General features: G+C 43.0%; 1 protein-coding gene and 1 pseudogene across 1 annotated transcript; one reads left to right on the top strand and one right to left on the bottom strand.

The window, feature by feature from the left end:
- Window positions 1-278,198: 278,198 nt before the first annotated feature.
- On the top strand, window positions 278,199-525,953 carry LOC126249003 (alkaline phosphatase-like). Its single transcript, XM_049950587.1, has 9 exons — window positions 278,199-278,330; window positions 419,271-419,473; window positions 465,058-465,250; window positions 465,342-465,505; window positions 496,302-496,515; window positions 501,995-502,128; window positions 502,207-502,438; window positions 522,521-522,742; window positions 525,651-525,953. The coding sequence occupies exons 1-9, from the start codon at window positions 278,249-278,251 to the stop codon at window positions 525,854-525,856; spliced, it is 1,650 nt and encodes a 549-aa protein (XP_049806544.1). The 5' UTR covers window positions 278,199-278,248; the 3' UTR covers window positions 525,857-525,953.
- Window positions 373,243-373,360, bottom strand: LOC126250310 (5S ribosomal RNA; annotated as a pseudogene).
- Window positions 525,954-576,716: the final 50,763 nt, after the last annotated feature.

Genomic DNA, 576,716 nt, shown 5'->3' with positions numbered 1-576,716 from the left:
TCGAACGACTGTTTGCGTCTGACTGATTTCTTTGCTTGACTCTGATGTAACTTAGTTCGATGTAAAATTGCTTTACATGTTTTAATGTAGAACTAATCGATGCAGCATTTGTTGGTGGATTGAGACTCTGTCGCTTTCAGCAGTGCTGCGGTGACCGTGTCCGGATGGTTTTCGGCGAACTCTAAACTTACCTTTAAATACAATGCTGTTGTTTTTTTGTGAATATCTATGAGACCTACGCCTCCGTCACCCATCTTTCGTGTTAAAACACGAGAAGCGACACGGAATATGTGCCCTTGTCATATATAACTACGTAGTTAAGTCATAATCGATTTCGCTATCCCTTTGGGGATTGGCAAGCATTGTCCTAAATAAAAGGCCTTTGCTAGGATAGTAATATTAACCAACTGAACTTTCTACAAGACGTTTATGTCTCTGCACCTGTTTTCTCTTGCTGCGGATCTAATATTACGTAACATTGCCTTCTAATTTACGTCATTCATTTTAAGCGGGGAGCTAAGGAAGACGATTCCTAGGGGTCTGTGTTGCTTCGCATTTTTGTTTTGTTCTGTTTTATCCAGTTTAATTTCACCAGTGCGAAACCTCTTAAGCTCAGCAAAGAAGTTTTGGTCTCGCTGAGCGCGGCATCTGAGGCTTGTCACGCCTAAGACGTCAGCATAGGCATTACTAACTTTTTAGTACCCAAGACAGTGCTACCTTTCAAGTATCTTCTTATCCATTATTCTAACCTATCACAAACTACAATGTCGTCAGTGGGCTTCCTTATGTGATCCTTCTTTGAATGTTGATTTGTTTTGTACACTGTCCATTAATAACTATTTTCTTCGCCATCCCTTTCACCATGTTTCCCATTACTTGCAGGATTATTTTGAACAGGTACTTATGACTCATATAGCCAAACGCTTTTGCTAAATCGACAAATACTAGACCTCCTTTTAACTTTATCGTAGAAAAAATTGCAATAATGCCTCCGCACCCGCTTACGGTTGCGACGATGCTGCGACCTGGTAGGCAGGTTTGCTCGTTACTAATTATGCGCTTCTAAACTGTCGCTACACGTAATTTGGTGGCACGGGCTATCAGCTTCTAGTCGCTTATAAGGAGGCATTCTGGACCTCTTTTATTGATATATTTGATACCCTTTAAATTCTTTGGTAATTGGCTTACCATTTAATACTTCATTTACAATAACGTGCATTTACAGCCGATAATGTGCCAAAATTTTCTACAAAATTCAGCAGGTAAACCATCAGGACAAGGTGTTTTCTTCGAAGCCGTATAAAATACCATTTCAAATAAATCCTTACTACCGAAACGTGTCACGAGAGCCGTGTTTTTCTTCTGGTAAGACGCTCTCATTTATCCCTTCAAGCATTTTGTCCACAGAGCATTCATCGTAAGCAGTTTCACTGTACATTTTGGGTAAGAACTGATCCAACCTATTGATTTTGCAACCCACTGATTAGGCCGCATTGCCCTTCCAGCAACATGATGTTTCGAAACGCCATTTTGTCGGTGAAGGATTTCCTCTTGTTCCTTGCGAGCGTCAGCAGATGGTATATCGATGTGTCGTTCTTGGTTTAGATCGTATTGTTAGACCTTCAAACTGTTTCGTTTTAAATTTATTAGTTTCGTTTTGAGCTCTTTGATTTCCATTTTGACCGCAGTGGAAACCGTAGGTTGATTCTAGCGCTTCCTGACACACTTATAGAAAAATTCTATGGTGTTTTTTTTTTTTTGCTAAACAAGACGTCTCTTTCCCGCGCTTTATCACTATAGACCTTAACTTCTTCTTTGCAACCAGTTTCCATCAGTAGATATCAGATTTATACTTGAGACGTGCTTTAAGACACTTTCCTCAAATAATTTGTTCGAACTCTTGTAACATTTAGCTTCCAGTGGTCACGCCGCCAGTACGTTTTCTGGTTGACCAGTGTAATATAACATTTCACTGCAAAATAATGTGTAAAACTAGCTGGGATTACTTCAGCAGAAGGAACACTACGTTCCGGATTGCGTGTTACATATATTCTGTCCAGAGGGCTTGCTGACATATTGGTAAATAACCTGAACTTGACAGTAGATGGATATACAGGGTGTTACAAAAAGGTACGGCCAAAATGGTTCAAATGGCTCTGAGCACTATGGGACTCAACTGCTGTGGTCATCAGTCCCCTAGAACTTAGAACTACTTAAACCTAACTAACCTAAGAACATCACACACATCCATGCCCGAGGCAGGATTCGAACCTGCGACCGTAGCAGCAGCGCGGCTCCGGACTGGAGCGCCTAGAACCGCACAGCCACCGCGGCCAGCGGTACGGCCAAACTTTCAGGAAACATTCCTCACACACAAATAATGAAAAGATGTTATGGGGACATGTGTCCGGAAACGCTTAATTTCCATGTTAGAGCTCATTTTAGTTTCATCAGTATGTACTGTATTTCCTCGATTCACAGCCATGATTTCTTACGGGATACTCTACCTGTGCTGCTAGAACATGTGCCTTTACAAGTACGACACAACATGTGGTTCATGCACGATGGAGTTCCTGCACATTTCAGTCGAAGTGTTCGTACGCTTCTCAACAACAGATTCGGTGACCGATGAATTGGTAGAGGCGGACCAATTCCATGGCCTCCACGCTCTCCTGACCTCAACCGTCTTGACTTTCATTTATGGGGGCATTTGAAAGCTCTTGTCTACGCAACCCTGGTACCAAATGTAGAGACTCTTCGTGCTCGTATTGTGGACGGCTGTGATACAATACGCCATTCTCCAGGGCTGCATCAGTGCATCAGGGATTCCATGCGAAGGAGGGTGGATGCATGTAACCTCGCTAACGGAGGACATTTTGAACAAAGTGTTTGAAGTCACGCTGGTACGTTCTGTTGCTGTGTGTTTCCATTCCATGATTAATGTGATTTGAAGAGAAGTAATAAAATGAGCTCTAACATGGAAAGCAAGCGTTTCCGGACACATGTCCACATAACATATTTTCTTTCTTTGTGTGTGAGGAATGTTTCCTGAAAGTTTGGCCGTACCTTTTTGTAACACCCTGTATTACTTTCTAAACATCTTTCATTTGCATGTTTTTAAGTAAGTCAGAGTTCACGAGAAAAACTGTAATTGGGTTTCTGGTCCTTTTAGAAGGTGTGTGCATATAATTTTACAGGTAATTTTCTTCAATGAAATTATCACTCTGCAGCGGAGTGTTCAGTGATGTGAAACATTCTGGCAGATTAAAACTGTGGGCTGGACATAGTCTCGAAGTCGAGACATTTGCCTTGCGAGAGCAAGGGCTCTGCCGACCTTTTTCTTTCAGATCATGCATCATACCAAATATTTTGTTTTGTTTTGATTTTTGTTTTTTTTTTAGATGACAGAGGACGCCCTCCATGCTAAAAATAATTATGTGTAATTAGCATCAATAACAAACAAAATGGTATCCGGGTCCCGCCAGCTTGTGGGTAGACGCACTCTGAATCCCAAGGCAGTCAGCCATGTTCCATGCACGTCTTCGCGGAGAACATTCCATTTTTCCGGTACATTGGACCGAGTCCTGGTATTACACAATCACACTGAAATCACCTTCTCATAAAGTACCTGGGACAACCCAGCTGTAGGGGGGATCGAAGAAGGCACTACCCAAAAATCTGGCATAGACTGGCGGTATCGTGGATGGTGCACGAGAAAGGTTAAGCGATCTTTCAGGAACGTCCAAACATCAAGAACACTCTTATCACCTTTATGGAACAAATAAGAGATAGAGAGGCCTTTTATACAGACACAGAGTTGGTTTTCGTACGTGGGAAATAAGTCTCATCTGGGAACAGAAGTGATTTCGGTGTAATGGCATGGGGAGCCGTACCTAGAAGACAGGCAAGTATCTTCTGAATCAGCTGCCACACCCCTGCATAAGAACCACTTATCAGTCGATGTTCGTCCGTAACAAGCGTGTGACAACGAGGGCACAGAGGCGAATCTGTCATTTTTATGGCATGTAGGCGAAGTTGTGTCATGTATTTTGCATTAACGACCAGATACCAGGTCACAGGAGTGCTCGTGTCGAGGAGGATATGGTGCACAGAACGCCAAACCACGGGCCTTGAGATCGTAAGATGTCGGCTTTCCACAACATTCCGAGTATGATTTCTCATCATTAGGCGGTAAACATCACGTGCCGTAGGGTTCCTAGTACTAGACAAGTCGGCATGGACATAACTGTATTCGATGGAGTAGGTCCTGACATGTGAGAGAGAGGAAGAATAATGGGCTACTGCAACGGGTGCCACTCGAGAGGGAGAGGCCAGTTCGTCAATCAGGCTTCCCGATAATTCGGTTCGCCGGCGGGTCCGCGATTTAACCATCGTACTTACATAAAGGGCAGCTGCTCTCGCTTGGACATTGACAAGGCCGAGGCCGCCATCTCGAGGAAGAAGTTTCAGCGTGTCGTAGAGACTTTTAAGATGAGACCCTCGCTTACAAATTAGCCGAACGCCGCCTGCAGTCTGTGTGCCATTGCCTTTGATATTGGTAAAATCTGTGCTAAATGGGGTAGTCGCGAGACTAGATGAGTGTTAACAAAATCAACCCGTTTTATCATGTCCAATGCTCTCAGGAGGTTGCCACGAACGTTCGCGCAAATAGCTTGAAGCAGGCGTTTATAGTTAAATGAGATCGTGCGCTGTATATCACGCGTAGAGGTGATCTCCTAACGTTTGTGATTGTCCACTAATGGCAATGGAGCCACACTCTCTGCTGGAAGACCTCTACCGACAGACATAGCACTGGATTTCGTCAGGCTCACACGGCTACCCGCGGCAGTCCCGTACTGGTTGACCCATGCCAGTGTCTCGCGCATTCATCCCCCGATAGAACCGAGAACACCACGTCATCTGCATAGGCGCGGCAGATGAAAGCATGCCCCCTCATTGTTATCCCTGTCAACCGGCTCCTCAAACCGTGTAACAGTGGCTCAAGGGCGATGGCGAAAAGGAGCATCGACAGCGGACATGCTTGACAGACAGACCGCGCGATATTGATAGGGACCGCCACACGGCCACTGACCAGTACTCGCGACGTGGCACGCCGGGGCAGCCGCAAGACGACGTGTGTAAATCTGTGTGGGAAGGTCATCCGTCAGAGTACGTTTTCAAGAAAGTCATGACTCACTCTATCAAAGGCGTGGTTGAAGTCCACTGTTACTAAGGCACCGCGACTGCGGCAAGTCTGGTCAGGGCTATGACGTCACGGTAATCGCTGAGTGCCGTCTGAATGTCACTGTCACCACCAAAGCACGTTTGAACCAGGGAAATGACTTGAGGGATGACGCGCCGAAGGCCAGCGGCAACAATCCGGGTAAAAACTTGAAGTCACAATTTAACGTGGTCAACGGCCGAAAATGTCCAACTCCCCGATCTCCCGATGGCTTGGGGATCGAGATAAGCAAGCCTTCTACGAATTCGGGTGGGAGGGGAAGGTCAAGGTTCTTCAGTTCTTCATACATCGCAGTCCAGCGTCAGCCCCTGATGTCGTGGAACGTGCGGTAAAACTCCAGCAGAAACCCGTCGGCACCTGGGGCTTTGTTCGCAGCACCCTTATGAAGAGCATCAGCGAGGTCATCAGCCGTAATTGTCGCTGTGAGAATCTCCGCAGCAGCTCCTTCAAGGGTACCTGTCAAGGAATGGAGGACATCAGTCGTTACAGTCGTGTTCTGGTCCTCTGCTGTATAGAACTGTTTGTAGTGATCCACAAAGGCGTTTGCGATATCATTCTGGGACGTCAACTGGCGACCATGTGGCATGTCGAGGGCATTGACCAGCTTTCTCCGACACCAATGCTTCCCTCGGATAATATGATGCTTGACGTGACAAATTGCTCGTACCATTGTGCCTTCAAGGCGGTGACGCATAAGAGAAATTATCTTCGCCTTAATCCGCTGAATTTCAACCTGTTGTTGAACAGAGGGGGCATAGTTGGAGAGTTCACGGAGAGTTGTGAAATAGTATTCCATGGTATGTCGTTGCCACAGCATTTTGTCGCGAGCGTAATTCATCATCGAACGACGTAAAGCAGGCTTGGTGCCGTCGAGCCACCACCAGGGTGTTAAAGAAAACGCTGTAAGGCGTCTCTCACAGTTGTTCCACGTCGCCTCTACGATCTGCCTGCATTTCGGATCCTTAAGATGGGCGATATTCAGCTTCCATAGGCCTCGACCGCCCCACACCTTCTGCCTCTGGAGAGAAACAATGCAAACGTAGACGATATGGTCGGAGAAGGCGGTAGGCCATAATTCAGTGTCAAGCGTGGCAGTTACGATTTCTTGGGAAACGTAGACATGATCAAGACCACTTACTGAATGGCTGGTGACATACGTATATCGAGGTCCATCACCATGCACGCGGTCCCAAGTATCGGTGAGGTTCAGCCGCCCGCTGTGACCGAGCGGTCAGTCCGGAACCGAGCTGCTGTTTCAGGTTCTAATCCTGCCTCGGGCATGGATGTGTGTGATGTCCTTAGGTTAGTTAACTTTAAGTAGTTCTAAGTCTAGGGGACTGATGACGTCAATTGTTAAGTCCCATAATGCTTAGAGCCATTTGAATTTTTTTTCGATGAGGTTCAGTTCATGCACAAGCAGCTTGAGTTCCAGGCATGTAGTGAAATGAGGATGTTGGTCCTCCTGGATAATACAGAATTGAAGTTGCCGCTAAGAATAATATGGTCGAAGCGGCCCACAAAAAAAAGGAGCGACCTGTTCTGAGTAGAATGCCGACCGTTCCCATCGCTTGGCCATGTCCGAGGGAGCGAAAACTTTGATGTTTCGGACACGGCGGAAATAACAGCAAGATGGTAGATAAATTACATCATCTACCTCAATGTCTTCCTTTAAAAGACAGCCGTCCCACTGCTACTGTCAGCACACGGCGTGAGATAAGAAACATAGCCATAGATATCGGGAAACGTCGCTAGGCGAACTTCCTGCAGAAGGGCAACATCGAGGTCCGACGCCCTCAGCCAATGATGTTGATTGACACTGATGGAGCCAATTCTGTAGGCTTGTCGCGGAGTTGGGACTACTGGCACACTCATGGAGGCACGAAGAGCAGCAGCGAACAGGAACTTTGTCCCGGCAGGATGCACATCCCCATCCAATAACCCTGTAGATTAGCAGTCGTGGGTTGGAGCAGCAACATTCGCTGCTGTCACAACAGTGGGTGTTTCGTCGTCTACATCGTCAGACCACTCGAATGTGCGTGGAGGCGTGCGTCCAGTGGAGTACCTGTGGAGTCCGAAGGCGGCGTCACATCGGCGGTGGAAGAGTGGTGATGGTTCAGCTGCTGTTCAACGTCCATAGGTACAGCACCTGGCGCATGCGAAGATGGTTGCACCTCAGACGGGGGCAGGCTTGTGCTTCCACCACGGAATTGCCCATCGGGGGAACATCTTGAGAGTTGTGAACCTCATCGTCTTGAGACTGCGTCCTGCAAGTGTCAGAAAGGGCGATCCGCCGTTTCCGACTTCTCTTCGGCGACCGTTGCTTGCGCACGTGGTCTTCAGTGTCCGAAGACGCCTGGGGATCCGGATGGTCAAGCACAAAAGCGTCGGTAGGCACAACCATGGAGTCAAGGTCTATCCCCTGCATCATTGCACATCACGGTAGGAGGAGGCAAGGGCGTCGGTCCGTCCACAACAGCCTGAGGCAATGCCGGAGACGACGATGTGCCGGTAGTAGGAGTCAGTGGCGATCGCGGTCTGGGGTCGTTATGGAGAACTTCGACAAACGTCAGCTTCAGAGGTAGCGGTCTCTGCATTCCGCCCAGCAGAAGACGTCAGCGGGAGCGTCCTCGGAGCGGTCGTGACCTGCGGGTCCCCAGGTGGTAACTGTGTGATTCTGCGTTGCAGACAGCTGGAACGGAGGTGTCCTTCTTTGCCACATCCCGAGCATGTCTTCGGTAGGCACAACCACGGAGTCAAGGTCCATCCCCTGCGCTAGAGATTGCTCACCACTGAACATGACGGTAGGAGGAGGTAAGGGCGTCGGTCCGTCCGCATTTGGGCGGAATGCAGTTCAAATACACGGATGGTCCGCAGTCCAGTCCCGCATGTTACACAGTTACGTCACCGATGTGTCCATCAGAGTGACAGAACGTAAGACCATTTCGAGTTGCACTTAGAATTTAGTCACATATGTTTTCGTTAACCAATTTCACGTATACCACACTGCTCGCTATAGACAGGTGGATGCCAACAAGATCGTTGCAATCAATCTTGACTTCATTTCTGATAAACTGTTCGATTTCAAGTGCTTTTGGTCGGGCATATTCAGGTGAAAAGCTAATCTTCATTTTCGATTTTCTGTGGGCATAAGCCATTCTCTTTCGAAGGAAATATAGCGCGCTAAGAAGGCAGAATCACGTAAACAAGCTGCACTGCGAGGACGTAAACAATATGTCCGTGCCGCTAGCGTGCCGAAAGGCGACTGCGAACCGCCTAGGCTACCCAAGCACGACTTACAACCCCTCCTCACAGCTTTACTTCTTTACTCCTACCTTCCACACTTAACAGAATCTCTCGTGCGAAACTTGCAAGTGTAACAATCCTGGAAGAAAGGATATAGCGGAAACATGGCTTAGGTACAGCCTTGGGGATGTATCCAGAATGAAATTTTCGCTCTGCAGCAGAGTCTCGGTCCGGCACACAGTTTTAATAGGCCAGGAAGATTCATTTCAGGTAATTTTCTTGTTTTTGGATGTCTTAGGACGCGCATGTAATACTTGCATCGTTTAGTCATGCGCTCGCAGCTTCATCAGAGACGCTACGCGCCAGGAGACTAGTTAGGTTATCTCTGCTCTGCGAAAATGCGCGGGTGTGAAGTGTTGATTGCAAGGAGAAGAGATACGAAATCATAGCGTGAGCTTGTACAGACAGGACGTAGAACATGGTGCTCTTGGGAATTATTTTATTGTGCTGATGGAAGATATGATTAGCCTGAATGAGATGGATTTACTAATACGGATACTATTTTAAGAAGACTGGAATTTAAGGTAACAAATGAACATATTTTACACTACTGTGGCTAAATTTAGTTGGACATTATGGTTCAACACTGACATCCAAATCAGGAATTTCTTTCTATTTTTATAAAGTTTTGTCACAGTCAATGTTAATGGATTTGAAATGACGAAAAAATTTAAGCATTAGTATGAGGACTTTTGAGTTAGAATAAAATTTCATGTTGAGTTATATTTTTCTATGCCTCCAGTGTTGATCTTATGCAATTTAAATTTGTAATGAAATATTTTCTTTTTGCCTGCTAAGCCTTCAATGGTGAAACTTTGCAAATGGAATAGTGTTAAAGAATTTTTTAAATGAATTTTTTAAATAGTTTCCTGAGAAGAATTTTCGTCTAGAGGGTACCTCAGATTATCCTACTTCATTATCCAGCTCCCATTTAGCTGATAAACATTCTTTTTTTTATGAGAGATACTTTTTATGAGAACCAACTTTGCATTGTATGTATTTAAGAGATCACGTTGTACTACCGCGATTGTCTGTAGTTAGTAGCATCTCAGAAATTGAGATGCGCCTTTTCATCTTTTTCTAAGAGAGCAGGTGCACGGCGTTATCCATTGCGACGCAGGTAACCCAAATACAGGAGATACGAGTTTTCATTTTCACAGGCTGAATTAACAGCGCTGAGTTTATTTATTCTCAGTAATTCTTATTAAAGCTCAGAGTTTTTGTTTTTGGTTCTTAACAGATATTGTTGATTCAGACAGGGCACATTTCATTTACATTCTCGCAGTCGGATTTATTTCTTAAATGTAAACATGAACTTAGCTTATGCTCATATGTCCTTTCTACAGGGTGTTTCAAAAATGACCGGTATATTTGAAATTGCAATAAAAACTAAACGAGCAGCGATAGAAATACACCGTTTGTTGCAATATGCTTGGGACAACAGTACATTTTCAGGCGGACAAACTTTCGAAATTACAGTAGTTACAATTTTCGACAACAGATAGCGCTGCAAGTGATGTGAAAGATATAGAAGACAACGCAGTCTGTGGGTGCGCCATTCTGTACGTCGTCTTTCTGCTGTAAGCGTGTGCTGTTCACAACGTGCAAGTGTGCTGTGGACAACATGGTTTATTCCTTAGAACAGAGGATTTTTCTGGTGTTGGAATTCCACCCCCTAGAACACAGTGTTGTTGCAACAAGACGAAGTTTTCAACGGAGGTTTAATGTAACCAAAGGACCGAAAAGCGATACAATAAAGGATCTGTTTGAAAAATTTCAACAGACTGGGAACGTGACGGATGAACATGCTGGAAAGATAGGGCGACCGCGTACGGCAACCACAGAGGGCAACGCGCAGCTAGTGCAGCAGGTGATCCAACAGCGGCCTCGGATTTCCGTTCGCCGTGTTGCAGCTGCGGTCCAAATGACGCCAACGTCCACGTATCGTCTCATGCGCCAGAGTTTACACCTCTATCCATACAAAATTCAAACGCGGCAACCCCTCAGCGCCGCTACCATTGCTGCACGAGAGACATTCGCTAACGATATAGTGCACAGGATTGATGACGGCGATATGCATGTGGGCAGCATTTGTTTTACTGACGAAGCTTATTTTTACCTGGACGGCTTCGTCAATAAACAGAACTGGCGCATATGGGGAACCGAAAAGCCCCATGTTGCAGTCCCATCATCCCTGCATCCTCAAAAAGTACTGGTCTGGGCCGCCATTTCTTCCAAAGGAATCATTGGCCCATTTTTCAGATCCGAAACGATTACTGCATCTCGCTATCTGGACATTCTTCGTGAATTTGTGGCGGTACAAACTGCCTTAGACGACACTGCAAATGTGGTGTCACCGCCAGACACCACACTTGCTAGGTGGTAGCTTAAATCGGCCGCGGTCCATTAGTACATGTCCTACCCGCGTGTCGCCACTGTCAGTATCGCAGATCGAGCGCCACCACACGGCAGGTCTCGAGAGACGTACTAGCACTCGCCCCAGTTGTACAGACGAGATTGCTAGCGACTACACGTACGAAGCCTTTCTCTCATTTGCCGAGAGACAGTTAGAATAGCCTTCAGCTAAGTCTATGGCTACGACCTAGCAAGGCGCCATTAACCATATCTGGAGAGAGTCTCACTTGTATTATCAAGAGCGATGTACCGCAGAAGTGAATAAAAGTTAAGTATACGAGAAGCTCCGTTCTTTTCTTTATAGCTTTCATCACGTATCCTGTTTCAGACTTAACGCCAGTCGGCGTGTGTGTACGCGTGTCTTTCGGTTACCCGTCACTGTGGACTGGCTGCCTTGTCAGTCCACTACATTGGCGACGAGAGTAAACGTGTTCTTTCTAATTTGCACTAATTTGCTTGTGTCATGGCTTCGCCACAATCTCCAGATGTACTGTCCGAATTTTATCGCTTGCAGAATCAGCAGACGCAGGCGTTATTGGCTGCCCTTGGACAGCTCGTCCAGGGTCAACGTGCGCTGCACAACGATGCGGCCGCCGCCGCTTCATCGCTACCGCAGCCACAACCCGCAGTTGCACCGCCGTTCCGTGCTTTTCGTCAAGACGACGAAAGCTGTATGGAGTGGTCACGACAATTTGGATTTCATCTCGCCGCCTACAGAATTCAAGGTAATGAGCGGCAGCCGTTTTTGCTTTCGTGTGTAGGTGTGTCCACCTACCGTGTGATAGTGAAATTGTTTCCCCGACGCGACGTAGCAACTCTGTCATACGAAGAAATTTTGTCGGCATTAGATGCCTATTTCAAGGAAACAGTCAATGTCGTTGCCAAACGGTACACGTTCTTTCGTACAAAACGTACGGCCGGTCAGACTAATAGGGAGTGGGTTGCAACATTGCAAGGCCTTACTAGGGATTGTGCTTTTGAGTGTGAATGTGGACTCCCTTATTCAGATACTATGGTGTGTGATGCAATTGCACAGAACGTTCCAGATGTTCGTATAAGGGAACAGATTTTGAAACTAGTTAATCCCTCCCTTCAACAAGTGATAGACATATTGGATAGGCAAGACACACTTGACTTTGCTCAGGAATCGTTTGAAACTTCGCCAGCTGTGTGTCGCATTAACCGGCCCGCCGGGCGCACTGCGCGGAACTGTAAACAGCCTTCGCGCACGTCCGCACTGCCATGTGTCCCGCGAAAGCAAGCAAATGCAGTGAAATCATGCCCGCGGTGTGCAACTAGACATTCGCGTGACAATTGTCCGTCACGCCATGCTATTTGCTTTTACTGTCGTAAGAAAGGACATGTTCAAAGTGTTTGCCAGAAAAAGCTCAGATCAGACAATCACAACCATTCCAGGCCCTTTGCTTCGCGCCGGAATCGAACCAAGGACAATCAGGCTCGTGAACCTTCGCCCATGGACATTCATGTAGTTAATTCCACTTTCTCTAACAGTGACTGTGTTCGTCCCACAAACAGTGTGCGTCGACGTCGCCGGAAATCTCGTCAGGTCGCAAGTGCTTCTGTACCTGTATCAGTTCAAATTGCACGTGTAAGTCGCTCTTGTCGTCATCAGGACAATAAACTTTTTGTAGACTTGGACTTTAAAGGCAAAGTGATACCATTCCAGCTCGATACCGGAGCTGCAGTTTCATTGATCAATCACGACACGTACAACCAACTGGGCAAACCTCCGTTGCGTGCCGCAAATGTTCAGTTAAATAGTTATTCCGGACAAGCTATCCCTGTGTTAGGACAGTGCACTCTTCTTGCCACATACAAGGGACAAAAAAAACTTGTGTCATTTTATGTTCTTCGTTCTTCTTCTGCTGTGAACTTGTTTGGGTTAGATTTATTTCAGTTGTTTAACATGTCTATAGTAAATCAGGTACTATCAGTGAACGAGACTGTGCCTTCAGACGGTGTTTCTCGTCTGTGTGAAGAATTTGCAGACATTTTTGCACCGGGCCTTGGTTGCGCTAAGAGCTATGAAGCACATTTGGAACTGAAAGTAAACGCGCAACCGAAATTTTTCAGAGCGCGCAATGTTCCCCACGCATTGCGTGATGAGGTCGCAAGAACTTTACACGATTTAGAATCACAAGGTGTCATTGAACGTGTGCAGGCTTCTCTCTGGGCCTCACCCTTAGTAATTTTGCAAAAACCTTCCAGAAAATTGAGACTTTGCGTGGACTTCAAGGCAACTGTGAATCCACAACTTGTGACTGCTACTTTTCCTTTGCCCCGCCCGGAAGATCTTTTTGACAAACTGTGCCCGGGAATGTATTTTTCAAAGTTGGACCTAGCAGATGCGTACTTGCAAATACCGGTCGACGAAGAATCCCAGCGAGTATTGGTGGTTAACACGCATCTTGGTTTGTACCGATTCAAAAGACTGCCATTCGGGTGTGCATCTGCCCCTGCATTGTTTCAGCAATATTTACAAACTGTTTGTGCGTCGGTCCCTACTGCTGCGAACTATCTGGACGATATTGTGATCTCCGGAAAGACAGAAGCCGAACATTTAGCCAACCTCCGCACATTATTTCAGGTCTTGCGACAAAATGGTCTTCGCTTGCGGAAGGACAAATGTGTGTTTTTTGCTCGTGACTTACCATATTTGGGACATGTAATCAATGCCCAAGGCATACATCCGAGTCCAGAGCACCTCCGTGCCATACAGGACTTGTCTTCGCCACAGAATGTGAAGCAGCTACAGAGTGTACTGGGTAAACTAAATTGTTATCATCGCTTTCTGCGCAATGCCTCTTCCATTTCAGCTCCGCTTCATCGCTTACGCCGTAAAGGTGTTCCGTTCGTCTGGACGACGGAATGCGAACGCGCCTTTCGCCAGTTGAAATCGGCGTTGCTTTCAAATACTTGCCTTACGCCATTCGATCCCCAGAGACCCCTTTTGTTGATGGTAGATGCATCGGATTTCGGGATCGGTGCTGTGCTTGCGCACAAAGATGGTTCGCATGATCGCCCTATTGCCTTTGCGTCCAAATTGCTCTCGTCAGCGCAACGGAATTATTCACAAATAGAGAAAGAAGCTTTGGCTCTCGTGTTTGGTGTTACTAAGTTCCATGATTTCTTGTATGGTCGTCACTTTACCATCATCACCGACCACAAACCTTTGACATCCCTTTCTCATCCGCACAAGCCTGTACCTCCACATACAGCGCAGAAATTCATTCGCTGGTCTATTTTCCTCTCGCAGTACCGCTACGATATCTTGTATCGGTCCACTGCTAAGCATGGAAACGCTGATGCGTTGTCCCGTTTGCCTGTTGCTGCGGATAACGCATTCGATTCTTCCGAACTTGCTTGCATGTTCATTGACTCGGAAACCGATGACGTGGTCGAATCGTTTCCGATTGATTTTCGTCGTGTGGCTACCGCCACAGCTGCTGACCCTGTCCTTGCTACCGTTTTGCGTTTTGTTGCTACGCAATGGCCCTTGTCAAAGTCGCGGATCGAGGATCCGCTGGTTCGCCGATTTTTTGCTCACAAGGAGAGACTTTTTGTACGACGTGGTGTTTTGTTGTTGCGTTCTGATAATGATCAGTCCAGAGTCGTGGTTCCACGTTCGTTACAGTCCTCTGTCTTACGGCTTCTTCACCAAGGACATTGGGGTATAGTGCGTACGAAACAACTTGCTCGTCAGCACTGTACTTGGTTCGGAATCGATGCTGCGATTACGAATATTTGCTCTTCTTGCATGGCGTGTGCCGAACAACAATCCGCACCGCCGCGGAAATTCTTTGCATGGCCACAAGCCACTTCCCCTTGGCAACGCTTGCACATCGATTTTGCTGGTCCATTCTGGAATGCTCGATGGTTGGTTGTGGTCGATTCTTTCAGTAATTTTCCTTTTGTTGTCCGGATGTCTTCCACGACGTCTTCTGCCACCATCCAAGCGTTATCCGCTATTTTTTGCATTGAAGGTCTTCCACAGACTATTGTTTCCGACAATGGCCCACAATTTATGTCCGCAGAATTTCAGTCATTCTGCAATGCCAATGGTATTCAACATCTGACATCCGCGCCGTTTTCGCCTCAGTCAAACGGTGCAGCTGAACGATTGGTCCGGACTTTCAAGTCACAGATGTTGAAGTTGAAAGAGTCGCATTCTCGGGAGAACGCATTATTGCTCTTTTTGTCCTCGTATCGCTCTCAGCCCCGCGATGGTCGCTCGCCGGCTGAGTTGCTCCACGGTCGTCCTCATCGAACCTTGATGTCTTTGCTGCATCCGCCGCATCAGGTTCCTGTGCAGCGGCAGACTCCTGCTTTTGCTCCAGGCGACGTTGTAATTTCTCGCAACCATCGCGGTTCACGGCGTTGGATCGCAGGGCGCATTCTTCGCTGCCTCGGCCGCGCGATGTATTTGGTTTTGGGGGCCTCGGGTGAGGTGCGTCGGCATCTCAATCAGCTGCGCCTCTGTTGTCGCCTGGGTTCTGCCGCTCCCCGTCTGCTTTCAGCGACGGTGCCGTCCGGTCAGCGCCCTGGGGACCCATCTACTGGCTCGCCTCATCCCCAGGTGTTGCCGACGCTGCCTTCCATTTTGCCTCATGGCGACGCGTCGCCGCCGCCGCCTGTTCTCCCGCCGGCGCCGCCCGCAGTGGACGCGTCGCTGCAACCGCCTGGCGCCTCCCTGGGTCACGCGCCGCCGATCGCTTCCCGTGACCAGCTGTCCTCCGCCATGGAACTCTTGCCCGCTCCGGACCACATGGCGTCATCGCGCGTCGGATACCCCGACGCAATGGAGGTCGACCCTTTGGCCCCTCCTGTCTCATTACGGGCGCATACACCGCATGTTGACGTGCACCCTGGACTAGGTTTTCAGGCGTTTCCTAGCTCCCCTCGGACCGAATCGCAGGGTGCGGGTGGCACAGCCTCGCCTGTTGTTAGGCTCCCCACCTCGTCGCATACGTCAACATGGGGTCCTCCCCACGGCGGGCGGAAGCCTTATCACACGACCGTCCGCCGATTTGCGGGGGAGGAATGTGGTGTCACCGCCAGACACCACACTTGCTAGGTGGTATCTTAAATCGGCCGCGGTCCATTAGTACATGTCCTACCCGCGTGTCGCCACTGTCAGTATCGCAGATCGAGCGCCACCACACGGCAGGTCTCGAGAGACGTACTAGCACTCGCCCCAGTTGTACGGACGACATTGCTAGCGACTACACGTACGAAGCCTTTCTCTCATTTGCCGAGAGACAGTTAGAATAGCCTTCAGCTAAGTCTATGGCTATGACCTAGCAAGGTGCCATTAACCATATCTGGAGAGAGTCTCACTTGTATTATCAAGAGCGATGTACCGCATAAGTGAATAAAAGTTAAGTATACGAGAAGCTCCGTTCTTTTCTTTATAGCTTTCATCACGTATCCTGTTTCAGACTTAACGCCAGTCGGCGTGTGTGTACGCGTGCCTTTCGGTTACCCGTCACTGTGGACTGGCTGCCTTGTCAGTCCACTACAGCGAACACCTCGTGGTTTATGCAAGATGGTGCCCGGCCACATCGCACGGCCGACGTCTTTAATTTGCTGAATGAATATTTCGATGATCGTGTGATTGCTTTGGGCTATCCGAAACATACAGGAGGCGGCGTGGATTGGCCTCCCTGTTCGCCAGACATGAACCGCTGTGACTTCTTTCTGTGGGGACACGTGAAAGACCAGGTGTACCGCCAGAATCCAGAAACAATTGAACAGCTGAAGCAGTACATCTCATCTGCATGTGAAGCCATTCCGCCAGACACGTTGTCAAAGGTTTCGGGTAATTTCATTCAGAGACTACGCCATATTATTGCTACGCATGGTGGATATGTGGAAGATATCGTACTATAGAGTTTCCCAGACCGCAGCGCCATCTGTTGTTGACAATTGTAACTACTGTAATTTCGAAAGTTTGTCTGCCTGAAAATGTACTGTTGTCCCAAGCATATTGCAACAAACGGTGTATTTCTATCGCTGCTCGTTTAGTTTGTATTGCCGTTTCAAATATACCGGTCATTTTTGAAACACCCTGTATGAATGGAATGTTTTGGTATGCAGCAGCTTACATTCATAAAGAGCCTATACATTCAGAAAGAGACAGTCCAGAAGTAAAGCAAACAAGGGCACAGTCACATAATCTTCTTTATCTTTTTTTATTTGTTACGATAACCTTCAGTTGGCACTAAATGCACAGTTCCAATCACCACCTGTTATTATGTGTTCGATGTCATCATTTAGGAGGTGCAAAATCTCTTGTTTAAGAAACACAGCTTTTCGTATTTAGAATTACTGCCTGGTGGAGCATAAATACTAATAAAAGTCAAGTGAAACGTCTTAAAACTAACCCCTCGCCTTGACTCTAAATATTTTACATTGTCGACTGGAATGCTTCTCTCACCACAAACTCTGTTCTGCATGAATTTCCGGCCGCCGTATTTAGAATTTTTTAATTGTTTTCTGTATCACTTTCCACGTTTAATAACTGTTGAAGTAGCCTTGTCAAGTACTAATTCTATTTTATTTAATGGGGTTTGTTTATAAACGTTAACTGTTATGAAGTCACGGTTTTCCAGTTTGGTTAGAATTTTTCCTGTTTGTTCCCTTTATATTTACTTATTGTTCAGCTCTTTAACTTTTAAATTGCATTACCACCACACCGTCAAAGATGCCATTTACTGTGTGTTTGTGCCTCAATCTAGATGTGTAACATATTTCCCAGTATTGTTTACAATCATTGTAACTTCCTTGGCGACTATAGCAAGTTAAAGTCTGATAATGGCCCTGCAAGCCGAAAACGGGTTAACGCAATAAGTCGATGCTCTAAAACATAAGTAAGATAGTGCTTTTCATTTATTACAATTATAATATATAATATTATAATTTATTATTATTCCCCCCAAGAGTCGACTGAAGAATCAGTTGATATCTAAAATCTCTTGACAGCCTAGAACGCGAAGATCCTTTTGATTGAGTTCTTGTAACATCGCCATATCTGCGTCTGATTCATATAAGAATTCCTTCAACGCACTTAAGTTTACCGGAGAATGCGTTAAATTTATATTCAATATTGTTATACTATACGTTTGATCCATAGGTGAAGAGGATGAAAGGGATAAATAATTCCAGTATCCATGAAAATATCCATCAAATTGTAACGGGTGCTTCAAGTTTATCATCATGGAGTGAACACTGAGCTGACATTCTCACGACGGAGTTAGACAGACAGAACTGCAGTCGCTTCTGAATTACCTTCAGATGGTCATCTTCTCCTCTGACGTCTTCTGACACCATTGCACAGGCCGTAATCTGCATTGGAACCTGGTCTCTTTCAGTGTCATTTGCCCAGTCCATGATGTGATCTACCTCTTAACTTTTAATTTCGCTCGTCATCCGTTTTGCTGGAGCCACGTTTTGTGAGACTGCCTCGTCGTTTTTTTCTTCCTCCTGTAACATTAGCAGCACCAGAAGCATTGTCATTGACTGTGCTCCTAGTGTGTTTTTTAATTTTGTTTTTGCCGCAATCATCTGTTATGGAACTCTGTTTTTTTCTCGCTTTTTTAAAACTCGTTCTGGGCACCAACTTTTCTGTCGCGGGATGGGCTAAAGCCCCGCAAATCTCAGTTGTTCTAATGTTGTTGTCAATGAGGGGTAGATTTTCTCGCGACTTCAAATTGACTTCATAGGCGGGGTTGTTACCTATAACCCATCAAAATGTCAACTCTGTCTGATTATTAATTACAGAGAAATTTACAATTTATCTAAAACAATGTTGTGCAGTTTTAACCCACAAAATGGGGTAAAGACCCACACTGCTGGCCTTTGCCCTACTTGAGGTAAACACAGATAAAAATGGATGACTACATCATAAAAACAGTTGAAATAACCTTTTGTATCATTGTTGTATTGTAGGCAAGTTACCCAACACAATATTGTGCTGAAATGTCTCGTAAATTTGAACTATGAATAAAAATACTTGTACAAAAATAGTACTTTCTTTTCCTTGAAAGGAGGGTTAGTAGTGTAACCTGAAAGAGTTCAACTACTGAGGCTAAGCCATCCACGTACGAAATAAATAGTGCACTTTAATAGGTCCTCTGGTTCTTCCTTGAAGTCCCAGGCTTGTGTTCTTCTTCTCTGAATACTACTTCGCCAAATAGTAAGTCAATAGTAAGTCCATATCTATATCTGAGCTCCTGTCGTGATGGGACAAGTCTAAATCTGACACTGAAACATAATCAGCTGATTGTTTGATCTATTTTCTTTCTTTTTTCGCACTGATGTAAGAAAATCTAACTTACGTCGTTTTGTTTTTATATCAAACACGTTTCTTTCTTTGGTACGTGTTTCCTTCTCAGCAGCAAGCTTTTGTTTCGTATGCATTCTACATAGGTTCGTTGTTTATTGGGTGTCGACGTTAGAAGCACAGATTTCAATGCTTTGCGAGAAAGTTTGCCCAAAATCTTCGGGTGACATAACTCACGCAATGTGTGTTGAATGATATCTTTTGCACTGGTTATCACTGGATAATTGTCGCACATTGTTGGCGCTGCGGGAGTTTACCCCAGAATACCTGCGGGGATTTGTCCCATTTCGCCATTTTCCGACAAATGCGCAATTGTTGATTTTGGATTACAACTCATCATCATCATCATTTAAGACTGATTATGCCTTTCAGCGTTCAGTCTGGAGCATAGTCCTCCTTATAAAATTTCTCCATGATCCTCTATTCAGTGCTAACATAGGTGCCTCTTCTGATGTTAAGCCTATTACTTCAAAATCATTCTTAACCGAATCCAGGTACCTTCTCCTTGGTGTACCCCGACTCCTCCTACCCTCTACTGCTGAACCCACGTGTCTCTTGGGTAACCTTGCTTCTCCCATGCGTGTAACATGTCCCCACCATCTAAGACTGTTCCCCGTGACTGCTACATCTATAGAGTTCATTCCCAGTTTTTCTTTGATTTCCTCATTGTGGACACCCTCCTGCCATTGTTCTCATCTACTAATACCTGCAATCATCCTAGCTACTTTCATATCCGTAACCTCAACCTTATTGATAAGGTAACCTGAATCCACCCAGCTTTCGCTCCCATACAACAAAGTTGGTCGAAAGATTGAACGGTGCACAGATAACTTAGTCTTGGTACTGACTTCCTTCTTGCAGAAGAGAGTAGATCGTAGCTGAGCGCTCACTGCATTAGCTTTGCTACACCTCGCTTCCAGTTCTTTCACTATATTGCCATCCTGTGAGAATATGCATCCTAAGTACTTGAAACCGTCCACCTTTTCTAACTTTGTTCCTCCTATTTGGCACTCAGTCCGTTTATATCTCTTTCCCTCTGACATTACTTTCGTTTTGGAGATGCTAATCTTCATACCATAGTCCTTACATTTCTGATCTAGCTCTGAAATATTACTTTGCAAACTTTCAATCGAATCTGCCATCACAACTAAGTCATCCGCATATGCGAGATGCTTATTTTGTGTTCACATATCTTAATCTCACCCAGTCAGTCTACTGTTTTCAACATATGATCCATTAATAATATGAATAACAGTGGAGACAGGTTGCAGCCTTGTCGTACCCCTGAAACTACTCTGAACCATGAACTCAGTTTACCGTCAACTCAAACTGCTGCCTGACTATCTGTGTAAAGACCTTTAATTGCTTGCAAAAGTTTGCCTCCTATTTCATAATCTCGTAGAACAGTCAATAACTTCCTCCACGGAACCCGGTCATATGCCTTTTCTAGATCTATAAAGCATAGATACAATTCCCTGTTCCACTCGTAACACTTCTCCATTATTTGCCGTAAGCTAAAGATCTGGTCCTGACAACCTCTAAGAGGCCTAAACCCACAATGATTTTCATCCAATTTGTCCTCAACTAATACTAGCACTTTCCTTTCAACAATACCTGAGAAGATTTTACCCACAACGCTGATTAAAGAGATACCTCTGTAGTTGTTACAATCTTTTCTGTTTGGTTGGTTGGTTGGTTTGGGGAAGGAGACCAGACAGCGTGGTCATCGGTCTCATCGGATTAGGGAAGGATGGGGAAGGAAGTCGGCCGTGCCCTTTCAGAGGAACCATCCCGGCATGTACCTGGAGTGATTTAGGGAAATCACTCTTTTCTGTTTTCATGTTTAAAGATTGGTGTGATTACTGCTTTCGTTGGATTGCAACTGGAACAATTATTTCCACGCGAAAGTGAAGCTTAAATGCAGTTATGTCAACTATTAAACTAGTAATTCCATGGTTCTTCTTTCCAAACTCTACAGTTATTCAGTATTCAAGTATCAGAAAAATGACGTGTAAGTAGTAAAAAACAGATTTACCTCATTTTCTCACCCCTGGAGCGATCTGCTGGGACGAAAATTCGTGGACCAATAACTTACTATAAGAAAAATCTGTGAGCTGGCCGTCAACTCCTGAATCGATGGCACCCAGTTCTAAACTCGGCCTCGCGGAGTGGCCCCGATGTTAAGGCGCCATGTCACGGACTGCGCGACCTCTACCGCCGGAGGTTCGAGTCCTGCCTCAGGCATGGGTGTGTGTGTTGTTCTTAGCATAAGTTACTTTAAATTAGTTTAAGTAGTGTGTGAGTCTAGGGCCCGATGACCTCAGCAGTTTGGTCCCTTAGGAATTCACACACCTTTGAACATTTTTTCAAAAACTCGGTGCGGGTTTTTACTCCACACCTACCCAACGTCTTTTCTTCTTGTGTTATAATTTCGCATCAAAACCTTCAGACAACCCAGATTTATATTCTATACTTGTGGCTGTCTCCCTGCGACTTCTGTGCAATTTTTGGTCCCTGAGATTGGCAATTATTACATCAGAGGCACCATCTGTACACGTTTATGCACGAGCTTCCACAAAGGGGACATCCTGAGTGACTTCCGGAATTGGGAGCTGGTTTTCGGCTTGCAATACGGAAGGAACGGCTGTCGCACCGGTAAAGGTCCCCGTAAACGAGCAAACCTGTATGTCAAACGAGCCCTTGTCTAACCTCGGATTTGTCAAACAAGCCTGTACACGTACAAACAAAGGTTGTCAGCTTAACCTCGAAGTAGACGCTGTTTGTGTTCGTGAATATTGTGACAGCAGTGAGAGTGGCCACCAAAGCCGTCCTGGAACTGACTCTGGTTCTCTGTTTAAAGAAGATGATGGAAACAAGACACCGGTCCAGCGAATGGCTTAAAATGAGGGAGAGATTTACCCATGAAAATCTGATAAAGGAAATATTACTCTCACAAGGGAACCTCCCCATCGCACCCCCCTCAGATTTAGTTATAAGTTGGCACAGTGGATAGGCTTGAAAAACTAAACACAGATCAATCGAGAAAACAGGAAGAAGTTGTGTGGAACTATGAAATAAAAAAGCAAAATATACAAACTGAGTAGTCCATGTGCAATATAGGCAACATCAAGAAGATTGCGAGCTTAGGAGCGCCGTGGTCCCGTGGTTAGCGTGAGCAGCTGCGGAACGTGAGGTCCTTGGTTCAAGTCTTCCCTCGAGTGAAAAGTTGAAGTTTTTATATAATCAACTTCGCTCTCCAAAATTCCAGGACATGTTCAGATTTGCTTGGAAATATGCATGATTTGACGGTCTACACACGGAAAAATTTGAAAACGTTAAAAACATATGTTTTGACAGAGCACAGAGAAAACTGTGCGACTGTGAAACTGTTGCATTCATTTGTTACAGTTTATCAGACAAACTCTTATGTTTTGGTCACTTTTTTGGGAGTGATTATCACATCCACAAGTAAACCTAAATCGGGCAAGGTAGAAGAATCTTTTTACCCATTCGCCAAGTGTACAAGTTAGGTGGGTAGACAACAAATTCCCGTCATGTGACGCACATGCCGTCTCCAGTGTCGTATAGAATATATCAGACGTGTTTTCCTGTGGAGGAATCGGTTGACCTATGACCTTGCGATCAAATGTTTTCGGTTCCAATTGGAGAGGCACGTCCTTTCGTCTACAAATCGCACAGTTTTGCGGTTCGATCGCAAAACACAGACACTAAACTTATTACAGTGAACAGAGACGTCAATGAACGAACGGACAGCTCATAACTTTGCAAAAATAAAGAAAATAAACTTTTTACTCGAGGGAAGACTTGAACTAAGGACCTCTCGTTCCGCAGCTGCTCACGCTAACCAAGAGACCAGGGTGCTCTTGACCTCAGAGCGTCCTTGATGTTGCCTATCATGCTCATGGACTACTCAGTTTGTATACTCGTATTTTGCTTATTTTTTTCATAGTTCCACTGTGTCCAAAGAGTCTGTACACGAACCGAGAAAGATTATCAGTTTTATCTTACATATGAAGCGGACTCTTTTCGGGTATTATATACACTCCTGGAAATTGAAATAAGAACACCGTGAATTCATTGTCCCAGGAAGGGGAAACTTTATTGACACATTCCTGGGGTCAGATACATCACATGATCACACTGACAGAACCACAGGCACATAGACACAGGCAACAGAGCATGCACAATGTCGGCACTAGTACAGTGTATATCCACCTTTCGCAGCAATGCAGGCTGCTATTCTCCCATGGAGACGATCGTAGAGATGCTGGATGTAGTCCTGTGGAACGGCTTGCCATGCCATTTCCACCTGGCGCCTCAGTTGGACCAGCGTTCGTGCTGGACGTGCAGACCGCGTGAGACGACGCTTCATCCAGTCCCAAACATGCTCAATGGGGGACAGATCCGGAGATCTTGCTGGCCAGGGTAGTTGACTTACACCTTCTAGAGCACGTTGGGTGGCACGGGATACATGCGGACGTGCATTGTCCTGTTGGAACAGCAAGTTCTCTTGCCGGTCTGAGAATGGTAGAACGATGGGTTCGATGACGGTTTGGATGTACCGTGCACTATTCAGTGTCCCCTCGACGATCACCAGTGGTGTACGGCCAGTGTAGGAGATCGCTCCCCACACCATGATGCCGGGTGTTGGCCCTGTGTGCCTCGGTCGTATGCAGTCCTGATTGTGGCGCTCACCTGCACGGCGCCAAACACGCATACGACCATCATTGGCTCCAAGGCAGAAGCGACTCTCATCGCTGAAGACGACACGTCTCCATTCGTCCCTCCATTCACGCCTGTCGCGACACCACTGGAGGCGGGCTGCACGATGTTGGGGCGTGAGCGGAAGACGGCCTAACGGTGTGCGGGACCGTAGCCCAGCTTCATGGAGACGGTTGCGAATGGTCCTCGCCGATACCCCAGGAGCAACAGTGTCCCTAATTTGCTGGGAAGTGGCGGTGCGGTCCCCTACGGCACTGCGTAGGATCCTACGGTCTTGGCGTGCATCCGTGCGTCGCTGCGGTCCGGTCCCAGGTCGACGGGCACGTGCACCTTCCGCCGACCACTGGCGACAACATCGATGTACTGTGGAGACCTCACGCCCCACGTGTTGAGCAATTCGGCGGTACGTCCACCCGGCCTCCCGCATGCCCACTATACGCCCTCGCTCAAAGTCCGTCAACTGCACATACGGTTCACGTCCACGCTGTCGCGGCATGCTACCAGTGTTAAAGACTGCGATGGAGCTCCGTATGCCACGGCAAACTGGCTGACACTGACGGCGGCGGTGCACAAATGCTGCGCAGCTAGCGCCATTCGACGGCCAACACCGCGGGTCCTGGTGTGTCCGCTGTGCCGTGCGTGTGATCATTGCTTGTACAGCCCTCTCGCAGTGTCCGGAGCAAGTATGGTGGGTCTGACACACCGGTGTCAATGTGTTCTTTTTTCCATTTCCAGGAGTGTATTTTGGCACTAGTGGGAATGGCTACAAATGCAGATAAGGCATTTCTAACATTGACTCTGCCACTTTGAAGAAGAAAACAAGACACTGGTTCAGGGAATGGTTTAAAATAAGAGAGGAGTACACACACAAAACCTGTTAATGGAAATTTTACACTCAGAACCTGATGATCACATCAAATTTCTGCGGAAGAAGAGTGAAACTTTTAATGACTTGTTTAGAGTTACTTCGCCCTCACACTGAAAAAGATGATATATTTATGCGAACATGTATTCTCTTCTACTTGCTCCTCTAATAACAGTTCATTAAAATACCACAACGTAGGAATATACGGTCCACAGTCCACATCGTCCGTGGAAGAACGGAAATTTCGATTTCTTTTATTTAATTGCACCCCCGCTTGTGTGTAATGCTAAAATAGTGATTTTTTCATGACCTCTTCCTGCGTAATATATGGATGGTAAAAGATGTGATACCTCTACAATTTTGGTAATTGTGGCTGCTATTTTGTTTTTATCCTTGATCGTAGTTCTCATAGCTTTGGGAACCTACGATACTCTGAGGTAAATTGTAATAAAACAGTTTTTCACTAAATATATGCGGCAAATCATCGACACAAACAACGTCCGTTATATTGTCAAACTTACCGTCAATCAAAATTTCTCGCAAAAACGTCAAATACGCTTTATGCTTGACAAGCACGTCAAACAGGACCGTACATATGTGGCAAACAGAGTTAAGTTTGACAAAACGTTTGCCCGTTTACGGGGGCTTAAAACAGGCCTCTGCTTACATCGACTGGTCAGCTAGTGGCGCAGAAGAAAATGTAACTGCAGCCAACTGCTGGGAGGTGACGGGCGCTGCAGGTCTACTTGCGATGGCAGTTTCATTTGTCGGGTTTCTTGCGCTGCAGTCGTTCAGACCACGGCTGAGTACCTCAGCAGCATGTGTACGGTGTGAGCGGTTGTGGGCCGCGTCGTCGCCAGGCGGCAATGGGCCACGCCGTGCATTCGGCACGTACGTGCTCCACAAAGTCGCAAACACAGCACTTTATCAGCTGGCTGTCACGGATCACAAGTGCTCTATAGCCTGTAACACTGATGAGTGACAGGATGAGCTTTGTGAAATTAATTTTCACCTTACGATTACAGTTAAGCCCAGGCAGTGGAAAACCGCTACCCCACTTCTTATCAAAAACTGAAAATACACATCCACATGGACTAAGCAGCCAGGTAATACACTACTGGTCATTAAAATTGCTACACCAAGAAGAAATGCAGATGATAAACGGGTATTCATTGGACAAATATATTATACTAGAACTGACATGTGATTACATTTTCACGCAATTTGAGTGCATAGATCCTGAGAAATCAGTACCCAGAACCACCACCTCTGGCCGTAATAAAGACCTTGATACGCCTGGTCATTGAGTCAAACAGAGCTCGGATGGTGTGTGCAGGTACAGCTGCCCATGCAGCTTCAACACGATAACACAGTTCATCAAGAGTAGTGACTGGCGTATTGTGACGAGCCAGTTGCTCGGCCACCATTGACCAGACGTTTTCAGTTGGTGAGAGATTTGGAGAATGTGCTGGCCAGGGCAGCAGTCGAACATTTTCTGTATCCAGAAAGGCCCGTACAGGACCTGCAACATGCGGTCATGCATTATCCTACAGAAATGTAGGCTTTCGCAGGGATCGAATGAAGGGTAGAGCCACGGGTCGTAACACATCTGAAATGTAACGTCCACTGTTCAAAGTGCCGTCAATGCGAGCAAGAGGTGATCGAGACGTGTAACCAATGGCACCCCATACCATCACGCGGGTGATAACGCCAGTATGACGATGACGAATACACGCTTCCCGGAGGGGTAGCTTGAGTCGCCTAATACGGAAGTTTCTTCCACACTGAATGACCCATTTCCTCGTGGTTGGTGAAAGTTGTGTCTTAAGTGTATTTGTTGAGTGGAGCTGACTGTACCGTATTTATATACGATAGTGTGGTGGTGAGAGAAGAGACAGCCCTTCCACACTGGAAAGCTAAAAAAATGAGGAATTCTTGACTAAATCTAACTGAATGCCTTAAATAAACATTAGAAAGTATCAGGGGATAACGCTGCATAAAAACCAAACGCCCTCGCGCTTCTCCTCTGAGAGCCCGTGTAATACGAGCATGACAAACATTTCGCTACATAGCACAAATAAGAAAAATATGGTTCAAATGGATCTGAGCACTATGGGACTCAACATCTGTGGTCATAAGTCCCCTAGAACTTAGAACTAATTAAAACTAACTAACCTAAGGACATTACACACATCCATGCCCGAGGCAGGATTCGAACCTGCGACCGAAGCAGTCGCGCGGTTCCTGACTGAGCGCCTAGAACCGCTAGACCACCGCGGCCGGCCACAAATAAGAATTGGTAATGTAGTTTCAAATATTTGGCAACCCTCTGATAGTGCATTTACTTTCGTCTGTGGTCCTGAATCGGCCCGCTAAATTCACTTGGCATTCTCCTTTCCACTTCGATGAGTTACGCTGCATTAATCCTGATGTCAGATGATCCAGTGAGAGAGAAAATTTAATTTTTGGACTCCCAGAGTGCCGCCCTTCCCATAAGTAACAACTGTTCTTATCTGCAACGTTGCGCTATGAGACCACAATGACTGGGTGCTGCTGCCTTCTTAGCTTCAGTCTGCGTCGAGCTAATGTGGCGAGCAGTCGCTCAGCGGAGCTCTTTGTGGCTGTTCCTCGCGAGGCAAGCTTGCTTACTTCGCTAGTTGCAGTTTCTAGCTGTATACTGTGAGTGTTGTATTTTGTTTGATTTCTGATACTTAGTGCCGTCTGGAGGATAATGACTGATCTTTCTGTGTATCGTTTTTGAAGAAGAATACGATGACTTATAGAGACACCAACAAGTTATCGTTCAGTAGTGAATGTTGTAAGCCTGGTTCGCGCAAAATTCTTCCCTTTGCCACTGAAACGGTAGAAATCTCCTTAGGCCATATCATTGGTATTGTAGTGTCACAGATTGCCGCTGTCATTTATGTCAAATTAAAATATAATTAATTGTATAACAGTATTGTAGAAAAGTATGGAGGTATCTTGAAGTTCGAACTTGTGGAAGGGAACATTAGGTAAGTGAAAGGGTCGCGTGCATGGATGGTTCTCCGTACCGAGTCAGTATTCGAACTGCCTTTCGAAGTTCCTCGTGAACATACACTACTGGCCATTAAAACTGCTACACCACGAAGATGACGAGCTACAGACGCGAAATTTAACCGACAGGATGAAGATGCTGTGATATGCAAATGATTAGCTTTTCAGAGCATTCACACAAGGTTGGCACCGGTGGCGACACCAACAACGTGCTGGCATGAGGAAAGTTTCCAACCGATTTCTCATACACAAACAGTAGTTGACCGGCGTTGCCAGGTGAAACGTTGTTGTGATGCCTCGTGTAAGGAGGAGAAATGCGTACCATCACGTTTCCGACTTTGAAAGAGGTCGGATTGTAGCCTATCGCTATTGCGGTTTATCGTATCACGACATTGCTGCTCTCGTTGGTCGAGATCCAATGACTGTTAGCAGAATATGGAATCGGTGGGCTCAGGAGGGTAATATGGCACGCTGTGCTGGATCCCAACGGCCTCGTATCACTAACAGTCTTGATGACAGGCATCTTATCCGCATGGCTGTAACGGATCGTGCAGCCACGTCTCGATCCCTGAGTCAACAGATGGGGGCGTTTGCAAGACAATAACCATCTGCACGAACAGTTCGCCGACGTTTGCTACAGCACGGACTATCAGCACGGAGACCATGGATCCGGTTACCCTTGACGCTGCGTCACAGACAGGAGCGCCTGCGATGGTGTACTCAACGACGAACCTGGGTGCACGAATGGCAAAACGTCATTTTTTCGGATGAATCCAGGTCCTGTTTACAGCATCATGATGGTCGCATCCGTGCTTGGCGACATCGCGGTGAACGCACATTGGAAGCTTGTATTCGTCATCGTCATACTGGCGTTATCACCCGCGTGATGGTATGGGGTGCCGTTGGTTACACGTCTCGGTCACCTGTTGTCCCCATTGACGGCACTTTGAACAGTGGACGTTACATTTCAGATGTGTTACGACCCGTGGCACTACCCTTCATTCGATCCCTGCGAAAGCCTACATTTCTGCAGGATAATGCGCGACCGCATATTGCAGGTCCTGCACGGGCCTTTCTGGATACAGAAAATGTTCGACTGCTGCCCTGGCCAGCACATTCTCCAGATCTCTCACCAATTGAAAACGTCTGGTCAATGGTGGCCGAGCAACTGGCTCGTCACAATACGCCAGTCTCTACTCTTGATGAACTGTGGTATCGTGTTGAAGCTGCATGGGCATCTGTACCTGTACACGCCATCGAAGCTCTGTTTGACTCAATGCTCAGGTGTATCAAGCCCGTTATTACGGCCTGAGGTGGTTGTTCTGGGTACTGATTTCTCAGGATCTATGCACCCAAATTGCGTGAAAATGTAATCACATGTCAGTTCTAGTATAATATATTTGTCGAATGAATACCCGTTTATCAGCTGCGTTTCTTCTTGGTGTAGCAATTTTAATGGCCAGTAGTGTAAATAAACATCAGTTTTAGTGAACCATGTTTTTAAATCGGACGAAAAAGTATAAAATAATTTCTCAAAGCCTCATACAGATTCCTGACCCCATAGAGTTAGTCCTAAGAATGCGTGACTGCAAATTGTTAATAGTTATGAACATATTTGTAAGATTTAAAAACCTGGTTCATATGCAAGAGAAAATAGAAAGTGCGTTCCATAAGCAATGTAACGCATTTTTTTCCGAAAGCAGGCCGGTTTTATTCAGGAATCCAGTAGACCATATTGTTTCTCACTCTTTTGACTACAGAACCCTATTTTTGGTTAAAATCTTCGTTCAATGCGACGGCATTACGCCACCTTACTGGGAGGGTCTGTGTGGTACCGCTCTACTGTTCGACGCCGGAGCCATCTTGCTACATCAATAGCCTTCTCATCATCCATGCACTCCTTTCCGCGGAGTGCACCTTTGATTGGTACAAAGAGATAGAAGGCGGAAGGTTCGAGATCAGATCTATAGGGTGGATGAGGAACAGTTCAATGAAGTTTTTTGAGCTCTTTTCGGGTGCGTAGACTTGTGTGAGACCTTGCTTTGCCGTGGAGAAGAGAAAGTTCGTTTGCATTTTTGTGGCGGCAAAGTCGTTTCTTCAGTTTCCTGATGGTACTACAACACACTGCAGAGCTGATCGTTGCACCATGAAGGAGGACGTCAAACAGAATATCTCTTTCAGAATCCCACAAGACTGTCGCCATTAATTTACCGGCTGAGCGTACGGCTTTGAACTTTTTCTTCAGATGAGATGATGTGTGGACTCTGCATGGATTGCCATTTTGTTTCGGTTCGAAGTAAAGAACCCATGTTCATCGCCTGTGTCGACAAAAAATTGTCAAATTGTCACGATCGCCGCGCGGGATTAGCCGAGCGGTCTCAGACGCTGCAGTCATGGACTGTGCGGCTGGTCCGGGCGGAGGTTCGAGTCCTCCCTCGGGCATGGGTGTGTGTCTGTCCTTAGGATAATTTAGGTTAAGTAGTGTGTAAGCTTAGGGACTGATGACCTTAGAAGTTAAGTCCCATAAGATTTCACACACATTTGAACATTTTTTTTGCCACGATCAGCCTCGTAACTTGCAAATAATTTCGCACAGACGGTCCTTCGTTGCTCTTTATGACCTTCTGTTACGAGGCGAAGAACACTGCGGGCAAACACGTGTGAGTACTCCATCTGGCAGACGAGTGTGTCTGCACTACCAAGTTGTTCAGCGAGGCGCAAGATTGTGATCCATCGATCAACTCGAATGAGAGTGTCTGCACGTTCCAGCATTTCAGGAGTCACAGCTGTGTGTGGCCGGCCGGCAGGCAGCAGATGTGAGGAGGTTGCGTGACTTTGTTGTCAGACGCCTCGCCCGACGACTCACTGTGCTTTTGTTCACTGCCAGGTCTACGTAGGCAGTCTTCAAGCACCTACGAATATCTGCGATGTCATGGTTTTCTGACAAAAGAAGTTCAGTGAGAGACCTTTGCTGGAACGCACCAGCGTTACAGACGCCAGTTTGAAGGCCACCTATAGCGCCGCCACCTATGGTAACTTCAGGGGCTCTGGCTCTGAGCACTATGGGACTTAACATCTTAGGTCATCAGTCCCCTAGAACTTAGAACTACTTAAACCTAACTAACCTAAGGACATCACACACGTCCATGTCCGAGGCAGGATTCGAACCTGCGACCGTAGCAGTCGCACGGTTCCGGACTGAGCGCCTAGAACCGCGAGACCACCGCGGCCGGCAACTTCAGGGGACTGTAGGGGATGTAGCGGGATTATTTCACCATGACCCACAACAAATTCCGCACTCCCGTTCAGGCTGCGGAGAGGTACGCATCGCTGTTGTCGCTGTTGCTGCTCGAGATGTCGGGACGCGGAAGGGGACGCAAAGCTGCAGCCCTGGCGGAGTTTTCTGCTCACGCTAGCAGGAACGTCCGGCAACCGGAAGAAGACTGTAGCGCAGTGCTTTCACTGCCAAAAGCTTGACCACGTCGCCAAGCATTGCAGCGGTGCAGTCTCGTGTTTGAAGTGTGCGCGAGCACATGACACACACGGCTGCAAGAAGGAGAAGGATGCTCCTTGTACCTGCGTCAACTGTGGTGGAGCACACGCGGCGAACGCCCGTTCCTGCGCCTACAAGAGGAATTGGCGCGGACCGGACAAGAAGACGACGCAGTAGCAAGTGGCCACTACACATGAAGAGGTGGTCTCTTATACAGAAGACGTTGTCTCCATGCGTCTAAAGGACGCTGTACAAGAAGCCGTGTCTGTCTTCAAATACGCATTGGCGGAAGAGAGGGGGGGCATGTTGGCGGAACTGGGCGAGGCTCGACGTCAGATTGCTGTGCTGACGCAGGAACTTCGCTCAGCCAAAGAAGACTCCGCCACCGAGACGACTCCTGCACGAGAGAGAGAGTTCGCAACGGTGGCCACGCAAACCGACGAGCCTGCCAAAGGGGAGCCGACACAGCAAAAGGACACCGAAGCAGCTGCACAAGAGGAAGAACAGTGGGAAGAAGTACCATTCCTTCCGGACATGTACAGCGCAAGTTAGGTACTGAAGAAGATTGCTAGTTCGCTTCGCGACGGTACATACCCTCACCACGAAAATCCATATCCTTTCGTCCCACCAAACAATCCAACACCGACACTGCCACATCATGGACTTGACTATCCAGAAGGTCATATTGGACTCTCCAGGAAGGATTATGAGCTCATTAATTCCTACCCTGTCTTCACTACCCTGCAGATGAAGGGTCTAATCTGTTCTGTGTACTACGGAGAACAACTGAAGACAGAATATGCTACGTATCAAACCGAGGAACAGTCCTCAGTCACCACTAAGAAGAAGAAGAAAAAGCGTCACATCGACAAGAACAAGAAATAATTATCGGCACTCCTTGCCAGTTCCAGAGATTATCAAAAATTCCAAGAAAGAAGTTTCATCCAGATTCTTAGGGGAGTAAAGGCCAACAGGCCACAAACTTCCACTTGAACTTCCTCACAGAGAGGAAAGTCAAAAAAGGAGCAGAAAGAACAAATTCCGCATATTTTCAGTCGAAACTGGTCCTGAAAAAAAGCGTTATATTACATACTGAACGTCCCTCGCAATGAGGAGGTGAACTATTCACACATCAATTATGTATTGTATGTGGCAAATGTTTTTCGTTTTAAACCTTACAAGTACTTTTATAGCTGTTAAAATTCACAATCAACAATTTTTATAACTATCCGTATGGGGTTAGTAATTTGTATGGGCTCGAAGAAATTATTATATACTTTTTTAGTCCGATTTAGAAGTGTGGTTTATTGAAAATTGGTTTTTATTTAAATAATTTTCTGCCTTGTCGTCTTGTGCGTGACAAATTTTTCTATTGATTCCAAATATTTTGATGAGATTACAAAAGAGATATTCTGGTTTACCTCAGTTTCTCTTCACCTGAGTCAATCAATATTTTGGTTCTACCTACATATATCTCACGCAAAGACCGTGTAGGTAAAAATTAGAAAAATTCGAGCTCACGCGTTGGCTTACCAGCAACTGTTCTTTTCGCTAACCATTAGCGACTGGATCAGGAAAATGGGAAAAAGCCAGTGATACTCAGAGTACCATAGGCCACACACCAGATACGAAAGCGAATTAATATTACATTGTCATCCACTTGTGAGCTATGGTGAAAGCTCGGAAGTCTCTGGGTCATCTGGAAGTTAATTTAAAATCAGTTGCCAAATATATACCGAATTGAAAAACAGACAAACAAGAGAGCGTCTGTACGAGCTATGCCGCAGTCTGCTAAGCACAGCCATCGTGCAGGAACCCCAGCTGGACAGGAGATGCCCTGCGTTATGTTTCGTCACCCAGTTTTTTCACCCCCACGGCTTTCCTCTCACAGGTAGTTCTGCTTACTCCACACTACTGTATTATCATCCAGGTCTGAGCTATGTTTAAAAATTCAGATCTTTACCTCATCGGTTGGTAGGGCATATTCTGAGGCATCAAGGGATCACCAATTTAGTATTGGAGGGCAGTGTGGAGGGTAAAAATCGTAGAGGGAGACCAAGAGATGACTACACTAAACAGATTCAGAAGGATGTAGGTTGCAGTAGGTACTGGGAGATGAAGAAGCTTGCGCAGGATAGAGTAGCATGGAGAGTTGCATCATACCAGTCTCTGGACTGAAGACCACAACAACAAACAACCTCATCGGGAAGTTAGTTTAAAATCAATTGCAATACTTGTACCGAAGACGCAGAAAGACAAGAAAGCGACCTATTAAAAACGTGGTAAAATCCCATCCCCTGCCTGCAACTGAAATGGGGACTCGAGTGGCCCACCAGCTAGACCGCTACAGGCACAACTAAGTATAATCCATGGACGCAATTGAATGCAAGTCATACATGTTGCGAAGATTTGTGACCGGTATAATGAGTTTGGACGTTCTACTGCGCAAATTATGTAATATGCACATTCGGGTATTTTTTACAGTTAGTAAATGAATGAATATCTCACAAATCTATACAGTGTAGAAGATACTACAACAGTATTTTCCGGAAGGATGTGTACATTTTTGAATATATGAAACCCCGAAAAACAACGCATTTTCGTTGATGAAATCACACATACAACATGAGGGCGTTCTCTTCTCTGTATGCAAATGCATGACCGAGTAAGTCTTTCCACCACTGCAAAATGTTTCAAACAACGGATAGCTCTCTTGTTACTGTACATTGTTTTTAGATTGCTAAAATGTGAGTTTCATTGCAAGTTATTTATTCTAGATTGATTTATCCAACGAATGGTGAAGTAAAATCTGTAGCGCAATCCCTCAAGTGGGTATTGGCCTGGCTGTATGTACAGAGCACTAGAAGGGGGCAGGTACCCAGCACAGCTCCCCAGCTACCTTTCGCGTCTGGGAAAGTTGCCCTGCATTCATTTGATAACATGCTCAGGCGACCTGGGGTGCCCTGGGAGGACTGGAACGTGGGCAGGGTCTAATTCTCTACCCGCTAGATCACTGCTTATTTCACACTACAGAAACTGTTAAGCGCCAGTGAAAAGAAGTGTATCATCATCTGCCATTTCTCGGGCGTAAATACAAGTAAGAGGTAATAATCACGTCTGGGTTATCAGCCCGAAATACCAGTCTACTCAAGTTGCTTATGGAAATACTAAATGGTTCAAATGGCTCTGAGCACTATGGGACTCAACTGCTGAGGTCATTAGTCCCCTAGAACTTAGAACTAGTTAAACCTAACTAACCTAAGGACATCACAAACATCCATGCCCGAGGCAGGATTCGAACCTGCGACCGTAGCGGTCTTGCGGTTCCAGACTGCAGCGCCTTTAACCGCACGGCCTTATGGAAATACTGATAATCCTTTGTGTTTTGTTGCCGTCATCAATAAGTATCGATGAAGTGAATATCTCACTACAATAATATGACGCCGCTCTGTTATATTTAAACCATTTTGTTAGAGCTCATACTCATCTTTCTCCTCCGAATTCGAATATACACTCCTGGAAATTGAAATAAGAACACCGTGAATTCATTGTCCCAGGAAGGGGAAACTTTATTGACACATTCCTGGGGTCAGATACATCACATGATCACACTGACAGAACCACAGGCACATAGACACAGGCAACAGAGCATGCACAATGTCGGCACTAGTACAGTGTATATCCACCTTTCGCAGCAATGCAGGCTGCTATTCTCCCATGGAGACGATCGTAGAGATGCTGGATGTAGTCCTGTGGAACGGCTTGCCATGCCATTTCCACCTGGCGCCTCAGTTGGACCAGCGTTCGTGCTGGACGTGCAGACCGCGTGAGACGACGCTTCATCCAGTCCCAAACATGCTCAATGGGGGACAGATCCGGAGATCTTGCTGGCCAGGGTAGTTGACTTACACCTTCTAGAGCACGTTGGGTGGCACGGGATACATGCGGACGTGCATTGTCCTGTTGGAACAGCAAGTTCCCTTGCCGGTCTGAGAATGGTAGAACGATGGGTTCGATGACGGTTTGGATGTACCGTGCACTATTCAGTGTCCCCTCGACGATCACCAGTGGTGTACGGCCAGTGTAGGAGATCGCTCCCCACACCATGATGCCGATGCGGGTGTTGGCCCTGTGTGCCTCGGTCGTATGCAGTCCTGATTGTGGCGCTCACCTGCACGGCGCCAAACACGCATACGACCATCATTGGCTCCAAGGCAGAAGCGACTCTCATCGCTGAAGACGACACGTCTCCATTCGTCCCTCCATTCACGCCTGTCGCGACACCACTGGAGGCGGGCTGCACGATGTTGGGGCGTGAGCGGAAGACGGCCTAACGGTGTGCGGGACCGTAGCCCAGCTTCATGGAGACGGTTGCGAATGGTCCTCGCCGATACCCCAGGAGCAACAGTGTCCCTAATTTGCTGGGAAGTGGCGGTGCGGTCCCCTACGGCACTGCGTAGGATCCTACGGTCTTGGCGTGCATCCGTGCGTCGCTGCGGTCCGGTCCCAGGTCGACGGGCACGTGCACCTTCCGCCGACCACTGGCGACAACATCGATGTACTGTGGAGACCTCACGCCCCACGTGTTGAGCAATTCGGCGGTACGTCCACCCGGCCTCCCGCATGCCCACTATGCGCCCTCGCTCAAAGTCCGTCAACTGCACATACGGTTCACGTCCACGCTGTCGCGGCATGCTACCAGTGTTAAAGACTGCGATGGAGCTCCGTACGCCACGGCAAACTGGCTGACACTGACGGCGGCGGTGCACAAATGCTGCGCAGCTAAAAATGGTTCAAATGGCTCTGAGCACTATGGGACTCAACTGCTGTGGTCATTAGTCCCCTAGAACTTAGAACTACTAAACCTAACTAACCTAAGGACATCACACACATCCATGCCCGAGGCAGGATTCGAACCTGCGACCGTAGCAGTCGCACGGTTCCTGACTGCGCGCCTAGAACCGCGAGACCACCGCGGCCGGCGCTGCGCAGCCAGCGCCATTCGACGGCCAACACCGCGGGTCCTGGTGTGTCCGCTGTGCCGTGCGTGTGATCATTGCTTGTACAGCCCTCTCGCAGTGTCCGGAGCAAGTATGGTGGGTCTGACACACCGGTGTCAATGTGTTCTTTTTTCCATTTCCAGGAGTGTATTTTGTTGATTACCATTTTTATAGACTGAAATTATCGTCATAATGACTCAGGGCCCGCACAGAAATATTTAGGCGTTCAGTTTTCTACATGATATTCTAGAGCAGAACTGTCAATAAATGGTCTGAAAGACTATGGACCTTTCGCCAAGCACTAAGATGTGAATTTCAGAATACTCGTGTAGATGCAGAAACCGACATTTTCGATTTCATATGCTCACAGAGCAGTTTGTCTCAATGGCTCTGTGGTTAAGTGCTGAACTACTCACTCATAGGTCTGGGGTTCGAATTTTCGTCAGTCCTATGATTGTCATCTGTCACTTATCAATTCTTTCACATATGGCGATATTTATTATGTGGAAAATTACGAGGTGCATAACTGACTGGGCAATAATTTCAAATTAGGAGGAAGACCAGGACACACCATCTCCAATACGATCCTGGCTAATAAAGCACCACGGTTGTTAAACGGACCTTAAGGTTGACAACAACATTGCTTTTTAACACATTTTATTGGGTCGCTTTCTTGTCTGTCTGTGTCGCCGTTTATTCGGTACAAATTTTGCAATTTGTTTTAAACTAACTTCCTGATGAACTAGGTACTTGAAATATTGAACTTATTCAGAACTGAATGGCAGTGCAATACTACTACGACCCGGGATAGTATCCCTGGCGTACACTAAAATTTAGTCCAAGTGCTACCTTTCCAGCTCCTGGAAGCCAAACCACCTGTGCCAGTGACCGTAGACTAGGAGGAAATGCTGAGCCAGTTGTGGTAAACACGGAGGCTATCACAGCATGGGGGAACGACCGAGAGCCCAAGTCTCCCAGGAAACATAATAACATCACACAAGCCGAGAGATACCGTCATACTAGTGACCAAGCAGAGTTTCGTAAGGAAGGCTAGGGACAGTGCAACAATATGTACTCAAGTGTCGAGCCAGCAGAAAAGAGACTCTGAAAGGTGAAGTTGCTAAAGTCTGAAGTCACTAGGAGAGCTGAGAGCGAGAGAAAACCAGGAAACATGATGTCATAGGCATCCTCACCACCACAGGGCACATGGGAAGCGCCAACATAAATACCCCACCGTTCAGTCTGGTTGCTGAGTGCTGATTACTGACTACTCAGTGATGTCTGAGCCCTTGTGTCAGCTGTCCCATGTGTCGAACCACGAGTCTGGCTGGAAGGGCACTGCAGCTGCTAGACGCACTGTCAACTTCTGATGCGACGCTGGTGGGGCGTGAAGGCCGCCATCACCCTGCAGACCTGCTGGAGGTTGACATGCGTGACCTGGATGCTGTCCATCATCTGCCTTCGAGAAGGGGAGCCACTACATCTGCTCATCCCATTTCTGAGACCGACACCAACGCTGCTGCCTCCTGTGTCTAGAACGGGGGCTGAGAGCTAGCCCCTACTTGCCAGTGAAGCGGATCTGCGATGTATCTCCTGAATGCAAATCTTCGACGTCAATGAGAGCAGTTTGGAGATCGATACACAGAGTTGGAGGCTGCCAGAGTCTGCAGGTCGACGCCTGCCACGTGATGTACCAGCTGGCACACGACACTTCACCGTGCTGAAAATACTGCAAGTCAAGTGCACGCTGGCCTCCCACTGCTGAGGAGGCACTGCTTTACCTGCCCAGCTGAGGCATGGAACTTTGGAAGACAATCCTGTGTTTCTGCCTAACAACTGTGTTATTGTTAATGACGTTTTCTTGGTGCTCTCGAGAGTAACTGGGACCTCGCCGCCACATCTTGCCCAGCTCTTTCCTGACTATTGTAGGAGTCTGGGACTAGACTCCTGGTGTCAGCGAGTGGTTGCGAGTGGTAGAGATGTCTATGCCTGGTGCCACATCCACACATCTAGGAAAACAGCGGCTGACCATCTACGCAGCTCCAACATGAGGTCAACAGCTACAAGTTGAAGTTTGTAATAAAGCGGTGTGGTGAGTGACTGATATTTGTTTGCTTTCTTGTTCTGCATTTTCTTACGGCCATGTTGAGCTGTAGGAACCTTGACAGTACGCTAAAAGTGTCGGTTGTTAGACTACAAACTTGTCTCAGTTCTGGGGGAACACTAGAGAAGTTTACTTGCAGCCAGTAAGGTGTCCGTACCATAATTTAGCTGGGCATGACTTAGTTAAATCGCTTTCTTCTCTGTCTAATCCATCTAGTTCTCATAGGGGTGGGGGTTAAAAGGGTTTGGTAAAGCCTATCATCTTGGCTACCCTGAATGACCAGCGTGTTGTGCAGGTAGTCTATGAATGAGTTTCAGGCAGTGTGACTGCACTTAACTGCACTGTAGCTCTGCTTTCAGTTGTGTATTTGCTGTGCAGAACTGTGTCAAACACTCCCTGCAAGTCCTGTGTCTAACTAGACACCTGTATCTACTGCTTTATGGGTCTCATGGATGAAGAGAATGAGTGGGTTTCACACGATTGTTGCTTCTGAAACCCATGTTCATTCCTACATTCCTCCAGAAACGTCATAATACGCGAGCTTGAAACATGTTCCAAAATTGTACACCAGATCGACATAAGAGAGATTGGCCTATAGTTTTGTACGCCTATTAGGAGACCATTTTTTAAAATGGGAATTATCCGTAATTTTTGCAAACATCAGGAGCACTTCGCTCCTCCAGAGACCTGTGGCACACTGCTACTAGAAGATGGGCAAGGTCTTTCACATACTCTACATAGCATTGAACTGGCATCCCGCCAGTCCAATGACGTTTTTTCTGTTCGGCTATTTCAGACATTATTCTATCCCCTGTAGCAGCTGTACAACTATTCCTATTAATTGAAAGATTGAGGAAGGCCTTTTGGAATAAGGCCGAGGATAATTAAATGCCCACGTATCATATAAAAATAAAGCCTCATAAACCATATTTAAAGCGGCCTAATCCAGTTCCACGCACCAGGAAAGAAGCAATAGAAAAATAATTGCAAAAAATGCCGAATGCAGGAATAATAGAGAGGACTCGAAGTCAGCGCAATAGCCCTTTAACAAATAAAAACGGAAATGTGACGCTTGTGTTGGTTGCACAGCAAGCCAACAAAGTATTTGAACCAGAAAGGGATAAACCAGTAAGCATAGACGAACTAATTCAAAACTTAAATATATCAAGGATATTTAATAGTCTCGATTTAACATCTGGATACCGCCAAGTTCTGCTGGACCCAGAATCGAGGCCAGATACAGCTTTTTTTATAAGAATGGTGACATTATCAATATAGAGTGCTACGTTTTGGACTGAAAGTGTTGGTATCAGCTTTAATCAGTACACTGGACTGAGTACTATGAAAAGAGTTGTTGAGAAAAATTACCATTTACATGGATGATATATTGATAGCCAATGAAACATGGGATGAACACATAAAGACGTTAAAAAATATTAGAAAAATGTGGACTTGCAGGCAAAAGGCTTAATTTTCAAAAAATTGGAATTTGGAAGTCCAGTGGTACCTTTGCTATGACAGAGTATAGGACCAGAAGAGATAGAACACGACCAGGAAAAGTTGGCAGCCATAAGAGGTACTCTGACACCAAGAAATAGGTAGCAGTTAAAGAGCATTTTGGTCTCTGCAGGTTCTACCGTCGGTTCGTTGATGAACAAACTTTAAATAGCGAGGTGCTGCATATAGTATTGAAGAAAAATAACACTTGGTCTTGGAAGGTAGAATGTATGACAGGTTTTGAGAGAATAAAACAAAAACTGTAATGCTGCAGTACTGGCCCTCCTGATATAACGAAAACATTCTACCTAGGCTGTGATGCATCTGTTTACGATCTCGTCGTCCACTTATATCAAAAGGAAAAGGAAGATGGGAGAGAACTGATAAAAACTATTGCTTGCCTTAGGTAATTAGGTATTAAATGCCAATGAGTGAAAGTACTCCACAACTGAGAAGCAGGCATTTACAGTAGTGTTTGGATTCATAAAGCTTAGGTACTTCGTGGCTAGCCAAAATCAGAGGTTGTAACAAATCATAAGGCAATGTCTTTTATGTTAACATGTAGAATTCGACACAGGAGACCGAGGAGATTGATGTTTGCTCTGCAAGAATTTGATTTTGGTATTTATTGCATGCCAAGCATGCAACAAATAGTGCTGGATGCACTATGACATTTTTCTTTAGGACTGGAGAACAAATCAACACCGCCTCAGCCGAGAGAAAATAGTATTTGTCTTATAAAAGGGATTACACATGAAGGAGCGCCACAATGAATGATCATGAACATCAGGAGAGAGCAAAATGAAGAGAAAAAGCTAGTGCTAATCAAGAGTAAATGTAACACATTAGCTGGTGTATAATGGCATGTTGTACCCCAGAAACAATGCAAACAAAGTGTGTGTATCCTGGAACAAGAGTAGTATATAAATGAGAGTTGTAGCGCAGAGCATGCTTTTAAAAGATTTTTCGATTTGAAACCAAGATTGTAGTTTTGTCATTTCCCCCATTTAAAAATTTATGTATCAGCAAACGAAACCTTCGTTTAGTTAAGAAACAAATTTATTCAATTAAAATTTAATATTCAAGAAACTAAATTTAAGAAAACAAAAATTCTAAAATTTATGCTAATTCAGTAACGTGAATCTAACGATCTTTATTCTGTCTTTTACATTGATAAATAAATTTTAATCCAGAAATTATTTCTAATTTATCTTTACCTTCTGAAAAGATTTTAGTACAACAATGTGGAAGAGATATTTTTATTTGTTGTCTAAAAGTATAAAACTTTTTTCCATAATTAGTTGGCAAAATCTCAGAATTTGAAATATTGTAAGAATTCTGGTAGCGCGCGCTGCAGAATTTGAATTCCCACCAGACGTCATGGAAGTCGAAGACCCCTATAGGTCTCTACACCATCGCGCCGTAAGCTGTGGTGGCGCGCACCTCCTGGCCTGCATTTAGTGTGAGGGCACCACAGTGGAACATGTGGTTCCAGTGGCCAATAGCGGCACCCCTGATAGAGTATTTAAGCACCTGCCTCTTGCTCAGCCAGCCAGTCTAACCTTGGGTATGTCTCTGACACATCGCCTCACCTTAGACAGCTTATTTACTTTCTTATTCTGTGTACAGGTGGACATGGTTGTTAGGTTTTCTTGTGCCTCCATTGTTTCGATCTAGTTGTTGTTCGTTCTGTCCTATGTTGTTCGTGTCTGTCTTCTCCCATTGTGTTGTTGTTCGTGGGCCGTTCTGTGGGTCCCACCACGCTTTCCATCACTTCAACCCCACAACCATTCTGGTCACCATTACAACAAGTTTTACTTTTTCTCAGCTGTGATAATTTAGTGAACACTTCTGCATAACCATCAATAGATTAATAGCAAAGTCGTTCATACTCATTTGGTTTTTCTTTTATTTATATAGAAAAAACTCAGATTTAAAAGTTTTGAAAATTAAAGATTAAAATTTTTGAAACTGAAAATTTTAAAATTTAGGTTTTCAAAAATTAAAAGCTTTGCTCAAACTCTTGAAAATTTAGGTTTATGAAACTTAAAAAGTTTGACTAAACGTTTTAATATTTAGAAACTCTAAATTTTCTAATTTTTTTATTCAATTGCGCAATTAAAAAGTTTAGTTAAAATACTATATTGTGAATCATAAGTTAAAATCATTTTCCATGTATAATCATATATACAGTTGCAAAACTTGGTGTATTTTCATCAAAATTTCAAATAATTTCATACTTGTTTTCCAAGTAGTTAAAATATTCATTCTTCTAGTAATATTTATGCCACAGATAAGGTATCTTTGAATGGAATTGTATGGATTTACATTTACATCGTTATTTAATTGTGTTAGCCTTTTAAAATCTGTAAAATCATCCCTCAGGCTGGTTGAGTGTATTGTCCTTAGCTTTAAGTTACTTTAAGATAGTTTATGTAGCGTTAAGTCTAGGAACCGATGACCTCAGCACTTTGGTCCCTTAGGAATTCACACACATTCGAACATTTTGTCAAAGCATCACAAGCTTTTAAAACGTTATCTATGGGATCAAGATCCCATAATTCTTGAAGAAAGGCTTTATTCCCTCCATTTTTACACAAATATTTTTAATTTAACATGATCAAAAGGAGAAGAATTTTTTCGATTAATTTGGAAGACAACAAAACTAAAGTAAGGCATATCAAATTCAGCACAACTATTTATAATAATTATTAATATCTAGTAAGGCATATCAAATTCAGCACAACTATGTATAATAATTATTAATACCTAGTTCAAAATTTCTTTTTCCATTTATCCAGAAAATACAGCTGGCTATAGTTCAAAGTAAGAAATTGGCATTTTTGGATTTTTTAGTCTTTCTTGTTCTAATTCAAGCAAATATTATGATTCACATTTAACAACAGGAACATGAATTTCCATACTGTTGACAACAATTTTAACTTGTTTTGGAAGTGTACTATTATCATTATCAGTAGCTCATCGAAAAATAGAATCTGCTTGATCTTCTCTTGAACACCAAATAATTACTGCTAAATCTCCTTCCCAAATGATTTCTTTTTAATCATTTAAAAACCACCAAACAATTCTAATGGATAAAGTGCTTCATTTGTTTGTTTTTAATTTAATCGTTATTAAGAATATGATTTTCCATTGTTAATTCATTTGATAGAGATGAAATTAATCAAATAAAAGTTGATGAAGTAATAAATAGGTATTCTATTATGGATAAAATAGTGTTTCCTTTTTTAATTGTAATTACATCAATCAATTTCGACACATAATTAACAATTAGTTTAACATTCGATTTACAATTATATGCTGAAAAATTCGGTCCATTTGTCTGAATAACATCAAAGGTCATAGATAGTGGTGTATTATAAGTGTGAATCCAACCATAATCAATATTAATATTAATTTTTGTTTCCGTGTTAAGAAGATTTAACGTTTTTTGTTTTCTCATTAACAGAAAATGAGTAAAATAGGTAAATCTCAATTTTGTTAATGATTTATTAAGCAAACAATTCATTTTAAAAAAACTGTTCCACAAGCACCATAGAAGTCATCAAATTAACATTTTCAGCGAGAGTAATTATTAAAAGATTAAAAAACAGCCGACCAGTTGCAAAGGATAAAGTAATCTTTACCTAGGTTTCAATAGATATAAATCTATTATTAAATTTTGAATGGTACCAAAAATTGAAATATTTATAGAATAATTTGGTTTATAAAATTTTGGTCCTCTAAACCCAGCACCTCGATAAATGAAGAAATAATAATAAATTCTCAATGAATATTATCATTATGTTTAACAAATATTCCATCAGCTACATTAAAATTAATTTTTTTTAATTTCAAATGGAATGATTTTAGGAATGTTATTAGCAATTGCTTTTTCATATGCTCCAATAATTTAATTATTAAGCCCTAAAATTTAACCAGCTTCTCTATCTGTAAATAGTTTAATATTAATTTTAATAACAGCTCTATTTAAAATTTCAACTTCTTTAATGTGTATCTTAAGTTTTTTCCATTGAATAAATTTTCCAAAGTTTTCATATTATACTCACCAACAGGAAACTCTATCATTTATTCGTCAGTGTATAATTTGTTATTATTCATTGTAATATTTGGAGTAAAAAAGTTGAATAAAACCAAATAGGGAAACATTTTTAGAGGTTCATTTATTAGAACAGTTTATCTTTTTTTTTCAGAAAAGATGAATTATGACTCAATTGAAGTAATGCACTCATTAATATTAAAAAAATTCGTTAATGACAGATTGGGAATCAAAAACAAGAATGCTTGAAAAATAGAAAAAAGAACATGTTAACTTTCACCAAATTCCATTAAATAATAGGATCAAGTGTTTGTGGAAAATCAACATTCATGATTGATAATTATATTCTAGTTCCAGAATGGTTAAACTGGAAAAAATTAATCATTTGTACGTTTATTCTTATAGCTGAGTTCAACCTAAATATCTAGTTAAAAAATTGGAGACAAAATTAATGAAAAATTGTTTCATTTATTGAAAATAATAATGAAGTTCTTGCATTACACTAATGAAAAGGTAACTCAGTTGTAGTTTCTGATGACTTTATCCTTGAATATCATGATATAGTTAGAGAATATTTTACTAGAGTTTCATGAAGCAATATGTGGTCATTTTGTGTTTATATGTGTTCAAACTATTATTATGGAGTCGAAGTTTAATAATACTTTAAATTTCATGAATGGTAACTTTAGGCAATATGTTATATATAAAACACAATAACAATTTATAAAAAAGAAATGATTTTCGGCCATTAGGACCAAAAATTATTATGGAATTAATCTGAAAATTCAAGATTCTCAGGTAAAAAAAGATTATAAATGAAAACTAAAATTATTTAGTCAACAATAAATCCACAATTTCAAGAAGAATTGGAGTAAGGATTATTAAAAACCGTCAATGGAATTATAAGAAATAAAGTTTAATGATATTCAGACAGCAGTAACCTCAAAATTAAACAATTAAAAAAGTTAAATCTTATTTTTAATGTAACCATTGGTTATATTAGGTATAAAGGTAGAAGAATTGTAAGCATAAAATGGCCAACTGATGTAAAAGCTCCCATGAACAAACAGTTTTTTAGATTAAGTTGAATATACAATAATTTTCACACACTTGAATAATTATCCCACTAAACCGGATTTCAATCAGCTTAACTGAACTAATCTAACTAATTACTTTACAAAAAACGAAATAGAATAAGTTATACAGAATATTTCTCAAAAACAGTTTTAACTCCATACTTAAATGATGGAAGTGTTCTTAAAGATGAGTATATAATAAGCAAATATTTAAATTTACGGCTATGACTGGAGGCGAATAAAACTGCACAATTTAAATGAATATGATTTTATTCTTAAAACGTTTGTCGTTTTTGGTATAAAGAGATTTAACAATTAATGATTTTTATGTGTATATGAGCATTTTGACAAACTTTACAAAGTAATTCTTTCAGTTAATAATAATAATACTAAAACAAATTTTCCAACTATAAGGTATTTTGTTAAAACTGTCCCAGTTGATAAAAAGTTTATTTAATTGGGTATATTAATCCAATTATTATTTATTATATATAAATGGAAAATCATAATCACACCTACTCTTTGTAATATAAAAAGTTTACTCAAACACATATTCGTCATAGTGTAACCCTAAACATGAAAAAAGAAAGAATTGAAGGCCTTTGTTCAATTTGTCAAACAAAAAAGCGAATTTTTTAAAAAATTTGTAGGTAATGAATTAAACATTTGCAAAGAAACTCTTAATGAATTACAGAAACAAACAAGAAAAATTTTAAGGAAAAAATGTAATTACCTTGGAGTAGATGGTTCATGGCCAGCTGATTTACTAGAAAGTGATTTGTGAAAATTAAAAGGAATTTGATAAATAAATAAAGGGTATAAATATTTATTAACTGTGGTAGGTGTTGTTTCAAAATTTGCATGTACTATGATAGTCAAAGATACAAATTGGAAAAATAAAATTAATTTTCTTGAAAAAATATTGACTCGAGAAAACCAAATAATTTACAAACAGATAATGTCTAAGAATTTCCAAAAAAATTAACTATTTTTCATTTTTCAACAATTAGGGAATTAAAATCGTTTGTTGTTGAACAATTTAATAGAACATTAAGAGAAATAATGTGGAAAAAATTTGACTTACACAGAAATTATAAATTTATGTATATAGTTTTTAAATTAATTCATCAATATACCAACACAAAACAGTCAACAATAAAACTTAAAACAAAAAGTTAATCTTCGAAAATGAAAAAAATTATTGAAAACTGACTATGTAACAAATTTGGTAGATGCTAAATATAAAATTGGTGATAAAGTAAAAATAAGAAAAACAAAATGAAATTTTGAAGAAGGTGAAACTAAAGATGTTATTCATTCTATTCGAATCACATGTAAATTCATAGATTTAAATGATGAAAAGATAGGAATGCTTTCTGAACAAGTATTGCTGAAAAGTAGTTTCGAGTTGTTTATCATTTTGCAAAAGTTTTAAAAACGAAAGCTATTTCATCATATTTTAAATGGTTAGGCTATGTTAATTCAAACAGGAGTTACATAAATAATAATGATGTAATTTTTTAAAATGTTACATAAATTTTTATATACAAAAATAGTTAGTTATTGGAATTTTAAATGTATTTCGTACTGAAAATAATTTTCATTATGTTGATTGTTTTATTAAAGAAGATAGATTGTAATTTGATACTGAAATAAAGGTTAACAAAAATAACTTAATGTTGTAATTACTTGAAAATTTTAATTTTATATCAATGGAATCAAATGGTTTTAATGAATTTTCTTTATTTTTTATGCAGGGTGTTACAAAAAGGTATGGCCAAACGTTCGGGAAACATTCCTCACACACAAATAAAGAAAAGATATTATGTGGGCATGTGTCTGGAAACGCTTAATTTCCATGTTTGAGCTCATTTTAGGTTTGTCCGTATGTACTCTCAGTGGAGCACGTTATCATGATTTCATACGGGACACTCTACCTGTGCTGCTAGAACATGTGCCTTTACAAGTACGACACAACATGTGGTTCATGCACGATGCAGCTCCTGCACGTTTCAGTCGAAGTGGTGGTATGCTTCTCAACAACAGATTCGGTGACCGATGGATTAGTAGAGGCGGACCAATTCCATGGCCTCCACGCTCTCCTGACCTCAACCCTCTTGACTTTCATTTATGGGGGCATTTGAAAGCCCTTGTCTATGCAACCCCGGTACCAAATGTAGAGACTCTTCGTGCTCGTATTGTGGACGGCTGTGATACAAAACGCCATTCTCCATGGCTTCATCAGCACATCAGGGATTCCATGCGACGGAGGGTGGATGCGTGTATCCTCACTAACGGACAACATTTTGAACATTTCCTGTAACAAACTGTTTGAAGTCATGCTGGTACGTTCTGTTGCTGTGTGTTTCCATTCCATGATTAATGTGATTTGAAGAGAAGTATTAAAATTAGCTCTAACATGGAAAGTAAGCGTTTCCCGACACATGTCCACATAACATATTTTCTTGATTTGTGTGTGAGGAATGTTTCCTGAAAGTTTGGCCTTACCTTTTTGTAACACCCTGCATGTATAAGTCGTTATGGATGTTATTTAAAATTTAATAATAAAAAAAGTTTGAAACTGCAATTAAAGTTTTAAGAAACGTTTACTAGATTAGTTAGATCTAGATACAATTGTTCTTTTGAATAATTATTCAAAGTATTGAAATAATTTCGACAACCATAATACTTACAATTACTTTCCTTTGTTGACATAAATGTACTGAATTTCCTAAATAATTAGTCCTTAAAAATTCTTCACATTTTTGATATCTGTTTCTATTATAATCCATTTCTTTATGAAAATTTTTAAATGGTGTGCAAATAATGTATTTCAAATTGTTCAAATGGATCTAAGCACTATGAGAGTTACCATCTGAGGTAATCAGTCTGCAATAATTTAGTAATAATAATTATAATCATAGAATCTTCAAATAGCAAAAGTAGGTCATAAATTTCGATTTGAGTAACCACATGTGGTAATAAACTATTTGTTTGCTCATTTCTTTCACATAAAATTTCCACATTTCTATAATATATTTCACGTGTTTTTTTGTATAAAAGTATTCTTAATTTTATTCAGATATTTTAAATGACTTATTTGACCTTCACGGAGTTGTTTAAAATTAATTCTTATTATATATTCACCATATTTCTTACTGGAGGTAAAACATGTTGAGTAACCCTGTTTTAAATTGTTTTGCATCCTGTTCTTTTTTTTTAAAGAATGTGATCTGGATTCATTAATAAGTATTGTCTGTTCTTTTGTCAGTTAGAGTCTCAAATTGTGGGTCTTAAATTATATAAATTGTTTTGTCATCTTCCTCTACATGTTAAAAATTAACTCTATGTTTTTATATGCTAAATTTTTATCGAAATCTTTTGCTTTAAATGAAAGATAATTATTTTCAACAATTGTTAAAATATTTTATCGCTATATGTAAGTGTGAAATTATGCATATCTAAATGCGACTCCAAATATGTATAAATAGATATATACAATGTAATATATATTTATTTCATTTAATTCTACTAAAATTTTTCTTTGTTAATGGAAAGTGAAAATAAAATGTTTTTCCATTGTGCAATCAAGAAAATGAAATTCATAAAGAAATAAGAAAACAAAACACAATACATCTGAAAAATGGGTGTGTAAAAAAAACAAAAAGCATACAGGGAAAGTAAATATTGAGATAGGATAGAGCTTGGTAATAACTGGAATAACAAACATTTATATGTTACAATTCTAAAAAATAAAAGTTCTACATGTATTAATAACTCTGATCATATCAATTGAAAAAAGAGAAACAAATTTTCCATTATCAAAATCGTATAGAGAGAGTTTAACAAGGAGTTGAATGGGCGTGGAAAATTTGTTTTAATATGTATTTAAAAAATCATCAAAATTTCCATATCGTGAGAAAACATAAAAAAGTGGTTAATTTTCTATATCATTGTATGTTTTGGTTAATCTGCTATGCAACTGTTTAGTTACCAAAAGGAATAAATCGTATCATCTATAATTGTACAGGAGTTGAAGCCACACTGCCCATCCCATATGGTAATGTGTCAATTGCATCATTATCAAAACTAAAAATAATTTCGTTACATTTCCATGTATACAACATTTATTTAAATTATCTAATTAAATAAATTGTTGGATATTGTTTTATTTTGTTATATTAACAACTTTGTGATCATGAAAACTAATGTATCTTTTACAACAGATTTTCTAACTCTTTTACATTTTTGTCTTAACACCAGCTTTATAAGCATACATTTTCGATCTGAAACTTACATGGAATATCATAGTATTCCATAATCTTCATCTTTAATTTTACTAAATCTTTCTTTCTTGCTTATGGAATTCCATAAATGTTATCTTTAGAATAATCAGTCACGTCAAATTCTTTTGCCATCGATTTACTTATAAAAATCCGCAGTTCTTATATTATAATTAAAGGAATCTCTACATATATAACATAAATATACATTTTTAATGTGTTTTGGTTTCATTGCATTTAATGAAAATATTACATTTTTATTTTCGAAATATCTAGAATACTAATTCAAATATAAATTAGTTTCTTCAATGTTACTTTTTTCATATGAATTACAAGTAGATATCTTGAAAATATAATTGCATGTTCATAATTTGCTTTAGGAATATATTTCATATATTTTTCTCTATCTGTTATTATTTGGCTACTTCTGATATTTTCCAATTTTTTTCCAAATACTGAGTTATTTATCATTTTTAGAAATCATCTTCAGTATCATTTCACACTTTAGTTCCCATTTCAGTATTAAAATAAATATTTTTTTAACCAAACTGTCTGTTCAAATGATAAGCTTCTGTGTAATTTCCTTAACTTTAATCCTAATTCTAAACAATGTTTTCAGTTTCTTTAATGTAAAATATATTTTTCTTCATTATTTAATGTTTTTAATAATTTATTTTCTCCTTCTGTTGCTAGGGGTAAATCAATATGTAAATCATGTAACTTTTTTGCATATTCTAAATCGACTTCTAAAATATAGTTCATATTTGTTACCATCTGGGATTATAAGTATTTTTTAAGACTGAAATAATTTTCGCTCTAAGAAACTAAGAAATCTTAATGTTAAAAATTGAGGCATTACTAGTCGTATAAATTATTTACGTTTAAATAAGTAATATAATTTGATTGTTTTTCTATCACAAAATTGTTTATTTTTTTATTATTTGAATTAGCATATAATTTAATACTTTGGGACGTGCCACCTCAAATTCCTTTTTCAAGTAATTAAATCATATCAGATTCGTTTCATAATGATAACTCATTTTTCCGTCATTTTTACATAGTGTCTCAAGATGAACCAGTAGCTCCACAATACCTAAATGCATTGAGTTCATAAGATTTATTAAACGTGCTGGTATTAAAACATTATATTTATTATATAATCTTGTATACTCATTTAAATTTATAATATTGAATTTTTTCCAACTGTTTTTGCGTGATTATAATCTTCAACAGAAATATTTTTTTAGTAACTCTCGAATGAAAACATTTTTTAGGTAATTTAGTTTATTGTAATTTTTCTTCAGAATCTGTATATTGATAAACTCCTTTTTTATTTATTAAATTAAAAATTCTCCCTCAAAATGTTTTGCTGTTTTTCTAAATTGTTATTCTGTAAGATTAGAAGATATTAAATGATTACTGGAGGCCATAAATTAAAGGTATATAAAATATTTATTTTACTCCATATTCAACTCTTTCACTGAAAGAAATATGTTTTGTTCATTATCTACAAGTATGTCAATATCTCGATTATCTGTTTCTAATTCTTTATTTAACAAATGTACATCTTAATTTCTTGAATTATGAATATAAAATGGAATAACTGATGAATTTTATTACTTAAGCTTATAAGCTTTTCAAACACTTCTGACTAGTTTCCTCTTAAATGACAATGATCACTTACTTTTTGTCACACAAAGTCAATTCCTTTTCACAATTAAAACATTTTTTAATTTTTAAACATTATTTTATCTTCATTGGTTATTATCTTTGGCATATTTCGTCTGGATGTATGAATCTAGAGAACCTTTTCCTAGATTATTCTTTTAACAAATCAACTAATTTTTTTATTCATCTTTAACAGTATAGGTGATACATGAAATTAGTAAATGTTTTGATATTTATTAATTCAGCTTTTTCAGAATTTGGTTGACCAGTGTCAATATCTCTTAATAAGCATTCGATTCTTCATACATTACAAAAGGTAGCCATGATGAATGATAATATTTCCGAAATACAATTTTATCACCCCTTAGAGGCTTATCTACTTTTACTTCTTTGTGTTCTTTACAATCGTTTTCATGATGGTTTAATTTCCTTTGTGAATGAAAATATCTTAAACATCTATTACAAGCATAAATTCTTCAATTGTGTTCACTTGTTTGTGAACTAATTAGTCTAGATAGATTTTTATCCAACATTAATACAATAGTTTTATCTCCAATTAAAATAAGATTAACATGCTTTTTGTTAAGATTTAGTTTGTTGAAGAGGATATACAAAAAATATTTAATAATAGGCATAAATATAAATATAAATATTTGAGTATTGGAATATCTGTTAACAGAATGGGAAAATTAATGTTTTCATTTTAAAAAATTTCTCTAACATTTCTCTGTTATTTTTATATTTACTAACGATTTCTCCATCAAGATCTGGTGGATATAAGGTCGATTTTATTGAATAACAAAAAACGTTTTTGATCTGTATCTTTACATTAATTAGTGTTTTTCTATCTTTAATTTCTTTTGGTAAATCGATATCTAACAACCAAAACTAATTATGTCTATTAACATTTATTCCAAATTATTGATATACAATAACGACCAACCACATTTTTTCTTTGCATTTATTCCATTTCAGTTAATAGTTTATTTGCAATTTTTTATAATAATCGTCTACATTAGCTGTTCTTAATAAAACTTCATTACTTGTTTTAAGATTAAATTCTTGTGTTTTCTCTTAAATTTTTATAATTACTATAAACTTTCATATTAGCTTTTAATTGCTCTTCTTTGTATTAAAATTCTCTTTAATTTGGTGATTACTTCTTGTTTAATTTGTTTAAAAAATCCCTGTGGTACAACCGTTGTATCATTATTATTAATCCCATCAGATTCTTTAGTTAGTTTTAAAAAATGTCATCTTGAAAATTGAAACCTGTTAAATGTCTGTGATAATTATTTTTTTAATTTTTTGGTATTTCTCTACTAGAGACTTGTGATATTAATTCTCATTTTCAATAATTTTTATAGTAATCTCTGATCTATTGATAAGATCTGTTAATTCCTGTGTACTAAGATTAGAATATTTTCAAAAAAAATTTTTACTGATTGGTGATTTTTTTGGAGGTTTTTTAATTAATTTGTTGTCAATGTTATTAAAAAATTTTCTCAGATTTTTGATATGTTTAATTAACCTTTGTTTATAAAGTTTCGAATAAGTTTTAAATTTGTTTTACAGATTTTATGAAGTTCTTTTAAGGAATTTTTTGTATTTTTATTGTAATTATGAATACTGTCAACAGGATGTAGAATAAGATTGATTAATTTTTCTTTATTAAGTTCAGTATTTTTAAATTTTTTGTTTTGCAAACTGATCGAAGTTTTTTGTATCTGTAGTTCTGAATTCTTTCTTAGTCGTTTATTTTATATTAAAATAATCAGTAAATTCCCATAGATCGTTTATAGTTACATTTGATTATCTTTTCTCTTTACAATAATTTTCTAAATCTTTATAACCCAAAAATCAATTATTTTGTTTACATGTTTTCTAAGATTAGAAATAGCTCAGCTTTGGAATACATCGGTTTTTACATTTTATTTATACAGAAAAAAATTACATTTTTCACTTTTGAAAACTTTAACAATTCAAATTACCTTTGATAAATTTCACTGTGATGACATAAATAGATAAGGTTCGACAGATCTTATTTATAAATAGAAAACTTTATTAGATTTTTATTTCTAAATAAATGAAAATTTGGATCATGGAACAGATAAACACAATCTTGGAACGATTATTTATGAAGAAAAAATTTTAGATTTTTATTTTGTAATGTAATGAAAATATCGTTAGTTTATAATAGATAAACAAATCTCAGAGAATTTATTTATAGATAATAAATGTAATGGATTTTTAGTTTACCAAATAATTGGCAGTTTCATTGGCAAGTGGTCATGAGAATTTACAAGAAGAGGCTGTGGCTAATGTTTTGTTACATATCATGAGCCTGTGGGGTGAGGCACTGCATTTATCCTTTACTTGGCAACATGGGGTCCAACAGATCCCCAGCACTTTTACTTTAGCTAAATTTATATGAACAATGTTGGCAGCACTTCCTGCCATGTAGCAATCCTCTCTGACATCTGTTTACTGTCAGTCAACAGTTTTTCTTTCTGAAGCTGCTCTTTGTTACTCATGTTTGGCAGTTATTTAGTTGCTAGGGAGTTCCTAGACCTCCATGTTAACACTTCCATTACAAGATAGTGCAGAACAAGTAGGTGTAAATTCGTATAATCATGCTTAAAATGGTAAGGAAGGATTTTCTTTGGGAAACTGGTTTGGTTGCCAGCTAAAGAAAAGGGCAATATTGGATTGCTTACTCAGAGAAATTCGCCATAGAGCAGCAAAAATGACTGAATCAACATCTGCTGTCAGTGATAAACCAGCACAAGAAGAAATGCCAGATGCAAAAAGGAGATGCATCTTCTAGCCTAGAAATAAGGATGTAAAAACTCAATATACTTGTCATTAGTGTGGAAGGAATATGTGCATCAAACATTTCCTGACAGTCTGTGATCAGTGCCTAAATGGTAATTGTAATAAGTTCTCTGAAGAAGACTGTTGAATCACTGAATGTTCATTTTACATTGTTTAAACATAACTGTAGGTACTGTATTTTATCTAATGTAATAAAATGCATTATTTATTTAAATAAGCATTAATTGATTCAATTTCATAATTTATATGGTTACCTCTACATTAATTTGTATTAAATAACCTTTTTATTAATGTCATACATAGGTAGCATCATTAACATATCATGCGGATCCAATGGACCCTACATTACCACTTTTGTAAAATAATGCCACGTTAACAAAGCAGGGCTAATTACAGAGTGGTGCTGCTTAGTGCAGCCTGACCATTGGAAAGACTTCAAGAAGCATATGTAGCATCCAATGGGATGGGGAGAATTCAAGCAGCCATTTTTCAGAAATTCTTTTTTCACACATATTTTGTAAACAATTAGTTACCCTTATGCATCTTTGCTACAGTGCAGCAGCATTAACGACGGAGATGCCATGTTGTTCTAAAAAGGACAGATTGGCGCCTGGAAATCATTTGACATGAAGTAGTGAGTCAGTTGCACCACAGCCATCAGGCCAGTAGGATACATATGTATGTGAGAAAAGCGATTGTGGTTAAAATACTAATTTTGAAGCGCAGCATCAATTTTGTATCAGGGAAACGGTTATACAATTAAAAATATCGACTTTACTGTAAAGAATCAGCAGTGGTAAACTAATATATACTCATGACAAATGAGTACCTGTAATTGTAGTGTGAGTGTGATCAGAACAAGCAGGGACATGCAACTTGAAATTAAATTGAAATAGACTGTGTCATATAAAAGTGTTCATATATTGCAATCTCTTCATTACTATTAGAAAAATTTGGAGCAGTGTAGGAGAATAGACAGCGCATGCATCATAGTTCCAGAGTCAGGACTTTAAATATCGATGCCATGTATCTTGGGAGTTAGATCGCCCTCCAAAAATGGCTACTAATGAATATCCGATGGCTAATTTCACAACCGGCCAGACCACAGCATGTAATAGTCAAGTATAAATAAATACATAATGGCAACCTACATGCGGCCCTAATGGCACTCATCCTTCACCCACATGCTCTTCCCCCCAGTTTCCCCTTCCTCTGTTCTGTCACACTGTCTCTGAACCATCATCCACCCTCTCCCAACTTTCTCTCTCGCTCCCCTCCTCCTTTCTCCTGGCTCCCACTCTACCCAACACCGCCTCTCGCCCCAGAGCAGCGGGCGGCGGCGGCTACGAGGACGTCAGACTGCATCATCCTCTATGATCTGGAGTGCAGTGGTCTTCTGTATAGACCCTGGTGAGGGCGGAGATAGCTCGATCCTCACGTCGTCGTCTCGGGACTGCAGCGAAGTTTAGGATAGCCCCTGACACCAAGATGCCTAGGTGGCAGACAGCTGTTCATGTCCCAGCTGAAGTAGAGTTGTCTGCATCATCGGCGCAGTGCTCAACAGTTCAGGCTCGCCATGACATATCTGCCACTCTGTCTGACGACGTGCTGGTTCGGCCACCATTAAATACTTCTTATCCTTGCTGATTTTACGGTAAAAGTGGTGTTAGTGTATCACACCTAATAGTCTGGAATGAGGCATCAATCCAGTCGTCGTTATTAGTCTGCTATATATCCTACACGTTGCCCTAGCCTTGGCACATGCAGCCTGTCATCATAGACATGGTTGCAAGGCTGCCGAACACACAATTCACCAGCCGTACTCTGCCTCAGATGTGGCCCAATTTCGTCGTGCTGCTGCACTGCTAGTCCCAAGTCTCGTTTATAAGTTTACCCTCTACTTTTCCCACCTTCTATAAAGAAAATTCGCACTCGAATTTTGCTGAAACAAAGACACTCGTTTTTTACAATTATTTATCCTTCAAAATTTCACTTCAGTTCATAGTATCATTTTGCCCTTTGCACTATTTACATTTGCCGTTCGACTTCATTAGTATTTGGCTCTACACATGGGTCTTTGTTCATTGTTCATCTCGACACTCGTCAGTTTGCTTCTGGTTGGTGCCATTGTGACTCACCTGTTGGTTGAAGGTTGGTGGGGATGTAATTTGGGCTACTTTTGGCTTGAATCATACGGGTCCTACTACTGCGAAAACCATACAGGCAGGTGAGGTTGAGGATCCTACAACTTAGTTGCTGTACCTTTTTATATGTCCTAGAAGATATTCCACTGACATGAGGCCATGCTGCATGATTAAAATTCAGTTTAGGCAGGCAAGCAAGGTCGTGTCCATTGTCGTTATTTAGGAAGCTTAAATTTTCAGTGTATAACATTTCAAGGGATAGATTGGGTACATAAGACAATGTGTGGGTTACATTCAGGATGGTGTTACTATCATAGTGACGGATAATCGGAAAGTTGGTCCGGATATCTCAAATTAGGTAATTATGATTATCAGACCCCGACTTCTGAGTTTTGTTTGGCACTTTGTCGACCCTGCTTGTGACAAGTACAGATAATGACAGTTTGGTTTGCTGCAGGGCATAACCAGCGTAGACGCACTCTTCTCTAAACCCCTGCTTTTCTGGCACGACTTCTTTCGGACATTCTGCAGCAGAACTGTGGGAGTGGAGTAAGGAAAACACACACGACCTTAGAACGATAGGCACCTGCTTGGCAGGGCAAATTGTGATTGATCTAGCTCAGTAGTGTAGAAAATTCAGAATAGGTAATGAGCCATTTTATTGTCTGTCGTGTGCTACCAATAGCACTTTGTGCACTTTTGATTGTTTAAATTTTTTAGGGGTTTCCGCAACATGGGGTAAGCATGAAGACTGTAACATTATGGTCCTTACACATTAATGGTGTTTGAATATGGATTTCGCTGATCCAGTGGCGGTAGTGTTGGTGTTCAAGGCCTGCGGACAGGGTGTACCATGGCTTCCTTATTTCTCTAGTCTTAATTTGTGCATCAGTGATACTATCAGTATTGTTGCAGATTAATTGGTTTGTGGTTTTGGAGGAGGGGACTAAACAGTGAGGTCATCAGTCCCATCGGAGTAGGGAAGGATAGGGAAGGAAGTTTGCTGTGCCTTTTCAAAGCAACAATCTTGGCATTTGCCTGGAGTGATTCAGGGAAATCACGGAAAACCTAAATAAGGATGGCCGGACGCGGGTGCGAACCGTAGCCCTCCCGAAAGGGAGGCCAGTGTGCTAACCACTGCGCCAGTTCGTTCAGATTAATTTTGCAGTCATTAGTTGTCTATGTTATTCAGGCAGTCCTTGAATATGTCCATGTCATGATTAGTTGTGTCGAATGCATGAATGTGGGACATTGTCATAGTGGCCAAAGAGCACAGCTGACTTGTATTATTTACAACGTCCTTTTCCAGACTGGTGAGGTACATAGTCCGCCAGTTCTCTGTTTCCTGGTTGCCGTTCACATCCACTTCTCCTTTTTCTAGTTCCTTATTAAATTTTGTAGGTCCTCAGGATCTGCTGTTGCGAAAACTATTTTCAAAAGTCGTCTGCCGCGCCCAACCACCGCCTTTTTCTGTCGGTCTCGAGGGACTGACTTCACAGTCTGATGTACCCGTGCCTGTAGCCATGAAAAACGCGAGCAAAGCAACTGATACTCTTCCCGAGTATCGCTAAACCTTGTCTGGCTATTTATCATGAGATGCAATTCGCCAAGTGTGTCTTCCAACCTCTGAATTTCGTTCTCTAGTGCGCAAATATTGATGTCTAGTCTTAGGGTCCTCTGGTGTGATTTGAAAGTCAGTTTGTCGGATCGGGCCCAGATCTATGGGCAGGGGGGGGGGGCCGGGGGGCAAACCGGGGTATTTGTCCCTGGCGGTAATTTCAGGGGGCGCCAAATTCATATTCTTGAAGAAGGAAAACCTTGTTTCACAAGGCGCCTAGCATCCTTTGCACGTTGGTGTGTAGATAGTTCGTATGATTTAGAAATGCACCCCTGTTGGTTTTTCAACATTTTTGAACACATTCTTTAAGTTGACATCTGAAAGAAACGTAAGCTGATTTTTGAATAGGTGGATAGTGTACGCGATGTCTCTGCCAGGAAAATCCCCGTCGCATCTAGAAATAAAAACTTTCCCGCAGACAAAAGGGGACGGGGCTGTACGAGCTGAGCCAAATAAACCCTAATGGGTGAATGCCAATTGCTGTTTGTTTATGTGGTTGATTGGTTGAGCGAATGATAAGCGTTTTTATAATTACTAGCGAATTCCATAGATTCAGACTACCAGAGTGGAAATAAATGACTAACAGGAATAACAGGTAATATTGTTTTCTCGGTGTATCGAAGAAAAAGAAATTTTGACAGAAAATTTTTGCCAGATCACTACACTACTAAGGACCAGTTTTACAGTCCCAGGTTAGCAGCCGCTTAATTCTGTTCTCGTAACAGCGAGAAAAACTCGTTGTACGAACACATAATAACGCATAACCGGAGAATAAACGCGGGATAACTGGACCGGCGATTCTGGCACGGTTAGCACAGTGAAAAGCAGAATAAGTTTTGACAACGGCAGGAATATTTACAGAATTAGTGATGACAAGATTGTTTGCTAGAAGAAGGGAGGAGAAGAAACGGGGACATCTCACAAATTATATGGAAGAATACGACGATTCCAAATATATATAAATATTTCCTACTACTACTACTTTTCGATCTCATGCTTGAGAAACTGGAGTATATGAATGAAATTTGAAACTATTTCTTATCAAAAAACTTTCTGCTTGTATTAGGCCTAATAGGCACTTGGTATTGTTATTTTATAAATTATTTATTCTGTCGTGTTATTTATGTAAATGAGGTACATAAACACGACAATTTCTGCCAGATCACTTTCTTTTACTTGGAGTGTGTTACAAATGCTACAATATTGGAAAGGCTTATTTTATTTTATCTGTCAGAAAGTGACAAAGTAGACGTAATCGAATCGATAAACCACATAAGGCTTGGGTACTATTCGTACTATCAGCTTTTTCAGTAATAGACAGCGACATTTTGATTTTTCATGTAGCAAAACGTTTGACGAACTTTGATGAGGTAACAGATTCTTTCGCAGAGAGGAAAGCACGCCGTGTAAAGCTGTAGCAAGATTAGAGAGAAAAAATGCTAGGACCTAAACGTTGAAGATATGTTTGCTACCTTACTTGTCTCATGGCTTTACAGCTTTCTTGTTTTCTATATTTAATTTTATGTCACAAAAAAGAGAAAATTATTAGCTGATAGGCAATAAAGAGTGCAAATTTTCTGAAGAGTTCTTATTCTCCCGATCACAAATATCACACCCAGTATTAATTGTGAGCTTTTTTCCTCTTTTTTAAGGGCGCAGACAGACTGGAAGTGGGAGAGGCACCAGAGGACATTTTAATTTCCACTGTCGAGAATATATGTAGGTTTGATAGCTTCCATTACAAAATATACACGTTTGAATTCCACAGAGCGAAATACAGTGTCGCGCGATAGAAGAATGCTGTGTGAATGAAAACGCGTGGCACTAGTCTTTAGCACACTTAAAACCAAATACCATGTCTAACATATCCTCGAACCTATATGCTTCATATATCGAACTCTTCAGAAACATGTGCTCTACAAACTGAATATATTTTTGAAAAATCGATTTTTTTTTTTTTAGATTTTTGAGATCCTATCTCAAACACTCGAGGGGGAGGGGGAGCGCCACTAGCAAGTTTTTGCCCCAGCTCGGAAATATCGTAGACCCGGGACAGTGTCGTATAAACAAGACATCGCCTGCTTACAGGATGTACCTTAAGAACTTTTGTCACCCCGAAACAACGTATTAGACTTATTATGACGAGACTTTTCGTGTTCTTTTCCCTTTCATCTCAAGCCCGATGCTTGGTGCTGGAACTGCTTCTTATCATTGTGGGATGGAATCATATGCTCTCAAGGAACAGGAAATCCTGTAGTATATATATTATTCTTGCTCGTGGCCTATGTGTGTAATGAGTGTTGTGTTAACTACAGAACTGCTTGGCTTTCCTTGTGTAATCTATCCCTTCTTTCCCTTTTTCCCAAAATCATCCCTCTTCTCTTTTGGAAAGCCTGCCAACAGTGGAGGCAGCACCTCTATGTTCCTTAAAAGGATAAATTCCACTAACGTGAACTATCGCGCGGCGAGTTGGATGCTGTAGCATAATGTTAACAGATGAAATCATTTCTGTCACTTGAGAGGGGACCTGATATCATGTCACGAATTTCTTAGTCGTGATCAAAAGTATCCGACACTCCCAGAAACATACGTTTTTCATATCAGGTGCACTGTGCTGTCACCTACTGCCAGGTATTCCATATCAGCGACCTCAGTAGTCATTAGACATCGTGAGAGAGCAGAATAGGCCGCTCTGTGGAATTCACGGACTTCGAACGTGGTCAGGTGGTTGGGTATCACTTGTGCCATATGTCTGCACGCGAGATTTCAGCACTCCTAAACATCCCTAGGTCCACTGTTTCCGATGTGATAGTGAAGTGGAAACTATAAGGGACACGTACAGCACAAAAGCGTACAGGCCGACCTCGTCTGTTAACTGACAGAGACCGCCGACAGTTGAAGAGGGTCGTAATGTGTGATAGGCAGACATCTATCCAGACCATCACACAGGAATTCCAAACTGCATCAGGATCCACTGCAAGTACTATGACAGTTAGGCGGGAGGTGAGAAAACTTGGATTTCATGGTTGAGTAGCTGCTCATAAGCCACACATCACGCTGGTAAATGCCAAACGACTTCTCGCTTGGTGTAAGGAGCGTAAACATTGGACGATTGAAGAGTGGAAAAACGTTGTGTGGAGTGACGAATCACGGTACACAATGTGGCTTTCCGACGACAGGGTGTGGGTATGGCGGATGCCCGGTGAACGTCATCAGCCGGTGTCTGTAGTGCCAACAGTAAAATTCGGAGGTGGTGGTGTTATGGTGTGGTCGTGTTTTTCATGGAAAGGGTTTGCACCCTTTGTTTTTTTGCGTGGCGGTATCACAGCACAGGCCCACACTGATGTTTTAAGCGCCTTGTTGCTTCCCACTGTTGAAGAGCGATTCGGGGATGGCGATTGCATCTTTCAACACGATCGAGCACGTGTTCATAATGCACGGCTTGTGGCGGAGTGGTTACATGATAGTAACGTCCCTGTAACGGATTGGCCTGCACAGAGTCCTGACCTGAATCCTATAAAACACCTTTGGGATGTTTTGGAACGCCGACTTCGTGCCAGGCCTCACCGACCGACATCGATACCTCTCGTTAGTGCAGCACTCCGTGAAAAATGGACTGCCATTCCCCAAGAAACCTTCCAGCACCTGATTGAACGTATTCCTGCGAGAGTAGGAACTGTCATCAAGGCTAAGGGTGGGCCAACACCATATTGAATTCCAGCATTACCGATGGAGGGCGCCACGAACTTGTAAGTCATTTTCAGCCAGGTGTCTGGATACTTTTGATCACATAGTGTACCTTTTGGTACGTACAGATTGGTCGTAATAACCCACTGACCTATGTGATACTTAGGTAACTCTGCTTTCTTATTGTGTCTCCTGTCCTGTCCTTCGAAAGCTTTGAAATCAGTCTTTTTCCCCGTTGCCAAACAGTTTTTAACCTTTTAGAGAAATTTTTCGCTACCAAAATAACTCTTCATGGGGGAAACTTACAAAACTCAGAAGTAGACGGCTTTTGCTGACAAAAATCAGCCATGTAAGGGGACAACACAACGCTCTCAGGGATTTTCGAATTATATTTTCATGTGACGAATGCAAAGAGGGCATCCCCGTTATTATGCTGTGAGATAACGTAATAGCTTAATATCTTTGCACTTGTCTGATGGATCCATGGATCCTCTGTATTCGACTGTTTGCATGTGGATGTAAATCACTGGTCCAAAGTTTCTTAATCCTCAATGATATACCAAGAGTGTGTGTGTGTGCCCAAAAATTTATGTCTTAGTAGTAAATGCGACTGTTACAAACAAAAGTAATATCCATTTTTTCAAGTTCAGGATCCTTCTTACAGATCTACATATCTTTATAAAGTATGTTGTGAACAAAACTTAAGGATGACTAACGAAGTCAGTATTTTTAAAAAATTTTACTGTGTACGCATTGTTATAATGCATTGGTAATGTTGTGATTATGTTAAAAGATATTTTCAGGTTCTGGATATTTCTTATACACCAATACGTATTTACAAAGGATGTTATTAGTAAAAGTTAATAACAATTAAGAAAATTTTTAGGTTTTTGTGGAGGTTATAAAAAAACTCGTTACAGAAATTATGTTGCTATTGCTAGAGTTAATATCCAATAACTAGCATAACTGTTTCATTAAATCAACTAAATTTGTTCCTTGATGAGCTATCATTGTTGCAGGAATTCCGAATTTTGCTATCCGCTCTTTCACCATTTCATTTGCTAGTGATTAGGCCTGCTGGTTTGTTACGGCTGTCATAGAAACAAATTGCGAAAAATGATCGATTATTGTCAATACATAACGATTTCCTGCTGGTATTTTCACAAATAGCCCAAAAATACCCGTACTGATACTCTGAAGTGGTTTTTCTGCCCTGGCTAATCGTAACACAATCCTTGAATGACTGAGTTCCACCCTTTGTGGTTGTCTGCATGTTACCCATCACAAATTTTGCACTACCCTGCATTCCGTTGCCCTGCTATAAGCATGTGCCGCTGAAATCGAATTGTGGACCTGCTTCAGTATATCATTTCGTAAGTTCTCTGGCATTATGATGCATAGCCCACATCTCATCTTCCTGTACAACACTCTGTCCTCTGTGCTGAATTACAATTGTCTATAAAACTACTAACAATCTGGGTCATTGGTTTCTGCTTCCTTCTGTTCATTATTTTCTATGCTAGCACATTTCATGGCATATATTTAGCAACTCAGACCTTCTCCAATTATGTGTGATTTTCCTGGATGATGCATTACTTCGAAGTCAAACTCATTAAGACGCAAAGCTCACATAGTTAATCTACTAGTTGTATCTTTAAGCCCCATTTGAGTGCTGCATGATCAGCTATTTCTTTTTAAAAATTTGAAAATTTGTGGTACGTTCTGTGGGATCAAACTGCTGAGTTCATCGGTCGTTAAGCTTACACACTACTTAATTTAACTTAAACTAACTTACACTAAGGTCAACACACACACCCATACCCAAGGGAGGACTCGACCTCAGATGGGGGCTGCTGCGCAAACTGTGACAAGGCGCCTCAGACCGCGTGGCTACCCTGTGCGGCTGTTACTTTAAAACTTATTCTGTATTTATGATATTGGAAATAATTTATTCTGAATATTAATCCCAGCATTTCTTCCTCAGTTATTGAATGACTGTACACTACCTTATTAAGCTGTATGTATGCATACTCTATGAGGTGTACCTGTCCATATATTTCCTTACTAAAGACACAACCTAAGGTAAAATGGCTGGAGTCACGTGACAGTATAAACTGTTTCTGGCAATCCCTATACTGTAGTGGGTGTCATAAAAGTTTTGGTGATATTAACAAGTCGTGGATCGGTGCAGACCCTATGTTGGTCGATAACATGGCCAAAACAACACATTTCTTTCAACATTAAATGCCACTTTTCTGGGCTAAGTGTTATCTGTGCTGCACATAGATAATCAAAAACTTTGTATGGACACTGTGGTGTCACCGCCAGACACCACACTTGCTAGGTAGTAGCCTTTAAATCGGCCGCGGTCCGTTTGTATACGTCGGACCCGCGTGTCGCCACTATCAGTGATTGCAGACCGAGCGCCGCAACACGGCAGGTCTAGTCTAGAGAGACTCACTAGCACTCGCCCCAGTTGTACAGCTGACTTTGCTAGCGATGGTTCACTGTCTACATACGCTCTCATTTGCAGAGACGACAGTTTAGCATAGCCTTCAGCTACGTCATTTGCTACGACCTAGCAAGGCGCCATATTCAGTTACTATTGATATTGATATTGTGAATCATGTACCGTCAAGAGCGCCGTTCATCATTAATGGATTAAAGTTAAGTATCAAACAACTTCCGTCCGCTTTCTGAATTCTAATCCCTTGTCATGTTCCAGACCTCACGTCAGTATAGTTCTTCCCTCCTCACGCCAGCCAGCGTGAGCTAAAACGCGTGCATTTCGGCCTCCTCTAGTAACACGGTGTTGGCTCTTCTGCCAACACTGCAGACACATTATATGTTCCTTGATATCTTTGGAGAATAGTCGGAAATTACACGTCACATACTCCATACGACTACATGTAAAACGTTTAACATCCATATTACCTTCTTCTCCCATGGCTTAGTGACCATATCTATATCATCTAGCACCATAGCGGTTTCTACTGTTTCATTCAGAGTCTGGAATTTCATCTGAACTCTTCACGACCTTTCTGGCTGTAACCGCCATAATAAAGCGTCAAGTGACCTAGGCTTTGGATGCATCATCATCTTCCATGAGCTCATATGTACTGACATCACTTTTGTCAATACAATCAGTAAAACACACTATGGTTCCCCATGTTTTTGAAACAGTTTTAAGCTACTCACGATAGTATCTGGACATATTTTTTCTCCTATATCTGTCCACCAACCCTTCCTTGAAGTCATAAAATGACGGTGCTTCCCTCAACTTTTAATGGCTCATAACTGAAGTAAAAACGAAAAGTAAGAAGAAAGGGTAAAGAAGCAATCATACGAGCCCAAACAAAACTCTGACTTTGGCACTTATTCGTATTGCTGCATACGACGCCCCTGCTGCAGAACGTCCATGGTTCTGGCTGCTGTCGTCTGGCTGCCCATCTTCATCCTCAGCATTCATTCTGACACCAATTCTAATTGGGTAGATGTAGTAGTCACTCTCTGAAAATAATTCTAACAGTGTGTGTAGAATGACTTAGTGTAAGCTAGGATTCTCTGCTGAGGAAGGATGTGTTGCGTAACTGAAGAAGGATCGATGACTGTTACAATTGCTTCCTTATTGAGGCTTGTTTACAATTGCTAGTTGACGGCATGGGACTATCACAGCAGAGGCTTCCAGCTGCTGACTGCGCGTTCTGCTGCTGCTGCTACTGTTGCTACTGCCAAGTCACTAGATTCCCACATTTCCAAGCCATAGTAAGTGTGGCAGACAGTGGCGGCTACGAGGACGTCAGGCTGTGTTATGCTCAAGGTTCTGGAGTGATCTTCTGTAGTAAATGCAGAGATGGCTGGACCCTAACGTCATATTCTCTGGAAGGAAGCAAAGTGGGAGGCTGTCCTGGCGCCCAGGTGCTTAGACAGTAGGCTGCGGTTTGGATCTCACTGGCGGTAGAGATGTCTGTAACAATGGTATGGTACACAACTGCCAAGGTGTTTGATATTGACGAGCTGGTTGAGCCACTTTTAAATACTGCTTCTCTGAGTTGATTTCATGGTAACAGCAGTGTTGGTGTACCATGACCATTAGTCTGGAACGTGGCGTGGACGCAGCATCGTTATTGGGCTCCAATACTCTCTGGAGGCTGGCCCGGCATCGGCACATGTGCCCTGTCATCGTACACACAGTTGCGAGGCTACTGACCATGCAGTCCACTGGCCAGAGCCCAACTCGGCTTTAGCCTGATTCTGTCATGGCTCTTCAATGCTCGTTCGAAGTCTCTTTTGTACCTTTACCCTTTACACTGAATATTTTAGAAGCTTGACTGCTGTCACTTATTGTTTGGTTGTTTTCAATAATACCAAAGTTCTCACATTCCCCAACTAATTCCTTGTTTCTCTTTCAACTATTGCTCACACAAACTTAAGTTTTGTTATCGATAGTAATGAAAGTTATGGTAGAATGTAGATAACTTAGGAATATACAGGAACGACTATTTTAATCCATAATGGGGAATAATTCGGTATAGAGATGAGATACAGCAACATTTTTAGATAAAAGTTGTAGGTGGCAATGAGGTTTACGCACTGCTATTAATGGACGTGACCTTAAACTTGATTATTAGGGTTATTTGGAAGTTAAAGTGAGTTTTTTTAAATCGGAACCCTAATATTTGATTTAAGATTTTAAAAGAGGGGCAAATTATACGTATGAAATGATACATTATTCAAGGTCATGGCATGGTTCAATGAAGGTCGAATAAGCAAATATGTTTTTAGTTCTAGTAAGGATTAATTTATAATGGAGGAGGCATACAGCAGAATACAATGTTAGATGCAAATTGGAAGCATTATCCCGAGGAATCAGAGACGAAAGGACTCACTCAGCGACGTATAAATGAATGATCAACGTTTTATTTATGTTTATTCCTTCTGCCAAATATCAAAACTACATTGATATCTTGTGGTGTATTAATTTTGCCATTAAACTAGTTGTTGAAAACTTAAATTCAAATCTCTCTGCCCTCTTTCCAAATCCGACGCCACAAATAGGGGTTTCCATGAAACAAAAGTCAACCAAGTGACATTCCACAATTTCGTTTAAGACCAAGGTCATTGGTAATGATACGTGACTCCTTATGCCCCTTCCAGTTCGTATGTAGTATTGTATTTTACTGTATACCTCCTCTATTCAGACTTAATCCCTACTAAAACTAAAAACATACTTGCTTATTCGACCTCCATTGAGCCTTCCCACGACCTTGAATCATAATGTATCATTTTATACATAAAATTTGCCCTTCTTGTCAAATCTTAAATCAAATATTTGGGTTCCGACTTCAAAAAAATCACTCTACCCTCCAAATCACCTCGAAAATCACGTTCAAGGTCGTGGTCATCAGTAGCAATGCGTGACCCTCGTTGTCACCTACAACTTTTATCTAAAACATTTTGCTGTGTCTCATCTCAGTCCCAAGACATTCTCCATTGTGCGTTAAGACAGTCCACCCATATATATATATATATATATATATATATATATATATATATATATATATATATATATATATATATATATATATATTACAAGAGATAGAAGAGGACTTCCAACGAGCTTATGCTTCAAACGCTTCAAACGATAGGACGGAACACTGGAGACAAACTCGAAAAAGGACTGCGAAATGTTAGTGCAATTCTTTGACACACTACCAAACTGGGATAAACCGATGCAGATCCTAAAGTTCGAGAAGCCAGAACGCAACTTCGATTCCAAACCGCCAACACATGAAGACATCTGAAAATAATAAAATCATTAAAAAATAACAAAGCACCTGGAGAAGATGGAATGCGGAAACCTGGAAATTAGACCACATCACACCCAAAATACACAAAATCATCAAAAACGTCTGGGAAACAGAAAAGGTACCAGAAGAATGGAAGTCAGCGATAATACAACCCTCCACAAGAAAGGAGACAAAACTGACCCTAACAACTACAGAAGAATTTCACTACTGCCTGTGACATAAAATTTTATCAAAAGTCCTCTTAAATAGCTGGAGCCTCAAATGGACCTACGGAAAGGATAGTGCCAAGGAGGGTTCAGAAACGGAAGATCATGCAGTGAACAGATCTGGTGCATGAGAACAATATTAACAACAAGAAAGTCCAGGGACACCAATAACATTCGTCAATTTCAAGAAGGCCTACGACTCCATAGACAAAGAAACATTCTTCAACACACCGGAGGAAATGAAAGTTGACAACAAAACCAGAAAGCTAATTCAGGAAATATTAACAAATAAACATCCAAAGTGGAGTTTATGGGAGAAATCTCGAACAGGAGAGATCTCGGAACTATTCGAAATAAAGACAGAAGTGAGGCAGGGAGATGGCCTGTCAACCATTCTATATTACTCGGTTTTGGAGAAAGTAATCAGGACATGGTGCAGAGGAGACAGTGGCATAAAGCTGGGGAGACACAAGGATAGAATCGTCAACATAAAATGTCTGTCCTGTGCTGATGATCTAGCTTACATAACAAATAAGAGTATGGAAGCAAAGGAAGCTCTAGAGACACTACACGAAATCTCAGTCAAAACAGGACTACAAAACTCATATGAAAAAACGGAATACATGGACACAAAAACCACAGAAAGGCAACCAACTGGTAGCAAAGTATGGAAAGACAACACAAGTAGAAAGTTTCAGATAACCGGGAGAGATTGTACAGAAAACAGGACTGAACGCCACATTCAATGAAGGAAGAAGGAATACAAATATACGAAAAGCGTACAAACTTACATGGAACCACTGCAACAAAAGAAGTATATTTCTACCCATGCCAAATGAAGGCACTACAATACAGTAATCTTAACAGAGGCCCTGTGAGCCTCAGAAACAACAGTAATCAAGGGAAGATCGAAAATGAAGGAGAAGGAAAAACAAGAGAGGAAAATACTGAGAAAAATATACGGGCTAGTTCAAAAAGAGGCGATCTGGACAAAGAGACCGATAAAGAAACTGTATAGACAGACAAAGGCTATTACAAACAACATCAGAAAAGAAGGACAAAGTTCTATGGCCACATACACAGGATGAACGAAAATAGATTGACCAAGAAAATTTTTAACATTGTGACAACTAATACAGAGAAAACTAACTGGGTAAAGGAAACCATGGAAGAACTCAAGAAACTGAACATCTGCACAGAAGACATGACACACACGGAAAAATAGAGAGAAAAAATCAGAAAACAGAAATTTCAACAAATTCCCAAAGAGAAGAAAATAGGTAAGAAGTGGACCGAAGACGAGAAGAGGAAACGCAGTGAATAGATGAGAGATTTTGGGAAGAAAAAAGAAAGACAGAGAGACAGAAAATGACATGAAAATTGATTGTGTTTTAGCGCTCACTTTAAGAGGGAATTAACAGGTGTACGCTAGCCCCATGCTCCACACCCATCTCCATCCTGTCCCTACACACTAATTTCACTCACCTTCATCCATATCCTCTTCCCCACAGTCTGCCGTTCCCCTGTTCTGTCACCTCATTCGAATCTACTGTCGCTCTCCTATCTAGTGCACCCTCTGCCTCTCTCTATTGCATCCCTATCCTTTACACCTCTTGCTTTTTTCTTAACCATCATCCACCCTCACCCATCCATCCTTTTTTGAGCTAGTTCGCACATTCATACACATAGCACGGTTGGTGGATATCAGGTTTGTAACGTAGCAAATAATTACGGATTGTTAGCTTGCATTGAAAGCGTAGCTTGCCGTAGAACCTGGAGGAGAGCTGATCTTGATTCTCGCGCTCGCCCAGCCGACGCTGGCTACTGGGTCCGAAGGGCCGTGTGCTTGCCTAATGCTGCGCGCAATACGTTATACATACTCTATATGAATCTTAAGAAGTTCTATTAAATATTAATCGATCATTTTCATTCATAGAATATCAAATTATATGGAGAATACAGCCATACTGTTAATATTTCAAATCAATAACTTCCATACTTTCGGAGATATAAATTTTTACCTAAAACAATGATAGCCATTCTGGCATTGTGAAACCGAGTTACGGACTATGATGTATTCATCTATAATGTCAATTGAAACTTCAACCAAGAGCATAGGTTAACAAAATCTAATTTTTCGGAATTTTCTTTAGTTTCATTACCACAGACTTCTGACGTAATTAAAAGTACTTTAGAAAATATTATTTCATCGTGGTTTGGTTGTGTGAGTGTTTTGCAGAGACTGAGAGAGTGAATGGAGGATATATGTAAAGTCATAATGTGATGTTTTATTAAAATTATGCCGGCTGGAGTGGCCGAGCGGTTCTAGGCGCTATAGTTTGGAACCGAGCTACATCTACGGTCGCAGGTTCGAATCCCACCTTGGGCATGGATGTGTGTGATGTCCTTAGGTTAGTTAGGTTTAAGTAGTTCTAAGTTCTAGGGGACTGATGACCTCAGAAGTTAAGTCCCATAGTGCTCAGAGCCATTTGAACCATTTGAATTAAAATTATGTAAATGTATGCGTTAGGAAGTTGTTGTGTAACAGGGGAATTTTTGACCTGTGTCCAAGTTAGCTCGATTTTGTAAAAGACAGCCAGAAGGGGAGTTGAGTATTAAATTTATTAGTAATTTATTTTGTAAAAGAAATCGTATTTTGTCTCCGTTAAATTTTATTTAGTTTCGTAATTACGAGAGTTCTACTCTAATTTACTTGTGGTAATCTGATTGGCTGACATAAGAAATACCGCGAGTATAGAAGTGCTCGAGATCGTCTCATTGGCTGCTTAACATACTACCCAATAGGAATTCAGCATTTCCCATGCGTTTGAGTAGGGCTCTGTGCCTTAGCTTAATGAGTCGAGAGATTCGCTTGGGAACACACCTATGTTAAACCGCACTTATCAGATTTGTACCAAAATGAAGAAATTCACACGTTTGACTGGTTCTCGTGTCGTTGACGAAAAGCGATTACGGTGTTGAGTATTTTGTGAAAGTTTGACCTTTATGCGCGATTTAATTTACGAGATATTCGTCGATAAACACCGCGTGGGGTGTTTCGTGCAGATAACGAGACATTATGGCGAGCACGTCTTTACAACAAGCCACCTGAATGTATTAACTCGCAAGTAGTCGTGGGTCAGTGACTACGACGTTCAAAATATCGGGTCAGACTAAATATCCACAGGCTGCTTTCGGTTATGAATTTCTAACGGAGACAGTCATAATTGATGTCGGGATATTACACTGGAGTCAAAATTAAAGCAACAAGTCGCTATTTCCCCGCCATGTGTCTAATTCAGGATATTATCATACAAACTGTCAACAGATGTTTGTCCGATCGTGTTCTGCTCGGAAGATGGCATCCTAGTCAACGGACATCCACGCCAACGACGATGTCAGGGCACCTATCCAATGTGTCCGGTAGTCCCACATCCTGGAAGCGGGACAGTGGCAAACTGATGTGACCTGATGCCTTAATTAGAATCTTTCTTTTGTTTCTCGGACGTGGCGACAGTTTATAGAGACCGAAACTGTACCCCGAAGACCAGAGCACGACCGACCACGTGCGACATCAGAAAGAGAGGACCGTTGTTTGACTGTAAGGGAACGACAGTACCGCATAGTACTACACAGCAACTGGTATCTGACATCGCAGCATCCACCGGACGTGTTGTACCGAGGCAAACGGTGTACAGAAGGCTTCAGCAGAATGGTCTTTATTGTTGAGACCTGCTGTATGTGTACCTCTGATGAGTCTTCGCAAAAGGGAACATTTAGATTGGACTGTTTGGGGGGAGGAGACCAGACAGCAAGGTCATCGGTCTCATTGGATTAGGGAAGGACGGGGAGGGAAGCCGGTCGTGCCCTTTCAAAGGAACCATCCCAGCATGTGCCTAGACCGATTTAGGGAAATCACGGAAAACCTAAATCAGGATGGCCGGACGCGGGATTGAACCGTCGTCTTCCCGAATGCGAGTCCAGTGTGCTAACCACTACGCCACCTCACTCAGTGGAACATTTAGAGTGTAGTCGTCAACATGCCACCTGGACGGATGAAAAGTGGGCCAGCGTTCTTTTCACAGATGAGTCCCAATTTGGTCTGGAGAGTGATTCTCGAGGGATTCACGTCTGGAGGTAACGTGGAACACAATTTCGCGATTCATACATTGTGGAAAGAGGCCAATTTTGAGGAGAATCCGTTATGATATGGGCGGGGACTATGTTGACCACTCGAACACCTTTTCATAAAATTGTACGGGTGTATCGGCAAGGTTTACCCGCTGTCAGGTATCGTGACGATATCTTGGGGCCTCAAGTGCGGTTGTTGCACGGTGCTGTGGGCCTATGCAGTGCAGTGGGTCCAGACTTCACATTGATTTGCGACAATGCTCGACCGCATAGAGCACAGGTGGTTGATGTTTTCTTGGAAACAGAGAAGATATTGCATGGATGGCGTGAGCTGCTCGCTCTCTCGGTATGAATCCCAGGAAGGATGTCTGGGATGCACTAGGGAGACGGATTGCATCACGTCAGTATCCACCAACCACTACCCAGGACTTGCGAGGAGCTGTGCAGGAGAATGTGCGTTATTGCCTCAGTATGAGATAGATGACATCATCCACAGCATGTCCGATCGTCGTCAGGCCTGTTTTGCAGCCAGAGGTGGTCACATCCCATACTGAGCATATTAACCAGTTGTAAGAACGTGTCTGCAAATCCTTTAAGTAGGAAGAAAACGAAGAACATTTTTTTTCTACCGTTATGCATGTTGCACTTGTTTACGTTTCGTGTTCTTTGCATTCGTCTCCCACAAGTCCAACCCCTCGTCCAAGTCGTGGGAGATGGGCAACGGCATGAAGTAGGGGATTGCCTGAAGGAGCGAGGTAAAGTGGGGACTGTGTGTTCCCCGGGACCGCTACAGTAGCTGTGAAGGTCCTACAGGAACCCTGAAAAGTGACGGCTAAGGGGGCTCTGGTGAAGCTACGATAGGCCCAGCAAGCCAGTAGTGGATTATGATTTCTGCTTTCAAAAGGACGGGTTTAATCGACGACGAACTGGCTATAAACAAGGACTAAGATTTGGAACATTAAATATACAAACATTGACTGGAAAGGTGGAGGAGATGGTACACATGATGGAAAGAAGGAAGTTAGACCTATTGGAGTTAGCTGAAACGAGATGGAGAGGAGAAGGAAGGAGGGAAGTGAGGAAAGGCTACTGATTTTATGGAGTGGATATGAGGAGGGAAGGAGAAATCGAGTCGGAATAGTAGTAAGGGATGGATTAAAAGAGGAAGTAAAGAAAATAAGTGATAGGATGCTGAAGACCAAAATATCACTGAAGGGGACGACCATAGAGGTAATATAAGTGTATGCGCCGCAGGTGCGTTGCACTTCTGAGGAGAAGCAAGAGTTTGAACAGTAAATGCAGAAGCAGATGGGAAGGACGAATATGATAGTAATGGGGAATTTAAACGCACACGTTGGAAGACAAAGACAAGGCTGTGAAAGTGTGCTTGGACCAGAGGGTTGGGGCTGCCGAAATGAAAAAGGTGAAAGACTGTTGGAGTTCAGTCAAAGGAATGGCTTGCTGGTTGGGAACTCTTGGTTCAGGAAAAGGGACAGCCACAAGATTACCTGGTACAGTCAAGACTTAAAGAGAAAGTCGATAGTGGACTACTTCCTGTGCGATAGTGAGATAATAGGAACATAATTTACATTAAGGTTATACCATCACTGGCCTTAGTTAGCGACCACCGTTTGCCGGTAATGAACCTGAGAGGGACTAAGGATAATAAAGGGACAGAAAACCAGGAAAGACGTATAAGGGTATGGAAGTTGAAGGAGGAAGAAAGCAGGCTACAGTACCTACAAGTAGTAAAGGAAAGCATCCCAAAGGATAAACCAAAAACGGTAGAAGAGGATTGGGGTAGATTCAAGGGAACATTATCAAGTGCGGTGGGAGCAATATGTGGGAGGACAAGCAACAAAAAGAGATGGAAAGAAACACCCTGGTTGGATGATAAAACAAAGGATATAGTACACAAGAAGAATAGAGCCTTTAGAGCATGGTTCCAGAAGAGAACAGTAGAGACAAGAGAAGAGTATCAGCCAAAAGAAAGAAGCAAAAAGAGTGGTGGCGGAGGAAAGGAGAAAGTGGATGGAACAGTGGACCAGAATGATGGAGGAGGATAGTGAAGGTTCAAAAAGGTGTTATATGGGATGATTAAAAGTAAGAGAAAAACGCTACGACGGATTATGTTCGAATGGTGAGCAAACGTGGACAAGATGTAGAGAATAAAGAGGAAGTCATGAATATGTGGAAGGAGTACTTTGAAGAACTCCTGAACCCGAATGGAGACCTGGATGAGGAGGAACAAGCCGAGGAGAAAAAAGAGGAGGAACAGCAAATAGAAAAAGACCTTACAGGGGGAGAGGTGGAAGAGACATTGGGCAAGATGAAGGGAGGCAAGTCAGCAGGTCTGGATGAGCTATGTGTAGAGATGGTGAGAGCAGCAGGAGAGATGGGGATACAGTGGCTATATCGAGTAATGAAAATTGTGTGGAGACAGAAGATGATATCAGAAGACTGGAAGAAGGGAATAATTGTCCCGATCTTTAAGAAGGGAAATAGAAAAAAGTGCAAGAACTATCTGGGGGTAACACTGATGAGTCATTGTGCAATGATTTCTGGGAAAATTTTGGAAGCACGAATTCGGGCAAAATTAGAAGGAAGACTGAGAGAAGAGCAACATGGCTTCAGAACAGGAAGCTCCATGGTGGATATTATTTTTGCTGTAAGACAACTGCAGGAACACCACTATGAATATGGAATAGATCTACTAATGACCTTCCTGGTCAATGAAAAAGCTTATGATAGTGTACGTAGAAGCATAGTGTGGAAAGCCCTCGAGAACAGAGGAGTAGCAAAACAGATTATTTGGAGGATAAGAGAAATGTACCGTGAAAGTGTGAGCTATGTGAAAGTGGGAGGAGAGAGATCAGCTTGGATTGAACAGAAGAATGGCTTGAGGCAGGGAAGTGCACTTTCACCATTACTCTTCATTGTAGTTAACGATGATATAATGAGTACAGTAGCACAAGTAATTGGTGAAAGGAAGATGAAAGCTATGGTGTTTGCAGATGGTCTGATGATTCGGGGGAATAAGGAGAAGTAAGTACAAGGGCAGTTGGACATATGGGAACGAACAGTACAAGAATATGGGATGAAATTTAGCGTAAGTAAGAGTGTGATGATTATCACAACAAGAAAGAAAGAGAGAGGAACAACTGGAATAACAATTGGTGGGGAACGATTGTGGAGAAGGGAGAGTTTCAAGTACCCAGGAAACCTGATACAGGAAGATGGGGAAAACGACAGAGAAATAAACGAGCAGAAGAGAAAAGCAGAAGCATTTCGGAAGGGTGTCAGAAGCCTGATATGGAGCAAGGATGTACCCCAAATTAGTAAAAAGGTTATATACCGATCATACTATGTCCCGATCCTGACATATGCATCAGAAGCCTGGGTTATGAAAGGAAGAGAGAAAAGCAAAGTACAAGCTAGTGAGATGAAATTCTTGAGAAACAGTATTGGAGTGACAATGATAGACAGGATAAGAAATGAGGGATTCAGAGAGTTAATGAAGGTGAAACCATTACAGGAGCAGATAGAGAAATAAAGGCTGAGATGGTATGGATACGTTAAGAGAATGAAACTGGAAAGAAAGAGACCAAGAGGAAGTCCGAGAGACAGATGGCTGAAAGGAGTAGAGATGAAACTGGAAAGAAAGAGACCAAGAGGAAGTCCGAGAGACAGATGGCTGAAAGGAGTAGAGGAATACGTCCAGAAGAAAGGAGAAGACTGGACGAAGGTAAAGACGGAGAGATGGTGGCAAGACAGAAGACGAAGGAGCTAACCCGGCCAGAGGGTGGAAACTGTCCAAGATGATGATGATGATGACATTGGTTCTACTTTACTATTACCTGTTTATACTGTTTTTTGGCGAAATAAACGCAGCGTTGCAAAATTTCCGATTGTTGCTTTAATTTTGATCACCAGTGTAAATACGGGCCCGATAGCCATTATCATTGTTTTGAACACAATAAACCAACTTCAAGGAGATCTTGACATTTTTTCAAACGACTCACGCTAGTATCCCGAATGTTCAATAATTTAACAAGCATTCAGCTACTGGGCATGGACTGGAGTTATGTGGCCTTTGCGTCGTAGGTATTTAGTCAAATTTTCGTCAACGCTGCTTTTGTCGGCCAAACCAGTATCTATTATCGCAGAGTGAAGGGGTAGACAGCCTGAAACTTATCCAGATAGGTGGAATGATTGTTTAAAGAATAGTGAGAGGCCAACCCGCCCAGCCACAGGCTCTCAACAATATGTTGCTAATATACTGTATAAGAAAAATCTTTGGTTACTTTTTGGAACAGATCATCTATTGTGACAGGTACTATGGATGTTTCTCCCATATTGACAAATATTTAGTGATTGCAGAGACAGTCTCATAAAATATATAAAAGCACTGAAATGCTGAATTTTATTTGTTTCAACACTTTCCTGCATGAGCGACTGACGTGATTCACTGTGTTCTGTCCATTTTCTCTCTTTCTCTCTCTCTCACTCTCTCTCTCTCTCTCTCTCTCTCTCCCTCCCTCCCTCCCCTCCCCCCCTCCCCCCTCCCCCCACACACATTACTTCATAGATCTAACAACAGTTGACTTGGTTCCTTATTCCTTTGGCTGAATTTTGTTACATAAATCACGTGCACGTTTTATATCAGTTGAAATATTTTAAATGAAAATAAATTCCAATACTTACTTAATATTTTAATACGATAATCGAGTAAGGAATAAATTATTATTCTCATAATTGTAAGAAATTCACTGTGTCTAAAATAGTTATGGGTGTTTTCATTGGGTATTATTTATCATCTTGTTCCCAGCGAAATGCATCTGTGGTGTTATGTTAATGCTTACTAAAAAAACAGCAGTCATTATAATAGTGGTACGGCACAAAGCAGACGTTAAAATATTACTCAGAATTTCGAGAAATTATATTTTATTCACTGATACATAAAAATAAGCTTACAGGATGAGGTGTACTGGTAAAAAAACTAGGGCGTTCTGCTTCCTAACGTTCCTTTAGGGAAAAAAATCCAGTACTTCTGCTACTGACCAAATGTAGAAACATCCATTAAAGTCTCTGGAAGCATCTTGTTCAGGGATTCTGGTAGAAATGATATCAGAAGTGAAGTAATAAGCATAATGGTTCCAAGTATCCCAAACATGTACCGAGATTCAATTTCTGCTCCCTGAGAAAGAAAAACTGAAGTTACATTATGTTAAGATGTAGTTCTGCAAGACTTATACTCCAAAGGATCAAACAAGAGTACGTAAGGTATACACTGAAGCGCCAAAGAAACCGGTATAGGCATGCGTATTCAAATACAGACATATGTAAACAGGCAGAATATGGAGGTGCGGTCGGCAACTTTTATATAAGAAAACAAGTGTCTGGCGCAGTTGTTAGATCGGTTACTGCTGCTACAATGGCCCGTCATCAAGATTTAAATGAGTTTGAACGTGGTGTTCAGTCGGCGCACGAGCGGTGGGGCACAGCATCTCCGAGGTTGCGAAAGTAGCGATGAAGTGGGGATTTTCCCGTACGACCATTTCACGAGTATACAGTGAATATCATGAATCCAGTAAAACATCAAATCTCCGACATCGCTGCAACCGAAAAAATATCCTGCAAGAACGGGACCGACGACGACTGAAGAGAATCGTTCAACGTGACGGAAGTGCAACCCGTCCGCAAATTGCTCCAGATTTCAATGCTGGGCCATTAACAAGTGTCAGCGTACGAACCATTCAACGAAACATCATCGACATGGGCTTTCGGAGCCGAATGCCAATTCGTGTACCTTTGATGACTGCACGACACAACGCTTTACGCCTCGCCTGAGCCCGTCAACACCGACGTTGGACTGTTGATGACTGGAAAAATATTGCTGGTAGAACGAGTCTCGTTTCAAATTGTATCGAATGGATGGAAGTCTACGGGTATCGAGACAACCTCATGAATACATGGACCCTGCGTGTCAGCAGGGGACGGTTCAAGCTGGTGGAGGCTCTGTAATGGTGTGTGCAGTTGGAGTGATATGGGACCCATGACACTTCTAGATGCGACTCTGACAGGTGACACGTACGTAAGGATCTTGTCTGATCGCCTGCATCCATTCATGTCCATTGTGCATTCCGATGGACTTGGGCAACTCCAGCATGACAACGCGACATCCCACACGTCCAGAACTGCTACAGAGTGGTTCCAGGAACACTCTTCTGAGTTTAAACACGTCCGCTGGCCACCAAACTCCCCAGGCATGAACGTTATTGAGCATATCTGGGATGCCTTGCAACGTGTTGCTCAGAAGAGATCTCCACCTCCTCGTGCTCTTTTGGATTTATGGACAGCCCTGCAGGATTCATGGTGTCAGTTCCCTCCAGCACTACTTCAGACATTAGTTGAGTCCATGCCACGTCGTGTTGCGGCACTGCTACGTGCTTTCGGTGGCTCTACGCGATATTACGCAGATGTAGCAGTTTCTTTGACTCTTCAGTGTATATATAATGAAAAAATAAAATAAAAATAAATTTATTTTTAACTCAAAAACCTAGTTAACAAAAAAGCAACTAATTTTTGGACACTTCTGGTAGAAGCTGATGGATTTATATGTATGGTATGCAAACATGTGACCACTACATTTCTAATACCGTACTTGAAGATTTTATCATTAATATCCCACATGACAGTCTGTCTAAGCAAATATAGTATAGATTAGATCGTGATCTATGGTTATAAAGAGCTACTAGAACTCATGTCCACTACAGACACTAACAGTTGGTTGGTTGGTTGGTTTGGGGGATTCAAGGGACCAGACTGAGACGGTCATCGGTCCCTTTTTCCAAATACTGAAAATACTCACAGAGAATAAAAAAACTTTCAACAGAATAGGAGACAGACGACGCAGAACAAAAGAAACGTAGACAAGGACCAGACAAAACGAAATAAAATCACTCAGAGGGTGACGGTGGTTGGCCGACCATAGCAACAAAAAAAAAAAAAAAAAAAAAAAAGGAAAAGCCAACCACCAAGAACACATTAAAAACTGAGTTTAAAACCGTAGGCCAAAGGCCGGAATCAACACAAAACAATAAAATAGAACAGAAACACTCATATTAAATGATAAAATCCCCCTGCCCGAATAAAACGCAAAACTAAGCCAGCCATAGCAGGGTCATCTATTAAAAGGGCAGGAAGCGTGTCAGGCAGTGCGAATGTCTGCCTGAGCACAGCTAAAAGCGGACACTCCAATAAAATGTGGACCACAGATAAAACGGAGCCGCAGCGACACAGAGGTGGGTCCTCACGGCGCAATAAGTGGCCGTGCGTCAGCTGAGTGTGCCCAATGCGCAGCCGGCAGAGGACAACAGACTCCTGGCGGGAGACCCGAATGGACGACCGCCACACAGTCGTCGTCGCCTTGATAGGGCGAAGTTTGTTGGGCATGGGCAGGTTGCGCCATTCAGTGTCCCATAAATCAAAAAGTTTTCGGCGTAAAATTGCCCGCAAATCAGTCACCGGGAGGCCAATCTCCAGAGGTGGTTTACTGGTGGCCTCTTTCGCCAGGCGGTCAACATGTTCATTGCCCGGGATACCGACATGACCGGGGGTCCACACAAAGACCACAGAGCGGCCGCAACGGGCAAGAGTATGCAGGGACTCCTGGATAGCCATCACCAGACGAGGAAACACTGTTCGATAGCTCGTATACCGCTCAGGGAATCGCTACAGATCACGAAGGACTCACCTGAGCAGGAGCGGATATACTCTAGGGTACGAAAGATGGCGAGCAGCTCAGCAGTGTAAACGCTGCAGCCATCCAGCAAGGAACGTTGTTCGGAATGGTCCCCTAGAGTTAGCGCATAACCGACACGACCGGCAACCATCGAACCGTCAGTGTAAACAATGCCAGAGCCCTGATGCGTGGCCAGGATGGAATAAAAGCGGCGGCGGAAGGCCTCTGGAGGGACTGAGTCCTTCGGGCCCTGTGCCAAGTCGAGCCGAAGGCAAGGGCGAGGAACACACCATGGGGGTGTACGCAAAGTGGCCCGGAAAGGAGGTGGAACAGTGAAAACCCTAAGCCCGGAGAGAAGTTCTTTGACGTGGACCACGATCGTACAACCTGACCGGGGCCGACGTTCTGGCAGATGGACGACCGATTGCGGGAACAGGAGACGATAATTTGGATGCCCGGGCAAGCTAAAAACATGGGCAGCATAAGCGGCCAGTACATTTTGGCGCCTTAACCGCAATGGAGGGACACCTGCCTCCGCAAGTATGCTGTCCACTGAGCTGGTCCGGAAGGCACCAGTGGCAAGTCGTATTCCGCTGTGTAGGATTGGGTCCAACACCCGCACCGCAGATGGGGATGCTGAGCCATATGCGAGGCTCCCATAATCCTGACGAGACTGTATTAACGCCTGGTAGAGCCGTAGGAGAGTAGATCGGTCGGCGCCCCACCTGGTGTGACTCAGGCATCGCAGAGCATTTAGATGCCGCCAACACATCTGTTTAAGTTGCCAAATATGAGGCAGCCAAGTCAACCGGGCATCAAAAACTACACCCAAAAATCTATGTGTCTCAACGACAGCAAGAAGTTCGCCATCAAGATAAATCCGCGGCTCCGGGTGAACAGTGCGTCACCGGCAGAAATGCATAACGCAGGTCTTGGCAGCCGAAAACTGAAAGCCATGCGCTACAGCCCAAGACTGCGCCTTACGGATAGCGCCCTGTAGCTGACGTTCAGCAGCTGCAATGCCAATAGAGCTGTAGTAAAGGCAGAAGTCGTCAGCATACAAGGACGCTGAGACAGACGTCCCCACCGCCGCAGCGAACCCGTTAATGGCTATTAAAAACAGGCAGACACTTAAAACAGATCCCTGTGGCACACCGTTCTCCTGAACTCGGGAGGAACTATGGGACGCCGCGACTTGCACGCGGAAGGTACGATACGACAGAAAATTTCTGATAAAGATCGGCAGAGGGCCCCGAAGACCCCATCCATGAAGCGTAGAAAGGATGTGATGACGCCATGTCGTATCGTACGCCTTCCGCATGTCGAAAAAGACAGCGACCAGGTGCTGACGGCGGGCAAAGGCAGTACGGATGGCCGACTCCAGGCTCACCAGATTGCGGAGCGGCCTTTACGGAACCCACCCTGAGACGGAGCCAGAAGGCCCCGAGACTCCAGTACCCAGTTCAACCGCCGGCTCACCATCCGTTCAAGCAACTTGCAAAGAACGTTGGTGAGGCTAATAGGACGGTAGCTGTCCACCTCCAAAGGGTTCTTGCCCGGTTTCAGAATGGGAATAACAATACTTTCCCGCCATTGCGACGGAAACTCACCCTCGACCCAAATACGGTTGTAAAGGTCGAGGAGCCGTCGCTGGCAGTCCACTGAAAGGCGTTTCAGCATCTGACAGTGGATGCCATCTGGCCCAGGAGCAGTATCAGTGCAAGCGGCTAGGGCACTGCGAAATTCCCACTCACTGAATGGAACATTGTACGATTGTGGATGGTGGGTGCGAAACGAAAGGCTCCGACGTTCCATCCGCTCTTTAATGGAGCGGAAGGCCAGGGGGTAATTCGCAGAAGCGGAACCCATAGCAAAATGCTCTGCCAAGCGGTTTGCAATGACGTCGGAGTCAGTACAAACTGCTCCATTCAGTGAGAGTGCAGGGACGCTGACAGGGGTCTGATAGCCGTAGACGCGTCGAATCTTGGCCCAGACCTGCGATAGAGTGACATGGAGGCCAATGGTGGACACATACCGCTCCCAGCACTCCTGCTTGCCTTGGCGGGTAAGGAGGCGGGCTCGCGCACGCAGCCATTTGAAGGCGATAAGGTGGTCTATGGAGGGATATCGCTTGTGACACTGGAGCGCCCGCCGGCAATCTTTAATCGCTTCAGCGATCTCAGGCGACCACCAAGGCACAGTCCTCCGCCGAGGGGACCCAGAAGAACGGGGAATGGCAGATTCGGCGGCAGTAACGATGCCGGTGGTGACAGATTGAAGCACCGCATCAATGTCATCATTAGAGAGAGGCTCAATAGCGGCAGTGGAGGAGAACAAGTTCCAGTCAGCCTTATTCATAGCCCATCTGCTAGGGCGCCCAGAAGAGTGTCGCCGTGGCAGTGACAGAAAGATCGGAAAGTGGTCACTACCACACAGGTCGTCATGAACACTCCAGTCGACAGACGGTAAGAGGCTAGGGCTACAGATCGAAAGGTCGATGGCGGAGTACGTGCCATGCGCCACGCTGAAGTGTGTGAAGGAACACCATCATTTAAAAGCGAAAGATCGAGCTGTGCCAAGAAATGCTCAATGGTGGCGCCTCGACCTGTCGCCACCGACCCACCCCACAGAGGGTTATGGGCGTTGAAGTCGCCCAGTAACAAGAACGGTGGCGGCAATTGGGCTATCAGCGCAGCCAGGGCATGCTGCGCAACATCACCATCCGGTGGAAGGTAAAGACTGTAGACGGTAACAGCCTGTGGCGTCCACACCCGAACAGCGACAGCCTCTAAATGTGTTTGTAGAGGGACAGACTCGCTGTGAAGAGAGTTAAGGACATATATGCAGACGCCACCAGACACCCTTTCATAAGCTGCCCGGTTCTTGTAATAACCCCGATAGCCACGGAGGGCGGGGGTTCGCATTGCTGGAAACCAAGTTTCCTGAAGAGCAATGCAGAAGAAAGGGTGAAGGCTGATAAGTTGGCGGAGCTCAGCTAGATGGTGGAAGAAACCGCTGCAGTTCCACTGGAGGGTGGTATTGTCCATGTCTGAGAAAGGCGTGACGGGACTTGGAAGGCAGATTACGCCGCTGGGTCACCGGCTGCCTCCGATTGAGCACCTGTGCTAGTGCTATCCATGGTGTCTGAGGGACCGGCGAGATCGAGGTCCTCAGCGGACGCCAGAATCTCCACCTCGTCCTCAGACGCAGAGCTGGAAGGTTGCGGTGGGGTGACTGCCACCGCGAGTTCCTTGGGCTTAGAGTTCTTCTTCTTGGGTTTCTCACGCTGCTCCTTTGGTTTCACTGGCTGGGAGGGCTTCACCGATTCAGTCTCCGGGACGGAGGAGGATTGTGTAGCCCTACGACCAGCTGACTGTGGGCACTTACGCCAGTGTCGGTCGTCAGCCTTCCCGCTGGTGGAAACCTGGGAAGGGAGGGACCCAAGGGACCCCTTCCGAGCGTGAGAAGCCGAAGAAGTTGGACACTTCTCCGGCTTAGAAGCGGGGACGGACGTCCCCGATGGGAGGGATGGTGTTGCTCCTGAGGTAGGTGGCGCAGGAGCAATCCGGTGGGTAGAGCCCCCTACTGGCGAGGGGGCAGGAGGAGTTGTACTACTCGTCGATCCGGCTAGAATTCGAGAAACTGATGGGGCTAACACAGGTGTTGTAGCAGCGGCATAGGAAGATGTCATTCTCACAGGATGGAGTCGGTCGTATTTCCTTTTTGCCTCAGTATAGGTCAGTTGGTCCAGGGTCTTGTATTCCATGATTTTACGCTCTTTTTGGAAGATTCGACAGTCTGGCGAGCAAGGTGAATGGTGCTCCCCGCAGTTGACACAGATGGGAGACGGGGCACATGGAGTATTGGGATGTGATGGGCGTCCGCAATCTCGACATGTGAGGCTGGACGTGCAGCGGGAAGACATATGGCCGAACTTCCAGCACTTAAAGCACCGCATCGGGGGAGGGATATAGGGCTTGACGTCACATCGGTAGGCCATCACCTTGACCTTTTCTTTGACCTTTTCTGGTAATGTATCCCCCTCGAAGGCCAAGATGAAGGCACCGGTAGCAATCTGATTTTCCTTCGGATCCCGATGAACGCGCCGGACGAAATGTACACCTCGGCGCTCTAAATTGGCGCGCAGCTCGTCATCAGACTGCAAAAGAAGATCCCTATGGTAAATAACTCCCTGGACCATATTTAAACTCTTATGGGGTGTGATCGTAACGGCAGCATCCCCCAACTTGTCACAAGCAAGTATCCGTCGTGACTGGGCAGAGGATGCCGTTTGTATCAGGACTAACCCAGAGCGCATTTTGGACAAGCCCTCCACCTCCCCAAACTTCTCCTCTAAATGCTCGACGAAGAACTGAGGCTTTGTGGAGAGTAAAGACTCCCCATCAGCTCTCGTACAAACTAAGAATCGGGGCGAATAACTGCTACTGCCATCCTGAGACTTACGTTCCTCCCATGGCGTGGCCAGGGAGGGGAACGTTTTCGGATCGTACTTCTGAGCATTAAATTGAGCCCGAGAACGCTTAGAGACCGCTGGCGGCTGGCCACCAGCGAGAGACGATGTACCACGCTTCATTGCGGGTCATCCGCCCTGATGCCACCCACTCTGACCAAGGGCCCTCCCCACGGGCGCCACCCAGCCGCAGCAAGAGCCACCTGGCAGGATGGCCATAGCCGGGAGTCCTGATACCCCAGGAGGATAGGCATCTACTCCTTGGCATACGTGGGGAGTTAACGGCGCAGGCATCAGTAGAGCGATCCCTGTGTTGTCAGGGGGCTACAACCAACAGGGTACATGGCGGCCCCACCACAACGGACTGGCTACCGTGCTGGATGTTAGGTAACATGTGGTCCATAGTCGCCGTCAGTGCAGAAAGAGGCACCGCACAGTGCAAGGTGTAATCTGCACGCAGAAACGTAGTCATGCCCAAGAGATGGAGAGCGGGCAGGACTGCAAGTCAACGGCGAATAAGCTGGCGAAAGGTCTGACCGCAAGATGGACACAATGCACCAAGTAAGGCGCCCTTCCTCAATCGGCTCGCTCTTCGGAAAATTTTGAGAGATGGAGGTCAAACCCAACAGGGGACCATCACATAAGGCCGAAAAGGTTGAGACTCCTTTTAGTCGCATCTTACGACAGGCAAGAATACCGCGGGCCTATTCTAACCCCCGAACCCGCAGGGGGGCACTAATAGTCACAGCAGTTCAATAGATCTTGTTATAATGTATAAAACGTAGTAAAATTTTGCAAAATAATCAGTTTTATAGAGTTAATAATATTTTGGCCAAATACAAAATACTCTCTCATATTTATTTAGTCGTACTAAGCGAAATGAGTACAGCAACTTATTGAAAAAAATGCCTATGTCCTTACAGTTGTTATGATCCATAGCAAGAAAAGCATTGAAGAAGGCAAATACAACACTTATCAGTTTCTGGTACTGTGAACATGCACATCACATTTCATGTGAAGTATCTCTTGATTTTCTGTAGCATATATATCAATAATGGCTAAAGGCTGTCGCTATACTGAGATATTTAAAGTATAAAAATAAAAAGTTACAGTACAAAACACAGTTTATTTATTTTTCTGTGGGAGATAATTCGTTCCAGTTATACTAACAATCATCAGATGAAAACTGCGGACCACTGAGGAACCCAAACCAGGAGCCACTGTGCAATTCTATTCGATGTCTGTCACCAGAAATCAGTAATTTTACTAGTTTCAGTAATTTTTCATACTGGCATGAATATAAACCACACTCAAATATAAGCCGCCCCCTTTATTTTGAAAGAGGGATGGAGGTTGGTGTTTTTAGACAGAAACTCAGTGGAGAAAATTCTACATCACAGTACCCACTTACATTTGCTTAACTTCTCTACAATTCACACTGAAGTGTGTGGCAAAGGGTTCATCAAATCACCTTCACACTACTTTTCCACTTTTATTCCCAAACAGTGAGTAGGAAAAACGAACACGTAAATCTTCCTTTTACTGATTACAACTTTATTATAGTTTAAGTGTGTTGTAGTGCTTGTTAGTTTACTCTAAGAGTAGCGTCATAGGTAACAAATGTGAATGTTACCGTAGGTTGCTTGGTATGGGAGAAAGATTCTAGGATTGTAGGTTGTGTTTCACTGGGGACGATGCATCGGGGAAGTAAAAAACGTGTAAGATGAGCCACTTCCATGGAGTTCTGGATTATGTAGTCGAGACAAGACAATCGTGGAACAGAGGAGAAAGATTTGTGTCCTCAAGCATAAATAGAACTGGCATATTTTGAATTAGATAGGTTAAAAGGAGAAACAGATAGTATGAGCTGGGAGAAGGTGACAAGTAATGAGCAAAAGGAGAAAACCTCGTAAAACACACTTCAAATTCCGGTTAGCAATCAGTTTGACTTGTTACCCGAAAGAGAGGAAGAGCCTCAACCACTGTCTGAGGTTAATAGGGAGGAGCAGATTCGTAGGAATGACTAAGGTTAGGTCGGTAGAAGAGTCACGTGGAAAGAAAAGAGTCTTCGTAGGGAGCAGTCACGCAGAGGTGTAGGCCGATTGCTACAAGAAAAACTAGACGTAGAATACCATGTCACAAGCATAGTGAAACCTAGCGCCCAACTTACCCAGGTGACAGAGAACATAGGAGCCTTGCACAGAGATTTTGATGGCAAGGGTAAGGTATTTACAGTAGGAGGACCAGGAAACAGCCTGGTAACAACAACACTATAGCAGTAAAGGTGGCCTGGAGGAAATACGATGGTTGTCTAGAAAGTAAGTCCCGATCTGTCGTGAGATGGACACCACAGTGAAAACCCGATGAAGCTTTGCATAGATGTGTTGGGTAGTGTCTCTACTATGACCGTCGATGGCATCAAAACGCTCTTTTCAGTTGTGAGCGCATTGTGAGCGAGTAAAGGTGCCTAGAACAACAATGTCTCCCGCCAGGTAGAAGGGGCCGCTGAGAGGCTTCGCCTTAATGAATGCAGCCCACCTAACACCACTGCTACGCACTTCCTTCTTCATGGCAATTCTCAGCCGCACTCTGCAGGGGCAGTGAAGACACTCCTGCAGCCTTTTCGATGGGAAGTGTCCGATCACCCGCAACACAGCCCTAATTGGCTCGTCCTGAGTATCAACTCTGTTCACATGAAACGCTGGATAAGAAGACAACACTTGGGCGCAGGCTACGCACTATAGACCAGTGTAAAGAATTATCGGAAAGCACAGGCGTCTGTCTTCTATGACGATGGTGTTGGAAATTTTGTATAACACTCCGAAATATATCTAAGCCGGAGCAGCGGCTATGTAGAGAAGTATCTGGAAAGTGTAGCTAACTCTTGCAAACAAACAAATAAAATATTTCTGATTTTCACTGTGATTTCCATTTAGCGAACGATCAGAACAACCCTCGTAGAAGCATCAACAGCACACGTTCAGGGAGGGGGGATGTTCTCCAGGGTTTGCTGTGATATGACCAGCCCTGAGTTAACATGGCTGTTAGCCGTGTGAACAAAGAACTGAGCGAATTGCTTTAAACTGAAACAGTCTCATAAGTATGCTGTGCCTGTTACTGTGATTGGGAGATGGGGATGCATGGTCTGCACCTGAACAGCAGGGGGAAGGAAAGATTGGCTGAGCCTCTTGCAGGAAATATAAGAGAGGTCACAAGCACACAAGACAAAATACCTGTGATTGCTGGAATCAAAGAGGCACACTTTTTAGAATAGAGTCAGGCTACAGATAGAGAGTATCGAAAGAAATTAGAGCAGTGCTAGACGTATAACAGTGCAGAAAATTAAAATCATTAGAACGTTAGATGGTTGAAAAGCAAGATAGATGAGCTTATTGTATGCTTGGAAGACGTCGAAAATTCTGAAGTGACAGATGTTGTGTGTCTCTCTGAACACCATGTAGCCACAGGGATGGAGAAGTTAAATAGTCATTGTCGTGTAGAGTTATCATAAAAAGGAGGAGTTTTCACCATACGTAAAAGTCAATAATATTGAAACAAATAATGTTCGTATTGATCAGAACCTAGAAGCAAGTGCTTGTGAGTTGTTATTGCAGAATACTTCTCTGATAATTGTAACAGTTTACAGATTGCTTCTAGCAAACTTTCAGCCATTTATGAAAAATCTAGATGCTTTATTGAGCTATGCAAGTTCCAAGTACTTTTAACAATCACTTTCTAAATGTAGCAGCAAATACAGGAGTAAACGGTTTGATTGAAGAAGTAAGAGAATATATTAAAAATTTCGTTCCAGAAACCCTTAAACAGCTAGAAGTAGCACCAACACCCTTCACCGAAATTAATACAATCATGAAAATTCTAAAAAACACAAAAGCTCATATGCGGTTGAGGGAATTTAAAACAGAATTATGAAAAGTTGTTGCAAATTAATAAGTAATGTCTTTTGTGATATATACAATACATCACAGGCGCAGAGAATTTTTGCATACAGGATAAAATATGCAATTATTAAACTAGTTCATAAGAAAGGAGTCAAAACGGACTGAAACAGTTTTCGTCCAGTTCCCTTACTGACAAATTTTTCCAAAATATCCGAAAATGTAATGTACTCAAGAGTAGTCCGACACGTAAGTGGAAACGATTTACTGAGCACATCACAGTTTGGATTCCAGAAGGGTTGCTCGACTAAGAATGCTACTTATACATTAACTCATCAAACAGTACAAACCTTAAATAATTATATATCGTGAGTTGGTATTTTATGGGCTCTTTCCAAGGTGTTTGACTGTGCAGATCACGATACTCTCTTAGAAAACTCAAGTCTTATGGAATTGATGGCTTTGCACACAGCGGGAGTGAATCATGCTTAACAAACAGAATGCAAAAAAGTAATGCTGAAAAATTCAGACAATGTTGGGAAGGTAGAACATTATAGTGACAAGGATGAAAAAAAATTACAAAGAGAGTTCCACAGAATTCAATTTTGGGTTCACTCCTATTCCTAATACATGTGAATGATCTTCCACTTAACATTCAACAAGCAAAATTGGTACTTTTGCAGACGATTGTAACGTTATGATAAACCCCATTAGAGAAAAAGCAACAGTAGAGTTGGACTATAATATTTTCCAAAGAATTATTAAGCAGTTCTCTGAAAATGGACTCTCCCTAAATTTCGAAGAAAAACACACTACATTCTGTTCCGTATAAGAAACAGAGTCATAGCAACAATTAATGTAGTAACATGATCAGGAGGCAGTAAATAGGCAGGGTCCAATGCTCCAAATTTTTGAATATATGTACTGAGGAAAACTTGAACTTGAAGAAGCACATTACTGAGCTTCTAAAACAATTAAGTTCATCTTCTTTTGCTCTTCGTACACTTGCTAATCTTGGAAACAAACCTATCAACCTCCTGGCATATGTTGCATATTCCAACTCAATAATAATTTCCTGGGGTAACTCATCACTTAGAAAGAAAGTATTCATTGCACAGAGACGAACAGTAAGAATAATATGTGGTGTTCACCCACGGGCGTCGTAAATGTGCCTTTCCAAGCAGCTAGGCATTTTAACTGTGCCGTCACAATATATACATTCGGTAATGAAATTAGTGACGAATTAACCATAACAGAAGAACAGTGATGTCCACACCTACAACATTAGAGGGGAAAATGACCTTTATTATCCATTGTTTAAGCTGCCTGTGGCTTATAAATGAGTTCAATATGTAGTAACAAAAAATTTTTGGTCATTTGCCCAATAATATAAAATGACTGACATGTGGCAAAGCAAGTTTTAAATGTAATATAAAATAATTTCTGTTGGACAATTTCTTCTCTTCCACTGACGAATTTCTGCTTAAAAACTGACAGTCATTGGAAAGGTAATACAAGGTTAACTCGGAAAGTAAAGAATGTTTTTTTTCTATAGAATTTTTTTTGTTTGATATAATTAAACGGTAGTGTATTTTGCACACAATTTGACATCCAATCTACTTTACTATGTAGTTACGGATCAGATTTAGACACTCGACTTAGTGTTATCCACTCAAAAAATCTTTCAATTTCGGGAATAAGTGACAGTCACTCAGGGGCTGAGTCCAGATTGTTATGGCGGATGTTGAAACATTTCCCACTGAAACCGCTGTAGCAAGTCCTGTATCACTCCCGCTGCATGCGAACGTGCATTATCGTGGAGGAGGATGACTGCACTGGTTAGCATTCCGCGCTGCTTGTTATTAATGGCGAGGCGAAGTCGTTCAAACGTCTAACAATAAGCTGCTACAGTCTACTAATTTTGAAACGCCTATCTACTTGGACTTTGTGTTTCACTCCTTGTTTTGAGTCCGTCAGTCATCGCTGAGGGCTGACCCGTGCCATATTCGCTGTGAACATTCGTCCGCCGTTAAACAGGATATACCACGTTCGAACTGACGCCTCGTTCGTCACGTTTCCGTAAACCTCAGTTATCTACACTCCTGGAAATGGAAAAAAGAACACATTGACACCGGTGTGTCAGACCCACCATACTTGCTCCGGACACTGCGAGAGGGCTGTACAAGCAATGATCACACGCACGGCACAGCGGACACACCAGGACCCGCGGTGTTGGCCGTCGAATGGCGCTAGCTGCGCAGCATTTGTGCACCGCCGCCGTCAGTGTCAGCCAGTTTTCCGTGGCATACGGAGCTCCATCGCAGTCTTTAACACTGGTAGCATGCCGCGACAGCATGGACGTGAACCGTATGTGCAGTTGACGTACGATGGTGTATAGTGGGCATGCGGGAGGCCGGGTGGACGTACCGCCGAATTGCTCAACACGTGGGGCGTGAGCTCTCCACAGTACATCGATGTTGTCGCCAGTGGTCGGCGGAAGGTGCACGTGCCTGTTGACCTGGGACCGGACCGCAGCGACGCACGGATGCACGCCAAGACCGTAGGATCCTACGCAGTGCCGTAGGGGACCGCACCGCCACTTCCCAGCAAATTAGGGACACTGTTGCTCCTGGGGTATCGGCGAGGACCATTCGCAACCGTCTCCATGAAGCTGGGCTACGGTCCCGCACACCGTTAGGCCGTCTTCCGCTCACGCCCCAACATCGTGCAGCCCGCCTCCAGTGGTGTCGCGACAGGCGTGAATGGAGGGACGAATGGAGACGTGTCGTCTTCAGCGATGAAAGTCGCTTCTGCCTTGGTGCCAATGATGGTCGTATGCGTGTTTGGCGCCGTGCAGGTGAGCGCCACAATCAGGACTGCATACGACCGAGGCACACAGGGCCAACACCCGCATCGGCATCATGGTGTGGGGAGCGATCTCCTACACTGGCCGTACACCACTGGTGATCGTCGAGGGGACACTGAATAGTGCACGGTACATCCAAACCGTCATCGAACCCATCGTTCTACCATTCCTAGACCGGCAAGGGAACTTGCTGTTCCAACAGGACAATGCACGTCCGCATGTATCCCGTGCCACCCAACGTGCTCTAGAAGGTGTAAGTCAACTACCCTGGCCAGCAAGATCTCCGGATCTGTCCCCCATTGAGCATGTTTGGGACTGGATGAAGCGTCGTCTCATGCGGTCTGCACGTCCAGCACGAACGCTGGTCCAACTGAGGCGCCAGGTGGAAATGGCATGGCAAGCCGTTCCACAGGACTACATCCAGCATCTCTACGATCGTCTCCATGGGAGAATAGCAGCCTGCATTGCTGCGAAAGGTGGATATACACTGTACTAGTGCCGACATTGTGCGTGCTCTGTTGCCTGTGTGTATGTGCCTGTGGTTCTGTCAGTGTGATCATGTGATGTATCTGACCCCAGGAATGTGTCAATAAAGTTTCCCCTTCCTGGGACAATGAATTCACGGTGTTCTTATTTCAATTTCCAGGAGTGTATATATAAACTTCGCTGGCTCGGACTTTATCGCGTTTAAAAAGCGGATAACACTGCGCACTTCACACTTGGCGCGGTCGTCATTTTTGTCACACATTTTAAAGTCGCACACCTAAGCGGTGATCAACCGTGCCGTACTGGATCGCAGCTGCCGCCAGCCTGAAGCGGATGAGTACCAAGTTCAGTGGTCGATCAGGGGGGCTGCGGTAACGTGTCAACACAAAACGCTCATAACGTTCCGAATGATCGTAATAATAATAATAATGAGTTAACAATAGTTGCACGAGTAGGGCTAAAATTATGTGTTCATTATTGTTAACACTAATCGTGTACTGACATCTTGTACACTGACACGTTCCACATCATTTCGATAAAAGAAAGTTCAAATGATCTACGGAACATGTTACTGACAAGCTTTCTGTGGGAGTTCTAATGCCTCTTATTTTATTACGTTGGTCATTTCTTCGTATTTAGGTGGGCGTCAACAAAATATTTTCGCATTCGGAACATAAAGTTGCTGATTGAAATTTCGTGGAAAGGTCTCGTCGCAGCGTAAAACCTCTTGGTTTTAATGATTACGACTTCAGCTCGAGTATCATATTCGTGACTCTCTCTCCTCTATCTCGCGATAATGCAAAACAAGTTGCCCTCCTTTCGAACTTTTTCGGTGCCCTGCATCAGTCGTATCTGGTAATGATCCCATTTCGCGCCGGTGTACTCCAGGTGCGGCCGGAAAAGCGTAGTATAGGTAGTCACTTAAGTAGACTTGTTGCATCTTCTAAGTGTTCTGCCAATAAAACACTCTCCTTGGTTCGCTTTTCCGATAACTTTTCTATGTGATCGTTTTAATTTAACCACTTTCTGCGTGGTACTTTTCTTTTAGGGAAAAATATATGTATTGGCTTTTGAGGTTACGATACTGAGGTGTTGAAAGCCATGGGATACCTCTCAATATTGTGTCGGACCTCCTATTGGCAATCGTAGTGTGGCAACTTGACGTGGCATGTACTCAACAAGTCGTTGAAAGGCACCGGCAGAAATATTGAGCCATGCTACTTCTGTAGCCGTCCATAATTGCGAAAGTCGGTGAAGGCTTTTGTACACGAACTGACGTCACGATTACTTCCCATAAATGTTCCATGGGACTCACGTCAGGTGATCTGGGTGGCCAAACTATTTACTCGAATTGTCCAAAATGTTCTTCAAACTAATCGCGAACAACTGTAGCCTGGTGACATGAAACCTTTGTTTGGGAACATAAAGTCCATGAATGGCTGCAAATGTTCTCCAAGAAGCCGAAGATAAACGTCAATGATCTGTTCTGTTTCTTATTTTACACGTCTAGTTCCGTAGGGCCAAATTGAGGACGAAATTTCCAAGGTCCTACAACATATCAGTACATGAAATTACAACATAAAAGTAGTAACAGATAAAATAAAATGTTTATGGACCCAAAAATACAAGCCATCAATTTCTGTAAACGCAGTCAACAATGTAACACAAAAATCAGCTTAATTTTTCAACGAACTCCTCTACAGAATAGAAGGAATGACCCATAAGGAAACTCGTCAGTTTCCATTTGAAAGCGAGAGATTTTTGAATTCTTGTGGTAGCTTACTGAAAATGGATGCAGCAGTCTACTGCACACCTTTCTGCACAAGAGTTAAGGAAGTACAACCCAAATGCAGGTAGGATTTCTGCTGAGCATTAATTGAGTGAAAGCTGCTTATTCTTGGGAATGAGCTGATATTGTTAACAAGAAATGACAGTAAGGAATATACACTACTGGCCATTAAAATTGCTACACCAAGAAGAAATGCACATGATAAACGGGTATTCATTGGACAAATATATTATACTAGAACTGACATGTGATTACATTTTCAAGCAATTTGGGTGCATAGATCCTGAGAAATCAGTACCCAGAACAACCACCTCTGGCCGTAATAACGGCCTTGATAAGCCTGGGCATTGAGTCAAACAGAGCTAGGATGGCGTGTACAGGTACAGCTGACCATGCAGCTTCAACACGATACCACAGTTCATCAAGAGTAATGACTGGCATATTGTGACGAGCCAGTTGCTCGGCCACCATTGACCAGACGTTTCCAATTGGTGAGAGATCTGGATAATGTGCTGGCCAGGGCACCAGTCGAACATTTTCTGTATCCAGAAAGGCCCGTACAGGACCTGCAACATGCGGTCGTACATTATCCTGCTGAAATGTAGGGTTTCGCAGGGATCGAATGAAGGGTAGAGCCACGGTTCGTAACACATCTGAAATGTAACGTCCACTGTTCAAAGTGCGGTCAATGCGAACAAGAGGTGACCGAGATTTGTAACCATTGGCACCCCATACCATCACGCCGGGTGATACGCCAGTATGGAGATGACGAATGCACGCTTCCAATGTGCGTTCACCGCGATGTCGCCAAACACGGATGCGACCCTCATGATGCTGTAAACAGAACCTCGATTCACCCGAAAAAATGACGTTTTGCCATTCGTGCGCCCAGGTTCGACGCTGAGTACACCGTGATGCAGCGTCAAGGGTAACCGCAGCCATAGTCTCCGAGCTGATAGTCCATGCTGCTGCAAACGTCGTCGAACTGTTCGTGCAGGTGGTGGTTGTCTTGCAAACGTCCCCATCTGTTGACTCAGGGATCGAGACGCGGCTGCACGATCCGTTACAGCCATGCCGATAAGATGCCTGTCATCTCGACTGCTAGTGATACGAGGCCATTGGGATCCAGCACAGATTTCCGTATTACCCTCCTGAACCCACCGATTCCATATTCTGCTAACAGTCATTGTATCTCGACCAACGCGCGCAGCAATGTCGCGATACGATGGACCACAATCGCGATAGGCTACAATCCAAACTTTATCAAAGTCGGAAACGTGATGGTACGCATTTCTCCTCCTTAAACGAGGCATCACAACAACGTTTCACAAGGCAACGCCGGTCAACTGCTGTTTGTGTATGAGAAATCGGTTGAAAACTTTCCTCATGTCAGCACGTTGTAGGTGTCGCCACCGGCGGCAACCTAGTGTGAATGCTCTGAAAAGCTAATCATTTCCATATCACAGCATCTTCTTCCTGTCGGTTAATTTTCGTGGTGTAGCAGTTTTAATGGCCAGTAGTGTATATAGAGAGAGGCCAATGTCAAATTACCCAGACTCATGAACAGGGGTCGACAAGAGGTTCGCAAACTTACTTATTGCCCGAACCGCCCGTTTCTGAGTCAAAAATATCCTTTGAGAATGGTAAGAGCTACCCAAAAATGTAATACTATACGTGATAAGCGAATGAAAATAAGCAAGGTAGACTATTTTTCGTGTCGAACTATCACTTACTTTCGATAGTAAAAATGGCAGCTTTAAGTCTTTGAACAATATGCTGTACGTGGGCTTCCCACGACAGTTTACTATATATCTGAACACCTAGAAATTTGAAATGTTCAATTTCACTAATCATATGCCCATTCTGTGAAATTAAAACATTGAGTTTTGTTGATATATGTGTTACAAACTGTAAAAACTGAGTCTTACTGCGATTTAGCGTCAGTTTATTTTCTACAAAATGATTCAAATGGCTCTGAGCACTATGGGACTCAACTGCTGTGGTTATAAGTCCCCTAGAACTTAGAACTACTTAAACCTAACTAACCTAAGGACAGCACACAACACCCAGCCATCACGAGGCAGAGAAAATCCCTGACCCCGCCGGGAATCGAACCCGGGAACCCGGGCGTGGGAAGCGAGAACGCTACCGCACGACCACGAGATGCGGGCTATTTTCTACAAACGATGAACTTATGTCATGAACTGCACTATTTGAAACAGTGCCAATGTTACGCAGAACATCCTTTACTAACAAGCTGGTGTCATCAGCAAACAAAAAAATTTTAGAATTACCTGTAATACTACAGGGCATATCACCTATATAAATGAGGAACAGAAGTGGCCTAAGCGCTGACCTCTGGGACACCCCAATTTGACTGTGCCCCACTCAGACCCTCAACACTGTAGATAATGACCTTTGGCTGTCTGTTGGTAAAGTAAGATGTGAACTAGTTGTGAGCAAGTCCCCATATTCCATAATGGCCCAACTCATGGAGCAACATTTTGTCATCAACGCAATCAAACGCCTTGTTGTTGTTGTTGTTACGGTCTTCAGTCCAGAGACTGGTTTAATGTAGCTCTCCATGCTACCCTATCCTGTGCAAGGTTCTTCACCTCTGAGTAACAAATGGAACCTACATCCTTCTGAATCTGCTGAAACGTCTTAGTTAAATCAAAAAAGATGCCTAGCGTTCGAAACCTTTTGACTAATCCGTCCAGTACCTTACAGAGCAAAGAGAATATAGCATTTTCAGTTGTTAAACCACTTCTAAAACCGAACTGTACATTTGATAGCAAATTATGTGAAATAAAACGACCAATTACCTTTACATACACAGCCTTTACAGGAACTTTAGCACACACTGATGGCATAGAAATAGCTCTAAAATTTTCTCCATTATCCGTTCCTCCCTTGTTATCAAGCGGCTTTACTACTGAGTGCTTTAATCGTACAGGAAACTGACCATACTTAAAGGAAAAACACAAACATGGCTCAGTACTTGGCTAACACGTGCAGCACAGTACTTTAATATTCTGGTAGGCAATCCATCATATCTGTCAGTCCTTAGTCATCAGTGATTTAATTATTCACTCAATTTCCACCTTGTCAGTATCACAGAGGAGGATTTCAGAAGACATCAGACTGTTGGGAAAGGAATTTTCCAAGAGAGTTATATGATTCCCTGTAGAAACTAAGTTTTTATTTAATTCACCAGCAATGCTCAGAAAGTGATTGGTAAATACTGTACATATATCTGACTTATCGATAATAGAAATATTTTTACTACCAACTGACTTTATTATCGTCGACCTTGTGCTGCTGACCAGGCACTTCCTTCGCGACTGACCATATGGTTTTAATTTTACTCTTTGAAGTAGCTACTCTATTTGCGTAATGACATTTTTAAGCACCTTGCAATACTGTTTGTGATGGGCTACTGTAGGTTGACTGTGACTTCTAACGTTTCGATATAATTCCCACTTTGTTCTACATGTTATCCTTATCCCACTAGACAGCCACCGAGGCTGCCTTTTACTGCTAGTATCCTGTTTAGAACGTTCTAATTGAAAGCAACTTTCAAAGAGCATGAGAAATGTCTTAAGGAAAGCATTATATATGTCATCTATGTTATCGGCACTATAAACATCCTGCCACTCTTATTCCTTAACGAGGATTAAAAAACTTTCTATTTCCGTTGAATTAGCTTTCCTACAAAGTTTTTAATTATATACAACATTTGTTTGAGTACTAAAACCTTTTGTGCATCATGGTCTGAACGGCCATTCACCCTTTTATTAACAGAAGGCCCATCTAGTAATGAAGAATGAATAAAAATATTGTCTATGGCTGTGCCACTGTTCCCCTGCACCCTGGTTGGACAAAACACATTCCTCAACAGATCACGTGAATTTAGGAGATCTTCCAACATCCTTTTTCTTGCACAATCACATACAGAATTAATATTGAAGTCACCACAAATAATTAATCTTTCGTACTTCCTATAAAGTGAACCAAGAACCCTTTCTAGCTTGAGCAAAAATTCTCTGAAGCCAGAGTTAGGGGACCTATAAACAGCAACAATTAGAAGTTAAGTTTCACTAAATTCAACTGCCCCTGCACAAAAATCATATACCTGTTCAGTGCACTGCCGTGATACGTCTACGGACTCAAATGGAATATTGTTTTTATGTATATTGGCCACTCTCCCACTCCGCAAAGGACTCCTTGAAAAACAGTCAGCTAATCTGTATCCTAGTAGAGGAAGCCTCTGGATTGTCAAATTATTTAAGTGGTGCGCCGATATACCAATAATGTCAGAGTCAACATCTATAAGCAGTTCACTAACTTTATCTCTAATACCTCTTATATTTTGATGAAATATGCTAATTCCTTCATCACATGTGTGGTGTCACCGCCAGACACCACACTTGCTAGGTGGTAGCCTTTAAATCGGCCGCGGTCCGTTAGTATACGTCGGACCCGCGTGTCGCCACTATCAGTGATTGCAGACCGAGCGCCGCCACACGGCAGGTCTACAGAGACTTCCTGGCACTCGCCCCAGTTGTACAACCGTCTTTGCTAGCGATGGTTCAATGACAAAATACGCTCTCAGTTGCCGAGACGATAGTTTAGCATAGCCTTCAGCTACGTCATTTGCTACGACCTAGCAAGGCGCCATTATCAGTTACTATTGATATTGATTCATGTACCGTCAAGACCGACGTTCTTCATTAACAGATTAAAGTTAAGTATTCCACCAGCTACGTCCGTTTTTCTAAATTCTATTTTTCTTGTCCTGTTCCAGACCTCACGCCAGCCTGCGTGAGCTAAAACGCGTGCCTTTCGGCCTCCTCTAGTAACACGGTGTTGGCTCTCCTTCCAACCAAAACAACATGGATACCTGACCACCTCTGAAGGTGATTTCTTTGTTAGAGGGACTTCCTTTCAGCAGGGATACCTATCAGCTGACTTCAATCTAAAAAAGATGCAGCTCTAACACCAGATACTACAGGAATTTTACCATGAGTGATCTCACCAACACCCATTACGATGTCACCTATAAGCTTTGCCAGCCTCCCCTCTCCATACCTATTGAGGTGTAGGCCATGCCTAGTGAAACCCGATCTGTTGACAGACTCAACTGGCACCACTGCAACGTAAGGCACACCCTCCGATATCAGTGCCTTCTCCAGCCCCATGTTAACACGCCTAACAGCAGCATTAAGATGAGGCCGATCATGATGCTGAAACAGTAACCATCAGTTTGAGTAGCTTCCTTTACTAGGCCGCCACTTACGTCGTAAAATTCCTACATAACCCCCCTATGTTAACAGCCACCTGAGCCAATCCTGCACTAGATTTCACAATGCTAGTGACCTGGTACTCACTCCCCAACACTTCCTGCAGCTGCTGCCATGCGGACTGCCTAGCTGCAGAACCTTCTTTCTGTTAGAATTTGCAGCTGACTTAGACTCCATAACTGCTGAGGACAGCTGCATATTTCCTACACCTACAGCTACAAGAGGCTCCTCTCCACTCAGCTCTGACAGTTGGCCAAATCTATTAGTTATACGAAAGTACAACTGTCTGAGCATCATCTCCTCCTAGCTGCCTTCTTACCAACTGCGAGTTCCCATTGCCCAGAGCCCTTCACCCCCCTCAACCTATCTAGTTCCTCCTTTACGTATTGCAACTGTACCTGAACGGCACAGATCTTATGCTCCTGCTCCTCCATTAACTTTCTGCTACGAATTCTGCATTTCCTGGAGAGGATCTCGCTATAATGCCCACTGTCTTCCCCACTGCAGCCCCCCAATGAAAATACTTTGAACAAATGCCACATTGCAACCCACTATTCACAAACCTATGATAAAGCTCACACTTCTCATTCGTGGTAAAATTTTAACAGTTACTGAGAAAAACTAAACGTCTATGTCACCTAAGTTCAGTTACAACAGTAGAAGTATTTAAAGAACTAGCAATAGTGACCTCGAATTTCTCCCTCTACTAAGAAAACAACTACTTTAATACTACTAAACAACAACTAATACAGTATCACAAAAGCTTCACATAATTTCTTATCTAAAACCAAAAATTCAAGCGACCACTGGAACATTCAACGAAATTAAACACAGTGAACAAAAATTTTACTGAAATATTGCAGTACAATAAGAAACGTCAGCTGAAAAGTATTAAATAAATGACTTTAACGCACAAACAACTCGAAAGAACACAGTGGGCGAAATTTTCGGAAAGTTTATTAAATCGTTATTTCGCCAGAAACAGCACGAGACACCGTTGAAAACTATTAAATTTTATAACTGAATAACAATGCACAAACAACTTTGTCAGAACTTAGCTTTAGAACCACTGCAGCTGACGCCGCAAATTATAAACACACTGCTAATATTTGGACTAACGATTGACAACTACTAAATATAATATTCGAATACAGCGCACAAACAACTTTGTCCGTAACTTAGCCTTAGAGCCGATACAGCTGCAAATGCACGCCGCGAAATGTAAACACACTGAGGAGACTTCGATGAACGAAGTAAGCACACTCACGAAAAGAAAGATCGAGATGAACTAAATCCAAATAATAGGCTACTTCTACAGCAAATATTAACACCAATAATCATTAAGTATCTGAAGCCTAAAACTTTATAGCCGCACAAGGTAGCCGAGCGGTCTTGGGCGCCTTGTCGCGTTTCGCGCGGCTCCTCCCGTCGGAGATTAGAGTCCTCCCTCGGGCATGCATGTGTGTGTTGGCCTTAACTTAAGTTGGTTTCAGTTATGTTCAGTAGTGTGTAAGCCTAGGGACCGTTGACCTCAGCAGTTTGGTCCCAAAAGTCCTTACCACAAATTTACAAACAAATTCTAAAATCTTATACGATACAGGAGAGCGATTAGAACAGCACTCCAGCACATGTGACGTTACATCAAAGTTCGTAGTTGGGCCACAGGACCCAGTAAATTCCATGTAAACACAGCCTACACCATTATGGAGCCACCGTCAGCTTGCAAAGTTCCTTAATAACAACATGAGTCCATTGTCTTGTGGGGTCTGCGTCACACTCGAAACCTACCACTAGCTCATGTTGTTGTTGTTACGGTCTTCAGTCCTGAGACTGGTTTGATGCAGCTCTCCATGCTACTCTATCCTGTGCAAGCTTCTTCATCTCCCAGTACCTACTGCAGCCAACATCCTTCTGAATCTGCTTAGTGTATTCGTCTATTGGTCTCCCTCTACGATTTTTACCCTCCACGCTGCCCTCCACTACTAAATTGGTGATCCCTTGATGCCTCAGAACATGTCCTACCAACCGATCCCTTCTTATAGTCAAGTTGTGCCACAAACTCCTCTTCTCCCCAATTCAATTCAATACCTCCTCATTAGTTATGTGATCTAGCCAACTAACCTTCAGCATTCTTCTGTAGCACTACATTTCAAAAGCTTCTATTCTCTTCTTGTCTAAACTATTTATCGTCCACGTTTCACTTCCATTCATGGCTACACTCCATACAAATACTTTCAGAAACGACTTCCTGACACTTAAATCTATACTCGATGTTAACAAATTTCTCTTCTTCAGAAACGCTTTCCTTGCCATTGCCAGTCAACATTTTATATCCTCTCTACTTCGACCATCATCAGTTATTTTGCTCCCCAAATAGCAAAACTCCTTTACTACTTTAAGTGTCTCATTTCCTAATCTAATTCCCTCAGCATCACCCGACTTAATTCGACTACATTCCATTATCCTCGTTTTGCTTTTGTTTATGTTCATCTTATACCCTCCTTCCAAGACACTGTCCATTGCGTTCAACTGCTCTTCCAAGTCCTTTGCTGTTTCTGACAGAATTACGTCATCGGCGAACCTCAAAGTTTTTATTTCTTCTCCATGGATTTTAATACCTACTCCGAACTTTTCTTTTGTTTCCTTTACTGCTTGCTCAATATACAGATTGAATAACATCGGGCAGAGGTTACAACCCTGTCTCACTCCCTTCCAAACCACTGCTTCCCTTTCATGTCCCTCGACTCTTATAACTGCCATCTGCTTTCTGTACAAATTGTAAATAGCCTTTCGCTCCCTGCATTTTACCCCTGCCACCTTCAGAATTTGAAAGAGAGTATTCCAGTCAACATTGTCAAAAGCTTTCTCTAAGTCTACAAATGCTAGAAACGTAGGTTTGCCTTTCCTTAATCTTTCTTCTAAGATAAGTCGTAAGGTCAGTCAGTATTGCTTCACGTGTTCCAACATTTCTACGGAATCCAAAATGATCTTCCCCCAGGGTCGGCTTCTACTAGTTTTTCCATTCGTCTGTAAAGAATTCGCGTTAGTATTTTGCAGCTGTGACTTATTAAACTCATAGTTCGATAATTTTCACATCTGTCAACACCTGCTTTCTTTGGGATTGGAATTATTATATTCTTCTTGAACTCTGAGGGAATTTCGCCTGTCTCATACATCTTGCTCACCAAATGGTAGAGTTTTGTCAGGACTGGCTCTCCCAAGGCTGTCAGTAGTTCAAATGGAATGTTGTCTACTCCCGGGGCCTTGTTTCGACTTAGGTCTTTCAGTGCTCTGTCAAACTCTTCACGCAGTATCTTATCTCCCATTTCATCTTCATGTACCTCCTCTTCCATTTCCATAATATTGTTCTCAAGAACATCGGCCCTGTATAGACCCTCTATATACTCCTTCCACTTTTAAACTTTCCCTTCTTTGCTTAGAACTGGGTTCCCATCTGAGCTCTTGATATTCATGCAAGTGGTTCTCTTTTCTCCAAAGGACTCTTTAATTTTCCTGTAGGCAGTATCTATCTTACCCCTAGTGAGATAAGCCTCCACAACCTTACATTTGTCCTCTAGCCATGCCTGCTTAGCCATTTCGCACTTCCTATCGATCTCATTTTTGAGACATTTGTATTCCTTTTTGCCTGCTTCACTTACTGAATTTTTGTATTTTCTCCTTTCATCGGTTAAATTCAGTATTTCTTCTGTTGCCCAAGGATTTCTACTAGCCCTCGTCTTTTTACCTACTTGATTCTCTGCTGCCTTCACTATTTTATTCCTCAAAGCTACCCATTCTTCTTCTACTGTATTTATTTCCCCATTGTTGTCAATCGTACCCTAATGCTCTCCCTGAAGCTCTCTACAACCTCTGGTTGTTTCAGTTTATACAGGTCCCATCTCCTCAATTTCCCACCTTTTTGTAGTTTCTTCAGTTTTAATCTACAGTTCATAACCAATAGACTGTGGTCAAAGTCCACATCTGCCCCTGGAAATGTCTTACAATTTAAAATCTGGTTCCTAGATCTCTGTCTTACCATTATATAATTTATCTGAAACCTTCTAGTATGTCCAGGGTTCTTCCATGTATACAACCTTCTTTCATGATTCTTGAACCAAGTGTTAGCTATGATTAAGTTATGCTCTGTGCAAAATTCTACCAGGCGGCTTCCTCTTTCATTTCTTAGCCCCAATCCATATTCACCTACTACGTTTCCTTCTCTTCGTTTTCCTACTGTCGAATTCCAGTCACCATGACTATTAAATTTTCGTCTCCCTTCACTACCTGAATAATTTCTTTTATCTCATCATACATTTCATCAATTTCTTCATCATCTGCAGAGCTAGTTGGCATATAAAAGTGTACTACTGTAGTAGGCGTGGGCTTCGTGTCTATCTTGGCCACAATAATGCGTTCACTATGCTGTTTGTGGTAGCTTACCCGCACTCCAATTTTAATTAATTATTAAACCTACTCCTGCATTACGCCTATTTGATTTTGTATTTATAACCCTGTATTCACCTGACCAAAAGTCTTGTTCCTCCTGCCACCGAACTTCACTAATTCCCACTATATCTAAATTTAACCTATCCATTTCCCTTTTTAAATTTTCTAACCTACCTGCCCGATTAAGGGATCTGACATTCCACGCTCCGTTCCGTAGAACGCCAGTTTTCTTTCTCCTGATAACGACGTCCTCCTGAGTAGTCCCCACCCGGAGATTCGAATGGGGGACTATTTTACCTCCGGAATATTTTACCCAAGAGGATGCCATTATCATTTAATCATACAGTAAAGCTGCATGCCCTCGGTAAAAATTACGGCTGTAGTTTCCCCTTTCTTTCAGCCGTTCGCAGTACCACAACAGCAAGGTCGTTTTGGTTAGTGTTACAGGACCAGATCAGTCAATCATCCAGACTGTTGCCCCTGCAACTACTGAAAAGGCTGCTGCCCTTCTTCAGCAACCACACGTTTGTCCGGCCTCTCAACAGATATCGCTCCGTTGTGGTTGCACCTACGGTACGGCTATCTGTATCGTAGAGGCACGCAAGCCTCCCGACCAACGGCAAGGTCCATGGTTCATGTGGGGCCACCAGCTCATACCAACTGAAATTATGACACATCTGACCAGGCTACGGTTTTCCAGTCGTCTAGGGTCCAACCAGTGTTGTCACGAGCCCAGGGGAGGCGCTGCATACAGTATTGTGCTTTCAGCAAAGGCACTCACATCTGTTGTCTACTATAATGGCCCATTAACGTCAAATTTCGCCGCACTGTCTTAACGGATACATTCTTCGTACGTCCCACGCTGATTTCTGCTGTTATTTCATCCAGTTTTGCTTGTCTGTTAATACTGACAACTCTACGAAACGCCGCTGCTCTCGCTCGTTAAATGATGGCCGTCGGCCACTGCGTTTCCTATGCGAGAGCTAATGCCTGAAATGTGGTATTCTCGGCACACTCCTGACATTGTGGAACTCGGAATATTGAATCTCCTAACGGTTTCCAAAATGGAAAGTCACATGCGTCTAGCTCCAACTACCGTTCCGCGTTCAAAGTCTGTTAATTATCTTCGTGCGGCCATAATCACGTCGGAAACCTTCCACATGAATCAGCTGAATTCAATTGACAGCTATGCCAACGCACCGCCCTTTTATACCTTGTGTACGTGATACTACCGCAATCTGTATATCTTCATATCGCTACCCCATGTCTTTTGTCACCACTGCGTAAACCATAGTCACAAGCAGAATGAGAATTTCACTCTGCAGCGGAGTGTGCGCTCATATGAAACTTCCTGGCAGATTAAAACTGTGTGCCCGACCGAGACTCGAACCTTTGCCTTTCGCGGGCAAGTGCTCTACCAACTGAGCTACCGAAGCACGACTCACGCCCGGTACTCACAGCTTTACTTCTGCCAGTACCTCGTCTCCTACCTTCCAAACTTTACAGAAGCTCTCCTGCGAACCTTGCAGAACTAGCACTCCTGAAAGAAAGGATATTGCGGAGACATGGCTTAGCCACAGCCTGGGGGATGTTTCCAGAATGAGAATTTCACTCTGCAGCGGAGTGTGCGCTCATATGAAACTTCCTGGCAGATTAAAACTGTGTGCCCGACCGAGACTCTAACTCGGGACCTTTGCCTTTCGCGGGCAAGTGCTCTACCAACTGAGCTACCCAAGCACGACTCACGCCCGGTACTCACAGCTTTACTTCTGCCAGTACCTCGTCTCCTACCTTCCAAACTTTACAGAAGCTCTCCTGCGAACCTTGCAGAACTAGCACTCCTGAAAGAAAGGATATTGCGGAGACATGGCTTAGCCACAGCCTGGGGGATGTTTCCAGAATGAGAATTTCACTCTGCAGCGGAGTGTGCGCTCATATGAAACTTCCTGGCAGATTAAAACTGTGTGCCCGACCGAGACTCGAACTCGGGACCTTTGCCTTTCGCGGGCAAGTGCTCTACCAACTGAGCTACCGAAGCACGACTCACGCCCGGTACTCACAGCTTTACTTCTGCCAGTACCTCGTCTCCTACCTTCCAAACTTTACAGAAGCTCTCCTGCGAACCTTGCAGAACTAGCACTCCTGAAAGAAAGGATATTGCGGAGACATGGCTTAGCCACAGCCTGGGGGATGTTTCCAGAATGAGAATTTCACTCTGCAGCGGAGTGTGCGCTGATATGAAACTTCCTGGCTGATTAAAACTGTGTGCCCGACCGAGACTCGAACTCGGGACCTTTGCCTTTCGCGGGCAAGTGCTCTACCAACTGAGCTACCGAAGCACGACTCACGCCCGGTACTCACAGCTTTACTTCTGCCAGTACCTCGTCTCCTACCTTCCAAACTTTACAGAAGCTCTCCTGCGAACCTTGCAGAACTAGCACTCCTGAAAGAAAGGATATTGCGGAGACATGGCTTAGCCACAGCCTGGGGGATGTTTCCAGAATGAGAATTTCACTCTGCAGCGGAGTGTGCGCTCATATGAAACTTCCTGGCAGATTAAAACTGTGTGCCCGACCGAGACTCGAACTCGGGACCTTTGCCTTTCGCGGGCAAGTGCTCTACCAACTGAGCTACCCAAGCACGACTCACGCCCGGTACACACAGCTTTACTTCTGCCAGTACCTCGTCTCCTACCCTCCAAACTTTACAGAAGCTCTCCTGCGAACCTTACAGAACTAGCACTCCTGAAAGAAAGGATATTGCGGAGACATGGCTTAGCCACAGCCTGGGGGATGTTTCCAGAATGAGAGTTTCACTCTGCAGCGGAGTGTGCGCTCATATGAAACTTCCTGGCAGATTAAAACTGTGTGCCCGACCGAGACTCGAACTCGGGACCTTTGCCTTTCGCGGGCAAGTGCTCTACCAACTGAGCCACCGAAGCACGACTAACGCCCGGTACTCACAGCTTTACTTCTGCCAGTACCTCGTCTCCTACCTTCTAAACTTTACAGAAGCTCTCCTGCGAACCTTGCAGAACTAGCACTCCTGAAAGAAAGGATATTGCGGAGACATGGCTTAGCCACAGCCTGGGGGATGTTTCCAGAATGAGGATTTCACTCTGCAGCGGAGTGTGCGCTCATATGAAACTTCCTGGCAGATTAAAACTGTGTGCCCGACCGAGACTCGAACTCGGGACCTTTGCCTTTCGCGGGCAAGTGCTCTACCAACTGAGCTACCGAAGCACGACTCATGCCCGGTACTCACAGCTTTACTTCTGCCAGTACCTCGTCTCCTACCTTCCAAACTTTACAGAAGCTCTCCTGCGAACCTTGCAGAACTAGCACTCCTGAAAGAAAGGATATTGCGGAGACATGGCTTAGCCACAGCCTGGGGGATGTTTCCAGAATGAGAATTTCACTCTGCAGCGGAGTGTGCGCTGATATGAAACTTCCTGGCAGATTAAAACTGTGTGCTCGACCGAGACTCGAACTCGGGACCTTTGCCTTTCGCGGGCAAGTGCTCTACCAACTGAGCTACCCAAGCACGACTCACGCCCGGTACTCACAGCTTTACTTCTGCCAGTACCTCGTCTCCTACCTTCCAAACTTTACAGAAGCTCTCCTGCGAACCTTGCAGAACTAGCACTCCTGAAAGAAAGGATATTGCGGAGACATGGCTTAGCCACAGCCTGGGGGATGTTTCCAGAATGAGAATTTCACTCTGCAGCGGAGTGTGCGCTCATATGAAACTTCCTGGCAGATTAAAACTGTGTGCCCGACCGAGACTCGAACTCGGGACCTTTGCCTTTCGCGGGCAAGTGCTCTACCAACTGAGCTACCGAAGCACGACTCACGCCCGGTACTCACAGCTTTACTTCTGCCAATACATCGTCTCCTACCTTCCAAACTTTACAGAACTTCTGTAAAGTTTGGAAGGTAGGATACGAGGTACTGGCAGAAGTAAAGCTGTGAGTACCTGCCGTGAGTCGTGCTTCGGTAGCTCAGTTGGTAGAGCACTTGCCCGCGAAAGGCAAAGGTCCCGAGTTCGAGTCTCGGTCGGGCACACAGTTTTAATCTGCCAGGAAGTTTCATAGTGACAAGCAGTTTTGAAAAAAATGTTTTTCTTTCAAAATATAAAAATGGTTTTTCACATTCCTCAGATACCATGCATGCAAGGTGCAATATCTAGCAGTTCTGTACCTTTTTACTACTACTTTTGGAAATTTGTGGTAAGTTCCTATGGGACCAAATGCTGAGGTTATCCATCCCTAGGCTTATACACTTCTTAATCTAACTTAAACCAACTTGCGCTAAGGACAACATACACACCCATGCCACTCACTGACGGGGCAGCCGCGAGAGCCGCATTACTACTTTACTGCACGATATAAGTACGATTTTACTCATGCTGTACTGTGAGATATGATATGTATCAGTACTCCTTTACGCATGCAGTGCAGAGTATTTTGAAACAGGTTCTGTCTTTATACTCACTAATGACCTTCATACTTCGAGCATTTGGCAAAGAATCTGCTCGTGTGTTGTCGAAATTTGCATCGCTGTCGAACTCCCCATGTAGGTAAGTGCCCTATATTGTCCAGTCAGGAGCAACTGCAAAGTGTGCACTTTGTTCAGTCTTGTCCACTTCATGTTCAACTTCATTGCTGAGACATCCTCTACGGCGTCAGAGAGGGTTTCTTTTAATTTGTAGAGGGCACCAGCAATTCAGTTTTTCTGTGAACCAGAGGGATGGACAAACTTATCTTGCACCACCACATAAGCCAAGCATTTACTATGGCCATGTGAAGTAGATGATGAAATATTCTCTTGTGCCAATTCTTAGATCGAGTCATTATATAGAAATAGCCTAGAATTTAATGCAAGAGATCAAACGTTCGCATGTGCCTTATAAATTTTCACTATGTTTGGCCATGAATCAATTGAAATTCGATCTCTGGTTTCAAGAAACTATTTTTTTACCCAACTAGCTGGCTTCCTGCAGTTGATGATAGTACACATACAATTTTGCTGTCGTATCAAGTGACTTTGCATAGCTTCACACTGTTAACAGTTGAAGTTCTCACAATAACGGCTCCCACTTATTTTGCTTCACGTTTATTCAGTTGGCATATCAATGAGTCTTTTCAACCTTATAGTTCCTACTGAATTTATACCTTCCTTTCTCAGATATACCTAAAATTGCATTTTCTTGAATCAGTTTTCAAACAGAACTGTGTAGTTTAGGCTTCTTGGAACAGTACGTAAAAGACGAATAACAACATTCCTATTAACACCAATATCTGGTTCACCTGGAAACAGTACATTATCTAAAGCATCAGTAAACATTTCAAAGTCATAGCTGAACCCTGATTTACCACTAAGAACAAAAGCTCCACTTACGATGTTGCACTGGACTGGAATGTCGGCTGGACGCTCTGTCCCTCCATGAGATCCATAGCGCTGGAGACAATGGCGCTCAGATTGATGCCGTGTTCCTTTACTTCAGGAAGGCAATTGACACCGTTCGGCACTGACGTTTAATGAAAAACGAATACGACCTTATCGAGTATCAAAGCAGATTTGCGACTGGATTCAAGACATTCTTGCAAACAGAACGCTACACGTCGCTCTTAATGGGACAAAATCGACAAATGTAATTTCCGTAGTACCCCAAGGAAGTGTGATAGGAGCGTTAGTGTTTACAATATATGTAAATGATATAGTAGAAATCTTCGGATGCTCTTTAAGGCTGTTCGCGGATGATGCAGTTGTCTATGAAAAAGTAGCAACCCCAGAAGATAGTAACGATTTGCAGAATGATCTCCAGAGAGTAGATGAATGGTGCAGGCCGTGACAGTTGACCCTGGACGTAAATAAATGTAACATATTCCGCATATACAGGGAAAGAAATCCACTACTGTATAGCACCACTATTGATGACAAACCGCTGGAAACAGCACCTGCCTTAAAATATCTAGAAGTAACTAACCTTGGCGACCTTTAGTGGAATGACCACATGAAAAAAATAGTGGGAAAAGCAGATGCCAGACTCAGATTCATAGGAAGAATCTTAAAGAAATGTAACTCATCTACGAAGTAATTGGCTTATAAGGCGCTTGTTCGACCTATTCTTTAGTACTGTTCATCTATCTGTGATCCCTACCAGATAGGACTGATAGAAGAGATAGAGAAGATCCAACGATGAGCGGTACATTTTATCACAGGATCGTTTAGTCGGGACGTGAGAGTTACGGACACGAACAACAAACTCAATTAGCAGAAGCTTCGCTCTAACTGACCAGAATGTTCTTCAGACCAATCACGAACATATGTGGACCAGTGACATAGCACATTGTCATCCATAAAAATCACATCATGGCTGTAATTGTCTCTAAATAAACATTTCCAGTCAATGATCGGCTTAGTTGGACTAGAGGACCCAGTCCATTCCACCGAACACAACCCACACAATTATGGAGCCACCACCAGCTTGCACAGTGTTTCGTTGACAACTTAAGTCCCTGGCAGCTCTTAACATCTGAAATCGGGACTCATCTGATCAGACCACGGGTTTCCAGTCGTCTAGGCTCCAACCCGATACGGTCAAGAGTCCAGGAGAGGCGCTGCAGACGGTGTCGTGTTGTTAGCAAAGGCACTCGTGTCGCTCTTCTCCGCCACAGCCCATTAACATCAAATTTTGCCACACTGTCCTAAGAGACGTTCATAGCATGTGCTTTATTGACTGGTGCGGTTCTTTCAAACAGTGTTGCTTGTCTGTTAGCACTGACAACTATGCACAAAAGCCACTGCTCACGGTCGTTTAGTGAAGGCCATCGACCAGCCCGCGGTGAGATGTAATGCCTGAAATTTGGTATTCTCGGTACGCTCTTGACACTATGGATCTGGGAAGATTGAATTCCCTAACGAGTTCCGAAATGGAATTTTCCATGCTTCTAGCTCCAGCTACCATTCCGCGTCCAAAGTCTGTTAATTCCCATCGTGCCGCTGTAATCACGCCGGAAACCGTTTCACAGGACCACCTGAGTACAGGTGACAGCTTCACCAATAAACTGCCCTTTTATACCTTCTGTAGCGATACTACCGCCAGCTGCATATGTACATATCGCCGTCCCACGACTTTTGTCACCTCCGTGTAATTGAAAATCGCGTGCTCGGTATCGGCGGATAAATACTATATTGCAATGTCTGTGTTGTTCAGAGATACGATGAAATGTTCCTTCGCTCATGTATACATGTCTAAAGGAACAGGTACTGCGGCGCCTACAGTTGTTATGCATATCCGAAGGAACATTGAATCAAACTTCTGAACAACACAGGCATTGCGATATCGTATTTATCCACCGACTCCGAGCAATCGACTTTCAATTAAAATATCTCTCTTGTGCGGGAATAGGCACAATGAATATCGAGTGCAGGTTATAGACACGTGGTTGACGACAAATGGAACTTTGTGTGTAGTCGTGAGTCATGTTCGGATAGCCTAATGGTAAGGTGATTGCTCGCGATGAGCGGGAACTCTTTTTTTTCGAGTCCCGATCCGCCACAGATTTTCATTGTCGTCATTCCATTATACAGTTGATGGTTGTCCATATTCGTAAATGTGAACACATTTGATACCAGCTGTAGTCGCCACAGTAACCGTTCTTTTGGACCTACATGTATGTCTGAAGGAACACTTCACCGTACTTCTGAAGAACCCATGCACCGCAATATCGTAAAATTTCTATGAGTTCAACCCATCCCCCCCCCCATTCCACTCCCTCCCTCCCCCCCCCCCCGACAAAAATCCTGGATTCGAATTCGTTCCTAAGTGTCTAGTTGATTTGACATCATTTAAATTTGTGTCTTATTGTGTAACCGAAATTCCATTTAGTGCTCATGTGGATGATCTCATACTTTTCATTATGTAGAGTCAATCATACAGATACTGTGTCTTGTCGAAATCATTTTGCTGTTGGCTTTGGTCTTCCGACGACTTTGCTGGGTGATCAATGGCAGTATGAGCTGCAAACAACCTAAGTGGGCTGATCAGATTCTCTCCTAAATCATTTATATGGATTCGGAATAGCTGAAGGCCTAATACGTCCTTGGGAAACGCCGGATATCACTACAGTTTCGCCGGCCGGAGTGGTCGTGCGGTTCTAGGCGCTACAGTCTGGAACCGAGCGACCGCTGCGGTCACAGGTTCGAATCCTGCCTCGGGCATGGATGTGTGTGATGTCCTTAGGTTAGTTAGGTTTAATTAGTTCTAAGTTCTAGGCGACTGATGACCTCAGAAGTTAAGTCGCATAGTGCTCAGAGCCATTTGAACTACAGTTTCACTCGATAATTTCCCGTCAATTACTACGAGGTGTGACATTTCTGACGTGAAATCACACACCCAGTCGCACAACTAAAGTTATACGCCAGAGGTATGCAGTGTTTTAGAAATCGCTTGTGAGGATCGGAGTCAAGAGCTTTCTGAAAATCTAGAAATATGGAATCAATTTGAGATCCCCAGTCGACAGCAGTCGTTACAATGTGTAAATAAAGAGTTAGTTGGGTGTTACAACAACGACGCCCGCCCCCTTAGCTGAGTGGTCAGCATGTCTGACAGCCATCTAGCGAGCCCGGGTTAGATTCCCGGCCCGGTCGGAGTTTTCCTCCACTGGGGGAATGCTTGTTGTGTTATCATTTCACCATCACAGAGACGCAAATCGCCCAAGATGGCGTCGACCGAAAATCCTTGTAATTCTATGGCCGAACTTCCCTGGGTGGAGACTCCCGGCCATAAATTCCATGAGATCATTTCACAAGAGCATTTACTGAATCCGTGCTGACTGTCTCTCGAGCACATTGCATGTTCCAAAGTCCTACTGCAAATCGACATCAGTGATATGGGTCCATAATTCGGAGGATTAAATCTATTTCCTTTTTCGTGTAGTGGTGTGACCTGAGCAACTTTCCAGTCCTACTAAGTATAGAGTTATTATACACTCCTGGAAATGGAAAAAAGAACACATTGACACCGGTGTGTCAGACCCACCATACTTGCTCCGGACACTGCGAGAGGGCTGTACAAGCAATGATCACAAGCACGGCACAGCGGACACACCAGGAACCGCGGTGTTGGCCGTCGAATGGCGCTAGCTGCGCAGCATTTGTGCACCGCCGCCGTCAGTGTCAGCCAGTTTGCCGTGGCATGCGGAGCTCCATCGCAGTCTTTAACACTGGTAGCATGCCGCGACAGCGTGGGCGTGAACCGTATGTGCAGTTGACGGACTTTGAGCGAGGGCGTATAGTGGGCATGCGGGAGGCCGGGTGGACGTACCGCCGAATTGATCAACACGTGGGGCGTGAGGTCTCCACAGTACATCGATGTTGTCGCCAGTGGTCGGCGGAAGGTGCACGTGCCCGTCGACCTGGGACCGGACCGCAGCGACGCACGGATGCACGCCAAGACCGTAGGATCCTACGCAGTGCCGTAGGGGACCGCACCGCCACTTCCCAGCAAATTAGGGACACTGTTGCTCCTGGGGTATCGGCGAGGACCATTCGCAACCGTCTCCATGAAGCTGGGCTACGGTCCCGCACACCGTTAGGCCGTCTTCCGCTCACGCCCCAACATCGTGCAGCCCGCCTCCAGTGGTGTCGCGACAGGCGTGAATGGAGGGACGAATGGAGACGTGTCGTCTTCAGCGATGAGAGTCGCTTCTGCCTTGGTGCCAATGATGGTCGTATGCGTGTTTGGCGCCGTGCAGGTGAGCGCCACAATCAGGACTGCATACGACCGAGGCACACAGGGCCAACACCCGGCATCATGGTGTGGGGAGCGATCTCCTACACTGGCCGTACACCACTGGTGATCGTCGAGGGGACACTGAATAGTGCACGGTACATCCAAACCGTCATCGAACCCATCGTTCTACCATTCCTAGACCGGCAAGGGAACTTGCTGTTCCAACAGGACAATGCACGTCCGCATGTATCCCGTGCCACCCAACGTGCTCTAGAAGGTGTAAGTCAACTACCCTGGCCAGCAAGATCTCCGGATCTGTCCCCCATTGAGCATGTTTGGGACTGGATGAAGCGTCGTCTCATGCGGTCTGCACGTCCAGCACGAACGCTAGTCCAACTGAGGCGCCAGGTGGAAATGGCATGGCAAGCCGTTCCACAGGACTACATCCAGCATCTCTACGATCGTCTCCATGGGAGAATAGCAGCCTGCATTGCTGCGAAAGGTGGATATACACTGTACTAGTGCCGACATTGTGCATGCTCTGTTGCCTGTGTCTATGTGCCTGTGGTTCTGTCAGTGTGATCATGTGATGTATCTGACCCCAGGAATGTGTCAATAAAGTTTCCCCTTCCTGGGACAATGAATTCACGGTGTTCTTATTTCAATTTCCAGGAGTGTATTAGCATACTCTGAAAGTAACCTAACTAATATACAAACTGGACAGGAAGACTTGCCTTTATTAACTGATTTAAGTTTCTTCGCTACACTGAAGATATCTATACCCATACATCCACACATTTCATAAAAATGGATGCGCATTTGTGTGTGTATGTATCTGTTATGACCCCACACCTCCTCCTAAAAGACTGGACCAATTTCAACCAAACGGCTGGTCCCGGCGGAGGTTCGAGTCCTCCCCCGGGCATGGGTGCGTGTGTTTGTCCTTAGGATAATTTAGATTGAGTAGTGTGTAAGCTTAGGGACTTATGACCTGAGCAGTTAAGTCCCATAAGATTTCACAAACATTTCATTCACTCATTGAACCAAACTTTGTACACATCTCATCGGCTGGAGATAAACGTTGTGGGGGTAACAACCACCTATCTATCAAAGGGATGGAGATGAGGATGAAAAACTAAAATAGCTCACGACAAGCGAATATCCTTGCTTGATTCATCCAATATTTGAAAACAAGAGCACTTAGTGACTTGCAATAAACTTTACACATAATTTTAAACCTGTAAGGAACTTTTTCTCGCTGATAACCCCCACAAAATAGTTAAAGGAAAAAAGATTTCTCACTTGCTAAATTTTTAACTGTTCATACTCGTACATTCAAATCGGCGCCCACAACCGCTCCAATTATACTAAATTGAATATTTTAATAACTAAGTAAGATTGTAAATTGGACATCTTGGAGACGCTTTGACAAAATTTTACGAACGAGGTGTCAAATGAAAGGTCTGAATGAGTAATATTAGGATATCTATGTAACTTTTTTACATGTTTTAAAAATTCAAATGAGGAGCCGGAATGCTGTTTTCGTAATTAAAAATGCAGAATTGTGATAAATAAAAAATGAACTATAAAGATAGTGGCAGTACAGAAAAGTAGACAAAGGAAATTGGTAATACAATAATAATATCAGTTATTTATGCGTTGAAAGTTTTTTTAATAATGAAACGTTCTATATGAAGAACACATAAATTTTAATAATGTGAGAATAGGATCCTGTACAGAAACTCTGATGATCAATCTGAATTCAGCAGAAAATTTCCGTCTGAATTCACTACTGGCCATTAAAATTGCTACACCAAGAAGAAATGCAGATGATAAACGGGTATTCATTGGACAAATAGATTATACTAGAACTGACATGTGATTACATTTTCACGCAGTTTGGGTGCATAGATCCTGAGAAATCAGTACCCAAAACAACCACCTCTGGCCGTAATAACGGCCTTGATACACCTGGGCATTGAGTCAAACAGAGCTTGGATGGCGTGTGCAGGTACAGCTGCCCATGCAGTTTCAACACGATACCACAGTTCATCAAGAGTAGTGACTGGCGTATTGTGACGAGCCAATTGCTCGGCCACCATTGACCAGACGTTTTCAATTAGTGAGAGATCTGGATAATGTGCCGGCCAGGGCACCAGTCGAACATTTTCTGTATCCAGAAAGGCCCGTACAGGACCTGCAACATGTGGTCGTACATTATCCTGCTGAAATGTAGGGTTTCGCAGGGATCGAATGAAGGGTAGAGCCACGGGTCGTAACATATCTGAAATGTAACGTCCACTGTTCAAAGTGCGGTCAATGCGAACAAGAGGTGACCGAGACGTGTAACCAATGGCACCCCATACCATCACGCCGGGTGATACGCCAGTATGGCGATCACTAATACACGCTTCCAATGTTCGTTCACCGCGATGTCGCCTAACACGGATGCGACCATCATGATGCTGTAAACAGAACCTGGATTCATCCGAAAAAATTCCGTTTTGCCATTCGTGCACCCACGTTCGTCGTTGAGTACACCATCGCAGGCGCTCCTGTCTGTGATGCAGCGTCAAGGGTAACCGCAGCCATTGTCTCCGAGATGATAGTCCATGCTGCTGCAAACGTCGTCGAACTGTTCGTGCAGATGGTCGTTGTCTTGCAGACATCCCCATCTGTTGACTCAGGGATCGAGACGTGGCTGCACGATTCGTTACAGCCATGCGGATAAGATGCCTGCCATCTCGACTGCTAGTGATAAGAGGCCGTTGGAATCCAGCACGGCGTTCCGTATTACCCTCCTGAACCCACCGATTCCATATTCTGCTAACAGTCATTGGATCTCGACCAACGCGAGCAGCAATGTCGCGATACGATAAACCGCAATCGCGATAGGCTACAATCCGACCTTTATCAAAGTCAGGAAACGTGATGGTACGCATTTCTCCTCCTTACACGAGGCATCACAACAACGTTTCACCAGGCAACGCCGGTCAACGTCTGTTTGTGTATGAGAAATCGGTTAGAAACTTTCTTCATGTCAGCAAGTTGTAGGTGTCGCCAACCTTGTTTGAATGCTCTGAAAAGTTAATCATTTGCATATCACAGCATTTTCTTCCTGTCGGTTAAATTTCGCGTCTGTAGCACGTCATCTTCGTGATGTAGCAATTTTAATGTCCAGTAGTGTAGAAGTGATAATGCATTTTATTGTATCTATATTAAGTGTAAAAGTAAATTTTATGTGCAAACAAATTTGATTTGACTTCAGAGTGTTCAAACTGAGGGCTTTTACGGGCGGCCATTTTCTTTGCTAGGGGGAGGTCATTCAGTTGAGTTGAAAGCGGTAGCACGTGTGACTGGCAAAATTACATGCACGAATTGGACCTTCGGACCGCGAAGTCGCGTGGAACTTGTGATTTTCAGCAGTTCGGTGTTGCTGGACTTTGAAGAATTCTCGATGGTGCGTTTGTGAGACTTGTAGAAAATTTTGCACAAGTGTTGAACTGGGATTATTTTCGTACCGCGAAGTCGTGTCGAACTTTAACTCTGAACAATCGCTGTGGGACATAATGATTTCAACTAGCGGTTGGACTTCGGATTGCGTTTGGTTTATTATTATTTTTCTTGAAGTATTCTCCACTCGGAACTTTGTTCATCTTGGGGTTTCAGCTATTTTAAAAGAAACATTAGCTGAATAATTTCTGAATGATTGTGATTAATATTTGAGTGGCACTGTTGAATTAACTCAGTAAATATGAGGTCAAATCAAGAACGCTTAACAGTATTTCAGTCAAATCTGTCCTGCACAAGTTAAAATAAACTCTAATTAATGGCTCTGAGCACTATGGGACTTTTAATCTGAGGTCATCAGTCCCCTAGAACTTAGAACTACTTAAACCTGACTAGCCTAAGGACATCACACACATCCATGCCCGAGGCATCATTCGAACCTGCGACCAAAGCGGTCGCACGGTTCCAGACTGAAGCGCCTAGAACCGCTCGGGCACAAGGGCCGGCAATAAATAGTTTTCTTCGAAGTACTTCATAGTGTTCGAATACAGTATATGTTCCGAAACCCAACTGCAAATCGAAGTGAGTGATATGGGCCTGTATTTCAACGGATTACTCCTACTTCCCTTTTTGGGTATTGGTGTGACTTGAGCAATTTTCCAGTCTTTAGGTACGGATCTTTCTGTGAGCGAGCGGTTGCATATAATTGTTAAATATGGAGCTACAGTATCAGCATACTCTGAGAGGAACCTGACTGGTATACAATCTGGACCGGAAGCCTTGCTTTTGTTAAGTGATTTAAGCTGCTTTGCGACACCGATGATATCTATTTCTATGTTTCTCATCTTCGCGGTTGTTCTTGACTGGAATTCGGAATATTTACTTCGTCTTCTTTGGTGAAGGAGTTTCGGAAAATCGTGTTTAATAACTCTGCTTTAGTGGCACTGTCATCAGTGACTTTACCGTTGTTATCGCGCAGTGAAGGTACTGATTGCGTCTTGCCACTGGTGTGCTTTATGTATGACCAGAATCTCTTTGGGTTTTCTGCCAGATTTCGAGACAGTTTCGTTGTGGAAATTACTGAAAGCATCTCGCATTGAAGTACGCACTATATTTCGAACTTCTGCAAAACTTTGCCAGTCTTGGGGATTTTGAGTTGTTTTAAATTTGGCATGCTTTTTTCGCTGCTTCTGCAACAGCAATGTGACCAGTTTTGTGTACCATGGGACATCAGTACCATCACTTATTAATTTATGTGATATATATCTCTCAATTGCTGTCGATACTATCTCTTTGAAATCATTCCACAACTTTTCTACCCTTACATGATCACATCGGAAGAAGTTTAGACTGTCTCTTAAAAAGGCGTTAAGAGCATTTCTTTTTTAAATAGCTGTCCTTTGCGTTTGTTTTTGATGGTTGTAGGAGTTACGGTATTCAGCCTAGCAACTACTGCCTTGGGGTCGCTAATGCCAGTATTCGTCACGATACTCACTATTTGTCCAGGATTATTCGTTGCTAAGAGGTCAAGTATGCTTTCGCAACCATTTACGCTTCGAGTGGGCACATGAACTAATTGTTCAAAGTAATTTTCTGAGAAAGCATTCAGTACAATTTCGGATGACGTTTTATGGCTGCCGCCGGCTTTAAACGTATAATTTTTCCAGCGTATTGAGGGTAGGTTAAAGTCACCACCGAAAATAATTGTATGAGTGGGGTACCTATTTGAAATGAGACTCAAGTTTTATTTGAACTGTCCAGCAACTATATCTTCTGAGTCGGGGGGGGGGGGGAGGGGGGGGGCGAAGGGGGGGTCGGTAAAACGACCCAATTACTAGTTTAGTCCGACTGTCAAGTACAACCTCTGCCCATACTGTTTCGCAGGAACTACGGTATCTACTTCAAGGCAAACTACCTCTGACAGCAATAAATACTCCACCACAAATTGGATTTAATGTATCCTTTCTGAACACTGTTAGATCGTTAGAAAAAATTTCTGCTGAGCTTATTTCCGGCTTTAACTATTTTTCTGTACCTATAACTATTTGAGCTTATGGTTCTTTCTCAACACAGTTACGACAACTTACAACTACAATACCGATCGTTTCTACAACTAACTTACTGTGTTTTACGTGCCCCCTTTTAGACGGACGCCCTTCCTTTGGTTCCCTGAGGGCCTCTAACCTAAAAAACCGCCCAGTCCCTTCCACACAGCCCCCGATACCCGTGTAGCCGCTTCCTGTGTGTAGTGGACTCCTTATCTATTAAGTGGAACCTGGAAACCCACCACCCGATGGCGCAAGTCAAGGAATCTGCAGCCTACACTGTCACAGAACTGCCTGAGCCTCTGATTCAGACCCTCGACTCGACTTTGCACCAAAGGACCACAGTCGGTTCTATCGATGATGCTGCAGATGGTGATCTCCGCCTTAATCTCGCAAGCAAGACTGGCAGTCTTTACCATTTCCGCTAACCGCCAAAAACCAAAGAGAATCTCCTCCAATGCAAAGTGACATATGTCATTGGTACCGACATGAGCCACCACCTGCAGTTGGCTGCACCCTGTACTCTTTATGGCATCCGGAAGCAGCCTTTCCACATCCAGAATGACTCCCCCCGGCTATGCACACACAGTACGCACTGGCTTCCTTCGCCTCCTTGGCAGCCATGTTCCTAGGAGGCCCCATTACACACCTAACGTTGGAGCTCCCGACTACCAACAAACCCACCCTCTGTGGTCGACCAGACCTTGAAAGCTGAGAAGCTTCCTCTGGAACAGGGTGAACGACTGCATCTGGCTCAGAAATATCGTCAGCCACAGATAACACACGAAACCTGTTGGTCAAATGAACCGGGGAGGCTCTAGGATCGGCCCCTCGGAAAGTTTTTCGCTGCCTCCCAGACTTTGGAATGATCCCCCACTCCACCACACGTGAGGGGTAAACCTTAGTGCAGGCAGTGCCCGGAGTGGCCACAGCAGTGGACCGAACGAGGGACAAGTGGGACGTGCTCGACGTCTCTCACATCCCCGCATCTGACCCCTCCACTGTGATGCCCTTTGGCAGCAGCCTCAAGCTGTGTGACGGAAGGCAACGCAGCCTGGAGCTGTGAGTGAAGAGTTGTCAACTCAGCTCACATCTGTACACAGCAATCACAAGTTATGTCAGAGTGGTGACCCGATCCCAACTGCAAAATGTGTTGTGCATGTTTCTGTAACATCAGGCCTGTTGCACATTAATAATGCTGCCATCTTTTGTCATGAATACAGCTCTGGCACCTCCATGGAACATCGCACCTGGGATTTATACATGTGAGCTGCCACTGAATTTCCTTGAGCAGAAAACCAGAGCATCACAGATATGTATAGGCACTTTCAGAATGTCTACAGAAACTTGGCAGTGAACAAAAACATGTTGAGTCATTGGACAATGTGCCTGCCATCTCCACAACAAGGTCATGCAAACCTGTCCAATCTCCCACAAGCTAGCCGGCTGCACACAACTGTGACACCTACAGTGTAGAAACATGTGGACACTCTCATTTTAGGTGGTAAACGGATCACAATCAAACACTTCTCTGCACAGCTGGACATCTCTGTTGGTAGTGCTGACACACTTGTTCTCAAACTCGGGTACTCAAAGATGTGTGGCCACTGGGTTCCTCGTCCCATAACAGAAGATCATAAAAGAACAATGAAGGACCATCTGTGCTGAATGGTCTGTTTGTTATGAGGCCGATAGTGACAATTTTTTGTCAACCGTCATCATAGGCAATGAAACGTGGGTTCATGACTTTGAACAGGAAACAAAACAGCAATCCATCGAGTGGCACCATACACCACTCCTCCAGTGAAAAAGTTCAAAGCCACACAATCAGCTAATAAAGTCATGGTGATGGTCTTCTGGGAGTCTGAAGGGGTTATTCTGTTTGATGTCCTGTCTCGTTGTCTCTGAAGTGTATTGTGCTACCCTCAGGAAGTAGGAGAAATAACTTTAGTGTGTTCATTGCCACAAAAATGCAAAGAACTGTCTCATTTTCCACGACAACACAAGGCATCTCACAAAGTCTGCACACCCAAGAGGACCTCCTAAAGCTTCATTGGACTGTTCTTCGTCATCCACCCTACTGCTCAGATGTCACCGCTTCTGACTTCAATCTGTTTGGCTCAATGAAGGATGCACTCCATGGTGAGCAGTACATGGGTGATGGGGATGTTATTGATGTACCAAGAAATTGGCTCTGGTGTCGATCTGTAGAGTGGTACGATGCATGTATACAGGGTGTTACAAAAAGGTACGGCCAGACTTTCAGGAAACATTCCACACACACAAAGAAAGAAAATATGTTATGTGGACATGTGTCCGGAAACGCTTACTTTCCATGTTAGAGCTCATTTTATTACTTCTCTTATGGAATGGAAACACACAGCAACAGAACGCACCAGCGTGACTTCAAACACTTTGTTACAGGAAATGTTCAAAATGTCGTCCGTTAGCGAGGATACATGCATCCACCCTCCGTCGCATGGAATCCCTGATGCGCTGATGCAGCCCTGGAGAATGGCGTTTTGTATCACAGCCGTCCACAATACGAGCACGAAGAGTCTCTACATTTGGTACCGGGGTTGCATAGACAAGAGCTTTCAAATGCCCCCATAAATGAAAGTCAAGAGGGTTGAGGTCAGGAGAGCGTGGAGGCCACGGAATTAGTCCGCCTCTACCAATCCATCGGTCACCGAATCTGTTGTCGAGAAGCGTACGAACACTTCGACTGAAATGTGCAGGAGCTCCATCGCGCATGAACCACATGTTGTGTCGTATTTGTAAGGGCACATGTTCTAGCAGCACAGTTAGAGTAACCCGTATGAAATCATGATAACGTGCTCCATTGAGCGTAGGTGGACGAAACTAAAATAAGCTCTAACATGGAAATTAAGCGTTTCCGGACACATGTCCACATAACATATTTTCTTTATTTGTGTGTGAGGAATGTTTCCTGAAAGTTTGGCCGTACCTTTTTCTAACACCCTGTATAGGCCCTCCCAGTAGGGTGGCATAAGGCTGTTGGTTGAACATAGATTATGTTGAAAAACAGGTCTTTTAGCCAAAAGAGTGGAGGGTGATATGGTGTACTGGAATCTTGAATGAAACCAACCTACTTTCAGAAAAAAGTGTATTTATTGAATACCCCTTTTACATTAATAGTTTATGTGATTTTTGTTGCAACTTTACTGCCTAAATACTTGCTTGTCTGTTAACTATATCGTCTTCTCAACTTCCCAAAGATCTGAATTATGAGTACTTCAGTCCAGTAGTATCACTTTACATTGACATTATCACAGAGCCAAGTTACCAGAAAATCAAACATCAATACATTCAAAATTCAATATAAAAGGAAGTTGTAGGCTGAGGAAGGAAAAAATTTGCAGAAGTTCTTATGTAATATGACTAAGTAAATATGCAAAATTTTGTGAAAATCTGAAATGGAAAGTTACAAATCCTAGAATTATTGGGTAATTTGACATGGAATGCTCCACTACTCAAGTACTGTGTTACCTACTACCTCAAATTAAATATATAATGTGACTATATACAGTACATTATCAGCTGACTATGTATTGGGAAAGTTAATGCCTTTATAAAATGAACATTAGTGTCAACTGGAGCTGGTCATGAGATTCAGTCATTAACCATTTAGGGCTCCCAACCAATGCACTCCCTTCTTCTGTCTCTGGTTCTACTAGAGAAGCTCAAAATATCCACGAGTGTACTGCCGGTCTACAGTGTCCAACGGGCACAATATTTCGGCGATCATACATGTCGCCATCATCAGGTGAACTGACGGACTGAGCACCTGTGAACCTGCCGGCACGGAGATCCGTACGCTATGGCTACTCAGAAGGAACTGGGTTCGGTCGCGGCGGCGGCCGATTTAAATACGCTCCGCCCGCGGCGCGCTCCCTCCACCGTCCGCGCCCCACGCCACGGTCGCACGGTGGAACAGATTGCGACGGCGTCTGAGATGACGTCGGTGTGATGGCTCTGTCCGCTGTGGTCGTCACAACTATACGTTTGCTCGATTTACTCTTGATTAACCCAATCGCTGGTTCCCAAGCCTTTCTAAGATTATAGCCACTGTCACGGTTTATGAGGTCGTCATTGGTGCGAATTTCGATGGCGCCCCACGCCACGGTCGCACGGTGGAACAGATTGCAACGGCGTCTGAGATGACGTCGGTGTGATGGCTCTGTCCGCCGTGGTCGTCACAACTATACGTTTGCTCGATTTACTCTTGATTAACCCAATCGCTGGTTCCCAAGCCTTTCTAAGATTATAGCCACTGTCACGGTTTATGAGGTCGTCATTGGTGCGAATTTCGATGGCCTCTCTAACAACGCTGTCCCAGTATCTCGACGTCTGTACCAGACTCCTCGTGCGTTCATACTCCATAGCGTGATTTTCCGACAAACAATGTTCAGCGACCGCCGACATGCTCGGATACATCAGTCGAGTGTGCCTCTGGTGTTCACGGCATCGATCCTCGACGGTACGCACCGTCTGCCCGATATACGACTTGCCACATTGACACGGAATCTGGTACACGCCGACCTTCCTCAAACCGAGGTCATCTTTGGCGCTCCCCACCAGTGCGCGAGTTTTATTCGGAGGACAAAACACAGTTCCGACCCGGTGTTTCTTCAAAATGCGGGCGATTTTCCCCGAGAGTGCGCCTGTATATGGAATAAACGCAGTGCCTACCTCCTCCCTCGTGATTTCATCCATCTCCACAGGTTGTGCTGTAGTGGTTGGGCGGAGAGCACGTTGAATCTGCCATTCTGAGTACCCATCTTTTCGAAATACAGTTCTCAGATGTTCCAATTCCTAGGGTAGACTCTCTGCGTCAGAGATAGTGCGCGCCCTATGTACTAGAGTTTTAAGTACCCCATTCCAACAGCTAAGTTCTCACGTCCCCTTGACAAACCATCTCTGCAGGTTCCGTGCAAGACTGTTATCAATTTGAGTGGCATTGTGTTGAGTGATCATGCGGTCTCGGTTTTGCAGAAAGGTCTCAACTTCGCTCCCACCCCCAAGTTCACTCCGGTGGCAGAAATTGTTAGTGCTGTTGAACAGGTTGCAGCTCGACTTCCGCTTGAATCAGCTGAGGAAATACGTCGTGAAACTTGTCGTGCGTTGACAAAATCCAAGCCGATGAAGTCAAATATCACCAGTAAAGAGAGGGCGGCCATTCGTGATCTGTGGGAGCGCTCTGAAATTGTTGTCTTACCGGCTGACAAAGGCAATTCTACAGTTGTTGTCTCCCATAAGGACTACACTGATAAGATGCAGAGCCTGCTAAATGACGATTCCTACCGGAAGATCAGCGTTGACCCTACAAAGAAGGTGCAAAACAAGACGAGGTCGCTTCTCAAGGACGCAGATTCATCGGAAGGTGACACTAAGAAATTGTTACCCCAAGGTCCGGTACCGCCTAGACTATATGGACTCCCGAAGGTTCACAAAGAGGCGGTACCATTACGCCCCATTGTCAGCAACATCAGGGCACCTACATATTCGTTGGCCAAGTACCTGACGAGAACATTAAGTCTTTATGTGGGTAAATTAAATCACATCCGTAATTCCGTGGATTTTGTTAAACGCCTTGATAGCTTCAGGTTGGATGAGTCAGATGTCATGGTGAGTTTCGACGTCGTTTCCTCGTTTACGAGAGTACCCCTGCGAGAGTCACTAGAATTGATTAGTCAGAAGTTTGAAGAGAAGACCACTGAACTTTTTAGGCATGTCTTGACTTCCACGTATTATTTTTTTAATGGAGAATACTACCAACAAACGGAGGGAGTCGCCATGGGTAGCCCACTCTCACCGGTGGTAGCAAATTTGTACATGGAGAATTTCGAGGAGGAAGCCCTGTCGTCATCCGAATGGTAACCCACTTGCTTTATCCGTTACGTGGACGACACATTCGTCATCTGGCCACATGGTACGGATAAACTCCTTGACTTCTTACACATCTAAACTCCGTACACCCCAACATCAAATTCACTATGGAGACTGAAACGGAGGGTAAATTACCTTTCCTTGACGTCTTGCTCAAGAGAAGGGCTGACGGCACCCTAGGTCATGGGGTGTATCGGAAGACAACGCACACTGATCTGTATTTGCACGCAGACAGCTGCCACCACCCTTCACAGAGGAATGGGGTACTTAAAACTCTAGTACATAGGGCGCGCACTATCTATGACGCAGAGAGTCTACCCTAGGAATTGGAACATCTGAGAACTGTATTTCGAAAAAATGGGTACTCAGAATGGCAGATTCAACGTGCTCTCCGCCCAACCACTACAGCACAACCTGTGGAGATGGATGAAATCACGAGGGAGCAGGTAGGCACTGCGTTTATTCCATATACAGGCGCACTCTCGGGGAAAATCGCCCGCATTTTGAAGAAACACCGGGTCGGAACTGTGTTTTGTCCTCCGAAAAAAACTTGTGCACTGGTGGGGAGCGCCAGAGATGACCTCGGTTTGAGTAAGGTCGGCGTGTACCAGATTCCGTGTCAATGTGGCAAGTCGTATATCGGGCAGACGATGCGTACCGTCGAGGATCGATGCCGTGAACACCAGAGGCACACTCGACTGATGTATCCGAGCATGTCGGCGGTCGCTGAACATTGTTTGTCGGAAAATCACGCTATGGAGTATGAACGCACGAGGATTCTGGTACAGTAGTCGAGATACTGGGACAGCGTTGTTAGGGAGGCCATCGAAATTCGCACCAATGACGACCTCATAAACCGTGACAGTGGCTATAATCTTAGAAAGGCTTGGGAACCAGCGATTGGGACTACTCATCATGGGAAGTGTTAGAGGACTCACGGTCGTCGCGTGGAACACCCTCTGTCTGCGCACACAAGCTGGCGAATTTCGTCAATTTCTTCGCGATGAAGCTGTGGACATCTGTCTGCTCAGCGAAACCCGCCTTAAACCAGGCATTGCAGTCAAAGCGCCGAACTACTCCTGTTACCGTGCAGACAGGCCAACTGCCGGCGGAGGAATGGCCATTTACATACGGAATGGGATCCGCCACCACCAGATTCAACTGCCGCCGCTCGTGACTCTGGAGGCGATTGGAGTTGTCGCGCACACCTCAGCGGGAGCCATAACCTTCGTTGCCATTTACAAGCCACCGTCGCATCCATGGGTTGATGCGGACTTAGAGTCTCTTCTCTCCATCGGAGGCAAGCTCTTCATCGCCGGAGACTATAACTCCAAGCACGTCGCTTGGCGTTCACGACTCACCAACAGCGACGGACGCCGCGTCCTACGCATCGTAGATCGCAACGACGCCGTGGTGGTGGGCCCCTATGATCCCACCATCTTCCCCGCTAACGGACGACCGGACATCGTCGACTTCGCGGTCGTGAAAGGCATTCCGCAACGCATCCTCGCCTCGACCCGGAATGTTCTCTCTTCCGACCATGTGCCAGTCGTCTTTGACGTAGACCTCGACCCCCTGCAGCTACCCAGGCGTGGGGTGCCACTCTCTGGAGTCAACTGGGATCTCTTCCGCCACACACTGACCGAGTCCCTAGCTGGGATGCCGCCCGTAGACGACGCAGAAGCTGAAGATTCCCTCCTCCGCTTCACGGACGCCGCCCTCGCCGCAGTCGAAGAAGCGGCTCCGCGCAGACGCGAGAGCCAGGAACACTCTCGTCAGCTGCCCCCCGATCTCCTTGCACAAATTGCCGAGAAGAATAGAGTGTACCGCGAATGGCAGCGTACACGGAACCCCGCCACCAAACGGCAACTCAACCGTATGCGGCGCGAAATAACGGTGGCTGTGGACAATCACCGAAACCGGGAGTGGGCTAGCCGTGTGGCGACTCTTCAGCTTGACGACGGGTCTGCCTGGAGGACCACGAAACATTTCCTGCGGCGCACGCAGCGTATGCCGCCTCTCCGAACTGCAACTGGTACCGTCTGCGAACCCAATGCGAAGGCTGATGCACTCGCCGATGTTTTTGAAGCGAACTTCAAGCCTGTAGAGGATCCACTGGACGCAGAACACGACGAGATGGTCGCCGACCGGCTCCCTCGCTACCTGGAAACGGAGGGCGATGAAGACATCGAGGTCACAACTCCTGAAGAAGTATCGACGGCTCTGAAGTCCCTCAACCCAAAGAGAGCTGCAGGCCCTGACGACGTCTCCAATGCCATGCTGAAGCAACTGCCTGCGGACGCCTCTACTCACCTGGCTGCAATCTTCAACAAGATTTTTCGCACCGGCCACTTTCCCCTGCAGTGGAAGCATGCTGAGATTGTGGCTATTCCTAAGATGGGAAAAGATCTCCGGCAGCCGAAGAGCTATCGCCCAATTAGTCTGCTGCCTGCCATCTCGAAAGTTTTCGAGCGCATCTACCTGAAGAGGCTCCAGCAACACGTCACCGCCGAAGCTCTACTCCCAGATGCCCAGTTCGGTTTCCGTAAGGGCCACTCTACGGAGCACCAACTTCTCCGACTCGTGGAAGAAGCCTTCGATTCCATGGAGAGGCGCGAATACTTCGGAGCAGTCTTCCTTGATGTCTCGCGCGCTTTTGACAGCGTCTGGCACGATGGGCTGCTCTTTAAACTTCTCGAAATGGGGGTCCCTGGATCCCACATCCGTCTGCTACGGTCCTTCCTCGATGGACGGACTTTTCACGTCCGCGCAGAAACAGGCCTGTCAACAGTCCGTCCCATCAGAGCAGGCGTGCCTCAAGGGTCGGTCTTGGGGCCGATTCTGTACACGCTCTACACGTCTGATACGCCGACGGTCCCTCGTGTGCACCTAGCGTTGTACGCCGACGACACTGCACTCTACTCACGAAGTATGCGCGCGGACACACTTCGCCAGAGGTTGCAGCACGCTGTCGACACCCTAGCCGATTGGGCCGTCAAGTGGAAACTGCAGTTCAACGGCGCCAAGACGCAATTTTTCATTGCAACCCGTCGCGTCATCCCCGCCGCTCTGCCCCCACTCGTCGTTGGAGGCAGTCCTGTCAACTGGAGACCGACAGCGCAGTATCTTGGGGTCACCATGGATCGCCGCCTCACCTGGGGCCCGCACGTGAAGGGCGTCGTCAACAAAGCAAGGGGTCGACTTCTCCAGCTCTACCCCCTGCTAAACCCGACGTCGACTCTTCCTCCGCGACTGGGCGTCACGTTGTACAAGGCGCTAATCCGCCCTGTCTTCGATTACGCAGCTGTCGTCTGGGGGAATGCGGCAGACGACCACCTGAAGAAGCTACAATCTCTGCAGAACAGGGCTCTCCGCCTCGCGCTGCACCTGCCGAGGGACTTCCCATCTGGACCGCTGCACGACCTCGCTGAGGTCCGCAAAGTGAAGGACCACGTCCGTATGGTTGCCCGCCGCTTCTACGACCAGGCGCGGCAATCCGAGAACCGGCACATACGCTCTCTGGGGCAGAAGATACGGCGCAATGCCAACACACGCTGGCCCCAGCTCCTTACGGCATAGACTGTAACTGAAGAAGAAAACAGAGTGGAAACAACCAGAAGCCAATCACCTCAAGAAGACGCACCACCAGAATTTAATAGGAGGCAAAACATGTACATGTTGCGAACTCCGCCTTACTCGAAGACTGAAGTCTCTTCGCGAAGAATCCACGCAGCGAGCGACCGAACCCAGTTCCCTCTGAGCAGCCATAGCGTACGGATCTCCGTGCCGGCACGTTCACAGGAGCTGAGTCCGTCAGTTCACCTGATGATGGCGACATGTATGATCGCCGAAATATTGTACCCGTTGGACACTGTAGACCGGCAATACACCCGTGGATATTTTGATAATCAAATACGCCGGAAGAAACTCAAGAATCACACTATAGAAGCTGATCAGAAATCAGACGCCAGAGAGAAAACTGAGGTGCTGTCACTTGACAACAGAGAGCCGCTGAGTGCATGTGGAGATACTCGTGCACTCTAAATTAGTATTAATGTTACTGTTGCACAAAACTATTAGAAAATGGAGAGAGTATTTATTTGATGAAAAAGAGTGAATGGACTTCCACACTGTTTTTATGGTACACATTATGTGCCATATAGAGCAACAATTACTGTGGTTTGAAACCACACATAAAATTATGATTACATAGACACTCAGGATGTGACTTGGTGGCTCTGTGAGTTAGTGCCAGCCTTCAGATCCCAATGGTTCAACCTCTAGTCAGTACGGAGATGTTTCTTCTGTGATTTATCAGTTCTTTCACGTCTGGCAATGATTTGCTGATGTGAAAAATGACAAGCTGCACTTTGGTACAATATTCATGATAAACTGTTGATTCCCCAATAACTGGATGGGTATGTTAGTTCTGAGGTCATGAAATGGCAAGGATATTCCACCTTGTACAGGACCATGTCTAGTAAAGCACTGCCATAACTGTTTTTCTTGTTCCCTAGACTAATGTCTGTTTCATTGTTTGTAATTTATTTTTCCTGTTTACCATGTCAAAACTAACAATATTCATATTACCCCAAACCCAGTTATCTTTCCAAACTTTTCCACAGCATTTTGGTCATTTCATCATATTAGAAAGTGCAGTTTCTTTATATTCTACTAAACAAACAGTCATGTTGTACGTGACACATTATTATGAATTTGTTCAATTTGTTCTCATGTACTCAAAAGACAGCAATAAATTTTAGACAATTTTCTTCTTCTCTGTATCTCAAATCCCTCTGAACCAAATACATATGTGGCTATTTTTTTTTTTTAAGATTTTAATAGCCACATGTATTAAAAACTTGTGACAAAAACACGTCATCAGCTCAATCCATGCATTTGAACTTCATACATTTCCTGATCAATTGTAGCACATCTGAGTCTGGGTGAAATGAGATAGACCTTTGCTGTCAGAAATCTCACTCCATGAGTAGGACTGGTGTTAACTGAAATTAAAGCAGTGAGTTGTGATTTGAGATTCAAGACCATGTCTGTTACTACAGAGTGGCAATGTTTTGATGACTCTATTAATAATATGTATGCCTGTTACATGACTTAGTCTATAAGTTAATTCAATCTTATTCACTTGTAATTATTCCATTTTTATTGTAAAATTAAGGAATATTTCCTATGTAAAGTAGGTACTGCACAGTATTGTGAAAGTAGAAACAATGTTGTTTCCATCAATTATTAATAGAAGGAAATGTTTTAGTCTATTTTATTGTATCAGATAACCTAATTTAATATTTTACATTATTTTATTGATAATAAAATATTTTAATGAAGGCACTACCATAACAGTGGTTTAAAACAAATGAAAAGGCATTAAAAAGTTTAAAAAAATTTATTTTGATATAAAAATATAAGTAGATTAAGAGCCAGTGAATTTCAAAATACAATGTTATATTAAGCTGCTAAATTTTATCAGCTTTTATTTTAATGCCAAGACCATCAAGGCACACATTAGTAATGATATGTTCACAGGTAGTAGTAGTTGGGAAAATCTCATGCCGAGACATTCACTCAAAATGTTGAAAATGTATGACAGTTTGTATTGTCTAACTAGTACATGTTAGTGGAATAGTCTATGTGAATAAGAAACAAGCTTTGAAAACTGGAATCTACAATTCTGACCATTAAAACTGCAACACACTGAAGACAGAATGCAAAAATGTCAAATTGGTATGAAGTATACTACATGACTGGATAAGCAAGTGATTAGTATTTCACCACAAAATACATAGATGTAACACCATCTAAATTCTGTAAATAAGGAAATATAATGCAGCAGTTTTCTAAATCAGAAATCAGATATCAATTTATGTTGTGTATGGAAAGATTATATTGTCTCATGTAAGAAACAGAAATGCCTATCAGCATGTGCTGCAATTCGACAGCAGTAAGATTGTGGCTATCAAGACTGCAGTTCGCCATTTCAAAACACTGTTACTCACAACAGTTGGAATCCCATGGCTGTCACATGAATATGGAATCAGTGGCTTCAGGATGGCCATACTCAAAACCATGCAGAAGCCCAGTGGCCTTGAATAGCTATTGCTGACAGGAAATACATGATGTTTCCTCAGCAGTGCAGAGTTGTACAGCTATGTTATATGACTTGATTCAGGAAATATGCTTGTTTGCAGCATGACAAGTATCTTCATGGACATTGTGACAACACTGGGAGCACCACAGATCGTGTTCATGGTGATCATATCGACAGCTTCCCTTACTGTAGCAGTAGAGAGTGGTGCATTGAAAGCTGTGCACCAAATGATAAGATTGGATGAAAGAGTAACACCACATCATCTTTTCAGACATATCCTAGTCCTAATCCAGCATACAGCATCAAGAAGGATGTAATCCTAAGTGGTACCCTGTAGGTTCAAATGGTTCAAATGGCTCTGAGCAATATGGGACTTAACATCTGAGGTCATCAGTCCCCTAGAACTTAGAACTACTTAAAACTAACTAACCTTATGACATCACACACATCCATGCCCGAGGCAGGATTCAAACCTGTGACCGTAGCGGTTGAGTAGCATCTAGAACCGCTCGGCCACACCGGCCGGCCGGTACCTTGTAGGAGAATGAATGATTCCAGACTTCATATGCCATTGTCACAAGAACCTAGCACCTGATATGATGGTATATACCCATCTTTGAGGTCTCTGTAATGTTATCATTTAACAAGATAATGCAGAACTGCTGGATGCTCATGTGGTTCTGATCTATCTCAATACAGAGGGTGTTCAAATGGTGCCCTCGCCAGCACATTCTCTGTAGCTCTCACCCTTTCTAGACATTTCATCATAGGTCACCTAGAGACTGGGATGCCACCAATTGCCAGCCAATATGACTGATAAACTCTGGCATAGCTGCATGGAATGGCATGCCAGTATCTGTCATTTAAACCCAGTTCAGCTCAAGGTTATAGCTGCTGTTGCTACAAGAGGTGACAGCTCTGTGTACAAAATGTTACACTGTGTAAACTCCTATATTGCCTACAAATTTAATCATGTTTTCTTTATACTATCCTGTATTTGCACAATAAGTATTTTTTGTTATTTATTATCCTTCCAGGTGTTGCAGTTTCAATTGACAGCAGTATAAACATCAGGCGGTAAATATTATTCAATTAAAGATGTCCACCATATATCATTCAGTAAGTGTGTGCCTGTGGTGAGGATATAATATCCTGAAATTTGTGTGTCACAGGTCAACTGTAACCATGTTGTCTCTGACTCTTGGTATTATTAATATTTACCTCAGACACTTGATTTCTTTTCAATTGGGTTTTCTTTCGCCACATATTACACTGCATTGTTGATACTGTCATAATTGTAAAATTAAACTAGTGCATATCTTTCTTTTTTTCATGGTAAATGGCTGCATTGATCTTTGATGTTAGTGGCGCATGGCATAACTATTCACAGAGTGAACAAGGATGGGGAGGGGGTGGGGGGGGGGGGGAGGAGGCAGGGCAGGATGATGCCTCTTACCCTTTACCTGCAGGAGAGCCATAATCTCTCATGTACTGGTGACAGCTGATCAGAAGAAAACCCTCTGTTGCCAATATACCACACCACTGTGTAATAATTTGTACATGCAGTTTGCATAAGTAAGAAGTAACTTCACAGAACTCAGTAAAAATGTAAATGTCCGTGATTGTAGTATAACAAAGAAAATGAAACGCCATATTACAAAATGTTTTGTGTTCATAGCAGCTGCAACTATGCCAACTGTGTGCTTTACTTTAAGAGAGAGAGAGAGAGAGTAGTGCGATGTGATAGAAATTTGAAGCTGTTATATCTTTGTAAAAGGGTATAATCTGCAACTATGGCAATTAGACAATTTTTTGTGTATATGTGTGTGAGACATGAATCTATAATATCATTGTAATAAATAATACTTATGTAAAATTGCGTTTTGTGAACTCACATCACATCATATCATCAATCATTATGTTGTTCTATCACTTGTTCGTTACCAAAATGTATGTTTCATGCATCACCATATGCATCTCTTGTGGAAGTATGATTCATAGGACAAATAAATAAATAAATTAACAACAGCTGTATACGCCGGGAAAGCATACATTCACATAACAGTTAATGAATTTGAGAAACTTGAAATGTACCTTGAAGTTAACAGTGGTTCAGCACTTGAATTTTTCATAATGAACGCATGAAAGTTCCTATACTTTGAATCAAAAATCATCATACAACTCAATGCAAGAATGCCAGAAAGTCACTCTCATTCTACAGAAACAGTAAGCCCACTTAACATCAGCACCACAAATTCATACATATGCTTAAGGTTATGGGGGTTACTGAACATGTTCCAGCATTATTGTTGACTTGTTAAGTAATCTGAATATTATCAGAGCAGGTTTTCATTCTTGGAAAAGGAAGTTGAAATGTACTGAACAGTTACTATGGCAGAATTGGTTTCCTGAGAAAGGCAGCAGACTGCACTGAATTAAGCCACTAGTGAAATACTGTTCTGGTCTACTGGTATTCTTGGTATCTATTTACTTGTGATATCTTCTCACCACACTTTTCATTGCACTGATGCCTGCAGAAACTTTACTTTTTCTCTAGCCTGTCAGATAATATGTTAAAAAAACAGTTGTTGATCGGTTGATTTGGAGGGAGGGGACCAAACAGTGAGGTAATCAGTCCCATCGGATTAGAGAAGGATGGGGAAGGAAGTCAGCCACGCCCTTTCAAAGGAACGATCCTGGCATTTGCCTGAAGCAATTCTGGGAAAGCACAGAAAACCTAAATCAGGATGGCTAGACACAGTTTTGAACTGTCATCCTTCCAAATGTGATTCCAGTGTCCTAACCACTGCACCACCTCACTCAGTTAGAAAAACTGAAAATTTCAGAAGTAATAAGTGAAAGTAAGTTTTTTTTTGTTTTGTTGGTAGAGATGTTAATCAAAAACTGACTAACAAATTTCATTAATGAGAAAGTAAATATATTCTGTGAACTTTAAAGATGACAGCAACAAAACCATAAACCACTCTATACACTATATAAACTGTTCAACTATTCACTGCTGATTTCTCATCCATGTTGAATTATAATGACTTTAATGGTGCTGACATGACAACCTACTACATTGTTATATGAGTGGCAACTGTATTTAACTTAATTACTGACAACTGCAGGCACAACCACGACCAAGTTAAAATGAATATTAGTTATTAGTAACTTTTGTAACTGCTGTCTCAAACTGTATTGCCTACTATACCCATAATGTTAGCAACTGCAGCAGTCACTATTGTCACAAGCAGCTCCCTGTATTTTCAGTGTTCTGCCTCTGCATAATTTTATTACCCACCATGCCATACCCTGCAACCCACTCCTATATCTCTTCACTACTGATTCACAAAGAATGGCTGCCATAGCATCAGTTCCATCTCCCTTCAGCCCCAATGTACTTTCTGATTTGTTGATTCCAAACTGTTTGTTTTCTAAATTACACTTCTATCTTCCATTTTTCATGGGAAAACTAAAATTCAGTATGAACAGTCTTAAAATATTTTTAACTTGATTAACATATCTGTTTCTAATTAACAATGAATTTTTCATTTATTAAGAATTTATAAGCTTTGAATTTTAAAACTGCTTCCTAAAATTTTTGCCAGTGCTTCTTGTTCAAGTGAAGCCCTCCCAAACTACTTTTGTGTTTCACTTTAAATGTCTACAGGCATCCATCATCACACCTGTTGATCAATGTTGCACAATATTTGATAGTAGAAAATTAAAAAAAAATTTAACACTGTTCCATAGCTGAATCATTACAACAGACACTACAGAAATGCCCACTTGCAGCTAATGCCCGGAATTCATGTGTCTTACTACAGAAATAATGAGACGAACTAAAATTACATTTGCTATGATAGTATAAAGGATACAAAAACTTTAATGTGAAATGTTGTCCTTGTGTACAATGAATATTATCATTAAGTGACAATTACTGCAGACAGAATTGAATCCAGGACTTTGGTCTTGGGGAGTAAGGGGCAAGGCAGCTGAGCTCATAGAAATTTTGTATCTCCAAATACTTTACTTAATCTATCACAATACTAAATATACATTGTTTTTGGGATTAAAATGAAACAGTTTTAGTTCTAGGGGGACTGCAGTCTCATAGCCTCCAACTCTCCCCATCTGCCCTGGATATGCCTCTGCTGCAGATATGCTAATTTTAACACTTCCACACTACAGATGCTCTAAAGCAAATCTTCTAAGCTGCTATTACTATTACAGCAGTTTCTTGTTGTCTATGTGATTAAAGCTAGCTTCAAAATATCAATGATCAGCATCTAAGTGTATATATATATATATATATATATATATATATATATATATATATATATATATATATATATATATATATATATATATATATATATGCTCACATCTACATCTATAATCCACATCCTATCTGATGGTGTGTGGCATAATATGCTTTGTGTACCACTGTCACCTCCCCCTTTCTTGTTCCAGTCAAAAGTGGTTCACAGGAAGAACAATTACTAGTAAGCCTCTGTGAAACCTTGAGTTTCTAATTTTATCTACATTGTCTTTTTGCGAGATGTATGTAGGAGAAAGCAATATACTGGTTAACTCATCTAGGAATGTATGCTCTCAGAATGTTAACAGTAAACCACACCCCAGTCTGTCACTGGCATGGGCTAAGCATCTCCATGACACTTTTACATTTATTAAATATACCTGCAATGAAACACCCTGCTCTTATTTGGATCTGTAGTCCTAGACTGATGGGTAATATTAAAGTATTGACTGAAAGAGGGTTTTGTAAGCTACCTCATTTGTGGGTGGATTACACTTCTTGAAGATTCTTCCAATGAATCATTCTGGCATCTTCCTTACCTGTGATTAGTTATATGTGGTTGATAGTCAGTTAGTTAGTCACATGTTCCATTAATCAATCTCATGGTGACCATTATGCTGTAGAGTGTGTCAAGTGCATAAGAAATGCACACATAAATTGAAATCTTTCTTGTTCTTCTTCTTCTTCTTTTTTTTTAAAAAAAAAGAAAAAGCTTAAAAATATTATTACCTACACCATTCCCTTAAATGGCACAAAATGCATATATCATACCTGCAGATTTATGTAGTTCTGTTCAAGAATTCATCTATGGTATAGAAGGAGTTGTCAAGGAGATATGATTTCAATTTATTTTTGTAACTATTACTGCTGTCCGTCAGACAATGTATTTCATCTGGTAATTTACTGAAAAGTTTTACAGCAGTGTATTTTAGCCCTTTCTGTGCCAAAGATAGGTTAAGTAGAAGATAGTGTAAGTCTTTCTTTCTTCTGGCATTATAATCATGACTGTCACTGTTGTTTTTAAACTAGTCCATGTTGTTGAGAACAAATTTCATTACTGAATAAATGTACTGTGAGGCTGTTGTAAGAATTCCTAACTTTTAAACAGATGCAACTATGAGCCCCAGACATTAACTACCACTTTCTTTTGAGCAGTGAATACTTTCTGGCTAAGTGTTGATTTATCTCAATATAGTATTCTGTATGACATCAGAGAGTGAAAGTATGCAAAATATGTTAGCTTACTAATTTCTTTATCCTCAAAATAGTAATTATTCTGATTGCAAAAGTTACTTTAGGAGATCCAAAATATGAATTTTCCAATTAAGATTCTCATCTATATGTACACCTAAAAACGGAATATGCTCTACAATGACTACTGACTGTTGTTGATGTGTTATATTTATTGAAGGAACTGTATTTCTTGCAACAGAAAATTGGATGTACAGTGGTTTTTCAAAATTCAGTTCAAGCCCATTCACAGAAAACCAATTAATAACTTTTCCAAAGACATTATGTTTATCATTTTCCATTGAAGTTTCTTTTACTCAATTAATAATGATGCTTGTATCATCAGCAAACAGTGTCAGGTTAGTTTCTTGTTTCAGATAAGAAGGGAGGTCATTCACATATATCAAGAACAGAAGACGACCGATGATCCAACCCTGTGTAACACCTAATGTGATTTCACCCCAGTTAGATGAAGTGGCAAACTTCCTTAAATCAATTAAGCCATATAAAGAAAATTTTTGCTTCCTGTTCTGTAGGTATGACTTAAACAACTCATATGCTGTTCCATTTATACCATAGAATTGTAATTTCTGTAATATAATGTCATGGTTCCCACAATCAAATGCTTTGGATGAATCACAGAAAATTCCTATTGGTGACATTTTACACATTTCACTATTTAAAGACTCTATTATGTGGGCAATGAAGTTGTATATTGCTGTCTCAGTGGAACAGCATGGCTGACCACTCTTGAGTATATTACTTTCTTGACACTTTTCCTTATTTCAGAAGAGATTGTTGCATGAATATTAATCCGGCTAAGATTTTTCAAAACTGACTCTTCCATGTACTGCTTGGCTTTTTCTTTTCAATTATTCTCACCAATTTTTTCACCTACACTTAAGAAATGGTTGTTAAATACATTAGTTACTCCTGGTTAAGATGGTCGCATTCTACTAAATAGTAATACTGCTTTCCCCAGTGGTACACTTCCTGGCTACATTCTAACAACGTTCCATACTGATTTGATTTTATTGCCTGAGTTGTTAATTTCATGTCTAACATACATATTTCTTGATTTGCTGAAAACTTTTCTCAGTATGTTACAATAATTTTTGTAGTGTGAAATTGCTTCTGGGTCTGTACTAATTCTTGCTGTCTCATATAGTTTTCTTTTTCTTTATGGAGACACTTTCATAGCTGTAGTAAACCAAGGTTTATTTGAAAACTGATTGGTGTTACATTTAGTAATTTTTTTGGGCATCAATGTTCAAAAAGGGATATAAGTTTATCAAGAAATATGTTGCATTTATCATTATCATTTGGCTCATTATATACATCTCCCCAATTAACATTTCTTAAACTTTCTCTGAAGTGCCCTATGGATACCAGGTTTACTTAATGGTTTCGGAACTGTACACCCTGCAAGATTTTGTAAGTTAATCAGCTGTGCTTCATGGTTTGATAGTCTATTTATCACAGGGAAAGCATATATTAGTTTTACATCCTCCCACTCTACAACTACATTATCTATTAGAGTGCTACTGTCTTGAGCAATACATGTAGGGAAATTGATCACTGATTCTAAGTTATATGTCATTAATAACACTTATAGTTCACTTTTCCTATCAGAATTGCTTTGAAAGTTTTGACTGAAATCACCACAGATTAATAAATTATTCTTTTTGCCTGACAGACAGCATAATTAATAGCTCTCAATCTTCTAATGGGGACATGTACACTGCTGCTGATATCAACACTACATTATCTAGCTGTAGTTCACATGCACAAACTTCAAAGTGCTGATCGACAAAAAATTAACTTACTTCTGCAGTTTTGTATTTACTTCCTTGTTTTGTGTAAATGGCATCTCCTCCTTTATCCACTCTAGATCTGCAAGAGTAAGATACTAAATTATACCCACCTATACTGACACTTTTCATCCCCACAATTACATGGTGGTCAGACAGACAAAGTATATCAATCTCATTATTATTTTTGAGATCATCTAAACACACTACAGCTCATCTACTTTATTTTTTATTCTCCTGTATTTTTATTAAGTAAGTTGATACTACCATTAGCTTTATCCCTATTTACTGTACATGAAGCTTCTTATATTCTATTTTTCTTAATTGTTGTCTGTCTGGACTTTGGATTTAACCTAAAAAACCTGTCTGTCTGGTCTCATTAACCACAGGGAGCATCCAAAGTTCCACTTCATCATTGTGTATGCATATTCCAAGATATTTCATGATGACACAGCTTCCAGGGTTTGTGGTTTAATGATGTAATCATACACTAACAGTCATTCAGCCTATTTGTGCACACTATGTTAGATTTGCTTATGTTGAGTGTCAATTGCCAATCCCTGCACCAAGTGTGAATCCTCTGCAGGTCTCCCTGCATTTTGCTACAAATGTGTAGGATTGAGACTTCACTGTATACAACAGCATCATCATTGAAAAGCCTCATAGTACTTCTGCATTATCCATTAGGTCATTTAAATACTGTAAAAAGTAATGATCCTATAACACTTCCTTGGGATATGCCAAATGTTTCTTTTATGTCTGAATATTTCCTTCCATTGAGAATGACATATTGTGTTCCATTCACTACTGCTGCTGAACATAGCAAATTGTTCTTTCAGAGATGCAATTTTTCCAGAAAAACTGAAGATAACGAAGGTAGTGCCAGTGTACAAGAAAGGGTATAACGATGATCCCAACAACTACAGGCCAGTTTCACTGATATCAGGTTTCTCAAAAATCCTAGAAATGCTTATGTATAACAGATTAGTTAACTATTTGGACAAACATAACATTCTCATACCCTCACAACATGGTTTCAGAAAGGGTAAATCTACAGAATCAGCAATTGCCAGTCTAACAGAATACATTTTACAGTCCTTAGATGAGAAAAAGGTTGTCTCTGCAATGTTTCTGGATCTTTCAAAGGCATTTGACACCATTGACCATGAAATGCTGATACAAAAATTAAGCAACTATGGAATTCTGGGGCAACCAGGTGAATGGATAAAATCATACTTGTGCAACCGCAAGCAGTTTGTATCATTAGGAAAATCGTACCAATCAGAAAACAAATCAATCAAATATGGAGCACGGTGGTTAGACCTAGGATTTCCTATGGGGCGGTAGTGTGGTGAATGAAGGTAGAACAGTGGGTTGCAGCTAAGGAGCTTGCTAAGGTGCGGAGACTGGCCTGCCTAGCCATACCAGGCGGAATTAACAGAACACCAACCGCTGGGATGGAAGCCATCCTGGGCATGCCTCCACTACACCTTTAGGTCAAGACGCAGGCAGCAGCTGAGTCATACAGACTTAAAACTGGTAAAAACTAGATCTCATCAGGATATCCAGAATCACACGCTAAGCCAATGAATGAATGAAATATAGGAATGGCTGGGGAAATGCCGGCAGACTATATAATAACTCCCAACTGCTTCAACAAGCATTAAAATATAGTAACTGGAAGCAGTGAGCAGTGGGAAAAAAAGTTCGACACCATACAGGGGACATTGTTTGGTTACCGATGGGTCGAAATCAGACCAAGGCATTGGGGCATGGGTGTACAGGGTTCAGCCAAGAATGGATGGCATCATCTCTCTAGGAAAACTGGCCTCAGTATTCCAAGTCGAGATTACTGCATTCAGGCCATGTGTGGAGGAGAATATGCATAGGTGCTACAAGGACCGTAGCATCTACATCTATCTATTCAGATAGCCAGGCAGCCCTGAAATCACTGGCAGCTCCTGCAACGAGATCTAAGATTGTTGCAAAATGTCACAGAGCTCTGGTCGAGCTAGGGGGAAGCAATAGGGTAAACCTAATGTGGGTCCCTGGCCACTCAGGGATCTGTGACAATGAACAAGCCGACAGATTGGCCAGGGTGGGGGCAACGACTCCATTTATTGGACTGGAACCTGTCCTGACAATCACCAAGGCTATGATCAAACTAGAACTATGGAACTGGCTTAGGAAACAGCACATAGAATATAGGACCAAGGTTCATAAACAAAAACATGGTAAGGTAATGATTCCCAAGCCGTGCTTTAAATGAAGCTCTGTAATCCTGGGATTGAACAGGAAAGAGATCAAACTCATGACCATTTTTGTAATTTCTTGCGTGTTTGAGTGCTTACTAGGCACAACTTTTTATTTTAATAACAGTGTAGCGTACAGTACCGCCGTTGTTATCGACGCTTGTATCGACCCTCGTATCGTACAGGCTTTTGTTTGTTTGGTTAGAACAGCTCAGTGTTGGCTAGACCGTCAGCGAGAGCAGCACCACTAGTTCCTGGTACTAATAAGGCGAGTACACTGTTCGATTGTTACATATTTTTACGAGCTTCAAACAGGAGCGACTGCAGTAATGGATATGCCTAATGACATTGATTATTCTGATGGCAAGTCTACTCTTACATCCAGCTCTTGCAAATTTATTAGTTCACTTGTTTTTCTTTTGTTGTCCCTAAATAGGATTGCATTAGTTTTCTCATAATTGAGAATTAACCTATTCACTTCAAGCCAGTGGGTGATCATTTCAACTGTCTCATTACTTTTACTTATGGCCTCCTGTAAGCTCGACCTCACAGTTATGCTTATTGTGTCATCTGCAAAGGCATAGCACAGAACAAGTGCTGATTTTGACAGTGGAAGTCAAAAAAATATATTGAATACATACTGTGAATTTTCTTTCAGTGACATTTATGCTAAAGGAAATTGTGATATTTTAGCAATATTTTGGCAGTATTTATCTACAGCCAGAGAAGTCCAAAATACACAAACATCTGACATTCATCATGAAATGCCTAATGACATTGATTATTCTGATGGCAAGTCTCATAATGTACAAACATTAGAAAGCAGAGAAGCTGTAATAGCCTGTAAATCTTCTCCTCATGTTGATCAAAGAGGAAAGCATGGCAAACAAAAGTCAAAGTTTATCAGTTTAGAAAATGGACATAAAGCATAGTTTCTTGAGCAAGATTATGATCTATAATAGTTCTGTGTGGTTAGCCTCAGCTGAATGGCCATTACAAAGTTAGTAACTGATGATCGGTTGTGATACACAAATAAATGAAATTTGTTTATGGAACAGAAGCATTTATTGTCTGTTGAAGTCTTTCAAGAAACTGACAGTTCTGAATTTGTGTGTTGTTTCTGTAAGTACACTCTCAACTGCATGAGCAAGATGGAAGAGAGTTATAATAGCAATTGCCACTATTTTTAAAGTCCTGGGCCAGCTATTGCATTCAAATAGTATCATCATTTTATAGCATATTGCCTACAAGTTGAGCTCTAGAAGGATGCCCTTTGTTAGCACTAAAAAGAATAGAACCACCAATAGCATCAGTACACAGCAGAACAATAGGTCACAGGTTCACTTCCCTGTTTCTTTGAACCATCAAAATAGTGTTCTCAATAATAAGAGAGTTTATGTGCCCATCATTGATGATTTCTGTCTGCATTAGTAATACAGAATGTAGTTTAATAGGTGCAAATAAAAATCAATCTAATCATGAGCATGATGCTCTAGAAGTTTTATGTCCAAATCTGTAGTTGTTTCACATTCCATATTTGGCTTTATTTGTCACATTTTAAATAAGTCACACTGCTGAGATACTGCCTCACCTTTACTTCTGAGGAGGATTACCAGGTTGGTTGCACCAATAATCACACCCATTTAGCAATAGGGGGGAGTGACTATGGCGTTGAGAGGGTTGGTCCCCGGAGCCACACCACGGTCAGCTCTACAGCGTCATCGGGGAGCTGTGTGGGTAGATTTCACGAAGGAAGGTTCGGCCACCAAACCTGGAAGTCGTGGAAGCGAGCCGGGCGTCATACTGGGCATGCTGGTCGTGCGGCAACTGGTAGGCCGGCGGTTTGCGGGTGGAACGGAGCGACGATGATAATGTCTCTGGTGGGCGTGGAGAACACACGAAGCATTTCCAGGTCAACGTCGGGCAGGAGGGGAACATATTTCACCAGGTGGCAGGGAATGGTGGAGGTTGTCTCATGAGCACTGGATGAAGAGAAACACACGGCGAACAGTGTATAATCACTCAGTATTATTGAGATGTCATGAATTATGTCCAGGGGGACAAGCACAAACACCTCGAGTGAGGGCACGTTCAAGATGGGGGGGGGGGGGGCCTGATAATCCTCAACAGGGTAAGGCAGGTGACAGTGGAGAGGTCAAAGGGACCGGCGAAGGGCCCGGTGGCGAGGGCGTGATCGTAGGTAAGCTCAACGTGGGGAGCACGAGGTCACTCGACGGAGTGCGTGAGACCGGAATAGAGGGCGAGGTTGGAGGAGAGCTCGACGATTGGAGTTGGAAGTTACTCGATCTAGTGTGTATGTCCGACATGGAGGGAGTGGTCAGAGCGTCGTGAGCCACGACAGTGGGTGGCGTGGTCGTGGCCTGAAGGGGAGTAGAAGAAGGCTTGACGTGAGCAGGCTTAAGTCTGTTGAGAGAGACTGTAACAGCTGAATCTTTCATCTGGATGTCATAGGTGTTGGCTGAGCGCTGGAGAACTCGGTAAGGGCTGGTATATGGAGGTTGGAGGGGAGCACGACAGTGTCATTTCAGAGCATGACGTACTTGCAATTGTCCAGAGATTTCGAGACGTGAACCTTAGGGCGGGAATGGCTGGAGGGATATGGAGGTTGGTGAAGTGGCGTCTGATGCGGTCCATGAAGGAAGGTAAGTCAGACTGAGGGAGAGAACCGGAAGGGCTCACAAGTTCGCAGGGAGAACGATGTTCTGGCCGTATATGAACTCGGCTATTGTGCCTTTGAGGTCTTCCTTATAGATCGCACGAATGCTGAGTAGCACAAGGGGAAGGGCCTCCGTCCATAGAGAGTCATGGCATCGAAGAGCCACCTTGAAAGTGCAGTGCCAGCGCTCGACTGGCCCATTACTTTGCAGGTGATATGCTGTTGTACGGATGCTCCAGATTCCAGAAATGCTGCAAATCCTGTTGAATAGGGCCGACTCAAATTGTCTGCCCTGGTCAGTCGTGATGATAGCTGGACATCCGAAACGCTATACCCATGACTCGACAAAAGCTCGAGCAACAGTTTCTGCCGTCATATTGGAGAGGGGGACAGCCTCGACCCCGCGAGTTGTTCGGTCGATAGACAAAAGAACATAACGAAAGCCGTTAGAGGGGGAGAGAGGGCCGACAATGTCAATGTGAATATGCTGGAAACGCCCAGGAGGGATCGAAAAGGCGCCGAGGGGGGGTGAAGTGTGCTTGTGTACTTTGCAGCGTTGTCACGCGACTCAGGAACGTGCCCATTGCTGGCAGCCCTTGTTGACATTTCTCCACATAAAGCACTCCGCTACGAGGCGAGCAGATGCACGAACACCGGGGTGGGCTAAATTACGCAATGCATTGAAAACAACTCGACGGAGTGTGGTTGGGATGAGGGAGTGTAACGTGCCTGTACTGTCGTCACACCAGATCTCACCAGAAATACCAGGGAAGGTGGTGCGGATGAAGTGTAGTGAAGAAGTAGAGTCTGAAATCAAGTTTTGTGTTTCCTCGTCGGCGGGTTGGAGGTTAGGCAGTTCAGAGAGGTCTAACAGCGAATGGACGTTGTCGACTCGTGAAAGGAAATCAGCAACAATATTGTCAGCACCCTTTATGTGTCTGACATCGGTGGTGAACTGATATATGAAGTCCGTGTATCTGAAGCGATGAGGAGGCGGGTAACCCCTCCTTCGGTCCCCGACCAGAGGGCTCCAATCAGTCCCCGGAAAGCGCTGGAAATCAGCAACTTACTGTGAATGAAGTTAGTGGTCTCTATCATTTCAGTCAGTCTCGGGAAAAAATTGAGAATGAGTTAGAACCCAGGCGACAGACGTCTTTGGTGTCGAAGTGACTGCAGTACGTGCTCTCCCACCTGCGGATAACGCCTTTTGGAATACATAAGTGTACACATCTGCCGGCCGGAGTGGCCGTGCAGTTCTAGGCGCTACAGTCTGGAACCGAGCATGGATGTGTGTGATGTCCTTAGGTTAGTTAGGTCTAATTAGTTCTAAGTTCTAGGCAACTGATGACCTCAGAAGTTAAGTCGCATAGTGCTCAGAGCCATTTGAACCATTTTTGTACATATCTGACTCGCCTCTCCCCATGAAGCTACTTCCAAAAGGGGAGGTCATCACGCACCTAATATTAGAAATGCTTGCAAGTATCCACACCCTTGTTCCATTCTGTAGGTGCCTGGACCTCGACAGAAGAGAAACTATTGCTCGCTCAGTGTTCTTGAGGTTATCTAGCGTGTGAGGAAGGCTTCAGGGGCGACGCACTGCATGTTTTAATTGGTACAAAGCATGATTAGTTGGGTTTACGTCAGAAAAAACCGAAAGACGTACCACTCAGTTGATCTGTTAATGGTGAGTGCAAAGTAGAATTTTATACTGGATAATATATCATGTTGTCAAGGGTGTCAGGATGTGTTGCTATTTTAGTTCTTAGGTAAATTGCATCACATGTGTACTTCTCAAATTTTCGGAGGAATGTTTTGCAAATACTGTATTTTTCAGAATTGCTGTTTATTGGAAATTATGCTAAAGCAATGTACTAAGCACTGACATAAGCATTATTATTATTATTACTATTTTTGTTATTAATGAAAAATTATGTACTATACTGTAATTAAACACAGTTGAGGGTATTTTTGTTCTGTTGTTGGAACTACAAAAATGTGTGATTTTTTTTTTCACCAGACGCGTTTCACTTCATTGAGGTAAATCGTCATTAGTGGTCTGTAATTAACTTATTTACATTTTCATTTTATTTAAGATCGAAAAATAGTTTGTTAAGAAGATGTTGATTTGTACTTACAGTTATCTTCCATTGATTTCTCGCTTACATCGGAAAATGCCGTCTATTAGTACATCGTTTTTTTCTGCATTGGACACTGATAATTTTGGTCTAATTTTTAGTTATTCTGCAGCACGTTGCATTTCTTATGTTTTTCACATCACAATTTTACACTCACCACTGTTTTATGTTTGTTTTTGTACTTTTGAGTATGTGTTGTGGTTTGTGTTCTGTAGTGACCTACAACCTTTTTATTCTTTTTTTATTAGATTATTGTATGTATGTAATTCTACTTAATTATGTAGCTGTGTATTTATATACTGTGTAAGAGCAGGGAAGGAACAGTGATGGAGGGATTTTTTTGTGTGGGGGGAGTGAGAAACCACAATGAGTGGACAGAAGTGTATAGTTGTGTGATTGAGTGTGAGTTACAGGAGAAGGTGAGGAGGGAGCAAGAAGTGAAATGAAACTGTGAGGGTGGGGGGGGAGGGGACGATTGTGGAAGAGTGGGAGGTGGTGAAGGATTACATGAAAACGAAGAGAGCCTTTTCCATCCCATCCTTCACTCCCTTCCACTCTCCTACAACCTCCCCCCCTCCCTCCCCCCATCCCACTCTCAATTTCATTTCACTTCTTGCTCCTCACCTTCTCCTCCAACTCACACTCCATCACTCTACTATGCACTTCTGTCCACTCATCACGGTTTCTACCTCCCTCACACAAAAAAATCCCCCTATCACTATTCCTTCCCTGCTCTTACACAGTATATAAATACACAGCAACATAATTAAATAGAATTACACAGTACAATAATCTAATAAAAAAAAGTTGTGGGTCAAAGACAAACTAGTGGAAAGATATGTTGGCAACACTACAAAATACAAATCACAACACGTATTCAGAAGGACAAAAACAAACATAAAACAGTAGTGGGCCTAAAAGTGTGCTGTGAAAAACATAATAAATGCAACGTGCTGCAGAACAACTAAAAATTAGACCAAAATTATCAGTGTCTAATGCAGAAAAACAACAATGTGCTAGCAGAAGGCATTTCCCGAAGTAAGCGAGAAATCAATGGAAAATCACCGTAAGTACAAATCAACATATTCTTAACGAACTTTTTTTCGATCTTAAATCAAATCAAAATGTAAATAACTTAATTACAGACCATTGTTGATGCTTTACCTCAATAAAGCGAAACTCGTCTGTTGAAGAAAAATCACGTATTTTTGTAGTTGCGACGACAGAACAAAAATACGCTCAAGAATTGTAAAGCAACTACAGACAATATGGCTGCACAAATGAAGAATGTAATGAAACAGTTTACTATTACGAGAGTATCCAAATAAAACATTAAAAATGCAATTCAGCTCTTAAAATTTGTACAGTCGGCATGGCTGTTGGCAATAGTTATCGTTATGTTTCAGCAAATGACCAACAGTTGCTAACCTGTTGTTGCAGCACAGAAAAGAAAGCTGTATCAGTGCAAAGATCATTAACCCGACGTCGACTTGCACCGCGTTCGAGCTGCAATCTGTATCTTTGAGCAGTGAAGTTGATAAAGATTTGGAAGTGCTTCGCAGGATGAGAGCACAAGACGGCCATTCGCGTATGTCCTTACAGCAAGTGCACGACAGGTGTTGAAAGTTTAAGAGTCGTAACTTCTGCGAAAGGCGCAGCTCGCCCGGACCAGTCACACCGCGTGATGAAAGGTTTTGCGAAGGAAAACAGGTGTATTACTGTAAACGAAATTACCACTGTTTTGGACGTTAGCGTTATTTCACCACAAAATATTGTCCATGACGTGCTGCAATTTAATAACGTGTCCGCAAAATGTGTGTTACGTCAGTTATCTGCTGAATTGAGGGATCGTCTCATCGACGCCTGTGAGGGACTTTTGCATCGTCTACAGCTCGTAGGTGATGGATTTATGGACCGAACTGCTATAGGCGATGATACTTGAGTGCACTATCACCAGCTTGAAATGAAAAGATCGAACAAGGAATAGCACCATAGCTGTTCGCCAAAAAACTTCCGCACTCAACCATCGGCAGGAAAAGTCATGCTCACTCTCGTTTGTGACGCAAAAGGAATAATTTTGGAGCATCACATGGAAATAGGATTAACAGTGATCAATAATACGCACTCAAATCTGCTAGGAAATCACTTTTGTGCCGGCTATCAGGAGCTATCAGGAATAACTGACGAGTAATTCTGACAGCAGGTGTTCTGTTGCAACACGACAGTGCTCGTCCCCATACTGACCGTTCAACAATAGAAACAATACAAGTTGTGAAATTTGAGTGTCTCGAATACCCACGTTAACCGGACTTCAGCTTGAGTGGTTTTCTTCTTTTAGGACGGCTTACACAAGCATTAGAAAATCGATGAAGAGCAGAAATGCTTTGAGCACGAGTGGCTGCATTCACAACCCAAAGAATTCTTCTCATGAGGTATACATTCACTTCCAAAGTGGTGGAATACGTACATTACACGTCATGGGGACTACAACGAAAATGACATACCTTTAATTTGCTGCATTACCCCATATGCATAATAAACAACTAAGGTTTTCATTTGAATCACCCATTTATTATTATTAAAATCGTATTTATATGTACCACGTTAAAATTTGGGATGATAGCAATTTTTATTAAGAAATTGAGGAGTACGTTAGGTGGCTGTGATGATCGACGACGAACAGTGAGAGAAAAGGTGAACACCTACCTGCTGCGACATGGTTGGACGAAGAACTGCACTGGTTTGAGGACAAACCGCATTTCCATAACTAACCTTATCAGCGGCCACGGCTAGCGCGACCGAACCCGCCGGCACTATGTCATAACTAGAGATCCGGTTTTCGTGCACTATCAAATCATAAAACATGTACGCATTTACACAGTCTCGTATCACTAACCCCTCCTAGCGCTGTGGCGAAGAAAGTCTATTTCAGCCTGTGATAATGTAAAACGAGAAGCAATTTTGATGAAAATGTGAAACCAAAAACAAAAAATGCCGACGGTAATGTGTCGAATATGTCATTCTTGAGCAAATCTGTCATTCATTCTATAACAACCAAAGGGACGAAACGTATTGTCTACTCATCACGATTACGATATGACTGCTGGTTATGTTTCTTCAATAAAAGCAAAAAGTGCCTGATGAATGAAATTTTCAATCTTCAGACAGCTTCAGCCAGAGAGAAACCAAAGTAACAAGTTGGGGTTACCCTAGGTGAGCGTGCAGCGGAATTTCTCTGCAGTACCTCGCAGTTAATGCATTTTGCTAGTAGTTTACTTCCCGTTTGCTTCATATTAACGACGTCTCTAGGCAATCACAACATTGATATTGGAATTACTAACATGTAAATGTAATAACAGACTGTTATGTTAAATATTGTTGAACTTGCGGCCAATGGACAACGCTAATTGTAATTTCAAACCATTCTGGGCACTATTGGAAGGACATAATCACATTTTAAAGATAGATCCTGCGCACATCAACTTGTCTCCTGATACAGTTTGATGCCCTTTCTTAAGCAAAATGTTGAGGGTCACATAAATAGGGCGAAAGAACAAGGCGAAAGAAACATCAAGACTAGACCCCTCATTATTTACATCATTGTGGAATAACCTGAAAAAGTTGAACTTTGTCAGGCAATGAATATAGATGAAATAAATTAAACATTTCGAAACCATTTCTTCCATAAGTATACCGGTTTTGCAATCGCCCCTACACAGCTAACAAACGCCAGATACGTATAAATGAAGGTCTCCGAATCGCTTTAAACACTTTGCTAATTCGAGGTCGCGATGAGGAGTGTCTGTCACCCAATACTATCGTCATCCAGTCTTGCTGAGATGCTACCCAAGTAGCGCCTTGCAGTTTCATCGAAAAGTTCAACAATGATATAGCTCCAGGAAGGAAATCAAAAAGGGAGACTAAAAATGTCCACAGATCATAGGAAATGAAACATGTCAGTATCCACGCAATCAATATTGTTTTATCTTACTTGAAAAAGTCTAAATTCATCATAGCAGTCCTGACGGACGTAGGACGTGGTGATTAAATTCGGTAGCATATTAGCTTCTCATGGCAGACATTTGGGATCTAAACGGATTTTCCGAGCTGTGTTTCATATGTGAGAATACTGAACGAAGGCCATGTTCCACGCATGGGCGTGGAGTTCATCAGCAGCATCCTGAAACTATGTTACAAGGGGAAACCGCCAAGGGGCCGTCTCTGACACAGTCGGAACTTCGCTCGGTGAAAGAAGGGGGAAATAAAGAGCTACCTGCGAGAACGCGCGTTTGTGTACAGTGTGTGTGTGTGTGTGTGATACCAAGCGAGACTATAGCGTAATGTCTAACTGCACTCTGTGTTCTAATCCAATCTTGTATTTTTTTTTCTCTCTCTCTCTCTCACGGAAGTACGTGATGTGACATCAGTGACATTTTTTGTAGCATCCATAAATACAATAGGATTACTGACAAAGGAAATAACCTTTTCAAATCTCACTAAAGACGTCATTTATCATCACAAATCTCAACCAACCTTAAGTAATTAACTGTAATTCAAAATGAAAGCCGTATAAATTCTGGTATTTCAATTTTTGCTTTGATTTTTTACTTTTACACTTCAAGAGAACAACTGTATTCCCCATGGTGATACATATCAAAGAAACATTCAAAGAATCTGAAGAACCACCAGCAACGTGTGACGGCACGTATGCCACAGTCACATTTTTTTAGTGAGGATATTATTCGGGAAAACAATCTTGCTAAACATTTCGCGATCCGGCGGCAAGTTCAAGGCAAATCCAGCATATCAGAGCGTTTTCTCTGAAGCCGGAGCCTGCAATTGTTTACGGATCCAGACATGTTTTTTATTAATTACATCGCTTCTAATTGTGATTTCCGTTTGCTGTATGATGGTACTAGGGCACTTCTGTAATGGGTGAACGTAATTCTTCACCTTTCGGTAAAAGTATATGTCGCAGTGTCGCAAAACTTTGTCCAAAAACTGATGATAGATTTATCCGTTTCAATTGGCTGACAGCTATTTCTGTAACTTTCTCACCTCGAAACGATAACGTCCGTTCACTAGGGGTGTAATATGTTCTGTTTGGTCCTTGCTTATAACATAGTCGGTGTTGAGTTCATTTATTATAGTGAAGGTTTGAAGTTGAAACAACCTCACTGTTTCCAATAATTTACTAAAGGCCCGCTTGTCTTTGGGGCTGATATATTTCAGAACATGACGCTGCCGAATTCTGCATTTTCCCTTGAAATAATCGCACCAAGTGTTTGGGGCTCTCATTTTAAAACTTTCCGAAAGCAATGTGGCTGCTGCGGCCGTTGCCCACAGCCGCAATGCTCTAGTAGTAGCCACATTTCTATTGTTTAGAGCCTCTGTAAAACGAGCTAAAGCCCACGAATCGATTACTAAGGATTTATCTCGAGTCGTTCTTCACTTGCCACTTGGGTCCTCCATCGCGACAGCTGTTTTGTACTTTTTGTCTTACGCACTCTTACACTTTACGGAAAACGGTTACCAACAGTTTTTGTCTGCAAGAAGTGAGTGGAAAATATCGTCCTCGAGTACAACAAGACAAAAACTAGTTCAGGGAACGGTATCATAATAAGTACACAACAGCCCTGCGACATAAACTTTTATTGCCAGATGAAGAATTACATTCACCCGTTACAGAAGTGTCTTAATCTTATCGCACACTAAACGGAAATCACAAGTAGAAGTGATATAATGAAGAAAATGCCAGCCTGGATCTGTCATCAATTGCAGGCTCCAGCTTTCGAGAAAATCCTTTGAGATACTTGCTCGCCGTGAAACAGTCACCAGTCACGATGTATTTAGCATTTTTTTCGTAATGATATTCACATGAAAGAATGTGACTGTGGTATATGTGCCTTCATCTGTTGCTGGTGGTTCTTCCAATTTTTATGCTATGAATTTTTTTATATATATCCCCCTGAGGAATGTATTGGTTCTCTTGAAGCATAAAAGTATAAAATCAAATTAAAAATTGAAATACAGTACCAAAATTCATATGTTTTTCGTTTTTAATTGCTGTTAATTATTTAAGGGGACCCGGAACGTCCTATACCTCCAATGTTAAATGTAAGGAACATTTTCTTATGAACTATTAACACCAGAACGATGAAACTTTTATAGTATAATATTACATATATTTAATACCATGTACCATATGGATTTTAATTTATTGGCGTTTTTTGGGAAGATATTAATTATTTTGTTACTGAAAATAATTGACTCATTTTTGGCATAGTATCTTTGAAATAAAATCTGTTATCAATTATGTATCACAAAAAGGCTATGATACAAGGTGTATATTGGCACTGTTTACATTCCTTGAAAATTTTAAGTCTTTATCTCTAATAGTTTAGCAGAAAATGTTCCTTATATGGCAAAAAAGTGAACTTGTGGAAAACGAGTTTCAAAGTTTCACTAACATTTTAGTGGAGTCCAGCACCATAAGAGGGGTTTTCACTGTCACTAGACATCTCCCCATCTAGCCTTCTTTTCACACTTTTCATTCTTTGTCTGCCTCTCACACTCCTTTTCTTTCCTTTCAGCATCCCGTTTCCTCTCATTGTCTATCGACATCATTGCACTCACCATGTACTTTCCGGGCATCACATCCAACTTCTGCAGCACATTGCACTTTATAATGTTACCTTTGTTGTACGTAGCAATGGTATCATATACTCCAAAATGAAGAGTATGAATTTCCACAAACACATTTTTTGGGATTCTGGTCCAAATTACATTATTCACACTCTCATTTTGATTTTGTGTACGTCCATGGAGACATTTCTTCAAAAGTTCAGTTGCCGAAATATCTCTGAAAATTGGTGTTATAGCCTTCATGACAGTTTCTGGTAGAGTGTGATGATGCTTGTATACACGTTCAGATCCCTGATATTTGCTGTACTTGAACCAGGAATTGGGTCCCTGTGGGCATAGTCCATGTAGTGGTTCCTCGTCAGTCGATAAGGTGTGGTAGTAAGGTGCCATTACAGCCTTTTCCATTGCATCAACACTGTGAGTATTTTGTCTTATTGCCAGTCCATAGTTTCTCTGCAATCTGTTGATTACCTCGTCTGTCAATCTTTTAGCTCCACCCAAAGGTTTTCCATCGCTGAGTACTTGGCCTTTCATTGTGGTCTTCAGTCGACGCAGCCTGGTTCCCATACGTTTCTGAACGTGACCTATGCACTCCTGTTTAGTAATGGTAACATCATTTCCATGAGGTTTCAGCTCAGATACAGCAGCAAAAGACTTCGAATCACCATCATTCAGGAACTGTAGGTATCTGACCTTGTACCACAGAAGAGAGCGACTGAAAATGTCTTTCACATCGGAAACTTCCATGGCCCCACTAGACCCACTGTAATTCCTTTGACAGTTTTCTGCATGCTCATCCTTCACTCTTTTAGGACACCTACAGTGCTTGGATTTAATTACAACATCTATAACTTTTGTAGTATCAGCACTTGTTGCCGTTATCACCCCATTATGTGAAGTGTGCCCGAGCTTCTGCCACGTACCATCTAGTGCGACAGTCAGGTCCTGAGGATTCTGAACATCTGGAATTTCTTCATTCACCGCCACAGCCTCCTCCACTGCTTCTTTCATGGATTTTCAGGCAATATCTTCAACACAGGATCCAACAACCGACTTATATTTTGAGAATTTCGTTATTGGTGGTGGTAAATTCATTACACCACAAAACATTTGACCAGCAGAGTATCCCTTACCGATTGACCTTAGAGCATAAACACATCTAATATTTACACCATAGTACTTGCTTTTTCACTATCAGTTTCACCTTGGCCTATTTCGACATATTCTGAGTTCCAAAATGAAACACTGTAATGACAACTAGTACAATGGAGACAGATTTCTGCTGCAAATCCTATGTGTCGCTTGACATTTACTGACATACTCAATTTGCACCATTCCTTACACAGTACTGAACTCTCAATCACCTTTGAGAGCAATGAAATGTTAATTATTTCGTTCAAATTATCCTCACTACACTTCTCCAATAAACTGCAGTATTTTTCAGTTGATCCATGCAACTTCTTGCTTGTGCTAGAGACAGGAGTAGATTTCATTTCATGAATAACCTCACTATTTTCAGAATCATTTCCCAAGGTCGGAGAAATTGTCACAGTTCCACTAGTGTATCTCGGAGGAGGCTTCTTCCTCTTGTAAATTCTGTTACTAAATCGAGGTATATTTGATAAGTTCCAGTTACGCAATAGAAATACAACACAAATCGTGCAATAACCACCAAATGCTCAACGTAAACAACAGTAGCCAAAGACTACAATACGCAGACAAAACAATTTCCTATCAAATCGTGTTGCCAACATAATATAAAGTCTTTGGAAAGACCGGAAGTTTTGAAAAACGATGCTTTCAATGAACATGTATCCATGGAAATTCAGTGTCGCGACATGCCCTCTACAGCACATTATTGAAAATAATATTTTCAATACTTGGAGTTGAGCTACAGGTAAGATTAATACATCATTTTAAAGAGGAAGATCTGTAGTATTTTATTTCACAATAAACTGAAAACCCAAAATTTCATCTTTTTTAGGTTCCGGGTTCCCTTTAGGTCATATTAATGTGACCACCTGTCAAAAGTCCAAATAACCACCTTTTACAGAGTGTACCGCTCCGAGACGCGCAGGAAGGTAGTGAGTGAGGCTCTGGAAGGTGTCGACAGACATGTGACTAAGCCATTCCGATTCCAGTGCCGTGCCCAGCTGCGCCAGGTTTCTCGGTTCGGGATACATAGCGCGAACGGCAGATTCTCGACTGAGTTTAAATCCGGGGAGATCGGTTGGCAGGGTAGCAGGATAAAACCATCCTGGTGTTCTTCGAACCACGCACGTACACTGCGAGATGTGTGATACGTTGCATTGTTCTGCTGGTAGATGCCATAATCCAAGGAAAAAGAAACTGGGTGCCTTCCAGAACGACGTGATTACCCAGGTAATGGCACAAAAACACTGCCCAGACTATAACACCCCCTCCACCTGCCTGGACCAGTTGCGAAATCATACACCATCGACCATTTGCATGATGGAGCATTAAATGTCATTCATCTGAAAAGACCACCTGTCGCTACTCAGTGGACGCCCAGTTGTGGTTCACCGATGAACAGCAGTCAGCATGGGTGCATGAACAAGGCACGTGCTACAGAGACACCCCAAAAACGATTTCTATACCCTACACTGCTAGTGCTGCCACTTGCCACAGTGCCTGTGCTGCCGCTTCCCTCTGCGAGTGGTTATTGCACTTTGACCTCAAATATAGGCGGTGGTCACATTAATGTAACTCAACCGTGTATAAGATCTGTGAAGATGAAATTTGCCATCGTATTGGAACTCTGATCTCAGTTCCTGTGCTATCAGAAAGTAATAAGGACTTCAGTATGAGTCTGCCTGTTTGGTATTAAAATACCAAAACATGGAGTTCTTGATCACCAAGTCCTGCATCCCTTGGGACTGCTATAATGAGATTAGCCTTGTTAAAGTAAGATTAAATGACATTTTTACACTCTATTTTTGACTTCCTTCTTGAAAATATATCAGGTACTCCCAAACGCCAAATACGTATATTTGATCTCAGGGAGTCGCTTTTAAACACTTTGCTAACTCGAGGTAGCAAGGTCGTAAGTGTTTAAAGCGACTCCCAGAGATCTTCAATTATACGTATTTGGCGTTTGTTAGCTGTGTAGAGGCGATTTCAAAACCGAAATACTTATGGGTGGAGGTTATACTTAACAGCCGAACTAAGTTAATAATTGGCTCCTTCTACCGACCCCCAGACACCGATGATATAGTTGCGGAAAAGTTCAGAGAAAATTTGAGTCTCATAACAAATAAATACCCCACTCATACGGTTATAGTTGGTGGGGACTTCAACCTTCCCTCGATATGTTGGCAAAAATACTTATTCAAAACCGGTGGTAGGCAGAAAACATCTTCCGAGATTGTCCTAAATGCTTTCTCCGAAAATTATTTCGAGCAGTTAGTCCACGAACCCAAGCGAATTATAAATGGTTGCGAAATCACACTTGACCTCTTAGCCACAAACAATCCAGAGCTAATAGAGAGCATCATGACTGATACAGGGATTAGTGATCACATGGTCGTTGTAACTAGGCTCAATACCGTTTCTTCCAAATCCACCAGAAACAAACGCAAAATAATTTTATTTAAAACAGCGGATAAAGTGTCACTAGAAGCCTTCCTAAGAGACAATCTCCATTCCTTCCGAACTGAATATGCAAATGTAGACTAGATGTGGCTCAAATTCAAAGATATAGTAGCAACAGCAATTGAGAGATTCGTACCTCATAAATTGGTAAGAGATGGAACTGATCCCCCATGGAACACAAAACAGGTCCGAACTCTGTTGCAGAGGCAACGGAAAAAGCATGCGAAGTTCAGAAGAACGCGAAATCCCGAAGATTGGCTAAAATTTACAGACGCGCGAAATTTGGCACGGACTTCAATGCGAGATGCCTTTAATAGGTTCCACAACGAAACATTGTCTCGAAATTTGGTAGAAAATCCGAAGAAATTTTGGTCGTATGTAAAGTACACAAGCGGCAAGACGCAGTCAATACCTTCGCTGCGCAGTGCCGATGGTACTGTTACCGACGACTGTGCCGCTAAAGCGGAGTTATTGAACGCAGTTTTCCGAAATTCCTTCACCAGGGAAGACGAATGGAATATTCCTGAATTTGAAACACGAACAACTGCTAGCATGAGTTTCTTAGAAGTAGATATCTTAGGGGTTGCGAAGCAACTCAAGTCGCTTGATACAGGCAAGTCTTCAGGTCCAGATTGTATACCGATTAGGTTCCTTTCAGATTACGCTGATACAATAGCTCCCTACTTAGCAATCACATACAACCGCTCGCTCACCGATAGATCTGTACCTACAGATTGGAAAATTGTGCAGGTCGCACCAGTGTTTAAGAAGGGTAGTAGGAGTAATCCATCGAACTACAGACCTATATCATTGACGTCGGTTTGCAGTAGGGTTTTGGAACATATACTGTATTCAAACATTATGAATCACATCGAAGGGAACGATCTATTGATACGTAATCAGCATGGTTTCAGAAAACATCGTTTTTGTGCAACGCAGCTAGCTCTTTATTCGCACGGAGTAATGGCCGCTATCGACAGGGGATCTCAAGTTGATTCCGTATTTCTAGATTTCCGGAAAGCTTTTGACACCGTTCCTCACAAGCGACTTCTAATCGAGCTGCGGGCCTATGGGGTATCGTCTCAGTTGTGCGACTGGATTCGTGATTTCCTGTCAGGAAGATCGCAGTTCTTAGTAATAGACGGCAAATCATTGAGTAAAACTGAAGTGATATCAGGTGTTCCCCAGGGAAGCGTCCTGGGAGCTCTGCTGTTCCTGATCTATATTAATGACCTGGGTGACAATCTGAGCAGTTCTCTTAGGTTGTTCGCAGATGATGCTGTAATTTACCGTCTAGTAAGGTCATCCGAAGACCAGTATCAGTTGCAAAGCGATTTAGAAAAGATTGCTGTATGGTGTGGCAGGTGGCAGTTGACCCTAAATAACGAAAAGTGTGAGGTGATCCACATGAGTTCCAAAAGAAATCCGTTGGAATTCGATTACTCGATAAATAGTACAATTTTCAAGGCTGTCAATTCAACTAAGTACCTGGGAGTTAAAATTACGAACAACTTCAGTTGGAAAGACCACATAGATAATATTGTGGGGAAGGCGAGCCAAAGGTTGCGTTTCATTGGCAGGTCACTTAGAAGATGCAACAAGTCCACTAAGGAAACAGCTTACACTACACTCTTTCGTCCTCTGTTAGAATATTGCTGCGCGGTGTGGGATCCTTACCAGGTGGGATTGACGGAGGATGTCGAAAGGGTGCAAAAAAGGGCAGGTCGTTTTGTATTATCACGTAATAGGGGAGAGAGTGTGGCAGATATGATACGCGAGTTGGGATGGAAGTCATTAAAGCAAAGAGGTTTTTCGTCGCGGCGAGATCTATTTACGAAGTTTCAGTCACCAACTTTCTCTTCCGAATGCGAAAATATTTTGTTGAGCCCAACCTACATAGGTAGGAATGATCATCAAAATAAAATAAGAGAAATCAGAGCTCGAACAGAAAGGTTTAGGTGTTCGTTTTTCCCGCGCGCTGTTCGGGAGTGGAATGGTAGATAGATAGTATGATTGTGGTTCGATGAACCCTCTGCCAAGCTCTTAAATGTGAATTTCAGAGTAGTCATGTAGATGTAGATGTAGATGTAGGTGGAAAAAATGACTTCGATTTAATCTCGAAAAGTTTAATACATTTAACCAACCTCATTTCATCTTTATTCGTTGCCTGACAAATGTTCAACTTTTTCAGATTATTCCACGATGATGTAAACAGTAAGGGGTCTAGTCTTTATGTTCCTTTCTCCTTGTTCTTTCGCCCTATTTATGTGACCCTCAACATTTTACTTAGGAAAGGACATGAATAACTGTATCAGGAGAAAATGATCTATCTTGAAAGCGTCATCATCCTTTCCAATAGCGTCCAAAATGATTTAAAATTACATTTAGCGTTGTCCAATGAGTCAGGTTCGGTCGCAAGTTCTACAATATTTAACGTAGCTGTCTGTTTTAAGAATTGCACTACAGTAATTCTCATATCAGTGTTGTGATTCCCTAGAGGCGTCGCCAGTGAGAAGCAAACGGGAAGTAAACTACTAGCAAAATGCGCCCTAACTAGTTACTTTGGCTCCTCTTTGCCTAAAAAAATGGTTCAAATGGCTCTAAGCACTATGGGACTTAACATCTGAGGTCATCAGTCCACTAGACGTAGCCCTACTTGAACCTAACTAACCTAAGGGCATCACACACATCCACGCCCGAGGCAGGATTCGAACCTGCGACCATAGCAGCAGCGCGGTTCCGGAATGAAGCGCCTAGAACCGCTCGGCCACAGCGGCCGTCTCTTTGCCTTAAGCTGTCTGTAAACAATAGTTCATTCATTAGGCGCTTTTCGCTTTCATTGAAAAAGAGTAACCAGCAGTTATATCGTAACCGTGATGAGTAGACGATACGTTTCCTCCCTTTGGTTTTTAGAGAATGAATGACAGTTTTGCTCAGGAATGACAAATTCGAGCCCGTATCTCGTGGTCGTGCGGTAGCGTTCTCGCTTCCCACGCCCGGGTTCCCGGGTTCGATTCCCGGCGGGGTCAGGGATTTTCTCTGCCTCGTGATGGCTGGGTGTTGTGTGATGTCCTTAGGTTAGTTAGGTTTAAGTAGTTCTAAGTTCTAGGGGACTGATGACCATAGCTGTTAAGTCCCATATTGCTCAGAGCCATTTGAACCTTTTTTTTTTTTTTTTGACAAATTCGACATATTACTGTAGGTACTTTTTGTTTTTGGTTTCAGATTCTCATCACAACTGCTCGTTTCATGTTATCAGAGGCTGAAATAGAACTTCGTCTGCAATGATTCACTCGTTTAATTATCTTCGTAGCTTTTGTGTCCTATTTTTGGGTCATTGCGAAATGATTTCACGCATGTATTACATTTGTAATTTGAAATTTGTTATTTGAAACTGTATGTTCTTTGCTGCTTAAGAAATTTCATTACAATACGGAAACATCCTCAAACAGTGGTATGTTGCCTTTAGGCACGCGGAGTGGACGCGCGGTTTGAGGCGCCATGTCACGGATTGCGCAGTCCCTCCCGCCGGAGGTTCGAATCCTCCCTCGGGCATGGGTGTGTTTGTTGTTCTTAGCATAAGTTGGTTTAATTTAGTTTAAGCAGTGTGTGAGTCTAGGGACCGATGACCTCAGCAGTTTGGTCCCTTTGGAATTCACACACATTTGAACATTTTTTATGTTGCCTTTTCCTTTGTGTTGTTATGTGTTAGATATGGGTCTAATGCAAGTATTCACAAGGAAAATTAATTCAAAGTATATGATATTAAAATGAATGCTATTTACTCATAATATTAATCGTGTCTGTTTACATCGAAAAAGATGGTTCAAATGGTTCAAGTGGCTCTGAGCACTATGGGACTTAACTACTGAGGTCATCAGTCCCCTAGAACTTAGATCTACTTAAACCTAACTAACCTAAGGACATCACACACATCCATGCCCGAGACAGGATTCGAACCTGCGACCGTTGCGGTCTCACGGTTCCAGACTGTAGCGCCTAGAACCGCACGGCCACTCCGGCCGGCCATAGAAAAAGAAAATGTCTTCCAGTGAATCAGGTTTTTAGTGTACAGTTCACACAACGCAGAAAAACAAAAATAACAGCTGAAGGGGGGAACCACACAAATAATTTTCCCAGCTCTTTACACTGAAGCGAAAAAAGTCATGGTATAACTTTTAATATCGTGTCGGACCTCCTTTTTCCCGGAGTAGTTTGGCAACTCGAAGTAGAATGCACTCAACAAGTAGTTGGAAGTCCCTCCAGAAATAGTGAGCCATGCCGCCTCTGTACCCATCCATAATTGCAAAAGTGTTGCCGGTGCAGAATTTTGTGGATGAACTGATCTCTCGATTATGTCTCATAAATGTTCGATGGGATTCATGTCGGGCGATCTGGACGGCCAAATCATCATTGTCCAGAATGTTGTTCAAACCAATCATGAGCAACTGTGGCCCGTTGACATGCCGCATTGTCATCCATAAATATTCCACTACAAGTTGCTGCAAAAGGTCTCCGAGTAGCTCAATATGTGCAGTCAGTGACCGGTTCAGTTGGACCAGAGGACCTAGTCTATTCCATGTAAACACAGCTCATAGCACTATGGAGCCACCACCAAATTGCACAGTGCCTTGTTGACTACTCGGGTCCATGGCTTCTTGGTGTCTGCGCCTCACACGAACCCTACCATCAGCTCTTAACAACTGAAATAGGAATTCATCTGAAAAGGTCACTGTTTTCCAGTCGTCTAGGGTCCAACCGATATGGTCACGAGCCCAGGAGAGGCCTGCAGGCGATGTCGTCTTTTAGCAAAGACATTCTCGTCGGTCGTCTGCTGCCATAGCCCATTCACAGCAATTTTCGCCGCACTGTCCCAACGGATACGTTGGTCGTACGTCCCACGTAGATTGGTGCAGTTATTTCACGCTCTGTTGCTTGGCTATTAACACTAACAACTCCGAGAAAACGCCGCTGTTCTCAGTAGTTAAGTAAAGGCCGTCGGCCACTGAGTTGTCCTTGGTGAGAGGAAATGCCTGAAATTTGGTATTTTCTGGGAATATTGTATTCCCTAACGATTTCCGAAATGGAATTCCCACGCGCCTAGCTCCAACTACCATTCCGCTTTCAAAATCTGTTAATTCCCGTCGGTTGGCCAAAATCACGTCGGAAATCTTTTCATATGAATCCCCTGAGTCTGAATGATGGCATCGCCAATGCACAGTCCTTTGATACCCTCTGTACGCGATACTACCGCCATGTGTATTGTGCGTACCGCTATCCTATGACTGCTGTCACCTCAGTGTATCTATGATGTTCGAGTTGCAGTCGGTGCAAATGGATATTATCCTTAACTATGATTTAGACCAAAATCATAGTTATGAAAATGCGATTGAAACTCATTGGCCTATACTAGGTACTCGTATTTCTGCTCTCAGCCAGTTCAGTGGCAGCCAGCGACGCCTCGCCTATGAATGGTCATGTTCCTCAGTGCCAGCCAGCTTCAGAAATATAGCGGCTTAGCAAACGTATTCTGCCTGTCGCTAGTCTAAAGCAGAATTCGCAATATTGTAGAATATGTTTTGCAACTATGTGACAGTAGGTTTACTTACTAGAGTGAATCAGAATTACCCTCGTAAATTCACTCGATATTTTCTTGTCAAGTATCGTGAATGATTTTCACTTGATGGCTAGCTGAGAGTTATCAGATTTATGTTTTTCGGTCCAGGAAGGTCATTTCAACAGAAACTGCAGCTTTTACGTTGCGAATCCCCTGTCTCAGCTATCATTTGGACAACAAGGGACTGCAGTCTGCTTGCTAGTTTAGTAGTTAAATGGTTCAAATGGCTCTGAGCACTATGGGACTTAACATCTATGGTCATCAGTCCCCTAGAACTTAGAACTACTTAAACCTAACTAACCTAAGGACATCACACAACACCCAGTCATCACGAGGCAGAGAAAATCCCTGACCCCGGCGGGAATCGAACCCGGGAACCCGGGCGTGGGAAGCGAGAACGCTACCGCACGACCACGAGCTGCGGACTTTAGTAGTTATGCGTTCGCCCGTTTAGTAGAAGAGTGCCTTAGTTTTCGGTTCTAACCTTCCTGGGTACGAGATTTTTGCCTCTTCTGTAAAAGAACTACTAGCAGACAGACCGACAATCAGTATGGAAATCATAAGATAATGTATCCCCCACGAGTTTTGTTACTACCTTGATTCTGCAACCATTATAACTAAAGGTGAAAAACCTGCTGAATTGAATACTTATTAACGCCTCCTTTTTCTGCTTCTGTCAATTGTACCGACTTATTTGTTTCACTAAGTGGTTTATTATATGGATTTCTTTATGTATCTATTCCTACTGCTGCAGTTGCATACTTCTCTATTTGTCCTGTAACACTACTTCAGTATGACTGTGGACTGAACATAGGAACATACCGTATCGAAGCCAAAAGTATGCATTAGCCAGATAATTCTTGACAATTTCGGATACTTAGTTTTATTAAAAATATGTATTTTTCGTAACTTTATCGTGATTAGTTATAATTCATTTGTATTATCACAGTGCAAACGAAATAGCATTTTTTTCATTAGTCTGTTAAGAACAGTCTGACAATATTCCGATAGTTTTTCGACTTAATGTCTGTAGACGATCTGTCGGTAGCATTTCATGTCCTTGCACGGTATGCTGTGTTAACAGACTGTAAAGCTGTGCAGTTCGGCAAAACGATGAGGCAAGCGTTCTTGCGAATTGTGTCACTGACTGTACAGGTTGAGGAGAGGAAAACCTCCAGATGGGACGAGCGCGATGGTCGTCAATGAGATGTTACAAATATTCACTTACATTATTGGAAAATGATCATCTCTGTAAAGCACGCTTGAGTACTCCAACAGTTAAAACTTGAAATAGAGTTCTAAATTTTTGAGATTCTGTTCTGATGTTTGTCTTGACACAATGATGTCATCCAAACAGGTTGAATCCGATGGGACTTTTAATGTATCTTGCTCAAGAAAGCATTGAAACAGCGCAGGAGCAGATGCACATCCGAAGGGAAGGCGCTAGTATTGATACAAGTCGACGTGCGTATTGACGACCATTAACGTTTTTGTTCCCTCAAATTCAAATGGCTCTGAGCACTATGGGACTTAACATCGGAGGTCATCAGTCCCCTAGAACTTAGAACTACTTAAACCTAACTAACCTAAGGACATCACACCCATCCAAGCCCGAGACAGGATTCGAGTTGCTCCCTCACGCAGAGGATGTCAACATCAGCTAAATCGATTTTATAAAAGAATCGTGCACCAGCTAGTCGACCCATAAGCTCTTTAGTATGCGGAAGTGGAAAAGAATCAACAGCTGTTTAAGCGTTAACTGTAGGTTTTAAGTCGGGACAAAATTTGATTTTCTCGTTCGATTTTCGTCTTATCACTAGGGAAGTTGTCCATTGATTGCAGAAGTAAGTTTCAAAACTCTGATTTGTTCCAGTATGTTTAGTTCAGGAGCAACTTCATTGTAAATGGCATGAGGCACCGGACGTGTGCGGTAAACTTTTGATTCTACATTGTCCTTAATCGTAAAATTCTTTGCATGTTCTAATGTGTCGTCGAACAAATGTCCATATTTCCACGCAACTGATGGGAAAACAATGTAGATAGTTTGCACATGGTACTGAATATCTAAAACAAACAAATAAAATGCGTTTGTGCCAAAAAATTTGGACCAGAGTATGACTCCGCTAACGTGAATATTTTTTTCCTTTATTGAATTTCGATTCCCCCGAGGGGGGCAGGCTGGCGGCAAATTAGTACCCTGCTCTTCGGCCTACATAATTTTTAAAACGTATGAAGATAAGAAACAATAAAAGCAGGTGATAAAACGGTGACTTAAATTGTAAAACAGCGAAAAATTATGGAAAGTTAAAACATAAAACAAAGGGTGGGCGATGCTAATAAAATACACAGGAAGCAGACAGGTAAAATAGTAGACAGACAATTAAAAAAACATGGCGACAGTCTGGTTTCCGTTCGCAAGAGATATAAAAATCACACCAAGCAACAGTATGATGTCCATTTCCAACACTTCAGAAGAGACGCACAACACTTAACAATCACTGGAAACACTGCATTAAAAAGTCGGCATGAAGATGACACACCACAGCCAAGGGCAAAAGGGGGGGGGGGGACCTGAACAGATGAAGGGAAAAAAGGGGGGAGGAGAGGAAAATCGAGAGTGGGGGGGGAACTGACGGAGGGAGAGGACTCATAAGGGGTGAGGGAGGGTAGGGAAGACATGAGAGGGAGTGGGGAAAGGCAGAGGATGGAAATGCAAAAGGACTCGGGGGAGATAAGGGAGGCACAGAGAGGGGGTAGGCAGGGAGAAAGAAAAAAACAGGATGGAGGGGGGGGAAGGGAGCCTAGGAAAAGGACAGAAGAGGGGAGGGGGAGTTGAGGATCAGAGTTGATAGGAGGGATAAATGGAGGGAGAGAGGGCATCGTCTGGGAGGGGGAGTTGACAGAAGCCACTGTGGCAAAGGAAATGAAGGGTGTAGAGATGAGGGGTAGGGGGACACAACAGCGAAGGTGCGGCAGAGGGTGGGGGTTGGAGAGGAGAGGAGCAACCAGGGTATGAGGGGGATCAAAGCGGCGGGAGGTGTAGAGTATGCGGATATGTTCAAGGAATAGGTGCGGATGGGGGAAAGGAATCAGGTCGTAGAGGATCTGCGTGGGGGACGGGAGGCGTATACAGAAGATGAGGCGGAGTGCATGGCGCTCGAGGATCTGGAGGGGGTGAATAGCACTAAGGCAGTGGTGTCTTTACACTGAGCTTGCATAGCTCACGTCCCGAGAACAGAGATACCTTCGTCGTTGTGCTCAGCTAGATGCAGACGTGATTCATGTGGACTGGCGCGCCCCAACTACTCATACATATTCTGATTAATAAATCTTTTTGTATCCCACCTGGAAGGCTGCGCGTGGGTCTGCTCCTATGATCTGCAAAATAGGTCTAATGAAGGAAGCGAGTAGGAGCAGGAGAGGTAAAGCACTTTAGTACTGCATGTAAAGTAAAAGCACATTTAATAGAGAATATTAGTAAATGACATATACGTAACTTTTGAGTAACAAAGGAAAAGTCTGTAATGGCTAGCCCCCTACGAAGTAGAAGCTAAGTTGCTTGGTCGTCTGCTCTTGATCAACTGGGCAGAAAGCAGAGCGACGCTCGTCGAGCTCCACAGCGTCGGCTAGAGGGCGCTGTGGTCGGTGTAGATCGTCCGCTCTCGTAGTGCCAACCTAAGAGCGTGCACCTACGCTGTAGCATCGGAGCTATCGATACCACAAATCTGACTGAAGCACCAGTGATCAACTGAAACGGTAAATTTTGATTGCAAATCAAAGATATTCCTCTGAAAGTGATTGCCAATTATGACTTCCGGAAGTCTGTCTTTGATTTGTTAGTGACAGAGCGTTTTACTGTGTCTATATTTGAGGAGAGCTGATGAGATTGAGCAGCTGCAGTTCCTTTGAGTATTTCCACACCGAGCGAGGGGGCGCAGTGGTTAGCACACTGGACTCCCATTCGCGAGGGCGACGGTTCAATCTCGCGTCCGGTCATCTTCATTTACATTTTCCGTAATTTTCCTAAATCGCTTTAGGCAAATTCCAGGATAATTCCTTTGACAGGGCACCGACAACTTCCTTCCCTATTCCGGTGAGATCGATGACCTCGCTGTTTGGTCTCTTCCCCCAAATCAACGCAACGCAAGTATTTCAAGGAAGGTCAGGTGAGGATTCAGGATGTGAAATCATATTGATTACCATTTTCTCAGACTGAGGTTTGTGTGGAAAAGATTTAACTTTGTGAATCTTTTGCAGGCATACTTGCTGTGTGTGATCTGACTTGTAACATTGACTGCATTCCACTTGGCGAAAAGGCAATGTTTGCGGTCATGCGTTACATATTGTCGCAGAAGACGCTGAGAAGGTTCGTGTCCTGGTCGGGGCACACATTTTGCCGGCACGGGAGCTCAGCGTGTCCGGTCAGAGAGCTGGTTGGCCTCTGTAATAAAAAACTGAGTGGAAGGATCAACAAAGGAACTTTAACGGACGTCATGTGACGTCCGCAACGACCAAACACAACGATCAACAACGAACAAAATGAAAAAAAAGAAAAAAAGTGGTTTTGATGCTAAACTGTTACATGTAGGGTCGAGAGTTCAAAACTCGCTTGGACTGTACAATTTTAATTTCTATATTCGGTTCGAATACATTCTAGAAGTATCCACAAACGGCAAGAATCATTGTACTGGAATGTTCTGTAGCTGTATATATACCGTATGTGTTCTGGCCGGAGGCAGTTCGCTCCGCGCTCTTGTATGTGCAAGTAATGAATAAACCTTCGTTAAGTGAAATTAGTGTTCGTCATTCATCTAATTACACTTACTTCTGCGTGACAATATGAAAGATTCCTTCTCTGCCAGAAATCGCTTAGGATGTCGGGAGAGCCATGCAAAAGGTTGCTACACTCTGCGTTTCTTGGTGTTGCCGCTAGGAAAAAGATTACCATTATAAAATAAAGGAATATCAAGCATTTATTTTAATTTATTCATCTCCCATTCTTCAATAATCCAGTTATTGGCCAATTCACCGCTTATTTCTGATAACTCCTTTTAAAGATGCAAGGGATAATTATCTTTTTCATTTAATATATTAAATTAAGGAGGCAGAATATCATGTTTAATTTCATAAATGGGATTTTGTCTTACTCCTCCACAAATACATTAAGGATGGGGAAAGAGCTTGCTATGCAGAAGTCTAAGTACTTTCGAACATATGGTTCAAATGATTTATTGGACAATTAGGTTAAATGTGAATTTTTATACTCATTGATACCCTAATAAATCGAAATAAACACCGCACTGCTGGCACCAATACCACCATAAAGCCCAATGCTTACTCAGTAGAGAATATCTTTGCTAGAGATGCGAGACACAATGTACTGCGACCAACACGTTTTTACACATGCCACTATACACCCATAGAAACACTCTTTTGAAAACTCGATACAAGTTCAGAAACTTTAGTAAGATTCACAAATGATCTACAAAGGCTGAAGGCGTAACCACACGTCGGAAAATTAATGAAGGGACGAACTGAAACTGATCAATTTCTACAAAGCGCGAATATCCAGTTACACAATTCCTGACCCATCAAAATAATTTTGACATGTAACTACACATTCCTCGCAAGAGATTGTGATCCATTGACTGAGTGATAGGCAATTCCTACACGCTTTACTCTGAATACATGTGACTGAAAACACTCAAGTCCACACACCGAAAAAGTATCGGTTTACCACAGAAAAATTCAACAGAGATTTGGAATAGGTTGCAGATAATATACGTGCACTAAAGGTGCACACATTTACTATAGATTAATAAGGAATAGCCTTAAATTCTGCCATTGTACGCGTGGAAGTGTTGTTTCACGAAGTCACCTATTTTTAACTTCCGAAAACTCGTGAACAACCTAAAATTCAACTTCGCGCCTCTCTTAATTACACTTAGTAAATTTATTCTATACATTGAGAACTTTCGAACTATCCTACGTATCTGGGCAGGTAAAGTCTCTTCGCCCTACCCCACACGGGCAGCCTAACTCATTTACCCGTACGAAGTATTCCAAACTAAATATTCAAGAATGGTGTTAAATTCTCACACGAAATTACTCATATGATAACTAGCATTATTACCCAGATTACAAAGAACACAAATAAAAATGCTTGAAACTCGCCCAAGAAATAATTCAGATACCTTCATCCACGGACTGCCTACAGACATTTTCGTACTCACACAGCTCCAGTAGAACAGTCAGCGTCTCGCACACATGAAAGCGTCTTCAGACACATCTTCGGACTGGAATCTCGTTGAGTGGAGAATGATTGTCTTCAGTGATGAATCCGGCTTCAAAAGGAGTCCCGATGAGCAGAGAACACTTGTGTGAGACTCCCCAGAGAGCCCTGGGATACCAACCTGGCTGTCGCCCGCTATACTGCCCATCAACCAGCAGTGATGGTATGGGGTGCCAGTTTCATAGCAGGACCCCTTTAGTTGTCATCCGCGGCAAGCTTACAACGCAGCGGTACGTCGACGATACTCTATGCCCCGTTTTGTTGCCCTTAATAGCAAGCGACCCTGGGCTTACATTTCAACAAGATAATCCCCGTCGCACACAGTGAGAATTTCTACTGTTTGTATTCGTGTTTGTCAAATCCTGCCTTGGCCAACATGGTAGCCGGATCTCTGCCCACTTGAGAACATTTGGAGTATTATGGGCAGGGCCCTCCAACCAGTTCGGGATTTTGACGATCTAACGCGCCAATTAGACAAAATTTAGCACTATCTCGCTCAGTAGGACGTCCAACAACTCTGTCAGTCAGTACCAAACTGAATAATTGCTCGCATCAGGGTCAGAGGTGGATCAACACGTTATTGACTTGATTAATTTGTGAAGCTCTTTCTCTTGAATAAATCATCCAATTTTTCTGAAACGGAAATCATTGGTTTGTCTGTTTATGTACATCACGTCTACCGACTTCAGTCTCATTCGGGTAATTCCTTCGTGGTGGTTTTACGACACTGTTGAATGAAAAAAAGATTGATTGGTTTGAAGACGCTCTATCCAGGTTCACTGAATCCTCGACTGCGCCATCCTCGTCGTAGAATGAGGTGGCACAGGTATTTCAACATTTATTAAATAATTTAAACATTAGAATATTTTGTAACACCGTAACAGTATTGGTAGACTTATACGTAACTTTTATGTCTTTCGATGTACTTGTTCCACACGCTGAAGGTTCGGCAGTATTGTGGACCACTGGTTATCAGTGCGATGTTCAGTCACTTGCTAATTATTATCAGATTGAGTATTGTGACGAATACAGAGGTTAGCGCCTACAAGGCAGTAGCTGCTAGGCTGAATACCATAACTCCTATAACCATCAATAAGAAACGCAAAGTACAGGGTTATTACAAATGATTGAAGCGATTTCACAGCTCTACAATAACTTTATTGTTTGAGATATTTTCACAATGCTTTGCACACACATACAAAAACTCAAAAAGTTTTTTTAGGCATTCACAAATGTTCGATATGTGCCCCTTTAGTGATTCGGCAGACATCAAGCCGATAATCAAGTTCCTCCCACACTCGGCGCAGCATGTCCCCATCAATGAGTTCGAAAGCATTGTTGATACGAGCTCGCAGTTCTGGCACGTTTCTTGGTAGAGGAGGTTTAAACACTGAATCTTTCACATCACTATGCGTGAAACTTGCCCGCACGCGTTCAACCGTTTCTTCGCTCACTGCAGGCCGACCCGTTGATTTCCCCTTACAGAGGCATCCAGAAGCTTTAAACTGCGCATACCATCGCCGAATGGAGTTAGCAGTTGGTGGATCTTTGTTGAACTTCGTCCTGAAGTGTTGTTGCACTGTTATGACTGACTGATGTGAGTGCATTTCAAGCACGACATACGCTTTCTCGGGTCGTGTCGCCATTTTGTCTCACTGCGCTCTCGAGCGCTCTGGCGGCAGAAACCTGAAGTGCGGCTTCAGCCGAACAAAACTTTATGAGTTTTTCTACGTATCTGTAGTGTGTCGTGACCATATGTTAATGAATGGAGCTACAGTGAATTTATGAAATCGCTTCAATCATTTGTAATAGCCCTGTATATCTTGTAAGAGATCCATGACTAAGGAATTTTTTGCTGGCGTACTCGAGCAGATGCAACTTCGATGGATTGTTGACGCGCTGCCTGCGATATGTAAGCTACAATAAAATCGCAGACCAGAGAGCAGTGTCGGCAGCAGCAGTAGTAGTAGCTCGCAGTCGGGAGGTTGGGTCAGGTCGCTCGTCGAGAGCGCTTGTCGAGTTGTAGGCCGGTCGTGGAGAACGATGGCGGTGCCTGAGCGATATAGTGTAAGGTAAAAGCAAAATATTATTGTTCTTTATTGCCACGCGCATATGTTAATAGCTACAACTGATTATTGTACTACTGTGAAAATGTTTTCAAAAAAATCTTTCAATAATAATCTTTCTTATAAAGATAACTTTTGACAGTTATTCATCTGAATTTAAAGTTTTTTACTAATTTCTCCTATCCATAGTCATGCCGATTATCGTAAAGAAAAGCAGTTGTTTTTCATACGTAACAAAATCTAGTGGCCAGCATTGCACTGGGCTGCGCAAGAAAAATTTCTTACAGGAGCAGATATATAAGCGTTATTCGGCGACATCATTGAGGAAAGAATTTTCAGTTTATTCAGAATGATTTTTCAGGGCCTTGACGCAGCGCTGTTGACGTCCAGATTAACCAGTTTAGATTAATAGTCAGTTAATTATTGAAAGGTTACATTACGAGATTTTTTTTGAAAGGTTATATATGAATCACATTTTTATTGGGAGGTTAGTCACTTTTTTATTGAGAGGTTACGCAATTTATCTGTTGGGAGGTCACAATCTATTTAAAAAAAAGCTGATAAAACTGCTCTTAACGCCTTTTTAACAGACAGTTTTCACTCCTTTTGATCTGAACATGTAAGCGTAGAAAAGTTGTGGAATGATTTCAAAGAGATAGTGTCTACAGCAATTGAGAGATATATACTCCATAAATTAATAAGTGATGATACTGATCCACCATGGTACACAAAACAGGTCAGATCGCTGTTGCAGAAGCAGCGAAAAATGTATGCCAAATTTAAAAGAGCGCAAAATCCCCAAGACTGGCAATGTTTTGCCGAAGTTCGAAATATAGCGCGTACTTCAATGCTGCCGGCCGGCGTGGCCGAGCGGTTCTAGGCGCTACAGTCTGGAACCGCGCGTACGCTACGGTGGCAGGTTCGAATCCTGCTTCGGGCATGGATGTGTGTGATGTCCTTAGGTTAGTTAGGTTTAAGTAGTTCTAAGTTCTAGGGGACTGATGACCTCAGAAGTTAAGTCCCATAGTGCTCAGAGCCATTTGAACCATTTTGAACTTCAATGCGAGATGTTTTCAATAATTTCAACAACGAAACTCTGTCTCGATCTCTGACAGTAAACTCAAAGAGATTCTGGTCATACATAAAGCCACCAATGGCAAGACGCATCAATACCTTCACTGCGCGATAACAACGGTGAAGTCACTGATGACAGTGCCACTAAAGCAGAGTTATTAAACACGATTTTCCGAAACTCCTTCACCACAGAAGACGAAGTAAATATTCCTGAATTCCAATCAAGAACAACTGCCAAGACGACAAACATAGAAATAAATATCCTCCGTGCTGAAAAGCAACTTAAATCACTTAATAGTCGTGCGGTGCGTTCTCGCTTCCCACGCCCGTGTTCCCGGGTTCGATTCCCGGCGGGGTCAGGGATTTTCTCTGCCTCGTGATGACTGGGTGTTGTGTGCTGTCCTTAGGTTAGTTGGGTTTAAGTAGTTCTAAGTTCTAGGGGACTGATGACCTCAGATGTTAAGTCCCATAGTGCTCAGAGCCATTTGAACCATTTGAATCACTTAATAAAGGCAAGGCCTCGGGTCCAGATTGTATACCAGTCAGGTTCCTCTCAGAGCATGCTGATAAAATAGCTCCATATTTAGCAATTATATACAACCACTCGCTCACAGAAAGATTGCTCAATTGCTCAAGTCACACCAATACCCAAAAAGGGAAGTAGTAGTAATCCGTTCAATTACAGGCCCATATCACTAACGTCGATTTCCAGTAGGTTTTTGGAACATATACTGCATTCGAACATTATGAAGTACCTCGAAGAAAACGATTTATTGAGACGTAGTCAGCACGGATTCAGAAAATATCGTTCTTGCGAAACACAGCTAGCTCTTTATACTCATGAAGTAATGAGTGCTATCGACAGGGGATGTCAAATTGACTCCATATTGTTAGATTTCCAGAAGGCTTTCGACGCTGTTCCTCACAAGCGTCTTCTAACCAAACTGCGTGCTATGGAATATCACCTCAGTTGTGCGACCAGATTCGTAATTTCCTGTCAGAAAGGTCACAGTTCGTAGTAACAGACGGAAAGTCATTGAATAAAACAGAAATAATATCCGGCGTTCCCCAAGGAGGTGTTATAAGTCCTCTATTGATCATGATCTATATTAACGACATAGGAGACAATCTCAATAGCCGTCTTAAATTGTTTCCAGATAATGCTCTCAAATACCGTCTTGTAAAGTCATCAGATGACCAAAACCAATTGCAAAATGATTTAGGTAAGATATCTGTATAGTGCGAAAAGTGGCAACTGACACTGAATAAAGAAAAGTGTGAAGTTATTGACGTGAGTACTAAAAGAAATCTGCTAAATTTCGATTACGCATTAACTCACACGAATCTGAAGGCTGTAAATTCAACTAAATGCTTATAGATTATAATTAAAAATACCCTAAATTGGAACGATCACATAGATAATGTTGTGGGTAGAGCCAACCAAAGACTGCGATTCATTGGCAGAACACTTAGAATGTGCAACAGGTCTATTAAAGAGACTGCTTACACCACGCTTGTCCGCCCTATTCTGGAGTATTGCTGTGCGGTGTGGGATCCATATCAGATGGGACTGACGGATGATATCGAAAAAGTACAAAGAAGGGCAGCTCGTTTTGTATTATCGCGAAATAGGGGAGATAGTGTCAAAAACATGAGACGTGAATTGGAGAGGCAATCATTAAAACAAAGGCGTTTTTCGTTGCGACGGGATCTTCTCATGAAATTTCAATCACCAGTTTTCTCCTCCGATTGTGTAAACATTCTGTTGGCACCCACATACATAGGGAGAAATGATCATCACGATAAAATAAGAAAAATCAGGGATCGCACAGAAGAATTTAAGGGCTCGTTTTTCCCACGCGCCGTTCGAGAGTGGAATATAAAATGACTTTTATCTTAATAATCTGAATATCTATATATGTGTTTGGAGAGAGAGAAATTGATTTTGACTGAGACTTTACCTTAAGTCGTAACTGGTACCTGAATTTTGGTTGCTGCCTCCTTAAATGATCAGCTTCTGCAACAGTTGGTGACGTATTATAATTTGGGAGAAGTTATTGTTCTTTAAGATTTAAAGTACGACTCTGTTGGTTACTTGGCCGTATTGTGGATAGCTTTGAGCCCAAGTTTTCGTAGCTTATCATACAGTAGGTACCACTGTTGTAAGTAAATAAGATCAAACAGCAATCTGCTTTTCGTGAGAAAAGGAGATTGCTTGGCACACAAACTTCCTTCAAACTACACGTCCTGCTACATCGAAATTGGTCAGTGGTGTTCAGCACCATACTATTGTACAAGGACATAATCCAGTTACTGTAATTAAGAGATTATGAGAGGTTGTTACGTATTGAATGAAAACTATAGAGAATGCATTTCTTTTCCTGTATTTTAGTGAACTTTGTACACTTACAAATCTGTTGATTGATAGACGGCGACGACAATGAAGTTCACCTCCTTTTCCGAAAACAATATATTACTATTCTTCACTTCCAGAAAATTTGTATACATAAATGTTTGGCAACTCTTACACATACTTTACTCGATTTTATCACTAAAATATCAATTTTCATTAAATGTAATAATACGTTTTGAGCAACGGCCTAGCAACACGTCCTCTTTCCACAAGATACAGATTAACAGTCCTCTTTTTTTAAAAAAATCAATTGTCTTTTTTTTTAGAGTCCATACTCAAAGATTCACAACTACCATCGTTGCGGGGATTGGACGCTAAAGAGTTTGTTGCTGTCCAGCTGCGCTTCACTTCATTTCAAGTACTTTTTTAATCACATTTACATTTACGGCATTTACATACATTACTGAGCTTCTCAGAATAAAATCAGGCTTGAAGGTGATTCATTGAACCGTCTGTCAGGAACTTTATTGTGAATACCAGAGTAATCACGTAGATATACATGTAGATGTAGATGTCAAGCTAGATCCATCTATTCGCAATGCGAATCTTCCGAGATCTGGACCAGAGCCCGGTGTGCAGAGACTTAGAAAGATGTGTGGAAGGTTGGTTATGTTTTGTTGCAGCATGGAGGTAAGAATAGAGAAAGAGGGCACTGTGGATCCCAACAGTACTAAGCTTTGAAGCCAGGGGGGCGTGGCTTGCCGGCATGCTGCTCTGACCAAAACGCTGACTGTGTGATAGCACTGTCTGTATTGACAGTCGCCCAGTGCATCATATACACATCTCATATTCTCACATTTATTCTTTCAAAGTTGTGTTTAAATTAAAATGTAAGAAAAGCAATGAACATCTCGCATTTCTTCTGTTCAAAAGTCTTTTTTAATGCAAGATTATGAATAGCTATGCTTGTCTTCAGTATAAACGACACAATTTTGTTAATTTGGTAATAAATGCAGAGGAGTAACAAATACGTTGAATATTTCTTTAGATATGCTTTCAATGGCCTGACAACAATTTAATTGAGTAACACAAAACCAGATTTAGGAGCTCAGTTACCATTTCTGTAGGATACAACTCAACACAGTACACTGAATAAAGCAAGACGTTCACAAACTACTGCCTTAAATAGTCAGGTAAATGAGAACATTTACTTCAGACTGCCATCCGATTATTACTTTGCGTTCGAGCTGAAGATTATCAACGGAAAGCTAACAAGGGAACATTTCCAAGTGCCAATAAACGATCTTTATGAAATTTGGCAGGTGCATAGAGGCAATACGTACTTTTTGTTTATGCCCAATTTCACGTTTAAGGGGTAAAACAAACCCTGAAAGGTATTGTTTCATTTTAGGTTTAGAGGGAGTATCTAAGAAACGATGATATATGAAAAGAATTTGTTTTTATAAAAGTTAATATGTAATTAATGTGCTTGACAATTGTGTTCTCAACTTTTGTAATAACCGGGAATTTTGCAAAATACCCTAGCACCATTAATTAATTTTGAATAATGAAAACTTTTGTTACAACATAAATTAAAGAGGCTTTCGAGCCACTTATATTCCTGCGTAATAAAGCTGGTTTCTGGAATACCAGCCCATTTATCCCCATTCATCAGGTCCATCTGTGCCCTTTGCCTCAAAGTGGTAATTTCCTTCATGATTCTGGGTCAGTGAAGTTACATAGAGTTTCCTCACCATCCTCTCTGCTAAGTAGCAAAGCAGTGCTTACATATCCGTCTGCTGTATTCTGAGGGCTGTGGCATCGATGGTATACCGTGTTCACATAGCGACTGGCATGCCAGCCCAACGCTAACTTACTCTGTACTGAGCTCGCCTGTTAAAACTTTAACGAAAACTGTAGCCCGCCCAGTAGAATTATTCTGCTGTGCAGCAGAGTGTTCAGCATAGTAAATCGTTCTGTTTCCTACTGTAATTTAATGAACACTGTCGTAACATTCTCTCGCTTACCAAACAAACCTGTGACGAAACACACTGCGCTTCTTTACTCCCTTTCTATCTCCTCTAGAAATCCCGTATGATAAAAATCCACGAGTGCTGAGTTAATACTCAACAATCTGCCAAAGCAGTCACTTTTGTTCGTGGATGAAATGTATTTCCTTACGACTGTCCCAATGAATCTACATTTCCTGTAACTAATTCTGCCTGGACGCTGAACTTTGGTCACTCTCGATGGAGACTGCAAGATATTTTACAGAAGTTGCTACTCGCATTGATTTATCACCAATATTGTAATCAAACTATAATGTACCAGTACCTCATGATTATGCGTCATGAGTTACATTTGTTTACGCTGAGGATCAGCTTGCGTTTCCCACACTAAGCGACGTTCCTCCGCAGGTTTTTCTGCATTTGGCTGTAGTTTTCAGGCGCTGTAACTTTCTCATATACAGCAGCTTCAGCAGTGAACACCCTCTAGGACTTTCAAAGTTATACGCCACATCATTTATTCCGGCGAATCAGAGCTCCAGCGACAAAATTTTGGAGATTGTTGGGATATTTTCTGTATTTTCTTATAAGGCCGCCGTGGTCTCTGGTAGCACGTCACAGAGTGAAAGCACAGTTATGATATATTCAGTTTGTTATCCCAGTTACCTTTGTTTCCTTGAAAATGAGTTTCACAACAATACAAAGGCTGGCAACGTGCAATCACCAGCTGTACAACAGGAGTAACAGAGTACTGCGCTTCTACACAATTGCAGAAGTACTGGGATGTGGTTGCCATCTCTGCGGGAACAGCTCACAAGGGAACATCCCAGGTGTAAATAAACGATCTTGATGAACAAACAATCCTGATGGAGGAACATCCGAAACTGAGCATTACACCAGAGGTTCAAAATACCGCTTCAGTTGTAAAGTTCTTTTTATTATCACACCACCGGTTTCTGGCTCTTATAAGCCCATCTTCTGGTGTCGCAACTTGGTGCTGTGGCCCCCGAGCGCAGCGGTGGACGTGTACTAGGCGCGGTGTGCTATCTATGAGCGCAGAACAGGCATAGGTAGCAAACTGCGCCTCGTACTCGTCCAGAGAACTGCTCTTTTGTCTGCCACCTCGAAAATAAGGAAAACTATGTAATATTCTAATTTGCCATCTCCCATTAGGCTTGTATCACACAGTGAAGAATTGGCGACACCAGTGCCTTCTGAGAATGTGACAGTGAGTGAAGACGAATATGGCGACGAACACACACACACGCAGACGCAGCAGACAGAGAAGGAGTTATGCACACCAACCCAACGTTCCAACGCCACGGTCGATCGCGTGAGCTACACATTAGCCTCAAGGGAAAGTGAACGATCTAGATCGTTATTTAAATTTGTCGAGGCAACGGACTAAGCTTTTAGCTTCGCGATTTATAAGAAGTGATGCGAAACGAAAGAATGACTGCGATACTGTCTTTCTCTGAATAATTTTCCAAGGACAGCGACTTTTTTTAAAATGATACTGAGTCCATTATGGTGACTCATGACCATGATTTAAATCTAAATGAGTGGGGCTTGTTCGTAGATTCCAGCAAAGTTAGAGTGAAAGTAGTAATTCTCCACAGTGGGAACAAATTTCCTTCTGTTCCGACTGCTGACGCAGTTAATCTGAAGGAGGTATGCGCGAATGTTAAACTGATACTCACAGTTATGCACAACGACAAATACAAGCAAATGACTTATACGTGGAGATCTCAATGTAACTGCGAGTATTCTCATCATGCAACTCAGGTACACAGAGCACTGTTGCTTTTTATGAGAGTGGGACAGTAGAGACAGAAAAAACACATTAGCCTACTAGAAGATTGGCCTGCTCAAATGAACTACAGCTTCTGCTGAAGAATGTGATGAGCACTCTTCGCTTTAACCCCAAAAATGTGTATCTACATCCGCTACATGTTAAACTGGATCTCGTCAAAAACGTTGTGAAAGCCATAAACAAAACTGGGCTCATATAGATATAACACAAGGCGGTGAGTCGGCACAACTCGGCAGCATGATAGACTCGCCAGAATCGCTGAGTCAGCAGCTTCGCAAGCGTGGCGCAACGGCAGGCTTTCCGCCGACAGCAAGGCGAGGAAGCGTCGGGTGGGCAGAGCAGTCTCCAGCCGTAGGTCAGGTGTGGGTAGCATCTAGGCACAGGCTGCGAACCTGGGGCCCCCCAGACATGTCCAGGAGTCGACTGGTGACAGCCAGAGGGAGACTCCTGCTGGATGGCGCCGGTTCAGACACTTGCAGCATCAGGCCTAGGACGGGCACATCCCTCAAATGCTGGCAGTTGCAGACGAGCCTAGACCCACAGCAGGTGTGGAGTAGATCTCAGCGTTGGCATTAGTCGACGACAGACACGGCTAGGACGGAGCGACTAGTATAAGGTGCGATCGAAGAGTTTCCTTTGGACGTCATTGCTGCAGTGTATATGCAACGTAGGGCTTTTCCGATGTATGTATGTAAGCACCGACATGTAGGCAAGAGATCAGTGTGCATTCGTGTTTTGACGTACGTGCGTAAATGCGGAAACGTGAACCATGGCAACGTCATTACCAAATGCTTCCCAAAAGGTTCCACTGTTATTCTTTTCTTAGCTGCCGAAGGACAAACTCTGGTAGACACCCACTGGAGAATGAAGAATGTGTATTGGCCAGCAAGTCTGTCGAAAGCCACTGTTGTGTAATGGTGCGCCAAAGGGTGCTGCTGCTTCACGTTCCCGTATGGGAAATGTTGCAACGTAAAAGCTACGCCAACTCAGTGGGAGACACTATCGTCTGCACTATAGTCCTGATCTCTCCCGTGTGTTTATCACGCCTTCGATCCCCTTGAACGATAGACGATTCCTGTCGAGCGAAGGTGTGCAGCAGGCAGTCACAGACCTTCACGCAGAAAGATACGGTGTTTTACCAAACGGGTATCTTCGAGCTAGTGCGTCTGTGGGATGATTGCCTCAATGCTCATGACGATTTTTCCTGATTAGCATATCTATTCTGGACTGTATGGTCTTAAAATGGAAACTTTTTAATCGGTCCTTGTATTTATACTCGCTCGTCACGGTTTTATTATGACAAGGTGACGCTTCTGGGCACGCAGAGAGGCCAAGACAGTGCAGAATGAGGTAAGTCCTCTAGCCACTGCTCCGGGACTTCACCACTGGTCTGGGTCTGTGTCCTGCATTTTGCCGCCTCAGCAACATTCCGGCCCTGGCAGCAGAATTTGCCAGGTTGCAGGCTGGCTCGTCTAGCCACATATTGTGACGTCTGTCGTGGAAGGTATTGACATTAAAGTCCTCTCCCCTTTAGAATATTCAGTATGTCAAATATCAGGCTGTCTACAAATCTGTGGATTACTTAAAAATTATATTTCACATTTTACATTATTTCTTAGCATTTCTATTTACACATTGTAGCCTCATTATTCTTCAAATAATTCAGTCCAGTTTACAATGTTCGTTAAAAGACATGCCTGTGACCAATTATACTCTAGGAGTGACCCACTCGGTCGGTATACTGTTGGATGGGAAGTTCACGAGATTGTGCGGCTCTCCATTGTAGATAGACATAGGCTACACAGGTGAGAACCAGAATCAAGATGGAACCTCAAGACGAGATTCCCATAGCCATGATTTTGCGGTGGTGTCTACCGTGATCGAAACAAGGCCCCGGGCGTAGACAACATTTCATTCGAACTAATAACAGCCTTGGGAGAGCCAGGCCGAACAAAACTCTACCATCTAGCGAGAAAGATGTATGAGACAGACGAAATACCCCCAGACTTCAAGAAGAAAATAATAATTCCAATTCCAAAGAAAGCAGGTGTTGACAGAAGTGAAATTTACTGAACTATCAGTTTAATAAGTCACGGCTGCAAAATACTAACGCGAATTCCTTACAGATGAATGGAAAAACTGGTAGAAGCCGACCTCGGGGAAGATCAGTTAGGATTGCGTAGAAATGTTGGAACAAGTGAGGCAATACTGACCCTACGACTTATCTTAGAAGCTAGATTAAGGAAACGCAAACCTATGTTTCTAGCATTTGTAGACTTAGAGAAAGCTTTTGACATCGTTGACTGGAATACTCTCATTCAAATTCTGAAGGTTGTTGTTGTTGTTGTGGTCTTCAGTCCTGAGACTGGTTTGATGCAGCTCTCCATGCTACTCTATCCTGTGCAAGCTTCTTCATCTCCCAGTACTTACTGCAGCCTACATCCTTCTTAATCTGCTTAGTGTATTCATCTCTTGGTCTCCCTCTACGATTTTTACCCTCCACGCTGCCCTCCAATACTAAATTGGTGATCCCTTGATGCCTCAGAACATGTCCTACCAACCGATCCCTTCTTATAGTCAAGTTGTACCACAAACTCCTCTTCTCCCCAATTCTATTCAATACCTCCTCATTAGTTATGTGATCTACCCATCTAATATTCAGCATTCTTCTGTAGCACCACATTTCGAAAGCTTCTATTCTCTTCTTGTCTAAACTATTTATCGTCCATGTTTCACTTCCATACATGGCTACACTCCATACAAATACTTTCAGAAACGACTTCCTAACACTTAAATCAATACTTGATGTTAACAAATTTCTCTTCTTCAGAAACGCTTTCCTTGCCATTGCCAGTCTACATTTTATATCCTCTCTACTTCGACCATCATCAGTTATTTTGCTCCCCAAATAGCAAACCTCCTTTACTACTTTAAGTGTCTCATTTCCTAATCTAATTCCCTCAGCATCACCCGACTTTATTCATTCCATTATCCTTGTTTTGCTTTTGTTTATGTTCATCTTATATCTTCCTTCCAAGAGACTGTCCATTGCGTTCAACTGCTCTTCCAAGTCCTTTGCTGTTTCTGACAGAATTACGTCATCGGCGAACCTCAAAGTTTTTATTTCTTCTCCATGGATTTTAATACCTACTCCGAACTTTTCTTTTGTTTCCTTTACTGCTTGCTCAATATACAGATTGAACAACATCGGGGAGAGGCTACAACCCTGTCTCACTCCCTTCCCAACCACTGCTTCCCTTTGATGACCCTCGACTCTTATAACTGCCATCTGGTTTCTGTACAAATTGTAAATAGCCTTTCGCTCCCTGTATTTTACCCCTGCCACCTTCAGAATTTGAAAGAGAGTATTCCAGTCTACATTGTCAAAAGCTTTCTCTAAGTCTACAAATGCTAGAAACGTAGGTTTGCCTTTCCTCAATCTTTCTTCTAAGATAAGTCGTAGGGTCAGTATTGCCTCACGTGTTCCAACATTTCTACGGAATCCAAACTGATCTTCCCCGAGGTCGGCTTCTACCAGTTTTCCCATTCGTCGGTAAAGAATTCGCGTTAGTATTTTGCAGCTGTGACTTATTAAACTGATAGTTCGGTAATTTTCACATCTGTCAACACCTGATTTATTTGGGATTGGAATTATTATATTCTTCTTGAAGTCTGAGGGTATTTCGCCTGTCTCATACATCTTGCTCACCAGATGGTAGAGTTTTGTCAGGACTGGTTCTCTCAAGGCTGTCAGTAGTTCTAATGGAATGTTGTCTACCCCCGGGGCCTTGTTTCGACTTAGGTCTTTCAGTGCTCTGTCAAACTCTTCACGCAGTAACATATCTCCCATTTCATCTTCATCTACATCCTCTTCCATTTCCATAATATTGTCCTCAAGAACATCGCCCCTGTATAGACCCTCTATATACTCCCTTCACCTTTCTGCTTTCCCTTCTTTGCTTAAAACTGGGTTTCCATCTGAGCTCTTGTTATTCATACAAGTGGTTCTCCTTTCTCCAAAGGTCTCTTTAATTTTCCTGTAGGCAGTATCTATCTTACCCCTAGTGAGATAAGCCTCTACATCCTTACATTTGTCCTCTAGCCATCCCTGCTTAGCCATTTTGCACTTCCTGTCGATCTCGTTTTTGAGACGTTTGTATTCCTTTTTGCCTGCTTCATTTACTGCGTTTTTATATTTTCTCCTTTCATCAATTAAATGCAATATTTCTTCTGTTACCCAAGGATTTCTACTAGCCCTCGTCTTTTTACCTACTTGATCCTCTGCTGCCTTCACTACTTCAAATGGCTCTGAGCACTATGCGACTTACCTTCTGAGGTCATCAGTCGCCTAGAACTTAGAACTAATTAAACCTAACTAACCTAAGGACATCACACACAGCCATGCCCGAGGCAGGATTCGAACCTGCGACCGTAGCGGTCTCGCGGTTCCAAACTGTAGCGCCTAGAACCGCACGGCCACTCCGGCCGGCTTCACTACTTCATCCCTCAGAGCTACCCATTCTTCTTCTACAGTATTTCTTTCCCCCATTCCTGTCAATTTTTCCCTAATGCTCTCCCTGAAACTCTCCCTGAAATTCTGAAGGTGGCAGGAGTAAAATACAGGGAGCGAAAGGCTATTTACAATTTGTACAGAAACCAGATGGCAGTTAGAAGAGTCGAGGGACATGAAAGGGAAGCAGTGGTTGGGAAGGGAGTGAGACAGGGTTGTAGCCTCTCCCCGATGTTATTCAATCTGTATATTGAGCAAGTAGTAAAGGAAACAAAAGAAAAATTTGGAGTAGGAATTAAAATCCATGGAGAAGAAATAAAAACTTCGAGGTTCACCGATGACATTGTAATTCTGTCAGAGACAGCAAAGGACCTGGAACAGCAGTTGAACGGAATGGACAGTGTCTTGAAAGGAGGATGTAAGATGAACATCAACAAAAGCAAAACGAGGATAACGGAATGCAGTCGAATTAAGTCAGGTGATGCTGCGGGAATTAGATTAGGAAATGAGACACTTAAAGTAGAAAATGAGTTTTGCTATTTGGGGAGTAAAATAACTGATGATGGTCGAAGTAGAGAGGATATAAAATGGCAAGGAAACCGTTTCTGAAGAAGAGAAATTTGTTAACATTGAGTATAGACTAAAGTGTCAGGAAGTCGTTTCTGAAAGTATTTGTTTGGAGTGTAGCCATGTATGGAAGTGAAACATGGACGATAAATAGTTTAGACAAGAAGAGAATAGAAGCTTTCGAAATGTGGTGCTACAGAAGAATGCTGAATATTAGATGGGTAGATCACATAACTAATGAGGACGTACTGAATAGAATTGGAGAAAAGAGAAATTTGTGGCACAAGTTGACTTGAAGAAGGGATCGGTTGATAGGGCATATTCTGAGGCATCAAGGGATCACCAATTTAGTATTGGAGGGCAGCGTGGAGGGTAAAAATCGTAGAGGGAGACCAAGAGATGAATACATTAAACAGATTCAGAATGATGTAGGTTGCAGTAGGTACTGGGAGATGAAGAAGCTTGCACAGGATAGAGTAGCGTGGAGAGCTGCATCAAACTAGTCTCTGGACTGAAGACCACAACAACAACATCTACTGTGATACTACTGAATATCTTAAAACATTTGCTCTGCACTAGTGTGCCTCTTCTGCGCAGCTATAATCTCGTCTAGCGAACTGAGTAACGTGTAATCCAAGGTGTCTTTCAGGAAGGTCAACTTCTTGGTTGATAATAATCCCGAAGATTTGTCAGGCAATTACAGTACGAGACACATTATGGTTCGTAGCCCCTGTTACATATAGTTCCTGGGAGCTGAAAAGTTGGCTCCGAAATGTAACATGTCGTACCATTTATTAATAATCCGCTGCCTAGTAGTTCCAAGCGCTCTGTGCCCGTAGATCGTACTTGCTCGTAGCAATCCCTGATAACTACCACTGGCTCATACATTGAGGATTCCTCGTGGTGACCTGCCTTCTGGAAATAAAACTGTGATGCAAGATGCCCCTTGGGCATCCATCCACTCCTGTCACTCCTGGACGAGCATTACACGAAAACCACTCACTATGTGTTGCTTCCTCTCCCAGCGTTCCATGCCAAAACTCTCAGGTACCGTATGCCCTTTCTAAACCTACAAACCAGTAATTAAAACGAAATTTCCTCCCACTTACTTCTTTGTTTCCTCAAATCTGAATAGAACCCTCTTTCCCTTGGGTTTGCTGCTCTGAAAAATAGAAAAATAAAAAGAACACTGCTGCGACAGCTGTGACAACAGTGATACTACCAGAAAATACACTCCTCTATACTGTTCTCGTGCTATATGCAACAAAGCAAACGAACATATTCCCAAGTTCATTGTGGAGCAAAACAAGACAAACTCAGCTTGTTCAACTGGCTCTGAGCACTATGGGACTCAACATCTGAGGTCATCAATCCCCTAGACTTAAAACTACTTAAACCTAACTAACCTAAGGGCATCACACACATCCATGCCCGCGGCAGGATGCGAACCTGTGACCGTAGCAGCAGCGCGGTTCCGGACTGGAGCTCCTAGAACCTCTCGGCCACAGCGGCCAGCACAAGACAAACCCCAACACGCTACTCTAACAAGACACATTATATACTCTAACAAGACACATTATATACTCCAGACTGTTAACCTACTGAACAAAAGCCATCCACACATAGCAACACCTAAACTAACATAGCACCTATCAAACCACATTTGACTGTCCATCCCAAATCATACGGTGGTCTAACCATCTCAATCCTACGAGAAGTTTGCATACTCGCGAGCAAAATATACAGGGTGAACAGTAATCAAACCGACAAACTGCAAGGACTGATTCCTGACTGGAAATGGAGGAAAACAAATCCTATAAACATGTGTCCAGAAATACATTGTACCACGGTAGATGACGCTGTCGAGTGACAGTTCCTCTCATCACATGCCGTGTGTTCTTTGTGTCTTGCAAGCTCTGTCATTGACGCAGCATATTGTAAGCAGCGGGATAGTCCGGTTTTCATGTCGGGAACAAGCCGAGATGGTGTTTGTGTACGGCCAAGCATGTGGAAACGATCGAGAGGCAGCACGACTATACCAAAACAAGTACCCTCACAGATATCAACCACATCACACATTTCAATCCGTTATTGGGCGTTTGTGTGATCGTGGGTCCTTTCGGACAGACGAACGTGCAAGGAGCCAGCGGACTGTGTGTACACCAGATTTGTAGCTTGTACTAGTGTTCATCTCAATGTGCTTTAGAACCCAATCCTACAAGTATGGTGTACGTACAGTCCGCTGCCTCCCTGCACGTTCGCCTGTATGAATGGACCCATGATCACACAAAAGCCAAAAAAGGATTGAAATGTTGTGTGATGTTCGGATGTTCGGTTTTTTTAATGTTCACCCTGTATACACGCACAAATAAAAACACAACCCCTTCACCACTTGTTCTACAATTACACTCCGTACTCCCATTACTGTGATACAAGACATGAGTTGCCAAAAATATACCTAATAACTCCGAGATTCTAATCCACTGTCATTACTGTACCATGCTGTGGCCACATCTTGCCTTGGCTGTTTCGACTACGCTGCAGAAGTTTCGGTGAGAAGCCCTTAGTCTTTACGCATTCTCCAGACAGTCCCGATCTCTCTCCATGCGAGTTCCACATTTTTGAAGACCTGAAGAAAGACATTCGGTAGCCGTCAGTTAACTTCTGACGAAGAGGTGCACTCGAGGGTACAATCATTATTACGTAGGGTAACCGGAAACGTTTTTCCATGAAGGCATTCATCGTGTTGTCTAACAGTGATGTAAATACACTCCTGGAAATTGAAATAAGAACACCGTGAATTCATTGTCCCAGGAAGGGGAAACTTTATTGACACATTCCTGGGGTCAGATACATCACATGATCACACTGACAGAACCACAGGCACATAGACACAGGCAACAGAGCATGCACAATGTCGGCACTAGTACAGTGTATATCCACCTTTCGCAGCAATGCAGGCTGCTATTCTCCCATGGAGACGATCGTAGAGATGCTGGATGTAGTCCTGTGGAACGGCTTGCCATGCCATTTCCACCTGGCGCCTCAGTTGGACCAGCGTTCGTGCTGGACGTGCAGACCGCGTGAGACGACGCTTCATCCAGTCCCAAACATGCTCAATGGGGGACAGATCCGGAGATCTTGCTGGCCAGGGTAGTTGACTTACACCTTCTAGAGCACGTTGGGTGGCACGGGATACATGCGGACGTGCATTGTCCTGTTGGAACAGCAAGTTCCCTTGCCGGTCTAGGAATGGTAGAACGATGGGTTCGATGACGGTTTGGATGTACCGTGCACTATTCAGTGTCCCCTCGACGATCACCAGTGGTGTACGGCCAGTGTAGGAGATCGCTCCCCACACCATGATGCCGGGTGTTGGCCCTGTGTGCCTCGGTCGTATGCAGTCCCGATTGTGGCGCTCACCTGCACGGCGCCAAACACGCATACGACCATCATTGGCACCAAGGCAGAAGCGACTCTCATCGCTGAAGACGACACGTCTCCATTCGTCCCTCCATTCACGCCTGTCGCGACACCACTGGAGGCGGGCTGCACGATGTTGGGGCGTGAGCGGAAGACGGCCTAACGGTGTGCGGGACCGTAGCCCAGCTTCGTGGAGACGGTTGCGAATGGTCCTCGCCGATACCCCAGGAGCAACAGTGTCCCTAATTTGCTGGGAAGTGGCGGTGCGGTCCCTTACGGCACTGTGTAGGATCCTACGGTCTTGGCGTGCATCCGTGCGTCGCTGCGGTCCGGTCCCAGGTCGACGGGCACGTGCACCTTCCGCCGACCACTGGCGACAACATCGATGTACTGTGGAGACCTCACGCCCCACGTGTTGATCAATTCGGCGGTACGTCCACCCGGCCTCCCGCATGCCCACTATACGCCCTCGCTCAAAGTCCGTCAACTGCACATACGGTTCACGTCCACGCTGTCGCGGCATGCTACCAGTGTTAAAGACTGCGATGGAGCTCCGTATGCCACGGCAAACTGGCTGACACTGACGGCGGCGGTGCACAAATGCTGCGCAGCTAGCGCCATTCGACGGCCAACACCGCGGTTCCTGGTGTGTCCGCTGTGCCGTGCGTGTGATCATTGCTTGTACAGCCCTCTCGCAGTGTCCGGAGCAAGTATGGTGGGTCTGACACACCGGTGTCAATGTGTTCTTTTTTCCATTTCCAGGAGTGTATATTAACAGCTATGGTGATTAGTTTTGAAATATCAAACAGTTTACTTAATTTTTTCCATCCCCCTCCCCCCTTTTCATATCACTGCCCCTTATGATAAAAACTGAACTGCTTACGGAGTGGTAACCATCTGCCCCTAGATTTACTCATTGTAAAGCCTGTATCTAACGATAGAAGAAAATATAATAGGACAAACATCGGGAAACACTTAACCTTAGCAGTAATAAACAATTTTTAACAACGGTTAACTTTTTTACGCCATGCACATTCTTTGCATTGTATGGCGGAATATCCAAGGCGTCTACATTTAAAACAAACTAATGGTGACGATAGCATACAGGGGGCACTATGCCCCAGCCTATTACATTGCGCACATCTGACTGCATCCATACGCGTGTATGTCTCTACAGGGTTCCCTTTGAACTCGCCCAAATATATCGCAGAGCCTCTTTCCACAAACCGCACTGTGAACCCCATTCGACAGTCCATATGACCAGGGATCCCGGTCCACACAACAGCAAACAGCAAAAACAGTTTGTCACCACTCATCACACAGTCATGACAATGCTGTACTCTGACCAACAATGGTGCTTCATGCCACTGGTTCTTATGACCCCAACTGTAACAGGGTGCTACTGCCAAGTTACTTCTGGCAGCAGATGTTACGGGTAGGCAGCCTTGTAAGGGTCGGCACGGTCCAGTAGTCACTGACGCCGTAAAATGTCAGAATGACGACTCTGGATGGGGAACAAGGCGAAGGGTGCTAAGCATTAGTTCCTGGGCGGCCGTGGAATCAGGAACGCAGCAATAAAAACATCGTACTGTATTTATTAGTAACTCGTACTTTAACGGTTCGTAGCGTCTTGCTGTTGTCCGTCGATCCCGAATGGTAGTGCATGTGCCAGCACAACAAAAGCTTGTGTGCTGGAACAGCACAGATGCCAGCACCAGCAAGGCAGCCTCGATAAAGTCGCTGCACCAGTGACTTCGCGAGCACGGCGCTACGTCAGGCATTCCACCGACAGCAAGGCGAGGAAGCGCTAGGTAGGCATCAGCCCTCAGCAGTAGGTCAGGGGCAGGATGGACCCAGACGTGGGCTGCGAACCAGAAAGTGGACTGATCCTTCTGAAGAGACGTTACTGTGGCAAAGCATCACAGGAAATCAGAAAGGAAATATTTTTAGATGCGATTCCTTACTGGTTTTTTTACTCTTCTCTTTATCATTTATCTGGCGTCTTTGTGTACAGACAGATTTTTGTTGTTTGCATTTTGAAGTCGTGCTGCAACAGCATGCAATTTTGCAATAGGTATAATACGTAGGGGTATTACAAAAATCATTATTACATGAAAACTGAGGCCGGTATAGAAATTAAGTCTGGATAAAGGGGAGAATTATCTTCCACAAACAGTGCATGTTGTTCCTGTAACTGAAAAAAGTTTTTTGTTGTTGACCAGGGTAATTTGAGCGTAAGCTGACTCTCAAATGGTTCACTATGGGACTTAACTTCTGAGGTCATCAGTCCCCTAGAACTTATAACTACTTAAACCTAACTAACCTAAGGATATCACACACATCCATGCCCGAGGCAGGATTCGAACCTGCGACCGTAGCGGTCGCATGGTTCCAGACTGTAGCGCCTAGAACCGCTCGGTCACTCCGGCCGGCGTCAGCTGACTCTGATTTTGCCAGAACATTACGGTGTGGAAATAAAAAATATAATATATAAACGAAACATAGTAACAGCTGACGACCTTGAGATTGTCGAACAAGAATTGTAGGACGCTATAAATGCAGGAAATGCCCCGATAATGAAGCTGCCGCTGTGGCGGTGAAACCATCGGAATCTGCTGACCAGTTGTCTGACAGTAGTACTGTGAAAATATTGTGTGTGATGTGTCAAACAGAGTGTAGTGCAGCCCATTCTTTTGCGTCCTGCTGCAAAGATGTCCATGAAGTTTGTGGAATAAATAAAGAGGAGGACGAAGGGTATAGAGCGAAAATTACTTGCAGACTACGTCAAAATAAAGAAGAAATCAGGAGAAAGAGGTCAGGAGTTCAGATCACTTTGCATACACAAGGTGCGAAAATTTTTAAAAATCCTGGTGCAGGATACTCTCGTGCAAAAGTTGGGGACAATGTTCCGTCCGTATAGCAGATATTGACGGAGATCGTTGTGACCCAGAAGAGTTTTTGCAGTTATGTAAACTGTGATGTAGGGGGGGGGGGGGAGGTGAGGGGAGAAAGGAAAGGAACTATTCATGTCAGCTACAGGGTGATTTTATGCAAGATCAGCGGCAACGAATGAAAATGTGTTCCGGACCGGGATCTCCTGGTTACTAGGCTGGTGCGTTAACCACTGCCACGTGGACACAGTGTTATCGAAACTGCGCCGACTGTCTCGGCACACCTCTACATTCCCATCCCGCGTCATTCCTCCGCAGGCCCGGCTCATGTTCTCCATGCTCACTACTTTGAGATTCCCGCAGGTCAGGCGGATGCACAATTTCCCCCCCCCCCCCCGTTCCTCACCCCTCCACCTTCAGTTTACATAACATGTATTATAGCTGCGGATTCCACGTGATGTCTATTCTTTCGGATATGTCATTAATCTCGAAGGTGCTTTCTACAGGCTAGGAACAGAGAATGGTGTTCTAAAGTATATGTATTCCAGAGGTGAGTTACCCATTCTTCACAAGAAACTACTCACGCTGCAGTCCATCGTTACAGATGACAAATCATTACGACCCCTTTCATCTTCACAATCACTGACCGGTGGCCAATGGTACACTATACGCATTTGCGCTAGTAAATGCGCAAAAAATCTCTGCAAATGTAGAAACAAGAAACGGTTGTGCAATTCTAGATATTATGAAAGTTCATACTGTAGGTTAAGTGAAGACAAATTGTAGTAAGTGAGACTGATAAAATGAGTATCTCGTATACAGTTTGAAACCATACAGACTCTCCAGATCGGCTCAGTTTTTTTTCTTCCGACTTTGGCCGACGGTTATACGTCATTTTGCGAAATTCCCTGCCAAATCCCTCAATCAAGAAAAGATTGGACATTGCTCGGTCAATTTACAGCGACACTGGCCGTTTCCTGACTTGGCTGACCATTTCCCGCTTTGGCCAACTTCGCACTTTGGCCTTAACATGTTCGCTTCAATTGACCAAATGGCCAGTGTGTTCTTACCTTTGTTTTCATGCGCAGTAAGGGGGTAGAGTGAGATAATCACTGTTCTTGGTTTTAAAACAAGTCGAATTTCCAGCAAGCAGAACTGGCAATTAGCCAGTGTTGCAGGCGCTAACTTGTACGGACAGTATCGAAATTTGTTATGAACGTTTTGCGGCACACTCGATAGTACTATGCCAGACAGTGAAATGTCGCGCCCCGCCAGCTGTGCAAGTCTGATCTATGTCGTGCTTAGCGATGGAAGTTGTAAACTTAATGTTGTGGTATAGAGCGCAAGAGAATGATCACACTTGCTATAGTATCTGAATAGGTTAAACATAAAAGCACGCATGAAACATTTACAGAAATGTGTTGAAACACTGTAGACAAACATACTGTAAAGACACATTGTAGTTTAATTTGAAATTTGTGAAAGAAGCGGAAATACTAAGTGAGCTATATTATCGCTAACCTTAATTCAAACAAATTTTGGGTGTAGTTTGGTTGTCCGACTGTTTTGCATTATACGCTGTTTGTCGTGAGGGTATATCAAAAAGATATTTTGAAGTGATCTTTGTTAGCAGTCAACAATTCTAAACCATCATCCGCTGTGGATAATACTGTAGCTAGAGTTGGCAAAAGCATACAGCAGACGAGAGTAGAAGAAAAACATTAAACAAAATCCTTGTGTCTGACTTCACTCATTCCAGTAAAACGATGAATCTGGACAAATGTTAGTTCTTGAAAACTGTGTTCTTTAATTTTCTGTCTAACTTTTTTGGTATCGGAGTCATAATCCAAACGATATGCTTGGGCAACTTCACTATCAAGTTACACGTATCACAGAGTGGAGTGTTGGCTGTGGATGGGTGCATACCCCTAATCATGCACAGGACCAAACCGCGGTGACCAACAAAATGAGGAACCACCCCTTATGATCACTCAAATTAATTTAAAACAGATATACTGTCATGTAATGGAAATGTCTTAATTAACGGGAGTGCCCCAATCAAACATCAAACATCACACTCCTCATATACACTACTGGCCATTAAAATTGCTACACCACGAAGATGACGTGCTACAGACGCGAAATTTAACTGACAGGAAGAAGATGCTGTAATATGCAAATGATTAGCTTTTCAGAGTATTCACACAAGGTTGGCGCCGGTGGCGGCACCTACAACGTGCTGACATGAGGAACGTTTCCAACCGATTTCTCATACACAAACAGCAGTTGACCGGCGTTGCCTGGTGAAACGTTGTTGTAATACCTCGTGTAAGGAGGAGAAATGCGTACCATCACGTTTCCGACTTTGATAAAGTTGATTGTAGCCTATCGCGATTGCGGTTTATCGTATCGCGACATTGCTGCTCGCGTTGGTCGAAATCCAATGACTGTTAGCAGAATATGGAATCAGTGGGTTCAGGAGGGTAATACGGAACGCCGTGCTGGATGCCAACGGCCTCGTATCACTAGCAGTCGAGATGAAAGGCATCTTATCCGCATGGCTGTAACGGATCGTGCAGTCACGTCTCGATCCCTGAGTCAACACATGGGGACGTTCGCAAGACAACAACCATCTGCACGAACAGTTCGACGACGTTTGCAGCAGCATGGACTATCAGCTCGGAGACCATGGCTGCGGTTACTCCTGACGCTGCATCAGAGACAGGAGCGCCTGCGATGGTGTACTCAACGACGAACCTGGGTGCACGAATGGCAAACCGTCATTTTTTCGGATGAATCCACGTTCTGTTTACAGCATCATGTTTGGCGACGTCGCGGTGAACGCACATTGGAAGCGTGTATTCCATACTGGCGTATCACCCGGCGTGATGGTATGGGGTGCCATTGGTTACACGTCTCGGTCATCTCTTGTTCGCATGGCCGGCAATTTTAACAGTGGATGTTACATTTCAGATGTGTTACGACCCGTGGCTCTACCCTTCATTCTATCCCTGCGAAACCCTACATTTCAGCAGGATAATGCACGACCGCATGTTGCAGGTCCTGTACGGGCCTTTCTGGATACAGAAAAAGTTCGACTGTTGCCCTGGCCAGCACATTCTCCAGATCTCTCACCAATTGAAAACGTCTGGTCAATGGTGGCCGAGCAACTGGCTCGTCACAATTCGTCAGTCACTACTCTTGATGAACTGTGGTATCGTGTTGAAGCTGCATGGGCAGCTGTACCTGTACACGCCATCCAAGCTCTGTTTGACTCAACGCCAATGCGTATCAAGGCCGTTATTACGGCCAGAGGTGGTTGTTCTGGGTACTGATTTCTCAGGATCTATGCAGCCAAATTGCGTGAAAATGTAATCACATGTCAGTTCTAGTATAATATATTTGTCCAGTGAATACCCGTTTATCATCTGCATTTCTTCTTGGTGTGGCAATTTTAATGGCTAGTAGTTTACATATACTAATGGGAGGAGAGATCTAGCTATGAATGGAAATAAATGGTTACTATAGCAATTAAATTACTGTCTTTATATGTGAAAACGACCCACTGATATATTAAAAAGAGCCACTGACAAAAGGACAAGGGTTCATGACTCCATAGTATGACCTTGGCACAGGTGGGTGGGGACGACGAAACACAGTTACATTAAAAATTCGTCGATATGGCCAGTAACTGTGTAAGTTGTTAGTTATATGTAGAAAGCAGATGGAAAGATAGGAGTGTACAGTATAAAATGGCCAAAATGCGCATTGAGAGCAACAAGCTGAATATATGAATTTAAATCTGCATATTAGTTCCTGGAGAGGACGAATTAACTTTGCGTCTGAATGACATCGGCGATTGCGACATCATTCATCTTACCAAACACGAGGAACATGAATGAGGTAGCCGGTGGCAATATCAGCAGGAGAATGTGATTTCAGCCATATCTTTGTACTTAATGCTCATGTATGGACAATCTTCTAGTGGTAGCAAGGCTTGTTTCATCCGCCATCTCTAATAACGTCTCACTTCCGTTCTAAATGCCGCAAAAGCATAACATGAAGTCTTTACTCTGTCAAGGCCTCAAGCAAATTGTTCTTCTCCTGTGAGCGCTGGAACTTGACTGTTGTTCGTCAGAACAGGAATTGGCTGGCCAATGTTCGGAAATATTGCGAGCGGCGACCAGTAAACCTCGAGTGAAGATGTTAAACTCCTACTCTTGTGGTTTAAGGTGTGGAGGAAGGAAAAAATCCCTCTCACTGCATGGAAAAATTCCGAAATGGGCCTATCCGATGTTCTGCACACAGAGTGAAAAAGCGCGGAAAATAACACTACGGCACGATCAGAAAGCTGAATTTCTAAAGTTTAAACCTAACGTTATTCCGAGGCGTCGTAACGAAAATTCACACGGCCACTGAGAAGCAATACCTGGCTAGAGATCTCTTCTTATATTGCTGAAAGCCTTCTGCGAAAAGTTCCATGTTTCTTTCGACAGGAAAGTGAACTGTAATGTGGAAATGGACACGACTGCCGCAACGGCTACCTGAAGTTGAGACTCTGCCTCGGGCTCAACATTTTTATGACGGCCAACTCCTCTTTAAAGTATGTCTATCTCGTGTAGCCCGATCGTAAACTTTCAGCTCTTGGAAACCTCCACCATACTAAAGAAGAAACGTAAAGAAAGAAAACAGTGAAATGAAAACAGCCAAGGCGGAGCTAACACATATCTGTAACTAGCTGACCCGGCGAACTTCGTACCGCCTAACAGTCAATGAATGTCGTGTTACCTTTTAGCTGAACTAATTTAGGCTTTGATGAACGTAATACAATGATACAAAATAATATTAATATAGATAGAAATATAGAAGTATTTTATTTTGATGAATGATGATGAATACATACAGAATGAGAATAAAAATTAAAAAAATAATAATAATTAAGTATTTCAAACACATGTCAGAAAAAAATCATTGAAAACTATGTTGTGCAGGTTGGGATACACTCTGATTAATTCATTAATCGGATTTTCATTCAAGCACCTTGTGGTAAACGACATTCTTTGATTTTGGTCAGGCGCAAGAACAAATAATGCAGATGGTTTGCCGACACGTGAGCATGCCACGTACAATTGACCATGAGAAAAACACGCATTTTCTAGATTGAGGCCACAAATAGTCAAGGATTGGCCCTGTGATTTGTTGATCGTCATGGCGAAGGCAAGACGAATCGGGAATTGAATTCGTTTAAACTCAAAGGGCATATCTGTTGGGATCATCGGAATCCTTGGAATAAGAACTTCCTCATCTTTAAATTTTCCTTTAAGTATCGACGCGTGAATCACATTGCTCATCAGTTTTCTTATCACCAAACGCGTTCCATTGCACAGTTTTGGTTGGTTTAAATTTCTAAGCATGATGACTACCGAGCCAACCTTCAGTTGTAAATTGTGCGGTGGTAAACCAGGCACATCCAAGGAGTTCAAAAATTCAGTTGGATAATTAGTGGCTCTTCTTCGTTTGTTACACAGTCGATAGATTTGAATGAATACAGAGTACCTACGATTTGATTTTGAATTATAAAATTGAGGTCATCTACATCTTTATTTTTAGCCGCCAAAATTGCTCGCTCACTTAACCATTTAGTATTTTTGTGGTTAGCAATGATATCCGGAAATACTTTGTTGATAAGCTCGTCTTTTGATGAGACGAAATTGCAAAAATTTGGAGGAAATGAAATCAAACCGCTCGATTCGTCAACAGGAACACGGCCATTACCGATAGTCATGAATTGCTTCGAGAAATCATCAGCAGATAGATCGTTCAACAATGCAACTCTCATATTTACAGACAGTTGAAGTTTGTTTACATATCGCCACAGATTTGATGCTTTGAGGCAAGCGTTTATTTCGTCGGCAGCAGTAGATCTTGGAATTACTGGTAGTGTTTGTCGGAAACCGCCAGATAATAAAATCATTGAACCACCAAAACATCTCGAGGCATTGCGCAGATCTTTTAATGTTCGGTCTAGTGCTTCCAATGCGCGTTTGTGCGCCATTGTGCATTCGTCCCATATTATGATTTTCGATGCTACTAAAACTTTGGCCATTGCAGAGTGTTTCGAAATGTTACATGTCGGTTGTTCAGTAGTTTGAAGGTTTAATGGCAATTTTAACGCTGAGTGAGCCGTACGGCATCCGTCTAACAATGTGGCCGCTATTCCAGAAGAAGCAATTGCTACCGCAATTTCGGATCTCGCACGTACAGTGGCCAAAATCAATGACATGAGGAATGTCTTCCCAGTTCCACCGGGGGCATCCAAAAAAAAAAAAAAAAAAAAAAAAAAAAAAAAAAAAAAAAAAAAAAAAAGCCACCATTTCCACCATCAATTGCATTAATCAGTGTATCATAGACTTCCTTCTGCTTAGGATTCAACAGTGGTACATTCGTTTGAACTGATTGGATTAGTTCATGTGGATCATATTCACGTTCACGTTCCAATTCTCTATTAAATGCGTCATTCATTCCGCGATCTGGCGCTGGCATTCCTAACCTAACTAACAAACTGCCGCACATGAGGTAACACATATCTTCGATCAAGAGCAAAGCCTGGTTATGCATCTCCTCATTCGCCCCAAGATCGGGATTTCTTGAGCTGACACGAATTCGATATAAAATGTCTTCTGACATGTTATCTTTGTATTTGTTCCACAGGTCACGTGTGTTCGATGGGAAGCATGTCGAAATGATGATAGCAAATAATGTGCGTATCTGACTTGGAGATGCAGAAATAATTGCTTCAGCGATTGTCGTGTCCCAATGAGTATCGTTTTCAAGCAAATTCAGCTCTTGACATGCTGCACGAAATGTGGGGCACACTATACCATTAACAGTTCGTAGTGATTCAAATGATGTTGGCCCTCGAACATGTACCAGCAACAACCGCAAATAGAAACATTCATCATTCTTCGGATGAACTGTGTAAATACGACCAAGAGCATCAGCAGAACGCATATCTGGATGACCAGGAACTGCATCGCCTTGCTTCCGACGTTGAAATTTCTTCGATGTAGCGTTCCAAGTGTAATAACGTGGCATTTCCGAGTAAAGCAACGTTCGTGCGAACGGATCGTTTTGACAAATCGCAAAGAAACTGGTCAGTGTTGTCGCTGGAGGTGTTTCGGCACGTTGAGCAGCATTCGACGCTGTGAAATATACTCTCTGACCGTTCTCTAGATGCACCCCCAAATGTACAACAGTGGGATAACGTTCGTGAATAGGAAATGAGAATATACGCCAAATTGCTTCATTGCAGTTCACATATCTACCAACTTGATAGCGCGTGATTTCATCGTTGATATTGGATGTTTGGATACCAAAAACCGCCATGTCGCTCCCTTTCGTGACATATTTGCAAATGTATTTAATAGATTTGACCGAATTGCAATACTCAACATTACAATGTGCCTTGAATGTTTTGGAAAGAAGTGGCGAATATGGAACAATCCAACTGTTGTCAACTATGGAATCGTTTCCTTTCACTTTAGTTGTGATAGTTCTACCATTATCATCGGGCGATCGACGCCGATACAATGGATAACCATCGTTGCCTGTAATGGTCTCTGCCGTGAATTTTCGCGGATACCGTTTGGAACACTTGCCGTTGACCATGCACGGTGATTGGCGGTTGATAGTGCCACATGGTCCATGAATCATATTCGTGATTACAACATCATGTAGGTGTGGATCGGTTTCAGGAGCAGGAATCTCCGCACATATGATGTCATCTATTTGATCTGGCCGAATTCTGTCTACTAACCAAATTAGAATGTGAGCATGCGGTAGGCCTCGTTTTTGCCATTCGACTGAATACATCCAGCATCGAGTAATCCCAAAGACGTGTTGCTTAACAATGTAATTTATTAGTGACCGAATTTTTTGCTTGAAAACCCGTGCGGTGATGTCGTGTCGATCACTTGATGTTTGTCCGGGAAGCAGCAATTGAATAATTTCCATCCATTTCGGATTACATGTAAATGTAATGAATAGATCTGGCCGACCATAATGACGAACATATGTCATTGCATCTTGCGCATATTCGTGCATATGACGCGGGCTACCTGTGTATGTCGCTGGTAAAATAGTCAATCGACCAACATTTTCTGAATCTCCTTCTGTGCTTATTGCATCGCGTAAATGAATATACTCTTCCGAACGCAATTTAGCTTGATTCAACCGGATGAAAGTCAGGCGCTCCGTTTCGATTTTAACGTACATGTCAACGCAGTATTGTTGAAGCAGTCGACGAAATCGCAACAAATAATTGTCAGAATTTTCACGAATCATCAAACGATATGCGTAATAATTCATCGAACTAACCTTCTTGGTAGTTTCCTCACCTGAAACAAATACAGTAAAAATTGTATTTTAGAACCCCTAATAGGTTAACGACTCTTACAGCTACTCTCTACTAAATTAGGAGTGACAACTTTTTTTGTGTACCAAAAGCAAACAGAATAAAATGTATATCAAGTTAAAATGAAAACAATGATATTGATCTTACCATTCAATGGATTAATCATTTTGATATTAAAGTGATATCCATCGTCTCCTTGCCAAAACATCAGCGGGTATTGTAACGCGTCATATGAACGGTGTGTTTCATATATTCTTTGTAGTTGCCCAGTATTGCGTCGTGTAAGCACAATATCACGTGTTTCCAAGTTTTCACCAACAATCAGGATTGCCACTTCATCGATTGTTGGAGCATTAAATGTGCGTTCATGCGTTCCAGCTGGTCTTTTATCTGCTCTGATTACAACTTTATAGTCATCACTTGGCATGCGCTCTAAAGCAGTCTTGAACAGCCTGACCAATGCATGATGTTCATGAAGCATTTGCTGCAAATCTTGGAGAATTGCTCTTTTCGTAGCTGTGTTGATCCCTTGACGCCGGTCAAGTTGTTCTTCCATATTGCCCATGAAGTATATTTGCAATAATTTGTGCTGTGCACCTTCAATAGGTTGCAATGATCCAATGCGATGGCAAATCTGGCCTTGAATCTGTAAATTCAAAGCCATAGTTATAGTTAGATTTACAAACACTTTTTTTTTCAAATAATAACATACCATTTTTATTTTAGAGACAAATACAGAAATCTAACAAACTACATTCCAAAATTTTTTTACAATCATAGAAAATAAAGTTTTAACGTAAATTACCTTAAATGTCGGATTATATCCGTGTTCTTCGATAATTTCCGCCCCAAATGAAGTCATTTGGAAAAAGACATTGTATTTTTGAGTGTTCGCTAGAAAATGTCGTGATTCTAGTGTTTCGCCATAAAGCAGGGAACGCAATGGCTCTGGTGGCGGGACCACTAATGGCAATGTCACTTTACCACTAAGGCAGCACAAACCAGGCGTTTCACCAGCAAACTTCAATGCGCCACAATGCTGGCAAACAACGTCCATTGGACCAATGCAAACTAAACGATGCAAGCTGTAGTCGATGGTGCAATCATATCGAAACGCTGCTCGATTCAAATCAATACTTGAACCATTTCTTCTTGCACTTCGAAGATTATTCCTCTGTTCATCTGTACGATAAGCTCGACGATTTCTCGTTTCTAATCTAGCCGTTTCACGGGCTGCCTCTCTTTGCTCTTGTGTTTGAGAAGCACGAATTAAGGCCCTTCTTTGCTCCATCCTAACGCGGCGCTCTTCTCGGGCAATTTCTCGTTCTTCGTCAGATAATTGACTCGCGATATTCCGTTGCCTAATTGCATTACGGCACCGCTGGTAAAGATTAGATCTTCTAGGACGCGGCATTTTTATTAATAGTAATACTGAATATGCACTCGCACAAAACCACATAAAACAATCGAGACATAGACAATAGCTTATCAAGAAAAATCATAGACAACCTATGAAAAGACATTTACACTTTTGTTAACCTGTAGAATAAATCTTTAATTAATTTAATAAATAATTTACACAAATTAATGTCTAAAACAAACAAATATAACAGTACCTACCTGAACTTTCGAGACATGTTACACAAAATAAATTTCTGAACGCACACATAAATAGTTGTTACAGTATTTGACAGGATTGGACAACAAATGTTTGACATGTAATAAACAAATGAGCATTTATTGAAATGATTAAGTATTCATTACACATTTCTGAACGCACGCGTAATATTTTTCAATCTTTTTTTTAAAAAAATACACTTATTACACATTTCTGAACGCACGCGTAATATTTTTCAATCTTTTTTTAAAAAAAATACACATAATAGTTTATTCATCCATTTTAAATAGTTTATGAACGCATGCATAAATGTCAATCATTACTTACAGATTTTGACAAAAAAATTTGACAGCTCCGAAACTAAAGAACTTTTAGGGAAAATAACGCATTTTTCAAGTATTCGTCAATTTTTCATTATTTTTAAGATGTATTCTGCTATTCGGGGCGGAGACAAATCCAACAAATCAAAAACCATGAAAATTTTTATTCGTCAATTTTTCATTATTTTTAAGATGTATTCTGCTATTCGGGGCGGAGACAAATCCAACAAATCAAAAACCATGAAAATTGGTCCAGCAGATCTCGAGTTATAAGTGTTGTAACAAACCCGACTTTGTTTTATATATATAGATTAAAGAGCAGTGTAACTGAACGATTACTTGATTGATGGAATTTGCATACCAATCTCTGAAATATGTTACTGGACAGTTTTAGAGAGAAATTGTCACGTTACAATGGTAATAAAGTTTCTAACTGTGTGCCTAAGTGGCATATGCCCTTCTACAAAAGCGTCAATGAATGACCAAGATAAATGTACAGCAACAGCCATTTTTTGTCAATACTTGCCACTTGATGTAAAAGTATATCGGCATAGACAACCGTTCAGAATTATCAGAAAAGGGAATTTCTAGGCTGTTATGTGGCATACAAGAACAGGAAACGAACTTAAAGGAGATTTAATCAATTATGATACCACTGAGGACCAAAGAACTACATCATTATCGTGTCACAGGCCGAGATAGGTGGCACAGTGGTAAGACTGTGGACTTGCATTCCGGAAGGTAGTGGTTCAGATTTCCACCCAGACATATATGTTTTGCTTTCCAGTGGCTTCCTTCAAGCGCTGAAGGCAAATGCCGGGATGGTCCCTTTGAAAAGGATAGAGCTGCTTTCCTTCGCCATAACTCCCCAACCAAAGCTAGTGTTCTGTCTCTAATGACTTCGTCGTGGACTAAATGTTAGAGCTGCATTCTGCACCTTTATTTCAGGTCATAAGTTCATGGCAATCAGACACGCTGACCTCTCAGTTAAGTGGGTGGACGCTACGAGATAAAGGAGCAGTAGTAGAGGATTAATACGTCTAAAAAAAAAAAAACCTTCTCTCAGATGTTCCCGTTGATAGTACCATGTAACGACACTTTGGGAAAACATGGACTTCGGAACGGCGGAACTGGCGAAAGAGGCAGCCAGTTGTCCAAGGCTGCACAGAGGGCACCACAGTTCTACGTGATAGTGGCGGTATCCCTATAGCATCTGTTCCACATGTTAGTAGCGGCTGTATCAGTAAAATTTCAAGCTAACAACCGAGACTTATTTGAGGAATTCAAGGATGACCTTTTTTTTTTCTTTATTGATTTTCAATTCCCCACGAAGGGGGCGGGCTGGCAGCAGCTTACTACGCTGCTCTACAGCCTACAGACTTTTGTTTAAAAAAGGAAGAAGAAAGAAACAAGGAAAAACAGGCGATAAAATGGTGATTTAAAGTGTAAAATGGCGTAAAAATGCGGAAAGTTAAAACAGAAAGCAAAAGGGGTTGGCAATGTTGATAAAATACACAGGAATCAGACAAGTAACATAGTAGACACACAATTAAAAAACATGGCGACAGTCTGGGTTCTGTTCGCAAGTGATAAAAAAAAAAAGCACACCCAGCGACAGTATGATGGCTGTTCGCTACACTTCCCAAAAGACACAACACGGAGCACGCACTGGAAAAACACACTGTAAAGCACTGCACGAAAAAGGCGGCACAAAGACGGCACTCCCGATCCAAGGCAATTGGGGGGGGGGGGGGGACCTGGAGTAGGGGGAAAAACAAGGAGGGAGGAGAGGAAAAAACGAAAAGGGGGGGGAACCAAGGAGGGAGAGGACTAATAAAGGGGGAGAAGGGCAGACGCAAGACGGAATGAGAGGAGGCAGAGGAAGGAAATGTAAAAGGACTCGGGGGAGAGAAGGGGGCAAAGAGAGGGGAGGTGTGGAAGAAAGAGGATTGAAGGGGGGAGAGGGAGCCCGGGAAAAGGACAAAGGAAAGGAGGGGGAGTGAGGATTAGAGTTGATAGGAGGGATAAATGGAGGGAGAGGAATAGGAGCAGATGGGGGAAAGGAATGAGATCATAGAGGATCCACGTGGGGGACGGGAGGCGTATACAGAAGGCGAGGCGGAGTGAATGACGCTCAAGGATCTGGAGGGACTTATAGAATTTGGGGGGGGGGGGGCAGATATCCAGGCAGGACTGGCATAACAGAGGATGGGATGGATTAAGGATTTGTAGGTGTGGAGGATGGTAGAGGGGTGCAATCCCCATGTCCGCCCGGAGAGGAGTTTGAGGAGTCAGAGGCGGTTGTGGGCTTTGGATTGGATGGAGCGGAGATGAGGGATCCAGGTGAGGTGACAGTCAATGGTGAGGCCAAGGTAGGTGAGGGTGGGGGTGAGGCAGACAGGATGGGCACACACAGTAAGGGAGAAATCCAGGAGCCGGAAGGAGCGAGTGGTACGACCTACAATGATCGCCTGGGTCTTGGAAGGGTTGAGTTTCAGGAGCCACTGGTTACACCATGCAGCAAACAGGTCAAGGTGATTCTGGAGAAGGCGTTGGGACCGTTGGAGGGTAGGAGCGAGGGCGAGGAATGCGGTGTCATCAGCATATTGCAGGAGGTGTACTGGAGGGGGGGGGGGGTTGGGGCATATCTGCCATGTACATGAGGTAGAGGAGAGGGGAGAGGACAGAGCCCTGGGGCACACCTGCAGAGGGGTAGAAGGTGTGGGAATTGGCATTATGGATGATAACATAGGAGGGGCGGTGGGAGAGGAAGGAGGCCACCAGACGGATGTAGTTGATAGGAAGGGCGTAGGTGTGGAGTTTAAACAGGAGACCGGGATGCCAGACACAGTCGTAGGCCTTTTCGAGGTCAAGGGAGACAAAAATGGCAGAGCGACGGGAGTTTAGCTGGAGGGAGAGGAGACGAGTGAGGCGGAGGAGTTGGTCATCAGCAGAGAAGGAAGGTCGAAAGCCACATTAGGTGTTTGGGAGGAGGTGGTTTTGGCGGAGGTGGTGATGGATGCGCCGGGAAAGGATGGATTCCAAGAGCTTGCTGAACACTGATGTGAGACAGATAGGACGATAGGAAGAGGCATCAGATGGAGGCTTGTTGGGTTTGGAGAACATCAGGATACGGGAGGTTTTCCACAGGTCAAGATAGAAGCCAGTGGCAAGGATGACATTGTAGAGGGTGGCAAGGATGGAAAGGAACGAGGGAGGGCAGTGTTTGAGGTGGTGGTAGGTAATGCAGTCGTGGCCGGGAGCAGTGTTGCGTTTAGTGCGGAGTGTGAGGCTGATGTCCTGGGTAGTGATGGGAGTGTTAAGTTCAGATGGTGGGGTGTGGCCCAAGAACTGGAAGCTAGGAGCAAGGGGAGGAACAGAGGTATTCGTACAGTCCATGACATCAGGGAATAGAGAATAATCAAAGTGGGGATCATCTGGGATGGAAAAAACATCAGAGAGGTGGGAGGCAAAGTGGTTGGCCTTACTGAGGTTGTCAGGAAAGGGACGGTCATTCAGGAGGAGAGGGCACTGGGGGGTGGGGCGGTTCCCAGTAAGGCGGTGGAAAGCAGACCAATACTTGGAAGAGTTTATGGGGAGCGTGGTGTTGAGTTGTGTACATGTCTGGCGCCAGGCACGGCGTTTCTTCGCAGTAAGCAGGTTGCGGATGTTTCGTTGTAATTGCCGGTGGTGGGTAAGTGTATCCCGGTCACGAGTGCGGAGAAAAGAGCGGTAGAGGCGGTGGGACTCTCGAAGAAGAAGGACGGCCTGTGGAGGAAGGGCAGGGCGGTGAGGGTGGATGGCTTTGGTGGGGATATGGGTGGCGACGGCGTCAGACAAGGTCTGGTGCAGGAAGGCAACAGCGCGAGAGATGTCATCAGGAGACTGGAGGGTAAGGTCGTGGCCGTCAACCTGGGTGTGAATGGAGTCCCGGTAGGCATCCCAGTTGGCACAGGAGTAATCGTGGACAAGTTTAGGAGGGACGTCAGGGCGAGGAGCGTTGCGGGGATGGCGACCATTAGAGATAGTGAGGAGAACAGGAGCATGGTCACTGCCAATGAGGTCAAGGACATCTGCGGTTATGCGCCCAAGGAGGTTGGGAGAGGCAAGGACCACATCAGGAGTGGTGTTGGATTCATGTCGGGTGTGCTGGGGCAGGGGAACCAGGTCACCCCGGAGAGTGGTGAGAAACTGATGCCACCGCTGGAGGTCAGCAGGATCACGGCTGTGGATATTGAGGTCGGCGGCAATCACGTAGGCGGAGAAGGTGCGGTCAATGTGGGCCAGGAAATCGTACGGGATGGGGGTGCGAGGGCAGACATAAATGGTGGCACAGGTGATGGTAAGGGTGGGGAAGAAGAGGCTGAGGGTGAGATGCTCGGCAGGAATGTTAAGGAGAGGTTGGGGCCGGACAGGGAGGTGCTTGAGGTGGCCTATAGCAACTCCGCCATGCGCCAGAGGGTACAGGTTATCGGTGCGGTGTAGGGTGTAAGGAGCCGTGGAGACAGAGATACGGGGTTGAACGAAGGTTTCATTTAGGAAGAAGGCATCCACGCGGTGCTGACGGCAGGTGTGGAGGAAGAGGAGTTTGTGGGTGGGCAGGGAGCGAATGTTGTGGTACAGGAGACGGTAGGGTTCATGTACCATGGGAGTGGAGAGTTAGACGAGGGTGGTGAGGGGGGTGAAGGTGAAGTGGGCCTGGTTGTGGGAGTATGTGGCATAGGTGGTAAGATGGAAGATGGAACGGGCAGCAAGGGCGATTTGGGAAAGAGTGTGCGAGCGCTGGAAGGGGTGGATGTTTTGGAGCACAATGGTGGTGAAACAGATGATGTCCTCAGCAATAGGGGGAGGGCGGAGCGAGTTGTTGGTGTGGATGGGGTCATCAACAGGGCGGACAGGGACGGTGAGCTCAGGGGTGACTGGTGGAGGTTTCGCTTTACACTTTGAGGAGTAGGTAGGATGTGGTTCGTTGCAAGTGTTGCAGGAGGGGGGAGAGGTGAGGTTGGGGCAATTCTTGAGGAAGTGTAAAGCTTTGCTGTGGGGACAAGTAGGGGGGTTCTTACAGGCAGAGGTAACGTGGTCGTTGTAGGTGAGACAGAGTTGGCAGCGGTAGGATTGGACTGGGGAACGGGAGGGGTCCACCTTATGACGGCGATTGTAGATGAGGGCTCCCTCAGTGAGGAGGCGGTCAATGGAGGAGGAGGATTCGGTGAATATCCGCATGAGAAAAGTCGGCCCGGCATCATTGAAGATGCGACGGGCCGAGCGGATTTCAATGTCGGGCCGGGAGTTGAGTTCCGCCAACACCTCAGCCTCTGTGATCACGGGGCTAAGCTTCGTGATCACAGCGGTGAAGGTCGGCGGACGTCGGGGAGGTTGAGGTTGACGGGGAGAGGACGGGGTGTGGTAGGGAGTGAGGGTTGCACGTTGGCCAAATTGGATACGGGGGATGCGGGAGAGGAGATCGGTGTGGAAGGAAGCATTGGGCGATTTAATGAGGACTGAGTCCTTGCGAGGAATCAGAAGGGAGATGGGGGCATTGGGGTAGTATTTCCGGATGGCGAGGGTGAGGGAGCGGGCATCAAGGAATTGAGGGTCAGGATTGGAGAGGACAAAGGTGTGGGTGGCAGGTGTCGTGGGGGCGAGGGTCGGAGCCGCGTCCATGGGGGTGGGTGGGTCACGAGGAGTGGGGGTTTTTTTGGAGGAGACTTCAGGGGAAGGGTCAACATTCGGGCGCTTTGAGGGTTTCGTGGTCACGACCGGGTGTAGAGGGGGTAGGGGGACGGGTTGCAGGGGGAGATGGCGGGGGGCAGGACCACCCTGAGCAGCGGATGACGCAGACTGAGGGGGCGTGGGTGTCACAGAGACTGTGGAAAGTCGAGCCGAAATCCGTGCTGGCTTGGAGCCCGTCGGAGGCGGTGCAGGGAGCGGCGGAAAATCAGTAGCTGTCGATGGGGCGACAGTGATAGGGGAGGAGGAGTTGGGGGTGGTTACAACCGAAAGTGGCGCAGGGGTGGGGTGGACAGCGAGAGAAGGAAGGACGGGAAGTGGGGTGGAGGATGAGCTCCATGTGATGGTGGTTGGAGCAGCGGAGGGAGAGGTGAAAATGATAGTGGTGGTGGGTTGGGACATGGTGGCGGCGCGCGAGAAGGGCGGCGCGGCGGCAGGTGGCGGCGGCGGCGGCGACCAGGCAGCTGCAGGCAGCGACCGAACGGCGGCGGCGGCGGCGAGCACCGGCAGGCGGCGACCAGGCGGCGGCGGCGGCGGCGGCGACCAGGCGGCGGCGGCGGCGAGGAGGACCGGACGGCGAGCAGTAGTGACGGCGAGCAGACGACACGGCAAGGAAATGGCGGGGATCTTCCATGTCGAAGATGCACCCTGGGAGTAGCCCAGGCAGTGAAAGTCTTCGATGAAGAAGTGAGGGAATCCAACCCTCGAATGAGGATGACCCTGTATTTCCTGCTCTTCACCATTTACAACTTCAAATTTGGTGCGATAAAAACTGTACACGGTTCGAAAATGATAAGCAGTGAGGAAATTGTCAATATACAGGGTGATCCAGAAATCCGTTAACATTTGAAAATTCAGTACTTCGCAGAATAATGTAGATAGAGAGGTAAAAATTGCACACATGCTTGAAATGACATGGGGTTTTATTGAAACAGAAGAAGTGCACAAAATGGCCAACAGGTGGCGCTTTATATGACACGAAAGCAATAATTAGCATAACAAGTGGTCTTTAGCAAAGAGAATGTTTCTTCTAACAAACGCTCAGCATGTCAGCCGTCATTCATCAACAGTACCTGTTGTCGAGGGACACTGTTGTGAACAGCACTGTAAAACTTATCAGTAGGTATGATGAGAAATTATCGTCGGATGTTGTCTTTCACCACCCGTAATGAGGTAGGATGATCGCGGCTTTAAGTAACCCCACAACCAACAATCATACGGAATGAGGTCGGTCGCATTGAATGCCTCGGTCATCTGTGCACGATTCCATATCCGACGGACACTTCCATACGTCACAGTTTTTGTCTGCATTCCATACTCGCACAGATACGGTGAGTCCAGCACAGGAAGAGACGTATGATTAAAGCCGAGGCCCAGTTATTAGGCGTGAAATATTACATTGCAGTGCCTGTAATGTAATCTGCAGTGTCCTCCAGACAAGTATGCATACGTACATCTCTTCCTTTACAAGACTCGGAATCTCTGCGAGTATAGGGTGCAGATGACAACGGTGACATGTGGAAGTTTGAGTCGATGCGGGGAGCACACTCGGGTGACAGTGGTGGTCAAAGCGACCGCTCGCGTCATTCGGGAGATCTAGGTTCGAGTCCCGGCCCGGTACAGATTTTTGTTTTCACCAGTGCATAGTGCTGCGAAAGTTTAGCCACATTCGCAAAGCGAATTATGGTATAAAGTACAAATGTCCGCCCAATTCAGGAACTGGCCGCTCTTCGGGTTTTGGTCGTAACCAGGCGCGGCTCGTAATTATAGGCTCTGAGTAAAATATATGTTAAAGTAAATTTCGCAAGAACGTATTACATAATTTAAATTATCAGGACGATTTTCGCATATTTCCCATTCCGATTAAAATAACGACGGTCAACGTTTTTGGAACTGCTTGTATCGATAGATGTTTTCCGAACGGTTAGTAATGTTTAGGCTGCGCCTTGGAACGTCCGTAAGCTGCATGTAGTAGCGGTTTGGGGGCGTGGCTTCTACATAGTACTGCTCTTTATGGGCGACCCGAAGGCTCAGAGCTTGCAGCCTAAGGGTGTCATACCAACCACCACACGTTTTTCACGTTCCACTATCTATGTAATAAAGGAATGTAGAGTGGCCGAAACCTCGCTATCCAATCTCTGTCTCTGCACATCTCTACTACGCTTCGATGTGTCATTAATCGACGTTTAGTATTATTGTTTTGATAATGTTTTACATAGTTGTTTTGTTTCTGCCATTGGCTATTTTATCCACTTTTAGAATAAGTTTGCAAATATCCCGCCAGAGTGCACTAGACTACAGTAACATAACAGTACTGCCATCTAGCGAGAGTTTCATAAGTGATTAGAGGACAAAGCGCGCGAAATTTGTCCCATTACTTTAATTTCCTTGCTTGCTGATGCTGACTGCTTTTGTTGATATCGTGTGATATTAGCAAGTTTCTTTTTCGGAGTGTATTTTGCAAGATTTTAGTGAGTTTTACTTGCACAAGACCTGTGACGTCACCAAAACATCACAGTATCGTCATGCGAACTCGTAAACTTCGAGTTTTGGAGGTAAACCACAATAAACGCCTTAAGTTTAAAACTGAAAACACCTAAAATATTAAGCAGCCGCAAAGTTAAGATTCGTCGCATTAAAGATCTCTCCGAAACGCGTCTTTTCATATGATTTGCTGCAAAGTGTCAGAAAATGTAATGATGAGGTATAAAAACACTAACCAAAGATTTTAACTCGAAGTCAGCTTCTAATGATATTTAATACCTGATTATAGAAGATACAGTACGTAAAATTATAGGTAGAGAGTGATACGCCCACCCCCCTCCCCCTGAATCCTTAGTTGTTTATGTCAGACTAATCTGTAGCGTAACCCGACGTCTATGTTGGCTCCGATCGATAAATACCGCAGCCTTCCCCAGTATAGAAACCACGAGCCGCGCCTGGTCGTAACATATACACGCCCTCAATAGGTAGTGTTCAAAAATTTTATTTCAGTTTTGTAACGGAAAGACTGACTGTTCGTAAAAGGGTCAATGAATAATTTTTTCGGATTTGCGACAGAGCTAATCCAGCCACAAGTAATGTGGGTGAAAACTGTAATTGTGCTCAGTAGTTATGAGAACGTGATGTACTACTCGTATATCATAAATATAGTACTGAATATTTGCAGAATGATTACAAGGGGACCACTGATTTTTTCCCAGGCACCGCAAGGTATCGCTCTTCGTGAGCGGTTGTTTTTACTAATTAGGTCACCCGAGCAACGTGTCGGGCAGACTCAAACTCTCAATTTCATATATGTCGACTGCACACTTTCTGCGAACGTTTTTGCAGCGTCAAGGAACTAATTACGTCAGACTGAAAAGAATAGTTCAGGGATCGACAACCTTTTAGTAGTCTACCGGCTGACCACTTTGTCAAAACCTCAACATCTTTTGGGAAGCAGATGTTTCCAACTTAATGTTTTAAACATGTAGAACAATTTAAAATTCAACAATTTTTCTGTTGCTGGTGACTTTTTTAAAAATGAGCTTAAAATAAATATGTATGGTAATTTAGTTACAGCAGCATACTAAATGTTTTCTATCTAAGGAGAAAAAGAGAACAATAGCCATAGATTTTCATAGTTATACTGAAGAGAAATTTACATGTACAAGTCAACGTTATTTAATTTTAAAGGAAAAAAAGCCAACGCGAATAAATCATCCTGTATAAAACATACGCGATGTCGTAAAAAAATATCAAGAAATTAGTTCATTTCTGTGATATAGTAACTTAGTAAAATTTTCTTCACATTGTTTTTGTGCTGCTTGTATTCGATAGGCGCTATGGGTCAACACAAAATTCCAGTATAGGTCAATGTATTTTCTGAGAACAGAACACAACTGCTCAAGACGGTTATTTTAAGTCAGGCTCGACTCTTATAACTGCAATCTGGTTTCTGTACAAATCGTAAATAGCCTTGCGCTTCCTGTATTTTGACCCTGCCATCTTTAGAACTTGAAAGAGAGTATTCCAGTCAACATTGTCAGAAGCTTTTTCTAAGTCTATAAATGCTAGAAACGTAGGTTTGCCTTTCCTTAATCTATCTTCTAAGATAAGTTGTAGGGCAGTATTGCCTCGCGTGTTCCAACATTTCTACGGAATCCAAACTGATCTTCCCTGAGATCTGCTTCTACCAGTTTTTCCATTCGTCTGTAAAAAATTTGTGTTAGTAATATGCAGCCCTGACTTTTTAAACTGATAGTTCGGTAATTTTCACACCTGTCAACGTCTGCTTTCTTTAGGATTGGAATTATTATATTCTTCTTGAAGTCTGCGGGTATTTCACCTGTCTCATATACACTCCTGGAAATGGAAAAAAGAACACATTGACACCGGTGTGTCAGACCCACCATACTTGCTCCGTACACTGCGAGAGGGCTGTACAAGCAATGATCACACGCACGGCACAGCGGACACACCAGGAACCGCGGTGTTGACCGTCGAATGGCGCTAGCTGCGCAGCATTTGTGCACCGCCGCCGTCGGTGTCAGCCAGTTTGCCGTGGCATACGGAGCTCCATCGCAGTCTTTAACACTGGTAGCATGCCGCGACAGCGTGGACGTGAACCGTATGTGCAGTTGACGGACTTTGAGTGAGGGCGTATAGTGGGCATGCGGGAGGCCGGGTGGACGTACCGCCGAATTGCTCAACACGTGGGGCGTGAGGTTTCCACAGTACATCGATGTTGTCGCCAGTGGTCGGCGGAAGGTGCACGTGCCCGTCGACCTGGGACCGGACCGCAGCGACGCACGGATGCACGCCAAGACCGTAGGATCCTACGCAGTGCCGTAGGGGACCGCACCGCCACTTCCCAGCAAATTAGGGACACTGTTGCTCCTGGGGTATCGGCGAGGACCATTCGCAACCGTCTCCATGAAGCTGGGCTACGGTCCCGCACACCGTTAGGCCGTCTTCCGCTCACGCCCCAACATCGTGCAGCCCGCCTCCAGTGGTGTCGCGACAGGCGTGAATGGAGGGACGAATGGAGACGTGTCGTCTTCAGCGATGAGAGTCGCTTCTGCCTTGGTGCCAATGATGGTCGTATGCGTGTTTGGCGCCGTGCAGGTGAGCGCCACAATCAGGACTGCATACGACCGAGGCACACAGGGCCAACACCCGGCATCATGGTGTGGGGAGCGATCTCCTACACTGGCCGTACACCACTGGTGATCGTCGAGGGGACACTGAATAGTGCACGGTACATCCAAACCGTCATCGAACCCATCGTTCTACCATTCCTAGACCGGCAAGGGAACTTGCTGTTCCAACAGGACAATGCACGTCCGCATGTATCCCGTGCCACCCAACGTGCTCTAGAAGGTGTAAGTCAACTACCCTGGCCAGCAAGATCTCCGGATCTGTCCCCCATTGAGCATGTTTGGGACTGGATGAAGCGTCGTCTCACGCGGTCTGCACGTCCGGCACGAACGCTGGTCCAACTGAGGGGCCAGGTGGAAATGGCATGGCAAGCCGTTCCACAGGACTACATCCAGCATCTCTACGATCGTCTCCATGGGAGAATAGCAGCCTGCATTGCTGCGAAAGGTGGATATACACTGTACTAGTGCCGACATTGTGCATGCTCTGTTGCCTGTGTCTATGTGCCTGTGGTTCTGTCAGTGTGATCATGTGATGTATCTGACCCCAGGAATGTGTCAATAAAGTTTCCCCTTCCTGGGACAATGAATTCACGGTGTTCTTATTTCAATTTCCAGGAGTGTATCTTGCTCACCAGATGGTAGAGCTTCGTCATGGGTGGCTCTCCCGAGGCTATTAGTCTACTCCCGGGACCTTTTTTCGACTTATGTCTTTCAGTGCTCTGTCAAATTCTTCACACAGTATCATATCTCCCATTTCATATTCATCTACGTCCTCTTCAATTTCCGTAAGTACATCACCCTTGTGTAGACCCTCTATATACTCTTCCACCTTTATGCTTCCCCTTCTTTGCTTAGGACTGGTTTTCCATCTCAGCTCTTGATATTCATACAGGTGGTTCCCTTTTCTCCAAAGCCCTGTAGGCAGTATCTATCTCACCCCTACTGATATATGCCTCCAACCTTGTATTTGTCCTCTAGTCATTCCTGCTTAGCCATTTCTCACTTCCTGTCGATCTCATTTTTGAGTCGTTTGTATTCCTTTTCGCCTGCTTCATTTACTGCATTTTTATATTTTCTCCTTTCAACAGTTAAATTCAGTATCTCTTCTGTTACCCAAGGATTTCTACTAGCCCTTGCCTTTTTACCTACTTGATCGTCTGCTGCCTTCACTATTTCATCTCTCAAAGCTACCCATTCTCCATCTACTGTATTTCTTTCCCTCATTCCTGTCAATCGTTCCCTAATGCTCTCTCTGAAACTGTCTACAACCTCTGTTTCTTTCAGTTTATCCAGATCCCATCTCCTTAAATGTCACCTTTTTGCAGTTTCTTCAGTTTTAATCTACAGTTCATAACCAATAGATCGTGGTCAGGGTCCACATCTGCCCCTGGAAATGTCTTACAATTGAAAACCTGGTTCCTAAATTTCTGTCTTGCCATTATATAATCTATCTGAAACCTTCCAGTGTCTCCAGGCCTCTTCCACGTATACAATCTTCTTTCATGATTCTTAAACCAAGTGTTATCTATGATTAAGTTATGCTCTGTGCAAAATTCTACCATGCGGTTTCCTCTTTCATTCCTTACCCCCAGGCCATATTTACCTACTACTTTCCGTTCTCTTCCTTTTCCTACTATCGAATTACACTCCCCCATGACTATTAACTTTTCGTCTCCCTTAACTGTCTGAATAATTTCTTTTATCGCATCATACATTTCTTCAGTCTCTTCATCTGCGGAGCTAGTTGACGTATAACTTGTACTGCTGTGGTAGGCGTGGGCTTCGTGTCTATCTTGGCTACAACAATGGGTTCACTATGCTATTTATAGTAGCTTATCCACGTTCCTATTTTTTATTCATTATTAAACCAACTCCTGCATTATACCTATTTGATTTTGTATTTATTACCCCGTATTCATGTGACCAGGAGCCTCGTTCCTCCTGTCACCGAACTTCACTAATTCCCACTATATCTAACTGTAACCTATCCATTTCCCTTTTCAAATTTTCTAACCTACCTGCCCGGTTAAGGAATCTGATATTCCTCGCTCCAATGCGTAGAACGCCAGTTGTGTTTCTCCTAATAACGACGTCCTCCTGAGTAGTCCCAGCCCGGAGATCTGAATGGCGGCAATTTTACCTCGGGAATACTTTACCCATGAGGACGCCATCATCATTTAACCATGCAGTAGAGCTGCATGCCCTCGGAAAAAATTACGGCTGCAGTTTCCCCTTGCTTTCAGCCGGTGGCAGTACCAGCACAGCAAGACCGCTTTGGTTGATGTTACAAGGCAAGATCAGTCAATCATCCAGACTGTTGCCCCTGCAACTGCTGAAAAGGCTGCTGACCCTCTTCAGGAACCACACGTTTGTCTGGCCTCTCAACAGATACCCCTCAGTTGTGGTTGCACCTACGGTACGGCTATCTGTATCGCTGAGGCACGCAAGCCTCACCACTAACGGCAAGGTCCATGGTTCTGTATTATTCAGTAAATTGTCGGGTTTACACATGTACAGAAGTGCAACAGTTAGTAACACAGTCACCTCTAAGCATTATCGTACTTGTCACATTACAGCTCTTAGTTCACAATAAATGTTCGAATATGCCACCGTCAACTTTAATGCATTTATGCACTCTTAGGAGAACATGTGTTGCTTGATTGATTGCCTCTGCATGTTCCTGGTGAGGGCAGCAGCGCCCATAATACGACCAACTAGTTCATCTAGCGTATTCACCTTCCGTTTGTATTTCCTCATAATTTATCCAACTCCATAAACAAAATTCTAATCGTGTAAGGTTCGCTTGGCGGCAAGCTGATTGTCCTACCACTACCAATCCAGTGATTAGGGTAAGCACAGTTCAGATATTCCTTCACATGTGTGGTAAAATGTGTTCTATATCGGAAATAGGAAACAAGACTGGCGACCTACGGGTCGCAGTCCTTAATCGGGCAGGTAGGTTAGAAAATTTAAAAACTAAAACGGATAGATTGAAGTTAGATATAGTGGGAATTAGTGAAAGTTCAGTGGCAGGAGGAACAGGACTTCTGGTCAGTTCAATACAGGGTTATAAATACTAAATCTTGTAGGAGTAATGCAGGAGTAGGTTTTTATAATGAATAAGGAAATAAGACTGAAGGTAAGGTGCTATGAACAACGTAGTGAACGCATTATGACAGCCGAGACAGGTGCTAAGCCCACACCCACCACAGTAGCATACGTTCATGTGCCACACGACATTTTTATTTTTTATATGCCAACTAGCTCCTCAGATGAAGAGACTGAAGAAATGTATAATGCGATAGAAGAAGTTATTCAAATAGTCGAAGGAGACGAAAATTTAGTTGTGATGGGGGACTGGAATTCGATAGTAGGAAAAGGAAGACAAGGAAAAATAGTAGGTGAATATCAACTGAGGGAAAGGGATGAAATACGAAGCCGTCTGGCATAATTTGGCACAGAGCATAATTTAATCATCCCATACCCTTGGTTTAAGATCCATGAAAGAAGGTTGTATACGTGGGAGACCTGGAGGTAATGTAAGGTTTCAGATTCATTACATAATTGTAACAAAGAGATTTCGGAACCAGATTTTAAACAACGCGCCGAGAGTAGACGAAATTACGCCAGAACTACTGATAGCCTTGAGAGAGCCAGCCATGACAAAACTCTTCCATCTGGTGCGCAAGATGTATGAGTCAGGCGAAATACCCTCAGACTTCAGGAAGAATCTAGTAACTACAATCCCAAAGAAATCAGATGTGGATATTACCGAACTATCAGTTTAACAAATCATGGTTTCAAAATACTAACACGAATTCTCTACAGAAGAATGGGAGAACAGGTAGAAGCCCACCTCGCGGAAGATCAGTTTGGATTCCAGAGGAATGTAGGAACACGCGAGGCAATACTGATCCTGCGACTTCTCTTGGAAGATAGGTCAAGGGAAGGCAAACCTATATCTATAGCATCCGTCGATTTAGGGAAAGCTTCTGATAATGTTGACTGGAGTACTCTCTCTGAAGTTCTGAAGGTAGCAGAGGTAAAATACAGGGAGCAAAACACTATTTAAGATATCTACTGAAGCCAGACGGCAGCTGCAAGAGTCAAGGGGCATGAAAGGAAAGCAGTGGTTGAGAAAGGAGTGAGACAAGGTTGTGGAGTATCCCCAAAGTTATTCACTCTGTACATTGATCAAGCAGAAAAGGAAACCAAAGAACAATTTGAGGTAGGAATTAAAGTTCAGGTAAAAGAAATAAACACCTTCAGGTTTGCCGATGATGTTCTAATTCTGTCAGGGGCGGCAAAGGTCTTGGAAAAGCAGTTGAACAGAATGAGCAGCGTCTCGAAAGAAGGATATAAAAGAACACCAACAAAATCAAAACAAAGATAAAGGAATAAGTCGGATTAATTCAGGTAACGGCAAGGGAATTAGAATAGGAAACGAGACACTAAGAGTAGTAGATGCGTTTTGCTACTTGAGCAGCAAAATAACTGATGATGGCCGAAGTATACAAGATATGAAATGTAGACTGGCAATAGCAAGAACAGCGTTTCTGAAGAAGAGAAATTTGTTAACATCGAATGCAGATTTAAGTTTTAGGTAGTTTTTTCTGAAAGTGTTTGTATGGAGTGTAGACATGTATGGAAGTGATACATGAACGATAAGCAGTTTGGACGAAAAGAGAATAGAAGCTTTTGAAATGTGTTGGTCCAGAATAATGCTGAAAATTAGGTGGGTAGATTGCATAATTAATTAGAAGCACTGAATAAAATTGGTGAGAAAAGAAATTTGTGGCACAGCTAGACTAAAGGTAAAGGATCAGTTGATAAGACACAGTCTGAGATATCAAGGGATAAGTAATTTGGTACTTGCAGGAAGCGTGAGGGGTAAAAAACGCAAAGGAAGACCAGAAGATGAATAGAGTAAGCTGATTCAGAAGAAAGTAGGTCGCAGTAGTCATTTCGAGATAAAGAAGCTTGCAGAAGAGATAGCATTGCAATCTTCTGCCTGACGACTAAAATGCCAACATGAAACTCAACTAACTCATCCTGTGTTCGATATCAGCATTCACAGAGGAACACCACTGTGGCTGGTCCATTGTTTTACAAAACAGACAACTTTAAAATAAGCTTACTGATCCTGTTGTAATTCATGAATCTTAAGAAAAGGTATTACAAATTCCCTTTAAGAACTGATGCAGTTGATGAGCAAAATCTAATTTTTATTACTGTAACATGAAAAGCAGAGGTAAAAGGCACTATAGTCCGCGTCACGTAGGACGGCGCTTTTGTGCATAGAGGCGGAGCGATAGGCAAGGGTGGAGGGGATGAGGTCTGCGCATACATGGTGGCAGAAAGCAGGCAAACTAAGTTCAAATGGTTCAAATGGCTCTGAGCACTATGGGACTCAACTGCTGAGGTCATTAGTGCCCTAGAACTTAGAACTAGTTAAACCTAACTAACCTAAAGACATCACAAACATCCATGCCCCAGGCAGGATTCGAACCTGCGACCGTAGCGGTCTTGCGGTTCCAGACTGCAGCGCCTTTAACCGCACGGCCACTTCGGCCGGCGCAAACTAAGTCCGTGTTGCCGAACTGCGTTGTTGCGGACAACAATCAGATTGATTTGCCTTCGGTACATCGTATTATATGTTCAACTCTATGAGGGAGTTAATACATTTTAAAACCGATTTCGATTAGTCGTCTACAGGAGAGAAATCTTACTTCACGTCTTAAGCTTGTGTCCACTCGTCTGTGTGACGGCGGAACACCTGACGCAGCTCTGTGAAAACAAGTACAATTTTCCTCAAAAGACTATTGTCTAACGACAATATCATAGAAAATGGTTGCAATAATTGCCACTAATTGTGATTTGAACTGTATTATAAGAAAAAATGCAATAAAGAACAAAATAAACTTCAAACTGAAACTGAAATCATTATATTTGTTTGACAACTGCTTTTATACCGTATAATTGTTTTAAATTTGTATTATATGCGTATATGGGTGCGTTTCACTGCTATTCAGTGTAAATCACTATGTGTAAAAAACAATTAATGGCAGCAAAGACTAGTGCAAAAGACTATCGTAAAAGTTGTTAGTATGTTATCATACTTTTCGGTGTCAACAGACATTACGGGTTTAAACTAATTCGTTCGAATGCATCTATGATTCACTGAACAAGCAAACAATCAACCATCTTCTGTGAATAACTCGATAACTTGTTCAGAATGTTTAACGTTATAGTCTGAATACTTCATAGGCTACATATTCCAATAAAATCTCTGGAAATCCCCATGTACGGTGTATGGAATTGATATATAGACAAAAACGGTTTTAAATCATGAGTCTTCAAAACCAAGAAAAATTATTATTTTAGTTTGTTTCACAGTCTACATCGTAATATCATCTGCTGACAAAGTCCATGTCCGAACCATCTGGCTGTAAATTTAGGATAATAGGTTCAACGCTTTCATCCCTCATCACCTCCCTGTCAAAGTCTTATTTCAGAAACTTTTCAGTCTGCCACTAACAGCTGAAGGGGATGTTGCCTACTGCTTCATGCACAAGCGTTCCAGTGTGTTATCTTGAATGTTATGTTTTTTTCCCAACATAGCTTCTAACCCGCGCGCCACTTAATTCTATCCGATTATACTGACATCCTGGAGATACTGACAGGGTTCAGATAGATTATATAATGGTAATACAGAGATTTAGGAACCAGGTTTTAAATTGTAACACATTTCCAGGGGCAGATGTGGACTCTGACCACAATCTATTGGTTATGAACTGTAGATTAAAACTGAAGAAACTACAAAAAGGTGGGAATTTAAGGAAATGAGACCTGGATAAACTGACTAATCCAGACGTGTACAGAGTTTCAGGGAAAGAATAAGGCAACAATTGACAAGAATGGGGGGAAGAAATACAGTAGAAGAAAAATGGGTAGCTTTGAGGGATGAAGTACTGAAGGCAGCAGAGGACCAAGTAGGTAAAAATACGGGGGCTAGTAGAAATCCTTGGGTAACAGAAGAAATATTGAATTTAATTGATGAAAGGAGAAAATATAAAAATGCAGTAAATGAAGCAGGCAAAAAGGAATACAAACGTCTCAAAAATGAGATCGACAGGAAGTGCAAAACGGCTAAGCAGGGATGGCTAGAGGACAAATGTAAGGATGTAGAGGGTTATCTCACTAGGGGTAACATAGATACTGCCTACAGGAAAATTAAAGAGACCTTTGGAGAAAGGAGAACCGCTTGTATGAATATCAAGAGTTCAGATGGAAACCCAGTTCTAAGCAAAGAAGGGAAAGCTGAAAGGTGGAAGGAGTATATAGAGGGTCTATACAAGGGCGATGTACTTGAGGACAATATTATGGAAATGGAAGAGGATGTAGATGAAGATGAAATGGGAGATATGATACTGCGTGAAGAGTTTGACAGAGCACTGAAAGACCTGAGTCGAAACAAGGCCCCGGGAGTAGATAACATTCCATTAGAACTACTGACAGCCTTGGGAGAACCAGTGCTGACAAAACTCTACCATCTGGTGAGCAAGATGTATGAGACAGGCGAAATACCTTCAGACTTCAATAAGAATATAATAATTCCAATCCCAAAGAAAGCAGGTGTTGACAGATGTGAAAATTACCGATCTATGAGTTTAATAAGTCACTGCTGCAAAATACTAACGAGAATACAATTAAGATGGCGGCCACTGAGTGACGCTCGTTTCTTCGGCTCGCGAGTTTTTCCGCTCATTGAAGGTGTTACAGAGAAGTGCGGCAGTCCACAACGTGTGCATCCGACTAAACAAGTGTTACTTGCCGTGGTGTATTGTTCTCCGTATATTACCACAAGTGATAAGTGATAAGTGAGTGAAAAATGGGAAGAGCACAAGTAAGCGGCAGCAGGCGAGGCTACAGGGGCGCAGGCAGCGCGGGCGCCCGGTCTCCGCCGACATCGGGGAGCTCGTCCGGTCCCAGGTGAGTGCGGCGCTGCACAGTAAAGACACGCTAGACGTAATCGTGCAATCCATCACGGACTCTGTGACGGCCGCGGTCATGGACGAACTGCAAGAGTCTGTCGGGCGCAACAGCACCAAAATCCAGTCTCTTAGAAAGTCCCTGGCCGCACAAGAGGAAAAAGCCGCCGTCCTAGAAGCTAAACTGTCTGCTGCCACCGATGAAATTGAGCAGTATCAGCGAAGGAACAGCTTGCGCTCGTTCGGGGTAGCTGAAAACGATCGTGAAAACACCGACGACCTGGCCATTAACCTCGTGCGTGAAAAACTTGGCGTGCAGATCGACGTGGCCGATATTGACAGAAGCCACCGTGTTGGGCGCAGGATACCAGGTGCCATGAAACCCAGGCCCATAATAATTAAATTTGTGTCATACCGGAAAAGAGCTGAAGTGTTTGCTCAGAAAAGAAAACTCGCCAAGAGTGGGGTTACCCTGAGGGAAGATCTGACGCGCGAAAGACTAAAGGCCGGTTCCCACTAGAGCGCGGCAGCGCGTCGTGCGGCAAGGGCAGCGGCAAGCGTTTTCCGCTTTGACGCGGCGGCTCGCGGAATTGGCGTTCCCATCTGGAAGCGGCAGACGCTAGCGGTAGCCAATGACGGACAGCCACTGAGGTACGGGGTGGGACCCACCGAAACGACCGGTGTGTTTGAATAACTATATCTTATACCTACATGAAGGAAAGACGAAGTTGGGTGAAGACATACAAATTTTTCATTTTCTGTACTATGTACTCTTTTACATATTTCATTATTCATGTTTTCTCATTTCAACATAAACAGATTTCATGACTACCGTTCATGATTGTTCACTATCTCCTAACACATTGAAACAATGTACGATAAAAGAGATTATTCAGATAGTTAAGCGAGACAAAAATTTAAAGTGTGATACGGTAGCAGGTACAGGAAAACACTAAAAACACAAAGGCTTGGGGGAATGGATGAAAGTGGAAGCCACCTGATAGAATTTCGCACAGAGCATAATGTAATCATCGCCAGCACCTTGCTTAAGAATCATGAAAGAATAATACATACTTGGAACAAAGTTTTCGAAACCAGATTTTAAATTATAAGATATTTCCTGGTGCAGACGCAAACCTACAATAATTTATTGGTTCGAGCTGCAGTTTACAACTAAAGAGACAGTAAACGGTAGCAAATTAAGGAAATGGAACTTGAATAAGTCAAGACCCACAGTTTTTCGATAATCTTAAAGTTACCGTAATGCAACGACTGACTGAAACAGAGAAAGGAATCCGCTAGAATACGAATGGATATCTTTGAGAGAAAAAGTGGTGAATGCAGCAGAGTATCTGAACAGGAAGAAGGTATAGTAGAAATCGTTAGATAAAACGTGATATATTAAATTTGACACGAGGGAAATATATAAAAATGCAGCAAATAAAGTAGGCCATGGGAAATAGAAATGTCTAAACATGACGTTGACAGAAAGTCCAAAATTGCAACGCGATTTTGCACTTGGAAAACAGGGGAATGAAAATGAGAAAGAACAAAGAAAACTTTGCTCAAAGGAGAAGCAACTGTCAAGGACTCATTTGGCACGCCAGACCTAAGCAAATAAGAGAAGGCTAGAAAGTGGAAGGAATATGTAGAGAGGCGAGGGGGAGGGGTTGTACAAACTAACATAAGCACAATGTTAGATTCCTGTGAAATGTCTGAACACGCAAGGCAATACTGATCCCACCACTTAGTTAAGTAGACACTCTGAAGAACTGCGAAACTGTGTTTCTAGCATTTGCATGTTTAGAGAAAGATTTTGACAATCTTAATTAAAACATTCTTTGAAGCTCTAAAACATAGGGCCACAAGATTATCTACAACTTGTACAGAAACCAAACTGCATTTCTAAGACTTCAATGACTTGCAAGGGAAGCAGTAATTGAGAAGGCAGAAGTAGAGAGGATATAAAATGAAGACTGTGAATAGCAAGAAAAGCGTTCTGAAAAAGAAAATTTGTTCACATCGAATATAAATTCTAATGATTGGGTACTATTTTACAAAGGTATTTGTGTGGAGTGCAGCCTTGTATGTAAGTGAAACGTGGGCTATGAACAGTTCTGTCAAGAAGACAATGGACGCTTTCAAAACGTGGTGATCAATAAGAATGCTGAAGATTAGATATGAGGATCGTGTAACTAAAGAAGAGGAACGGAATTAAATAGAGCAGGAAGAGGAAGAGGAAATTACGGCACAACTTTGACTACAAGAGGGGTAAGTTGACAGGACATATTATGAGGCGTCAAAGAGTGAGGACAAAGGGGTTGGGCGATAGTATTCTGATAATAATCATCTGTTGAAATGCTTTTCTGCTATTTTATCGATCAATGTAAGCAGCGAAATTACTATTCCATGCACTTCTCCACAAAACATTTAAACCAAAACTGAAATCAGCTGAACACCAAATCTTTCAACCACTGACAACTACTGCATTCTCTTTCAACTTTCTATAACTATCACTGGCTAGCCACACACACATACAGATATAAGGAGAACAGAAATAAACAAACATTAGTTTTCAGCATATAATCCTTTAGATTGGCAACATGCACATAAACAAACCAAACAGGAAGGGACATGAGGTGAACACACTGTAGTTATGACTTCAAATCAGTGTTTTCGGTAAAATGTCTACAGCTAGTGACAGAAGAAAAAAGAGCGAACATGAAAATGTGCTTATGTTCCATAATCTAAATTTTAGTTCAACCTCCAGCATGTGACCAGGTGAGGGGAAACGCAGATGTCCGCCAAAAACTCGATTCACTGTAAGTAATCAGTCGTTGTTGTTGTGGTCTTCAGTCCTGAGACTGGTTTGATGCAGCTCTCCATGCTGCTCTATCCTCTGCAAGCCTCTTCATCTCCCAGTACCTACTGCAACCTACATCCTTCTGAATCTGCTTAGTGTATTCATCTCTTGGTCTCCCTCTACGAGTTTTACCCTCCACGCTGCCCTCCAATACTAAATTGGTGATCCCTCGATGTCTCAGAACATGTCCTACCAACCGATCCCTTCTAGTCAAGTTGTGCCACAAACTTCTCTTCTCCCCAATTCTATTCAATATCTCCTCATTAGTTATGTGATCTACCCATCTAATCTTCAGCATTCTTCTGTAGCACCACATTTCGAAAGCTTCTATTCTCTTCTTGTCTAAACTATTTATCGTCCACGTTTCACTTCCATACATGGCTACACTCCATACAATTACTTTCAGAAACGACTTCCTGACATTTAAATCTATACTCGATGTTAACAAATGTTTCTTCTTCAGAAACGCTTTCCTTGCCATTGCCAGTCTACTTTTATATCCTCTCTACTTCGACCATCTGTGGGGCGGCTGATGGAATTATGTTGCTGTTATATAAAATTTGTTTGCATGTAGAAACACTGCATTTCCCGGCCGATTAACCATATGTGCGGCGGCGGGTGGAATTATTGTTGTTAAAATGTTCCTATTATTTAGAATGTTATTTATGCTGTCTTTCGCCGTTCTCAACACTGGCTTTCTAACTACAATATTGGCAACCAGAAAGTGATTAGCAAAACGTGATGCCTGCAATTAGAATTCCTAGTGCCCACTTCATCTGAGAAACACACTTACAGCTGCAGCTTATAGCTCTGAGAAATTAGGAGATTGTCTAGGATTCATAATCAAAAACGATTTTGATTAAAATAGTTCAGTATATTCTGAAAGTCACAGATGAAAACAAAAGAATCCACACAATCTAACTAACAGAGCAGTTCAGAGTCTAATGCGCTGATGCCACTATAAATGTCCAAATTAAATGTTTAAATGAATGCTCGCCATAATTTGATGATTAGTTTCATCAAACGCCACGCTAAATAATTGGTAGAATGTCTGTCCCGCGGCGGCACGTGAAAATACGACAATACGCAAACTGAAGATCGATAATTAAAATCATCCCAGAATTAACACTTCACTCGAAAATGATTTCATGGTTACGCGTATCCCGAGTAACTTACTACGCCATCCGAGGCCGTTTATAGCAATGATACCGACGCGACGCGATTCCCGACACAGATGGTGTGCTATTCAGCGTCTGGAGAGAACTGGGGCCTTGCTTCCTCGCGCAGCGTTCTTATATACACTCCTGGAAATTGAAATAAGAACACCGTGAATTCATTGTCCCAGGAAGGGGAAACTTTATTGAAACATTCCTGGGGTCAGATACATCACATGATCACACTGACAGAACCACAGGCACATAGACACAGGCAACAGAGCATGCACAATGTCGGCACTAGTACAGTGTATATCCACCTTTCGCAGCAATGCAGGCTGCTATTCTCCCATGGAGACGATCGTAGAGATGCTGGATGTAGTCCTGTGGAACGGCTTGCCATGCCATTTCCACCTGGCGCCTCAGTTGGACCAGCGTTCGTGCTGGACGTGCAGACCGCGTGAGACGACGCTTCATCCAGTCCCAAACATGCTCAATGGGGGACAGATCCGGAGATCTTGCTGGCCAGGGTAGTTGACTTACACCTTCTAGAGCACGTTGGGTGGCACGGGATACATGCGGACGTGCATTGTCCTGTTGGAACAGCAAGTTCCCTTGCCGGTCTAGGAATGGTAGAACGATGGGTTCGATGACGGTTTGGATGTACCGTGCACTATTCAGTGTCCCCTCGACGATCACCAGTGGTGTACGGCCAGTTTAGGAGATCGCTCCCCACATCATAATGCCGGGTGTTGGCCCTGTGTGCCTCGGTCGTATGCAGTCCTGATTGTGGCGCTCACCTGCACGGCGCCAAACACGCATACGACCATCATTGGCACCAAGGCAGAAGCGACTCTCATCGCTGAAGACGACACGTCTCCATTCGTCCCTCCATTCACGCCTGTCGCGACACCACTGAAGGCGGGCTGCACGATGTTGGGGCGTGAGCGGAAGACGGCCTAACGGTGTGCGGGACCGTAGCCCAGCTTCATGGAGACGGTTGCGAATGGTCCTCGCCGATACCCCAGGAGCAACAGTGTCCCTAATTTGCTGGGAAGTGGCGGTGCGGTCCCCTACGGCACTGCGTAGGATCCTACAGTCTTGGCGTGCATCCGTGCGTCGCTGCGGTCCGGTCCCAGGTCGACGGGCACGTGCACCTTCCGCCGACCACTGGCGACAACATCGATGTACTGTGGAGACCTCACGCCCCACGTGTTGAGCAATTCGGCGGTACGTCCACCCGGCCTCCCGCATGCCCACTATACGCCCTCGCTCAAAGTCCGTCAACTGCACATACGGTTCACGTCCACGCTGTCGCGGCATGCTACCAGTGTTAAAGACTGCGATGGATCTCCGTATGCCACGGCAAACTGGCTGACACTGACGGCGGCGGTGCACAAATGCTGCGCAGCTAGCGCCATTCGACGGCCAACACCGCGGTTCCTGGTGAGTCCGCTGTGCCGTGTGTGTGATCATTGCTTGTACAGCCCTCTCGCAGTGTCCGGAGCAAGTATGGTGGGTCTGACGCACCGGTGTCAATGTGTTCTTTTTTCCATTTCCAGGAGTGTATAAAGCCGCGGTGCGGACGGCTAAGGGAACGCCTGATCAAATCGGCTCTCCAGACTAGCCGCTGGGCTAGTAATGCACCACTTTAAGTTACCGAATAAATCATAGCTTCTTTTGCTGATGGCCGATGAAGCTCTCAATTTAAATGTGCATTCAGCACACAGGTAAGTAATCATAATAAAATTTTGATGTGGCTAAGTTAAATATTTTGGGCAAGAGAATTAATTTAATTACACTGCACGCAGTAGACGAGCTCTGAACTGGCCCTTTGGAGATACGCTATCGCTATAGTTTTATAGGTATTCAAATGAAACTTCTCACATCCTTATGGTGATAGCGGATCTCCATTCTACTTAAATATAAACATCGTAGCCTTATTTATTAGCCTACTTAATCTATCTTGCTTCCTTAAGTTTTGAGACGAAAACCAGAACAATCATGAATTTCCACTAAAATTTTAATTTGTGAAACCCAAAGTACTGTTTTTATTAAATAATTATGAAAAATGAATCTAATTATCAATTTTTAGTTCTCTAGCTCTTTTCTGTTGCGCCAATGATTTTTACAGAAAAACGTCCAAATTTCGGAAATGGCTAAAGTTATCGAACTGATATTCAACACATATTAATTTAATATTACTCCTGACCTGCTAGATATGTTTTAGGTTATTTGCTTGATTTTTAAAGTATTGCGCAACATTTATGACGTCAGAGCTAGTTACAGCGGACTGGCTAGCACACAGTGGAAAGACTGATGTGAATTTACTACAGCGTGAGTAGGCTGCTTCCCTACACATCGTCAGTTATTTTGCTCCCCAAATAGCAAAACTCCGTTACTATCTTAAGTGTCTCATTTCCTAATCTAATTCCATCAGCATCACCCGACTTAATTCGACTACATTCCATTATCCTCGATTTGCTTTTGTTGATGTTCATCTTATATCCTCCTTTCAAGACACTGTCTATTCCGTTCAGAGTAATCAGTTATTCACGTAAAAAAAGATGTGAACTGTTTTATAATCTGCAAGTATCACATAACAAAACAAAACTGAATCATTCTAGATTCCACCGAAGATGCCTTAAAGTAAAAGGCGAAACGCGTCTTGAACCAATAAAGTACACTGGATAAAGAAAAAAACGTTTGTTACTTCCAAAGGAAATAATCAATAGCTGTAGATAATTAGCAAATTACATCTTATGACATACCAGCAAATTAGTCTCGGTTTAACTTCTCATTACACATGCTATTAAATGCTGTTTAAAAAAATTCATCTATCCCTTCCGAAAAAACTGTAGTTTCTTTCATAGCTTGGTAGTTAAACAGATTTTGGATATTTATCATGCGACAAAATACATGAGATTTTACAAGTTATCGTTTGCAAAAAAACACGTTTCGATTTCTTGGACCGTTTACGAAATTTGCAGTTGATACAACCACATGGTTTACGACGAGCAGGACGAAGTATCGGTCGCGTAGCGAGCGACCTGCGCGCGTCCACCGCGTAGCCCGTCCGCCGACTTATCATTCAATATCTCGAGAACGGTGATAGCTATCGTTCTGCTCTCAGCTTTAAAAACAATTTCGATATGTTGACTAAATTTCATACGCAATAATGTATTACCTAAAATGAACTGTACGCAAAGTCCACGCAATGCGTTTTTACCTCTGCACACTCATTCAAATTTCGTGTAAAGATTTACCTAAATGCGATACAGCAAGTAACCACGACGAATAACGAAAAGAAATTTGGTCCTTTATCGAGAGAAGATATCAGGCTGTAACATGCCCAAGAATCAAATTTTTCTACCGAATAGTTTCCTTGGAATCGGATGATAAGTATTTCATAGCTGCCGCCGCGTTCGGCGAAAGTTCGTGTGGCCCAGGGTTCCGTACCTGACGTCACGCTCAGCGCGTTCTGTGATTGGCGGCGCGCACCTGGAGCGCAGCACGCGGCAGCGGAAGCGGTTCGACATGGTCAAACCGCGACGCAGAGCCCGCCGCGCCTTGCCGCTGACGCCATTTCCATGGCAACCACGCCGCTGACGCGCGGTTTTGAAGCGCGGCAGCCCTAGTGGGAACCGGCCTTAAAAGTTTCGAACGCTGCGATCACACAGTTCGGCCTTCAAAATGTATGGACCCAGGATGGCAGGATCGTAGTCAAGACGGAAGGAGGGAGGAAAACGGTGACGAACATGTTCGAACTGAAAGACTGAGCGAAATCTCGCGAGACACAAAGTCTCATATTGTACTCTGTAATATAAGTTAATTTTTATTCTTTCTTTTCATTTTTTAACGTAAATATTGCTTCGTTATTTCTATAAGTACCATAAGTACTCTATTTAAAATCACTCAATTGTTTCACATAAATATTGCTTCTTTATTTGTCTATTATAAGTGCTCATGTATATTCATATTGTCAGTCAAACGGGAATTAACATTCTCCATTAACAGGAATTTCCTTAAAACCGCCTTTCTATATCTGTTATTTTCATCCTCGTCACTACTACTACTATTATCTTTTCCGTAACTACTACTGCCACTTTCCATATTTCTTTTCGCTCCCTTCTCCGATACCTCCAGCCTGTCTTTCACCTTTAGCCCACAGACTAGAGGTGGGCCAAACGGTTATTCTGGAGTAACCGTTATCACAGTTCCAGTTATTCTTTGATAACCGTTATCGTTAACGGTTATTAATAACTGCCAAGTTATTTTTCGCTAGCGAATACCGAATACTCCGTGGGGCTACAGTTAAATAACAACATAGTTCGAATCCATCAGTTTAGTTATCAGTATAACTGCGAGTAGTGTGAAATGGCAGGAATGTCGTATGAATCGTGTCATAACCCTAGCTTATTAACTCCGGGTACATTTTATTTGATGTTAGAACGATTATTAGTGTTTCATATTATATGTTTGTAGGTTTTCGGTCGCTATTAGAAATATTATCTTCGCAGCTGCGACAGAAAGTACGCGGAACTTCGCCACAGCACTGTTTAAGTAAAATGTTAACAACGTGCGTTTTAAGTATGAAGTAATATGTAAACTGAGTACTGTAGGTTAAATTCGAAGCTTAATTTCTTGTGCCGCTCACATAATAGAATAAAGTGTACAGCCTTGTAATACAACAAAAAATATACGTAATGTGACAGATTCGTTTACTCCTGTGCTGTAATAGCTAGTCCTACTGGGGAAAGTGTGAGTACGCTAATCCAGGTTTCATGTCAGATTTGGAAACTGCTCGATTTCTCCAGCTACAGCATGTTTATAACATATGAAGACATGCAGATCGAAAAAGTTGACAGTGTTACATTTCTGGGACTACAACTCGATAATAAATTCAGTTGGGAAGGGCATACCACATTTTTTCACTCTATTAACTCATAAGGGAGCATATTCTGTGGTAACTTATCAAACATAGCAAAAGTTTTTCGCATGTAAAAGCGTGTAATAAAAATCGTTTGTGGTATAAATTCAAGAACATCATGTAGGAAGCTGCTCAAGGAACTCTGTATTCTAACCACTGCTACCTAGTATATTTATTCCTTAATGAAATTTGTTACAAGTATTTCCAACCAATAGCTCAATACATATCAGTACTAGAAATGGGAACAGCAATTTACATAAAGACCTAAAATCACTACCTTGGTCCAAAAGGAGTCCAATATTGAGGAACATGCATTTTCAATAAACTGCCAGCAAGTCAGCAACCATTAAAAACTTGGTTTCAGATAAAACACGGTTCACAGTGTGTTTGAAATACTATTTGATGCAGAAGTGTCTGATTCCATCCGTCATCAATATGCCGGAAATGGCTATTTTAAGTGTGTCTATGACGTCACTACATACACATGGCAACAAACATGAAGATACATATAAATAATACAATAACATCTCCCACCAAAAATACAATCAAACCAACGGGACAACTGCGGGAAGTTGGGGGTTTTAGGGTGAGGACAAGCTAGTAAATAAAACACACCATGATCCCAAAACACAAAATGAAGAACAAAAAGAAAAAAAAATTACAGCATTCTGCTACACCAACAAAAATCTGTAGGAATCGGACACTTCCCTTGAACAATATAGGTCAATCATAGGTGACCATACCAAAACACCAATACCCACAACTAAAAGTACGAAAATTGGAATCGGACATTTCCCTTGACCTACATAGGTCAACCTCAGATGACGATACTAAAACATCCACACATACAACTATGAAAAATGGGAATCAGTCAGTTCCGGTGACCTATATAGGTCCACCACAGCTACTGATGCAAAAAAACCGACACCTACAACTGCGAAAAATAAAACCACAATCCCAAAAGTCCACAAATCAATCATTCCTACATAAATTATATCACATTCAATACTCCATAAATACACAAAACATCACAGCTAGAAAAAAAAATAATTATAATTACCACCAGCAAATTCCGGCACTGCAAACTAGATCGGCAGCCCCCCCCCCCCCCCACATACACAAAAAAACCAACTCATAAACAATAAACACCGTGCTGTAATGACATTCACACACAACAACACCTTTAAGTCGAAGCAGACGGGTGGAATCAGACGCTTCCATTGACCCCGCCTTCTACTCTGTAGATGAATATCGTAACAGAGACTGATAGAGCAGCTTAGGTAAAAATTCTGCTATATTTCAGTTTTGACAGCACTTGGTTGCAACAGTCAAGATCGGGTATTCTGTGTATGATAAATTTATTAAAAGTGCGTAACTGTGTTTTATTCTGACAGTGTATCAATTCTGTATATATTAGCAGTTACTGTGATATATTCACATATTTTGACAATCTCCTGACAAATGATGAGGATAATAATTATTATATTCAACTGTATTATGTTATACTTTCTGACAGGCTATTTGTCATTCGCGATGGCCAGCGGCTATTTCCGAAGAAGTACGTAAATATTTGTTCGCTCCAGTAACTATCGTCTCTGTAATATCACCGTGGTCTAAGACTGGAGTTACTGTATCAGGAACACAGACACACAGTTATTCCGTTACCAACTTCCAGGTTACCTGTAATGGTAGCCGGATAACTGTCAGAGAGCGAGAACTGTGAGCCAATAACGATAACTGCCAGAGGATAATACCGATCTCTGACAGTTATTTCCATAGTCGCTCGAATTCCTTATGGTACCTCTTTTTATACAACCCGTCCAAGCTAAATTGACATATGAGGCGGTGGCTTAAGGGAACGACCGTACTTTTTAATGCCTGTACTGCAGCTCCTATCAGCCACCGCTCGGACATTAACTTTATTTAATTGTTTGTGCTAAAAGAAACGAAGGCGCACGATATAGTACACAGTTCTTATCAACAGATGGCGCGCAGTCTCACAGTTCTATAACGCCTTCCAAATGGTCTACCCTCTCCTTAGTTCCTAGCTAGATCTCCGATTTTTTTTATACGTGTCAGAAGCACCATGGATACAGGAATATTAAAAAAAATGAATAGCACACAGAAAAATAATTAATTACAGGCATATGAAAATATATATAAATATATATACAAATATGTGTGCACAGAAACAAAATGTTATAGGCATTTGGCCCATAAGCGGGCTACGTCGACAGCATTTGGGGTTGCCAACATCAGATCCTCCAAAGTGCAGTGTGAAGGACATTCAGGGCAGTTATACATGTGCTGGGTCGTCTGCACCTCTCCACAGTCGCAGAGATTAGATGTAGTAGAATATCCCCACTTCAGAAGGTTATCTCTTGACCGTGCAGTGTTGGTGCGTAGCCTGTTTAGTGATCTCCAGACCACCCAGTCATCATCGTAACCTGGTGCCAATTCTTCCTTTGGTTCCATCCAGTGCCCTTCTCCCGACCGCTTCCATCTCTCCACCCTAGATCCAGGTTGGTCGCTAAAATCTTCGGTTGCTCTGAGAAAACTGCGTCTAGATTTCAAGCGTTTGGTGGCTGGCTGAGTTTTGTGGAGGGGGTGGCTCTCTGCCATCTCAGCCCTCGATCTTTCACTATAGGCTGCCGCTTCTCTTCGAACTGCAGGAGGTGCAATCCCAGCATGATGGTAGAGCTTGTCTGTTGGCGTCGGTTTCAGACATCCAGTGACGAGCCTGCAGGTCTCGTTCAGAGCAATGTCGACCTGTTTAGCGTGGGTGGAGTTGTACCAGACACTGCTTGCATATTCTCCTGCTGGGAAGCAAACTGCTAGTGCTGTGGTCCTCACTACCTCTGGCTTTGCGCCCCAGGAGGAGTTCGTTATTTTCCGAAGAATATTATTTCTGCCGCTCACCTTCATTTTGGTGTTAATACAGTGCTGTTTATACACTCCTGGAAATGGAAAAAAGAACACATTGACACCGGTGTGTCAGACCCACCATACTTGCTCCGGACACTGCGAGAGGGCTGTACAAGCAATGATCACACGCACGGCACAGCGGACTCACCAGGAACCGCGGTGTTGGCCGTCGAATGGCGCTAGCTGCGCAGCATTTGTGCACCGCCGCCGTCAGTGTCAGCCAGTTTGCCGTGGCATACGGAGATCCATCGCAGTCTTTAACACTGGTAGCATGCCGCGACAGCGTGGACGTGAGCCGTATGTGCAGTTGACGGACTTTGAGCGAGGGCGTATAGTGGGCATGCGGGAGGCCGGGTGGACGTACCGCCGAATTGCTCAACACGTGGGGCGTGAGGTCTCCACAGTACATCGATGTTGTCGCCAGTGGTCGGCGGAAGGTGCACGTGCCCGTCGACCTGGGACCGGACCGCAGCGACGCACGGATGCACGCCAAGACCGTAGGATCCTACGCAGTGCCGTAGGGGACCGCACCGCCACTTCCCAGCAAATTAGGGACACTGTTGCTCCTGGGGTATCGGCGAGGACCATTCGCAACTGTCTCCATGAAGCTGGGCTACGGTCCCGCACACCGTTAGGCCGTCTTCCGCTCACGCCCCAACATCGTGCAGCCCGCCTTCAGTGGTGTCGCGACAGGCGTGAATGGAGGGACGAATGGAGACGTGTCGTCTTCAGCGATGAGAGTCGCTTCTGCCTTGGTGCCAATGATGGTCGTATGCGTGTTTGGCGCCGTGCAGGTGAGCGCCACAATCAGGACTGCATACGACCGAGGCACACAGGGCCAACACCCGGCATCATGGTGGGGGGGGCGATCTCCTACACTGGCCGTACACCACTGGTGATCGTCGAGGGGACACTGAATAGTGCACGGTACATCCAAACCGTCATCGAACCCATCGTTCTACCATTCCTAGACCGGCAAGGGAACTTGCTGTTCCAACAGGACAATGCACGTCCGCATGTATCCCGTGCCACCCAACGTGCTCTAGAAGGTGTAAGTCAACTACCCTGGCCAGCAAGATCTCCGGATCTGTCCCCCATTGAGCATGTTTGGGACTGGATGAAGCGTCGTCTCACGCGGTCTGCACGTCCAGCACGAACGCTGGTCCAACTGAGGCGCCAGGTGGAAATGGCATGGCAAGCCGTTCCACAGGACTACATCCAGCATCTCTACGATCGTCTCCATGGGAGAATAGCAGCCTGCATTGCTGCGAAAGGTGGATATACACTGTACTAGTGCCGACATTGTGCATGCTCTGTTGCCTGTGTATATGTGCCTGTGGTTCTGTCAGTGTGATCATGTGATGTATCTGACCCCAGGAATGTGTCAATAAAGTTTCCCCTTCCTGGGACAATGAATTCACGGTGTTCTTATTTCAATTTCCAGGAGTGTACGTCAGAGCCCTGTCTAGGGTTACTCCTAGGTATTTGGGGTTAACGCAGTGTTCGAGGAGTGTGTCCTTCCAGAAGACACGCAGCTTACGGGATGCCTGCTTGTTACGGAGATGGAAGGCGCAAACTTGTGTTTTGCTAGGGTTCGGCTTGAGTTGATTGTCGGCGTAGTACTGACAGAGCATGTCTAGCGCATCCGTGAGCTTTGTCTCAACATCCTCAAAGGAGTCACCCTGTACGGCCATAGCACGGTCATCGGCGTAGATATAGTTTTCCGTACCAGCTGGCAGTGGTTGATCGTTGGTGTACATGTTAAAAAGTAATGGTGCCAGTACGCTGCCCTGAGGGAGGCCATTTTTCTGGGCCCGCCACCTGCTATGCATCCCTTGGAATTCCACAGAGAACCTACGGTTCTCTAACAGACTTCTAACTGTGGATGTGAATTTAAAGTCCCTGGTAATGGCATACAGCTTTTCATTAGCAAACGTAAGTTGACGGTGTCATATGCGGCTGTCAAGTCTATAAAGGCGACACCGGTTATTTTCCGGTTCTCATAGCCGTCTTCAATCAGCTTCGTGAGGTTAATTACCTGAGATGTAGTGCTTTTCCCTGGGCGGAAACCTGCTTGTTGAGGGATTAGGTAGGGTTCTATGGCACTGGAGAGGCGATCCTGGAGTATTCTTTCAAAGATTTTAAAGATATGCCAGAGAAGTGATACGGGTCGGAAATTTCTGGGGTCATCAGCATTTTTTCCTGGTTTTAAAATGGCAATAACTTTAGCCTTCCTCCAGATTGTGGGAATCTGACCTGTTTCCATGCAATTGTTAAACAGTTTCAGTAGCCATTGTTTAATGTTGGGACCAAAGTGTTTAATCTGTTCAACAAAAATCCCGTCAGGCCCGGGGCCTTCCTTAGCTTGCTTTTCGCTATGGCTTTGTCCACATCTGCCATTGTGAGAGGGGTGGCCAGAGTTGAATTTTCTTGGTGTTCAATCCTGTCTATTTTGGTCTCCGACTTCCTGATTTTGGTGTCGGGTTTCCCATTCTTCAGAAGCTGGTGGGCTATTTGGTCGGCTGTGACGGGAGCATGTCCTGGAGAGAAAGTCGGGTCATTGTTGAGACGTTTAAGGAGTGTCCAGGCTTTCTGACTGCTCCTTTTCATGTCCAATTCCTCTATTGTCCTCAGCCATTTCTCTCTCCTGGTTTTAGCTGGTGACTCGGTTAGCTGCTCGACCGCAGTGATAGTTTCCGCGGATAGAGGGTTTGCGTCAAACACTGTCAGGTATTGCTGCAACTGATCCTCTAATTCTGGCGTAAGGCCTTCAACATAATTGCTTCTGCATCCTCTAGCGATCGATTGCTTGGAACACCACTGCACAGCCTTCACGAAATTGTCATAGAATCTTGGTTCAGGTGGTAGGTTGTTTACAGAATCTTCCATGAGGTTTTGAAAGGTTGACCATTCTGCTTTCTTAAAATTGTACCTACGGCGAAAAGGTACGCTATGGGGTTTAACAACAGATGTGATCTGGCACATTATTGGACGGTGCTGGGTGTTTGGTATTGGTGAGCAAACTCCTTTTGAGCATTGGGACGTTACTTGATGGCTAACGAAGATGAGGTCCGGGTTATAACCTCTCCCCCATCTCCGATGAGTTGACGGGAAAGCGTAGTACGATCTTCGGTCAACAGATGGCGCGAGGCACTGTTGACATTAGACAGTTATTGAAATAACTGCCTATATCAGGGGAACGGTTATCGCAGTAACCGTTACTTTTTAGTAACCGGTTATTTCTATCAGTTATGTTATTTTTTGCCACCTCTACCACAGACGCTTGAGTCAGCCACGACCTTGGACACACCTGTAAATATGTCTTCCCCCGCGAAATCCAGCTTTTGTCCCTTTTCCGGCCACAGGTAAACGGAGCGCGCTCGGTCCTACAGGCGGCCACAATGGGACGGACCGGTGCCGGCGGCGGGCTCTTTGTGGCCCACGCGAACGCGCAGTCGCTAACGGCTCACTTCGACGAGTTCTGTGACCTGTTCTGCCAATCGCTGTTCCATGTTATCCTCGTCTCTGAAACTTGGTTGAAACCAAACATTTCTTCCGACGCTATCCGAATCAATGGTTACTCTCTCCGAAGGGCAGATCGTGAAACACGACGCGGGGGTGGTGTGGGTGCCTATGTTCGCTCTGATCTGACACCTACTATACTATGCACATCGGATGCAAAGGGCGAAGGAGAAGCAGAGTACTTGTTTTTCGAAATAAATACATCAAATCAGAAAATGCTAATTGGAGTAATCGATAAACCTCCAAACGTCGGTGCTATGTCCTCCTTTCAGTCTGCCCTGTCCTCGCTCGTGACACAGTATGAACACATAATCATTATGGGCGACACAAACATCGACTTACAGTTAAAATCTCCCTCTGCAGAAAAACTAAGGAGACTGTTCTACTCAAATGATATGAGTTCAACATCGCTGGACCCAACTCATCACACGCCACACAGCCATACACTCATAGATATAATAGCAACAAAGCGACCAGATAAAATAATTCGCGCCAGACATCCGCTCCGGGACTCTCTGCTCATGACGTGATATTCTTAAATTACTCAGTGCATACTACCAAAGAAAAATCTCCCCTGGTAACCTACAGAAACCTAAAAAATGTTAACCATGACGCTCTTCAAAAGGATTGCTCAGACATCCCTTGGCATGATATAAGCAATGAACCGACTTTAGACGGAAAAATCCGGGAATTATGTCACAAAATCATTGCACTGTATGATAAACATGCTCCTCAACGCACAGTCAAGGTAAAGTGGCTCACCACTTCATTACGCCAGTTAATGAATAAACGTGATGCTGCACATAGGGCCTTCAAGCGTAACCCAACTCCCGAGGCGTGCGAAACTTATAGGAAACTCCGAAACAGAACCAAGCAAAGCGTGAGGAATGCCAAAATCAGACATGCCCGCTCTGTCGTATGCGGCATATCAAAACCTGCTGCACTGTGGAAAAAGCTGCGCAGTTTCGGTATAGGGAAGCGAAGATCTGACGCTGTTTATCAAGCGTCTGCAGAAGAATTAAACGATTTCTTCTCAACAGCTGTAAACTGCCACGCAGTACTCAAGTTAGATTAAGGAAAGGTAAACCTACGTTTCTAGCATTTGTAGACTTAGAGAAAGCTTTTGACAATGTTGACTGGAATACCCTCTTTCAAATTCTGAATGTGGCAGGGGTAAAATACAGGGAGCGAAAGGCTATTTACAATTTGTGCAGAAACCAGATGGCAGTTATAAGAGTCGAGGGACATGAAAGGGAAGCAGTGGTTGGGAAGGGAGTGAGACAGGGTTGTAGCCTTTCCCCAATGTTATTCAATCTGTATATTGAGCAAGCAATGAAGGAAACAAAAGAAAAATTCGGAGTAGGTATTAAAATCCATGGAGAAGAAATAAAAACGTTGAGGTTCGCCGATGACATTGTAATTCTGTCAGAGACAGTACAGGACTTGGAAGAGCAGTTGAACGGAATAGACATTGTCTTGAAAGGAGGATATAAGATTAACATCAACAAAAGCAAAACGAGGATAATGGAATGTAGTCGAACTAAGTCGGGTGATGCTGAGGGAATTAGATTAGGTAATGAGACACTTGAAGTAGTAAAGGAGTTTTGCTATTTGGGGAGCAAAATAACTGATAATGGTCGAAGTAGAGGGGATATAAAATGTAGACTGGCAGTGGCAAGGAAAGCGTTTCTGAAGAAGAGAAATTTGTTAACATCGAGTATAGATTTAAGTGTTAGGAAGTCATTTCTGAAAGTATTTGTATGGAGTGTAGCCATGTATGGAAGTGAAACATGGACGATAAATAGTTTGGACAAGAAGAGAATAGAAGCTTTCGAAATGTGGTGCTACAGAAGAATACTGAAGATTGGATGGGTAGCTCACATAACTAATGAGGAGGTATTGAATAGGATTGGGGAGAAGAGAAGTTTGTGGCACAACTTGACTAGAAGAAGGGATCGGTTGGTAGGACATGTTCTGAGGCATCAAGGGATCACCAATTTAGTATTGGAGGGCAGCGTGGAGGGTAAAAATCGTAGAGGGAGACCAAGAGATGAATGCACTAAGCAGATTCAGAAGGATATAGGTTGCAGTAGGTACTGGGAAATGAAGAAGCTTGCACAGGATAGAGTAGCATGGAGAGCTGCATCAAACCAGTCTCAGGACTGAAGTCCACAAAAACAACAACATACTGACAGTGATATGTGGGTAAACGCAAAACTGTGTGACCACATTCACAAAGAAAGATTTGTACATTTTTTCGCGTGCCTTTTATAACTAACGAGCTGCAGTAGTTCAGCAAGAGTCTGGCTTATATTATCCGGAATATTTTTATTTTTCAACCAGAGCACAATATCCCCTTTCCTCGTGTTCTTACTTGGTCTTTTATCTGTAACAGCTGAACGAAAACTGGCATGGTAATTACAATGACCGACTTCGAAGCAAGGTGTAGCAAGAATTTTTCAGTGAATCACTTCTTGAAAGTGACAGAGTTCATTTTCGAATGGTAGTCACTACTGTTTTTCTTCCACCTAAATACAAGTCTATTATCAGGAACCAAATCAGAAGAAGTATCCGAGAACCTTTTCCTATGAGTACCTCAAAACTGCAAGTACCATCATTCATTTTCCACCAGGTATTCATGGAATTATTCTGATTTACCCATGTTTCATCAAGGTAACACACTTTACCTCCTCCTCTTGTATCGTACATCTTCATAAGGGACGTGGTTCGTGGTGCTTCTATATCACTTCTTTCAATTAAAAACTCTCTTCTTAACATTTCTGTCGAAAAAAAGTTTGCATTGACGAACCGCTACTTTTGAATCCAATTTTATCAGGCGTTTTTGTAACAAGTTTTTGCGATATAGAGTATTCCCTTCTTATATACATTTCAAACATGGAGCATTTTAAAATATCGTTAAAACCATTTATCTGTGTTACAGGTATCTTGCGATTTCGATGCTTTCCAGACGACACGAAATCAAATTTTCCTGAGGTTTCTACACGTACGACACTTTCTTTTACTATTCTCTGTACAGTTCTCTTGCCGACAGATACTTCTGCAGTTCGTTCCTGAGTCTTTAAAATGTCAAAAATACAAGTCTTATTTTCAGAGTCACATTTGAGAAAATTCTAAATGCGGGACATAAACCTCCACGTCTGCTTGTGAACCATCTACATTTACATCTACATGATTACTCTGCAATTCACAATTAAGTTCCTGGCCGAGAGTTCATCGAACCAGCTTCAAGCTGTTTCTCTAGTGTTCCACTCTCGAACAGCTCGCGGGAAGCAAGAGGTCATCAGTCCCCCAGAACTTACAACTACTTAAACCTAACTAACCTAAGGACATCACACACATCCATGCCCGAGGCAGGATTCGAAACTGCGACCGTAGCAGCAGCGCGGTTCCGGACTGAAGCGCCTAGAACCGCTCGGTCACAGAGGCTGGCCTCTTATTATGATAATCATTCCTCCCTACATAGGTGGGCGCCAACAAAGTATTTTCACACGCTGAGAAGAAAGTTGGCGGCTGAAATTTCATGGGATGATCCTCCCACAACGAAAAATGCCTTTGTTTTGCTAACTGCCACCCTAATTCGCGTATAATTTCCGTGTTAGTATCTCCCCATTTCACAATAATACAAAACGAGCTGCCCTTCTTTGAGTTTTTTCGATCTATCCTATTTGCTGTGGATCCCAGACCGGACAGCAGTTCTCCAGAAGAGGGCGGAAAAGCGTGGTGTAAGTAGTCTCTTTAGTAGACCTGTTGCATCTTCTAAGTGTTCTACCAATAAGTCGCTGTCTTTGGTTTGCTTTCCACACATTACCCATGTGATGGTAGCAGTTTAAGTTATTCATAACTGTAATCCCTAAGTATTTAGTTGAAATTACAGTCTTTTAGATTTGCGTTTTTTCTCCTGTAAACGAAAATTTCATTATTTAGAGTCAATTGTCACTTTTCGCACCACACATATATCTTGCTTAAATTGTTTTGTAGTTTGTTTAAATCGTCTGATGACTTCATAAGACGGTAAATCACAGCGTCATCTTCAAACAGTCTAAGAGGGCTGCTGAGATTGTCTCGTAAATCGTTTATTAGATCAAGAACAGGAGAAGGCCTACAACACTTCCTTGCAAATGGTAGATATCCCTTCTGTTTTACTTGATGATTTTCCGTCAATTACTACATACTGTGACCTTTCTGACAGGAAATCACGTACCCAGTCGCACAACTAAGACGATACTCCATAACAGACAATTTAATTAAAGTTGCTTGTGAGGAACTTCACGTTTATTGCCGTCACCTGACATATTCATTTGGAAATCACACTAAAACGTTTACAGATATACATTCACAGCTATACTGCTACAAGAAAGTAACATCGACATATGAATGAATAATTCGGTCGCTCTGTGAATGAAACTACATTGTAGCGAAATACAGCAAAAGCGCAGCAGCATGCGGGAGAGAGATTCTCGCCGTCTAGATTGTAAATCGTGGCTAGCCAATCAGAGGGGGAATGAACCTTATTGGCTGCTAGCAGTTGATGGTGGGGAATGCGCAGAACGGCTGGAAATAGGGCCGCCTTCCTGTATGACGAGGACTATGATTCCGTGAAACATTTTTGAAGTTATAATTATTAACAAATTCGTAAAGAGCGTTAAGTTAGGATGAATCCAGAAAATATACACTCACTTCGAAAAGGAAAACTAACTGTAACACGTTATGTTAAATAAAATATGTGCGACAGTAACAGTAAATAACAAACGAGATTTAAACTAGGACGATTATTGCAGTGTGTATACTTTCAGACGTTTTCGCTGTACACACTAAAAGCCATCTGTCTGATAGAGCGTAAAACCTGAGTCATCTGAAAAGACCACCCGTCGCCACTCACGGACATCCAGTTGCGATATTGGCGCGCAGATTCCAGCAGCCTTCATCGTTAATGCACAGCAGTCAAGATGAGTGTATGAACCAGGAGCCTGCTGTGGAGGCTCATACACAGCAACGTTTGCTGAACAGTCGTTGAGGAGACAGTCTTGGTAGACCCTTGGTACATCTGGGCAGTCAGTTGCTCAATAGTTACACACCGTCCAATGACATTAATGTAGCCACCAACTTTGGCTTTACAGACAAGCAAGAATACAGTCAACGAGATTCTGGAAGGTACTAACAAAGATGTGGAGCCATGCCAACTCCAGTGCCACAGCTAGAGCACTAGGTTTCTCGGCTGAAGATCAATGGTTTGAACAGTCTGATGGAGGTGGTCCCACAGAATTCTGGTTGGTTTAAACCCGTGGAGTCTGGTGGTCAGGGAAGTATGGTAAACTCACCCTGGTGCTCTTCGAACCACGCAAGTACACTGCAAGTTGTGGAACATATTGCATTGTCCTTCTGGTAGATGCAATCGTGCTGAGGGAAAACAAGCTGCACGTAGGGCTGGAAATGGTCCTCAAGTATAGATACATACTTGCATTGGCCCGCTGCATCTTCCAGAATGACAAGATCACCCAGGGTACACCACGAAATCATTCCTCAGACCATAACTCTTCCTCTTCCAGCCTGGACCCTTATTGCTGCAGTGCCATGTGTGCCAACAGCCATCTGTCCAACGGAGCATAAAAAGTGACTCATCTGAAAGGGCCACCTATCGCCACTAATTGGGCTTCCAGTTGCGGTACTGGCGTGCAAAATCCAGCTTGTGTTGACGATAAATGGCAGTCAGCATGGGGTCATGAACCAGCTGCCTGCTGTGAAGTCTGATGCTAAGCAACGTTGTGGAGACGCTGTTGGTACCCCATGGTTCATCTGGCTGGTCAATTGTTCAACAGTTGCGCATCTGTTCGCCCATATACATCTCAACAACCTTCATTCACCCATATCACCCATGGTGCATGCTGTACCTTGGCGTACCTTGGTGCTGCTTTTGGATAGTGCCATTTTGCCATGCATGGTATACTTTACTGATGGCGGCAGTTGAACAGTTTACAAACTTAGCCATTCGGAAATGTTTCCTACCTTGGCCCAAAAGCCAATGATCATGCCTTTTTGGAAATCAAATAAGTCACTCTATTGTAAGACGTCGTGGTCTCCTGACCATTGCTTATATATTCTGCCCTCACAATCATATTCCGCATATCAAGATGCTTCATTCGAACCCAAACTCGATGAGATAAAGTCAATGTTGTATGAATTCATGTAAACGATATGCAAATAACAAGTAAGTGCACCGTGGTTGAAATACTCGAGGCTGGCGTACATACATACATTCCATACACGACGGTCACAGGAGCTTTTAGTTCGAGAGAGGTAGACCACACACCAGGAGGCCGGTCCCTTCAGAGGACGACCCAGCCTATGTTGTCCGGTGACAGCGGACAGCGTGGGCCCGAGTGAAAGGGGGGAACAACCCCGTGTTCGGCTTAAAAGCAAATTCCGCTACATTGTGTGGGAGCGGCCAGCCTACGCATTCTTTACAAATAGCACGCAGTTTCAGAGATTTTCACAGGGAGACAGCAAACGCCAAACGCCAATGCTACAGGTTTCCGGATTGGTCGCCTTAAACGAAACGTCATTCCCCGTTTTAGAAGAGCAATGCTGGTTGGCAGACGATATATCTGACGCCTTGAGCTGAAGGAATAATGGAAGAGACCGAAAGATATACCCCTTCACGTCTGGTGTGGAGAGGCGCCGTTCCGTTGTCGCTCTTGGAGCGAGGAACAAGTCCCTCCTCAGTACTTCACTGGAAGAGCACCCCTGTCGAGAGCGAATCGAAGGGCGACTCTATATTGAGTCCTTGCGATTAAGCGTTGTTCACTGTGTTGGCCGACACACTTATTGTGCGGTGTGAACGGACAGAGTTATAGTTAAACGCCTGTGAGCGAGTTTGAGCGGCATCGCGGTGGATTGGTTATCTGACCGGTGTACCACGCCAATAGTTAGACTAGGGGTGAATAGGAATCCTTGACTTCATCAAGGCATAGGGAGAGTTTGATTGGCGAAGGTCAATCCAGATAGAACGAGAGTTATCTTATTTGTCAGCAGCGAGCGGTGCAGACAGCAGTCATCGCAGCTTACGGTATTGTGGGCTACAGCTATTGCGAGCCCCATATTTCCTCCACAACAGTACACTTCACTGCATTTCACAAGCGACAGCCTCGACCGTACCTAGCAACATTCTAAAGGATAATTATTCAAGCTGAGTAGGCGAACCTCTCAGCCATTCTGCCAAGTCAACAACCATCTTAAACTTTGTATAGAAATGTCATTAGCGAATCCAATCCATGAGAGGTAACTTCACATTCCAAAAAGAACCAGGATATAACTTGTTCAATTCATAACTAAAAGTGCCATTGTGATTTCTCAAAATTTTTGCAAAATAAATAATAACTTTCGTTAGTTTCATGTTTTTTCTTACAGTAACTAGCACAACTCCAGTACCCAAGTATCCCACTAGTTACGTAAGAAATTTTGCGAATTTTTGTGTCATTTCCTTACAGCGGACGACTCCAGAAGATATTTATCGCTGAAAGTTTTTCAGGCATTTCTCTTTAGGTCGTTAGGAGCGTCTGTCTGACTTCTGTAGTAGTGTGGGGGGTGGAAATTGCATCTTGCAGGAGCCACAGGGTAAAGGGTACATCTCAGATTAATCCGTTGCGCAGAAAAACAGAATAACAGATCAACCCCACGCTCACACTATTTCTACATATCGACAAAGACTCCACTATATTCTGCATCCCCCTCCCCTAACACGCTTTATATACCCTACATTGTTAGTGCTGCCACCTGCCGTCTGTGACTGGTTATTGGACGTTGAACATAGGTGGTGGTTGCATTAATGTGACTGGACATACGTAACAGATTGATATGAATTATCACTTATGCATCCAGCCATCCACAATAGGCATTTAACCCTGAGAACTTACGATGGAGAAGGGCATCATGTTTTGTGTCGCCATAATGTCAGTCATCTCACCATGTCCTGTATCAGTGGCTTGGGATGTGTCAGTGGTATGGCTGTTCACTTTCCATACTTACTGTGCTCCTCATCCATGATTTTGTAAATTAAAGAAATTAAAGAAGACCTGAGCGAGTAGAAGGATATCTAGTTGCATAGAGAATTTTATTACACTAATGGTGTAGTCTGCAACGTGATTCGATTAACGAATCACTAGATATTTACATTTTAATTCAACTGGTTGATCTTAATTCATGAGTGACTAAAGCGAGCAGGCTCCACCAGTGCTGCGATGTTCGTAAGAAACGCAACTCACCAGAGCTCAGGTGGAGTCAAGGCTTATGGAAATTTCGAAGGCTGGAGGGTGAATACGAAATGCATCTTGAACAAGAATAGCAGTGGACACACCTTCTTTTCAAACAGTTGTACGAGTCAAAGGCAAAGAAGAGCCAGTTATTGTTATGGATTGTGATAGGAGAGACTTAAAAGTCAGACAGGTATCATTCTGTAAGGGTCTCACTGCGAGGTATTCTGTTATCAAAAATATTCGGAATTATTAAAGGAAATAGCTTGACATTTTCGCCCTGTTGGGGCAGCAGGCAGGAGGATGAGCCAGAGTAACGGAGAACAAGGATGGAGCGCTCAGAAATATCGGGAGATGACTTTGTAGTTACAGTAAAATATGCTTTGTCTTTGTATATATTACATAAATATTGTTGTCTAAGGCCAAATTGCATTGCAAGTGAATTTGTTTGGTGATTATAAGATTTTTTTGCTTTTTGACATACTTGCAGATTTAGTTAGATGACATCAGGCAATTATTCAAGCTTTTGTCAGTCATGACGCCGTTGCTACAATGCAAGTAAGTAATTTGATTATCTTTACTGTTCCACTGTGCGCTGTCTCAGAGTTGCAAATTTATCGTCACTTATAACCATTTGGTCGTGACACGGAGAGATATCAGTTGTTGGGTGTTCGTTGAGAAAGTGTCAGCATTTCCAAAAATATCCTGGCGGTGTGTAGTAGGAAGTCCCGCATGACAATACAGTTACAAATAGAGTAGATTGTCGGAAGATTATTGATGTGCCTTCCGGAGCCGGTAACTTGTCCGGCACATCGGTAGTTTCGGACCGAGAGGCACAAGTTAGGTTCGCAAGTGCATCGTGATTTCTGGTCAAAGCAGCTGAGACTTTATACCATTGCTGCAACGAATGTGCACATAAGCAACTGGAGGACGATGGGTTTCGACAACACAAAGGTAGTACTTCCATACTCAGAATTCACAGATTGCTGTGCATTGTGCAGCTAGTTGTCCTGTGGGTTAGGTGTGATTGGTGCATTCGGACTTCAGATTTGCAGAATCACTAAGGCAGGTCTGCTAAGCATTTGATCCATGTAGCCCTGGTAGACTACAGCGTCCTGGTACAGGCAGTTTACAGGTTGTAAATTGTGGTTCACAGTTTGGACTGTCGTCAGTTTCTCTCATAGCATACCGATGTGGTTTATTTTGTCTCACATGAAAAAATAATTTAAATTCATGTAAAATACGGGAGGAAAGATCGAAAAGATTACAGGCTGTAGCATCTATCCATTCACACCTCGCTATGTTATCGACAAATATATCTGCATACAAGAAAAACATCTGATTAACAATGTATGCAAACGTAAATTGCAACACTTTTACATTAATTAACTCTTACACATGCAGGTCACCACAACTGGTGCCCACCCCTGACAACTTGGGGCTGAAAATGTACCTTAAAATCCGCACCTTAAAATCCGCATCATCTACGTGAAAGTTAATATCCCACTGGGGACTCGGCTAGCCCTCAGTATTTCTAAAAATGATTTGCATCCCCCCAGTTCCCAGCACTCCTGAAGATAGACATTGACTGTGAATATTGTATCACAGACACAGTCCCTTTGAGTGTTCAGAGATGTCACTAAACCCACCCAAAGATGCAAACAACCATGCATGAGCAGCGACTATTACACAGACGGGGTCCGACAGCCGATCAGTTCCAGTCATTCCACCAGAAGGAGGTACACGGTTCGTGTTGTCTGTAGTTCAACCACGCCTAGACGCTCAATACCGGAGTTCGATCGCGTCCACATTGTTACTTTGTGCCAGAAAGGGCTCGCAAGAAGGGAAGTGTCCAGGCGTTTCGAAGTGAACCAGTGATGTTGTGCGGACACCAAGGAGATACAGAGAGACAGGAACTGTCGATGATATGCCTCGCTCAGGCCGCCCAGGGGTTACTACTGCAGTGGATGATCGCTACCTACGGCTTATTGCTCAGAGGAACCCTGACAGCAACGCCACCATGTTGAATAATGCTTTTCGTGCAGCCACAGGACGTCGTGTTACGACTCAGACTGTGCACAATAGGCTGCATGATACGCAACTTCACTCTCGACATCCATGGCGAGTTCCATCTTTGCAGCCACGACACCATGCAGCGTGGTACAGATGGTCCCAACAACACGCCGAATGGACCGCTCAGGGTTGGCATCACATTCTCTTCAACAATCAGTGTTGCATATGTCTTCAACCAGACAATCGTCGTAGACGTGTTTGGAGGCGACCCGGTCAAGCTGAATGCCTTAGACACACTGTCCAGCGAGTGCAGCAAGGTGGAGGTTTCCTGCCGTTTTGGGGTGGCATTATGTGGGCCCGACGTACGCCGCTGGTGGTCATGGAAGGCGCCGTAATGGCTGTACGATACGTGAATGCCATCTTCCGACCGATAGTGCAATCATATCTGCAGCATATTGGCGAGGCATTCATTTTCATGTGCCCCGGCTGTGCACATCTTGTGAATGATTTCCTTCAGGATAACGACATCGCTCGACTAGAGTGGCCAGCATGTTCTCCAGACATGAACCCCATAGAACATGCCTGGGATAGATTGAAAAGGGCTGTTTATGGATGACGTGACCCACCAACCACTCTGAGAGATCTACACCGAATCGCCATTGAGGAGTAGGACAATCTGGACCAACAGTGCCTTGATGAACTTGTTGATAGTATGCCACGACGAATACAGGCATGCATCAATGCAAGAGGACGTGCTACTGGGTATTAGAAGTACTGAAGTGTACAGCAGTCTGGATCACCACCTCTGAAGGTCTCGTTGTATGATGGCACAACATGCAATGTGTGGTTTTCATTAGCAATAAAAAGGGCGGAAATGCTGTTTATGTTAATCCCTATTCCAGCTTTCTGTACAGGTTCCGGAACTCTCGGAACCGAGGTGATGCAAAACATTTTTTGATGTGTGTATATACTACTGTTTGAAAAGGTGAAACACTCAGAAGCAATGGTCTGCAACACGCCACCTCAAGAGGACGCGTAGAACAGCAGAACCACAACAAATGATTTAAACGGCAGAGAGGTGGCGTGCACTTAGGCCCAATAGCGCCGTCTTTTGTGAGGCCAGAGAGGTTACTGTTGTGCAACGCTTATTCGGTGCGGAGCGTGGAAACGTGTGAGCAAGTGCCACTACACCTCGCTGACAACACAGACTGGAATATGGGCGTGCATGTGCGTTTAAAAGTGACAGAATGATTGGTCTCTGTGAGGTGAGCCTGTCGTTCCGTGACATTGCAGCTCGTACAGGGCATGCTGCTTCAACAGTGAGGCGTATGTAGAGCCAGTGCCGACAGGTCGACACAATGTGACCACAGTGTGACATGAGTGTATTGTGGAGGAGCGTAGCTTACAAATGACAAGTGTGATGGTTTGCTGCACTATTGCCTGTAACACGCGATCTTGCCTCCCTATGTCTTGAGGGAAATCCCAACAGCTACCGCTACATCAGGAAGGTTTTACAGCCTGAGACACTGCCCCTCCTGCAGTCCATTCCAGATGTCATATTTCAGCAGAACAACGTCCAGTCGCATGTGGCGAGAAATGTTCAAGCCTTCTTCAAAGGACGATGGGTACCACTGTTTCCCTGGCCGCCCGTTCGCCTGACAAATCGCATATCAAGCACGTCTGGGATGTTGTCTGTCAGCAACTTGTTTGTTCACCAGCAGTATATACGGGTGCTCTTTGATTCAATGCCTCGACATCTAGGGGCTCTGATTGCAGCACTTGGTGGCCCTACTCTGTACTGAATTTGCACAGTCACAATGCATGTGCAAGTGTGTAATGTTAATCATTTGTGTAGTTTTATGTCCCTAATGGGTGGAATGAATTTCGTTGTGATCACATCTCTCGGTCTTGCTGTTTCACTTTTTCTCTGCAGTAGTGTATATAGAGGGAACCATGTTGTGCACATGTGCAGGTAGCAGATTGGTATTTGTCGTAATGGGTGTTTCAATCACAGCTGTCTGCCTGGGCATCATCACAGTGGATTGCACAGCTAGCGGACTGGGCTTGATCATATGCTTCCCCATAAGCCAAGTTGGTTTAGAAATCATAGAAAATATAAAGCAAAAAGTCACCTAATCTATGTATCGAGTGTAGATACATACACACAAACATATATAGAGACATATTACTTACATATTTGATCATATGCAGCTGGAAGGCTGGCATCATTCTGACTAGAAGTATGCACAACCTCCCCTTAGGAGGTCTAAGGAATCATTTCCTATTTGTAGCGATGGGACCCTGTGACCTGAAACAATAGAAAACTTCTTTATATCATGTTTAAAAAAAGACATGCATACATAAGTAATGTTTTAGATGTACTTGCAATGTCTTTAACTAGATAAGGGCGTTTCCTCCCATCATCACTGAACTGATCAAAGGAGCACTTCATAGTTGATGTGCTGCTGGTGGTCAGTCTAAAACTGGAATTGATTCAAATGGCACAGTTGTGCCTTAAATATACTGAGCTAGGGGTGAGTGGAGAGGGACTACAGGATGCACACACAACTAGTGGGGTGACTTCCCATGACTTTTCAGCCAGTGGCAGGAGAGATGTGTGAGAGCCTGGCCAATCGAAAAAAAGCCCACCAAAATTATAGGGAATTTCTTGGTAACAAGATTCTTGAAACATCATTTGACAGCCAGAGCCTCTGGCTATTTATAATTGAGTGATAAATTATATTGATATGGTACATAGTTTTGGTATCCAAAAATAATAACAAGCATCTGCCAAGCCTCAGAGTGAAAAATTGTAACAAGATTCTTGGAACCAATAGTGTGAGCCAAGCCTCTGGTAGTCAAAATTGGGTAATAAGTCAAAGTGACAGGGTATATGGTTTTGATGACCAATTATAACAAACATCTACCAACTGTCAGAGTAAAAAATGGAAAAGCATCTGGCGTGTATTTCAAAGCTACACTAGATGTGCTTGGCATCACATATCTCAGGCAGAGACAGATCACAATGGTACAGAACAATGAGCTGCATGGGTGCTAGGATGGGCAATTGTATAGGTGGAGTTGTGTGTTGAATGGGAGGGCAGAGTGCAGGGGAGTGAGACATCACGGAGAATGGTAGCCGGCATGTGGGGGCTCAGACCGCCCCATCTACTGCCTGCCATCTCTCTCTCTCTCTGTAGCGATGGGTATGTGAGGTCTGTGGACTGTGGGAGTGTTTTTTTTATGGTGTGTAAGTATTGCATACGTATCTTGTGATGTTGCACGCACACACACACACACACACACACACACACACACACACACACATATATGTATGATACAGACACAAGCTCATGCAGGTTTTGTTAAAAGTTGCAGTGAAGTAAAACACTAAACTACCTTGCATTTCCAGTCATATAAAAGTAGTGAGTGAAAGCCATTCAGTATAAAAGGTTGAGACACACACGTCACGTGTGAATATAGGACATTAATGAAAAAAAGAACGTGCAGTTCACAGATAGGGAATGTTCACAGACTAATTGTCTCGAAATTTTCGTATCATGCAGCACACATCAGGGCATGAAAATATGAATGTATTCTGCAGGATGTTGATTTTTTGAAGAAATTTACTAAGCACTATCGTTGTAGATATTCTGGACAAATTATTCCTGAATATCATCAAATTATCTTCCATAAGGAAAATCGAAGGCACTTCACTACTGCGATATAACTTTCAAAACGGTAAAGAGCTGCACTCAAGCGTTGCTTCCATCCTAAATTTATTGCAGCAGATCCAGATTTCGGCTAGTAAGTATCCATTATCAGTGCAGTATTTTGGGGTTGATAAACGTCCTCTAGTATATTATTAATCACAATCATTATAGAATACAAACATACTTTTCTTCTACATCAAACCTGCTGCAGTATTTCTGAAATAATTTTTTTCTTATGTGGCTTAAATTCACCTTGTATTGCATCCAAAGCTATAGGTATAGTAATATCTCTATATATCTCATCTGTAAACTCTACTCCTATGGATTTAATCTTATGGTGGTAATATTAACAGGCTTTGGTACTGCATGAATTCGTGAATTATGCACCATTCTAACACACTCCCATTCACTCTGCTCTCACACAAATAGCTTACAAAGTGAACAGTTCTTTGGCATATATAGCCTGCAACACAGGCAGTCTGTCGTAATCCGCAATGCATTGTATAAACCACACAAATTCAGAACACTCGAATGCTGTAAATAAATGCATGAGTCTCCAGATGTTACGTAGAGTGTTACGTCCCCATACATATCAATGACAGACACCAAAACGGCAAAAAATCAGATAATAGAAGGAGACAAGATGGGGCATACTCCGTTGTCATCTGATCTTCAATTTACTCGATTTTGCCACACAGCTCATCACACTCCATCTCCACAAACTGCACTTTCGACCATCTTAAACATTCTTGATTTGTTTAATAACATGTCATTAGCTACTTCTGTATCTATATATGCATGTTTTTATCTGCTGGCATTCAAAATATGAATAATGACAAACAGATAATACACTGGAACCACATAACTGCTACAGCTCAATGGTGGTTGTAGTGGTGGTGGTGGCGGTGGTGGTAGCGGTGCAGAATTTGGAAGATCGGACAGCTGTGTGTCCTGCTATGAAATTTCAAGTGTTGATCTCTGCTCGACAGCGGTGCAGATAATAGTGCTTGGACATTTGCACCTCCCTGCCTGATACATTGGGTGGCACTGATTTCTGCTCCAGTGCTGTGGGAAAAGAAAAACACTATAAGTATTTGTGCAAAACACATTGACAACGAATGATAACGAACAATGAGGAAATGGTTAATATTTAAAAGTCATCTGCATGAGTTAGTTTTTTTCTGTCTGGAGGTGAAAGTTATGGCAGATCTCTGCTGCTGACACTTTATGATGATGATTCTTTCACTACAGTATGCAGAACACAAGTGGGGAGTCCATGTGATGGTTAGCATTCGTGGACAAGTAGTGGGGGTGAGGAACTACAGTGCTACAACTATTTTGGACAAGTGGTGGTGAAAAGACAAACATTTTTGGGTAATAAATCATGACAGAGGCATGGTTGAAAGTGACATATAATAAATGGTAAATGAATCATTGATGGCATGTGGCAGGTCATCAATTACGTTAATAAATTGCGTCCACCATCTTGAATAAATCTGTCTCAGCTTTCCACACCAATAGGAACATCCAGTTTTCAATTTCTCACTGTTTTTATCTCACCCATCTGGCGTAGAACAGAGGGAGGTTTGGAGGATGGGGAGAGTCAGGTGACCATCTTGAAGCTAGGTATGATCTGGCAACAATGCAGACAGTCTCAGCTCATGCACAGTCCTCCTCCTGTCTCATCATAGCTCCAGAAGGTGAAAGTAGTGAGGACCATTTGAACGAGGTAATACAGCTTAGCTGTTACTGGAGTGCCATGTGACAGGAAACTCTACATTTATGTGAAGGCAATGAGGATGTTAAACTGGTCTCTGGGGTTAAAAATTCTGGCATATCAGGAAAAGTGTTTTCATAGGGCGGTTTTTAGTCAAACCAGCTAGTGCAAAACACATTAACTACGTCTTAGGAGGTATGATGAGCATTTTGAATTATATGGCAATCATATCTCTCTACTGCAACGCAGGAGGTAACTGACGACTACGAAACTAATATCTAACCAAGAACGATAACAAGATTGTTTCTTTCAGTCACTGTCATATATTCAAGGAGAAAAGGCTGCAATCATCTGTGCTCTGCAATTTTGTGGGAAAATTGTTGTAAAAGTAACAGAAAAAAATAGGTAAAAACAATCGCATGATCAGGAACTCATTATATTGTCTTGGTTGACTACAAAGATTATGACTCTTTCTGCCTAGAGGAATGACGTTAGATCCTACACGGAAGTTCAACATGTCTCATAATTTTCGTCTGTATGAAAGTAAAATCCTATCGCATTCTAGACTCGGAAACACCACAGGGTACATTCCGTCACAATGGAATGTATTACAGGAAAGAACAGTGACCAGTCTCTGTCGACAGTTGCTGTATGGATTCAAATAGTTTAATCCATAGCCAGGGAGCCTACCACCTTTATCAGGACTAAAATAACTGGAAAAATTTCCTTTCTGCATAAAAGTAGCCTCTTTTTCTTGAGTGATGTGTGACTGCTGTGTCGTATGCGCTACTGATTCATGTAGGTGACTGGTGATGAGTTAGTATCGCATTTAATGGGACCACAGCCTGCCTATCTAACCCATCTTAATTTAGGCAAGTATTTGACCCATTTCTGAAAAAAAACTATTTGATGCTGGACCTTAATATTTTTGCTGCATGTTACATGATGCTAATAGAGTCAACTGTACTAAAATCTACTTTATCCATCTTATAGTTTTTAATATATACTTTTTTAAATTTATTAAGAAAAAATATTAAGTTTTTTTCTGCAGAAAATATTTTTTTGTGAACTTCCTAGTGGGGGAATATTAATGAATGTAATACCAGAGGTGGCTTTTTATGTTACACAGAGCCTCTGAAAATTTATTCATTTATCTATGATAGTTTCTGATCTAATGGGGCATATGTTCTGAAAATTTTAGTTTGCGGGAAATTGACTTTAAAGAAAAAACTTTTGAAATTTGTTACTTACAGTTAATTAAAACTGTCATGTTGCATATGAAGGCCCTTCTTTGGCATCTAGCAGGTCTTCCAGCTTCTTTTTCACCTTCCTGGATGTTTGTCTTGCTTTCTTGGCCATATTAGATGCAGACCTGTCTGCATCGGCTATCCTCATTTTATCGCAATGTTGCAGCCCAGTGACCATATTTTCACCAGGATTAATTCCCAGCTTTTTCAGCAACCAACACTTTCCAATATTACCGCAGCTGAATGTAATAACAGCATCATGAACTCCTAGTTTCACTGTATGCATGCCTACAAATACAGTTTTAGGAAGGCGGTTCCAAATTATGCTGTTGAAACATTCATTTCGGTTCTCCCATGCAGACATTTCCTTAGAAGATCAGGATGAGCCAAGTCTCTGAAAATAGGTTTAATTGCTGTAGTAACAGCAGCAGGAAGAGAATGCTGGAGAGAATAAGATTCTCCAATTGCCTGAGCCCTATTGTATTTGCCCCTCGAATTTTCTCCTGATGGACGCAATCCATGACATGGCTTACCATCAGCAGAGGACTTATGGAAGAATATGGCCCAAACATCTTCTTCATTGCCTCCAGATTTTCTTTATTTCTCCTAATTGCCTGCCCATAGTATACCTACAAGTTTTCTATTTCAGTTTTAGTTAACCGACCCTATCTGGTCAACAATTTTCCATCTTCTAATTCTTTTCCTCTCAGCCTTGTTCTCAAACGTTTTTGAACATGGCCTGCACATTCTATTTTGCTAATAATGGCATCTCCATATGGCTTAGAGTTGACAGTGTGTGGATTAACAGTAGGTGACAAAAGTGGGCGTGGCACATAACCACACGTGGTAGGAAAATGCTCTTCAAATTTTTTTCAGCAAAATCCTTTTCAGAGCACTTAAATAAAATCTTAATCTATCGAAATATGGTGAAAACCAAAAAGATTTTTTTCGACCTGAACCACGGTGTGGTCCCCTTAAACTGTGGATCACTATCGGAGAGAGAATACAGGCTCAAGCAAATGGCACACCCTGCCTGACATCACCAAGGAGGCTGCGGAGCTTACGGCCTTCATCGTCAGCAGTGCCATAGGCTATCAGTCTATGCGAAGCCACTGCGGAAATCTGAGATTGCACAGGAAACATTGGAACGAGATCTGGTGTTCAAGATCTTTAGTCCGTCACCTCTGTTCCACTATTATACGCAGCGAGGAAAGACAGATCGCGTTCGGAGTAAAGACACTTCGACTATCAAAATTTTATCAGTAAATTGTCGAAGTGGTCATAATAAAGCTCCCGAATTTACTGCCCTCTGGGAAAGTTCTCACTCTCAAATTGTTCTTGGGACCGAGAGCTGGGTGATATCCAAAGCAGGAGAGCTCAGAGATATTTAGCGAGCCATGGAACGTAAATCGAAAAGACAAATTAGAAGCCACAGGAGTGACTGCTCACTGCAGTTGACAAAAATATTGTCTCTATTGAGGTCGGAGTTGAATGTGACAGTGAAGTTATCTAGTCAAGTATAACACGTGTGGATGAAACCAAGTTAATTGTTTTATGCTTTTACCGGCCACCCGACTCCGCTGTGACGGTTCTACAGTCATTCAAAGAAAAGTCTACGGTCACTAGCCCGTAAATACCCAGATCATGCAATACTAGTTGGAGGCGACTTTAACCTACCGAATATCGATTGAGATGCCTATGGATTCATTGCGGCGGCTACACACAGAGAATCGTGCCAAATACGGTCGCAGGTTCGAATCCTGCCTCGGGCATGGATGTGTGTGATGTCCTTAGGTTAGTTAGGTTTAAGTAGTTCTAAGTTCTAGGGGACTGATGACCTTAGAAGTTAAGTCCCATAGTGCTCAGAGCCATTTGAACCATTTTGAAGTATCTTAGACCTTTTAGCTATAAACAGCCCGGATCTTATCGCTAGTGTCAGTATAGAGCCGGGATTAGTGATCATGATTTCATCATAACGACTATGGTTAACAAAGTTAATAAATCAGTCAAGAAGGCTAGGAGAGTGTTTTTGCTAGCAAAATCAGATAAGCAGTTATTAGCATCTAACTTAGACAGTGAACCGATATCACTTAGTTCCAGTAATATGGACGTAGATGAATTATGGGAAAAGCTCAAGCAGATTGTAAATCGTAGTCTGGAGAGATATGTGCCTAGTAAGTGGATTAAGGATGGAAAAAACCCACCATGGTGTAATAACGAAATTCGGAAAATGTTGAAGACGTAGAGGCTGTTGCACTCTCAGTTGAAAAGAGAACGCACAAACGCCGACAAGCAAAGGTTAGTACAGATTCGTCCGTCAGTGGAAAAATCTGAACATAAAGCATACAAAAACTACTACCGCAATACGTCAGTAGAAGGTCTGACAGAGAACCCGAGAAAATTCTGGTCCTACGTAAAATCTCTAAGCGGGTGTAAGGCTTACATTCAGTCACTTGCCGACCAGTTTCGTGTGGCAGTTGAAGCCGAAGTTTTAAATTTCGCGTTTAAGAAATCGTCCACGCAGAAGAACCGTACAAACTTACTGTACATCCATAGTATTATAAATTTTAACTACTGCAACTTTCCTGGTTTTATGCAGGAGCATTCTCTTAATCATAGACTCCCGTATGGACGACATAGTAATAAGCATCTCTGGCGTAGAGGAACAGCTGAAAGATTTGAAAGCAAATAAATCACCAGGTACGGATGGAATCCCAATTAGGTTTTACAAAGAGTACACTACGGAACTAATGCCTTACCTAGCTTACATTTATCGCTAATCTCTCGCCTAGCGCAAAGTCCCAAGCGACTGAAAAAAAAAGAGCAAGTGACTCCTGCATAAAAGACGAGTAAACGAACTTATCCGCATAACCATAGATTAATATCTTTAACATCAGTTTGCTGCAAAATCCTTGTACATATTCTCAGTTATAACACAGCAAATTTTCTTGAGACCGAGAAGTTTATGTCCACGAACCAGCATGGTTTTAAAAATCAACGCTTGAGCGAAACTCAGCTTGCCCTTTTCTCACATGATACACTGCGAACTATGAGCGAAGGGCAACATACAGATTCCGTATTTCTAGAGTTCAGGAAAGCATTTGACACGGTGCCCCATTGCAGGTTGTTAACGCGGCTACGAGCATACGGAATAGGTTCGCAGATACGTGAGTGGCTCGAAGACTTTTGAAGTTATAGAACCCAGTATGTTCTCCTCGACGGCGAGTTTTCTTCAGAGACTAGGATATCGTCAGAGTGCCCCAGGCAAGTACCGTGGGACAGCCGTTGCTCCCTATATGCTTAAATGATCTGGCGGACAGGATGGGCAGCAGTCTGCGGCCGTTTGCTGATGACGCTGTGGTCTACGGTAAGGTGTCCAAGTTGAGTGAGTGTAGAAGGGTACAAGATGACTTAGACAAAATTTCTAGTGGATGTGATGAATGGCAACTACACTGAAGATCAAAAGAAACTGGTACACGTGCCTAATATCGTACAGGGCCACCGCCAGCACGCAGAAGTGCCGCAACACGATGTGGCATGAACTCGGCTAATGTCTGGAGGGAAATGACACCATGAATCCTGCAGGGTTGTCCAGATATCCGTAAGAGTACGAGATCTCTTCTAAACAGCACGTTGCAAGGCATCCCAGGTGTGCTTAATATTGTTCATGTCTGCTGAGTTTGGTGGTCAGCAGAAGTGTTTAAACTCAGAAGAGTGTTCCTGGAGCCACTCTGTATATTCTGGACGTGTGGTTTGTCTCATTGTCCTGCTGGAATTGCCCAAGTCTGTTGGAGTACACAATGGACATGAATGGATGCAGGTGATCAGACAGGATGCTTATGTACGTGTCACCTGTCACAGTCGTATCTAGAGGTATCAGGGGTCCCATATCACTCCAACTGCACGCACCCCACACCATTACAGAGCCTCTATCAGCTTCACATTCCCCTGCTGACATGTAGCGTCAATGGATTCATAACGTTGTCTCCACACCCGTACACGTCCATGCGCTCGATACAATTTGAAAAAGAGACTCGTCCGACCAGGCAACATGTATCCAGTCATCAACAGTACAATGTCGGTGTTGATGTGCCCTGGCGATACGTAAAGCTTTGTGTCGTGCAGTCATCACGGGAACACGATTGGACCTTCGGCTATGAAAGCCCATAACGATGATGTTTCGTTGGATGGTTCGCACGCTGACACTCGTTGATGGCCCGACATTGAAATCTGCAGCAATTTGCAGAAGGGTTGCACGTCTATCACGTTCTACGATTCTCTTCAGTCGTCATTGGTCCCTTTCTTGCAGGATCTCTTTCCGGTCGCAGCGATGCCTGAGATTTGATGTTTTACCGGATTCCTGATATTCACGGCACACTCGTGGAATGGTCGTATGGGAAAATGCCCACTCCGTCGCTACCCCGGGGATGCTGTGTCCTACCACTCGTGCGCCGACAATAACACCTAGTTCAGGCTCACTTCAATCTTCATAATCTGCCATTGTAGCAGCAGTAACCGATCTAGCAACTGCGCTAAACACTTGTCTTATATAGGTGTTGCCAACTGCGGCGCCAAATTCTGCCTGTTTACCTTTCTCTGTATTTGAATACGCATGCCCATACCAGTTTCTTTGGCGTTTCATTGTAGCTCTAAATGTAGAAAAATACAAGTTAATTCGGATGAGAAGACAAAAGAAACTCGTGATTTTCGGATATAGCATTAGTAGTTACCTGCTTGACAGAATCACGTCTTTTAAATATCTGGACGTAACGCTCCAAAGCGACATGAATTAAAACGACCATGTGAGGACTGTGGTAGGGAAGTGGAATTGTCGACAGCGGTTTATTAGGAGAATTTTAGGTAAGTGTGGTTCATTTGTAAAGGATGCCGCATATGGGTCGCTGGTGCGACCGATTCTTGAGTACTGCTCTAGTGTTTGGGATTCAGCCAGGTCGGATTAAAGGAAGGCATCGACGGAATTCTACATCTACATCCATACACCGCAAGCCACCCGACGGTGTGTGGCGGAGGGTACCTTGAGTATCTCTATCGGATCTCCCTTCTACTCCAGTCTCGTATTGTTCGTGGAAAGAAGGATTGTCGGTATGCCTCTGTGTGGGCTCTAATCTCTCTGATTTTATCCTCATGGTCTCTTCGCGAGATATACGTAGGAGGGAGCAATATACTGCTTGACTCCTCCGTGAAGGTATGTTCTCGAAACTTTAACAAAAGCCCGTACCGAGCTACTGAGCGTCTCTTCTGCAGAGTCTTCCACTGGAGTTTATCTATCTTCTCCGTAACGCTTTCGCGATTACTAAATGATCCTGTAACGAAGCGCGCTGCTCTCCGTTGGATCTTCTCTCTCTCTTCTATCAACCCTATCTGGTACGGATCCCACACTGCTGAGCAGTATTCAAGCAGTGGGCGAACAAGCGAACTGTAACCTACTTCCTTTGTTTTCGGATTGCATTTCCTTAGGATTCTTCCAATGAATCTCAGTCTGGCATCTGCTTTACCGACGATCAACTTTATATGATCATTCCATTTTAAATCACTCCTAATGCGTACTCCCAGATAATTTATGGAATTAACTGCTTCCAGTTGCTGACCTGCTATATTATAGCTAAATGATAAGGGATCTTTCTTTCTATGTATTCGTAGCACATTACACTTGTCTACATTGAGATTCAATTGCCATTCCCTGCACCATGCGTCAATTCGCTGCAGATCCTCCTGCATTTCAGTATAATTTTCCATTGTTACAACCTCTCGATATACCACAGCATCATCCCAAAAAAAGCCTCAGTGAACTTCCGATGTCATCCACAAGGTCATTTATGTATATTGTGAATAGCAACGGTCCCACGACACTCCCCTGCGGCACACCTGAAATCACTCTTACTTCGGAAGACTTCTCTCCATTGAGAATGACATGCTGCGTTCTGTTATCTAGGAACTCTTCAATCCAATCACACAATTGGTCTGATAGTCCATATGCTCTTACTTTGTTCATTAAACGACTGTGGGGAACTGTATCGAACGCCTTGCGGAAATCAAGAAACACGGCATCTACCTGGGAACCCGTGCCTATGGCCCTCTGAGTCTCGTGGACGAATAGCGCGAGCTAGGTTTCACACGATCGTCTTTTTCGAAACCCATGCTGATTCCTACAGAGTAGATTTCTAGTCTCCAGAAAAGTCATTATACTCGAACATAATACGTGTTCCAAAATTCTACAACTGATAGACGTTAGAGATATAGGTCTATAGTTCTGCACATCTGTTCGACGTCCCTTCTTGAAAACGGGGATGACCTGTGCCCTTTTCCAATCCTTTGGAACGCTACGCTCTTCTAGAGACCTACGGTACACCGCTGCAAGAAGGGGGGCAAGTTCCTTCGCGTACTCTGTAAAATCGAACTGGTATCCCATCAGGTCCAGCAGCCTTTCCTCTTTTGAGGAATTTTAATTGTTTCTCTATCCCTCTGTCGTCTATTTCGATATCTACCATTTTGTCATCTGTGCGACAATCTAGAGAAGGAACTACAGTGCAGTCTTCCTCTGTGAAACAGCTTTGGAAAAAGATATTTAGTATTTCGGCCTTTAGTCTGTCATCCTCTGTTTCAGTACCATTTTGACCACAGAGTGTCTGGACAATTTGTTTTGATCCACCTACCGTTTTGACATAAGACCAAAATTCAGAAGAGGCCTGCTAGATTTGAACCGGTATGTTCGAACAACACACAAATGTTCCAGAGACGCTTCGGGAACTCAAAGGGGGATCCCAGGATGGAATACAACGTCCTTTTCGAGGAACGCTGTTGAGAGAATTTAGAGAACCAGCATTTGAAGCTGACTGCAGAAACATCCTACTGCTACGAACATACATTTCGCGTAACGACCACAAAGACAAGATACGAGAAATTAGGGCTCATACGGAGCCATGTAGACAGTAGTTGTCCCCGCACTGTATTTCCTGGTGGAGCAGGAATGGAAATGTATAGTAGTGATACAGGGTACCCTCCGCCACGCATCTTACGGTGGCTCGCTGAGTATATATGTAGATGCATTGGAATGAACTGCTCCTATGTCGAGGACACTACACTAGGTGGCATTAATGACCCCTGATACGGATATAAGTTTTATATGTTGATTTACAGGCTTTGTATCCAAATGTATTATTTTTAAAGATGAGTTATCAGTGACCTAGAACTTGGAATCAGCCGTGAAAGACAACAAGTATGCAGATATGCCACTACAGAATTTCACTATAATTAAAAACTTGACACTTCGGAAAGCTAGAAGACGACTTTAAATGTAATTAAAGGTAACGTTTTTCAGCAACGCGTGATCCATGAAATAATTATTTGGCGAAACTCTCTTTGTCTGAAAAGCCAAGAATCGCTTATCTGATTTATGCTGGTTAGGAGTTTTAAAAGATCAGCACGCTGCTACGGAATCATGGTATCCAACGTATTTCACTCCCGCCAAAAGTGATAAAATGTCGTCTTTGTGATATCAGAGACAATCCAGACCTCTGAAAGGCGCAAATGTGGCATGTCTTAATTGGGCAGACTATGAGAACAGTCGAGGAGAGGTGGAAGCACAGTGATACACCCGACTAAAACAATAAAGTCAATCGGCTGTCCCCAAACACTACCTCCTCGATTATAATCATAAAATGAAATACGAAGCGACAGTTATCGTGATGCAAAACCCAACATTCTGAGACAATGTAATTAAGGAGTCTATCGGAACAAAGCCGTCGGAATATCGGTGGTTAACAGATCCACCAGAGCCATAAAAAGCTGAGGGAATATGCGTTTCATGGAATAACAGCGCGGGCTCCAACAAACAAATTAGCGACAAACAAGCATCAAATGGCATAGCATGTAGCGGTAATCGAACTCGACTATAAATAGTGGCGCGACATCAACAATACTTTACAGTCTGTTTGGAGTCCAAGGAGAATACGTACTGTAACACAACTCCTAGCACCTCAAGAAGACGCCTCAGTCGCTCGTTGAAATATGTTTAGATAAAAGGAACACACGAAAGCACACCATTTACCAATCACTCCGAGAGAATGTACCTGTCCGTGTATTTTTTTAATGCAACCGCCTCGGAATTCGCCTTAATCGACTGGAAGTAAATACGGCAAAGACGAGTGTGACAGTGTAGACAGTGTGTTAGCGCTGAGCCTCCCATGCGGCGACACTAGAGACTGCTTGGAATGCATCTCGCGGCACGTGTACGATCTCTGTTGTCAGCATTCGTGCCCACATCACAAAGAACTGATGCTTCTTGTGTTTTCATTCAATCCGCAGCAGTGGACTAGAATTCCTACCTTTTTCTCGCCCAGTGCATCCCCTGCACAGCTACAGGCTCAGGCCAACTGACACTGGACTCGCATTCGGGAGGACGACGGTTCAATCCCGCGTCCGGCCATCCTAATTTAGGTTTTCCGTGATTTCCCTAAATCGCTCTAGGCAAATGCCGGGATGGTTCCTTTCAAAGGGCACGGCCGACTTCCTTCCCCGTCCTTCCCTAATCCGATGAGACCGATGACCTCGTTGTCTGGTCTCCTTCCCCAAAACAACCCCAACTCAGGCCAACTCAACGCAGCTAGCGAAGTGGCTCAGCGATCATTAAATTGATTCGCATTCGGAAGAACACAGTATCAAATTCCTGTCTGGTCACCCAGATTTCGGTTTGTAGTGGTTTTACTGCTTCGCTTAATGCAATTGCTGGGATGATTCCTTCGAAATAAGGCACTGCCGATCCTGATCCCCAATCTATCTCTAATGACCTCGTAGGCGACAGGACGTTAAGTCCTTGTCTTCCTTTTTGTTTTATTTCAACTCAACACACTGAAAAAATAACTTTCTTGATATACTCTATCAATGCCACAAGCGCCCTGGTACGTAAAATGACGCAAATTACAAAGTTTCAAGCACCTCGGCCATAATTATTGGACACGTCACACACAGGTTCCTCTCAAACAATTTCAGCCTTGTGGTAATCGCTCTCAGGCTACGCTCAAGATTTTCAGTCAACGCAAAATTTCGACGAACGCTGTGTAGCCTATATCCTGCTACACATCGCAGCTCTCTAGAGCAATCCTGTATTTGAGATCACGGGAATGTGATCATCGGCCGTCCAACGCAGAGGTTATAACTTCAGACAAATTGCAAATCGTGGAGTGAACTATAATTAAGTATCATCTGATAAAGGTATTAAATTTCCAGTCGAATCTTGGTGAAATTTCAAAGTAATTCAAAGATTGCTAACTTGCTTTAAATGTTCATAAATGTAAAATTGTGCTTTTCACAAAGTGCAAAAATGTAGTATCGTATGATTACAGTATCACTGGGTCACGATTGGAGTAAGTCAACTCTCACAAGTATTCAAGTGTAAAAATTTCCGAGGATATGAAATGGAATGGTAAAGCAGGTTCTTTGGAAGGATTCTGGGAAAATGCAGTTAGTCTACAAAGGAGACTGCTTACCAAGCACTCGCGCATCCTAACCTAGAACATAGCTCAAGTGTGTGGTACACATACCAAGTAGGACTAACAGGGGATACCGGTCGTATACATTTATAACTGCACCTATCTTCACATGCCACATTGTAGTGTCGGAAAGCATTTTGCGTATCACTGTAGCTTCCCCTTTTCTATTGCAGTCGTGGATTGTATGCCGGGGAAATTATCGTTGGTATGTGCCCGGTTAGCTCGAATCTCTCTGATTTTACCTTCATTTTCTCGAGATTTACGTAGCAGGAAACATAATTGTATTGGTTGAGTATTCTAAGAACGTATTCTCTCGGAACACAACGCTTTTCTCGCAGTGTGTGCAACTGGAATCTACACTACTAGCCATTAAAATTGCTACACCACGAAGATGACGTGCTACAGACGCGAAATTTAACTGACAGGAAGAAGATGCTGTGATATGCAAATGATTAGCTTTTCAGAGCATTCACAAAAGGTTGGCACCAGTGGCGACACCTACAACGTGCTGACATGAGGAAAGTTTCTAACCGATTTCTCATACACAAACAGCAGTTGACCGGCGTTGCCTGGTGAAACGTTGTTGTGATGCCTCGTGTAAGGTGGAGAAATGCGTACCATCACGTTTCCGACTTTGATAAAGGTCGGATTGTAGCCTATCGCGATTGCGGTTCATCGTATCGCGACATTGCTGCTCGCGTTGGTCGAGATCCGATGACTGTTAGCAGAATATGAAATCGGTGGGTTCAGGAGAGTAATACGGAACGCCGTGCTGGATCCCAACGGCCTCGTATCACTAGCAGTCGAGATGACAGGCATCTTATCCGCATGGCTGTAACGGATCGTGCAGCTACGTCTCCATCCCTGAGTCAACAGATGGGGACGTTTGCAAGACAACAACCATCTGCACGAACAGTTCGATGACGTTTGCAGCAGCATTGACTGTCAGCTCGAAGACCATGGCTGCGGTTACCCTTAACGCTGCACCACAGACAGGAGCGACTGCGATGGTGTACTCAACGACAAACCTGGGTGCAAGAATGGCAAAACGTCATTTTTTCGGATGAATCCAGGTTCTGTTTACAGCATCATGATGGTCGCATCCGTGTTTGGCGACATCGCCGTGAACGCACATTGGAAGTGTGTATTCGTCATCACCATACTGGAGTATCACCGGGCGAGATGGTATGGGGTGCCACTGGTTACACGTCTCGGTCACCTCTTGTTCGCATTGACGGCACTTTGAACAGTGTACGTTACATTTCAGATGTGTTACGAGCCGTGCGTCTACCCTTCATTCGATCCCTGCGAAACCCTACATTTCAGCAGGATAATGCACGACCGCATGTTGCAGGTCCTGTACGCACCTTTCTGGATACAGAAAATGTTCGACTGCTGCCCTGGCCAGCACATTCTCCAGATCTCTCACCAATTAAAAACGTCTGGTCAATGTTGGGCGAGCAACTGGCTCGTCACAATAAGCCAGTCACTACTCTTGATGAACTGCGGTAGCGTGTTGCAGCTGCATGGGCAGCTGTACCTGTACACTCCATCCAAGCTCTGTTTGACTCAATGCCCAGGCGTATAAAGGCCGTTATTACGGCCAGAGGTGGTTGTTCTGGGTACTGATTTCTCAGGATCTATGCAGCCAAATTGCGTGAAAATGTAATCACATGTCAGTTCTAGTATAATATATTTGTCCAATGAATACCCGTTTATCATCTGCATTTCTTCTTGGTGTAGCAATTTTAATGGCCAGTAGTTTTTTTCCACTACCAGCCCTATCTGGCAACGGTCCTAGTCTGAGCAACAGTACTCAGGTATCTGTCGAAAGAGAGTTTTGTAAGCCACCTTCTTCGTGGAAGGTCTAAACACCCTGAGAATTCTTCTAATAAATCGCTGTCTGGGATCTGCATTTCCTACGATGAGTTTATGTTGTCGTTCTACCTTAAATGGATCCGCAGACGTATTCCCAGATATTTAATTGACGTAACAGCTTCCAGTGGTTGTTCGACAATCGTATAATCACACAACAAAGGATCTTTCCCCATATTAATGAGCAATACCTTACATTTGTTTATGTTGCAAATCACTGTTCTCAGTATTGATCCTTTGCAGGTCTTTCTGCATTTCGCCCAAATTTCTACCGTTGTATACAACATTCTCACACATGAAGATTCCGTGGACCTTCTGACTTTATCCACTAGATCATTTATATGTACTGTGAACACTCTCTTAAGACACGCCCGAAGTTACTTTTACGTCTTAAATTTTCTCTCCGTTAAGAGTCACACGCTATGTTCAGTTTACTACGAACCTTTCAGTTCACTAAAAAATGCTGGTCTAATGTTCCTTACATTCATATTTTGTTCATCAGTCGAAAGCGCGGAACTGTATCGAACGTTTTGCGGAACTGAAGGAACACTGAAGCAATCTGGGCACAGGTATCTATTGGGGTTTGTGGACGAACAGAGCAAGCTGGGTTTCATACCATCGTTGTCTGCAGGATCGAAAATTCAACAGCTTACGTCAGCGATATACGCCTGTTCGACGATACTTCTTGAAAACAGGAATGGCCGGCGCCTGTTTTTTCCAGTCTCAAAGAATTGCAACACGAACTGTTCGCCGGATCCGTCGCGGCAGTTTCGGTGTCGCTTGTGACACAGGTCTTGAGCCACAACAGCTGCGGCGCAACGCATGTACCAGTGAAGTGGTGTGCGTGATGAATCCGGTGTTGTCACGTAACTATCGGTTCCAGTCATTGTTATTATTCCGGGACCCTACAACCGTATGCGGGTGATTAACATTCGCAGACAGCACGCACTACGTCACACAGCTGGCGAGGTGATCAGCCGCGATAATCCTTATGCCCGTTATTCGTCACACAGCTTGTGCCATACCCGATTCTGATACGTCATTGTAATCGCCAATTACGCGGTCTCACTGGGCTGAACTCGACACCTTGTTTGAACGTGACTTACCTAGGCTAAGCATTTCGAAAATCGAGAAAATAAACAGCATTAATTTCAAACTGCCTGGCAGATTAAAACTGTGTGCCGACCTGGGACTCAAACCTAGGCCCTTTGACTTTCTCGGGCGAGTGCTCCACCCACCGAGCTATCCGAGCACGACTCACACGACCCGCCCTCGCAACCTCACTTCCACCAGTACCTCGTCTTCTACCTTTCAGACTTCAGGTACTGGCGCAAATAAAATATGAGGGCGGTTCTTGAATCACGCTTGGATGGCTCAGACGGGGGAGCATTTGCCGAGAAAGGAAAACGTCCCAGGTTTGAGTCCCGGTCCGACACACAGTTTTAATCTGCCATGAAGCATCAAATCAGCACACACATCGCTGCACAGTAAAAATTCATTCCGGAAAGCATTACTTTCAGTCTGAAGACGCAGAGTAATGCTATCATATTATTAGTACAGGATAATTCCAAATATTACCTAAAAATATAAAACGTTATGTGTGAATATTGAGTATCAATTGAAGTGGGATGAGACATATATGGTAGACAGAGATGAACATGGGCGGTTGTAGATGTGTGCAACAGTGTAATTGCTGCTTGTGTGTTGGTTGAACATTACGTTATGTGGAAGGATGAATATATCTTGTTACTGACTTCTTTGAAAGTATTTTAGTGACAGTGTGTCTTGAAAATTCAGGAAGTAAAAGTTCTTCGTTGATTGAGTTTGTCTGCAAAGCTTTGTCAGCCGAGTGTAACACAGAAAAGTAGATATCAGTAACAGAGTGTTCATGCCGGGTAATGTGTGCCACAAAGTTTGACTTGTTTAAGTTTTTCAATAGGAGGGCATCCTTGTGTTCTTTGTAGTGGGTTGTAAAATTTCTTCCACTTTTTTCTGTATAGAAGCAAGAATAAGAGCATGTGAGATCTATACAGGGTGTAAAAATTTAAAACAGGACATAGAGGATGCTCCACTGAATAATTTGAGGTAGAGCATCTGGGAGATAGCCGGCCGTTGTAGCCGAGCGGTTCTAGGCGCTTCAGTCCGGAACCGCGCTGCTGCTGCGGTCGCAGGTTCGAATCCCGCCTCGGGCATGGATGTGTGTGATGTCCTCAGGTTAGATAGGTTTAAGTAGTTCTAAGTCTAGGGGACTGATGACCTCAGATTTTAAGTCCCATAGTGCTTAGAGCCATTTGAACCGCTTTGAACCCGGGAGATAATAGGAATAAAATCACATTACTGTGTACTTTTTTATTTACATTATTTACAGTGCTGCAAATACCATTATCGACACAATCAACACTCCATTTGTACTACATCTTACAAAATGTGCTGAAACTGACGGCCATCAACTTCAATGCAAGCATGACGTCGGCGAACAAGATTGTGACGCACCCTGACAAACATACCTGGTGTGTTTCGAATCATAGCACAGGCAGCTACAATTCTGGCAACTAATTCTACTTCCGAATCCACTGTAGTCTCATCCACAAGTGACTTTAGATATCCCCGTAGGAAATAATCAATGGGATTCAGGTCTGGTGACCTCGCAGATCATGTAATAGAACGTGTCCTTCCAGTCCAGCGACCAAAACAAACAGCACTGAGAATGTTGCGGATATCTACACTGAAGTGAGGTGGTGCAGCGTATGTTTGTATCCACATACTCTCACGAACAGCCAAGGGTACGTTCTCCAACAGGTAAAGCTCTTTGCATGAGCCTCAAGTACAGGTAGCCATCTAGACGGTCAGGTAGAAGATATGGCACAATGAGATTGTCGCCTACAACGCTGGCCCAGATATTCACAGAAAAACGTACTTGATGGTGCGACTCTACAACAGCTTGACGGTTTTCCTCATCCTACACGTGGCTATTCCTGCTGTTCGAGATAGCATCGCGACCAAATGAGGCAGTACTGTAAATAATGCAAATAAAAAAGTACACAGTAATATGATTTTATTCCTATTATCTCCCGGGTTCAAAGCGGTTCAAATGGCTCTAAGCACTATGGGACTTAAAATCTGAGGTCATCAGTCCCCTAGACTTAGAACTACTTAAACCTAACTAACCTGAGGACATCACACACATCCATGCCCGAGGCAGGATTCGAACCTGCGACCGCAGCAGCAGCGCGGTTCCGGACTGAAGCGCCTAGAACCGCTCGGCCACAACGGCCGGCTATCTCCCAGATGCTCTACCTCAAATTATTCAGTGGAGCATGCTCCATGTCCTGTTTTAAATTTTTACACCCTGCATAGATCTCACATGCTCTTATTCTTGCTTCTATACAGAAAAAAGTGGAAGAAATTTTGCAACCCACTACAAAGAACACATGGATGCCCTCCTATTGAAAAACTTAAACAAGTCAAACTTTGTGGCACACATTACCCAGCATGAACACTCTGTTACTGATATCTACTTTTCTGTGTTACAGCACGATTTGGAGGAAACCTGGTCGATCAATCCATTGTTGGAGCAACCACTGACACAGTGCGAGCCTTGGTGCAAAATCAGTCGCAAGCATTGCCTGAGTGATATGGGTGTAATTGTTGTTCGTGGAGTACTCGCCGTACGCTAGTATGTGCAGCGCCCATTTCAAGTGCAGTACGACGAGTACTTGTAGTGGGGTCCGCTGCCACATTTTCCAGCACCTCGTCTTCAAAATCGGGTGTGCGACTGGTCCTCATGTTGGCAGGTTCTTCGTTTCTTCTTTACAATGAACCAGTCTCCCGCATTCTTCGATCGAGAGAAATAAACACTCGTCGTGACGGATGATGCATGTTAGGAAATCGTTCCCTGTACAGCCTTTCAGCAGGGAGAACATTTCAACGTACTTCACCATACACAAGGTGCACGTCAGTGAGTTCTTCGAAACTGTACCGGTACTGCTCAAACGTATTGTACTGTACGTCTCTGAATAGCACTGAGTAATGAATGGGTCTGTCGTTGATTGATAACACGGTCTGTCATGGTAAAATGTAGATACGATACAACAGAGCTACCTTATGGACAAGTAAAGTGAACAAAAGCTGCATCATGACTTCCTAGTAATTAGGCTTATCCTCCTCGATTCCTTTCAGGTAATAAGGAATGTACGTGTAAATAAACAGCACAGTGCGTGTAAACTTGTACGCATGTTAGTTGTAAATAAGCTGGTAAACAGTAACGCTAGACGAAGTGGTAGACAAGTTCACTTCCATATGTCATGGCTTCTCCGACCGCAGGTTCCCTACCTCAAATTGTTCAGCGGAGCATTCTCTATGGCCTGTTACATTTTTGCACGCTTTTATGGAAACACTGCACACACTGCCTCACATAAAAGTGGAGCACACCTAAGGGAGGAGGATACGAAATGAAATGTTACGCCTTGAGGGTGTATGTAACATTACTGCAGTGATTACAAAATCGAGTCATATTTGCAAAGAACTTTTCAGAATGATCCCACTTAGTGGTATGAAGCTGCATCCCCTCTGGCCTGGATTCATGCACTGATTCGGTTGGGAAGGGTGTCATAAAGCCATTGTATTGTCCTGAGATTAGCTGTCCCACAACTGTTGTAACCGGTCCTTGGTATCCCGGATACTGATACCGGTACTGGGATGGAATTGACATCCGAGCTGGTACCCTGCACGTTTCATCGGAGACAGATCTGGGAATCTTGCTGGCCATGGGAGTACCTCAGCATCACACAGACAGTTGTGAACGAGCATTGTCCTGTTGAAAAATGACCCCACTATAATCTCTCATGAGAAGTAATGCATGAGGATGAGGGATATCTGTGACGGAGTTCTCAGGATCACTGCCGATCGTGAGCTGAAGTCATACCCGATGGCTCCCCACATCTCGACACTGTGCCTTTCCGAAACATTGGAAGAATGGAAAATCTCCCCAGGTCGCCGCCATACTCGCCGATAACAGTCATACGTGGCAGTGCAGATCTACAGTTTATCGCTGAACACAATACGACGTCATTCACGAGCAGTCCTTGCTTCCCAGTCACAGCACCACTGCAAATGCGAGCCATTTGTGGTTAGGTATTAATGGCAACGTGCGCGTGTGACGGTAATTCCATAGTCCGGCTGCTACTAGTCTCCAACCAATGATGCGGGCTGACGCAGGATATCGCAGAGAGTCCATTACTTGTTCTCGGATGGTAGGTACAGATGTGAAGAGGTTACGATGTGCATGATACACAATACGGCGATCCTCCATTGTGGTGGTCATACATTGCCGACGGGAAACTTTAAAACAAGTATGCTTGACCTCACTGTCGACATGCCATGAAACGTAGTGTCACTGTCATATCCGAATGCTCCACAAAGCTGGTGTTTAGAACATTCGACAAGCTGGTCAAATGGAGACTCGCGATGAAGCTCCTTCTAAACTCTGTCAGATGCTGATAACGCTGTCCTTTGCAGTGATCACTCAGCACCTGACACTGTTCATGTCCTTATATATACTACCAGGACTGGTAGCTACGCAAAACACGAACAACACCCATGCATTCTGTTGGCAGTTCGACCTGTCACAAAGAACTGCAGCTCTAATCATTTAATACATGTCGCTGTTGTGTTGTACGGAGTTAATTTGACATCCCACAATTTTTTCTGGGTGCTTCACTCTTTTGGTGAGGCAGTGTATACCGGACTTATTGATGCCACTATGCCGGCCGCTGTGGCCGAGCGGTTCTAGGCCCTTTAGTCTGGAACGGCGCGACAGCTACGGTCGCAGGTTCGAATCCTGCTTCGGGCATGGATGTGTGTGATGTCCTTAGGTTAGTTAGGTTTAAGTAGTTCTAAGTTCTAGGGGACTGATGACGTCAGGTGTTGAGTCCCATAGTGCTCAGACCCATTTGAACCATTTTTTTTTTTTTTTTGTGCCACGATTGTGAAGAATTTGAATTCGCAATTTACTGTCTACAAGGAAGGATATTTTTGTTTTATGTTGTTTGAAAACATTTTCAACGTTTAATGATACTTTACTGCCGGCCGCTGTGGCCTAGCGGTTCTAGGCGCTTCAGTAAAGTATCAAATGGTTCAAATGGCTGTATTTTTTTGGTTCTAATAAAACCCCATGTCATTCCAAAAATGTGTGTCAATTTTTACCTTTCTATCTACATTATTCCGTGGTTTATTAAGTTTTCAAATGTATACTGACTTTTTGATCACCCGGTACATAAAAATGATGGCGCTCTTGTGTACAGTGATGGATAAGTAAAGTCATAAATCTTAATAGGTACTGAAATGTAAACCAATGTTTTTGCATACCTATAGCCATTACATCATGTATTTTGCGAACAGCTTCTGCTAGCTGTGTAAATAAAGTCTCAAAAAGTTAGCGTCTTCGAGGCCTAGCTACATTGCACACAGAAAGCTACATTGGTGTAAAAATTGTGGAATTCCTTTCTTTCGTGTTGAAAAAATAAAATAAATATCAACTGCAATTTCTCCAGGGCCGGCCGCGGTGGTCTAGCGGTTCTAGGCGCTCAGTCCGGATCCGCGGGAATGCTACGGTCGCAGGTTCGAATCCTGCCTCGGGCATGGATGTGTGTGATGTCCTTAGGTTAGTTAGGTTTAAGTAGTTCTAAGTTCTAGGGGACTGATGACCACAGATGTTAAGTCCCATAGTGCTCAGAGCCATTTGAACAATTTTTTTTTTTTTTTTTTTTTTGCAAGTCCTCCGCCTTTTCTTGATCTATATACTCTTAATAGTAACAGATTACCAATAGTTGTAGAAAAAAATATTATATTTCATACTTTCCGGACATAACTTGAAAATAAAATTTAGTTTTGAAAATAAAAAGGATCAAGTGTTTTGCGAAATGATTTGCGTAGAAGTAAGAAATAAAACTGTTGGGTATGAGGCGGAACTATGGGCCTCATGGAGAAAGGGTGACCCGGCTGAGTCACGCAATTTGACTCTTACAAGGGGAGGCCGCCAATTGTGAAATTCAGATTCGATTCATACTGCGCATAATAAAAGCTCATGGCCAGAGGTGTAATGTGGCAAAGCACCAAGATGCACTTCTCAGCCGTTGTCGAGAAAATCGACAGTTAAAAGAAACCGCTGCGGTTAAATACTCGCTAGATTAATTATTTTCTACAGCGTTGTGGCGCAGCGGTAAGCGCTCGGGTTCGTAATTCGAAGGTTGCCGGATCGAATCTCGCGCCATGCAATTTTTTTTTATTATTACTTTTTTGTAATTTATATATATATATATATATATATATATATATATATATATATATATAAACTATTAATGAATTGCTTATGCATGTTGGTGAAGGCGGATCGCTCTTCAATTGTACCGCCTCCATTTTTCCGTTTGTTTAACAGGGTGTACCAAAGCTCTCACGTCCGCACCGATTTTCGACGATGTTATAAGTTGCGCTAGGGACCGCATCTACCTTCTTTCGAAGTTAGCAGGCAACTACGCTGTTATGCGGCGGCTCGTTTCGGCCCATTCAACATCTGTCCTTCAAGTGTAACGAGCGAGTAACGGAGTTTATATTTCATACCTGCCACAGCAAATTTGTGTTCGTGGGGTCTCTATTCTAATTCGAACGTTTGACTTACGCTATACGTATTCGTTTCGGAATATCGTTTCTACGTCTTCCGTTAACTATACGTGGTTAACATTATGAGGACAATTAATAACATTTATGATATACAACTTTGTTTGCGGAAAACATAATGATGTTCGAAGTCGCCAGTTTTTCCACGACAAACGAATTTCAACAACTTATTATATGCATAATTGTTGCAACAGATTGCCGGGAATTATGTGTGTGTGTGTGTGTGTGTGTGTGTGTGTGTGTGTACACACATTTGAATTAAAAAAAACAAATTCTAAATAAAAGGTTGCATGGCGCGAGATTCGATCCGGCGACCTTCGGATTACGAATCTTTTTATCTTTTATTTAATCTCAGTTTGTTCGGTGCAACTGCTCGGGGCGGACGTCGTAAGACAGCCGTTTAGGTTCGTTGTTGATCGATTAACTCAGTTTTTTTATTACAGAGGGCTGCTAACCCTCTGACCGAACACGCTGAGCTACCGTGCCGGCATGAATCCGAGCGCTTACCGCTGCGCCACGACGCTGTAGAAAATTATTAATCGTAGAGAGTATTTCACCGCAGCGGTTTCTTTTAACTGTCGATTTTCTCGACAACGGCTGAGAAGTGCATCTTGGTGCTTTGCCACATTACACCTCTGGCCATGAGCTTTTATTATGCGCAGTATGAATCGAATCTGAATTTCACAATTGGCGGCCTCCCCTTGTTAGTCTGATCACAAAAATGTGTGTGAAATCTTATGGGACTTAACTGCTAAGGTCATCAGTCCCTAAGCTTACGCACTACTTAATCTAAATTATCCTAAGGACAAACACACACTCCCATGCCCGAGGGAGGACTCGGACCTCCGCCGGGACCAGCCGCGCAGTACATGACTGCAGCGCCTTAGACCGCTTTTATTTTTCTTCAATTTTGTTGATTATTGATCGTTGGGTTTGGTCGTTGCGGACGTCACATGACATCCGTTGAAGTTCGTTTGTTGATCCTTCCACTCAGTTTTTCATTACAGAGGCTAACCCGCTCTCTGACCGAACACGTTGAGCTACCGTGCCGGCAGATCGCTCGGCTAATCCCGCGCGGCAGTCTGATCACAAGGGGTGGCCATTATTGCACGCGTTGATCACGTAGGCTGACGTGAGGATCAATGAACTATACTTGACGGGATGTATGTGGAACATCTTAGGTGATTAGAAGTTAGTAGACAGGAATACAATTAAATACTTAGCTTTAATTCAGCATCAGCGATAAACGTCGATCTTGACTTTGTACAATAATATTTACAAGCGCAGTTATAGACTGAACTGCGAATACTGCTTTACAGTTCTGATTGCTTCACACATATAGACCAATTGGTAATGCATAAACTGTATGTGGCGCCTGGCTAGGTCGTAGCTACTGACTTAGCTAGAGGCTATGCTAACTAGCGTCGCTGCAATTGAGATCTGTGAAGCTATAAGAAGTGAACCATTCCTATTAAAGTTGGCTGTAGAACTGGGCAGTGCGCTCGGTCCGCTAGCGTCGACAGTGGCGACTCGCGGGTCCGATGTGTACTGACGGACCGCGGCCGATATGAAGCCTACAACCTAGCCAGTGTGGCACCTTGCGGTGACACCACAAAAACAAATTAGAGAAACTATGACACGCTTGATTTGCTGTACATGATTTCGAGTATCATTCAAAGGAGCGTCAAATGTTTCTCTCATCTATTTTATTTCTTGTTTTCAGACAAATTATTTCACTAAACATTTGGTATTGTTTTCAAAATTATTTTTATTAGAGTTGGAGGTCCTCCTCGAAATCAGTTGACGGAAAATCTCTCAGCTGCTCTTTCGTCCACACTAACTACGACGTTTGTCACTGCTTTGTGGCCTAAAATACAAACCGTGTGGTGGGAGACATTTGCAGCCCCTCATTGCAATGAACATTAGAAACTTTGACAGCGATATGTAGATGCTTGCGTAGTTCTCAAAATCAGCGATCACGTACATGTCTGTAATCCCAATTATTTTCGTATTGTCATGAGCATGTTCCTAATCTGTAACATAAGTCGATTTCAACTACTTGTATCGTTGTTTGTGTTGGAGTTTTCACAAAAATAATGTTGATCAAAGTTGGCAACCGAGTAAAGTATAAAAGGAAGTCCTTGAATCTACCTTGGCGTCAGTCTCAATTCTTTAGTTTAAATAGACGCGAATGTAACAAACTGACCTTCCAACCATGACCCCTTTACATAGCAGACAATAAAGAAATGAAAAGTTTTATGTTTTCGGATTTGAAATGTGAATTAAATGTTTTGTCGAAAACAGAAATAATATAGGTGTCATGCCACAGGTGAATCCGAAGAAAGACAAGTCAACAATATCAGATAGGGACATTGTCTGGTGCTTCCTGCATAACACACAACACTGACAAGAAGAAGTTTATCTCATGAGGCGCTTAATTGTGATACTTCTCTACAGACTGAAGCGCCTAGAACCGCTCGGCCACAAATGGCCGGCATTTCCCATTCCATTCACGTATGGAACGCGGAAAGAATGACTGTTTAAAGGCCTCTGTATGCGCTGTAATTAATCTAACCGTGTCCTCACGACGCTTTCGGGAGCGATACGTAGGTGTTGTAGTATATCGAGTCATCATTTATAGCTGGTTTTTGAATCTTTGTTTTCGGTATAGTTTGCGTCTGCTTTTAAGTATCTGCCAATTCACCAATTCCCTTTCTTCAGCTTCTCTGTGACACTCTCGCTAGAATCAAAGAAACCTGTGACCATTCGTGCTGCCCTTCTCCCACATACATTCAATATCCCTTGTTAGACCTACTTGATATGTGTCCCACACAATTGAACAGTGCTCTAGGATGTGCCGTGCGAGTGATTAGTAAGCAATCTCTTTTGTAGATTAATTGCATTTCCCTAGTACACTAGCAGTGAACCGAAGTCTGATACAAGCTTTCCTACGATAGGGCCTATGTGATCGTTCCATTTCATATCCCTACAAAGTGTCACACTCAGGTATTTGTATATATTGACCGATTCCCGTTGTGTCTCGTTGATGCTTAGTCATAGGATACTATGTCCTTTCGTTGTGTGAAGTGCACAATTTTACATTTCTGAACATTCAAGATAAGTTATCAGTCTTTGCACCACTTTGAAATATTATCAAGATCCGACTGAATATTTGTGCGGCTGTTTTCAGACAGTATTTCATTGTAAATAACTGTATCTCCTGCAAAATGTCCTAGGTTTCTGTTAATATTGTCTGCCAGATCATTAATATACAACACGAGCAGCAATGGCCCCAAACACTTCTGTGGGATACACCCGAAGTTACTTCTACATCTTTCGATGACTCTCCATCCATGATCACATGCTGCGTCTTCCCTACGAAGAAATCCTCAATCCAGTCACAAATTTCGCTTGATACCCCATACAATCGTACTTTTGATAATAAGTGTGGGCGTAGTACTGAGTCAAGTGTTTTTCGTATAACAAGAAATACTACAACTACCTAACTGCCTTGATCCATGGCTTTCAGAATTTCACGTGCGAACTGTAGGAATTGGGTTTCACGTGATCGACGTTTAAGGAATCGGTGCTGGTTGACATGGAGAAGGTCCTTCTGTTCGAAATACATCATTACTTTGAGCTCAGATATGTTCTAAGATTCTACAACAAATACATGTCAAGATACTTTGGTGGATCACTTCTGCTACACGTTGTTATAGATGGTTGTGATCTACCCTTTATTACAAATATTGTGCGCCAAAATTTTTACGATGGATCTACGGAAGATTTTGATTAAAAGAGGTGCTAACTCAGCCGCAGATTCAGTATAAATGCTAAAAGGGATTCCATCAGCCCTGGAGCTTTGTTCAGTTTTAGCTATTTCAACCGTTTCACAATATTACTGACACTAATATCTATATCACTCACCTTTGGAATGGTGCGGAAGTTAAACTGTGCAATACCCGTGGATTTTCATTTGTTAATGAACAGTTCAAAACGGAGTTCAGCGTTTCTGCTTTTGCTTTGTTACCCTCAATTTCAGAAGTCGTTGCAGGCTTCACGCATTGTCTTCTTAACTTTCATTTAGCTCCTCCCTGTATACAGCATTATGCTTTGGCTCTAAGCACTATGGGACTTTACATCTGAGGTCATCAGTCCCCTAGTCGTAGAACTACTTAAACCTAACTAACCTAAGGACATCACACACATCCATGCCCGAGGCAGGATTCGAATCTGCGACCGTAGCAGCAGCGCGGTTCCGGCCGGAAGCGCCTAGATCCACTCGGCCACAGCGGCCGGCTCCTTATGCTTTGATCACACCTATTATGTAGCAGTCTCTGTATCTTCAGAATTTTTTTTGCATTGAGTATTAGCTATGTAGGGTCCCGTCCATCGTGAACTATTCTCCTAGGTGGGTCTCCAATAAGTGCATTGTCAACTATCGTTCGAAACCTGAGTCACAGTCCTTCTACATGCTCCTCTCCAGAGCTATGTGTTTCGAGTACCGTATTGAAATAAGATAATACTGCCTCTTTGGCAAAGTTGGTAAAAAAGAGCAGTATTACAAATATTTCATCGAATTTGCCAAAGACTTCCAAAAATAAGAGAGCTATTGACAGAGAATCGCTGAATGAAATGCGTTTGTCTGTCGAAAGGGCAGTGCGAGAAGATTTCAACGACTACCGTTCAACTTATGGAGAGATCGCTTGCAAATGCAGAGGAATTCTGGTCATACGTAAAGGCTGTCAGTGATACCAAAGTTAGTGCCAACACCTTACAGAGCCTTTGGCCAAGGCACTCACTGATGGCACAGGAACTCGTGGATGTTATAGCCACCGAAATTGAGGATAGCCCCAATTAAATTTTGCAGCACTACCGACAAGAGTGATATAGTCAGCTGCATTTAGAAACACCTGAACGCTAAAACTGAAAGAAACCCCAGGACCCTAAGAAATCCTTTCTTTTACACAGAATTTATATTAACTATAATATGTCGTAGATCCCAAAAACTGTACCCAAAAGCTGAAAGAAAGCACAGGTCACATCCATTTACAGAAGTGGTAGCAGATGTGACTGGCGCATGGAGAACTAACTGTAAACGCGCACCAGGGAAGTGTGAAGGGACCCACGCTGTTCATGTATATTGATGACCTCGCAAATAATATTAACGATTACCTCAGACTTTTCACAGATGTCGCAGATATTTATAATGAGTTAGTATCTAATAAAAGCTGCAGAAAGATTAAGTCACACCTCGATAAGATTCCAACGTTGTGCGAAGATCGGCTACCTGCTTTAAATGTTCAGAAATTTAAAGTTGTGCACTTTTCAGAAGGAAAAAAGTAGTATGCTGTGACAATAATATCAGTGATTCACAACTGGAAATTGTCAGAATATACCTGATCGTCAAAATTTTTGAAGACAGGAAATGGAATGATCAGTCGCAGCAAAACAAGAGGTATATTTCGGTGGTAAGAGACTGGTAAACTGAAGTTGGTTTATAAGAGGACTACTTTCAGAACGCTCCTGCGTCCCAGCCCAGAATTTTGTCCAAGTGAGTAGGACCCATTCCATATTCGACTAGCAGGGGATATCGAACGCATACAAGGAAGGGCAGCACGAATGTTCACAGGTTTGTCTGCTCCACGGGAGAACGTCAAGGAAACGCCGAATAATCTGAAGTGACTGATGCTCGAAGGCTGACACCAATCATCCTGCGAAATGTGCTCCTCGCCCGATGCTGAAGATCCAAGGGATGTCGACTGGCCGCAGTCTCTGCCATACGACGTCATGCGGATGCGGTATGGAAGGGAATGTGGTCCATACCCCGCTCTCCCGCCAGTTATGCCTACTTTCCAGACACTGGAGCCGCTACTTTCCGAACAAATAGCTCCTCAGTTCGCATCACCAGGTCGAGTACACTCCACATCAGTCCTCCCACCAGGGAAAAGTCCTTGGCCGTACTGAGGTTCGAACCCGGGTCCTCGATATGGCAGCCATCTCCATTGACCACTCACCCTTCTTGCAATGTTTCAAGAGCCAATAATAAGTGAAGAATTAAGGAATATTCTAAAGCCTCCAGCCTATCGAACCAATAGGGACCAGGAAGACAAGATTAGACCAAATACAGCGTGCAAAGGGGCCATTAAGCATTCATTCCCCCCGCGCTCCAAACACGAATAGAACGAGAAGAAATCTTAATCCGTGATAAAGTGGGAAGTACCCTCTGTCATGCATTTCACAGTAGTTTGCACAGGATAGATGCAGATTTAGAAGAATCCAGGGAGTTAGGAAAAGCGTGTTCAGTTTTGAGGCATCAAAGAAGACATCAAATATATATATTACTTAACGTGCATTCTAATAGCCCTACGCAACAAAAACCACGGAATGGTTGTCAGGTTCACAGAAAAAGTCCCCAAAATCGATTTTTAGAGTAATACAATGAAGACTAAATTAATGCAGCGGAAGGCTATACAATCGCACCAAAAAGTATTGGCACAGTTACATTTTAGTGGTTGTTGGTTTGAAAGGGTACAGTACCGCCCGACATTGAAAATAGGTACAACATACTTCACTATTCTTGTCAGAACAACACATTTTTTTGTAAAAATAACTCAATTTCAATTAATACAGCGAAGCCGGATACCAGTGTGGGAAAGAATGACAATTTATTTATTTAATTTATCACATGTGCACTCCCACAAAATAAATCCTTACATCCAGTTTGGTGAGATCTGTGAAATGAATGCATGTATGGTCGTCTGCTAACTGCAGATAGTGAATGTGAATATATGATCATCTTTGAGACGATCCTTTGGCCACCTTTGGTGGGACCAAATAGATGAAATTTACCTGAGCTTTGAGCGCCTGAAATGTGGCTGACCAATATGGTAGCAAGGTGCTCCCCCACTTCGGCAGAGGTGCGAGAGGACCTGAAGAACGGCCATGTTTCGGCACTCTGCCGCTGGATCTTGTGTTGTTAAGACCTGTGGTGAGTACTATGTGAGTCTCAATCTGCCTATGAGACAAAGGATAAAGAGAAGTACTCGTCCATGGTATCAGTTGAGGACTCGCGTGTGTGATGAATATGTTCTTAATATTACTTTGCGTGTTATGTTTCCGCGTGACGCTTGATTCAAACTATAATACTCTGAGAGAGAAGCAAGGTGAGTCAGCCGTCTATCCAGCAACGCCACTTGGCTTGCATTGCACAGGAAGACGTGCATATATCTCCAGAGTTCATAGTAGGAAAGAAGGATTACGAAGTGGGGCAGTGTCGTGTGAAACTGGGATAAATACTAATTGAAGTGGGAAAGCTGAAAGTGATAGTGTTGTGACTATTTATTGTGTTGTATTCCATGTTGTAGTGTGGTTTATGTCAAGTAATTTGGGAATGTGTGGTTTGCATGGGAGAGTAGCTAGGTAGTTGCAGAGGTAGTGGGTTATGCGTGTTCCTTTTGTACCGCTCGGTCTGGAGGAAAGTTTAGTGATGATGGTTGTGAGAGTCGAAGTCGAAGTGTGAGATATACCAAAAAAAAAAAAAAAAAAGGATCCACCATCCTATCCAGAAAGTGCACTGTAGCGTTAAATAATTACGAGACCATAAGGTAGAGACTCACCAATGTAAAGCCATGCCCACTGGGCGGAATTTCTCATGTGTCATTGTTGTAGATTATAGAATTTGTGTGTTTAGGTTATAGAATTTATCGGAATAAATAAGATAGCGAAAAGAAAAAGATTGGTGGACTTTTCCTTCGAATTGTATGTTGTCATGATGTCCCGAATTTATAATGTGTGCGCCATTCATATTCAGTGCGATGGCCACGTCTTGATAAAAGCTGTTAAATAAATGAAAAAAAAGAAAATGTGGTATTGCCAGTGCATAGTGAACAGTCAGAGTTCTGTAAATTACTGATAGTCAGATGTGCGTTTCCGTTGCGTATTATTCATACAGGAGGATAATTTGTAACTTAATTGTGAGTACGAGAGTTCCTGTTACTCGATAAATAAGAATGAATCCACTCGCTTGGCAGACCACTCATCTTGCAGGCCTGACTGCTTGATGCCACAGTATGAGCAAGGCATGTGGGTGCCTGTCAGGTTAAACGAAACATATATTTCAGAACAGAAGCCAGACACGTGCCACCTTACATTACATGGTTACAAATATGTCCAAATCACCTGTCCGTAAAGTAACATACAGTGTTATGAAAATAAACATCGCTTTTCTGCATCCAAAAAAGTATTGGCACACGCCTTTGAATCGGGCAGTGTGTTGGTTTTCTTCATTGATGTTCACCTTCTAATAGCTAGTGTGCATCCCTTTAGCATCTCTAACAGCATGTAAACGCCTAGGAGTGCTTTGTATTAAATTCCGGGTGATATCGGGGGTAATTTTCGACCATTCCTCCAGGAGCGCTTTCTCCAGGTCGTTTTTACCGGACGGACGCCTTTTTCTGACTTGTGTGTCAAAATGAGCCCACAGGTTCTCAATCGGGTTCAAATCAGGGCTCTGACGTGGTGTTAGAACCCTTCTTGGGGCATTGTACAGTAACCGCTTCCGGGTTTTCATGGTGGTATGTTTTGGGTCGTTGTCTTGTTGGAAATGAAACACCCCAGTAAGGCCCAATGTCTGTGTACTAGCATGTAAATTACCTCACAACACCTCAATGTATCTCATTGTACCGTCGATTACAGCTAGATTTCCAACGCCGGACTCCGCCATACAGCCGCAGACCATGATACCGCCCCGTGTTTGACCGTGGGATGCATGTGTTGGATGTAGCGGTGCGTATTCGGCTTGCTCCAAACTTTCTTTCTTGCATCAAATCCGAACACATTGAACTTCGATTCGTCGCTTAATATCACAGTGTTCCAAAACTCCATCGGCTTGCTGATGTAGTCCTTGGCAAACTGCAGGCGTTTCTGCCGGTTAATTTCCGATATGTATAGCTTTTTCCTGGGAGAACGTCCATGCATGTCAGCCTCATTCAACACATTTCGTTTAGTTTGAACAGTAACCGCCTTGTCGGACGTTGTCTGAACAACCTCAGCAATAGTTGCTGCACTTGTAGCAGGTTCCTTCCGAGCAAGTGCGATGATACGGCGACGCTCTCGGGTTGTAAGCACTTTTGGACGTCCAGGACGACACTTATTCACTGTTGTTCCAGTCTCTTTATATTTATGAATGATGACTCGTACTGTGGTGTAGCTAACAGACACCTCTGCTTCGATTTGTTGATAGCTCCTCCCTTGTGAATGGAGCAATACCACTCTCTCACGCAAAGCCACTGAATGTTCTTCTTCGGCCCCATGCTGAACACTGTCGCGCAATACAGCTACATAATAGCGACTGGGCCGTCAGCAACGCACAGTGTCTATTGCGTCAGCTGATAGCGTTCCGGTACCTGGAAACCCAGCAATATACCGAGAAGCTACGCTCTGTGCCAATACTTTTTGTGTGCAGAGGAGATACATGTTTGCCCTTAACACTGCATTTCTTTGTTAATGGTAGGCAGTTTGTAACCAGCAACGATACATACGTATGCCAATACTTTTTGGTGCGATTGTATTTGGTCTTGCTGACTGTACAGATTCTACATCTAATCTTTGGGAGAACCACGGACCTTCTGCATACAATCAGCGACCTGGTTTTCGAGAACAGGAAACACAGGTGACTGCTAAGCTACAAGGGTCGTTGGAAAGTTACACTTATCTGATTCTATTTCAGTCAAATGTTGTTGTTGTTGTGGTCTTCAGTCCTGAGACTGGTTTGATGCAGCTCTCCATGCTACTCTATACTGTGCAAGCTTTTTCATCTCCCAGTACCTACTGCAACCTACATCCTTCTGAATCTGCTTAGTGTATTCATCTCTTGGTCTCCCTCTACGATTTTTACCCTCCACGCTGCCCTCCAATGCTAAATTTGTGATCCCTTTCTCTTTCACTTTTGCAGTTTTACGTCTCAAAGGTAATTTAGCGAATCAATATACCTATATGCTAACACTATACTGGTATGTGAGCGCTGCTGGAAGGCTGGGATTTGAACCACTTTCCTCCCAAATGTGAGTGAGTCCTTTCCCTCAACCACTGCCACCTCGCTAGGAGGATTTCTGTGGCAAAAGCTGTGCTATATAACGGTTCCCAGAGATCTCGATTTTCGGTGGTGATTGTATGAACAAAGTCTTTTGCGAATTTGTTTTGTCGTTAAAATATTTTTCTGACGAGAAAACCACTGCAGTAGCTACAGGCTGAGTAACCCCGCTCGCGATCCCACTCGACTGGCGGGAGCGAGGATGCTAAAAGTGTGTGTGTGTGCGTGCGAGAGTCGTAGTCTGCTGCGGCCTTCCCCCTCCCAACCTCTTCGTCGGCAGTCACGTGACAGCGCCTAGCGTAACAGGCAGCGAAGCGGATCAGAGGTGCTGAGAAGTTGGCGTCATGAAGCTGCAGACGCTGCTCGCTACGCTACTGGTCTGCGCTGAGGCAGGGCGGGTCAAACGTCCCGCCAAGCAGCTGGAAGGTAAATCGATTATGTTGCCACTCGTCAGATGTCAAGTCCCGTAAACACACATTTCCCGGCCCAGAAATCCACAGTCTGGAACAAAATAAACTCATGTTGCGTTGCATAAACGTACCTTGTTTCACAATGTGTCGTTATTAGACTCAGTAGCTGTCAATTTATACTTGTTTAATCTGGCAACTTGTTCCATTAGTCAACTTTGGCCACGTTTCGCTGACATGGATGAGGTATATTCTACACAGAATTCAATTACGTCAAGACTTCCACCAATACCTTACTACTGGTGCATGGTTTTCGAAGCGGTATTTGTCGATGGGTAATAAAGTGCTTAGGTTACCAGCTTGGTATAATATATCGTCCTGGTTTTCACCATGTGAGTAACGTACAGAAACAAAAGTAATAATTTACACGCAAGCATGAATCTGTGTAATGGAAGGTATCTCTAACCCAGTTATCGGGTTCCAAAGAATCTTTATGGAAGCATCCACAAACAACGTAGCCTCTTAACTGCCCTTTGCAACTAGCATTCCTACTGATCTATTCAGTGACAAGGTACAAACCCCGCCAATTTCTTCTGAAGTCAATGGATCTCCTCTATCATCCCGTATGAATGGTCATTAATGTGTTTATACATTCCAACACTTTCTGTGTGACTATCGAAGTAAGAGTTCATCAGTTATTAAAAACCATTCAACAGCCAAGATCACATGAAATATTTCTTTATTTAAGACAACGTGTTTCAGCAGACTTTGCTGTTATCTTCAGGTCTTAAAAATCTTTTTGTTGTAAAACGTTTTCATTTTACGACGAACCTTGACATCTTGTGCGTGAGGTTCAGCGTAAAATGAACACGCTTTACAACAAAAAGATTTTTAAGACCTGAAGATGACAGCAAAGTCTGCTGGAACCGGTTGCCGTAAATAAAGAAATATTTTGTGCGATCTTGGTTGTTGAATGATTTTCAACAATTAAAACATATCGGCCTTCAGTACACTTAAAGTCAGAAAATTCAAAACATCATCAATTTACTACGTCAGTCACTTTTATTTTGAGTTCCACTTTGCGTTTCACCGGCCATTTCATCATCATCCGATAGGTTAACACGTTTTTTCATCGAGGGATATACTTAATACTTACACATGTGTCGTCTGTTTAGCAGACAGCAATGTGGCAAGAAAGTTATTTGATGTCTTGCACTGGTGAAGAAATATCAGCGTTAATTTACAGCACTGAAAGGTCTGAAACACATTTCTTCGTGTAGTAGAAGCAATGCTTATTGAAAATATGGGATAATGTACTTTTTATGATACCATAGTGCATCATGTGTATGTCATTGGACATTTCAGTATAAAAAGCCGTATCAATATTTTGAAAGTCGCAAAATACAAAGATTCTGGACACAGGAACTTGTTATTTGAAAAGTACTGTGAAATATTACATTCACAGACTCTTTCGTTATACATAATGCATAGCATCACGGAATTAATTACTTAATTTTAAAACTAAATGGAACCGTAATGGTCATTAATATTATGGATTTCCAGATGTTAACAGGTTTAAATTGTTGCACCACTTACTGTATCCAGTTACAAATATTATTTTTGTGAAAATTTGAACCAGAAGTGGACTACACAAAATACGATTTACAATTTACTGGAATCACATTAACATATTGGATGGACTTTCAAAGGAACTGCTTCTGTTGGGTTCTATTTAATCATTTATGAGGTTTTGTCCTGTCCGTTTGTTTATTGTGTACGAAAATCTCAAGCTCTTCATAGAGGTCCGTCTTATGACCTCTCTTTCAGTTATTCAGTATTTTCATGTCCTTGTTTATCTTCAAGGCCTTGTTTATGTTGTCAAATATATGTTATGTGCCTTTGATGTTTGTTGCTATTGCCGATCTATCAGATAAGCTGTACCAGAAGGCTTTGATGAATTCTTAAAACTTGACGTTGGAGTTACGACTAGTTTGGCCTGTATAATGAACGCGACATTCAGTATAAATTTTTTATAGATCCCAGAGTTTGAGTAATTTTATTGCGGGGTAAAAAGCTAAACTAATCTCCGTCCGAACACGCCTCGGAGGGCCCAAAGGCACCTACCGACCACAGTGTCTTCCTCAGCCGATTAACGTCACTAGTTGTGGATATGGAGGAACATGTTGTCAGCACACTGCTCTCCCTGCCGTGGTAACTTTTTGTGACCTCCTCGGTTGGCCTCACAAGGGCTGAGTGCACCCCGCTTGCCAACAGCGCTCAGCAGACCAGGACGGTAACCCATCCAAGTGATAGCCACGTCCGACACCACTTCACCTTGGTGACCTATGGGAACCAGTACTGCCGTTATAGTAACGCCTTTTGCTATAGTGGGTTAACCTGTAGCATAACTTATTGTTAGTAGAAAGTCTAGTTCTAAATATCCATAAGTATTAGAAAAGTTTCCTAAATATAAGGTACGTGCTGTGGGTAAATCATTTTATTAATTACCATTTTTCTTTGTGTTTTTTCCTACTTTCTTTTTTATTTTGTTAGATAGATTGTCTAAGTGAATGCTGATATCCAATAGCTGCGGCTATTTCGCTAGTAATCCCAATTTTATCTGCTGGTCTTCATCATTCAGTGGGGTCATGTATGTCCAGTGTATCACTAATTGGTATGCTGCTAACTTACGTGAATTGAGGTTACCTGAGCAGTTGTGTATATTAGCGTCTGTAGTACTTGGTTATCTGTAAATTTTGAAGGCCGCTCCATCATTATGTCTAAAGAGAGCTAGATTAAGAAAACTGTGTTGTCCTTTTCACACTCATATGTGAGTAGGACGTTCGTATGCTTACTGGTGAACAAGTAAAGGATGGGCTGGACATTATTAAATTTATAGGCCTTCTGTAGCTGACTCTAAAATATAAATATTTCTCTTCCAATAATAAAATGTACCACCAGGTCAGTGGGCTAGTGGCGTGTGTTAACACATCGGGAACAATAACCGAACTCTTTCTTAACCACCTTCAGGAAAAGTTGTTCAGAAAAAAATCACCAATATACACAGGAGATTCAATTCTACAAAGGGTAGGCCTATATGGATGAAGCATTCTTCATCATAAATGACGACAATATAGATCATATATATAAGAAATAAAAACTTTGAGGTTTGCCGATGACATTGTAATTCTGTCAGAGACAGCAAAGGACTTGGAAGAGCAGTTGAACGGAATGGACAGTGTTTTGAAAGGAGGGTATAAGATGAATATCAACAAAAGCAAAACGAGGATAATGGAATGTAGTCAAATTAAGTCGAGTGATGCTGAGGGAATTAGATTAGGAAATGAGACATGTAAAGTAGTAAAGGAGTTTTGCTATTTAGGGAGCAAAATAACTGATGATGGTCGAAGTAGAGAGGATATAAAATGTGGACTGGCAATGGCAAGGAAAGCGTTTCTGAAGAAAAGAAATTTGTTAACATCGAGTATAGATTTAAGTGTCAGGAAGTCGTTTCTGATAGTATGCATCAAACCAGTGTCAGGACTGAAGACCACAACAACATCAAAAACATATATTTCTATAATGTTTATTTCGGAATTATATTTTTTCCAAAAGTTGTAGTTTAGAAACGTCCCCTTCTCATTTAGATCTTTTTTTGAATATACTATCTTTTACATAGGAAATCGTCTGCTAAATCACGTGAATTTTGCAGGGTGTATTCTCTCCTTGTGAATGTTGTAAAACTGATAGTCTTGTACTACAGTTAATAAAGGTTACTAAATTGAGTACTATAGAGTAAAGAAATACTTGTATGAAGTGAATACTTGTTTGTAGCGGTATTTATTTAATATCCTGTATAATCCAAATTGATGTAGCATGCATCTGTTATAAATGGCCTTTCGTCATCTTTCCGTTCATAGATATTCAGTGGGCTTGTTAGTTACTTTTCCCTTGCCTCCCGATGTCCCATTTTTCCGTCATGTTCATGGAAACTCGTTTTCATTTAAGTATCTAAATGGCCTTGTATTAACATTGCAGAAGCTAAAGTTTAGCTGTTGCTATGCTATCCACAGCCTCATTGCGTTTCGCATATTTCCGTTTTTGAACAATGTTATCTGTTTTTGAGCGGTTTTGCCTGTATTAACGACATACAGGGCAGAGTGGTGATGAAGACAATGAACTCATATCTGAAAAGAGCAGGGGTGGGGGCCGGAATCTAACACCCAGCCTCATTTGGGATTACCGTGTTACCCGAAATCATTTCTGGCAAATTCTGAGGTGGATCAATCTACTTATCTGAGCTTGCAATAAACATCGGCGAGGCTTTGTCCGTCAACCCGGCTCTCTTTGGCAACAAAAAAGTAGCTATTATCTTTCCGTTAGGACGTTTTCGTTTCAACTCGAAGGAATGAAATAAGTGTTCTGTGGTTGCAGACAGCTTTCTATCTCAACCTTAGATTGCTAAATCCTCGTAAAATTTACGATTACAGTTGGTACCGATTCGCTATTCCCGCCAATCTGGTATCGTCGGTATAGGATGTGAAACAGGACACTTTGTATGTTACATACCATTGGAGGCCTTATAATTGTAGTTAACGAGTGCATAAACTATAAACTATGATTTCCTTTGAACAAGATATGGCGTGAAACTTCCTGGCAGATTAAAACTGTGTGCCCGACCGAGACTCGAACTCGGGTTCGCAGGAGAGCTTCTGTAAAGTTTGGAAGGTAGGAGACGAGATACTGGCAGAAGTAAAGCTATGAGTACCGGGCGTGAGTCGTGCTTCGGTAGTTCAGATGGTAGAGCACTTGCCCGCGAAAGGCAAAGGTCCCGAGTTCGAGTTTCGGTCGGGCACACAGTTTTAATCTGCCAGGAAGTTTCATATCAGCGCACACTCCGCTGCAGCATGAAAATCTCATTCTGGAAACATCCCCCAGGCTGTGGCTAAGCCATGTCTCCGCAATATCCTTTCTTTCAGGAGTGCTAGTTCTGCAAGGTTCGCAGGAGAGCTTCTGTAAAGTTTGGAAGGTAGGAGACGAGATACTGGCAGAAGTAAAGCTGTGAGTACCGGGCGTGAGTCGTGTTTCGGTAGCTCAGATGGTAGAGCACTTGCCCGCGAAAGGCAAAGGTCCCGAGTTCGAGTCTCGGTCGGGCACACAGTTTTAATCTGCCAGGAAGTTTCATATCAGCGCACACTCCGCTGCAGAGTGAAAATCTCATTCTGGAAGATATGGCGTAGTAAAATTTCCGGTAGCTTAGTAACGATGTAACATTTTCCACGCTTTATTGTCCTAGGGTTAATTTCTATTTATTGATACACATCACTCGTAGACGATAATGAATTAGTTGCTAACTTGATAATCAGATTGATTCAAGATTTCCTAATATTTAAGTGTGATTTAAAGTGTGTTCAATTAGAGGGCAGGATAAGAAATGGGACTATCCAAACCGTCAGGAACTGAAAAATTTTCGGATAACTTTCCACGTCGATATCGTAATATTTAATATGCCTTCGCTGCTATGGGCAGCTTTCTGAAGTATAGAAAAGGCAGCTGGTACTGACACAAATATCGCGATTTCGATAAATCTGCTGTTGTCCACCCCAACTTTTTAAGCAAATGCACGATTATCTTTGATGAAATGAAGATTTTATCACATTCATCTACCTACTGGGATTTCAGCATCAAAGAAGCCGCTGAGGTCAGAATGTGGGTCAGCCTCTGTAATCGGGAAAGCGACTACGCCCATATTGTTGCAGAGATATGGGCGCTCGATGCTGAAAGGCTAGAAAGAAATAAGCAGAGTCATTTACCGTCTAAAGGGATCAGCATCGCTACCAAAGTTCGTCCGTCGTAGACACCGACAGTATCTCTGATAGCTCACACCGATGGAGTGAACACAGGCAACTGCGCATGTTGCCAACATCAAACCCTGCTAGTCGCGTCATTTTGGTGCTATTTGCCGTAGTAGCGAAACTTGAATATGACACGTATTCGCCTTGTTTTATATCTTTCTGCACGTTACAGATTGAAGAATAACTATGGTGCAGTATGGTCGTTGCTGTGGAAGTAGAACCAGTTACTTTTCATATGTAATACAAATGTGTAATTGTGAATGTCATATCGATATGAGGCACTTTATACGTTGAAAAATATCGAGACGTGGTGTTATGAAGTCCCGTATTGTAGAGATAGTTTCTGCGGTTTATTGCCATCTGTTTACGAGACAAGTCCTAGATAAATTTGCAAGTGTGTTTGAGTAAACTGCCAGTCAGTGTATACATGTATGTGCTATGTTGATATGCAGAGAAAATTTGTACATGAAAAGTCTGATTAATTGCCTCAAATTTCTGCCGGTTCTCAAACCCGTGTGTGTGTGTGTGTGTGTGTGTGTGTGTGTGTGTGTGTGTGTGTGTTACTGTAAAATTGAGATAATTGGTAAATCCTAGAATTAACAGGTAAATGTAAATATCGTGTGACTAGTTCCTCCCATCGGGTATACCGTTCGCCAGGTGCAAGTCTTTCAATTTGACGCCACTTCGGTGACTTGCGCGTCAATGGGGATGAAATGACGATGATTAGGACAACACAACACCCAGTCCCTGAGTGGAGAAAATCTCCGACGCAGCCGTGAACCGAACCCGGGCCCTAAGGATTGACATTCTGTCGCGCTGACGACGCAGCTACCCGGGGGCGGACAGTTAACCGGTGTAGCCTAAGATTTACCATTGCGGTGTGGGAAAAGTCCGAAATTTCTCATTATATGCATAGATTTCGAACTTTTCTCAAGAGACATTGGCAAATCTTAGGATTTACCAATGCCTCCATCGTGCAGGTTCAGACAAGTTTCATTGTTGCCAGTTTTGTGTTCAGATAAGTTTCGTTGTCGGCAATTATGAGTTCTAACTCCGCTCCCCGCTGCGTAGTTTTAGTGTCGAGCATCGTGCGTACGGTCATTTTTTGACTCGTTTTAGTGGTGTTTCTTCTGCAGCTTTGCATCAGAATGAGTGATGTTATGCGTAACAGATTTTACGAACTTTTAAGTGAATCAGTGAATAATAAGAAGGACAACAATTTTTATGTAACTCGTAAGGAATATAATATTCTGTTAAGTGACGTGAAAAATGCAAAAATCATTTCCAATAAAAAATCTGTTCGCTACAGACGTTTGAAGCGATATGATGTTCTCAACATCGGAAGTGAAGAGAAACTCATGGCACCGGTGTCTGCTGGAAAAGCAGAAATTCGTTATTACGTTCGTTTTGATGAAATGTTTAACGTATTACGTGAGACCCACTTCGCTGTAGGCCATGGCGGCCGAACACGGATGATTGTCGAACTGAATCGTAAATACAAGAATATGACTGTTGACTCAATCGTTTCTTATTTGAGATTATGTGAATCATGTCAGAAAAAGCAAAAAACATTGAAAAGGGGTGTTGTAGTGAAACCTATCATACACAGTGAAATGAATTCACGGTGCCAAATTGACTTAATCGACATCCAGGCAAACCCAGACAGTAAGTCGAAGTTCATGCTTGTATATCAAGATCATTTGACAAAATTTGTTGTCCTCCGCGCACTAACTTCGAAAAGGGCCGATGAAGTAGCATATCATCTTTCGGACATTTTTACCACCTTTGGTGCCCGAAGTATCCTTAATTCTGAAAATGGTAGAGAGTTTTCTAACCAAGTCATTCAAACTTTATGCGGGTTGTCGAGTGATATAAATAAAAATAGTCCACGGGAAGCCGAGGCACAGTCAGTCTCAGGGATCAGCCGAAAGGGCAAATAAAGATATCTAAAATATTTTATCAACTTAAATGGAAACAAATGAAACTTCAAAATAGTCTGAAGACCTTAGCTTTGTGCAAGCAATGAAAAATTGGGGTTATCATGAAGGGATGTTCACCATATGAAGCCATGTTTGGTTTTCCAATGAAAATGGGCATTGCGACCTCAGTCTTTTCACGTAATTTAATAAAAAATATAAACAGTGAAGAAGACTTGGAAACAATGTTAAACACCAGTTACACTGACTCACAGGAAACTGAAAATGACGGCCAAGGAATTGATGCCAGTGTGTCAAGTACTGGAACAGAAAGAATGGAGGTAGAAAGTGCGCCTTCAGCAGGTCAGAAAGCACCACAGAGACAGGATTTGACGACAGTTAACAACGAGACACTGACACCAAAAAAAAAAAAAATGAAAGCAGCTTCATGTAAGAAAATTCCAAAACCTTCAGTTGGACAGAATGTGAGAATTCAAATACTAGATGTAGACAGGGAACAAGTTGATGCAAAATCTATAATAGCAGTAGTGATAAATATTCAAGATGACGAATTTTATCAACTTGGTACCAAAGTCAGTCTATACTAGGAACCAATTTACATTGTTTAAGGAAAATTTTATCAACGTCGAAGAAGTAGCAAGAGAAGAAATTAGTCTACGGGAAGTGGTTGCCAGACAATCTTTTGTTGGAGGACAAGGGTTCAAAAACTGCAATCGCTTAAAAAAGTGTTCAACTAAAAAATGCTTGTGTTAATCGTCTTCCATATTAGGTAATTCGAAATGCCACAATAGTCAGCCTTGTTGTAACAAAAAATAACGTTCACAAGGTAACATTTTTACAGCATTTTTCACTAATATGGAATATTGCTCATTATAATCACATTGGAATGCAAGAATGTTTAAAGTACATAAATTTACAATAAATACAAACTATTTCAATAAATTACAAAGCTGATTTTTTTTAATGAATACGGTTTTACCAGTTGGTATGGGTATATCCTAAGATTTACCAATGTCTCTTGGTAAAAGTTCGAAATCTATGCATATTATAAGAAATCTCGGACTTTTACCACACCGTGATGGCAAGTCTTAGGTATCACCAGTTAATTCTAACATTTACCAATCATCTTAGTTTTACATTAAGATATATAAGTACTTCTGCACAAGACAGTTTCCTAAATAGTGTAACGTAATTAGTGTAACGTAATTAATTACAACTGTTTCGAAAGTATTAATCAGCACAATAGAAAACCTAAAAAGAAAATATTGTTGCTGTCATTTATTTTATTACTCCTAATTCAGAACATTGATCTTGTAATTTTTTTTTAATTTTGCGTAGTGTATGAGTGTACTTTTCTGATGAGATGGCGAAAGAAAGCTAGATGTTTTACTTGTCTATACGAAGCAGAAAGGTAAATAAAGAAAAACTGAAAATAATAATGGACAAGCAGGTGATGCAAATCGCTTACCGTATTTACTGTAACAGTTTCATAGTTCCAAATGCGTTGTTTTTTCGTGACACTTCGCCGCTGTCTGCAGTGTAACGTAATTAATTAGAACATAGATTCGATAATATTCATAAGTGGAATAGAAAACGTAAAATAAAAATATTGATGACTGTTACTTCTTACGCCATTGCCGCAATTTAAATCAACCTCAGTTCCTGGTCTCAAATTGTTAAAAAGTTTGTACATGTATACAAATTTATACGGCACTTCTGAAGGTAATCTATCTGTAACAGCGAAGTGTCAGACCCCGGTAGCTGAGTGGTCCGCGCGACAGAATGTCACTCCTAAGGGCGCGGGTTCGATTCCCGGCTGGGTCAGAGATTTTTCTCCGCTCAGGTACTGGGTGTTGTGTTGTTCTAATCATCATCATTCCATCCCCATCGACGCGCAAGTCGCCGAAGTGGCGTCAAATCGAAAGACTTGCACCCGGCGAACGGTCTACCCGACGGGAGGTCCTAGACACACGACATTTATTTAAAAGCGAAGTAATAACACTCAACATACGATAAGCGCTATACAGACTAAAATGATCCGTCCAAAAGTCACGTGACTTGAGCTTGTAGGAGATTTTGCGGCCAGAATTCTCGTTCTGCACATCTGAATGCCCACTACATAACTATTTACACTCTATGATTCTTGACGCTCCTAGAGATAATTCAACGAACTAAATACGAAAGGGCCACTCGCCCGTTTAGTACGAAATAACTCCTGACGATGTCGACAGAGGCATTCGCTGGAAGTTTGAGTTCACAAACGAATCTGATGTGGAAAGAAATCCGGGAGAAATTCATCGAAGACGGTCGACGCGAAACATTAAGTTCATATCACTTGATCCTTTTCGTCTTGATCACAATACATGTCTCTTCAAATGGCTCTGAGCACTATGGGACTTAACACATGTCTCTTCCTTGACGACTCATCGCTCGTATGGAATACTGAGCATGAAGACAAAGAATAATGTAACCGGGTTAACAGGAATTAAAGTTTACAGGCTCTTTTGTGGTGATAAAATGCACATCAATTATCTAGTGGATAACGTCGAAAGCTCCAGGAGGCTTTTCACAGACGACGGTGTTGTCTATTAGAGAGTTACAATGCTGCAACGCCAGAAGACTGTAGGAGAAATGAAGGAACATGTACAAAGAATCGCCTGTTGATGCGGGAACAGCTACTTGATCCTGAACGTAAATAATTAAGCAGTCCAGTGCAATAACCACTAACAGGCAGCAGGTGGCAGCACTAGCAGTGGAGGGTATATAAAGCGTGCCGGGGCGGGGGGGGGGGGGGGGGGGTGGGAGGAGGTGACACGGAAATCAGTGCAGTCTAACGCGGTAATGCGGAAACGGCGCGATGTATCTGACGTCCAAAAGGGCATGATCATTGGCTTTCGGGCCATGGGTGGAAGCATTTCCGTCGTGGTTAAAGTGTGCCGTGCAAGCAAAATGACGCTGTCCAAAACCAGACGCCGAGGTAACAGTGGTGCACCACGGGCTACAGGTGACTGGCGTGAGCAACTGCTGCGGAGATGTGAAGGGGCGAAGCTGTTGAACAACTGACCGCCCAGATGAACCAAGGAGCTGGTTCAAAATGGTTCAAATGGCTCTGAGAACTATGGGACTTAACATCTGTGGTCATCAGTCCCCTAGAACTTAGAACTACTTAAACCTAACTAACCTAAGGACATCACACACATCCATGCCCGGGGCAGGATTCGAACCTGCGACCGTAGCAGTCGCGCGGCGAACCAAGGAGCTACCGACAGTGTCTCCTTAACGACTGTTCAGCAAAGTTGCTGCGTGTGGGCGTCCACAGCAGGCACCTGCTTCATGAACCCACGCTAATTGCTGTTCATCGGCGACGAAGACTGGAATTTGCACGCCAGTACCGCAACTGGATGTTCACTGAGTGGCGACAGGTGGCCTTTTCAGATGAATCACATTTTATGCTCCATCGGCGTGAAACATCTGAAAGCAAACATCCTCCGAAAATCGCCGGAAGGTTGCAGACCGGAGGAGGGAACCTTATGGTCTGAGAAATGTTTTCTTGGGATTCGCTGGGTGATCTCGTCATTGTGAAAGGCGCAATGGATCAACCAAGTAAACATCCATCTTGGGGACCATGTCCACCCCTACATGCAGTTTGTTTTTCCTCGGCACGATAGCATCTACCAGCAGGACAATGCCACGTGTCACACAGCTCGCAATGTACACTCAGGGTTCGAAGAACACTAGGATTATATTGTAACAAATAAGCCCTCGGTCACAAATATTAATTCAAAATTGACCTGGTTTCGACGCTACTATTAACGTCGTCTTCAGAATTAGACTAACTGTACTAAAACATTAGGTATATAGTACATTAATAAAATTAAAGTTTGTCTGACTCGAATAGATGCAGTACTTACAAGTCACATATTAAAAAAGATCTAAGCCGGAAAGGCGACGTCATGAACACTTGTGAGATGGCGAGCCGCCAAGGGCTGCTCGTACTGTGAACAAGTGTTCATCACGTCGCCTTTCCGGCTTAGATCTTTTTTAATATGTGACTTGTAAGTACTGCATCTTTTCGAGTCAGTACAAACTTTAATTTTATTAATGTACTATATACCTAATGTTTTAGTACAGTTAGTCTAATTCTGAAGACGACGCTCATAGTAGCGTCGAAACCAGGTCAATTTTGGCTTAATATTTGTGACCGAGGGCTTATTTGTTACATTATAATTCCGACACGGTCACTGAACCTTAGCACTATGTTCGAAGTTTTACACTAGGATTAGTCTACCGCATTTGCCTGGCCACCAAACTCGCAGGATTTAAGGCCAATCGAGAACCTGCGGGACCATCTCGATCGGGCTGTTTGCGCCATGGATCCTCAACCAAGAAACCTGGTGCAGCTGTCGGCCGGTGTGGCCGAGCGGTTCTAGCCGCTACACTCTGGAACCGCGCGACCGCTACGGTCGCAAGTTCGAATCCTGCCTCGGGCATGGATGTGTGTGATGTCCTTAGGTTAGTTAGGTTTAAGTAGTTCTAAGTTCTAGGGGACTGATGACCTCAGAAGCTGAGTCCCATAGTGCTTAGAGCCATTTGAACCATTTTTGAACCATAGTGCTCAGAGCCATTTGAACCATTTTTGAACCTGGTGCAGCTGGCGACGGCACTGGAGTAAGCATGGCTTCACATCCCTGTCGGTACCTTCCAGAATCTCATTGGCTCTCTTCCTGTACGTCTCGCAGCGGTAAATGATGTAAAAAGGTGGTTATTCATGGTTTTGTCAGGTGGTCACATTAATGTGACTGGACAGTGTGTAACATATGGTATATAATTAGGTAAAGCGATTCATTATTGGTCGATTACGCCATTGGCGAAATATAGCTGTAAAGAATACCTGGGAGAAACTGAGCAGAGTGACCTAATTGTAGGAAGAGATGTTGGCAGAGAAGAGCTTCATTGGAAAAATGTGTTAAGGAAATGTAATTCATTCACGAAAGCAGCAGCTTGCGAATCACTTGAAAGATCGATTCCTGAGTACAGCTCATCAGTCTGGGACCCTTACTGGTTAGATTAATGAAAAATATTGTCAGCCCCCGGTACATTCCGCCGCCGGCGGCCGTGCTGTGCGGACGTGCGGAGCGGCTGTTGCGGTGTTTACATCGTCGCTGCGAGCGGCCGGCGCTGTGTGGTGAGTGCGCGCATTCTGCGTTAGTTATAGTCCACGATCACATTTCTAGAATGACATAATGGAGCAGACAACGCGACGCGATACTTTGAAGTTGATTTTCGATCCGAACTACTCCCGACCGAAATCTTACGAAGTTGAGGCATTTATCGAAGAAACTTTTAAGGTCAAAGTGGATGAATTGATTGGAATTCACCTGTCGATTGTCAGTCCGACTGTGTTCCTTAAGTTATCCAGTTCTGACAAGTGCGACCAAATTGTAGAAGCATGTGGTGGGGTGGCAAAATTCAAACATTCAGACGGACACATAGGGCAGGTCACGGTTTCGCGTGCCGGAATGGGAATAAGAACGGTTCGAATCTTTGAGCTCCCCTTTGAAATAACGTCCGAGGAGATTAACAACAAACTGAGAGACTATGGCACCATTATCAGCAATGTCGCCGAAAAATGGTCTAGCTTGCACAAGTATCCAGTATTAAATGGAGTCAGGCAAGTTAAGATTGACATGCTGAAACATATCCCATCGTATCTCTGGATTGGTGGATATCGAGCGATCATCATTTACGATGGGCAGCCGAGAACCTGCTCGGGTTGTGGTTCGACCCAACACGTCCGCGCGCAGTGTGTTCAACGGCGTGTGACGCAACTGCCGACTGGGGAGCGAGACCCGCCTAGTCAGATGGCCACGCTACCCGTGACGTACGCCGCCGCAATTCGCAGTGACGTCGCCCCAGACATGTGTTTCGACAGGGCGGTAGTTGCTTATGCCGACGTTCCCGATGGTAACGTAGCCATGGATACTAGCAACACGGAAGCTACAGGTCCAGCACACTCACAAGACGAGGAAACTGACAGACGTGCAGAACAAGACCAGGCTAAGACGGCGGAAGAAGGCATGTGCAAACCACTCGAAGAAGTCGGGCAACAAAAAGAGGACACGGTTGCCACGTCGGAGGATAATGACCAGCAGCCTACAACTGTTTCACCGAAGAAACGGAAGAAACGTCGAATAGCCCGACAGGGAGCAGCAGAAATCGCGCCAATCCTGCGTGAAAAGGCGAAACAGATAGGCCAAGAACTGGCGGAGACGACACAGGCAACTCCTCTGGAAGATCCAACAACAAAGAAGAAGACCCGAAATGAGGACACTGAACCCGACCGTGGAATCCACATTCCAGACGGTACAGCTAGTCCGAAGGACCCTCCACCTGTACCAAAAACGGACACGCGGGAGGTTACGTGCACGCGAGATTGGGCGGATGACATCGAGGAACAAAACCATGATGCAGAGATGGCTGACATACCACAACGTTCAGGACGGACGGCACCCGACCGTCGACAAGATGTGTCCACCCGGCAACAAACCACCATCAAAGACGCTCGTGCAGAAGATGATGATGCCGACTTCTTCTAAGTAGAGCACACATCCACTTCACCTGGCAAATAGTATCCCACCTGACGTGGTATAGTCCACATGACGTCCTTGCAGGCGTACAGAATTGCGACCTTGAATATAAATAAAATTAGCAGCACCCTCAATCTGAGAAATCTCCAAGATTTTCTGTACGCCGCTGATGTTGACATCTTAATGCTGCAAGAAGTAACGGCTATCCGTTTGGACGACATCACTGGCTACAACGCCGTCATCAATCCTGGCAATGACAATAGCCTCGGCACAGCGATTATGACTAAAGAGGGGATCCTACTTACAGACGTGACGAAACTGCCGAACAGTAGAGGTCTCGCTGTCACGATAAACAACACCAGGTTTATCAACATCTATGCCCCGTCAGGAACCGGAAACAAGCGCCGCAGGGCCGAATTTTTCAAGGAGGACATCGCCCCCCTTTTCGCGGTACGATTTGAACAAATAATATTTGCGGGTGACTTTAATTGCGTGCTGAATCCCAAAGATCAGACGCCAAATTTTAACAAATCTCTGGAGCTGGAGAACATCGTCAGAGAATTCCATCTGTTAGATACTTGGGAACTAAAACAAGGTGATCAGCTCGGTTTCACCTATATCACCAGCCATTCTGCCAGTCGTATCGACAGGATTTACGCAACGTCCAATTTAAGGCGACACGTTTTACAGTCCGAGCTATGGCCCACTATTTTCTCTGATCATATCGCGTACATATGTACGATAAATTTAGAGAAACAAGGCACTTACAGGGCGAGAGGTCAGTGGAAGCTAAACGTTGCTCATCTTTCGGATCCTGGATGTCACGCCGCCTTCCACACCACTTGGGCAGAATGTGAAAGGAAGTTCCACTTGTATGGTACGGCGCTGAATTGGTGGCTCAACTGCGCGAAGCCCGCAATCATAAAGACAATGAAAACTTACTCCCGTGAAAAAGTCGCCTGGCGGAAGCGGACATTAGACTTTTACTTCAGCTGTCTGAGAGACTTGTGCGTTCGGGATGCTACAATCATAACAAACTATGGGCAAATCAACAGAATAAAAGCAAAATTGCTCACCCTGCAGAGGCACCATCTCGAAGGCTGTAAAATACGAACGCGTTTGCAGAACGGTACACGAGAAGAAACAACATCGATGTACCACATCCTCCAAGAGAACAAAAGACAAAAACGGAAAATTCTAACGGAACTCAAAACTTCAGACGGGAGACTCTTGACAGATCAAGCTGCAATACGAGACGAGATCCATCGACACTTTAGTGAGTTGCTGGCCAATACACAGACAGATGAAACAGAGCAGCAAGCTCTCACTGCTAGGACGACAGAGCGACTCACTCCAGAAGAAGCTGATGTGCTCGCAGCAAGAATAACGGACGAAGACGTCGAAGATGCCATCTCGAGGAGTCCAAAGAATAAATCACCTGGACCAGATGGGCTACCCGCTGAATTTTATCAAACTTTTCGCGAAAAGATAATTGCTAAATTGACACTCGTCTGCAATGAAATACTAAATGCCGACACTGACCTTGCGAAGGAATTCTGTGAAGGTACAGTGGTCTTAGTCCCCAAAACACCAAGAGGCAAAACCGTGGAGAATCTTCGACCCATAACACTTACTCAATAGTGATTATAAAATCTTCGCCCGTATCATGATGCAAAGGTTTAATTCAGTTATTCGTACAGTGACAGGAGCTTACCAGACAAGTGTGGGAAAGGATAGAACGATATTTCAGACCTTATGCGACTACAGAGACATTATAGCGATATCGGAAGCCTGCAACATTCGCTGTGCCCTGATGTCGCTTGACTTTGAAAAAGCTTTTGATAAAGTTAATCATTCGTACCTGTTCCGGTGTATGACATCCATGCACTTCCCACAGAAAATTATAGCCTCCGTGAAAAACATACTGACGAATAGCACGTCACGAATCAGTGTCAACGGACAACTCAGTCACCCGATCAATATTCACAGTTCGGTAAGACAAGGTTGCCCCATGTCCATGACGCTTTTCGCGATTGCGCTTGAACCTCTCTTAGTATCCCTGACTGGGCAACTCCGTGGACTACATATACACGGACAGAAGATCATATGTCAAGCCTACGCGGACGATGTAGGGGTACTTGTGACTGACGAAAGCGAGGTGGCTACAGTACTTGAAGTTGTGGCGACCTACGAACTGGCGTCAGGAGCTAAACTCAACCGCAATAAATCTGGTATTATGAATCTTGGTAGGGGCATAGAGATCAGAGCCGCTGGACGTATCAACACTGTGGAAACACTAAAATGCCTTGGAATAGAATATACGAATAATATCCGCCGCACAGCCGCTCTTAATTACAGAAAATTACTTGCCACATTACGAGCAAGCATAAAACAACACAGCTTGCGTAATTTAAATGCAATACAAAAAGTGCAACTAGCCAATACCTATATAACCTCCAAAGTAAACTATGTTGCTCAAGTGCTTCCTCTGCCACGCACCATAGCACGCCAAATGCAAGCAGCGCTTGGTTATTTTGTCAACAGAGGTCAGATGTTTAAGGTTTCCTATGATACCTTGACGCTATCGACACGCAATGGAGGGCTACATCTAACAGATATCTACCTTAAAGCGCAAGCGCTATACGTTAGCAAAACTTATAAACAGTGGCAACGATCACCGCGGACCTTAGTGGCTCATCTCTTACGTGAAATCACCCCAGTCAGCAGAGATCCACCAATCGATGTGCATCACATCTCCCACGAGCTGTACCACTATAAACACTTTCTTGTGGAATACAGCTATGTACGCCATAGAATACCGGAGAGGGACTTATATCAGGTTAAGGAGGTTTACAACACCTTGCTGGGAGGAAAATTGCGCAATCGAATAGAAAACAAGTTTCGACATTATAACTGGAAAAACATATGGGAAAACATATCTGACCCCCATCTACCATCCAATGTGCGATCGACGTGGTACCTCGCAGTCAATAGAAAAATCCCCACCAACTCTAAACTGCACGCGATACGTCTGGCACACACACCACACTGTCCCAGCTGCGATGTCGTCGACACCGAAGAACATCGTTTCGTCTGTGACGATGTGAAAGACGTGTGGAATCTCTTCAGGCAAAAACTAGCACGTGTGCTCCGCACGTCACCTAACACCATTACACCGACACACGTCCTTCTGCCAGATGACGTGCCATATCCTAACACCAAAAGAAGGTCAGCCAACTGGCTCAAAGGACTGACAGTCCATTACATCTCAACGGCTATGACGAAGAGTGCAGAAGACTATTGGATGTACCTGATGATAGAACTTCAAAAGCTTGAACGACAAAAGAAATACAAAGAAAATTACGCAAATTTCTTGAACCGAACTTTGTCCTACCGACAGAGCTGAAGAACGATTAAACGATATTTTTTTTTATTTATTTATTATTTATTTTATTTTTTATTTTTTATGAAATTTCTCTATTAAGTTTCTCATTCCTTTTGCGCCAACAAGGTGGCTATTTCGTTTACCCTTTGCCCTCGTGTAGCAGCACAAATAGGTTGCTGACGCAACCCTGAGACGCCAGCGGGCTGAAGTACGCCCGGCTCTCCTATAAAAATCGCTACCGCACAATGATGGAAGAATGTAGCGGACCTATTTTCTTTCCACAACTCCAAAAGAAGGGATTTTGTTCACTTGTACACATTTACTTCGTTGGTCAACTATCTCTTATGGAACAAACATAGCACAGAAGCTAGCCGAAGAAGGCACAAATGGCGAGCCGAAGGACGGGCTGTAGGGGAGGAAGGAGGCCCGAAAATATAAAAAAAAAAGAAAAAAAAAAAAAAGGTAGCTGAGTGGTCAGCGCGACAGAATGTCAGTCCTAAGGGCCCGGGTTCGATTCCCGGCTGGGTCGGAGATTTTCTCCGCTCAGGGACTGGGTGTTATGTTGTCCTAATCATCATCATTTCATCACCATCGATGCGCAAGTCGCCAATGTAGCGTCAAATCGAAAGCCTTTTCCCCGGCGAACGGTCTACCCGGCGGGAGGCCCTAGCCACACGACATTTACAATGGAAAAGATGACAAGCTCCAACGACGAGCGGCGCGTTTCGTCACATGATCGTTTCGGAAGTGCGAGAGCCTTAAGACGAGTGTCCTTTAGCAAGTAACTTCCACGAATGGCTTGCAGAAGCTATTTTAGCAAGTTCTTTGAAGTTGAAACTTCTCTAGCAAGTCGACTTAGGCAGGTTTCTTCAGTTTGCAGAAGTAGCGTCCCCAAGTTAGTGGAAACAGTTTATTAAATCCTGCTGCAAGTACTTGCCGACGTTGCCAGTTGCCGAAAGCTTTTCTCAAACCTGCAGATCTTTTGTGTGTTCAATAGCGGTACGAATATGTCAGTTTCTAAAAGGATAGTGGCGGAAAGACAGACAGAGTGAAACACATGTACCATTGGAACCACTAAACATATATATATCTGGCCACGGCAGCCAAGGAAGTGCAGAATAAAATTGACGATTACTTTTTTCACTAGAAGGGGAACTAGAAGGGCAATAGAGACACCTTTAAATTTTAGCTGATTTTTTGTAATGTTGACATAAACAAAAATTCATTACATTTGCAATAAATAATGTTTGCAAAAATGGAAGGGTATTAAAAGACCGTCTCTTGGTGATGTAATTTCCTGTGTTTTTGTATCCCGTTTTCGAATATATGCTGTACAATAGACAATAAATGTTCAGAAATAGCACATGACATTCTCAGAAAGTTTTTAGTCTGAGCGATATCCTTTCATTTTATTTCATTCGGTTGTGTTCCTTGATAACTCAAGTCTGTAGGACTCTACGTCCATTTCTTGAACCAAATATTTCTATTTTCTTAACTTTGTTTCTTCATAACGACTTTTCTCCATTAATAGTAATGCAATAACTTTATTTTTAACCACGACACTGTTAACTTCCGCTTGCCTATCTCACAATGCAACTCTAGTGGAAACACTTCTGCAAGCATTTGCAGCAAGCTTATGAAATTAGCTTGCCGAATCGTCTTGCATAAGTAAACTTGCGCAAGTTTTTGTACTAATGTAAACACTTCAGGAAGTGTTTGCAAACGTTACTTGCGGAACTTACTCGCTACTGGACACACACCTTTACGGAGGTAGTTAAAAAAATTCAATGGCGGACGGTAGAAGAGAAGCAGTGTGTTTCACGGGGAGGTTTAGTGTTGAAATTTAGAGAGCGTACATTCAAGAAGAGTCGGGTAACGTATTATTTCCTCCCACTTACGTTTTTCCAAATGAACAGAACGAGAAAACCAGTGAAATTAGAACCACACGGAGGTTTATTGACAGCCGTTTTTCCCACGCACCATATGCGAACGGAACAGGGAAGAGGGAAACTGATACTGCCAACAGATGTTCCCTCCGCCACACGCCGTAATATGGCTTGCGGAGTGCAGATGTAGATGTCATGTGGTTGTGTATTTGCTCAGCACATTAGACACGTGCGTATAGAATACCCGTGTCTGATTAATGGCCGTTCGTTTTGTACAGACGCAAGCTGCAAGTGGTTTGTAGGCGATTTCTGACACCCTTCCAGGAAAATTCCACGATTTCCAGTCTTCTCCATCAAAACCGAAAACACTGATAGTTAACATACCAAACACGGAAAATAAATTTCCAGAAGTTATGGATACTTGGCGTATACGACTCTTTACCCCATCATAGGATAACTGACAATATGGATACAGGAATAATATTCAGCGAAAGACGTAAAATAATTGATTCTTTCTGTCCTCTGTATTATCGTCGTGTGCTGCTACTGACACTAATTTTCTCAATTTGCAAGCATTTCTGGAACTAATATCAAAAGCAGTTTCTTTGATCAGCACAATTACTGTGAAACAATACAAGATTAGCACTGGTTTTCTAAGCTCTCTTGTAGAAATTACTCAGTTTTGCCGTACTCAGGTGCTCATAGGTTTTATGCAATGGCTCCGTGATCAAGGAGCCGATTTCTATAGTCGAAGAACTGAACGACTGGTAGTGCTTTCCGAACGTTTTTTACACAGACTTGGTGACTATGTTAATGTACCTGGGTCACTTTGAAGTTAGTGCAGCAGTCAATAAAAGTTCCTTGGCCTACCATGATAACGTATGACTTAGTTTTTGAAGCCCCTCTTAGAATAACGACGGTGCCCTGTCAGTAACGATGTCAATCCAGACGAAGCACAAGATGGAACTGGTCAAGAAAATCGTCTCTCACCTTTTTAAAAGGAAAATTCGCGTTAAGTAGTTTCTGCATACACTCGACAGCTGTACGATGACCCCAGAGCAGACATCGAGCAAATTCAGCAACGTGCTGCTATGCTGCTAGGATCGTTATATCACTGTAGCCCATAGGTAGGGGCCTTCGCATGCCGGGGTGGCCGAGCGGTTCTAGGCGCTACAGTCTGGAACCGCGCGACCACTACGGTCGCAGGTTCGAATCCTGCCTAGGGCATGGATGTGTGTGATGTCCTTAGGTTGGTTAGGTTTAAGTAGTTCTAAGTTCTAGGGGACTGATGACCTCAGCAGTTAAGTCCCATAGTGCTCAGAGCCATTTGAACCATTTGAACCAATGTCACTATTTCGCCTATTTGTGCTACACGCCATCAATAATAATAATTATTATTATCATAGTTTTAAGTCGTTGTTATTCGGCACGGTGTGCCAGTGTTTTGGTTTCAATGCATAATGTCCTGGAGAGGGTAGATGCCTTATTAACATCTACAAGGGCTAAAAATGGCGACAAGCGCTTCTTCCCGGTTTTCCGAACTTCTGCACCTGCATCTTCTTTATCAATAGCTGCACTACGTCTGGACAATTCCTGTTTCGATTACTGTAACGGAGGTCACTTAAGTAATTAAGGAAAGCTGCCACAAAGCGACATGAATGGCGAGGACCCTCCGTCCATTGGAATGTTCGTTTCATGGTCTCGCTCCCGTTTGTGTATTACACACGACATAAAAAATGTTCGGTATAAATTCGATGAATCTACAACGTTTCAGTTAAAGATATTTACAAGGACATAATGCAGTGATCATTGCACTGAGGATTTAACATTACCGCGAATTAATGTACATTTGAAAACTCACTATATTTTTAGCATTTTAACAGTATTAAACATTGAAGAATTGGTAACATGACTTCGTTTGAATTCCTAACGGTGCAGAAATGTGCTGCAGAAATTTCACGTAATTTTTTTCAGTAATTACTACAGAAAATGTGATGTATCAAGAATATGTAAGGCTGTCACATTAAAATGCGATCTTTGTATTGCTTTTTTCCTATACACAACTGAACAAGAGTGACAAGATCTCACATTTCTATCGAACTCCTATTCTCATTTCAAAGAATTTAGAGAAACAACTGTAGGAGGTTCTTTTACGCTGACACTCCAGGTTAATGACTTGAATTGTGGTGAGCGTCAACAAAACTATGCAAATGTACCCGCTAAAACGGTGACAGCGGAACTTGCTAATATTAAGTGAAACAAAAGTTTTAATGACTTTGATTTATTACAATGCAATGAATATTAAACAGTGGCAAACTATGGCAAAGTTATCGGGATAAAATCATAGACAAATAAACAGTCGAATTGCAACCTGTGGCAACTTTAATATCCTTGGCACATCTGACATATGGGTTGGGGGAAAAGTTAATAACATCGCGGGAACTTTGCTTATAATCGTAGAATGCCTAGTGATTGTCGTAAGGATAATGGAGATAGCTCATACAACAGAAAGGAAAAGCATCACAGTTCTTGGCGAAGTTGAAAGCAAACTGTTCGTTACTGACAAAATATAAGTCCTCAGAGTGAAGATCGAAATAATCAGATTATTGACAAAGGACTCTAATTTCCCTACCCCTCATCTTCTGGCTGCAGCACAATCTCACCATGGTATTGCAGGAATTGATTCAAGTGGCTGCAGTATCGATTACTGGTGGAGCCAATGACCCTCACCAGTTGCTAAATCCTAATTGGCCTGATATGTTTCTAAGTTCGCAATGCATTGGCTCAGGAGGCTCTGCAGCAACTCTCAGCATCGATGTCAGACAGTGGAGGCTCAGGATCTTGATCCTGATCTGAGTTGAAGAAGTCTACTTTCCCATCTGATTGCCAATTGAATGCGATTTAAGAGGATACCTTGCATTGTTGCATTTTCCGTGTCTCACAGTATTTGATTGGCTGGACTCTGAATCTTCCAAGTGCCGACCTATCAAACTGCTCGTTACAAAAACTCGTTTCCTTCCCTTGACTGGTTAACCAGTGGCTTGTGTCCTACCATACTCTACCAAAAAAAATCTTGCCACTCTCGCTCTGTCTCTTTCTGTGGCCAAAGAGATAGTCTGCCTCGTCGTCACCTGATGTCTCTGTTTGTGCACTTTAGCCAATAGTGGCATGTTTCACATCAGATAAACATTGTTTTTCTGCAAAGTCAGAGCTTTCGACGGTCTCCCACAATTTCAAAGACCCACGACCAAGTGTCCCCTATCTATCACTAAGAAGCTTATCTTTAGTTCTCACGCCATTTCGTGGTCGTGAAATGTTTTCGCCAGCCGTTTGTCTATGAAAGATGCTATCTGCGTTTCTATACAAAGGCCCAAAACACTGCGGCGCCTCCGCATGTCAACAGCCTCTGTCCAGTGGCCACTTACCCTCTAGACCACACCCGGTGGCCTCTCCAAGAACTTGTACATGGGACGCGATTTTCTTACGGCTTCGGCCGGTGCACAGCCCTGTTCGTTGCATCATGGTGCTTTCGTTTCCCACTGCTACTTCTCACGCAAATATGAATTAAATGTAAGAGAACAGCAAGACTGCCCCAGTTACTGACAAACACTAGTACTATGGTATATCAATTTTATCAACGTAAATTAAGTATTCAGATTAAATGAGATTTAATTACTGATTAGCATATGTGGCGAGATTATTTCCAAAAAACTGTCGCGTCACACAACCATGGAATTTTGTTTCCACAAATTTCCTGTGGTCAGTCCGCAGCTCGTGGTCGTGCGGTAGCGTTCTCGCTTCCCACGCCCGGGTTCCCGGGTTCGATTCCCGGCAGGGTCAGGGATTTTCTCTGCCTCATGATTTCTGGGTGTTGTGTGATGTCCTTAGGTTAGTTAGGTTTAAGTAATTCTAAGTTCTAGGGGACTGATGACCATAGATGTTAAGTCCCATAGTGCTCAGAGCCATTTGAACCATTTTTTTTTTTCCTGTGGTCAAAAGACTACAAGAGAGTGTGCGCCTGTGTACAATTTTCAGATTTTCACCTCTAGCCAGCCCTGTAATAGAAACTTAACAAATGGTTCAAATGGCTCTGAGCACTATGGGACTCAACTGCTGTGGTCATAAGTCCCCTAGAACTTAGAACTACTTAAACCTAACTAACCTAAGGACATCACACACATCCATGCCCTAGGCAGGATTCGAACCTGCGACCGTAGCGGTCGTGCGGTTCCAGACTGTAGCGCCTTTAACCGCTCGGCCACTCCGGCCGGCTGAAACTTAACATATTTTATGTTGTGTTGGCAGTAGAGCCAACACCGTGTTACGAATGGAGGCCGAAATGCACGCGTTTTAGCTCACGCAGGCTGGCGTGAGGAGGGAAGAACTATATTGACGTGAGGTCTGGAACATGACAAGGAATTAGAATTCAGAAAGCGGACGTAATTAGTTTGATACTTAACTTTAAACCATTAATGATGAACGTCGCTCTTGACGGTACATGGTTCACAATATTATCTGTTCAGAATACATTCGTAGTAACTGAATATGGCGCCTTGCTAGGTCGTAGCAAATGACGTAGCTGAAGGCTATGCTAAACTGTCGTCTCTGCAAATGAGAGCGTATGTAGACAGTGAACCATCGCTAGCAAAGTCGGCTGTCCAACTGGGACGAGTGCTAGGGAGTCTCTCTCGACTAGACCTGCCGTGTGGCGGCGCTCGGTCTGCAATCACTGATAGTGGCGACACGCGGGTCCGACGTATACTAACGGACCGCGGCCGATTTAAGGGCTACCACCTAGCAAGTGTGGTGTCTGGCGGTGACACCACATTTTATTATTCTGGTTTTAAATGATGGCATTCACTTTTTATGTGCTGTAGTCTTTTTCTGACATTACAAAAATTACTCTTGGAAATTATTTTTTTTTTTTCAAATGTGAAACCATGTTCAAAGGTACAACATGGTCACGTATCTAGGAACAAATAATCTATTGAAATTTAAAGCACTGCAACCGAGAAAATCGTGTTAATACTGTATTTAATCGTCTGTCTGTTACAATATCACTCTACTACACAGCAATAATCAGTAACTGAAATCAAATCACGCAAAAGTATTATCAAAAAGCGATTGCAAGTTAAATACATTTTTAAGTAGAAGCTATTGGAAACTAACGCAAATCTGCGTTTTCAAGACCGGCAGAATCGTTATTAAAGTAACCCAGTTCATTTGTAAGCATCGAGACCTCCTTCTGCTTCTAGGCACAAGACAGTGCATAACTGTTCAATTACGGCTTAACTGTTATACACTGAAGCGCCAAAGAAACTGGTATAGGCATGAGTATACAAGTACAGATATATCGCAGGTTCGAATCCTGCCTCGGGCATGGATGTTTGTGATGTCCTTAGGTTAGTTAGGTTTAACTAGTTCTAAGTTCTAGGGGACTAATGACCTCAGCAGTTGAGTCCCATAGTGCTCAGAGCCGTTTTTTACAGATATATGTAAACAGGCAGAATACAGCGCCGTGGCCGGCCGCGGTGGTCTAGCGGTTCTAGGCGCTCAGTCCGGAACCGCGCGACTGCTACGGTCGCAGGTTCGAATCCTGCCTCGGGCATGGATGTGTGTGATGTCCTTAGCTTAGTTAGGTTTAAGTAGTTCTAAGTTCTAGGGGACTGATGACCACAGATGTTAAGTCCCATAGTGCTCAGAGCCATTTTGAACGGCGCTGTGGTCGGCAACGCCTATATGAGACAACAAGTGTCTGGCGCAGTTGTTAGATCGGTTACTGCTGCTATAATGGCAGGTTATCAAGATTTAAGTGAGTTTTAACGTGGTGTTATAGTCGGCGCACGAGCGATGGGAGACCCCATCTCGGAGGTAGCGATAAAGTGGAGATTTTGCCGTACCACCATTTCGAGAGTGCACCGTGAATATCAGGAATCCGGTAAAACATCAAATCTCCGACATCACTGCAGCCCGAAAAAGATCCTGCAAGAACGGGACCAAAGACGACTGAAGAGAATTGTTCAATGTGGCAGAAGTGCAACCCTTGCGGAAATTGCTGCAGATTTCAATGCTGGGCCACCAATAAGCGTCAGCGTGCCAGCCATTCTACGAAATATCATCGATACGGGCTTTCGGAGCCGGAGGCCCACACGTGTACCCTTGATGAATACACAACAGAAAGCTTTACGCCTCGCCTGAGCCCGTCAGAAAATACATTGGACTGTTGATGACTGGAAACATGTTGCCTGGTCGGACGAGTCTCGTTTCAAATTGTATTGAGCAGATGGACGTGTATGGGTATGGAGACAACTTCATGAATCCATGAAGCATGCATGTGAGCAGGGGACTGTACAAGCTGGTGGAGGCTCTGTAATGGTGTGGAGCGTGTACAGTTAGAGTGATATGGGACCCCTGATACACCTAGCTACAATTCTGACAGATGACACGTACGTAAGCGTCCTGTTTGATCACCTGCATCATTCATGTCCATTGTGCATTCCGACTAACATGGGCAATTTCAGCAGGACAATGCGACGACCCACCAACCCCCACGTCCAGAATTGCTACAGATTGGCTCCAGGAACACTGTTCTCAGCTTAAACACTTCCTCTGGTTGCCAAACTCCGCAGAAATGAACATTACTGAGCATATCTGGCATGCCTTGGAAGGTGCTGTTCAGAAGAGATCTCCACTACTTCAGACATTAGTCGAGTCCATGCCACGTCGTGTTGCGGTACTTCTGCGTGCTGGTGGGGGCCCTACACGATGTCAGGCAGGTGTACCAGTTTCTTTGTCCCGTGAGCGTATAAATAGTTCTAAAAATATATACCATTTTGCATCATAAAATGCTCTAACTGAAAAATTAACAATATGCTCCAATAGCTATACTATATTATACAGTATTTAAATGTGCAGAACGCGAAATGTTTACTAATACTGCATAAAACATAACTCCATTTCTAACAACAAAGTAACTGTTAAAAATAGAGGAAACTGCCTGTGGCCGTCTCTAGTGTGTATTCCATCATGTTATTCTAAAATTAGTCAGTAGACGGAAGTACTGACCAAAATTCATCACGTGTTCCAAGGTGCGCTGTCCTCTAGGAGGTACAGTACTCTCTCCTAACGATAAACAGATTTCCCATCAAAACGCCACAAACTATGCAAGGCGCGAGGATGGTGTGAAACCTTTTTACATTGGGTTATAAAGCGTTGATGGCACAGATGTCCTCAAACGCCTAGAGGTAGCGGCAAAACATAGCTGGCGCACAAATTTTATGCGAGTCTGGGTACTGATCCTGAGAGCACTCCATCACTGAATCCTCGTATCCGAACGGAAGGGATACTAGCGTTTAACGTCCCGTAAACAACGAATCATTAGAGATGGAACACAAGCTGGGATTGCGAAAGGAAATCCTTTTCAGTGGAAGTATCCCGGAATGTGAACTGGGACGGTTTATCCATATGGCACATGCTTCCGGCCCCATGCCGACAGGGGCTCCACAGCCACACTGGCCGGGTGTGTCTGGGGAAAAGCAGTTGCGAATTGAAAGTAAAAATTATGTTTGGACTTTCGTACGCGCTATTGCGCTGTAATTTTTAAGTAGACCCTCTTGAAAAATTGCGTATATTTTGGAATGTTTGGAGAATACATTCGTCGTAACTTTATTTTGTCAAATTGTAGTTTCATTTTATCCGTTAGAAATAATTTGTGAAAGGCTGTGTCTGTAAAACCAATCAGCTTAAAAATAAATTTTGCTGCTCCCAATCACAATTTTCTTTTGCTTATTTCTCGCACGACGCTTTTCGGGAAATGATTCCCATTTTCAAGTGCCTTTTTTCTTGCGTTGTACTGCATCTGCGTGATATTTTCGATGTGTACGGTGCTATATTATTCTGTTACCTTTATTATAATGTATATACACGACCAATTTTTCTTTATACATAGTTGATGCCGAATTTCGAAAAAAAAAATTTCTTACAGTTTCCTTGTTGTCAACTTACGCATGAACTCGTACAGATTAAAACATTACTTACAAAATTTACAATGCACAGTGCACATAGAAAGCAGCAAATGCACAATAAAAGCAGTCACAAAGATGTTTTAAATATAATCAACAGAGATAACTGCTTTTTATTCTACGTTTGCGGTTTCCAACATGTTCTGTGCATTGTAAATTGTGTAGGTGATATTTAATATGTGCGAGTTTCTGCGTAAGTGGATTATAATTAAGCCGTTCAAAAATGGTTCAAATGGCTCTGAACACTATGGGACTTAACATCTATGGTCATCAGTCCCCTAGAACTTAGAACTACTTAAACCTAACTAACCTAAGGACAGCACACAACACCCAGCCATCACGAGGCAGAGAAAATCCCTGACCCCGCCGGGAATCGAACCTGGGAACCCGGGCGTGGGAAGCTAGAACGCTACCGCACGATCACGAGATGCGGGCAATATTAAGCCGTAAGCAAAGATTTTTTCCGCATTCGGGAGGACGACGGTTCAAACCCGCGTCCGGCCGTTCTGATTTAGGTTTTTCGTGATTTCCCTAAATCGCTTCAGGCAAATGCCATGATGGTGCCTTTGAAAGGGCAGGGCCCATTTCCTTCCCCACCCTTCCCTAATACGATGGGACCTCACTGTTTGGTCCCCTCCCCCAATCAGCCAGATTTTTTCCAAATTGGCCATTCACTACGCAGGATGAGCCGCTAGTAACTGCGGGACCCCTGTACAAAATACTGAGACGGTATCCCTGAACAACCTCTGAAAGTTTGTCAGTGGAGTTCTAGTTCATCCTGTATATAAAAATCCATCATTAATTACAAAATTACGAAACAACAGAACCATGCAGCAAATCACAGATCAAAAAATTACGCACAAATTTCACAATGCAAGAAAAACGCACTTGAAAATTGGAATCATTTCACGAAAAGCGTCGTGCGAGAAATAAATAAGGAAAATCGTGACTGACAACTTCCAAAGTTATTTTATAAACAATGCCACCACATTTCAGTTATTACTAATTGGAAAAAGAGTTTTATTTCCATGTTCTATCCCACCCTGCTACGTAGGTGATTACTAACAAGGGAACCTCCCCATCGCAACCCCGTCAGATTTAGTTATAAGTTGGCACAGTGGATAGGCCTTGAAAAACTGAACACAGATCAATTGAGAAAACAGGAAGAAGATATGCAACATCAAGGACATTAATAACGCAGGAGTGCCGTGGTCTCGTGGTAACGTGGGCAGCTGCAGAATGAAAGGTCCCTAGTTCAAATCTTCCGTCGAGTGAAAGATTTTAACTTTTTATTTTCAGTTTATGTGACAAACTCTTATGTTTTCATCACTTTTTTGGGAGTGGTTATCACATCCACAAGAAAACCTAAATCGGGTAAGGTAGAAGAATCTTTTTACCCATTCGCCAAGTGTACAAGTTAGGTGGGTCGACAACATATTCCTGTCATGTGACGCACATGCCGTCACCAGTGTCGTATAGAATATATCAGATGTGTTTTCCTGTGGAGGAATCGGTTGACCTATGACCTTGCGATCAAATGTTTTCGGTTCCCATTGGAGAGGCACGTCCTTTCGTCTACTAATCGCACGGTTTTGCGATGCGGTCGCAAAACACAGACACTAAACTTAGTGCAGTGAACAGAAACGTCAATGAACGAACGGACAGATAATAACTATGCAAAAATAAAGAAAGTAAAATTTTCACTCAAGAGAAAACTTGAACCAGGGACCTCTCGTTCAGCTGCTGCTCACGCTACCACGGGACCACGGCGCTCCTGAGCTCAGGTTCTCCATGATGTTGCCTATGTGATCCATGGACTACTCAGTTTGTATATTTTGCTTATTTTTTCACAGTTCCACACAACTTCTTCCTGTTTTCTCAATTGATCTGTGTTCAGTTTATCAAGGCCTATCCACTGTGCCAACTTATAACTAAATCTGAGGGGGGTGCGATGGGGAGGTTCCCTTGTAAGAAGTGGCGTCACAATGTTGTCGACCGAGATTGCTTGCTCTATATAATAAATAACGGACATATAAAAAGGGTGTGTTGCTGTAACCTAGCACCACACGGGATAGGCCGTTAAGCAAAACACAAACTCGAGTACTTCCGAAGTCAGACACTATTCCTTCAAGTTGAGATCACTAGTAACCTGGCTCACCTATGCTCCTGTTTCACGTTCCTTCCAGTGATTTTATGTTCACCCACGGCTTGCCTTTACAGTGGCTTTGTCTGTCATATTTCAATGCTTTCCCATAAAATTTTCACATATCGTGTAATGTTTCATCCGATCAGATACGCCAGTGTTTTCATTCTCCCCCGTCTAAAGTCACTGTGTTAGGTAAAAAAAAAAAAAAAAAGGTTCAAATGGCTCTGAGCACTATGGAACTTAACTTCTGAGGTCATCAGTCCCCTAGAACTTAGAACTACTTAAACCTAACTAACCTAAGGACATCACACACATCCATGCCCGAGGCAGGATTCGAACCTGCGAACGTAGCGGTCGCGCGGTTCCAGACTGTAGCGCCTAGAACCGCGTGGCCACACCGGCCGGCTAGGTTTACAACTTGCATCGCTTAACACAGTGTAGATAAGGTATTCTGAGCGATGTGACGAGATGTTTTACTGTGTGACATATGCTAATAAGTCATAATACTATGACGACCTCCCGCAGCGAGACTGACTGCCCCAAGCGGCGTTGTAGGCGCATGGCGCGGTAAGAAATGTATATAAAACGGAGAAGATACGAGTGGCGGAACATTCCTGTGACGATACAGGGCGACAATGGAGATATCAACTGACATCAGTCACTTTGGCGAAGGTCAGGTTCTTATTGCCCGGCACCTGGGAACGAGCACCTCGGAAACGGCGAAGCTGGTAGGCTGTCGCATGCTACTGTGATGAGGATCTATGGAAAGTGGTAGAAGAACTGTGAAACCACGAGTAGGGGACAAGGTGTCTGGACGTCCACGGCTCATCAGCAACTTGGAGGTCTGAGGCTTTGTCGTTCTGTAAAGCAATATAGGCGGCGAACTGGGCAGATCTCACGGCAGTAAAATGCTATTGGAGGCATAAATGTTTCGTATCACACTGTTCCTCGCACGTTGCTGAACACGGGGCACCAATGCAGATGGCCCCTACCTGCTCCGGCGATATCGTAATTTACGACAGCAGTGGTTACGGGACCATAGAGAATGGACGGTGGATCAATGGATACGTGGCATCTGATCGGCTGATCACTTTTCTTGTTACACCAGTTCGATGGTCGCGTCCGGATAAGTCGCCACCCAGGGGAACGGCTCATGGGAACACGTACGCCGCTGAGGGCGTTGCACGCTGTAGGGGATATTCGCGTGGGCTTCCGTCGGACCTGTAGCGCTAATCGAAGGCACTATGACAGCTGTGAAGTATGTGAACATTATTGCGGGCCACCTACATCCCTCCTTCATGCTCTTATGTCTTCCCCAACGGCGGTGGCATCTTCCATTAGCATATCCGTCCGTGCCACAAGGGCAGAATCGTGCGATAGACGGTTGAGGACTGTGATATTGAACTTACGCTGATGTCTTGGTCACGAAATTTGCAATATCTAAATCCGATGGAACACAACTGCGACCCTATCGGGCGCCAATCTCACGTCTGCAGAGCACTACCCCGTAATTTACTGGAATTGCTTGACGTACGCGTAGACATCGGATGCCGCATACTTTCGGGAACGGACCAAGGACACGGATCCACGCCACGGAGAATCGCGGTTGTAGTGCGTTCCAAAGGTGGACCAACAGTCTAATTGGTGTCACAATGTTTTGGCTCATCAGTCTATCTGTGTATGTTATAATGCTGAAGCGTTTTTCCTTGTTCTTGGCCGGCCGGGGTGACCGAGCGGTTCTAGGCGCTACAGTCCGGAACCGCGCGACCGCTACGCTCGAAGGTTCGAATCCTGCCTAGGGCATGGATGTCTGTGATGTCCTTAGGTTAGTTGTGTTTAAGTAGTTCTAAGTTCTAGGGGACTGATGACCTTAGAAGTTAAGTCCCATAATGCTCAGAGCCATTTCTGAACCTTGTTCTTGTTCTTCATTATTACGTAACTGAGGCGGAAACGCTTATCCAACCCATGCGAGTGCGGATAACCGCACGAAAACCACATTGCGGTTAACAAGTAGAACCGACCGGAACGACCTGCAGTCGAATCGAGACAGAACTCGCCTTCATGATTTCGCGGGCATTCGACGTTACTGCATAGTCACTTCAGCGTGTTAACAATATTCTTGTTAGGAAGGGACGCAAAACGCAGGGTAACATATGACTATTTACATGTCTGAACACTAGTTTCTCCTTGTTATGTGGATGGAGCTACTGAAAAGTCAAATATGACGGGTAATTTTAGTGTCTTGGTGAGTGATTGTTGTGTTGGTCAGATTATGATCCAAACTCAAAGTATATTGCGTCTGTTAACACTTCTGCTAATACTTACATTAGTGAAATAACTTTTTGATAACTTTTACCTTCACATATTGTATGTAAGACAATATTTTTTCTTAATATGAGTATCAAGTGCTAAGTAGAGAATCCGTAAGTGACCAGTGCTACGGGCACCACGTGATCTTAAACAGGTCCGGAATCTGAACCACTGACCTTCCGATTTTGAGTCCAGTGTGTTAGCCACGTCGCCGCCTTCATCGTAAATGTGATCGCGCTGTTAAGATTCACAAAATTCTTCGACAGCATCCTGCACTATGTTCCAACCGCAAGCACAGTTCGCTCTGGTAGCCTTTTGTGGCTCAAATGGCTCTGAGCACTATGGGACTTAACATATGTGGTCATCAGTCCCCTAGAACTTAGAACTACTTAAACCTAACTAACCTAAGGACATCACACACATCCATGCCCGAGGCAGGAGCCTTTTGTGGGCTCAGAAACTTCTCTGGTTAACAGAGTTTTCCTAGCACATGGTACCACGGGACGTAATGGGATGAAATAAACAAGCTTTCGCATTTTTCTTTCAGGATATGTGTCGGAAACAGCAGTACTCAATTTCTGAATTAGATTCTGGAAAAAAAAACTGGGTAACCAAGCACGTTAAAGCGCCGCTTCCGGGATTCGGGGATCGAATCCTATTCGGGCTTTAATTACGAGGGCTGGTGTGCCGGCAAGCCAGAATGTTGTTTTTAGGCGGTTTCCCAATCCACCTAGATAGATATTGCCCAGGTACTGACGTACTGTCTCAGACACACACTACGCGAACATTTCGAAAACGTTCTTACACTTGAACATAGATTTACTCTAGACGCAGCCAGTTGCGCTACACAGATGCCATTCCGGGGTAAGTGCCGGTGACAGGAAGGACATCTGCCCTTACCTGCCGGCCGGTGTGGCCGAGCGGTTCTACGCGCTTCAGTCCGGAAGCGCGCTGCTGCTACGGTCGCAGGTTCGAATCCTGCCTCGGGAATGTATGTGTGTGATGTCCTTAGGTTAGTTAGGTTTAAGTAGTTCTAAGTTCTAGGGGACTGATGACCTCTGATGTTAAGTCCCATAGTGCTCAGACCCATTTAAACCATGCCCCTACCTATCACTGACATTGCCTCAACGCATTTAAAAACGCCGATGCTGTGGTAGAAACAGGAAAAAGCAAAGAAGAAGAAGAAGAACAAGAACAAGAAGATTATGATGATGGTGATGATGCTGCTGATGATGATGATGAAACATCAAAGAAAGCTTTACTTTTGTCTTTAGTCCTAAAAGATTAAAAATGAACACATGTTCCGTGTCAGAAACTGTATCTAGTGTGTTTCGTTGGAGTTAAGCGGCTATCCGAACTGTTGCTGATAACCATGTGCTCTTTTGTCGTCTGCTCACTGTGTTCTCGAGTTAATCCTCAGCTTAGCTCCTTGTCAGTCCGCGGCTTAGTTTATTCCCACGCTGCGTACAGGTACGTCCCTGCTGCTTTATTTAGCTTCCCTCCCTGCTCCGATCTTCTTGTTACGCGAATATCTCTCGTGGCCGATATGTATCGAAATCGAAAGCTGAGGGACTCCTTATCAAATTGTCGTCCGTCTGAAATGATCCATTTCTACATCTGTCACTGTTTCGTGTGCTTCAGCAGATTGTGTCTAAGATTAGTACTCTAAGACACGGCGTTCGAACTACAATTTGTCCTAGTATTGCAATTCTGGCAAATATGATTTTTTTTATTTGTAAATCTTTGTATGTGAAAAAATACTAAATATCAGTTGCAATCTCACTTTAAACAGTAGTTTCTCGAATTCACCATAGCTGGGTGGCCGAGTGGAATCCATGGCCAAGGGAAGGTAAAGGGGCTTGCCCTGGTAGTAGCAGCATGCACGTATATTATGGCATTGTTGCAGACTTGTAGGCTTCCTCTCTCATTTACCAAATATTTAAAGCTTTCGGTAAAACAACTGCAGACTGCCGCTTCGTTCAGACGTAAGTACGTTGGCCCTTCAATGAAGATATTCTAGCAAACTTCTAACTTCACTTGTTCTGTTATTTTTCAGTTGGTCATTTTAAAATTTGACGAGCTGTTTTAATTTGGCTGCATGGATCTACCGATATCAGATCTATTTCAACATGCTAGTTGGCACTGATCCCCTTATATTACATTATAACAACAAATATAATAATTCCAATCCCAAAGAAAGCAGGTGTTGACAGATGTGAAAATTATCGAACTATCACTTTAATAAGCCACGGCTGCAAAATACTAACACGAATACTTTACAGACGAATCGAAAAACTGGTAGGAACCGACCTCGGGGAAGATCACTTTGGACTCCGTAGAAATGTTGGAACACATGAGGCAATACTGACCCTACGACTTATCTTAGAAAATAGATTAAGAAAAGGCAAACCTACGATTCTAGCATTCTTAGACTTAGAGAAAGCTTTTGCGGCCGGAGTGGCCGAGCGGTTCTAGGCGCTACAGTCTGGAACCGCGCGACCGCTACGGTCGCAGGTTCGAATCCTGCCTCGGGCATGGATGTGTGTGATGTCCTTAGGTTAGTTGGGTTTAAGTAGTTCTAAGTTCTAGGGGACTGATGACCTCAGATGTTAAGTCCCATAGTGCTCACACCCATTTGAACCATTTTTTTGAGAAAGCTTTTGACAATGTTGACTAGAATACTCTCTTTCAAATTCTGAAGGTGGCAGGGGTAACATACAGAGAGCGAAAGTCTATTTACAATTTGTACAGAAAGCAGATGGCAGTTATAAGAGTCGAGGGGCATGAAAGGGAAGCAGTGGTTGGGAAAGGGAGTGAGACAGGGTTGTAGCCTACCCCCGATGTTATTCAATCGGTATATTGAGCAAGCAGTAAAGGAAACAAAAGAAAAATTCGGAGTAGGTATCAAAATCCATGGAGAAGAAATAAAAACTGAGGTTCGCCGATGACATTGTAATTCTGTCAGAGACAGCAAAGGACCTGGAAGAGCAGCTGAATGGAATGGACAGTGTCTTGAAAGGAGAATAACAGAAGCAAAACGAGGATAATGGAATGTCGTCGAATTAAATCGGGTGATGCTGTGGGAATTAGATTAGGAAATGAGACACTTAAAGTAGTAAATGAGTTTTACTGTTTGTGGAGCAAAATAACTGATGATGGTCGAAGTAGAGAGGATATAAAATGTAGACTGGCAATGGCAAGGAAAGCGTTTCTGAAGAAGAGAAATTTTTTAACATCGAGTAAAGATTTAAGTGTCAGGAAGTCGTTCCTGAAAGTATTTGTATGGAATGTTGCCATGTATGGAAGTGAAACGTGGACGATAAATAGTTTGGACAAGAAGAGAATAGAAGCTTTCGAAATGTGGTGCTACAAAAGAATGCTGAAGATTAGATGGGTAGATCACATAACAAATGAGGAGGTATTGAATAGAATTGAAGAGAAATTTGAAGCACAACTTGACTAGAAGAAGGGATCGGTTGGTAGGGCATATTCTTTCGCATCAAGGGATCACCAATTTAGTATTGGAGGGCAGCGTGGAGGGTAAAAATCGTAGAGGGAGACAAAGAGATGAATACACTAAACAGATTCAGAAGGATGTAGGTTGTAGTAGGTACTGGTAGATGAAGAAGCTTGGACAGGATAGAGTAGCATGGAGGGCTGCATCAAACCAGTCTTTGGACTGAAGACCACAACAACAACAACAAACTACTGTTGCAGGGGTTCGACAAAAACGTGGAAGCACCGCGATAAATGCATGCTTGAACGTAAATGCAGAATCTAGCCAAACCTGCAGGTTGAGGTGTTGTATTTGTTCCACGAACGGACCTGTGCAAAGTCCGCCATACGTTGCAAGTGTCAGTCGGTGTCAGAGCAGCGAGTGAATTATATCGGAGATAAGTGATTTTGAACATGGGCAAGTTGTTGGTACGTGTTTGGTGGCTGCTTCCGTACCCAAGGCAGCTGAAGTGTTTGGTTTTTCAAGAGGCACCGTATCTAAAATTTTAGCGCATAAAGGGAAAGCGGAAAAACATTATGCGCTAAGTCACAATGCGGACGAAATTGTGTGCTGAGTGAGCGTGGCAGACGGTCACTGAAGAGGATTGTGACGAAAAGTAAGACGACGAAAGCTGCAAAAGTCACCCCAGAACTAGAGGTCGGACTCGTGAACCATGTCGGCACCAAAACAACACAAAGCGAGCTCCATTAGCAGGAAATTGCAGGGTGAGGTGAAATCCCAAAACCACTCGTCAGGGATGCCAACGCCCGTAACGGGACAACGCGGTTCGGAAGCGATAAAATCCCGACTGTGGGGCGATAGAAGTATGTCATTTGATCGTATGAGTATTGTTTCACAACGTTTTCAATTTCTGGTCGAGTTTACGTACAAGAGTGAAACAAGGGAGTTTATGATGATTTGGGCAGCCATATCGTGGTATTCCATGGGCCCCCATGGTTACTCTGCAAGGTCGCATTGCTGACAATGATTATGTGGCCATTCTGGCTGACTAGCTCCATCCCATTGTACAGTGTTTGTTCCCCAGTGGTGATGCTGTGCCAGGACTGGTTTTGTTAGCACGAGAATGAATTGTCGCATTTCTCCTGGCTGGCCGGAGTGGCCGAGCGGTTCTAGGCGCTACAGTCTGGAACCGCGCGACCGCTACGGTCGCAGGTTCGAATCCTGCCTCGGGCATAGAAGTGTGTGATGTCCTTAGGTTAGTTAGGTTTGAGTAGTTCTAAGTTGTAGGGACTGATGACCTCAGAAGTTAAGTCCCATAGTGCTCAGAGCCATTTGAGCCATTTCTCCTGTCCACCACAGTCCTTAGATCTCAATATTATTGAGCCTTTGTGGTTCACTTTGGTGAGAAAGATGCGTAATCCCTATCCACCTGCATCATCGTTACCTGAATTTGCCACTATTTTGCAGGAAACGTGGTATAAGATTCCCTTGAAAACCATACAAGGCCTGTAATTATCCATTCCGAGATGACTGGAAGCTGATTTGAATGCCAACATGTTTCTTAAGCCGTATTAGGCACGGTATTGGGTTGTATTTTTGGTGTTCCCAATGTCTGTCTAACTCTTGTTCAGTGAAATGAGAGAACCAATACGAAACCAGGTGAGGCGTGGCGCCTTTATATCGCTCCTGTCTGGAACCTGTGCATCGGGAAAATGATTCATGCGTTCACAGTGACAGATGGTCTGAAGCGGGTTCAGTCGAGTACGTAGTTCTAATTTCCATCCACCAGAGCACAGTAGCGGACAGAGACATTCAAGAAACAGGACAAGATAATGGTTTTGTGAATTGTTCTGTTTATTTCTTGAAGGCTTTTTTGTTTATTTACGCTTGTACAATTTTGTATATGTTTTCAGTATTGTGAATGATGCATGAGTGTGGTCTAAAGTAATGTAGATCATTGTTATACTGAAAACGCTGTACGAACTAGTGTGAGAAAATTTTAAGACAGTGTGAATGCAGACGACGGGGAATTTTGTATCATAATATCTTAAGTAAATTTATGGTAAAACGGAAGCTAATGATAGCGCAAATGAAAATAGGTAATAACGTAAAGTATCAATAAAGTATCAAAATGTTAAATATTTATTTCGGGAAAAAGTACAGTTCGAAAGTGTGTTATTTGCTCCGAGCGACCGCTCCGGTCGCAGGTTCGAATCCTGCTTCGGGCATGGATGTGTGTGATGCCCTTAGGTTAGTTAGGTTTAATTAGTTCTAAGTTCTAGGCGACTGATGACCTCAGAAGTTAAGTCGCATAGTGCTCAGAGCCATTTGAACCATTTGTTATTTGCTGATTGGTTAGTCATGAAAAGCGCGGACTAGCGTGGGAGAATAATATTTTTCTATTGGTCGTAAAGAAAACTGGCCAATCAGAACTGAGTATTCTTCGGGCGTCTTTTCTCTTGGAGATAGAGAATGCGTACAACAGTCTAAAGTAGTCGGAACCCAGCCTTCCAATGGTACGGTCGTGTGTAGTATGAGCTCCGATGGAAGTTATAGTTCGCCGGTTTTAGTTGTGCTACATGTCTCAAAAGTGCTTTAAAGTAAAGGCAAATTTATTCCGTTTTTTTTTTTTTTTTTAGAAAGTACGGATTTTTTAAGTAATTTTGTGTATGAGAAAAGACAGTAATTCCGCGTCGCATATTGAGCAGATCGGTGATCAAAAACTTGAGTGCAAAAACTTGAGTGCATTAGACACCGATAAACTTAATAGCGTAGGGAGCATTTTCATTTAAGAACAATCCATGTTCATTAGCTGTTCAGATTTCGGTAAATACGTTACCATAAACTTGCTAATGTGAATGAAAGAGTTTGTGCCTGACTGTGTTAGGATTATCACTGGCTTGATAGTGAACTTGTAATTCTAAACTTTGTATTTCCACCTTTTATTCAAAATTAAGACCTTTTCCAGATTTTTAGAATAGTTACGTTGTGAGCAGACTGGTGCGAGTAGCAGTACGATAGGTTTCTGCTCGGCTTTCCTACCGACGATCTGCTGTGACGAGTTCACAGGTAGGTGCTGGTAAAAACCAAGAAAGGAACCGCGCTTCACAGGCACCAAATTTTACACTTATCTGTCACGTCGTTTTTAGAGTGTGTGTGTGTGTGTGAAATCTTATGGGACTTAACTGCTAAGGTCATCAGTCCCTAAGCTTACACACTACTTAACCTAAATTATCCTAAGGACAAACACACACACCCATGCCCGAGGGAGAACTCGAACCTCCGCCGGGACCAGCCGCACAGTCCATGACTGCAGCGCCCTGGACCGCTCGGCTAATCCCGCGCGGCGTCGATTTTATACTTTTAACTTCTTCTTCGGGTAATAATATTGCTCATCATAAATTTTCAGGAGTACAATAATGTTGTACTCCTGAACTGCCATTGTACGAGAAGTTCGATCGTGGTCGTGTTACTAGTGGTTAATTTAAGCACTCGGACCCATGAAAGTTCATTATTCTTCTCCAAAACATACCATATTCGGTGTACAAAACAATGCAGAGTGCAAATGTATTCTGTAAGTCTCACAAATTTGTGTTGTAGCAAGGTCAAATGACGGTCGACGGTCTCATTTTGACACATTTTTAATGAGTAAAGAAATTATAATAATTAAACGAAAAATTTCAATTTCTTTTTAGCTGTCTCCATTAACTATTTCATGAGAAAGCTATTGAACCAACGTTTACGTGTCATATTGATAGTATACTTTACTGTGAGACAGTTGTTAATCACCGATGCTTAGCACACTGAACTCGCATTCGGAAGGACGACAGTACAGATCACCGTCCGATCATCCAGATTTAGGCTTTCCTTGATTTCCCTAAATTGGCCCAGGCAAATTGCAGGATGGTTCCATAGAAAAGGACACGGCGGATTTGTTTCCCCATCCTTTCGTATTCCGAGCTTGTGCTCGGTCTTTAATGACTTCGCTGTCGACAGAACATTAAACTCTTTAATCTTCCTTCCTTTTACTGAATAATCAGTTCTAACCACAAGTAGACCTAGACTAAATGAGTATTTACTTGCTATATTATGCAAACAATGGAACATGAAATAAAAGGATGTAAAATTTTATCTTGAATTTTTGTTGAATAATACTGTCAGAGTTAATTCACTTTTAGGTTACTGATTTACTTCTCGTGGACATATGATTCTATTACAACATAGGCAGAGAACAAAGTGTGTGATCCCTTTTAACTAGACTCAATATTTATGTAGTTTTCAACGTAACACTAATTTCTGACTTCCTATGTTCAGAAAGTAGGAAAGTTTTCTCTTTAAAATTACAAGCTAAGGTAACTATTACAGGTAGCAAGGCTTGGGTCAATACAGTCTGCATGCACACATAAATTAAACTATACTGATTAAAGAATGTACAACGAATACGGGCCACCGTGAATACAATACTAAAAAAAAAAAAAAACTGTACAGTACATGGAGGCGTTAAAGCAAAGCAATACCCTGCCGTCAGCGAATATTGTGCAGCTTATTCCTCAGCATTTGCGAGACTCATACATGGCTATCTTCTAATTAGCAGTTGGCGTGGAGCGCTGTTTAAACATTTCGCATCTTTTCTGTCGGAGCCAACTATCATCCGAGGCAACATTTCCATGAAGTTGTATAGACTGTAGCCTCGAATACGACCCGATGTGTGCTCACTATGATGGCTGATTAATGACTGGTGCCAAGTCCTCAGTTGGTGAGTCTTACACATTTTCCATCGATACACTTTAGCTTCTTACCTCTAGATTTTCTTATCGCTTTAATTCTTTCGACCCTACGCATGAACCAGTAACCACATAATATTTTCACAGATTACACTACATGCATAGAAATAGTTCATATTTAGTACAAAAATCACAAATAAAGATAAATAGTAACAAAATATAAACGAATATAGGTAAGAGATTATCTGCAACTGATTGAAAATTATGAACGACATGAAGTATTGGTGTTACTTTAGCACAGATATGCACTTATTTTAAATAACTGGTGCACGAATACTTGCACATTTGTGTCCCATAGAGATTGGTATGTAAAATCACGACTGCCACCTGATAATGGAGCTAAGACTCCTAAACGCATTGGGATGTATAAATATAGTTTTCATTAACAGTTTTGTTGCCGGCCGGATTGGCCGAGCGGTTCTAGGCGCTACAGTCTGGAACCCCGCGGCAGCTACGGTCGCAGGTTCGAATCCTGCCTCGGGCATGGATGTGTGTGATGTCCTTAAGTTAGTTAGCTTTAAGTAGTTCTAAGTTCTAGGGGACAGATGACCTCAGAAGTTAAGTCCCATAGGGCTTAGAGCCATTTGAACTGTTTTGTTTACGAATACCTCTTGTTGCTGTCGACTCAACGACGCAGTTTGTACAAGTATTTTCTCCCTAACGGTGATTAGCTAGACTTTTCCTTTCAGTATTTATTGACACCACTGAATAATATACAGGGTGACTCAGCTGCCCCTAACGATGTCGTTTTATGCAGCTCACAATAGTATACCTGGCCATGCGCGGGAGTTTCATATTCTCTCTCTCACTACTAGTGAGATGGCTGCGTTCACACTGCCGGCCGGGCCGAGCCGAGCCTGGCCGGGCCGCTGCCCGCTTTGATATCAAACACAGGGTTTTGAACTGCGGCCGGGCCGCGCCGACACGGCGTCAGCCTCCCGGAGACGAGCCGGCGACATTCCGAGTGTTTAATATTGCCGGCGCGAGCCTGTGGAGCAGCACTACAGCTTCTGCAGTACCCGCATCACTCGTCTCCCTTCTGCTTTCATCACAAGTATGACTGCACACGTCTTTTATTTTAAGATGTTACCTCACATTTCACAATCAGCGAGGAAAAATTACGTTTATTATAATAATACGTGCGAAATTACTTTTATTTCGTTTATTTAATCTACCGTATTTACATGCATTTACAACAATAGCTTGCCAGCGAACGCGGAATTGCCGCCACTGAATAGTTCGCATTTACTTGTAAACGGAGACATATGAGTGTCACTGAGGGACGGAAATGTGTCCCTACCAGATGACAATGCATTGTAAAGCCATGCTGTGGCACGTTACTATAAGCTGTTGTCTGTGACATCTTTTTGCGATGTTCTTACTTTAATGAATGCAGAATAACATATACATGACATTAACTTCTGTCCATCAATTTGGTATCAGAAATTCGGCTAGTATGACAGTAATTATGCAGTTTCCAGATTATGGAACGAAGTAACCAAGGAGTGTGTTTCAGATAGTACACACAAATATAAATTATTTTCCTTTATAATTTTATTTGTTTTATTTACAATGAAATGAGATACACAAAAATACAGTAAATAGCTAAGTACTTTCAATTCCAAAATTTATTTTTGAAAGGTTTTTTAATTATTTTAAGTTGCATTTTTAACGAAATATTCAACAAAAGTGTTCCTGACAGTTTTCGAACGTAATGTGGAATTTCTGTTGAATGTGGCACCAGCTGTCTGCATATCAGCATTGTTACAAAACTTTTCAGCTTCAACATTGCATCCTTCTCTGTCAATGACAATATTATGAAGTAGACAAATGCACTTGACTATGTGATCAGCTACGTCAATGGATGTTTCAGTTTCCTTCCTCAGTAGTCTCCATTTATTGGTCATTATACCAAATGCATATTCAACAACTTTTCTTGCTCTGAAATGCACATCATTGTATAGAATCTTCTCGTTGTCCAAATTTCTGCGAGGAAAAGTCTCATCAAATTCTCTAATAAGGGGTAAGCTTCATCTCCCAAAATGACATACGGTAGTTCCTGACTCATTCCTTCAAGTCTTGTTGGTGGCGGTAATAACAGCTCCCCATTTGTAAGTTTCTTATATAACATACTTTCTTTAAACACGCCTGCATCAGACTGTTTACCGTAGGCACCAACATCTACAGCTATAAATTTGTAATTTGCATCAGCAACTGCTTGGAGTACAATCGAATAATACTATTTGTAATTGTAAAACATGCTCCAGAAAGTTTAGGACATTGGACACGTATGTGCTTCCCGCCTATACATCCAACACAGTTTGGAAATCCCCATCTCGTATGCATTTCACTGGCAATTTCTTTAAATCGAGAAACAGTTGGCGTTGGTAAATGAATGGGAGCAAGTGACTCCCATATGGCCAGACAAACGTCTTTCACCACCACTGATACGGTGGACACTCCTAATCGGAATGACGATGCTAGTGCATGAAAGGAGATGCCAGTGGACAGATACCTGAGAAAAAAAATCGTAAAATGTGTTACTCAAGTGTGGTGTTGGGCGAAGTTTTTACAGTTTTGTTTGCACAGTAGATATTTACTTAGTCCATGTCATTTCACAGTTATACAACAATAAATAATTAAAGAGACATTTTTTTGCACCCTTATATATTCTTTCAATTAGAATAATGAAATAGAAATGCAAAGACCTGAGAGACAGTTACAGAGAATAACTTGTATAACTTGGCAAAATAAGGTCATGTGATCCAGGGAATAGTATACTAAAATGCAATTCCACTCGGGCTTTGTTCTGTCATATGATTTTCCTAAGTTCCAAGAGCTATGTACAGTTCCTTATCAGTGGAAATAGAACCACTGAGTCAAAGGGCATTATCACAAAACTCTTCGCCTATCAATCTGTCTATCTTACAAGGTAATGAAAAGAATTCTGTGAGGTCATCAGTGGCTCCACATGATGAACCATCACCACTGCCAAGCGCTGCATCATGAAGAAAAAAGAAGAAAAAACTTGGAAAATTCTGAAGGAGTATTTCTGTGATTCTTCGTTGAAGGCACAGCAAGACATTACCCAAAATGACGAAGCTAATTACTTCATAATGATCCTCAGGAGTCCCATAAACTCTCTTCCCCTCAGAGGTCAGCGTTTGTGAAATTTAAAATACAAAAGCATGACTACAATTAATTGGAGGTAGTGAATGCCGTACAAAGTTCTACTGCAAACCAAAATGTGTGTACTAACGAATCTTACCTTATCGTTATACACAATTTTTCTTCTGCTGTTATACGTCTGCGAAAATTTATGTTCTGTTTCGAAATTTTGTCTTGAATGTTCTGCAGCACATATTGAAATGTATTATGATTCATTCTGTTATGTGAATAAATTTTTTCAGGATAGTTTTTAAGTTCTTCATGTAAAGAAAAAAACTCTCCTAAATGTCTGTCGCTATTTATGGGATGAATCCATAACCTCCTAGTTCTTCTGTACTTCAAAACTCGACGAGTTACTGCAGAGTCAAAACAATACCAATAAAAGAGTGAAGACATTGTTCTACACGACAGCACAGACTAGCTAAAGGCGAGCAACTGTTGACTGCAGCTGCGTTTTCTACTGACTTGCTTGTCAGCTGTCGAAGGGTGGGGATTTTTTTTAATTTATTTATTTGGCCTCCGGTAGCTGACAGCCATTTAGCCAAAGAGTGGGGATTACCTTGACAGTGCAGCGCAGCCCGCCAAGGAAGAAAAAAAAAAACAGTGAAGAACAATGAAACGCACATCTGTGTCGATCTACAGTAGTTTCATTAACTCTCCATTATTTTTTCTGTCAAAGTAGACTACGAGACTATAGAATTGCGCTTCAGTTTCTGCAGTAAACGTATCACAAATCTCCAGTTTGTTTTTGTGATTAGTTTTACAATGCATCAGGAGCAAGATCTCATCTTAGATTAATATACTCTTATCTTTTAGTTCGAAATACGAAATGTACATTATACTAATTGAAGGATGTTGATGACAAATAATTGTTTGTCTTTTGTTATGCAACGTGTGGCCAATTATAAAAGCATAGCAGATGATTGTCCAGTGGCCGAGGGAAAAATTCTTATACATTTGGATTTATCTACACAATGAGACCATTAAAATAATACGAGGGACCGACACTAGGTCTACGCTGATCACTACTAATTAGTTTTTTTCTTTCCTGCATTATATGACTACACTAAACCAAGCTGTAACCGCGCGAACTCCGTGGCTTGCGGACGCGGCACTGACGCCACTGAGTAGCTCGCATTACTTGTGACCAGAGACAGATATCAGTATCATTATCATTTCAAAAACTTTTTGGTACTTTTAGCTACATTTTATTCCCAACAATGTATGGTCTAAAACGGATCTAACAGTAAGCTACCCGCTACATGACTTTTTCACTACAAGATTTGTAAATCAAGTGCACAACGTTGACAAATAGCATCATTTCACAATGACTGTTAAGAAATATGGAAAGATAAATGATTCAATACGAAGCTAAGATGTACAAAAATCAGATTTTTTAGCCGCATACTTTCTTCAAAATCGGTTGGGAAGCGTTATGAAACTAAGAAATCACGCGAAACGAAAAGTATACTTTTTCTTTTTTCACGACGTAAGTAACGCTTTTAAGGAATAAATAAGTTCATAAAACGATGTGGCGAAGTCTTATATACCGCTAAGAATGTTTAAAACATGAAAATCGGAGAAGTGGATTTTCCTCCATTTCACCGTCCCGGCTCGGCGCGGCGCGCAATGTGAATGCGCTACACGAGCCGAGCCAGTACGCGTCATCCCGGCCCGGTCGGCAGTCTGAACGCAGCCTACTCAGCCCCACCGGTCAGGATTCCTAGTGTGTTGTTTATGGCACCCCGTCCTACCACTGTACAAAAATTTGCGACTGCACTAATTATTTCCCACATTCGACCTCTTTGGATCTTCGTTGATTCGCCTTATTACGCCAGCGGCTTAGTCTTTACCTAAGAATTTTGTGAATGTTAACAGCATAAAATAAACAATTACAGTATTGTATTCGTCAGGCCTTCTGACTACGAAACTACTGTGCTTGTGAGAGTTAAGTTTGGATCGCAATGTCAACGTAATCAGTTTTAGCGTAACGTTTACAAAAGTCGTTTTTATTTCATTATCCTCACGACACATTTGAAGTAATATTCTTAACGAAACAGCCAACTATGCTGGGGGCGTAACAGTCCAGTCAATAGGGGCCGAAAAACGTTGAGTGGCGGGAACAGTTCGTGTGGCCGGAAATTTTTTTCCAGGGGTAGGAGGGAGTGCCACCCACAAAATACGAGAAATCCTGACTCGTGAGCGATGAGTGCGGGGGTGGAGATGCGTTCGAAGGTCACGTTTTTCTTGACTGGCTCGAAAACCGTGGCCTCCAGAGAAAACGTATCTCCGTATAAAATCCAACTACATCATATTTACTACAGGAAGGTCCTGCTCATTTTTCCCTTACGACTAATAGTTTGCACTTATCGAGAGAGAGAATATGAAAATCTTGCACGTGATTCTGAAGGCCAGGCATATCACTATGAGTTACATAAAAGGACGTCAGTAGGAACAGCTGAATCACCCAGTATGTAAAAAGGGTGTCTCTCCAAAGAGTCGTTAGGCCCATTTTCTTTGGTGTTTCCGCAGATATTTTCAATTTCGTTTTTGCGATGTGTAGATGGAGTCGGTACAAACAAACAATGCTCGTCACTCGTTTCATGCGACGCCCAGTACAAACGGAAATTGTCAGTTTGTTTCCAGCTGCAAAAGAAAATAATTTTTAAAACGGAATTTTGCGTGCCCATTCGATAGAGAAGTCCCAAATTAGTCTACAGCGATATTCGTTTTATCGATCTGTATTAACAGGGACAATAAAACGCGAAGATTATCCAGTACTCCACCAGCGACTGAGTAGCACTGTTACATGGCGACAACAGACAGTGCCTGCCAAGGCGGCACACAAGAGGCGAAGAGGGGCAGAGAGGGGGCAACAAAGACGTGGCGAATAAAAGTTTTACTGTATTTCACTGCCCTGTTATACTTATCTATACCGAGCGAGGTGGCGCAGTGGTTAGCACACTGGACTCGCATTCGGGAGGACGACGGTTCAATCCCGTCTCCGGCCATCCTGATTTAGGTTTTCCGTGATTTCCCTAAATCGTTTCAGGCAAATGCCGGGATGGTTCCTTTGAAAGGGCACGGCCGATTTCCTTCCCAATCCTACCCCCACCCGAGCTTGCGCTCCGTCTCTAATGACCTCGTTGTCGACGGGACGTTAAACACTAACCACCACCTCCACTTATCTATAAACCGAATATACTCCCAGTGTATAGTGTCTAGAAAAGTGTCACATAGCAACAGGAGGTAGCTCCCCTAATTACGCGACCAGAAAACAATACCTGTTGAAATATGGGTCGTTTTACTTTTGACAAGTAGTGTATAGTATTTACAGATGAGGCAGGATCCAAAAGAGATGCAATAGTAAACTACCACAATATGCACGTATGGGCGGATGACAATCAAACAGTCAGGAGATGAGGTATCAGGATTACTTCCGCATCGAAGTAGAGGCAGGCTCGTGGGGTCATACGCTTTATCAACCATATTAACAGTTCCTGTGTAAAAATGGTTCAAATGGCTCAGAGCACTATGGGACTTAACTTCTGAGGTCATCAGTCCCCTATAACTTAGAACTACTTAAACCTAACTAACCTAAGGACATCACACACACCCATGCCCGAGGCAGGATTCGAACCTGCGACCGTAGCGGTCGCGCGGTTCCAGACTGTAGCGCCTCGGATCGCTCGGCCACTCTGGCCGTCAGGTCCTGTGTACTCATCGATTTCAGCGCTATCGGAAAACCTTGCCCTTGCAGAAAGAGAGGGACTGTGGTTCATGGTTGATGGGCACAACCCCCTTTTTTTACAGATCCTGCGACAGTGCCACATCGCGACATTTCATGGACGTTACATTGACTGACCAGGGCCGGTAGCATGACTCCCTTATCACTGGACCTGAATCCGTTGTATTTCTGACTATGGGGACACCTAAAGGCATTGATATTTGCCCAACCCATCGACAATGTGCAAACGTTACAGGAGCATGAGATCAATGAATGTGACGCAATCTGGCTGGAGCCGGGCGTTGAACAGGAGACTTTAATAGCTTCCACACACGTGGAGGGATTCCAACGACCGTTTCGTCCAGCTCTTACTAAGAAGAAGTTGCGAAGTATTTAATTAATATTAAATCCAAGCACACATACGAAACGTAGAAGAGAATACGAACCAAACAACTGCAAGCATACATTGATTGTGTCCATAATTAATGAGCTGGTAAATCTGATAGGCAAATTTCCCCCTCGAAAGTAACTTTCCCCGCAATGCCAAACCAACTGCTGTGTTGCCAAGGAAATGGAGTTCCACATTTTTTAAAATGGGAAATCAGTCTATGAAAATAGTTCCAAGATGTTGTTTTCGTTAAAAAGGAAGACTGGACCCGTTGCGATCAAATTTGCTCCGTTGCCACGCTTCTGAGCAAGAAAACTTTTTCCGTGGGGCTGCTGGACTGGTGCCATTGCAGTACGAGCAACCTTAAAGCCAAGGAGTCTGCCCCGCCGCTCCAACCGCAACAGGTGTGCTCAGTGCGTCCTTCCTGGTCAAGTTGGCTGCATGGAACTATTTTTTTCCACTGTAGTCACTCCACGGCACAGTGTTTCTACCGAGGAAATAAAACCGCACACTCGTTCTCGTCTCTGTTATTGCTACGGCTCTGTCAGTAACTGCTTATTTATTTGCTTCTGCTTGGTTCTCTCTCGATACATCTAGTAATTTTCCTTAAGGACTGGAATGAACTCCCGCCGTTACTTTCTTTGTGTGCTTTATTTATAATTTTCTCATGGACAGCTTACTTGTGCCAATAGTTGTACAGAATTGTGGATTAATGCCGTTCCCCACATTGTGATATCTGCCTGGACATTACCCATACGTCTGAGGTCAGTATACAGACTTTGGATTCAATTGCAGCAACTCTGTTGCTCGTCTGTGGACCTTCCCTCTACCCCTAATAAACTCAAATAAGCCACTATTGAAACACCTACTGGAGACTGCGAGCTCCAGTGCTGAACAGTTAACGGGACTGGCAATTTTGTCAGATAACCCCTAATTTGTCTGAAAAATTGTAGGAAGGAATGACAGAGTTGTAATTGCGCTTGTTGTTATCAATAGGAAACAACTATTCTATTTCCACCTCAATTTAAAGTTATCTTATATAACGATCGTATCCCATCTTTCTTCATTCATTAATCTCGTCGCTACAGTCTGGAACCGCGCGACCGCTACGGTCGCAGGTTCGAATCCTGCCTCGGGCATGGATGTGTGTGAAGTCCTTAGGTTAGTTAGGTTTAAGTAGTTCTAAGTTCTAGGGGACTGATGGCCTTAGAAGTTAAGTCCCATAGTGCTCAGAGCCATTTTTTTTTAATCTCGTCACGAGTTGTGACGAAGCAATGCTGTTCCAGGGCTTCCCGGGCCTGCAGCATACACTAATACAAGAAAATACTAGCACAATAGGTTTTATAACCCATATTTGAAAAAGTGCGCGATTCACTGCGAAGAACGGCTGAAGAATGTGTCAGGATGCTTGGTAACCACATGCAGCACTGTCTATAATGTCTGCTTCTACGTAACAGACAGACGGGAGTGAGAAGACAGATTGTCCCATGTCTCAACGGGTATCAGTTTCCAGAAATATGATTAGTGTCACTTTCCTTCTAGTTTTGACCAAAATTACCTCCTGTAGGAGCATACGACACTTTTTTTAAACATGTATATAATTAACGGAAAAACCTATGGTGAAAGTTATACCTTAGTCTTCTCACTCAAACTGTAAGTAAGGCTACGTATATTAGATATGTATTACTCTGCTAACACTTTTTAGTATGTATGTTTTTGAAAATGATTAAAGGATCAAGTGACATAACATGGATTACTTAAAGTTTAGACTTTTTGCTCTTTGTGGTATCATAGATAGGCCGATATAGTTTCAGATACAATGCAGTATAATTATGGTAATGAACTCATAAATATGCACTGTAATTTTTGTCTGTGCGATACGAGACGCGAGATTACGAATCTTGAACAAGCAGAATAGGTCAGCAATATGCGAAGCAACCATAATTACTGTATTTCAACATGGTGTCTACTTCTACAATCCACCTGCAAGTAACTGAACAGAGAACAGCCGAGGGGATCTAAACCATTGCTTGCCCTACACAGTGCTAATACGAAACAGATTGTCTGCCTCCCTCTTAATCTCTCTTATCTTATTCTCTCGATCCTACGAGAGATGTGTCACAAGCAGCAGAATTGTTGCACAACCTACCTCGAATGCCGGTTCTCTAAATATACTCGCAAGAACAGCGTCGACTTTCTTCGAATGGTTCAAATGGTTCTAAGCACTATGGGACTTAGCATTTGAGGTCATCAATCCCCTAGACTTAGAACTACTTAAACCTAACTAACCTAAGGACATCACACACATCCATGCCCGAGGCAGGATTCGAACCTGCGACCGTAGCAGCTGCGTGGTTCCGGACTGAAGCGCTTAGAACCGCTCGGCCACAGCGGCCGGCGACTTTCTTCCGTTTGTCAGTTGGGTTCCTTGTACATTTTGTATGCCATATGTCATCAACATACAACTTGTTTTTGCATTCCTTCCATGTATGCTGGCAGGCCAGCTGGATGAGGTCCCCAAATACCGGAGCAGTACTCAAGAATGGGTCTCAATAGCATCTTTTACACAGTGCGATTCAAAAGTACTTCTACAAACTTTGGGCGCAAGTTCCTTACATAAGAAAAAGAGAAAAGTTCATATAAACATACGCCCATTAACGAAACTTAAACTTATGTTCAATACATTCGTTAGGGAAGAGTATTGTACCTGTACGATAGTGTAATTCATTTCAATTTATTGCTGCGAATTTTAGAGCTGTTATCTGGAAACTCTAAACAGGTCGTACATATTCGTTAATCATGGTGACATGCAGTATTTTATATTATGTATGCAGTAGTAAAGAGTAGTAGTAAATAGTGTTAACATCAACTATTGGTAATATTAACGTTGAAACAAAACAGAACATTTGAAAAATAAAAATCAGCTAAAAATAACACAAAATAAAAGAAATCAACTTAAGTTCCAAGTGAATAACTTCCATCTAGCATTACTATATATGTAACTGGCAGCCTCGAAAGAACTCGAGGTTTGCCGACTAACTGCAGCAATACCTACTTCTAATCCTTTTGTTGCTGCACTATTCTGCATCACCCACTCTGGTACGTGTGTGCCTTGGCCTTGGCAGTTCTCGAATCTATGCATTCCCGTGGGGCTGTATATATTAGAAGTTTCTCTTAATTAAATATATGTGTCTATCATTAACTATAATTGAGGAAACGATTCTTGTGACCTGTTGACATTATCTTGATGTTCAGAGCGTCTACGTGATCTTATAGTCTGAAACTTAATCAGTTGCCTTGTAGATATCTGATGTGCTATCACATTGACTTTAGTCCTCAAGTTTGGTCATTTAACAATTGTTTGCGCCGGCCGCGGTGGTCTCGCGGTTCTAGGCGCGCAGTCCGGAACCGTGCGACTGCTACGGTCGCAGGTTCGAATCCTGCCTCGGGCATAGATGTGTGTGATGTCCTTAGGTTGGTTAGGTTTAAGTAGTTCTAAGTTCTAGGGGACTGATAACCACGGCAGTTGAGTCCCATAGTGCTCAGAGCCATTTGAACCATTTGAACAATTGTTTGGAGATCGCAGTCTAATTGTCTGCAGTCTCTCTCTACCTTAAGAAGGGAGCGTGAGCAGCAGAACCTTCCTGTCCACATTCACAGGGTGTTGTGTTACTACATACCGCTCGATGCAGCTGTTTAGGATATGGACCGTGACCTGCTGATAGGTGCACCATACCTCGAGTTGGGGTAAAGCCGCGCAGTTTGAGCCTGTTCCTCATGCTTGGGAATATACTATAAACACGCCTCGCAGTACACCTAGCGTCACAGTCGGACTGACATTCATCTAATTTCCGGGCTCGTAAATGTCTTTTATCCGTAACACGTGTTCCTTTGATGTCGTACACACGATCATATTGCTCACACCCCGACCAATACAGCGCTGCCCTACAGTGCAACGTTACATAATATCCATAGGACATATCCCGAGGATTACCAGTAAACCGTCAGTAGGTGTAGTGCGAAAGGCACCGATGAGACTCAGAAGTACGCTCCGCTGAATTTGTCGCAATATTGTTTTCTACCTAGTCTAAGGCGATGCGCCTAGACGCTGGTAGCGAAGCCCACAATGGCGCTGTAGCTTCGTGATATGACCGCACCACATGCAACAGTCATTTATAGTCAGCAGTGCCAGCACGAGCAATGTCATGCATAATTATGGCCGCTTTCTGAATAACAGATTTTACCTGTTCCAGAAACTTTCTTTTCTCGTCTAGAAGAATGCCTAAATATCTACAAACAGTGCTGGGGTTTTGCAGGTACTCCATCAAGCCTGCGGGAAGGGTTTCTGGCAAGAGAAGCCCTTCCCTTCAGAAGTATGTTTGTGGTTTTATGAACAGCTATAGTCAGTTTGTTGCGCTTGCACCAATGCTGCATCTGAGCAAGCGCATCTTCCCTCATTACTCAAGTCTCGCCCTGTAGGCTACAGACACAACTATTAGGGTGTCATCTGCGCCTTCAATACTAAGGCCCCAGAACAATGGACCACTTATGGAGCCTCGACGACAGCCCTTGATAACCTTTTTGATTACCTTGCTCTGCCCCTCAAGCCACTGGACGCTACGTCCTCTACTATGATCTACAACGCTCTTATACAGACATTTTCGGATCCTGAGATGTAGAAGGTATGAGATCATCGCAGGCCACCAAAGACTGTCGAATGCGCCTGCGATGTCAATCATGAGCGCGACTGCGTATTTCGTTGCCGAATTTTCTACAATCTGAAGAGCTCTATCAATCGCAGCATTACAGACTTCCCTTTTCTGAATCCATATTGACACTGGTTTATACCCAAGAGCTCCCTGTGCGCCTGCAATGTATCACGGAGCAGACGTTCCTGAGCTCTGGTCAAGACGTTTAATAGGCAAATAGGTCTGTAGCTTTTCGGTGATGCCGGGTCCGTAGCCTTTCCCTTTGTAATCACTACTGCTCTAGGTATTTTCCATATCGTCGGGATCCTGCCTATTCGCAACGCCTCCATTAGTAATGCTGTCAAATATGGCACCATCAGTAAACATATCATCCGCAAAAAATGTAAAATGTGTGTGAAATCTTAAGGGACTTAACTGCTAAGGTCATCAGTCCCTAAGCTTACACACTACTTAACCTAAATTATCCTAAGGACAAACACACACACCCATGCCCGAGGGAGGACTCGAACCTCCGCCGGGACCAGCCGCACTGTCCGTGACTGCAGCGCCCAGACCGCTCGGCTAATCCCGCGCGGCTATCATCCGCACGACCTCAGGGTAGACGCCATCCGGATCTGGTGCCTTCGCAGTTTTTTGCTTGGTAATTGCAACAACTTCTTGAGCGAACGGTGTCACCAACAAATGATTGTCGTATTCGTTCCCTAGTTCACTTCTTAGTTACGCACGTATTTCAGTATCATGACTGTGTTATCATCAGAAAGTAGGGTGTTTAGCACATATTCTGCTGACTCCCTCCATCCAGCCGTCATTGAGCCATCCTGCTTACGAATTGTGGACATGATAGTAGGTCCCTTAACCTTTTCAGTCAATAATTGATGCGGTCTTCTCCACATGTCAAATTACAGTTGCCTTTGTAGAAATTTTTCGCAGTGTATGCCAGAGCACGTTGATAAGCTCTTTTTCTCGATCATACCCATCGCCTCAGCATGGAAAGTACTGGGCTCAAAAAAATGGCTCTGAGCACTATGGGACTTAACATCTGAGGTCATCAGTCCCCTAGAATTTAGAACTACTTAAACCTAACTAACCTGAGGACATCACACACATCCATGCCCGAGGCAGGATTCGAACCTGCGACCGTAGCAGTCGCACGGTTCCGGACTGAAGCGCCTAGAACTGCTCGGCCACAACGGCCGTCGTACTGGGCTCCAATTTATGTTAGCCTGACTGTTTTTCCTTTTCCTTAGGAATATAAATGTCCTGCGCTCTTTGCAATAGTTCAGTTATCAGGTGCGCATGCAATTCTATATGTACCTTGGAAATACTGCAAGGTAGGCAACTAGGCCATCCGAATTCTTTTTCCTGATGCTTCCTCTGCTTTCCTCTGCTTGTCTCCCTATGTTCTTGTCATTTCCCCCTTCGATGACATTTGCATTATGTTCACAGGATGTTAGGTACTGGAGTATTTCGCAACTATTAATCTTAGCTGCTCTCATGCGTTTTGTACCTAGGAACACTTTGTTACCTTGTTAGTGTTTCAATCTAGTGACCGATTTTAAGATCACATGAAGGCATACGCATTAGAGACAGCATTGGCCGTTTCTGGCATTTTTTGCTGTTTTTGTTGTTGTGAGTTATGACGTCGTGTTTTTTGCGCATTTGTAAAAATATTTAGTTCTACACATTTAAGTGCTGCATAATATAGTAAAGTTGTGTGAAAGACATCGTTAATTCTTCAGCTACAGAATTTCATAATGAGTAACGTTCTATATGTTTTTAAAACTAGTTATGTAACGTGAGCATTGTTAAGCTATAGTTTGTGTACTTAGAAACGATGGAAGACCTTCTGCTATGGAACATGTGACATTTGAAAACGGATTGAGCTTCTATGTCTTTATTTTACCTCTCTTGGATATGAAAATTTCTGTTTTTCAATAGCTTCTATTCCATTTAGCTTGTAATTGGATTTGATAATATTTCTACGTAATCTGATTCCACTTACTGATTATTGGGATGTTTTAGAATAATCATGTAACAGATAGACTATTAAATAGGCTACAGTATTGGCAATGTTTTCCCGATTACGATACTTTTGCAATGTAATTGATTATTTGTTCCTAAGCGCATGAGCATGTTGTACCTTTGAACACTTCTTTGCACTTTGGAGAACCTTCCTTTTCCTGAGTAACTTTGGTAATGTCAGAAAAGACTGCAGCGCATTAAAAGTGAATGTTATCATTTAAAAATTGTATAAGAAAATATATTAAGCTTATATTAGAAAGCTGGCTAGAGATGGAAGTCTGAAAAGTGTTCCAAAGTACGACACCATAATGAGCTTGAAAGCGTCATCAACTCAGAAACTTGTAATAAATGTTCAAAATGCCCTCGTCTTGCATCCAGACACATGCACTTTTCGAATCTTGGACTGACGCGGCCTTTCAAGTAAATCGCTAACGGTGTCTAATGATCCCGCAGGCGTCAGTGCAACGTCGATCAAGAGTTTTTGCATACGGGTTGTTTGTCGCGTAAATCAGTTGCTTCAAGTGCCCTCGGAGATAAAAATCGAAAGGACGGTGGTAGGGAAAACGTGCGTGCCATGGACCTGGTCTTCCTGTGCCTATTCATCTGTCATGGTAGATACTAGCTAGAGCATCTTGAACAATGACACTAAAATGTGCTGGAGGCTCATCTTGCATAAACCACACCTTCCTCTTCTTTTCCTTTTGCCTTTTATCTACGGGTTTGGGATTGTTATGCATCGGTTTTGGCAGTGGGCATTTGGTGACAATTCCTAAGGCAGCCCCCCTCCCCCCCCCCCCCCCCCCCCCACCTCGGAAGGAATCTGTGTACCCTGGTGTAGCAGCGCGGGTTAGGGCGCTATGTCACGGATTGCATGGGTGTGTGTGTTGTTCTTAGCATAAGTTAATTTAAGTAATGTGTAAGTCCAGGGACCGATGACATCAGACTTTGGTCCCTAAGGAATTCACACACGTTTGAACATTTTTTTTCTGTGTACCCCATCTGTATGCGTTCAGTATAGCTCTTATGTTCAAATGTGATAATGTTTTCGAAGTGTTTGTGTTGTTTGTATCTGAGGTGGAACATGGGTTCCAGCCTGGTATTTACCTAGTTGTATGTGGGAAACCGCCTAAAACAACTATCAGGCTCACTGGCTCACCAGCCCTCCTCGTTAATCCGCTTGAGATAGATTCGATTCAGCGCTGGCACGCCTCCCCATGTGCCAGAAGCATGCACATCAGCGCTCTCAGCTATCTTCTAGTAAGCCTTGGCGAGTATTCTGAATAAGGTCTCTGTGAATAGTACCTGTAGGGCGTGCTGGTAAAAGGTATAGAGCTACCCTACACTCACCTACTATTCTATGCCTGCTTCCGTAAGAACGTGCAAAAATGTATCCGAACATAGAGAAATGCTCCACCGAACAATTTGAGGTAGGGAACCTGGGATCGGAGAAACCAGATAAGGAGATGTGGAAATAAACTTGTCTACCACTTTGTCCAGCATTACTGTTTTCCAGCTTATTTACAACTAACATGTGTAAAGTTTATATGAGACTCATTGGGCCATATCTTCCTCCTGGGCCTCTGGATGGCCACCTGTACTTGAGGTTCGTGCAAAGAGCTCTACCTGAGTTGTTGGAGAACGTACCATGGCTGTTCGTGAGAGGCTGTTGATACGACATGACGGTGCACCACCTCACTTCAGTGTGGAAGTCCGCAACCATCTAAATGCTGTATTTCCTGGTCGCTGTGTTGGAGAGGGACGTACAAGATCTTCTAGCTCGACTTTCACCAGATCTCACTAAGGAATAACAGAAGGAGCTACTTGCCGTTCTTCAAGAGTCCTCTGAAAGCCTCAATCCACAGGTGAAGAGCAAATTAGACAAATCGACGGTGAAGCACCGGATTAGCTCTGGAGACCATCAACCAATAAGCCAGAGAGCATACTGTGTGTTAGCAACGGAACATAGAATAATTCGCGACGAGGTAGAGAAAATGATGAAGAATGACATCATTCAGCCTTCGCAGAGCCCATGGTCATCACCAGTGGTTCTCGTCAGGAAGAAGGAAGGCAGTTGGCGCTTTTGTGTTGATTACAGGAAGCTTAATAAGATAACTAAAAAGGACGTTTACCCTCTTCCACGAATTGACGATACACTAGATTGTATGAAGGGGGCTAAGTTTCTCTCAACAATGCACATGTACTCGGTATACTGGCAAATCGAAGTACATGAGGCTGATTGTCAGAAAACTGCATCATCACTCCTGGGGGCCTGTATGAGTTTAATTAAGGAAATGTCGTTTGGTTTGTGTAATGCACCAGCAACTTTCGAACGAATGATGGATAATCTTCTAAGGCACCTGAAGTGGACGATGTGTCTTTGTTATTTAGATGACATTATACTGTTCTCAGAGACATTTGAGGGCCGTTCTCAAGTGTCTCCAACAAGCCGGACTGAAACTTAATCCAAGAAAGTGCCTCTTTAGAGCAAAAGAAATCAAGATGCTTGGGCACCTTGTGTCAAACGAAGGTGTGCGGCCAGACCCAGAAAAGATGAGAGCTATAACAGAATTTCGTATTCCTAAATGTATTAGAGATGTGAGAAGCTTCTTTGGATTGTGTTCTTATTACCGTCATTTTATCAAAGACTTTTGTCTCAAAGCCAGGCCACTCCAAGAGTTGTTAAAAGCCGATGCTAAATTTATGTGGGGTGGTGCTCAACAAGAGTCTTTCGATGTGGTGCGAAAAGCTCTGACCACTGACCCTGTACTTGGTATGTATGATGAGAGAGTACCTACAGAACTATAGACAGATGCCAGTGGGTATGGGATCGGTTGCTGTTCTGGTGCATATTTCGGATGGAAAAGAGAAGGCTATAGCCTATGCTTCTAGGACACTTACAAAAGCCGAGAGAAACTACTCAACTTCAGAAAGAGAATGTCTTGCTGTGATCTGGGCCATGTGCAGATTTCGACAGTATCTCTATGGAAGGCCATTCACAGTTGTTACAGATCATCATTCACTTTGTTGGTTGACAGGTCTTAAGGATTGGCAGGACGACTCGCCAGGTGGGCCCTACGTCTTCAAGAGTATGACAATACCATAGTGTCCAAAAGTGGAAGAAAATACCAAGATGCCTACTGTCTCTCAAGAAACGCTGTGCAAGACCATCAAGACTTTAATGAAGATAGTGACTGTCTCGCTCGATCAGAGGATGTGAAAGGACAATTTAAGGTAGTTAATGGATTAGTTTGCAAGAAAAACTTTGATCCGTTTGGAAAGAGATGGCTACCAGTGATTCCTAAACACATGCGCTTAGATGTTCTACAGAAATTCCATGACACACCTGAGGCAGGACATTTAGGATTTATTAAGACATACGATAGGATCCGCAAGAGATTTTTCTGGCCAGGTTTATTTAGGAGTGTCCGTCACTATGTGTCGCACTGTCGAGAGTGCCAGAGGAGAAAGGCAGTTCCTCAGAAACCACCTGGCCGACTCATACAAATTCCACCAGCCGAAACGCCTTTCCAGCGTGTTGGGATTGACCTCCTCGGACGATTTCCAACGTCTGCTGGTGGCAATAGATGGATTATTGTTTGCACTGATTATCTGACACGCTATCACATTACAAAAGCCGTGAAAACAGCTAAAGCATTCGAGGTAGCCAAATTCATCGTGGAAGACATTGTATTAAAACACGGTGCCCCAAGGTCGTTAATTACGGCTCGAGAGAAAGTTTTCCAATCGAATCTTGTGACAGAGATAAACCGTCGGTGCAATATTACTCATCACGTGACGACTGCCTACCATTTGCAAACTAACGGGCTTACTGAACGTCTTAACAAGACCTTGGCCGACATGCTATCTAAGTTCATCAATGTTGAGCAGAGCAAATGGGATGAGGTTCTTCCTTTCGTGACGTTTGCCTAAAACACCGCCAAACAAGACACTACAGGATTTACGCCATTTTTCCTGGTGCATGGGTGTGAGTCGACGACGACGATGGACACTGTGTGTCCGTTACATCCTGATGACGTGGACGACGACTACATCGGCCAGGTGTTAGCCAGAGCTGAGGAAGCTTGCCAGTTAGCTCGACTCCGCACGCTGCAGGCTCAAGAAAGCGATCGCCAAAGGTATGACGCGAGCCACCGCCCTGTTGTCTACCAGCCTGGTGACCTCGTCTGGATCTTCACTCCTGTTCGGAAGGTTGGTCTCTCTGAGAAGCTCCTCAGGCGCTACTTTGGACCTTATAAGGTTGTAAGACAGTTGTCGGATGTTACTTATGAAGTTGAAGATTTCGACCCCGACACAAAACGACGAAAGATCAGAGATACGGTTCACGTCATTCGAATGAAGCCCTATAATGATCTGCATCTACATCTACATTATTACTCTGCTATTCCCAATAAAGTGCCTGGCAGAGGGTTCAATGAACCACCTTCAAGCTGTCTTGCTTGGGTCCTGCAACCCAGTGTAAATTCGAAGCTCCAGCGACAGGCAACAAGCGGAAAGGTAACGAAGAACGTAGCGGCAAGGGAAGTTCTAAGAAGATCACCGCCAGGGCGAACATCAGTCATGTGGAGTCGGAGTATGCAGGACCGATGAGTCGTTCCCGGACAAGGAGGACGTAATACCGAGACGCTGTTCTCTTAAGGAGGGAGCAATGTCGCAGAATCCGAGTAGCGCAGTCGCCGTAGTGTAGTGGTTATGATACTAGATTGTTGTATGGAGGGTTGTGAGCTCAAAACTCACCTGAACTGGAACATTTTAATTTCTATCTTCGGTTCGAGTACATTCTAGAAGTATCCACAAATGTCAAGAATCATTGTATTGGAATGTTCTGTAGCTGTATAAATACCGTATGTGTTCTGGCCGGAGGCAATTCGCTCCGCGCTCTTGTATGTGCAAGTGCTGAATAAACAACCTTCGTTAAGTGAAGTTAGTGTTCGTCATTCGTCTACTTACATCTTCCTCTACGTGACAGTATTGAAGTCATCGCCATTTATAATGGTTCCTGGACATAACAGAAGGCTGGACATGGTTCTTAATAGGGTGTGTGATCACCACGAATAGCAGTGCTTGCTCTGCAAGGTTCTTCCATGTTGGTCACAAGATTGGTAAGCAGTTCTTGTGGTGGTCCGCAGCTCGTGGTCGTGCGGTAGCGTTCTCGCTTCCCACGCCCGGGTTCCCGGGTTCAGTTCCCGGCGGGGTCAGGGATTTTCTCTGCCTCGTGTAGACTGGGTGTTGTGTGATGTCCTTAGGTTAGTTAGGTTTAAGTAGTTCTAATTTCTAGGGGACTGATGACTATAGATGTTAAGTCCCATAGTGCTCAGAGCCATTTTTTTAGTTCTTGTGGAAGGGGTTTCTATTCCTCCACCAGCGGAGTTGACAATTGCTGCATGGCCATTGGTGCATGTGGACGTGAAGCAGTACGTCTCCCCATTGCATCCCACACATGCTCGATGAGATTTATTTATGCATTTATTTTACCTGGCAAGAGGAACGGACAGCCACGTCCATTTGCTGAATATCCTCTCGTTCCAAGAGCTCCTTCACCTGCGCTATTCGATACAGTCGCGCATTGTCAGCCATATAAGTGAAGTAAGAGCCGAATGAACTCCTGTAAAGAGGCACATGAGAAGGAATACAGTGTCACAATAACGTGACCGGTGAGTGTACTGTGTTCAAGGATTTAGAGATCAGTGTGCACAAGCAATATTCCACCTCACCACACCGTAACACTTAAACCATCAAACCGATAATGTTTGATAATGTTTCTGGGTGCAATACGTGTTCTCACATTTCGCCGTATGAGGGTATTTCCGTATCACTACTTGGATTCAAATGGTTCAAATGGATCTGAGCACTATGGGACTTAACTTCTGAGGTCATAAGTCCCCTAGAACGTAGAACTACTTAAACCTAACTAACCTATGGACATCACACACATCCATGCCCGAGGCAGGATTCGAACCTGCGACAGTAGCGGTCACGCGGTTCCAGACTGTAGCGCCTAGAACCGCTCGGCCTCTCCGGCCGGCCACTACTTACAAGGGAACCTCCCCATTGCACCCCCCTCAGATTTAGTTATAAGTTGGCACAGTGGATAGGCCTTGATAAACTGAACACAGATCAATTGAGAAAACAGGAAGAAGTTGTGTGGAACTGTGAAAAAATAAGCAAAATATACAAACTGAGTAGTCCATGGACCGCATAGGCAACATCATGGAAAACATGAGCTGAGGAGCGCCATGGTCCCGTGGTAGCGTGAGCAGCTGCTGAACGAGAGGTCATTGGTTCAAGTCTTCTCTCGAGCGAAAATTTTACTTTCTTTATTTTTGCATAGTTATTATCTGTCCGTTCGTTCATTGACGTCTCTGTTCACTGTAATAAGTTTAGTGTCTGTGTTTTGCGACCGCATCGCAAAACCGTGCGATTAGTAGACGAAAGGACGTGCCTCTCCAATGGGAACCGAAAACATTTGATCGCAGGGTCATAGGTCCACCGATTCCTCCACAGGAAAACACGTCTGATACATTCTATACCACACTGGTGACGCCATGTGCGTCACATAACAGGAATATGTTGTCGACCCACCTAACTTGTACACTTGGCGAATGGGTAAAAAGGTTCTTCTACCTTGCCCGATTTAGGTTTTCTTGTGGATGTGATAACCACTCCCAAAAAAGTGATGAAAACATAAGAGTTTGTCACATAAACTGAAAATAAAAAGTTAAAATCTTTCACTCGACGGAAGATTTGAACCAGGGACCTTTCATTCCGCAGCTGCCCACGTTACCACGAGACCACGGCGCTCCTGCATTCCTTGTGTCCTTGACGTTGCCTATCTTCCCATGAACTACTCAGTTTGTATATTTTGCTTATTTTTTCACAGTTCCACACAACTTCTTCCTGTTTTCTCAATTGATCTGTGTTCAGTTTTTCAAGGCCTATCCACTGTGCCAACTTATAACTAAATCTGAGGGGGGTGCGATGGGGAGGTTCCCTTGTTAGACTGAATCTGCTCTCATCCGAGAAGAACACAGGACCCCACTCCTCGTTGGTCCAGTCCTTAGGCTCTTGGCATCATTGAAAACGGTGCCGTCGATGTGCGGATGTCAGTGGAATGCAACGTAGTGGTCGTCGGGCAAAGGCGCCACACTCATGCAGTCACTGAGCCACTGTGCAGCATGAGACTGCGTTCCTTGCAGCGCTGTTAAATGCGGTTGTAATTATACACGCTGTTTGACGTGGGTCTTTTCTTGCCTGATGCACAATGCAACTATCATCTGCTGCTGTAGTTGACCGTGGTCGACCCACCTCCTCTCCTTTGGGTGGCCGTGCCTGTGCTCGGGAACGCTGCCCATGCACGCGAGACAATGCTGTGAGCAATGCCAAACTCCTGGGCAACACTCGCCACCCTTCTTCCAGTTTCCCGATGATCTTCCCCGTGTGAAGTCATCTAGTTTGCTGTCTCCGGACCATGTTGTAACGAAGAACACCACCACAGCGCACCTTCTCCTTGAACTGCCTTATGTTATTGGACCAGCCCCTTTTGGCGGAACAGTGATGCCGCCTTCACGTCAGGCCTCGCCTCACGCGGGGCCCACGCAAAATATGGCCCCCGCAACGCACTTTTGACGTCACACCAGTCGCCTTGCCCGACATACGTCGCGAACGCTCGTCTATATCCGAGGCCTTAACTCTGGCCGGCCGCGGTGGTCTCGCGGTTCTAGGCGCGCAGTCAGGAACCGTGCGACTGCTACGGTCGCAGGTTCGAATCCTGCCCCGGGCATGGATGTGTGTGATGTCCTTAGGTTAGTTAGGTTTAAGTAGTTCTAAGTTCTAGGGGACTAATGACCACAGCAGTTGAGTCCCATAGTGCTCAGAGCCATTTGAGCCTTAACTCTGTAAAAGTAAATTGCTCCGCACTGGAGACAGTCGCTGCAACTCGTAAGACCTGTAGTGTTACCTGCTGTGATCCACGCCACATGACACGTATATCTCGTTGGTCTCTGTTCACGCCATGTGACGTCCTACTTTTTTTTCAGGACTGAGTGAACTCTAGCAACATGCTCCATCACTTTCGTTCCATTCCACTGAGTAGTTAACGTGTTATATTACTTTATCCCACTCGCCCTTATGTCTTGCAGAGCAGTGTATGTAGTACATTTTATGAGTAGCTAAGTGATAGGTCTCGTGTATTTTTCACATTTCATCGATCACATTTTATTAGCATTATCTTCCTTATACGTGCTTTAATAATATCCTTGACGTGCTTCGTATATGTTACTGCAGACGTCAGAAGCTATCTGAGTTTTAGCAGTTATTCAAATGCGAAAAAGATCACTAAGTAACGTGAAAATCTACAGTTGCTAATAGTCAGATAATGTTGCTCGTCATTAAATACCGTTCTTCTTCTAACATTTCTTCCTAAATTGTACTGAGAAGCCAGCGACAAGAGTCAACCAACGTTTATGTGTAGTTTTGGAATAATGCTAAAAAAAACTGGAGCTACAACTGAGTGTTAAGTTTACTACCTCCACACATTTCACGCTTATTCACAAATTCAACCACTTAAATTCTTCTTTTCCTACACCATTTCGCTTACTTCCTCAAAAAAAGTGCACTTGCCATGCAAAATAGTCCTCTCAGAATATGGAAGTTTTGCCTCGTTGCTGTAACTAGAATAACGTAGCATTCATAGTCTACGCTTGTTATCTAGCGTTCTCATCCGTTTTCTCTAGTGTAAATGCTTATTCACAGATACAAGCGAATGATAGTGAAATCTGGCGAATTATCTGCATATGTTCGTTGGCTTCTGTTCGCTTCCATTCGCCCCAGTGCACATCAGGCTCTAGACTATTGATCTATGACCTACGTCGTTCGCCTGCGCTCGTCTACTGTTTACACCAAAGAGAATTTTCGTCTGCTGATGCTCGTTTTCTTGTAGTCGCTCTGGTGTAAATCAGGCCTCACAGAAAGGTGTGTAGTGAAGATGGCAGTGCGTCGCGATTCAATCGATTTTCGGTATGGGATGGTTTATTGGTGCAAAGACCTTGGGTCATAAAATATCGGAGACGACAAATGGTTCAAATGGCTCTGAGCACTATGGGACTTAACATCTGAGGTCATCAGTCCCCTATAACTTAGAAGTACTAAAACCTAACTAACCTACGGACATCACACACATCCATGCCCGAGGCAGGATTCGAACCTGAGGCCGTAGCGGTCTCGTGGTTCCAGACTGAAGGCGTCACAGATGACACAAGAATTTGGATTTCTGGCGTCAACAGTGTGTAACATGCACTTTGTATATTGCACAGGCGATGTTTCCACACGTGTTAACCGCTGCAAAGGATGACCACAAGTGTTTGATGAACGGATGCCAAGTCGCCTCTGCAGAGTCATGTGTCGGACAATCGACGGTATACGACTCTACAGTGATTCAGAAGGCCACAGATGTGAATGTGGGTGTCAGAAACTCATTTCAACCAGAACTGTTCGCAGAAAAATACACCACATGGACTGCAGCGGCCGACGACAGACTCGTCTCCCAGTGCCTTTACATGACGTTTGGTTCTCACTGTATGACTGTGTGCCCCAACTAAAGGGACACTTAACTGGGTGACACTCATATACACTCCTGGAAATGGAAAAAAGAACACATTGACACCGGTGTGTCAGACCCACCATACTTGCTCCGGACACTGCGAGAGGGCTGTACAAGCAATGATCACACGCACGGCACAGCGGACACACCAGGAACCGCGGTGTTGGCCGTCGAATGGCGCTAGCTGCGCAGCATTTGTGCACCGCCGCCGTCAGTGTCAGCCAGTTTGCCGTGGCATACGGAGCTCCATCGCAGTCTTTAACACTGGTAGTATGCCGCGACAGCGTGGACGTGAACCGTATGTGCAGTTGACGGACTTTGAGCGAGGGCGTATAGTGGGCATGCGGGAGGCCGGGTGGACGTACCGCCGAATTGCTCAACACGTGGGGCGTGAGGTCTCCACAGTACATCGATGTTGTCGCCAGTGGTCGGCGGAAGGTGCACGTGCCCGTCGACCTGGGACCGGACCGCAGCGACGCACGGATGCACGCCAAGACCGTAGGATCCCACGCAGTGCCGTAGGGGACCGCACCGCCACTTCCCAGCAAATTAGGGACACTGTTGCTCCTGGGGTATCGGCGAGGACCATTCGCAACCGTCTCCATGAAGCTGGGCTACGGTCCCGCACACCGTTAGGCCGTCTTCCGCTCACGCCCCAACATTGTGCAGCCCGCCTCCAGTGGTGTCGCGACAGGCGTGAATGGAGGGACGAAAGGAGACGTGTCGTCTTCAGCGATGAGAGTCGCTTCTGCCTTGGTGCCAATGATGGTCGTATGCGTGTTTGGCGCCGTGCAGGTGAGCGCCACAATCAGGACTGCATACGACCGAGGCACACAGGGCCAACACCCGGCATCATGGTGTGGGGAGCGATCTCCTAGACTGGCCGTACACCACTGGTGATCGTCGAGGGGACACTGAATAGTGCACGGTACATCCAAACCGTCATCGAACCCATCGTTCTACCATTCCTAGACCGGCAAGGGAACTTGCTGTTCCAACAGGACAATGCACGTCCGCATGTATCCCGTGCCACCCAACGTGCTCTAGAAGGTGTAAGTCAACTACCCTGGCCAGCAACATCTCCGGATCTGTCCCCCATTGAGCATGTTTGGGACTGGATGAAGCGTCGTCTCACGCGGTCTGCGCGTCCAGCACGAACGCTGGTCCAACTGAGGCGCCAGGTGGAAAGGCATGGCAAGCCGTTCCACAGGACTACATCCAGCATCTCTACGATCGTCTCCATGGGAGAATAGCAGCCTGCATTGCTGCGAAAGGTGGATATACACTGTACTAGTGCCGACATTGTGCATGCTCTGTTGCCTGTGTCTATGTGCCTGTGGTTCTGTCAGTGTGATCATGTGATGTATCTGACCCCAGGAATGTGTCAATAAAGTTTCCCTTTCCCGGGACAATGAATTCACGGTGTTCTTATTTCAATTTCCAGGAGTGTATTTCGTTTGCCAAATAAGTCACGATTCATGCAAAAACCCGACAACTTTGAAGAGGGCTTGCGCTTTGAGTGTTCCATACAAACTTAATTATATATATGTAAGGGGCAGTCAAATGAAAACCGAACACTTGCCACAATGGGACCATGGAATCGTCATACTTGTTTAGACATTTATCCCACTGGGAAATGATACAATCAAGTGATGTTTCGTAGAACGCTGTGGGCCACTGATGGATCCACAACCTCAACCACTCTTGTAATTCCTCGCCCGACTGAAACCGAGGTCCACGCAATACTTGCTTCAAGTCTCCATAGATGTGCAAATCACACTATGAAGGATCCGGGCTGTACGGAGGATGTTGCGTTGTTTCCCAACCAAATCATTAAAGAATAGCCTTCGTCTGACTGACAGTGTGGAAGCAGACGTCATAGAGCAACAGGATGGTTCCATCCGACACCATTCCGACAGCCCGATGGCAAATGCAAAAGCCAACAGTGAATACATCCCACATCTTCCCCGCAAAGAAATCCGAAACTGTTTACACAAGTTACAGTAAGGTAATAATGGTTCAAATGGCTCTGAGCACTATGGGACTCAACTGCTGTGGTCATCAGTCCCCTAGAACTTAGAACTAGTTAAACATAACTAACCTAAGGACATCACACACATCCATGCCCGAGGCAGGATTCGAACCTGCGACCGTAGCAGTCGCATGGTTCCGGACTGCGCGCCTAGAACCGCGAGAGCACCGCGGCCGGCAAGGTAATAATGACATATTTCTTCGACTGCATGGGCCCTCTGCTCGTGGAGCTCCTCGAGGGCGGAATCACATTCAATTTGCAGTGTTTTGAAAACGCTTTGCAGGAACTGCGATGCGCCATCAAGTCAAAACGCCCAGGAATGCTGTCGGGCGGAATCATCTCGTTGCACGATAATGCCCGTCCCCACACTGCCAATAGGACGAAAGTTACGCTTCAGCAATTTGACTGGGAAACACTGCAAAATTTCCCGTGCAGCCCAGATATTTCGTCGTGAGATTTTCACATCTTTGGAAAACTGAAGAAAGACATACGTAGACGTCGGTTTCAGTTGGACGAGGAAGTGGAAGAGTGGATGCGGTGGTGGAAAAAGGAATTGATCGTCTCGTCCCCCAGTGGAGTAAATGTCTTAACACGTGTGGTAATTACTTTTGAATGGAACCATTCCGTGGTGCCACTGTGGCGGGTGTTCGGTTTTCATTTGACTGTCCCTCATAGATACTTCATTATGCGTTTTGATGAGTGAGTTTGCTGCCTCGGGCATGGATGTGTGTGATGTCCTTAGGTTAGTTAGGTTTAAGTAGTTCTAAGCTATAGGGGACTGATGACCTCAGAAGTTAAGTCCCATGGTGCTCAGAGTCGTTTTGAGTGAGTTTGCGAGTATCAGTAATGTGACGTAAATGGCCGTTATCATTTGACTGCATTAACTTAGAAGCTTAAATTATTTGTACCACCAAGGGATCTTAGACCTTAGTGTTTGACATAAATTTCAACTTCTTACCTCTACCCGTTCCTGAGAAAAATAGGTCTAATTGGGCGGACATACAGACAATAAAGTGGTACTGTAAGGGTTCTGTTTTTACCAATTGAAGTACGGAACCGTAAAAATTAAACAGAATTTTTTTTCCCGAGACGAGAGAGAGACGGAAATTAGACCATATTATTCGTTAGGCACGGTAGTACTTTTGGATTATTTTAATTTTGATGTACCTCCTTTCAATTTGTCATGATTAATTTTCACCGAGATAGCGATGACCGTTTTCTAGTTTCCTCTATATAAAGGAGTACGTCATGAAGTTAAGGGTACTTTTGGTGTGAGGCTGTTGGTGGTTAGTGCCAGCCAGGTAACAGAAACCTTAACAGGTGCGCAGAGTTCCCATACAAACTCTCTTCTAAAAGTTGTTTTGTAGGACCGTTCTCGAGAATGAGTGCAGAAAATAGTACCACTCTGGACAGAATGTTGTTTTCCTGGTGAGACCGAGCCATTAAATAGGACACAGCAGTATCGGAAGGCTCACTTTTGTAGATTTTCTGGAGATGAACATCTAGAAACGCGTCGTGTAGTCAGTGTCCACCACACTAGACCTCTTGCTAGTCTTGCTCCCGCTCTCAGAGGCGTGCTAAGAGCCTTGAATTTTGATAGAAGCATTTACCGTAAGCGACATTCAAATTATTTTCGTGATTTATGCGACTGGATAGGAAACACTCCGTCTTGTTCCACTGTCACTTTTCATTGTTCACATTTCCCTATTTGTTGTTCGCCGCGGCCTTAAAATGCCTCTCGAGGTATAGAAGACACCCATTTAATTGGTGTGTTTGTTAACCATGAAACTTGATAGTCTCCGATTTGAGTGCAAAATGTGTTTAAGCATCGTGGGTAATGGGTGGTCATAAGGTTTTAGTTATTACGTTGGAAAAACGAAGCTGCGACCATAAAATTTGGTGTTAGTATTTCCTACTTCGTCACCCTTCAGTGGGACACATTTGTTCCAGTAATGGATGACTTGGCGGCTGTTCAGCAAACGCCCCACATCGAAAATCAGCTCATCTTGCCTATCACGCAATGGTTTATTTACCTGAGTAAAGAGGATGTAGCCACTGGGTGCCATGTCAGGGAAGTGTGGAGTGGAGGCAAAACATGATAGCCTGAAAAAGCAGCTTTTATGACTGTGTCTTGCATGGAACGAGTTGGGCCATTGTCGTAAAACCACTCGCTCGGGCTGTTTCCAGAGACGTTTCGTCTATACAACGTCCCGTAACGTCGTTAGTATTTTACTGTGACCGACTACCCCTCACGACCGTAATCTACACTCCTGGAAATTGAAATAAGAACACCGTGAATTCATTGTCCCAGGAAGGGGAAACTTTATTGACACATTCCTGGGGTCAGATACATCACATGATCACACTGACAGAACCACAGGCACATAGACACAGGCAACAGAGCATGCACAATGTCGGCACTAGTACAGTGTATATCCACCTTTCGCAGCAATGCAGGCTGCTATTCTCCCATGGAGACGATCGTAGAGATGCTGGATGTAGTCCTGTGGAACGGCTTGCCATGCCATTTCCACCTGGCGCCTCAGTTGAACCAGCGTTCGTGCTGGACGTGCAGACCGCGTGAGACGACGCTTCATCCAGTCCCAAACATGCTCAATTGGGGACAGATCCGGAGATGTTGCTGGCCAGGGTAGTTGACTTACACCTTCTAGAGCACGTTGGGTGGCACGGGATACATGCGGACGTGCATTGTCCTGTTGGAACAGCAAGTTCCCTTGCCGGTCTAGGAATGGTAGAACGATGGGTTCGATGACGGTTTGGATGTACCGTGCACTATTCAGTGTCCCCTCGACGATCACCAGTGGTGTACGGCCAGTCTAGGAGATCGCTCCCCACACCATGATGCCGGGTGTTGGCCCTGTGTGCCTCGGTCGTATGCAGTCCTGATTGTGGCGCTCACCTGCACGGCGCCAAACACGCATACGACCATCATTGGCACCAAGGCAGAAGCGACTCTCATCGCTGAAGACGACACGTCTCCATTCGTCCCTCCATTCACGCCTGTCGCGACACCACTGGAGGCGGGCTGCACGATGTTAGGGCGTGAGCGGAAGACGGCCTAACGGTGTGCGGGACCGTAGCCCAGCTTCATGGAGACGGTTGCGAATGGTCCTCGCCGATACCCCAGGAGGAACAGTGTCCCTAATTTGCTGGGAAGTGGCGGTGCGGTCCCCTACGGCACTGCATAGGATCCTACGGTCTTGGCGTGCATCCGTGCGTCGCTGCGGTCCGGTCCCAGGTCGACGGGCACGTGCACCTTCCGCCGACCACTGGCGACAACATCGATGTACTGTGGAGACCTCACGCCCCACGTGTTGAGCAATTCGGCGGTACGTCCACCCGGCCTCCCGCATGCCCACTATACGCCCTCGCTCAAAGTCCGTCAACTGCACATACGGTTCACGTCCACGCTGTCGCGGCATGCTACCAGTGTTAAAGACTGCGATGGAGCTCCGTATGCCACGGCAAACTGGCTGACACTGACAGCGGCGGTGCACAAATGCTGCGCAGCTAGCGCCATTCGACGGCCAACACCGCGGTTCCTGGTGTGTCCGCTGTGCCGTGCGTGTGATCATTGCTTGTACAGCCCTCTCGCAGTGTCCGGAGCAAGTATGGTGGGTCTGACACACCGGTGTCAATGTGTTCTTTTTTCCATTTCCAGGAGTGTATTAGCAGTCCTAAAAAACACTCAGCATCACCTTTCCCGATGATGGCTGGTTCATCACTGGTTTCGACCTGTTTGCACTGCTTGGTCTGCTCCTTGATGCCTGAGTGGAAGTGTTATACCCCACACTCGTCCATGGTGCTTACGTTGCTAAGGAAGTCATCTGGATTGGCCTAACTAATGAGTAACATTTCCGCAGCTGCCTCGATTTGGTGAGCTTTTCGAGTGGGTGTGTGCAGTCGCGGACCGCAGCGCTCGGCAACCTTTGTCATGTTTGAAAACCGTAAACTGATTTTCATCCCCGATTGTCATACATGGGCCTTCACTTTCTGCGGTTCTTCAAAGATAGTTGGTCTGTCACTTCGTTCTTCTTCATACAGATATGTTTGACCACTTTGGAAACATCTGCACCACCTAACCATTGCGTCATTTAATGGCGCATTCTTGCCACGCATCTCCACAAACGTAGCATGGATTGTTGAAGCGTTGTTCTCCTTCCAATTCAGAATGCGGATTACCGCACGATCCCGACTTTAGTGTCTCTAGAGACGTGCTGGGGTACTGTGGCGAGGAATGCCCTTGTGTACCAGGACTGCAGACATGTACCTGCAACATATAAAAAATTAATTACGTAACTTTACGTAACATTATTAAAATTTCAGAAGTCACATCAGATACCTCTACGAGGAGGAGATGGTTCAGGATATCCACAGAATGCATAAATTATGTGAGAATAGCGCCAGGTTACTGCGCTTACTTAATTTCTTACTGAAAGATATAGACAATAATTTGATCCCAATGTTTGCTTGAGTTGTTCACTTTATTAATAGTGTTGCTGTTTTACACGTCGAGAGTTAGAGATGATTTCCAAGGATTTATTTTATTTACATCTGAAGATTGCGCAATATGCTCATTCCTTAGTTGGGATTGGATTGATGTGTAACTTGGGCCACAGGGATAGCACAAATAGACAAAGTACTAAGTGTAATCGTCTCGCAACACGTAAACCGCAAGAAGCCCTTTCTGGACGATCCGTTGTGAATCTCACGGAGAAATCGTTTGACGATGCGACGATGTCAGTGCTTGTGAAAGGTTAAACTTTGCTCCTACACCTTCTTCACCTCCTTTAATGGATTTCATCAGTTCTTTTGAGAGTCCCGAGCGACTGGAAAAAAGCGCAGATGACGCCTGTATATAACAAGGATAGAAGGACGGATCCTCAAAATTACAGACCAATATCCTTAACATCGGTTTGTTGCAGGATTCTCGAACATATTCTCAGTTAATGAATAATGAATTTCCTTGAGACAGAAAAGTTGCTGGCTTTAGGAAGCACGGCTTTAGGAAGCATCGCTCCTGCGAAACGCAACTCGCCCTTTTTTCACATGATATCTTGCGAACCATGGATGAAGGGTATCAGACGGATGCCATATTCCTTGACTTCCGGAAAGCGTTTGACTCGGTGCCCCATTGCAGACTCCTAACAAAGGAACGAGCATATGGGATTGGTTCCCAAATATGTGAGTGGCTCGAAGACTTCTTAAGTAATAGAACCCAGTACGTTGTCCTCGATAGTGAGTGTTCATCGGAGGTGAGGGTATCATCTGGAGTGCCCCAGGGAAGTGTGATAGGTCCGCTATTGTTTTCTATCTGCATAAATGATCTTTTGGATAGGGTGGATAGCAATGTGCGGCTGTTTGCTGATGATGCTGTGGTGTACGGGAAGGTGTCGTCGTTGAGTGACTCTAGGAGGATACAAGATGACTTGGACAGGATTTGTGATTGGTGTAAAGAATGGCAGCTAACTCTAAATATAGATAAATGTAAATTAATGCAGATGAATAGGAGAAAGGATCCCGTAATGTTTGAATACTCCATTAGTAGTGTAGCGCTTGACACAGAAACGGCGATTAAATATTTGGGCGTAACATTTCAGAGCGATATGAATTGGGACAAGCATGTAATCGCAGTTGTGGGGAAGGCGGATAGTCGTCTTTGGTTCATTGGTAGAATTTTGGGAAGATGTGGTTCATCTGTAAAGGAAACCGCTTATAAAACACTAATACGACCTATTCTTGAGTACTGCTCGAGCGCTTGGGATCCCTATCAGGTCGGATTGAGGGAGGACATAGAAGCAATTCGGAGGCGGGCTGTTAGATTTGTTACTGGTAGGTTTGAACATCACGCGAGCGTTACGGAAATGCTTCAGGAACTCGGGTGGGAGTCTCTAGAGGAAAGGAGGCGTCCTTTTTGTGAATCGCTACTGAGGAAATTTAGGGAACCAGCATTTGAGGCTGACTGCAGTACAATTTTACTGCCGCCAACTTACATTTCGCGGAAAGACCACAAAGATATAAGAGAGATTAGGGCTCTTACAGAGGCATATAGGCAGTCATTTTTCCCTCGTTCTGTTTGGGAGTGGAACAGGGAGAGAAGATGTTAGTTGTGGTACGAGGTACCCTCCGCCACGCACCGTATGGTGGATTGCGGAGGATGTATGTAGATGTAGATGTAGAAGGCTATTAGACCTCTTTCCGCGGATTCCGCAGACGAAGTTCGACGGGAATCGTTTCGAACCTCGCTGAAACGTGCGCCGCAACGGAGTAACAGCTGTCCAGCGGAAAGAGCTGTTCTTCGCAACCTCCGTGAAGATATTGGTGCGGTCGTACTCCCTGCTGATAGGGTAATGCTACGGTCCTTTTGAGAAGGGAAGCCTACAACGAGAAGATATATGGTCAACTAAGTGATTCTATGAACCGCAAAATCGATAAGGACCCAACGATTTATAAGGACCCGACGAGCCGTATATCCAGAAAAACTGCTACTCTTTTGAACGATAGTTCTTTACCTGGACAAGTTACCAAGAAGCCAAGACCACACAATGCTGTTCCACCAAGACTGTATGGGCTGCCCAAGATTCACAAGGATGGCGTTCCACAACGACTGATAGTGAGTAATATTGGTGCTTCTACTTATTCGACTGCAAAACATCCTTACTCAAGCCGTATGTCCATAACTACTGCTACCATGTACGTAATTCCAAGGATTTTATCAATCGTCTGAAGACTGTTAAGCTGAGCAGTTAGGAATTATTAGTTAGCTTCGATGTGGTCTCACTTTTTACCAAAGTGGCTTTATTTGACTCGCTACATCTTATTGGTAACTTGTTCAGATGATTTGACGGCTTTGTTTGAACATACTCTCTCCTCAACTTACTTTTTATTTAATAATGAATTTTTTGAACAAGTTGACAGTGTCGCCATAGGGAGTCCCTTGTCCCCTGTGGTGGCCGATCTTTGAAAGCTCTTGAGTCGGCCATCTTAAAGCCTACGGTTTTCTGGCGTTACGAAGATAACACTTTCGTTGTATGGCCTCATGGCAGACAAGAACTGGAAAAATTCCCTTTGTCATTTAAACACTTTACATGAGAACATCAAGTTTACTATGGAGATGGAGAAACATGGGACTTTACCCTTTCTGGACGTGTTAGTACGCCGTAAGAATGATGGGTCTTCGGGATATTCGGTGTTTAGAAAACCCCCACATACAGATCTATATCTTCAGGCGTTCAACTGCCATCACCCCGCACGAACCGCCGGTGTTCTTACAAGGGAACCTCCCCATCGCACCCCCCTCAGATTTAGTTATAAGTTGGCACAGTGGATAGGCCTTGATAAACTGAACACAGATCAATTGAGAAAACAGGAAGAAGTTGTGTGGAACTGTGAAAAAATAAACAAAATATACAAACTGAGTAGTCCACGGGTCGCATATGCAACATCATGGACAAAATGAGCTGAGGAGCGTCGTGGTCCCGTGGTAGCGTGAGCAGCTGTTGAACGAGAGGTCCTTGGTTCAAGTCTTCCCTCGAGTGAAAATTTTATTTTCTTTATTTTTGCATAGTTATTATCTGTCCGTTCGTTCATTGACGTCTTTGTTCACTGTAATAAGTTTAGTGTCTGTGTTTTGCGACCGCATCGCAAAACTGTGCGATTAGTAGACGAAAGGATGTGCCTCTCCAATGGGAACCGAAAACATTTGATCGCAAGGTCATAGGTCAACCGATTCCTCCACAGGAAAACACATCTGATATATCCTATACGACACTGGTGACGGCATGTGCGTCACATGACAGGAATATGTTGTCGACCCACCTAACTTGTACACTTGGCGAAGGGGTAAAAAGATTCTTCTACCTTGCCCGATTTAGGTTTTCTTGTGGATGCGATAATCACTCCCAAAAAAGTGATGAAAACATAAGAGTTTGTCACATAAACTGAAAATAAAAAATTAAAGTTTTCACTTGACGGTAGACTTGAACCTAGGACCTTTCGTTCCGCAGCTGCTCACGTTACCACGAAACCACATCGCTCCTGCGTTCTCAGTCTCCTTGACATTGCATATCTTCCCATGAACTATTCAGTTTGTATATTTTGCTTATTTTTTCACAGTTCCACACAACTTCTTCCTGTTTTCTCAATTGATCTGTTTTCAGTTTTTCAAGGTCTATCCACTGTGCCAACTTATAACTAAATCTGAGGGGGGTGCGATGGGGAGGTTCCCTTGTTAGTACTTTAATTCATCTGGTGCATGTAACATCGGATGCTGATAGCCTTCACGAAGAATTAGTGCATCTGGAGAAGATTTTTAAAGAGAATGCCTATACTTCGCGTCAAATACGGAAGGCCATGCAGCGCTCTGAGCAGACTAATGACGACTATAAATCAACTGCGTTCCTTCCATATGCCGGGAACGTGTCTTCTAAAATAGGTAGATTGCTTAGTATGAATAATATTAGTCATCTTCCGTCCACCACCAAAGAGCAGGGCCTTAGTCGGATCCGTTAAATACTATTTACTCTTCAGGAAGGCGGGTGTTTACAAAATTCCCTGTGAATGTGGCTCTGCATATATAGGTCAGACGACACGAACGGTCCAGGAACGCTGAGTAGAACACGAAAGACACATCCGTGTGCGGCAACCTTTAAAATCAACAGTAGTAGAACATTGCATTTCCATGGGACATTCTATGGAATACAAGAGTAACAAAATTTTAGCACCGGTTTCCATTTTCTGGGGCTCTGTAATTAAAGAATCCGTGGCAATACGTCTTGCTGGTAATTTAATGAATCGTGATAACGGCTTTCAGCTGGATAAAAATTTGAATCCAATTATTAAAATCGTACGGTCACAACGGACTCGACATGCTCAGTCGATACTCAGCGATTAGGTTGTTCTTACTTCACCACTCAGTGCAGCACACACAACTTGGCTGCCTCGCGCATGTCACCTCCTAACGCATGCGCCGTAAACCGGCAGTACGATTCGCATGCGCGGAATTCGCTTTAAATACCATGACTGCATCAGGTCTCTTCAGTACTTCGTTTACTCACCTGAGGATGGCTGGACGTCTCTGGAGCGAAATATCGTGGCAGAATGATGATGGGATCCGGCTGCAAACCTGAAAATTACTGGAAGAAGAAATACGCCGGCAAAATTTCAGAAGTTACATTCTTGCAGCCTGTGCACCTAATCCTTTAAATTTATTGATTGTGAATGCAGTATGTAAGTGAGCAATTTACAAATAATAAATGCAATTAATATAAATTATATCACTACGCTGGGTAGCCTAATAAATACCAAAATCACACGAATGGTTTTCCCACTTTGGCCCAACAAAGTAGAATATATAAAATAGCTTTCCAAATTGGTACTAACAGATTTTTACAACACTCAATTTCGCTACAAAAATGGGAACCTTCTCACGCTATATTGAGCTTCATTTGCTCTATCTAGGATGACAAGTTATTCTTTTTCAGTATGGGGAAGAAAATTATGTTTTTGGAGTTACGATTCCTAGATCCCGACTGTGATGTTGCTGCACATTTTATTATCAAATGGCTCTGAGCACTATGGGCCTTAACTGCTGAGGTTATCAGTCCCCTAGAACTTAGAACTACTTAAACCTAACTAACCTAAGGGCATCAAACACATCCATGCCCGAGGCAGGATTCGAACCTGCGACCGTAGCGGTCGCGCGGTTCCAGACTGTAGCGCCTAGAACCGCTCGGCCACCCAGGACGGCATTTTATTATCATTTGCAGCCGGAGTCTCCCATGAAGAAGGTTGTTATTTTGAAGCTACTTCATCGCTACGAGATGGTAGGGCGGGAGCGAGGTTACGCATTACCAGAAAGCAAGTTTGTAGCATCCTACTGAGTTTGCCTCAGGCTGATATCGATGCGCGTCTGTGGAGAATGCCTCACTCATTTTTTGTTGTGCTTCCATCTCACTTGTATTGAGTTTTAGCGTGGCGTTCTCATACTGAGGATACTAAACAGATTATGAGAAACACATTGTAACCAAACTAGGCGATTTTGTGATTAGTGCACAAAGGAAGAGACCATGAGTTACGCGTAAAGATAATGTTTTTCCAGATTATGGTTTAACTTGATGTGTTTATAGGTGTACCTTAGAGCTGAATATGCTGTTATACTGTCATAGCTCTATCTGTCCACCCCGGTTATTAACCAGGGAAAGACCACACAAAAATTCATGGTAGTGACGTATTATGCATACATCGTGTGTGAGCAACCGTTCATCGTCAATCTGATATTGTATATTGATAGATAAATGATATGTACGGTATTGCTAAAGGCAGCACAGACATTTACTACCAAGCGCACAACAGGCTTGTACATTATATTCCACTGCATTCCTTTTTCTATTTTTTCACAGTAACCAAAAACTTAGTGTACTCTTCCCTGCAGGAAAATATGTAAATCTTTATGCATGGTCGGATCTGGCCTAACTGACACACCGAGAAGCCATTGAAAACTTTGTCACAGCCTACCGAGCACTTCCCCTCCCTCCTCCCCGCCAATTTAGCTGTTTCCTATGCCTACAGAATATGAGGCGAATGCGAATGCTGAGGAGGTTCCTGTCCAGTCCAAATCAGTGCCCCATTTCACACGGCCTCAGCGTATACGAACCGTTTCTTGTTGTTGTGGGGAATTACTGTTAGCACAGGCACCACATGATTACACAGACTGAGAGCCCGATGGCAGATGATTTAGAGACTGAAGAAAGGTCTGCCACAAACGAATCTACTCGACCCTTTATAGTCGTTTCATCCATTTTTATTAATGCTTCTGTGACTTTAAAAGTTTGGATGGAGAAGCTGAAGTTGCTATTCCTGTTCACGTATCAACATCTACATCTACACACCCCGAGCCAACTTACGGCGTGTGGCGGAGGGTACTTAATGTATCACTGCCTCTTCCCCCTTTGCTGTCCCTCTCGCAAATGGTACTCGGGAAGACTTTCACTAATTTTACCTTCATGGTTTTTTCACGAACATACGTAGGAAGAAGAAGTATATTAGTTGCCTCTTCTAGGGGCGTACGATCTCGGATTTTTAACAGTCAACCACAACTTGATACACAACGCATCTCTTGTAGCCTCTGCCACTGCAGTTGGAAGAGCCCGAGACGCCTTCGCGCTTGCTGAAAGAACCTGAGCTGAAACGCGCTGCTCTTCTTTGGATCTTATCTGCTTTCTTTATCGATCCTATCTGGTAAGAGCTTCAGATTGACGAGTAATACTCGAGTAACGGTAGAAGAAGGGTTTTGTAACCTAGCTCATTTGTGGATCGCATCTCCCAATCCTACGATTAGTTTTATGTAGTCGTTTTGTTTTACACCATTCCATACACACACTCCCAGTTATTTAATAGACGTAAATTACTTGCAGTAATTACGCGCCAATCTTGTTATTATACAGTAACGGGGATTTCCACCTATTTATGTACAATAAGTTACGTTTGTTGTTATTGAGGATCAACTGCCAATCATTACACCAAGCGTCAATCCTCTTTAGGTCGATCTGTATTTCGCTACAGTTTTCTAGTATTGTATTTTCTCTGTATACAGTAGTACCATCCCGTAACAGCCTCATGGAGCTTCCGTATTTATCCGATAGGTCATTTGAAGGGTCCAGGGAAAAAAATCAGGTTAGTTAGCTGCATGAAACAGGAATTAAATTAGCTTTGTCGTGGATTTATTTTCCATTAAGGTTTTTATGTACAGGAAAAGAAAAATGTAAATCAACTGATCCAGCGAAAAAAACCTCGTAAGTCAAGTGTTTCAGCGAAAATACCAACAACAAAAAATGGTTCAAATGGCTCTGAGCACTATGGGACTTAACTTCTGAGGTCATCAGTCCCCTAGAACTTAGAACTACTTAAATCTAACTGACCTAAGGACATCACACACATCCATGCCCGAGGCAGGATTCGAACCTGCGACGGCGGTTTGTAACGCCGGAAATGCATATCCTCCTATTTCCATCTATTGTACTGTAAGTTTTTTCCTTAATTTGTTACCTGAATATATGACATTTCTGTGCCTTTATATATTGTAATTGGTTTACTATTTGTATATATATATATATATATATATATATATATATATATATATATATATGCATTTATGTCGATGTATAATTGGTTTGTTTCGTAAATATTATTTGTATTTTTACGCTGGGTCTTGCCTAGGGAAAACTGCTATCGAACGATTACATCGATAGGTCGTGTGAAGAATCAAAGTGTGTAGGATCTTTGGTAGTGTTAACTCTGCCGCGTGGAGCGCGGGCAGGACAGTTGGGGTCTGGCTGGAGTAGCGAGTGGAGCAGGTGTGTGGTGTGACGCTCCCGCGAGTTGCCGCGCTTTCGGGGTTTAGCAGCATGTAATTGCGCTCGACTTGCTATGTTAGTTTCTGGCACGGTGTCGCGGACGGGAAGCATTAGCTGGCGCACATCAAGAGCCCGTTTCGTCTGGTGACCGTGTTGAGAAGAACGCGCGCCAACATCCAGCTTCTGCAACAGCGACGGCCGACAATGAGTGACTGTCGCCACCTCCTCGATCGACGGCTTCAAACCTTCAATCAACCAACAAGGAAGACTAAAAGCACGTAAAGTTTCAGAACTGTATGGCAGACCTCAGCTTTTCAAATTGTTCCATTTGCCTCGCAAAATTACAGCAACTCAGCATGAACCTTTGTTGCTCATTGTCCCAATTGCATTACCAAGCAGGGTCCCTTCCTTTTCCGAAATGAAACCGAGTGTCGTTGAAATTCAGACGCCAGCATTAAAGTACTATCATTGCATTTCATTACTTTAGTTTCCAAGTGCAGTTAAAGCATAGCTGGCTACAATAGTTAGATTACACAAGCACAAATTAAGAGTGCGAGTTTTGTTAGCATATTTTAGCTTACCTGTGACTGCAGCTCAGCTTGGTACGTACTAAATTTTACTATTGTTAATTATTCAGAATCATTTAATTCAAGTTCAAAGTTAAATCTCTTGTTTCTAAATTGCGTAGAGTCAAGTTGCTTTTGAAATGATTGTTGAGGTAGTCCAAGGCTAACCGTATTCTGCTGGATTTCGATGTGCTTCAGAAAGAAAGCTCACTATTAACTTCAGTCACTAAATTAACTTTCGATTTTCCGGATTTATTAATCCTTTTGCTAAATTAAGTCAGAGTGTAGCGAAATTTATTACTTCTGACAAACTTTCAGTTTTCACACTACACGTGTCAACCTTCAGTTGCCACGCTTCTAGTGCTAATTATAAGTGTAATAACCTTTCTTTTTCAGTTACTATAGTAATTGTCCTTAGGACAGGCGACCGTGATTTCCCCCAAATCTCAAATATCTAATTACCGCTAGTTAATTGTTGACGTAACGGCCGCACATTTACTTTCTTTATTAACTTTACCCCTTTTCAAAATTAATTTCCACCAGTTTCATTTGCATTTTTCCTTTCATTTAGATGTAACCCTTTCCTCCCTCTTTACCGACAGATTAACTTCGGTGACGATTGCTTTTCCAAAATTCCCATTAGGTACACGCGGTTTAATTTTTCACTGTCATTAAGGTCGATAAGTGAGGGGGAGGTTACAGGTTCCAGACTGTAGCGCCTAGAGCCGCTCGGCCACTCCGGCCGGCCGAAAAAACCAGGTCAACTGCAACTTTCCAGATACGTTTGAAATTTTTTGTTGCAGTTGTTCTTGGTTTAATAACATTCCTGTGTGTTAACAAAAGGCGACCATGTAAGACCGAAGAATACTCAAAGGTAGATGCTGAGTTTGCGTACGGGGTTAGAGTTGCTGTAGGATCTGACAATGAGTCTCATGAAGTTCTGTGGCCAGGCAGCAGTGAAGTTTTCACAGGGATAGTCGAATGACAGATAACGTGGAAGATAACTGTGAATTTCCATGTTTACGACAATAATAATATTATTGAAGATAATTGTGGTATTAGAAGAGATGATAATAAAAATGTTACAAATAATAACAAAAATATTTGAAATGATTGTAAAAGAAGCGTACATCGAAAGAAAACCAAGAGTAGCTGACTATCATGCTTCTTTCTCTTTCCGTTTCAGGAGACTTACCTGGTTTCTTCCCTAAAAAGTTGGCGGTTTGAGCGAATTTTTTGATTTAGTTTCATATTATTGATGTTAATTACTTTGAAAACCATCTAATTTTGATCACTAAACACAAAACTTCAATATTTCACTTTGAATGAAAAGTACGTATTGCGTTTTGAAATTAAAAATTAGTTTCCTGAGTTTAAATGAAAAAGGGTCTCACCTGGTACTTTCCGTGGAACCTTCATTAATACGTTTGGAATGAAGTATGTATTCTGTTTTCCTTAAATTGAACAGGCACCATAATTATGGTCATAAACAGCACATTTCATCATTCTGCCTCAAGCTTATTGCTGGTTGCAAACGACGTTTTGAGCTTATCTGGAGAGACTTTCGTAACAGACGCGTCGACCCTGAAACCGACGTTTCCTGGACTCGAGAATTTGAAGTATATTACACGGCGGTTTGTCATGTTGTTTCGTATGCACCCAGACTAGTTTTCATAACCTCCCTACGATATTCGTGTTGTCTAAAAATTTGCAGTCAAAGCGCTGTGCCCTTATCTCTAGCAATTACCTGAAACCCGCTCACCTTTCACAGAGCTGCGTATGGTGTGCACTTGTGATTTTTCTAGGCTAAAACGAGGAACTTATCCAAGAGGGGGCAAGACTTTAAAATTGGCATTTACTATACAACTGAGGTGCATCTGAAGAGATGTCGTGTAACAAAAACTCAGTTTTGCGGGAGACAAGCAACTTTTCTTGTATCTCTAAAGAGTGATATTTTATTCAATCTTCTTGCAGGTAGGTTACTCTGTTACGTAAGCGTTTTTACGTTTTTTACGTTACTAATGCTATCTTTTTCGGGATAATGATTTGAAATTCCATCTTTATATTATTAATTCCAGCGTATCGTGTGAGTTAAACAGAAAGGTCGAAAACATTCACAAAAATACATTCATTAATATGCAAAAGATATATTTACTCGTATATTAATAACGTCATCTTGACACTGAAAATCAAAAATCTTAATTAGAAAAAGAAATCCGAACACCTGAAAAAATCCAGTTGGTTATCAACAAATATAACCAGCAAAAATGTCGTTAGTTAATTCTCGTCAATCTGAACGACCAGGAAAAAACTTCATAATTGTTTATTCACCTTTGGTCCCACCTTTAACATGTTTTTGGCTTACAGAATTTCACTTCTAATAATGTTAGTGAAACTATCTCATTATTTTCATGCTTTCTGTTGTCTCATGTCGATTGGCATCAGCCAAACAGCTGGTAGATCTGACTTCTAACAGGCTAGGACTGAACCAAGACCTTCATTGTCATTCAGTTTGACACTTCATTCTCAGGATATTCCAACAGTGTTGCAGAATTCGTTATTTTACGACTGTGTTGCACCCTGTACAGGCCGAGAAGGTGCCAACATCTGGAGAGCAGATCTTTTCAGCGTTAAAATTTCACTCATTTTCTTCTTTTCTCTGTCGCAGGACATTACATTTTCTACTAACACCCTTTGCACGCTGGGGGCACATATGAAACTTTGATGAGCATACTGACGGTAACTCCTGGGCAATTTCTTCAGAGCCTACTATACCGATGTGCCACGTAAAACTGAAGTAAGTCTCAGCTAGCCATCACTAGTCTTGGTTATCCACAGCTAAAAGCTGAACTTCCATAATGATAGCCGGCCGCGGTGGTCTAGCGGTTCTAGGCGCTCAGTCCGGAGCCGCGCGTCTGCTACGGTCGCAGGTTCGAATCCTGCCTCGGGCATGGATGTGTGTGATGTCCTTAGGTTAGTTAGGTTTAAGTAGTTCTAAGTTCTAGGGGACTGATGACCATAGATGTTAAGTCCCATAGTGCTCAGAGCCATTTTTTTTCCATAATGATAAAAGTAGGCAGTAGGAGGAGGGGGTATCGACGCGTGATGCGGCGATGGATGTCGGCCAGGTACACTACCGCCATGTTTATGCTGTGCTGGTGAAAGTGGAGAGTCATTTCTTGGAAAATTGACGCCATACTTCGCATTGGGCGTCGCCCCTGTTCTTTGTTGTACATCGGTAAAGACTGTACGATCAAGAAACCGCGAAAAGTCTGGAGACTGTTTCGGCAATGTTCTGCAATGGTTGATTGTAGAACAGCGTCGAAACCGCCTCCACGTTAGGGAAACGGTATAATTTCCTATGAACAGTAAAATAACCAAATAATCCGAATTTAACTGAAGTCACATTTCCTACTAATCTTGGCAAATGTAATGCCAGAATAGGTTATTCCCTCCGTCAAGTAAAATCTCAGACAATTCTAGAATCACATCACATTTCCGAAGTGATTAAAAGATCTACAGATATACATACCAGATCCCCCCCCCTCCTCACTACCTACCTCCCCTTTGCGGTAGCCTATGCGATGGAAAAACCCTTCCACAAGAGCTAATAAACACTGGAAAGACCTCGAATGTCAGTGTGGAGCTGTACGATTTTTCGGATGCCATATCGTGGAAAAACATATTGCAGAGCATTTCCGTGCATGAACAGATGATCCAATATGTCATATTTCCGGAACAAACTGTGGAGCGTGGACTAATGCCGAAACGAGAAGACTCCGTATTGTGGATATCATCTGTTTGAAACTAAAATGTCTTACTAAATAGTGAGAGGAGAGGGTATGACATAAAAATACTGAACAAAAACCTGCATCTGTGACAAACTAAATCTGTGTGCTTGACGGGATATCAAAGACAGACCACAGTACGTCAGGGCCTGTAGCCTGCCAACTTATTCTTGTAGGGGATAGTAATGTACTAACAGTTTAAACATAACCGGATAAAAGGCCAACGTACTACTCCTCAACGGCCGATTTTTACAGATTTATAATACAGATTTTTCTTTTTGAAACATGAATGACGCTGATTATGAAATATTTGTAAAATATTGTTGGTGCGTATTGTTTCATGACGAATGTGAATGATGTGAGAGCTGCTGGCAAATCCTGGATAGTAGTTTTCTATGCAGCATTTTCCTTTAGAGTTGAATCCCTCTGTCTTAGACCTTCAGAGAAAGGCACCAGTGTGTTAAAATCGCCCTGCTTCGGCATACCTTTTGTTGAAACTGACTTTGAACGTTTCTTTAAAAGTTGTGTATTTTGATCTGGTGATGACAGTAGTCGAAAAGTCGTTATAAATAAGTACATATATTTGCTTTATTTCTTCCGCACGTTTCTTCATGTGCCTAGAGGCCTTTTCCTTCGTCAACATTCGCTCCGTGGACAAGGCTACTTCCTCTGAAACGATTTTAGATGGACTTTTACGAGCGGCTGTCAATAAGTATGCAACACATCTCTTTTTCCCTCAGCCAATTTCGATTGAAATAATACGGAAATTGTTGTGGGATATCTTGGAATAATATTACCGCTACAGCGGCTTTTAGTTCTATGAAGTTGCGATAGGTGGCAGCGCTATACGTAGCCTTCAAAATGGCGTCTGTAACGGAAGTACTTTCCAAGCAGAGAGCTGTCAATGAGTTTCTTTTGGCGGAAAACCAGAGCACTGCAGCTATTCATATATTCATAGGCGCTTGGGGAATGTCTACGGACATCTGGTTGTGAGCAAAAGCCCGGTGAGTCGTTGGGCGAGGCATCTGTCATCATTGCAACAGTGTCGCGCGAACCTGTACAGTCTCCCGCGTGCCGGCCAGCTGCACACAGCTGTGACTGCAATGTTGGAACGAGCGGACACTCACATCGGAGGTGATCAATGGATCGCAATCAGATACCTCGCTGCTCAACTGGACGTCTCTGATAATAGTGTTAACACATTCGTCCACCAGTTGGAGCGCTGAAAGGTGTGTATCGCTGGGTTCCTCGTCGCCTAACAGAAGAGCAACGAAGGACCATCTGTGTGGAACTGCATGCGCATTACGAGGATGATCTTGACAGTTTCTTGTCGAACATCGTCCCGGGCGATGATACATGGATTCATCACTTCGGGAACAAAACGGCACTCCATGGAGTGGCACCACGCCACCTATCCTCCGAAGAAGAAGTTCACAGCCCTGCCCTCAGCTGGATGGCGAGGTCTTCTGGAACTCTAAAGAGGTTATTCTGTTTGATATACTCCCTGATGGTGCAACGGTCCACTCTAAAAATGTATAGAGCTATCTTCTGGAAACTGAAGAAACGACATCAGCATCTTCATCGCCACGTTTCCGCTTCGATCTGTTTGGCCCAGTGAAGGATGCTCCCTGCGGGAAGCAGTATATGGATTATGGGGAAGTTATTGAAGTAGCAAGACAGAATATCAGCCTGCCACAAAATTGTAACAATGAGCCCACAAGTATCTTGGCTTAGATCACAACCAAAGATACACAAAAATGGGACCCCCATCATGTCTATAGTGAACTGTAGGAACAGCCCAACATTTAAACTCAACAAAATGTTCTTCAAAATTCTCAAATGGTTCAAATGGCTCTGAGCACTATGGGACTCAACTGCTGAGGTCATTAGTCCCCTAGAACTTAGAACTAGTTAAACCTAACTAACCTAAGGACATCACAAACATCCATGCCCGAGGCAGGATTCGAACCTGCGACCGTAGCGGTCTTGCGGTTCCAGACTGCAGCGCCTTTAACCGCACGGCCACTTCGGCCGGCCCCAAAATTCTCAAAGAAGCATACACATTCAATAATGAGGGAACACTTAAAAACACAACAGAATTTAACCAACATATCAAAAACGTAGAATACTTGATGGAGCTACACGGGCCTCATTTGACATACAAAACATTTATTCCTCTGTGCCAATAGATCCCACACTACAGATAATCAATGTAATCTTACAAAAGCACAAAAAAAATCCCTTCAACTCACATTACTGAAATAATGGACCTGCTTCAATTCACACTTTCACAAAACTGTTTTAAATTTAATAATAAAATCTACAAACAAACAAATGGTCTGGCAATGGGCTCGAATCTTTCCGGATTGCTAGCTGAGATATTTATAATTAACCTAGAAGACAAAATCCTGAATTCCAATCACCACCTCCTCAAAAATATCATCTACTACTACAGACATGTAGATGGTACCATCATTTTAATCAAAGGCACTAAAGATGACATCGGTGAGTTGAACCAGTTATTCACACCAAACAGACGACAGTATAAATTTCTTAGACCTTACCATTAGAATACGGAATAACAGACATAAGTTTGAAATTTATCAGAAGCCTATCACAACACATAGAACAATCCACAACTCCTCTTGTCACTCCACACTCCACAAAACGGCAGCATTCCGGTACATGATCAATAGAGCTATCCAACTACCACTCTCTGAAGACAAATGTGATCAAGAAACTGAAATAATAAAACAAAAAGCTATTGCAAATGGTTATAACAGCTCCATACTAGACACCCTAAAACACTCAATAATGGCAAAGCAATCACAACACAAAACACAAAAAGAAAATAACATATTACATACAATCCCCTTTCTAGGTAACATTTCATATCAGATTGCCAATGTCTTCAAATGAAAAGGCATAAGAATATCCTTTACCACAGACAACAATATTGGACAAAAGTTACCCCATAACATCAGCACACGAAACCCACTTCATCACACAGGTGTATACAAAATTGAATATTTGGACTGTGACAGCCGGCCGCGGTGGTCTAGAGGTTCTAAGCGCTCCGTCCGGAGCCGCGCGACTGCTACGGTCGCAGGTTCGAATCCTACCTCGGGCATGGATGTGTGTGATGTCCTTAGGTTAGTTAGGTTTAAGTAGTTCTAAGTTCTAGGGGACTGATGACCATAGATGTTAAGTCCCATAGTGCTCAGAGCCATTTGAACCATTTTTTTTTTTTTTTTTTTTTTACTGTGACTGCTTCTACATAGGCAAGACAGGCAGATCATTTGAGATTAAATTCAAAGAACACATGGCATCACAAAAAAAAGAAAGCACACATCAGGAATAGCCATCCACCTGCATGAAACAAAACACAACGTTAAATACACAAGTATCAGCATCCTACACATCCAACCAAAATGCAGAAAACTAGATAATCTTGAAACACTCCAAATATACAAACACCAAGCAAAACAACCTGAATCCATCTTAAATGACAATATTTACAATACTATCATCTCTGTTTTCAGCAGCTGTCTACTTCATTAAAATTGCAAAGCGCACACACACCCACACACAAACACACACACACGCACACACACGCACACACACACACACACACACACACACACACACACACACACACACACTAATATTTACCATAAATATTTAATTATGTTACCATGACAGCTGCCAAGTGTACAAGAGATTGACCTCATTTACAGATATATCATCACACCAACAGCTTGAACCCCTTGTCAGCTTGAAATTATATGTACATCAACTACTGGCACAAATTGCACATCCATCTGCATATTTTTAAGCGTTAACCAATGTATTACCCCAACCTTTGGACAGTTATTACATGTAACAGATTAATCTTAAGACCCCTTGCCTTGTAAAGTTTGCTTTCATAGAATCACTCTTTCCACCTTCTCTCTCCCTCTCACTTTCTCCTTCACTTCCTCCCCCTCTGCCTCCAGCCTTTCATATCTATCTATGAATCCCAACCAAAATTGTTATTTGTGTATAATTTTACCACTGTAGCCAATATGATTATTGTACTTAAAGTGTGTACCACTTCACCTGATGGTATAAACGACTATGAAGTTTAAGCTATTTTAACTTGTCAAAATCGGATTTATATATCACCTAAAGTATTTATTCCAACAATAGTGTTGAACACCTCAAAACAACACCTCCAAATCCTTTAAAAAAATTATTTTGTAATAATGTTGTTATGACGTATATTCTTTGTACTTCGTGATAATGTTTTCTCTTCTGCTATACGATCCATGCACCCAATAGTTTCCGACGCCATATTTGCTTACAAAATATGGCAGTATACATGTGATCTGTAACGACAGTGAAAGAAACCCGTAACCATTGGAGGTACTTAATTTTACTTATTTTATGTTTACTATTAGATACACATTTAATTTATTGTCAAAAGAAACCCAGAACCATGCTCTGAAATAGTGTTTTGTTTCTTCACTAGCCAGTGCCACAAGTTCCTCCAAAAAATCTTAACACAACACACGCACAAATGTCATACTAACAAATGTAAATCCACCTGATGATGTAGGTTTAAACCTTTGAAACGCGTCGTGGAGATAAATAAACAGTGACTGGTAACAAGAAACTTGTTGATGCATTTAATGTCAGTTACAGTCACGGTAAAGCCTAACCTAAAATGTTCGCATTTAGAGCCTGTGCTGTGGATGGTGCGAATGGACCGGTCTAATGCCTGTCGAATCTCTGGAACAGTTCTGAAGCGAATGCCACGAAGCCAAAACTGAAACGACAATCCAACGAATGACGTAATTATGGATCGCCGCGAAAGTCGAAAGTGCGTAAAAGCCCCAGTATGGTGAAAGTTACGGTGATTCTCGTGTACGACTGTGATGGTGTTAACCTAACGCATTATGTTCCTCCAACGCAGACCGTCAATGCACAGTATTACTGTTTGTTTTTGGAGCATCACTTGCTACCAGCTTTGCGAAAGAAGTGGCAACATTTTCTGCACAACCCACCCATCATTTTGCACGACAATGCGTTAATTCATTGTGACTTTGATTTGATTCGGAAGATAAAGGAACCACTTCGTGGCATTCGCTTCAGAGCTGTTCCAGAGATTGGACAGGCAGTAGACCGCTTCATTCGCACCATCAACAGAACAGGCTCTGCCTTCCACATCGCTGGCAACGGGTTCTACACAACGCTGGTGACTACTTTGAAGGACAGTAACAGATGCAAACATATAACTCTTTTGTATCGGTTGTGAATAAATAGTTGCCACTATTTAAATTCGAACCCCCGTATATAGAGTTAAATTCACCTTATATAATTTACAAATCAAACAAACAAAGTTGACATATTGTGGGGCGGCGAGTAGAAAAATATGATTGCTGTATAAAAATTAGGTAGAATGTAGAAACACTGCATTTCCCATTATTTAGAATGTTATTTATTCTGTCTTGCGCCGTTCTCAACACTGGCTCTCTAACTACAATATTGGCAACCAGAAAGTGATTAGCAAAACGTGAAGCCTGTAATTAGAATTCCTAGTGCCCACTTCATATGAGAATACACTTATAGTTACAGCTTATAGCTCTGAGGAATTAGGAGATTGTCTGGGATTTATAATCAAAAACGGTTGTGAAAAAACGTTCTGTATTCTGAAAGTCACAGATGAAAACAAAAGAATCCACACAATCTAACTAACAGAGCAGTTCAGAGTCTAATGCGCTGATGCAACTATAAATGTCCAAATTAAATGTTTAAATGAATGCTCGCCATAATTTGATGATTAGTTTCATCAAACGCCACGCTAAATAATTGGTAGAATGTCTGTCCCGCGGCGGCACGTGAAAATACGACATACGCAAACTGAAAATCGATAATTAAAGCCGGCCGCGGTGGTCTCGCGGTTCTAGGCGCGCAGTCCGGAACCGTGCGACTGCTACGGTCGCAGGTTCGAATCCTGCCTCGGGCATGGATGTGTGTGATGTCCTTAGGTTAGTTAGGTTTAAGTAGTTCTAAGTTCTAGGGGACTGATGACCACAGCAGTTGAGTCCCATAGTGCTCAGAGCCATTTGAACCATTTTTTGATAATTAAAGTCATCCCAGGATTAACACTTCACTCGAAAATGAATTCATGGTTACGCGTATCCCGAGCAACTTAATACGGCATCCGAGGCTGTTTGTAGCAATGATACCGAGGCGACGCGACTCCCGACACAGATGGCGTGCTATTCAGCGTCTGGAGAGAACAGGGGCCTTGCTTCCTCTCGCAGCGTTCTTATATATAAAGCCGCGGTGCGGACGGCTAAGGGAACGCCTGATCAAATCGGCTCTCCCGACTAGCCGCTGGGCTAGTAATGCACCACTTTTTGCTGATGGCCGATGAAGCTCTCAATTTAAATGTGCATTCAACACACAGGTAAGTAATCATAATAAAAGTTTGACGTGGCTAAGTTAAATATTTTGGGCGAGAGAATTAATTTAATAACACTGCACACAGTAGACGAGCTCTGAACTTGCCCTTTGGAGATACGCTATCGCTATAGTTTTATAGTTATTCAAATGAAACTTCTCACATCTTTATGGTTATAGCGGATCTCCATTCTAATTAAATATAAACATCCTAGCCTTATTTATTAGCCTACTTAATCTATCTTGCTTCCTTAAGTTTTAAGACAAAAATCAGAAAATCATGAATTTCAACTAAGATCTTAAATTGTGAGATCCAGAAGACTGTTTCTATTAAATAATTATGAAAAAGGAATCTAATTATAAATTTTTAGTTCTCTAGCTCTTTTCTGTTGCGCCAATGATTTTTTCAGAAAAACGTCCAAATTTTGAAAATGGTTAAAGTTATCGAACTGATATTCAACACATATTAATTTAGTATTACTCCTGACATGCTAGAAACATTTTAGGTTATTTACTTGATTTTTAAAGTATTGCGCAACATTTATGACGTCAGAGCTAGTTACAACGGACTGGCTGGCACACAATGGAAAGACTGATGCGAATTTACTACGGCGTGAGTAGGCTGCTTCCCTACAATATCTTAATGCAATGATCTTAAGATTTCATATCACCAAGTCGATAGCAGTTACTACTGCTAGCACTTTCTGACGATAAGCGGCGATTCATGCTTAACAGTTTCGCTGCATTACCCATAGATGGAGAGCGCATCTACTCCCAGGTGTTTAGCACCACTATCGTCACTCTCAGATACTCTGTGATACGTTGACCCGTTACGCTCTGCGTCTTCATCTTCATCGACTAAATGCTCTGCAAGCCACCGTACGGTGCGTGGCGCATGTACCGTGTACCACTACTAGTCCTTTCCTTTCCCGTTCCACCAGCAAACAGAGAGAATGAAAAACGACTGTCTATATGCCTCCGATATGAACCCTAATTCCTCGTATCTCATCTTCTTGCTGATTACGCGAAATGTCTGTTTGTGGCAGTAGAATCAATCATTCGGCAGTCAGCTTCAAGTGCTAAATTTTCTCAAAAGTGTTCTTCGAGAAGAACGTCACCTTCACTCCAGGGATTTCCATTTGAGTTCCCGAAGCATCTCCGTAGCTCTTACGTGTTGTTCGAACCTACTGGTAACAAATCTAGCAGCCCGCCTCTGAACTGCTTCGATGTAACCCTTCAGTGCGAACGGGTACGGATCCCTTACAATCGAGCAGTATTCAAGAACAGATCGCACCAGCGTCCTATATGCGGTCTCCTTTACTGATCAACCACACTTTCCTAAAATACTCCCAATAAACCGAAGGCGACCATTCGCCTTTCCCACCATAGTCCTCACATGCTCGTTCTATTTCATATCACTTTGCAATGTTACACCCAGATATTTAAACGACGTGACTGTGTAAAGGAGGACACTGGTAATACCGAATCCGAACATTACAGGTTTGATCTTCCTACTCATCCGCATCATCTTAGATTTTTCCACATTTAGGGCTAGCTGCCATTCATCACACCAACTAGAAATCTTGTCTAAGTCGTCTTGTATCTTCCTACATCACTCAACTTCGACACCTTACTGTACATCACACCATCATCAGCAAACCACAGACTGCTGTCCACCCCGTCCGCCAAATCATTTATTTCTGTAGAAAATAACAATGGTCCAATCACACTTCCCTGGGGCACTCCTGATTATATCCTTTGTCTGATGAACACTCGCCATCGAGGACAACATACTGGGTTCTATAACTTTTGAAGTCTTCGAGCCACTCACATATCTGTGAACTTATTCCGTATATTCGTACCTTCGTTAACATCCTGCAGTGGCGCACCGCGTCAAATGCTTTTCGGAAATCTAGAAATACTGAATTTGCCTGTTGCTCTTCATTCATAGATTGTAGTATATCATGTGAGGGTAAGGTGAGTTTCACAAGCGATACTTTCTGAAACAATGCTGATTCATGGACATAAGCTTCCTAGTCTCAAGAAAATTTATTATATTCGAACTGCAAATATAAAAAATGGCTCTGAGCACTATGGGACTTAACTTCTAAGCTCATCAGTCCCCTAGAACTTAGAACTACTTAAACCTAACTAACCTAAGGACATCACACACAGCCATGCCCGAGGCAGGATTCGAACCTGCGACCGTTGCGGTCTCGCGGTTCCTGATTGTAGCGCCTAGAACCGCTCGGCCACCCCGGCCGGCGAACTGCAAATATATTCAAGGATTCTGCAACAAACTAAAGTTAGGGGTATTAGTCTGTACTTATACGGGTCCGTTCTTATACCCTTCTTACATACAGAAGCCACCTGCGCTTTGCCGCGCGGAGTAGCCGCGTGGTCTAGCGTCTTTACTCGGAGCGCCTGCGATGGTGTACTCAACGACGGACGTGGGTGCACGAATGGGAAAACGTCATTTTTTCGGATGAATCCAGGTTCTATTTACATCATGATGGTCGCATCCCTGCGAAAACCTGCATTTCAGCAGGATACTGCACGACCGCATGTTGCAGGTCCTGTACGGGCCTTTCTGGATACAGAAAATGTTCGACTGCTGCCCAGGCCAGCACATTCTCCAGATCTCTCGCCAATTGAAAACGTCTGGTCAATGGTGGCCGAGCAACTGGCTCGTCACAATACGCCAGTCACTACTCTTGATGAACTGTGGTATCGTGTTGAAGCTGCATGGGCAGCTGTACCTGTACACGCCATCCAGGCTCTGTTTGACTCAATGCCCCGGCGTATCTACATCTACATCTACATCCATACTCCACAAGCCACCTGACGTTGTGTGGCGGAGGGTACCCTGAATACCTCTATCGGTTCTCCCTTCTATTCCAGTCTCGTATTGTTCGTGGAAAGAAGGATTGTTAGTATGCTTCTGTGTGGGCTCTAATCTCTCTGATTTTATCTCATGGTCTCTTCGCGAGATATACGTAGGAGGGAGCAATATACTGCTTGACTCTTCGGTGAAGGTATGTTCTCGAAACTTTAACAAAAGCCCGTACCGAGCTACTGAGCATCTCTCCTGCAGAGTCTTCCAGAGTCTTCTACTGGAGTTTATCTATCATCTCCGTAACGCTTTTGCGATTACTAAATGATCCTGCAACGAAGCGCGCTGCTCTTCGTTGGATCTTCTCTATCTCTTCTATCAACCCTATCTGGTACGGATCCCACACCGGTGAGCAGTATTCAAGCAGTGGACGAACAAGCGTACTGTAACCTACTTCCTTTGTTTTCGGATTGCATTTCCTTAGGATTCTTCCAATGAATCTCAGTCTGGCATCTGCTTTACCGACGATCAACTTTATATGATCATTCCATTTTAAATCACTCCTAATGCGTACTCCTAGATATTTTATGGAATTAACTGCTTCCAGTTGCTGACCTGCTATTTTGTAGCTAAATGATAAAGGGATCTATCTTTCTATGTATTCGCAGCACATTACACTTGTCTACATTGAGATTCAATTGCCACTCCCTGCACCATGCGTCAATTCGCTGCAGATCCTCCTGCATTTCAGTACAATTTTCCATCGTTACAACCTCTCGATACACCACAGCATCATCTGCAAAAAGCCTCAGTGAACTTCCGATGTCATCCACAAGGTCATTTATGTACACTCCTGGAAATTGAAATAAGAACACCGTGAATTCATTGTCCCAGGAAGGGGAAACTTTATTGACACATTCCTGGGGTCAGATACATCACATGATCACACTGACAGAACCACAGGCACATAGACACAGGCAACAGAGCATGCACAATGTCGGCACTAGTACAGTGTATATCCACCTTTCGCAGCAATGCAGGCTGCTAGTCTCCCATGGAGACGATCGTAGAGATGCTGGATGTAGTCCTGTGGAACGGCTTGCCATGCCATTTCCACCTGGCGCCTCAGTTGGACCAGCGTTCGTGCTGGACGTGCAGACCGCGTGAGACTACGCTTCATCCAGTCCCAAATATGCTCAATGGGGGACAGATCCGGAGATCTTGCTGGCCAGGGTAGTTGACTTACACCTTCTAGAGCACGTTGGGTGGCACGGGATACATGCGGACGTGCATTGTCCTGTTGGAACAGCAAGTTCCTTGCCGGTCTAGGAATGGTAGAACGATGGGTTCGATGACGGTTTGGATGTACCGTGCACTATTCAGTGTCCCCTCGACGATCACCAGTGGTGTACGGCCAGTGTAGGAGATCGCTCCCCACACCATGATGCCGGGTGTTGGCCCTGTGTGCCTCGGTCGTATGCAGTCCTGATTGTGGCGCTCACCTGCACGGCGCCAAACACGCATGCGACCATCATTGGCACCAAGGCAGAAGCGACTCTCATCGCTGAAGACGACACGTCTCCATTCGTCCCTCCATTCACGCCTGTCGCGACACCACTGGAGGCGGGCTGCACGATGTTGGGGCGTGAGCGGAAGACGGCCTAACGGTGTGCGGGACCGTAGCCCAGCTTCATGGAGACGGTTGCGAATGGTCCTCGCCGATACCCCAGGAGCAACAGTGTCCCTAATTTGCTGGGAAGTGGCGGTGCGGTCCCCTACGGCACTGCGTAGGATCCAACGGTCTTGGCGTGCATCCGTGCGTCGCTGCGGTCCGGTCCCAGGTCGACGGGCACGTGCACCTTCCGCCGACCACTGGCGACAACATCGATGTACTGTGGAGACCTCACGCCCCACGTGTTGAGCAATTCGGCGGTACGTCCACCCGGCCTCCCGCATGCCCACTATACGCCCTCGCTCAAAGTCCGTCAACTGTACATACGGTTCACGTCCACGCTGTCGCGGCATGCTACCAGTGTTAAAGACTGCGATGGAGCTCCGTATGCCACGGCAAACTGGCTGACACTGACGGCGGCGGTGCACAAATGCTGCGCAGCTAGCGCCATTCGACGGCCAACACCGCGGTTCCTGGTGTGTCCGCTGTGCCGTGCGTGTGATCATTGCTTGTACAGCCCTCTCGCAGTGTCCGGAGCAAGTATGGTGGGTCTGACACACCGGTGTCAATGTGTTCTTTTTTCCATTTCCAGGAGTGTATATTGTGAATAGCAACGGTCCTACGACACTCCTCTGCGGCACACCTGAAATCACTCTTACTTCGGAAGACTTCTCTCCATTGAGAATGACATGTTGCGTTCTGTTATCTAGGAACTCTTCAATCCAATCACACAATTGGTCTGATAGTCCATATGCTCTTACTTTGTTCATTAAACGACTGTGGGGAACTGTATCGAACGCCTTGCATTTCTTCTTGGTGTAGCAGTTTTAATGGCCTGTAGTGTATGTTGTCCATACGTTAGTATGTCTGACGGTCAAATGACAGTATGTTTGCACGATTCTCCTGCGAGCTATTTCTTGAACGCGAAATTTGAAATTTCGGCTTTTGTTTTGCAGTCTTTAACTGCCCATCACACTGGTCAACAAGTGACTAAACGGAAGCCTCAGACACGCTTAGCGGCTTTACTAAAACTCCGTCGGAAGAGGCCTTGGATGTCCCAACGGTGCCGACCGGCCGCCGTGCCATCCTGATCCCAGAGGCGTCACTGGATGCGGATATGCGGCATGAGGTCAGCACACCGCTCTCCCGGTGTGCGAGAGAGCCGTTACTTCTGTCAAGTAACTCCTCAGTTTGCCTCTCAAGGTCTGAGTTCACCCCTCTTGCCAGCAGCGCTCAGCAGACCGGATGGTCACCCATCGAATTTCTAGCCCAGCCCGACAGCGCTTAACTGCGGTGATCTGACGGGAACCGGTGTTACCACTGCGGTAAGGCCGTTGGCCAGCGGCTTTACATAGGACCAGAATTTTCTCGGGTTCTCTGCCGGAACTTTTGGAACGGTATGACGGTGGTAGTAGTTGTATGCTTCGCTCATAGATCTTTTCATAGACACACGAGTCTGTACTAATCTTTTCCGGTCGTCCATTTGTGTGTTCTCTTTTGAACCGAAAGTGCAACAGCCTCTGCTTCCTCAGCATCTTCCGAATTTTCTTATTAAACCATGGTGGATCTTTTCCATCGTTTTTTCACTTACTAGGCACATAGCTCTCCAGACCACGATTTACATACTGCTTGAACTTTGCCCATAATCCCTCTACGTCCATCTTACTGGAACTAAGTGATGTCAGTTAACTCTCTAAGCGAGATGCTAGCAGCTACCTATCTGCTCTATTAGGCAGAAACAGACTGATTTATTAACTTTGATAGCCATAGTTGCTATAGTGACATAATGATCGCTAATCCCCATTTATATACTGACATTGCCGGTTGCTGTGGCCGAGCGGTTCTAGGCGCTTCAGTCCGGAACTGCGCTGCTGCTACGGTCGCAGGTTCGAATCCTGCCTCGGGCATGGATGTGTGTGATGTTAGGTTTAAGTAGTTCTAAGTCTAGGGGACTGATGACCTCAAATGTTAATTCCCATACTGCTTAGAGCCATTTGAACCATTTTATACTGACATTGTCGATGAGATCCGGCCTATTTGTAGCTGCAAGGTCCGAGATATTTCCATTGCGTGTGAGCTGCCGAACTTGCTGCTGAAGACAGTTTTAAGAAAATGTGTTCAAACGTATCTCGCACTATCGTCTGTCTGTACCCCCAGCAATAAATCCATAGACGTCCCAGTCGCTTCCAACTAGTATTGCATGATCTAGGTATTTACACGCTACTGATTGTAGACTTTCTTTGAATGACGCTAGAACAGTCATACTGGAATCAGGTAGCCGGTAAAAACATACAACAATTTTTGTCAATTGCAATAAACGCACCCCCTCCTGTTGTTGTTGTGGTCTTCAGTCCTGAGACTGGTTTGATGCAGCTCTCCATGCTACTCTATCCTGTGCAAGCTTCTTCATCTCCCAGTACCTACTACAACCTACATCCTTCTGAATCTGCTTAGTGTATTGATCTCTTGGTCTCCCTCTACGATTTTTACCCTCCACGCTGCCCTCCAATGCTAAATTTGTGATCCCTTGATGCCTCAAAACATGTCCTACCAACCGATCCCTTCTTCTAGTCAAGTTGTGCCACAAACTTCTCTTCTCCCCAATCCTATTCAATACCTCCTCATTAGTTACGTGATCTACCCACCTTATCTTCAGCATTCTTCTGTAGCACCACATTTCGAAAGCTTCTATTCTCTTCTTGTCCAAACTGGTTATCGTCCATGTTTCACTTCCATACATGGCTACACTCCATACAAATACTTTCAGAAACGACTTCCTGACACTTAAATCTATACTAGATGTTAACAAATTTCTCTTCTTCAGAAACGATTTCCTTGCCATTGCCAGTCTACATTTTATATCCTTTCTACTTCGACCATCATCAGTTATTTTACTCCCTAAATAGCAAAACTCCTTTACTACTTTAAGTGTCTCATTTCCTAATCTAATCCCCTCAGCATCACCCGATTTAATTTGACTACATTCCATTATCCTCGTTTTGCTTTTGTTGATGTTCACCTTATATCCTCCTTTCAAGACACTGTCCATTCCGTTCAACTGCTCTTCCAAGTCCTTTGCTGTCTCTGACAGAATTACAACGTCATCGGCGAACCTCAAAGTTTTTACTTCTTCTCCATGAATTTTAATACCTACTCTGAATTTTTCTTTTGTTTCCTTTACTGCTTGCTCAATATACAGATTGAATAACATCGGGGAGAGGCTACAACCCTGTCTCACTCCTTTCCCAACCACTGCTTCCCTTTCATGTCCCTCGACTCTTATAACTGCCATCTGGTTTCTGTACAAATTGTAAATAGCCTTTCACTCCTTGTATTTTACCCCTGCCACCTTCAGAATTTGAAAGAGAGTATTCCAGTTAACGTTGTCAAAAGCTTTCTCTAAGTCTACAAATGCTAGAAACGTAGGTTTGCCTTTTCTTAATCTTTCTTCTAAGATAAGTCGTAAGGTTACTATTGCCTCACGTGTTCCAACATTTCTACGGAATCCAAACTGATCTTGCCCGAGGTCCGCTTCTACCAGTTTTTCCATTCGTCGGTAAACAATTCGCGTTAGTATTTTGCAGCTGTGACTTATTAAACTGATAGTTCGGTAATTTTCACATCTGTCAACACCTGCTTTCTTTGGGATTGGAATTATTATATTCTTCTTGAAGTCTGTGGGTATTTCGCCTGTCTCATACATCTTGCTCACCAGATGGTAGAGTTTTGTCATGACTGGCTCTCCAAAGGCCATCAGTAGTTCTAATGGAATGTTGTCTACCCCCGGGGCCTTGTTTCGACGCAGGTCTTTCAGTGCTCTGTCAAACTCTTCACGCAGTATCTTATCTCCCATTTCATCTTCATCTACATCCTCTTCCATTTCCATAATATTGTCCTCAAGTACATTGCCCTTGTATAGACCCTCTATATACTCCTTCCACCTTTCTGCTTTCCCTTCTTTGCTTAGAACTGGGTTGCCATCTGAGCTCTTGATATTCATACAAGTGGCTCTCTTCTCTCCAAAGGTCTCTTTAATATTCCTGTAGGCAGTATCTATCTTACCCCTAGTGAGACAAGCCTCTACATCCTTACATTTGTCCTCTAGCCATCCCTGCTCAGCCATTTTGCACTTCCTGTCGATCTCATTTTTGAGACGTTTGTATTCCTCTTTGCCTGCTTCGTTTACTGCATTTTTATATTTTCTCCTTTCATCAATTAAATTCAATATTTCTTCTGTTACCCAAGGATTTCTATTAGCCCTCGTCTTTTTACCTACTTGATCCTCTGCTGCCTTCACTACTTCATCCCTCAGAGCTACCCATTCTTCTTCTACTGTATTTCTTTCCCCCATTCCTGTCAATTGTTCCCTTATGCTCTCCCTGAAACTCTCTACAACCTCTGGTTCTTTCAGTTTATCCAGGTCCCATCTCCTTAAATTCCCACCTTTTTGCAGTTTCTTCAGTTTCAATCTGCAGTTCATAACCAATAGATTGTGGTCAGAATCCACATCTGCCCCTGGAAATGTCTTACAATTTAAAACCTGGTTCCTAAATCTCTGTCTTACCATTATATAATCTATCTGATACCTTTTAGTATCTCCAGGATTCTTCCAGGTATGCAACCTTCTTTTATGATTCTTGAACCAAGTGTTAGCTATGATTAAGTTATGCTCTGTGCAAAATTCTACAAGGCGGCTTCCTCTTTCATTTCTTCCCCCCAATCCATATTCACCTACCATGTTTCCTTCTCTCCCTTATCCTACTGACGAATTCCAGTCACCCATGACTATTAAATTTTCGTCTCCCTTCACTACCTGAATAATTTCTTTTATCTCATCATACATTTCATCAATCTTTTCGTCATCTGCGGAACTAGTCGGCATATAAACTTGTACTACTGTAGTAGGCATGGGCTTTGTGTCTATCTTGGCCACAATAATGCGTTCACTATGCTGTTTGTAGTAGCTAACCCGCACTCCTATTTTTTTATTCATTATTAAACCTACTCCTGCATTACCCCTATTTGATTTTGTATTTATAACCCTGTAATCACCTGACCAAAAGTCTTGTTCCTCGTGCCACCGAACTTCACTAATTCCCACTATATCTAACTTTAACCTATCCATTTCCCTTTTTAAATTTTCTAACCTACCTGCCCGATTAAGGGATCTGACATTCCACGCTCCGATCCGTAGAATGCCAGTTTTCTTTCTCCTGATAACGACGTCCTCTTGAGTAGTCCCCGCCCGGAGATCCGAATGGGGGACTATTTTACCGCCGGAATATTTTACGCAAGAGGACGCCATCATCATTTAATCATACAGTAAAGCTGCATGTCCTCGGGAAAAATTACGGCTGTAGTTTCCCCCTGCTTTCAGCCGTTCGCAGTACCAGCACAGCAAGGCCGTTTTGGTTAATGGTACAAGGCCAGATCAGTCAATCATCCAGACTGTTGCCGCTGCAACTACTGAAAAGGCTGCTGCCCCTCTTCAGGAACCACATGTTTGTCTGGCCTCTCAACAGATACCCCTCCGTTGTGGTTGCACCTACGGTACGGCCATCTGTATCGCTGAGGCACGCAAGCCTCCCCACCAACGGCAAGGTCCATGGTTCATGGGGGAAGCACCCCCTCCTACGGCCTCTAATTTGTCTTTCCTACATACGTTCCACAACTCGCTAAATATCTCAGAGCTCTCAACTTCGGTTTTCAGCCAGCTCTCGATCCCAAGAATAATTTGAACGCCATAACTTTCCTGGAGGGCATCGGGAACTTTGTTACGAATACTTCAACAGTTTACTGATAAAATTTTGACAGTCGATGTGTCTTTACTCTGGACGCGGTCTGACTCCTCAGCACTTTCGTTACTCCCCTCAAAAAATCACAGGAAACAGGAAAAAGGGCATCCCAAATGAAGGTGCAATTTCCCAGACGATTCACGGTGTTTCCACAGCATGCTCTGACGCATGCAATGCGGCTAAAAATGATGCAACAAAGTTTTATTACAGGTTAAAATCTTATCAAAAAATGCATCATCGCCTTCGCTATTAAGAAGCGTTTTGAACACGATGCAAATGTGGAATATCTGTTCTTTGTGATGAACAGTAAGCTCGATGACAACCCACCTTGCAGAAATCTTCGGATTTAGTAATTCTGAATGATGGGATGAGTTAGGCCATAATTTGCTCGACATTTTCCAGCAGTTCTGTAAACTATAAGTAGGTTTACTTTCTTAAACAGATGCATCGATATGATGTCTAATTCCATTGCGAACCGTGAGCACCACGACCGTATTACTTCCAATATATTTTGGATTAATGGCAGTTTCTGTCGTAAATATAGAAACTTCATTTTATAGATCGATTTCGGTCACTGTGTGACCATGTTCAGTGCTAAAACACATAAGAATCATGAAGATCTCAACACAAATGTGGCCCTATCTATAATCACCTTAAAAAAATGCAGAAATAGAAAAAATATACAAATCTACAGACTCCCGTATATGGCAAATTATTCGAACCTTGTAGGCCCATATCACATTAATACCACATTTTCTGTGAGGTGTAACATGTACTGTGATGATTACTTCGAACAGATGTCTTCACTTTTACTGCATACAATAATTATTAAGTTTACGGAAGAGCCTATCTTGTAACCTTAAGCAGCTATATTCGAAAGCGAACAACATGCAGACATCAAATACAACAAATACTATCAATAGAAAAACCGAAGCTTACATTAAAAATAACCTTTAAAATCACATGACGACTTTTTACCGTCAGAAGTCATAGAAAAGCTTTAAAAAACGCAGTACAGGTATAAATAAAAAAATACAATAAAGTTACACCCTCTGACGTAAAATACAATATACATTTTTTTAGGGATACACCTAACGTACAAGTACATAGCAATTTCCTAAAGATCAAATACAGAAAAGTTTGCATCAGAAACAGCATTTTACATTTCCAAAAACATCGATTAAACGTAAAAACATTATGGCAGGGCGTTACGCCCTCCCTTATCATACTCTAAGACTTGACGAACCTAGCAGTTGACATTATCAGCGTAAATTCTTAAAAGTCATTTACAAAAAGTAATAAAAAGACATTAACAAAACTGCAATAATATCTCATATGATATACCGAACCTGTAATACTGCTATTTTTCAGATGAGCAACTGTCTTTAAATTTCAATAACGACAAAGTGGGCGGCTGTGGTAGCTTCAATGAATCAACAGTTATATGCCAAATACACATTGCAAATAGGGCTCAAAAATAAAACTAATATCCTCCATTTGCTGTTAGGAAACCTGTTGAATACATCATCGGAAAAAAGAAATTGTTAAAGAAGAGGCTTAACTAAATGCACCCCAAGTTTACGCTCATATCATGAATCAGCATGTTGCACTGTATAAGAGTGTCATACCTGCTAATCTTCGAGGCAGTGATTACAGGACAAACCACCCCCTCCTTCTGGCTCCATGATTTCTACCTCACCATCTATGACCGCCCAATCCAACTTACCCCCACCTTGAAATACCTTGGCCTCACCCTTGACTGTCACCTCACCTGGATTCCCCATCTCCTGTAACTTCCTTCCAGCCGGACATGGGGATTGCACCCATCCACCATCCTTCATACCTACAAATACTTGAACCATCCCCCTCCTTTTTTACACCAGTGTTGCATGGATCTCCGCCCTACAAATCCTTGAACATCATGCACTCTGTCTCGCTTTCTGTATCCATCTCCCGTCCCCCATGAGAATCGTCTATGACCTCATCCCCTTCCCAGATCTCCTCCTTTTCCTTGAACACATTGGTATCCTCGACACCAATTGCAGCCTCGATCTCCATCACCCCCTGGTGTCGCCATTCCTCTCCACTCTCCGCCTGCTGCTGTGCCTCTCTCCATCTCCACACCCTCCACCTCTCAAAGGAAATTCCAACGTCTCCCCACCCCAGATGATGTGCTTCACCTCGATATTTATCCTTCCTTCTAACTCTGACCCTCCTCTTCCCCTCCACTCCTCCTTTGGCCTCCCTCCCCTCCCCCCTGTTGTTTTCTCCCTCCTCCCGCCTGTCCTTCTCACTTCTCCTTTTCTAGCCATTGCGCTCCCTCCCCATCTTCTGCCCCTTGGTGTGTTTCCAACTCCACCCCTCCCCCTCCCGTCCTCTGTTAACCACCATCTCTCTTTTCTTTCCTCTCTCCCTCCTCTCCGACCTCCCCTGCCTTGGCAGGCCCTTCAAATTTTAATGCAGTTACTTTGTCGTGTTTTGGTGCTCACTGTGTATGTAATATCAGTGCAGTGAGTGTTCAGTGCCGCCATCCCATACGGTGAACACTGTTTTTAATTGTGCTATTCGTGCTGCCAGTGTCTACATGATATGTCTTCATCGAGTGCCATTTTAAATGAATGTGGATTTTGTGTAAATATGCCTCGTCCAAGTACCCATTTTTTGGATATTTTAACTCCAATTACTTCCCACTTCTCATGTGTTCACTTCACATTCTATCCCCGAATTTTATATATGTGATGTTGTCCTGTGATATATTTATGTAATCTATGGGCTGAAGTCCTAAAGAGCGGCGAAATGTGACGCTGCCAGCCCATCCCTGCCCCCACTGGTCAGGGGAGAAAAATGACAATAAAGGGAAAAAAATCTAATCTTCCGTCTTGTTGCTGGCATCATGGATAGCTTTCTTGCCATGCGCTAGACAGCTTTCAAAGTGTTCCCAAAAATGGGCACTTTCCGTAACTGTCTGCTGGTTAAGCAACGTGCAGTTACCAAGTTTCAGACTGCAGGAGATCATCTCCTCAATCATATCGAGATATCTGCCTTTTTCTACCCTGTGCAGCAATTTAAGCTGCAGTTACCAAGTTTCAGATTGCAGGAGACCATCTCCTCAAGCATCGAGATATCTACCTTTTTCTACCCTGTGCAGCAATTTAAGCTGCGATTTCAATTCAAGAGGAACTTGGCTCCTATCAATCAAACGTGCCGCGAAGTTGGATCTATCGACAGTACCACTCCTATCCAGCGCAACATGCCCCCGATATCTTACTTCGATTTTTCTCCCTGTCTGACCCACATAAATAGCATTACAATCAGTACACTGTAATCTGTAAACCCTTGACTCTTGCAAAAAATTAAATTTATATATATTATTAATTAAAAATTTATGGAACCTATTTTGAGTTGAAAATGAGACACCCACACCTAATTTTTAGAACTCATAGGCATTCTAGTGCTAACCCCATGGTAAGGTAAAGTAACAAATTTTTTCTTGTCTATTACTATTCGTAACTGGCACACATTCCTGCCTATTGGCCTTTATATTTTGATATAAATATTTCTCACATAGTCATCGAGGTAATTATTCACTCTAGCTATGTACTATATAGTTTGAAACTCAGTTTTGAGGTCGGCTTCTGATGATGCTAATCTAAAAATTCTATTGACAGAAAAATTGAAAAACACACTTTTATGCTGATCTGGATGGTTAGAATTATAATGTAAGACTGTCTCAGTGCACGTATTCTTCCTAAATATTCCGAAGGTATGCCTACCATTTTCATTTCTTACAACAAGGTCTAAAAAATTTATAGAGCCATCCGTCCCTATGTCAACTGTGAATTCATCTTTCTCATGTAAGTTGTTAAACTTAGTCACTATTTCATCAGTTTCAGTACTGTCCCCTTTGATTAACAAAAGTGTATCGTCGACATTTCTGTAACAATAAACCATCTTGCCAGATAGTTCAGAATAATTATGGAAAAACTTTTCTTTCTTCAAAGTAATTAACAAAACATTAGCCAGAAAACCTGAGATTGCGCTACCCGTACTTAATCCAACCCTCTGAACATACATTTTAACGTCAAACCAGAAGTAATTGTATTTTTAGCAGAAAGAAAGTCTCTAAATTCTGCAATTTCCGTCTCAGATAAACTGTCTTGTCTTTGAAGGTTGGCAGTGACGATGTCAATGGTCTGGCTCAGAGGGAGATTCGTGTATAGGTTTAAAATACCCAGCGAAACAAACGTTATATCATCTGTTGTCCTAAATCGATTTTGTTAGGTTTATACTATTTTTTACTGAAAAACTTCCGATTAAATGTATAATATTTATTAAGAAATCGTAGGCATTCCTTAGCAATCTTGCCCATCTACGATTGGCCTTATCGGATTTATTTCCTTATGAGCCTTAATTTGTGCCCTCAATTTGGGTGTACGTGGGTTTATTGCTTTAAGAAGCTGTGCCTCTTTATGTGAGAGAATTATATTATATTACTTAAGTTTTTCTATTAACTTTTTTTTAATGTCATTCGTGGGATCCCTGTCGACCCTGTCAATCTCCTTTTCTCGGAATAAACTAAAGTTTTCTCTATTTATTCATTTTTGAGAAGTGCTATAGGTGTATTCCTTTTGTCAGCTTTCCTGATAAGAGCCCCGTTATCAACTAGCATCTTGTTGATGCCTTTCACTAATTTTATCTCATTTGTGGATGTGCCCCTTGTCTTATTAAGTTCTTGCTTAACCACTTTATCAACCGCCTCTACAGTTTGATTTTGCTCAATTTTGTCTAACGCAAACTTAACATGAGCCAACGTTTTTTTGTCACCTGTTATGCTATTCTCAACAATATGGTACTTCAACCCTGTGTATAGCATTGCGTCTTCTTGTCCGTCAAACGCAATTTCAGTTAAATTTAAAACCCAAGAATAAAAGTTAAAACTAGTTTTACATATCTCATTGGGAGTGCGTGACTGCCTCATTAAGTTTAAAATTTTCTTGTTGTGCCTTTGTCTTGTGCCCTCTGCCACTTTCTCCACAATATTCTGTTCACACACTAACAATAAATCAAACACTAAAGAAGACACTAGATTAGCAAGTTCACACTTTGCATCAAAACAACTCTGCACTGATCTTTTCTTTTTTTAAACACAACTCCCTAATTTCACTGCGTAGTAACATCACATTTTCTCCTAGCTAACCCTCCTGCACTCATCATATAACTAAAGCGTGCCTGTACATAATACGGAACAGTTTTCTTTCTTAAACATTCTTTATTAAAATTAATATGTTGAATCTAGTTTGACTTCCAGGTTCTTAAACTTGAAGTACGCTGTACGTGCCCAACTGGGAAGAATCTCCTTGATGTCTAATTCCATTGGGAACCGTGTGCACCACGACCGTATTATTGTCAATATATTTCGGATAAATGGCAGCATCGGTCGAAAATATTGAAATCCTTTATTTTACAGATCGATTTCGGTCACTTGCTAAAAATACGCAAGTGCTATCAGGCATGAGGATCTTAACACAAACAACAACACACAACAACAAAGGCAAGGTGGTTTATCTGATGCGAAAATTGTAGAATTTAGAGACTTACTTTCTTTCTACTTGAAACAGAATTCAGATTTGGCAATAAATATACAGGGTGATTAAAAAAAAAATACCACAACTTTAGGAATTTAAAACTCTGCAACGACAAAAGGCAGAGCTAAGCACTATCTGTCGGCGAATTAAGGGAGCTATAAAGTTTCATTTAGTTGTACATTTGTTCGCTTGAGGCGCTGTTGACTAGGCGTCAGCGTCAGTTGATGCTAAGATGGCGACCACTCAACAGAAAGCTTTTTGTGTTATTGAGTACGGCAGAAGTGAATCGAAGACAGTTGTTCAGCGTGCATTTCGAACGAAGTATGGTGTTAAACCTCCTGATAGGTGGTGTATTAAACGTTGGTATAAACAGTTTACAGAGAATGGGTGTTTGTGCAAAGGGAAAAGTTCTGGACGGCCGAGAACGAGTGATGAAAATGTAGCACGCATCCAGCAAGCATTTGTTCGCAGCCCAGGAAAATCGACTCGCAGAGCTAGCAGAGAGCTGCAAATTCCACAATCAACTGTATGGAGAGTCCTACGAAAAAGGTTAGTTATGAAACCTGAACGTCAACTACCCGAGGCGATGGATCGGCCGCCAGGCAGTCCGTGACAGAGCACTTCATCACTGGCCTCCAAGAAGCCCTGATCTTACCCCCTGCGAATTTTTCTTATGGGGGTATGTTAAGGATATGGTGTTTCGCACACCTCTCCCAGCCACCATTGATGATTTGAAACGAGAAATAACAGCAGCTATCCAAACTGTTACGCCTGATATGCTACAGAGAGTGTGGAACGAGTTGGAGTATCGGGTTGATATTGAACATCTCTGAACTTGTTTTTGAGTGAAAAAAAAAACCTTTTTAAATACTCTTTGTAATGATGTATAACAGAAGGTTATATTATGTTTCTTTCATTAAATACACATTTTTAAAGTTGTGGTATTCTTTTTGAATCACCCTGTATGTTCAGATAGATGGATTAAGTATGGGTAGCGCAGTTTCAGTTTTCTGGGTAATGTTTTGTTAATTACCGTGAATAGAAATTTTTCCATGATTGTTGTGAACTACCTGGCAAGATAGTTTATTGCTACAGAAATGTTGACGATACACTTTTGTTGATCAAAGGAGACAGTATTGAAACTGATGAAATAGTGACTAAGTTTAATAGCTTACATGAAAAAATTGAATTTACAGTTAAGATAGGAACGGAGGGGCTCTATAAATTTTATAGACCGAGTTGTCAGAAATGAAAATAGTAGGCACGCCTTCGGAATGTTTAGGAAGAATACGTGCACTGAGACAGTCTTACATTATAATTCTAACCATCCAGATCCGTATAGAAAGGCGTTTTTCAATTGTTCTGTCAATAGAATTTTTAGATTACCAGTTTCAGAAGTTTATTCCAAAACTGAATTTCAAACTACATTTTACACACACTGGTGTTCAAAATTAAAGCAACAAACGCAAGTTTTGCAAAGTTGCGTTTATTTTACCACAAAACAGTGTAAACAGGTGATAGTAAAGTAGAAACAATGTAAAGAATACAGAACGTGAAGAACTGCAACGCATAACAGTAAACGAAAATATTCTTCGTTTTTTCCATCTTGACAGATTTTCACACACATTGCGACAATTGGTTAATAAGCTCATTATGTGGTGTGACCACCTCTGGCATCAATACAGGCCTTACAACGACGGAGCATGCTGTGAATAACATAATCAATGTCATGTTGAGGCAATAACGCCCATTCTTCCTGCGGAGCTGCTCGCAAGTCTTGGAAAGTGGTTGGTGGGCGATGCAACCCGTCCCCTAACGCATCCCAGACTGGCTCTGTGGGATTCAAATCGGGAGAGCGAACAGGCCACGACATGCGTGCAGTATCTTCCGTTTCCAAGGAAACATCAACCACTCGTTCTCTATGAGGTCGACCACTATCGTCCATCAATACGAAGTCTGGGCGCTCAGCACCTCGCAACAACCGTGCATGACGTCCCAAGACCTCGTTATGGTACCCGACTCCAGTTAAACCTTTCCAATTCACCCGTACAATTTCATGATGAGGTGTTCGAGTGGTCAACATAATCCCTGTCCACACCATCAGTGATCCTCCTCGATATCGGTCTCTTTTCACAATGTTCAGGTCTCGAAATCGTGTTCCACATTCCCTTCATTTTCTCATTAATATAATACTTGAGCCCTTTGTATAGCATTGCGTCTTGTTGTTCCTCAAACACAATTTCAGTTAAATTTAAAACCGTAGGATAAAAGTTAAAACTAGTTTTACACACCTCACTGGGAGTGCGTGACTGCCTCATTAAGTTTAAAATTTTCTTATTGTGCCATTGTCTTGTGCCCCCTGCCATTTGCTTCGATAAAACATGTCCAGTGGATGCTTCGATGTCTGATGCCAGTTCCTGCTCATTACTAACGCGGTACCTTTGTGCCCTTACAGTCAAATAACGGTCCTCTCTTTCTGATGTCACACGTGGTCGGCCCTAGCCTGGTCTTGGGGATACAGTTTCGGTCTTTATATACTGTCGCCTCATCCAAGAAACAACAGAACCATTCACGTTAAGCTACTGGGACACATCTGTTTGCAACTCTCCACCACAGAGTCTGGTAGTCGTATTCTCTGTGCCATACTGCACCGTCTGTGACTGGGCCCACAGCGATTGTGGGAGTGGGACTACCCAGCAAACACTACTCCGTTCGATAGGTGCCCTGACGTCATCGTTGGCGTAGTTTTCCGTTGACCGAAATTCCACCTTCCGTCCAGAACACGATCATACGGACATTTGTTGAGAGTTTGTATGATTATATTGTGAGATAGCGGTTTGTTGTTTCAATTTTGGACAATTTGCCCTGATTATATGTTTATAAAAAAAAAATACCAATGGGTAGGACTGTGTGCCAGTTACGAATAGTAATAGACAAAAAAATTTTGTTACTTTACCTTACTACAGAATTCTTAGCACTAGAACATCTATGATTGTCAAGCAATTGAGTGTGGGCGTCTCATTTTCAACTGAAGATAGGCTCCATAAACTGTTATTTATGTGGATCAGACAGGGAGCAAACTCGACATAAGGTGGCGTGAGCATGTTGCGCTGGATAGGAGGGATATTGCCGATACACCCAACTTTGCGGCACGTTTGATTGATAGGGGCCATGCTCCTCCTGGATTGAAATCGCAGCTTCAACTGCTACGTGATGGAGAAAAAAGCAGATATCTCGATATCCTTGAGATTTCCTGCAATCTAAAATCTCATAATCGCACGTTGCTTAACCAGCAGACAATTACGAAACGTGCTCCTTTTTAGGAGCACTTTAAGAGAGGCCTAGCACATAGCAATAATGCCGTCCACAAGGCCAGCAATGAGAAGGGAGATTAACACGTACGACGCTCTTATGCAGTCCAACACACTGATTCACGATATTAGCGTAAACTTGGCGCACATTTAGGCAAGCCTCTCCTTCAGCAATTTTTTTCTTTTTTTTTGTTTTTGTTTTTGCTATGAGGCATTTAACAGGTTTACTAACAACAAATGGTAGATATTAGTTTTATTTTTGTACCCTATTTGCAATGTATATTTGGCATATGCCTGTTGATTCACTGAAGTTATCACAGTCGCCCACTTTGTCTTTATTGAAATTTAACGTCAGTTACTTACCTAAAAAATAGCAATATTACAAGTCTGCTACATCATGTGGAAGATTATTGCATGTTTGTTAATCTCTTTTTATTACTTTTGTAAATGCCTGTTAAGAATTTAGGCTGATGATGTCAATCATGAGGTTCGTCAAGTCTTCGAGTATGATAAGGGAGAGCGTAACGCCCCACCATAAAGGGTTAATGTTTTTACGTTTAATCGATGTTTTTGAAAATGTAAAATGCTGTTTATGATGTTAACTATTCTGTATTTGATCTTTAAGAAATTACTATACGCTTTTACGTTAGATGTATTCCTATAAAATTTTATCTTGTAATTTATGTCAGAGTGCATAACTTTATTGTGTTTTTTTATTATGCCTGTGCTGCGTTTCTTTTAAGTTTTGCAATGGCTTCTGACGGTAAAAAATCGTCATGTGATTTTAAAGGTTATTTTTTGTATAAGCTTTGCTTTTTCTATTGATGGTATTTGTTGTATTTGATGTCTGTATGTTGTTCGCTTTGGAATATAGAGGGCACTACGACGCCTGATTTGCAATACTGAGCTTAGCTAGTTGGCTGTGTAGGCTACAAGCTCTCTGTACGTTGGATCGGCAGCTGCTAAGGTTACAAGATAGGCTCTTCTGTAAATTTAAAAATTATTGTATGCAGTGAAAGTGAAGGCATCTGTTGGAAGTAATCATCACAATGCATATTACACCTCATAGAAAATGTTGCTTTATTATGATATGGGCCTATAAGGTTCGAGTAATTTTCTATGTACGAGAATCATTATATTTTTATATATTTTTCTATTTCTGTATTTTTTTATTCCGGTCAAAGAAAACCATCATCACGACCGGGAGAGCAGTGTGCTGACCACACGCCCCTCCTATCCGCATTCTCAACTGGGGATGACACGGCGGTCGGATGGTCCCGATGGGCCACTTGTGGCCTGAAGACGGAGTGCTTTTTTTTATTTTTTGATGGTGATTATAAATAGGGCCACATTTGGGTTAAGATCCCCATGTCTGGTGGTTATTATTTATCTTTAGCAATGAAGATGAGCACACAGTGACCGAAGTCGATCTGTAAAATAAAGTATTTCAATATTTACGACCGATACTGCCATTTATCAAATATATATTGTCAATATGATATTGTAACGCCGGGGTCGATACCGTTACTGTACGCCCCGTGCGGCTCACGTCGGTTACACGTTTGAAACCACTTTTAAACTTTTCCACCCACACCTAAAAACTTGCACCATTCATGCAACTGCTGCTGTAGTGTTTGTCGTCCGGGAGGACAATTCTCGCCATTCCACATTATCCGTAAATGAACATCGGATCACTGGACGCTATTCTTCAAAAGTACCTTCTTCAAGTGGAAACGCCTTCGTAACTAAGAACTTATACATTATGTTTACGTGAGTATTAATCGAAAATCCTTGGCAACTAACACAAAAGTTTAAATTCCCTGCATCGGGCGTTGCCCTAACTGTACACTATCTGATCAAAAGTATCTGTACACTCCTATATAATTTGAAATCGACTACTAGATGTCACGAGTGGCAGACCACTCAGTATAGTACGAGGTAGGTAGTATTGCGTTGACAGTAGAGAATTCCTAACAGTAGAATGGATCAGTTAGGCGATGTTAGTGGTTCAAATGGCTCTGAGCACTATGGGATTTAACATCTGAGGTCATAAGTCCCCTAGAACTTATAACTACTTAAACCTAACTAACCTAAGGACATCACACACATCCATGCCCGAGGCTGTTTTCGAACCTGCGACCGTAGCGGTCGCGCGGTTCCTGACTGAAGCGCCTAGAACCGCTCGGCTCCAGCGGCCGACCGATATTAGTGACTTCAGACGTGGGATAGACATTGGACGTCGGCTACAGGCGCGTCCACGTCGGCAGGCCCTCAAGCAAATAAGTGAAAAGTATCTAGTGTAAATGTAGCAGATAATTTCTAGAATTATTCGCCTTTTTCTAGACTGCTCATTTTCATGCCCTTTTATTCTTTGTAACTTATCCTTGAAAGTTGGAAGTTTGTGTGTAAAAATATAAACATTTTCACTAAAATGTAGTTTGAAAGAGGGGGTTTATGACCCCAACGACACTTGACACTTTCCCCCTCCCCCCCTCAACCCTGCATCCTCACAACGGCAAAACCATTTGACAGTCTTTCAACGAAACATGCTGAACTGTCTTAGTTATTGCGCGATGTTGACTTTAAGCCTTTACTGACATGGAAGGGAAACTTATGTTCAATACTGGTAATGAACACCCATGTGTCATTAAGGACATCCAAATACTTCAGCTTTCCTTTTCACCACTGACAGAAACCTTTCAATAAATCTAGCTGTTCCTGCTTTCACTGCAGAAACATTTCGTTGTCCTTCTCTAGATCATAATACCCTTAAGGACTTCAGAAATCTGAGTACTGCATTGAGGGCTCTGGAGCCTCCAAACCATGTGGTACACGCTTCACACAGCAAATCACTAATCAAAAATTAAATTTTATTTTTTTATTCCAAATATTGGGAACAAAGTAGAAGAACTCTTTTACAGATTCTTTTACATTGTACAGGGTGTCCAGTGAAGGAGTCCGTGATTTCAAAAATAAATATCTCGAAAACTAAGCTCGGTTGACGAGTGCAACAAACTGTATGTTTATTGGGAAAGCTGTAAGAAATTTGTACAGAAGTTATACAGAAGTTTCGATATGGTTGGAAAAGCTGCTGACATATGGCGCTGCAATCGCAGTACGTAGTGCTTATAAATAGTGCGCCGCAGCCCGGAGCTATCGACAAGAACTGTCTCTTGACAAAGTATTTCATCACTGCGAGGAAGATTGCCAAGGTAGTTCCTATTCCCAAACCACAGAAGGACTTTACCCGGGGCCACAAATTAACGGCCCATTAGTCTTCTAAGTAGTTTGAGCAAAACCTACGAGAGAATCATAAAGGCCCGCATTTTGGAACAACTGGACATAAATTATCCGCGGAGCTGCGACTTCTTCGTCTTTCGGAACATGTTACCAGAAATTTCAGTCTGTCTAGTGCTACTGCAGCGGTCTTCTTAGATACTGAAAGGGCCTATGAAAAAGTATGGAGGGAACAACTGCTTCAGAAATTGCATGAACTGACGTCAATACCCAATTGTTATGTGAAACTTAGAGCTAGTTTTTTGACAGACAGAAAGATGATTGTTACAGTAGAGGACCAATCGTCTGATACCCGACTGGCGGAGGCAGGGCTGCCTGAAGCATCCGTTTTACCCCCACTACTATTTAATATCTATGTCAATGGCATGCCAACTGCTACATGGGTACAAATTGCGCAATTTGCCGATAATACGGCTTTCTGCACCAGCGGCAGACATATTCACGCCAACATTCGACGTCTTCAATGTGAACTAGATACCACAGCCGCTTGGTGTAAGACCAATAAAGTGCAACTAAATCCCGCCAAGGCGACAGCCATCTATTTCAGCATGAATCGCCCCTCGATGCCTACCAACTTGAGCCTGCATGGGCGGGATATCCCTGGGGGGCAACGGTGACTTACCTAGGGGCCACTTCGGACAATCACTTCTTTCTCCTTAAACATGTTGAGCTTCTCAAGAACAAAGCTTTTGGAATGGATAAGAAACGCCTCCCTCTTTTCAAGAGTACTGACCTCAGTACCACAGCAAAACGTCGATTATGTAAGGTAACGATGTTCACAAAGATACTGTATGGCAGCTCGGTCTGGGGTCTTGCCACTCCAACACAAATAGACCGTTAGGTATTCAATGAACTGTGGATGAAGCCCGACTAACAGGCATTACATGCATTGAGCGAAAATAGTAGTGCATTGAGAATGGCTAGTTTCTAGACGAAATCTAGATCTGCACAAAAAAAATAAAAAAGGATGACTGATTGCTGTAATCTATAATTTACAAGACAAATAGACAGTCTACAGTTTTACAAAATATGTTACTCAGATGTGTACTTCGTGTAGCCACTGTACTCGCATCGTTGGCTTGCTCGCTGCCCTCCATATGGATACAATACTAGAGGCATTTCACAAACGGCCGACGACCTTGCACAACTAAGTAGACAAAAACGTTCAAACGTGTGTGAAATCTTATGGGACTTAACTGCTAAGGTCATCAGTCCCTAAGCTTACACATTACTTAACCTAAATTATCCTAAGGAGAAACACACACACCCTTGTCCGAGGGAGGACTCGAACCTCCGCCGGGACCAGCCACACAGTCCATGACTGCAGCGCCTGAGACCGCTCGGCTAATCCCGCGCGGCAACTAAGTAGACACTTGCGTAACTCGGTGTACCACACAAGAACTCTGGCAGGACAATACCTCTCCCATGGCATCGGTATAAGGTACCACGTTCCTTGGCACTACGACATCCTAACCCATTCCACTTGCCGGCCACTGTGGCCGAGCGGTTCTAGGCGCTTCAGTCCGGAACCGGGCTGCTGCTACGGTCGCAGGTTCGAATCCTGCCTCGGACATGATGTGTGTGATGTCCTTAGGTTAGTTAGGTTTAAGTAGTTCTAAGTCTAGGGGACTGATGACCTCAGATGTTAAGTCCCATAGTGCTTAGAGCCATTCCACTAACAGGCGGTATCTTACGGGCTGATATACAGGCCCTAAGAAGTTGACCCCAAACGTTTATTCATAATAAAGTGAACCCAAGCAGCTAATTACCTTACACCATGAAGTCTGGATCGTCGTCGACGAAGGCACTTCGATTTACAGCGTGAAAAAAATGCAGCTATCAGTTCCACCGTTGCAACGTGGAAGGAGGTTGAAATCACGCATTCCACCGAACAACGTGTTTTTCCTGTCAGGTTAGAACGCAATCCTACTGCAAAGAGGGCATTTTTCAAACACGGTATAATGTTCGAAAATGACCCGAGGGCCAAACCGTCTGCCAGCTCTTCGTTAAATTCCAACGAATCTAGAGGGAAATGTTGGTCACAAGCAAACTGTAGTTTCTCCTGAAAATGTCGCCAAGCTTTTTGGAATTATTCAGAAAAATCCAAGGAAATCCGTCCCAAGAATTGCAGCAGAGACTGGTTTTAAGCGTTCCAGCATGCAGAAAATAATGAAACAGAGCGTACACATATTTCCATTCGAAATCCAAAGCCACCAGGTTATCCCCTTACGAGCTGTGTGACAGAAGGCTGACTTTGCTAATCAGATTCTCACAGTGCTTGATAAAGACGAGTTTGATGTTGGCTACATCTGGTTCACAGATGAAGCACACTTCCACCTGAATAGAGTCGTGAATTAAAAAAAAATGTCGATTTTGGGGTTCCGAAATTCTCCATTTGTGTGAAGCGAAGCTGTTGTATTCTCTCAAAGTTACTATTTGAGTTTGCGGTATCCAGCAGAGCCATTACTGGACATTTTTTCATGCGAGAAATGATCGCCAGTGAACGTCATGTTGCAGTTAAGGAACAGTTTGTCGTCACACAGCTAGTGTTGGGGGATCGAACAAGCCCCGAGTGGTTCATACAAGACCACATCGCACCAACCAGGATTTTCACTTTCTTGGTGAATACTTCGGGAACAGTCAGTGCATTGGATTATCGCACTTTTACTGCTGCAGGTATGGATTGGCCGCCATATTCGTCCAATATGACTTCTTGTGAATAATTTTTGTGGGGCACGTTTAAAGGCACTGTCTACCGAAGCCATCCCACCACGCTGGACGAGACTGAACCGTCGACCTGTGTGGAACCTGACTCCGTGTCCGTTGAGACACTACAGGATGTAATGGCAAGTTCCATTGTTCGTTTGTGCCACCTCGAAACAGTGAGTGGTGGACGTTTCGAAAAGACTGTGACGTGACTGTGGAGACTGCTTGCAGAGGTCGAGATTAATTACGCACGCTGTTACTGTACGAGCTGCACAGCGTAAAGCGTGAGGTTCCTATTGTTTTGGAATGTATTTCATTTTCTAAATTTTGTGTTTACTAGAAAGCGGCAGGTAGCAGAATTAATTCGTTAACTTAAGCAGTGCAGCAAAATACGATAGCAGTGAGTAGGAAGCTGGTTCCCACAAAGGTAAGGGTGACGAGTGAACCGTATGCTGCAGTAGTCAATCATGGGTGTGGGGAGAGGTACACGGGCCCTGCGACCTAATCTCGCTTGGCGTTAGTTACGTATGGAAACCACAAGTGTTCTGGCGCGAAGTTCAGAATTTCCTTTATTAAATATTAGTTATTAAAGTCCACTTTTGACATTGCAAACACTAACAAGGGGAGGCCGCCAATTGTGAAATTCAGATTCGATTCATACTGCGCATAATAAAAGCTCATGGCCAGAGGTGTAATGTGGCAAAGCACCAAGATGCACTTCTCAGCCGTTGTCGAGAAAATCGGCAGTTAAAGGAAACCGTTGCGGTGAAATACTCTCTACGATTAATACTATTCTAGAGCGTCGTGGCACAGCGGTAAGAGCTCGGGTTTGTAATCCGAAAGTCGCCGGATCGAATCTCGCACCATGCAACTTTTTTTTTCAGTATTTGTTTTTTGTAATTCAAATGTGTATATATGTACACACACACACACACACACACACACACACATATATATATATATATATATATATATATATATATATATATATATATATATATATATATATATATATATCCCGGCAATCAGTTGCAACAATTATGCATATAATAAGTTATTGAAAGTCGTTTGTCGTGGAAAAACTGGCGACTTCGAACATCATTATGTTTTCTGCAAACAAAGTTATATTTCACAAACGTTATTAATTGTCTTCATAATGTTAACCACGTATAGTTAACGGAAGACGTAGAAACGATATTCCGAAACGAATACGTATAGCGTAAGTCAAACGTTCGAATTAGAATAGACACCCCACGAACACAAATTCGCTGTGGCAGGTATGAAATATAAACTCCGTTACTCGCTCGTTACACTTGAAGGACAGATGTTGAATGGGCCGAAACGAGCCGCCGCATAACAGCGTAGTTGCCTGCTAACTTCGAAAGAAGGTAGATGCAGTCCCTAGCGCAACTTATAACATCGTCGAAAATCAGTGCGGACGGGAGAGCTTTGGTACACCCTGTTAAAAAAACGGAAAAATGGAGGCGGTACAATTGGAGAGCGATCCGCCTTCACCAACATGCATAAGCAATTCATTAATAGTTTACGGTTCGTATATATATATATTTGAATTACAAAAAACTAATAATAAAAAAATGCATGGTGCGAGATTCGATCCGGCGACCTTCGCGTTACGAACCCGAGCGCTTACCGCTGCGCCACGACGCTGTGGAAAACTGTAAATCGTAGAGAGCATTTCACCGCAACGGTTTCTTTTAACTGTCGATTTTCTCGACAACGGCTGAGAAGTGCATCTTGGTGCTTTGCCACATTACACCTCTGGCCATGAGCTTTTATTATGCGCAGTATGAATCGAATCTGAATTTCACAATTGGCGGCCTCCCCTTGTAAAAGGAGCCTTCAGACCACGATGGCTTTAATACCACAATATCACTATGCAGTAAAAGAGTTAATTCAGTAGACAGTAATGTTAAATTAGTGAAGATAGCCGGCTGGTGTGGCCGAGCGGTTCTAGGCGCTTCATTCTGGAACCGCGCGATCGCTATGGTCGCAGGTTCGAATCCTGCCTCGGGCATGGATGTGTGTGATGTCCTTAGGTTAGTTAGGTTTAAGTAGTTCTACGTTCTACGGGACTAATGATCTCGGCTGTTAAGCCCCATAGTGCTCAGAGCCATTTGAACCATTTGAACGGAAGATATACGAAGAACTACGAAGTTTTACGACGTAGGCAAGAGATTTTGGCCACTCGCCGTTCTCCCCAGGCGGCGGTAGGATGTACACGGAGCCTGTTCTTATGACATAATCGGCTTCACCATGCTCTCCATACTTATTAACTTTTTTAGATGAATCGTTTCAGACTATTTTTGTTATTGTTTCACAGTGTTTACTAATAAACGCATCATAGTGACATCGTGGAGCTTTTTTCAAGTAAATTACCTGTCCACATGTCCGCTTATGATCACAGGTACACTTCTGAAAAATCCAGTGCGCTACAAGAACTGCTTCGAGGGACAACATCCACGAGAGATTCGCAGTAAACAAGTAGGAGAAAATCGTATACGCGAATTCATTAATATAATTGGAAATTGGAAATTTATGGTAAGGTCTTATGGGACAAAACTGCTGAGATCATCGGTCCCTAAGCCTACACACAATTTAAACTAACGTACGCTATGCACAACACACACACCGATGCCCGAGGGAAAACTGGAACCTCCGACGTGGGAAGCCGCGCGAACCGTGCAAGGCGCCCCAGACCACGCGGCTACCCATCGCGGCATTAATATAATTCATGAAAGTGTTAGCTTAACTAGCGCAGTCTCGGGTGAGATGGCGAGACTAGTTATACTACATGTCACGTATACCAATTTGTATGGAGTCGCTGCCAAATTGAGAAACTTCTACATACTTTTAGTACAGCAAGGAAATTGCGCCGGCCGATGTGACCGAGCGGTTCTAGGCGCTAAAATCTGGAACCGCGCGACCGCTACGGTCGCAGGTTCGAATCCTGCCTAGGGCATGGATGTGTGTGATGTCCTTAGGTTAATTAGTTTTAAGTAGTTCTAAGTTCTAGGAGACTGATGACCTCAGGTGTTAATTCCCATAGTGCTCAGAGCCATTTGAGCCAAGGAAATTGCGCATATGTCATCCCTATGCGGGGACTAACCTTGCATTGGTAATAGCTATTCTATTGAAAAACGAGTGTTAAGGGTACAAGATGCAGTTTGAAATCAAGTGCGTCGGGAAGAGAAGCAGGAAGTCAACCGTGAAATAAACGTAACTGAAATTTGTGACTTGCGGGTAGCAACGTCGAGTTAAAATTGTGCATGTCGCAGAATACGAAAAGTGTGTCGCAAAACGTAATAAGTTTGCGTTGTGGAAAAGTTAAACCGCTTCCAAGGATTATGAACGTTTCACGAAGGAAATACACTGAAGCGCGAAAGAAACTGGTATAGGCATGCGAATTCACATACAGAGATATATAAACAGCCAGAAAATGGCGCTGCGGTCGGCAACGCCTATGTAACGCAACAAGTGTCTGGCGCAATTGTTAGATACGTTACTGCTGCTACAATGACAGGTTATCAAGATGAGTTTGAACGTGGTGTTATAGTCGGCGCACGAATGATGGGACACAGCATCTCCGAGGTAGTGATGAGGTGGGGTTTGCCCGTGCGACTATTTCACGAGTGTACCATGAATATCAGGAATCCAGTAAAACATGAAATCCTCGACATCGCTGCGCCCCGAAAAGAATCCTGGAAGAACGGGCCCACGACGACTGAAGAAATTCGTTCAACATGACAGAATTGCAACTCTTGCGCAAATTGCTGCAAATTTCAATGCTGGGCCATCAACAACTGTCAGCGTGCAAACCATTCAACGAAACATCACCGATAGGGGCTTTCGGACCCAAAGGCTCACTCGCTTATCCTTGATGATTGCACGACACGAAGCTTTACGCCTCACCTGGGCCCGTCAACACCGATATTGGACTGTTGATGACTGGAGACATGTTGCCTGGTCGGATGAGTCTCGTTTCAAATTGTATCGAGCGGATGGACGTGTACGGGTATGGAGGCAACCTCATGAATCCATGGACCCAGCATGTCAGAAGCGGACTGTTCAAGCTAGTGGAGGCTCTGTAATGATGTGGGGCGTGTGCAGTTGGAGTGATATGGGACCCCTGATACGTCTAGATACGACTCTGATTGGTAACACGTATGTAAGCACCCTGTCTGATCACCCGCATCCATTCATTCCCAGTGTGCATTCCGACGAACTTCGGCAATTCCAGCAGGACTATACAACACCCCCCACGTCCATAATTGCTAAAGAGTGGCTCCAGGAACACTCTTCTGCGTTTAAACACTTCCACTGGCCACCAAACTCCACAGACATGAACATTATTGAGCATATCTGGAATGCCTTGCAACGTCCTGTTCAGAAGAGGTCTCCGAACCCTCGTACTCTTACGAATTTGTGGACAGCCCTGCAGGGTTCATGGTGTCAATTCCCTCCAGCACTACTTGAGACATTAGTCCAGTCCAGCCCGCATCTCGTGGTCGTGTGGTAGCGTTCTCGCTTCCCACGCCCGGGTTCCCGGGTTCGATTCCCGGCGGGGTCAGGGATTTTCTCTGCCTCGTGATGGCTGGGTGTTGTGTGCTGTCCTTAGGTTAGTTAGGTTTAAGTAGTTCTAAGTTCTAGGGGACTTATGACCACAGCAGTTGAGTCCCATAGTGCTCAGAGCCATTTGAACCATTTTTAGTCCAGTCCATGCCACGTCGTGTTGCGGCACTTCTGCGTGCTCGTGGGGGTCCTACACGATATTAGGTAGGTGTTCCAGTTTCTTTGGCTCTTCAGTATATAATGAACGATCACCAAGAAAACATCGGGAGGAAGAGCAAGGAGACAGCGGCAGGAGACGTGGCGAGGTCAGTCACGTAGGCAGAGGCGGCGTCGCTGAGCGCAAGGAGTGTGCGGAACGCAGTTCGTCGCAACAGCAGCAGCACAGGGTGCCCCGGGGGCACGCGTTCAGAGGTGCGGAGTTCGATGCGCTGGCGCGGCGTCGGCACATTCTTCAAACAGTTGCATTATCAGGAGAACGCTGAAAATTGCGTAAGTTAAGTCGAGGCTTAGGTTAGCAGCAGTAGAGCCTATCGGGAATGACATATGGTGTTATAAATGCCTTTTGACTTCAGTTGAAATAATGACACACGAGAGGAGTAATTTGGGGAAAATGGAAGATCAGAAAGTGACACCAGAGATGCAGGAAATGATACTAGCTATGATGAATAAATTATAAAAATCAACAACAATATAAATGCATCTACTAGGGAAATCATCTAGAATCTTAACATCAGAATAGATGTAACTAACAACATAACAGAAGATCTTAGAATTTTTTACTAACAATAACGTAGAACAATTTTCTAGGGATGCTGACGAAAAGTTTGAGGAACTAATGAAAACCATCTGCGATGGTCACAAAGAGACTATGAAATTATTGGTAATGCTATAATGAGGAGGTAGACAAGTAGAGTGAATATTAGTGGAGCCCTTCAGGTGGAGCCTAGTGAAAAGATCAATGACAACGATAATGCTATTAATGTTTTGCAAGCTACTGTCAGCGATGAGACTGAAGAATGTAACAGGACAGTCTCTGATGTAAACATTAAGTCAGTCTCAGATGAACAGATTCAGTCCAAACACACTTAATATAGATTTTGATAGAAAATTGGATGTAAATAATAACTTAGTCACAGATGACCAGATTCTAACCACATTATCCGTTAAGGAATTTGTTGTAAGTAATGCAAAGGATTTTATTAACTTAGACACTAAAATTTCTGCTGAAGAGGCAAAGATCAAATTAAAATCAAAATCGAGAAATAGTGATAAAGTAAATAATAGTAGTGGAAATGTTGACAATGAAGGCCACTATTGGAAAATAGATACTTTCCGCAAAATCGTTGTTGGAAGAAGAGTGCATCATATCTGGAACCAGTAAAAAAATTTAAATGCTTCGAAGCCTTCGCGTCAGGTGGTTGCTTTGTTGGTAAAAGCAGTGGGAGATGACGGTTGGAAGGGCGCAAGATGAAAGTCAAAGAAAGATGCAAAGGAAACCATAGTAACGTAAGCAACGTTCCCAGAAAAGAGAATGAAAGGTATTACAGTGGTTATCTAAGAAAAAGAATAGTTAGGAAACGAAGGGGTTCACGCTTTTGTGGCGATAAACAAAGTAATGATTGTGACAAAGCAGACACTGACGAGAATTTACATTTGCATGATAAGAGAAAATATAACGAGTTTAACAAAAACAACCTTGATGGGCTTCCACGTTTTCTTTGTAATACGCAACGTAATGGTCATGACAGAAAACGCATAAGTAAAGGAAACAAATGAGGGTAAAGAGAATTATCATTTTAGTGTGAGGGCTGGAGTTGGTGGTATTGAAACAGTAGTGATCACTGGAATCAGTAGCAAGTTATGTGTTAGGTGCGATTGTATAAGGGATCGAGAGAGAGAATGATAGGTGAAGAGAGCATACAAGTTCTACCAGCGCCGAGATTTGAGGTCTACATTTACATCATCTACATCTACATCTACACCTTACTTCGCAAGCAACCTAATCTTGTGTGGCGGAGGGTACTTTCGGTACCACTATCTGATCCCTCAAATCCTGTTCCATTCGCGAATAGTACGTGGGAAGAATGATTGTCGGTAAGCCTCTGTATTGGCTCTAATTACTCGAATTTCCTCCTCGTGGTCAATACGCGAGATGTATGTGGGGGGAAGTAATATGTTGTCCGACTCCTCCTGAAAAGTGCTGTCCCGAAATTTCAGTAGTAAATCTCTCCTTGATGCACAACACCTCTCTTGTAACTACTGTCAGTGGAGTTTGTTTAGCATCTCCGTAACGCTCTCTCACCAGCTAAACGATTCCGTGACGAAACGCGCCGCTCTTCGTTGGATCTTCTGTATCTCCTCTGTCAGTTCTACCGGATACGGATCCCATATAAATAAACAACATTCAAGAATCGGGCGAACAAGAGCCTTATAAGCCACTTCCTTCGTGGATGAGTTACATTTCCTTAAGATTCTTCCGATGAATCTGAGTGTGGTATCTGCTTTTCCCGCTATGTTTTTTATGTGGTCATTCCACTTAAGGTCGCTCTGGATAGTTACGTCTAGATATTTTGGGGCAGATGCTGTCTCCAGCTGTTTCTCATCAATAGTGTAGCTGTACAGTAGTAGATTTTTTCCCTATGTATGCGCAATATGTTGAATTATTTACGTACAGGGTCAACTGCCAGAGCTTGCACCATTCATTAATTCTCTGCAAGTCGTGCTGCAAATTCTTACTGTCTTCTGGCGTTGCTACGTTGGAGTAGACTACCGCATCATCTCCGAATAGCCTTAAAGAGCATCCGACGGTTTCTACTAGATCATTTATATATATTGTAAACAGCAACGGTCCTATCACACTGTGGCACTCCGGATATTACCTTTACATCTGTCGATTTTTTTCCGTTAAGAGCGACGTGTTGAGTTCACTTTTTGGTGTGACGTCATAAGCGAGTGACTGCGTGTGAGATCGCTCTCTAAGTTTTTATATATTTTTAGGTTTCAGATACATATTTTAACGGTTTCTGTGATAATATTTACTTTATAAGTGACTTATTAGTTCAAATGGTTCAAATGGCTCTGAACACTATGGGACTTAACTACTGAGGTCATCAGTCCCCTAGAACTTAGAACTACTTAAACCTAACTAACCTAAGGACATCACACACATCCATGCCCAAGGCAGGATTCGAACCTGCAACCGTAGCGGTCACGCGGTTCCAAACTGAAGCGCTTAGAACCGCACGTGACTTATTAGTGGTTTCTTCATTCACCTCTGCCTTTCTTGTGTTGTGACCTGATATTTGTGAGTGTTTCGTATCGAGCAACTTAACCTCTTACCTGTGTTTACATTCCGCGCTGACCAGTTGCAGCTGTAGCGGCGCATCGAAAGCTAAGTACTAATTAATTGCTTGTGTATAGTGGTTTATTTAAGAACTTCAGTAGTCTTCAACCGTTGTTCTTCGTGTTCTCTGGTGAAATAATTTCAGAAGAACCTTTTGGGACTCAAAGGCCAAATAAAAAAAAATAAAAATAAAAATAACCTTTTGGGAACTGTTTTAAGTTTCGTTACTGTGTCATTAGACGTTTGATTCTCTTTCTGTATTAGTCTTTTGTTATATTCTCCTTTGTTGTTGATTAATACTGTTAATAATAGTAGTTACTCCCCTTGTAGAGGAAGTTTGTGATTATTGTAGTCAGGTTTTTAACATCTTCTTATTGTAGTAGCGGAACTTAGATAAAGTAGTTTTCTTGTTTCAATAAGTGTAAAATTTTACCATGAGTGAGAAGTGTGTGCTTTGCCGTAGTTTCGTGAGTAGTGGATTGCGGTGTGAGACTAGTTCGAAGTATTTTCACTGGGGGGGGGGGGGGAGTGCAGTGGGGAAGTCAGTGGGCATTCTGGTGAGATCCTCTCCTGGAACTGCAGGTTATGTAGCAAGAGTAATCTGATAGAGGAGCAGGAGCGTAAGACCTGTGCCCTTCAGGTGCAGTTGAAAAACGCACAGGAGGAGCTAGATAGGATGAGGAGGGAGAAGGGGGTTGGGGAATGGGAGCTGGCTGTTGGCAAGAGATCTGCTAGGAGAAGAAGATTTTCAGATAGTTTTACTATTGGTGTTTGCAATAGATATGACCAACTGTCAGAGTCTAGTGGAGAGGAATCTCTAGTAACTGTAGATGTAGGAAGTATGCAGCAGACCTCAGCAGTTACGGTGGCTAGGACAGTTGCAAAGTCGAAGAGGAAGAAGAAGGTTCTGCTGTTAGGTAGTTCTCATGGCAGAGGTATAGGCCAGCAGTTGCAGGAAGTGTTGGGGAGTGAGTACCAGGTCACCAGCATTGTGAAGCCTAATGCAGGTTTGGCTCAGGTGACTGTTAACATAGGGGGGTTATGTAGGAATTTTACTAAAGAGGATTAGGTAGTGATTGTGGGTGGGGCTGGTAATAGTATTGATAGGTATGGGGAGTATGACATAGATGGTGACCTGGAAAAGATAGCCACTCAGACTGACAACACGAATGTGCATTTCGTGGAACTGTTTCAGCGTCACGATCGGCCTCATCTTAATACAGCCGTCAGGCGTAATAACATGAGACTTGGGGGTGCGCTGATGACAGAAAGCATGGGTCACATTTCAGTGGTGTCGGTGGAGTCTATCAGCAGGACGGGTTTCACTAGACATGGCCTACACCTCAACAGGTGTGGGAAGGGGAGGCTGGCAAAGCTTATAGGTGACAGCATAGGTGGGGGTGGTGGGATCACTCATGGGAAAATTCCCACAGTAGTGTGTGTTAGAGCTGCACCTTTTTTAGATTGAAGTCAGCTGATAGGTATTCCTGCTTAAGGGAAGTCTCTCTAACAAAGGAACCACTTAGCTTAGGTATCCGAGTAATGAGGGAATTAGTATATTTCAGCAAAATATACAAGGAATTAGAGATAAAGTTAGTGAACTGCTTATAGATGTTGACTCTGAAATTATTGGTATATCTGAACACTTAGTAAATGAGGAGACAATTCAGAGGCTTCCTTTACCAGGATACAGGTTGGCTGGCAGCTTTTCTAGGAACTCTTTGCGATGTGGGGGAGTAGCCACGTATGTGAAAAACGGCATCCCATTTGGGTCAATTGATGTTTCAAAGTACTGCACTGAAAAGGTGTTTGAATGTTGTGCAGGTGTGGTTAAATTTAATGGAGCTAAACTTCTAACTGTTGTTATTTATAGATCCCCAGATGCCGATTTCACAACATTTTTGCTAAAGCTAGAGGAGGTTCTTGGTTCACTTTATAGGAAATACAAAAAGTTAGTTATATGTGGTGACTTCAATATTAATTGTATAAGTGATTGTGCAAGGAAAAGGATGCTGGTAGACCTCCTTAAGTCATATAATCTTATGCAAACCGTATTTTTTCCAACGAGAGTGCAAGGGAACAGTAGAACAACCATAGACAACATTTTTGTTCATTTCTCATTACTAGAAGGGCATTCTGTTAGCAAAAAGGTGAATGGCCTTTCAGATCATGATGCACAAATTTTAACTCTAAAAGATTTTTGTACTGCAACACATGTTAAATATAGTTATCAACTGTGTAGGAAAGCTGATCCAGTTGCTGTAGAGACCTTTGTAAACCTTGTCAAGGAACAAGAGTGGCAAGATGTTTATAGCGCTGATACAGTAGACGATAAATATAGCGCTTTTCTCAAGACTTTTCTCGTGCTCTTTTAAAGTTGCTTTCCGTTAGAACGTTGAAAACAGGGTACTAGCACAACCAGGCAGCCTGGATGGCTGACTAGAGGGATAAGAATGTCTTGTAGAACAAAGTGGCAATTATATCAAAACGTTAGAAACAGTCAACATCTAAATACAGCAGCCCATTACAAACAGTATTGTTAGGTGCTTAAAAATGTTATTAGGAAGGCAAAAAGTAAGTGGTATGCAGATAGAATAGCTAAGCCTCGGGATAAAATTAAAACCATATGGTTAGTCGTAAAGGAAGTGGCTGGTCTGCAGAGACAGGTCGAGGATATAGAATCAGTGCGTAGTGGGAATGTTCGTGTTAAAAGATAAGTCGCATATATGTACAGTATTTAATAATCACTTTCTGCATATAGCAGGTGAACTAAATAGAAACCTAGTCCCAACAGGGAATCATATAGCGCTCTTAGAAAAAAGTGTTCCGAGACTGTTACCTGAAATGCTCCTCCATGATACTGACAAGAGCGAGATTGACTTAATAATTAAATCACTAAAGACCAAGAACTCTCATGGATATGACGGGGTATCTAGCAGAATACTGAAGTATTGTTCTGTGTATGTTAGCTCAGTACTTAGCCATATCTGTAACTTTTCCTTTAGGAGTGGTCGGTTTCCTGACCTATTAAAGTAGTCTGTAGTGAAGCCACTTTATAAAAAGGGAGACAGGGATAATGTGGACAACTTTAGACCTATTTCCATGCCATCGGTGTTTGCTAAAGTTATCGAGAAGGTTGTATATACAAAGCACATTTAAATTCACATAATTTGCTGTCAAATGTACAGTTTGGTCTTAGAAATTGTTTAACAATTGAAAATGCTATAATCTCTTTTCTCTGTGAGGTTTTGGACGGATTAAATAAAAGGTTGCGAACACTAGGTGTTTTTTTTTTTTTTTTTTGATTTAACGAAGGCTTTTGACTGTGTTGACCATAAAATATTACTGCAGAAGTTGGACCATTATGGAGTAAGGGGAGTAGCTTACAATTGGTTCACCTCTTACTTTAAGAACAGAAAGCAGAAGGTAATTCTCCGCAATATTGAGAGTGGTAGTGATGTTCAGTCGCAATGCGGCACTGTTAAGTGGGGCGTTCCCCAAGGGTCGGTGCTGGGGCCACTGCTGTTTCTTATTTATATAAATGATATCTCTTCTGTTTGCTGATGACATCAGCTTGGTAGTGAAGGATCTTGTGTGTAATATTGAAACAGTATCAAATAATGTAGTTCATGAAATAAGTTCGTGGCTTGTGGAAAACAATTTGATGCTAAATCACAGTAAGACTCAGTTTTTACAGTTTCTAACTCACAATTCAACAAGAACCGATATTTTGATCAGACAGAATGGGCATATTATAAGCGAGACAGAACAGTTCAAGTTCCTAGGCGTTCGGATAGATAGTAAGCTGTTGTGGAAAGCCCATGTCCAGGATCTTGTTCAGAAACTAAATGCTGCTTTATTTACCATTAGAACAGTATCTGAAACAAGTGACAGTTCAACACGAAAAATAGTCTACTTCGCATATTTTCATACGCTTATGTCGTATGGTATTATTTTTTGGGGTAATTCTTCTGATTGAAAAAGGGTATTTTTGGCTCAAAAACGGGCTGTTCGAGCTATATGTGGTGTAAGTTCGAGAACCTCTTGTCGACCCCTATTCAATAGTCTGGGAATTCTGACATTGCCCTCACAGTATATATTTTCTTTAATGTCATTTGTTGTTAGCAATATTAGCCTATTCCCAACAGTTAGCAGCTTTCACTCAGTTAATACTAGGCAGAAATCAAATCTGTATGTGGAATGCACTTCCTTGACTCTTGTGCAGAAAGGAGTGCAGTATTCTGCTGCATCCATTTTCAATAACCTACCACAAGAATTCAAAAATCTTAGCAGTAGCCCAAAGTCTTTTAAGTCTAAACTGAAGAGTTTCCTCATGGCTCACTCCTTCTATTCTGTCGAGGAGCTCCTGGAAGAGCTAAAAAATTAAGCAAATTCCAGTGTTACATTGTTGATTTTCTTTATTTAAACTTACGACTTGTCGTCTGAATATTTTTTCATATTTCATTTTATCTGCTTCTACTATCGTGTTACAATTTCATGTATTGACTCGTTCCATGACCATATGACCATGGAGATTTCTCCTTAATTTGATCCCACGGAACAATAAATAAATAAAGAAAAATATCTGCAAGGGAGTCTTGAATCCATTCGTAAATCTGCTCCGATATTCCGTAAACCTGTATTTTTTTCATTAAAAGGCAATGTGGGACGGTGTCAACTGCCTTACTGAAATCAAGGAAGACGGCATCAGCCTGAGCGCCGTTGTCCACTGCGCCGTGGATGCCGTTACAACAAAGAAATGAAAAAAAAAGAAAAATTAGTGAGACTTATTGACTTGATGGTACCAGATCAATGTATTAGGTTTATTATAGGAAAGGATCTGTGGATACACAATCCTGACCACGGGATTTTTGAGAAGGATAGTATGACCGTTAAGATAAATAGTATGGAGAATAAGATAAAGTTTGCAAATATAGCAGTCTTTGCAAAGAAGCGCTAAACCGATACTAAATGACGATGTTCAGTGAGTGTTTTCAATACAAAACCAATAAAAATGGCATTTCCGCACAGAAAGGTAGTATTGATCCAAGCAAACTTTTTACAGAACTATCAGGCTGTTAAAGCATAAAAATTAAAATGAATAGCAAAGTTGTAAAAGAAGTATAAAAGAATTTCATTTTGAAATACTAGATAGCATTTTCAAGCAATACAAACGCAATGAAAATTGAAGAGAAGACATACTTGTTATTGAGGAGATAACAGTAATTTACACTACTGGCCATTAAAATTCCTACACCAAGAAGAAATGCAGATGATAAACGGGTATTCATCGGACAAATATATTATACTAGAACTGACATGTGATTACATTTTCACGCAGTTTGGGTGCATAGATCCTGAGAAATAAGTACGCAGGGCAACCACCTCTGGCCGTAATAACAGCCTTGATATGCCTGGGCATTGAGTCAAACAGAGCTTGGATGGCGTGTACGAGTCAAACAGAGCTTGGATGGCGTGTACAGGTACAGCTGCCCATGCAGCTTCAACACGATACCACAGTCCATCACGAGTAGTGACTGGCGTATTGTGACGAGCCATTTACTTGGCCATTTCAGTTGGTGAGAGATCTGGAGAATGTGCTGGCCAGGACAGCAGTCGATCATTTTCTGTATCCAGAAAGGCCCATACAGGACCTGCAACATGCGGTCGTGCATTATCCTGCTGAAATGTAGGGTTTCGCAGGGATCGAATGAAGGGTAGAGCTACGGGACGTAACACATCTGAAATGTAACGTATACTGTTCAAAGTGCCGACAATGCGAACAAGAGATGACCGAGACGTGTAACCAGTGGCACCCCATACCATCACACCGGGTGATACGCCAGTATGGCGATGACGAATACACGCTTCCAATGTGCATTCACCGCGATATCGCCAAAGACGGATGCGACCATCATGATGCTGTAAACAGAACCTGGATTCATCCGAAAAAATGACGTTTTGCCATTCGACAGCCAGGTTCGTCGTTGAGTACACCATCGCCGACGCTCTTGTCTGTGATGCAGCGTCAAGAGTAACCGCAGCCATGGTCTCCGAGCTGATAGTCCATTCTGCTGCAAATGTCGTCGAACTGTTCGTGCAGATGGCTGTTGTCTTGCAAACGTCCCCATCTGTTGACTCAGGGATCGAGACATGGCTACACGATCCGTCAATCCGTTACAGCCATGCGGATAAGATGCCTGTCATCTCGACTGCTAGTGATACGAGGCCGTTGGGATCCAGCACGGCGTTCCGTATTACCCTCCTGAATCCACCGATTCCATATTATGCTAACAGTCATTGGCTCTCGACCAACGCGAGCAGCAATGTCGCGATACGATAAACCGCAGTCGCGATAGGCTACGATCTGACCTTTATCAAAGTCGGAAACGTGATGGTACGCATTTCTCCTCCTTACGAGGCATCACAACAACGTTTCACCAGGCAACGCCGGTAAACTGCTGTTTGTGTATGAGAAATCGGTTGGGAACTTTCCTCATGTCAGCACGTTGTAGGTGTCGTCACCGGCGCCAACCTTGTGTAAATGCTCCGAAAAGCTAATAATTTGCATATCACAGCATCTTCTTTCTGTCAGTTAAATTTCGCGTCTGTAGCACGTCATCTTCGTGGTGTAGCAATTTTAATGGCCAGTAGTGTACAAAGCAGTATGAAGTGGGTAAAGGAATTGACTTTTGAAAAACCAAAAAATACATTCCATGAAACATTGACTAATTGCGGGTAAAACTCGCTCACTGAGGGTTCCGTGCAAATCTTATTATATATGTAGAGAGTTCATCCATCCTGTGAATCGTGGATCTCGATGATTCTTCTCTGTTACCGATACCGATATTGGCAAGACATCGATCCTAGTAACTCCAAGACCGTATCAAAATGTCTACAGCAGTTCCTAAGAGTAGATCGGACATACAAAGACAAGCGACCAGCGGGCTTTATTTTATATCTGGAGAGAGAGAAGATTTAATAAAATATTAACTTAAAAATGACAACAACTGACATTTTATGTTCGCATGCAGTAATATTTTTCTATTATGCCTTTGACAGATGGTGAATGCAGGGTGAGTTCTAATGCAAAAAATATATTTTTAATGTGATATATTTATAGTTTAAGAGTTTTCGGATTTTTCCCCTTACGTGTACTGTGAAACCATGGGTCCGGGCAGATTTCGTGATTCTAGGTCAACCGGAAGTACCTTGAAGGCTCTGACGAGTGAGTTTGCGAGTACCAAAACATGTAACGTAAATGGTTGTATCTTTTTATTGCATTGAGTTAGAAGCTGAAATATCTTACACCGCCAAGGAACCATAGACATTGACAGGTGACCATAAATTTCAGCTTCATACGCCTACCATTTCTTGAGGGAAAGGATCTTAACAAACGGACGTACAGACAGACAGACGGACCACAAAGCAGTCCTTACATCGGTCCCTTTTTTATTGAGGTATGGAACCCTAGAAATGACAAGAAATCATTCAATGTTAAGGAGGATTTTGAGGGACCACATGAAGTAAACAGGGTACCCCATCCAAATGCAGCAGAAATGGCACATTCTGATTCTCCGTGGCAAAAGGCGAATATAACGTGGTTGGTGTTAAAAAATACCTCGCTATGTAGAAAACCGTTTAGCTATGAATAGCATGAATACCAGGTACTGGAAGAAGCACTTGTTTTGTGGATAGGTGCAAGATGATTAAAAAACAGAGTATTAAATAGAGTTACATGTGTAATTACCTGACAATGTCAGAAGGAGTGGGATCTCTGTATCAGTGTAAAAAGGCTTCCAAATTAGAAGACTTATTGCCCACATTTGGGCAATAAAACTTCTATTTTGGAAGCTTTTTTAGAGTTAAATGTGTATAGCAGAATTGGGAGATGTTATTGGCAAAAGGCAACTAATGTTAAAAAATCATGCATAATGTGTTTTATCAAATGTTTGCCAACATACACGAAGCCACCTGAGTTAAATGGCCGTGTAGACAAGGAAGCGAGTTGAAGGCGATGTCTGGCGTAGCATTTCAGGTGAACGGACAGATCGAAAGTCAAGTGCTAATGGCCTCTCGAAAGGTGGCACCCAGATGGCAAGGTCGACACGCAGAGAAGTGGTGAGGCGACGTAGCTAGGGACGCGTCACTGGATGAGATGTGTGTAAACAGAAATTGTAAATAGTAATATTGTTAAGAGATGTTTGTAAAGATATATTCTTGTTTTGTAATGGCTTCTGCTTTATTAGGAAATAGTCTAACTGAAGAATATGATTTAATATATAAATGGAGGAGATTCATTAATTAATTATTTGAGAAGTTGAAAAACACATGTTTGCCATTTGGGCAGAGAAAGAAAATAATTAATACTATGAAAACAGTATGGGATATGTAAAAACCTGTTAGTAAGTGGTGCCTAAATACACTCCTGGAAATGGAAAAAAGAACACATTGACACCGGTGTGTCAGACCCACCATACTTGCTCCGGACACTGCGAGAGGGCTGTACAAGCAATGATCACACGCACGGCACAGCGGACACAACAGGAACCGCGGTGTTGGCCGTCGAATGGCGCTAGCTGCGCAGCATTTGTGCACCGCCGCCGTCAGTGTCAGCCAGTTTGCCGTGGCATACGGAGCTCCATCGCAGTCTTTAACACTGGTAGCATGCCGCGACAGCGTGGACGTGAACCGTATGTGCAGTTGACGGACTTTGAACGAGGGCGTATAGTGGGCATGCGGGAGGCCGGGTGGACGTACCGCCGAATTGCTCAACACGTGGGGCATGAGGTCTCCACAGTACATCGATGTTGTCGCCAGTGGTCGGCGGAAGGTGCACGTGCCCGTCGACCTGGGACCGGACCGCAGCGACGCACGGATGCACGCCAAGACCGTAGGATCCTACGCAGTGCCGTAGGGGACCGCACCGCCACTTCCCAGCAAATTAGGGACACTGTTGCTCCTGGGGTATCGGCGAGGACCATTCGCAACCGTCTCCATGAAGCTGGGCTACGGTCCCGCACACCGTTAGGCCGTCTTCCGCTCACGCCCCAACATCGTGCAGCCCGCCTCCAGTGGTGTCGCGACAGGCGTGAATGGAGGGACGAATGGAGACGTGTCGTCTTCAGCGATGAGAGTCGCTTCTGCCTTGGTGCCAATGATGGTCGTATGCGTGTTTGGCGCCGTGCAGGTGAGCGCCACAATCAGGACTGCATACGACCGAGGCACACAGGGCCAACACCCGGCATCATGGTGTGGGGAGCGATCTCCTACACTGGCCGTACACCACTGGTGATCGTCGAGGGGACACTGAATAGTGCACGGTACATCCAAACCGTCATCGAACCCATCGTTCTACCATTCCTAGACCGGCAAGGGAACTTGCTGTTCCAACAGGACAATGCACGTCCGCATGTATCCCGTGCCACCCAACGTGCTCTAGAAGGTGTAAGTCAACTACCGTGGCCAGCAAGATCTCCGGATCTGTCCCCCATTGAGCATGCATGAAGCGTCGTCTCACGCGGTCTGCACGTCCAGCACGAACGCTGGTCCAACTGAGGCGCCAGGTGGAAATGGATGGCAAGCCGTTCCACAGGACTACATCCAGCATCTCTACGATCGTCTCCATGGGAGAATAGCAGCCTGCATTGCTGCGAAAGGTGGATATACACTGTACTAGTGCCGACATTGTGCATGCTCTGTTGCCTGTGTCTATGTGCCTGTGGTTCTGTCAGTGTGATCATGTGATGTATCTGACCCCAGGAATGTGTCAATAAAGTTTCCCCTTCCTGGGACAATGAATTCACGGTGTTCTTATTTCAATTTCCAGGAGTGTATAATAAAATATATGATGCCTGGAATGACGGGAAGTCTGAAGTCATGATAACAAGATGACTTAAGTTGAAAGCCAAAGCCAGAGCCCCAGTCAGTAAGGAAAAAAGGCGGTTGGAAACTGTGTGATATCGCTGCCAACGAGGCAGCATTATGGTACTATAGCGCCACGGATCGGCAGTTTCGATAAACGAGTGAGACATGCTTGAAATAAATATAATGTTTCAGTGATGCGTGCTATGAAAGGAATACCGTCGAGTCCTAAGTGCTTGTTAAAAGTGTTGTTGTGGATGACCAGGTGATGTTACAGAGTAAAAGGAGAATAAATATCCCATGTGTAGTGTAACTTAATATCTGGAGCGATAATGAGTCGGTAATAAAGCATATTTTTGTATTTGTGTTTGTTTATCACTAAACTGTTAAAGAACGCTATCATAGACTTCTATAGGACGATAACCAAGACGACCAAAAATGTGAGTGAAATGTTTAATTAATAATATCCTCCTGATGAGCAATATCAAAAACACAGTTTAAAGAGAATAATTCAAATTTTGTGTTCATGGTCTTGAACGTTAAATGTAAAGTATATTACTTTGTATTTATTGTTTATCATATTGAAAGTGGTAATGGGTATAGATACTACGAGAGTATGGAAAGTGGAATGAGAATGTTGTGTGGATACTAAGAAACTGAAAATTAGTGTACTTTTGATATTTATACAAACTTTAAGAAATGTTTGTGTCCAGTAAATCTCCAGCGAGATCATTCAATGAAAAAAAATTGTTTTGAGCGGATCGTGATAAGATTCTACGTCTATTTTTCAAGTTTGGAAAAAGCCTAAGTTTACTGCATAGGAAGAAGTAAGGAAATCGCACAGGCTACTCCTATAAACCATAATATTGTGACTCTGCGACTTTCAAAAATTGGGATTTTGTTTCAGTTCCTCCTGCTCTGGAATATATTTTATTTTCCTAATTTTGTGTTTACTAGGGCTCCTCGGCAGACAGCAAAAATAGTTCGCTGCCTTAGCCAACGCTGCAGAATATGATGGCAGCGAGTAGGAAGTTGATCCCCACAAAGTTAGAGTTGATGAGTGGACGGTATGGAGTGGTACTGAATCGTGGAAGTGGGGAGAAGTACCTGAGCCCTTAGAGCTAATCCTGCTTGGCTGTAGGCACACATCTGAATACTTCACAACATCTGGCATCCCAATGAGGACAGCTCTTCATATTTCTTCCTTTTTCCTAAAAAATTTGTCTTTAATTTTTATATTTCCCGTCGCATTTGGATGCAGCATGGATAAGCATAAAATATATCAGCTTCTGGATGATCAGCACTCTGTGCAACAGTTCTCGCAGATGTACCAATTCCGATATCCTCGACTACTTGCAGGCCACTAATAATGCTTTGGTAGCTGTAAGAGTGGTGCAGCTGCAATCAATAGCTGGAAACGCAATATTTAACTGCATTACCTGGGTAAGTATAAAAATACCTCATCAACTAGCTCATCAGCACTCTTTGTAACTGGTTATAAATGGTTTAATCCACTGCTGCGGGTTGTATCAGGTTAAACATGACCGTTATGACGTCACTTCGGGTGTCAGGCTACACAGTTGCGCGACTTATATTCAAGATCACCTCTCCCTTAGGCCCCCCCCCCCTCTGGACCAATGGGGTTAAAGCACCCCTCCCACATTCCCATTTTTATTACTAGAGCAGCTGCATAGAATGCTCCATTTCAGCTCTGAGCACCATAGAGAGAGGACCATCACGTTTGTTTGAGGCCAGGGTGTTGGTATTCGTTGTAACTAATAAGACATTAAATTTATTACAATTACGTAAGTTTCGCCATTCGAGCTCTAGGGAGAGGATCAGGGCGTGGGTATTTGTTATAAATTAATTTTATTATTATTATAATCGCGCCAAGTATCGTCATTCGGAATCCAGGGAGACGACCAGTGTTCAGGTATTTGTTGATAAAAAGTTAAATTTAATATTATTACAATTAAGCGAATTTCGTCATTCGATGCACCAGCAGAGACCAACAGCCACTTCCAGGCAGTCATTTTTCGCATTTTTCACATTTTTCTATGTTTTCAACCATTTTAACATTTTTATGCATTTTCCTATGTTTTTTACATTCTCCATATTTCCCATATTTTCCACGATTTAACCATTTTACGATATTTTTAATATTTTCCATGGACTATATGTGAATGTACAGGAACATTTATATTCTTATTGCAAACAACAAATACGCTGTTGCAGAGACGTTAAAGGCTGAACAAATACCACAAGCTACGATCCAAACAAATTACCAAAACACATCAGTTCACGATAAATATAGTGTTGCACAGGCCTTAAAGATAAAACAATACCCCACCGCAATGGATAAACAAAATAAACTGTTGCCGCACCTTCCCTACGTCACTGTGTGTGTGTGTGTGTGTGTGTGAGAGAGAGAGAGAGAGAGAGAGAGAGAGAGAGAGAGAGAGAAGCGATAGTGTACGTGTGAAACGAGCTCGTTCCCCTATTCGTGAAAATAAAGACGTCACGGCAAAATCCCGGTAAATATAAACTAAATTTATGATGTCACAGGAAAAATTTTGAGGTTCATCGAGTTCCAAGCCACCCGTAAATACAGTATGCGTAACAAATACTACACTACTACAAACGCACACCTAGATTACGAGATTTGCCCCTGCATTCGCCGGATAAATGGTGGTCTAACGCGACGCCTGTAGCTCAGGCAACTCATGACACGACCGAACGAACCCGGGCAGACAGTGGTAAGGGAACACATTTTCTTTAAACGTACCATGCATATGTGATCATCTTTATGCCAGGTACGGCTGTCCTGTGTGCTGGCAGAGAAGATACTGCTACGAAAGCATGCTGTCAGGGACAGACAATCCGCCCACGGTAATGAAGGCCAACAGACCCTGACACCCTGGTGGAAACATGTGAGTGGCTTTGCAGATAAGCGCCAAGCACTTCCATCGCACCCCCCCCCCCCCCTCGTTCTCTTTCCATCAATAAGAAAAAAGCTCCTCCAAACATCGTAGTTTTAACAATGCGGGGACGACATCAGTCTTGGTCAGCTAGCGCTCCCAGGTGGCATAAAAAAGAGTAAGAAGACAATTAACCCTCAAAAACAATATTTTAAAAAACGCAACATGCATGCGACTTCTAGAGATACGCAGCATTCACATTTCATCTGTTGATAAACTGTCACGCCCCACAGTCCACGCAGCACGACAGTGTGTGGTGTTCCCCAAGGAGGAAGGGCTGTCTCACGTATAGCATGCTCTCCGTCACCTATCCGAGCAGACGAACGCCTCTTTACAACGAATATACAAACCATTTAGGTGGCGAAGTACAGCCATGCGAACAAAAGTCTTACACATATCTGGTAAATGTAGAATCACCGCTATTTCTTCTTTATTCACGTCATCGCCAAGAGAAAAAATACTCCTGCGATCGCAAAGGTGCGTCCTCCACCGCAGGGAGAACTGACTACATGAAGTCTGAGTTGTTTGTGCTGTGGTTCAGACACTTCAAAAATCATGTGAACTGAGGTAAGGACTCGCTTGTGCTCCTGCTATTTAATGGTGTCACACAGTAAGATTCTAGAGGCTGTTGAGTAAGCTCGTGATAATGGTAGGCTATTATCATGTCACAATGGCCTGGGCACACCACCAGCGGGTGCTGACATTACCCGCAGACTGCAATCGTTTGATGTTTCGTTTCTTTGCACCTCTTAAAACCTATTTTATTCATGCCCAGGACAAATGGTTGGTTGAAAATGTATGAAAAAGTATAATGTAATTTCAGATATCTGGCCTACTGCTGAGGAGCAACAGTTGGAACAGCAGAGAGTGCCTTCCACTAAGCTGGAATTTGGCCTGTGAATATGAATTCTTTCGGATAATCATTTTTCACTTAGATTGTTTGGACGTTGATGATAATTTTTTTGAGAATCCTACTTCTACAAACAATGGTAGGGGGAAATTTTCTTTAGAAGACGTTTAAGGTGATGAAGACTGCCCGATAAATGGTTCAAATGGCTCTGAACACTATGGGACTTAACATCTGAGGTCATTACTCCCCTAGACTTAGAACTATTTGAACCTAACTAACCGAAGGACATCATACACATCCATGCCCGAGGCAGGATTCGAACCTGCGACCGTAGCAGCAGTGCGGTTCCGGACTGAAGCGCCTAGAGCCGCTCAGCCACAACGACTGCCCGACACCTTGAAAGAATTTGAAGGAGATTGTGGATTGTAAAGTCATCAGATGACCAAAACGAATTGAAAAACGATTAAGATAAGATATATGTATGCTGCGAAAAGTGGCAATTGACCTTGAATAAAGAAATTTGTGAAGTTATTCACATGAGTACTAAAAAAAATCCGCTAATTTTCGATTACGCGATAAGTCACACAAATCTGAAGTCTGTAAATTCAACTAAATACTTACGGATTACAGTGACAGATACCCTAAATTGGAACGATCACATAGATAATGTTGTGGGTAGAGCAAACCAAAGACTGCGATTCATTGGCAGAACACTTAGAAGGTGCAACAGGTCTACTAAAGAGACTGCCTACACCACGCTTGTTCGTCCTATTCTGGAATATTGCTGTGCGGTGTGGGATCCGCATCAGATGTGACAGACGGATGATATCGAAAAAGTACTAAGAAGGGCAGCTCGTTTTGTATTATCGCGAAATAGGGGAGATAGTGCCACAGATATGATACGTGAGGTGGAGTGACAATCATTAAAACAAAGGCGTTTTTCTTTGCGACGGGATCTTCTCATGAAATTTCAATCGCCAGTTTTCTCCTCCGATTGCGAAAACATTCTGTTGGCACCCACCTACATAGGGAGAAATGATCATCACGATAAAATAAGAGAAATTAGGGCTCGCACAGAAAAATTTAAGTGCTCGTTTTTCCCGCGCGCCCTTCGAGAGTGGAACGGTAGAGAGACAGCTTGAAGGTGGTTCATTGAATTCTGTCCGCAGCTCGTGGTCGTGCGGTAGCGTTTTCGCTTCCCACGCCCGGGTTCCCGGCTTCGATTCCCGGCGGGGTCAGGGATTTTCTCTGCCTCGTGATGACTGGGTGTTGTGTGATGTCCTTAGGTTAGTTAGGTTTAAGTAGTTCTAAGTTCTAGGGGACTGATGACCATAGATGTTAAGTCCCGTAGTGCTCAAAGCCATTTGAACCATTTTTGAATTCTCTGCCAGGCACTTTATTGTGAATAGCACAGTAATGACGTAGATGTAGATGTGGACAAGGTGTCACCTCTTCCGAATTCATACAATAATCCTGCTACTCGAGGTAGAGGAAAAACACAGATCGCCACTGTAATCACTGGCGGTCCTTATAAGCAACAACTAAAGCACTCGAATGGTCAAGTAAAAGAGTAAAAATCCACTAAGAGGACATTATTTCCGAAAGAACAGAAACTAGAAGACGCTGTTGACTGTTGAAGCTTGTTGTGAGTTTTATCTAAGAAGAAGAAAGAAGGCGGCATGATACAGTGTATGGACTGTAAATTATGGGTTCATACATAATGTGAAGCTCAACATGAAGAAATGCTTCTGTTCAGACTGCAATTAGACTTCACCACTATGTGCCAGTTCTAATCTCATTTCATAGACATGATTAATTTACAGGATGACAATTATAGAACTATATGAAAAAATGTAAATTATTTACAAACTGCGACGTGCACACGCTTTATTCAACATTTCACTACAGATATTCGGATTTTGGTTATGACATGTTCGATATGCCTGCCATCATTGGCTACGATGTGGCGCAGACGAATGGCAAAATTCTGCATGATCCACTTAAGTGTCGGAACATCAATGCTGTCGATGACCTCCTGGATGGCTGTTTTCAGCTCAGAAATGGTTTTGGGGTTATTGCTGTACACCTAGTCATTTATATAGCCCACAAAAAGGAGTTGCACGTGTTCAGATCCGGAGAATATGGCGGCCAATCGAGGCCCCTGCCAGTGGCCTCTGGCTACCCCAGAGCCAGAATGCGGTCTCCAAACTGCTCCTCCAGGACATCAAACACTATCCTGCGTCACCGTGTCATCAAGGAATATCGCACCGATTATTCCGTGCACAGCACATAGTTACCCGTTGAGGGTGAAGAGACTTCGCGATCGCGAAATGCAGGCTCTCAGTCCCCCAAATGTTCCAATTTTGCTTATTGACGAACACATCCAAATGAAAGTGGGCTTCATCTCTAAACCAAACCATTTTCACATACCAATTCCCATCATGCCCCACGGCCAACCGCGCAGTTTGAACGTCCTAGCACAAAACGTTCAGAAGTTATAACGATTTTATTTCATATAGTTCAACAATTGTCACCCTGTATTTCAGTGTGTCACATTTTCTTATATTTTTCTACGTAACAAGTTTCCTACTTTATTCTTTGTTTAAATTGTAAGCGCTTTATGAGGACGAAGCACTTTTCCCCTAATTTACCAATATTAATGACTTGCGGGTAATGAATTCTCCAAGATGATTTGTTTTGTTTAGTTAGGCCTTACTACTTAAATATCACGTATGTCTAATAAATATGTTGAAATACGGCTTCTTTAAGATATTATAGTTCTTATTTATCTTTTACTTACAATCTGGTCCAACTAAGCAACTGAAGGCCAAAATTAAGCAATCGGTTTCCTAATTTGGACCACTTACATACTTCTAAATTTTAACTTATACACCTTTAAAATATGTATTTACTCATAAATTAAATACGTAATAAAGGCTTGGAGTAACAACAATATACTGGGTGAAAAGTATTTAAACCGACAAATTCTGGGAGGTTGTAGTGGACATCAAAACAAATTTTTTTCCCTAATGTCATTTTTTTCTTATGGGGATTATTTAAACCGGTGGAGGCCGTATTACGCTCTTCAGTTGTTAGAGGCCATATTATGCTCTTCAGTTGTAGGCAACTGCTTTCCACCAGTGTAGTAGTGCATTGTCTCTGTTTACTAATGGAGCGATACACCTGGAGTGAGTACACTGATATAGCTGGTGCGTACTACGTAGCGCACCACAACGGACGAGCTGCACAGCGGGTTTATCAACAACAATATCCTAATCGCCGTATCCCGCATCATACGACCTCTGCTGCTGTGTACCAACGTCTGCGTAAGACCGGGTCATTTAGCAGATTACCTGGACAGGGACGCCGTCGCACGGTAAGAACGCTGCGATTTGAGGAAACTGTATTGCAGCATGTGGAGCGGGATCCTTCAATCAGCACTCGTGCAATTGCAAATAACATGGGGACGAATCAGACGAATGTAAGAACAGTCCTTCGAAAGCAATTGTTACGTCCATTTCACTTACAGCGTGTCCACAATCTGGAACCAGTTGATTATCCACCCAGAGCACAGTTTTCGCAGTGGTACCCGGAACAGTGTGAAATTCATCCTACATTTCCATCCTCTGTGTTGTTTACCGATGAAGCAACGTTCGGGCGTGATCGAGTGTTCAACATGCACAATTCGCGTGTTTGGAGTGAGGATACCTACATGCCACAGTTACTAGCGCTCATCAAGTGCGGTTCTATGTTAATGTGTGGGTCGGTGTTGTTGGGGACTGTTTAATTGGGCCGTATCTGATACCTAGACCATTACATGGCAGGCACTATTACAATTTTCTCGCCAGAGCATTGCCACAATTGCTGGAAGACGTCCCGATCCCTACAACACAACGCATGTGGTTCCAACATGACGGGGCGCCGGCACATTTCAGTCGTCGTGTGCGTCGATTCCTGGACCGAAGGCTCCCAGAAACGTGGATTGGCAGAGCTGGTCCTGTACCATGGCCCGCTCGATCCCCAGATATGTCCCCTCTGGACTTTTTTGTGTGGTTAGAGATGGTGCAACCTTGTTTACACAACTCCTGTTGCATCAGAAGAGGATCTGGTTGCCCGGATAGTAGTATCAGCAGCAGGAACAATTCAGGATACTCCTGGGGTTTTTGCCCGTGTCAGACAGAATATGATCCGACAGTGTAACCTTTGTTTACGTGTAAATGGAGGCATTTTTGAAAATCTACTGTAATTGAAATTGGGTTGTGTTAATGTGTTGTCTCTTGGTCATAAAAAAATGGAAAATTTTTTGTTACTTTAATTAATTTGCCAGCAGAGAAATCTTCCTCTACCGGTTTAAATACTCCTCATAGGAAAAAATGACATTAGGGAAAAATATTTGTTTTGATGTCCCCTACAACCTCCCAGAGTTTGTCGGTTTAAATACTTTTCACCCTGTAGATAACCTTCCCCTACTATGTGAACACCCATTTAATGAGCATCTCCTAAATGTTTCTTTCCTAAATGTCAAGTTATTACAAAGTGTTATGGCCTATTAAGAGGGATGTTATCACAATGAGTTTCAAACTTTCAAGTATTTTATTTACTATTTCCAAACTTGAGTTGTTGGAGTTTGCATCGAAACCGGCTGAAAGAAATATTTTATTAATAACTCAAGAATGAATGCATTTCAGACATGTGTTTATTTTGATAGTTTTTTCTATTTTGGCTTGAGGAATCCCCCCTAACATCTAAAAGTATTTCTGAAACACCTTTCATACGGTTGCTGTTAATTTCGTTTTAATTCCTGCATCGTTTTTTCTTCCAGACTTATTATTGCTGCAGGCATATGCAACAGTGAGTTTCTAAACGGCAACGTAAAATGTAACTGAAAAAAATTGTGTTAATTCTTTTCATAGAGTTGTATTTGTTTCAGATCAGACGTACTGGAATGAAGTTGCCCGGGAAGAACTGAACATCGCACTAAACGTGAAACTGAACACAAATTTGGCAAAAAATGTTATATTATTCGTCGGCGATGGAATGTGTCCCAACACTCTGACGGCAGCAAGAATTTATAAACAGTCCGAAAGCGCGAAGCTTTCGTTTGAGAACTTCCCTCACATGGGATTGTTAAAGGTACGTCAGTGTTTTCTTTATTACTGATATAAATTTCGGCTTAAGAACAGTATAGTGTTATTCGATTCTGCTGGTGATGGTATATACACTCCTGGAAATGGAAAAAAGAACACATTGACACCGGTGTGTCAGACCCACCATACTTGCTCCGGACACTGCGAGAGGGCTGTACAAGCAATGATCACACGCACGGCACAGCGGACACACCAGGAACCGCGGTGTTGGCCGTCGAATGGCGCTAGCTGCGCAGCATTTGTGCACCGCCGTCGTCAGTGTCAGCGTTTGCCGTGGCATACGGAGCTCCATCGCAGTCTTTAACACTGGTAGCATGCCGCGACAGCGTGGACGTGAACCGTATGTGCAGTTGACGGACTTTGAGCGAGGGCGTATAGTGGGCATGCGGGAGGCCGGGTGGACGTACCGCCGAATTGCTCAACACGTGGGGCGTGAGGTCTCCACAGTACATCGATGTTGTCGCCAGTGGTCGGCGGAAGGTGCACGTGCCCGTCGACCTGGGACCGGACCGCAGCGACGCACGGATGCACGCCAAGACCGTAGGATCCTACGCAGTGCCGTAGGGGACTGCACCGCCACTTCCCAGCAAATTAGGGACACTGTTGCTCCTGGGGTATCGGCGAGGACCATTCGCAACCGTCTCCATGAAGCTGGGCTACGGTCCCGCACACCGTTAGGCCGTCTTCCGCTCACGCCCCAACATCGTGCAGCCCGCCTCCAGTGGTGTCGCGACAGGCGTGAATGGAGGGACGAATGGAGACGTGTCGTCTTCAGCGATGAGAGTCGCTTCTGCCTTGGTGCCAATGATGGTCGTATGCGTGTTTGGCGCCGTGCAGGTGAGCGCCACAATCAGGACTGCATACGACCGAGGCACACAGGGCCAACACCCGGCATCATGGTGTGGGGAGCGATCTCCTACGCTGGCCGTACACCACTGGTGATCGTCGAGGGGACACTGAATAGTGCACGGTACATCCAAACCGTCATCGAACCCATCGTTCTACCATTCCTAGACCGGCAAGGGAACTTGCTGTTCCAACAGGACAATGCACGTCCGCATGTATCCCGTGCCACCCAACGTGCTCTAGAAGGTGTAAGTCAACTACCCTGGCCAGCAAGATCTCCGGATCTGTCCTCCATTGAGCATGTTTGGGACTGGATGAAGCGTCGTCTCACGCGGTCTGCACGTCCAGCACGAACGCTGGTCCAACTGAGGCGCCAGGTGGAAATGGCATGGCGAGCCGTTCCACAGGACTACATCCAGCATCTCTACGATCGTCTCCATGGGAGAATAGCAGCCTGCATTGCTGCGAAAGGTGGATATACACTGTACTAGTGCCGACATTGTGCATGCTCTGTTGCCTGTGTCTATGTGCCTGTGGTTCTGTCAGTGTGATCATGTGATGTATCTGACCCCAGGAATGTGTCAATAAAGTTTCCCCTTCCTGGGACAATGAATTCACGGTGTTCTTATTTCAATTTCCAGGAGTGTAGAAAGACACAATGCTGTTGGCCTCCTTTAGCATGCATCCGACGTTGGATTGACAACAGCAAGTTGTTCTCAATAGCCAGAGTGATATGTTTTAGTTTCGTCCAGCAAAAGGTCACTAACTCAGAAAATGTCCTTTTACAGGAAAGCTATTCCTCAGTTACCCCTCCGGAATACCATACAAAAGTTCAGTTATAGTCCGATCATTGGACTGAACATATCAAACGAGGTATTATAATTCCTTATCATCTTCATTAAACGTCCGCCTGGTTTGCTGGGTGGTAACGTGCCTGCATCCCATGCAAGGGGGCCTGGGTTCGATTCCCGGCCGGGTTGCAGATTTTCTCTGCTCGATGACCTGGATGTTGTGTTGTCCTCATCACCATTTCGTCCTCATCCCGGGCGCGCAAGTCGCCCAATGTGGCGTCGACTAAAGTAAGACTTGAACTTGGCGGCCGAACTTCCCCGAATGGGGCCTCCCGACCAACGATGCCATACTCTCATTGCATTTCATCTTCATTAAACGAGTGTCGAACAAAATATCAGAAATATGAATGGGAGCATTATTGTCTTCGTATTCAGGTCGTTCAGCATGGAGTGTATCTTCCAGCATTGGGCGAAGATGGTCTCCGAGAATAGAAGCGTAACCGTTGTTTGCAGGTACTTGTCTGCAGTCGTGGTACACATTGAAATCCCTTCGCCCACAGTACCGCAGTACGCCGCTCGAGAGCCAATACGAAATGGCGCAGCCAGTACATTTCGTGCAGTAGTTCACTTTATGTACGTCGAGAGGAACAAAAGTGCAACAATCTCTGATGATGTAATGGGAGTGTATAGCAACAGTGCACTATCATGTGACTGAGTGTTAGGTGGCGCAGACTCTTCCAGGGTGATCAAACAAGCCTGAATAACTAAGAGCAAGGTGACCTACAATCTCTCTGTGAAAAACTGGGAATCGCAACAGAAGTGGACACAATGCTCAAAGACCGCCATAAAGAGCGAAGACCCAACCAGCATTTCGTGGGAAACTGACAGCCCCCAGTTCATTATGCATTTTGCACAGTCACACATGCTGCTTCTTTGTTGTATCGAATTTTCCCTTATCCCCTCGTGCTATCTTGAAATGGCGCTGAGTGACTTCTTTCTCTTTCCTTGGGTGAAGAAACCATTCTGTAGCAGGCACCATCAGAATGATGACGAGCTGATTTTCGAAGTTGAATGTTTCCTGAACAGCCAAAAAGCAGACAATTACACCAAGACCTACACCAAGTCTTATACGGTTGGGGAAAAACATGTGACATCGAAGGGTGCATTTGTAGAGAATAACAATAGTGTCTGTCCATATGACATTCTCCCATTATTGTGTAGAGCATGAATGCCAGTGATACTAATGTAGTCCTTTAGCCGGCCGGTGTGGCCGTGCGGTTCTAAGCGCTTCAGTTTGGAACCGCGTGACCGCTACGGTCGCAGGTTCGAATCCTACCGCCGGCATGGATGTGTGTGATGTCCTTAGGTTAGTTAGGTTTAAGTAGTTCTAAGTTCGAGGGGACTGATGACCTCAGTAGTTAAGTCCCATAGTGCTCAGAGCCATTTGAACCATTATTTGTAGTCCTTTAGAGGTGAAAGTACAGGTACTGAAACAGATACTTTGCCATGAATATTTGTAGCATGCAGTTTACACCAGACAGATTCTGACGGCACAGTGTCATATAGATACGTGAGTAGTGGAGGTATAGGTATTCTACCCTATTGTTCTCCTTATATAAACAAACCGGCCACATGCCACAACCTAATTTAATGACGCACATGTAAACAAACAGTTCACTTGGGCTCTTATTTCTTTAGGGCATAATTAAAGGGCTGTACTGTAATTATAATTACAATTAATGAACTATAAGTATCGTTTTAATTACAATAATTTGTAGCCAATATAGCGGCCGAGTAGTGCACTTCCACTCACATTTACCCAGGTGTCAGTTATGTCATCATAAAGACGGTGATTTATGACCCAAACATGGAGTCCTCCCTATCCCACTGGTACAGTGTGCTCCTATTGTCCTCCTCCCGTCATTCGTCACCTTAGGGTGTCTCAAATCTTGAGAGGGGACATTCGTAGTCTGTACTTTGATCAAGGAACTGCAGCAGCAGTAAAATCAGGTGATATTAGCATACACACTAAAAAACAAAAACGACACACCAGGAAGGAATTATTCGAGTGGGACGGAAGTCAGTAGACGTGACTTACATGTACAGACAAACAAATGACTACAATTTCAGAAAAACTGGTTGATTTATTCAAGAGAAAGAGCTTCAAAAATTGAGCAAGTCAATAACGTGTTGGTTCACCTCTGGCCCCTATGCAAGCAGTTATTCGACTTGGCATTGATTGACAGAGTTGTTGGATGTCCTCCTGACGGATATGGTGCCAAATGCTGTCCAGTTGACGCGCTAGATCGTCAAAATCCAGAGCTGATTGGAGAACACTGCCCATAATGCTCTAAACTTTCTCAATTGTGGAGATATCCTGTGACCTTGCTGGCCAAAGCAGGGATTGGCAAGCACGAAGACAACCAGTAGAAATGCTTGCTATGTGTGGATGGGCATTACCTTGGTGAAATGTAAGACTGGAATGGCTTGCCATGAAGGGCAACAAAACGGGGCGTAGAATATCGTCGATGTACAGTCGTGTTGTAAGTGTGCCGTGGTCCGTGAATTACAACCGAATGGGTCCTGCTATGAAATGGAGTGGCACCCAAGACTATCAGTCCTCGCTGTAGGGCTGTATGGCTGGCGACAGTCGCACTGGTATCCCACTGTTGTCCGGGGTGTCTCCAGACACATCTTCCCTGGTCGTCGGGGCTGATTTCGAAATGGGAATCAACAATGAAGACTATTCTACTCCAGTCAACGAGATCCCAGGCCGGATATGCCCCAACACCACTGCAAACGGTCTTGTTGGTGCAAGGGTCGCTGTGAGCTCAGCCGCCGATTAATGGTCCTTGTGGTCGCTGAAGCACCCTTTGCACGTCGGACTGATGATTATGATGAATCTGCGGCTCTGAGTGCCTCTATGATCATTGCTTGGTCCTCCTGTTTTGTTGTCTCTCTACACCGGCAGGTTCCTTCTTGACACTGTTCAGCCAGAGTTCATCCATTCCTGCCAACGTCCTCAAATAGTGGCATCGCTCCTATTCAAATGTCAGATGATTCGCCGATTACTCCAGCTGGCTTCTTTGAGCCAAACTACTCGTGCTCTCTCAGATAATGTCATCTGCGTATATTGTTCACGCCCCTGCCTGCAAGGCTCAGTTACTGTCCAGCTGAGTGTACGGACTGAAATTCGAGAAGATTTTATGCCCTGGTATGGACAAGTCCCCTGTTTACTATTCTTGCCAGCTGCGTGGTGAAACTGTGCTTGCAGCATCACACATTCATCCGTCAGCCTCCAAAGCTTACAGTTTTGCATTTTCCGCCGATACATGCATGAATACCAATTTGTGATCAACTTGCATAACTCTAGCGTGGTGCGCCGATTTTTTTTTTCCCTTAGTGTATTCCCAGCAGAGTGTGGCACCCCTGAGATTTGCCGTTTCAGGGCTCAGTTTTCGCATTTTTCTGGCAGAGTATCGCGCCCCTTGCTATTTTCTGCAACATATGACGCTCCTTACTATGTTGGGATGATTTTTACCAATTTTTTGAGAAGACACATCTAAATACGGGCTTTAGGGTAATTTTACCGATTTTTCAAGAATACGCACGTGTTTATTGGACTGCGAAGGTTAAGAATGCATTATTTAGCAACAAATACACTGAGGTGACGAAAGTCACGGGGTAGCGATATGCACATATACAAATAGCAGTAGTATCGCGTAAACAAGGTATAAAAGTGCAGTGCTTTGGCGGACCTGTCTTCTGTACGCAGGTGATTCGTGAGGAAGAGATTCCGACGTGATCATGGCCGCACCACGGGAATTAACAGACCTTGAATGCGGAATAGTAGTTGGAACTAGACGCATAGGACATTCCATTACTTAAATCGTTAGGTAATTCAATATTACGAAATCCACAGTGTCAAGAGTGTGCTGAGAATACCAAATTTCAAACATTACCTCTAACCACGGACAACGCAGTGACAGACGGCCTTCATTTAACCACCGTGAGCAGCGGCGTTTGCGTAGAGGTTGGTTGGTTTGTGAATTAAAGGGACTAAACTACGTGGTTATCAGTCACTTACGCGTAAAGTTGTCAAAGCTAAAATACAAGCAACACTGCGTGAAATAACCACAGAAATCAATGTGGAACATATGATGGATGTACGAGGGCTATTCGGAAAGTAAGGCACGATAGGTCGCGAAATGGAAACCACAGTGAAACTCAAAATTGTTTTATTTGCAACAGTTAGCTACACCTTGCAGCTACTTCTCTACACAATCGCCGCTCAGACTTAGACATCTGTCGTTGCGTTGTACCAACTTTTCAATTCCCTCGTTATAGAAGACAGCCGCCAGTGCTTTTCGACAATACTCTACTCTGGGCTGCAGCTCGTTGTCTGTGTCAAAATATTGTCTTCATAACCAGCGGTTCATTTGAGCAGGGATGAACCTCAGGGGTAGCCAATTACAGGCTGTATTGTGGGTGATAAAACACTTTGAGCATCTTCATTGGCCCTGCAGAGTGCAGCCGAGAATTGTCGTGTAGATCGAAACGTATGACAGTTATGTTATGTGGATTGCATAGCTTCAGGCGAAATCTTTCGCCAGGCCCTCATACTTGGCGGGAGACGCTAATTTCTAGCCATCTTTACGTTCTCACTGTGAGCTCAGAACTGAAAAGAGCGATATGATGCGATCGACTGGCGTACTAGACACAGTGCCCAAACCATCTGTGCAAACATTCATCAGATTTTTACTGTATTTTCTATTTCGCGACCGATCGTTCCTTACTTTCCTAATAACCCTAGTATCCGCTAGGACAGCGTGGCGAAATTAGGCGTTATATAGTTATGGCAGCAGATGACCCACACGAGTGCCTTTGCTAACAGCAAGACATCACCTGCAGTGCCTCTCCTGGGCTTATGACCATATTGGTTGGACCCTACACGATTAGACAACCGTGACCTGGTCAGATGAGCCCCGATTTCAGTTGGTAGGAGCTGATGGTAGGGTTTGTTTGTGGTGCAGACCCCACGAAGCCATGGATCCAAGTTGTCAATAAGGCAATATGGAAGCTGGTGGTGGCTCCCTAATGAAGTGGTTACATGGAATGGACTGGGTCATCTGGATGTTTGGGTGCTTTTAGACCATTTTGAGCCATTCACGTACGTCATGTTCCCAAACAACGATGAAATTTTTGTGGATGACAATGCACTCTGCTACTGGGTAACAGTTGTTCGCAATTGGTTTGAAGGACATTCTGGACAGTTTGAGTTAATGGTTTGGCTAACCAGATCGTCCGACATGAATCCCGTTGAACATTTGTGGGACATAATCGAGAGGTCAGTCGTGCACAACATCCTGCACCGGCAACTCTTTCGCAATTGTGGACGGCTATAGGGGCAGCATGGCTCAATATTTCTGCAGGGGACTTCCAACGCCTAGTCGCGTCCCATATCAAGTTACTGAATTACGCTGGGAAAAAGGAGGTCCGACACGATATTAGGAGGTATCCCATGACTTTTTCACGTCAGTGTAATCACCTGCTGCATCCTCTTTATAACCACACTACTGCTATTTACGGTTTTTTTGTTGTTGCTACGAGGGCAGTTCAATAAGTAATGCAACACATTTTTTTTCTCGGCCAATTTTTGTTGAAAAAACCGGAAATTTCTTGTGGAATATTTTCAAACATTCCCGCTTCGTCTCGTATAGTTTCATTGACTTCCGACAGGTGGCAGCGCTGTACGGAGCTGTTAAAATGGCGTCTGTAACGGATGTGCGTTGCAAACAACGGGCAGTGATCGAGTTTCTTTTGGCGGAAAACTAGGGCATCTCAGATATTCATAGGCGCTTGCAGAATGTCTACGGTGATCTGGCAGTAGACAAAAGCACGGTGAGTCGTTGGGCACAGCGTGTGTCATCATCGCCGCAAGGTCAAGCAAGACTGTCTGATCTCCCGCGTGCGGGCCGGCCGTGCACAGCTGTGACTCCTGCAATGGCGGAGCGTGCGAACACACTCATTCGAGATGATCGACGGATCACCATCAAACAACTCAGTGCTCAACTTGACATCTCTGTTGGTAGTGCTGTCACAATTGTTCACCAGTTGGGATATTCAAAGGTTTGTTCCCGCTGGGTCCCTCGTTGTCTAACCGAACACCATAAAGAGCAAAGGAGAACCATCTGTGCGGAATTGCTTGCTCGTCATGTGGCTGAGGGTGACAATTTCTTGTCAAAGATTGTTTCAGGCGATGAAACATGGGTTCATCACTTCGAACGTGAAACAAAACGGCAATCAATGGAGTGGCGCCACACCCACTCCCCTACCAAGAAAAAGTTTAAAGCCATACCCTCAGCCGGTAAAGTCATGGTTACAGTCTTCTGGGACGCTGAAGGGGTTATTCTGTTCGATGTCCTTCCCCATGGTCAAACGATCAACTCTGAAGTGTATTGTGCTACTCTTCAGAAATTCAAGAAACGACTTCAGCGTGTTCGTAGGCACAAAAATCTGAACGAACTTCTCCTTCTTCATGACAACGCAAGACCTCACACAAGTCTTCGCACCCGAGAGGAGCTCACAAAACTTCAGTGGACTGTTCTTCCTCATGCACCCTACAGCCCCGATCTCGCACAGTCGGATTTCCATATGTTTGGCCCAATGAAGGACGCAATCCGTGGGAGGCACTACGCGGATGATGAAGAAGTTATTGATGCAGTACGACGTTGGCTCCGACATCGACCAGTGGAATGGTACCGTGCAGGCATACAGGCCCTCATTTCAAGGTGGCGTAAGGCCGTAGCATTGAATGGAGATTACGTTGAAAAATAGTGTTGTGTAGCTAAAAGATTGGGGAATAACCTGGTGTATTTCAATGCTGAATAAAACAACCCCTGTTTCAGAAAAAAAATGTGTTGCATTACTTATTGAACTGCCCTCGTATTTTATCCTTTTTCCCAGTGTGCCATAAATAGACACTTTTTTCAAGAAAACACACATAAAAATATGTGACAAGCAATGACCACTGTGCATTAATTTGACAAATTACACGATTCTTTAGCATTATACGATTTTTATTTAACAACAAATATGCACAAGGCCTACCGTTTCACTTAAACGACCTTATCCCCTAGCAATATTAGTGTGTGACGTCACTATCAGGTCTCTTAACACTATAAGATTACACTGGAATTGTAAAAATAATGACGGCAACACTTGTACAGAGAAAAGTACATACATCGTGAATACCTCGCTCTTGTAATGTTCGCACTTGGCTGGAGAAGCATCCGTCTGTGTGACCGCAGGACTCATCACCTGCGCCTAGCAGATAGCCCGCACTTCCAGGTCGTCACAGCCTCTGCTGCCGCTGAGCGTTCCTACCACTGCTGCACATATCAGGGGCACAGACTGCTGCGATGGTCGGGATAGTATACAAATAGTTACATCTTTATTTAAACAAACACCACAATTGGTGTTCATGTACAGTAATCATATTAAGAAACGCAAGTAAGCCTACAACATTTCAAATAAAAAAAGGCGTAGAGTGACAGTTATTAGACATATACATAAATTTGATGTAGGTATAATTGCAAGCAATCTGTTTGACATATCACTGATAGTGTAATGGTGAACGGGAAGGCCTGGCAAGCATGGTGAATTTATAGTAACGGTTCGAAACACCTTGAAAGATAAAATTTTTTCTGTTATATTTTGTTATTTATTCGAATTATTTGGCATTATTTGTGAGACTATAGTCACTGTGCCTATTATCCACAATGATTCCCTTAGTGTGCATGGAAATTAGCAGGATGGGTATATTACCCATACTAACGGAAAGTGGGAATCCCAGTAGCATATCCGTTGTGTCTGCAGTTTGCTCCCACCTCCAGTTCCGTTCGTGGTGGTTCTTCTGTCTTAGGCTATGGCTGTCCTCAGCCAATTGAAAAGTATGAAAGTCACACGACACGAAAGCAGCGCATTTGCTGCAGGAAATACGAAACTGCCAAGACGCCTAAGTGATAGTTTCATACTTTCTGCGATATGATTAGCGCTCTCGCACCTCATTTGTGTTTATATGGACAAACTTATACAGTAGACATTCAAGATGATAAAATGTGTAGGTTTATTAGATAACAAAACACAAACTGTTTCACTGTTGCGAAACAGCGTATCGAAACATTACGTTGTACTGTTTCATTTGTTTCGAAACAGTTACGTGTTTCAGTTTGCCCATCTCTACTGTGCAACGCTACGCGCTGTTAACAGCCAACTGCCCAACACTACAATGGCAAATTCCAACAATGCAAACCAGCCACAGAATGCACACAGCACAGTCAGTGATTTTCATACAGAGCGCTACGTGACGTTACCAACATTAAAACCTGAACAGCCTACTTACAACTTCCTCCGGAGTACTTGAGTGTTCATACCTCAACGGTTGCCTCCTCGCTTCTGAGTATGACTTCGTCTCAACAAACGGCAGCCAGCGGCAGCTCCACACGAAATAACATAAGCAATACACTCCAACATCTTCGCAGACTCAGGGCTGGTATAGGCATACAGAGGGTCATCGTGTAACCCACTGAGACCTTTCGCGATCGGGGACATACCAGCTCTTGCTGAATGACCACGGACGTAACACTCAGAGAGAGTGCTCAACATGACTGATTCAAGAATTTTCTCCCATTTTATTGATGTGCAATCTGATCGAAAGTATCCAGACACTTACTAGCAGACATTAATACGAGATCTGTCTACTGTTCAAATCACATGCGGTATTTAAAAAGAGAAATCGAGCTAGGCAAGTCGCGGAATCGGCTACGCGCTGTAAGTGCTTCGTCTTTTTTGAAGTACCGTGGCGTATTACCCTCTACAAATCAACAGTAACCTTTCGACATTGCTTAACGGGTTTCGTCTTATAAATACACAGTAACGGAAATGAAATAATGTGATTACAGCACGTGGAAGGGTGGAGCGAAGATGGTTTTATTTGTACAACACTTCCAAGATACAGCAAACCCACACAAGCAAAATATTTGTAATTTCCGTACACGACGCTTGTTCACTCCTCCTGAAGGCTGTAGTTTTTAGTGAGACATTTATTAAGGTGAGACTAGATGGAGAGGTGGATTAATAGTGTCTCCAGAGCAATGACCAAATAAGATTTCATGTTTGAGCCGCGCGGGATTAGCCGAGCGGTCTCAGGCGCTGCAGTCATAAACTGTGCGGCTGGTCCCGGCGGAGGTTCGAGTCCTCCCTCGGGCATGGGTGTGTGTGTTTGTCCTTAGGATAATTTAGGTTAAGTAGTGTGTAAGCTTAGGGACTGATGGCCTTAGCAGTTATGTCCCATAAGATTTCACACACATTTGAACATTTGATGTTTGTTGCTACATCAGTATCGTAATCGAATAGTAATGTATCTTTCCAACTATTTATACGCAAGAAGTTACATTATGTTCAGGGTCAACTACCAGTCCCTACACTTTTTTACAGTAGTCAATGTTTCTGGGGGTGGTGTAGAGGATATGTGGTCTTATTTAGGTGCAATATTTGCATTTATGCACTGTAGTGAACTGAAAATTCTTCTCTGTTGTCGGACATGAAATGACGAGTGGATGATTAATGAGATTGCCCACACACTAGGAGCCAACAATTAATTGATGTCAATAATTAAATAAAATCAAACACAAAGGGTCGAAATTACGGGGTTGATATATGAAGGTAAAATGATTGCTTGAATGATTAAAACATGAAAGAAATGTTTTTATATCGGCGCTGTTGACACAAATCAAAACAAAATTACAAATCTCATGGCCGATTTGATTGGGCGTGGACACGACTCAGTTATCAATGGGAAGGAGGGGGGCGGGGGGAGTCCTTTTACCATTGTTCGGTATCGTTTGTCGTGTATTGCTGTCGGCGGCAGGCGCTGTGTCGGCTCGGCGGGTCGTCTCGGAGCTGTACGGCGCCAGACGGCTGCCCTCATCATCTTCGCCTTGTTGGTTGCTTGGCCGAGGCTGCGGTATCACGGTGTCGGAACGAGGACCATAGCGGTCAGTGGAAGAGACCTCATGTCCTCTCGCTTCCACACCGTCTCGCCGAGCCCCTTTCCTTCTCCTCCATTTATCAGCCCAATTCTTCCTTTTGACGTTCTCACTGGCGGACAAAATTTCCAATACAGTCCAATGACAGATCGCCTTTGCAAGACCACGCCTCCTCGTGCAGGGTGGAAATTTCCTATCTCACATGGGCTGGTGTGTGCCTCGTGAATTGGCAGCTTTCTCACGATTTCATATCCTTACGATGTTTTTTTTTTAATTCCGAGGCTGTTGTGAGAGCAGCTACACAACACTTCTTTGTTCTTTGTAAACATTCTCTCTCTCTGCGTGAGCCTTGGACAGACTCGCGTTTGGTTTTCATCTCAGAGTCTGCTGGCGTCCGTGATTTATAAGGAACGTTCTTACTGTGGAGAAAAACATTTTCTTAGTAACGCTGTCTTCTTTCACACGCCTCCCTGTGTCGATTCTCCGCGCTTTGTGTACGCTCCTCCCAGTGCTCGTGGGATGTTGGAGTTGTCGACACATTCCTACTTTGTAAGGCAGGTAAAATGACTGTGGCCAGGCCAGATGGACTCACATGCTTTCGCACGTGCATTCTTGACGTACCATCGTAATGACTGCAAGTGTCCATCAGTTCTAAGCACCCTTCTCGGGCAGGCCCTTTGCAACGTGTCATTTCTTGGGTGAGGCGAGGGCGTCCGCCCGACTTCCCGCTGTGTGCTTGCAGAATGGCTGCAGTGTCTAGTTTCATAACAGCGCACACTCCGCTGCAGAGTGAAAATCTCATTCTGGAAACATCCCCCAGGCTGTGGCTAAGCCATGTCCCCGCAATATCCTTTCTTTCAGGAGTGTTAGTTGTGTAAGGTTCGCAGGAGAGCTTCTGTAAAGTTCGGAAGCTAGGAGGCGAGGTACTGGCGGAAGTAAAGCTGTGAGGACGGGGCGTGAGTCGTGCTTGGGTAGCTCAGTTGGTAGAACACTTGCCCGCGAAAGGCAAAGGTCCCGAGTTCGAGTCTCGGTCCGGCACACAGTTTTAATCTGCCAGGAAGTTTCATATCAGCGCACACTCCGCTGCAGAGTGGAAATCTCATTCTGCACTTTTCTCTGAATTACTTCCATATTTAATCACTTTACTGTAACAGCACTTGTAGCAACACTTCAACCTGAATACTAAAAAGATCTCTCACATGCAGAGCTACACACTACACAACATAATAGTACCGTGTCCCTCGCTCGACTCTCTACAGACGCGGCTGCCCGCAAAGATACTCCACAACTAAGCCAGCGATATGACAATACACTTACAAGATGTTGAATGTTGAAAGTGGCCTTCATGGGATTGCAGGTGACAGGGACAGTAGCGGTTGTCATGCAGGGTACTGTTGTGAATTGGCAGGAGCCAATTCACGGGGTTTGGAGGAAGCCGAAAGGCACGCGTTAAGCTCACGCAGACTGGCTTGAGGTCTGGAACAGTTAAGGGAATTTTTAGTAGCAAATAAAGTACGTAGTTGATGTAATACTTAACTTTAATCCATAATTGTAGAACATCGGTCTGACGGTACAGGCATCACAAGTTAAATATCTATTGATAATGGCGCCTTGCTAGGTCGTAGCAAATGACGTAGCTGAAGGCTATGCTAACTATCGTCTCGGCAAATGAGAGCGTAATTTGTCAGTGAACCATTGCTAGCAACGTCGGCTGTACAACTGGGGCGAGTGCTAGTACGTCTCTCTAGACCTGCCGTGTGGCGGCGCTCGGTCTGCAATCACTGACAGTGGCGACACGCGGGTCCGACGTATACTAACGGACCGCGGCCGATTTAAAGGCTACCACCTAGCAAGTGTGGTGTCTGGCGGTGACACCACAGGTACACATAATGGTACTTTGCCTTACGGAGCCACTCTCTTAGAGTTTGTATTAGGGTTCGTCTCGATATCGGAACAAAGGAGGATCTGGTTGCAAAACACAGATACGTTCTATGTTGTGACTGTGTTGCTTCTCCCTGGCGTATTAGTTGGCAAATCAGCCCACGGTCGTGCTGCCTGATCTCTGTGTCCAATGAGCATTGTATTTCGGCGAACAACCCTCTCGCCGTCATCAGTTGCGACGATGAACTGAATTACTAATTGTACGCGCGTGCTTATACGAGGTGCGGCTAGAAAAAAACCGGACTGATGCTGGAAAAAACATTTATTTACAGTTATTTACAATTTCATGTTATCTCCTTCAATGTACTCCCCTCCTCGGTCTCTACACCGCTCCATACGAATTTTCCACTGTTCATAGCAATGCTGCAGATCATTTTCGGTAAGTCCATACATTACTTCCGTCGCTTTTTCTTTTACTGCTTCAACAGTCTCAAATCTAGTTCCTTTCAAAGCTGACTTGACTTTAGGGAAAAGAAAAAAGTCACAGGGGGCCAAATCAGGTGAGTAGGGTGGATGATCTAAGATGGGAATGTTGTGTTTTGCCAAAAACGTCTTCACGGACAACGCACTGTGAGCTGGGGCATTGTCTTGGTGAAGGATCCATGACTTTTTTCTCCACAAATCGTTCCGTTTTCTCCGTACTCGCTCACGTAGGGTAGCCAGGACGCTAATGTAGTAATGCTGATTCACTGTTTGTCCCTCTGGTACCAAATCAATGTGCACAATCCCTTTGATGTCAAAAAAAACAATCATCATTGCCTTGAATTTCGATTTTGACATTCGTGTTTTTTTTTTTTTTTTTTTTTTTTTTTTTTTTTTTTTTTTTTTGTCGTGGAGAACCAGGAGTTTTCCAATGCATCGATTGGCGTTTAGTTTCGGGATCGTAAGTAGAAAACCACGATTCATCGCAAGTAATAACATTTTGTAAGAAGGTGGGATCACTTTCAATGTTTTCCAGGATGTCAGAACAAATCATTCTTCGGCGTTCCTTCTGCTCAATTGTGAGACACTTTGGAACCATTTTTGAACGCACTTTGTTCATGTTGAAACTTTCATGAAGAATCTGCCTAACACTTTCCTTGTCAACTCCTGTTAACTCAGACACTGCTCTGATTGTTAAACGGCGATCTTGTCGAACAAGTTTACCGATTTTTTCAATGTTTGCATCAGTTTTTGCTGACAATGGTCTGCCAGTGCGAGTGTCATCACTGGTGTCTTCGCGGCCATCTTTAAATCGTTTAAACCACTCAAACACTTGTGTTCGCGATAAACAATCATCGCCGTACACTTGTTGTAACATTACAAACGTTTCACTTGCAGATTTTCCTAGTTTGAAACAAAATTTGATGTTAACACGCTGTTCTTTCTGTACACTCAACATTTTCCGACGCACAGACAAAACGTCAACTACTTAAAACAGACGCCACGGGCAGACTGAGTGCAGGAGGCAGATGAAACTCGAGCAGTAGGCGGAGCGAGAGTCACGCGACAGGCCACGCGACTTTCAGCCTTATTGCATTCGTTTTATTGTTTCACCAGTACTAGTCCGGTTTTTTTCTAGCCACACCTCGTATACCCTCCCCCACATGTCCCGCGAATTCGGTAGCGGTGTTTACGCAGGTGGCAGTGCTGTTGGGGGCCCACCGGCCCCGACGTCCACTTGTAGTGTTAGCTGAATACCTCATTGTTATTAGCTAGACCTTAGTTGATTTTTAGACGGCTTCTTTTAGGACGCAGACCCAAAATTTGGATACTTGTGGCAAACTCCTGCAGCTGTCGTGTTCCATGCGTGTATTCTGATAAACGGGGCTCTGCAACCGCCGACTTGTTTGGCTGCGGCATACGGGTGTGCTGCTGGTGGTCGTGGCAGCGGTCTTTGACTGAGCACTATTACGGAGGATAAGGAATGATCTTGGACACGTAATAGAGCATTTACACTTGTGCATCTTGCGACTCGTCGACGTGCGGCTGTCGCTTGCCGACACACAAGTTGAGGCACGCGTGTATGTTCATGCCTTTTCCTCAACATATGCGTGCGAGCGATTCCATTCAAACCGGTGTTCACAACGGGTGCCTGTTCTTCCGTGCTGCCGAGCAGCGACGAGCCTCAAGGCACACAGGTGTAAACGCACCTGAAGGCCGAGACATATCTCATCTTCTGCCAAGTGGAAAGACGCACATAGGCCAAACGGTGCGAGCAGTACACCTATGGACTATTATGTCTGTTTATGTAACTTTTACCGCCTAAACATGTTTCAGCCCATTTATACCACGATCAGTGGGTTCTTGTTTTATTGCAATCTCAATAAGTAGACGGCCAGGCTTTATAGAAGCTTCATGACAGATCAGACAGCATGTTATAGTTTGCGTACGCGTTTTGGTCATATTTAGAGTGACGTTACTGCAACCAAAATGTATAATGTTTTTGCGCCTCCATCTCATGGGTGTTGACAAGAACACCTACTAAATTATTACTAGCTATCCGATTATTAATGAGCATTCTAGCAACTAGTTACTGAGATTTCAGTAAAATAAGAAACCACTGACGAAAACAAAAATATGCTGAAACAGATTTAGGTGAGAAAAGTAAACCAGGGTGTCCCAGGAGGACTGGTTGATATTCAGGTGTAAATATTAATGAAAATTTGATACGGAAGTGCTTCTCAAACAATTAAATTCAGTGACTTCTGCTCTTTGTAAAATTGCTAGTCTTGGAGACAAACGAATCAAACTCCTGACATATTTGCATATTTCCACTCACTGATGTCTTGTGGAATAATTTTCTGTGTTAACTGAACACTTAGAAAGAACTGACTGCACAAAAGCGAGGAGTAAGAATAATATGTTTGTTCACTCATGGTCGTCCTGTAGGTACCCCTTCAAGTAGTTGGGCACTTTAAGTGCACCATCATGTTACAAACACAGTGTTCCAGGAGCAATAATCACTATTCAGGGTTATGACTGGAACGATCTTCTGAAGCCATTCCGAATGGTTCCTGTTATAGAACACATTTAACGTACATTATTTAATTTCTGCACTGTTCACTACATTGTCATGTTTACGATATACAACACTTAGTAAACATTACAGCATGCGTTTCACTAAGTATCTATAGGTAAGCCATTGCAGAACTCGTGAGAAATGAAGCACTAACTGATATAAACTGTGAATAATGTTTTTATTGCTCTTAAATGGAACCAGCATACACATGAGCGTCTGCTTGCAAAGGCCTACAAAACCAGACTGACTAAAAACTAAAGATATCACACACGTCACTGTTCTTTGTTCTTGTATCCTCAGTGGTCTAAATCGATACTATTTCATCGTTCCATTGCATCTTGCTAGGGTGAAGTCCCAGCATATCACCTGAAAAATACGTATTTTTAACACATTCACCTCTAGGCATTATCGACATGTCATATTACAGCTGATGTACAGTTAACAATAAATGTTCGTACATCCCACTGTTAACTTCAGCGATTTGTCCACTCTTGGGTGAACATGTTGTGTTGCTTCTCTGAATGCCCCTGCACGTTCCCTAATGAGGTTCAAATGGCTCTGAGCACTATGCGACTTAACTTCTGAGGTCATCAGTCGCCTAGAACTTAGAACTAATTAAACCTAACTAACCTAAGGACATCACACACATCCATGCCCGAGGCAGGATTCGAACCTGCGACCGTAGCGGTCACGCGGTTCCAGACTGAAGCGCCTTTAACCGCACGGCCACACCGGCCGGCCCCTAATGAGGGAAGCGGCTTCCACAATGCGAACAAGCAGTTCATTTCACGTATTCATCTTACGTTTTTTACACCTCAGGCTTCATACAAACTCAATAAAAAATATGATGGCGTAAGGTCTGGCGAAGCACTGGGCGAGGAGCAACCATGATTAAGGATACAACTGTGTTGAATACAAGTATTCACATTCGGAAATGAGCTACCCTTCAAGATGTGCTGATCACTATACAGGAACTATATAAACTGTAGAAACGGGAAATTTACAATTCGTATGGAACATTTTGTATGGAAGGATGAGAATGATAGCAACTTTTGTTCAATACACCATGATCACCGAACAGGCGAAATTTTCAGAAACAAATTTAAGTAATAAAATTTCTGCATAATGAAAAATACTGTTGCGGGATACATATTTTACAGCTCCAAGTACTAGACGCATGCTTAACAATATACATGAAAATCAGTTGAGTTAGTTACACATCCAAACTCTGCGCTGTACTACTTGAAGTTAAGTTCTGTTTGACACTTTCCAGAACAGACTATGTCACATTTGGTAGTAAAGAGCAGTACGTTACTTAGATTCATCATAGATGCTTAGCTATTTCTGCATAAAAATTATACACTATGATAATTAACAAAATTTTAAATATTAGAACTAGTGTTCAAAAGTTTACAAAATGCCATTTTATAACGACATAATATCTTGCTGACAACGCTAATAATCAGTCGCCAGACCTGCTGCGGCCCAACATATACATACCCAAAATGGGCTTAAACCGCAACAAACATATATATTAAAAAACTAAAACTATGTAATCAACCAAGTCACAAGCACAGAGTACAACTGCTAGTGACTGTAAAAATTTGGTGATAACAGTATTTTCAACTGTGCGCTGATTGAACACTCAACGGCGCTCTGTCGAAAGTTTCTTCTTGTACCTTGCCGTTAAACAAATTGTGATTAAACGGTGCACGCTAATAACAACAGGAAATATCGACGGCGCTCTGTTCAAAGGTTGTAATCTTGCCAAGTTATTAATAATCACAGATCAGCGACGTATTTGGTTGTAATAGTAATTTCAACTGTACGCTCATTGAACACTCAACGGCGCTCTGTCGGAAGGCTCTTCTTCTTGCTTGCCGTTAAACAAATTGTAATTCAACGGTGCACGCCAACAACAACAGGAATATCAACGGCGCTCTGTCGAAAGGTAGTAATCCTGCCAACAGTATTTAATAATCACACAGCAATGAAGTATTTGTTAATAACATGAAAGGGTACAGTACCGTCCAACATTGAAAATAGGTACAACATACTTCATTATTTTTGTCAGAACAACACATTTTTTTGTAAAATAATTCAATTTCGATTAATACAGCGAAGCCGGATACAAGTGTGGGAAAGAATGACAATTTATTTATTTAATTGATCACATGTGCACTCCCACAAAATAAATCCCTACATCCAGTTTGGTGAGATCTGTGAAATGAATGAATGTATGGTCGTCTGCTAACCGCAGATAGTGAATGTGAATATATGATCATCTTTGAGACGATCCTTTGGCCACCTTTGGTGGGACCAAAGAGATGAAATTTACCTGAGCTTTGAGCGCCTGAAATGTGGCTGACCAATACGGTAGCAAGGTGCTCCCCCACTTCAGCAGAGGTGCGAGAGGACCTGAAGAACGGCCATGTTTCAGCACTCTGCCGCTGGATCTTGTGTTGTTAAGACCTGTCTTAGGTGTGCTCCGTAAAGACAAAAGAGTGGAGACATGGTATGCATGTGGAATATTTAAGAGTAGTTTGAAATAATAATTTCTCTATTTCAGGAACTTTTGTGGGGAGAATTAAATGTCAGGCAGGTAATATTAATGGGATTGTAGTAATCTTTGGAAGTGACCAATGGTCACAATGAAACCACGTGTAGCAATAAGTTGAAATACTTCTGTGTGCTTAAGTTAAGCTGAATTACTAGCGTGTGTACAATAAGTTGAAATATTTAAGAAATAGCGTGTGTACCATAAATTGAAATATTTAAGAAATGGCGTGTACAGGACTTGAAATTAGAGACGAGTACTTCCACGTGGTGAGTACTGTGTGAGTCTCAATCTGTGTATGAGACAAAGGATAAAGAGAAGTACTCGTCCATGGTATCAGTTGAGGACTCGCGTGTGTGAGGAATATGTTCTTAATATTACTTTGCGTGATATGATTCCGTGTGACGCTAGATTCAAACTCTGAGAGAGAAGCAAGGTGAGTCGGCCGTATTGCACAGGAAGACGCGCATATATCTCCAGAGTTCATAGTAGGAAAGTAGAATTACAAAGTGGGGCAGTGTCGTGTGAAACTGGGATAAATACCAATTGAAGTGGGAAAGCTGAAAGTGATAGTGTTGTGACTATTTATTGTATTGTATTCCATGTTGTAGTGTGGTGTATGTCATGTAATTTGGGTATGTGTGGTTTGCATGGGAGAGTAGCAAGGTAGTTTCAAAAGATTAGTGGGTTATGCTTGTTCCTTCTGTACCGCTCGATCTGGAGGAAAGTTTCGTGATGATGATTGTGAGAGTCGAAGTGTGAGATATAATAAAAGATCCACCATCCTATCCAGAAAGTGCACTGTAGCGTTAAATAATTACGAGACCATAAGGTAGAGAATCACCAATGTAAAGCCATGCCCACTGGGCGGAATTTCTCATGTGTTATTGTTGTAGGTTATAGAATTTGTGTGTTTAGGTTATAGAATTTATCGGAATAAATAAGATAGTGAAAAGAAAAAGATTGGTGGACTTTTCCTTCGAATTGTATGTTGTCATGATGTCCCGAATTTATAATGTGTGAGCCATTCATATTCAGTGCGGTGGCCACGTGTTGATAAAAGCCGTTAAATAAAAGACAAAAAGAAAATGTGGTATTGCCAGTGCGTAGTGAACAGTCAGAGTTCTGTAAATTACTGATAGTCAGATGTGCGTTTCCTTTGCGTATTATTCATACAGGAGGATAATTTGTAACTTAATTGTGAGTACGAGAGTTCATGTTACTCGATAAATAAGAATGAATCCACTCGCTTGGCAGACCACTCATCTTGCAGGCCTGACTGCTTGATGCCACAGTATGAGCAAGGCATGTGGGCGCCTCTCAAACAGTAATTTCAACTGTACGCTCACTGAACAATCAACGTCGCTCTGTCGAAAGGCTCCTCTTGTTGCTTGCCGTTAAACAAATTGTCACTCAACGGTGCACGTGAACAACAGGAAAATTCGGGGAACACTACAAGACAGCCACGACACGAATCGGCAAGATGCGACTTGCGGATCAAGTTGGCAATATACCATTTGACGGTGAACACACACACGCGACCACAGGCTGAATCAAACTGTCAAACGGTAAGCGTCGCTCTACCAGGAGGCAACCTCGCCGTTGCAACCTTGTGGGCAGCAGAATAAATAGCAAACAACCGGCACATACTAGCAACCAAGAGTCCAGTCTGCGTGAGGCAGCTTCGAATACCAACGGCCACAGTTTCACAAGAAGCCGGGAACTCGATAATACCAACGGCAGAACATCATGCTTCCTGGTACATCGCCTCACCGCCCTTCTGGATGAGTCGCAACCAAAAACCGCGACGAGGCGTGGCTTCCCACCTCAATACAGCTCACCGTACGATACAACCCCGCTCGCGAAACGCAGCCACCCACGCGGGCCACGTGCCACCAACTGTCCTCAGGCTAGTACGGCCTCTCTCCGAAAGCCGCCAGCGATCGCACGCTAAGCACCGTGACCCCCTCTGGCGACGCGCCAGAGGAAGGAGAGCACGGCTCAATATCATCAAGACTCCGTCCATGTTGTGTATGTAAAGTCTGTCTAGGAACGAATTTAGACAGCTTGTCAACTTTTTGCACCAGTGCAGCATCGAAGTAACGTCGGATTATGCAACGCGGGCTCAACCAGTTGAGCATCTCTTTATGCCATATACGGGTTCGTGTGGAACGACACCAGCGCGGAAGGATTAATCAGTACAATTATGTGGCTGTTGCACGGATCGAGGTACTCCTCCCCGACACCCAATGTGGCTTTCGACCTTCCTTCTCTGCCGATGACCAACACCTACGCCTCACTCATCTCCTCTCCCTACAGCTTAACTCCCGTCGCTCCCCCATTTTTGTCTCCCTCGACCTCGAAAAGGCCTACGACTGTGTCTGGCATCCTGGTCTCCTGTTTAAACTCCAAACCTACGCCTTTTCTGTCAACTACATCCGTCTGATAGCCTCCTTCCTCTCCTGCCGCCCCTCCTATGTTACCATCCATAATGCCAATTCCCACACCTTCTACTCCTCTCCAGGTGTGCCCCGGGGCTCTGTTCTCTCCCCTCTCCTCTACCTCCTACACACGACAGATATGCCCCAACCCTCCCCCCCCCTCTCGTACACCTCTTGCAGTATGCCGATGACACTGAATTCCTCACCCTCGCTCTTACCTCCAACAGTCCCAACGCCTTCTCGAGAATCGCTTTGACCTTTTTGCCGCACGGTGTAACCAGTGGCTCCTGAAAATCAATCCTTCCGAAACCCAGTCAATCATCGTAGGCCGTACCACTCGCTCCTTCCGGCTCCTGGATTTCTCCCTTACCGTCTGCGCCCGTCCTGTCCGACTCTCCCCCACCGTTACCTACCTTGGCCACACCATTGACCGTCACCTCACCTGGATCCCTCATCTCCGCTTCATCCAATCCAAAGCCCACAACCGCCTCTGACTCCTCAAACTCCTCTCTGGCCAGACATGGAGGTTGCACCCCTCCACCATCCTCCACACCTACAAATCCTTAATCCGTCCCATCCTCTGTTATGCCAGTCCCGTCTGGATATCTGCCCCCCCCCCCCCAAATTCTATAAGTCCCTCCAGATCCTCGAGCGTCATGCACTCTGCCTCGCCTTCTGTAAACACCTCCTGTCCCCCACGCGGATCCTCTACGACCTCATTCCTTTCCCCCATCTGCTCCTATTCCTCGAACATCTCCACATACTCTACACCTCCTGCCTCCTTGATCCCCCTCACCCCCTGGTTGCTCCTCTCCTCTCCCGTCCGCACCCCCTGCTACACCTTCACTGTTGTGTCCCCCCTACCCTCCATCTCTACACCCTTCATCTCCTTTCCCAAGGTGGCTTCCATCAACTCCCCCTCCCAGATGATGCCCTCTCTCCCTCCATTTATGCCTCCTATCAACTCTGATCCTCACCCCCCCTCCTTTCCTCCGTCCTTTCCCTGGGCTCCCTCTTCCCCCCCCCTTCCATCCTGTTTTCTCCCCGCCTACGCTCTCCCTACCTCCCTTCTCCCCCCCCCCCCGAGTCCTTTTGTATTCCCTTTCTCTGCCTTCCCCACTCCCTGTTGCGTCTGCCCGGCACCCCCCCCCCCCTCTTATGGGTCCTCGTCCTCCTTCGGCTCCTTTTCCCCCCTTCCCCCCTTCGTTTTTCCTCTCCTTCCCCCCCCCTTTTTATTTTCCCATCATCTGTCCAGGTTCACCCCACCTGCCGTCGGCTGTGGCATATCATATTTATGAAAACTTTTCAGTGCAGTGTTCAAGTGAATGTTCAGTGTTGTTCGTCTTTCCAAAGTGTTGCGAACAGAAACCATGCTGTCGCTGGGTGTAAATTTTATCTCTTGGGAACAGAAACCTGACTGTCGCTGTGTTTTTTTAATTGTACGTCTGTCTATTCTTTTACCTGTCTGCTTCTTATGTATTTTATTAGAATCATCAACCCTTTGTTTTATGTTTTAAGTTCCACGATTTTCCGCCATTTTACCATTTAAGTCACCGATTTTATCGCCTGTTTGTATTATTTATTATCTTCATCTTTTAAAAAAAATCTTTAGGCTGAAGAGCGGCGTATTAAGCTGCTGCCAGCTCGCCCCCTTCGGGGGGAAGAATCGAAACTCAATAAAGGGAAAAAAAAGAGAGATCAAGGTACGTGGTCAAAGTAAAAGTCCGATGGTCTGCAACACCCAAAGCAGCGAATTGGCGTTCGCTGGGCGAAGTTTATTCATAGCGTATTGTTCCCATGCACAACAGCCATTAAAGGGATTGTCTGTACATACATCGTGACTCCACTTTCGTGTTTTAGTTCCATCTGATTATGGTCAATGTGCACGAGAGTGTTTGGCGGCTCACTAGTTGTTGCAACGTTCTACGTGAGTTGTAAAAACAGATATTCGTGAAGTGTACTATCGTTGAAGTAGCAGTTGAGTGTTGCACAAATCGAAAACGGACGAACGAACTGCTGCATGGAAACAGTGACACATCTGTAGGTAATGCATTGCAAAACGTGTGCAGAATGAAGCACTAACTTATATAAACTATAAATAATTTTTTTTTATTTCTCTTAAATCGAACAAACATACACGTAAGCATCTGCATGCAAAGGCCTACTACAAAACCAGATTGACTAAACACTCAAGATATCACACGCGTCACTATTCTATATTCTCGTATCCTCAGTCGTCTATGGGATGAAGTCCCCACATATCAATTGAAAAATATTTTTAACAAATTCACCTCTAAGCATAATACAGTTGACAATAAATGTTCGAACACCCCATTGTCAGCTTCAATGCATTTGTGTGCTCTTTGGTGAACATGTTGTGTTGCTTGTCTGAATGCTCTGCACATTCTGTAATGAGGGCAGCAGCGTCCATAATGTTACTGCACAGGTCATCTCTCATATTCACCTTGTATTTGTACACCCCAGTCATCATAAAAGCCCTATAAACAAAAATCTAATGGCGTAAGATTTGGCGATCTTTGTGGCCAGTTAATTGTACTACCATGACCGATCCAGCGAATAGGGTAAGTGTGGTTGCTCTCACATGTGTGGTAAAATTTGGAGGAGCTCCATCATGGTGGAAGAAGTATAATGCAGTCTGCATGACCGAAAGAACTTCCTCAAGGTGTTCAATGAACGAATTTTCCGAAAAAAAATCGCTCTTCTAAAATGATTGGAACAATGAATATGCCCCACCAAACACTGATCGAAAAACGAATATGTAGATTGGTTTCTATTGTAGCATGTGAATTTTCCTCCAACCATTGATGATTATCATGAATTCCATTCCGTGTAAACGCGAATTCATCAGTGAATAGTATTAAAGGAATCAAATGACGATTGTCGTTTAAAAAGTGATAAAATGCAAGTTTTTTGGCGGCGTCGCCAATGTGAAGTGTGGACACGCTGTATGTGAAATGGGAACACGTTTTCTGTTCGTGCCGGACGTTGTGGCCAAGCGGTTCTAAGCTCTTCAGTCTGTAACCGCGCGACCGCTACGGTCGCAGGTTCGAATCCTGCCTCGGGCAAGGATGTATGTGATGTCCTTAGGTTAGTTAGGTTTAAGTAGTTCTAAGTTCTAGGGAACTGATGACCTCCGATGTTAAGTCCCATAGTGCTCAGAGCCATTTGAACCTTTTTTTTCTGTACGTAATGTTTTTCCACACACGTGGCACATTGATATGCGTAGAAAGTGGCAATGCACTGGTAGTAGACCTACGCTGCACCATTTCAAGAATGTATTGCTGTTCCAGTACAGGTTGTTCAACTACACGTTTAGAACAAAAATGGTAACTTGGAAGAATATCTGTTTCAAACAGTGTGCTGAAAACTCTGTTAAATACACTATGATCAGGAATCCGATGAGTCGGAAAGCGCCAACGGTATTCTTCAGTGACAACAGAACACTACCATTACAGAAGATATAAACACACACCACATCTGCATATTCTTCATTAGTGTAGATGTGTGGCATTTTAGGCAGTGTGTTTACAAACACAGTTAACCGACACTTCTCTCTGATACACTCACACTCCCTTCCACTACTTCACTCACGACACACCATTTGCAGCTACATGATCAGCAGGCTAGTTTAATGGCAGAAAGACATTCCGTGCTAAGAGGCTGAAAGCAACGATGTAGGTTTTGCTAGAATCAAGACGATTAGTGGGTGAGACACATACATGAGCACCACTAGGCCAAAACCAAATGTACATTAAATGTGTCCCATCTTGGAAACCATCCAGAATAGGACATATATTAATGGGAAGTTTTTGCTTCAAATGAGCGTTCCTGTTATATTCCTGAACACTTTGCCATTTCTTCGGGACACTCTGTATAAGCAAACATTTCGTGTTTTACATAAACAGGTGGAGTGCAGTCCCGTAATTTACTGAAAACCTTGTGTGGTGACCATTCCTCCTGAATGACTTGAATTTCCATATTCCCACCTTCAAAGAAGCAAATGTGCTTGCAGCACGCTGTCAATCTGGTGACACCTCATGTGCTGAGAGAGCTCGCTCCTCCCACTTGCTGTAGCCTGCGAGTGAATGTACATTATGTGACCAAAAGTATCCGGACACCTGGCTGAAAATGACGTACAAGTTCGTGGCGCCCTCCATTGATAATACCGGAATTGATTATGGTTTTGGCCCACCCTTGGCCTTGACGACAGCTTCCACACTCTCAAGCACACGTTCAATCAGGTGCTGGAAGGTTCCTTGGGGAATGGCAACCCATTTTTCACAGAGTGCTGCACTGAGGAAAGGTATTGATATCGGTCAGTGAGGCCTGGCACGAAGTCGGCGTTCCAAACCATCCCAAAGGTGTTCTGTAGAATTCAGGTCAGCCCGCATCTCGTGGTCGTGCGGTAGCGTTCTCGCTTCCCACGCACGGGTTCCCGGGTTCGATTCCCGGCGGGGTCAGGGATTTTCTCTGCCTCGTGATGGCTGGGTGTTGTGTGATGTCCTTAGGTTAGTTAGGTTTAAGTAGTTCTAAGTTCTAGGGGACTGATGACCATAGCTGTTAAGTCCCATAGTGCTCAGAGCCATTTGAACCATTTTGAATTCAGGTCAGGACTCTGTGCAGGCCAGTCCATTACAGGGATGTTATTGTCGCGTAACCACTCCGCCACAGGTCATGCATTGTGAACAGGTGCTCGATCGTGTTGAAAGATACAGTCGCCATCCCCGAATTGCTCTTCAACAGTGGGAAGCAAGAAGGTCCTTAAAACATCAATGTAGACCTGTACTGTAATATTGCCACGCAAAATACAAGGGGTGCAAGCCCCCTCCATGAAAAAAACGGCCGCACCGTAACACCACGCCTCCCAATTTTACTGTTGGCCCTACACACGCTGACAGATGACGTTCACAGGGCATTCGCCATACCCGCACCCTGCCATCGGATCGCTACGTTGTGTACCGTGATTCGTCACACCACACAACGTTTTTCCACTGTTCAATCGACCACTGTTTACGCTCCTTATACCAAGCGAGGCGTCGTTTGGCGTTTACCGGCGCGATGTGTGGCTAATGAGCAGCCGCTCGATCATGAAATCCAAGTTTTCTCACCTCCCACTTACCTTTCATAGTACTTGCAGTGGATCCGATGCAGTTTGGAATTCCTGTGTGATTGTCTGGATAGATGTCTGCCTATTACACATTACGACCCTCTTCAACTGTCGGGGGTCCCTGACAGTCAACAGACGAGGTCGGCCTGTACGCTATTGTGCTGTACCTGGCTCTTCTCGTTTCCACTTCACAATCACATCGGAAACAGTGGACCTAGGGATGTTTAGGAGTGTGGAAATCTCGCGTACAGACATATGACACAAGTGACACCCAATCACCTCACCACGTTCGAAGTCTGTGAGTTCCGCTGAGTGCCCCATTCTGCTCTCTCAGGATGTCTAATGATTACTGACGTTGCTGATATGGAGTACCTGGCAGTAGGTGGCATCACAATGCACCTAATATGAGAAACGTATGTTTTTGGGGGTGTTCAAATGGCTCTGAGCACTATGGGACTCAACATCTAAGGTCATAAGTCCCCTAGAACTTAGAACTACTTAAACCTAACTAACCTAAGGACATCACACACACCCATGCCCGAGGCAGGATTCGAACCTGCGACCGTAGCAGTCCCGCGGTTCCGGACTGCAGCGCCAGAACCGCTAGACCACCGCGGCCGGCTTTTGGGGGTGTCCGGATGCTTTTGATCACATAGTGTAGCTCAGGCCTGGTGGTTACCTACTGCATCATTAAAATTGTTATCAATTGACATACATGAAACAGTAATGTTTCAGTCATATTCTTATTTGAAGTTAGTAAAATTAATGATTTATTTGGAACCCAAGCTTTTTCATAATTTTGGTTTCTGCCAAAACCAGATGCTACACACAGGAAGATTTAATTGTATGTATATTTGAATAAGGCTACATCAGCCTTAAAACCATGCATATTAAAATTACTTGACTTTGCCAGGACGGAGAGAAGCGATAAGAAGCAATTTGTACTTGGAGAACTTCGAGGAGGAAGCCCTGTCGTCCTTTTTCCGTTACGTGGACGACACGTTCGTCATCTGGCCACATGGTATGGATAAACTCCTTGACTTCCTTACACATCTAAACTCCATACACCCCAACATCAAATTCACTATGGAGACTGAAACGGAGGGTAAATTACCTTTCCTTGACGTCTTGGTCAAGAAAAGCGCTGACGACACCATAGGTCATGGGGTGTATCGGAAGACAACTCACACTGATCTGTATTTGCACGCAGACAGCTGCCACCACCCTTCACAGAGGAATGGGGTACTTAAAACTCTAGTACATAGGGCACGCAGTATCTCTGATGCAGAGAGTCTACCCCAGGAATTGGAACATCTGAGAACTGTATTTCGAAGAAAAAAATGGGTACTCAGAGTGGCAGATTCAACGTGCTCTCCGCCCAACCACTACAGCACAACCTGTGGAGATGGATGAAATCACGAGGGAGGAGGTAGGCACTGCGTTTATTCCATATACAGGCGCAATCTCGGGGAAAATCGCCTGCATTATGAAGAAACACCGGGTCGGAACTGTGTTTTGTCCTCCGAATAAAATTCGTGCACTGGTGGGGAGCGCCAAAGATGACCTCGGTTTGAGGAAGGCCGGCGTGTACCAGATTCCGTGTCAATGTGGCAAGTCGTATATTGGTCAGACGATGCGTACCGTCGAGGATCGATGCCGTGAACACCAGAGGCACACTCGACTGATGTATCCGAGCAAGTCGGCGGTCGTTGAACATTGTTTGTCGGAAAATTACGCTATGGAGTATGAACGCACGAGGATTCTGGTACAGACGTCGAGATACGGGGACAGCGTTTTTAGAGAGGCCATCGAAATTCGCACCAATGTCGACCTCATAAACCGTGACTGTGGCTATAATCTTAGCAAGGCTTAGGAACCAGCGATTGGGTTAATCAAGAGTAAATCGAGCAAACGTATAGTTGTGACGACCACGGCGGACAGAGCCATCACACCGACGTCATCTCAGACGCCGTCGCAATCTGTTCCACCGCGCGACCGTGGCGCGGGGCGCGGACGGCGTAGGGAGTGCGCCGCGGGCGGAGGGTATTTAAATCGGCCGCCGCCACGTCCGAACCCAGTTCCACCTGAGAAGCCATAGCGTACGGATCTCCGTACCGGCACGTTCACAGCAGCTCAGTTCGTCAGTTCACCTGATGATGGCGACATGTATGATCGCCGAAATATTGTGCCCGTTGGACACTGTAGACCGGCAGTACACCCGTGGATATTTTGATTAGTTATTATTATTATTATTATTATTACCTAATTGTGATATAGACAATTATATTTAAATAAGTTTTTAAAATTTGTATACATGTAAAATCAAAACTATGTTTAATTATTTTCAGTATTTTACGAGTGTTTTAACTAAAACTAGAAAAACTTTACAAATTATCAGCCATTTTACGCTAATAAATATCAGATATTTCAGCATCATATTTATCACATAATATAATATAGTTGTCCCAATTTTCACGTTTGTTGGTATAATAGTTTAAGGTATTGAGATCTTTGATGACACAATTCCATTTGAAAAAATATAACTTTCGAGTTTATGAGAGTAGAGGAACAACCTTCTTCATATCCAGAAAATGTCATTGTACTATGGAAAAAAATATTTGCATTTTCTTAGATACACAAGTGGGACAGCTATTTAGATTTTCGTACGATGCAAAGGACATTTCTCAGCCGTAAGCAGAGGGTTCGCTAAATCGATCTGCCAGTAGACCTATATGCCAACCAGTCTGTGTATTTAGCCTATACCAGGCAGTCGATCATTATGGAGACGTGGAAACTCTTACCGAGAACAACAACGTAGATTTCCTGGACATTTTTAACGTAAAAGAATTTGTCTTTTAAATAGGAATTAAATTGAGATCAATCGGTTCCATCTGCACATGCACAGAGGAGCTTTCATCTGAAACAGGAACGGTCTCGGAAACAACTCGAAAATAGATGTAACATTGACAGTGTCCTCAAAATGTTTAATAAACTATCCTTTTAATTCTTTCAACGCCACAATGAATTTTTGAAGCCTCGTATTGGTTTTACACTAGTGACCTTAGGGAAACTGACGGTGTTTTGTGAGAATTTGTCCTTTCCACAATGCGATTTTCCTTTTCATTGTCATGATTGCTATCCCCTCGAATCATAAATACAGTAAGTTGTTCCTCACATTGCAGTGTCTTACTGTACATTCACTTAAAATGTAAGGTCCATCTCGATATTCCAATTTTCATTCCTGCTTTCTTTCTGCTCTCAAAAATTCAACAATAGTGGGTTCGAAATCGAAAAATCATTCCAGGCATGCCCTTGACTTAACCAACGTACCTTGCAGTATAAAGTCTCCATACTCTTCATTCGATTCCATCGAAAACTGTTAAAACTGACAGTATTATAATGTGTACAACTTCAGAAAATTTACTTGTCGTGCAACCAATTTCGTCAAGTGCCCCATGTGTGCTTCCTGTTGTACAGAACAATGATTTCCCATCCGTCATTATAAATTTTCCATCATTATAAATTTTTCCTCCTTCATCGTTAACTAAATATTTAAATTCTTTCTTCACGGTGTTTTAACGCCGTTCCATAGTAAATTTGCAATACCACTCGATGATGTGACTGTATACTGCATAACAGATATTGAGAATTCGTACCCTTTTCTTCTACTATTCACATTTATTTTTAATGGCTTTCGGCAATAGATCGCTAGACTGCCTCGTTTTGTGCAAACAGCCACTGGCTCTGTAAACCTCTTTTATACCGTGAATGAATAGCAAAGGGTACCAGCACTGACACCACGATTCTGCCGAACAGAAGAAGCGTGCCGACCAAACAATGCTCCAACGCAATGCTAAAATGAAATGTCGCGCTGTATCGAGTGCTTCCGAGAAGCACCGAGCAAAGTCGAGGCAGGCCGAACCTCGTGTGCAGTTTGGCACACATTAGAGCTAACAAGTTTTGGAGATGTTGATTCGTACATTTCACCAGCTGCTCCAAATATCCCAGCTAGTTTCAGTGGCATTAAGACCGGGTGACTTAGCAGACCAGTGGAGATGCGATAGCAAATGTTAATAACGACCACAGTTGTGTTTCAGGTAGATTTATTACGCCACAACTGGTTTTGTTCTAAGTGAGCATTTTCAGATGACACCTAAAATTCACCAACAGTCTTCATAACTACACTGCTGGCCATTAAAATTGCTACACCACTAAGATGACGTGCTACAGACGTGAAATTTGACAGACACGACGAAGATGCTGTGATATGTAAATGATAAGCTTTTCAGAGCATTCACACAAGGTTGACGCCGGTGGCGACACCTACAACGTGCTGACATGAGGAAAGTTTCCAACCGATTTCTCATACACAAACAGCAGTTGACCGGCGTTGCCTGGTGAAACGTTGTTGTGATGCCTCGTGTAAGGAGGAGAAATGCGTACCATCACGTTTCCGACTTTCATAAAGGTCGGATTGTAGCCTATCGCGATTGCGGTTTCTCGTATCGCGACATTGCTGCTCGCGTTGGTCTAGATCCAATGACTGTTAGCAGAATATGGAATCGGTGGGTTCAGGAGAGTAATACGGAACGCCGTGCTGGATCCCAACGGCCTCGTATCACTAGCAGTCGAGATGACAGGCATCTTACCCGCATGACTGTAACCGATCGTGCAGCCACGCCTCGATCCCTAAGTCAACAGATAGGGGCGTTTGCAAGACAACAACCATCTGCACGAACAGTTCGACGACGTCTACAGCAGCATGGACTATCAGCTCGGAGACCATGGCTGCGGTTACCCTTGACGCTGCATCACAGACAGGAGCGCCTGCGATGGTGTACTCAACGACGAACCTGGGTGCACGAATGGCAAAACGTCACTTTTCGGATGAATCCAGGTTCCGTTTACAGCATCACGATGATCGCATCCGTGTTTGGCGACATCGCGGTGAACGCACATTGGAAGCGTGTATTCGTCATCGTCATACTGGCATATCAGCCGGAGTGATGGTATGGGGTACCATTGGTTACACGTCTCGGTCACCTTTTGTTCGCGTTGACGGCACTTTGAACAGTGGACTTTACATTTCAGATGTGTTACGACCCGTGGCTCTACCCTTCATTCGATCCCTGCGAAACCCTACATTTCAGCAGGAAAATGCACGACCGGCATGTTGCAGGTCCTGTACGGGCCTTACTGGATACAGAAAATGTTCGACTGCTGCCCTGGCGAGCACATTCTCCAGATCTCTTACCAATTGAAAACGTATGTTCAGTGGTGGCCGAGCAACTGGCTCGTCACAATACGCTTGATGAACTGTGGTACTGTGTTGAAGCTGCATGGGCAGCTGTACCTGTACACGCCATCCAAGCTCTGTTTGACTCAACGCCCAGTCATATCAAGGCCGTTATTACGGCCAGAGGTAGTTGTTCTGGGTACTGATTTCTCAGGATCTATGCACCCAAATTGCGTGAAAATGTAATCACATGTCAGTTCAAGTATAATATATTTGTCCAATGAATACCCGTTTACCATCTGCATTTCTTCTTGGTGTAGCAATTTTAATGTCCACTAGTGTAATTCTCACAAACTGGCAGCAATGTACTAAACGCACAAACAAAATTGACACTCAGCGCGGTGGATGATGGGAGCGAACGTAGAAGCATTTCCCATTTACAGTCGCCCCATCAGCCACGGCGCCAAGTGTCAACTTTGTTTGCGCAAACAAAACACTGATGTCATCATTCACTAAAAGTGTAATCGCCATCATCATCCTAAGAGACACATTCTGGAACACAACAATGTTGTTGTTGTGGTCTTCAGTCCTCAGACTGGTTTGATGCAGCTCTCCATGCTACTCTATCCTGTGCAAGCTTCTTCATCTCCCAGCACCTACAGCAACCTACATCCTTCTCAATCTGCTTAATGTATTCATCTCTTGGTCTCCCTCTACGATTTTTACCCTCCACACTGCCCTCCAATGCTAAATTTGTGAACCCTTGATGCCTCAGAACATGTACTACCAACCGGTCCCTTCTTCTGGTCAAGTTGTACCACAAACTCCTCTTCTCCTCAATTCTATTCAATACCTCCTCATTAGTTATGTGTTCTACCCATCTAATCTTCAGCATTCTTCTGTAGCACCACATTTCGGAAGCTTCTATTCTCTTCTTGTCCAAACTCACCCGACTTAATTCGACTACATTCCATTATCCTCGTTTTGCTTTTGTTGATGTTCATCTTATATCCTCCTTTCAAGACACTGTCCATTCCGTTCAGCTGCTCTTCCAAGTCTTTTGTGTCGCTGACAGAATTACAATGTCATCGGCGAACCTAAAAGTTTTTATTTCTTCTCCATGAATTTTAATACCTACTCCGAATTTTTCTTTTGTTTCCTTTACTGCTTGCTCAATATACAGGCTACAACCCTGTCTCACTCCCTTCCCCACCCCTGCTTCCCTTTCATGCCCTGGACTCTTCTAACTGCCATCTGATTTCTGTACAAATTGTAAATAGCCTTTCGCTCCCTGTATTTTACCCCTGCAATCTTTAGAATTTGAAAGAGAGTATTCCAGTCAACATTGTCAAAAGCTTTCTCTAAGTCTACAAATGCTAGAAACGTAGGTTTGCCTTTACTTAATCTTTCTTCTAAGATAAGTCATTAGATCAGTATTGCCTCACGTGTTCCAACATTTCTACGGAATCCAGACTGATCTTCCTCGCGGTATGCTTCTGCCAGTTTTTCCATTCGTCTGTAAAGAATTTGCAGCAGTGACTTATTAAACTGATAGTTCGGTAATTTTCACATCTGTCTACACTGCTTTCTTTGGGATTGAAATTATTACATTCTTCTTGAAGTCTGAGGGTATTTCCCCTGTCTCATACATCTTGCTCACCAGATGGTAGAGTTTTGTTAGGACTGGCTCTCCCAAGGCCGTCAGTAGTTCTAATGAAATGTTGTCTACTCCTTGGGCCTTGTTTCGACTCAGATCTTTCAGTGCTCTGTCAAACTCTTCACGCAGTATGGTATCTCCCATTTCATCTTCATCTACATCCTCTTCCATTTTCATAATATTGTCCTCAAGTACATCGCCCTTGTATAGACCCTCTATATACTCCTTCAACCTTTCTGCTTTCCCTTCTTTGCTTAGAACTGGGTTTCCATCTGAGCTCTTGATATTCATACAAGTGGTTCTCTTCTCTCCAAAGGTCTCTTTAATTTTCCTATAGGCAGTATCTATCTTACCCCTAGTGAGACAAGCCTCTACATCCTTACATTTGTCCTCTAGCCATCCCTGCTTAGCCATTTTGCACTTCCTGTCGATCTCATTTTTGAGACGTTTGTATTCCTTTTTGCCTGCTTCATTTCTTCCATTCTTATATTTTCTCCTTTCATCAATTAAATTCAATATTTCTTTTGTTACCCAAGGATTTCCACTAGCCCTCGTCTTTTTACCTACTTGATCCTCTGTTGCCTTCACTACTTCATCCCTCAGAGCTACCCATTCTTCTTCTAATGTATTTCTTTCCCCCATTCCTGTCAGTTGTTCCCTTATAGTCTCCCTGAAACTCTGTACAACCTCTGGTTTAGTCAGTTTATCGTGGACACATCTCCTTAAATTCCCACCTTTTTGCAGTTTTTTCAGTTTTAGTCTACAGTCCATAACCAATAGATTGTGGTCAGAGTCCACATCTGCGCCTGGAAATGTCTTACAATTTAAAACCTGATTCCTAAATCTCTGTCTTACCATTGTATAATCTATCTGATACCTTATAGTATCTCCAGGATTCTTCCATGTATACAACCTTCTTTTATGATTCTTGAACCAAGTGTTAGCTATGATTAAGTTATGCTCTGTGAAAAATTCTACCAGGCGGCTTCCTCTTTCATTTCTTACCAGCAATCCATATTCACCTACCACGCTTCCTTCTCTCCGTTTTTCTACTCGCGAATTCCAGTCACCCATGACTGCCCGCATCTCGTGGTCGTGCGGTAGCGTTCTCGCTTCCCACGCCCGGGTTCCCGGGTTCGATTCCCGGCGGGGTCAGGGATTTTCTCTGCCTCGTGATGGGTGGGTGTTGTGTGCTGTCCTTAGGTTAGTTAGGTTTAAGTAGTTCTAAGTTCTAGGGGACTGATGACCATAGATGTTAAGTCCCATAGTGCTCAGAGCCATTCACCCATGACTATTAAATTTTCGTCTCCCTTCACTACCTGAATAATTTCTTTTATCTCATCATACATTTCATCGATTTCTTCATCATCTGCAGAGCTAGTTGGCATATAAACTTGTACTACTGTAGTATGCATGAGCTTCGTGTCTGTTTTGGCCACAATAATGCGTTCACTATGCTGTTTGTAGTAGCGTACTCGCACTCCTATTTTTTTATTCATTATTAAACTTACTCCTGCATTACCCCTATTTGATTTTGTATTTACAACCCGGTATTCACCTGACCAAAAGTCTTGTTCCTCCTGCCACCGAACTTCACTAATTCCCACTGTATCTAACTTTAACCTATCCATTTCCCTTTTTAAATTTTCTAACCTAGCTGCCCAATTAAGGGATCTGACATTCCACGCTGCGATCCGTAGAACGCTAGTTTTCTTTCTCCTGATAACGACGTCCTCTTGAGTAGTCCCCGCCCGGAGATCCGAATGGGGGACTATTTTACCTCCGGAATATTTTACCCAAGAGGACGCCATCATCATTGGTTAGTGTTACAAGGCCAGATCAGTCAATCATCCAGACTGTTGCCCCTGCAACTACTGAAAAGGCTGCTGCCCCTCTTCAGGAACCACACGATTGTCTGGCCTCTCAACAGATACCCCTCCGTTGTGGTTGCACCTACGGTACGGCCATCTGTATCGCTGAGGTACGCAAGCCTCCCCACCAACGGCAAGGTCTATGGTTCATGGGGGTAGGGAACACAACAAACAAACTAAAATACTACGCCGGCCACCTAGCACAAGCACAGCTAGCAGTAAATGCACGGAACATAACAACATGCTGTGTTATGCAGTATAGTACACCATGCTGTAAACAAACCTGTTTCCTGACTCAAGATATTTGATGTGACTGCACAATCCCGCATGACTGGGTGAAAATGTCTCTCCAGCTGTGGGGTAATCGTGCAGAGCCACTAAGATCCTCCATGGCTTGCCCCTCCATGAAGCCAATGATTACGTATTCACTTTACAGTCAACGGATCCTCACTAAACAATGCAGCGACATCGTGGTATGATTAACAATGAGACTAGCATTGATAGAATCAATTTAGAAGAGAGAAAAGTACCCTTAAGTTGTTACATGCTGATGGCACAACAGTATGTCACAGACATCTTGCGTCCTCATACGTTACCTCTCATACAAAAGTGTTTTGGTGCCGTAATTCAACAGGAAAATGCTTGTCCGCACATGGCACGTGTCTCTACAAAGTGTCTGCGTAATGTTGAGGTACTCCTGGTGGTCAGCTTGATCTACACATATGTTCCTGATAGAACATATATGGGACCATCTTGGATGTCATCTCTTTCTGAGTGCCAGTATCCAGGATATCAAAGAAAATTTATGACAATCGTCGGACATCTTGCCTCAGGAGAGGATATGACATCCTTATCAAACAAATCAGTGCACGAATGCGGGTCAGAGGGGATGTAATGTCACGATAAGTGGGCTCATACTGCCATGTTATTTCTAAATTTAACTCAGTTTTGTTATCACTGAAATAATATCAGATACCCTCTCAACCCATGAAGTTTCATTTCGTTCCCCCCTTCTCTTATATGTGCCTCACTTTATTTGTCAGGCAGTGTAGATGGCATTACACTTACCTACTTTTTTGATGAAATGATATTCATTTGCACATCTAAGCATGTAGTACACTTCATGTCAGTTTTACAATTGTTGCATTCTGCCTTCATGATGTTACAACTTTAGTGAGTACTGGATGAAATATTTATTTAAAGAAACCAATGTGTCATGTTTAATTTTTTTATATGCAGAATCCTGTAAAAGCTGATGCTCATATGGGATCAGGATACAAATAGCCGTATACAGAATAAACTGTCCCCACTAATATCTGCACATACATATATTTCGACAATTATCATACACGTGCACACAGTACACCGTACACGTGGAGTGGGAGGGAGACAAAAGCGGCGTGCCTGTCTGGACTTGTGTCACAGTATTGCGTCAGCCGCCGCGCGACAATAACGCTAGCAGCGGTCTACATTACTTTTCAACAGTCAAAAGTAAGTTTCTTGATTCCATTTCTTTTAAAGATTGTTGCTATATGTCTACTGATAAAGTAATGAGAGTTTCTTCTCGTTAAACGTTAAACATTGGTAGTTTAATATCAGTGATTACTTCGCACGTAGAAAATTTTGTATTGCCATTTCGATGTTTTTCTTGTGGAGGAGTGCGTTGGGTACGGTTGTGACATGTTTTAAGCGTACGGTTGTGACGAAACAGTTTGTGGACAGTCTTTGACGATGATGTCGAAAGTTGTATCGCCCTGCTGGAGGACTTTAAAGGGGCCGAGATAAGGTGGTTTCAGAGGTTGTCAGACCGAATCGTCTCTCAGCATTACATGGGAGCAAGTGTTGAGAGCGGTTGGCACGTAAGTGTCTGGCGGGGAACGGCTGATAGGTGGGTGCAGCGTTCATCTTTGAAGTGGGTGCGCATGCGACTTATGAAATCCAGGGAGGGGTGGGGGGGGGGGGAGGTCTTCAGGTACTTGAGGCTTAATGAGTTCCCCTGGTAGGACGGGGTTCTCCCTGAAAACGAATTCTGAGATAGTTCCCTGTAAGTCGGGCTTGAAATTTGAACTGAGGCGGAGCAGCACTAATGGAAGTGCTTCAGACCAGGGGCAGTTGTGGCACCTGAGCGCAATTTTTAGATTGCGGTGCCACCGTTCCCCTAACCCGTTGCTTTGTGTGTGGTAGGCTGTGGTGTGAATTTTCTTTATGCCACAGATGTTACATAAAATGGTGAACAGGGAAGACTCAAAACTGCTGACCCTGGTCGGTGGTGATGGTGGTCAGACAACCAAACCTAGCAATCCATGAGCAGATAAAACCCTTGGCTATGGTCTCGGCAGTAATGTTAGGTAAGGGGCCTGCCTCTTCCCAGTAGGACGTGCGGTCAGTTGTGGATAGAATGTATCTGTGGCCCACCGACGGTGGAAGAGGATGGATAAGATCGATATGTACATGACGAAATCGTCCTGGAGGGGTGTCAAACTTGCCCAGTGGTGGGGTGGGGTGGTGGCCGATTTTGTTGCATTGGCAGGGGACGCAGCTGCGTGCCTAGTTCTGACAGTCCCGTTTTATATTTTTCCAAACGAAACGCTCGGAGATGAGCTGTGTAGTGGCATGGTCGCCAGGATGAGTGCGGTTATGCAGAACATCGAAGGCCTGCCGGCACAGGAGGGGGGGGGGGGGGGGGAGTAACGGGCATAGGGTACCAGTAGAAGAGTCGCACGACATCTCATCCACAACGCTGGGGAATTTAGCTTTAGTAAACACAAAGGATGTTTGAGTGCCCGTGAGGAGAGCTTGAGATTCCTCGTCGGAGGCTTGTAGGGCGGCCAGGTTGGATAAGTCAATGATCCGTGAAATAGTATTGATCCATGAAAAACATCTGCAACAGTGTTGTTCGTGACTTTGATGTAGGCAACATCGGTTGTGAATTGGGAGCCTAGATCAAAGTGATGGAAAGGCCGTGGGGGTGGGTCCTTGGGGGAGGGGGGTTTCAGAAAGCATCTGGGAGTGGTTTGTGATACGTGAGGATGAAGAACGAGCGACCCTCCACATTGGGGCAGAAGCGTTTGATGGCCTTGTAGACCGCAAGGAGTTCTCTATCGAAAGCAGAGCATTTCCTCTGAGCTGTTGATATTTTTTTAGAGAAGAAATGGAGAAGGGTAACTGTGTCTGCCTTGCGTTGCTGTAGTACCGCTGCAACCGCGATGTCACTGGCGCCCGTAGAGATGAGCAACTCGGCCGAAGGGTCGGGGTGGACAAGTGTCACAGCATGAGCTAAAGAAGTCGTTAATGCATTGAAAGCCTCCAGTATAGGTGCAGTCCAGCGAACGGGTTTGAGTCCTGAAGTCTGTTTACCCGACGGTGAGTCTGTCAGCAGGGCCTGCACGGCGGCGGCAGTAGGCAGGTGACGATAATAGTAATTTATTGTGCCCAGGAAACATCTAAGTTCTTTGTAAATAGCCGGGGACGGCAGTGAAGTGATGGCGTGCACATTAGATTTGGGAGGCTGTATTCCGTCGCTGGAGACAGTGTAACCCAAGAATGTGACGCAAGGCTGACGCAACTGGAATTTTTCTTTGTTGACCTCGACGCCGTTGGAGTTGAACGTCTGGAGGACCATGGATAAATGATTTTGGTGTTCCTCAGCTGACTTGCTGAAAATGAGTATGTTCAAAAAACAAATGGCTCTGAGCACTATGGGACTCAACATCTTAGGTCATAAGTCCCCTAGAACTTAGAACTACTTAATCCTAACTAACCTAAGGACATCACACACACCCATGCCCGAGGCAGGATTCGAACCTGCGACCGTAGCAGCCCCGCGGTTCCGGACTGCAGCGCCAGAACCGCACGGCCACCGCGGCCGGCAAAATGAGTATGTCATTCAGAAATGCAAAGCAAAACTCGAACTGTCATAAGATGGAGTTAATGAAACGCAGCCACGTTTGTGCTGTGTTTTTTTGGCCGAATGGAATGAAGTTGTGTTGGAACAAATCGAGCGGCGTGGTAATAGCTGTTTTATGGGTGTCGTCCGGCGCTATGGGAATCTGGTGGTAGGCTCGTTTACAGTCAATAACACTGAAGATTGTAGCGCCTGATAACACATGAGTGAAATCATTTATGTTAGGCACGGTGTAATTGTCCATGACAGTATGAGCATTTAAACATCTGCAGTCGCCGCACATTCGGAAAGAACCATCGTGTTTGAGGACGAGGTGGATCGGTGAAGACCAGTTGTTGTCTGACGGTTGCAGGATACCTGCCTCCAAAAGTTTGTTAATTTGCTGCCGGGCTGCACGCAACTTGATAGGGTTGAGGCATCTAACGTTGTGCCTAATAGGAAGGCCGGCAGTGGTAACTATCTTGTGTGTCATTCCGTCAGTGATGGAAGAAACTGATAACTGCACACGGGACTGATCAATGTACTGACGTGAAGTTTTTGGACGGGTAGGGCCCGACGAGGCATAGCTGTTAGTACAAGTGGGAAAAGGCAGCACGAAAGTCACATGTCTAGTATGTGACTGCGGCGTGTGCTTGTTTGGAGAGCGCAGCGCGGAGGAGGTCGGAAAGCACGGCGACTGTCTGCTGTCAACCTTGCACTTGGGGACCCGGCGTGGGCAAGAGTAGTGTTGGCGTCACGCGTGGAACAGCGATGGCCGCCGAGTCACATGGTTGGCGCGCGAGAGATGGGGAATGTTTATCAACACGCGGGGCAGCTGCCCGCGCAGTGGGTGTGGTCGTATCGTGCGCGCAACTGTCGTTAGAAGCACTGTCTGACAATATGGCAGTGAACGTGGTGAGTGTGTCGGGGATGCGGAGTCTACCGTACGCGAATCGTCCCACGCAATAATTGTTTTTGGACTGACCTGATGAGCGTCTGGGCTGGTGTCTGCTGGAGAAACACAATTAGGTGGCGGGACTGTGGACTTTAGTTTCAGCAGCAAGGTACGAGCCGCAACGAGCTCATTGTAAGTGTGAGCTATTCGTTGTTTCAGCTCGTAGTTTTTCTGGCAGAATTGTGCTGCCGAGTCATATCCTGACAGTAGGTTTGTGACGCAGGTCACAATGTCGCCCGTGAAGGCGGAGCACTCATGTACCAACTCAAATGTCACGAGAGAAACAGAACGTGGAACATAAGTGCGGGAGCACAGTATCCGAGTGTTGGTGGGATGGTGTAGCACTGATCCCTGAACTACATTCGGACAGAGTTTGTAATGGGACAAACAATCCATACTGAGAATTGGTTCATTGATGTCAGCAATGTAGAAAGTCCATGGAAAACACAGAGAAGGAGATAGGTGCACCGTAACTTTAACAGAGCCTGAGATTTGTAATGTTGATGCGTCGGTGAAAAGACGGGGGGAGCCATCAGTGTAGGTATGATAGACATGTCAGCACCCGTGTTTAATAGGAAAACGAGCTGTGACGAAATGTTAGTCATGTACAAAGACCACTCAGCCGGGCAGACGAGTGGACGGAGTGCAATGTATGAGGACGCCTGTGAGTTTCCCCGCAGGACTTGGTGTCTTTTAGGTCCAGCAGTCGGCGTTTGGGTGCTGGCAAGGTAATCGACACTTCTTGGCATTATCGCCGAAAATCTTGTGGTACCAGCAGTATGGATGAGCCAGATGCTGTGGTGGTGGTGACTGTGGCAGCAGAGGAGGCTTGTCCTCGTTGATTTGTTCTGGCATGTATACCAGCACATATGGTGCATGGGCAATCCTGGAGTGCTCGTACGGTGGAGAGAGCGAGCAGATACTGACAGGCGATGTAGAAGGCGTGGAGGCGGAGCGAGCCCTGCCTCTGCCAGCAGATGGCTGGTAAGCAGGAGCAGTTGTGCCAGTTAGCGGTGAGTGGTGAGCTGGTTGGTGTTGTCGTAGCAATTAATACAGTTGGTCTGTGATGCGGAGACGAGAGCCGATTGTCTCGAAGGAGTGCGGTAGCAGGTGGATCTGTAGATCGGTAGGCAATATGGCAAACCACACCGCCCACAGAGTGATACCCAGCATGGTATGCGGTGCCAGAGTTGTGATGGAGTTCGGTCCCCCAGGTGTTCCTTGTACAAGACCTTGATGATTATTCTTGTGGTGAGCAGGTGAGTCATTCCATGATCGTTTTCTTCGTGAACTCATACTTCAGTGGTGGTGGTGGTGAGAGGAGTAGATTGCAAATTAAGTCCAAGTGATCATGGAGGTGCGTGACAAGACACAGGAACTTAGAGTTGTCGTGATGCAACTCAAAAAGTTGCTCGACAAGTGCAAACTATGGTACAGGATTGTCTTCGTATAAAGGTGGCAGTTTTGGCAGACGACCTGGGGGAGGGTACAAAGGTGGCTACGGTGTCCCTTGGAAAACCGGCTGGTCCGTGGCAGGAGAGGCCGTACAGCAGGCCGGCACAGTAGGCGTGGGTGCATTACTGGCAAGAATGTCCATAGTAACGGCAGGTTGCATTGTCCTTGATGTGTCGCGAAAACACAACGCGGCGGCACAGTCAGTACTGTGGGAATGAGCGGTTGCGCGATACGTGTATGGGTCCTGTAAAGTGGATCATAGGTTACAGGTACTGATTTGAATTTGTCCACCTCAGAAATAACGCGTAAGGCCGGCATGCAGACACAGGTGGATCTGTGGGAGAGGCGAGTGTGGTCAGAACTGGGGCCCGCTACAAGTGTGTGTGTGTGGGGGGGGGGGGCATAAGGTCGGGCTATAAATTACCCCGTAAGGTCGGGCTATAAATTACCGGTGAAACTTGCGGAAGAGCACTTTGGTATGGTAAGCTGCCGCTGGAAGACAAAACTCCGAAAGATGTACTCCTGAATATTATCCACTTCACACTTCACGTGTTGGCGAGCACACTCCAGCGACACACAACCCAAGTCCATTGTTTGAGTTTATGGTGTAGCACTCGACCATTGTAGAACAACAAAGATTAAGGTTAATGTGGTTGGAGATCGCGAATCACTATGGAGTAATGGAGAGCCGGCTGTTGGCAAAGGATTGAAGGTGCCCGGCAGTCATAGTTGGGCTTCCAAATCTTCGAACAAAGCATTGGGTGAGGTGGCCATGGCGGCATCCGCATAACCTGTTGATTTACGACACATGGCGTGTAAACTGTCCCCACTAATATCTGCACATACATATATTTCGACAACTACCATACAAGTGCACACAGTACAATGTCTAAGAATAGACAGAATTAACATGGCAGCTCAGATAACTGACCTGAGTCCCAAAGATTAATGTTGTCTAAGGTCAATATGACCTATCAACGCCACACTCATATACTGACGAGTCATAAAATTAAGACTCCCCACCATGAAAGTGAAAGCTGCCTGGTGGCAGCAAACAACCCTCATGTGTTCCTATTTTGATCCAATCACATCTTCAATTATAATTCTAGTGGGCACTGGGTCATTGAGATGGTACTCTGGATCACTGTAAATAGATTGCCTTGTCAGATAAATTACATTTTTTGTTACAACAGGTCAATGGCCATGTCCAGATACACCATCATCCAAATGAACAGCTACTAGAAACATACAGGCCATTGGGTGCTCTATTATGCTGTGGGGGATACTCAGCTGGGCTTCCATGGGACCTGTAGAAGTAATCAAAAGACCACAACAGCTGTGGAGTGTGTGAACATTATTGCAAACTACCTACTTCCCTTCAGGATTGATGTCTCCTCTGGAAGTGATAGTTTCAACAGGATAACTATCCATGTCACTAGACCAGAATAATGCTAGAGTGATTTGAGGAGCATGAGAGCGAACTCACATTGATGTTGTGGCCACAAAATTCAAGTGATCTGTATCCAAAGGAACACATCTAGAGCACTATCAGGCTCCAGCTCAGTGCTCACAAACCACTGGCTTGTGATTTACAGTAACTGCCCAATCTGTACATAGACATCTGTTGCTCCTTATCTCCTGAAACCTACCACAGTAACCCCTCTTTAACAACTGTTCACATGACACACCAGTTCTCTCCCAAAGTATGTGACAGGTTTAAGGTCTTGGTCTGTAGGTGGCATTGCTTCTAGACTCCCAGATCCATGGGCGTTAGCAATGTCATCTTTGGATTTGTCACTGGATAGAGTGGGCACAAGTGACCCAACCTCTGAATTGGTAATTCTCAATATGTTGGCGCCACATCAGACAACTGTCAAATGTGGCACCAAGATTTCTGACCTTTCTACATCATGGCACTGGTGTGCCATGAACCTCAACAGCAGGCAAGGTGTTTGGAATTGAATGTAACATGATGATCATCACTTGCATTTTGTCCAGATTGGATGTCATGTGATTGGTGTTTACCCAGGTGATGATGTCATGTACATCATGTAAGAGCTTCAACAGATGCAGACACGTACTCTAGTTCAGGAGTGCTGTGCCTTATGTATACATGTTTGGAGGCCTCCAGATCGGATTTTTTAGTATGCATTTCCACAGTAAAGCCAGTAGGAGCTAAACAGAAGCAAAGCATCATACTGAAACTTTTACAATAATGATGAACAGGAGCCAAAGGGAAATGAATACTCTAACCTATCTCTTATTTTACTGTGATGAAAATAACAATTTAGCAAACCTTGCAAGTCTCTTCTGTGACTTTATTTACATCACCTTTTCTCATTTCCTTGAGAATAAATAGAGAGATAAAATTAGAATTGTTCATAATTTCAAGAAAAAATTTTACTTTTCTTCTCTTTATTGTCCAGTTGTTACTAGTTTTGATTGTTGACACAGTTTTTCCAGTGGTATGATCCTTCTTGCAAAATAATTTTTGGACTTCCATAAAATGAAATGAAATTTAAGACACTGTTTTCGATACTTTTCCTTATTTTATTAGTAATCTTCTCGGATAACTGCATCCATTTGACACAAATTTCACAGTCATGCTCTACTACTTCAGTAACATGCCCTATAAAATCTTATTTCTACAGGTCACAACAACTAACTTCAAAGCACATATTTCAAAGATATCAATCACATTTCAAACAAAAGCATCTCACACATATTGTGCTTCCTTTTTATTTTTTGTTAATGTTTCAGTAATCAATAACAATAATACTAATGATAATTGCAACTGTAATTTTCACATTGATAATTTCCAAATAAGTTAATTTTCTTCTACTAACATCATTTGAATGTGGATGCAGATGTGATTTTATTATGCATTACACTCTGACACACATGTATACTTTGTCTAAATGACATTGAAGTTACAAATACACATATAAAATGAAACTGTATAAGGAGCTTTATTGGAGTGTGTAGTATATAGACCAAGTGTATTGTATTAGTCAATAACAAATAAATGTGTACCATGAGCAGTTTCTTTACTATGCCCGTCTCAGTACTAACACTGGTTCTCAAGAACAAAGAGAATGCATTTATAACAAGAGATTTTTGGTTCCTGGATTGCCCACCACTTGAATGCTGCATCATTGCAGATGAGAAGCAGCTGTTCCTTATAATCGTATAAAAGGAGCACCATTTGGACAACACTTCAGGAGAAAGGTTATGAAGCAGATGTGCAATTCTAACATGCTGTTTGTAATGAAAGAGTTCACCAATTGGCGCTAAAATAATACAAGTGATTCAGTTGTTGGTTTCCAGCGCATTGTAAATAATTTTGGTAATAAATGTGATAAATTTCGATTTGCAGAATCAATTCTGGTTTGCCATAGGACAGATAAATGAAACTGTACTGTAATGAGAGTTTTTTCCTTCACTGTTTGTAGTGACATTAAATCACTTAACACTGGTGTCAGCAGTTTGACAATTTCTGCAGTTACAGTGAATAATTCCTTTAATGTGTCTCATTTACTGCTGATCTAGTGACTTACCTATTAAATTAGTAACACTTTTCTACAATGTTGAAATCATACATTGAAGCAGCCAAGAAGTTTATTTCATAAAATTAAAACTTTTGTAAATGGTTAGGTACAAATATGAACTTCTTCAAAATATGGTATATTACTATTTAGTGGAAATGTTCATCCATTAATTGCATATTAACATCTCCTATTACTGTGTTTTTGTTTCTAGACTTATAATGCTGATAGAATGGTCCCAGACTCTGCGAGCACTGCAACAGCTCTCTTCAGTGGTGTGAAGACCAATTTTAAAGTAGTTGGCGTCGATCAACACGTAAACTATACTGATTGTGATGCATCACTGGACAAGACTCGCTGGCTGCATTCTGTTCTGAAATGGGCACAAGATGCTGGGAAAGATACAGGTTTGTATTATTTAGATGGAAGATATGCCAAATGACTGATCTGCGTCATTATTCAAAAGTAGATAGAATATTTCCTTTTCTGCCACTATAGGCTTTGTTACTACAACCAGAGTAACACATGCAACACCAAGTGCTCTCTATGCTCACACTGCCAGCAGGGACTGGGAATGTGAAAGCAAGATGCCAGCATCAGCAAGTCACTGCAAAGACATAGCACGACAGCTTGTGGAAGATGAACCTGGGAAAAATATTAAGGTTAGCTGCAAGAGGTTTAGTTTAGTAATTTCACACTGCTAAGGTGTTAGATTGTTACATGACAAACAGAAAATGTGAAAGAAGTTGAAATTAATTCTCTGGCCAGTACCCAATGAAAACTGATGATACCAGGTGAGCATATCAAACCAGTACCCAGCATTATGCTACAAACATAATTATGTAACTTCTGAATGCCGCATCAAAAGGTGAGTTTGGAAAGACTTGAAATCTAGTTTATGAAAATAAAAAAGTATTTCATAATTGACTGGTCATAGTTATTATTCTAATCTGTTAATGTTTACAATCATGGTATTGTAAAGTACCTGTTACTGATAACCTAAAGCTTAAAGAGACACAGTTTTTCCAGCAGGCAGAAAACAGACAACTGCACAACTATAGCAAGCCCTTGCAGTTTGTAAACTGGCTCCACAAAGTAAAGAAACCTTGTAAGTGAAACACGTACATCCTCTCATGAAATACCACAGAAAAAAATTGTATCTAATTTCATTTCTGTTCTCATGACTCTTTAGAGAGAAAAATCTGCAGGCAGATAGGTGAAATGTCAATAAAATGGTGTCTTGTAGATGGCCATAAACAAAGCCCAACATTATGATGATTAAAACAGCAACTGTGTAGAATACCACATAAATGGATGCATTGTGTCTCCATCTCAAGCCACACTACATTATACAAAAAATGAAATCAATGTAGGTAAATGAAAATTTGTATTAATAAATTATGCTCCACTATGTCAGAGAAGAAAACACCTTTAACAGGTGATAATAGCTCAGAAATGGAGGTCAACACATGAATTGAAGAACCAAGAAGCCTTATAAGACTCTGTTATCTTGGACTCATCATCAATTCAAAAGGGTGAAACTGCATCTCTTTGCTACATCATAAGCATTTCTAATCAAAATGTGTGTTTTGTTGAACGTTAATGATTTGCATTTTAGTGACCCGACTTGCAAGAGCAGTTCCCAAAAGGAAGTCGAAGATATATCTGTTCAGTAAGCTAAAAGGAACTGTGGACACTGGAATGTGGAAGAAAGTTAGGAAATAGTTCCTGGATGCAGTCAGGGCAAATCAAACAACTTCAGAAGCACATCTTGCATTGGCAAATCAATGACAGTTATTGCTGTACTGTTGTTTTTAATCTTACCTATTGCCATGTCTGAGGAAATTGTGAATCAAATTACATCAAGTGATGTGTGTGCATCATAAGGAGAACATGGATAGGTGGTAAATAGGTGCCAACCAAACACAACTGTCCTTTCTCTATATGGAGGTGACTAACTGCCTTATCAGCTGCTAGTGATAGAATGCCAGGTACAGGTATCATTATGTATATCATTTTGCAACATTAAACTGAAAGTTATCCTACACAATACTTTAAATAACATTTATCTTAACGAAATTAAACAGATTCATGTTTTGTGGATTTGGGGGCGCTGTGATGCCTCTCGTAAAACTAGGAACGCTTTCTATATCTCCAAGTAATTATTGCAGTGTTACTTTATATCCAGGGAAAGGCTACAGTGAAAGTTGAAATATTTTTTCTCTTATTCAGTTTAATTAAAGAAGTATTAATTACATCCCAGTGGTTTCTACTGTATTCCCTGTGCCATTGAACCACAATTTGCCATGTGTGAGCAATGGAAAATGTACAAAAAAAAAAAAAAAAAAAAAAAAACCTCAATACCGTACTTGGACGACGCACAAACCAGAGTTGATGGCTATCCCAAATACAGAAGACGGTCACCCAAAAATGGTGGCTTCGCAGCAAAAAGATGAACATGTGGCAGTAATCGACTGGAAATAGATAATCAGAGGGTAGTACCTTATAACACACTACTTTCCAGAATGTTCCAAGCACACATAAACTTAGAATACTGAACTTCAATGAAATCCCTCAAATATGTCCATAAGTATGTGAAAAATGGCAGTGACATGGCAGTATTTGAAGTAGCCAAAGACAGTGAACAACAAAACAGGAATGACAATATCCTCATGTATCAAACAGGGAGATACATCAACAGTAACTAAGCAGCATGGCAGAGTTCAGTTTTCCTATGTGTGAATGCAAACCAGCTGTGCAACATCTAGCAGTACATTTGGAGAATGGACTAGCAGTACATTTAGAGAATGGATAGAGAGTTTACTTCACAAAAGACACTGCCAGAAAAATTGTGAGTGAACCACCTCAGAACACAACATTAACAGCTTTTTACCAATTGTGCCAAATGGGTTCATTCACAAACAAAGTTACTATATGTTGATTGAATTCCTGTAGAAGATCATTCAGGAATCATGGAAACTGGCACATTAGGCCTAGAATACACCATACATCCGAACAATGCTGGATGTTTCTATCTCCAGATGTCACTACACGAAATACAGGGACCAACAAGTTTCACAGACCTCAAGACTGTTGATGCTTACCTATGCCAGATGTACAGAGAAGCATGCCAATGCTTAAGACTTCTGGAAAACAACAGCCACTGGGAATTAACATCAGAAGAAGCCTCACTCACAGCCTCAGTTGAGCAAATGAGAGACTTATTCACCCTTATTCTAACAACATGTAGCCTGTTCAATCCAAAAAAAATCTATGGGACTTCTTCAAAGAGAGTATGAGTGCTGACATATTGTACCAAATCTGACAAGTTCATCTTGAACTGACCATTGAATTCAATGATGACGCCTTCAGTAAAACACTCATTCACCTAGAAGATAAATGTTTAGCAACAAACAACCAGACCTTAGTACAACTTAGGATGCAAGCACCATGTAAAGATGCTATCAGTGTGTTAAGCTTCAAAATTACAAAGGAAAAGAGCAACATCAATGAAGTACTTCAATACATTGCTCACAACAAACCACTCCTCAATGACAATCAGAAGGAAATTTTCAACATTATCATGGGCTGGATCAACAACAACAACAAAGGTGGAATTATTTACTGGAATGACCAGGCATCACTGGGAAAACGTTTCTAATAAATCTGTTCCTGGTGGAAGTGTTCATTGTACATCAGCATGGCAAGTAGTAAGGTACTGTAAAGATAATTCATTTTTTACAGATTTATGTAACTATTTTTCTGAAAATACAAGTAAGTATTAAGATATCAATAGCAAATAAATAACAGATATTTAATATAACTCAGGAATCAGGAGCTTATTTCAAACTAGCAGCTTTCATTCTAATTTACAAAGTTAAATGCAAGAGGGAACCCAAAGTCTGCTGAAGAGTATTCCCATTACAATTAGATGAAACAAGTACATATGCAGAGGCGGTATGTGAATAGTGTGTGGAAGGGAAGGAGGTATATGTTTTTATTAGATGCAGGGGCACAGCTGACAGTAGCCAGTAGAGACCTGCTGGGTCAGAAGTGATGGAACCCACCACATTTTTCATCTTCTGGGGTGGGGATAATGATATAAGGCAATTGGGGTCAGTGGAAGTAAATCTTTGGGTAGAGGAAGTCAGTTTTAAGCAGTGTGTGAAAGTACGAGGTGCATTCAAGTTCTAAGGCCTCCGATTTTTTTTCTCCGGACTGGAAAGAGATAGAAACATGCGCATTGTTTTAAAATGAAGCTGCGTTCATTGTCAGTACGTCCCAGAGATGGCAGCACCGTATGGCAGATGGAATTTTACCGCCAGAGGCGAGAATGAGAACTGTTTTAAATACTTAAAATGGCGACGTTTTCCTTACTTGAACAGCGTGCAATCATTCATTTTCTGAATTTGCGTGGTGTGAAACCAATTGAAATTCATCGACAGTTGAAGGAGACATGTGGTGATGGAGTTATGGATGTGTCGAAAGTGCATTCGTGGTTGCGACAGTTTAATGAAGGCAGAACATCGCGTGACAACAAACCGGGCTCGCACAAGCCGGTCTGACGATACGATCGAGAAAGTGGAGAGAATTGTTTTGGGGGATCGCCGAATGACTGTTGAACAGATCGCCTCCAGAGTTGGCATTTCTGTGGTTTCTGTGCACACAATCCTGCATGACGACCTGAAAATGCGAAAAGTGTCATCCAGGTGGGTGCCACGAATGCTGACGGACGACCACACGGCTGCCCGTGTGGCATGTTGCCAAGCAATGTTGATGCGCAACGGCAGCACAGATGGGACTTTCTTTTCGACGGTTGTGACAATAGATGAGACGTGGATGCCATTTTTCAATCCAAAAACAAAGCGCCAGTCAGCTCAATGGAAGCACACAGATTCACCGCCACCAAAAACATTTCGGGTAACCGCCAGTGCTGAAAAAATGATGGTATCCATGTTCTGGGACAACGAGGGCGTAATCCTCACCCATTGCATTCCAAAGGGCACTACGGTAACAGGTGCATCCTACGAAAATGTTTTGAACAACAAATTCGTTCCTGCACTGCAAGAAAAACGTCCGGGAAGGGCTGCGCGTGTGCTGTTTCACCGAGACAACGCACCCGCACATCGAGCTAACGTTACGCAACAGTTTCTTCGTTATAACAACTTTGAAGTGATTCCTCATGCTCCCTACTCACCTGACCTGGCTCCTAGTGACTTTTGGCTTTTTCCAACAATGAAAGACACTCTCCGTGGCCGCACATTCACCAGCCGTGCTGCTATTGCCTCAGTGATTTTCCAGTGGTCAAAACAGACTCCTAAAGAAGCCTTCGCCGCTGCCATGGAATCGTGGCGTCAGCGTTGTGAAAAATGTGTACGTCTGCAGGGCGATTACGTCGAGAAGTAACGCCAGTTCCATCGATTTCGGGTGAGAAATTAATTAGAAAAAAAATTGGAGGCCTTAGAACTTGAATGCACCTCGTAGTGCCTCATGTAAGGGCCATAGCATGATCATACCATAATTGGCCTTTGGCAGCATCTCATAGTTTGTAGTGGGAAGACATTCCAGCTAGGGGAAGCTGTCATAAGGTGCATACAGTATGGAGCCAGACTTAAACAGTTGATATGTTAAGCATAATAGAACTGCTGGAAGAGAATGATGTATTAGATTCAGTGAGCTGTTTGATTTAAAGGAGCATTGTATGCATATGGAATAAGGATGGCTGGAAGGTAGTACTTGTCAATATTGACAATTTTGGTGCCAAAGTAGTAAAGTTGACAAGAGGATGTTCATAATGAGATTGGGCATTCCAGAGGGGGAGGATTGCTGCATGGAAGGTGTAAGCCATAAACAGCCACAGGTCACCAATAAGATAGCATCACATAACAAGGTGGAGCATGTAAAGGGAGTAGAGATAACTCAGATGAAGAAGTTATTGGTAGAATTTGAGGATTTGTTTTACCTGCAATTCCTGTTACGCAACACAGAATTGTGACAGGGTGTGAAGCACTGATGTAGTGCAAACCATACAAAATACCACAGTATGTGGAATTGATTCTGGAGTATTTTATTAACCAACAGTTGGTTGATGGGGGCAACAGAAGAGAGTAATACTCCAAGTGGAGCAGGAGCTGTGACTGTGCCAAAAAGTTTATGGACAGTTCCAAGAAGTACAGATTTTGCAGTGATTATGCCATCTTAGTAGTAGGCTGTAACAGATGCATGCCCCATACTCAACATCACAGACACCATTGGTAACTTAGGGCAGTGCTGGCACTTCTCTACCATGGATCTGAGAAGTGGATACAATCAGTTGGACGTGGTTCCAGATGACTGACTAAAGACAACTGTCTCGTTACTCTGGGGTCATTACCAGTATCACAGCCAGCCGCGGTGGTCTAGCGGTTCTAGGCGCTCCGGTCGCAGGTTCGAATCCTGCCTCGGGCACGGATGTGTGTGATGTCCTTAGGTTAGTTAGGTTTAAGTAGTTCTAAGTTCTAGGGGACTGATGACCACAGATGTTAAGTCCCATAGTGCTCAGAGCCATTTGAACCAGTATCACACGGACTGTTCAGGCTGAAGAATGCTCCTGCATTGTTTCAGCATTTGTTGGATGGTGTGTTAGAGAGGCTGAAGCATTGCCAGTATCTATTTTACCTGCACAATATAACTGTGTTCTCAAGGGACATGGAAGAACATAGACAACCTTTGAGAGAAGTACTGAAGAGGTTGCAGGCTGCACACCTGATGTTTAGTGGAGAAGCGTCATTTTGTGTTATAGGAAACAAACTACTTAGGGCACATGGCTAACAAAGATGGGATGAGAACAGATCCAAGACTGGTACAGGCAGTACAAGATTTTCCAGTGCCAAAGATGAGTAAAACACTACAGCCATTTTTGAGACTCTCGAACTATTATAGGAAGTTTGTGAGGGGGGGGGGGGTTCACTGATGTAGCACAAGCACCCATGAAATTATGGGAAAATAATACAAAATTTGTGTGGATGGAGTAATGTCAGGGAATATTTGAAGAGCTGAAGAGATTTTTGATGTTGAGTCCAGCGTTGATGTCCCTTGATTTCCAGAGAGAGTTTATATTCACCTGCAACACATCTAATCATGGTCTTAGGTGTGTTTTGAGTCAGATCAATCGTGAGGAACACCCTGCTGTTTTTGCACTGAAATAACTTAACAGTCTTGAGAGAAACTATCTGATCACATAGAGGGAATTGCTTAGCCCCATATATGGAGTGACTTACTTTGGATGTCACCTTTATGAGAAGTAGTTTAATGTTGTGACTAATCATGGTGTTCTGAAATAGTTGTTAGGATTGAAGGGCCATCCGGCAGACTAAAGAGATGGGCATTAACACTTGTTGAATTTGACTAAGAAGTTGTCCATGCAAGAAAGATGAAAATTCAGACAGATTAAGCAGGAAAGCAGCAGTGGTACAAGTACTGGGTCAGTGCTTTGAGGAATGGCAAGCAGTCACTGAAAGTGACTGCAAGCAATACAGGATTTAACAGAAGTTCAGGATATGTGACAGTCTGCTGTGCAAGGTAACAAGGCTAGGATCATGAGCAGCAGTATAGGCTAAGCTGAAGGAAGAAGTTCTAAGGGAAGTGAATGATCATGTGTTGTCTGGTCATGGAGAATGCAGAGCAATGAACCAAAGGGTAGCAGAGAAGTATCGGTTGAAAGGAAGAACAAGAGATGTGTATCATTATGTGAAGAATTGTCTACAGTGTGCACATAACTTAGACTTGTATTGTGAGTACCATTACAGAGACTACCAGAAGCTTTAAAACTGTTTCAGATGATTGGGTTGGGTTGGATGTGTTAGGACCATTCAACCGGTCTCCAGTGGGGAGTTGTTTTGTACTGACAATTATTGATCATTTCTCTCAGTATGTCTAGGTAGTACATGCTGAATCAGCAGACAGTTACAGATGATGGTCAATAGGTGGATACTGAAGTCTGCAGTACCAGGAACGATGATTACAGATCAGGGTCCAAACTTCATGTTGGGCTTGATGAAGATATTATATCATTTATTATGTGTGAAGATATTAAGAACTAGTCCACCTCATCCTCAGTCAAATGAAAGTTTGGAATGACTGCATTGGATGATTGGGAGGATGCTGAGTTACTATGTGAATGACTGGGACATGTCTCTTTTGTTTGTAGTGTGTGCATACAGTTCAAAGGTCCACACCAGTACAGTGTTGTCACCATAAGAAGTGGTATATGGAAGAAGAATTCCATCATAATTTTGTATGATTAAGGTAAAAAGAAGCAAGGACAGAGAGACAGCCGGTGAATTCATGTGAACAATCAGAGAGGTATGGAAGGGAGTACAGAGGGTGGGCACCACGGCTTTGGAGAGATGTGAGGAAGCATACAAATGCATGGGAAGCTTACTGTAGTATAGAGTTGGTAGTGGGTGATGTTGTCTAGCCCTTATACACTGAAAGGCAAGATGAACAAAATTGTGATGAGGTGCCAAGGTCCTTATCAAGTTATAGAAACCACATCACCATTAACAGTGAGCTAAAGTTGCTGACAAGGTTGAAAATAGTGTGTGTTGGACAGCTACAATTATTCAGAGGTGCTCTGGAGTGGATCCCAGGGATAGTAAGAGTGGAAGCAGACGCAAAAGCAGGATGGAGGAAGCGGAAGGGTACACAGGAAAGTGTGAGTCAGCCCTTGCAAGAAGTACCACATGCACATTGTGATCAAGGAAGTAGCATATGTATTTTTATTGTGTTTATTAATGTTTATTTAGAATATTATGTGCAGGACACTAGGAGTAGTATGTTAAAGGTAACTGCATGAATTTTGTAACGGAATAAGGATTCTTTAGTTTTACTTTTGTGAATGATTCTGACCAGTGGCAGCAAACTTCTTAGTGGGAAGTGAAAATGAATCAGGCATGATTATATATGTTGGTTAGGGGTTATGTGCTGGTGGGAACAGTGTGTTGGTTGGTTGATTTTGGGGAGGGGACCAAACAAAAAGGTCATCGGTCCCTTAGGATTAGGGAAGGATGGGGAAGGAAACTGGCCATGCCCTTTCAAAGGAATCATCCCAGAATAACCCTGAAGTGATTTAGGGATACAATGAAAAACCTAAATCAGGATGGTCGGACATTGGTTTGAAACGTCGTCCTCCTGAATGTGAGTCCAGTGCCCTAACATCTGTGCCACCTCACTAAGTTGTTGGTTAAGATACTGGTGTTTGGAAGACATGTAAATTTTAAGTGCTACACCATACACTCCTACTTGGTGAAATTAGGAACCATAGGAAAATTTGTGCAGGTGATTTGTTGCTGATGTCTGAAGGAGGAGACAGTCATGGAGTGATAACAGAGAAAGAGCCATGACAATGCCAGAGGGGGAAAGTTACAGTATATCCAGCTTGTGTGATTCAGATGAGCTTAAACACATGCACAGTACAGTTTTTCATGGGCAGAGCAGGGGGTCAGCATTGTATGATGGATATCGTGGAACCTAGGCCATATTTCCAGCAAGAATGTCTGCATTGGATTTATTCTGTATATTACAGCGTATTAGCAGGCCAACGTTCCATTTACTAGTCACGATGACAAGAGTTACTCATGTGAGCATAGCACAGCTGCAGCTGTACTGGTTGAGCAAGCCACTAAAGATACTGAACTTTTCTGAACTATATGTGGAATCCATACCTGATCCATTCCCTGAACCAATAAATACCCACCCAAGATGGGTGAATCTCTGGGTGGCAGTTAATACATCACTTTAAACAATATTGGGAAGGGCAATGAGGACCGTGTCAAGACACCTAGTGCTCTAGCGATTAACTGTGCTTTGCACAGCCTTCATTTATTTAAGATGGAGAGCTGCCCAGCAGACTGATCTACCAGTAAAATATATCCCAGTAGATTGGATTCCTACAGTGTGAAATTCCACCCCCAGACTTGGTGCCACGGTGCGGTGGGCCTGCTAGTCCATTCCAGCAGCAGTTGGATTCCTGCTAGGAAGCAGCAGGTTGTGCCCTGGGCACAGCAGCCACCCACTGACAATGCAATAGGTGCTTCTCTTGCTGTTTCCCTTGGCTGCCTGGGTGCAGTAACTCATCAGAGAGGGGCTATCTCCACAAGATTCCAGTATTCATCACTGATGTCAGTGCCCACCTAACATAGCTGCGGGCCCAGCACCGAGTGCAGATGTCAGCACAGCAGGGTGTTGTAGACAGCTGGGCAGACACTAGCCACCAGCTGGCACCTACTGGTCCACTCCTGTGTGGCAGGGGCATGATTGCCTCCCCACCATGCTGCAGAATCAATGTTTCCATTGGAAATTAAGTTTTAAATTTGACAGACACTTCTTCCTGGGCCTCATCAGCCAGCCATCCTGTTTCATCCCACAGCCACTCAGCCTTCTACCAACAAATCTGCCTCATGCCAGTCATGGGGTCATGTATAATGCAATTTTGACTCATCACTCATCCCAGAAAGTTAGCCATTTTGTAACATTTTATTTTGCTGTATTATGGTAGTATATTTTGGAGTATTTCAACCAACCTCATTGCTCAGAATTTTATACAAGGGCACTGTAGACCAAATTTTTAAAAATCCATATACTTTAAATGATTTGGTAACTGTTTTTAAACATAAGCTATTGCAAAGTGATAAATCAGTAAAGTTGATTTTGCTTTTGAATTACTTTATCAATAGCATTCAAAGTGGTACAACCATATGAATCTTATAGTGAGAAAGGCATATGACATACAAAGATTTATTGGGACAGTTCTGGTGCACCATAGCATATATGCAGATACTCATGAGGGAACTAAAGTGAAACATATCATGCAATTCTGTATATGAGTACTGCTCATCGATCTGCTTCTATATCAGTTTGATGTGACTAAAGAAATTAATCATTTCCACTGAAAAGCAGTGAAGTTTATGGAAGGCTTATCTGATTGCTATGAGTGTGTTGCACAAATCATTAGTAAATTTCAATAGAATACTCTACAAGTAAGGCGTCCACAGCTCATGGTCTTGCGGTTGTGTTCTCGCTTCCCAAGCACGGGGTCCCGCCCCACAATCCAAACATCATCATCATCTACAAGTAAGGCATTTTTCAACATATGAAATCCATTATTCATCAAAGAGTCTTCCCCCCTACAGATTTTCGTGTTCAGAAGTTGTAATTATAGATTTAGAAAAATTTAGTCATTAAAGAAGAATAAAAGCAATTGTTATTGTCATGCAATGAATGGACTGAGAGCAGACAATTACTATTATTGTGCCTGATCTGTCTGACTCTTAATAAAATTAATATTCAAACATAGCTATGTGAAAAACACATTCCAACAATAAGGAAGGTGTTGACACAATTGCTTCATTAGTGAACATTTTTCTGAATTATCACAGTTGAAAATAAAAGTATAAGTATTCCTAAAATTGACAGCTGTTCACTTCTTTACCTACGTAAAGTGAACCAACAAAAGAGCATTTAAGAAAGGATTCATAAGTACAAATGTTTCAGAAGATTAATTATCTGAATCAAACTGATTGAAGTCACTCCATTACTTTTGATTAATTAGTTTGTAGGTTCAGGCCAGTAACAGTTTAATTTGTTTATGTTTTTTTTTAATAAACACACACACACACACACACACACAGTGTAGGTCTTACATAATTACTAGTATCTGAGTGTTGCAGCAACAATAAAGAAAGAATTCAATTTCATGGTAAATGTGCACCTGACGAATCACTTTTATTCTGAAATTTTCGTTCTATTTGTAGTGATTTCATGGTACCCCATCCTTCATGTTCTTCTTTTATTTTTCTCTGGTTGCATGAGGTTAAGTTATCCAAAGCTACTCTTTGTGGAACAAGACACTATGTAGTTCACAGATTACTGATAAGTAAAATAAGAAAAAAATTAGATAATTTAAAACAAATTACAAAAACAAACAAGATGTCTAGTATTGTATGCAGGGTGACCCAAAAATAGTGTGACAAACTTAAAAGGGTTGTAGAGTGTGTTTCAAGGAACAAACCAAGGGTAGGTGCTCATTTCCAGAAAGCTCATCCAATGATGCTATGGAGCATCGAAGTTATAGGCTCCAGTGTCTACCACTAGGCTACCTCTTCAGCAGCTAACATGACTTTATACACTGATAGGTTGTAGATGGAACGTCTCACAATGTTGTTTGTTATTCAGTGATTACAATTTTTTGCCATTGTAATCAGTAGAGAAGATGGAGCTAGCTGTTGCAAAGAAACGTCTTGTCTTCTATGAATGCGATGCTCTCTTGCCTCGGTGGATGATAGTTTTGGACACATACACGGTTTTTTTTTCTCTTGGAATCCTCTAAAATTTTCAGTGTCTTTTGGTATACAGGGGAAAAATAAACCTCAGATGGAAACCCATGTCTGAAACCATCATCCACCAAGGCAACAGAGCATCACAAGGCCTGTCTATGCAACAGCTAGCTCCATCTTCTCCACTAACAATCATGGCAATCAGATGAAATCAATGAATAACAAACAACATTGCAAGATGTTCCGCTTTTGGTCCATCAGTATACAAAGTCACGTTCATTACTGAAGGGATAGCCTAGTGGCAGGTGCCAGCATCTATAACTTTGATGCTCTGTAGCATCACTGGATGATATTTCCAGACATGGGTTCCTATCCTTTATTTGTTCCTCAAGACACCCCCTACAACTTCTCAAAGTTTGTTGTAACATTTTCAGACATACTGTATACAGCTAATAAACAAATTGCAGAAAAAGACTTTAGCCTGCTGTGAGGAACCATTCGACAGGATAAACAGAGTATATACAAGGAAGTTTTTCAACTTATATTGGAAATCTGGGGTTTTACAATTGCACATTTCATTCCAGTGGGAACATGCAGAACATGGCACCCCTTTCATGGTTGGGAGGTGTTGTCCAAGTGAAAATCAGTTTTCTGTATAGCATTCTTCTCAGTTGTTCTGCTGGATTCGAAGATCAGTGTAACAAACTATTTAGGTGGTCCAAATGGCCACTTTCTACAGATGAAACGTCATTGTTTTGTCATCTCAAACTGATGTGAACATCAGAGAATGCCACCTTGTATAAGCTACAGAAAATCATGTGCCAAAAGATGTCAGTGCTACTGCCAATGTAACACATAAATACAGAGTCACCACAGTAGTTGCTGGCAAGACTATACTGTGTGGGAAGGGGCCATTGTGGACAGAGGAGAAACAAACAATTTCAATTAATTGGCTGAAAATCCTTTGGGGTTGTCCAGCCAAGGATACTATACAAGACTTTCTTTAGCTGCTGGCATTACCATTACCAAAAAGTGCCATCAAAATCTCATGGCATACTGTCCAAAGTGCACTGTGTTTTGACACAGATTAGTGAAGGACCTTGCTTAAATTTTAAAACTAGTCTCTTCAGCACCTTCTGAAAATCTCTGTGCAATGCATGGCAAAGGATACTTTTCACTGTACCCTATTTAGGATTTCATTCCATTTCATTTGCATATGGAGTTCAGGATGAAAGATTGCTTAAAAGCCTCTATGCATACTGTAATTAATCTAACCTCTTCTTTGCAGCTTCTGTTGGAGAAATACATAGGAGATTGTACTATATTCCTTGATTTATCATTTAATACTGGTTCTTAACACTCTGTAAGTATCCTTTTCCAAGGTAGATGACATCTGTCTTCAAGAATTTTCCAGTTCCTTTGTTTTCATTTATTTATTTTCTGATATATATGAGTCAAACAAATATGTGGCCATTCATGCTGCCATTCTTTGTGCATGGTAAATATTCTGATGGGAAAAATAATCTGCAAAACTTATTTGTATCCAACAATTTTATCTCAGGAATTAACTTTCCAAGACTGGTGGATAAATACGGTAGGTCTCTACTTGATAATGTTTGCTTTAATGAAGCTCAAAGCAAGAGAATAATGATACACCCAGTAGCAAATGCCCTTCCTGGTTACAATGCACAGTTATTAAGGATAAATAGGATAGTGCCTTACAGCATAGATTCTAGTCAGTGGATATTGATTATAGTAATTAATGGCCTTAGGACAAACATTTCTAAACATAGTTTACAAGAGATGGCCTGGGACAATATTTATAATAAGCCAAATGCTGACTTAAAATTTAATGTATCTCATGATAAATTCGTATCATTTGAAGCTATCTTTCCACATAAACTAATCAGAAATGACACTAAACAGCCACAAAAAACTCCATGGATCACTAGAGGGATTAAAGTACCTTGTGAAAGGAAAAATTAAATGAATCTGTTGGAAAGAACAAGTACAGATCCTGCAGTAGTTGTACACTACAAAAACTACTAAACATTACTAAGAAAAGCTTTTAAAATATTAAGAAATACAGATATAATGTCAGAAATCAGTAATTCCCACAACATACTTAAGTCTTTATAGAATCTAATGAAATGAGATTCAGGACAACAAGCCACAAAACAGGATGACGTCATTATTGATGTAAACAAAAGAGCTGTAAATGATTAGTTGCAAGTATGTTTAATAACAATTTCTTAAATATAGTAGAAAATACAGAGGCATGTAGTTCAAGAGAAAAATCAGAGCAATATATTAAAGAAGAAACTCACATTAATTTCCATCATGCCAATGTTTCACCCGCTCCTCCTTCAAAAGTTAAGAAAATTATATATTCTATCAAAAATAAAAACACATCAAGATTTGATGGTGTTTCCAACACTATGCTAAAGACTTTTTGATGCACTACTAACTCATGGTACTTTTCCAGAGATTAAAATATTCCATTGTTAAATCCCAATACAAGAAAGGTTTTAGGAGAGATATCAACGAATACCAATCTGCTTCAGTGCAAACATCACTTTCCAAAAGTTTCCAGATGGTGATGTATTCTATAACAGTAACCCACCTGAGCAACAGTAATATCCTCATAAAATAACAGTTTGAATTTCGGAAGAGCTGTTCAACTGAGAATGCCATTTACACATTCACCCACCAATTTTACAGGCACTAAATCACAAAACAACACTAGTGGGTAATTTCTGTGACCTATTCAAGGCATCTGACTTGTGAATCACGTTACTGTCATAGATCAGGTGTGGGCAACCTTTGGTGACCCACAGGCCTGATTCACATTCTTATTTAAAATCGCAGACTGCCTCAACTTGTGACATGATAGCAGCGCTTCTGGCACGTGAAGTCAAAGCTACAGTGTCTGTGGCATTAATGTTTATGGGATAATGGACAAATGTGAATGGCATCTCTTTTCTAATATGCCTTGTGAACAAATTATGCCTCAAAACACATATTTTGAAAGAATATTTATTTCATATTCACCCCATATTCAGATGTTTACATTTATTACACCATTCCTTTACTTACAATGTTTTACAATAGCTGTCTCAAAAACTTCAGTTGCAAAATCCTGCAACACCATCAGTAAAGAAACAATGTTCATGGCTCATAAATAAATGTAAACATCTGAAGATAGAATGCCAGACATCTTGGAATGTTATCATGGAAGAATAAACACCCATAAAGTAACTGGTTGTGGCTAATTCTTTATAATTTACCTCCATTATCAATGATTGCAGTGTTCTAATATGTCTACAGTGGACAAGATTTATTCACTAATATTATCCAGTCAACAAACAATTAGTAGTTCGTTTGTGATTTTTGACCACAAGCAGGCAATTCGGTGTTTGAAATCTAATATGTGAATATCCACAATCATTATTACCAGGTATTTTTTAAATATTTGTCCAAAAATACTTTTGATGACTGACCACAGAAGTATCTGAAAATACACTCTGCGAGGAAAAGGGGGGGGGGGGGAGAGGATAACAATGTGAACACCTCACACTCTGTCTCCAAGATTCAGGGCTGATCCAATTGGTGGATCACTGGTTGCCCACCCATTTCCTAGATAAACCGAGCAAAAGGATTATGTCATGTCCAACTAAAGCAATGCAGAATGTTGTATTTAATAACCCAATATGATCACTTATGGAATTCCACAACTACTGCTTCTCACATATGTAAACCATCTTCCATCTTATATCAAATAATCAGTATTAGTTCTTTTTACAGATGACACTAGTTTTAAAATTGATCCAAACATATACAGGGTGGTCCATTGATCGTGACTGGGCCAAATATCTCATGAAATAAGCGTCAAATGAAAACACTACAAAGAACAAAATTTGTCTAGCTTGAAGGGGGAAACCAGATGGCGCTATAGTTGACCCGCTAGATGTTGCTGTCATAGGTCTAACGGATATCAACTGCATTTTTTTAAATAGTAACCCCCATTTTTATTACATATTCGTGTAGTACATAAAGAAATATGAATGTTTTAGTTGGACCACTTTTTTCGCTTTGTGATAGATGGTGCTGTAATAGTCACCAACATAGGGCTCACAATTTAGATGAACAGTTGGTACCAGGTAGGTTTTTTAAATTAAAATGCAGAACGTAGGTACATTTGAACATTTTATTTCGGTTGTTCCAATGTGGTGCATGTACCTTTGTGAACTTATAATTTCTGAGAACGCATGCTGTTACAGCGTTATTACCTGTAACTACCACATAAATGCAATAAATGCTCAAAATGATGTCCGTCAACCTCAATGCATTTGGCAATACGTGTAACGACATTCCTCTCAACAGCGAATAGTTCGCCTTCCGTAATGTTCACACATGCATTGACAGTGCACTGATGCATGTTGTCAGGCATTGTCAGTGGATGATGATAGCAAATATCCTTCAACTTTCCACACAGAAAGAAATCCGGGGACGTCAGATCCAGTGAACGTGTGGGCCACGGTATGCTGCTTCAACGACCAATCCACCTGTCATGAAATATGCTATTCAATAGCGCTTCAACCGCATGCGAGCTATGTGCCAGACATCCATCATGTTGGAAGTACATCGCCATTCTGTCATGCAGTGAAACATCTTGTAGTAACATCGGTAGAACATTACATAGGAAATCAGCATACATTGCACCATTTAGATTACCATCGATAAAATGTGGGCCAATTATACTTCCTCCCATAATGCCCGCACTATACATTAACCCGCCAAGGTTGCTGATGTTCCACTTGTTGCAGCCATCGCCGATTTTCTGTTGCCCAATGCCGGTTTACGCTACTACTGTTGGTGAATGACGCTTCGTCGCTAAATAGAATCTGTTATCACCCCGTAATTTCTTTTGTGCCCAGTGGCAGAACTGTACACAATGTTAAAAGTCGTTGCCATGCAATTACTGTTGCATAGAAATATGGTACAGGTGCAGTCGATGTTGATGTAGCATTCTCAACACTGACGTTTTTGAGATTCCAGATTCTCGTGCAATTTGTCTGCTGCTGATGTGCGGATTAGCCGAAACAGCAGCTAAAACACCTAATTGGGCGTCATCATTTGTTGCAGGCCTTGGTTGACGTTTCACATGTGGCTGAACACTTCCTGTTTCCTTAAATAATGTAACTATCCAGCGAACGGTCCAGACACTTGGATGATGTCATCCTGGATACCGATCAGCATACATAGCACATGCCCGTTGGGCATTTTGATCACAATAGCCATGCATCAACACAAAATCGACCTTTTCCACGATTGGTAAAGGGTCCATTTTAACACGGGTAATGTATCATGAAGTAAATACTGTCCGCTGGCGGAATGTTACGTGCTACCGTATGGACACCTACAAATTTTCTGATTTCCACCCTACTCATTATTTCCTCACCATCTGCTACACTTATTATTGATGTAGTACCTCTCGATGTGCAGAAATGAATATATTGCCTCAAGACGTGATATCTGAAGCCTTTCAGTTACATCAGGCAGAAATTAAAATGTTCTCCTTCATGTGCTTGAGGAATTCCATCTCTACTAACATTCTGAAAATATTAAAAAGTCAGTATTTTCCATTAATTGACCAAATGAGTGCGGTGGTATTGAGCTACAAGATTTAAGGTATCAAAGTCCTCTTTTACTCTAAGTCATAAACAGTTTTACCTCCTAATGCCTGACTACCAGTCCTTGCTGTATCTGCAGTTAGGGAACATTCCCATACAACATGATCTGGTGTACCAATGTTGCCACATAATCACAACTGGCTGTTGCTCTCTTACAAATTCTATTAAGGTATGTGGGGGGATGACCCTCGTCCAAAAAGGCAATTGACCAGTGCCTTGCTTGCCTCAAGATGTATTATCTGAAGCCTTTCAATTACATCAGGAAGAAATTAAAATGTTCTCCTTCATGTGCTTGAGGAATTCCATCTCTACTAACATTCTGAAAATATTAAATTCTTTATTACTAGCAAATTTTCTGCCAGCTTTCCAAGAATATTGTGTATTTTTTCATGTTGTTTCTTCTTCAAACAATAGATGGCAGCCTTTTCCTTATTTGTACATCTAGGGAACATGGAGTTATTAATACAGTTAGGACATCTGTATCTGTGGCACTGATGTCTTCACAGGATTGTAGCAGAATTTCTAGCAGTATTTCTCGCCAAGGGCATCCATACCTACAGATATGGGATGGGGGAAGAGGGTTCATGACCTCCCCCTAGTTCCCAAGAAACAGGAAAAATGTGGTATAATCAGGTATTTTTCTTTCAAAAAAATGATTTAAAAGTTAGTGTTACACATGTTTTCAACATGGTGAAATGTAAAAAAATTTATGGTACTTACAAGTCACCACTCATCTTCCAAAATATTAAAATTCACCATACACCCAGATCCAACTCCCCCCCCCCCTCCCCCTCAAACACTAGCACTATAGCCCACAGTTGCAGTTAATATAGTCTCATGGTACAGTCTAATTACATTCAAGGGCAAACAAAGCCTACTGTATCCCATATTGATGATTTTATTCATTATACAACTTCCTTTTCTTGTTACAAATTCTATGTGGACCTTGAAAGTCCAGGGTTCGTCCAGCAGCTTGCCTAAATACCTGTTGGTGGTATGCTTTGGCATTATCTTTCTAATTTACTGTAATTGGTGGGTTCCCAATAAGTCTTCCTTTAAGTAAAAAATATGTCAATTTTTAACTTCCATCTGCTGGTGCCATTCATGCACAATGCAGGTTTCAATTCTCCCATGGAGACGATCATAGAGGTGCTGAATGTAGTCTTGCGGAATGGCTTGCCACGCAATTTCCACCTGGTGCCTCAGGTGGGCCAGAGTTCGTGCCGGATGTGCAGTCCACGCAAGATGATGTTTCATCCGGTCCCAAATATGTTCAGTGGGGGACAGATCCAGGGATCGTGGCCAGGGTAGTTCACGTACACCTTCAAGAGTGCATTGGGTGGCACGGGATACATGTGGACATGCATTTTCCTGTTGGAAAACCACATAACCTTGCTGGTCCATGAACGGTAGCATGATGGGTTGGGTGATGGTCTGAATGTACCGTGCACTGTTCAACGTTTCCTCGACAATCACCAGCGAAGTTTGGCCAGTGTAGGATATTGCTCCCCACACCATGATTCTGGGTGTCAGCTCTTTGTGCCTCTGTTATATACAATCCTGATTTTGTTGCTCACCTGCATGATGGCACTCACATGTATGACCATCATTGGCACCAAGGCAGAAGTAACTCTCATCACTGAAGATGATGTGTCTCCATTCGTCCTTCCATAAACACCTAACGTGACACCACTGGAGGCTGGCTAAACAATGTTGAGGCATGAGTGGAAGATGCCCTCACAGTATGCAGGCCATAGCCCTGCTTCATGGAGACGGCTGTGGTTGGTTCTTGGTGGTACTCCTGGAGCAATGGTGTCCCTAAGTTGTCAAGTGATGGTGCATTCCAGTATGGCACTTTGTAGAATGTGACAGTCTTGGCGTGCATTTGTGTGTCAATGCTTTCTGGAATCAGGTGGATGGGCATGCACCTTCTACTGACCACTGGCGACAACATCGATGCACTGTGGAGACCTCACACTGCATGTGTTGCGCAATTCTGCTGTACGTCCACCAGGCCACCCACAGGCCCACTATAAGCCCTCGCTCAGACTCCGTCAGTTGCACGAACGATTCACGTACACACTGTAGTGGCATGCTAACAATGTTGCAGACACAGGTAGAGCTCTGTATGCCATGACAAACTGGCTAACACTGTCTCTGGCAGTGACCAACTGCTGCGCATCTAACAACATTCCAGGCCAATAACGCAGTTCCTGGTGTGTCCGCAGAGCTGTGCATTTGATCATCGCATGCACCACTCTCATATAGTGTCCAGTGCAAGTATGGTGGGTCTTATTCACTTGCGTCAATGTGATCATTTTTCATTTTCCAGGAGTGTAGATAGGACATACTATGTTTGCAGAAAAATGGATGCCTCAAAACATGTATCAGAGAATATCAAACTATGACACACTAGTCAGACTGTTAGTCCTCTATTTATCAGAGTGCTTATCCCTAATCAAGAAGACTCCAATAAGAATCCTCTAATTACAATAAAAGAAATTCCTGTGCAAAATAGTGGGACCAGGGATCCTACTAGTTGGGAGGGGATGGTACAAACCTAATAGTGAACTCTACCAACAACAAAAAGCCTCTCTGATGCCTGCTTCATATTAGACAAGACTTAATAACCAACAGAGGTGACCACCATTTAGCTGTTGAAAGCAGACCTTTCCTAACATCCCTTACAAAAGTTAACTCCAATAAGACCAGGAAATAGTCTGAGGAATGCAAGATAGAATTCAACAGGAAAATGAGGAAATACTGGGCTAATAGAAAAAATTAAACTTCAAGAAGAACACCAGAATGGTACAAATCAGTGCAGCAGAACACAAGCATTCTGGAGCAAAGGTGAACCAAAAAAGTAAATTGTCAGCAGGTAACCATATTTACAAATAAATGTGTCCTGTAAATATAAAATGATGTGTTCCACATCATTATAATTAATCATACAAAAAATCCATAATACATGAAACTATCTCCTTTTATCTCCATTTGGCACAGGTCTTACACATTTGTGCGATATTCATGGATGGACTGGACAAATATTTTTTATGCAATCTCCTTTGTATACTGACCGCATTTTCCCAGTATGTAAGCTATTTTTCATACAACTGATCATGTGTCATCAGTTCATTTCAAATCCCCACAAATTTTTGCACACAGTCATTTGTATTAGTTGATTGTTTCTTGGGCATACCAGGTGGGGGAGGGGGCGGGGAGGCAGCTGAGTTCCCCTCTCCCCTCCCACCCTTCAAAAAGTGATCTTCATAAGCTGAACACATATCTTGTCCTGCTACAAAAAATATACATATTACTTCAGTATCAGTTTGAAGAAAGGCAAAATGTGTCATTAATGTTGATTAGGCAAGTGTTCCCAAAATGGTTTGTTATGAGTTCTCAATATTTTTCCCTATTTACCAAGAAACTAATATCAGCCCCACTCCCCTTTTTTTCCATTACCCAGATCCTGGGTACATTCATGGACTAATTCCAGTTGTGAGTCATTGATACTGCAACCATAGGATACAACATTTTTTTGGATTATGTGAAGTGCATAATTTTACATTTCAGAACACAAATAGCAAAGAAAGAAACTCAGATCCCAGTTCTTTATTTCTGCACAGTTAGTTAAGATGACACTTCTGTAACTGCCGATGCACTTTTTGTCCTTTCCTAGACAAAGAGGAGGGCTCATAATTATCGCCCTCTATGGGATGAGATATTTTTCAGTCTGCCATATTGTATTATATATCTCTACAAGATATGATGTCAGGTTGCTTCTACATGCTGCATAGGATTTGATCATAACCAGGCACAGTGTTACAAATCTCACTCAATATAAGATCTAGATCCCATGTTTTAAAGTTGAGCATTATTTGACCTAAAATCTAGCCCAACCCTCTCTACAATCACATAAGGATGATGGTATGCTGGCTGTAGGAGCAGACTGGGCTATTGTGTGGTCCATATTTCCAGTTGCTGTTCGGTGATATCTCTCCAATACAGCTATTGTAGGTGACCAACTATTTTACAAGAAGTTTTCTGATGGTTTCTCATATTTCTCTTAACCCTCCAGCAGGCGCGTCAACTTTCATGACGCCACTAGTCGCGATGTATCTCGTGGATACATGCTATGTTTTTTGTGGTTTTTTTGTTTGTTTACAGGTTCTTTTTCTTTTGTTTTTGTTTTAAATTGCAGTTACCTTTATTGTTACAGATTTTACAAATACAGAAGTGAACATCAGGCTCATTACACTTTCAAATCAACAGAAACATTTGACATTTTGTAATGGAGAAGTACATGAAATTCCTTTAAAAATTGATTTTATTATAGAAACAAATAAATTATTGAATTAATCAAAGCATGTCTCTTTTTACTGATTGCCCTCTACAGAAAGACATTGTTCACAAATTATTTTTGCGTGCTTTTGCAAACTAAGATGTGTACCGCATTTTTCACATGTATTCTAGCTGAGACAAGTCTTTTTTGTCTCCCTGTAGCATGACTGGCATCTTTTTCTTTTCTTGTTTTCTGATTCCAAGGATTGTTCAGCGTTTTCTTGCTCTTTTCCTTTATGTTTGTACTTTACTAGCATTGACTTTATATCATCAGGTAGAGTCGTAATAAGAGCTCTTCTTTTGAGATGATCTTGCAGTAGAGTCAGAGCCACAGTTTTGAGGTACTCGCGCCGATTTGAGTATTTATTCTTGTTGCCCAAGAAAATTACTCTTGAGTTGATGCCTGCAATGTTCAACAGGTGGAAAAAAATCACCATAGGCCATCTTCTTGTTGACCTAGCTACATTGTAATTCGCACAGAGTTTGTGAACTACATCAACTCCAGATTTGGTGTCATTATAGTGTAGAATAATTGCTGGTTTTTTCTCTAAACCTTCCGAAACCTCACTTGACGGTACATGCATACTCGAAAGGAGGACTACAGTTTTCCCCTTTTTCAGGACAGATGACACAAGGGTTTCATTCTTGCTGTAGCCAAATACGCTATCACATTGCTGTCTACTTTTTGGTGCTACGAAATTCGATGGCAGTTCCTTCTTGTTTTTTTTCTAATTGTGCCTACAAATGACAGTCTCCTTTTATGCAGTTCCTTTACCAACTCCAAACTAGTGAACCAGTTATCTGCTGTAATGTTTCTACCTGTCCCATATATTGGCTCGGCAAGTCTCAGAACTACTTCTTTGGCGGAGTTGTTATTCTTAAAGGGTCCTTCTGGTTGTAATCCACAATATATTTCCATGTTGTAAGTATAATAAAGCTTGGCATCACATAGGCAGAAAATTTTGATGCCATATTTAGATGGTTTGGGTCGTATGAACTGGCGAAATCCACACCGGCCTCGAAATGCTGGTAGCTGCTCATCAACTGTGACGTTCTGACCGAGGGAGTAATGTGTTTTGCAGTTATTCAAACACATGGTGAACATTTCCCTCACGGCTGCTAATTTGTCTGTCTTGCGCAGTTCTTGTCTTGTGGCTCCATCATCAAAACGAACACATCTTATTAGGAACAGGACATGGTCATTCTGAAAATATTCAGACCAAGGTCATCTGCTATCCAGAAGTCGCGAACATTCTGTCGCCCACCACGGAACACACCAGCAAGGTATAGCAAGCCAAGAAAGGCTTTTATTTCGATTGCGTCTGTGTCCTTGCAGTCACTCTCGCGAGCAAAGTTTCCTTTTAGGTCAGTTATACGCCTGTTAGTGTTAACCACAGTTAGATCTAGGATATCATTACTGATGAACAGGCTCCAGCAGTCAATTTCAGTTACCATTTTCTTTGCGTCTCCAACTACCCCAGGCAGTTTGGTTAGTATATTATGAGGCCATGTCTGTGTTGCTTTCCAAGGCACTTTCCTCCATTTAGTTCCATCCTTACCTAAAATAAAAAAATAAATACATTATACCATTATTAGATATTGTTATTATTACATCTGAAAGCATATTTATTCTCTTTTCTACTCACCAAAATAGTAATGTTCATCAGTTTCCTGCGCTTCATTATTTTCCTCTTCATCAAATTCATGATCTGTGTCTGAGTCTACAGATCGTGTTTCGAGTATATCTTCGGTTTCTGAATCAGTTTCTGCAAGATCATCTTCATCTTCAATGGATACCTCGTCGTCGAGAAGAAGGCGATGTACTTCTTCCAAATCCTTAGGATTTTCTAGATCATATCGTTTACTCATTTTGAAAGAGAGTGCACATAGCTACAACGAAACGTTCCTTCATTTAGAAGACAACAACGCAACTGCCGACTTGCATATGCTGCAAACAATGCAACAGCTGGAGTCATTAGCGGCAACAAAGCTTTACCCGAGTAGGCGCGCTGTATCTGAGAGATACAGGCAGTACACGTTCCCACACCTGACTCATTTATGACCTTGTCAGTATCAGGATAAGACTGAAATTCCTGCGAAGCAATAATAAAGGTATGACACAAGATGTTGAGGGCCAGCAAACCGTTACCACTGTTCATTATGGTAATATTAGAGAAAAAGTAGGTCATGTATCTCACAGATACATGTGCGACTGTCGGAGGGTTAACATAGTGGAAGAGTCAATTCACATCAGTTCAAATGGCTCTGAGCACTATGGGACCTAACATCTGAGGTCATCAGTCCCCTAGAACTTAGAGCTACCTAAAACTGACTAACCTAAGGACTTCACACACATGCATGCCCGAGGCAGGATTTGAACCTGCGTCCGTAGCAGTCGCGCGGTTCCAGACTGAAGCACCTAGAACCGCTCGGCCACAGTGGCTGGCTCAAATCAGTATTATTCATTACAAACTCTTCACACTTACACTCCTTTCACTATTTTGTCCTGCCTTTGCTCTTGTGAGGTGGAAAACTGTGGGGTTACCTGTATTTGTCATTCATTTGACTGTTTTCAGAGGTATGTGTCTGCCTCTGGGTTCTGAGCAGCACTCCCAACTCCACCAGGAAACAGGCTGTATATGTAGCATACCCAAAGACTGTAAAATTAATGGATCATTTGTATTACAGATCAAATTCATAAAGTGGCCCACCCATTCAGGATGCTGTCACATCAAGTTGGCTGTATGGTTTCCAGTTAGCATTCCTGAGCGGTCAGTTTGGTAGCTTTCTTGCAGACACTACTTGAACCACTAAGTGTATCCAGATTAAGAAGTTTTCACTTGAGTGCTGATTCTGTCTGGATTGGCTTTTATATCCTCAATCACTTTTCACAACAAAAAAAGTTTACTTTGGGTCATGTGAATTACTGACTGAAACTTCCATAGACTCACTTTTGTATACTTCATATGTTATTTCTCCATAGCAATCAGATTTGCCAACAGTAAGGGTTACATCTTTATTAAAGATGTAATGTAATGTATGGGTAATCTGTGAAAAAATGTGGGGAAGCAGTATACACTCATGTATTTTCTCCTGGAATTCTGCAGATGTTGCTCTGATGATCCAGCACAAATAATCTAAAACTGTTCGCTGTTTTAAAAGGACATAAACTACAGGAGAAAGAGGTCACAAAGTGAGTCTCATATGCAAAAACAAAGAAGTTGTATGTGAATAATTTAGGAGTGAAGGAGATAACTTACTGAAAGGCATATCAAAAGTCATCAGATCATCTGACACTCCTCCTGTCTGGTTAGGCTGAAGGGGACCCATCAACTGAAGTAATGGAGTACAAAGTCCACCAGTCAGACTCAGTTGGTTACTCCTCAGAAAACCTGAGCTGTCATATGTTTGCAACCTCATCAGCAAGCAAAAAGTCAGATGTAGGCAGACCTCACTGGCAAAATAGTTCCACTACAGTGGAACCTAAATGGGTTCCAACCTAAATGGGTTCCAGAAACATATTGAGGAACTGAAACTTCCTCCATGAGAAAGATCAATGTCACTAATAGGCATATTTGAAAGGTATTGACGTACATTGTGCAAAAAAGCTGTAGGATAACTACATGCATTCTACACCTACCACTAATGTCAATGTAGACAATGAGGCTCTTTCACAACTCATGGAAGAGCTCCCCCATCTGTTCCTCTTCTCCTATGCCAGGACTATGAATGTAATATGCTGTTGGTCTTTGTTACCATTGATTCACATGGTGAGCAGTAGAGATCCTCATGCCTTCACCCCAGACAAAGCATGCAGTTTAACATTGCTGCCAGGTAATTATACGCCAAAGGTCTCTCAGTACACTCAGAAGCCCTCACAGACACTCTACAGTAGAAGAGTTAGTATGATGTATGAAGTGATGAATTTCTTCCTTCCTGCCTACGAAACTGACAGTGATGGCACATCAGCAAGGTGTGCTGGCACTGTCTGTACCCGAAGCCAGAAAGAGGGGATTCATCAGCTTGGATACAGATTTGGTTGTCTCCTCTATTAGAGTGTATTTTGGTGGCTATCTAAATGGCTACCTTGTTTATCATGTAGAGCCCTGAAGATGGGGCACTGTAGCACCAGAATCGACTACCTGGTTTATCACAGAGAGCCCTTAAGACAGTGCATTGTAGCATTAAAAAGCATAGAAAATAAAGTTAGACCTGTAAATACAACTGAAAGATTCATTCACACTAAATAAAAAATTAGAAAAAATAGATGAATTTACTGAATGAACTCTACCTTAGTTTGGCGGTGACTGACTGTGGCATTGTCCATAGTGCCTAAGTTGGGCATTCTGACTTCTCCTTCACAGAATATTTATGGGCTCATAAGGTCTGTTGTAAATAATCCACTACAGTTCAAAAGGAACAATAATGTACATGTGATTCTTCAGGTTCTCCTGGCGTATTTCTTGCTCAAACAGTCCATGGGTGTACTGCCGGTCCATAGTGTCAAACGGGCACAATACTTCAACAATCAGACATGTCACCATCGTCATGTGTGCTGACGATCTGAGCTCCTGATGGCGGGCGGCCATATTAAATCCCCTCCCCTCATGAAGCGTTCTCTCCGCAGTCCACACCTGCGTGTCAGCGGCTTCGGCGTCTGTGGTGGTGTCGGTGTAATTGCCTTGTACGACCTAGTCGCTCATTCGTTTCCTTTGCTGAGAAGATAGCTGCCACCACCCTGCGCAGAGGAATGGGGTGCTAAAAACACTGGTGCACAGGGTACACACCATCTCTGATGCAGAGAGTCTGCCCCAAGAGCTGGAACACATCAAAACTGTATTCCGGAAAAACGGGTACTCGAAATGGCAGATCTGCCCCACCTCTACAGTACAGCGTGTGGAGACAGAAGAAGCCACAGAGAAACAGGTAACCAATGTGTATATACCATATACTGGCGCACTATCAGGGAAAATAGGGCGAATATTGAGGAAACACCGAGTAGGAACTGGCTTTTGCCCACCAAATAAAACACGAGCATTATTGGGAAGTGTCAAATACAATCTCAGTTTGCAGAAGGTCGGCATATACCAGATTCAGTGTCAATGTGGGAAGACATATTGGACAGACAGAGCGCACCACTGAAGATCAGTGCCGAGAACATCAGAGGCACACTTGACTTGGGTACCCCAACAAGTTGGCGGTCACAGAGCACTGTTTGTCCGAAAATAACGAAATGGACTCCCAACATACCAGGGTCTTGGCACAGACATCTAAATACTGGGACAGCATCGTAAGAGAGGCTATCGAAATTCATAACAGGGATAGACTCCTCAACCGTGATTGTGGCTACAACCTCAGCAGGGCATGGGAACCATCACTGAGACTAATTAAAAAGACACTCAGCAAAGGAAACGAACAGGCAACTAGGGTGGACGAGGCAATTACACCGATGCCACCACAGATGCCAATGCCAGCATCTCAGCGACCGCTGACACATGGGCGTGTATCACGGAGAGAACGCCTCGTGAGGGGAGGGGATGTAATACGGCCTCCCACCCTCAGGAACTCAGTTCATCAGCGCACCTGACGATGGCAACATGCCTGAACACCAAAATATTGTGCCCATTGGACACTATGGAGCAGCAGTACACCCATGGACTGTTCGAGCAAGAAATATGCCTGGACAAACTGAAGAACCACATCATATTCCTCTACGGGGAGGAGATGTATCGCAGCATGAAGAAATTCAACAAGATGCGCCACCAAAGGAGCCGATTGCTGAGTGCTCTTGCTTTTCTGAAGAGATGTGGTGCCAATCAGGTTGTGCCAAACTTTGCTAAGGTCATGCATCAGATCGATTCTGCAGCAGCTAAGAGAATTATGAAGCGTGCTAACCTCGCCTTGGTTCATGAGAGGGTACACTTTACCAGACGCAGCCTTGAGTAAAACTCCCAGGAACTATTTAAACTACATTTACAACTAGCCAATCATTTTAATTCCAGGACCTGGGACTGTATTGATGGTGCTACCTGGGTGACCACTGATTCTGCACATAAGAAGACCTCGGGACATCAGATATCTAAATTCTCTCGTCTCTCTGACAAACCATTGCTGGAGCCCCACGCAAGACAGTCATCAATCTCTCGGACATTGAGCTGACTTTGGGGGGGGGGGGGGGGGCAGTTTCTGTGCTGGAGAAGGGAATTAATTTTGCTCCCACACCTAGGTTCACACCATTAGCAGATATTGTCAGTACAGTTGAACAGGTTGCTGCGCGACTACCACATGAAGCAGCTGAAGTAGTACGCCGGGAGACCTGCCGTGCTCTGACGAGAACTAAACCAATCAAGTCGAATATTACCAGCAGAGAGAGGGCAGCCATTCGAGACCTGAGACAGAGCCCTGAGATTGTGGTCTTACCGGCTGACAAAGGCAATGTTACGGTTGTTCTTTCCCATAAGGACTACATTGAGAAGATGCAGAGCCTGCTAAATGACGAATCTTTCAGGAATATCAACGTTGATCCCACAAAGAAGGTGGAGAACAAGACTAGAGCTCTTCTCAAGGACGCAGATTTAGCAGAGGGTGTCGCCAAGAAATTGACACCTCAAGGACCTGTACCGCCAAGACTTTATGGACTACCTAAAGTCCACAAAGAAGGGGTACCATTACGCCCAATTGTCAGCAACATTAGGGTACCTACATATTTGCTGGCCAAATACCTGGCAGAATTACTAAGCCCTTATGTGGGTAAATACCCTCATCACGTTCGTAATTCTGTGGATTTCGTGAAACGTCTCTACAACTTCAACATGAAAGACTGAGATACCCTGGTGAGTTTTGACGTTGTTTCATTATTCACTAGGGTGCCTCTTCGAGAGCCAGTTGAGCCCATTTCACAGAAATTTGATGAGAAGACGACCAACTTTTCAAGTATGTTCTGACCCCCATGTAGTTTTTCTTTAATGGAGAATACTATGAACAAACAGAAAGAGTCGCAAGGGGTAGCCCAGTCTCACCTGTGGTTGTGAATTTCTATATGGAGTGCTTCGAGGAGGAAGCTTTGCGTCATCCAAATGGAAATGTACTTGTTTTCTATGTTATGTGGATGACACGTTCGTGATCTGGCCCCATCAAAGGGACAAGCTCCTGGACGTCCTTACATACCTGAACTCCATACATCCCAGCATCAAATTCACTATGGAGACTGAGGCAGAAGGAAGATTGCCATTCCTGGACGTCATGGTCAAAAGAAGGGCGGATGGCACCCTGGGCCACGGGGTATGCAGGAAGAAAACGCACAGTGACCTGTATTTGCATGTGAATAGCTGCCACCACCCCGTGCAGAGGAATGGGGTGCTAAAAATACTGGAGCACAGGTCGCGCACCATCTCTGACACAGAGAGTCTGCCCCAAGAGCTGGAACACATCAAAACTGTATTCCGGAAAAATGGGTACTCGGAATGGCAGATCAGACACTCTCTCCACCCCACCTCTACAGTACAGCATGTGGAGACAGAAGAAGCCATGGAGAAAGAGATAGCCAATGCCTATATACCGTATACTGGCGCACTATCAGGGAAAATAGGATGAATATTGAGGAAACACTAAGTAGGAACTGTCTTTTGCCCACCAAATAAAACACGAGCATTATTGGGAAGTGTCAAATACAATCTCGGTTTCCAGAAGGTCAGCATATACCAGATTCAGTGTCAATGTGGGAAGACTTATATTGGACAGATAGTGTGCACCATTGAAGATCATTGCCAAGAACATCAGAGGCACACCCGACTTGGGTACCCATACAAGTTGGCGGTCACAGAGCACTGTTTGTCCGAAAATCATGAAATGGACTCTCAATGTACCAGGGTTTTGGCACAGACGTCTAAATACTGGGACAGCGTCGTAAGAGAGGCTATCGAAATTCATAACAGGGATACACTCACCAACCATGATTACGGCTACAACCTCAGCAGGGCCTGGGAACCATCACTGAGTCTAATTAAAAAGATGCTCAGCAAAGGAAATGAACGGGCGACTAGGGTGGACGAGGCAATTACACCGACGACACTACAGATGCCGACGCCAGCATCTTAGTGACCACTGACATGCAGGCATGGACCGCGGAGAGAACATGTTGCAAGGGGAAGGGATTTGATACAGCCGCCCACCCTCAGGAGCTCAGTTTGTCAGCACACCTGATGATGGCAACATGTCTGATCACCGAAATAATGTGCCCATTGGACACTATGGACCGGCAGTACACCCATGGACTGTTTGAGCAACAATGTACATAATTACAGTACTAGAAGAAAAAATGACATTCATTACTCCACATTTAAGTTGTCTTTAGCACAATAAGGGGTTCAGAATGCTGTAACAAAAATTTTTGATTGCTTACCCAGCAATATCAAATGTCTGACAGACAGCAAAGTTAAAACAAATAGAAAGTTTTTCCTTGACAACTCCTTCTAGTCCGTAAAAAAATTTCTAGTTCTGTCATGTGTAAAACTCACATCTCAATATCTTTTTTTCTTTTTGTAATTAAAAATGAAAAATACTTAGAAATGTTCAGAATGTAACTGTATGTACAAATTAATTTGCTATGTGAATGTAAAATGACTCATTTCACATCATTACGATCTATCGTTCAAAATGATCTATGGAACTTGCAACAATAACTAACTAACTACATTTTTTGACACTGAAAAATTTGGGCTATGAAACAATAATATTGGATTTGTGAAAAGTTTGCTTTCTAAAATTTGCATGATTATTTTTAGTAGTAATTATAAAAGTTAGAAGTTCTTTACATAGTATAGAAATAGGACTTTCAAAATGAAGTGGGTAAATCCTACAATAATCAACTACTTGTGGGGTCAGACTTTTAAGTACTCATGTTTTTATGAATTTTTGTATATAGCACTAGTTCTCTTAAACTCACAAACTCATAAGATATCACCATATGCCACTCTTACTCTGAACATGTTTCAGATTATATCTGTGTCTTAAACTGCTTGTAGAACATTTCTTGTAGATACATTGTGACAGGCTATTTGTCCTCAGAATTCATGTGTATTTATCTTAAAAATTGACATTTTCTGCTGCAGGTAATAATGGGTGGTGGATATCAAACTCTAGTGTCAAATGCTTCAACACTCCCAGGAGATCCTATAGACACATGGGCATGCTATCGACAAGATGGACGTAATCTCATAGAAGACTGGAAATTGGACAAAATCTCTAGAAATGCTACCTATAGTGTGCTTCGGAATGTAACTGATTTGAGAAATCTTGATATTTCTGAGACAGATTATGTGTTAGGTATCATCAGTTTAAGTACTCTGTTTCAAATGTTGCAGCTACTGTTTATGTTGTGAGATATAATAATTTTATTAGAGGAATTATTTTAAATGTTTGCAGAATTCTGTTCAATAAGACCACAGAGACCAGCCCTCATCTGCTAATCAGTTTATGGGCCATCTAGGTAAAACCTTCCTAGTGTCCCAAAACCCCTTTCCCTTTGTGCGATTCAAATTCATAACAATATCTTCCTGATCTGGACCCAAGGTCAAGACACCCTATCCTAGTCACCAAACAAATTTCCTACATCATATCCTCACACACCTGTTTTCTGCCCATCAACTCTCAAGAACCAGTTGCAACAGAAAAAACCTCCTCATCACACAATATCATGTTATCATCTCAGACTGTAGCAATTGGACAGTGTCATTTACCAGCGCTTCAAGTATCTATCATCATGCTTGGAAATGAGGGACATCCTACCAGTGCTCCTCCTCACTTCTCATAAAGTGTTATTCCACAACCCAACCAACCTACACAACATCCTTGTCCATCACTATGCCACTCCCACTCCCTCCCCCCTGCCACAGGGATCATAGCCCCATGGAAGATCCAGGTGCATGACCTGCGAAATTCACCCACTCAGCAAATCCTACTCGTCCTGTCACAGGGTTATCATATCCAGTTTTTGTCCCCCATCTATGTCGAGTCTAAACTAACAATTATGCTCTAATTACATTAATGCTCGCGACACACTAAACTCTGACTTACTTTTCTTTATTCCACATGTAGAAATGAATCAACATGATAAATGATGTAATCTTCACTGCATATTATGATTGAGGGGTTTAAGATAAATTTTGTGTTATGTGTGATTACATTACCAATATATCACTATGATACACACCTATACTACCTTCCCTCAGTCATTCTCTACGAAGTAGTGAAACACAATTTTTAAGAGATGAATGTTTATGGCTCTACCATTAATCAGTTTGTCAAATAAGTAACATTTAAACAACAAAACTTTTTCAAATGGGCATTTCATATTACATTGCTAATTGCATGAAATGACTTCTTTAGTGAATGCTATTATCTGCATGGGAGAACAGTGACATTACCATTATTGGCCGGAGAAGTGTCGTCATTGAAGCTAGTTCATGGTATAAAATGTATCACCACAGCACTTTAAAGAGATTGTTCTTGGAGGAGACATATCAGTAAAACTAACTCACTCACTCAGTTACAGCAAACAGTGAATTAGAATGTAATTGTGTGACAAGAATTATGCACTATTATAGCTGATCTCATTCAACACATTTTGACCTCAGGGAATTTCTTATCGACTAGACACAGTTACAGAAAAGTTACCACCAGACTTGGAGGAAATCCAATACAATTAAAACCTCTTCATAAGAAAAGTTAGTTGTGAAACTAAGTTGTATTGTAACAATGCTTCACTGCAGTATTGAACACATTTTGAAACATTTTTTTTTAAAAATATATTTGTTAATATTTCATATTAAGGCAGCTGTAAGTTTTGGAAACATTGCTCTTGCAATTTGCCTGTTATTGTTATGTAATCTAGATAATTAACACAATAAGGAATCCATGCTTTCAGTTGTTCCAGGTATCTTTAAAATATTACCTATGTGCTGGTTACTCCTAACAGTAGTCATTCCTAATGATGTAATCTGAAGTGTGTATTTGTTACAATTATCTGCTATGATTCCAAGTCATAATAGCAACTGTAAATATGCACTAGTAGACACAAATTTGAAAAATATCTTCCACTTATTAATTTTAACACAAACTATTAGGATCTTGGTATTTTATATGTTTCTGTTACTGACTAAAAACTTATAGTTACCTTATAGTCTGCACAGAGCCTTAACTATTCATTGGCTTCCTTCACTATCACCAATGCTGTAGCCCAGCTACTGGAAGTGAGCATTTTCAAAACTCCCTGGTCAACTTAATTATGTAAATCTTGTTTAATTGCATCCTTAAATGTAAACAGTATCTGTGTTGCTCTTTGGACTTTAGGTACTGGTGTTGACTGTAACTTAATGTGGCTTCAAAATCATTAGCATATCATAGGCCTAGAGTGAAACTGAGGAAAATTCACCATACAGGCAGTCTAATATTTCAAAAGGTATATCTTCAGATTATTTCTCTACCATTCCACTCAGAAAAAAATGATGCTTGTATTTTTCCACACAAGCTCTGATTTCTTTTATTTTATTTTGATGCTCATTTATTCTTATGTAGATTTGCATCAAAAAAATAGTTTTGCTTTTGCAGAAGGAAGTTGGTGACTGATATTTTGTGAAAGGTGCCTTTTTTTTAATGATTGACATCTCAGCTCACATATTGGACCCTATACACTCTCTTCACTATTTTGTGATAATACAAAACAAGCTGTTCTTTGAACCTTTTTGATGTCCTTTGTCATTTCTATCTGGTAAAGATCCCATGCCGCACAGTGATGCTGCGGAAGAGGATGGACAAACCTAATGGAGGCAACCTCTTTAGTAGATCTGTTACATCTCCTAAGTGTTCTGTCAATAAAATGCAGTCTTTAGTCCATCTTCCCCACAACATTTTCTATGTGATAGTTCCAGTTTAAGTTGTTCCATTGTAATCCCTAGGTATTTAGTTGAACTGACATCCTTTCGATTTGTGTGATTTATCATGCAACCAAAATTTAATAGATACCTGTTAGTACTCATGTGGATGACACCACAGTATTCGTTATTTAGAGTCAATTCCCATTTTTCGCTCCATACTGATATCTTATCTCATTGTATAAAGTATTTTGCAGTTGGTTTTCATCTAATGACTTCATTAGACAGTAAATGAGAGCTTCATCTACAAGCAATCTAAGAAGGCTGCTCAGAATGACTCCTAAATTGTTTATGTATATTGAGAACAGAAAAGTGCCTATAGCACATCCTTGGAGAATGCCAGATATTGCTTCTGTCTTATTCAATGTGTATCCATCAATTACTACAAACTGTGACCTTTCTGACAGGAAATAACGAATGCAATTTTGCTGCATTGAAGGCACGCATTGTGCAACACATTCTGAACATGACCCTGGAAACACTTTGATCAGCTGTGGAACATGCTGTTTCTCGAATTCAACTTGTTGCAGAACACAGCGGACAGCATACTGAACATGTTTTGTGCCAGTCACACGGAAATTAATAATCAGATTTCATTTTGATTGATGCTTTTTATGCAGTTTTTGGCCTCAGGACAATTAAAAACTGATGTGATTGATGCTTTTTATGCAGTTTTTGGCCTATTTTTCTTTTCTGTTTTTGAGATAAGATGTGAACTAACTTAAAGATTTTTCATGGAAGCCATAAGAAGCTAATTTGAGGAGCAGCTGCTTATGGTTTACCATATCAAATGCCTTACTGAGGTCACAGAAGTTACCAGATATGCTCTCCTTGTTATCAAGGCTTTGCTTATTTTAGTAATTAGTGCATTAATAGCATGTACAGTGCTTTGGCCCTTCCTAAATCCATACTGACTGTGATGAGTAGTGTTATGTTTTTTATTATATTTTTCTAGTTGGTTACACACTATTCACTCAAATATTTTACAAATAATTGGTAGTATTGATACTGGCCAAAAATTTCCTATCTGCTCTTGTCTGCCCTTTTTGTAGATAGGTCAAACTTCCGCATACTTCAGCCTGTCTGGAAAGCAGCCCTCATCAAATGATTTATTTATAATGAGACAGAGTTGGGATGCAATATTATCGCATCCTGCCTTTATTATTTTTATTGGAACTTCATCCCGGCACACAGATTTGAGATTTTTTAGGGAGTTTATAATGTTAGCCACTTCACAGCACAATACATGAGCAAATTTGAATTCTCCTGATCTGTGCCACATTATATTGGGACTTATGTGTGGAGGAGGGAGATCTTCAATTTTGTTATAATTTACAAAATACCTGTTGAATTCTTTGCATATATGTCTGGAGTTTGTTATCATTTCCCTATCTATTTCTAATTTATGATTAAAACTTTTTGTTTATTCAATACCTATTTCAGTCTTGACAATCTGCCATACAGCTTTTGATTTATTTGTCACATCTGATATGTATTTACTGTTAGCAGTTTGTTTTTCCTGTTTAACTACTCTGCCAAATATTCTCTTGTATTTGTTTGCATAGCTGACAAACTCTGCATCACAGTTGTTCTCTGTTTCCACGTGCAGTTTTCTCTTTCTAATACTAGAGATCCTGATGCCTTCAGTTATCCATGAGTTTTTTTACAGTTTTTGTCACATGCTGTTATGAAGGGGAAACATTCATAGAAAACACTCATGAATTCTAATACAAAAGCATTGTAGTTTGTGTTTACTGAGTACCACTTGCTGAATGACCAGGAAATTTTATTTAGTCTCGAGACAAATGTATTCACATTTTGTTGGCGTAGTTCCTGACTCGTTTCACTGTTACAGTTTCATCTAAATTTGCGAGTGAGATAAAAAAGTGCTGAAAGGCCAGATATACCTAATTCTAAGATGAACCTTTCTGTAGCATCATAGTTTATATTGCTCACTACATAATCTATACATGTTTCAGAAGATGTTGTTATTCTAGTGTACTCACTAAAATTTAATGTTAAGCCATTTGTAGATAACATGTCCTTCAGTGAAACAGCAAACGTGTCATCAGCTCTTACATTTATGTTGAAGTCAGCACAAATTATGACCTTTTTACATAATTTTTCTATCTGCAGCCTACACAGCAAGGTTTCAAATTTGTCTAGAAATTTGGCTAAATAGTCAAGGATATAATATATGGGAATAATTAATGCACCATATTCCAAAAGTTAAATGCAGCAGCTTTCAAATCATAGCTTCTTGTTCAAGCATTGAAAAGTCTGCCTGACTTCAATGCTTAGTGATTGTTCTACTAGCATGCCTGTTCCTCCAAAACTGTTTTTCTACGAAAACTCACTGCTAAATTGTAACATGAAAGTGAGTTTTATCAAATTTATGTTTTCACTTTTAAGCCAGTGCTCATTTAAGCCTATAACTTTGCAGAACTTGTGTTCTCCAGAACAACTTCCAGTTCACACAATTTTTTCATCATTCCTACTGGTAGACTGCCTCTATTAACATGCATTATGAAATTATTACAAACTGAATCAAACAGAGAATCATTTAATTGGGCATCGAATATGGCACCTGCATGGGTCTTTAATTCTAACTTGCATTCCATTATTTTGTTTCTCATGGACCAAATTCCATGGGAATTGGTCCAATCTGTTAGATTCCCTGTGAAGGACCACCCAGCACAATAACAGACTTATTTCTACTTTTGTTGATGAGAGAGATCTCTTCAAGAGCATTGCTTATGTTAGACACTTGCAACCTTTTACTGTATTTGTTGAGATGCATTCCATGGTGTCAAACAGTTTCTTTGATAGTTACTAATGTCTATCACCTTATTTATAATCTGGATGCATTTCAGGTATATTTGCCAATGGACACATGAATTATGATGATCTGCGTGTTAGTGCAGGTTCTAGTATGCCATCTCTTCATGAAATGACTACTACAGCAATTAGAGTTCTTCAGAAGAATCAAAAAGGATATGTGCTGGTGGTGAGTTATTTTCTATAGTTATATACTAAAAAATGGAATATTGTAAATTATTTTCTTTTCTGCTATTCTTGGTTGTAGGTGGAAGGTGGTCTAATTGATGTGGCTCACCATAGGGGTTATGCTCGAAGGGCACTGCAGGAGACATTGGCACTAGACACTGCAGTAGAAGAGACCTTAAATACAATTAAGTATGATCCATTGAAGCTGAAAACAAATGAAGCATTGTCTGATACACTGGTTATTGTTACTAGTGATCACACCCACTCTTTATCCATAAATGGTTATCCTGCACGTGGTAGTAATATATTGGGTAAGTACATGAACATCGGTTCTTTCTTGTTGGTTTCAGGTGCTTAATAGAATGCTTATTAGTGCCCTTACATATATGTCTATATTTTCACTTTGTATTATCAGATTTAGATAGGCAGCAGACACAAACAGTACTTAAAAACCAATACCATATTTACTTCATTGTCACATAAGATAATGAGCAAATCAGCACTTAAACTGGTTACTGTCCTCTCATCTTGATTCCGGTATAACACACGTACTATGAAAACATGGTACTGTAATTTGGATACCACTCACTGCTGGTTTCTTTTGCTGAAGAACAATTCTGTGTGTTGTAAGACAGTACTCAATCTGGAGTGAGTTCAGAATAGTTGGCAACAATATACCCATGAAATCACAGTGACTTTTGCTGTTGAAAACAGTTTAATGAGTAAGAGATCAGAAGCTATTTTTACACATTTCTTGCTCATATAAATATTATTTACTGTAGTCACATTATCATACATGTTAGTGTTGGATTAAATAAGGCAAAAATGGTGTGAAAAGTGCATTTCCATTCTTCTATCAGCAGCTTTATGTGTATGCATATGAGAAACATTCACAAAGCCTCTTGTATATCTACTGTTTTTGTTTAACTTAATCTTCAATAAAAGTTTTATAAAACTAATTAGCTGCATGTGACTAGTGTAGATGTTGCCATATCTCTGTAAATGGGGAGTTTTTTGTGAAAAAGTATACATTATGGTTTCATTGGACCAAATACAGCATGCAGCAGTGAAGAGACTGGAGTACTCAGGGAGGCTATTCTTTCAACTTTTAGGTTATGCCAGTAAACTCAGAAAATCACAGAACAAGAAGAAAATATTTGTGTGCTTCAAGTAAAATTTAACATGTGAAATTTGAATTATAACAGTCAGGGGCAAGAAGCAAAGGAGGGGGGAAAAGGGTACTGGAGAAAGCTGGAAATCAAAGGGTAGGCAGGCAAAACTTTTGTTAGTGAATTTAAAATTTAATAAACACAAGATTGCAACTGCTAACATAATTAGAGAAAGTAATCATAAATGCATCATAAAAATATGGTGTGAGGAACAACAGCTGGTCGAACTTTTGTAGAAATTCAAACTTTATTTAAGCTTCTGGTTTCAATGCCTCAGTAACATTGCCTTCAGGCCCCAATACATTGAGTGGCCAGGGTATTCCTGTCATATGTGCACAAAGTACAAGACCCACTGTAGTACCTGGATTCTGTAGAAGTCTTTCTAACTGTGTGCCCTCCACACATTCAACAGCACCAATTGTCATTTTGTGTTCTGTTGAATTCCTTTCCCTTCTTGCTGTCAATTGTTGTCTAATTTTCCTTCTGAATTTTCTATATCTGTTTCCTTCAATTTATCCAGTCCTCATCTATTTAATTTTCACACTTTTGTAATTTATTCACTTTTAATGACCAGTTCATAACCAATAAATTAGCATATGGTCAGAAACCATGTCTGCCCCTGAACTGTCTTACAGTTTAAAATCTAGTTCCAAAATCTCATTCTTACCATTATATAGTCAGTCTGAAACCTCCCAGGGTATTCAGATGTCTTGAATGTATACACCATTCTCACATAATTCTGTAACCAAATGATAGCTATGATTAAACTATAGCTGTGCAAAAGTCTTCCAGGCTACCTGTTTCATTCAATTCCCCCATTACATGTTCTTCAGTTATTTTCCCTTCTGTTCCTTTCACTACTGTCGAATTCCACTACCTACACTATTAAATTTTGTCTCCATGAATTCTCTGAATAAAACTTTCTGTCAATCTCTTCAACATCTGCAGAGCTAATTGGCATATAAACTCCCACTACAGTGGTGTATGTTACCTCCATGTCTACCTTGGCTATGATGAAGTGTTCACCATGCTGTTCATAATACCTTACCCTCATTTCTTAATCATTATTAGTCCTACTTCTGCATTACCCCTACTTGATTTTGTGTTTATAACCCTGTATTCACCTGACCAGAAGTCATATTCTTCCTGCCACCACACTTCACAAATTCCCACTATAACTTCAACATATCCATTTCCATTTTTAAATTTTCTAACACACCTACCTGATTAACATCTCACTCTTCAACTGGTAGAATGCCAGTTTCCTGATGATGACAACCTCTGAGTAGTCCCCACCCAAATATCTGAATGGTGGGCTATTTTACTTCCAGAACTAGGAATATGCCATCATCGTTTGACAATACACTAGAGCTTCTTGCCCTTGGGGAAAATATTGGTTGTAGTTTCTCCTGCTTTCAGTCATTCTCGGTACCACCACAGCAAGGCCATGATGGCTAATGTACAAGACCAAATTAGTCAACCACCCAGATGTTGCCCCTGCAACTATCGAAAAGGCTGTTATACCACTTCAGGAACCATAGGTTTATAGGTTTTCCAGCCTCTCCACAGAAACTTCTCCATTGTGGCTGTACCTATTGTAAAGCTATCTGTACTGTTGAGGTGTGAAAGCCCTCTGACCACAGTAAGGTCCATGGTTAATGGGGAAAGCCGTAGGTTAATTCCGCTGTAAAGCTAGTGAAAATGAATCCAGGCAGGCACTGTGGGACAGCTGTGTGATCTCATATTATTGCTATTCCAGTGGATTCTGCAGGAATATGATGATATATTTCTTATGGCTTAAACTTGAGTAGGAAGAGTGAAGTCAAGTTAGGAGATCTGTTAGTGAAAAAATAAGGTGTTCACCACCACACAAAAGGAAATTCATGTAGCTCTTGAGCAATAGAAGACAATTATTTTGTATTAAATTTAGAATTCAACATATCCATTTCCATTTTTAAATTTTCTAACACACCTACCTGATTAACATCTCACTCTTCAACTGGTAGAATGCCAGTTTCCTGATGATGACAACCTCTGAGTAGTCCCCACCCAAATATCTGAATGGTGGGCTATTTTACTTCCAGAACTAGGAATATGCCATCATCGTTTGACAATACACTAGAGCTTCTTGCCCTTGGGGAAAATATTGGTTGTAGTTTCTCCTGCTTTCAGTCATTCTCGGTACCACCACAGCAAGGCCATGATGGCTAATGTACAAGACCAAATTAGTCAACCACCCAGATGTTGCCCCTGCAACTATCGAAAAGGCTGTTATACCACTTCAGGAACCATAGGTTTATAGGTTTTCCAGCCTCTCCACAGAAACTTCTCCATTGTGGCTGTACCTATTGTAAAGCTATCTGTACTGTTGAGGTGTGAAAGCCCTCTGACCACAGTAAGGTCCATGGTTAATGGGGAAAGCCGTAGGTTAATTCCGCTGTAAAGCTAGTGAAAATGAATCCAGGCAGGCACTGTGGGACAGCTGTGTGATCTCATATTATTGCTATTCCAGTGGATTCTGCAGGAATATGATGATATATTTCTTATGGCTTAAACTTGAGTAGGAAGAGTGAAGTCAAGTTAGGAGATCTGTTAGTGAAAAAATAAGGTGTTCACCACCACACAAAAGGAAATTCATGTAGCTCTTGAGCAATAGAAGACAATTATTTTGTATTAAATTTAGAATTCAGGCAGAATTAAAGAAAATCAAACTGACAGAGACTCTCACTTCATCACATAAGAATAAGCTAGGCTGCAGCTTTGTAGACTTATGCCATGGGGTTGAAAAGGCAGCGACCCTCTAAATGAGACAGGGATGCTCTACACACCAGAGACTGCTACCCATGTAGCTGACTGTGTGAGATGCAAACAAGATAAATTCTTTCTATATTATTATTATTTATTATTATTAGCCAATTCTCCATCCAGTCCAAGAAATGATAGCTGTAGGAGACCCTGCCATATTAGTGTAAGATCCAAAGAAGTGCTCCACATAGATGAGACTATTAAAATAATAGTGATCAGCTGCTGAAATATTTGGAACAAGGTGCAAGAATTTAAAGCATTCCAAAAAAGCACTAGAGCTCATGTTATACTTATACATAATCTGGTATAGCCCAAAACTGACAGCAGTGAGATTTTTGGGGTGAATCTGGCTGTAGACATTAGACAATAAACTGAAATCCATTGAGATGGAAACTGAATTTACATGCAAGATCATTTGGACTAGAGCTAGTATCAAGGGTGGACATCAACTTATAATTTGGTCCTTCTGTCAATCACCAGACTCACCCTAAACAGACTGATAACTGAAAACTTTAGAAAAAACCTCAGTTGTTAGTACATGTTTCCCTATCATGCTGTCATCATTAGATGACACTTTAATCATTCACAGATCGAGTGGAGAAATTCCAGTTTCTAAGTGGGGGATGTAATGAGACATCTTGCAAAACAATACTAAATGTATTCCCTGAAAATTATTTAGAACAGATAGTTTGGAAACCCACTCATGATAGAAATATATTTTATAACTCTCTAGCACGAAATCCTCAATCCTGTCATAAATTTTCACAACTTTTCAAAGGTAAATTAAAATGCCACTTTGTTAAAATATGTACATACAATGTTAAAGAATATCTTGAAGATAAAAGCTAAAGTAGAGTGCTTATATGTAACCATACAAATATATGCAGTCTTTTCAGATAGCATACATTTATTTTCATGTATGCTATATACACTGATTAGCCAGAACACTAAAAACTATGACTATCTACCTAGTAGCTGGTATGTTCTCCTTTAGCATGGATAACAGTGATGACACACCATGGCATGGAAGCAGTGAGGCCTTGGTAGGTCGCTGGAGGGGACTGGCAACACATCTGCACACAAACATCACCTAATTCCCATGAGTTCTGGGGAAGGGGCAATGACTTCTGAGGCCTAATTCAGTCACATCCCAGATGTGTTCCATCAGGTTCCGATCTGGTGAGTTGGGGGGGCTAGACATCAACTGGAACTCGCCACTGTGTTCCTCAAACCACTCTATCACATGCCTGGCCTTGTGACATGGCGCATTATCTTGTTAAAAAATGTCACTGCCAATGGGAAACGTGATAGTCACGAAGCAGTTTATGTGCGCTGCAACCAGTGTATGATACTCTTTGGCCATCATGGTGCCTTACACAAGCTCCACTGGACCCACGGATGCCTACATGAATATTCCCCAGAGAATAATGGATCTGCCACCAGCTTGTCTCTGTCCCACAGTACAGGTGTCAAGGAGCTGTTCCCCGGGCAGATGACGTATTCGTGCCCTCTCATCAGCATCACGAAGAAGGTATTGGGATTTATTAGACCATGCAACATTCTGCTACTGCGCCAACATCCAAAGCTGATGGTCATGTGCCCATTTCAGACATAGCTGCCAATGTCGTGGTGTTAACACTGGCACATACGTGGTTCATCGGCTGTGGAGGCCCATCATGAGGAGTGTGTTCAGACACTCTTGTACTCTGCCCAGCATTAACGTTTGATGGTGTTTGCTGCCTGTCCTATTTTACCAGTCTACCCAGCCTATGACATCTGACATCTGTAATGAGGGGTGGCTGCCCAACCCCACAACGTCTGGATGTGGTATGACGTCGGTTTCGCCACATGTTAAAGACACTCACCACAGCACTCCTCGAATACCTGACAATTCGTGCAGTTTCCAAAATGCTCATCCTGAGCCTCCAGGCCATCACAGACTGCCCTCGGTCAAACTCAGTTAGATAGAACATGGACAGCACACTCACTGCTACTACATGCACTGTGCACTTGTCTGACTAGCAGTCATTCCTCACCAGATGATTCTATGGCCTGGATGGGTTTATATTGATGGTAGGTCAATTGGACATAATTTTATAGCTGATGAGTGTACATCTGTATGTATTCATTGTTTTTAAGTAGCTATTTTAAGGTAAATAAGCAAGCTATCTATTAATATATATTTCTGTAATTCCATGTAATATGCTAAAAAACATCTGTGTGTATAACATATGTTCTTATGTACCTATATTAAGATAATTATTGGCTTTGTGGTGACCAGCACCAGTCAAGAGGAGAGGATTGACCAGAGAGGTATAGCAGTTCTTTGAGATTGATTGTGTTTGGTTCTCCTGTTCAAGTGGCAGTGATGCGAGCTCTATTGTTTGGTACTACCAGTGTCTTTTTTGGCCAGGAGCCTGGATATATCCACAGTTCTGATCCTGTTTTTTGTTTGGGTCTTCATCTGAAGTGCGCAGTTACCATGGGAACCAGCACTGTGGATCGTATGGCCAACCACATGACAGACTACAAGTGGACAGTTCAACCAAGGAGCATAGCAGCACACAATCCCTGCTACCACTCTCGCGAGTGACATGTCTCATCTGGATGATGGTTTTGCAAGAGAAACAGACATAACATACAACATCCTATTTAGGTGGAAAGACTATGACACACCTCATTCGAGCACATCTGAGCATCCACCTCAGAGAACATCACCAGTCATGGGAATTAGTGATGTCTGCCTTACAATCCCTGAAGAGCACTTTCCACAGTCCATGAACATACCTTGGCTTCTGCTTCCAGGTCAATATTCACAAGCCCAGCCTGAATTTTTACACACATCTGTTTTGCACAAGTTCACATTTAAACTGTTTAAACAAAATGCATTCCATTTTCTCCAATGATGCTGATTGTTGCTGCTGTGCCAGATGCCCAAACATCTGCATCTTCCACATTATGTGGTATGTGTGGACAGCATTTTTCCAATACCATGATAACCTCAGGCTACATAATGGTGTAAGACAGATTGACTTCTACCTTTCTCATTTGAGACTTCATTTAACTGCACGTGAATCTACCTTACACACAGCAGTCGAGACTACCAGTTCAACCAGTTACTATCCAACACATCCTATTGGGTTGATGCTGTAAGCTGCCCTCAGTACACAAAGACAATGCAATAATGTGGTTCATTTTAGTGGGTAGCCTATTAGATGCCCACAGCACTGCCTTTTATTGGCAGCACACTTAGAAAATGTAACAGATCTACTAAGGAGACTGTCTACACTACGCTTGTCCATCCTTTTTTAGAATAATGCTGTGCAGTGTGGGATCCTTACCAGACTGGACTGACGGAGTTCATCAAAAAAGTTCAAAGAAGGGCAGCATGTTTTGTATTATCAGAAAATATGAGAGAGAGTATCACAGAAATGATACAGGGTTTGGGGTGGACACCATTAAAAGAAAGGCATTGTTTGGTGTGATGGAATCTTCTCACGAAATTCCAATCACCAACTTTCTCCTCAGAATGCAAAAATATTTTGTGGACAGTGACCTACATAGGGAGAAAAGATCACCATGATAAAATAAGGAAATCAGAGCTCATATAGAAATATGTAGGTGTTCGTTCTTTCTGCACACTATACGAGATTGGAATAATAGATAATTGAGAAGTATTTGCCTCATTAGTCATGTTCATAATAACATTGCTCTAATGTGTGACTTGCTCGTTCCACAAATATGAAATGGTTAAAGCTATTGTTATTGACCGTCTTTCTCATCCTATGGCAAATGCCATGCAATTAATTATCTATGAGGACAGATGCCCATTGCAGCTGTGGTGATGTTTACATGCTATGGTTACTCCAGAATATGCACCAGACATTGCTCTGTACATACTATGGTTAGTGAAATTGCCTCCAGAACTAAAATTACAACTTTTGTCCCATATGAGAGATCCATTGGATGTCAAACTCTGTCTGACTGACCAAGCACTCCAAGTGAAGAAGCATCACCATCTCATGCCAGCATCTAACACACCAGGGAGCAGGGCAGGTAGCAACACTGCGACAGTAGCCCCATTTATAGCTGGCAGAGGCAGATGTAGAATGGGCACCACAGACACATGTGATGTTCAGCAGCCAAGAGGAGGCACCCACACCTCCCACTAACCACTACCTGAGTGGGCCCAACTTCAGACAAGTATACAGATGAACACCCGAGGTTGTAGTGAAGTCGAAGTAGATACTCCGTGCGAATTGGTATGGGTAGAGGTTATACTTAACAGCGAAACTAAGTTAATAATTGGCTCCTTCTACCGAGCCCCAGACTCCGATGATATAGTTGTGGAACAGTTCAGAGAAAATTTGTGTCTCGTAACAAATAATACCCCACTCATACAGTTATAGTTGGTGGGGACTTCAACCTTCCCTCGATATGTTGGCAAAAATACTTGTTCAAAACTGGTGGTAGGCAGAAAACATCTTCCGAGATTGTCCTAAATGCTTTCTCCAAAAATTATTTCGAGCAATTAGTCCACGAACCCACGCGAATTGTAAATGGTTGCGAAAACACACTTGACCTCTTAGCCACAAACAATCCAGAGCTGATAGAGAGCATCATGACTGATACAGGGATTAGTGATCACAAGGTCATTGTAGCTAGGCTCAATACCGTTTCTTCCAAATCCACCAGAAACAAACGCAAAATAATTTTATTTAAAAAAGCGGATAAAGTGTCACTAGAAGCCTTCCTAAGAGACAATCTCCATTCCTTCCGAACTGACTATGCAAATGTAGACGAGATGTGGCTCAAATTCAAAGATATAGTAGCAACAGCAATTGAGAGATTCATACCTCATAAATTGGTAAGAGATGGAACTGATCCCCCGTGGTACACAAAACAGGTCCGAACGCTGTTGCAGAGGCAACGGAACGCAAAATTTGGCACGGACTTCAATGCGAGATGCCTTTAATAGGTTCCACAACGAAACATTGTCTCGAAATTTGGTAGACAATCCGAAGAAATTCTGGTTGTATGTAAAGTGCACAAGCGGCAAGATGTAGTCAATACCTTCGCTGCGCAGTGCCGATAGTACTGTTACCGATGACTGTGCCGCTAAAGCGGAGTTATTGAATGCAGTTTTCCGAAATTCCTTCACCAGGGAAGACGAATGGAATATTCCAGAATTTGAAACACGAACAGCTGCTAGCATGAGTTTCTTAGAAGTAGATACCTTAGGGGTTGCGAAGCAACTTAAGTCGCTTGATACGGGCAAGTCTTCAGGTCCAGATTGTATACCAATTAGGTTCCTTTCAGATTACACTGATACAATAGCTCCCTACTTAGCAATCATATACAACCGCTCGCTCACCAATATATCTGTACCTACAGATTGGAAAATTGCGCAGGTCGCACCAGTGTTTAAGAAGGCTAGTAGGATTAATCCATCGGACTACAGACCTACATCATTGACATTGGTTTGCAGTAGGGTTTTGGAACATATACTGTATTCAAACATTATGAATCACCTCGAAGGGAACGATCTATTGATACGTAATCAGCATGGTTTCAGAAAAAATCGTTCTTGTGCAACGCAGCTAGCTCTTTATTCGCACGAAGTAATGGCCGCTATCGACAGGAGATCTCAAGTTGATTCCGTATTTCTAGATTTCCGGAAAGCTTTTGACACCGTTCCTCACAAGCGACTTCTAATCAAGCTGCGGGCCTATGGGGTATCGTCTCAGTTGTGCGACTGGATTCGTGATTTCCTGTCAGGAAGGTCGCAGTTCGTAGTAATAGACAGCAAATCATTGAGTAAAACTGAAGTGATATCAGGTGTTCCCCAGGGAAGCGTCCTGGGACCTCTGCTGTTCCTGATCTATATAAATGACCTGGGTGACAATCTGAGCAGTTCTCTTAGGTTGTTCGCAGATGATGCTGTAATTTACCATCTAATAAGGTCATTCGAAGACCAGTATCAGTTGCAAAGCGATTTATAAAAGATTGCTGTATGGTGTGACAGGTGGCAGTTGACGCTAAATAACGAGAGTGTGAGGTGATCCACATGAGTTCCAAAAGAAATCCATTGGAATTCGATTACTCGATAAATAGTACAATTCTCAAGGCTGTCAATTCAACTAAGTACCTGGGTGTTAAAATTACGAACAACTTCAGTTGGAAAGACCACATAGATAATATTGTGGGGAAGGCGAGCCAAAGGTTGCGTTTCATTGGCAGGACACTTAGAAGATGCAACAAGTCCACTAAAGAGACAGCTTACACTACACTCGTTCGTCCTCTGTTAGAATATTGCTGCACGGTGTGGGATCCTTACCAGGTGTGATTGACAGAGGACATCGAAAGGGTGCAAAAAAGGGCAGCTCGTTTTGTATTATCACATAATAGGGGAGAGAGTGTGGCAGATATGATACGAGAATTGGGATGGAAGTCATTAAAGCAAAGACGTTTTTCGTCGCGGCGAGATCTATTTACGAAATTTCAGTCACCAACTTTCTCTTCCGAATGCGAAAATATTTTGTTGAGCTCAACCTACATAGGTAGGTATGATCATCAAAATAAAATAAGAGAAATCAGAGCTCGAACAGAAAGGTTTAGGTGTTCGTTTTTCCGGTGCGCTGTTCGGGAGTGGAATGGTAGAGAGATAGTATGATTGTGGTTCGATGAACCCTCTGCCAAGCACTTAAATGTGAATTGCAGAGTAGTCATGTAGATGTAGATGTAGATGTAGATGTAGACCTTTCAGCAGGTGAATACAGATAGCACAACTGGTGCTAGTCGTGCATCTCACACAGTTTACCCTTCTGCTGGCTTCACAACACATCCAGTGATGTGGCACAGAACTGCAGACCTCTCTGTGCATGTCTGTGGCGTACTGACTAATGAGATCCATGTGCTGAAAATGGTAGAGCAGCAGACCTGCTACTGGGTTACAGATGGCACCTGTGACATGCGGGTCGAATTAGGCACCACAACCCGCAGCAATAGGGATGGACACCAAGCTATTTTCAATTTCATCAGTTCTACAGATGGAGAATCTTGGTTATTCATCCAGGACATCTCAACAAATCTCTAGTATTTAATTGGCACAGGAGCAGACTTGAGTGTGATATTCATGTCCTATGACACTGGCCATACCTTGCTGGTGAAACTATCCTTACGTGTGGCTAACAAGATGGATATAAGGCTCCATGGTGCAATCAAACTGCAAAGTCAGCTCATACCAGATGTATACTTTCCATGGACCTTTCACATGGCTGACATAGATGACACAGTTATAGGAATAGATCTCCTCTGATTTCATGTGTCATCCATTGATCTGCATTTTCAAACCTTAATTCACCATCAAACCAAGACAGACATACTCTGTTTGCAATTCACAATTGACTCAGTCACATCCGTACTCACTGAACAAGCATCTCTATAAGAGCAGTTGGTTGTCTCATGCACGTGCCTTGTGATGGAACACACTGAAGTCAACACTATCTTTGTAAGAAATGCCAAGACACAACAACTAGTCAACACTGCTTCAAGAGATCTGCTTTGAGCTCACCGCACTCCTTAACTGCTTTGATTCCCTTCCATGGATAATGCTTTCTACTATGGATACCTCATACAAGGCAATCCCAGTGACATGGGTAAACAGGATAGTGACAGCATGTTCTATTCTCCCGTTAATTCAGGAGTGATCCCCCACCCCCCTCCCAGCCCACCCCACTACAAGGTGGTAAACTAGCATCAATTTAAAATGGCACATGCCACAAGACAAATATCACTGACAGTCTACCTGTGTGCCACACGGCATGTTGGCTAATACCACATAAGCTTCACCATGCAATGGAGGTGGACCAGTAACTTCAAAACAGAACAATATGCCCTTTAGAGAGTAACTGGCTGTCCCCCAGTCATCTTGTACTCAATAAAGACAGTTCTTAGCGACTGTGTGGTGACTGCAGGTGCTTTAATGCTAGAACTATCATTGACAATTATCATATTCAAGACATACAGGACTTTTGACAACTTCTTAACAGTGCATGGGTCTTTAGTGTGACTGACTGTCATAAATCACACTTATAGATAACCCATGTTTCCAACAGACATTCCTAAAATGGCACTGATCACCCCTTTCAGCTTGTTTGAGTTCTGTTTCATGACTTATGGACTCAAGGATGTGGAACACATGGAAATGGTTCATTGACTCAGTCTTGTACAAGATGCCTTTTTGCTATGCAAATCTGGATGATATGTTAATCTTTTCCACCTTGATAAAGGATCATAAATCACACCTCCAGCAAGTCGCACAAGCTTTGAAGGGCAATGGGGTGGAAATCATGCATGAAAAATCTCAATTACACCAATGACATTCCTGGGACAGACGGTAGATGCTGATGGTGTCCAGCTGCCATTCAAGTGGATTTATGTCTTCCATAGCCTATCTAGTCCTACAACATTCAAAGAATTGACTTGTTTCCTAGGAACCATAAACTTTTATAGGTGACACCTACCCATGGCCATGTTAATTCAGGCTGTACTAACGGATGCCTTAGCAGGTAAGCAAACACCTTACTCATGAAAGGTTCAGTGGACAGACAACGTGATTCAAGCCTTCAAGGTGCTCAGAGTCACTTAAGTATATGCCATTACACTCACACACCCCCACCCAGACATGTGCATCTCTATTACCACAGATGCTAGTGATTCGGTGCTCAGTACTGTTTTACAATGAGTTAGTGTTTCCAACCACCTTTTATGATTCTTTTCTAAGAAACCACTTAGTTTGCAATTTAAGTGGTCTGCATTCAAACAGGAGCTGTTCACAATATATGAGGCTGTGAAGTACTTCTGGGATAACATTGAAGGCAGAGAAGTCACCATATACACCAGTCACATGCCCCTCACAGATGCCATCCATAACCCACAGCAGATCTGCTGCCCCGCCGTTCTCAGCACACAGATCTCATTACTCAGTACACCACAGACATCAGACACATTAAAGAAACAGAAAATATGGTGGTGCATTACTTATCCAAGGTTTCAGCAATTACTTACAAATGGAATTACAAAGAGTTGGCTTGTGCTTACAGCAAGAAGACAGGGCAGTGCAGGCCTTGTTACATGTCACATCCACAAATCTTACTATAATTACATAATGGTCACCCAAGGCTGTCAGTCCCATAATTTGTGACATCTCTATGGGTAACTGCACCCCATTTTCTCAGATGCTATGCGAAGAGGAATCTTCTCATTAGTACATGATCTGGCACTCCCTGGTATTAAAGCAGCAACACATTTTATTACAGAACATTTTGTCTGGTTGGGCGTTAGGAGGTACTGCCAGGCATGGTCACACACATGCACCTTATGCCAAAAAACAAGGTTGGGCATCATAATCCGCCAACATTAGCAAACTCTGATGTTCAAAAAGGATGCAGAAGACACGCCCATCTTGACATTATTAGCCCTCTACCACCGCCCGAGAGCTACAGATATGTAATGTTAGCTATTGATAGAAGTATGCAATGGGTGGAGGCCATGCCGCTTGGAGATATTACTGCCAATTATTAACATGTGGACCATGAGATTTGGTGTCCATATTCATTCACAGCCAGCTAGGGTCAGCAGTTCAAGTCCCGGCTGTTTGAAAAACTATACTCCTTGTGCAGCATGGCTAAATTCTATACCACCACTTATGACCCACAGAGCGACATCCTTGTAGAATGATGGTACTGTATGTGAAAGACAACACTCATGTGTCACGAGGAGCTGTGGACTTGAGCTAAACTGGATACTACTAGGAATTTGTACCATGCATAAGAATGATCTTAAGGCTTCACTGGCAGAAGTACTTTGTAGGGAACAATTCGCTCTCCCAGTCCAGTTTGTCAGTGACTCATCAGCCACGCCTTCAGCCAAATTACCGGCATTGGTTGGAAGGTTTTAATGCCGTACTTCCAGACTGCGCATGCCTCTACCCTACATACTTTCAGTTCCCCAAACATTCATCCACAACACACTTGCTAACTGCAGATTCATTATGCTCAGAGTTTACTTGATCCGGCCAGCTGTGTAGCAACCTTACTTCTGTCCACACCATGTCCTGGCCAGGTCCAACAACACAGTGGACATCATACTGAACAATAAATGCCAGACTATTTCTATAACCAGGGTGAAGCCTGCATGGACATTAAACGATGTCGGTCCAGCAGATATACCTTTTACACAGTCAGCGAAACGTGAAGCTCTTTCAGACTCATGTGATTCCATCCTCTTCTCAACGTGACCTCCTTTCTAGTACAAACCTCACCCACTACACCACAAACTACCATCAAATCTTGGATTGGTGGCAGCTCACCAGGAAAGCATGTGGCCTATACACCACTGCAAGCACGAGATGTGATGTTTAGCATCAACATCTTTCATCATTGTGCAGCGCACCAACCATTCACCTGCATGACAACACTCTCTCCATGTTCTCCAAGCCTATGCATGGCTGACAATGGTGCGACACCACATGTAATGTTCCTATGCTTATTTGAGATCCCACTGAATGTGGGTGATGCCAACATCAATCCCAGGATCAAGGGCAATGGACCTCAATGGGATCCCTTCCGTCTCCTTGCCCCTGTGTCTGCATTACCGGAGAAGGGGGTGGGGGTTGGGGGGGGGGGGAGGGTGGGGGGAGGTGTTGTCCTCTGTGGCACCCACCACCAACTGAGATGAGAGGATCAGCCAGGGAGATGTAGAAGTTCTTTGAGACTGACTGTTTTGGTACTCTTGTTCCAGTGGCAGTGATGTAAGATCTATTGTTCTGTATTAGCAGCGATTATTTTGTAATTCAAAAATGGTTCAAATGGCTCTGAGCACTATGGGACTTAACATCTATGGTCATCAGTCCCCTAGAACTTAGAACTACTTAAACCTAACTAACCTAAGGACATCACACACATCCATGCCCGAGGCAGGATTCGAACCTGCGACCGTAGCAGTCGCGCAGTTCCGGACTGAGCGTCTAGAACCGCTAGACCACCGCGGCCGGCTATTTTGTAATTAAAGTGTGTTTATTCACAAGTAATGGAGTATTCCTCCTGGGTATTGATGACCAGGAACCCGGATATACCGACAGCTTTATTGATATACTCATGTAATTGTGTGATTTTTAAACTTTTAACTGTGAAATTTTTAAACTCCATGTAAACGTGACATGTCTGATACTATTGTACTGAATGATCGACTGACAAATAAAACTGTTACTATTAATACTAGAGAACTCCACATATTATCTTGAATGGAGAGTGATCAACAGATGCAGAAGTAATTTCAAGTGTGCCTCACGTTATGTGCTGAGACTTGTGCTATATGTCATATGCTAATTAACTGGCAGATAATAATACCAGTAAATTCAGACTTCTTGTTCATGTTGTGTTTATCTGCAATGAAGTACTGCCCAAAAAATATGCACAGATATTCTGCCAGATCTTGAAAAGGTTTCAAAGTTGTGCAAAGATTGTCAGCTTGCTTTAAATATTTAGAAATGTAAAATCGTGCACTTAACAAAATCTGAAAATGTTGTAGTCCATTAGCAGATGCTAATCAAAAGTCATGGTGTAATATAAAGAATTTAATGAGTAAAGCTAACAACTCTCCTAATAGTACAGGAGCTCAGACATCAAAAGATACAGAAACAAGACTGAGAACTTTGCTAGATTTTGGATGAATCTTTTTTTCAAGAGCTATAGAGTACACATACATACACACAAACAAATACCTGTATCGCTACATTGTCCCAGGAGACTTCATTGTGCCAGTACTGCAGCCTGTCTCTGAAGGCCTTAGCAAGACCCTCAACATACTGGCTGAGCAATTGACTGCCACTGCAGATGTGACATCCACGGTTGGCCAGACTAAATGAAAGTGACATTTTTGGTGTGAAACAGATGGCAGCTATCAAAATGCAGGTAATTTTAATAGGGAACAGGCTTGGTTTGGAGAGAGGTTTGAATGGAGCAATTAGAGGGGTCGAGTTTTATGTCCAACCAATTGCCTGCAGCCTAGCTTTCCATATTAATGACACAAACCAGTGCCTTGACTATCAACCATCCAATATTATTACCACCTGGAGTCCTACTCGTCACTATTGAATCCATTTTCCTACACATCACCCTTCCTCGTGTCAATGGCATTGCCGCAATAGCACAGTAACTCAGCCAATGTCCTACCAGCTCCAAACTCACCATCTCATTCCTTATGAACCGGACTATATTGCTGACCACTAAATTGCATCACCATGAAGACAGCATGAAACAAATGCCAAATTTTTATGAACTGCTGTACATGCTTGGATATGCAAATGATTAGTATTTTAAAACAACTACACAAAATAGGTAGGTGTAATACCACATGTTTTCAGTATATGAGGAAATATTAGACAGCAAAGAAAGGTGCACCAACTGTGATGCACTCTGTGTCAACGCAGGACAAAGGAGTGTCTCCATTTTGTCTTTTCAAATGAGTCCCAGTTTTGCATAGAGCATCGCAATAGATGTATCCATGTGTAGAAGTTCGAAGAAGAGTGAACGTTGCTATGTGCACTGCATGCATCATCATCATACAGATCCAGCGCCTGGTTTGATGGTATGGGATGCCACTGGGTACAGAACACTGTCACACCTTGTTCTCACAGGTGGTAATTTGGACATCTGATATTACACGTCAGATGTATTCATTCTGTGTCAGTTTCCTATTGCTTTATTTGATGTCCTGACCTATTTCAAAACAGAGGGTACTCAGTCATTGCCCTGGCCAGCATGTTCTCTAGATCTCTCACCCCAGGAGACATCTGGTCATGGGTTGCCATCATTCACCAACCACCCTGATTGATAAACACTGCTTCAGAGTAGAAACAGTGAGAATGCCATACCTGTATCTGCCATCCCAGCTTAGTGGAACTCAGTGCATGCCAGGTTAGAACTATTGTTACTGCCATATTTGGTAGCTCTGTGTACCTACAAATCACCTACAAACTTTATAATGTGACCTTTCTACTATACTGTATTTGCACAAAAGTAAAATTTTGTTTTTTGCCATCCACCCTGATGTTGCAGTTTTAAATGTTCACTTACATTAACCTACAGCTGGAAAGGCTATGTACACACATCAAAAAAAATTATGCATCAGCTCAGTTCTGAGAGTTCCGGAACCTGTACAAAAAATTGGAATAGAGATTAACATAAACATCATATCTGCCCTTTTTGTTCCTCATGAAAACCACACATTGCATGTTGTACCACCATACAGCGAGACCTTCAGAGGTGGTGGTCCAGATTGTTGTACACACCAGTACCTCTAATATCCTGTAGCACATCCTCTTGCATTGATGCATGCCTGTATTCATCATGGCACATTATCCACAAGTTCATCAAGGCACTGTTGTTCCAGATTGTTCCACTCTTCAATGGCGACTCAGCATAGATCCCTCACAGCGGTTGGTGGGTCATGTCATCCATAAACAGCCCTTTTCAATCTATCCCAGGCATGTTTAAAAGGGTTCGTGTCTGGAGAACATGCTGTCCACTCTAGTCGAGCGATGTCACTATCCTGAAGGAATTCATTCACAAGGTGTGCATCATGGGTGCATGAATTGTCATCCATGAAGATGAATGTCTCACCAATATGCTGCGGATATGGTTGCATTATCAGTCGGAGGATGGCATTCATGTATCATACAGTCGTTATGGCTCCTTCCATGACCACGAGCGGCATATGTCAGCCCCACATAATGGCACCCCAAAACAGCAGGGAACCTGCACCTTGCTGCACTCTCTGAACAGTGTGTCTAAGGCGTTCAGCCTGACTGGGTTGCTTCCAAACACGTCTCCAACTATTGTCTGGTTGAAGGCATATGCGACACTCATTGGTGAAGAGAACATGATGCCATTCCTGAGCAGTCCATTTAGCATGTTGTTGGGCCCATCTGTACTGCGGTGCATGGTGTCATGGTTGCAAAGATGGACCTCGCCATGGACGTAGGGAATGAAGTTGAGCATCATGCAGCCTATTGAGCACAGTTTGAGTTGTAACACGACGTCCTGTGGCTGCACCAAATGCATTATTCAACATGGTGGCATTGCTGTCAAGGTTCCTCCTTGCCATAATCCATAGGTAGTGGTCATCCACTGCAGTAGTAGCCCTTGGGCAGCCTGAGCATGGCATGTCATTGAGAGTTTTTGTCTCTCTGTATCTCCTTGGTGTCCAAACAACATTGTTTTGGTTCATTCCGAGACACCTCAACACTTCCCTTGTTGAGAGTGCTTCATGGCACAAAGTAACAATTCGGACACAATCAAAGCGCAGTATTGACTGACTAGGCATGATTGAACTACAGACAACACAAGTTGTGTACCGCCTGCCTGGTGGAATGACTGGAACTGATTGGCTGTCGAACCTCCTCCGTCTAATAGGCACTACTCATGCATGGTTTTTTACATCTTTGTGCAGGTTTAGTGGCATCTCTGAACAGTAAAAGGGACTGTCTGTGATACAATATCCACAATCAATGTCTATCTCCCGGTCTGGGAACCGGGGTGATGCAAAACTTTTTTTGGTGTGTGTATTTGTAAAAAAACATTTTCAAAGTTCAAGATGGTTTGTTTCCCTTAAAATTGCTATTGTAAGACCTCTTCAAACACTCCAAAATTTGGTCATATGTTGATGCTGTCAGTGGCACATACATTTGTGTGGAGGAAATCCCTGTTGACAAGATAGTGGTCAAAATAAGAGACAGTGAAAGAAAATGTTAAGTGGTGAACGTTGCCACCATTCAAGTGACATGCATCTGCTAAAAATTGGTGTAGTAATTGGTTTTAGAGGTGTTAAACAGCAATTTAAATCACTAATATTCAGCACATTCTGAAGAGTCAACATTTACATACAGCACATATACATCTGTCCTCTACAAACTGCCGTGAAGGGCATAGCAAAGGGTAATTCCCACTGTATCATTTATTAGGAGTTTTTCCTCTTCCATTCATGTTTTGACCATAGGTCGAATGGAATCATGTCAGGCTCTGTACAGCATCTGTGAGCTTATTAGCGCCACTGTTAATGATAATCTAGTGTGTAAATCTTGAACAGAGAATTGTTCCCAATAGCACATGTCACTTACATCTACAAAATAGGTTTATCATCCTAAATTTCTAAAATTCTAAGATCAAACACAATATAACATTACAAAATTAAATGTGAAATTATGGAATGTAAATAAGTTAAGTATGACAGCGTTATTTATTTTTATGTGACTTATGTCCAACAGGATCCACAATGCACATAATATAAGGGCAATCAAATTAAAATGAGGCAGATGGAAGAAAAGTAAACTGTTTATTATTTCAAAGGTAATAACTGTAATTTAATACATTTATCCCACTGTGATACAAGACAGTCACTGCCTCATGGAAAAATATTCACAGTTGCACATGATTGTACCCAGGCATGTACCTTTTCATCAGAAGCAAATCGACAGCCATTAATGTCTTTCTTCAGGGCTCCAAATATAAGCAAATTGTGTAGGGAGAGATCAGGGCTGTGTGGAGGATGTGTAATGGCTTCCCAGCAAAACGTCTGCAGAGTACTTGAAACAATGTTGGCAACATGTGATCCCACACATTACCAACCTATCTGAAGCATATGCTGGGCAGAAATCACTTATAAGCTTTGAACTGCATACTATAAATACATTGAGATTGTTTTCAGAGTTTAATGACAATGAGTTGGTTAAGGATCATTTATTAATTTTCATGTAAATTTCGTTATCAGTCTTTTCTGAAACTGCACTAGAATTGCCATCTATAAAATCGACCAGTAACAGGCTGGGTAAGTCATTTCAAAGGTGAGAGGAAGGTAACAGCATAATATCTCCAATAGCACCATGCCTAGTAAAGCACTGTTGTGTTCAAACCAATCTTCAGGTGATGACAACTTTATGTTTACTTTCACCAAAATACCCTCAGCATTAGGCAAACTCGTCATTTCTTTGAGTGTCTAGTATTTACTTATTTAATTGTAATTTATTTTATGTGAAATTTTATTGCACCATTATTAACTGATCATAAACAGTGATAGAATACGTGCAGAAAGAATCACAGGGCTATTTCACAATATATCTTCCCATACTTTTGCTCCTTTAACAAGTTACAACTCTTCTTCTCAGATAATTCCTTCATAACTCAATACACACATATGAATGGTGCTACAATAATGTAATTACACTGACCAGCATATTTAAAGTAGTATATCACATGATTTGAATCTGTTTAGGGTGTTTTCTTGTGGGTAAATGAAATGTACATATTTTATAATTACACAATTAGTAAGAAAGGGCTTGTACAAAATTTTCATTTTTAGGTATAGCTAAGAAGTCAGTGGTTGACAATATTCCATATACAATACTAACATATTCAACTGGAAGCAACCTTGCATTTAATTATACTGTTGTAAATGGAACTGAAGTAATTCGTGACAACCCTGAAAACTATGATTACACAAGTTTTGATTACCACCAGCAGGCAGCAATTTTAACAGATGAAGCATCACATGGAGGAGGAGATGTTACTGTATATGCAGCTGGTAAGTTAATCATTATCATGAATTAACCACACCTTTTTGTCTTTTTGTTTATTTTTTTCCAGTGTTCAAAGTCACATGCTGGTCACAGTCATTTTGGAAATTGAATTATTTTTCTATTCGCTGCAAGTCCAAGCTACTGTTGTTCAATGACACCTTCTCATAAGCAAGAGAATATTTTGTTGTGTATAAAAGCAGTTTTAGATAACTTGCTTAACAGTCTTGATTATTATTATTATTATTTGTCATTTCCTTCAATAGAACAAAAATAGTTGACACCTTTATGACTACATTTTGTTATTCTGGAAAACAAATGTTAGGTAATTAAAGGTACAATATATTCCAAATTAGGGCTTTCAGAATCAGTTTCACTCATATTATTAAAGCACATTCAGCAAAAGAAGTAAAATATTATTTATAAAATGGCCGTAGATCCCTGCAGCAAAGCATGATATAACTATATGAATATATGTATGATATAAGATAACTACCAAATACAACACCAAAAGACAGTCTTCCCCTCCTATCCACTTTAGGCTCAGGAGAAACTCTGCAAAGATCATCTTTTACAACACCTGATGTATCAGGTACATTAAGTCAAACAAAAAAGACTGTTTGATTCCAGTTTTCAGTGCCATTTTCTCAAGAATTTAATTTCATCTTCACTGCTCAGTAGTCCAACAAAATATTTTATACTTTTCTTCCCAGCAAACAGAAGAACATATTTCCTTTTATGCACAGTTTTGTACATCATACAAGTGCCTGTCAGCTTGTTGCTCTGCTTCATGTTCTTCAGTTAAGTACTATCAATAACTCTCTTGCTCTCCACTGTCATCACTAGCACTTAGTTTATACAGGATGTCATCATTCAGCTGATTATCATTTAGGTATTATTCTGAAATTCTCCTATTCTTTCTTTTTTCCATCTTATGAAGAGCAAGGTATATGCAGCTGTTTTGATAGATGACCGTCTCTCATAACAAAACTAGAAGTTGGCATGAGGAAGCTTGTGCCTGATCAATGAAATTGATCAGTAGTAGAATGGCACAGGTTTTCAGGTGGTTTCCTTGTTATATGCAGTTTATCCAGGGGAAGAATACCACTATCCAGAATCCAGAAATCTAATTTGCAGAAGATGTGACTTCAACTAGAGTCAATGTTTGTCTTAATAAGGGAGGGAAAACATTTTTTGGTAAATTGTTATTTATCCCCGATTTTGTTCTCCATTTTGATAATGACTTTCAAAGTCTAAGTGCAATTAAGAGATAAGCAGACAAAGCAAATATTATTATCATTAGCAGCTTTTATAACTTTAACTGAAAAATACTTGAGAGATTATCTCTGATAATCACCTCTGGACCAGTAAGTCCTTTAGCATGAGGCAAGTGCACAGTGAAGAACTGCCCATCAAACCGACTGTTTGAAGGACCACATATTTTTTGACTTATGGACAACATATACCAGCAGTAAAGTACCTGTAGCTGTGCAACAGAATGTGACAGAGATTGCAGTTTTGGAGTGTTTCATTACTTTATCAGGATAATTATTGCTACATTTAATAAGTGCAGTCTTACAGTCTGAATCATCAGACAAGTTCGTTTCATCAACATTTGTAATGCGTTCTGTTGGTACACCATCCATTGACCGTTTAGGTTTTCAAAATATTCATCAACAAATTCTCTAGTTAGAGACCCTCTGTCTGGATTTATGTTGCCATGTTGCCTCATTGATAAGAATGCCTTGTGACTATTACCAATGAATTACCCCTTTCCTTGCCAGGAATATTGATAGGCCTAAAGGTTGCTCCTATCCATCTCATTCTGTCCACCACCATTTTAATTGTTAACCTTATGTCCAACAAGACTAATGGGAAACCACAGGCACCTATTTGAATCACACAATCACACAACTGCTTTTCTTCATCAGCAGTAAAAATTGTTTGTCTGCCAGTTTTATGTTCATTTTTCATTTTGCTAGATTGAGCTCCTTCAAGTATTTTAAAAATTTGTGAAACCTTGGTTAGTGGCATCTTATTTTCATGAATTTACTTAAAACTTTCTCAAGATTAGTTATCGAGTAGTTTCCATAAGTTCAAGAACCAGAAACACTCACACATGCTCTCACCATATCTGCAAAAATGGAAACAACAACTGTAATCAATTACAAGATACTGATATGTGCTGTAATTACATATAACTTCATAAATAGATAACTCAGAATAACATTGCGCGCCATGTGTAATAATCTACTACCACCAATCAACTGATCTGACAGAGAGCATAGATACCAGCAGGATGTCAGTATTCAAAGTCATCTCGTGAAAGACAAACCTCCTAATTTTTATTCAACTGCAACACCAAGGAATAAAGTAAACTTCTTAGGCTTTCAGTACAATTAAATTTAGGTGGCCACTTTGTCATTAAAGGTTCATTAGTTATGTTTGGTACTGAATTGCTTCATAGGTTCTAGGTTAGATTTTTTAATGTCATTTTGACACTTACATAATTTGAAAGAATTGATTATTTGCTATTTTAAAAGCTTGTGTTGTTAATTTGTTACCCCATTAACTGAGGGCAACAATGAATTTAAAAAGATGCTAAATTACTGTTAGGGGAAAAAACACTTGATGGAATTTTCTGTGCCCCATAAAAAGGCCTCTACTTCTGATGAAGGGACAGCCAATTTGAAAAGTTGAAGATTAGTATGTAGTTCATTGTTGCTTCCAGCTTTGGCATATGATAAGAAGATATTTCTCACTTGACTCTTGTGCTTTAAATCTCAATTTTTTTTTTAAGAAAATAGGATTTTATGTTTTCAAATTGTTTGCCGAACTTAGAATGTATATTTTTGATTATTCTCCATGGATCACCAACAAAAAAAAGATTAATTTTTTTTCCTGTTTTCCTCTTAGGGCCAATGGCTCACCTCTTCCATACTTCCCATGAACAACACTACGTTGCACACGTCATGGGTTATGCAGCACGTATTGGACCATATGCTGACATTCCACACAATCATGGTGTATCAAATTTGAAATTAAATGCAGCACTGATGGTTGTCACTTACCTAATTCAATCTAGATTCTGTTTAATGTTGATAAATTTTAATTCTGAATAAAATTAATAAATAAGATTTTAAATTGTTCATATATTCCAATTCTCTACTGTTTTATTTTATTGTTCCTTTTAATTGTAATAAACAGTTCCTGAGCAAACATTAAGCATCTTCTGTTAATAAACATTTCCTATTACTAATGGTAAGTTGTTTCTTCTGGTACTTGATAATGAATGTGTACAGCACAAACTTTCATTCTTGTATTTTTATTTCCAAATTGTAAAATCTATCTCCTATGAACCTTAAGAATACCCTCACCATTACTTCCCTTCATATGAAACATTTTGTATTGTAGGTTACAATGTAGCTACAGTAACCTTTTGCAGAAAAAACAATTGGGAGATATCAGACAGGCTTTACGTCTGGCAAATCAATTACTGACCAAATATTCACAGAAAAACCAAAGGAATACAATAAACACACATCAAAAAAAGTTTTGCATCACCCCAGTTCCCAGAACTCCTGAAGATAGACGTTGACTGTGGATCTACATCTACATCTACATTTATACTCCACAAGCCACACAACGGTGTGTGGCGGAGGGCATTTTATATGCCACTGTCATTACCTCCTTTTTCTGTTCCAGTCGCGTATGGTTCGCGGGAAGAACGACTGTCTGAAAGCCTCCGTGCACGCTCGAATCTCTCTAATTTTACATTCATGATCTCCTCGGGATGTATAAGTAGGGGGAAGCAATATATTCGAAACCTCATCCAGAAACGCACCCTCTCGAAACCTGGCGAGCAAGCTACACCACGATGCAGAGTGCCTCTCTTGCAGAGTCTGCCACCTGAGTTTGCTAAACATCTCTGTAATGCTATCACGGTTAGCAAATAACCCTGTGACGAAACGCGCCGCTCTTCTTTGGATCTTCTCTATCTCCTCCGTCAACCCGTTATTACAGACACAGTCCCTTTGACTGTTCAGAGATGTCACTAAACCCGCCCAAAGATGTAAACAAACATGCATGAGTATCGCCTATTAGATGGAGGGGGTCCGTATTCTGTAGTTCAATCATGCCTAGACGGTGAATACCTCAGGTCGATCGATCTGCATTATTACTTTGTGCCAGGAAGGGCTCTCAACAAGGGAAGTGTACAGGTGTCTCAGGGTGAACCGAAGCAATGTTGTTTGGACATGGAGGAAATACAGAGAGACAGGAAATATCAATGACATGCCTCGCTTAGGCCGCCCAAGGGCTACTACTGCAGTGGATGACCGCCACCTATGGATTATGGCTCGGAGGAACGCTGACAGCAACACCACCATGTTGAACAATGCTTTTCGTGCAGCCACAGGATGTCGTGTTATGACTCAAACTGTGTGCAGTAGGCTGCATGATGCCCAACTTCACTCCCAATGTCCATGGCAAGGTCCATCCTTGCAAACATGACATCCTGCAGTGTGGTTCAAAAATGGTTCAAATGGCTCTGAGCACTATGGGACTCAACATCTTAGGTCATAAGTCCCCTAGAACTTAGAACTACTTAAACCTAACTAACCTAAGGACATCACACACACCCATGCCCGAGGCAGGATTCGAACCTGCGACCGCAGCAGTCCCGCGGTTCCGGACTGCAGCGCCAGAACCGCTAGACCACCGCGGCCGGCCAGTGTGGTTCAGATGGGCCCAAGAACATGCTGAATGGACCGCTCAGGATTGGTATCACATTCTCTTCCCTAACGAGTGTCGCATATGCCTTTAACCAGATAATTGTGTTTGGAGGCAACCCAGTCAGCCTGAACGCCTTAGACACACTGTCCAGTGAGTGCAGCAAGGTGGAGGTTCACTGCTGTTTTGGGGTGGCATTATGTGGGGTCGACATATGCCACTGGTGGTCATGGAAGGCGCCATAGTGGCTGTACAATACATTCATGTCATCTCCCGACGGATAGTGCGACCATATTGGCAGCATATCGGCGAGGCATTCATCTTCATGGATGACAATTTGGTCCCCCATCTTGCACATCTTGAGAATAACTTCCTTCAGGGTAACGACACCGCTAGACTAGAGTGGACAGCATGTTCTCCAGACATGAACCCAATGGAACATGCCTGGGATAAATTGAAAAGGGCTGTTTATGGATCACGTGACCCATCAACCACTCTGAGGGATCTATGCCAAATCGCTGTTGAGGAGAGGGACAATCTGGACCAACAGTGCATTGACGAACTTGTGGATAGTATGTCACGATGAATACAGGCATGTGTCAATGCAAGAGGACGTGCTATTACGCATTAGAGGTACCAGTGTGTACAGCAATCTGGAACACCACCTCTGAAGGTCTCACTGTATGGCGGTAGAACATGCAATGTGTGATTTTCATGAGCAACGAAACGGACAGAAATGATGTTTATGTTGATCTCTATTCCAATTTTCTGTACAGGTTCCGGAACTCTTGGAAATGAGGCAATGCAAACCTTTTTTAGATGTGTGTAGAAATAAATCAAATATTTGTTGACTCTGAAGCAGCATATGACACCATAAAAATAAATAAGCTTATTGATGCCATGAATGAATTGGGCATATCACAGCAGATAATGCAAATAGCACATTATTGCAATAAATGCTCAAAATTATGTCCGTCAACCTCAGTGCATTTGACAATACGTGTAACGACATTTCTCTCAACAGCAAGTAGTTCGCCTTCTGTAATGTGACGACCAATCCACCTGTCATGAAATATGTTATTCAATACCGCATCAACCGCACGCAAGCTATGAGCTGGACATCCATCATGTTGGAAGTACATCGCCGTTCTGTCATGCAGTGAAACATCTTGTAGTAACATTGGTAGAACATTACGTAGGAAATCAGCATACATTGCATCATTTAGACTGCCATCGATAAAATGGGGGCCAGTTATCCTTCCTCCCATAATGCCGCACCATACATTAACCCGCCAAGGTCGCAGATGTTCTACTTGGCTGGCCGAGCGGTTCTAGGCACTTCAGTCTGGAACCGCGTGACCGCTACGGTCGCAGGGTCGAATCCTGCCTTGGGCATGGATGTGTGCGATGTCCTTAGGTTAGTTAGGTTTAAGTAGTTCTAAGTTGAAGGGGACTGATGACCTCAGCAGTTAAGTCCCATAGTGCTCAGAGCCATTTGATGTTCCACTTGTCGCAGCCACTATGGATTTTCCGTTGCCCAATAGTGCATATTATGCCGGTTCACGTTACCGCTGTTGGTGAATGACACTTCGTCGCTAAATAGAACGCGTGCAGGAAATCTGTCATCATCCAGTAGTTTCTCTTGTGCCCAGTGGCAGAACTGTACACGACATTCAAAGTCATCGCCATGCAATTCCTGGTGCATAGAAATATGGAACGGGTGCAATCGATGTTGATGTAGCATTCTCAACACCGACGTTTTTGAGATTCCCAATTGTCGTGCAATTTGTCTGCTACTGATGTGCGGATTCGCCGCGACAGCAGCTAAAACACCTACTTGGGCATCATCATTTGTTGTAGATCGTGGTTGACGTTTCACATGTGGCTGAACACTTCCTGTTTCCTTAAATAACGTAACTATCCAGCGAATGGTCCGGACACTTAGATGATGTCCAGGATACCAAGCAGCATACATAGCACACGCCCGTTGGGCATTTTGATCACAATAGCCATACATCAACACGATACTGACCTTTTCCGCAATTGGTACATGGTCCATTTTAACACGGGTAATGTGTCACGAAGCAAATAGCGTCCGCAATGGCGGAATGTTACGTGATACCACGTACTTATACGTTTTTCACTATTACAGCGCCATCTATCACAAAGAGAAAAAAGTGGTCCAACTAAAACATTCATATTTCTTTGCGTACTACATGAATATGTAATAAAAAATGGGGGTTCCTATTTAAAAAAAAAAACGCAGTTGATATCCGTTTGACCTATGGCAGCGCCATCTAGCGGGCCAACCATACAGCCATGTGATTTCCCCCTTCAAGCTAGACGAGTTTCGTTCTTTGTAGTTTTTTCGTTTGATGCTTATTTCGTGTCATATTTGGCCCGGTCACTATCAATGGACTACCCTGTATACATTCTTCACTGTCATTTCTTGTTAACAATATTAGCTTATTCACAAGAATAAGCAGCTTTCACACAGTTAATACACGGCAGAAATCAAACCTGCATTTGGATCAGACTTCCTTAACTCTTGTGGAGAAAGGTGTGCAGTATACTGCTGCATCCATTTTCAATAAGCTACCACTCGAATTCAAAAATTTTAACAGTAATCCACGCGCCTTCAAATCGAAATGAAGATTTTCCTCATGGGTCACTTCTTCTATTCTATTGAGAAGTTCCTTGAAAAATTAAGCTGATTCTTCTATTCTATTGAGAAGTTCCTTGAAAAATTAAGCTGATTCTTTTTGTAGTGTTGATAGCGTTTACTTAAACTTATGGCTTGACTTTTTTCGGGTTCATAAACATTTTATTTTTATCTGTTATTGCTTTTATGTTGTAATTTCATGTACTGACACGTTCCATAACCTTGGAGATTTGCTCCTCAATTTGGTCCTACGGAACTTGACGTGTAAATGAAATAAAATAAAACAAAACGACTGACCTTTTCCTTCTGCAGTGGAAGCAAGCCAAACTTATAGCAGTCCCAAGCCATCAAACAATCTTTCGGTCCCTACCAACAACAGGCCCATCCACCTCTTGAATACCATGACGAAGGTCCTGCAAACTTTGATCCTAACCACATTTCCCAGCTTCTAGCAGCTGCTGGGAGAATCCATCCAGAACAGTTCAGGTTCACTTCACACCTGTCAGATGAACTACAAATTCTTAGGATCACAGAAAATGTCAGCAGCGGCTTTAACTCCACCATGTCAATGGTAGCTGTTTTCCTGGACCTGTAGAACGACTACACGTATACAAAATGCTGATGCAGACAACCATCTTGGACATCTATATTAAGATCATGGATGATTTCTTTCATGATAGGACCTTGCAGATTACTCAGCAAGGAAAACGCTCTAGTAAGTGATGCACATTGATGCAAGGCTCTGTGTTGTCTCCTATCCTCTTTAACATATATGTTAATGATATACCAATGATCCCACACTGCCACCTGGTGCAATAAAACAGTGATACAGTGTTCTATATGACTGGCCACAACACCAACTAGCTCACTTCAAATGGCTCTGAGCACTATGGGACTTAACATCTCAGGTCATCAGTCCCCTAGAACTTAGAACTACTTAAACCTAACTAACCTAAGGACATCACACACATCCATGCCCGAGACAGGATTCAAACCTGCGACCGTAGCGTTCGTGCGGTTCCAGACTGTAGCGCCTAGAACCGCTCGGCCACTCTGGCCGGCCCACATGGTAAATTTAGGACGTACAAGAGGTTCAAATTTAAAGTTAGACAGAGGTCGTTAAGAAGTACAAACTGTGTTGGTACTTAGCTTTTACGATTATGGCTTCATTATTGTCTTCATAGTATATATTGGCTTCGTTGAGTCTAGGAGTGATTCCGCTGAGAGGCTCCCGTTGTTTTCTTTATGTTAGGATGAGACTAACTGGTTTGTAAGGTAACATGTGGTATTTTGTCTTTTAGGGAAAAAGAGTTATTTTAGTTTATGCACATCACTATTCAACCAATCTTCTCACATTTAACAACACTTATACACAAATCTAAAATGAAACTTATTCTCTTTCACCAAATTTACAATCAAGCATCTTCCGCCATATCTATATCACAACCTTATCCAACCAACGCTAGTGATAAAAGACCATGAACCTCGTGTTCCCAAGATCCATCTCGTTCCCACCAGACTAAAGATAACAGTCTTTTCGAGTTGTTAAACTCGAAGCCAAAGACAATATTTACACAAAATATTATATGTAAAGAAATTACATAAATAAATAATTTTACGTTTCTCACAATTACCAATTTGTTTTGGGCCATTAGTTTAAATATGGAGGAATGCACAGAAAAGGCTAGCTAATGTTTTCTGCACGCTTCAACGTTACGCTATTGGTATATTCAATGTGCTTTGGAAACTATTATTAGCGACTCAATAGTCATAAGTTGTAGACGCCATTGCCACGTAAACAAGGTTAAGAGTGTATAAAGATAAATATATGGAATCTGACAGTCTTCAAATCGGACATTGGAGTATAGGTTACTTCCAGACTATTTACTGTATCGAGTATTACTATAATAGTTTAGGGTTTAAGGTGACGTTCTGTTATAACTGCATGTACCGCAGTTAGTGCCTCCAAGATGCAGACCCTCCAGCGCCTGCAGAAAAAGGTACATTGGTGAAGCCTGCATGCCCCTCCATTTACCAGTATTCTTACCGTGCATGAGAAGACAAATATGGTCATTCTAAAATTGACCATTTAAGACATGGTGAGACCACTATACAACAAAGTGGATGCCCTCAGAGATGTGGTCAATGGCTTGCAACAAACTGGCATCATGGCTCCCCGGCACTGGCACTGACCCCCTCTTCCTCTTACCATCATCCTCGACCATGGCTAATGATATCCCTGGTATAACCACACATAGTGTGACAGTTTCAGTACTGCCACTCATAATGTGAAATCCTTGGTATAGCCACTACAATAACTACCAGTGTACTTGTGTAAATTCTTAGCAACAGAATTGAGCTCCTACAGTTGAAGAGTAGTATGGGACTTCAAGTCCCACCGCCACACCTTCAACATGCAATACAATGATATCATTGTAATACAGGGGGAGTCAAAAGTCCTTGGACACCTTCATAAGTTGGAAGATTAAAGGGAAAATTGAAATGTGATGATGGGAGCATAGGTTTGATGTGGGGCCGCAACTTTTGGAGTGATTGTCATTCATGGCCGCCATCTTGAAATCCACCATTTGGATTCAAGTCATTTTTTTTTAATGGGAGGAGGGGTGTATGACACATCAAAGTAAACTCGCTTGAGCTCTGTAATTTAGTGGTGCAATTTTTTTGTCTATATTGTACAGTTTAAAGGTTATTAATGTTCAAAGTTGGGAAATTTACATTCATACCGACTGCTACAACACATGTTCTATGTGTTGTCCATCCCGTGCAATGCACAACTGTAGTCGCCGCATCCACATTAATAACCTCTAAACTGTACAAGATAGACAAAAACAAATTACACCACTCAATTCCAGAGCTCAAACGAGTGTTATCTGATGTGTCATACACCCCCTTTCCCATTTAAAAAAAAAATTACTTGAATCCAAAATGGTGGATTTCAAGATGGCGGCCATTAATGGGATTCACTCCAAAAGTCGCGGCCCCACGTCAAACCTACGTTCCCATCATCACATTTCAATTTTCCCTTTAATTTTCCAACTTATGAAGGTGTCCAAGGACTTGTGACTCGCCCTGTATAGGAAAGTCTTACTACTACATCACGACAGTTAGACTGATGACATTGTACTTCAACCCTAAGAAAATAAAAGTTCATGACAGTCAGTTTTAGTCACTGATGATGTCTATCGTTGAAAGCTTGGAATTTTATCCGAATCTGACGCAGCATGAAAACCGAGAATTCTTTATGCAAGGACTCTGCTGTGAAAAATTTCCTAGCCAGAATACACGTCGTGCCAAACTGTTCAACCAAGACATGCCCCAATAGGCCCTGTAGCCAAACAGAGGGAGAAATCAGAATGTGGCAGAGGTCTTCATTCGAGACCCACAACAGAACACTTGGTTTAAGTGTAGTGATTTCGTCATTGCCAGTAGGGATGAAATTTAGAGATACAAGGCATATCTGGCTAACTATGTTGTACAACGTGAGCCAGACAGCGTAACGTCAGGTTGTTGTGGGTGGTAATCGTGGCATTTGGCGATTTTAAGGCAATGGCTGAAACAGCTGAATCCAGATCTGAATCAAGCTGGAAACACACCTATTCATACTGGTTGAACGCTGCATCAGGGCACCCACATGGATTGGGAACAGCATGGCCACATTTACATCTACATCTGCATCTACATCTACACTTCACATGGACGGAAGTTTGTGTATCAGGATTCAGGGGGAGGGGGGACGGAACCGGAGCCCTTACTTACGGGCAGCAAGGAGAAAGCCTGGATTTAACTGAACATTCGTGTGACTTGTTGTGTCATGCCCCGTTATTTATTTTTTGTGAGAATTTATGATAAATGTACTGTACAATAAAAAGTGACGTCGTTTATCCTTTCGTGATTACGTAGCAGATAATTGAGCTATTGTGCAAGTTTCACCCGCTATCTTTTACTTTGCAAAATTTATAAATTTCTACGGCTGCAAACATTCAGATATTTTTGGTAAATATTTAATCTTTCTTGATTCTTTTCCCACTTAGTAAGAAATAGGGCAGCCATAAGTTACTAATATAAAAAGCTTTATTTGAAGTTACACTTTTCAATTTTCCATCATCGTCAGACTTCTTACAGTCAGTACATTTGTTGTTCCATGCGCCTTCACATTTCGCCAAAGTCCTCTTGTTGGCAAATCCTTGTGGCGTTTGACGTTTTTAACAGGAACCAGCGTATTTCAATCATGATACAGCACATCACTTCTTGTTGAGAGGCACAGTGAGTAATCCATAAGTTACCAATGTTACAAATGTGGAAGTAACTCTTGTCTGTCACCTTTTCACTGCAGAACCACTGAATCGAATTTTATGAACTTCGGTGTGGAGATAGCTTGAACTCTGAAAAATAACATGGGATACTTGAAAAAATTAAATCAGTTTGTAAAGGCGATAGCAGTTGATAATAGTGAATCACGGTAGCAACATCTTTGTTGGCAATGAACTCTTTTACAATACATTGGGCAGGCGATAAGAGCTATGCCAAGTTGGAAAGTACGAAACTGTTGGTCTCAAAACGCTCCACACAAAAGTCCACAAGAGCACATGCTTAGCTTTTACAGTTCATCCATAATATTTTTTTCTTTTGATTGCACCTACCGCAAGCAATCGGAAGGACATCACGAAAATCGTAATTATGGGTGAATCAAAAAAGATAAACATGTGTTCTGGCGGAATTTTTTGTAGAGATTTTGATATCTGTATTGTAATATGACAAACTACGAGGGTAATCCCAAAACTAAGGCCTCCAATTTTTTTTTATAAGTACATAGATCTGTTTATTTCTACAGTGGTTTGCATCAGTTTACAGCTTGAACATTTAGCTATATTTCTACATAATTACCATTTCTGTCGATGCATTTTTGTAGACGCTGTGGCAGTTTTTGTATGCCCATGTCTACCAGCTCGCCGCCATGCTGTTCAGAAAGTTATGAACCTCTTCTTTCACCTCGTCGTCGGGGCTGAATCGCTTTCCGGACAAATGTTCTTTTAACTTAGGGAACAGGTGACAGTCACTGGGCCCCAAATCAGGACTATAGGATAGGTGGGTGATTAGGTTCCACTGAAAATGTTGCAGGAGAGCAACGGTTTGTCGAGCGATATGTGGGCGAGCGTTGTCATGGAGAATGTGTACGCCCTTGCTCAACATTCCTCTTCTCCGGTTCTGAATCGCCCGTTTGAGTTTTTTCAGTGTCCCACAGAACCAATAAGCGTTAATTGTGGTCAAATGGCTCTGAGCACTATGGGACTCAACTGCTGAGGTCATTAGTCCCCTAGAACTTAGAACTAGTTAAACCTAACTAACCTAAGGACATCACACACATCCATGCCCGAAGCAGGATTCGAACCTGCGACCGTAGCGGTCTCGCGGTTCCAGACTGCAGCGCCAGAACCGCGCGGCCACTTCGGCCGGCTAATTGTGGTCCCAGTGGACATAGAGTCGACCAACAATACCCCTTTCCGATCCCAAAAAACGATTGTCATGACTTTACCGGCGGACTGTGTTTGTTTGAATTACCGCGGCTTAGGCGAAGAAAGATGCCGCCACTGGCGTAATTGTTGCTTGGTCTCAGGTGTAAAGTGGTATGCCCAGGTTTCGTCCCCCGTGACAATTGAGTCCAGAAAGTTGTCCTGTTAGGCTGGAAGGTGGTGAAAAAATGCGCGGAAAGCATCAACTCGTTGCCGCATGTGGTCCTCAATCAGCATGCGTGGCACCCATCTTGCGCACACCTTCCGGTAGTTCAGTGTTTCCCTTAAAATTCTGTGAGCGGTGCTTCGGGACACCTCAGGAACCAACGTGCAGAGATCATCCAGGGTGATCCGCCGATCTTCACGCATGCTTTGCTCAACCTTCAACACTGTCTCCTCAGAAATTGACTGTTTCCCACTCCTTTGTTCGTCGCGAATTTCGGTCGGACCAGCTGCAAACTCTCAACACCATTTACGAACATTTTTGACATCCACGCACGACTCACCATACACTTCCGTCAATTGGCGATGGATTTCAATCGGCGCAGTGCCCCTTGCGTTCAAAAACCGACTAACTGGGCGCAGTTCGCACTTGGCGGTAACATCCAACGGCAGCCCCATTCTCAACGGCTGCCAAGCCAAGACTGAGCGCCTCAGCGCGGCGTGTGCGTGTTTACACACAGCACTCTTCATAACAGTGTGACCAAAAGCCACACAAACAGAGTTCTGTACTTATAAAAAAATAGGAGACCTTACTTTTGTGATTACTCTCGTATGTACCTACCACATATTGACAGGGCAGCGAGTTGCTGCCGGTAACTGCAGGTAACTTTTAAACGGCTGAACAACCTTTCATCGAATATATGTCATGGCAGTCCTGATTAAACTAGCCTTTAGATAAATAAAAAATCGCATTGAAATCAATGCATTTGTGTCGGTGCTGTGATGCCATAGACATACAAAATGGTTCAAATGGCTCTGAGCACTATGGGACTCAACTGCTGTGGTCATCAGTCCCCTAGAACTTAGAACTACTTAAACCTAACTAACCTAAGGACAGCACACACATCCATGCCCGAGGCAGGATTCGAACCTGCAACCGTAGCAGTCGCACGGTTCCGGACTGCGCGCCTAGAACCGCGAGACCACCGCGGCCGGCCATAGACATACAAAAACCCATAACAGCGTCAGGGAAGCTAGCGCCCAAATTTGAAAAATTTTGAATTTCTTTTGTTGCTCTGGTTTGCTTTTAGGAGGCTGAACGTTCCTCCAGAAGCACACGTCTGTAAATTTGAAAACAAGCAAACAATGAAACAGATACATAATTTTCCATCAGCCCCATTTTTTGAAAAATCGGATTGTTTATGTTTCCTCTGGGTTGCTCTAGTTTCTCTGAAAGTTGTTCCAGAACAGCAATGCTTCAGACAAATAATTTTCAAATGGGAAACAAAAACATATTTTACGCCAGACCCCAATTTTTGAAAAATCAGTTTCCTTAGACTAGCTCTGAATTGCTGTAGTTGCTCTGAATGTTGCTTCAAAACAACAGTACTTCCAGACAAATAGTGTTCAAATGGGAACCAAAACTATATTTTGCGCCAGCCATCAATTTTTGAAAAAATAGCCTTTTTCAGTGGGAGACATCATAAGCTTTAATTCAACTGACATTGGTAACTATTCATTGACGTGGGAAAGTTACCAATGTAAGAGCATGCGGGAATGACCACTTGCCTTTTTCAGAGTTGCTTCAATTGCTGTGGACAAAAACGTAAGCAAATAAATGGTACTGAACTGGAGGTAACAAAAGTAAGAGATTTTAGTGTAAGACTTAAAAGGAAAAGTACATTACAAAGCTACAGTACTGGTTTCGATTATTTCAAAACGGAAGCCTTCTGAATTAAATGGTAACCAAATATTAAGTGGGAGATATCATCAATTCAACTGACATTGGCTACTATCTCATTGACGTGAGAAAATTATCAATGTAAGAACATACAGGAAAGACCACTTGCAGTTTGTCAATTATCTTCCCCTCTTTTTAAGTTTTTACATTTTTATGTCTTTTTAATATACCTGTTTTTAAATTTTTATGTTTGTTTTAGTTTTTATAAGTATACATATTTTTTTCTTTTTTTGGTTTGCTTTAATCAATTACTTGTGTCTGTGGTGTTTGTGAAATAATTATCTTCTCCTTCATTGCACATTTTTGTTTGTTTTCTTGCTTTAACTTTTTTACATTTTTTCACATGTTGACCATTTCAACTTTTTTTATGTTTCTGAAAGTATTTGTATGGAGTGTAGCCATGTATGGAAGTGAAACATGGACGATAAATAGTTTGGACAAGAAGAGAATAGAAGCTTTCGAAATGTGGTGCTACAGAAGAATGCTGAAGATTAGATGGGTAGATCACATAATTAATGAGGAGGTATTGAATAGAATTGGGGAGAAGAGGAGTTTGTGGCAAAACTTGACTAGAAGAAGGGGTCGGTTGGTAGGACATGTTCTGAGGCATCAAGGGATCACAAATTTAGTACTGGAGGGCAGCGTGGAGGGTAAAAATCGTAGAGGAAGACCAAGAGATGAATACACTAAGCAGATTCAGAAGGATGTAGGCTGCAGTAGGTACTGGGAGATGAAGAGGCTTGCACAGGATAGAGTAGCATGGAGAGCTACATCAAACCAGTCTCAGGACTAAAGACCACAACAACAACAGGGATACATATTTCACTGGAATAGAATAATCATATCTTTCATGTTAAACGAAAAGTGAAGTGTTTCCAGTTTATGTCTTTTATCTTTTTGAAGAATCATTCAACTGAGTTCCAGATAAATGTATTGACTGACTTAAGTTGTGTGCTGTGCACGGCACTATGGGTGTGGGTTGGCAGTAGCTGCCTAGATTGGTCATGTTTCCTCTCGTCGGTGTGACGACCTCTTGTGGGGTCGCGGGACATTAGCGGGATAGCGCAAGATGAGTCAGCGGCGGACGCAGCGGAGTGCTGAAGTTGTGTTGTGGACGAGCAAGTAGCGTACCGGAACGTTGGACATGAGTATAACCCGCCGGCTGGACGTGAAGATTGCTCCTCGATGATGCAGTGTCACTGAGGTACTGTGTTCAAGCAACTTACCACCCGGTCTGTTTTCTGTTCATTCGTCAGCAGCGCGCCGCTTATGGATGACTGAGTTGCTTCTCGTGGAACTTGAATTATATGCCCCACGGCAAACTGGTTTTGGGGGTGCATATTAACGAACAAGAATAATCCGTGTGCCTTGTTGTATGAGCAGGTCGCGTGTGGGTATTGATCCTAACTATTATTCACAAACTAGCTTCGTGCCCTGTCATTGCTTATACAAGCGCCTGTGTTTATGAGTTGTGCGTCGCTGGTCTCTAATTCTGCACTGGTGCAGGTGCGACCAGGGATGTTGTTGGTGGTGGTGCCTGTTTATATATATAAGATGACAAATGTCACGCGCAGTTGTTAGATTGGTTACTGCTGCTACAATGGCAGGTTATCCGGATTTAAGTGAGTTTGAACGTGGTCTTATAGTATGCCCACGAGTGATAGGACACAGCATCTGCGAGGTAGCGATGAAGTAGGGATTTTTCTGTACAACCATTTCACAAGTATACTGTGAATACCAGGAACCTAGTAAAACATCAAATCTCCAACATCGCTGCAGCCGGAAAAAGATCCTGCAACAACAGGACCAAAGACGACTGAAGACAATCGTTCAACGTAACAGAAGTGCAAACCTTCCGCAAATTGCTGCAGATTTCCATGCTGAGCCATCAACAAGTGTCAACGTGAGAACCATTCAACGAAACATAATCGAATGGGCTTTCGGAGCCGAAGCCCCACTCGGGTACCCTTGATGACCACACGATACAAAGCTTTACACATCACCTGGGCCCGTCAACGCCGTCATTGGGCTGTTGATGACTGGAAACTTGTTGCCTGGTCGGACGAGTCTCATTTAAAATTGTATCTAGCAGATGGACATGTGCAGGTATGGAGACAACCTCATGGATCCCTGGACCCTCCATGTCAGCAGGGGACTGTTAAAGCTGGTGGAGCGTGTGCAGTTGGAGTGATAAAGGACCCCTGATACGTCTAGATACGACTCTGACAGGTGACTCGTACATTAGCATTCTGTCTGATCACCTACATCCATTCATATTCATTGTGCATTCCGATGAACTCGGTAATTTTAGCAGGACAATGCGACACCCCACACGCCCAGAATTGCTGCAGAGTGGTTCCAGGAACACTCTTCTGAGTTTAAACACTTCCGCTGGCCACCAAATTCCCCAAACATGAAGATTGTTGAGCATATCTGGTATGCCTTGCAACGTGCTGTTCAGAAGAGATTGCCACCCCCTCGTACTTATAAGGATTTATGGAAAGCCCTGCAGGATTCATGGTGTCAATTCCCTCCGTCACTAATTCAGACATCAGTCGAGTCGATGCTACGTCGTGTTGCGGCACTTCTGCGTGCTCGCGGGGGCCTTACACGATATTAGGAAGGTGTGACAGTTCCTTTGACTCTTCAGTGTGTGTGTGTGTGTGTGTGTGTGTGTGTGCGTGTATAACCCTAGCGAATATTGAGATATGGGATGTTGCCTCTCTGTGTAATCCTATTACTGATTGTTTGGAGTATGTTAATTTAATGTACCTGGTAGGTATTTGTTCCTTACGTGTTGTGTTGATTCAGTTTAAAATCAAAATATGACGATTATAGCTTTCAGATATGATGTCTTCTCTGTTATGATAAATACCTATACTTGACAGAACGAAGCGTAGTGGATAATCAATTTTTTTATATTTTATGTTTGTCCTAAGGCGTGTGGCCTGATATTCTTACTTTGTATATTTTTTGGGAGTAATTATTGATAAAACAGCCACTGGAGCTCCAATTAATATTTTGCGGAAACTTAAGTAAAAGTTACTAAGATTATTAAGGGAATTCCTGCTCCTGATTTCATATATGAGAAGAGCCAGCGTCCCCAAATTTAATTAGTTTGTTTGCCTCGTTTCTGCGCCAGATGCAAGATAAGATATTGCTGTCTACCATTTTTGTTGAAACGTCAATTCTTCGTTTTCCTTTTAGTTGACGCTTCTTACAATGCATAAAAGACCCATCGAAATTATCGAGGACACGTTCCATTATCTCCTCACGTCCTGGTACCGGATTGTTCACAACGATTCCTGAAAAATTGCTTCTGCATTCTTTGCAACTACCCGTGATCTTAAGATATATTGCAGACTCCGACGTTTCATATCTCTTAAATGAGATAGGTCACGGTATCGACGTTTGTCCCCACTGTTTCTCATACAGGATATCTGTCCAGACTTTTCACAATGAACATCGGACGCACTTTCAGATCGCTCTTTTTCCGAATACGCTGCCTCTGGACATATGACGACCCAGGTGGTGGTTAGCTGAAATGAAATCTTACCTTTTGATTTGAAATTTCCTAAGTTAGAAAAAATTAATACCTTGGAAATTGGTGTGCTTTATACCGAACTGTTGTTGTGGCTGAAATAACTCATAAAATTATCAAGGTTCCATTAAAGACTAATACGATCTTGAAGGGGCGCTTCCGCTTCTTTGTCTTCATAGCCTGCACAGCGTCATGGCGGCTCGTGAGCTGTTCGATTGCGTAGGTTGGCTGTAACTGTAAGACATAGCGAACTTTCCGAAACCTTGCGACAATCTCCAGTCAGTGCTAACTAGCAGGACATCCTTTAGGGAACAAATTACACATATGTGTAAGCTCAGATAAATCTGCTCGGCACTTTCTTACAAGAATTTCCTTTTCGAAAGTGGTAAATTGAAAGAAATGTTATCCCTGATTTTCAATATTTGTAACGCTTTAAAATACTATTTTGGAGCAAGATTGAAATTTTCTAAGGAAAGTAAAAATGTTTATTTTTAATTGGGAGGGTCTAAATTCGGAAACAAACTCTGATCTCATTGCCAAATTATTATTATTATTTTGTCAAAATAGTCGTTCTGGAGCAATGTTAAGAACTAGAGAAAGTCAGAACAAACATAAAAATTATATTTCTTCAGAAAAGAAGGGCTTATAAGAAAATACTTATAGTTCCCACTTGACTACTGTTTACTTGGCGGCACTGTTGATCTGAGGATATTATGTTCAGAATAACTGCAAAGACACACAGCAAGGAAACAATGAGAAAAGTGTGAAAACGGTAGCTGATGAAAAAAATTATTTTAATTTCTATTTCAGTACTATTTGCTCATCGGCATAGTCGTTCTGGACAATGTTCAGAATACGTACCGTATCTCAAAGCGCACTTTAAAACACCAGCTTTTCCACAAGACAGGTCTAGTGCAGAAAAATTGTTTTGATTACCGCTTCTAGACTAATAGTAGGTTGACGTTGTTCTGAAGTAACATTCAGGGTAACTAGAGCAACTCATATACAAAGTACGATTTTCAAAAAATGGGGGCTGGTGGAAAATCTGTTTTTGCTTGCCATTTGAAAACTGTTTGTTCGAGGACATGGTTGTTCTGGAGTAACATCCAGAGTGACTAAAGGAACTCAGAGCAAGCATAAAAAATCCGATTTTTCAAAACTGGGGAGCTGATGAAAAATTTTGTTTTTGTTTAATTGTTTGTTTTCTTACAGAGGTGTGTTTTTTGAGCAAAGTAGAGAAGCCTCAGAGCAACCCAGAGCAACAGAAGAAATCCAAAAATTTTCAAAGTTGGGGACTAACTTCCCTGAGGCCCATTTCCTGTAACAACCAGCACTATGGGGAGGCCTTTCTCAACCTCATGCCGTCTGACGACATATCTTCTCAGCAGAATGACAGAAGATCGTTTAAATGGACTGATACTGATGCATACCCAACAAGCCAATGCATCAACGAGGAACGCTGAGGATATGCTGGATATCTTCTGTAGGAAACACAAGAGGAACCTTTCTTTGCATGAAATGTAATAATGACTGTGATAAAATTATCTATCTAATTTGTGTATCATACGTCACAAGGATTGAAATAAAATTGTGTGTGTCTTTATTTTAAAATTAGATTTGCAAGTCTATAAGGGCATGTCCACTCTTTCTAATCCTTGCCCCCCCCCCCCCTCCCCGAGAAAAAATTCTGCATCTGCTCAGTTTCACGGGAAGAATGATTGCTGGTAAGCCTCTGTGTGGCCTTGTACCCCTTCAATTTTATCTTCAAGGACTTTTCATGAGATATATATACAAGGAAGCAATATATTGGTTGATTCTACCAGGAACACACACTCTCGGAACTTGGAACTTACTGTAAACCTCATCATGATGCGGGGCTCACCTCTTGCAGCGTCTCCCATTGGAGTTGGTTGAGAGTGTCAATAATGCTTTCACACTTACTAAATGAAACTGTAATGAAACACTCTGCTTTTCTTTTGATCTTTGCGATTTCATTTATCAATCCTGTATGGTGTGGATCTCAAGCTGGCGATCAACATTCAAGTACTGGACGAATGAGTGTTTTGTACGCTACCTCCTCTATTGATGTAATACATTTCCTCAGTATTCTTCTAATTAATCGCATTCTGGCATCTCTCTTACCCTTGATTAATTTCATGTGGTCGTTCCACCTCAAATGGCTCTGTTCACATACTTCTAGAGATATAATGGAAGTAAGTGCTTTCAGTGATTGTTCTGCAAACGATGTAATCATACAATAATGGGTCTCTCTGCCTATGTATACGCTATACGCTGCAGTTGTTTATGCAGAGGGCCATTCACCATCCCTGCACTAAACGTCATCCTCTGCAGGGCTTCCTGCATTTCGCTGCAATTTTCTAGCGTTGCAATTTCCCTGTAGTCCTATACAACTTCATCATCTGTGAAAAATCTCGTGGAACTTCCGACATTGTCTACTAGCTCGTTTATATACAAGGTGATTCAAAACTCCTAATACAGCCTTTTAGGAGTTCTAGAGGGGACTTAGCTGATGAAGTTTTGATAAGGAATTCATGTTTAGAAATGTACCGTTTACTTATATAATTAGCTCCAAGACCGGGTCACTTTGAGATCTTCCACTTCACGGTAAGCACAAAAACTGTGAAGAAAGGGCGCCGTCGTCCGTCCTTGTAATTATGACATCATATAACACTTTTGTCCAACTACAACAACGGCTGCAAGGAATTGGTACGATCAAAACTAGGAGGGTTGGCTGTGGTACTCCATGGATGTGCTGTGCTCTCCAATTTGAAGAGAACATCCATCATAAAGAAGAGAACCTGAGGACTCTAAACATTTCCCATGCCTTGCGCTCCTACAGCACACAGCTCAGAGCTCATTACCTGCACTGTGTGTGCATCATGAAGCAAGAGATTTGAAAGAGATCTTATCCACAAACTGATTTTAAGTCCAAAGGTACACAGCTGGATATGAGTTTTTTATCAAAACTAAGACCCCTCTACTACCCCTAAGTAAGAGGGCAAAGTGGGCACCATCCTACTCTGTATTGTTGCCAAATTTATTCAAGATGGCGGATCCAAGATGGTGGACGTAGAGTGGCAATGTCGCAGTGACCATCACGGCGGGAAGTTCAAATTTTGTCGGGAAAATAGATCAACTGGGCTATCTCCACTAACCTAACTCCAGACACCCCCTCCCCAATCACCCTTCCCCTCCCTTCCCCTCACTTCCCCCATCTGGAAATTGGCAGGAAAAGCACTCAGTGTGTGCTGGGCTGCCAGAGAGTATGTACGTTAGGTCTTTATTTTCTATGCATTGTTTATTTAAACAATTTGAATTTCCAGAGGCCATAGCTTCAGCCAGTGTGTTCAACTTGAGGTCCTGAGTCCAAATGACCTAGTTCACAACGCCACCACCAGATGACACTGTCGGCCCTGCCCACCCCCTCTCCTTCTACGACGTAATCCAAGATGGCGGTCCGGGGAAAAATGGCGGGAAATTCGCTCAGTCTGTGTCTAGCTGCTGGACTGGGAGGACGGACCTAATTGCACACTATGTTCAATGGATGTGATGTCTGTGCTAGAGGGGGACGAGTTTAACAGGTATATTAACTGTAATCATGCAGCTGGAGACTGTGTTGATAGCGACCTGCACGTCTTTGGAAAGCAATGATATTCGATGAAGATGAGGTCGCTTCATCAGATAATGAAGATGCAGTAGGATGGGGCTAAGTTACACTTCGCAACTCTTGCTGATAAATGCGTGAGCTATAACAGTAGATCATTCAATAAAAGTCCGGTCAGTCTTCCAAGGCACAAGAGAGAAGACGTTCACACCAGAGTCTCCACTTCCACTGGAAGAGAGGCCACGCTCTGGGCTCACAGCACCGCCACACAGTAGCCGCAATGGAAGCAGCATACTTCTTGTCACATTGGAAATACCCGCAGACTTCCTCCTTCCCATCACCGGCGCACAGATACCCTTTGTCATTTAATACAAACTGCTTCGGAAGTTATTAAATTTTATGTTCAAACACTGTGTGAAATACTGTCACATACATAACAGGAGAACGCCACGGGAATCAAATGTAGCACTGCGCAAAGAGAGAGAGAGAGAGCTTGGCGAATGACGCAAGAATATTTAAACAATTTGCGATGTAGCTACACGTTTAATTCCGTGGAATATCATCACCGCCACACTTGTACACAGACAATACAAAGATTGTGGCACATTTGTGAAACCACCCCTGGAACACTGGTCTTTGTCTTTGAGCACGAGCTGCTTCTGGAGATACTAAATCAAACTGAATATGTCTCTAAATACCTCTCCGTCTACAGGCCACAAGTGGCCTATCGGGACCATCCGACCGCGGCGTCATCGTCAGAGGAGGATGCAGATAGGATGGGCGTGGGGTGAGCACACCACTCTCCCGGTCGTCATGATGGTATTCTCGACCGAAGCAGCTACTATTCGGTCGAGTAGCTCCTCAATTGGCACCACGAGGCTGAGTGCACCTCGAAGAATGGAAACAGCGCATGGTGGCCTGGATGGTCACCCATCCAAGTGCCGACCACGTCCGACAGCGCTTAACTTCGGTGATCGCACGGTAACCGGCGTAGACACTGCAGCAAGGTCGTTGCCACTGCCTCTAAATACGCTTTCAAAAAATATCACTGCACAGTAGTTTGCTTCAATTTTGGTATGTATACCGTCGCACTCGAACACAGACTCTAAAAACATCGCAGCAGACTTGTGAATCCTACCTGAGACACTTCGCATGCTTTTGTTGGAAACAGATCCCAAAACCGATATCAGCTGCCATATCTGATTACACACGCCAAAATGACGATATTTGGGAGTCGAAATAAATATCTCTGTAACTCTAAACAGGACGCTCACCAGTTTTCAAGTTTTAGCTGCTTGTTTGAAGGCACTGCCAGAGAGATAGAGAGACAGAGAGAGAGGGAAATTCTGAATCCTACAGCTGCTGTGGTGTTCATCACTTTCCTGAAACGGTGAGTGGACTTAGTTTATATTTTCTGCTGGAGTCATGGATGTTATTTTCCTCACTTCTCGAAGCACACACTGGTGTCTAAACACAGACGGGAAAATCAGAACAATTACACAAATGGAATTCGAAGCACTGTCCTACAGACGAGAAAAATAGCTGGAATTTTCGGTGAATTTTCGATGTGTTACAGCTTCTGCTCTGGAGGTGCTCTAAAGTGACAATGTCGGATGAGGAACAGCATCCTGCCTGTCCAAATCAGATGAGGATGGACTGCTTAGACTTGTCTCTGAACACTCGAATAAAGAAAACATCACGTGACTCTCAGACGTCACTGAACGTTCTGAAGATACCTTTCCCCCATCTTGTTCGAACCAATCTGTAGAGACTCCAATGCCCTGCACGAAGGATGTCTTCTGACTCTCTGCTGCCATGGAAGTTCCTGTGAATAGAGCATTCTGATTGGTTCTTACTGAATTTACCTGTCGAATTGCTGCTACTGCCGGTGTAGGACAGCTGTCCGCCATTTTCTGCAGACAGACAAATTACGAGACTTTCAGAGGCAAAACTACTTTGTACAGATCGAAATTAAAAAAAAAGCATAGAGCAGCCATATTGCACTTACAGTTAAACCCTGCAAAAGTGAGCTACAGATCATAAAATATGGAAACTACTGACAAAGATACTTCCTGAATTAACTGCTCTGCTACTGTCGAGGAAAGCTTTAATTTTTCAATGTGAAACCGATCTCCAACCGGCCTATACCATATCGATGTAGCAAACACAATTCGTATCCTTCTCCGTACAAAATCACTTCTGCACCCTGCACATAGCTACGGCCTCCAGACACTCGTACATATACTGCAAAGACAGACAGATCCCTAAAAAGATAAGAACATGCACTGCATACAGTCGTGGCACCACTAGATATTTCCCGCGAGGTCGGCCTTTCACCCACCGCAGCAGCCACGAGTCAGCTGCCCGTAGCACACGCTGGCCTGGTGCGCGATCAGAGCGCTCTCCATGGACAGCAGTCACTTTCTCAACTGGTGAAAAAAGGCTGGACTGGTTCCCCTCGGCACAAAGGCGTTAATGTTTGCAGCACTGATCTTGCTTGCTTGCTGCCAAGTTTTCTACAGCCATCTCCAGACTCTGGGATTACAAGAACACATGTATTTTCACATGGTTTGCCAGAATATCATACCATTTACGCGATGGTTCTCGGTATCAAGCACATAGCAGTATGCTACTTATCGCTTGCACAGTATAGTTCCGAAGATAAAGAGTGGACATTATATCTCTAGAAACCTGAAACTTTAACAATGTGCAGCGAAGTGGAACATGCTACAAACCACTGAGTAACTAGAAACTTATCTGTGACGATCTTTAAGTGAAACCTCGAAAATAGAGGAAGCTGGTAGTTCCACTCGTATTTTTTTTAACGAATACCAATTCCAATGGTATGACAGATTCCAAACCATCCTTCTACTTTACAAAGTGAACTAAGGTGTTTCTCATGTACGTGATCATTCTCAACCAACCGTCATCCTCCCTCGCCTATAACCCAGTGGATACATCGCAGAACTTCTGACATGGCATCGAGATAGAAAGCGTTACAAATACACTACTGGCCATCAAGAAGAAATGCAGATGATAAACGGGTATTCATTGGACAAATATATTATACTAGACCTGACATGTGATTACATTTTCATGCAATTTGGTTGCATAGATCCTGAGAAATCAGTACACAGAACAACCACCTGTGGCCATAATCACGGCCTTGATACGCCGGGGCATTGAGTCAAACAGAGCTTGGATGGCGTGTACAGGTACAGCTGCCCATGCAGCTTCAACACGATACCAAAGTTCATCAAGAGTAGTGACTGGCGTATTGTGACGAGCCAGTTGCTCGGCCACCATTGACCAGACGTTTTCAGTTGGTGAGAGATCTGGAGAATGTGCTGGCCAGGGCAGCAGTCGAACATTTTCTGTATCCAGAAAGGCCCTTACAGGACCTGCAACATGCGGTCGTGCATTATCCTGCTGAAATGTAGGGTTTCGCAGGGATCGAATGAAGGATAGAGCCACGGGTCGTAACACATCTGAAATGTAACGTCCACTGTTTAAAGTGCCGTCAATGCGAACAAGAGGTGACCGAGACGTGTAACCAATGGCACACCATACCATCACGCCGGGTGATACGCCAGTATGGCGATGACGAATACACGCTTCCAATGTGCGTTGACCGCGATGTCGCCGAACACGGATGCGACCATCATGATGCTGTAAACAGAACCCGGATTCATCCGAAAAAATGTCGTTTTGCCATTCGTGCACCCAGGTTCGTCGTTGAGTACACCATCTCAGGCGCTCCTGTCTGTGATGCAGCGTCAAGGGTAACCGCACCCATGGTCTCTGAGCTGATAGTCCATGCTGCTGCAAATGTCGTCGAACTGTTCGTGCAGATGGTTGTTGTCTTGCAAACGTCCCCATCTGTTGACTCATGGGTCGAGAAGTGGCTGCACGATCCGTTACAGCCATGCGGATAAGATGCCTGTCATCTCGACTGCTAGTGATACGAGGCCGTTGGGGTCCAGCACGGCGTTCCGTATTACCCTCCTGAACCCACCGATTCCATATTCAGCTAACAGTCATTAGATCTCAACCAACGCGAGCAGCAATGTCGCGATACGATAAACCGCAATCGCGATAGGCTACAATCCGACCTTTATCAAAGTCGGAAACGTGATGGTACGCATTTCTCCTCCTTACACGAGGCATCAGAACAATGTTTCACCAGGCAACGCCGGTCAACTGGTGTTTGTGTATGAGAAATCGGTTGGAAACTTTCCTCGTGTCAGCAAGTTGTAGATGTCGGCACCGACGCCAACGCTGTGTGAATGCTCTGAAAAGCTAATCATTTGCATATCACAGCATCTTCTTCCTGTCGGTTAAATTTCGCGTCTGTAGCACGTCACCTTCGTGGTGTAGCAATTTTAATGGGCAGTAGTGTACCTTTTGTTAGCGTGAGAAATATCTAATAGCAGCATGGGAAGCTGCAAGTACCGGCTTCATACCATGTCCCTTAGCCGAATCACTTTCTAAATTCGTTGATTTCATTACAAGCTAAAACCGCCAGCGACGTGTGCCCACGCTTGTAGTCTGTTTATACACTCGCCGGCGATCACCATATGTATTCAGTGTCGTGGTATTCGTGTGGAAAACCATTTCAATCGGAGGTAATGCCATATCTCGATTTACAAAGCTTGTATAGATTTTAACATGGACATCTTTAGCAATACTTGTCTGCACCAGTAGAAACAATACCGTTTGTGAAAATCCGTTGCGATCGTGTTTTTTTAATAGATGGTCGCTTATAAGACGATTACATCTCTCTTCCTAAGACACACTGGTATCACTCGCAAAAAAATGAGACATGTTCATCCATCGTGGATGTTGTTTGAGACCACCAGCATCCAGTTACTGGTGAAGTATTATACTTAGTAGCAGATGGGTGACATATTCGCTAGGCTCAGCGGGCTTATAAAGTATGAGTACTGATTATGCAGTTATCTATAATGAAGTACTATCTGAAACAAGCTGCATAAATATTCAGTACGGTCTTGATAAGATTTCAACGTGGTGCAAAGATTGGCATCTCGCTTTAAATGCTCAAAAATGTAAAATTGTGCACTCCACAAAACGAAAAAACATAGTATCTTATGACTATAATGTGGCAACGGCCTTGCCGCAGTGGTTACACCGGTTCCCGTGAGTTCACCGAAGTTAAGCGCTGTCGGGTGTCGTCGGCACTTGGATGGGTGACCATCCAGGCCGCCATGTGCTGTTGCCATTTTTCGGGGTGCATTCAGCCTCGTGATGCCAATTGAGGAGCTACTCGACCGAATAGTAGCGGCTTCGGTCAAGAATACCATCGTAACGGCCGGGAGAGCGGTGTGCTGACCCATGCCCCTCCTATCCGCATCCTCTACGGAGAATGACACGGCGGTCGGATGGTCGCGGTAGTCCACTCGTGGCCTGAAGACGGAGTGCTTTTATGACTATACTATCAGTGAGTCACTGCTGTAATCGGCCAACTCATACAAATACTCTGTAGGGATATGAAGTGGAAAGAGCACATACACTCGGTCGTGGGTAAAGAAGGTTGTAGACTTCGGTTTGTTGGTAGAATACTGGTGAAGTGCACTCAGTTTACAAAGGAGATTACTTACAAATCACTCGTGCGACCTATCGTAAAATATTGCTCAAATGTGTGGGACCTGTACCAGATAGGACTAACAGGGGATACTGAACGTACGGAGAGAAGGACAGCATCAATGGTCACGTTTTTGTTTAATCTGTGAGAGAGTGTCACAATCATACTGAAGGAACTGAACTGGGAGGAACCAGCTTTAAATGGTGACTCTAGATATACAGGGTGTATCAAAAAGAATCATCCGATTTAAACAAATCATAACTATTATTTTATTTGAGATATGTGCATGAACAACATACTGTTGGAAAGAGCGAACTCTCGAGTTTTACATGGTTCCTTCTAGGAAGCAGTAGTGTACGCCCACTTCAGTTCTACTAAAAATGGTGTCGGGACAACAGAAAGCATTTTGTGTTCTACATTTTGCACAGTGCGGGTCAGTAATAACTGTTCAGCGTGACTTTCGTACTAGATATGGTGGGATCCTCCTGCAGCACAAAGCATTAGACGATAGCATGAACATTTCCGAGAATCAGGTTGTTTGTGTAGAAGCAAATCGCTTGACCATCCCCGAGGGTCTGACGTCGAATGCATCCGCCATAATTTTACAAGGAGTCCGCAGAAATCCGTTCGCCGTGCATCTCAACAGCTCAACATGCCCCCGATATATGTCTGGTGTGTGTTGTGTCGACGTTTATACATGAAATCATACAAAATTCAACTGCTGTAAACTCTTCGTGAAGGTGACAAACAACAATGTGTGGCGTTCTGTAATTTCGTTCTTGGCAAGATGGAGCATGACAGTTTTCTTCGACGCTTAGTAATTAGTGACCAGGCAACATTCCATTTAGCCAGGGTGACCGAGCGGTTCTAGGCGCTACAGTCTGGAACCACGCCATCTCTACGGTCGCAGGTTCGAATCCTGCCTCGGGCATGGATGTGTGTGATGTCCTTAGGTTAGTTAGGTTTAAGTAGTTCTAAGTTCTAGGGGACTGATGACCTCAGAAGTGCGCTGACCGGAGTGGCCGAGCGGTTCTAGGCGCTGCAGTCTGGAACCGCGCGGCCGCTACGGTCGCAGGTTCGAATCCTGCCTCAGGCATGGATTTGTGTGATGTCCTTAGGTTAGTTAGGTTTAAGTAGTTCTAAGTTCTAGGGGACTGATGACCTCAGAAGTTAAGTCCCATAGTGCTCAGAGCGATTTGAACCATTTTTATGGGGCACTGCCACACTGGCATCTGGAAGTATGGAAATTTTTAAATCGAAGGATTACTAATTGATGGATTGGTCACACTGGACCAAATGATTCAGCCTTACATTCCTGGCCTCCAAGGTCACTGGACCTGACCGTATCTGATTATTTCTTGTGGTGGTTTATAAAATTCTCTGTTTATGTGCGTCCATTACCAACAACAATGAAGGAACAGAGACATCGCGTAACATTAGCTGTGGAAGCTGTAACTCAAGACATGCTCACTGCAGTGTGGGAACAATTTGAATACCGTACCACACTGGCATATGATGCGCACCTCAAGGAGGCATATTCAACACCTATGAAAAGGAATGAAAAAGAATTTTTGAGTTTCTTGTTCATCTGAAAACAAAATTCATTGTACATGTTTAATAGTTTCAGAAATATAAATGTGCCAAATCGGATGATTCTTTTTGATACACCCTGTATACTACAATCCCCTGCATATCACACATAGGGATCGTGAGAATGAGATTAGAATAATTACTGCAAGCACATAGGCATCCAAACAATCATTCTTCCCACGCTCCATACGTGAAAAGAACAGGAAGAAACCGTAATAACTGGTACAATGGGATGTACCCTATGCCTCGCTCTTCACGGTGCTTTGCAGAGTACAGATGTAGAATGACGTAAATTCCTACATTCGCTTGGTAAATATGTTTTAAATTCATATTTTCCTGTCTGAAAGCGCTAATAGGGTTTTTATTATTTCTGACCAACTCTTCGGGATCACGGACTATGTCTGGCTCACATAGAAGACATCGGCTTGCATATGGCGGCCAAAACAGAAATATTTACATATCTCGTCCTGGTTTTCCACTGAGATGTCGTAAAATGTCAATACGCTGTTTGGCTTTACTTTTTCGGGCGGTGGAATATCGCTGCTCTTGCTGAACGTCTGGCACATCAGTCTGTCGATGTCGTGCAAAATCTCCTCTAATAGCTGATATTTGAGCTGAAAAAGGGTTTTCAATAATATGTGCATCAGGGTGGCCCTCATTTTGCCCTAAAACTTTTTTCGAATAATTTTACACTCACCCTGTAAATGTTTTCTGTTTGGTTATATTTATTCTGGAAATTTTTTTATTTCAGTAAGATGCGTTTTCCCAGATGCGTGGCCTGCAAGCTCACCTGAACTGAACCTATGGGACTTTTGGCTCTGGGGATATCTAAAAAAATACGTTTAGCAGGGACATGTTCTGCGTCTACCTGATCTGAAGGCCAGTATACAGGAACACATTGCTCAGATTCCATCAGAATTGCTATGAGCAACTGTTGATCACATGTTGACTAGAGAGATAAATTTTTATTATGGGAGTTTTAGGTTTTATGTTTTTAGTCAGTGTAAAAGTTGTTGATGACTGCATAGAATCAAAATGAAATTTTTTTTCATTTAGTAATGAAAAGAGGCATTTTAATGCATTTTCATTTTCAATGAATAGTTCAAATTGTGATCTTAAGCAACAAATTGCCCTTGCCATTCTTTATGCTTGATGCTTTGGTCCAAGATGGTATATTTTCAGTTCTTTTTTTTTTCAAAGTCTCCCCCAAAAATACTACACAGAGATCTATGCTTTCATTGTAATCACCTCTCATTCCTGGTTTATCTAATTCACTTTCGTAAAGGTTTAACTTATCTTTAGTTTCTACCTCCTTAAAAAAGAAATCCATATTGACAGGCCACCTCCTTCCAAACGATACAGTATTGGATGTAAAAAAATGAATAAATTATTTTCTTCTCTTTAAAAGTTATCATTTGTGTAGCTTAGCACGCACGCTACATCTCTCGAATATCATGCGCGCGGCGGTGGTGGTGGTCCTGACTCTCGGCAAGTAGCAAAAATTTTTTTTATATAAATATGTGTAGCTAAATACGACATGTGAGCAAATAAAAACAATTTCTTGTTGGAAATTTGTTGTGTTTTATTGCTTTATAGCTATACACTGTCACAAATTTCATTGTCTAGCGGTGGCACAACATTTTGCCAAAAGCTGCTTTCTATAAGGCTTCAACTTGGCATGTATTGCATTCAGTCCAATAGGCGTGAGCACATACATATGGATTCCTGTAACTGTGTGGTATGGATTCAAAAACAGCTTTGTTTTCGATCCATACTTTTTTGAAGAAAGTACACCCAGAGGCACTGTCTGGTGTACCATGACGTCTGCACAATATGGAGACCTCCTTATACAGCATGTGATTTCTGCTGTGGAAGAGCGCAAATGTGTGGAAATTACCGTTTCCATGCAAGATGGGACAACACCTCATGTCACTCACTCAGTGGAAGACCTACTTAATGCAAACTTTCATGAACGTGTTATCACCAGAGGTTTTCCCAGATGCATGGCCTGCAAGCTCACCTGAACTGAACCTATGGGACTTTTGGCTCTGGGGATATCTAAAAAAATACGTTTAGCAGGGACATGTTCTGCGTCTACCTGATCTGAAGGCCAGTATACAGGAACACATTGCTCAGATTCCATCAGAATTGCTATGAGCAACTGTTGATCACATTTCCTTATGGATGCAGCATCTCATCAATGCCTCTATTGCTAGCGCTGCACAAAGTGTGTAAGCAGAGATTAATAATAAAATCAGTATAATGCCTTTCTTACTAGTTTGACCTTTTCTCCCATGTCCTACTCCTAATCCATTACATATAGGAACATCTCTATACATCTTTCTTGCATGGGTACCACCAGATTTGCACCTGGTGGCCAAAATTGAAACTAATTTTTTTCCAGTTTAAATTAGCTCTGCATTAATTCATTACAATATCTAACAAGTTCCACTCCCATATGATAATTAAAGCTGAAACAGGACCTCTGTGAGTTGCTGTACTCTAATTATAACCATCCTGCATAAACATTTTGCGACCAAATATGTGAGTGTCAACTGGAGTACTTATCTGTCATCTTCCTCTCTATATACAAAGACTCATACTATAAATATTGAACTATATCACCCAATGTGTTGTGCATTTTCCGCTTTTGCTACCGCATTAATCACACAGTCTGGTGATAAGCCCACATTTATGCATTTAGATCAACTCATTGATTGTCACTTTTAAGTGTTGGCAAACAGCAGTACTCTTAGAAGACTTGCCTGTAGTTCAGTGAACTGAATTAGTTCTGGAAGCGACTGCTGCTTTTCTGCAGCTGCTGCTGCTGCTGTGGCAGCACTGATAATAATATGTGTGCATCCTCATCCAGCAATTCCTCTGCTGCCAGATCAGGGGCACATTGCACTGCTAGGAAACATAACAAACTGTAAGTATAAAATAATATATTATTATTAATAATAACAATAAAATTATGAGCAGTAAATTACTTACTTTCAAATCTAACACTCTTATTCTTCTCGTTCTGCCCACTACTGTTGGCTCGTCCCTGCTCGTGCTTCATCCTTTCACTATGAAAACATACCCCAAATGAGGGGGACTCATCGAAAAGTGCATTCTTAATATAAAAATGGGGGAGAGGCAGGGAGAAAGCTAAGTTCATGATGAGTTCCTCACCTTTTTTAATCATTCCTACTGGTCCAGAGAGAAACGGAGGGAGGCTGGGAGCATGGATGGGAATTGTAATCTGATACTCATGGTCAATGTCATCTTGAACCAGCAGTGTCTCAGATGAGAGTTCAGGGCTATAGGGAAGGGGGATGGAGGAGGGTGTATGGTCAGGATGTGTGGCCTGATACTCAAGGTCAAGGTAATCTAGTATGCCCAATGGCCTTAGCTGCAACAAGATGCCCCCTCTCAAGGTCTAGGTGATCTAGTATGGCCCGTTGCCTCGGCTGTAACCTGACACTGGAAGTGACATCATCAACATCAAAGTTTAAAGTTCAAGGTCATCTAGAACTCTGCCTGATTAGTTATTGGAACTGAAAACTACATGGCTCAAGCCTAAATACTTCTTCTATTAATGAATGACACCTTCACTGGCTAGAATATGTCAGAGACAGTGAATGAGTTCCTGGACCACTTGAACGGCATCTATTGAAGCATATAGTTCATAATGAACCTAGGAGAGAATGGATATTTAGACATTTTAATAAAAAGAAACCAGCTGATACCCTAGGACAAGCAGTCTACAGAAGGAAAACGCATACAGATCTATACTTAGAGGCCACGAGAGTATTTGGGCAAAGTGGATTCTGCCCTATTTTCCATTGTTGCCAGATGTATCCAAGATGGCGGCGATGACGTCATCCAACATGGCGGCATGTAGACTTGGCAAGAGCACATGACCTCATTCAAAATGGCGGCTGTGGCGTCAGCTGATGACATAAGTACCATTATCCAATATGGCGGCTTTTGGTGGGAAAGTGTCACACCCCCCTGGCAGGAAGTTCAATTTCCAACAAGATAATGCATCACACCACGGTTACCTCTACTAACCTAAGAAAATGGCGGGAAAATAGTTCAGTTTCGCAACCTCCACTACCCAAACCTCCCTCCCCTCCCCTCGCCCAGAAAAATTGTTAATTCTCTACTGGAACTCCAGTACAGCACTTGTGGCTGCCACATAGCAGTCGTAAAGTGGGGCCAAAGCAGTTCCAGATAAGTTTTATAGTCTGCTGATAATTTGTGGATTTGTAGTTTTAGCTTAACGATGTCCACTATGGACAAATGGTAGTTACTGTTATTATGAAGAAGGTTGGGTTATCCCGACCGAAACCTAGGTTAATTCTGGGTAAATGGTGCAACTGAGACTGTTGATTATTAAAATTAAAATTAATATGCCACAGTAACTTTACAATGCAATATATACACATTTTACACAATCAGTGCAGTTATCTTTTATATCTATACAGCACCTGAAAAACTATGGTATGCCTACACTAACACTGCCTATATGTCACGATGCTCCTCAGCCCTAGGAAAGCACCTTCAGACTTTTCTTTCTTTCTACAGACGTGACAATCAGCGGCTATAAACTATTTTACACTGATCATCATATTGCACCACTAACTAAACCTCGCAAAGTGCCATACATATCATCAAATACAGAAAGACTCTTACTCAATTACACTGCTCTCCCACTGAGAACAGGAGCTTGAATATTAGAGCGTGAAACCGATCTCCATCCCAGCAATACTGTGTCGATTTAATAAACATATCCTCCGCCATACAAAATCATCCCTTTTACATCAGAGCACCCTCAGCGGACCGAAGTCGCACTCATAAATGTTCTACAAATTTGAGATCGTCACCCCTCAGTGCAAACGCATTACTGTTTCTGATCTGAAGCTGCTTCCTTGCTTTCTCGCTTTTCTACACACATCTCCTGACTCGGGGATTACAAGAACACACGTATTTTCGCATGGTTCGCCATAATATTATACCAATCATACCAATTTTTCTTTTTTTGGGGATAGAGAATAACGATGATAGCATGTTTGGCGATAGATTTGAATGGACACAGATCTGTAGTACTTGTATGTAGTTTGGGGATGCACCACAATGCGCACATTTCCATCGAATAGTCAAAACATGCTCCTGTCGCACTAACTCAGGTCGCTCTGTTTCTACATGGGTTGCGGAAGGTGTTGGGTATGATTTTCTCTGACTTCTGCTCAGTTTCGACTTAAAATGGAACGATTACATGCGCAAATCTGTAGAAATGGGCGCAGCTGCAAGATGCATAGGGACTGGCTAAAACCAGGTTGTAATTTTACTGTAGCAGACAGGTTCGAGGAAGGTGACTCGCTGCGAGATATGAGAGTGCCAGAAATATGATTCACTTGTGGGTGTGACCTGCTGCAGGTATGTGCTTGAATGGAAACACCTGTTTCCAAATCCTAGACATCATTTCTAGTGGATAGCGTTACACTAGAGATCTGAGAAGCTAGTGTACATTTCCTTATGATTTCAATTGCCACATCATCACTACTACTGTTTGTGTTCCTTCTCAATCAGTCATCGCCTATTACTCAGTGGATATATCGCAGAACCTCTGATGTGGTATCAAGACAGAATGCGCTACAAATACTATAGAATTATCTAGCTAGGGTGGTGTGAGGGAGTCCCAAATACCGCTTACATACCACAATCCTTAGCCAAATCACTTTCAAAATGCGGTAATTTTATCACAAGGTTGCATCATGGGCAACATGTTGGTCTAATAATACACATTCCTATGATCACCGTCACGGTATTTGTCCAGAAACAACCACCTCATTCAGAGGTAATGTCGTACCTCGATTGCTAAAGTGGGTATAGATTTTAACATGGTTACTTGTGTGCACCTGTTGAACCAAGATAGCTTGTGACAGTAACATGCAGTAGTTGTTGCGATCGGTTTTTTTTTAACATCTGGTCGATTACGTCTCTCTTTCTAAGGCACAGTGGTAGCACTCGCAAGAAAAACCTAAGAGACATGCCCACCCATAGTTGATTTTCGGTCTGTATTATTTTGCATCGTGTGGAATCATTTGTTGGTCAAGTATTATACATAGTAGTAGAGGGGGGCTCTTGATATGTTCACATTTGAGCATTAGCCTTATAATGTATGTGTTTGTGTTCCAACATGTATAAAGGAAATGACTATGTACAGTCGTAAGGAAGGTACAGATATTTCCATTTCCAGAGCCACATCCTTCAGCGGGACGTATTTCCGATTCTTCACTCATTGTCGAATACTTTTCAATTGAGTCCGCTATCATAACATTTAATTGCAAGTATAATGAAAAAACATATACATGACCAGTTTTCTAGAATGATTCCGTGTATACATGGCCTGTTGTGGTAATGATTCACATTTCCTGTCAACAGCAGCAGCTGTCAGAATGCAGAGACCTGTTGGAGTGTAGGAAAAAATCCGAGTTAACTTTGCCATCGTCTAGACGACCGAATAGCAAACTAATACTTATTATGTCTTGGATAGTTTTGGTGATGAAGTGGAAATTCGAGAATGAATATGGTGGTGTGTTTCCGTTGACCTGACGTGCGTTTGCACTGGAGCGTTCTTTCCTCCCGTGTAAATTTTCAGTTGACTGCTTCTGCACATTTCGCGGCTTTATTTAGTTGAGAGAGGTTCGATTGTGGTGTGTGCATCTAGCATGTGGAAGGCGAGTTTGCCTGTCCTCTAGACATGGGAAAGACCTTAATTGGCTTGTAAATTATAGGGATGATTTGGAATCTGTTACATCACCGATATTGGTATTCGAGAGCAGAAATATTAGTTTCCGCTATTTGTTTCTAGTTACTCAGTGGTTTACATCGCGCTACACCTCGCTAAAGTTTGGGGTTTGTAGAGAAATAATTTCCAGTCTATATCTTGCGAATTATGTTGCGCTAGCGATCGGTAGGATGTTGCCTAGTGCTTGATATAGAAAAGTACCGTGATAATGGTATAATATTATGGCAAACAATGCGAAAATACATGTGTTCTTGTAATCCGAGAGTCTGGAGATGGGTGTAGAAAAAGTGAGCAAGCAAGGAAGCAGCTGCAGATCAGAAAAAGTAACGCGTTTGCGCCGAGGGGTGACGATCCCATATTTGTAGAACAGTTCAGAGTGTGTCTTCGGTCCGCTGAAGGTGCTCTGATGTAAAAGGGATGATTTTTCCAGAATGAGATTTTCACTCTGCAGCGTAGTGTGCGCTGATATGAAACTTCCTGGCAGATTAAAACTGTGTGCCCGACCGAGACTCGAACTAGGGACCTTTGCCTTTCACGGGCAAGTGCTCTACCAACTGAGCTACCGAAGCACGACTCACGCCCACTACTCACAGCTTTACTTCTACCAGTACCTCGTCTCCTAACTTCCAAACAGTTTTAATATGCCAGGAAGTTTCATATCAGCGCACACTCCGCTGCAGAGTGAAAATCTCATTCTGGAAACATCCCCCAGGCTGTGGCTAAGCCATGTCTCCGCAGTATCCTTCCTTTCAGGAGTGCTAGTTCTGCAAGGTTCGCAGGAGAGCTTCTGTAAAGTTTGGAAGGTAGGAGACGAGGTACTGGCAGAAGTAAAGCTGTGAGTAGCAGGCGTGAGTCGTGCTTTGGTAGCTCAGTTGGTAGAGCACTTCCCGGGAAAGGCAAAGGTCCCGAGTTCGAGTCTCGGTCGGGCACACACTTTTAATCTGCCAAGAAGTTTCAGGGATGATTTTGTACGGCGAAAGATATGTTTACTAGATCGACACGGTATGCCGTGATATATTGCTGGGATGGGGATCGGTTTCACACTCATATTCAAGCTCCTGTTCTCAGTGGGAGAGCAGTGTAACTGAGTAAGAGTCTTTCCGTATTTGACGATATGTATGGCACTTTGCGAGATTTAGTTGGCGGTGCAATGTGAGGATCAATGTAAAATAGTTTACTGCCGCTGACTGTCATGTCTGCAAAAAGAAAGTAAAGGCTGAAGGTGCTTTCCTAGGGCTGAGGAGCATCGTGACATATAGCGCTGGAAGTCTCTTCTGCAGAAAACAATGGTGAACGGTGCTCCCACTGGACCCGCACTGCAACTGTAGTGTGATCGTGCCAGCAATGTTAAAAAACACACGATCGCGCTGTACGGACCCGGCGTGAGTGCGCTCTGAAAAAATAGATCTTCACTCTCGTACTGTCACGGCAGCAACTGTGCCCAGGTGAACACGTATTTTGAGAGGAATTTCTGAGGTACAGAGTATGAACGGGATGTCGCTGCCTTATGATTGCGGGTAGCTTTGCGTGACTTGACAGCTGACAATCGTGTCACTTTGCTGGTAGGCTCCAGGCCGGTGCATTGGACAGGGGACTGCGGGCGGTGCTTGCATGTGTCTGTTGGATTATTTTGCGAGCAGGTCTGTAGGCCATGCTATGCGTTATTTGGACAGTTTACAAGTTGATTTCATGTCCACACATCAGTGTACTGAATTACTTAGGAGTGGTGGAACAGTTTTTGTAAAGCACAATCTGTGACGTCTGTATGGCCCTGCTATGCGTTATTTGGACAGTTTACGAGTTGATTTCATGTCCGTACATCAGTGTACTGAATTATTTAGGAGTGGTGGGACTGTTTTTGTACAGCACTACCTGTGACGTCCGTATGCACAGCACACATACACACGTCATGACCGGTGGAACGACACGATCTGTAACGCCAGTATGGGCGTCACACACACATCACGAGCAGTGGAACAGCGTGATCTGTCACGTCAGGACGAATTCATGTGGGACAAACTGGAAATTTGAGCTGCATACAATGTGTTGCATGTTCCAAGAAATATCCTTATAGTGTTATTATGTATTATAGTGCTGTTATTTATTAGTGTAAAAATTAGTGTAAAAATGTAAAAATCATTGTAACTGTTTTAAAATTTTTTGAAATGTCTCCTGCAAACAAACCAAATGGATTGCAAATGTACGTTATGAGATGAATAAAACACAATTCACAACTACACATGTGTTGAAGAAAACAAGCAATACAGCCATCTGAAAAGAAGAAGCAGAGAAAGTTGCCTTATCCCCTATAATGGGCCTCCTTCAGCTAAAACTGCTAGAATCTACGGGAAAAACCATCATCAAAGCTATCTCTCAACCACCACAAACAAACAAAAGATAAATTTGGCTTGGTAAAGGGGAAACTACAACTTCAAATACCCAGTGTATCATGGTTTCGTCACTGTTATAATCATCATAGGAAACAATCATAATCGATTGGGTTTTCTTCCAATCATTTGTGAGTCTGGAGGCGACTGTACAGTCCAGCGCAAGGGGTACACAGTTTGCCACAGTAATGGCAGGAGCTCCCAGGTCGAGCACTTTCTATCCTTCCATTTTGTTTCAGAATTTACTTTTCTTTTCCGCGCTGCCTCTTATCAATCGCTGTTTGTCAGCTGTTTTCTTGAAAATGAAATACCCTGAAATGGCCTAGTAATCTCCAGGATGAATGGTAGAGGGCTGAGATCTTGCAGTTGTTGACATTAATATGACACATCTGCATGTTAGCCTTAATTACGTCCTCACATCGTTTCCCCAGGCCTCACTTCCGACTGCTAACTCAGATTGAGGCCCCAGCTTCGAAATGTGATTATTGAGCATGTGGACTATATGCTCTCCCCATTTTTATAGCTTTCGTCTTAAAACTATCCCTTCTATACTGGTTGTACAAGCTATTTCGAGGTTGCTGACTTTTGTGTCTATCTTACCACATTGTACGCAGAATCGACTCAGGCATCACTGGTGATATTGTTCCATGTTTTTTAGCTGCAGTCTGTAACGTGTCCAGAATTTAGATCTATAAAGCAGGGTGGGAATTACGACTGAATTGTACACGAGGGTCTTTGCTGCAGCATTGACATTGTGGTTGTCAAATACTCGAGATCTTAGTCTACCAAAGGATGCTCTAGCATGGTTAATCCGATATTGAATTTCCATGTGCATATTTGCACTTTGTGAGAGGACACTGAAAAGTAGAGATAGGTGACTTGATGGCTCATTCTGTCGATGGTGACAATGATATCTCTTTGTCCTTCAAGAGGTACTGATCAGTGAAGGATCTATGTTTTGCTTATATTTAGTTTAAGAAAAATATTTTTGCATGCTGCAGAGAAGGAATCCAGGATTGACATTAGTTCTTCGGACTGAGCTGCAACTGCCTTATCATCAAAATACTATAACTCAACTTCTGCTGCAGAGAATGTTAAGAGTTTTTGCTTTCATACGGCTTAGACTGGACAGTTTTCCATCAGTTCTGTAAGCTAAATGTATTCCTGGAGGAAGATCATCTCTGAACAACTGCCTGACAGCGGGAAAATAACCTACTGGCCATTAAAATTGCTACACAAGAAGAAATGCAGATGATAAACGGGTATTCATTGGACAAATATATTATACTTGAACAAACATGTGATTATATTTTCACGCAATTTCGGTGCATAGATCCTGAGAAATCAGTACCCAGAACAACCACCTCTGGCCGTAATAACGGCTTTGATACGCCTGGGCATTGAGTCAAACATAGCTTGGATGGCGTGTACAGGTACAGCTGCCCATGCAGCTTCAACACGATACCACAGTTCATCAAGTGTAGTGACTGGCGTATTGTGACGAGCCAGTTGCTCGGCCACCATTGACCAGACGTTTTTAATTGGTGAGAGATCTGGAGAATGTGTTGGCCAGAGCAGCAGTCGAACATTTTCTGTATCCAGAAAAGCCCGTACAGGACCTGCAACATGCGGTCGTGCATTATCCTGCTGAAATGTAGGGTTTCGTAGGGATCGAATGAAGGGTAGAGCCACGAGTCGTAACACATCTGAAATGTAACGTCCACTGTTCAAAGTGCCGTCAATGCGAACAAGAGGTGACCGAGACGTGTAACCAATGGCACACCATACTATCATGCCGGGTGATACGCCAGAACGGCGATGACGAATACACGCTTCCAATGTGCGTTAACCACGATGTCCCCAAACACGGATGAGACCATCATGATGCTGTAAATAGAACCTGGATTCATCCGAAAAAATGTCGTTTGGCCATTCGTGCACCCAGGTTCGTCGTTGAGTACACCATCGCAGGCGCTCCTGTCTGTGATGCAGCATCAAGGGTAACCGCACCCATGGTCTCTGAGCTGATAGTCCATGCTGCTGCATACGTCGTCGAACTGTTTCTGCAGATGGTTGTTGTCTTGCAAACGTCGCCATCTGTTGACTCAGGAATCGAGACGTGGCTGCACGATCCGTTACAGCAATGCGGATAAGATGCCTGTCATCTCGACTGCTAGTGATACGAGGCCGTTGGGATCCAGCACGGCGTTCCGTATTACCCTCCTGAAACCACCGATTCCATATTCTGCTAACAGTCATTGGATCTCGACCAACGCGAGCAGCAATGTCGCGATACGATAAACCGCAATCGCGATAGGCTACAATCCGACCTTTATCAAAATCGGAAACGTGATGGTACGCATTTCTCCTCCTTACACGAGGCATCACAACTACGTTTCACCAGTCAACGCCGGTCAACTGGTGTTTGTGTATGAGAAATCGGTTGGAAACTTTCCTCGTGTCAGCACGTTGTAGATGTCGCCACCGGCGCCAACCTTGTGTGAATGCTCTGAAAAGCTTATCATTTGCATATCACAGCATCTTCTTCCTGTCGGTTAAATTTCGCGTCTGTAACACGTCATCTTCGTGGTGTAGCAGTTTTAATGGCCAGTAGGGTACAAGAAAAATAACACGGTGGCACTCTCACATCTTTGATTAACACGTGTATTGATACGGAGTGGCTCACCAACAGAGTCGTCTTCAATGACAGCTGCTGTGATATGTATGTAGAGTGACCTCCAGTACAAGGGGCAAACACGGCACTGTATCTCGCAATGCGTGTGGAACACATTAGAAATGTGTGTGTGTCGGGGGGGGGGGGGGGGGGGGCATAAAAATAAGTCAGCAGTGGCAGAACACAGCCTTAACAAAGGACATACGTTTGAATTTTCGAAAGCAAAACTTTTGTGCCGTTCTAGTGGCATTTGGGACAGCACTATTAAAGAATCAATTTAGACAAGGGTCCATGATAATCTCGTCGATGGGCACAACGGCTACCAGCTAAGTTCAGCATGGAACCATGCACTAACAGTTACATGCGAGACCGAGCCCAGCTGCTGACGCTTCCCAAGTCTGGGCAAGACATTGGGCCAAGAGTCGAACGGCGGTACAAGCACCCACCCCCCACTACGGGAAGCCACAGAGGAGGGGTGGGAATGGAGAAAGGAGGCCGCCGCTTACGTTTCTTTAAAGTTATGTGTTTACTATTCTGTAAAGTTTTGCAGAAGTCACAGTGCAGTCTCCTGTGAATGCTCTTTTCGATCATGCAATGATTTACTTGTAGTTCATAAACAGCTACATATCACCCTTACTACTGTCATGTGTTTGGAAGCTCTATCAGTGAGTGTGTTGGAAGGGTTCCTGACAGTTATGTACCAGAAACACCATAGGTACCTCAAGTACAATCTTCTTCTGTGGATGTCGAATCCACTACAAAAGGTAGAGATCTGTAACTACTTTTCCACTTGACTGTGAGTGGCACATCAGTGGAAGGGCTGGGCGCCCTGTACAGAGGAGACAGGGACCACGGAGAGACCAGAGTGTTACACCCATCTATGTAACCAACAGATCAGGTTAGATTAATACTAGTTCCATGGATCATGAATACGATATTTCGTAATGATGTGGAACGAGTCGAATTTTCCAATACATGACATAATTAGGTTAATTTAACAACATACTTAAGTTAATATAACAACTTTATTTTATTGTGTTTTTTTGTTTTTCTGTATTTTTTTATTTTTTTTATTTTATTTTTTAATATTTTTTTTCTTAATTTATATCTAAAAATTCCTCTATGGAGTAGAAGGAGTTGTCATTCAGAAATTCTTTTAATTTCTTCTTAAATACTTGTTGGTTATCTGTCAGACTTTTGATACTATTTGGTAAGTGACAAAAGACTTTAGTGCCAGTATAATTCACCCATTTCTGTGCCAAAGTTAGATTTAATCTTGAATAGTGAAGACCATCCTTTCTCCTAGTATTGTAGTTATGCACACTGCTATTACTTTTGAATTGGGTTTGGTTGTTAATAACAAATTTCATAAGAGAGTATATATACTGAGAAGCTACTGTGAATATCCCTAGATCCTTAAATAAATGTCTGCAGGATGATCTTGGGTGGACTCCAGCTATTATTCTGATTACACGCTTTTGTGCAATAAATAATTTATTCCTCAGTGATGAATTACCCCAAAATATGATGCCATATGAAAGCAATGAGTGAAAATAGGCGTAGTAAGCTAATTTACTTAGATGTTTATCACCAAAATTTGCAATGACCCTTATTGCATAAGTAGCTGAACTCAAACGTTTCAGCAGATCATCAATGTGTTTCTTCCAATTTAATCTCTCATCAATGGACACACCTAAAAATTTGCAATATTCTACCTTAGCTATATGCTTCTGATTAAGGTCTATATTTATTAATGGCGTCATACCATTCACTGTACGGAACTGTATGTACTGTGTCTTATCAAAATTCAGTTCGAGGTGCTGTCTCCCACCGAAACTGATCTGAGCAAGTGAGGTTCTTTACTCACTGGGAAATCTGCTGTGTCGAGTCTGAAGAGGAGACAAAACGCAAAGTGGTAAAGTTCTATTGATTGTCGTTAGTTCAAACATATGGCGATTGATAGTAGCCCTCAGAGAAATGGCAGCAACAGATAGGAAGGAACACTAGGTGCACTCAATGTGCATGCCTGAAGCACTCATTCAATATGTTGAACAGGCTATTTCGGTAAGCATTGAGCGAACAGTGTGCCGCCCATTGCAGATCTTGATGCAAGTTCGTACAAACAATGCCTGACGTGTGAGCTCCAAGAGCGTACTTGAATCATTCCAGAGACTGGTAGAGAAGGTTGAGAACACCAGCCTTGCTCATAGAATTTCAAAGAAGTTCACAATTTGCAGCACCGCCATCAGAATTTATCGTGGCCCCTTGGTTCTAAGCGAACCAGAGACTTCCAAAGCTTTGTGACTTGTGCCGTCGAATTTAGAACTGTAGGGTCCCGCTGAGTGCTTTAGGTGTCCACTACACAACGGAGGTAGCTGATTGCGTGTAGGCTGCATACATGGTTTCTTTAGATCAGGCGACTCTCCTGTCAGCCCAGACAACGATTTCTGTAGGAGAGCCGCAAGTGTCAGCATGAGATCCAAATAATTGTCCCCTACAGGCGACAGTATTAAAATCCTAACTGCCGAAGCATTATCAACAAAGTACCATAGATTGAAGCGCCCCTAAGAAGCAGCAAAGCTCACATTACACTAGGTCAGAAGGCTGGTTAAAATCCGAAATTGGTGGCAGTGAGATTTAAGTGTATATCGAAAGAATTGTCTGAGCTCGTGGTCTATAATTAGCGTCTTTAGTACATAATCAAAACGTCCTGTGTTCGATCCCAGCCACTGCTTAATTTTTGAATAAAAATCATCATCAGTGGTGACCGAAGACTTCCTCATTTTGCCAACAGCCTTGTCAAAGAGCGCGGAAGGGCGGACTGTGTTTTAGGGCATCCTCTTGTCCTTGGGGTGGAAAACTGCCACTAAAAGTTAGAAGGATCAGCAATGATAGACGGATGCAGAAAGGAATGTAAACCACTGCATTAAGGACATACGCTAAATATCCACTGCACATGTGGCGTGTAATTAAAGAAGTGTCATGATGATCTCTCCAGCGGCAAAAGATTGTGGAGTAATCCACCATTTGGATCTCTCTGACGGAAATGTCAAGCGAGTATTAAGTGTGAGGAAAGGATTGAATACCCACAGAAATGGTAATATTCTACGAATCGGAACGTGGAATTCAGAAGTTTGAACATGGTAGGGAAACTAAAAAGCCTGAAAAGAGAAATGAGAATTCTCACTCTAGATATAGTAAGAATCAGTGAAACTTAATGGAAAGAAGATAAGGATTTCTGGTCAAACTTATAGGGTAATATCAACAGCCTCAGAAGATTATATAATGGGAAAACGAACCGTTATGAAAAGGAAGTTAGGACAGAGAGTGCGTTACTGTGGGTTCAGTGATAGGGTTATTCTCATTAGAATCGACAGCAAACCAGTGCCAACAACAATACTTCAGGTATACATGACGACATCACAAGCAAAAGATAAAGACGTGTATGAAGATACTGGATGGATAACTCTGCATGTAACGGGAGATGATAATTATAATCACGGGGGATTGGAAGGCAGTAGTAGTGGAAGGAATAGTAGAAAGAGTTGTGGGAGAATATGGACTTGGTAGTAGGAATTAGACAGGAGAAAGGCTAACTGAGTTCTGAAATGAATCTCAGCTAGTAATAGCGAATACCCCCCCATGAACCATGGACCTTGCCGTTGGTGGGGAGGCTTGCGTGCCTCATCGATACAGATAGCCGTACCGTAGGTACAACCACAACGGAGGGGTATCTGTTGAGAGGCCAGACAAACGTGTGGTTCCTGAAGAGGGGCAGCAGCCTTTTCAGTAGTTGCAAGGGCAACAGTCTGGATGATTGACTGATCTGGCCTTGTAACAATAACCAAAACGGCCTTGCTGTGCTGGTACTGCGAACGGCTGAAAGCAAGGGGAAACTACGGCCGTAATTTTTCCCGAGGGCATGCAGCTTTACTGTATGATTAAATGATGATGGCGTCCTCTTGGGTAAAATATTCCGGAGGTAAAATAGTCCCCCATTCGGATCTCCGGGCGGGGACTACACAAGAGGATGTCGTTATCAGGAGAAAGAAAACTGGCGTTCTACGGATCGGAGCGTGGAATGTCAGGTCCCTTAATCGGGCAGGTAGGTTAGAAAATTTGAAAAGGGAAATGGATAGGTTAAAGTTAGATATAGTGGGAATTAGTGAAGTTCGGTGGCAGGAGGAACAAGACTTCTGGTCAGGTGACTACAGGGTTATAAACACAAAGTCAAATAGGGGTAATGCAGGAGTAGGTTTAATAATGAATAGGAAAATAGGAACGCGGGTAAGCTACTACAAACAGCTTAGTGAACGCATTATTGTGGCCAAGATAGATACGAAGCCCACACCTACTACAGTAGTACAAGTTTATATGCCAACTAGCTCTGCAGATGACGAAGAAATGGAAGAAATGTATGATGAAATAAAAGAAATTATTCAGATAGTGAAGGGAGACGAAAATTTAATAATTATGGGTGACTGGAATTCGAGTGTAGGAAAAGGGAGAGAAGGAAACGTAGTAGGTGAATATGGATTGGGGCTAAGAAATGAAAGAGGAAGCCGCCTGGTAGAATTTTGCACAGAGCACAATTTAATCATAGCTAACACTTGGTTTAAGAATCATGATAGAAGGTTGTATACATGGAAGAACCCTGGAGATACTAAAAGGTATCAGATTGATTATATAATGGTAAGACAGAGATTTAGGAACCAGGTTTTAAATTGTAAGACATTTCCAGGGGCAGATGTGGACTCTGACCACAATCTATTGGTTATGACCTGTAGATTAAAACTGAAGAAACTGCAAAAAGGTGGGAATTTAAGGAGATGGGACCTGGATAAACTGAAAGAACCAGAGGTTGTACAGAGTTTCAGGGAGAGCATAAGGGAACAATTGACAGGAATGGGGGAAAGAAATACAGTAGAAGAAGAATGGGTAGCTTTGAGGGATGAAGTAGTGAAGGCAGCAGAGGATCAAGTAGGTAAAAAGACGAGGGCTAGTAGAAATCCTTGGGTAACAGAAGAAATATTGAATTTAATTGATGAAAGGAGAAAATATAAAAATGCAGTAAATGAAGCAGGCAAAAAGGAATACAAACGTCTCAAAAATGAGATCGACAGGAAGTGCAAAATGGCTAAGCAGGGATGGCTAGAGGACAAATGTAAGGATGTAGAGGCTTATCTTACTAGGGGTAAGATAGATACTGCCTACAGGAAAATTAAAGAGACCTTTGGAGATAAGAGAACCACTTGTATGAACATCAAGAGCTCAGATGGAAACCCAGTTCTAAGCAAAGAAGGGAAAGCAGAAAGGTGGAAGGAGTATATAGAGGGTCTATACAAGGGCGATGTGCTTGAGGACAATATTATGGAAATGGAAGAGGATGTAGATGAAGATGAAATGGGAGATACGATACTGCGTGAAGAGTTTGACAGAGCACTGAAAGACCTGAGTCGAAACAAGGCCCCCGGAGTAGACAACATTCCATTGGAACTACTGACGGCCTTGGGAGAGCCAGTCCTGACAAAACTCTACCATCTGGTGAGCAAGATGTATGAAACAGGCGAAATACCCTCAGACTTCAAGAAGAATATAATAATTCCAATCCCAAAGAAAGCAGGTGTTGACAGATGTGAGAATTACCGAACAATCAGTTTAATAAGCCACAGCTGCAAAATACTAACACGAATTCTTTACAGACGAATGGAAAAACTAGTAGAAGCCGACCTCGGGGAAGATCAGTTTGGATTCCGTAGAAATACTGGGACACGTGAGGCAATACTGACCTTACGACTTATCTTAGAAGAAAGATTAAGGAAAGGCAAACCTACGTTTCTAGCATTTGTAGACTTAGAGAAAGCTTTTGACAATGTTGACTGGAATACTCTCTTTCAAATTCAAAAGGTGGCAGGGGTAAAATACAGGGAGCGAAAGGCTATTTACAATTTGTACAGAAACCAGATGGCAGTTATAAGAGTCGAGGGACATGAAAGGGAAGCAGTGGTTGGGAAGGGAGTAAGACAGGGTTGTAGCCTCTCCCCGATGTTATTCAATCAGTATATTGAGCAAGCAGTAAAGGAAACAAAAGAAAAATTCGGAGTACGTATTAAAATCCATGGAGAAGAAATAAAAACTTTGAGGTTCGCCGATGACATTGTAATTCTGTCAGAGACAGCAAAGGACTTGGAAGAGCAGTTGAATGGAATGGATGGTGTCTTGAAGGGAGGATATAAGATGAACATCAACAAAAGCAAAACGAGGATAATGGAATGTAGTCGAATTAAGTCGGGTGATGTTGAGGGTATTAGATTAGGAAATGAGACACTTAAAGTAGTAAAGGAGTTTTGCTATTTGGGGAGCAAAATAACTGATGATGGTCGAAGTAGAGAGGATATAAAATGTAGACTGGCAATGGCAAGGAAAGCGTTTCTGAAGAAGAGAAATTTGTTAACATCGAGTATAGATTTAAGTGTCAGGAAGTCTTTTCTGAAAGTATTTGTATGGAGTGTAGCCATGTATGGAAGTGAAACATGGACGATAAATAGTTTGGACAAGAAGAGAATAGAAGCTTTCGAAATGTGGTGCTACAGAAGAATGCTGAAGATTAGATGGGTAGATCACATAACTAATGAGGAGGTACTGAACAGGATTGGGGAGAAGAGGAGTTTGTGGCACAACTTGACCAGAAGAAGGGATCGGTTGGTAGGACATGTTCTGAGGCATCAAGGGATCACCAATTTAGTATTGGAGGGCAGCGTGGAGGGTAAAAATCGTAGGGGGAGACCAAGAGATGCATACACTAAGCAGATCAGAAGGATGTAGGTTGCAGTAGGTACTGGGAGATGAAGAAGCTTGCACAGGATAGAGTAGCATGGAGAGCTGCATCAAACCAGTCTCAGGACTGAAGACCACAACAACAACAACAATAGCGAATACAATGTTCAAAAATCACAAGAAGGAAAGGTATCCTTGCAAAAGTCCAAAGACGTAAAAACATTCCAGCTCGAATACGTCATCGTCAGACGGAGATTCCGAAATCAGATTATCGATTGAATGGAATACACAGGAGCAGATATAGATCACAATTTAGTTTTGATGAAGAGTAAACTGAAATGTAAGAGACTCGTTCAGAAGAATCGGTATGGAAAGAAGTGGGATACTGAAATATTGAGAAATGATAAATGTGTCTGAAATTCTATTAGGCTGTAGGTACTGCGATGATGAAAATCACAATAGGCGGTACTTCGAAGTAGAATGGACATCTCTGAAAATGACAAGCACAGACGTTGGACAGAAAAATAAGGTACAAAGAAGGTAACTATAAAGAGACCTTGGAGAATAGAAAAAATACTTTAACTGGTCGACGAAAGAAGAAATGAGAAATATTTTCAGTAACATACAAGAATTCTGCAATTACAGTCACTTAGAAACCAAATAAATTTGAAGTACCAGAAGGCCAAGGCAAAATCGCTGCAGCAAAGACGTGAAGAAACGAAAAAAAAAAATGGTCGTCAGAAGGACTGATTCATTTAATAGGAAAGTCAAAGCAATCTTTGATGAAATTAAAAGCAAGGGCGGCAGGATTAATAGTGCAATGGAATTTCACAGTTAAACGCAGAGGAGAGACTGGACAGGAGGAAAGAGTACACTGAAGGCCAGTGGACAGGTGGAAAAAGTACATTGAAGACCTCTAAGACGGGGAGAACTTGACTGACTACGTGATAAAAGAGGAAATGCGAGTCTATGTGAAAAACATAAGGGCCAGAGTTTAACAGCGCTCTGGAAGACTCTCGATCAAATATGTGAGAAATGATAGATAACACTCCGTCGGAATTACTGAAATAATTGAGAGAAGTGGCTACCAAACGACCATTCGGATTGGTGTGTAGGATCTATGAGAATGCAGACATACATTCGCACCTTCAAAAAATATATAATCTACACAAATTCGAAGATAACAGGACAGATAAGTGCGAGATCCATCGCACAATCAGCTTAACAACACATACATCCAAGTTGCTGACATGAATCATATACAGAAGAATGGAAAAGGAAACTGAGGAACTGTTATTTAACGTGCAGTTTGGCTTTCGGAAAACTAAAGGCATCAGAAGGGAAGTTTTGATGGTGCTAGCCAGAAGCATACCACAGATGCCTCTTAAAACGTACAACAGTTCTGCACGTCACTATGGGTATACAGGGTGGTCCATTGACAGTAACCGGGCCTAATATCTCACGAAATAAGCATCAAACGAAAAAAACTACGAAGAACGAAACTCGTCCAGCTTGAAGGGGGAAACCAGATGGCGCTATGGTTGGCCCGCTAGATGGCGCTGCCATAGGTCAAACGGATATCAACTGCGTTTTTTAAATAGGAACCCCCATTTTTTATTACATAGTCGTGTAGTACGTAAAGAAATATGAATGTTTTAGTTGGACCACTTTTTTCGCTTTGTGATAGATGGCGCTCTAATAGTCACAAACGTATAAGTACGAGGTATCACGTAATATTCCGCCAGTGCGGACGGTATTTGCTTCGTGATACATTACCCGTGTTAAAATTGGGGAAAAGGTCGATATCGTGTTGATCTATGGCTATTGTGATCAAAATGCCCAACGGGCGTGTGCTTTGTATGCTGCTCGGTATCCTGGAAGACATCATCTAAGTGTCCGGACCGTTCGCCGGATAATTACGTTATTTAAGGAAACAGGAAGTGTTCAGCCACATGTGAAACGCCAACGAGGACTTGCAACAAATGATGATGCCCAAGTAGCTGTCTTAGCTGCTGTCGCGGCTAATCCGCCCATCAGTAGCAGACAAATTGCGCGAGAATCGGGAATCTCAAAAACGTCGGTGTTGAGAATGCTACATCAACATCGATTGCACCCGTACCATATTTCTATGCACCAGGAATTGCATGGCGACGACTTTGAACGTCGTGTACAGTTCTGCCACTGGGCACAAGAGAAATTATGGGACGATGACAGATTTTTTTGCACGCGTTCTATTTAGCGACGAAGCATCATTCACCAACAGCGGTAACGTAAACCGGCATAATATGCACTATTGGGCAACGGAAAAACCACGATGGCTGCGAAAAGTGGAACATCAGCGACCTTGGCATTATGGGAGGAAGGATAATTGACCCCCATTTTATCGATGGCAATCTAAATGGTGCAATGTATGCTGATTTCCTGCGTAATGTTCTACCGATTTTACTACAAGATGTTTCACTGCATGCCAGAATGGCGGTGTACTTCCAACATGATGGATGTCCGGCACATAGCTCGCGTGTGGTTGAAGCGGTATTGAATAGCGTATTTTATGACAGGTGGATTGGTCGTCGAAGCACCATACCATGGCCTGCACTTTCACCGTATCTGATGTCCCCGGATTGCTTTCTGTGGGGAAAGTTGAAGGATATTTGCTATCGTGATCCACCGACAACGCCTGACAACATGCGTCAGCGCATTGTCAATGCATGTGCGAACATTACGGAACGCGAACTACTCGCTGTTGAGAGGAATGTCGTTACACGTATTGCCAAATGCATTGAGGTTGACGGACATCATTTTGAGCATTTATTGCATTAATGTGGTATTTACAGGTAATCACGATGTAACAGCATGCGTTCTCAGAAATGATAAGTTCACAAAGGTACATGTATCACATTGGAACAACCGAAATAAAATATTCAAACGTACCTACGTTCTGCATTTTAATTTAAAAAACGTACTTGTAACCAACTGTTCGTCTAAAATTGTGAACCATATGTTTGTGACTATTACAGTGCCATCTATCACAAAGCGAAAAAAGTGGTCCAACTAAAACATTCATATTTCTTTACGTACTACACGAATATATAATAAAAAATGTTGGTTCCTATTTTAAAAAAAACGCAGTTGATATCCGTTTGACCTATGGCAGTGCCGTCTAGCGGGCCAACCATAGCGCCATCTGGTTTCCCCCTTCAAGATAGACAAGTTTCGTACTTTGTAGTTTTTTCGTTTGACGCATATTTCGTGAGATATTTGGCCCCGTCAGGATCAATGGACCACACTGTACAAACGACGAATTTTTATTTTGTAATTGTTTCTTATTTAGTTTTCTGTAAGGTGAATAGCTATAGGCCTATTATTTCTGGCCTATTTTATTAGTTTCAGAGGTACATGCTTGTTTGAATGTGGTCTATCTAAGACTGAAAGTAGTCACCAGAAAAATAAACAAAATTTGTAATCTAAATTGATTTTTTTAAAATTACGATATAAGATCGCTATTGTTCTAGTTATCACAGGCTGCGACATAGCCGCGAATTGAACAGTGACCTGAATATAGAATAAATATCCTTTACTTTACGTCTATAGTCACAATTTTCTTGTCATCAGCCTACCGGTTCCGGTCTATAATGACGATCTTCAGATCTGTTTTATAAAAACATGCCCTAATGCCACTATGGCTCCAGTATATTAGGACATGTTTTTGTAAAACAAATCTGAAGATGGTTATTACAGACCGAAACCGATAGTCTGACGACAAAAAAATTGTGACCATAGACGTAAAGTAAAGGAATTTTTTTTTAGTTATGTCTTAAAAAAATTGTTAAAATAAGAATAAGCTCTAAGGAAGGACAGACAATATACAATGTGCATAAGAACCAAGAAGGAACAATAAGAAGTAAACAGCAAGATCAAAGTGCTAGGATTAAAGAGGGTGTGATATACCATTTTACACGATCGACTTTCGTGTCTCAATTGACTTCTCGAGACAAGTTAGTCTGCTGCAGCGCCCTTGGAACATTGTTCCTGAAATGAGTTTCGTCTGTTTCGTGGGGTCATTTTCCTTTGTTCGGGCTCGCTCACACCAGTGAGGGACGGCGGGAGCGGCAGCGCAAATCCCGCTTCGGGTGCAGGACAGATTACTGCAGGGACCTCCACACCGCAGCTGCGAAGGGATTTCATTTTCTAGGCTTCTCCCTGCGTACACAGCCGGGAACTTTCCCTACACAGAGTTTCACTTTAAAAAATTAAGTGTTTTTCATACGAAATAAGATTGTTCTTTATGTAACGTCTTCAAATGAAGAAGAGGCTCTCTTGTTATTAGCTCTAGCCGAAGAGGATCATTGTGTTAAGTAAGTTATTAGCATAATAAGCAATAAAACAATTCATTACCAGGCGATGCAGTGTCTCTTATAAATCATAGATTTCCAGGAAACGAAATTAACACAAAACGAACAGCTTACGGTGAATATCACATCTTAATGTCTGAGCTCCATAGAGACAATAAAAGATATTACATTTACTTCAGAATGACACTTGACTGTTTTGATGAGGTTTCTAATTGAATTAAGGATGATATATATGATATATATATATATATATATATATATATATATATATATATACCTTAAAGCAATTGCAAGTCGTTCTTCAGGGCACATTGGTTCACAATAGTTGGTATGTTGCTCTTTAATGTCATCCTTAATTCAATTAGAAACCTCATCAAAACAGTAAGTATATATATATATACAGTGAGTCACCTAACGTTACCGCTGGATATATTTCGTAAACCACATCAAATACTGACGAACCGATTCCACAGACCGAACGTGAGGAGAGGGGCTAGTGTAAACCATACAAAAATGCACGGAAGTATGTTTTTTAACACAAACCTACGTTTTTTTTAATGGAACCCAGTTAGTTTTGTTAGCACATCTGAACATATAAACAAATACGTAATCAGTGCCGTTTGTTGCATTGTAAAATGTTAATTACATCCGGATATATTGTAACCTAAAGTTGACGCTTGAGCACCACTCCTCCGCTGTTCGATCGTGTGTATCGGAGAGCACCGAATTACGTAGGGATCCAAAGGGAACGGTGATGGACCTTAGGTACAGAAGAGACTGGAACAGCACATTACGTCCACATGCTAACACCATTTTATTGGTCTTTTTCACTGACGCACATGTGCATTACCATGAGGGGTGAGGTATACGTACACTCGTGGTTTCCGTTTTCAATTACGAAGTGGAATAGAGTGTGTCCCGACATGTCAGGCCAATAGATGTTCAATGTGGTGGCCATCATTTGCTGCACACAATTGCAATCTCTGGCGTAATGAATGTCGTACACGCCGCAGTACATGTGGTGTAATGTCGCCGCAGGCTGCCACAATACGTTGTTTCATATCCTCTGGGGTTGTAGGCACATCACGGTACACATTCTCCTTTAACGTACCCCACAGAAAGAAGTCCAGAGGTGTAAGATCAGGAGAACGGGCTGGCCAATTTATGCGTCCTCCACGTCCTATGAAACGCCCGTCGAACATCCTGTCAAGGGTCAGCCTAGTGTTAATTGCGGAATGTGCAGGAGCACCATCATGCTGATACCACATACGTCGACGCGTTTCCATTGAGACATTTTCGAGCAACGTTGGCAGATCATTCTGTAGAAACGCGATGTATGTTGCAGTGCTCTCCGATACACACGATCGAACAGCGAACGAGTGGTACTCAAGCGTCAACTTTAGGTTACAATATCTCCGGATGTAATTAACATTTTACAATGCAACAAACGGCATTGATTACGTATTTGTTTATATGTTCAGATGTGCTAACAAAACTAACGTGGTTCCATTAAAAAAACGTAGGTTTGTGTTAAAAAAAACATACTTCCGTGCATTTTTGTATGGTTTGTATTAAACAATTACACTAGCCCCTCTCCTCACGTTCGGTCTGTGGAATCGGTTCGTCAGTATTTGATGTGGTTTACGAAATATATCCAGCGGTAACGTTAGGTGACTCACCCTATATATATATATATATATATATATATATATATATATATATATATATATATATATATATATAAAGAAAATTTATCATCACAATGTAAAAATTTACATGGTAAATGGGTTGCAATTATTTAAAAA

The sequence above is a fragment of the Schistocerca nitens genome, chromosome 3 (genome assembly GCF_023898315.1).
Source record: "Schistocerca nitens isolate TAMUIC-IGC-003100 chromosome 3, iqSchNite1.1, whole genome shotgun sequence".
NCBI classification, from domain to species: Eukaryota; Metazoa; Arthropoda; class Insecta; order Orthoptera; family Acrididae; genus Schistocerca; species Schistocerca nitens.
This window is presented reverse-complemented; position numbering and strand designations above follow the sequence as displayed.

Bases quoted from the DNA above. Each gene is read 5' to 3' on its own strand.
- LOC126249003 (XM_049950587.1), top strand. From the start codon at position 278,249: ATGAAGCTGCAGACGCTGCTCGCTACGCTACTGGTCTGCGCTGAGGCA. The intron at 465,251-465,341 runs GTTTGTATTATT...CTGCCACTATAG, and splicing joins AGATGCTGGGAAAGATACAG to GCTTTGTTACTACAACCAGA. The intron at 522,743-525,650 runs GTAAGTTAATCA...TTTTCCTCTTAG, and splicing joins TGTTACTGTATATGCAGCTG to GGCCAATGGCTCACCTCTTC.